This window comes from Salmo salar, chromosome ssa13 (genome assembly GCF_905237065.1).
Source record: "Salmo salar chromosome ssa13, Ssal_v3.1, whole genome shotgun sequence".
NCBI lineage: Eukaryota > Metazoa > Chordata > Actinopteri > Salmoniformes > Salmonidae > Salmo > Salmo salar.
Genome location: NC_059454.1, coordinates 70,743,737 through 71,320,452, shown reverse-complemented (window position 1 = coordinate 71,320,452; position 576,716 = coordinate 70,743,737). Strand labels below are relative to the sequence as shown.

General features: G+C 42.4%; 1 protein-coding gene across 4 annotated transcripts; it reads left to right on the top strand.

Annotated features, from left to right (window-relative positions):
- Positions 1-114,878: 114,878 nt before the first annotated feature.
- On the top strand, positions 114,879-547,151 carry cadm1a (cell adhesion molecule 1a). 4 transcript variants are annotated; one of them, XM_014137378.2, is made up of 12 exons: positions 114,883-115,013; positions 440,746-440,763; positions 458,991-459,137; positions 471,945-472,097; positions 473,925-474,062; positions 483,122-483,280; positions 490,383-490,479; positions 493,162-493,334; positions 503,986-504,072; positions 517,324-517,356; positions 541,867-541,995; positions 542,889-547,151. In XM_014137378.2, exons 1-12 carry the CDS (start codon positions 114,941-114,943, stop codon positions 543,005-543,007), a joined length of 1,326 nt encoding a protein of 441 aa, XP_013992853.1. In that variant the 5' UTR covers positions 114,883-114,940; the 3' UTR covers positions 543,008-547,151. The 4 variants fall into 4 exon arrangements, with proteins under 4 accessions (XP_013992854.1, XP_013992853.1, XP_013992855.1 ...); XM_014137379.2 differs by lacking the exon at positions 440,746-440,763 and having other exon boundaries at positions 114,879-115,013; XM_014137380.2 differs by lacking the exon at positions 517,324-517,356.
- Positions 547,152-576,716: the final 29,565 nt, after the last annotated feature.

Here is a 576,716-nt window from a genome sequence, read left to right as displayed (position 1 = left end):
CGCTACACTGGTTCTAGACGCTATCTAGAACCAATAATGTTTCTTCGGCTGTCCCCATAGGAAAACCCTTTGAAGAACCCTTTCAGGTTCCATATAGAACCCTTTCCACAGAGGGTTCTACATGGAACCCAAAACAGTTATACCTAGAACCAAAAAAGGTTATCCTATGGGAAGAGCCCAAGAAGCCTTTTGGAGCCCTTTTTTCTATGAGTGTACAGAAAGATACTGTTATTAGAGTGCTGACAGTAATAAAAAAAAGTATGCTATAGATTCTTAATTTCCATCCTCATTCAGTATAAATGTATAATTGGTGTCAATATAAAGGTATTGAAGCACATTTAATTACTATGCTAGTAGTTCTAGCATAAGAACATTTTGTGTGTGGTTCCCATAGTTTATGTCACGCCCTGACCTTAGAGAGCCTTTTCATTTCTCTATTTGGTTAGGTCAGGGTGTGATTTGGGTGGGCATTCAACGAACGTAACAGAAGATCCCACCACCAAAGGACCAAGCAGCGTGGCCAGGAGCAGCAGACATCCTGGGCCCGGGAGAAAAGGGAGTGGAGGACATCATGGACATGGGAGGAGGTTATGGCAGGGGACAAGACCCTTCCATGGAAGCAGGTGTAAGCAGCAAAGGAGGATCAACAACGACTCCGGGGTTCGCAACGAGGACGCAAGCCCAAAAGACAGCCTGAATTTTTTTTGGGGGGGGGCACATGGAGTGGTCGGCGGAGCCGAGGTGTGAACCAGAGACAGTCAGGGAGTCGAGTGAGGAACTCGACGAAAGATTCCGGAGAGAGGTGTTGGCGTTGAGAGCGCTGCAGAGCGGACGTGCTGAGGGGCGTGACACCAGTCCTGTGTCATATGCAACAGTTTCACGTATCTGGCCTCCAGTGCGCCTCCCCAGTCCGGTACGTCCTGTGTCTCCTCCACGCACTCGCCCTGAGGTGTGTGTCACCGTTCCAGCACCATGTTATGCGGTGATACGCAATGTGTCTCCGGTGCGCATCCACAGCCCAGTGCGTCCTGTGCCAGTGCCCCGCACTTGCCGGGCTAAAGTGAGCATCCAGCCAGGACTGGTTGTGCCAGCTCTATGCTCCAGACCTCCAATGAGCCTCCACGGCCCAGGATATCCTGCGCCGGCTCTACGCACTGTGTCGCCAGTGCGCCTTCACAGCCCAGTGCGTCCTGTGCCAGCGCCCCACACTTGCCGGGCTAAAGTGAGCATCCAGCCAGGACGGGTTGTGCCAGCTCTACGCTCCAGACATCCAGTCCGCCTCCACGGCCCAGTATACCCGGTCTCCAGTGCGTCTCCCCATCCCGGTACGCCCTGTGCCTGCTCGACGCACCAGGCCTCCTGGGTGCCTCTGCAGACGATCCGTGGCCCGGAGTCTCCAGCGACGGTCCGCGGTCCGGAGTCTCCAGCGACGGTCCGCGGTCCGGAGTCTCCAGCGACGGTCCGCGGTCCGGAGTCTCCAGCGACGGTCCGCGGTCCGGAGTCTCCAGCGACGGTTCCAGGTCCGGAGCCTTCTGCGGCGATCTACGGTTCGGAGTACCCGGCGACGATCCACGGTCCGGAGCTTCCGGCGACGATCCCCGCAACAGAGTCGCCACCGAATATGGCGGATCCGCGAGCGGAGCGGAGTCTACGCCCCGCACCGAAGCCACCACCGAGGCTAGATGCCCACCCAGACCCTCCCCTATAGAGTCAGGTTTTGCGGCCGGAGTCCGCACCTTTGGGGGGGGGGACTGTCACGCCCTGACCTTAGAGAGCCTTTTCATTTCTCTATTTGGTTAGGTCAGGGTGTGATTTGGGTGGGCATTCGAGTTTTTCTATTTCTTTGTTGGCCGGGTATGGTTCACAATCAGAGGCAGCTGTCTATCATTGTCTCTGATTTGGGGATCATACTTAGGCAGCCTTTCTCCCACCTTAGTTTGTGGGATCTTGTTTTTGGTACTGTGCTGTATGCCCTACTGAACGTTACGTTTTCGTTTTGTATTTATTTTGGTTTTGTTTCGGTGTTCATCTAATAAAGAATGATGTACGCTTACCATGCTGCACCTTGGTCTGATCCTTCATTCAACGAACGTAAGTTTCATCCAGTAAAAGTACTTTATGTAGTGCCTCTTTCAGCCCTTATATTGCATGTCACCCAGTCATTTATAATGTAGTTCAATCACTTTATTTAGGCTACTCAATGTCTTATGGACCCAACATGCAAACATTTCATACAAACTCTTCTTAATCATTACGTTTGTACAAATACAAAATGTTCAATCACTGGTGTGTCATCACTATAATTTACATTTCTAAATTACTTTCGCAGTACCATTCTATACCATCAAAGTACAGTTCTAGGTCATTGTACATACCATAGGTCATATACTGTAGACTTCATCCACAACAATGCCAACGATTTTGGAGCTGTTTGGACTGAGGCCAACACATCTCTCCCGGTCGTCCCGAACCATTTTGATTCAATCCCTAAAGTGGTCATTACTATATGGCAGTGTCTCTCGATCTCCTTTTCAGATTTTTTTCTCCCCACAAATTTAGTTGGCTAGGCTAACTAGCCAGCTAGCCTAACTTTAGCTCGCTAGTGGTGGCGTAGCAAATTGACAAGGAAGCGCGGGGGAGTGCTGCACTATACTTAAGTAGGGATTCATGTTGAATGTTATTTTAAACTGGGTGGTTTGCTTAATTAGACTGGTTATTCTGAGTTCAGTTCCAAAAATCTGAAATTTGCATAGCTGACATCAAGTCTATACTGTATTTCTCCAAATGCCACTATGTCTTATGTTGTATTAGGTACTTGAGAGGTAGACCAGCCTATATGCTTTGGGAAACGTACTGTAACAATTTTTGAAATATAAATGATTCAGCAGTTTCCTTGTGGCCAGTATTTCATTTACAGTTAATCATTTCATTTATATTAATTATATTTATGTTGAATTCTCAGAAACATTCAATGCAAAGCATTTTAATTGATTACTAGCATGCCGTCAAAGCGAATGACAGATACCGACATTCTTAATATAGAGTTATGAATCACCCAATCTGAGCATGCTAATTCAGCTCTCTGTGAAGGCATAATTAATCTATTTCAATGGGGGAAAAGTAACTATTTGGCAATCTATGTTGAATGATGTTATTCTGGTTGGTTATGCAATAATATCCAAAGCACTGGTAAGCACATGATGTGGTTTTACACAAAACATAATACACAATGTGCATAAAGAAAATATTATATGTACAGTGTCTTGCAAAAGTATTCATCCCCTTGGTGTTTTTCCTATTTTGTTGCATTACAACCTGTAATTTAAATAGATTTGGATTTTATGTAAAGGACATAGACAAAATAGTCCAAATTGGTGAAGTGAAATGAATAAAATTACTTGTTTAATAGAAAAAAATAAAAGTAATGTAAAAAAGGGAAAAGCATGCATATGTATTCACCCCCTTTGCTATGAAGCCCCTAAATAAGATCTGGTGCATCCAATTACCTTTATAAGTCACATAATTAGTTTTAAAAAAGTCCACCTGTGTGCAATCTACAGTAAGAGTCACATGATCTGTCATATATATATACTGCTCAAAAAAATAAAGGGAACACTTAAACAACACAATGTAACTCCAAGTCAATCTCACTTCTGTGAAATCAAACTGTCCACTTAGGAAGCAACACTGATTGACAATAAATGTCACATGCTGTTGTGCAAATGGAATAGACAACAGGTGGAAATTATAGGCAATTAGCAAGACACCCCTAATAAAGGAGTGGTTCTGCAGGTGGTAACCACAGACCACTTCTCAGTTCCTATGCTTCCTGGCTGATGTTTTGGTCACTTTTGAATGCTGGCGGTGCTTTCACTCTAGTGGTAGCATGAGACGGAGTCTACAACCCACACAAGTGGCTCAGGTAGTGCAGCTCATTCAGGATGGCACATCAATGCGAGCTGTGGCAAGAAGGTTTGCTGTGTCTGTTAGCGTAGTGTCCAGAGCATGGAGGCGCTACCAGGAGACAGGCCAGTACATCAGGAGATGTGGAGGAGGCCGTAGGAGGGCAACAACCCAGCTGCAGGACCGCTACCTCCGCCTTTGTGCAAGGAGGAGCAGGAGAAGCACTGCCAGAGCCCTGCAAAATGACCTCCAGCAGGCCACAAATGTGCATGTGTCTGCTCAAACGGTCAGAAACAGACTCCATGAGGGTGGTATGAGGGCCCGACGTCCACAGGTGGGGGTTGTGCAGGACGTTTGGCATTTGCCAGAGAACACCAAGATTGGCAAATTTGCCACTGGCGCCCTGTGCTCTTCACAGATGAAAGCAGGTTCACACTGAGCACATGTGACAGACGTGACAGAGTCTGGAGACGCCGTGGAGAACATTCTGCTGCCTGCAACATCCTCCAGCATGACCGGTTTGGCGATGGGTTAGTCATGGTGTGGGGTGGCATTTCTTTGGGGGGCCGCACAGCCCTCCATGTGCTCGCCAGAGGTAGCCTGACTGCCATTAGGTACCGAGATGAGATCCTCAGACCCCTTGTGAGACCATATGCTGGTGCGGTTGGCCCTGGGTTCCTCCTAATGCAAGACAATGCTAGACCTCATGTGGCTGGAGTGTGTCAGCAGTTCCTGCAAGAGGAAGGTATTGATGCTATGGACTGGCCCGCCCGTTCCCCAGACCTGAATCCAATTGAGCACATCTGGGACATCATGTCTCGCTCCATCCACCAACGCCACGTTGCACCACAGACTGTCCAGGAGTTGGCAGATGCTTTAGTCCAGGTCTTGGAGGAGATCCCTCAGGAGACCATCCGCCACCTCATCAGGAGCATGCCCAGGCGTTGTAGGGAGGTCATACAGGCACGTGGAGGTCACACACACTACTGAGCCTCATTTTGACTTGTTTTAAGGACATTACATCAAAGTTGGATCAGCCTGTAGTGTGGTTTTCCACTTTCATTTTGAGTGTGACTACAAATCCAGACCTCCATGGGTTGATAAATTGGATTTCCATTGATTATTTTTGTGTGATTTTGTTGTCAGCACATTCAACTATGTAAAGAAAAAAGTATTTAATAAGATTATTTCTTTCATTCAGATCTAGGATGTGTTGTTTAAGTGTTCCCTTTATTTTTTTGAGCAGTATATATATATATATATATATATATATATCTGTTCTGAAAGGCTCCAGAATCTGCAACACCACTAAGCAAGGGGCACCACCAAGCAAGCGGCACCATGAAGACCAAGGAGCTCTCCAAACAGGTCAGGGACAAAGTTGTGGAGAAGTACAGATCAGGGTTGGGTTATAATTTTTTTTATCATAAACGTTGAACATCCCATGGAGCACCATTTAAATCCATTATTTAAAAAAATCGAAAGAATATGGCACCACAACAAAGAGAGGGCCGCCCACCAAAACTCATGGACCAGCAAGGAGGGCATTAATCAGAGAGGCAACAAAGAGACCAAAGATAACCCTGAAGGAGCTGCAAAGCTCCACAGCGGCGATTGGACCAATTTAACCTCTGGACGGGCTCGACATCCAGCGAAAAATCCTATCGCCATTAGCATAACGAAATGTAATACTTTTTTTTTCAAATATAGGACTATGTTATATCGTTTTATAGATACACCTCTCCTGAATCGAACCACGCTGTCCGATTTCAAAAAGGCTTTACAGCAAAAGCAAAACATTAGATTATGTTAGAGGAGTATATCGTAAAAGTAGCCACATAGCCATTTTCCGACCAACCACATGCATCACAAATAACCAAAAAACAGCTAAATGCAGCACTAACCTTTGACATTCTTCATCAGATGACACTCCTAGGACATCATGTTACACAATACATGCATTCTTTTGTTCGATAAAGTTCATATTTATATATAAAAACAGCATTTTACATCGGCGCGTGACGTTGACTAACTATTTTCCCTCAAATGCATCCGGTGAAACAGCGCTACAATTTACTAAATTACTATTCGAAAAGATTTTTTAAATGTAATATTGTCATTCTAAGATTTATAGATGAATATCTCTTGAAAGCACCTGTAATGCCAGATTTAAAAATAACTTTACTGGGTAATCACACTTTGCGATAAAAGGGGATGCGATACTCAGAACAATAGGCTACCGTTACAGGTCAGCGCCATCTTGGAACAATCGCATATCAAATCTACTCTTGTATACTATTGTCAATAATCCCTTACCTTTGATTATCTTCATCAGAAGGCACTTCCAGGAATTCCCAGGTCCACAACAAATGTATTTTCGTTCGAAAAAGTTAATCCTTTATGTTCCAATTGCTTGTTCTTGTTAGCGCGTTCTGAAGGCTGCTCCAAAAGTTCCGTCGTGCGCGGGACTCCTCTTTCAACAAAATGCATTTTTTTTTAATTTATGTTCGTTCAAACATGTCAAACGTTGTGTAACATAAATATTTAGGGCCTTTTTCAACCAGAGCTCCAATAATATTCAAGGGGGACGATTGCATTGTCTTTCAAAACGTTTCAAAAGGGGAGGGTAGCCAGGGGCGCCGGCGTCATAATGGTGATGGCCCTCCTCATGTGACCACGTTCCACAGACTCTCATTGTGTCAGTTTTCACAGTAGAAGGCTCAAACCACTTTGTAAAGACTGGGGACATCTAGTAGAAGCAATAGGAAGTGGTCAATGAACCATTGCTCACGGTGTGATTTATAGGAAAAGTGATGAAGTTGAGTCCGCAATTCAGAATTCCACTTCCTGTTACAATCTGTCTCGGGGTTTTGACTGCCATATGAGTTCTGTTATACTCACAGACACCATTCAAACAGTTTTAGAAACTTTAGGGTGTTTTCTATCCACAAGTATTAATTATATGCATATCCTAGCTTCTGAGTTTGAGTAGGAGGCCGTTTAAAATGGGCACAATTTTTTTTCAAAAATCGCTGTAGCGCCCCCTATCCTAGGCGACCGTCAATAGGTTGCTGCTCCAGTTTCAACTGTTCTGCCTGCGGCTATGGAACCCTGACCTGTTCACCGGACGTGCTTGTTGCACCCTCGACAACTACTATGATTATTATTATTTAACCATGCTGGTCATTTATGAACATTTTAACCATGTTCTGTTATAATATCCACCCTGCACAGCCAGAAGAGGACTGGCCACCCCTCATAGCCTGGTTCCTCTCTAGGTTTCTTCCTAGGTTTTTGGCCTTTCTAGGGAGTTTTTCCTAGGGAGTTTTTCCTAGCCACCGTGCTTCTTTCACATTCATTGCTTGCTGTTTGGGTTTTAGGCTGGGTTTCTGTACAGCACTTTGAGATATCAGCTGATGTACGAAGGGCTATATAAATACATTTGATTTGATTTGATTTGTTAAGCCATACACTCCACAGAGCTGGGCTTTACGGAAGAGTGGCCAGAAAAAAAGACATTGCTTAAAGAAAAAAATAAGCAAACACATTTGGTGTTCGCCAAAAGGCATGTGGGAGACTCCACAAACATATGGAAGAAGGTACTCTGGTCAGATGAGACTAAAATATAACATTTTTGGCCATCATGGAAAACGCAATGTCTGGAGCAAACACAACACCTCTCATCACCCCGAGATAAGCATCCCCACAGTGAAGCATGGTGGTGGCAGCATCATGCTGTGGGGATTTTTTTCATAGGTGGGGACTGGGAAACTGGTCAGAATCGAAGGAATGATGGATGACGCTAAATACAGGGAAATTCTTGAGGGAAACCTGTTTCAGAGATTTGAGACTGGGACCGGAGGTTCACCTTCCAGCAGGACAATGATCCTAAGCATACTGCTAAAGCGACACTCGAGGGATTTAAGGGGGAACATTTAAATGTCTTGGAATGGCCTAGTCAAAGCCCAGACCTCAAACCAATTTAGAATCTGTGGTATGACTTAAAGATTGATGTACACCAGCAGAACCCATCCAACTTGAAGGAGCTGGAGCAGTTTTGCCTTGAAGAATGGGCAAAACTTCCAGTGGCTAGATGTGCCAAGCTTATAGAGACATACCCCAAGAGACTTGCAGCTGTAGTTGCTGCAGAACGTGACTCTACAAAGTATTGACTTTGGGGGGGTGAATAGTTATGCACGCTCAAGTTTTCAGTTTTTTTGTCTTATTTATTTGTTTCACAAGAATAAATATTTTGTATTTTCAAAGTGGTAGGCATGTTGTTTAAATCAAATGATACAAACCCTCAACAAAAATCTATTTCAGGTTGTAAGGCAACAAAATAGGAAAAATGCCAAGAGAGGTGAATACTTTCGCAAGCCGCTATGTGGAGGGACATTGTGCCCTTCCAAAGTTGTATCTAACATGACTCATAGACATCTTTATTGTACATTTTCATCAAACATTTTTAAGTTAAGTGTGACGCAAAGGCATAGAATTTCACAGGTTACCAGATCTTCCTTGAATATGTAAATGATGTCTTTAAAATGGCTTGACACAATAAAACAGTAGTTCTTCATGGTCAAGCCAAAAAGGTTCCACAACGATTTCAAAAACTTTGGAGCTGTATAGGACTGAGGCCAACACATCTCTCCCGGTCTTCCCTAACCAGCTCTCTGGACTTTCGAAGATAAGGACGCATGCACCTTTCCATATAGTGTTCTTTTCTTCCTCCACATCCACCGCTCTGAGACCCATGGCTGTTGCCTCACGGATTTGGTCCACCACAGCCTTTAGAAGGGACACAACTATCAGAATTGGAGGCTGTTTTTCTAGCTTCTTGCCGACTAGAACTAGTCTATACAAACTTGAGATTTGCAAGTCAAATGGACTTCAAACTTTACCGTAGGCTCCATTGCCTTTGCTCAGTGTTCCATACAATGTTACATGACAGCAGAACACAAAAGATGGCACAACAATTCCAACCACATACCATGTTGTACCTTGCTCTGAAAACCTGCTCCCCAGGACATTGAAGAAACCCAGGGTTTAGGCCAAGTGAGCTGTCCCTACACACACTCCCTCCCTCCCAAGCCAAACAGATGGCATAACAGCCAAGGCAGACCAGACCACATCCGCTCTTTATCCCACTCATCCCTTGGACAAACATTGCTGGGCTTGTCAATGAGGTTAATTAGATCTGTTTGATAAATATTGCTGAAACAGGTGCTCGGGGCCCAGCTGATAATGTTTTTTATCAATGTGCTGCACAGCTTAGATTTGAGCATTTGTGGCGTCCATCCCAGTCTACTTTACCTAAAACGTCTCATTGGTGTTACTACTCCTACTGGTGCCACAATGTTATTATAATGATAAAAATGATATAAAGCCATTTAGCAACCATATTAGTTGATTTAGTATGGGAAGATACTAAATACATTTACATTTAAAAAAATGAAGTTAATTCCTTCCAAAATGCCATGCCCACACCGGCGTACCGGACAACCCCACAGACCCCGCAAGGCAGGGGGGCCCAGGAGCGCTGGGGGCCGGCACTCCTATCTGACATTGATGTCTATTATTATTATTTACATAAATCATTTTGAAAGTAACCGTCCAAAAAGTTATTAATAAACATTTTGAATTACCATTACGTACTAGGAAGCTAAGTATTTGTTTCAAGAATGTGACTGATCAAAGTGCCTCAGGCCTTGGGGTGGCAGGTAGTTTTGTGGTTAGAGCGTTGGGCCAGTAACCGAAAGGATGCTTGATCGAATGCTCGAGCTGACAAGGTAAAAATTGTTTGTTCTGCCCCTGAACAAGGCAGTTAGTCTAGTTAAATAAAGGTAATAAATAAATAAATAAATGTTTTTAACTGATTTAAAATAAAGGGATATTGGTAAACAAATTCTGTGGTCAAGGCTACGAGGCGCCAGTGCAATGAGTGGAGCTTACTCAGGCGTTCAAAAATGCATATCAGACCGATAGCCTGACATGCTAACCACACCACTCGCATTGCGTGTGCGAACATTGCAAAGTAAATGTACACATACATGTTATTCAATCATTGCTCCCACACTGTTCGTGCACGTCAATGAGCATCTGCATAGCCAGCCGCTAAAATTGGTTCTATTTGTGGCACTTGACGCGCTGCAAGTCCAGCCTCTCCCATCTCCTCATTGGTTTTTAGGAGCATATACCCATGTGCCATCTCCTCATTGGTTTTTAGGGGCATATACCCACGTGTGTGATTGAAAGATGAACTGAGCTTCACACTCCAGTCCAGTTGGTAATGGTAATGCACATTAAAGTTGCTTGCCAACCGCCATATAAAGTCCAAAGAAGAAGAATAAGAAGCCTGAAGGAGGAGAGATTACTGGAAACTAACTCAGTTTATCCTTTTATCTTTGGATTAATTGTCGGAGTGGAGGACCTTGTGCATTCCAGGTAAAATAACAACCCAATGTTTATATCCCAAGACAAATTAGCTAGCAACAGCAAACTAGCTAGCTAAATTGCCATAAATGTTAGATGCTTTTCAATCTGTCCCAAAATTAATATAGTTGGTTCAGAGTTCGTTTTGATATTTCAACCTGCGTGTCCTGATAGAGTCTGGTGTGGGTGGACAAAATCAACATGTGCGCGGTGGCACACACGCACGAGCGGTCTGGTCAGCATGTAGTTCGTTATGAGTTTTAGTTAAGAAAACGATCAATCCACAGAAGCGACAGTTACCGGGATGGTTAAAAACAGCTTGATTGCAACATCAAAGAAACTGAGAAGGGGGTGGTTCTTTAAATACAGAAGATCTGCAACATCTTTAATTGAGGCTCTCGCATTCTCGTTACTGAAAGAGATTAATTGTATAAGAAGCTCTGGGACAGCTCGTCTGTATACTGGACAGCCAATAAATTTGCAGATGCAAACAGATTATCATCTTTAGCAGATAACAGTTCTTGAGGGCTCAAACAAAAAATCAGTTTGTGATTTTCTTCTTACTGGTGAACCGGCGTTTGAGTTGTGAGGTTTCAATATCAACTGTCCTTTATCTCTGGTATATCTTGGCATGCATCATTCAAGACTCAGTTTAAGTTGTGTGCAGCACAATGGACATTCAGTGCCTTCAAAACGTATTCACACCCCTTTACTTATTTCACATTTAGTTATGTTACACCATGAATTCAAAATTGATTAATTCGATTTTTTTTCTCATTTACATAAGTATTCACACCCCTGAGTCAATACATGTTAAAATCACTATTGGCAGCGATTACAGCTCTGATTCGTTCTGTGTAAGTCTTTAAGAGCTTTGCACACCTTGATTGTACAATATTTGCCTATTATTATTTTGAAAATCCTTCAAGCTGTCAAATTGGTTGTTGATCATTCCTAGACAACCATTTTCAGGTCTTGCATAGATTTTCAAGCAGAATTAAGTCAAAACTATAACTTAGCCACTCAGGAACATTCACTGTCTTCTTGGTAAGCAACGCCAGTGTAGATTTTGCCTTGTGTTTTAGGTTATTGTCCTGCTGAAAGGTGAATTCATCTCCAGTGTCTGGTGGAAGGCAGACTGAACCAAGTTTTCCTCTAGGATTTTGCCTTTGCTTAGTTTAATTCTGTTCCTTTTTTATCCTGAAAATCTCCCCAGTCCTTAACAATTACAAGCATACCCATAGCATGATGCAGACACCACTATGCTTGAAAATATGGAGGGTGGTACTCAGTATTGCCACCAGCCAGCAGTTTAAATGGACTCGCTGTGACACTGTGTATAGCTTTGTGAACTGTCAGACTTAACATGAAAAAATGACAAGCAAATAGGCCTACCAATAAACATTTATTCATGATCTTGTGGGGGTCCAGAGAAACTGCTTTACACCAGTGCATGCCACCGTAATTCAAAAACGACCAAAAATCAATCTAAGAGAAGTGGGATCAATCTAAACTGACAAAAACATATTCTACTGAGGGTCAGTATACAGTATGTTTTGAAGGCAATGCAAGAGATCATGGTCATGATTGAAGAGGCTGATATCTATTTTACGTGGACTAGCGGTGGGAATACTGTAAGATCTGGGACATGTCCTTAGAGGTGATTGGGGATCAGGGATCAAGGTTAAGCAATCCTTTGAAAGCCAGAAGCAGAGCTTTATATTGAATCTGGAGCTTTATTAGCAGGCCCATAGGAGGCTGCTCCAAGGTCAGGATGCTGTGGCCCAGGGTTAGTTATTAAGATGATATGTTTCTCATTGTATAGTATACTACTGGAATCTCTCAAACTCCAGTGCCCCAGTGCTGTCAAACTGTTACAGTGCTGTTTCTACTGAGCTTGTACATGCATCATTCTATCATTCTTATCTGAGTTGTCAAATATTGTAAATGCGTGAAAAACACGAATTAACGTGCATCAACTGGATCGACAAGTTCACCTAACTTGAGCCTGTACTGCAGGGTTCCCCAATAGGCAGGGATTTTATTTGCCCCCCCATGTTTATTTTATTTTTTAAACAAAAAAAATGTAAAAAATGATATATACAGTACAGTCAAAAGTTGGGACATACCTACTCATTCAAGGGGTTTTCTTTATTTTCACGATTTTCTAGAATGGAGAATAATAGTGAAGACATCAAAACTATGAAATTACACATATGCAATCATGTAGTAACCAAAAAAAGTGTTAAATAAATCTAAATATATTTTATATTTGAGATTGTTCAAAGTAGCCAACCTTTTGCCTTGACAGCTTTGCACACTCTTGTCATTCTCTCAACCAGCTTCATGAGGAAGTCACCTGGAATGCATGTCAATTAACAGGTGTACCTGGTTAATTTGTGGAATTTCTTTCCTTCTTAATGCGTTTGAGCCAATCAGTTGTGTTGTGACAAGGAAGGGGTGGTATACAGAAGATAGTCCATATTATGGCAAATCTTCTCTTTGCTCAAATAAGCAAAGAGAAATGACAGTCCATCATTAATTTAAAACATGAAGGTCAGTCAATACAAAACATTTCAAGAACTTTGAAAGTTTCCTCAAGTGCAGTTGCAAAAAACATCAAGGGCTATGAGGAAACTAGCTCTCATGAGGACCACCACAGGAAAGGAAGACCTAGAGTTACCTCTGCTATTGAGGATTAATTCATTAGAGTTAACCTCAGATTGCAGCCCAAATAAATCCTTCACAGAGTTCAAGTAACAGACACATCTCAGCATCAACTGTTCAGAGGAGACTGCGTGAATCAGGCATTCATGGTTGAATTGCTGCAAAGAAAACACTACTGAAGGTCACCAGTAAGAAGAAGAGACTTGCTTGGGTCAAGAAACATGAGCAGTGGACATTAGACCGGTGGGAATCAGTCCTTTGGTCTGATGAATCCAAATGTTAGATTTTTGGTTCCAACTGCCGTGTCTTTGTGAGACGCAGAGTTGGTTGACGGATGATCTCTGCATGTGTGGTTCCCACCGTGAAGCATGGAGGAAGAGGTGAGGGGATGCTTTTCTGGTGACACTGTAAGTGATTTATTTACAATTCAAGGCACACTTAACCAGCATGGCTACCATAGCATTCTGCAGCGAAACGCCATTCCATCTGGTTTGCGCATAGTCCCACTATCATTTGTTTTTTAACAGGACAATGACCCAACACACCTCCAGGCTGTGTAAGGGCTATTTGACCAAGAAGGAGAGTGATGGAGTACTGCATCAGATGACCTGGCCTCCACAATCACCCAAACTCAACCCAATTGAGATGGTTTGGGATGAGTTGTACCGGAGTGAAGGAAAAGCAGCCAACAAGTGCTCAGCATATTTAGGAACTCCTTCAAGACTGTTGAAAAAGCATTCCAGGTGAAGCTGGTTGAGAGAGTGCCTAGAGTGTACAAAGCTGTCAAGGCAAAGGGTGGCTACTTTGAAGAAACTCAACTCATTTGTTTAACACATTTTTGATTTGTTTAACACACATGATTCCACATGTGTTGTTTCATAGTTTTGATGTCTTCAATATTATTCTACAATGTAGAAAATAGTAAAAATAAAGAAAAACCATTGAATAAGTAGGTGTGTCCAAACTTCTGACTGGTACTGTATATATATATATATATAATATACATTTGTATTTGAATTTTTTTGCACATAAAAGACTGTAAAATCACCAGGATATCAGCTCAAAGTGATTTTAATTTAGGAACTCCCAAGTATTCCCATACATAAATAAGGGTATATGTGATCGTATCCCAATGTAATCGAGGTTTGAAATATTGTTTTTCTTTCAAATAGTATATCTGGGACAGCACGTATGGCATCGTGGTTAGAGCGTTGGGGCTGTAACCAAAGGTCGCTGGTTTGAATCACGGAGCTGACAGTGAAAACATTTTGCTGTTCCCTAGAGCAAGGCACTTAACCCCAATTGCTCCAGGGTTGCTGGACAATGCAGACCCTGGCTATGATCACACTCCCTGCGGGTGTCTTTAGGAAGTTGGTATATGCAAAAAAAAAACGTTATTACACACTTGTACAAGTGTGTTAGAGGACAAATAGAAACACCCCCAAATTATTATATTTTTGGTCAATTTGCAGTGTACAAACTATGTACAAAAAAATCAGTCAATGGCTGAATGTAATTGGGGACCCTTGCTGTACGGATTCCAAGGCAATCGGTTTCCTAATTATTTTTGAGTAAAGTCAACTTATTTGATAGAAGCCGAGATGCAGAGAGGAACTTAATCAGAGAAATGGCAATAAACACAAAAGCGGTCCAGCCAAATTTTAATTTGAGGCTAATTACAGATCCATTTGGCCCCCAAATCCCAGTGAATTAGCCATTTAAATTCAAAGGAACTATTAGAACAGTGTTTTTCCAGGAAAGGGTCTGCTGAATGGGATCAGGTGCTTTCTGTGTTGCCCCATGGTGAACATTAGCTTTGTTTCCTTTCATGTCTTCTACATAATTGACATCCGTAGCCAAAATATTTTTTCTGCATCTGCTTGTTTGCTCATTGCTTAGTAGTCCCTTTACTACAGTGTGACTTCATTGGTTTCTGGTGTGATGATGAGAGGATGGTGGGGAGGTTGGGGGAAGGAGGGGGATACTGGTGAATACAGCTTGTAGATAAAAAAAATAGAATAACATGTTCTATATTAAACATACAGTACAGCTTGCACCCACAAAGAACGTATATGCAGTCGAAACATTGTGCCATTCAATAACCAAAAATAGTTCAAAAGTTCCTCTCTTACAGGAAAATACACAAGGAGTGGAGGTATTCCAGGCCTGCAGTATGATTTTCTATTTTCCCTGAAGAGTACACTTGCTCACTCAACCCTATGGAGAGTTTCTACTTTTTTTTAATCCATGAGGGGGAGTGAACAAGGACACTTTGGGGAGAAGGGTAGAGAGAATCAGACCCCAGCACAGGGTTTTCAGTATGCAGAGAAAGTCAGGCAATGGATTGTCTCCTCTTCCATTCCAGATCTGCACATTCTACTGTTCCGACAGCTCTGGGAACCTGGTTCTACAACTGGTGAACAGAGGCATGACTGGGGTAAACTATGTTCCCATAGAGTATGTCAGATGTCTAGAGGCTACAGAACAGAATAATCTGGCAGGTGTTAATGGTTTGATCATAGCCTGCAGGTAAAGAAGAGAGCAGTTCCTTTGGCTGCCCCACAAGGAAGCAAAGAACGGGCTTGGTTCTAAGAGCAATTCCACTGTAACAGAGTGATGCTCATACTCACTTTTTCCCTTTAAAATGTATGCCAAGCTAAAACTATTGATTGCAAAGTTTAACAAACCATACACCTGTATGAAAAAGTTTACTTTTAACAATTGCCACAGAGGATTTTACTCAAACACATTTACTTGAGGAAGAATGCAGATGCAAAGTTTGGTAACAGAATGACAGTAAAATATCCCATTGTTTTTGTATGCGATCACGTTTTCCAAAAACTCTGTTAAATATCTACTCCGAATTAAGATTCAAAGATGTCTGCAGAAAGAATGAGGTTTTAAAAATACATTTGCAAAAAAATCCAAATTCATGTTTTCCATTTGTCTTTATTGGGTATTGTGTGTAGTTGTGTGAGAACAAAAATGTAATCCATTTTAATCCAAGTCAAGGGGTATGAAGACTTTCTGAAGACACTGCATAAATCAAATTGTATTGGTCACATACACATAGTTAGCAGATGTTAATGCGAGTGTAGCGAAATGCTTGTGCTTCCAGTTCCGACAGTGCAGTAATACCTAACAAGTAATCTAACAATTCCCCAACAACTACCTAATACACACAAATCTAAAGGGGTGAATGAGAATATGTACACATAAATATAATGAGCGATGGCCGACATAGTTGATTCTTTCACATATTTCTTTGTGAAAATGACTACATGAAAAGAGACTCTTTGAGAACTCAACCAACTGTCCTTATATCAACAGCCAAGATAGGCAAATATACAGATGGATTTTTATCAGATCTTGACAATCTTAAGCAGCAACAATACTTCATAACATCTTGTGCCGTTATTCATAATATTAATAAGTGCCTTTGATGGTAAAATGATATTAATAAGTGCCTTAGATGGTAAAATGACTTATGTAGCTGTATGTAGAATTATGTAGCTGCATACTAAGGGAGGCTACAGTAAAGTGTTACCCATTATATCTACAGCCCCTGATCTATTCTCCATTATAAACTGGGAGGTTCGAGGCCTGAATGCTGATTGGTTGAAAGCCGTGGGATATTTATTTTTACTGTTCTAATTACGTTTGTAACCAAGGTATCTCTGGGGTGTGTGGTATACGGCCAATATATTACAGCCAAGGGCTGTCTCCAGGCATTGCATCTTGACTAAGAACAGCCCTTAGCCTTGGTATATTGGCCATATACCACACCCCCTCGTGCCTTATTGCTTTATTATACTGTGCATCAATAGACAAGGCAACCATTTCAGTTGTGTTACAATGCACAACTATGATATGAATTTATAAGATAAAGACCTCCGCACAGTTGGCAGCAGCTTTTTGCACCAGAACACAGGTTGTCCAGCAGCTTGGAATCTATAGACTCAATAAAACAATTGCAGCTTTTTCAGCGAATCGATCTAGGCGATGATAGCCTTTAGGGAAAATAATTGTTAAATCACAATGGCAATCTGTATCAGCTGTATCATTGTAATGGTGAAAATCTGTCTGCCATAACCTGTCATAACCTATAAATCCCATGTTAACTGTACGCTACTTCAACCTGAGAGAGACTATGAAGAGGAATAGGCCTACAACTCCCTTCTGACACATGAAGCATATGGTGCATGAATCAATTAAGAATGAAGAGCTACTTAACACATGTAAACCTAAAACCTCCACTGTTCAATCCAATGTCCCGGAGAAGTGTAGCAGGTGTGTGCTTATGATTAGATCATCTTTAATTATGATTTTAATTAAATGTCCTATCTCATATCAGATTCCATAAGTCCTCAGGAGTGGCTGCAGGATTAAAGAGATAATAAGGGACAGACAGTGAGTGTGGGAGCTAGGGAGAGAAAGAACCAGAGAAAAACGTTGGGGAAGAATAACAAAGCTTAGCAACAATGGATGCAGTTTGGATACAAAGCTGCACATTTCATGGCCAATGTCTAACAACTACAAAAGCCACTGGTGTTAGTGTGAAACAAAAATCCCTTGCAATAACTCAACATGGAATAGCTACCCTCCCACATAAGATTGAAGTTGCCTTTTGTACAAAGCCACACTTCCCTAGGCACTCATTGAAATGCACTTTGTTTGTGTAGGATTTGTCCCCTGCTTCCCTGTACATAATGCTTGGATCAACAACTGACACACACACACCACACACACACACACACACACACACACACACACACACACACACACACACACACACATAGCGGTATGCTTTTGATGGTGCACCTCAGGGAGCTGTACTAGAACACACAGTAGAGTGTGTTTGCTCTGGCAAGCAGATGGGAAACTGCAATCTGTTATTATGTGCCGAGAACCAACCATGATTGACAGGGAAATACACTATACGTACAAACGTATGTGGATACTTCAAATTAGTGGAAACGTCTAGGCGCAACAACGGCTTAGCCTCGAAGTGGTAGGCCACACAAACTCACAGAACGGGACCGCCGAGTGCTGAAGTGCGTAGCGTGTAAAAAGAATCTGTCCTCGGATGCAAAACTCACTACCGAGTTCCAAACATCCTCTGGAAGCAACATCAGCACAAGAACTGTTCATCGGGAGCTTCATGAAATGGATTTGAATGGCCGAGCAGCCGCACACAAGCCTAAAATCACAATGCGAAATGCCAAGCATCGGCTGGAGTGGTGTGAAGTGATGAATCACGCTTCACCATCTGGCAGTCCGATGGACGAATCTGGGTTTGGCAGATGCCAGAAGAATGATTCCTACCCGAATGCATAGTGCAAACTGTAAAGTTTGGTGGAGGAGGAATAATGGTCTGGGGCTGTTTTTCATGGTTTGGGCTAGGCCCCTTAGTTCAAGTGAAGGTACATTTTAACACTACAGCATATAATGACATTCTAGAAGATTCTGTCCTTCCAGCTTTGTGGCAACAGTTTGGGGAAGGCCTTTTCCTGTTTCAGCATGACAATATCCCCGTGCACAAAGCAAGGTCAATACAGAAATGGTTTGTCGAGATTGGAGTGGAAGAACTTGAGTGGCCTGCACAGAGCCCTGACCTCAACCCCATCGAACATCTTTTGGATGAATTGGAACGCCGACTGCGAGCCAGGCCTAATCGCCCAACATCAGTGCCTGACCTCACTAATGCTCTTGTGGCTGAATGGAAGCAAGTCCCCGCAGTAATGTTCCAACATCTAGTGGAAAGCCTTCCCAGAAGAGGTGAGGTTGTTGTAGCAGCAAAGGGGGGACCAACTCCATATTAATGCCCATGAATTTGGAATGAGATGTTCGACGAGCAGGTGTCTACATACCTTGGTCATGGAGTGTATTATCAATCACTTAAAAATCTACATATCAGCCATGATTGGAATGACCTTTCAGCACGTCTCTGTGTGTATGCATCACCTGTGTGTATGCCAGTGCGAGTGGGCCGTTGCACGAAGAGAGAGAGATTAGACATTTCAGCAGCAGGTACCCTCTAAAATTATGATTCAGACTAACTAGATTCAAAGTCAGCCAATTCAGCTAACTTTAAAGTGTCCGGTTTCAGACCCCACATTTGCGTAGGGAGAGACATGACACATTTTCTGGCCTATCCAGACAATGGAACGATTTCCTGTGTATGTGAAGCAGGAGAATCTAGCAGATGCAACAATAGTAGTTTCATCTTGCTATGATATTCTCAGCCGGATTTAGAGCTCTCATCATGAAAAAATACTTAATCATTTAATAGAATTGAACTAACACCACTTTCTCTTGGTCACAGACAGGCAAAATCACTTTGTGCTTAAAACTGAAATTGTAGAGTTTGCTCACATTTGAATGGTGTCTCTGCACCACACAGTGGACGTTTAAGAGAAAATTCTCTGTCTGCAGTTATATGAAATAGTGCCAAAATTGTAATGTCACTAAGTATGATCATATTTATTTTACAGTTATAAGAAATGTGAAATATTTTTGTGGGTTGTTTATAATTTGATTGTTACTATATTTAGAAAGCATTTCCGTCATTTACAGCCGTATTGCCCCACTTTTGTTGAATAGGAAAAATCATATTTGATTTTTGATATTTTCATATTATTTGAATAAGTACTTGAGCTTGTGTCCTCAAAAGTGAGAACATCTCAGCAATTTATCACCATTTTTACCAGAAAAGTGAGTTCCAGCCCTTTCTAAAACGATGCAACATTACCAGTTGTCGCTTATTGCCATCTCATGAACATTTCTTATGTTTGAATGTGTCTATTTAGATGGAAATCTAAATGTTGCCCTTTCATTCAACAAGCCATCTCATTCCAGCAACGTTAAAAATACTTGAAGAATAGCCTAATTTACAAATCACTTCCATGCTGTGCATAAATCTCCCCTTAAACATACATATTTTAGCCTTATAAGGTTATAAATAAACATGTCTAAGTTAGCTATCTTGCTTTGAAGTAGCCTACCTCATCCATTTGATCCCTGATTCATTGAATGAGGGAATAATTGTATAAATATATTTGGTTATAGTGTTGCAATATTTTGTAACACACCAAATCAGGTGCTTAACAGGAAGCAGACTCTGGTGTATTTCAGGGCTGGATCAAAAGCCTGCACATCCAGTAGTTCTCCAGATGGAGGGTTGATCACATGTGTTTCTCTGCGTGTTCTTATTCACCCCTATCCCCTGTCTAACACAGAATCACCCTAATAGAACACCAATGATACTACACATGGGACTGGGGAGGAATATCATAACTTAGTCTTAAGGAACCGCTGCTTTTAGAAATCCTATTTTTCAAACTGTTTATCCGCAGCCTGGGCCTAAATAATTATTGTCAAATCTGTATGTGTGAAAATGAAAGTTAACACCTGCCTGAAGGCAACGCAAAACTCCCCCATTGCAGGTAGAGGTGAGATAATGAAATTGAGAAAATACTGGAGTGTTCTTTGAGAAGATACTGCAGTTTATTAATAAAATACTGCTCTGGTTTAATGAACTGTGAAGGTGTGCAGTTGGTAAGAACCACACATCACCTCTCTGTTTGGTACCATCACAAATAACCTTTATATTTGACTGTCCATGTGTCTACATATGTAGGTTAGGTGAAACACATAAAGCAACTAACAGCATGAGCATTGTGTATCTCATTTTAACTACATCCCTGGAACAGCAAAGAGATGGATAAGAACGTTTTTGACTAATCCCAATACCCTAGTCATCAAAAATAATTAATTACGCCTAATTTGCAGCTGTCTAAACGAGATTGGATTCCTTTAATGTTAAACAGTCCAGTCCAGGAAATAAACACATTCCTAGTTGAAAACCTCCCCTAAGTGTTTTTCTCCAGAAGTAATATATGGAAATGAGAACATTTAGGCATCATTCCTCGCCTTCAGAGTAAGAAATCCCTTGAAGAGTTGCAGTGTTGTGTGCAGGATTAGACTGGTGTAGCATACAACAACACTCTTCAAAGCTCTGTTCTCTATACTTTCTGCCCTCATGGTGGGCTTGCAGAGGGCAAGAAAGATGCATGTTCTAGGATCTAGACTAAACTTTGAACTCAGTCATGAACAGAGTAGAATGTGCTCCTCTCAAGGCTTCTTCAATCTGGAAAAGCAGAAAAAATGGCCATGACTTGTCATTGGTCCAGTAAAGATGAAAGAAATGCTCCAAAAAGTTAACAAGTTAGTAAGGACCTTCTTTAGTTGGAAAAAATACAACAATATAACATTACAGTATGGCGATATCTTAACCCCAGTGGCGAACCGAGACTAGGACCTAGGCCCTCAGAGGGATCAAAAATATTCCAAATAGCCTACATATCAAACTCAAAAATCAAGAAAATAACAGAGAACATAGAATCACTTTATGTGCTCGACTTATATGTTCTGTAGTCAGATCATTCTAGTTCTAGTGAAGGAGGAGCAATGCTTTTGATGACATAAATTAATCAAACAAACGAGTGCCGTTTTGGTCAAACACATAGACACGGCTGATAGACAGTCACACACAGCATATAATAATGTTAAAGAATAATCAACCCATTCACTCCAGTAGGCCCTAACCATAACAATACAAAAACACAACCATTTCATCTCCCAAATTAAATTAACAAACCAGCCATTACTTCACATTGCAAATATATATTATCCCGTTCATCACACTAACCGGTGTTATAAACTTAAGTTTAAATGCAACAATGTTTCACACATTATTTTCAGAGATAGCTAGCGAGCTTCAATAAAAACAGTGCCACTCACCAGATGATGATGATGATGATCATTTGAAAACAAAGTTTAAAATTTAAAGGGTGATGCTAACAAATTAGCAACAGCAACCAGCTTGAAGCTGATGCTGCTGCTGCTGCAGCCACCGACGCTTATGTCAAACTACTACAACACAAGCTAGTTTAAATGTTCTATTTTTATTAGTTGTATGTACCAGATACGTGTGGTGTATATATCGTCCAATGAAATGCTTACCTGCAGGTTCCTTCTCGGGAATGGAATAACAATAACAAATAGTAAAAAAAATAAGAATACGAACATAAAGTAAACGGCAGTAGAATAGAAGAAACATTTTATCTTAAGTATAATACAAGAAGGAACAATTTATAGTACAATATTTACACGTGTATTGGGTAAGGGGGGATGAACAGCAAGTGTATACATTTAGAGTCTGGTAGCAGCAGTTGTGATGTGTGTGTAGCTAGCTACTAGCATGGGAAGACTACTGCTCGCTGATTCTTTGCTCTTGTGCTCTCAGTAGTGACGTGTCTAGGCATTCGGGAAGGCCTAAGGCAGAGATACTGGCTATAATGACAAGATATTTGTGTATTCTCCCTAACAATGAGATTCATTGTCCGCAGATCAGAGCGGCGAGCTGTCATGCTCCCGCATATTCTTCTCTTTGGATTGGTGGATACATCTTGTTATTTGATTACATTTTGGAATACTTAACGAGTGGTGTTGACGTCAACCACTTGTATTCAATTGAGATTGAGATGCTATGCTAGCCTCATGAATATGCATAGACCGTTTCGAATTTTAACAACATTATATAGGGACAACTACGATATAAAGTGTTTTTTCTCAAAGTTGCCGATATGTCAGGTGCATCACACTTATCAGTACACTCGTAACAACCTAAGTATTACGAAACTACTATTAGCTCAAATAAGAGTCCTAACCGACTAGCCAAAACTAAGAAAATTGTGGAGTGGTTGAAAAACGAGTTTTAATGACTCCAACCTAAGCGTATGTAAACTTCCGACTTCGACTGTAGGTAGGGGTAGAGTGACTGCATAGATAATAAACAGTGAGTAGCAGCAGCTTTAAAAAAAAATGGGGTGGGGGGGTCAATGCAAATAGTCCGGGTAGCCATATGATTAGCTGTTCAGCAGTCTTATGGCTTGGGGTAGAAGCTGTTAAGAAGCCTTTTGGCTGGTACCGCTTGCATTGCGGTAGCAGAGAGAACAGTCTATGACTGGGGTGACTGGAGTCTTTGGCAGTTATTAGGGCCTTCCTCTGACACCGCCTGGTATAGAGGTCCTGGATGGCAGGAAGCTTGGCCCCAGTGATGTACTGGACCGTACGCACTACCCTCTGTGGCGCCTTGCGGTCAGAGGCCGAGCAGTTGCCATACCAGGCGGTGATGCAACCAGACAGGATCCTTTCGATGGTGGAGCTGCAGAACTTTTTGAGGATCTGAGGACCCATGCCAAATCTTTTCAGTCTTCTGAGTGGGAATAGGCATTGTTGTTCCCTCTTCACGACTGTCTTGGTGCGTTTGGACCATGATAGGTTGTTTGTGGTCTTCCCTGTGGCTTAGTTGGTAGAGCATGGTGTTTGCAACGCCAGCATGGTGTGTGCAATGCCAGGGTTGTGGGTTTGATTCCCACGGGGGGCCAGTCCAAAAAAAAAAAAAAGGCATGAAATGAAATAAAATGTATGAAATGTATCCATTCACTACTGTAAGTCGCTCTGGATAAGAGCGTCTGCCAAATGACTAAAATGTAAAATGTGGTGATGTGGACACCAAGGAAACTGAAGCTCTCAATCTGCCCCACTACAGCCCCATTGATTAGAATGGGGGCGTGCTTGGGCCTCCTTTTCCTGTAGTCCATGATCATCTCCTTTGTCTTGATCATGTTGAAGGAGAGGTTCTTGTCCTGGCACCACACTTCCAGGTCTCTGACCTCCTCCATATAGGCTGTCTCATCGTTGTTGGTGATCAGGCCTACCACTGTTGTGTCATCGGCAAACTTAATGATGGTGTTGGAGTCGAGTTTTTGCTTGTAAAGAGGATCTGGAGGATGGAATTATGGTCAGATTTGCCAAATGGAGGGCGAGGGGGAGCTTTCTACGTTTCTCTGTGTGTGGAGTAAGGGTGGTCTAGAGTGTTTTTCCCTCTTGTTGCACATATTACGTGCAGGTAGAAATTAGGTAAAACAGATTTAAGTTTCCCTACATATAAGTCCCCGGCCACTAGGATCGCTGCCTCTGGATGAGCATTTTCTTGTTTGCTTATGGCTTAATCCAGCTTGTTGAGTGTGGTCTTAGTGCCAGCATTGGTTTGAGGTGGGAAATAGACAGCCCCAAAAAATATAGGTAAATAGTGTGGTCTATGGCTTGTCATGAGATACTCTACCTCAGGTGAGCAAAACCTCGAGACTTCCTTAACATTGGATTTCACGCACCAGCTGTTATTGACAAATAGACAGAGACTGTCACCCCTTGTCTTACCGGAGGCAGCGGGTAGTGTGTGAAAATCGTATGTCCTCGTTTGCAACACTGTCTCTGGAAGCAACGTCCATAGCTTATGTCTGCCCACACCATAACCCCACCATGGTGCACTCTGTTCACAATGTTGACATCAGCAAACCACTCGCCCACACAATGCCATACACGCTGTCTGCCATCTGCCCGGTACAGTTGAAAACAGGATTTGTCAGTGAAAAGCACACTTCTCAGCATTCCAGTAGCCATCAAAGGTGAGCATTTGCACACTGAAGTCGGTTACGACACCGAACTGCAGTCAGATCAAGACCCTGGTGAGGATGACGAGCATGCAGATCAGCTTCCCTGAGACGGTTTCTGACAGTTTGTGCAGAAATTCTTTGGTTGTGCAAACCCACAGTTTAAATCAGCTGTCCGGGTGACTGGTTTCAGACGATCCCGCAGGTGAAGAAGCTGAATGTGGAGGTCCTAGGCTGGCGTGGTTTCACGTGGTCTGCGGTTGTGAGGCCTGTTGGATGTACTGAAAAATATTCTAAAATGACATTGGCTTATTGTAGAGAAATTAACATTACATTCTCTGGCAACAGCTCTGGTGGATATGGGCTGTGTTTCATGTAGGCTTACCTCGGCATGACGTTTTGATAACCGTGTTAAGACACGGTGACTTTTATCAATATATTCGCCTGTATTTAACCCCCCAAAATGAAATGCTAATTAGCTGCTAATGTAGCTGTCATAAAGAACTACAAATGCCATGATGATCTGGACGAGACTGTCGAATTTGTCACGTCCTGACCCTAGTAAGATGTAATTTTCTATAGTAGAGTAGGTCAGGGCGTGACAGCGGGTGTTTTGGGTTTATCTATGTTTCCTATTTCTATGTTTTAGTTCTAGTTTTTCTATTTCTATGTTGGGGTTGTATGGGTTGATCTCCAATTGGAGGCAGCTGATCCTCGTTGCCTCTGATTGGAGATCATATTTAAGTAGGGGTTTTTCTTCCTGGGTTTTTGTGGGTAGTTGTTTTCTGTTTAGTGTATGTCACCTGACGGAACTGGTGTCGGTCGTTTTGTTGTTTTGTTAAAGTGTATTCATTAAAAAGTAAATATGAGCACTATACACGCTGCGCCTTGGTCCCCTTTATACGACCCACATTACAGAATTGAGTCAAAGGTAAGAATCTGTGGATTAACAATCTAATGTTAGCTAAATATATATATATATATATATATATATATATACAGCTCAAAAAAATAAAGGGAACACTTAAACAACACATCCTAGATCTGAATGAAAGAAATTATGTTATTAACTACTTTTTTCATTACATAGTTGAATGTGCTGACAACAAAATCACACAAAAATAATCAATGGAAATCCAATTTATCAACCCATGGAGGTCTGGATTTGGAGTCACACTCAAAATTAAAGTGGAAAACCACACTACAGGCTGATCCAACTTTGATGTAATGTCCTTAAAACAAGTCAAAATGAGGCTCAGTAGCGTGTGTGGCCTCCACGTGCCTGTATGACCTCCCTACAACGCCTGGGCATGCTCCTGATGAGGTGGCGGATGGTCTCCTGAGGGATCTCCTCCCAGACCTGGACTAAAGCATCCGCCAACTCCTGGACAGTCTGTGGTGCAACGTGGCGTTGGTGGATGGAGCGAGACATGATGTCCCAGATGTGCTCAATTGGATTCAGGTCTTGGGAACGGGCAAGCCAGTCCATAGCATCAATGCCTTCCTCTTGCAGGAACTGCTGACACACTCCAGCCACATGAGGTCTAGCATTGTCTTGCATTAGGAGGAACCCAGGGCCAACCGCAGCAGCATATGGTCTCACAAGGGGTCTGAGGATCTCATCTTGGTACCTAATGGCAGTCAGGCTACCTCTGGCGAGCACATGGAGGGCTGTGCGTCCCCCCAAAGAAATGCCACCCCACACCATGACTGACCCACCGCCAAACCGGTCATGCTGGAGGATGTTGCAGGCAGCAGAACGTTCTCCACGGCGTCTCCAGACTTTGTCACGTCTGTCACGTGCTCAGTGTGAACCTGCTTTCATCTGTGAAGAGCACAGGGCGCCAGTGGCGAATTTGCCAATCTTGGTGTTCTCTGGCAAATGTCAAACGTCCTGCACGGTGTTGGGCTGTAAGCACAACCCCCACCTGTGGACGTCGGGCCCTCATACCACCCTCATGGAGTCTGTTTCTGACTGTTTGAGCAGACACATGCACATTTGTGGCCTGCTGGAGGTCATTTTGCAGGGTTCTGGCAGTGCTTCTCCTGCTCCTCCTTGCACAAAGGCGGAGGTAGTGGTCCTGCTGCTGGGTTGTTGCCCTCGTACGACCTCCTCCACGTCTCCTGATGTACTGGCCTGTCTCCTGGTAGCGCCTCCATGCTCTGGACACTACGCTGACAGACACAGCAAACCTTCTTGCCACAGCTCGCATTGATGTGCCATCCTGGATGAGCTGCACTACCTGAGCCACTTGTGTGGGTTGTAGACTCCGTCTCATGCTACCACTAGAGTGAAAGCACCGCCAGCATTCAAAAGTGACCAAAACATCAGCCAGGAAGCATAGGAACTGAGAAGTGGTCTGTGGTCCCCACCTGCAGAACCACTCCTTTATTGGGGGTGTCTTGCTAATTGCCTATAATTTCCACCTGTTGTCTATTCCATTTGCACAACAGCATGTGAAATGTATTGTCAATCAGTGTTGCTTCCTAAGTGGACAGTTTGATTTCACAGAAGTGTGATTGACTTGGAGTTACATTGTGTTGTTTAAGTGTTCCCTTTATTTTTTTGAGCGTGTGTATATATATATATATATATATACACTGCTAAAATAAATAAATATATATAATGAATACATTTAATTTACATTTCTTTAAATTGACAATTCTGTGAACTGTCTTGTGCAAGTTTTAAATTGACCCAATACCTGTTAGCAAAGGTGTCAGCTGGAGATGACATGCAGGAGTTTTTAGGGATTTGTAGTCTTGTATGATGTCTACTTTGATGCTAATTAGCATTTTCAAATCTGAGAGTAAATAGAGCCGAATATATTGATAAAAGTCACCTTGTCCGAGAGAAATGTACATGATTATCAAAACATCCCTGTTAGTGAGCATTAAGAACGGGAAGCATGTATGGCCCCACCCATTGCATGTCAAAATGTGATTGGTTCATTCCACTATCACTCCTAAATTCTGCTCTAGTACAGTTGAATGGGAAAGGCAATGGTCCAGTTCATTTGCATGGCCCAGTGCCCCGGGTGGATGGAGATTTCAATATGTAATATGTCACTTTTTGGGAGACCCAACAAAATGCACCTAGAAATGTGGGTTATAGATCTGTCGTTCTCATTGAAAGAAAGTCTAAGAAGTGGTAGATCTGTTCGATGTGTGCTATTTCTATGCTTCCCTTTCTTAAGTATTATTTTTGCCTTATTTCCTTTCGGTTTTGTAGACCAGCTTCAAAAAAGTGAAAATACAATATTTTTGGATATGGAAAAGATATTTCACAGCGGTTTAGATGGTACAATGTTTCTCTACACTATACTTGCTTGTTTTTGTTGCATAAACTGAAATTAGGCAAACTATTAGAATTTTAGCAAACAGGAAATGACGGAGAGCTTTCTACATAGTGCACTTTTAAGGACCAATGCAATAGTCTAAAATGTACAAACTTGGGGCACTGGGCCTTGCTACACAGTCCAAGGATCTGTGATTGAGTGTTATTTGATCCTCAAAGGTCAGAAAAGCAGACTGACCTTTGTCAGTTTGTGTGCCATCAGAGAATGGATCCAAAGTGCTCCAGGTGACTGGTAATTTGAAATCACTTCTGCTGCATCCTATGTGACAAGCAGAACTGAATAGCACTGTACTAGGGGAGGGAGAGGGAGCAAAATAAAGAGAAAATCTGGAAGTATCTCTCTATAGCCGCAACATTAAGCCATTGATCTATTATTGATCAATCTCTCGAAAAATCCTGTTGAATCAGCATCAAGGACAACTGTTTTCTTGGTGATCAAACCTTTCAGCTTTTCCCACTTCAAATCTCCGTAGGCAGTGTGCCATCAAATCAAAAAGTGCTTGAAGTCTGGGAATTCATATTTTTAATAGAGCTGTGCCATGCTCAACTCAGTGGCTTTCATCGAGTTGTTTTGTTCTAACGAACACATACGCACACACACAAATAAAAACTGATTCTACAAAAAGATCCAATCCAATTTTTTTCCAAATGTCAACCTTTTTACTTTTACTTGCAAGCAACTAAACTCCAATCAACTTGAGTAAAAAGTTACTCAGATCAAGAGGTATAAACATTACAATAATACCCTTCCATTATTGGGCCCACGTACAGCAACATAATTTTTTGTTTACCTGTATAGTTCAATACAACCACCACCACCATCATCTTCTTCTGCTCATCTATAAATAATAATTCTGATATCAGATATGTTCGCATGTAGCTCATCGTAGCAATGTGCAAGGCCCAATCAATCACTCCTCCCGCCATGGCTGACTTTGGCTGTACCGCCCGCTCCTGTTCGACCACAAACCTGCTGGCTTCCCATCTTGTAACTGACAAGACCTAAAACAATCTCTGAGGACCCCTCACCTTTGAACTGGCAACCTCCTGGACACACCATGTGATTACCAGATTATAATTAGCTGGGGTTAACCCTGCAAATGCTGAAGAGAAGGTAATTTGCTTTAGGACAATCTCTCTTCTCTCTCATTCGTGTATTTCTACAGCTCTCTCTCCTGGCACTAATTCACAAACAAAGCCAAATTCAAAACTGATAAAAAGTTGACAGTTGAACATTGCCGGTCCCCAGTGACTGCATTTAGCCTCATGATATCATGTTGATAGTTACGCCGCAGGAATTTTCTACAATCTACATTGAGGAGTTGAACATACAACTCACGTAGACCTCTGTGTTGACTACTAGTGCACAGTCACTTATAAATATGTGTTGATATTGCACACAGAGGAGGAAAATATTGCTATTCTGCAGGAGTAAATCCATTGTATAATTCAGTATTTTGCCAGGGCGAAAATAGTATAATTAGCTATGAGCGTTAAATAAACATCTGTTAGCTTAATAATGCAGTAGAATTGGAGCATTAACCCAGACAAAGGACTGCTATGGGTGCAGTAAACTGATTTTGATTGGACTGATGTAACTGCACAGTAATTAATAAACATCTGCATATTAAGGAGGCAGCCCCAGAACCTGGCAGGAGCAGGGATATCTTGATCATCATGCTTTTGATTCAAATTTCATTACCTTATTACATGCTTCTTGATCACACAAACCGTCCTTATGTAAATGTGGGCCCTGGATCCAGTGTTAACAGGGAAAACCTTTTTTAAGGTCTTTAGTATAATGTTTGTGCCACCTGAGCATGAAATTAAGCACTTCTGTGGTTGTATGAAGCATTGTAGTTGTTGTTATTCCAGTGGGGTGAGTTATAGAGGTAGTGTAATATGTAACGTCTCGTTTATTTTCCATTGAAGACAACAGGTCTGCACAGTGACCATTGTGCATTGACAAGGTAAAATGAGGTGAGAGTGTTGATTCATACAGTAAGACTAGAAATGTACACGGAACAGATAAGCACATCTGTGTATCAAGTTGTGCTAGCCAGCTTTTAATTACAAAATATGTCAATTAGAAAGTACAGTTCCCCCTATCGGCAACTACAAAACAAAATCATTATTAAGCTTTCAAGGCTAACCGCTACAGCTACTAATGTATATTGTGTATTAATACTTTGCTATAACATCTCACTTTTCTAATGTAACTACATTGCACAAGAATTACACTTACTCACCACTCACACTCATAGAACTACCTAGTTTAACACATTCAATTGTGTGTTATATTTTACATTATTAGCCCAGAAGGTTTTTTTGTGTTATTACATACAGCTGGAAAGAACTTGCGGATATCAGAGCGGCGGTAACTCACCAGCATTACGACCAGGAATACGACTTTTCCGAATTAGATCCTTTGTTCGTACCCCCCAGGGCAATTGAACTTATCCCAGAGGCTGCTCCAAGACACCGCCGGAGGAGAAAAGCTATTCGGAGTGGACTTCTAGTCCGACTCAGAAGGCGAGCACACCATCCACCACTTCCGAGTATATTACTCGCTAATGTTCAGTCTCTGGACAATAAAGTAGACAAGCTCAGGGCAAGGATCTCCTTCCAGAGAGACATCAGGGACTGTAACATACTCTGTTTCACGGAATCATGGCTCTCTCTGGATATATTGTCCCCGTCCATACAGCGAGCTGGGTTGTCAGTACATCGCACAGAGAGGAATAAAGAACACTCCGGGAAGAAGAAGGGCGTGGTGTATGTTTCATGATTAACCATTCATAGTGTGATTGATAATGTACAAAAACACAAGTCCTTCTGTTCACCCGACCTAGAATACCTCACAATCAAATGCCAACCGTATTACCTCCTAAGATAATTTTCTTCGAGTATATTCCCCCTCAAGCCGATACCATGACGGCCCTCAAGGAACTACACTGGACTTTATGCAAACTGGAAACCACATATCCTGAGGCCGCTTTTATTATAGCTCAGCAATTTAACAAAGCAAATTTGAGGAAAACGCTAGCGAAGTTCTATCAACACATTGACTGTAGTACTCGCGCTGGGAAAACACTCGACCACTGCTATTCTCTCTTCCGGGAAGCCTACAAGGACCCCCCTCCCTCCCTTGTCAAATCAGATCATGACTCCATTTTGCTCCTCCCTTCCTATAGGCAGAAACTCAAACAGGAAGTACCCGTGCTAAGGTCTATTCAACGCTGGTCTGACCACTCAAAATCCATCCTTCAAGATTGTTTTGATCACGCAGACTGGGATATGTTCATGGGTAGCCTCAGGGAATAACATTGATGTATACACAGACACGGTGACTGAGTTCATCAGGAAGTGTATAGGGGATGTTGTTCCCACTGTGACTATTAACACCTACCCAAACCAGAAACCGTGGATAGATGGCAGCATTCGCACAAAACTGAAAGCGCGAACCATCGCATTTAACCAGGGCAAGGTGACTGGGAATATGGTTGAATACAAACTGTAGTTATTCCCTCCGTAAAGCAATCAAACAGGCAAAACGTCAGTACAGAGACATAGTGGAGTCGATTCAACACCTCAGACATGAGACGTACGTGGCAGGGTCTACAGACAATCACAGATTACATGGGATAACCTGTCACGCTCCCCCTCTCAGGCGCTCGAGGGCGCCAGGCTGCCCTTCATTACGCACACCTGTCGACATCATTACGCGCAGCTGCACAATATTGGACTCTCCTGGACTCCATTACTTTGTTGATTGTCCTTCTATATCTGTCTGTTCCTCAGTTATGTAGTTTTGTTCCCTTGTCCAGAAGCTGTTATTGTTTTGGTTTGATGCCCATTTTCCAGTAAATGTTCGCTGCCTGTACTTGCTTCTCATCTCCAGCATCGATCCTCACATAACCAGCCAAGTCGCGGACACCGAGGTCTTGCTCCCAGACAAGCTAAATACATTCTTTGCCCACTTTGAGGATAACACAGTGCCATCAACGTGGCCCGCTCCCAAGAACTGTGGGCTCTCGTTCTCCATGGCCGACATGAGTAAGACATTTAAGCGTGTTAACCCTCGCAAGGCTAGTTCAGGATCATATCACTTCTACCTTACCTGACACCCTAGACCCACTTCAATTTGCTTACCGCCCCAATGGATCCACAGACAATGCAATCGCCATTGCACTACACACTGCCCTATCCCATCTTGACAAGAGGAATTCCTGCAGTTGAAGTCGTAAGTTTACATACACCTTAGCCAAATACATTTAAACTCAGTTATTCACAATTCCTGACATTTAATCCTAGTAAAAACTCCCTGCCTTAGGTCAGTTAGGATCACCACTTTATTTTAAGAATGTGAAATGTCAGAATAATAGTAGAGAGAATGATTTATTTCAGCTTTTATTTCTTTCATCACATTCCCAGTGGGTAAGAAGTTTACATACACTAAATTATTATTTGGTAGCATTGCCTTTAAACTGTTTAACTTAAGTCAAACGTTTCGGGTAGCCTTCCACAAGCTTCACACAATAAGTTGGGTGAATTTTGGCCCATTCCTCCTGACAGAGCTGGTGTAACTGAGTCAGGTTTGTAGGCCTCCTTGCTCGCACACGCTTTTTCGGTTCTGACCACACATTTTCAATAGGATTGAGGTCAGGGCTTTGTGATGACCACTCCAATACCTTGACTTTATTGTTCTTAAACCATTTTGCCACAACTTTGGAAGTATGCTTGGGGTCATTGTCCATTTGGAAGACCCATTTGCGACCAAGCTTTAACTTCCTGACTGATGTCCTGACTGATATTGCTTCAATATATCCACATAATTTTCCAACCTCATGATGCCATCTATTTTGTGAAGTGCACCAGTCCCTCCTGCAGCAAAGCACACCCACAACATGATGTTGCCACCCCTGTGCTTCATGGTTGGGATGGTGTTCTTCGGTTCGCAAACCTCCCCCTTTTTCCTCCAAACATAACGATGGTCATTATGGCCAAACAGTTCTATTTTTGTTTCATCAGGCGTTTGGAAATTGCTCCCAAGGATGAACCAGACTTGTGGAGGTCTACAATTTTTTTCTGAGGTCTTGGCTGATTTATTTTTATTTTGCCATGTTGTCAAGCAAAGAGGCCCTGAGTTTGAAGGTAGGCCTTGAAGTACATCCACAGGTACACCTCCAATTCACTCAAATGATGTCAATTCGCCTATCAGAAGATACTAATGACATTACATAATTTTCTGGAATTTTCCAAGCTGTTTAAAGGCACAATCAATTTAGAGTATGTAAACTTCTGACCCACTGGAATTATGAAATAATCTGTCTGTAAACAATTCTTGGAAAAATGACTTGTGTCATTGTAACGGTCGTCATATGTAGTAGACCAAGGCACAGCGGTTTGAGTGCTCATTTTAAAACCTGTTAGGGCTAGGGGGCAGTATTGACACGGCTGGATAAAAAACATACCCGATTTAATCTGGTTACCACTCCTACCCAGTAACTAGAATATGCATATACTTATTACATATGGATAGAAAACACCCTAAAGTTTCTAAAACTGTTTGAATGGTGTCTGTGAGTATAACAGAACTCAAATGGCAGGTCAAAACCTGAGAGATTCCTTTACAGGAAGTGGCCTGTCTGACCATTTCTTGAACTTCTTTTCCATCTCTATCTTTTACTAAGGATCTCTGCTCTAACGTGACACTTCCCACGTTGTCCATAGGCGCTCAGAGCCCGGGAAAAAACAGAATGTCGTCATTCCAGGCCCAGGCTGAAACACATTATCGCCTTTCTCAAGTGGCCGATCAAGGGACTCTGGGCTTATGCGCGTGACCCGACTGCCCCCGCCTTTGTGATTTTTTCCTCTGTTTGCCGAAAAGGAGATTCCCTGTCGGAATATTATCGCTTTTCTACGAGAAAAATGGCGTAAAAATTGATTTTAAACAGCGGTTGACATGCTTCGAAGTACGGTAATGGAATATTTAGAATTTTATTGTCACGAATTGCGCCATGCGCGTGACACTTCTTTACCATTTCGGATAGTGTCTGGAACGCACGAACAAAACGCCGCTATTCGGATATAACAATGGATTATTTTGGACCAAACCAACATTTGTTATTGAAGTAGCAGTCCTGGGTGTGCATTCTGACGAAGACAACAAAAGGTAATCAAATTTTTATAATAGTAAATATGATTATGGTGAGTGCTAAACTTGCCGGGTGTCTAAATAGCGAGCCCGTGATGCCTGGGCTATGTACTTAGAATATTGCAAAATGTGCTTTCACCAAAAAAGCTAATTTAAAATCGGACATATCGAGTGCATAGAGGAGGTCTGTATCTATAATTCTTAAAATAATTGTTATGCTTTTTGTGAACGTTTATCGTGAGTAATTTAGTAAAATGTTAGCGAATTCCCCGGAAGTTTGCGGGGGTATGCTAGTTCTGAACGTCACATGCTTATGTAAAAAGCTGGTTTTTGATATAAATATGAACTTGATTGAACAAAACATGCATGTATTGTATAACATAATGTCCTAGGGTTGTCATCTGATGAAGATCATCAAAGGTGAGTGCTGCATTTAGCTGTCTTCTGGGTTGTCCCACCTAGCCCATAGAGGTTAACTTTTATTGAACACTTAAATAACAAAACAAGAAAACAAACAGACGCACAGTATTGCAGGCTAAACACAGCAGTGCAAAAACAACTTCCCACAAAACCCATTACAAAAACACTCCTCTATATAGGACCTTCAATCAGAGGCAACGAAGAACAGCTGCCTCCAATTGAAGGTCAAACCAATAACCCTAAACATAGAACTAGAAAGACTAGACCAGAACATAGAAATATACTAACATAGAACATAACCAAAAACCCCAGAACACTCTAAACAAACACCCCTCTACATAAACACAGCCCAACAAATCCCGAAACACTCCAAAAGAATACCCCCTGCCACGTCCTGACCAAACTACAATAACAAATAACCCCTTATACTGATCAGGACGTGACAGTCATGCACAAAGTACTGTAGATGTCTTAACCAACTTTCCAAAACCATAGTTTGTTAACAAGAAATTTGTGGAGTGGTTGAAAAACGATTTTTTCCAAATGGACAATAATGTTTACGTACTCATTACTCATTTCATATGTGTTTATACTGTATTCTATTCTACTGTTTTTTTAGTCAATGCCACTCTGACATTGCTCATCCTAATATTTATATATTTCTTGATTCCATTATTTTACTTTTAAATTTGCGTGTATTGCTGTGATTTGTTATATATTGCTGCACTGTTGGATTTCGCTACACCCTGCAATTACATCGGCAAAAAAAAATTACATCGCACCAATAACATTTGATTTGATCTTTGACTGTCTTAACGGCCTCAATCTGTCATCACCGAGCACGCGATCAGCCATCTTGGGACAAAATTGATGAGGACAAAATCTGAGTATTTCCAATCAAGTTGGAATATGTGGTGAGATGGACACAGCCAGAGTGTTATTGTATGTTTCCTGCTTGCCATCTGTCATCTTTATCAAAGGCTTGGCTTGATGGGCGGATAATGATTTTGACACTGCTTTCAACAACTGTGGCGAAATAGCTGGAAACCATGTCCAAGTTTTCCTCTGACTGTGACAGTGATGTAAAATTAGAGATGGACTGCTGGATGGATAGGCTTTGAAAGTGGGAAAAAAAACTCTTCTTGTTTACTGCTCAACATCTTTTCATTAGTATTTTACACAATCTAAAAAAAAATCGAAATATCAATGTGAACAGTAAACATACTGTCATCAACATCCTCATCCTGCTCTTTCACTTAATCTCCTGTGTTGCTTTTTGTTACTTTACTTTTTGTATTTCTCAGATTTGGGGTCAGGCGAGTTTGTTGTAAGTGCAAATGATTCCTTTTTAGACCGATTCGGTCTCAAATTCCCAAATCTTTTCAGGGTATACACCTTTGCCCAGGACAACCCCTCTCCCTGATACATCAAGGTTGTTTTTTAGTAATCAGATCAGAAACCTGTTTCTGAGGAGAATGTGCCATTACTGATGAATGCAATCAAATCCTCTCCCCAGCTACCTGTGGTGGATTGTTCAGGGCACCAACAATGAGGCCAATGTGATGAATTTTGCAGGTCACATTACTGACCAATGTCCCAATAGCTTGTATTCTAGTTTTCATGCCACACGCATGAATACTGGCAAACAAATAGAGGAATTCAATTTTCATTACCTCATTCTCTGTTGTTTTGTGGACGTGTTGACACTCATTGCAAATGCTGTTGTTTCCAATCATGAAGTGATAGTCGTAAGTGTTTGGTAAAATTATTGCTCACACTTACTATACAGTAATTTGTATACAGCTTATATACACCGCTCAAAAAAATAAAGGGAACACTTAAACAAGACAATGTAATTCCAAGTCAATCACACTTCTGTGAAATCAAACTGTCCACTTAGGAAGCAACACTGATTGACAATACATTTCACATGCTGTTGTGCAAATGGAATAGACAACAGGTGGAAATTATAGGCAATTAGCAAGACACCCCCAATAAAGGAGTGGTTCTGCAGGTGGGGACCACAGACCACTTCTCAGTTCCTATGCTTCCTGGCTGATGTTTTGGTCACTTTTGAATGCTGGCGGTGCTTTCACTCTAGTGGTAGCATGAGACGGAGTCTACAACCCACACAAGTGGCTCAGGTAGTGCAGCTCATCCAGGATGGCACATCAATGCGAGCTGTGGCAAGAAGGTTTGCTGTGTCTGTCAGCGTAGTGTCCAGAGCATGGAGGCGCTACCAGGAGACAGGCCAGTACATCAGGAGACGTGGAGGAGGTCGTACGAGGGCAACAACCCAGCAGCAGGACCACTACCTCCGCCTTTGTGCAAGGAGGAGCAGGAGGAGCACTGCCAGAGCCCTGCAAAATGACCCCCAGCAGGCCACAAATGTGCATGTGTCTGCTCAAACGGTCAGAAACAGACTCCATGAGGGTGGTATGAGGGCCCGACGTCCACAGGTGGGGGTTGTGCTTACAGCCCATCACCGTGCAGGACGTTTGGCATTTGCCAGAGAACACCAAGATTGGCAAATTCGCCACTGGCGCCCTGTGCTCTTCACAGATGAAAGCAGGTTCACACTGAGCACGTGACAGACGTGACAAAGTCTGGAGACGCCATGGAGAACGTTCTGCTGCCTGTAACATCCTCCAGCATGACCGGTTTGGCGGTGGGTCAGTCATGGTGTGGGGTGGCATTTCTTTGGGGGCCCGCACAGCCCTCCATGTGCTCGCCAGAGGTAGCCTGACTGCCATTAGGTACCAAGATGAGATCCTCAGACCCCTTGTGAGACCATATGCTGCTGCGGTTGGCCCTGGGTTCCTCCTAATACAAGACAATGCTAGACCTCATGTGGCTGGAGTGTGTCAGCAGTTCCTGCAAGAGGAAGGCATTGATGCTATGGACTGGCCCGCCCGTTCCCCAGACCTGAATCCAATTGAGCACATCTGGGACATCATGTCTCGCTCCATCCACCAACGCCACCTTGCACCACAGACGGTCCAGGAGTTGGCGGATGCTTTAGTCCAGGTCTGGGAGGAGATCCCTCAGGAGACCATCCGCCACCTCATCAGGAGCATGCCCAGGCATTGTAGGGAGGTCATACAGGCACGTGGAGGTCACACACACTACTGAGCCTCATTTTGACTTGTTTTAAGGACATTACATCAAAGTTGGATCAGCCTGTAGTGTGGTTTTCCACTTTCATTTAGAGTGTGACTACAAATCCAGACCTCCATGGGTTGATAAATTGGATTTCCATTGATTATTTTTGTGTGATTTTGTTGTCAGCACATTCAACTATGTAAAGAAAAAAGTATTTAATAAGATTATTTCTTTCATTCAGATCTAGGATGTGTTATTTAAGTGTTCCCTTTATTTTTTTGAGCAGTATATATATATTATATATATCTTGTTCTCTTTTCTTGTAAGACCACCATACTACATATACATACACACACAACTAATCCAGGATTGTTTGGCCTTTTAGACAATGTCACCGGATCATATACATCCTAAAATTAACAAAACAAACAACATTCTGTTCATTTTGTCAACCTCCAAAGGTACTGTACTGCACTTTTCTAACATCCTTTGTATTTTGCAGGACCAGACATTGGCATTCCATGCATTTAAACTTGAGTGCTGTTTGCATTTCAACCATATCCACATGAATCACACTGTCGCAGGGGAGCGAGAAACAGTGAAATGGCAGAGAGCATCCAGAGCTCTCTTGTAGTCCTTTCCGATGAGACGGGCAGCAGGCCACATCAATACTTGCAGATTATATCTTTTCCCCATCTGCAGTTTTTCTGCAGCCAAGCTTGGCAGTGACAGACCAGTGAGGCATTGGATTACTGCACAGACTGGGGATGATTTATTCCTGGGCTTCACTGCCCATCTCATCTCTGCATCCACCCGCATTCCTGTAGTAGCTAGGTTATCCACCACAGCATCAGGAAAATGCACACACATTATTTTACCCCCTGGTGTGTGAACGGTTAAGTTGCATGCCACCGAGCCATGCTTTTTTTCCATGCTTCCCATTTCCATACTAGTGGACAGTTGCAGAACAGATAAGAGGCACAGAATATTTTACATCCTGTGTCACCAGTGGTGTAAAGTATTTAAGTAAAAATACTTTAAAGTACTACTTAAGTAGTTTTTTTGGGTATCTGTACTTCACTTTACTATTTATATTTTTGACTACTTTTGCTCCACAACATTTCAAAATAAAATAATGTACTTTTAACATACATCCCCTGACACCCAAAAGTACTCGTTACATTTCGAAAGCTTAGCAGGACAGGAAAATGATCCAATTCACACACTTATCAAGAGAACATCCCTGGTCATCCCTACTTCCTCTAATCTCATCTGGCGGACTCAGTAAACACAAATGATTCCTTTGGAAATGATGTCTTAGTGTTGGTGTGTCCCTGGCTATCTGTAAATATAATAAAAACAAGAAAATTGTGTTGTCTGGTTTATTTAATATAAAGAATGTGACATGATTTATACTTTTACTTTAACATTTGATACTTAAATATATTTTAACAATTACGTTTACTTTTGATACTTAAGTATATTTAAAACCAAATACTTTTAGACTTTTTCTCAAGTAGTATTTTACTGGGTGACTTTCACTTTTAGTTTAGTCATTTTCTATTAAGGTATGTTTACTGTTACTCAAGTATGACAATTGGGTACTTTTTCCACCCCTGTGTGTCACTGTAAATTAGAACTAAACAACACAAACTGTTGAGTTCGTATCACAAGTTGCCATGCAGAAATGAGCCTGAAAATGGTAGTCCTTTAAGCATTATTGAAAACCATAAATATCATCATACCATTTCAAAACAGGTAGTCATGCACTTTGTGACATCATTGTGATGGAATGTTTTCTTAACACTTTAGATAGTACATTTTAGTCGTTTTGCTTCACTTTACTTAAAGCATAAAGATAAAGCCTGGGTGTAAATACGAGGGCATACTAATAGAATTGTAAATCCTTATCACAAGTCTTACAATCACAACTGCATTCAATCACTAATACTTAAATGTAATGCTACATTTTTCCATATTCACCATCCTCCTGTGCATGGGTAGAAATGTCTAACAAGTCAAACTATAGTTCTTACTGACCTTGCCTTAGGTGGTGCGATTATACTTGGCTTCCCAGTGGTGCAGCGGTCTAACGCACTGCATCTCAGTGCTAGAGGTGTCGCTACAGACACCCTGGATCGAATCCAGGCTGTATCACAACCGGCCGTGATTGGGAGTCCCATAGGGCGGTGCACAATTGGCCCAGTGTCGTCCGGGTTTGGCCGGTGTAAGCCGTCATTGTAAATAAGAATTTGTTCTTAACTGACTTGCCTAGTTAAATAAAGGTTAAAAATAAAACTGTGCTCTGTGTGTAATACTATTAGTATTACGTTTACCACGGCAACCACTGAAACGTTTGAATGGATCTTGACAACACTGTCTTTGTTCACAGTCATCAATCATCTTCTGTCTCTATTGATTACCAAGGACTGTCAAGGGCAATTTGCACCCATTAGGGTATCATGTACCTTTTGTTTGCTCAGTCTTTATAATGTTGAGATTCACTGTGATGTGCTGATGCAATTGAATTCATGGACCATTTCAAGGCTCAAAACTATTGCTGCCCGATTGGATAAAGGTACAAAAGACTGTAGCGTCATTATCTACTTGGTAAGCCAGATAACATTCACAATTCCCTGTTTGGGAAATTGCCAGTCATCTTGAAAACTGCTTTTAAATAGCATGTGGCGCTCTGGAACTTGCTTCAGTAAAAACTTTTCACTTCTGAGGTGTCACGCATTCTCTTTTTCAGTTCAATTGATTGCTAAGTCTCTCAGCTTACTCTCATTCCCACTTTCTTTGTGAACTGAATGTTAAGCCAGATAACGTTCGCAATTCCCTTTTTGGGAAATTGCCAGTCATCTTGAAAACTGCTTTTAAATAGCATGTGGCGCCCTGGAACTTGCTTCAGTAAAAACGTTTCACCTCAGAAGTGTCACGCATTCTGTCAATTACTATTTATGACTATGAGAAATGCCTTATTTAACCTATTTTAATTCTGCTATTACACAGGTAGCTTGTACTTTCTCTGCTGCTATTGCTACCAACACTACAACTAGAACTGTTACTACTTCAACTATTGCTGCTATAGCAGTAATTACAACTACTACCACTAATAATAATAATAATAATTCTGCTGCTGCTGCTATCACTGCTACTACTGCTACTACTAAAGTTGCTGCTGCTACCACTACTACTACTGCTATGATTACAACTAAATAGCTGTTTTGGTATTCATCCCCTACTACTGCTTTTATATGATGATACTATTGTTGACAGCCATGCTATTCCGTAATTACTACTACTGTCTCTTTCCTCCATTTTCTATTTTAATCGCAAATAGCACTGTTGTGGGTAGTGTTTGAGAGATGGGCTTGCTAGGAGGAAATAATTGTAAGGCTGGAACAAAGGGTTTCCAGCACAGATGACACAGAATCCTGAATGTTTCACAGACTATGAAATGCAGTCGATAGGCATATTCCTCATCTTGAAGTGGCTGATCTCTTCAGTCGGCTGCCTCGTGCACTTCTTCAACTGTGCCACAGCTCTTTTTAGTGGCCAGCCTTTCATTGAAGATGCTCAAGTCAAGTGATCAAACACGCTCCCTGTGTACTCACTGAATGTGATTGCTCTGAGACCAACGGGGACTGACGACATTATGCTTCTTTAGTTCGGAATGGAAGGTGACGTTAATGAGAGGTTCAATCTTACGAGGCATTACGGGGGCAATTTTGGAAAATAATGGTGTGGAAATAAAATACATCTTTCCTTTGAGTCTAAGCCTATTTGTCTTAAAACTGTGGGACAAATGAGATCAGAGGGAACAGGGCCTGATAATGCCCTGATAATGCCCAGCTCACGATTGATCTTGATGTTAACCATAAAATGCATTTGAATACCATAAGACAACAACAAGTGAAAAGCGGAATCATTTTATTCAACATAGGGTAGTAAAATTGCGTTAACTTTACCAAAATCACCAGGTTTTCCAAAAATCCCATTTGGAAGATTTCTGGAATCGGGTATTGAGATCTGGAAATCTTCCAAATGAGATTTCTCCAACATTTTCTGCTGTACAATTGTTTCATATTAAGGTACTTATATGAAGACAGTATACCTATATAGAACTCCATTTGGGTCTTAGGGAAAGGGGGATACCTAGTCAGTTGTACAACTGAATGCATTCAACTGAAATGTGTCTTCTGCATTTAACCCAACCCCTCTGAATCAGAGAGGTGCAAAGGGCTGCAATAATCGACATCCACGTCTTCGGCACCCGGGGAACAGTGGGTTAACTGCCTTGCTCAGGGGCAGAACAGCAGATTTTTACCTTGTCAGCTTGGGGATTCAATCCAGCAACCTTTCAATTACTGACCCAAAGCTCTAACCACTAGGCTACCTGCGTGTCATCCTGGATATGAGGGAGTTTGCCTCAACCCTTGGGTCTTGCAGGTTGTGTTCAATAACTACAGGCAGATGTATTGGGAGATGCAGGGGAAGCTTTGAATAGATCAGTAGTCAACAAAGTAATAGAAAACAGTGCAATTTCTGAACTTATGTAGATATTCTAAACAAAGTGTTTTGATAACTTTCAAATGTAGTAACAGGTCCATGTAGAGTAAACAACCCTTTACATAATACCGTAGAAGCAATGTTCTGCTAATATGACAATACGCAAATGTCACACTTGTCTTTCATCTTCCATTGTCATTCCCAGCCGATACAGATACTGTGCTTATTGGCATTTTGTCAGCTTGTGCTGAGGCTTCCTTGCCAAACATGTCAGAGTGGTCAAACCGTCCTGTGTGTTGTTCCATATACAAATCAAATCAAATTGTATTTGTCACATGCTTTGTAAACAACAGGTGTGGACTAACAGTGAAATGCCTCCCAACAGTGCAGAGATTTTTTTAAATGAAATAAAAAGGAAAAGGAGAACACGTAATAAAAGTAATACATAATGAGTAATGACTATATACAAGGGGTACCAGTACAGAGTCGATGTGCAGGGGTACAAGGTAATTGAGGTAGATATTTACGTATAACTAGGAATAAAGTGACAGCTAATAAAGAGTAGCAGCAGCGTATGTGATGAGTCGAAAACATAACACAGGACTTCCCTGATCCTGGTGGAGAATACACAGGGTTTCTTCCTCCCCCTATTGACCAATGCCATTCAATTCAATAACAATAAAAATAAAAAAAATACAATAAAAATACCAGTTTTGTCCAGTAACATTTATTGCTGACACAAAAACATATACTATGTTGAAGTTTGAACAGGTCAGACTCAACCTACCTAATTCTGGTCTATGCATCGACGACCGTTGGTGAGCAGGCAAGAGGTGAGGCTGGAGGTGAGGTCTTTGCCAGCATCCCATTGATGGGCATAGCAGCGCTGATCAGCTCCTGGCCCCTCATCAAAGATACTGGTCGGTCACACACAAACACACACACAGAGCACTGATGACATTATCAATGGTGGTTATGATTAGCATGGTGTAACCAACCTGATCGCTGCATTCGCCTTTTTATTTCATTTCAGATAGCATGATATGTGAAGTGAAATCAAATAAAATGGTAAACAAAGCAATCACGCTGGTACCAGCAGACTAGGTTATGAAGGTGAATTCGGACAGAACTCAAAATTGTTTGGACCTTTCACCGGGTCAAATGTCATCGACCTGATTCAAGTGTCATCCCTGATGCTGAGGGGTCCACTTGCTGGTCTACTCTATGTTGTACAGCTCGCAGCCAAACATGCATCTCTCGAACAACTGGCAATCCTCATAAACAATGTACTTCCTCATCTTATGAGTTGGTGTTGACTGGGAGGACCTGTGACAGGGTGATACAATAGATAGCCAAATGCTAAATTGCATTTTGTTACAGAGAAAGGCTCTACTACTTGTATCTTCTTGGCTGGGTAATTAACCTACTACTTTATCCAACCGGGTATTTTTTTTGTACAACTTTTCACATAACACACATTACCGTTGTTGATGAAGCCGTCTGTGTCATCAGGGCAGTAACTCGGGTCACGCTAATTCTAGGTCACCCCACCTATTTCTACAATTTCTTTTCTTAAAATTTTAAACCTAACCTTAACCCTAACCTTAACCACACTGATAACTTTATGCCTAATCTTAAATTAAGACCAAAAAGCAACAACAAAATCTTACATTTTTACAATATAGCCCATCCAGGTCGCAGTTATAAATGACAACTTGTTCTTAACTGCCATAATCCCCACCTGGTTAAATAAAGGTGAAATATGTATTTTTTTTATGTACTTTGTGGCTGTGGTAACTAGTAGTATCCCTAATTCTATGCTTAACAGATGTAGACTGACTGTAGCTCCAGATTAGATTAGATTCAGGCAGGTGATGCCGTTACGGTTTGTTGCTCCTAATCCACTGTATTAGTCAGATTTAGTCCAAGACAATACAAAATACACTTGTATGAGCTACAAACTAACTTGCGAATACAAATTGCAGGCTAATGTTAGATAGCTAGCCTACCTCGCTAGCATTATCAAATTATTATTAAGTGATAATGCCCTCAAAGCCGGTGTTTGGAGGATATATTGGCACGGTTTCTTCGCGGGCCTGCAAACCATGCCAATATATCCTCCAAACACTTGCTTTGAGGGCATTATCACTTTTATACAACGGGTTACCAACATGTTCAAATAATGATTTACATTTTTTATATTTTTTTTAATTCTGATTTAATTTATTCATACTATTTCATCCTTCCACAAGATATAGTCTCGAGTGGAGCAGCGGTCTAAGGCACTGTATCTCAGTACTAAAGGCTTCACTACAGACCCTGGTTCGATTCTAGGCTTTATCACAACCGACAGTGATTGGGAGTCCCATAGGGCAGCACACAATTGGCCCAGTGTCATCCGGGTTAGGATTTAGCCGGAGTAGGCTGTCATTGTAAATAAGAATTTGTTCTTAACTGACTTGCCTGTTTAAATAAAATAAATACAAATGTAATAAAAGACACAAATCTAGGGTTGCTACCCAAGCTGGCTGGTTGCTAGAGACGCGATCCAGTTGTTCAGTCTTTTTGTTCTGGATCTATGGATGCGGTTTTAACCAATCAGCATTCAGGATTAGAGCCACCCATTGTATAACAAAAGATAGGTACTTACATAACCAGCAGTAACATTATCTAACGTCGTTAGCTAAATTAAACCAGAGAGGTCATTATATTCCAGTATCTCTGGTTATACTCACTTATAATTATTGCACACCAAGCTAGCATTACTGGTGCAGACTTGGGGACCGATGAACTCCAACCACCTATTCTACATACTACACTCTTTGAAAAAAATGGTTCCAAAAGGATTCTTCAAATGTCCCCATAGGAGAACCCTTTTGGGTTCCATGTAGAACCCCTTGACTTTATGACCAAAATTATCCTGTTTCTGACTATAGATGCCACATAGTTTATTTATCAAAGGGAGTTGTTTCTTTTTAGGGGCAGTCGCTCTTTAATAAAATAAAATGTATTGCACATTACATTGCTTTTGTAACACAGATCTGCCTTTTCATCATCCTACTGTTTGACTGGGCATTTACATTTATGCTGTATATCAAGTGCTTTTGCCAAAAGGCATTGTGCATTGTATGCTTCAAGACTGTTGTATTTTTGTCAATTGATTTAAAAAAAAAAAGAAATCTAATCACATTGACGTTTGTAAAACTGTAACAGCAACAACTCCCAAATGATGAAACATATGACTTAGTTGCTTTATGACTTTGTTTATTTTTTTATGGAATCATTTATCTCAAGTTGATGTATTGTACAGTCACATGAACTAAATCCTCTTTGTCTTCCTCTTGCCTGCCAGGAAATAGCAGTGCTTCAACTTATCATGTAGAGCCATTTGTAAATGACCATGGTAGGGTCAGTAAATTACTTTTAGTCCAGTGAGAGGCCTTACCCCAGAACAGTATAAGAGCACTGTCAAGGCTCAGGAGAAGACCCAGATGCAGACAGTTTCGAAGTAACAAATGTTTATATCAAAAATAGTGGGGCAGGCAAACGACAGGTCAAGGGCAGGCAGAGGTCAGTAGTCCAGAGCAGAGTCGAAAAGGTACAGAACGGCAGGCAGGCAGGCTCAGGGTCAGGTCAGGCAGAGGTCAGTAATCCAGGGTGGTATGCCAAGGTACAGACTGACAGGTAGGCTCAGGACAGGCAGAAAGGTGAAAACCGGGAAAGCTAGAAAACAAGAACTTGAGACAGACAGGCGCACGGGAAAAACGCTTGTAGGCTTGACGAAACAAAACGAACCGGCAACAGACAAACAGAGAACACAGGTATAAGTACACTGGGGATAATGGGGAAGATGGGCGACACCTGGAGGGGGGTGGAGACAAGCACAAAGACAGGTGAAACAGATCAGGGTGTGACAAGCACCTCTGAAAGACAATGGCATAAATTCAGGGTTAATGTAATGTGCTCATCCATCTTACTTTTATAGCTTCACGTAATTTCATAAATTATGTATTTTTTTCCCAGTTTATCAAATTGCTGCTATATCAACACCTGCTTTGTTCCATTTCTGTGAACACTCTATTTGGTTGATGGAGTAGCAATGGGAAATGGCAACCACATAAGAAACAGAGAAAATTAAATGAATCAGGGAAATATCAAATTGTGTTCCCCTCAGTTTCTAACTCAGACCCAATTCAGGGAATTGAACCTTGGTGGAATACTGAATATTCAATATGTTGAATTCCTTTAAGGGTAACACATTATTTCACTTTTCAATCCATATTTGAATTAGATTACCTTTCTGATGGTGTGGCTTTCATAGTGTGAGAGAAGCCATTCCTTTTGATTATTTGCAAACCATAACTTTCAAAGGCATCATTCTTCACTCAATTGCAGAAGCGTTAGTGGACTTTACGCATACAATAGGGTAGAACCACGTACTACCGCCAAAAACATAAGCCAGGCCATCCAGTTCCGGTCTACATGTCAACAAACCACAATGTGAACGGTTGCTAGCTAGCGATATCATCAGACACCATTAAATAAAAACAGTATTTTCTCCATACTTTTCGCCATACATTTTCTAATGTTTTATTTGGTAGTTTTCTAAATAATCCACATGATTTTGTGGAAGTACAAAACATTTACCTTTCAGCAATTGGAAGGTAGCACCTCTGCGAAGCATTGCTGTATAGTTAATATTCAACATGACAAGTTCACATTGAAAAATCACACCATGGTCTACAGCCGTCATTTCCAAGCTGAGGGCTTGATCGAGCCTTCGACCAGCACGTGGGGCAGACGATGAAGAAAGGAGCTCTGCCTGTCGGCTTCCAGTGGAATCGCTACTCCATCCAAGCACCACTTCCTGCAGTATGGCATAGGAGCAGGGGTGACGTGTCATTCAGGGGTGACATGTCATGTTTTGAGCCCCACCTGTTTAGCATGTTATTTTGGCATTAATACATGTCACATATCAGTTTGCAAACAATGTAAAAAAAAATGCAGGTGTTTCAGCCTAGCTCAGTGCTTTCTGTGGTGGGGCAGCCAGTGGAAAATACGGAGAGTAGGGGTTGGTAATGTTCTCGAGTTGCGCCGTGATTGGCTCAGGATTCTGTCACTCATGGGGACACTACGTCACCGCAAAATCTATGGGTCGAGCTCGAAAATTCAAGCCCCTTGGGTGCTGCCACAGACTTACATTAGAAGTGCCCACCCAAGAAGGCTCAAGGTCATTGGCCGCAGATAAAATGACGTCAAATCACGTTATAATTACCATAGCTTTAATTGGACTGATCATGTCAACATCATACTTTCAAAATCTTAGCTAGTAAGCTAGACAAGCAGTCATCATCATGTATGAAATCAGCAACCTGATGGCAAATCCTTTTCAATTCTTGTCATATGAAGAGAAATGATAAATAAAACGTATCGATGCTCATCGGCTATTGGACATAAACATTACACAACAAGATGGAAATCACTAATTCAACAATGAGTGCTAAGGCGCCACTGCAGCCCCGGGTTTGATCCCAGGCTCTGTCACAGCCGGCTGTGACCGGGAGACCTGTGAGGCGGTGCACAATTGGGCCAGTGTTGTCCAGGTTAGTGGAGGGTTTGGCCGGCCGGGATGTCCTTGTCTCATCGTGCTCTAGCGACTCCTTGTAGCGGGCCGGGCGCCTGCAAGCTGACTTCGGTCGTCAGTTCGACAGTGTTTCCTCCGACACATTGGTGCGGCTGGCTTCCGGGTTAAGCGAGCAGTGTGTCAAGAAGCAGTCCGGCTTGGCTCTCCACCTTCGCCGAGTCCGTAGGGGAGTTGCAATGAGGCAAGATCATAACTACCATTTGGATATCACAAACAAGGGGGTAACGGCATGGGCCAGAAACGTTTGACCATGTTGGCCATGCTATCAATCCTGCATGACTTCTGCCGCGTTCAAAACAACTGGAAACTCAGAACTGGGAAATCTCAGACTTCAGTGAGTTCAAGACAACTGAAAACTCAGATAAAACTAGCTCCAACTCGGAATTCAAAGTCCTCTTTCTAGAGCCCACAAGAAGGACTGCCGTGCCACCTTCCTGTTCAAGTGAGCACAGCACAACAAGGTGAGTCCAAATATGTCTTGCATGCCAATGCATAAATGATGTAATATGCCAGGGAGATATGTATACTGTAGCCAAGAAAGTAATACTAAGTGTATGTTGTGTAGTAAGCTGTTAGTAGCCCATGTGCCTCACCCTAATAATTTGGTCACTTTCCTCACTCATTACTTAGCCTACTGTTCTGACTTGATGGTGCACATGTAGCCTATAGCCTGTTTTAGAGAAATGTAATCATTGAATATTGTAAGAGCTTTCAACGTCTGCTTATATGCCCCTTTATTTATCCTATGGTTCTGAATTGGTGTACAGGGAGAATACTCTAAGAATGGCCCATGTTCTGAATTCTGTTTGTGTACATTTCAAAAGTGCTGAACAAATGGTTATATTGACTACGTCTGTCCTAGCTCGCTCATTAATGTCTTAATCGAAATTACGGATTGCCTCATCCGCTCGTCATTCCCTTATGCCATAGTCAGTAAATGAGGCTGAATGAACTGTTTCGCTGCCAGACTCCGCTGATAGCAGTGGCAGTCAGTGCCGTTCATGATTAGGGAGGACAATTTTTTTTGTTCATGAGCATGGACTTATTTCTATTACAGCATGTTGGATGACTGTCATTCATATTCCATTCACCCAACTCAATGTAACATCGATAGGTTTAGGCTACTACATGATACAACATTTTTCCCTATACCCATTGAGGTTGCTACAATCTAGCATATGAATTAAAGTTTTCAATGAAGGTGCAAACAGGTTTATCTAAAAATTTGAGATGTCAGACAGTGACACGTCCAATACCGCCTTGCACACTCTTGCCTGCATCTAGCTTATCTAGGGTGTAATCATTAGTCCAACAGTTGCAAACGAGAGTTTCTATTGGACAAATTCAAGTATTTTTATCCCCGTTTCGTTTGCTTCCATTAAAAAAACATTTTTCAACAGAATCACGCATAAACACAGTTCACTTTCATAGCAGCCACATTGTATTCCCTCTCACCTTTTCCCTTAGTTTGTGGACTTCATGGAACAACACATCAGCTGTATGTATGTGACCAGGCAAAAAACCTTTCCAAGCCAAACCATATCATAACCGCTACACACAGCCTACATCACTGTCCCCATATTAGCTAAAGTAACGTCCTAATCAAAATACAGTTGAAGTCAGAAGTTTACATACATCTTTGCCAAATACATTTAAACTCATTTTTCACAATTCCTGACATTTAATCCTGGTAAAGATTCCCTGTTTTAGGTCAGTTAGGATTACCACTTTATTTTAAGAATGTGAAATGTCAGAATAATAGTGGAGAGAATAATTTATTTCAGCTTTTATATTATCTATTTCATCATATTCCCAGTGGGTCAGAAGTTTACATACACTCAATTAGTATTTGGAAGCATTGCCTTTAACTTGTTTAACTTTGGTCAAACATTTTGGGGAGCCTTCCACAAGCTTCCCACAATAAATTGGGTGAATTTTGGCCCATTCCTCCTGACAGAGCTGGTGTAACTGAGTCAGGTTTGTAGGCCTCCTTGCTCGCACATGCTTTTTAAGTTCTGCCCACAAATGTTCTATAGGATGGAGGTCAGGGCTTTGTGATGGCCACTCCAATACCTTGACTTTGTTGTCCTTTAGCTATTTTGCCACAACTTTGGAAGTATGCTTGCGGTCATTGTCCATTTGGGGGACCCATTTGCAACCAAGCTGTAACTTCCTGACTGATGTCTTGAGATGTTGCTTCAATATATCCACATAATTTTCCTGCCTCATGATGCCATCTATATTGTGAAGTGCACCAGTCCCTCCTGCAGCAAAGCACCTCCACAACATGATGCTGCCACCCCTGTGCTTCACGGTTGGGATGGTGTTCTTCGGCTTGCAAGCTTCCCCCTTTTTCCTACAAACATAACGATGGTCATTATGGCCAAACAGTTCTATTTTTGTTTCATCAGACCAGAGGACATTTCTCCAAAAAGTACTGTCTTTGTCCCCATGTGCAATTGCAAACCGTAGTCTGGCATTTTTATGGCAGTTTTTGAGCAGTGGCTTCGTCCTTGCTGAGCGGCCTTTCAGGTTACGTCGATATAGGACTTGTTTTACTGTGGACATATACTTTTGTACCTGTTTCCTCCAGCATTTTCACAAGGTCCTTTGCCTTTGTTCTGGGATTGTTTTGCACTTTTCACACCAAAGTACGATCATCTCTAGGAGACAGAACGCGTCTCCTTCCTGAGCGGTGTGACGGCTGTGTGGTCCCATGGTGTTTATACTTGCGTACTATTGTTTGTACAGATGAACATGGTACCTTCAGGCGTTTGGAAATTGCTCCCAAGGATGAACCAGACTTGTGGAGGTCTACAATTCTTTCAAAGGTCTTGGCTGATTTCTTTTGATTTTCCCATGATGTCAAGCAAAGAGGCACTGAGTTTGAATGTTGGCCTTGAAATACATCCACAGGTACACCTCCAATTGACTCAAATTATGTCAATTAGCCTATCAGAAGCTTCAAAAGCCATGACATAATTTTCTGAAATTTTCCAAGCTGTTTAAAGGCACAGTCAACTTAGCGTATGTACACTTCTGACCCACTGGAAATGTGATACAGTGAATTAGAAGTGAAATAATCTGTCTGTCAACAACTGTTGGAAAAATGTATTGTGTCATGCACAAAGTAGATGTCCAAACAGACTTGCCAAAACTATAGTTTGTTAGCAAGAAATTTGTGGAGTGGTTGAAAAACGAGTTTTAATTACTCCAACCTAAGTGTATGTAAACTTCCGACTTCAACTGTAGCTAATAGAACTAATGCATTAGTAAACCCGCTACAGTCATGCAGTAATGTTATAGTGTATACTCAGTAAGCATTTACACCAGCGTTGCCCGGTGGCAATAAATTAATGAAACCAATAGCTTACCTTGACTTGGATGAGTTCCAGTGTTGTGTTGGACAGTCAAGCGCAGCTAGCTAACATTGCATCCCTCTGTTTGAGCCAGGTGTTTGTGTAACTAAACCAGCCAGCTGCATTTGCTAGCTAAGTAATTGAAATTGAAAAAAATTACAATCTCTCTCTCTCTTGCTTCTCCATTTTTGAAGAAATGTATTTGTTGAAAACTGTTCAACTATTGTCTTTCCCTCTCTTTGAGACAACTACTCGCCACATTTTATGCACTGCACTGCAATGCTAGCTAGTGTAGTTCATGCTTTTAATACTAGATTCATTCTCTGATCCTTTGATTGGATGGACAACATGTCAGCTAATGCTGCAAAAGCTCTGATAGGTTGGAGGATGTCCTCCGGAAGTTGTCATAATTACTGTGTAAGTCTATGGAAGGCCACTCCCAGACAGTCCTAGCAAATTTCTTGCTTGAGAAATTGCTCTTTGCTAAGAATGCCTTGAGTAAGATGGAAAACAGCGGTGCAGATCGCTTCAAGATAAAAACAGAATATTCAATATCAGTAAGATAGACTAAATATTAACAATTCATATACTCGTGGGTAATAACATTCAATCTGGATAACAACACAAAACAAATCATAAGGCTAGAGAAATGTATTGACAAAAATTGCGAAAACAAGCAACACTCAAACATGACGGAGAGTAAACGAGAAGATTCAATCTCGAAAAGAAAACACGACTCCTTGTCAGATACAGACGATTTATGCTTTTCACCCCCGGGACTAGTAAGGGTGGAAAACGATCTGTAGAAAGTTGATAAATGACAAACTGGGCATACTTGAATTAGTCAGTAAGGATAAAAAAAGAGTTGAAGGCGAGCCTCGAAATGAGTGACGAAAAAGCTACAATAATGCAGAAAGAAACAAGCTAAAAAGGACAGTCAATAAGATAGAAACGGACGTTAATGAACTTAAAAAAGAGACCATATTTCTGAGAAGCGTTACTAAACATACAGACTCGATCTATGAGAGAAAATCTAGTACTTACGGGTATCCAAGAAAGAGAAGAAGTTCCCGAAAAGGTACTGAAGGAATTCTTTCTTACAGCGCTTCAAATCCCACTCGATGCTATTGATAAAATCCAACCCGAATGTGTACACCGTTTCTGACAAAGGGCACAGAGATATGAGCGCCCAATCGTTGCCAAATTTGCTTTCTTTAAGGATAAAGTAATGGTTAAAAGCCTGGGTAAAAGACTCGCAAGCACAAAAATAGGCATGAATAATCAGTTCCTGGGGGAGATTGCAGAACGGCGCAAAGTTCTGTACCCAATCTTCAAGGAGAATATATTAAAAGGGAAGCGTGTAGCTCTCTTAATCGATAAACTGTATATTGACAACCAAATGTTCCGAGACACGAAGACTACTCCATGGCTATTCGAAAAATTATGAATAATGGAACACACAATACCAGCCATGGTAGGGATTGTAATAATAATAAAAATAGATAGAAAAGCAATAAAATAAAACAATTGTAAAATAAATAAACTACAACTACACTGTACCCTTGAAGATAGGGAATGTGGTAAAATAATTTGTAATCAATTTTCCATTTATATTATTTTATAAATGAATAAGATGGCATTAGAAGGAAGGATAACTAGCAAAATAATACATCTTCAAATACAACTAATTGGAACACATAAGTACTCAATCAACATGGTGGAGATAAAAACACAGTAAACAGAACGCATAGAAGGCACAGTATGTGTGGATGTATTGTGATGGAAGGTGTGGTGTGTGTTTTTGTGTTTGGAAAAGTGTAGCGTTAAGTGAGTGAGAAAGGCAATTTTGCATATCCCAGAACCAATGTGTGTTTGTGAGCAGGGGTTGTGAGAGAGAGCTTTACATTTTGTGCAGGTGAGGGATATACATTTTAAAATAAATTATAAATCTAATGTATTTATTTATTGTCCTATCATAATGGAACGGTCCCCAATTCTATACCCTAGACACCCACCTGAGTGACCCATACACTAAAGAGAAGTCCTTATCTGTTTTATGGGCCTTCTGTAAGTTGCCTATACACAGCCAAAACAGAAAGATACATGCAGTCAGAGACCTACTAGAGCAGCACCACCGCATCAAGATTCTGAGCCTGCCTGGCAGGGTTGGTCCTACAAGCCAGGGCCCCCTGATGGGAGAGCATAATATAGAAGGACATTCTCAAAGCTGCTAATGAAAACCATGATGATATTGTACCTAGCCGGTGGGGATTCCGGTGGAGTACCCCCAGCCAGGTAGTGGCAGTGCTGGCAACATGGGGACGGGGCAACATGGGGACGGGGTCACACTCGGACAATCAGAGAGGGGGCATATTATTGTGGCCCTGGTGGCACAAAATAATCAAAGATCAAATCAAATGTATTGGTTTATTGGTTTATTGGTCTGACTGCAGGGAGATGCTTGAGAAAATGGTCACAACGGGGTACCAGCATGTGTGTGTTTCAGGGGAAAGGGGTGGATCTGATCTCCATCACCTAGGACTTGACATTGGTTAATTAAATCTCAAATTTTTGCCAATTTCTGCTCAATCTTGCATGCATTCTCAAACAGCTGTAACTGTATATGCATTCGTAAATCAGGTCCTTTCTTGAGTTGGCCTCTGGGATGTAACAACCGTTTAGCATCTGAGCTTATGGTTGATTGTGGAGGAAAGGGGTTGAGTGTGTAAGAGTATGTGTGTGAGTTCTAGTACAGCTCCCTGAGGTGCACCATCAAAAGCATACCGCTATATGTGTGTGTGTGTGTGTGTGTGTGTGTGTGTGTGTGTGTGTGTGTGTGTGTGTGTGTGTGTGTGTGTGTGTGTGTGTGTGTGTGTGTGTGTATCCCACATCTGTTGCAAGGGGGTAAGCATGTTAGGGACAATATAGGATGAATCACAATAATTGCTTGCTGAAACAATAATTGCTTGACAAAAATGTAATGTAATGCAATGGCAATCCTGGTTATAGGTAACAATCCTTGGCATGAACTGCCAACATTATTACCCATATTAATTGTTAATGATGGAAATAAAGATACGCAAGATTTTTGAATATATATATATTTTTTAATAGCTATATATAAAGCAAATTGAGGTGAGAGCATTGGAAATACTTTTAGTGGTTGATCTGCTTCTGTTCAATGGGTGGCACTGTGCTCTTTTTGAAGGATTGGTCCTGGCACAGGGGTGGTCTGCCGGTCACTGGGATAACAACCCAACCAGGAATGGGGAGGGGCTTTAGCCGGTGGAATAGTGGAGAACAATTGGAGGGTTACTTAGTAGCAATGCAAATATCATGGTACAGCTATATGGACACCCAATCACTATGGTACTTTTTAATGGTACATTCACAAGCATATATTATGATAAATATACTGCTCAAAAAAAATAAAGGGAACACTTAAACAACACATCCTAGATCTGAATGAAAGAAATAATCTTATTAAATACTTTTTTCTTTACATAGTTGAATGTGCTGACAACAAAATCACACAAAAATAATCAATGGAAATCCAATTTATCAACCCTTGGAGGTCTGGATTTGGAGTCACACTCAAAATTAAAGTGGAAAACCACACTACAGGCTGATCCAACTTTGATGTAATGTCCTTTAAACAAGTCAAAATGAGGCTCAGTAGTGTGTGTGGCCTCCACGTGCCTGTATGACCTCCCTACAACGCCTGGGCATGCTCCTGATGAGGTGGCGGATGGTCTCCTGAGGGATCTCCTCCCAGACCTGGACTAAAGCATCCGACAACTCCTGGACAGTCTATTCTGCAACGTTGGGTTGGTGGATGGAGCGAGACATGATGTCCCAGATGAGCTCAATTGGATTCAGGTCTGGGGAACGGGCGGGCCAGTCCATACCATCAATGCCTTCCTCTTGCAGGAACTGCTGACACACTCCAGCCACATGAGGTCTAGCATTGTCTTGCATTAGGAGGAACCCAGGGCCAACCGCACCAGCATATGATCTCACAAGGGGTCTGAGGATCTCATCTCGGTACCTAATGGCAGTCAGGCTACCTCTGGCGAGCACATGGAGGGCTGTGCAGCCCCCCAAAGAAATGTCACCCCACACCATGACTGACCCACCGCCAAACCGGTCATGCTGGAGGATGTTGCAGGCAGCAGAACGTTCTCCACGGCGTCTCCAGACTCTGTCACGTCTGTCACGTGCTCAGTGTGAACCTGCTTTCATCTGTGAAGAGCACAGGGCGCCAGTGGCGAATTTGCCAATCTTGGTGTTCTCTGGCAAATGCCAAACGTCCTGCACGGTGTTGGGCTGTAAGCACCACCCCCACCTGTGGACGTCGGGCCCTCATACCACCCTCACGGAGTCTGTTTCTGACCGTTTGAGCAGACACATGCACATTTGTGGCCTGCTGGAGGTCATTTTGCAGGGCTCTGGCAGTGCTCCACCTGCTCCTCCTTGCACAAAGGTGGAGGTAGCAGTCCTGCTGCTGGGTTGTTGCCCTCCTACGGCCTCCTCCACGTCTCCTGATGTACTGGCCTGTCTCCTGGTAGCGCCTCCATGCTCTGGACACTACGCTGACAGATACAGCAAACCTTCTTGCCACAGCTCGCATTGATGTGCCATCCTGGATGAGCTGCACTACCTGAGCCACTTGTGTGGGTTGAAACTCCCTCTCATGATATCACTAGAGTGGAAGCACCGCCAGCATTCAAAAGTGACCAAAACATCAGCCAGGAAGCATAGGAACTGAGAAGTGGTCTGTGGTCCCCACCTGCAGAACCACTCCTTTATTGGGGGTGTCTTTGCTAATTGCCTATAATTTCCACCTGTTGTCTATTCCATTTGCACAACAGCATGTGAAATGTATTGTCAATCAGTGTTGCTTCCTAAGTGGACAGTTTGATTTCACAGAAGTGTGATTGACTTGGAGTTACATTGTGTTGTTTAAGTGTTCCCTTCATTATTTTGAGCAGTGTATATATGTGTGTATATATACACATATATATATACATATATATATATATATATATATATATATACACATGTGTGTATATATATACATATATATGTATATACATATATATGTGTGTATATATACATACATATGTGTATATATATGTATATATGTATGTATGTGTGTATGTATATACATGTGTGTATATATATATACATATATATGTATATACATATATATGTGTGTATATATACATACATATGTGTATATATATGTATATATGTATGTATGTATGTATTTATATGTGTGTATGCATGTCTGTACAGTACCACTCAAAATTTTAGACACACCTACTCATTCAAGGGTTTTTCTTGATTTGTACTATTTTCTACATTGTAGAATAATAGTTAAGACATCACAACTATGAAATAGCACATATGGAATCATGTAGTAACCAAAAAAGTATTAAACAAATCAAAGTATAATTTCTTCAAAGTAGCCACCATTTGCCTTGATGACAGCTTTGCACACTCTTGGCATTCTCTCAACCAGCTTTACCTGGAATGCTTTTCCAACAGTCTTGAAGTAGTTCCTACATATGCTGAGCACTTGTTGGCTGCTTTTCCTTCACTCTGTGGTCCAACTCATCCCAAATCCCAATTGGGTCGAGGTCAGGTAATTGTGGAGGCCAGGTCATCTGATGCAGCACTCCATCACTCTCCTTCTTGGACAAATAGCCCTTACACAGCCTGGAGGTGTGTTGGGTCATTGTCCTGTTGAAAAACAAATGATAGTCCCACTAAGTGCAAACCCGATGGGATGGCGTATCGCTGCAGAATGCTCTGGTAGCCATGCTGGTTAAGTATGCCTTGAACTCTAAATAAATCACTGACAGTGTCACCAGCACTGTATCCCCACACCATCACATCTCCTCCTCCATGCTTCACTGTGGGAACCACACATGCGGAGATCATCCATTCACCTACTCTGTTCCTCTCGGCGGTTGGAACCAAAAATCTCAAATATTGACTCATCAGAACAAAGGACCGATGTCCACCTGTCTCCATTGCTTGTGTTTCTTGGACTAAGCAAGTCTCTTCTTATTATTGGTGTCCTTTAGTAGTGGTTTCTTTGCAGCAATTCGACCATGAATTCTTAATTCAGTCTCCTCCAAGTAGTTGATGTTAAGATGTGTCTGTTACTTGAACTCTGTGAAGAATTTATTTGGGCTGCAATCTGAGGTGCAGTTAACTGTAATGATCTTATTCTCTGCAGCAAAGGTAACTCTGGGTCTTCCTTTCCTGTGGCGGTTCTCGTAAGACCCAGTTTCATCATAGCCTTTGATGTTTTTTGCGACTGCACTTGAAGAAACTTTCAAAGTTCTTGAAATTTGCCACATTGACGGACCTATATGTCTTAAAGTAATGATGGACTGTCGTTTCTCTTTGCTTATTTGAGCTATTCTTGCCATAATATGAACTTGGTCTTTTACAAAAGAGGGCTATCTTCTGTATACCGCCCCAATCTTGTCACAACACAACTGAATGGCTCAAACACATTAAGAAGGAAATATATTCCACAAATTAACTTTATGAAGGCACACCTGTTAATTGAAATGTATTCCAGGTGACTACCTCATGAGGCTGATTGAGAAAATACCATGAAAGTGCAAAGCTGTCATCCAGGAAAAGGGTGGCTACTTTGAAGAATCTAAAATATAAATATTTGTTTGTTTTTTGGTTACTACATGATTCCATATGTGTTATTGCATAGTGTTGATGTCTTCACTATTATTCTACAAAGTAGAAATAGTAAAAATAAAGAAAAACCCTTGAATGAGTAGGTGTGTCTAAAACCTTTGACCGGTAGTGTAGATTCATGAGATATAGAAACAATTTGTACATACAATTCAGGGATGGCCACAATTGCTTTTGAAGAGCTACAGGGTTATGCACAGTGCTTAATTTGTGAATCGGAAGGTCCTCTGAGGTACCAGGAACACATTGAGAAAAAAAGTGTAGTTTCTAGGCCAAAACACCCTACCTTTTGCATGTTGTACAGCCCGACATTGAATTCTGCATGACAAGCCAGGGGTTATACGTTTGCTTGTTCTTGAATTGCATATGCACTGCCCCCCTCCCCCAGCTCCCCGTCTCTCTCTCCCACTGAGTCTGACTCGCTAGTAGGCCTGCTAGCTAGAGGAGGTGCCGGTGGTGATGCAGAACTGGTGGGATTAGCATCGCCATCAGGAACAGTTTGCCCCTCAGTCCTCTCCTCCGGCACTGACAGTTCACTGGCTCGTTCTGGGTTTGATTCATCATCTTTCTCTGGATTTTTGGACTTGAAAAATGTCAAACTCGATTGCCTTTTCTTATCCATTTTTTATTTGGCTTTCCCACAATTCAAATTCAGTAGGGAGACGAATAGACTAGTCTACGTGATGTGATTAAGTAGGGACCTCTTCACTAACTGACCACCACTACGAAGACCTGTGTCAAAATCAGTTACTTACCCCACTGGCACTCCCCATAACCACTATGTACAAATAAGAGAGCAGGTCTGGAATCAGTGTGGCAGGATAGGATGATTACATAGAAGGATCACCACGCTTTTACATGATGGTGTTTCTGCGGGAGCGATGTTTCTGGTGTCTGTACGCTTTTTCTTGTTTTGTACTATGTTCTATTTATTACAAAATTTGCACTCCCTGTACTTGCTTCCCAACTCCCAGCGTACACGTTACAGAATAGCTGTCTTGATGAACAGCTGAGTAGTAGACTCAGGTGTGATAGCACTTTTGCTACTTCTGATACAAACACTGTAACAAATAAAATACAAAGTCATTTGACAAGTACAAAACACTTAAGAATACATATTTACAAATCTGACATTGGATAGGTGACCTAAATCTTTTAGCTACAAATTGTCTTAGTAATGCTGTATACAGCTGTCCAACTCCAGCAAAAGAGCACACATTCATTCCCACATTTATAAATGGCAGTATAAATATGAAAACAGATGGGCGCAGAGTCTGAGAGCTGGGCCCAGTATCCCAAGAGCATTTTAAGGCTAAGTTCATTGTTAGAACCTCGTTAAATCTCCAAGCTGTTTCCCAAAACCATCATTCAAAGTTGCACTTGAAAACGGTCGTAATCTAACGTCTGCCTCAGACCACTCGTAAAACAGCTAAGAGCGTCGTTAGATGCTTTTTTTTGCCCTACCGTGTCACTTTATACAAAGAAAATCTCCATTAAACATAGAATCACATTGTTTATCCGTCTCTCTGTGACCTAGATAATTTCAGAACAAAAGTTCACTACAAATACAAAGTTGCCAATGTCTTTGCAATTGATACGAACAAGCAACGTATAAAAATATGCTGCAAATGAAAACCGAGATGACTGCATTAAAATATAAACAGTAAGCTATAGGCCTATTTCAATCATATTGAAATACGTTTCATGTTCAATCAATTTAGTTATATTTTGCTACTTATAGGCTACTGTCTGTAATTTGTCAACATATTTCATGATGTGTAGCCTAACATGTGCGCAATGTTGTGCCATATCAGTGATTTTGTGAACTTTTATTGGGTAAGCATTAGAATAAGCCACCTCAATATTTGAAGCCGTTGGTGGTAATATCTCTATAGGAGCTGTTCCGTCGTCAGTATTGTGAAATAATTAATAATTAACTAATGTTAAGGAAAGATTTGAATGGAGAAAGCTGATCCGAGAACAGCGCTTCCTCTCTTTCGATCCTACCAGTATTAAGACATGCTCCACCAACGCACTTACTGACCATTCTCTCTGCATGGTGTTTTTGGGAACACAGTCAGATTCAGATCATATTCAGATTGTTTAATAGTCACATGTACAGAGTTGCAGGTGTGATTGCAGGGTACCGTGAAAATCTTAGGCTTCGAGCTACAAAATGCAGGACCTGTGGAATAAAATAATGAAATGGTAATAAACTATAGAGATAGAAATAGAACTATACTGCATACATAATAACAACTGTGGCAGTGATGTATAAATAAATGTCCATTCGAGTGGAGGCAGAGTAAAGACTGTTGAGGGGGTAGGGTGGAATGACCATAGGGAGAACAGCAGCATGACCATTGAGTGAAATAAAAGCAAAAAGTAATAATATACTGTATATATTAACAACTGCAACAGTAATGAATGAGGGCAGAGTAAAGTCCATAGGGGGAGTAGCAGGGGGAGGGGGGAGCACGTAGCTGATTAGTGATGGCTATTCAGCAGCCTGATGGTCTGAGGATAGAAACTATTGGCCAGTCTCAGTTTTTGCCATGATACTCCTGTACTGCCCACATCTGAGTGATAGAAGCAGGAAGAAAGGGGCATGGCTTGGGTGGCTGGGGTCCCTTTTGATCTTCTTTGCCTTCCTGTGACACCTGGTGTTGTAGGTGTCCTGTAGGGCAGGCAGTGTGCACCCAATGGTACGTTCGGTTGCAGGTATCACCCTCAGAAGAGCCTTGCGGTCCGCGGCGTTGGACATGCTGTACCAGGCTGCCATGCAGCCCGACTGTGTCCATGTGCTTAGACCATTTAAGCTTCTTTGAGAAGTGTACGCGAAGGAATTTGAAGTTATTGACCGTTTCCACGGCAGCCCCGTTGATGATGATGGGGGCATGTCCAGCCTGGTTCCTCCTGAAGTCCACAATCAACTCCTTTGTTTAGCTAACATTGAGGGTGAGGTTGTTTACCTGGCACCAAGCCGTCAGAGTGTCTACCTCCTCCCTGTAGGCTGTCTCGTCGTTGTTGGTGATCAGGCCTACTACTGTTGTGTCATCAGCGAACTTGATGATGGAGTTGGAACTGTGTGAGGCCACACAATCAAGGGCATAAAGAGAATACAGGAGGGGACTGAGGACACACACTTGTGTGGCCCTGTGTTGAGGATCAGTGTCGAGGAGGTAATGTTGCCTGCATTCACCACCTGGTGGTGGCCCGTCAGGAAGTCCAGGACCCAGTTGCATAGGGAGGAGTTCAGACCCAGGGTTAGGAGATACATAAATGCCTGAAATATTTCAATTTTGGAGAATCTCTTATAAAATGGGTTAAAGTTATATATAGTAATATAGGTGTAAAATAGTGGCAAAAATAGATAAGATCTTGCTACCTTGGAAAGGAAAATACCTGTCTATTTGTGGAAACATTACCCTGATTTAGTCTTTAGTCATATCCCAGTTTACATATTTGCTTATTGTCTTGTCTACACCTAGCGACCTGTTTTTAAATTATATGAGCAAAAAATATTCAATTTCATTTGGAATGGCAAGCCAGACAAGTGGAAGGGGGGAAAAGTAAGGAACTTGTCTGTCGGCCCTGCATTAAAGCCATAATTGGTAAAAAAAATTGTAATGAATAAAAAATTATACCAGTTTAATTTAAACTCTATGGGATCGGTGTCCCCCCACGGGACGGTTGGGCTACTTTGGAGATTCTAAATATTTGTTTAACACTTTTTTGGTTACTACATGACTCCATATGTGTTATTTCATAGTTTTAATGTATTCACTATTATTCATCAATGTAGAATGAGTAGGTGTGTCCAAACTTTTGACTGGTACTGTATATATTTACAAAAAATATATATGGGGGACTGGAAATGATGCAGACAATAAAATTGATGGAAGCTACAATCTATCCGCAATATTAAAGCTGATCTATCTCCTAAAATGTTTTAATAATAAAATAATTATAATCATCTTTATTCTTGCTGTGATTAGTGACAAGTCATTTCATCCAGTAGATTAATCAATACAATGCATGTTGTCTTTCTTTTGTCTTGATACATGTTATAACATGTCTTGAGACATAATGTACATACACTACATGGCCAAAAGTATGTGGACACCTGCTTGTCGAGTATCTCATTCCAAAATCATAGGCATTCATATGGAGTTGGAACCCCCTTTGCTGCTATAACAGCCTCCCCACTTCTGGGGAGGCTTTCCACTACCACAAAAATGACAGGGTAGCCTACTCTGCTGACACTGACAAACAAATCAATAAAAATGTTGTTGTCTGATCCATATACTGTAATCGGACTACGAAGGGGGAGACATAAATACAATATGACGTCCATCTAACCTGGAGGATGAAATTATTGTCCAAAAACAAACAAAAGTGGCATTGACCCAACGATAAAGACAGTGAATATGCACACTCACCGGGTATATGGCCGATGTTCTCCGCTTGTGCCAATACTGTTCGCTCAAGATTAAATTGAGAATATTGATAACTGAAAAACAGATTGGAGTCTTTTTGTTGTCATCTCTTTACAGCATTAGCCATTTGCTTTCCAAACTGTTTTTCCGCGATTGTATTTTTAAATATTGTGATATGCCTGGCTGGGTCTCTGCTTTTCACTGATAGTCCCAACTTAACAATCATCTAGGTCTATTTGGTATTTGCCTTGCCCAAATGACGGGCCCTTCCACAGTTTTTTCCTCTGTCACCAAATCATGCTTTCTGGTGTAGTAGCCTATTTTGAATGAATGTATTTATTTCTGTATAGACAGTAGTAAGCTAATTAGGCTATATAACTGACAACTTAATTCAATTACATTTAGGGAAAGCTTAGCTTCCCCTAGCCTTATGGATTCGCTGCAATGACTTTTAATGTGGCTTAAACACAATCACTCATGATGTTTTTATCTGATTGTCAAACAATCTTATAACAAAGGCACTCCTCTAGGCTACCAGTGCACATTCACCCACTCACACAATAATTTCAGCATCCAAACCCCAACAGTGCACTGTGCACCTGCAGTTTGATGAATGGAAAGAGACATCTGTTACAAAACACCTACATGTATTGTAACGACATTCTGCAATTGTCATTAGGCCTACACTTGTAGCCCGAGTTAATGCATCCACTGATTTCCGTGTGCACCTTGGTCTTGGCCACTCATCTCTGCCTTAACCAAATGTAAGTGTTCTCTTCGAACCACAATACAATTTGAAGTGTATCGTCTTACTTTTCCCCCTGGTCACACCTCTTTACCTAGCAACCAGTTTAGGAGAATTGGAATACACAAGTAATCTGTATGCTCCAAAATGTGTTCAATGATTAAACACATCATAGTAACAAGTTTTAGCAGTCAACATCAATGATGAATGAACACGAATGGCAATAGGATGCAATTCAAAATTGTACTGTATATCAAAACATCTCTCAGGCATAGCCATGTATGAAGTCAAGCATTTCATGTAGACATCTAGGCATGTAAAAATGAAAAACAAAATGGTTTGCCTTCAGGGAACACCACGAAGTCGCACCTCTCCAGCCCAGTTATTAGCATCTGGCCTTGTATCTGTCAGTAGTAGGCATGCTGTGGCTTCAGCTCCAGTTTGCCACTCTGAAGCTTCAGGTAGGGGCAGTCAACATAACTTGGAGTTTGGGCATTTGATCTCCATTAGGCCAAATGGTGGGCTCTCAATGGGGTCGTAGATCAGCCCATCAGACCCGAGCCAAGGGGCGTCAAGGTGGATTACAAACCCACATGATGTGTAGTTTATGTTCTTGATGTGGCAGTACTCACGGACAGCAGCAGGCACCATGGCCAGACCCGTCTGAGGGGTACCTCCGCTGAGCTCTGCCCTCGGAAGAGGCAGACTTCACTGAAGCCGGAGAATGTTAGGCGTGGCCAGGGGAGGATTGGTCATCTGGCAATTCTGGCAAATGACAGATAGGCTGGACCATTTTTGTTGTTGGGTATGCTAGTGGAATTTGGCACACGCACAAATATTTATTTTATTTAAAAAAAATGAAAAAGGTGGCCTGTAAAGATGTTTGTATAACGATTTCTTTGCGTAATTTCTCTGTTAAACTAATCTATAATCAGCTTTTGGCTGAACAGTTGGCAACCGCCGGCCCCACATTTTTTTCTGATAGGCTGAGTTGCGGTCACGCAAACTCACATTCAAAGTCAAATGACGATTCACACCATACACACCATTCACATACATATATTTATTTATAACCTGGACTCTGAGCTTTGCTCGTTCTGATATTGCTTGTTCTAATTCATGTTATTATTTTTTACTTCTAGATGATGTGTGTATTGTTATTATTATTGTGTATTGATAGATATTCCTGCATTGTTGGAGCTAGAAACATACGCATTTTGCTTCACCTGCGATAACATCTGCAAAAATGTGTACGCGACCAATAAACTTTTATTCGATTTGAAATGTTAAAACCATGATTTGGTCAAACAGGAAATTGCATTATCCGCATGATTCCTGTAATGAAAGTGTCTGCCCTGTGCCTGTGCCCTCGCTGGGGCCTGCTGTTGTGATGAGCAAGCCACTCATCTCCCCCATGCGCTCGAGAGAAAAATGCATTCTGATCGTATAACATTTCAAAATGCAATTGCGTGAAAAGTAGAGCTTTGGAAGCTTTGTCCCCTTGACCCTGTCGAAGAGAGGAGGGTCCTAGCTTTCTGTAGGTATAATTTGTATTACCTCTGAATATTCAGCTCAATAACAGCTATTTTACAACCGAGATATTTGATATGGCTTGGAGATAGGGAGTGGCGCACACACGAAATGCGCACAGGCCATTGCGAGGGCATGTGCCTATAGGTCTCATGGGTAGTAGCCTATAACTGTAAAGTTTTTTAAGGACATTACATTTACTGTTGGATGAATACATGGCTACTAGCAGTGGGTATTACATTTACAGTTAGCAGTCTAGTAAATGTGTTTTGAGTTTCCACTTCCTCAGGTGTTGAACCCCAAATAAATTTGCCCATGATATTAGTTAGTGCACATAAAGATGTATGTAATTAATCTCTATTGAGAAAAAAATTATCTGAAATTCTGGAGTCCTATTTTGACAGTAAAAATATCAACTATAGTCAACTCAAAATTCATGACAATCACTGGATGAGGTTGCACATCCAACTATCTTGAATCATGAATTCCTGCTTTGACGTGTTAGATGAGACAACGTATTTATTGAATGCCTCAGTAGTCTATTTATTATACTTCTTAATAAAACACTATGAATGACATCATGAAATGAATACTCATGATTTGGGTCCGACCAAATCTTGGGCTGGTGCCACCAACTGTAAAAGTCAGTGGCACCAGTGACACCAGCGGGAAAAAAGTTGTTAGTTTGGCTTTTATAAGTATATGGCTTAAACAGACAGACAGACAGACAGACAGAGACAGACAGACAGACAGACAGACAGACAGACAGACAGACAGACAGACAGACAGACAGACAGACAGACAGACAGACAGACAGACAGACAGACAGACAGACAGACAGACAGACAGACAGACAGACAGAGAACAAGAAGAAGCACAGAGTGACAGCAGAGAAGATGCTAAGACAGAGACAGCACAAGAGAGAGTCAAACAAAATGTTTGGCAAGAGCATAGGCATAGTTATAGTGGTGAGTTATAGGTGAGTTTTATCTCCAGTGGTGTTTTTTCATATTGTATTTGTTTTAAACATGAGCTGGTTAAACAATAGTCGGAAGACCATGTCTGTCTCACCAATCACTGGTACAGAAATGGACAAGAAACGCTGTACTGTACTGCCAGTGTTATGTGTCATCACTACCTGTGGTGTAAAGTACTTAAGCAAAAATACTTTAAAGTACTACTTAAGTCATTTTTTAGGGGTATCTGTACTTTACTATTTCTAGCAACTTTTACTTTTACTTCACTACATTCACTACATTGGGCGGCAGCGTAGCCTAGTGGTTAGAGTGTTGGACTAGTAACTGAAAGGTTGCAAGATTGAATCCCCGAGCTGACAAGGTACAAATCTGTCGTTCTGCCACTGAACAAGGCAGTTAACCCACTGTTCCTAGGCCGTCATTGAAAATAAGAATTTGTTATTGACTGACGTGCCTAGTTAAATAAAAGTAAAAAAAGTAATTTAAAAAAACAATTCCTCAAGAAAATAATGTACTTTTTCCCTGACACCCAAAAGTACTCGTTATATTTTGAATGCTTAGCAGGTCAGGAAAATCGTCCAATTCACACACTTAACAAGAGAACACTCCTGGTCATCCCTACTGCCTCTGATCTGGCGGTGTCATGGATCCCTCCGGAACTTTCATTACGCACACCTGTCACCTATTCCCACTGATTAGTACTTGTATAAGTGTGCCCTTTGTTTTCCATTGGGCTATCAATTATTGTTCCAATGTCCGTTGGTGCATGTGAGTACCTGTGCTGTGTGTTTTGGCTTTCATGCCATTGTGGATTGCGTAGATGATTACGGGTCTCATCCCGTGTGTTAATCATTGTGCGCATGTGTTATTTATTCTAGGTACTCCTCGCTCCTTTGTTTTTTGGTTTCAACCCTGTGTTTCTGTATAGTGTTTGTTTGGTCTTCGTCCCTGTGCCTTTACATGGCACGCTGTAATTTGGGTGTGAAAAATGTGCAAATGACAGTTTTGTCGGTTTTAAAGAAACTAAAACTTGTTCAAATGACCAAACATGTTGTTGGTAAGATATCAGTTGGGCTTGGATACATATTTTATGTAGTTGAAATACTATCAGCTTTTATGATGCTGATAAAGGTAGCACCTTTATAGACGGTCCCTATCCGTGTGTTCATTCTTTCAAGATGCTGAAAGAATTCAATCATATTTCTCCACTCCTTCTCGAGTCAGAATGTACATTTGGTGTAAAGTTTTACTGCAATAAAAGCTTAATTCTGCAGGAGTTAATATTATATTAGGCGATGTGAGAGGTTACAGACCTACAATCTGTGTCCAGATATCAGTTTGGCTACTATTCCATTTAACTTATCTGAACAGTATAGGTCCCTTGATGTGCCATTTTGAAGTCCCCGTCTTGTGACTGTCGAATTTGTATAGCACCTCACAATCATCACACCTAACATAGCCGGCACTGCTATCATCCTCTTTTACCACTTTACCAAATCTTTCCCAAACATTAGTCTATTGTTCTGGCCCTCCCTTCTATTTATTTCCAACTCTCCATTCCGTGGCTTTTCTCTTATTGAATTAAACTCCGACATTGTCCTTTTTGACTCAGTGGATCAACAATACATTTTTCTGCCCAAGTTCCCAAAAGCATTTGGCAATTGGCCTGTACTTGGCACGATACAGTTAGGCCCTAAAGCTTAGGCTTAGGCTATGCACTAAATGCCAGATAAAATATGAATTGTACAATAATTATACATTTGATTTTTTATGCATTGTTTTATTTTTATTCAACCCGCTTGCCACCCAGCTGCCCTTCATCCATACACCATTTCATGACCCTAAACCCGCACGCCCCGGGACCTGCAGGTTTTGAGTCAACCCGCGCATCACTAATCCACACACATATTTACTATGGTTGTCGGCTTGTGCCAACACTGCTCGCTGTCTGTGCAGCTAAGGACTGGGGTTTTGAGGTGAGAATAATGTGCCTCCTGGTACAGCAGAGCAACTACAGTGCATTCGGAAAGTATTCAGACCCCTTGACTATTAACACATTTTGTTACATTACAGCCTTATTCTAAAATGGATTAAATAAAACAAATCCTCATCAATCTACACACAATACCCCATAATGATAAAAGTGAAAACAGGTTTTTAGACATTTTTGCACTTTTAAAAACAAAAAAACAGAAATAGATTTTTTTGTAAATGTATACAATTCTGAAACTGAAATACCTTATTAACGTAAGTATTCAGACCCTTTGCTATGACACTCGAAATTGAGCTCAAGTGCATCCTGTTTCCATTGATCACTCTTGATATGATTCTACAACTTGATTGGAATCCACCTGTGGTAAATTCAATTGTTTGGACAGGATTTGGAAAGGCACACACCTGTCTATATAAGGTCCTACAGTTGCCAGTGCATGTCAGAGCAAAAACCAAGCCATGAGGTCGAAGGAATAGTCCATAGAGCATCAAAACAGCATTGTGTCGAGACACAGACCTGGGGAAGGGTACCAAAATATTTCTGCAGCATTGAAGGTCCCCAAGAACACAGTGGCCTTCATCATTCTTAAATATAGCTAGCCGCCAGGCCAAACTGAGCAATCGGGGGAGAAGGGCCTTGGTCAGGGAGGTGACCAAGAACCTTATGGTCCCTCTGACAGAGCTCCAGAATTCCTCTGTGGAGATGGGATAATCTTCCAGAAGGACAACCATCTCTACAGCACTCCACCAATCAGGCATTTATTGTAGAGTGGCCAGACAGAAGCCACTCCTCAGTAAAATGCACATGACAGCCCGCTTGGAAATTACCAAAAGGCACCAAAAGGACTCTCAGACCATGAGAAACAAGACTTTCTGGTCTGATGAAACCAAGATTGAACTCTTTGGATGCCAAGTGTCACGTCTGGAGGAAACCTGGCACCATCCCTACAGTGAAGCGTGGTGGTGGCAGCATCATGCTGTGGGAATGTTTCTAGCGGCAGGTGCTGGGAGACTAGTCAGGATCGAGGGAAAGATGAATGGAGCAAAGTACAGAGAGATCCTTGATGAAAACCTGCTCCAGAGCGCTCAGAACGTCAGACTGGGGCGAAGGTTCATCTTCCAACAGGACAACGACCCTAAGCACACAGTAAAGACAAAGCAGGAGTGGCTTCGGGATAAGGCTCTCAATGTCCTTGAGTGGGCCCAGCCAGAGCCCGGACTTGAACTCGATCTAACATCTCTGGAGAGACCTGAAAATAGCTATGCAGCGACGCTCCCTGTCCAACCTGACAGAGCTTGAGAGGATCTGCAGAGAAGAATGGGAGAAACTCCCCAAATACAGGTGTGCCAAGCCTGTAGTGTCATACCCGAGAAGACTCAAGGCTGTAATCGCTACCAAAGGTGCTTCAACAAAGTACTGAGTAAAGTGTCTGAATACTTATGTAAATGTGATATTCTTACATTTTTAATACATTTGCAAACATTCCTAAAAACCAGTTTTTGCTTTGTCATTATGGGGTATTGTGTGATGATTAAAAAGCACTTTAATCCATTTTATTTTAACATAAACATTTTTAAAAGTCTAGGGGTCTGAATACTTTCCGAATGCACTGTTTTTGGTTTCATAAAGCTGTAGCAGCTACACATGAACAGCGTGTAACACCACAGGGTGCGAGTCCTACAACAAGTAAAGGTGTAGAATATAATTTATGCCAAAAATGTCACATTTCATTCAAAAGTTCTAGAAATAATGTAGGCAGAAAGTTAAGTTAAGATATGATGAATTAAGGAAAGGGAGCAAGTTGAGACAATGAAAGTCAATGGGCTCATACTGTGTACACACTATATATACACAAAGGTATATGGACACCCCTTCAAATTAGTGGATTCAGCTATTTCAGCCACACCCGTTGCTGACAAGTTTTTGAAATGGAGCCCCTCGCCATGCAATCTCCATAGACAAACACTGGCAGTAGAATAGCACATACTGAAGAGCTCAGTGACTTTCAACATGGCACCATCATAAGATGTCACCTTTCCAACAACTCAGTTCGTCAAATTTCTGCCATGCTAGAGCTGCATCGGTCAACTGTAAGTGCTGTTATTGTAAAGTGGAAACGCCTAGGAGCAACAACGGCTCAGCCGCGAAGTGGTAGGGCACACAAGCTCGCAGAACGGGACCACCGAGTGCTGAAGCATGTAGCGGGAAAAAATCATCTGTCCTTGCAACACTCAATCCCGAGTTCCAAACTGCCTCTGGAAGCAACATCAGCACAGGAACTGTTTGTCGGGAGCTTCATGAAATGATTTTCCATGGCCGAGCAGCCGCACACAAGCCTAAGATCCCCATGCGCAATGCCAAGCGTCAGCTGGACTCTGGAGCAGTGGAAACGCGTTCTATGGAGTGATGAATCGCGCCTCACCATCCGGCAGTCCAACGGACTAATCTGGGTTTGGTCGATACCTGCACGAATACATAGTGCAAACTGCAAAGTTTGGTGGAAGAGGAATAATGGTCTGTGTCTGTTTTTCATGGTTTGGGCTAGGCCCCTTAGTTCCAGTGAAGGTACATCTTAACACTACAGCATACAATGACATTCAAATCAAATCAAATTGTATTTGTCACATACACATGGTTAGCAGATGTTAATGCGAGTGTAGCAAAATGCTTGTGCTTCTAGTTCTGACAATGCAGTAATATCCAACGAGTAATCTGGCCTAACAATTTCACAACAATTACCTTATACACAAGTGTAAAGGAATGAATAAGAATATGTACATAAAAATGAATGAGTGATGGTATAGAACGGTATAGGCAAGATGCAGTGGATGGTATAGAGTACAGTATATACATATGAGATGTGTAATGTAGGATATGTAAACATATAAAAGTGGCATTGTTTAAAGTGGCTAGTGATACATTACATCAAGATGGCAAGATGCAGTAGATGGTATAGAGTACAGTATATACATATGATATGATATGAGTAATGTTGGGTATGTAAACATTATATGAAGTGGCATTGTTTAAAGTGGCTAGTGATACATTTATTACATCAATTTTTCCATTAGTAAAGTGGCTTGAGTTGAGTCAGTATGTTGGCAGCAGCCACTCAATGTTAGTGATGGCTGTTTAACAGTCTGATGGCCTTGAGATGGAAGCTGTTTTTCAGTCTCTCGGTCCCTGCTTTGATGCACCTGTACTGACTTCGCCTTCTGGATGATAGCAGGGTGAACAGGCAGTGGCTCGGGTGGTTGATGTCCTTGATGATCTTTTTGGCCTTCCTGTGACATCGGGTGGTGTAGGTGTCCTGGAGGGCAGGTAGTTTGCCCCTGGTGATGCGTTGTGCAGACCTCACCACCTTCTGGAGAGCCTTACGGTTATGGGCGGAGCAGTTGCCGTACCAGGCGGTGATACAGCCCGACAGGATGCTCTCGATTGTGCATGTGTAAAAGTTTGTGAGTCATTTTGGTGAGAAGCCGAATTTCTTCAGCCTCCTGAGGTTGAAGAGGTGCTGCTGCGCCTTCTTCACCACGTTGTCTGTGTGGTTGGACCATTTCAGTTTCAAGCCTACCACCGTAGTGTCATCTGCAAACTTGATGATTGAGTTGGAGGCGTGCATGGCCACGTAGTCGTGGGTGAACAGGGAGTACAGGAGAGGGCTGAGAACGCACCCTTGTGGGGCCCCAGTGTTGAGGATCAGCGGGGTGGAGATGTTGTTACCTACCCTCACCACCTGGGGGCGGCCCGTCAGGAAGTCCAGGACCCAGGTGCACAGGGCGGGGTCGAGACCCAGGGTCTCGAGCTTGATGACGAGTTTGGAGGGTACTATGGTGTTAAATGCTGAGCTGTAGTCGATGAACAGCATTCTCACATAGGTATTCCTCTTGTCCAGATGGGTTAGGGCAGTGTGCAGTGTGATTGCAATTGCGTCGTCTATGGACCTATTGGGGCGGTAAGCAAATTGGAGTGGGTCTAGGATGTCAGGTAGGGTGGAGGTGATATGGTCCTTGATTAGTCTTTCAAAGCACTTCATGATGACGGAAGTGAGTGCTACGGGGCGGTAGTCATTTAGCTCAGTTACCTTAGCTTTCTTGGGAACAGGAACAATGGTGGCCCTCTTGAAGCATGTGGGGACAGCAGACTGGGTTAAGGATTGCTCTGAGGACGCGTATGCTCTGAGGACGCGGCTGGGGATACCATCTGGGCCTGCAGCCTTGCGAGGGTTGACAAGTTAAATGTTTTGCTCACGTCGGCTGCAGTGAAGGAGAGCCCGCAGGTTTTGGTAGCGAACCATGTCCGTAGCACTGTATTGTCCTCAAATCGAGCAAAGAAGTTGTTTAGTCTGTCTGGGAGCAAAACATCCTGGTCCGCGACGGGGCTGGTTTTCCTTTTATAGTCCGTGATTGACTGTAGACCCTGCCACATACCTCTCGTGTCTGAGCTGTTGAATTGCGACTCTACTTTGTCTCTATACTGACGCTTAGTTTGTTTGGTTGCCTTGCGGAGGGAATAGCTACACTGTTTGTATTCAGTCATGTTTCCGGTCACCTTGCCCTGATTAAAAGCAGTGGTTCGCGCTTTCAGTTTTGCGCAAATGCTGCCATCAATCCACGGTTTCTGGTTTGGGAATGTTTTAATAGACGCTGTGGGTACAACATCGCCGATGAACTTGCTAATAAACCCGCTCACCGACTCAGCGTATTTGTCAATGTTGTTGTTCGCCGCAATGCGGAACATATCCCAGTCCACGTAATCGAAGCAATCTTGAAGCGTGGAATCCGATTGGTCGGACCAGCGTTGAACAGACCTGAGCGCGGGAGCTTCCTGTTTTAGTTTCTGTCTATAGGCTGGAAGCAACAAAATGGAGTCGTGGTCAGCTTTTCTGAAAGGAGGGCGGGGGAGGGCCTTATATGCGTCGTGGAAGTTAGAATAACAATGATCTAGTGTTTTGCCAGCCCTGGTAGTGCAATCGATATCCTGATAGAATTTAGGGAGCCTTGTTTTCAGATTAGCCTTGTTAAAATCCCCAGCTACAATAAATGCAGCCTCAGGATATGTGGTTTCCAGTTTACATAGAGTCAATAGAGTTCGTTCAGGGCCATCGATGTGTTTGCTTGGGAGGGGATATATGCGGCTGTGATTATAATCGAAGAGAATTCTCTAGGTAGATAATGCGGTCGGCATTTGATTGTGAGGAATTCTAAGTCAGGTGAACAGAAGGACTTGAGTTCCTGTATGTTGTTATGATCACACCACGTCTTGTTAATCATAAGGCATACACCCCCGCCCTTCTTCTTACCAGAAAGATGCTTGTTTCTGTCGGCGCGATGCATGAAGAAACCAGCTGGCTGTACCGACTCCGATAGCGTGTCTCGAGTGAGCCATGTTTCCGTGAAACAAAGAACGTTACTATCTCTCTGGAAGGCTACCCTTGCACGGATTTCGTCTACCTTGTTGTCAAGAGACTGGACATTGGCGAGTAGTATGCTCGGGAGCGGTGCGCGATGTGCCCGTCTACGGAGCCTGACCAGAAGACCACTCCGTCTGCCCCTTCTACGGCGTCGTTGTTTTGGGTCGCCGGCTGGGATCCGATCCATTGTCCTGGGTGGTGGGCAAAACAGAGGATCCGCTTCGGGAAAGTCGTATTCCTGGTCGTAATGTTGGTGAGTTGACGTTGCTCTTATATCCAATAGTTCCTCCCGACTGTATGTAAGAAAACCTAAGATTACCTGGGGTAACAATGTAAGAAATAACACATAAAAAAAAAATAATACTGCATAGTTTCCTAGGAACGCGAAGCCAGGCGGCCATCTCTGTCGGCTAGACAATTCTGTGCTTCCAACTTTGTGGCAACAGTTTGGGGAAGGCCCTTTGCTGTTTCAGCATGACAATGCCCCCGTGTTCAAACGAGGTCCATACAGAATGGTTTGTAGAGATCGGTGTGGAAGAACTTGACTGGACTGCACAGAGCCCTGACCTGAACCCCATCGAACACCTTTGGGATGATTTGGAACGCCATCTGAGCCAGACCTAATTGCCCAACATCAGTGCTCGACCTCACTAATGCTCTTGTGGCTGAATCGAAGCAAGTCCCCGCAGCAATGTTTCAACATCTAGTGGAAAGCCTTCCCAGAAGAGTGGAGGCTGTTATAGCAGCAAAGGGGGTTTCCAACTCCATATTAATGCCCATGAGTTTGGAGTGAGATGTTCAATAAGCAGGTGTCCAAATACTTTTGGTCATGTAGTGTATGTTTATGTGACATTATTATTATCACATAGTATGGAGTAATGTTATGTATTATGTTCACTGAACAAAATTATAAACGCAACATGTAAAGTTCCATGTTTCATGAGCTGAAATAAAAGATCCCAGACATTTGCGCTCAAATTTTGTGCACAGATTTGATTACATCCCTGTTAATGAGCATTTCTCTTTTGCCAATAATCCATCCACCTGATAGCTGTGACATATCAAGAAGCTGATAAAACAGCATGATCATTACACAGGTGCACCTTGTGCTGGGGAAAATAAAAAGCCACACTAAAATGTGCTTTGTCACACATCACAATGCCACAGATGACTCAAGATTTGAGGGATCGTGCATTTGGAATGCTGACTGCAGAAATGTCCACCAGAGATGCTGCCAGATGATTTAATGTTAATGTTTCTACCATAAGCCACCTCCAATGTCGTTTTAGAGAATTTGGCACTACGTCCAACTTGCCTCACAACCGCAAACCGCGTGTATGGCATCGTGTGGGCAAATGGTTTGCTGATGTCAACATTGTGAACAGAGTGGAATGGGCAGGCATAACCTACAGACAATAAACACAATTGCATTTTATCGATGGCAATTTGAATGCACAGTATGATAATCCGGCCCCATGTTGTAAGGTCCTGGAAACTGAAAATGTACCAGTTCTCTTCAATGGCTGTGCGAAGTTGCTGGATATTGCTGGGAATTGAAACGCGCAGTCATACACGGCGATCCATAGCATCCCAAACATGCTCAATGGGTGACATGTTTGGTGAGTATGCAGGCCATGGCCGAACAATTATTTAACTAGGCAAGTCAGTTTAAGAACAAATTGTTATTTACAATGACGGCCTTCCCCGGCCAGACCCCAACAACGCTAGGACAATTGTGCGCCGTCCTATTGGACTCCCAATCACGGCCGGATGTGATACAGCCTGGATTCAAACCAGGGACTGTAGTGACGCCTCTTGCACTGAGATGCAGTGCCTTAGACCGCTGCACCACTCAGGAGCATTTAGCCTGTCTATAAAATATAATATGTCTAGCTAACAACTAGCAACACTGAATCCCCAGAACATGTGTGAGAACTAGCTTGCTATTTATCCTTAATCCTACACGCCTACACTCAAGCTGTGTGGCTTAAAAAAAAAATCTCATTGACCTATAACAGGTCACCCTGACACTGACTTTTATGATCTTTGTTTGATACTGAGAAAAAAAAGACAGACAGAACATGTATTGGATATTTGAATGGTCAGGCAGAAAAGGGTTAAACGGTCGATATGAAATTATGTTTGCAATGCAAGGTAGCTAGCTACATTAGCTAAAGAGCTAAAGTAGCTTCTTACCTTCAAAGTTGTCAATGTAGCTTGACACATACATTTAAAAAAACATCTTGCTCATAGGGGTAACAAAAGAAGCCTTCAATCCGATTAACATCGGTCACAGTCATTTGTGGGAGATCCTACTGCCATACCAGTAGCTAGCTAGATGTCAACATTGTTGTTGAAGTTGCAGCGGAAGTTGACCAGCTGGCTAATCAGAATGCGGAAGTGTTGCCAAAGTGGGCGTAACTAGAGGCTATTGAGTGTTCCTGGCCTATTCATGAAAATCAGTATTTTTTGCATTGAAAGGTATATTTGTTACTTTTTCATCTCCCACTGGCATTTTCTACTCAGCCTTACTCAACATAGTTCAGGATTACAGTAAGCAAACAGTTGCAGGCCTGGCCAGTGATTCTTCATGGTATGCCAAGATAGTGCTGATTGGATGTTTTAATAATAAACTAGCAGCGTGAAGCCCAAGTCTTCTCTTAATGTTGTTGGAAGCCATCAGTAAAACCTGTTGAAAATCATTTGGAACCCAAATCACATTTGTCTAAGACAACTCTTATTTTCCCAGCAATTCTGTCGACCCGGCCTAGCGCTTCAATACAATGAATCATATGCGTGCGACTCCGGAGTGGTTACTATTTGCATCCAGCAGATAAACTGGAGTCATAAATCAAATGGACGCTTGTACAACTGGATATATGAAAAGCCTTTGCCATGAATAACAATGATTTTGAGGAGAAAGAAGACATTTACATTAGAGGGATTTCATAACCAGTGTTGCTTATATGTCATATTTCCTCATTGCACCATGCCGCCCGCTCATTCCCTTGAGGCATAGCCGCGGGAAGATGTTTTGAGTTGGGGTTGCTGTGGACACATTATTTATTTTTAGCTGCGTCTGTGGCCATTCATAAACGCATTTAATGTAATTCAACATCATTAAGCCTACATGACTGCCCTTACAAAAAAACATGTAAAAATCACTGTTTTCACATGATGAACTTACATTTCACATGAAACCATATTTCCATATCTATAACATTTAGGGTTTACATGTTAACATCACTTTTTCACATAAAACATATTTTCACCTCATGTGAATTACAGTTGCACACTTGAAATTTGCAGTTTAAACATGTTAAAAACTTTCACATGTATTAAATCGGATATGCAGTTTCACGTGAGAAAAAAATCTGACTTTCACATATGGAATTGTATTTTCACATGTAAAAAACAATCACATGTAAAAATCACATTTGCAGTTTCACATGTAAGAAAACTCCTTGCGGAAATCTCACTTTGATTTTTTACAAGTTCCCATGTGAAAAGCAATCATTGGTACAGTAGTATATGCCATTTACAGTGGCTTGCGAAAGTATTCACCCCCTTGGCATTTTTCCTATTTTGTTGCCTTATAACCTGGAATTAAAATAGATTTTTTGGGGGGTTTGTATCATTTGATTCACACAACATGCCTACCACTTTGAAGATGCAATATATTTTTTATTGTGAAACAAACAAGAAATAAGTAAAAAAAAAATGAAAACTTGAGCGTGCATAACTATTCACCCCCCCAAAGTCAATACTTTGTAGAGCCACCTTTTGCAGAAATTACAGCTGCAAGTCTCTTGGGATATGTCTCTAGAAGTTTGGCACATCTAGCCACTGAGATTTTTGTCCATTCTTCAAGGCAAAACTGCTCCAGCTCCTTCAAGTTGGATGGGTTCCGCTAGTGTACATCAATCTTTAAGTCATACCACAGATTCTCAATTGGAATGAGGTCTGGGCTTTGACTAAGCCATTCCAAGACATTTAAGTTTCCCCTTAAACCACTCAAGTGTTGCTTTAGCAGTATGCTTAGGGTCATTGTCCTGCTGGAAGGTGAACCTCCATCCCAGTCTCAAATCTCTGGAAGACTGAAACAGGTTTCCCTCAAGAATTTCCCTGTATTTAGCGCCATCCATCATTCCTTCAATTCTGACCAGTTTCCCAGTCCCTGCCGATGAAAAACATCCCCACAGCATGATGCTGCCACCACCATGCTTCACTGTGGGGATTGTGTCTTGGGGTGATGAGAGGTGTTGGGTTTGCTCCAGACATAGCATTTTCCTTGATGGCCAGAAATCTACATTTTAGTCTCATCTGACCAGAGTACCTTCTTCCATATGTTTGGGGAGTCTCCCACATGCCTTTTGGCAAACACCAAACGTGTTTGCTTATTCTTTTCTTTAAGCAAGGGCTTTTTTCTGGCAACTCTTCCGTAAAGCCCAGCTCTGTGGAGTGTATGGCTTAAAGTGGTCCTATGGACATATAATCCAATCTCCGCTGTGGAGCTTTGCAGCTCCTTCAGGGTTATCTCTGGTCTCTTTGTTGCCTCTCTGATTAATGCCCTCCTTGCCTGGTCCTCCTTGCCTGGTGAGTTTTGGTGGGCGGCACTCTCTTGGCAGGTTTGTTGTGGTGCCATATTCTTTCAATTTTTTTAATAATGGATTTAATGGTGTTCTGTGGGATGTTCCAAAGTTTCTGATATTTTTTTATAACCCAACCCTGATCTGTACTTCTCCACAACTTTGTCCCTGACTTGTTTGGAGAGCTCCTTGGTCTTCATGGTGCCGGTTGCTTGGTGGTACCCCTTGCTTAGTAGTGTTGCAGATCCTGGAGCCTTTCAGAACAGGGGTATATACGTGACAGATCATGTGACACTTAGATTGCACACAGGTGGACTTTATTTAACTAATTATGTGACTTCTGAAGGTAATTGGTTGCACCAGATCTTATTTAGGGGCTTCATAACAAAGGGGGTGAATACATATGCACAAACTACTTTTCCTTTGGTTTTGTTTTCACATTTTTTGAAACAAGTTATTTTTTTTCATTTCACTTAACCAATTTGGACTATTTTGTGTATGTCCATTACATGAAATCCAACTAAAAATCAATTTAAATTACAGGTTGTAATGCAACGAAATAGGAAAAACGCCAAGGGGGAGGAATACTTTTGCAAGGCACTGTAGCAGAAGCTTTTATCCAAAGCAACTTAGTCATGCATGCATACATTTTTATTTATGGGTGGTCCAAACCCACTATCCTGACATTGCAAGAGTCTTGCTCAAGTAACAGAGCTACAGAGGACCATGTGAAACTTTGTGAATATTTGAAAATCAAATTTGTAGCTTCACATGTAAGAAAATCTCACTTTCACATGTAGAATTGCAAGTTCACATGTGAACACCATTCACATTTAAAATTGAATTTGCAGTTTCACATGTAAAAAACAATCACATGTGAGGAGAATAACTATATTTCACCAACACATGTGAAAAGGTGGTGTTAACCTGTTAGGGCTAGGGGGCAGTATTTACACGGCCGGATAAAAAGCGTACCCGATTTAATCTGGTTATTACTACTGCCCAGAAACTAGAATATGCATATAATTATTGGCTTTGGATAGAAAACACCCTAAAGTTTCTAAAACTGTTTGAATGGTGTCTGTGAGTATAACAGAACTCATATGGCAGGCAAAAACCTGAGAAGATTCTGTACAGGAAGTGCCCTCTCTGACCATTCCTTGGGCTTCTTGGCTCTGTTTATTGAAAACTTAGGATCTTTGCTGTAACGTGACACTTCCTACGGCTCCCATAGGCTCTCAGAACCCGGGAAAAAGCTGAAACACATTAGCGCCTTTGGTAAGTGGTCTATCAGAGGACCATCAGACTGAGGCGCGTGCACGGGGCGACACCATGTTTTTATTTTCTCTCTCTTTGTACTAAAACACGATTTCCCGGTCGGAATATTATCGCTTTTTTTACGAGAAAAATTGCATAAAAATTTATTTTAAACAGCGGTTGACATGCTTCGAAGTACGGTAATGGAATATTTAGATTTTTTTTGTCACGAAACGCGTCGGGCGCGTCACCCTTCTTTACCCTTTCGGATAGTGTCTTGAACGCAACGAACAAAACGCCGCTATTTGGATATAACTATGGATTATTTTGAACCAAACCAACATTTGTTATTGAAGTAGAAGTCCTGGGAGTGCATTCTGACGAAGAACAGCAAAGGTAATAACATTTTTCTTATAGTAAATCTGACTTTGGTGAGGGCTAAACTTGCTGTGATGCCGGGCTATCTACTTAGAATATTGCAAAATGTGCTTTCACCGAAAAGCTATTTTAAAATCGGACATAGCGAGTGCATAGAGGAGTTCTGTATCTATAATTCTTAAAATAATTGTTATGTTTTTTGTGAACGTTTATCGTGAGTAATTTAGTAAATTCACCGGAAGTTTGCTAGTTCTAGTATGCTAGTTCTGAACGTCACATGCTAATGTAAAAAGCTGTTTTTTGATATAAATATGAACTTGATTGAACAAAACATGCATGTATTGTATAACATAATGTCCTAAGATTGTCATCTGATGAAGATCATCAAAGGTTAGTGCTGCATTTAGCTGTGATTTGGGTTTTTGTGACATTCTATGCTAGCTTGAAAAATGGGTGTCTGATTATTTCTGGCTGAGTACTCTGCTGACATAATCTAATGTTTTGTTTTCGTTGTAAAGCCTTTTTGAAATCGGACAGTGTGGTTAGATTAACGAGAGTCTTGTCTTTAAAATGGTGTAAAATAGTCATATGTTTGAGAAATTGAAGTAATAGCATTTCTAAGGTATTTGAATAACGCGCCATGGGATTCCACTGGCTATTACGTAGGTGGGACGAAATCGTCCCACTGGCCCTAGAGAAGTTTTAACATGTTGCAGTAGCAATGTCTCCACATACGGAATTGCAAATTCTGTAATGCCATTCTGTAAAAAGGTGAATTAGCCTACCTGAGAATAATAATTGAAGTGTGTTAAAAATAAATATTTATTATTTCTGAGACATCCATTCTGAGTGTATCAGCCCCTCTTCTTGGCCAGTGAAAGTTGGAAGAAGTCCAATGAAAAGAACAGAAGCTAAATCCATCCAGGAAGAGCCATTATTTTGAAATAGCTGTTTTTCCAATGAAAGCCCATTTAAAGGGATAGGACCCAGATTCCGTTCCTTATGGCTTCCACTAGTTGTGAACAGTCTTTAGACATTGTTTCAGGCTTTTATTCTTAAAAATTAGGGAGAATGACCACATTGAGTGAGTGGACCATGGGATGTCCCCAGAACTGGTTACTGCCCGCGACTGAAAGCGTGCCTTTCTTGTTTTTCTTTTATATTGACGATGCTATTGTCCGGTTAAAATATTATCGATTATTTAGGCTAAAAACAACCTGAGGATTGATTATAAACATCGCTTACATGTTTCTATGAACTTTACGGACACTATTTGGAATTTTCGTCTGCCCGTTGTGACTGCATTTGAGCCATTGGATTACTGAACAAAACATGCCAACAAAATGGAGGTTTATGGATATAAAGAGGGACTTTAGCGAACAAAACAAACATTTATTGTGTAACTGGGAGTCTTGCGGGTGCAACCATACGAAAATCATCAAAGGTAAGGGATTAATTGTATTGCCAGTTCTGGCTTTCGTGACTAATCTACTTGGCTGCTAACTGTTTGTAATGTTTTGTGTGCTGAGCGCTGTCCTCAGATAATCGCATGGTTTGCTTTCACCGTAAAGCCTTTTTGAAATCTGACACGGCGGCTGGATTAACAACAAGTTAAGATTTATTTTGATGTATTGCACTTGTGATTTCATGAAAGTCAAATATTTGTAGTAATTTAATTTGAATTTGACGCTCTGAAATTTCCCCAGAAGTTATCGAGATGGGACGCTAGCGTCCCACTGATCCATATGAAGTTAACCAACCTTTTGTTACTTTACAGCCCTGTTCTAAAATGGATTAACTATTAGTTTGTTCTCATCAATCTACTCACAAAACACCATAATGACAAAGTGAAAACAAGTTTAGACATTTTTGCAACTTTATTAAAACAACAAAACAGAAATACCTTATTTACATAAGTATTCAGACCCTTTGTTATGAGACTCGAAATTGAGCTCAGGTGCATCCTGTTTCCATTGATCATCCTTGAGATGTTTCTACAACTTGGTCGGAGTCCACCTGTGGTAAATTCAATTGATTGGACATGATTTGGAAAGGCACACACCTGTCTATATAAGGTTCCACAGTTGACAGTGTATGTCAAAGCCAAGCCATGAGGTTGAAGGAAATGTTCGTAGAGCTCCGAGACAAGATTGTGTCGAGGAACAGATTTGGGGAAGGGTAGCATTGAAGGTCCCCAAGAACACAGTGGCCTCCATCATTCCTAAATGGAAGAAGTTTGGAACCACCAAGACTCTTCCTAGAGTTGGCCGCCTGGCCAAACTGAGCAATTGGGGGAGAAGGACCTTGGTCAGGGAGGTGACCAAGAACCTGTCACTTTGACAGTGCTCCAGGGTTCCTCTGTTGAGATGGGATAACCTTCCAGAAGGACGACCATCTCTGCAGCACTCCATCAATGAGGCCTTTATGGTAGAGTGGCCAGACGGAAGCCACTCCTCAGTAAAAGGCACACGACAGCCCGCTTGGAGTTTGCCAAAAGGCACCTAAAGGACTCTCAGATCATGAGACACAAGATTCTCTGAAGAAACCAAGATATAACTCTTAGGCCTGAATGCCAAGCGTCACATCTGGAGGAAACCTGGCACCATCCCTACGGTGAAGCATGGTGGTGGCAGCTTCATGCTGTGGGGATGTTTTTCCGCAGCAGGAACTGGAAGACTAGTCAGGATCGAGGGAAAGATGAAAGGAGCAAAGTACAAAGAGATCTTTGATGAAAGCCTTCTCCAGAGCGCTCAGGACCTCAGATTGGAGTGAAGGTTCACCTTCCAACAGGACAACGACCCTAAGCACACAGCCAAGACAATGCAGGAGTGGCTTTGGGACAAGTCTCTGAATGTCCTTGAGTGGTCTCTTGGCCCTCCCAACCCTCCTGCTTAGCCCAGTCCAAGCTCTTAATCTGTCCTGGCATCTTAATGGTGGAACCAATTTCCCCTTAGGCTAGGACAGCTTCCCTTCCCATCTTCCAAAAACATCTAAAACCCTACCTCTTCAAACAGTATCTAAAATAATCCTCCTCCTCACCTCGGATCCCCCTCAAATGTTTTTTTGTAAATAACCAGCACTTGCACTTGACCCCCCCTCCTTCTAGCTCTGACTCTACTGATAGCTACGTTATTGAGGAAAGATGTTCTTTCTATGCCTGTGATATGTGGTTGTCCCCCTAGCTATCTAAGATGAATGCACTAACTGTAAGTTGCTCTTCATAAGAGCGTCTGCTAAATTACTAAAATGTAAAAAACGTCACCTATTTCAATAAAATCGTAGATTTTTAACTAGCACATCCGCATGTATTTTAAACGTAAAATATTTGTCAATCCAAATGTTAGGTAATTGGGTGTTGGACTCTCAATTGAAGGCAGGTGTTTGTAGTTGCCTTTGAGAGTCCTATATATAGGGATGTGTTTTGTTTGTTAATTGTGGGTAGTTGTTTTTGCATTGCGTTGGTGTAGCCTGCAAAACTGTTTCCTGTCGTCGTTTCGTTGTTTATTGTTTTTTGGTGTTCACATTTAATAAAATATAATGATGAGCACGCAACCCGCTGCGCCTTGGTCCTCTCTTCACGAAGACAGCCGTTACAATCTGATTGATGGATGAACCATCCAATTAATAAATATGTCCACAGGTCTTGCACTGTGCCCGTGACAGAGTGTAAATCAGACTCGGAGGAGTCCAGCAGGCTAATTTTCCGGGTCTGGACCCACGAAACACCGAAAATAAAACACTTAAAACAAAAATATTGAGGCTATAAACAATTTAAGAAGCAGGCAACTTTGAGAAAAACAGTGCTATTAGCACTGAGTAGCCTAGTTGTTGAGAAAAAAATGGGTAACTTCTACAGACAGATCAAGCATTTCGCTACACCCACAATAACATCTGATAAACAAGTGAAGGTGACCAATAAAATGTGATTTGATTTGATCAGTCTTCTCTTTTCAGCAGTAGACATTTGCTTTCCAAACAACGTTCTTCTCGCAATTGTATTTAGAAATTTGCGAAAGGCCGATTATAACTGCTGTTTACTGACAGCCGCAATCATGGAATATAATCTATAGAACGGACGTGCCCATTCCAGTCAGGACTGGCAGCCATTGCGAGTGTACCAATGACTTTACAAGTCAAATTGCTAGGGTTAGAGGTGCCAAGGCCCTTCCACGGACTATATTTATATGGCCGCAATACAACAAGCTGTTCATGCTTGCGTCCCAAATTTTGGCACTCTGGTATTTTATTGATGTCTCTACAGACAGGAGTAATATTATAATACTGGCAAATGTATTTCAATTTATCAGATGGTGCTGCAGCAACTCCACCACCCCTACTTCACACGGCTATGCCTTGAGGATACATTTTCATGAATTATCCTAAAACCTTCTTGGCAGCAGGCACAGAAGCATTGCCAGTCACAAATTAAATGCAAGGACATTCAATTAAAGGAAAACCTTCCCTTAAACTGAACATGCCTTTGACTCTGAGAAAAAGAACAGAAACAGTCAATAACAATGAATAACTCCGCAGTCATAACGGTAACAGCTAACCAGACAGATAAGACTGCCTCGATTAGCTTAATCAGCAGACCAATTATCATAGTTTTACAATTATCTGTCTTCATGTAGTGTTAGGGTTATGATTTTCGAGATGCAAAACATTAACTGGGGCTTTGCCTTGATAAAGTTGCCTATCGTTTTCTTCGCTTGTTTATTAAAGCATTACTCATAATTAACATACTTAACCATTTATTGGATGATTTTTGTTCTGGCTATTGATGCTGCTGTCATGGGAAACATTATTATCGCTCTCTGATTCATGGCCATTGATCTAGAAGAACCTTGGTAGATGAAATTTGGCAGATAAATTGCCAATACTGAGCTCTCTGTCTCACACTCCCTCTCTCTCTCTCTCTCTCTCTCTCTCTCTCTCTCTCTCTCTCTCTCTCTCTCTCTCTCTCTCTCTCTCTCTCTCTCTCTCTCTCTCTCTCTCTCTCTCTCTCTCTCTCTCTCTCTCTCTCTCCCTCTTGAGTTTCCTCAGGAAAGAATTGTATGTTTGAAACTAAGCCTTTGTTTATCCGCCTGTTTATACTGTGCTGTCAAATTATCTCTCTAAAGTCTTGTTCACACTGCAGGCCTTATTGCTCAAATCAGTTTTGTTTTTCAAATCCGTTTTGGAATACTGACTGTCCAAACAGCAAGTTACAAGTGACCAAATCGGATTTGTGTGTGTTCAGACAACAGTCATTTGCTGACATGGCTACACTAGTTGTCATAGTAACAATTGGTGTGTGCACAGTGGTGTAGGCTGATTGGGGGTGGTGCTTCCTATCACTCAGAAGTTGTTGTTGTTGTTTAGCAAGCTATGGTGACAGCAATGCCTGCCATGGATGTTTCCCAGCTCCTTAGAATGTTCAAAATCATAGTGTAAGAGCACTTTTAAAGCCTCAAAGGATAAGATGATCCAACTTTCAAAACAAGTCCTTTTTGGCTAAGCACAGCAGCCAACTAGCTAGCTAGGTAGCTGTTTAACTTTCTAGCACATTCACTAATTTGTTTGTAAACAATTAACAAGCTAGTTAGTTACCACACATTCTTGTCAAACTGTCAACAGAGTTGTTAGCAAGCATCAAGATATGCCAAATAACAGTCTTAAAAACCACTTAAGGGCAAATAAATCAGATTTGTCAATTCAGACACAAGTTGCATGCCAGGAATCAGATTTGTGTCTGATTTCAAACCACGTATGAAGGAGGTTTGAAATGTGACATGAAATATCTGATTCCATGTGCGCTTTTTGGCTGTTCAGACTGCAGGAAAAAGAACAGATTTGAATCGGATATGCAAAAAAAGTAGGATTTAAGTCAATCTGCCAGTGCAAACAAGGCTTAAGTGACGATGTAGCATCCACCAGAGATTATAATGAAGAGGTGGAGGTGACACAAGGCTCACTCTTTGGCTTATAGGGTATCATTAACATGTGTTCAACTTAAAGCATGCTGCTGCTGGTTGGAAAGCTGACTGGTTTCTTGACATGTTTTATTTATTTATTGCATAATGTGTCTGAAAATGACAACTATTACTCTTTTTTTGGCAAAAACTGAAAAATAGTCTGCAATCATGAGAACATGACATAATATGAGCAGTGGTGACCTGTGATTCAAGGCAGGTGGGGCACATTTTTAGTGAACTAAAAAAAAAAAGAAATTGGGGGGGTTGCATGTTTTGCATGTTATTTTGGCATTAATACATGTCACATATCAGTTTGCAAACAATGTAAAAAAACAAAAACAATTCATTAAGTTAATAACGCCTCGATACAAACATGGTGTCTTTTTTTGCTTTCTTGAGTAAGGCAGCTCCAAAATGCAGGTGTTTCAGCCTAGCTCAGTGCTTTCTGTGGTGGTGGAGCAGCCAGTGGAAAATACGGCGCTTAGGGGTTGGTAATGTTCTCTAGTTTCGCCATAATTGGCTCAGTGTTCTGTCACTCATGGGGACACTATGTCACTGCCAAATCTAAGGGTAGAGCTCCAAAATTCAAGCCCTTTGGGTGATGCCATGGAGTTACATTAGAAGTGCCCATCCAAGAAGGCTCAAGGTCATTGGCCACAGATAAAAGGAAGTAAAATCATGTTATATCTACAGTAGCTTTGATTGGACTGATCATGTCAACATCATACTTTCAAAATCTTGGCTAGCAGTTATCATCATGAATCAAGTTGATAATCTAATGGCAAATCCTGTATAATCCTTGTCATATGAAGAGAAACAATGAAGAGAAATTATAGATAAAACGTATCGGTGCTCATCGGCCATTGGACATAAACATTACACAAGAAGTTGGAAATTGCAAATTCAACAATGAGTGGTTTGGAAGGAATCAGTGGCCAACTGCAAGCATTGCAAACCAGTCACCAGCCTGCTATTCAGTGGAGTGGGTGTGTTGTCCCAATTGTGGGTTTAAGGGTCTCTTTTCTCAGCTTAAAATGGTAAATATTCAACATTGGCCATGCTGTCAATCTACCATGATTTATTCCGCACTCAAAACAACTTAAATCGGAACTGGGAAATCTCACTTCAGTGAGTTCAAGACAATTGGGACCTCGGGGAAAAAATGAGCTCCGACTGGGAAAATACCTTTTGAATGGTCATCCAACTCGGAATTGTAAGTCGGGGAACTCGGGCCTCTTTCTAGAGCTACAACCTGAAGATCATCATGATTCAAGCTTGTTTTTTCAGAGTTCCCAGTTGTCTTGAACGCACCATAAATCCAGAGAATGCCAGACTTGGATGACAAAGTTTTATGACAAAATTTGCCCACTGTCACGTCTACTCATGCTCCTCCCCTTGGAATCATCATTACGCGCACCCGGATTTCATCATTACGCGCACCTGCCCTTCATCATCAAGCACACCTGTTCTCCATTACCTCACTCATTACCTCCCCTTTATCTGGCACTCCCTTATGTTCCTTCTCCAGGCAGTATTGTTTCTGTTTGTTCATGGCAAGACGCTACGCCTACGTTGTATCGTTCCATGTTTGTTGTTATATTATACTTACCGCCTGCACCTCGGCTCTCCACGTCTACGTTACAGAATACTGCCTCACCAAATGGAAGCAGTAGGAAATCAGTCGGTCTCCCAGACGGTCAACGAACAGGGATACCTACTTCGTAAACACCACAACCAGCTGGCTCAACTGGGGACTGCCATGGAAGAGGTTCATCGCAGTCTTCAACGTCTTGAACATGCCCAAGAGACGTTGCCTTCCACTAGCAGAGGATACTCTTCCAGCAGTCGAGCCAGAAAATCAGTCCATTCAGCAGTAGGCCCAGGTCAGCGATTCCCATTTGTCCCTCCCATATCCCTCCCATATTTATATGGGAGGGATATGGAGGGAGCACTCCAGTGCACTCCAGTGCTCCCTCTATTTTACGCATCAGATGGGAGCCCCCACCACGAGAGGTCCAAGGTTGCCACGGTTATTTCTCTGCTGACTCGGTGGGCGTTGGAGTGGGCTACGGCCGTCTGGGAGAGAGGAGAGAATCCACGAGAGCAGAGGGACGGTCACGTGATCTTGCACTGCACTGCCTGGGACAGGTGTGAGTATCCCATCTTCATCAGTTTCTGCTAGACCCTTTTTAGTGTCGATCACACTAGCTGGCTGTCCCTCGTGCTGTTTCTACAGTGCTAGTGGATTCCGGTGCCGTGAGGAACTTTCTGAACATCCCCTCATACCCTCATACCCATACCTTTCGTTTCCGGTGCAAGCCCTTGACAATCGGCCCCTAGGATCCAGAACCATCTCACAAATCACCACACCACTCACCCTCACCGTGGAGTCCCATCATAAGGAAAACATCCCCTTCATCACCAGTGTACCAGTTGACAAGATCATCTTCGGCCTCCCATGGCTCCAACGCCATAACCCCACCATCTCATGGTTGAGGATGAGAATCACAGACTGGTCACCCGAATACCGGACGACATGTTTTCCTGTTCCCTCATGTTGTAGCCTCTGTGGTCTGGGACGTAGATGTAGACATTCACCAGGCTCTGTAGAGGGAACCCACTCCCACTTCCTGTCCTCCTGAGCGCATCTACGTTCCCACCGGGATAAGGGAGCACCTGTTGACCTGGGTACAGCTGTCATTGCTGGGATCACCCATACTATACAATCCCCCTCCAAGAAGTTTTGGTGACCCACCTTGGCACAGGATGTTACTCACTACATCAACTCCTGTTCTGTCGGTGCCCAAACTAAGTCTCCCCGACACGCTCCATCAGGGAAACTCCTTCCCCTTCCCATGCCTCATTGTCCCTGGTCTCATCTATCCATTAACTTTATCACTGATCTCCCCTCTGACGGTTTCACCACCATTTTGGTGGTTGTGGATATATTTTCTAAATCTTATCGTTTTATTCTTCTCTCTGGTCTCCAGGTTGCTGAGGCACTATTCCAGCAGGTCTTCTGGCATTATGGCCTTCCGGAGGACATCGTCTCCAACCTTGGGCCCCAATTCGCATCACGGGTATGGAGAGCCTTTATGGAGAAGCTCGGGGTCACGGTGAACTTCACTCCGTGTATAGGCCTCAGTCCAACGGGCAGGTGGAGAGGATGAACCAGGAGCTGGGGAGGTTCCTGAAGTCACTGCCAGGACTGGTAGGGAGAGTGGGCCCGACTCCTTCCATGTGCGGAGTACGCCCAGAATTTGTTAAGTCACTCCTCCACCGGGCTGTTCTGGGTTTTCTACCGGCTCTGGCTCTGTGGACCCCGGGCCAGACCGACGCTCCTGTGGTTGATGAGTGGTTCAGGCGTGTGGAGCGAGGCTCACGTCAGACTCCAGCGCACCGGCCACCATCAGAAGGAGCAGGCAGACTGCCACCACAATGAGACTCCGTTGTTCCAGCCTGGGGATCGCGTCTGGCTCTCTACTGGGATCCTCCCACTCCGCCTGCCCTGCAAGAAGCTGAGCCCCCGGTTTGTGGGGCCATTCAAGGTTCTCCAGGGGGGTCAGTGAGGTGACTTATAGGTTACAGCTTCCCAGTGATTACCGTATTTCACCTTCTTTTCATGTCTCCCTTCTCAGGTCGGTAGTTCCTGGTCCCCTGGCTGATGCTGTCCCCCACGACACCCCTCTGCCCCCCCTGGACGTTGAAGGAGCTCCTGCCTATGCCGTCAGATCCCTACTGTACTCCCGACGTTGTGGGGGTTGGCTCCAGTACCTGGTGAACTGGGAGGGGTATGGCCCGGAGGAGCGGTGTTGGGTTCCGGTGGAGGACATTCTGGATCCCAACATCATCGTGATTTTCATCTTCGCCGACCGGCCCGCTCCTCGTCCTCGGAGCCGTTCCTCTGGCCAACGTCATGTTGCAGCTGGCGCATGGGTGGGGTACTGTCACATCTGCTCCTCCACTCCGACATTCAAAGTTGCCAATTTACTACTGGGAATCATCATTACGTGCACCTGGCTTTCATCATTACGCACACCTGCATATCATCAAGCACACCTGTTCTCCATTACCTCACTCATTACCTCCCCTTTATCTGGCACTCCCTTAGGTTCCTTCCCCATGCAGTATTGTTTCTGTTTGTTCATGTCTAGACGCTAGTCCTACGTTGTATCATTCCATGTTCATTGCTATATTAATCTTACCAAATGCTTCTCGACTCCCAGCGTCTACGTTACACCCACGAAGGACCACCGCGCCACCTTCCTCTTCAAGTGAGCACAGCACAACAAGGTGAGTCCAAAAATGTCTTGTATGCTGCTGCATAAATTATGTAATATGCCAGGGAGTTATGTATACTGTAGCTAAGAAAGTAATACTAAGTGTATGTTGTGTAGTAAGCTGTTAGTAGCCCATGTGCCTCACCCTAATAACTTGGTCTATTTTCCCCTCTTAATTTCATCTACTGTTATGACTCGGTGGTGCACATTTAGCCTATAACCTGTTTTAGAAATATGTAATAATTGAATATTCAAAGAGCTTTTATTATCTGCTTATATGCCCCCCTTATATACCGTATTTATTTACAGTTCTAACTTGGTGTACAGGGAGAACACTGTAAGAACGGCCCATGTTCTGAATTATGTCGCTGTACATTTCAAAAGTGTTGAACAAATAGTTATATTAACTACGTCGCTCATTCACGTCTTAATCAAAATTACGGATGGCCTCTTATCAGCTTGTCGTCCCATTATGCCATAGTTTGTACATCTCAATTGTCAGTAGGAACCACATTTGTTTAAGCAAGTCAGCCATATCAGCTATGTTTATTTAAAAGGCATTAAATGAGGCTGAATGAACTCTTTCACTACCAGACAAGGCTCCACTGATTGCCAGTTGTCTCTCTGTGGTATTATGTTGGGACTGCTGTAGGCCCTAACAGTTTGTGGGCACAACGTTTGTCACCGTTATAGTGCAATTCATGTATTGCTTAGTGTTGTGTAGGGGCTTTACTGGCATGCATCCCAAAAACATTGTTTTTGTTTGCCCCACAAAGATTTATATGCTAAAATCGCCACTGTGTATGACACAATGCAAAGATTATATATACTGTTACATGCAAGGAATTACAAAAAACTGGTAACTGCAATCCGTTACGTTACCAGCAAAAACATTGTAATTAAATTAGATACTTAAAAAAAAAATTACTTTTCAATTCAGAAAACATGTTTGCTAGAAATCTTTGACACTTCTTTGTTTTCTCAATGACGTTCAAATCAGCATTGAAAAAAAAGGCGCAAGTTTAAATTTGTTCCACCTGAGCAAGTCTGATCACAAGTCAGAGACCACTATGATGACACACCAAATGTGTTTGAAGGATCGTGGGAAAGGAGCTTGTACTGTAGCCTACAAAAGCCTGTTGGCGCTATGTCTTACAATGGTGTGACTGCTGTCGGCACCCAAAGATGAATAAACTTGAATAAACGCTTGAACGTAAGGATGACAGCAGTTGTGTAGTGTACGGTGATACAAATATCACTTATTATTGTTATCTACAAATAGCGCATTGATGTGAATCACACTGCTGCTCTCTCATTTAGGTATTTGCACCTTTCGTATTGGGGTTGTTGTGGATGGCTGTTCACAAATCTAAATGTATATTTGAACCAGATGGTTGAATTCATAAAGTTTAAAATGCCTATCAATCATTGTTTTTAAAACCAGTGGACAGCCAGTGAACAAGGTGCTCTTGCAACAGCTGCATAGTGTGAATCCCAGCCTATGGAATAAAGATGGGGCTTTATTGCTTAGTCTAATTCATGCTGATAAAAAAATCCATAGGCCTAATGGACACATGTTCAAACTCGCACACTTTTGATAGACGTAAAGGGGCAATCTGTTTTTGCTACATCCATTTTTGGACTGGATAAATTATATATATTAATGTAAATATATAATTGTGTCACGATCGTCGTAAGAACTGGACCAAGGCGCAGCGTTCGTAGCGTTCCACATCTTTATTATAAAGTGAAACTTCAGCAAATACAAAACAATAAACGAACAAATGAAACGTGACGTTCTGGAGTGCTCACAGGCAACTACACAAAAACAAAACAAAAACAAGATCCCACAAAACACAGTGGGGAAATGGCTGCCTAAATATGATCCCCAATCAGAGACAACGATAAACAGCTGCTTCTGATTGGGAACCATACCAGGCCTACATAGAAATAGAACAACCTAGATAACCCACCCTAGTCACACCCCGACCTAACCAACATAGAGAATAAAAGGCTCTCTATGGTCAGGGCATGACAGTACCCCCTCCCCCCCACCAAAGGTGCGGACTCCGGCTGCAAAACCTGACTCAATAGGGGAGGGTCCGGGTGGGCATCTAGCGTCGGTGGCGGCTCTGGTGTGGGACTTTGCCCCCGCCCAGACCACGGGTCCAGCCATGGAGCCGGGTAGAACTCTGTGCCGGACTGGGCCTCGGCGCAGAGGAGGACCCTGGCCATGGAGCTGGGTTGAACGCCGCACCCGGACTGGGCACCGGCGCCGAGGATGGCTCCGGCCATGGAGCTGAGTTGGACGCCGTGCCTGGACTGGGCACCGGCGCAGAGGAAGGCTCCGGTCTTGGAGCTGGGCTGCTCGCCGTGCCTGGACTGGGCACCGGTGCAAAGGAGGGCTCCGGCCTGTGGACCGTCGTAGGCGGTTCCGGCCTGTGGACCGTCGTAGGAGGTTCCGGCCTGTGGACCGTCGCCAGGAGGTTCCGGAATGTGGATCGTTGCCGGAAGCTCTGGACCATCGCCGGAAGCTCTGGACTGTGAATCATCGCCGGAAGCTCTGGACTGGGGACCGTCGCCGGAAGCTCTGGACTGTTGATGCGCACTGGAGGCCTTGTGCGTGGAGCCGGTACAGGTGGCACCGGAGTGGTGACACGCACTTCAGGGCGAGTGCGGGGAGCAGGCACAGGACATGCCGGCCTGGGGTGCACTGGAGGCCTGATGCGTGGGACCAGCACAGGTTGCACCGGACTGGTGACACGCTCTTCAGGGCGAGTGCGAGGAGCTGGCACAGGACGTACTGGGCTGTGGAGGCGCACTCGAGACCTGCTGCGTAGAGCCGGCACACATGGTACCGGACAAATGATACGCTCCTCAAGGCAAGTGCGGAGAGCTGGCAACCGACGTACAGGGCTGTGGAGGCGTACTGGAGACCTGGTGCGTGGAGCCAGCACAGTTTTTACCAGACTGCTAGCACGTACGGAGAGCTGACTCAGGTGGCATCAAACAGATAACACGCTCCTTAGGGCAAATGTCGTGCATCATACACCAACACAACAACTCTCTCCTTTCTCTCTCCTCCAATTTCTCCATCAACTCACTGACGGTCTCTGACTCTCTCCGTTCACTCTCCTCCAATTTCTCCCTCTTCTTCCAGATTGGCTCTGGTTCGCTCCTCGGCTCTGCCGACCACCCCGTGTGCCCCTGCCCCCAAAAAAATTGGGCTGTCCTTTGGGCTTTCCTTGTGGCCGCGAACCCCGGCGTCGTCGCTGTCCTCCCTTCTCTCCTTGCGTTTGCCGCCAAGGAAGGCGGTCCTGTCCTGCCAGGATTTCCTCCCAAGTCCAGGATCCCTTCCCACCCAAAATCTCCTCCCAAGTCCAGGATACTCTCTCCTCCTGCACACGCTGCTTGGTCCTGTTGTGTTGGGATCTTCTGTCACGATCGTCGTAAGAACTGGACCAAGGCGCAGCGTACATAGCGTTCCACATCTTTATTATTAAGTGAAACTTCAGCAAATACAAAACAATAAACGAACAAACGAAACGTGACGTTCTGGAGTGCTCACAGGCAACTACACAAAAACAAAACAAAAACAAGATCCCACAAAACACAGTGGGGAAATGGCTGCCTAAATATGATCCCCAATCAGAGACAACTATAAACAGCTGCCTCTAATTGGGAACCATACCAGGCCAACATAGAAATAGAACAACCTAGATAACCCACCCTAGTCACACCCCAACCTAACCAACACAGAGAATAAAAGGCTCTCTATGGTCAGGGCATGACAAATTGAATCATATCATGTAGTAGAAAGTGATGGGTTAGAAGAAGCCTACATAACAAACCCATAAAGTCAAATTTAACACCCATATATGGCCAGCTACGTAAACATTAACATTGATTTATCCTGCAGTAGATGTCGTTCAATTGGTAACATACATTTTTGTCTTCATCTAATGCCTCTTAAGGGGAAAGTAATCTAAAAGTAACTGAATGTAATCCGATTACGTTACTGAGTTTGGGTAGTCCAAAACTTACGTTACTGATTACAATTTTGGACCGGTAACTAGAAACAGTAACGGAATACATTTAGAAAATAACCTACGAAATCCTGACTGTATGTACTGTGTGTACATTGTTAGTTTGCAATACTACAAGCTTTTTTACAATGGGACAAGAGGTTGTTGCTGTACATCTACCTGATACTTAAATATCAGGACCAATATGAACTGACTTGAACACACAACCACAAACAGTCCTTAAACTCAAGCTTGAACCCACCTACTGGAGCATTCCCCAGCTCACTCCTTATTTCTGAGCATGAACTTCAAAATATCCACTCGCTAAACCACTGTTTTACGTGCTACAGCACATTCATAGTTTCACTGACTTTAAACAATTACCTACACTTTAATGGAAACCTGATGCTGTTACGGAGTAGAGGAAAACAATAACTGGACACTGATCCATTGTCTCACGCATCAAGTTGTCAGTCTCCCAAGGATAATTACAGTGACGACGAGACAGCCACTCGCCGCATTTTACTGTCCACGCTAAGGTGAAGAGACAAATTGAAAATGCCCGGAAACGATTTATGGTTCTTTTCAGTATTAATTCTCCCTGATGGCTGGAGTCAAAGCAGAGAGACCCCACCACCCTAGCCTCCAGGAAGGGATTAAGCTTAGTGCTTCATCGCTCTGATGTGGCAATCAGCTAGGAGGAAATGTTTCCGTTCAGTTCAGTTGCTAGCTACCACAGGAAGGGCTAGTTTCTGTGTGGAATGCCACAGCTATCTGTGATAGGAATTAAACGTTTCTGACGCTTTCCTTGCATCCATTATCTCTCTTATTAGAAAGCATGGGTCATTTTGAGGAAATTGTTTCCAAAGTATCAAACCTGATGAATGAATGGTGACAGAGGAGTTGATGTACTCTCTTCTGAAGTTGTGTTAAGCCTTTCTCTCTGCTTCAACAGTGGTGAAGAAATACAGGCAACAATGTATTTTCACTGCTGCATTGACAAATCAATGTGCCATTGGTCTGAAGAGAATGTAATGGTTCTGGCTGATGTATCTGCAATTGAAGAGTCAGTGTACACAATAGTCAGTCTGAGGAATATCTTCTCTGTCAAGTTGGATTGATAAACCTTGGTCCTATCCTTTGAATCATTGAGAAACTGGGATTCCATTCACTGTACAGTGGTCCCGTGTGGCTCAGTTGGTAGAGCATGGCATTTGTAACACCAGGGTTGTGGGTTCGATTCCCATGGGTTACCAGTATGGGGGGAAAAAATGTATGAAATGTATGCATTCACTACTGTAAGTCGCTCTGGATAAGAGCATCTGTTAAAATGACAAAAATGTACAGTATTCAGTGGTACAGTAAAGGTGGTTGTGTATTGTAGTACAGGTATTGTCAATCAAAACTTTTTTGATTTGTTTTGATTTCATAACCCTGACTGTCCCAATGTCCTGTTGCTGTTGGTAGGCGCAGTGAGTTCCTAGAATTTTTGCTTTCAAATATTGGGGATCACAGTCTGACTGCCCTTTCAAGAGAGCCTATTTTGGAAAGTGGCATCTGTCAATGGGAACCATGCTCAGGGCAACTCTACCTTTGATGGGCAAACAGTTTAGTTTGCAGTTCACCTCTACATTTCCACATGTGTACTGTAGGCTATCGTAGTGTAATGGAGGTGATAGCAGAACTATTATCGAACACCTCTGGCAAAGGCTGTTTTATACATCATACTGGGAAGTATGTTTAGATTTCAGGCTCCTATGGGTCCTGAAGTTTCTTAACTGGGACCTTCAGAAACTCGATTTTGGAGTTTTAAATCTTTCTGAATTTTTATACAATGGTCTGAAACTCCATCTGTCTGCTTGCAGTACTGTCTGCTTTCAGTACTATGAGATGCATTCGGTATGAAATGGGGGAGACATTTAGTGTACTGAAATTTGAACACACCAACATACTGAAGAGTGACAATTGGGTATAAAATTGTATTGTCAACAATTATTGTAATTTGTTTTGTTTGGGGGTGGTTTGTTCACACTTTCCTCAGTTTCAGCTTGAGTGCTCTCCCTCAATTTGGTAAAAAGTTGGGTAACTTCAATCAGGACAGTGTTCTGCAAAAACTAAAACCATGTGTATTACGGCAACTATTCCCAGTCTATTCTGGACACTAAGTATGGCATTAATGGACACTAAGTATGGCATTATCCAATCACATACAACTACCAATTCAGATAGCAATCTTCAACAAGCAAGTTTTGTTAAAGTAACTACATATTTTTACCACAGACATATCGGAGTATTTGTATCCCACAATGCATCACTGTACTAAGCAAGTGTATGCACGCATGTACAGTATGCACGCATGACTAAGTCGCTTTAGATAAAAGTGTCTGCTAAATGGCATACTGTATATTATTATGCAAGGGCTAGCCCTGTTTTATGACGATGGTAAAGTAATTCATATAAAAGACAGTAGACAAAAACCAGTGACTAATATGGCTGTGAACATTTACTGCTCTCCACATTTGCAGAGACGCTTTACAGCCCTGAAATATGCTCATGTAGTGGTTTACAGTAGGGTCTCAGTCTTCAAATGACATGTATACTAGAACTTTAAATATGAGCTGTCCTCCATCCTGCTAGCCTGATCTATTTCTATCAAGCTTTTCATTTTGTTTAGCTCATGGGGAGTAGAAGACTTTTCAGACAATGTTATGGTTATTGCATATAATTACATAGAAGTTGCTGTTCTAAGTGCTAAATTAACATGAGACATTTATGGCATACTATACAAATATATTACAAATCATGTGCAACAACCTGGGTTGTCTGCGTGCTCACTCCAATAAAGTGTTAGCCTGCAGAGCTAAAGCGTTAACACAGGTCTAACACAAGTCTTCAGGTCTGCGTGTTTCATTGAAACACCTCACTTACAGTTGCGTTATCAAAGAAAAGATTAGATGCACATTTTGTTCAGTAGAGAATTACCTAAATGGGGATGTATACGTGACATTTTATACCCTCTGTCCATTGGCATTCACAGACTTGCCTTTTTATAGAGAATACAGAAAGACTTCTCTGTGATTCTGTTAGTAAAGTCTTTCGAAAAGTACAGGCTGTGGATCCTTGTTAGAGATCCGGCTCTTCAGTATTGCTTCAGGTGATACTGTACTGAATAGATTTATGACATTCAGTGTTTGCTCATGACAGCGATGGCCTCCCCTTCTATTAATTCTGACACTGAGTTTCTCACACCATTCATTCCCTTTTTTACTCCCTCCACGATCACTGTAGATGCCAGGCCTGGAAATTCTCTACATTGTGCACTTTATGAAAATCTAAAAGTAGAACTTGTAAACTAAGGGAGTATATTGGCCTTTCACCCAAATGTAAATCGTTTGTTAGGTTATGTGGTGGTAAATGTTGTTACGGTGGTATAAAGATGGAGTCCTTACAAGGTTTAAACAAGAGGACACTGAGTGATGGTACTTGTCATGGCTTTTAGCTTCTCCCTTGGGACTGCAACACCAAAAGCTTGCACTAGCCCCCACCTCCTTACACAAAGGTTTTTCTCCCCGCTGTCACACCATGCTCTTAGCAATAAAGACCCTGCACTCCAAGCAACCATTACAGACTTGTAGGGACCTATACTGTCATCATGACAATGACCCTGGGCCTTCACACAACTGATACGAAGGGAGAGAGTGACCTCTGGACACAGGATCACATGGGAGGTGTTGGGCGGCATCATCAAAGCTTCTGCTTTCTATTGTCCAAGCCTTGTTCTAAGCACTGAACTCTGTGGCACTTACTTTTGTAAATATAGTGTATGTGGAAACCCCTTCAAATTAGTGGATTTGGCTATTTCAGCCACAACCAGTGCTAAGTAAAGATGGCACCGACAGAGGGCTGGCTCGCTTCTAGATCTTAGGAAATTTTGCAGTATTTTTATTTTTTTAAGGTATTATTTCTTAACAAAACAAAGGAGATGATCGTGGACTTCAGGAAACAGCACAGGGAGCACCCCCTAATCCACATCGACAGGACAGCAGTGGAGAAGGTGGAAAGTTTTAAGTTCCTCGGTGTACAGATCACTGACAAACTGAAATGGTCCACCCTCAGACCGTGTGGTGAAAAAGGTGCCTCTTCAACCTCAGGAGGCTAAAGAAATTTGACTTGTCACCTAAAACCCTCACAAACCTTTACAGATGCACAATTGAGAGCATCCTGTCGGGCTGTATGATAACCTGGTACAGCAACTGCAGCGCCCACAACCGCAGGGCTCTCCAAAGGGTTTTGCGGTCTGCACAACGCATCACCGGGGGCAAACTACCTGCCCTCCAGGACACCTACAGCACCCGATGTCACAGGCAGGCCAGAAATATCAAGGACAACAATCACCCGAGCCACTGCCTGTTCACCCCGCTATCATCCAGAAGGCGAGGTCAGTACAGGTGCATCAAAGCTGGGACCCCAGAGGCTGAAAAACAGCTATCTCAAGGCCATCAGACTGTTAAACGGCCATCACTAGCACAGAGAGGCTGCTGCCTACATACAGACTTGAAATCATTGGCCACTTTAATAAATGGAATTACCCCTTAATTTCATCTACAAGGATCAAGTGTAAGTTAATTTCCTTTATCCCCCAGTAGTTGTCAAACGCTCTTAGCAACTGTTGATTAGGTTATTAAGAGCAGATTTCTAAGTAGCTAGTGGACACTCTGGTACTTGGAACCTCATGGGTTTTCACCTAGAAAAAGAAACAGGAGACTGATATTTAAATCAACAACACATGCGTCAAAATATTTACTCGCTCCTATAGGTTCTCAAAGTTAGCCTACTGCATGGGGACAAAGATGACTGAAAAAAAAAACATATCGCTTTCATTCTGTATTTACGGTAGGTTACAGATCAATGAAATTAAAATAGATTATTTGATTACTTTGATTTTAAGTTTTTGGAATTTTAAGTATTGTGGCAGAGCTGCTAAAATGATGTTCTTTCAATAGATAATGCAGATGAATATAGCAAGGCTTGAACAGTTCTCACCCTATTCTGTATTCTCATTTTACATTCTCACTCTCTCCCACACACTGGGCCACCATCTGTCAACATGTCTCAATTCCTCACACAAATTCTATTTATGACACAAACACGACAACTTCATTGTGAGTCTGCTATGGCACAGATCGACAAAATTGAAAAGTCCTCAAGGTGACGTTGTCATCCTAAATAACTTCAGGGATTGTCAGATCCTTCAGTAGAGAAATAGAACATGTCTGATATGTGTGGAATCGCACTGTTGTACCCAATACGCCCAGGTATAATCAAATCATTTTAATCCAGTTTGGTGGCAATTACCTTGCCCCAAAAAAATTGTTTGTAGATGCAGCAGCACTGCAGTGCAATAGTCCCACTGAGCATGCCACACACAGTTGACCTCTCCCTTGGTGAGGGGAAGAAGCAAGTGGTTGCCATCTTGTTGGTTGCTTGAGGAGGGGAAAAAACCCTAGGAAGTGTCCTGGGGTGCTTAGGTCCCTGAGGCAAACAGCTGGTCTGGGAACAGACTGAATATGGAGAGCGATTTCCCCTGAGTTACAGCTGCCACCAGGGGTGTATCTAGGATTTTAAGACATTCGGGGCTTAGCCCAAAGCCAGTAGTGTGGTCTGAGGGCATCCTCCCACGGCAAAACAAATTTCAACAGCTAAATGTATGAATTTGGTGCACTTTGAGATGAACATTGAGAGATTTTATTTTTTTCAGGTAACTTGCACCTTCCCACCTACCACAGCAGACACTGCCGGTACTCAGTTGCAGTAGCTACTGTGGGTCTCTACTCTGGAACACATACATCTAAAGTGTATTGCCAAAAACCTCCATACCACTCATAAACATTGAACATACAGTAGACTCTGACCTGTCCAATGAGCCAAGCTGATTTAAAGAATCCCACAGTTCCCAAACACCCTCACCCTCTTTCTCACACACACACACACACACACACACACACACACACACACACACACACACACACACACACACACACACTGTGCAGTAATTGGAATCCGTAGAGCAGCTTTAAGTGATACATCTACCGTGTGTTCACCGCTTCTCTCCACCACTTTCTTTGTGTAGTATGTTGCTGTCTCTTAGTCTTCAATGTTACTGTCTCTTTTGTCTACCCTCCTCTCTCATCCTATACTGATTGTAAAGTGTAAAAGGGTCATGTCCACAGAATGGGTTCCTTTTGTGACCCTTTGACATTTTTGGTAGAAATTAAAGTGTCCTTTATTATAGACCACATGGAGAATAAATAGCTAATGTGCCAACATTCGGCATTTTGACATGTCCCTCCATCAACACTTTGTCACCTCTAGGAAGATTTTAACCCCAACATTTCTCCAAGTTTCACCATCACTGTAAAGGCCTAGTTACGGTTGCTTTGACAAAGTCATTTCTGAAGATTATTTTTTATTTCATCTGATGAGTGATTCATTTATGTCTGTCCGTCTTTTTAAAGTCAACCCTGTTACGTGAACTGAATTCTTGCTTTAATATGGTGAAACTATTCATTTTGTATATTTATTTCAAATAAAATATTGAACAAATCATCGTTTAAAAGCAGGTGAGCTGGTTCTATTATTTTTTTGCCATTTCTGGTTTGTGTTGGAAAACTGACAGAGCATAACACTTCAACAATGTTACCCATAGATAGACAGGCTAGACTTATTTACCATAAAGAGCAGGGAGCTTTTAGAAAGCTTCGTAAAGAAGTGCAGTGATTGGTAGATGGTTAACAATAACAAATCAGATGTGGAATATCTCTTTAAGCATGATCAAGTTAATAATTATGCTGTGGATTATGTGTTAAACCACCCAGACACATCAAAGATACAGTTGTACTTCTGAACTGAGCTGCAGGACAGGAATGAAACTGCTCAGGGATGTTACCATGAGGCCATTGGAGATTTTAAAACAGCTACAGAGTTCAATGGATGTGATGGGAGAAAACTGAAGATGGATCAACAACATTGTTACGACTCACAATAACGACCTACTGTAAATGACAGAGTGAAAAGAACACAAATAAACAGAATCAAAAATATTCCAAAACATTCATCTTGTATGAAACAAAACACTAAAGTAATACTGCAAAAAAAACACAGCAAAGGATTACACTTTTTGGCCTAAATGCAAAGCCTCATGTTTGGGGCAAATCCAACACGTCACTGATTAACTGTCTCTTTATTTTCAAGCATGGTGGTGGCTGCATGATCGTATCGGTATGCTTGACATCGGCAAGTACTGGGGAGTTTTTCAGGATAAAAAGAAACGGAAATGAGCTAAGCACAGGCAAAATCCTAGAGGAAAACCTTCAGTCTGCTTTACACCAGAGACTGGGAGAGGAGTGCACCTTTCAGCAGGACAATAACCTACAACAAAAGGCCACGTCTACACTGGAGTTGCTTACCAATTAGACAGTGAACGTTCCTGATTGGTTACAGTTTTACTTAAGGCAAGTTTAGAAAATTGCTGTCTAACCATGATCCCCAACATCTTGACAGAGTTCGAAGAATTGTGAAAATAATAATGGGCAAATATTGCACAATCTAGATGTGCAAAGCTCTTAGACTTACCCAAAAAGACTGTAATCGATGCTGTGGGTTAAGGTGTTTCTAACAATGTATTGACCCAGGGAGCTGAATACTTATGCAATGACTATATTTTAGTTACTACATTTAAAAACAATTTTTAATTAGTTTTTCATCCATTTTGACAGAGTATTTTGTGTAGATTGTTGACATGAAATTACAATTAAATACATTTTACTCCCACTTTTTAACACAATACAATTTGAAGAAATCCAAAGGGTCTGGATACTTTTACAAGATACTATAAATATGAGGAGAAAGCTGAAGTCTCTACCAATCCATTGATGGAAATATATCCCCCGTCTGATTCCCAGTTTGTCCACTAGATGGCAGCAGATCACATGACATCTCTTGGTCACTTGGAACCAGTTATGTCTGGTTTGGGGCGTGGGATGTTCCCCAATGCTGGAAAAGGGGCCTGAGTGAAAAAGTTTGGAAACCCCTGATTTTGTAGATGCTCTTATCCAGAACAACATACAGGAGCAATTAGGGTGAAGTTCCTTGCTCAAGGGCACATTGACAGATTTTTTTCACCTGGTCTGCTCTGGGATTCAAACCAGCAACCTTTCGGTTATGCTTAATCGCTAGGCTACCTGCCGCCCCAAACTCATCAGGCCCTGTACAGGGCACAAAAAACAACTCAGAGTTTAACAAGTTTTAATAGGCACTTACTATGGTCTTTTCTTTTCCTCTTGAGATGGGAAAACTTGTTTTTTGTGAAGTTGAACATGTCCTCTGTATGACAGAATATTACAATTAGGTGAAATCAAAAGTTTCACTTCTCAAAAGGCACTGAATTAGTGAAACGACCCAAAAGTAAACAATTGTTTTAATTTCAGACTTTTTTACCTCAGCTGCAAATTCTTTGTAAACCATTTTTCACTTTTTAACTGTCTGTATTTCACCTGTTATAATCTGTACAAATAAATACAACTAATTAGAATCTATACAGCATCTTGAAGTGATAGTCTATTGTGTGTTCAACCCACCTCTGTTCTCTCTCTCCATCTGCCCTCTTCGGTCACTTTCTCTGTGTCTTGTCTGTTGCTGGCTGTCCTCTTCTGTTATAACCTGTGCTGTTCTTGGTGTCTCTCTCCATCACCTATTCTTCTGTCTCTGTCTTTTGTGGTGTGTCTCTTTAGTTTTGCAATTATACACGGTCAAGGGGATACTGGGGTAGCTTAACTTGTTTTGGGCCTGTGTCCGGGTCACCTAAATCATCCTTTTCTCTACCAGTTTCCCCTGGCTGCTGCTGTTCTAAGTGCTCCACTGGCCTGCTGTTCTCATCTGTCTTCCTCCTTGGCTCATCTGCAAGGTAGCAAGGTAGAGCTGCAACATATCATTAATTAGTTTTAACGTTACTGTAAAGAAAAATGCAAGTGTCCGCATAACAGAGAAACACAGGTCCAAATGTGACAGTTAAGAAGTTACATATCCGCTAGACTGTATGAATATGAAGACACATGAGCCACAAAAACAAACTGTAGAATTGAATAAGTTATATGAGTAATTTAATCAGTTCTACCAGCTATTGTGAGATCTTTAAATTACTAACATTTTAAAGGACACATAACTAAGTTGCTAAGTGAATAAAAGGAGTACTACAAATAATAGCTGAATAAAATAATTTCACCAATGTAATAATGGGCCGTTTTTTACAAATAGTTACATAGCCTATATATAAATAAGACATGAGTCAAGCATGTTTACCTGTAGAATGGAATAGGTTATAAGACCTATATGATTAATTTAATTTTGTCAGTTCTACCACCTCAACATTGACTATTTTAAACAGGGTTCAATATCTAGTTGTAGTAAAGTTCAGCTTTAGTCCACAGGGTGGCACTGTGTCACTGTCAGAAGATATGCGCTTCAGACAGAAAAATGTTCTCTCATCTCTTCTGTCTCAGCTAGCTAGTCAGCTAGTAGCTTCTGAAGTGGCTAGCCAGCCAAGCTAGCTACAGAAATGAAACCAAATACACTCGCTGGAAAGAAACACCTTTCCTAATATCATGACATATCAACATTCTTAGCTTGCCTATTCACTAAATATACTGTTAAATAACTCTGACGCCCAATAGCTTAAGATGCTGAGCGCTAACGCTAGCTTATTAGCATTAGCCAAACCTTATGCTGAGGGAGACTAGCTAGTAACCTACCACCAACCCTGCACAAACCTGTGGCTAACTCTGCTGCTGCTACACTTTGACTTTCTGGCTGTTCTGCCCTCTACCTCATTTACTGCTGCCTGCTCGTGCTCAACTTGCTCGCTTTTCTTGCCTCTCTTTCGAAAGAAAGAAATGGGTTTCCATGGCCGAGCAGCCACACACAAGCCTAAGATCACCATGCGCAATCCCAAGCGTCAGCTGGAGTGGTGTAAAGCTTGCCGCCATTGGAGCAGTAGAAATGCGTTCTCTGGACTGATGATTCAAGCTTCGCCATCTGGCAGTCTGGTGGACGAATCTGGGTTTGGCGGATACCAACTGAACGCTACCTGCCCAAATGCATAGTTCCAACTGTAAAGTTTGGTGGAGGAGGAATATGGTCTGGGGCCGTTTTTCATGGTTTGGGCTACACCCCTTCCTTCCAGTGAAGGGAAATCTTAATGCTACAGCATACAATGACATTCTAGACGATTCTGTGCTTCCAACTTTGTGTCAACAGTTTGAAGCAAGTCCCCGCAGCAATGTTCCAACATCTAGTTGAACGCCTTCCCAGAAGAGTGGAGGCTGTTAAGGGGGGACCAACTCGATATTAATGCCCATGATTTTGGAATGAGATGTCTGACAAGCATGCTTTTGTTTATGTACTGTATGTTTATTATTATTATTATTATTATTTATTTGATTTCTATTATTACCATCAAAAGGTTCGGGGCTGGACCAAAAAAATCTGGGGATAAACCCCCAGTCCATCTAATGACAGCATATGATGTGTCAAAGCCAGACTGGGATAGGCTCACACAGCTGAGCAGTGTCTGAGTGGCAACCATGATGCAACCGGAGCAATGTGGAGTAATGCTCTCCCTCGTGCTTATGATCAATGGGCCTGGTACATCAACATGTCCGCGAAGGACTGCACAGCACACAAAAGGAGCACACACCTTCCCAGGAGATCTTGTACGGCTCTCAGTGACTGCACATTGTTTACAGGTGCAGATTAGAATAAGCAGGCAACTTTTAGCCTGTTAGTCAAATGTATGCTGCTATGGTCCCCTATTCTCTGCATTCAAGCAACCTCCTCAGGGACTTGATTGTGGATGTTACTGTGGGATCCTTCCAGTTGGGGGTGCTCTAATCATGTGACCGTTGATGTCTCTCCGTGTTCTTCTGAGCAATATGAGGTGGCCCTGCAGTAGCACAGGTCTTGAACCAAGAAGTCACGTTTCTGATTTGATGAGGCAGAGTGTAGTGTCTATGCTGCACTCTGGTTGTGGGGGTTGAGCAACATCCTGTTGAACTAATCAGAAAATTAACAAACAAAATGAGAAATGTTGGAATCATGTGACCCCACCGATTTAATACATAAAAAAGCATGCATGGGCAAACAAATAAACTAATGAGGCTTGATTCCAAAGAGAAACTAAGCTAATTAAAGCTAGCATTCTAAGCTCGGACTAAAACAAGGCGGCATGGAAACGTATGCATCTGCTAATAGGGTTGAGCGTGCAAAATAACAGGAGTGGTGAGCTTATGAGGGGGCAATTATGATAAAGCCACAAGGCTCCCAGATGACCAGCCCCAGACACAATCTGCCCAGCCCTGAGGGAGGGAGTGCCTGCTGCAACTCTAGGGACTGGAGGAGGAGGGAATAGCGGGGTTGAAAGGCAAGACAAACAACCCTCTAACATCTCCACACACACACCTGCAGTACACTATCCACTCACACATGTTAAATACTTAAATCCACCAATTAAATTTACACAAAAAGGATCCAAATATTTTGAAGGTCCCTGTATGCCTGGCACTCAAGGGGACAGAAAGCACCTCCTTCTCTAAACAGCTAGGCAACCCACGACAGCTGAAACGGAGCAGTACCTAGCCAATTGCTTTGCCCTAGTTTTTATCAGGCCGGCAATCTGGAGGCCACGCACTGCAAGCCTGTGTACGTGGCTGAGACTGCCGAATATCATCGCCACCAGCTTGCACCTACACCCGAGGCTGTCCAAGCGTGCCACAAGGGGCTGGTATTTAAGCAGCTTCTCGGCAAAGGCCTGCTCCATGTAGCCGTCAAATGAGCAGCCCACTTCCAAAATGAGCACCTCCCCCCACAACAACAATATCTGGCGTATTTGGCACACAGAAAAACACATCATCATCAACATCAAACCAGCTTCCCCCTACACAACAATGTTTATGCATGTGTGCTGTTGGTGAGAGTACTTGTCTCACCTCGCTGGCTATCAGGTCAACAAGGCGGTCATGTGTAGCAATGTACAAATCCTATTCACACACACATGCAGTACACTATTCACATACACACACTAAAATGTAATACAATTCATGCATCCTTTGCTTCCATACTAAGACACATACAGACCACAAAACAAAGCCGCAAAGAAGCACAAACTTGGCAATCACTAAAAACAAAGGGTCCAACTGAGTCCCAAAGGGCTGACTAGACTAGAGTAAGCACCTCCTGTGGGCTAACTAGCGATCTGTCAAACCCTTGTCGACAGAGAGCCATAGACTCACCACTACTAACTAAATAATGACTAGCTAAAGAATATGTCACCTTTTTAATTCTCTACTGACACTAATGATTACCATTCTCTTTACCAACAAACGTCTTTCATTGCATTCTGCATTGATGAGTGAAGGATTATTTTTTAACAGAAACAATGCTATCTTATCCAGTTGGAAAGTTGTGGTATGTGTGAAGGGTCTGCTATCTGTGTGTGTTCTTTGGACATTGTCTCTGCAAATTGAGCTTTTCATATCACACTCTTCTGTGGAAAGAACTGAAATCAATGGGAAAGTGGAAACACACAACCTTAAATCACGTCCTACAGTTCAAGACAGTCCATGCTCAACATGAGAGAGGCTCAAACTAATTTGTTTACCTCTTTCTAACTTCGTTCCCTCCCACACCCACCTCGTTATTATTTCCGTCACACAGCCAGTTTGGATACATGCAGTTTGGGTGACATGGGTGACAAACTGTGAATGGGGAACGTTCAGTCAGATAACGAGTACCAAAAAGCAAAGGGCTGTTATAAAAGACAGCCGCCAGTTTACAAGCTTGAAAACATCTCCATGTTATATTTATTCCAATGGCGTTGAGAGGGGAAGAAAGGAAATTAATGTGCTCACATGGATAATGACATCAAACTTGAGTTTCCTGTTTGAATTTCAATTCTCCGGGATTTAACTTGTGGAGCGATTGATGTGGATAGACTCGTGGAAAATAGACTGCTCAAAATATTTGTGGCACATGCGCACACACACACACACACACACACACACACACACACACACACACACACACACACACACACACACACACACTTTAGTACTTCAGGACTCCAAAGGTATTTTTTTGTTTAATAAAATGTAAACTTTGTGGGTTGGTTATTTCTTCATTTGCTATTGGTTTTTTCTACATTTGCTTCTTTGAGAATGTATCAGTGTTTAGGATGTGACAAAAAGGAGATGCCAGTTTATAGAACATAATACCATAACAGCGCATATAGGGTTTATCTTTGCAATGGGTTAAACCCTGTTGTCTTTCTGATACTCAATCTCAAGACAGGAGGGCATAGCCTCTATCATATCCTGTTGATTAAGCAATCACTTGCACACATGACACTCAACAGTCAGAGACACAGCATGTAGTGTTGAATGGGGAGATTCCATCTGCAATCAATCAGATGATATAATGGACAGCCAAGAGATAGTGTGCTTGGGTGAGCTCCAACATGCAAACACAGAGGTCTTGAGCCAGTCCCGCTCACATGACATGATCAATACAAATAATGCAACAAATGGAAGACTCCATCTTATTCCAGAAATGTTATAGCACCACACATTTGTCCACTGAACCGGGCACAATCCAATTCTGTGCATTAGTGCTGAACATTAGCCTGCATTGTGCCCACTTTACAGATACAAGCCTGGGCTTATCGATAAATCACTTCAGATGCGAACCAGTACGATTTCCATTTTTGAGTTCTTATTAATCAGATTCTCCGTCAGTTGGAGACCTGCACTTTAAACAAATCATTACAGAGGAGGACAACCACAGTCTGTACCTTGGGACAAAATGTGCACTGTAGTGTTTACTCCAAATCAAATAACCCCTATTTGCAGACAAGAACAAAGACCTTCAAGCAAATCAATAAATAACAGGGAGATTTCATTAACTGAAGAGCCCTTATGGTGACATTCCAGAAAAAAAGCGTTGATCCAACAAGCTATCAGGAGCTTGTAGTCTATTACAGCAGGATCTAAAAACATTACCATCGTGCTCAAAGGTTACATTGTATTCTTGCTGTGGCCTCCTGTTGGGAGTTGCTTTAATCTGGGAGCAGCTTTGGGTTTGTTTTTAACTGATTGCATTTTGTTTCTATTTATTTTCATCACGCTTTGGGTCAGGAAAGTTGAAAGATACACACGACTACATCTCTTCTTTATGCCTTGGGTAGAGTTGTTTATCATATTTAGTTACAGGGGTCAGTTTGTCTTATGTGGGCACGCATTTGACTATGTTGTTGATAAATTACTGTAAGTCTCTGAAATATTCCTATACTGTACATTGGGAACAGAATGATTTGCATAAAATCCTGTTTGTACATGAGAGGGGGCGAGAATAGATTCAAAAGAAATGCAGACCAAGTGCATTAGTTGTGCGCCATGACAGCAGATTTGTCAACCAAAGAAAGTATCAGCGTGTCACAAAGTTACCAGAGTCACACAAAGTAGGTAAAGCACAGCCTGCACCCACTTTATTGGAGAGGGGGAAAACAGAATTTATCTGTAGCTATTTCAGAAAGAACACACTCAATGGGAGATACTGTAGTTGCTTCCCCCTCAAAAAAGAGTACAATGAAACAAAATTGGCGATAAGTGCAGAATGGATTTGGCTGAGAGTTGTATCTCCAACCCTGTATAGGCATGGAGGTATATCATTGGAATGTGAGGCGTGTAAAAACATCATGAATTACTCTTCATCTCCAGAAAATCAAAGCACTTACACTATGAACCATTGCAGATGGTAGTCTATTACGGCGAGTGGGAAAGCTGCCGTTACCGTCAATATTACTTGCCAACGTACAATCATTGAAAAATAAATTAGACGAGGTACGATCACGAATATCCTACCAAAGGGACATCAAAAACTGTAACATTTTATGTTTTACGGAATCGTCGCTGCATGATGACATGGATATTCAGCTAGTGGGATATATGCTGCACCGGGGGGGGGGGGGGTCTGTGCATATTTGTAAACAACAGCCGGTGCATGAAATCTAAGGAAGTCTCGAGATTGTTCTCGCCTGAAGTAGAGTATCTAGAGTATTAAATGCGCAACCAGAGGGAAAAAAATTCTAGATCACCTGTACTCCACACACAGAGCTCTCCCTCGCCCTCCATTTGGTAAACCTAACCACGATTCTATCCTCCTGATTCCTGCTTACAAGCAAAAATTTAAGCAGGAAGCACCAGTGACTCGGTCTATAAGAAAGTGGTCAGATGAAAAAGATGCTAAACTACAGGACTGTTTTGCTATCACAGACTGGAACATGTTCCAGGATTCTTCCGATGGCATTGAGGAGTACACCACATCAGTCACTGGCTTTATCAATAAGTGCATCGAGGACGTTGTCCCCACAGTGACTGTACGTACATACCCCAACCAGAAGCCATGGATTACTGGCAACATTTGCACTGAGCTAAAGGGTAGAGATGCCGCTTTCAAGGTGCAGGACTCTAACCCGGAAGCTTATAATAAATCCTGCTATGCCCTCCGACGAACCATCAAACAGGCAATACAGGACTAAGATTGAATCGTACTATACCGGCTCCAACGCTCATCTTATGTGGCAGGGCTTGAAAACTATTACAGACTACAAAGGGAGCACAACCACGAGCTGCCCAGTCACACGAGCCTACCAGACGAGCTACATCACTTCTATGCTCACTTCGAGACAAGCAACACTGAGGCATGCATGAAAGCATCAGCTGTTCCGGATGACTGTGTGATCACGCTCTCCGTAGCCAACGTGAGTAAGACCTTTTAAACAGGTCAACATTCACAAGGCAGCGGGGCCAGATGGATTACCAGGCCGTATGGTCTGGGCATGTGCAGACCATCTGGCAGGTGTCTTCACTGACATTTTCAACATGTCCTTGACTGAGTCTGTAATACCCTAACTCTAACCCGAATGGACCCGATGACAACCAGATCTGTTCACCCATGACTGCATGGCCAGGCACGACTCCAACACCATCATTAAGTTTGCAGACGACACAAGTGGTAGGCCTGATCACCAACAACGACGAGACAGCCTATAGGGAGGAGGTTAGAGACCTGGCCGGGTGGTGCCAGAATAACAACCTATCCCTTAATGTAACCAAGACAAAGAAGATGATTGTGGACTACAGGAAAAAGAGGACCGAGCACGCCCCCATTCTCATCGACGGGGCTGTTGTGGAGCAGGTTGAGAGCTTCAAGTTCCTTGGTGTCCACATCAACAACAAACTAGAATGGTCGAAACACACCAAGACAGTCGTGAAGAGGGCACGGCAAAGCCTATTCTCCCTCAGGAAACTAAAGACTTGGCATGGGTCCTCAGATCCTCAAAAGTTTCTACAGCTGCAACATCGAGAGCATCCTGACTGGTTGCATCACTGCCTGGTACGGCAACTGCTCGGCCTCTGACTGCAAGGCACTACAGATGGTAATGCGTACGGCCCAGTACATCACTGGGGCTAAGCTGCCTGCCATCCAGGACTTCTACAACAGGCGGTATCAGAGGAAGGCCCTAAAAATGTCAAAGACCCCAGCCACCCCAGTCATAGACTGTTCTCTCTACTACCGCATGACAAGCGGTACCGGAGCGCAAAGTCTAGAACCAAAAGGCTTCAAAACAGCTTTTACCCCCAAACCATAAGACTCCTGAACAGGTAATCAAATGGCTACCCGGACTATTTGCATTCTGTCGCCCCCCCCCCCAACCCCTCTTTTACGCGACAGCTACTCTTTATTTATCATATATTCATAGTCACTTTAACCATACCTACATATACATACTACCTCAATTAGCCTGACTATCCGGTGCCTGTGTATAGCCTCGCTACTGTATATAGCCTCGCTACTGTTATTTTTCACTGTCTTTTTACTGTTGTTTTAATTCTTTACTTATCTATTGCTCACCTAATACCTATTTTTACTTTAAAAATTGCACTGTTGGTTAGGGCCTGTAAGTAAGCATTTCACTGTAAGGTCTACAACTGTTGTATTTGGCGCACGTGACAAATAAACTTTGATTTGAGATACATTTGTATAATGAGCCACCATGTGTAGGAGCTACCTGGATTACCTTATCAATTTACAACCCTGGCTCCAAATGCGAGTGAATTTGAAGAAGCACCAAATTAATTTATATTATAGAGTCAACATAATTATGTTAATGAGAAGTCCCCGGTTCTTATTCTTGGAGGGTGAGGTAAGGTTTGGAGCATGTAATGGGCATGTAATGGGCATGTAATCTCCTTAAATGTGGTGTTCTCTAAAATGTTTCTATGTTCAAATTATTTTTAGCTTGAGGGGTCAGATTTATATATTTTTTTGTCAAGTTAAAATATTACAAAAACAACAGTATCTGCAATAATGTTCTATCTGTGCAGTACACTGTGGCTTTGATTGGCTTAAGCAGTTTTGTTACCAGTGCAAAATGTGAAAATATAAATTGTGTTTCTTCGCACAACAACAAACCATTCATTTCCCCTGCTATTTTCTGTTGAAAAAAAGAAAAATAGTAGATGGATCAGGGTTGTCATATTCCAACATTGGCAGGCTCTCGACAGACCAAAGGTATGGACCGTTCACAAACAGAATTTTTAACGCTTGCCAGGATCAAGTAGAGCAAAAAAACTTGAATTGATAATGTATAGAAGGCTAGAGTACTAAATCAAGATGTTATAGATTTGTTCAAAGAAAATGAGATTCTGCTTTATTTCAATTCAGTTGTACACAGCCAATACTTGTCTAGTTACAGTATATAAGTAAAGTATTAGCTTATCTGCCACAAATCTTGTATAGTTGAACTACTTTATTTATGACAGAATGATGAAGAATTACAGAAAGCAACTCATTATGAGATTGACTTTGCATCAGTGCAAAAACTGCACTTGTTACTATCCAGGGGGACTGTAACCTAAATGTCAAACAGAAGGGACAACAAAGACAAGAACATGATTAATACATTTAGGAACAGTGTAAATAGGGACTATTTCATGTTTGTAGCTTACTTTCTGATCTTTTATTCCCCTACGAGTTTGAAATAACAGCTGCAAACCTATCCCAATGACACTGGAAATATTGTAAGACATCCTCATGTCTTCAAGGATGAGGACTTTTTCTGTAACCTTCAAATGTGGGAGAGAAGTAAAAAAAAAATCTAAATCCCACTTCCAAAAAACAATGGTTGATTGGCCTAATCTCTGATTGGATTTCTGAATGAGTATAATTAGAAATATAAATCAAACTGAAAAGTTCTCATTCACATTCCTCTCAAAGCAATCTGTCACATGTCATGGCCAGACAGACTCGTTTGTTCCATTCCCTCTAGGCTCTTGCGCCTGCCATAATGGGAGGTTATGCAATAAAATAAATGTCCACCACAAAATTATAGGAGGTTATGTAGCTTTTGGGCATTCATTAACCTACATAAGAAGGGTCTTTCTCAATGAGGTACTAATTGCATACATTAATTAAAACCGTAAACATAGCTTATCAGTATTCCCTTTCAATCTTTCAAAATATCTGGAATATTCCAACTACTTTCCTCTAGAAACAGTAATTTCCTCTTAGCTTATGGTGAGACTAAAATGTGTTCACTTTTACACATAAGAACAGATACTAAAATGTTCTATGTATCTGCATATTTACTGTTATACCAGTTAATTAACCATTTGATTATTTATCGTAGTACTTTTTCAATTAGGCTACTTCATCTGCACTAACCGATTAAGCAGCATATGCATAACTAATTATTTAACCCTCCCATTGCCACACACTAATACTTGTTTTTAAACTAACATTTCATGCTTAACATTTAAGTTCAGAAATATCATTAATATGTTGTTGTTGATTATGATTATGATTTTTTTGTTGCAGGGAGGGACTTATAGCAGTTTGAGTGTTATACAGCAACACATCAATACAACGTCACTACACTTTAAACATGCAAACTTCAAGCGGATGAGCACGAGTCCCTCAGCTTAACTTCTGCATGGTTGTGTCATTATAACTTTAATTAGATAACTTCACAGGAGGATACTGGGCCACAACAGGCCTGCGAAACACAGACGTGAACACATCGAACACAGCAGCAATACTGCAGTTTCACTCTTGGTGTGTGTGTCAATCTCTGCAGGGTACAACTCGAATCAGAAAGGTATTAGACCTTTCATCTGGTCGTGATTCCCTCTGGATCTCAGAGTCCTGAGATCTGTTCGACTCAACCTTACAATCCAATACCGATTTACAGTCCTTGGTCCAAAAAATTATTTGGTCAGAACTTTTGTAAATCACAAGGGATTTTAAGACTGAGCAGGCAAATTACAATCTAATATTGAGGGAGAACAGAGACCTGTTAAGCATATTTTTTTGATATGACATAGAAGAAACCCTTCGATTTCAGATTGCATTTGGGATTGCTTGTGTTTTACTATGAATTTGTATCCTTTCAAGACAGTTAATATCTCACTGTGGCCATCCCACTAGAAGGACTATTCTAATCAGTACATGTAGCCTAATGTATGCTAAAGGGACATCCTCATCATCTTTCTTCCTGCAAGAGATTCTTACATAACATTCTTACATAACTTGATACCACCACTAGAGGCACCACTTTGTAGGCTACTTCTGTCAGAGCATTCATTCCAATGACCCTCTGATTAGAGGTCTTCTCGGGTCCAACTGAGGATAATCCGACCTGAGGATAATCAGACCCGGACCCGAGTGGACACAATTTTTATTTTTTAAAGGGGGACATGGACCCAAACGAATCCGAGAACAATCAGACTCTAACCCGAATGGACCCGATGACAACCAGATCTGGACCCGACCCGTCTAGACCAGACTTGACTGGATCCGAGTGATGAACAAATCATCTCTTTCAGCCAAGTTGCTCTTCTGGTTAGAGAATAGTTATTTATGGGCCTCTCAAGTGGTGCAGCGGTCTAAGGCACTGCATCGCAGTGCTAAAGGCATCACTATAGATCCGGGTTCGATCCCGGGCTGTTTCGCAGCTGACCGGGAGACCCATAATGAGGCACACAATTGGCCCAGCGTCGTCTGGGTTAGGGGAGGGTTTGGCAAGCTGGGATGTCCTTGTCCCATCGCGCTCTAGCGACTCCCTGTGACGGCCGGGCGCCTGCACACTGACTTCGGTCGCCAGATGTATGGTGTTCCCTCTGATACATTGGTGAGTCTGTCTTCCGGGTTAAGTGAGCAGTGTGTCAAGAAGCAGTGCGGCTTGGCGGGGTTGTGTTTTGGAGAACGCATGGCTCTCGACCTTCGCCTATCTCGAGTCCGTACGGGAGTTGCAGCGATGGGACAAGACTGTAACTACCAATTGGATATCATGAAAAAGGGGTCAAAAGTATAACATTTTTTTACAAAAATAAAATAATAGTTCTTTATATGCTGTCTAGGCCTTCTATGTCAATAAACTCACCTTATTAGCCTAAAATAAATCTGCTTTAGTCTATGTAGAGCCATGGTTGGGTCCGCTCGGGTCTATTAGCTGAAGTTACCTTCCCTGTGGCTCAGTTGGTAGAGCATGGTGTTTGCAATGCCAGCATGGTGTGAGCAACGCCAGGGTTGTGGGTTCAATTCCCACGGGGGGCCAGTACAAAAAAAATGCATGAAATGTATGCATTCACTACTGTAAGTCGCTCTGGATAAGAGCATCTGCTAAATGACTAAAATGTAAATGTAAAAATGTTGCATAGACCTGTGACCTGATGACAATCAAACAGGACCTGACCTGGACCTGAGGGAAAAGTTAGGACCCGGATCTGTTCGGGTGGATGTAATGTGGGCAGAAGTCTATGTTTTGCTGAACTGTGTTTAAGAAATAAAATATAACAGTGAAAACTATATGTTCTATTCATACAGTACTGACTGTATGCTTATTTTTTAAATTGTAGTTGCATGATTCCCAAAGTGGATGTAGCCTATTTATATATGCAAATCTACATGCAATTGAATTGATAAAGGAAAGAATGTCCAGTTTCACTGCATTCAAGTCCAGCATCTTTTATAGTTACCATATAAAGAAGATATTCATTTCAAAGCTGCCAACCACATGATACTACCCAGTTCATCATGAGTCATCTATCATTGAGTCATGTAAGCACTGTACTAGCTGTATGTCACGCAACAAATAATTAGGAAAGTTCACTACATGTTTGCCTCGAACCCATTTTAACCCTTTACACAAAAATAATTCCATGTTCTGGAATGGATGAACACTTGAAATAAAAAGCTTAAGAATTTTCCTTTGCTCATATTCATAAGTATCCGCAGTAACACCTTTGTTAGCTTTTCAGTTGCCTAACCATCTTTTTTAAACAAGCAATTTGAATTGTCCCCTCCCTTCCATGCATATCATTAAAGAGAACGCTGTTGTCGCTAGGTGAAGTACTACTCGCGCCGCCAGATAGAAAGAAGCAGGTGTCCAACATGGCGATCGCAAGCAACGGATCTCTCGCTACTCTTCTCTTTTTGTTCATGATTCCAGCAGCTCTTCATAAAGGTAGGATTTCGGCCGATAAACTAAAGTGAAACAAACCTACGTATTTTGAAAAGATTTCTATGGACATGGGGGGCAAAAATGTGTCTGCATTAAGCGCAAGCTTTTTCTGGATGTGCCCGCATGATTGTGCATCGATAATAATAAACGAAGAAGTTGAATGTAACTGTTCTTCAAGTTGTAATACGGTATTTGATGTGCCTAAAGGATGAAAAACAAGACTCAAATAGTTGTTACATTCTTTGAATATTTCAATTTAAGTCAAATACAGCCTTTACAGATGTTTTTGCCTTCCATGTAGTCAACTAACCCCTCACACAAATCACTTTGGCTAGTTTTCCCTTCTCGTCTCGAGCCCTGTGCCACTGCCACACGCACATAGCTTACTGGCAGTTTAAATGAGAGAAATTAGATATGAAAACTGTTGTTTTTCAAGTATTCAAGTGTACGTTCAACTTCGGTGTAAAAGTTGAACGTGGTTTGTTTAAGCTAACCAGTCAGCTGTTCTCAATACTTTTGGGTTGTGATTATCCAGATTCTGTAGAACGCCGAAGCCTACAATGAATGCTGAATATTCTAGCGCGAGCTATTCAGTGCGATGGTTGATTTAGGCAGGCTACCATTGCAATTGCACCATTTTTTTTTCTTCTGGGGAGATGATCAGTTTTATTACAGATATAATTAGTTGTTGAATGATGTTGGCCGTTAGATCTTTACAAATAGTATTTAGTCTGCTCAAACTATGAACCGTACTGGGGTGATTGATTGGCCACAGTGTGTGTGTCTCATGCGTGACTTGGTGGGCTGTTGATGCGTAGTGTTACAGTGTAGCTAGAAAGGATACTCTGTCGCTATAAGCTTACATTTGAATGCCCAGGGAACGGCATTAGTGGTGTACAGATGCTACACCGATATAGACAAAAGTTGTTAGTGGTGCTTTTTTTTATGTGGCTTGCTTCCTAAACACCTGCAAAAATCAAATCAGTGGCATACATAAAACGACATGAGCGTGTGCTGTTATAGACTACGTGATAGGCTATTACGAATTAAGCTGATTCAACGATTGCACATATCGTGCGCAAGGTATGCAGTCCCCGCGTTGAGCATACATTTCACATTTCAATTCAGATATAGCTAAACTCCTGAATCTCGGAAGTTTTTTTGAATATGTCTTTCATGTTAGTTAACAACTGTTTGAAGCATAGGCTACCGGTAGTTATTCCTTGAATTATCATAGTCTATTTAGTCTTGTGGAAAAGAATAAACGATTCTCCTAAAAATCCGGCGGGCGCATTAGGCAGTTCTGCCAATTGCCAAACACACTTGTTTTGTATGTACACATCTATTTTCGAAATTATAGGGAATTTAGTTTACTGTAGCCTGAACATCAACAGGCTAATCTTAATTAAAGCTACCAAGTACCAACACTTGCTGTATAACCTATGATATTACAGTCCACAAGATGTGCACGGACCTATTTTTTATTTATTTATTTATTTAACCAGGCAAGTCAATTAAGAACAAAGGATATATCTTTACAATAACGCTCACACATATAACGTTAGGCTGAATATTTGGCATTTCTTCAGTGTGTTATCTTCTTTCAGAGTGCTTCTTCTGGATGCTCTTTAGCATTTCATTGCCAAGGTTTTTATACTAGGTGCCGTATATTTATATTAGGTAGCCTGTGCTGTGACGTTTTTTATATAAGTTAATGTATCCTAATCAGACCAAGTCAGTCAATACGTGGAATTCATAGAAAACATGTTTATGCTTTCAACACGTGATTTAACCCTATCAGTCCCAAGCCCCCAGCAAAAATCTGCTTTTAATTTATCTGACTTTTATTTACCTGCATGTCCAGCTCATACATTTTGCCTCACAATTAAGTGTTTTATTTTAAGGACAACCATGGCTACAAGTAGAACACAAAACTATTTGACATAAACAGTTGCATTCATGAGTTTAATTGACAAATTAAATAGTTTGCCCCCTGGGAAATTAATATCCATCTAGTCAGTGACAACTGTGTGGAGTTTGGAGTTTGTGACAGCAATTATGAGAGACTATTACAGTATTATAAAGGAAAGGGGGATACCTAGTCAGTTGTCCAACTGAATGCATTCAACTGAAATCTGTCTTCCGCATTTAACCCAACCCCTCAGAATCAGTGAGGTGCAGGGGGCTGCCTTAATCGACATCCACATATTTGACACCCAGGGAACAGTGGGTTATTTGCCTTGCTCAGGGGCAGAACGACAGATTTTTACCTTGTCAGCTCAGGGATTCGATCCAGCAACCTTCCGGTTACTGGCCCAACGCTCTAACCACTAGGCTATAGAAACTATGTTCTGGGGTTTCCTATGATCTTCTATGCAAAAGTACCCCTTACCTTCTAACAACTCTCGTGTTGCTTGTGAGTGTCATAGAGCAAAACATTACATGTGCGTGCTCATGAGAGTCAGTTTAAAAAATATATATATATATATATATGTGTATATGTCGTTTTTAATAGTTTGAAGCTCAAACCATTCAGACTCTACAGACGTTTTGTAAAAATACCCAGTCCCGGGGCCCTTTGGGATCCGCCCTTGTTTTACAAACACTGCTCTAGCTCAGCCCCCGTTAATCACACAGAGTAACGGTTATCTGCGGATGCAGAAGAAATTGACGAATCCAATGGTACAACCCAACCCATAAGTCTGAAGCTAAAACATACAATATTTAGAAGACCTAAATGTGCCGGCATAACATTGGGACTCATTGGGTTAAATAGGAGGCTATTGCTGCTTTTCACTCGAATGAAGCACAAACTTCAATACACCACATTCACATTAGGGATGATAGAATAATGGGAACCGACTAACCGTGATTTCTCCCCAAACCCAACTTTTCCTGGGATAAATAACTGAGAAACAGGTAAATTATAATAAATTATTTCTATGAACACAATAACATGAAATGGAACTGTTAAATTATATGCAACGTCTAAATCTGGCTTCTCCACAGCATTTTCTCTGCTATCTGCATGATCAATCATCAACACTCAGGGTGGGTACAGACTAGTGATGCACCGATATTACATTTTTGACCGATATCTGATAATTTCCTTGCCAAAAAACCCAATACTGATATTTCAAATTTTAGCGCCCTTTTAAGCATTCTAGTACAGTTAAATAGTTAACACACACACGGATGCAGCGGTCTAAGGCACTGCATCTCAGTGCAAGAGGCGTCACTACAGTCCCTGGTTCGAATCCAGGCTGTATCACATAATTGGCCCAGCATCGTCTGGGTTTGGCTTGGGTCGGCCATCATTGTAAATAAGAATTTGTTCTTAACTGGCTTGCCTAGTTAAATAAAGGTTAAATACACACACCACACTGAACAAAAAGTTATTTTGTTTGCGTTTAAGTATGTCCCCATTACCAGTAAAACATAATCAAAAACTATTTATTTCTCTTACTTGCTGTGCTGTTTCATTGTACATTTGTTCAGTCGTTTCATTCTCAACCAGGATTTCTATGGAACGCCGTTTGGGTCTTTGCCATGGAACATCGTTTGGGTCTTTGCCATGGAACATTGTTTGGGTCTTTGCCATGGAACATTGTCTGGGTCTTTGCCATGGAACGCTGTTTGGGTCTTTGCCATGGAACATTGTTTGGGTCTTTGCCATGGAACGCTGTTTGGGTCTTTGCCATGGAACATCGTTTGGGTCTTTGCCATGGAACATCGTCTGGGTCTTTGCCATGGAACATTGTCTGGGTCTTTGCCATGGAACGCTGTTTGGGTCTTTGTCATGGAACGCTGTTTGGGTCTTTGCCATGGAACGCTGTTTGGGTCTTTGCCATGGAACGCTGTTTAGGTCTTTGCCATGGAACGCTGTTTGGGTCTTTGCCATGGAACGCTGTTTGGGTCTTTGCCATGGAACGCTGTTTGGGTCTTTGCCATGGAACGCCGTTTGGGTCTTTGCGTGTCAAAGATACTATTTAACACTATTTGACGTGTCAAATAACACTATTTGACCAATCAGGACCTGAATATGACTGCATGTCACAATAATTGAACAGGTTCATTCATTTTTTACGTAGTTATTACACATTGATTACACTATCACTCGTATTTCATGTCACAACGATTCATCGATATGTATGCTATGATGCTGGTAAAGTTGTCACGCGCACCTACAGTGCTGGTCATAAAAAAAAGCTAGCTAGCTCATGGATGCAAACAAGGTTCTTCCCCAAAAACATAGCAAAACGACAATCTATTTCAAGGTAGCTAATTATATAGCTAGGTGTCATCATCTAAAATAACCCTAATTTATAAGACAGTTCTTATTTGATTAATGGTGGTCGGACCCATCTATGTGAAGCTAGCCACAATATGGATTAGCCACAATAGTGGACTTTGTGGTTAGCCTTCAAAATAAAATTATGGCATAATTCTACTATTTGTATTTATTTGCATTACTGTCAATTACATACTTTTATTTTGAAGGCTAACTGCAAATTCCACTATTGTGCCTAATCCAAGATTAGCTTCGAAACAAATAACCCAGGGCGGTCGAGCCTCACTAGCCAAATGAAGCTAGCTGGCTGCTTATAACGTTAGCTTTGGGCAACAGGGTTAAGTAGCTGGCTAGCTATTTATTTTCATGAACTGAAGGTCAATTTCAATAGGCGAACAAGTGGCAACCTAGCTAATACTTACAAGGACTCCTAATTCATTGCTAAGAATAATGAAAATGACTGCAGTTTCTACTGGTCATTGTTTTCTGGTTGGTTGTATTGGTGCTAGCTAGGTACCAAGCTAAAGCTAGCTACCCCAGAAGTTGCGGTCGAACAAATGATGCTTTATTACCAACGCGGTATTGTATTCACATCGTTCGTGGCCGGTGTTTGCTTGTTTGCAGACTTTTTTTGTACAGCTTTGACAGTGCTACTGTATCTTTTTTGACACACAAAGACCCAAACGGCATTCCATAGTATGAATGTCGTGAAGCTAATAGCAGTGACACTATTACTGTGTAACTCCGGTAGGGCAACATCTGAAAAATAGCGCACTTGGTAGTGTGTACAGGTGCTCGACCAGTCAGCGAAAGCCAACATCACCCATGACAGAGAACAGTCAAGGGCAATGAATTCCATTATCTTGGCTTTAATAGATTTCGCCTTTGAGTTGTCTCTAGAGGTCGACCGATTATCATTTTTCAACGCTAATGCCGATTTATTGGAGTACCACAAAAAGCCGATACCGATTAATCGGACGATTTTTATATATATATATATATATAATGACAATTACAACAATACTCAATGAACACTTTTATTTTTACTTAATATAATACATCAATAAAATCAATTTAGTCTCAAATAAATAATGAAATAGTTTCAATTTGGTTTAAATAATGCAAAAACACAGTGTTGGAGAAGAAAGTAAAAGTGCAATATGTGCCAGGTAAAAAAGCTAACGTTTAAGTTTCTTGCTCAGAACATATGAAAGCTGGTGGTTCCTTTTAACATGAGTCTTCAATATTCCCAGTTAAGAAGTTTTAGGTTTTAGTTATTATAGGAATTATGACGCGTCAACTTTTTCTCTCTATACCATTTGTATTTCATATACCTTTGACTATTGGATGTTCTTATAGGCACTTTAGGATTGCCAGCCAAATCTCGGGAGTTCATAGGCTTGAAGTCATAAACAGCCCTGTGCCTCAAGCATTGCTAAGAGCTGCTGGCAAATGCAGTTAAGTACTGTTTGAATGAATGCTTATGAGCCTGTTGGTGCCTACCACCGCTCAGTCAGACTGCTCTATCAAATATCAAATCATAGACTTAATTATAATAAACACACAGAAATACGAGCCTTTGGTCATTAATATGGTCAAATCCGGAAACTATCATTTCGAAAACAAAACGTTTGTTCTTTCAGTGAAATACGGAACCGTTCCATATTTTATCGAACGGGTGGCAACCCTAAGTCTAAATATTGCAGTTACATTGCACAACCTTCAATGTTATGTCATAGTTATGTAAAATTCAGGCAAATTAATTACGGTCTTTGTTAGGGAGAAATGGTGCGGCCAAAACTGCTGCATGTACCCTGACTCTGCTTGCACTGAACGCAAGAGAAGTAACACAATTTCCCTACTTAATATTGCCTGCTAACATGCATTTCTTTTAACTAAATATGCAGGTCAAAAAATATATACTTCTGTGTATTGATTTTAAGGAAGGCATTGATCTTTATGGTTAGGTACATTTGTGCAACAATTGTGCTTTTTTTCACGAATGTGCTTTTGTTAAATCATCACCCGTTTGGCGAAGTTGAAGTGGGCTGTGATTCGATGATAAATTAACAGGCACCGCTTTGATTATATACCACACAGGACAAGCTAGTTAACCTAGTAATATCATCAACCGTGTGTAGTTAATTAGTGATTATGTAAGATTGATTGTTTTTTATAAGATAAGTTTAATGCTAGCTAGCAACTTACCTTGGCTCCATGCAGCCACAATGTCCTTTTGATGCCGTACTCGCGTAACAAGTGGTCAGCCTGCCATGCAGTTTCTCCGTGGAGTTCAATGTAATCGGCCATAATAGGCATCCAAAAAGGCTGATTACCGATTGTTGTGAAAACTTGAAATTGGCCCTAAATAATCGGCCATTCCAATTAATCGATCGACCTCTAGTTGTCTTGCTGAAATTTTGTTACTCTTTTAAATGACTGCGCGATCCACACAGTAGACATTGTGGGCTAGTTTAGGAATGCTGTATTGCATGTTTAGCGCAAAATTTTACGTGCCGTCATTACGTAATGTACCTACATTATATAGGTATGCACGTCAGCTTTGACATCGGTTTTGCACATCGGGGCATTAAATTAGATATCGGCCGATACCGATGTTGGCATTTTTAGCTAATATCGGCCGATTCCGATATGTTCACCGATATATCGTGCATCCCTAGTACAGACAGCACATCTCAGTATGGAGTGCAGTTCACAATGCATGTATCATCTCATCATGTAGGATGTCCAATGGGTAAAATAATTGTTCATTGTGTTGATAGTCTCTATCATAATCCGTTCAAACGTTATTGGAGTTTTTACCCTTGTAGGATGGACAAATTACAGTGGTTGCTCCACTAAAAGTTTTGTGATTATACTGCGGTACTTAGAGGTAATTTGTGGTTTAGAACGGTACCCTGCATCACCACTTCATTGCTCCAGACCAGCGCAAGGGGGAGTTAGAGCACTGATTATGCTTTTGGGTCCTACTGTGTCTCTAACTGACAATGAATGGGCGACATAAACCTAAATAGAAACGGATAATTGTGCACAACTTCAGTATTACTTACTAAAACTGTTGTTACACTAAGGTTTTTATTATTTTATTTTGTTAGGATTATTTTGCTCTTACTGTAGTATTGTAGTCTACTCCCGACCGGTCACGTTGTACACCGCCTGAGTGGCACAATGGTCTAAGACACTGCATTTCAGTGCAAGCTGTGTTGTTATAGATGCTGGTTCAATACCTGTGCTGGCCTTGACTGGGAGACCCATGAGATGACTGTAGGTTTTTGGTTTCTCTCCCTCTAAAAACAGAAATAAATAATTATAAATAACAAACTAGCTTTATTTACAAATTAGTAACAATGTCTCACCCCATGTAAAAAAAATGCACATTTTATTTTATTTGAAAACAAAATATTCTCCAAAATATTGTTATTCTTTAAACAAAGTTGTTGTTATTATTAATTTAGAATTATATAAACCCATTGGATATTCTCACAGATATATTATTAACCCTGTTATTAGCAGCACAATATATATTGGTCATGGCTTCCGAGTGGCGCACAATGGGATTGCCTTGCAGTTCTCCAGCTGTATCCACTGAAAGCATGCAAGCTTCATGGCACGAGGGCAGGGGGCACGGGATGGGCCGCAGAGCTGCGCACAGAAGACGGCCTTAGTCTATTGGGAAGGGAGGAGGAGGAGGAGGAAGGGAGACGGGTCGACCCCGCCCTGCCACACTGGGTAGCACAGAGAAAAACTTTAAGGGGCATTGCACTAATAATGGCGCTGACTAGGGAAACATTCCCGCTGTTCTTAGTGCCAGTCTGCACGTTCAAACTAAAACAATGTGCAGTTGAAGTCGGAAGTTTACATACACCTTAGCCAAATACATTTAAACTCAGTTCTTCACAATTCCTGACATTTAGTCCTAGTAAAAATTCCATGTATTAGGTCAGTTAGGATCACCACTTTATTTTAAGAATGTGAAATGTCAGAATAATAGTAGAGAATGATTTATTTCAGCTTTTATTTCTTTCATCACATTCCCAGTGGGTCAGACGTTTACATACACTCAATTAGTATTTGTTGGACTACACACTTGCTTCAAATCATCACAATCCTGATGATGATGAGCTGATGATTTGAATTAGTTGTGTATTGCTAGGGCAAATACTAAAACCAAAATGTCCACCCCTTTGGGTCCCCAGGACCAGGATTGAGAACCATTGCAGTACAGTAATACAGTCCACACTAAAATATTAGTTTGTTTCATTGATTTACCCAAGAGAGCATAGCTACATCTATGAACTTTTATGCTTTTCTGTTGTGTGTAATATGCGATAGCCTATATGTCATAGGCTTTGTATTGGATAACGGTACAATCATTTGGGCTTTTTTAGACTTGGGCTCATAAAATGTTTTTAATGTAGGTTCATAAAATGTATTTGATGTTTAGCTCATTAGGCTCAGGTAGCATCAGGCTTGAAATTTCATGCAGATCAAAGATCTAATCAAGTCCAGACATTTATATGCTTTAGAATGACACCGGTTATGGCAGGAAATTCCGGGTTACCTGGGAGAAAAGGGATTTTATTCTCGGGATGCAACTTTTGTAAAATGCTGGGAAAATATTCAACCCTAATCCATTGTTGGAACAGTGGTAGGTGCTTGATAAACTATCACATTTGCTGCCTTGTTGATTTTTAAACAAAGCATGGGGTAGGCCTACAGTCAGACAGAGCAAATCAATAATTTAACTCGACCACACTTTACAATTTGCTAAGGAATTGCAGGATTTAAGATAAATGTAGTCACTGAAACGATGGTAAATATTGCAGTGTATTCAGGACAAGAGAGAGCTGCAGGTGCATTCATTTGTTGATCACCACTACATGTTGGCGCACGCGATGGTTTTAAGTTCATCATATGAGCAGTCATCAAATCACTCAAGTGCTCCAAATGAAATTGTTCAGCTGACGAGGCATTTGAAGTTCTTAATGTAGATTTAATTGAATGGCTTGTGGCCATCTATTTACTTTAAAAGCATTCAATATAGCCTAACTAGAGCATATTTTCAAAAATCACCATGAACAATTGGCCTAATGTGCAGTAATTTCCCATGTAGTTTGGCATTTTAACGATAGTTGTTCTATTGATTTTGCCTATTGCCATTGTTTCACAGTTAAACAGAAGAACCAGGACAGTTTGTTTGGAGTAGGCCTTTGGATGACCTTTTCAGTGAGACTGAATCTGTTAACCTCACTGTAATATTAAGAGTCAGATTAGGTAATAAGATCTCTAATTTCTCCACATAATTTGAATACCCCCCCATATCCTGTATTGAGTTTGGCTCACTGTAAAGTCAGTAGCCCAGTGATTGAAACAGGTGTGGAAATGGACCTGTATATTTCCTGCTGCTCTCTGTTTCTCTGGTGCCCTGAGCAGTAATGAAGAACAATGGCTTTATTTTGAGAGGAGGGGGTTGAAGTGGTTGTGTCATCCCTTAGATGACTGGGTTTGGTCACATCTGGCCACTATGCACTTAGTATAATCAAAGACAGAGAAGGCTAAGTCGTTACTGCGGTGCTAACTGATCCCTGATGAGGGATGCTGGATTAAAATCACATATTTTGAAACTACTGTACAAAATGTGCCACTTTATAGGTCTACTTTTTACAGTAAAAATTGAAATGTAGAAAAAAACATTCATAGCCTTTGAAGCTGTCAGTCATAACAACGGTACTAAGTCTAGCACACTGCTCTGAAAATAGTTGTTCCAAACTAAATATTTTGATTAGGCCTAGTTCTTTTCCCACGGGAGTTGTTAGGCCCCAATAACCTTGTTATAGCAGGATGTCATTAAATCAGACAGGAAGGGATGTTGTATGATATACGTGGGCACATTTTGCATGTATTCATCCATATAATGCTGGGTTAAACAATGAATAAACAATCTATGGATATTATTTATGGTTCCATACCCCTGAATAACAAAATGCTGGTTCATCATTGTAAGCAGGTAAGGAAAATGAATGTGTCCTTTTGAATACAATACAGGTAATTATCAACTGGGCTTGATGGGCTTGAGTGATCTGCGTTCTCATGTCTGACATTAGCATAACACTCGAGCCGGTATTACATTTCAGTGCCCCTGACAAGACCCTTCAAGCAGCCTCACTGTCCCCCACGGAATTGGATCCCTTGTGCTCATTGTATTCAGTTCCTGCCTATTGTTCCTACCTATTGCTGCAGTGTCTTGTCTGATGATAGGTTCTCTGCTGTTTTGTCTGCACAGATGCTAGAGGATTATGCTGTCTAATGCTCTTTATGCCTGAGCTGGGTGATGCAAGGAGGGTCTTGTGTGAAAATGCACACTAGACCCTCCCTTGTGGTAAAGCTATTGAAGTACAGGTCAGAAACAGTGTCCCTAAATAGCATTATTATGTAATAACATAACATTGTGTATTGTCAGAGTGATTACTTTTTATGAGCAACCTATTAACAGTCACTGCAGTAGGCACAGCCTAGGCCTAGCCTATTTCTTAATTAAACTAAATGTTTGAACCAGGTTGCTTTTCTTAGACGGTTTGCTGCTGCTTTAAAGTGTGCAGTATTTGTTGGGCTCCACTTGGCTGTCAGACTAATACCTTCCAGACTGAAAATGAGAATGTGTGAGGGAGACACTAATCTGCATAAGAATATTTTTGAGGATTATGGCTGGAGTCTAGCAAGCTGCCGTCCTATTGATTGGTCGCTTGGCCCTACAGAAATGACAGTGAGACCAGATCCCTCTTAATTCTTACTCAGTTTGAACACAGACAGATTTCCTGTCTTATTCTTGATGCTTTCTGCCCTAGGGCTGGGTGGTATTACATATTTTATGATTATACCGGTATTGATGCATTGAACGGTTTGGGTCTTTACTTGACCTTATATAACGGTATTTGAATGTTTGGTTTGTTAAATATGATACGCCGTGTGTAATATCTATCTATCTATCTATCTATCTATCTATCTATCTATCTATCTATCTATCTATCTATCTATCTATCTATCTATCTATCTATCTATCTATCTATCTATCTATCTATCTATCTATCTATCTATCTATCTATCTATCTATCTATCTATCTATCTATCTATCTATCTATCTATCTATCTATCTATCTACAGACCTAGCCCCACCCCCTGTCACTCAAGGAGCGCATTTGTTGTTGTTTGACCATGAGACACTTGCGTTCAGTCTGCATGGTCAATGCAGCACATGCAACAATGTTGATGACAACGATGCTGTTTTCACTTAATATAAATCCACTAGCGTTCTATAATTACACTATTAGTTTGTGTTTCTTACATCTGCAAACAGCTAGTTTGTCTTTTCTTAGCAAGTTGGGCCTAAATCTTATTAGCTGCTAATCACTAGTTAGCTGGCTAGCTAGCTAATAAATTGACTTGAGTCAGAGCAAACGTAATTAGCTATATAGCCTGATAATACCAGTGATGGTGTAGACCTAAATCAGCATGTTATTTGTGCAACAGTATCTTCTAAATCAAAAAGGAATAAGTGAAGCATGAATATGTTAGCTACATGAAGTAGCTAAGAAAAAACATTAAATGTAGACAAAGATTATAGGGTCCCCTAGGAAACACTTAACTTCTCTAGGGCCAGTGGGACGATTTCGTCCCACCTACGTAACAGCCAGTGAAATCCCGTGGCGCGTTATTCAAATACCTTAGAAATGCTATTACTTCAATTTCTCAAACATATGACTATTTTACACCATTTTAAAGACAAGACTCTCGTTAATCTAACCACACTGTCCGATTTCAAAAAGGCTTTACAACGAAAGCAAAACATTAGATTATGTCAGCAGAGTACCCAGCCAGAAATAATCAGACACCCATTTTTCAAGCTAGCATGTAATGTCACAAAAACCCAGAAGACAGCTAAATGCAGCACTAACCTTTGATGATCTTCATCAGATGACAACCCTAGGACATTATGTTATACAATACATGCATGTTTTGTTTAATCAAGTTCATATTTATATCAAAAACCAGCTTTTTACATTAGAATGTGACGTTCAGAACTAGCATACCCCCCGCAAACTTCCGGTGAATTTACTAAATATTTACTAAATTACTCACGATAAACGTTCACAAAAAGCATAACAATTATTTTAAGAATTATAGATACAGAACTCCTCTATGCACTCGATATGTCCGATTTTAAAATAGCTTTTCGGTGAAAGCACATTTTGCAATATTCTAAGTAGATAGCCCGGCATCACAGGGCTAGCTATTTAGACACCCAGCAAGTTTAGCCTTCACCAAACTCCGATTTACTATTAGAAAAGTTTGATTACCTTTGGTGTTCTTCGTCAGAATGCACTCCCAGGACTTCTACTTCAATAACAAATGTTGGTTTTGTCCCAAATAATCCATTGTTATATCCAAATAGCGGCGTTTTGTTCATGCGTTCAAGACACTATCCGAAAGGGTAAATAAGGGTGACGAGCATGGCGCATTTCGTGACAAAAAAATTCGAAATATTCCATTACCGTACTTCGAAGCATGTCAACCGCTGTTTAAAATCAATTTTTATGCCATTTTTCTCGTAAAAAAGCGATAATATTCCGCGTGTATACGTAATATTCCGCGTGTATATAAGCGTGTATACGTACAAAGAGAGAGAAAATAAAAACATCTCGTGCCCTCGAGCACCAGCCACTATCCAAACGCGATAATGTGTTTCAGCCTGGGGCTGCCTCGATATCATTCAGCTTTTTCCCGGTCTCTGAGAGCCTATGGGAGCCATAGGAAGTGTCACGTTACAGCAAAGATCCTCAGTCTTCAATAAAAAGAGCCAAGATGAACAACAACTTGTCAGACAGGCCACTTCCTGTTCAGAATCTTCTCAGGTTTTTGCCTGCCATATGAGTTCTGTTATACACAGACACCATTCAAACAGTTTTAGAAACTTTAGGGTGTTTTCTATCCAAAGCCAATAATTATATGCATATTCTAGTTACTGGGCAGGAGTAGTAACCAGATTAAATCGGGTATGTTTTTTATCCGGCCGTGTCAATACTGCCCCCTAGCCCTAACAGGTTAACCTCTTGGGGCTAGGTGGGACGCTAGCGTGCCACCCGTGGTGCACTCCATCAACAGCAGGTGCATTTCAAGAGCGGCAAATTTGAATCCAAATAAATGTCAAAATTCAAATTTTTCAAAAATACAACTATGTTACACCATTTGAAAGATAAACATCTCCTTAATCTAACCACGTTTTACGATTTCAAAAGGTTTTACGGCGAAAGCATAAATTTAGAGTATGTTAGGACAGTACATTTACAAGAGTTGTGTGTAATGTTTTGTCAAGTCAAAGACAGGGTCACCAAAACCATAAAACCAGCTAAAATGATACACTAACCTTTTACAATCTCCATCAGATGACACTCCTAGGACATTATGTTAGACAATGCATGCATTTTTAGTTCTATCAAGTTCATATTTATATACAAAAACAGCGTTTTACTATGGCATTGATGTTGAGGAAATCGTTTCCCTCCAATAACCGGCAGTCAAGTCAGCGTCACAAATTAAATAATTAAAATTAGAAAACATTGGTAAAATATTATATTGTCATTTAAAGAATTATAGATTTACATCTTTTGAACGCAATCAACTTGCCAGATTTAAAAATAACCTTACTGGGAAATCACACTTTGCAATAATCTGAGCACTGTGCCCAGAAAAATACGCGTTGCGATACAGACTAGACGTCATGTTGGGGAGATCTAAAATCGAAAATACTATGTAAATAATCCATTACCTTTGATTCTCTTCATCAGATGTCACTTCCAGGTATCACAGGTCCATAACGAATGTAGTTTTGTTCAAAAAAGCTCATCATTTATGTCCAAAAATCTCCGTCTCGTTAGCACATGATGTAAGCCAGCCGGACTTTCGTCATGAACGAGGGGAAAAAATATATTTCCGTTCGTTCAAACATGTCAAACGTTGTATAGCATAAATCATTAGGGCCTTTTTAACCAGAACATGAATAATATTCAAGGTGGACGAATGCATAGCCTTTTATAACGTATTGGAACGAGGGTACCCAACATGAGTAGCGCGCCAGGTGTCTAATGGGACATCACCGTTCCATGGCTCTTGTTCGGTCAGATCTCCCTCCAGAAGACTCAAAACACTTTGTAAAGGCTGGTGACATCTAGTGGAAGCAATAGGAAGTGCCAAAATATTCCTAAACCCCTGTGTTTTTCAATGGGATAGGTTTAAACTCAATACAACACATCAGGTATCCACTTCCTGTCAGAAAATGTCTCAGGGTTTTGCCTGCCAAATGAGTTCTGTTATACTCACAGACACCATTCAAACAGTTTTGGAAACTTTAGAGTGTTTTCTATCCATATATAATAAGAATGCAAAGCCAGATTAAATGTACATTTTTTTTATCCAGCCGTGCAAATGCTGCCCCCTAGACCCAACAGGTTAACCTGTTAGGGCTAGGGGGCAGTATTTGCACGGCTGGATAAAAAAAATGTATTGGCTTATTATATATGGATAGAAAACACTCTAAAGTTTCTAAAACTGTTTGAATGGTGTCTGTGAGTATAACAGAACTCATTTGGCAGGCAAAACCCTGAGACATTTTCTGACAGGAAGTGGATACCTGATGTGTTGTATTACCTTTAAACCTATGCCATTGAAAAACACAGGGGCTGAGGAATATTTTGGCACTTCCTATTGCTTCCACTAGATGTCACCAGCCTTTACAAAGTGTTTTGAGTCTTCTGGAGGGAGATCTGACCGAACAAGAGCCATGGAACGATGATGGCCCATTAGACACCTGGCGCGCGAGTTCATGTTGGGTACCCTCGTTCCAATACGTTATAAAAGAGTATGCATTCGTCCACCTTGAATATTATTCATGTTCTGGTTAAAAAAGGCCCTAATGATTTATGCTATACAACGTTTGACATGTTTGAACGAACGTAAATATATTTTTTCCCCTCGTTCATGAAGTGAAGTCCGGCGGGCTTAGATCATGTGCTAACAAGACGGAGATTTTTGGACATAAATGATGAGCTTTTTTGAACAAAACTACATTCGTTATGGACCTGTGATACCTGGAAGTGACATCTGATGAAGAGAATCAAAGGTAATGGATTATTTACATAGTATTTTCGATTTTAGATCTCCCCAACATGACGACTAGTCTGTATCGCAACGCGTATTTTTCTGGGCGCAGTGCTCGGATTATTGCAAAGTGTGATTTCCCAGTAAGGTTATTTTTAAATCTGGCAAGTTGATTGCGTTCAAGAGATGTAAATCTATAATTCTTTAAATGACAATATAATATTTTACCAATGTTTTCTAATTTTAATTATTTAATTTGTGATGCTGACTTGACTGCCGGTTATTGGAGGGAAATGATTTCCTCAACATCAATGCCATAGTAAAACGCTGTTTTTGGATATAAATATGAACTTGATAGAACTAAAAATGCATGCATTGTCTAACATAATGTCCTAGGAGTGTCATCTGATGGAGATTGTAAAAGGTTAGTGCATCATTTTAGCTGGTTTTATGGTTTTGGTGACCCTGTCTTTGAATTGACAAAACATTGCACACAAGTCTTGTAAATGTACTGTCCTAACATACTCTAAATTTATGCTTTCGCCGTAAAACCTTTTTGAAATCGTAAAACGTGGTTAGATTAAGGAGATGTTTATCTTTCAAAGGGTGTAAAATAGTTGTATGTTTGAAAAATTTGAATTTTGACATTTATTTGGATTCAAATTTGCCGCTCTTGAAATGCACCTGCTGTTGATGGAGTGCACCACGGGTGGGACGCAGGCCCATAGAGGTTAACAACACTTTGGTTCCTACCCTGTCACAATGGCATTTTCATTCGTTGTTATGTCAAACAACACTGTATTCAAGTGCCCACTATTATACTGTAACTCTAGAATTAGAATAATCATTCTATTTCCATGATTCCAACAGATCACCCAAGTGTTTTGCTCTAAATCGCAAGTCAAATCGCAATTGCAACATTTGGTTAAAAATAAGGCCTAGATTGTTTGCCGATATCGTGCATTCCTACGTGGCAGTGTTGTCACGTCCTGACCAGTAAAAGAGGTTGTTTGTTATTGTAGTTTGGTCAGGGCGTGGCAAGGGGTGTTTGTTTAGAGTGTTTCGGGGTTTGTTGGGCTATGTTCTTGTTAGTCTATTTCTATGTTAGTTCTAGTATGTCTATTTCTATGTGGTGTTTATTGGGTTGACCTTCAATTGGAAGCAGCTGCTCCTAGTTGCTTCTAATTGAAGGTCCTATTTAAGAGGGGTGTTTTTTCTATGGGATTGGTGGGTAGTTGTTTCCTGTTTAGTGTTTGTTGCACCTGACAAGACTGTTTTCATCGTTCTTTTTGTTCAGTGTTCATTTTATTTAATAAAAGAAGATATGAGCATTCATATTCCCGCTGTGTTTTGGTCCAATTCATACGACGCCCGTGACAAGTGTGGAAATGATCTCAAATGAGTGCAGAAATTGATGACAATGCAGACTTTTTTTGTTGTTGGTTGCAGTTGAATTGAACAGTATAAAATAATTAGAATGGAGAAAGACCCATTGAAATAACTTAGAATGTGTGTGTTGCCACCCTAGGGACACGCACTACTCAAAGCAAATTCTGAACTTTTATTATTCAAAAACGTAAAATACCGTCAAATAACGTCATACTGTCAATTTTTGGTTAAATACTGTGATAGGATATTTTGGCCATATCGCCTAGCCCTATTCTGTCCTGCAATATTGATGATAATGATAGCAACAACATCAGCAGCAGCCGCAACAGAAGTGTTATAACAGTGAGGTGGTTAGAGTTTTGGCTCTGGGCATACTGCACTAAATGCTCAGGGAAGGGAGTTGTTGGTAACTTTTGAAGTTATTTTCACAAAGCAGTGTTGATAGCATTCATACATAATTAATTGAGAATTAAATTGTACTGCATTAAGGCAATGCAGGATGTATGAAACTTCACCATTTAGGCCTAGGTTCTGAGGTCATTTATTTTTGTTTGCAATTTTGCTCAGGTCTTCAAAATGAAAGCCTTGGATGATGAGGGTTTGGTTTATAATGAATAACAGAACATAGGCCGTAAGTAATAAGATATTTAATACAGATGTTGATTCAGCATCTGGATACAGATAGAAGTTTAATTTATCAATAGACTAGTGCAGGGATCCCCATATGGCAGCCCTAGTTTTCTGAGCAATAACATATATATGTTTAAACAGTACCAGTAAAAACGTTTGACACACCTACTCATTCAATGGTTTATCTTTATTTTTACTATTTTCTACATTGTAGAATAATAGTGAAGACATCAACTCTGAAATAACAAATATGGAATCGTATAGTAACCAAAAAAGTGTTAAACAAATCAAAATATATTTTATACTTGAGATTCTTCAAAGTAGCCACCCTTTGCCTTGATGACAGCTTTGCACACATTTGGCATTCTCACCTGCAATGCATTTCAATTAACAGGTGTGCCTTGTTAAAAGTTATTTTGTGGAATTTATTGCCTTCTTAATGCATTTAAGCCAATCAGTTGTGTTATGACAAGGTAGGGGTGGTATACAGAAGATAGCCCTATTTGGTAATAGACCAAGTCCATATTAAGAACAGCTCAAATAAGCAAAGAAAAATGACCGTCCATCATTACTTTAAGACATGAAGGTCAGTCAATCCGGAAAATGTCAAGAACTTTGAACGTTTCTTCAAGTGCAGTCGCAAAAACCATCAAGCTCTATGATGAAACTGGCTCTCATGAGGTCCGCCACAGGAAAGGAAGACCCAGAGTTACCTCTGCTGCAGAGGATATGTTCGTTAGAGTTAACTGCACCTCAGATTGCAGCCAAAAGAAATGCTTCACCGACTTCAAGTAACAGACACATCTCAACATCAACTTTTCAGAGGAGACTGCGTGAATCAGGCCTTCATGGTCGAATTGCTGCAAAGAACCACTACTAAAGGACACTAATAAGAAAAAGAGACTTTCTTGGGCCAAGAAACACAAGCAATGGACATTAGACCGGTGGAAATCGGTCCTTTGGTCTGATGAGTCCAAATTTGAGATTTTTTGTTCCAACCGCTGTGTCTTTGTGAGACGCAGAGTAGGTGAGCAGATGATCTCCTCATGTGTGGTTCCCACCGTGAAGCATGGAGGAGGAGGTGTGGGGGTGCTTTGCTGGTAACACTGTCAGTGATTTGTTTAAAATTCAAGGCACACCTAACCACCATAGCTACCACAGCATTCTGCAGTGATACGCCATCACATCTGGTTTGCGTTTAGTCCCACTATCATTTGTTTTTTTAACAGGACAATGACCCAACACACCTCCAGGCTGTTTAAGGGCTATTTGACCCAGTAGGAGAGTGGAGTGCTGCATCAGATGACCTGGCCTCCCAATTGAGATGGTTTGGGATGAGTTTGACCGCAGCTTGAAGGAAAAGCAGCCAACAAGTGCTCAGCATATGTGGGAACTCCTCTAAGACTGTTTGAAAAGCATTCATCATGAAGCTGGTTTAGAGAATGCCAAGAGTGTGCAAAGCTGTCCTCAAGGCAACGAGTGGCTACTTTGAAGAATCTAAAATATTTATAGATTTAGCACTTTTTTGGTTACTACATGATTCCAAATGTGTTATTTTATCATTTTGATGTCTTCACTATTATTCTAAAATGTACAAAATAGTAAAAATAAAGGAAACCCTTGAATGACTAGGTGAGTCCAAACTTCTGACTGGTACTTTATATATAAACATTTTCTATGATTGGACATTAAAAGACCTGAAAAACCACCAGCAAATCAGCTGAAAGTGATTTTCATTTTGGAAATCTGTTCCAAAGTATGCCCACACATAATAGGCTTCTTCCGGTCAATTTGCAGTCTACAAGTTATTTGTAATTATCTTCCGGCCCCCTGACCATCCACTCAAGAAAATAATTTGTCCAATAGCTGAATCTAATTGATCCCTGGGCTAGTAGATAGAATAGTGTTTACATAAATGTTGAAGTTGATACATTATCACAAGCGGGGGATGTGCTAATAGATAGGGAATCCAATGTCCATGGGACCATGTCTAGGGTTGGGCAGTATCCATATTTTCATTTCATCATACCGTCCTTCTCTCATCCCAGGATATACGGTATTACCGGCTTAGTAGACAAGGGGGTGCCCAAAACACAAAACAGCCCATTGGGCATCTATTACCAGAATGCTAACAAAATTTGTACAAGTAATAGCGAATTTCCATGGAGGCTGTGAGCTAAATATATATAATAATTGCAAAGACAGGCAGTTTTTAGGCAGGCAGTCTAAAGTTCTACATATAAAGGCAGGAGCTACCGAATGTCATTTTGGTTGAGTTTGAACATTTACAAGCGAATATGAATGAGAGCTATTGTGCAAATGAACAGTACGGGCTCTGGAGCAGCATGTGTACACACTGTGTCTGTGTGGAGTCTGGAGTCACTAGTGCAACGAGCCTGCCTGCTCTGCTTGGAGAAGATGGGGGGAGGGGCCCAGGAACAGAGAGGAGAAAAAGTGCAAGGAAATCAAAAGATAGCAGAGGCAGCTGTACAGAACTCATCCAAAGGACTTTGACTTCTCAAACACAGCAGAAAGCTAACACAATATGATGCCCTGTGACGTTAATTCAGCCACTTACTTAGATAACGCAACCCCTACATTTTAACTTGCTAGTTAATGCAGAATTATTCATTTTTCACACGCAAAAAAAAGATAAACTCAAAAAATATCTTGCTGCGTTTTGTAAACGCATATCTAAAATGCTTGTTATTGTAATTTCTGCTCGGCATCAAACAAATGTTGTACTTCAGTTGCACTTCTCAACTCGGATGAGAATTTACAAAACGGGCATTCTATCAGCAGACAGCTCTCTGACTGATGTGTAGCTACTTTTCTCCAGTAAAATGACAAATTTTTTATTTTTTTTTACCCTGTTTTCTCCCCAATTTCGTGGTATCCAATTGGTAGTTACAGTCTTGTCTCACCGCTGCAACTCCCGTACGGACTCAGGAAAGGCGAAGGTCTAGAGCCATGCGTCCTCCAAATCACAACCCAACCAAGCCCCACTGCTTCTTGACACAATGCCCACTTAACCCGGAAGCCAGCCGCACCAATGTGTCGGAGGAAACACCGTGCACCTGGCGACTGTGTCAGCGTGCACTGCCCCTGGCTCGCCACAGAAGTCGCTAGTGTGCGATAGGACAAGGACATCCCTGCCGGCCAAACCCTCCCCTAACCCGGATGACGCTGGGTTAATTGTGCGCTGCCCCATGGGTCTCCCAGTCGCGGCCGGCTGCGACAGAGCCTGGACTCGAAAAATGACATAAACTTTAAGAAAAACAGTAGTAAATCTAGCTAGCTACTACATTCTTTCTATGGTAAACAGAAATATGATGACCATGCATAGTTTTTGTTAATTACACCTTGCTTTTTCATTGTAAGCTCATTTAGCCTACTTGTGTGGCTGCGAGGCAAATAGCATTGCACTTCTGTTGTCATTTGATGAAAATTAAGCTATTTTCTGCTGAATATATTTTCTGTAAAAAACTGTAGTTGCATGTCCCTGATCACGCTATTGAAGCAAAAAAACACTGTTGACTTTCAATATAAAACGTGACCCCTGTCAACACACAGCTGGTCTCACCTGCTCCCGCTTTCTCCTGTTGTGATATTTATATACAAACACATCTGTCTCAACTGTGCTGGCGAGCTCAGTAAGCTTCATAATGTAAAATGAATTGACAGTTGAAGTAAGAACTCAATCTGCTTTATCTCCTCACGCATTGCACACGTTAACTGCCGGTATTTACTTAAAAAATAGCTACAAATATTAAAATGTATTGGGAAAAACTTAAAAGAAATAGTTTGAAAGGTATTGAAAAACCATCCCGTGGCTATTTTCAAATACCCCGGTATACCGGCCAAACCTAACCACGCCCCATTACGCTGAAGCTTCTTTCCCTGTTATGTGCTATTACCTCGACTCCCCACTCATCTGAAAGGACAAGATGGGTTCAAGCAATATGGCAGACGCTAACTAGAAGGCTGCATGGAGTTGCTCTCAAATGGCCACATAATGCTGCGCTCATATTGCTCTCAGATATCAACTTGACTACTGCCGTTAAGCTCTATGTAGGCCTAGCTTATTCTTACACAATCTATTATGTAAGATCTTTGTCTTTTTCATTTTTATGCCGCCTTTGTGAAAATACATGACACTGTCCAATCATCAATCATGTACCGTTAATAAATAGGCCGTAGCTGGTTCATTTATGACAGTGCTACCCACATTCCTTCTTTTATTGGCACCATGTGCTATACAGTATAGTGTCTCGTTCAACTGTGAAATTCTTGCCAGTGGTTGAAAAATTCTTAAAGCTCAATGCCATATTTTGACAAAAGCTCTTATTCAGCGTATCATGTAGGCCTACATTATTTCCAAGTTAAAATAAAATGTTTCCCTTTTCTAGGGTTTGACTCAAAACAGGCTTCTACGTTTAAATTCCTAGCATCAAAATGCCTTAATACCAAAATTCATGCTGACTAGCATCAGAATTGTTTATCATAATTCATTCAAAACTGCTCTTTATCCAAATTAAAGGAGGAAATCAGAGCTTCTTAATTCAACACAGGGATTCAAGCTGAACTGATCTGCTTTGTGTGCTGAATTTATGAAAAGTTGTCTGTCCAAAGTTTGCCAAAACCTTCAAACATTCATTAAGCTCTCGTGATATTATAACACATTGTTTCTAAGGGCGTTTTCACACATCGTTCTGAGCTACAGTTTGAATCTGAGTTCGTTTTAATTTTTTTAATATTTTTTGGGGTCCGGTTTCACTAAAATGCCTAAACAAAACCATGTGTTCATGCAAGTAATTTATTTATTGGAGAAAAATGCATCTATGATTATCAAGAAGCATAACTTGTGTGTCCCAAACTTCATATTTAACATGTGGGAGGAAACAGCGCAATAGCCGCTCTTAGTGTGACATGAAAATACTATATTCAGTAACCTACAGAATATCCCTGGTATAGCCCCTGTTTCCATTAATCTGCATCAGATGCACTCATAAATGCGCTGCTACTCACAATGTTTCAGAGATATCAAGTTATGGTAGGCCTACTGCGTGCATTTCATAAAATTCTCGCTGTCAAACAACCAATAATACTGTGCGCCTCTGGTTCTTTTCCTGTGTTTGGTCTGGACTGCATTCTCACCTGCGGCGAACCGCACCATTGAACAAATGGGATCGGACCGAAACCACCCCTTTTGAGCAAACCACGGTGCGTTGTTTAGAGCGCTCCCGAGTGCGTATAGAGTGTTCAATCCAGTCTAAACAAACTGAACTAAGGGGGAAATGTGCCAGAGTTTGGAAAAAGTGCTCCAAACCAATTTGGTGTGAAAGCCCCCTAAATAAAAAGATTACATCAGGAAAGATAAATAGTTTATTTGATAGGCCATGTTATTACCAAACATCCACGGGAGTGGTTGATATCACAATCCAACCAAAAAAACATTAATTTCATGGGATTTTTTTGTTATAAACATTAGGGGTACATTAAACCTCATTGATATCTTCAATCTTAATGATATCAATCAATCTTTAATATCATTAAGAATGGCATCACATCTGCCATCGTGCCATAGCTTTGCATATATGGCTGTTGAATATTTAGCATCAATTCTAATTAGCCGGCACTGAAAATGAAAGTCGTTTACACATAACCTATTTACAAGTAAACATGATCAGTCATTACCAGAATGTACCTTGACGCTGGCAGGAAATTTGACCTTATTAACGGATGGTTTGAATCTATTCAGCAGGTAGTTAATGAGCGGTGGAATTGAATTCTGAGATACAGACCCCCCCCCCCCCCTCCACTTGTCCCCCTCCTGCAATCTCATCACTCTGCCTTCCCACCTCAGCCCTCCCCAACCCCTGACTTGTGTAAAGCCATTGCAGCGGATTAAACTGTGCTACCCCATACATCATATTGCCTCCTACACAAGAATGATCTCCCATTAAGTGTAGCTTACGAGGATCTATTAGCACTACTTTAAAACCCATACAACATCCTCATGTCTCATGTTCGAGGTCAATTACGCCATTTTTCAGAGTAAAGCTTTTCTTTATTGAGACAAAAATGCACTCTTGGGCTAATTCTCCTCTAAAGGTGCTATCCACTGAAACCATAACCACTTCATCTATTCAATGTGTGTGTGTGGGTGGATGCTCTTATCACGAGGACTTTTTTGTGCAATTATTTCCCATCGATTATCTGTAAGAGTGGTCGTTCAACAAGATCATCCACAGTCGCTGCGCAGGGTCTGTCTTGGTTGGTTGCAAGGATTATGGTAAACTTTAAACTTCAGCAGTGGGTAGTAAAGTTGACTAACACTTTAACCACACACACCTTGTAGTAATGGGTATTAGCAAAGCCATCATTTTAGCATTTTCAAAATAAATGAGGCATTTAGGACGTTCAATAACTTGCAAGTTGTAGGCTCTCTTTGGATGACAATCCTCTCTTGATGGCTTCCATTTTTCATGGCTTTGATTGTTCACAGTTTCATTTGTGGCTCAAAACAATATAGTTTCCTTGCAGACAAAAAGATAAATGTGCATGCTGTCTTTGGTAGTTTGCGTCGATTAATTTAAGAATGCACAAGTGCTTTGTGAGCCTATTTTGGCTCTTGTCATTTAGTCGCGTTCCGAGATTAAATCATTGAGTGCATTATAATTTGTTATCCATTCCCCTGTTGCATTTCCTTTGTGGGTTTTGTGTGCCAGAAAATGACACTTGTAGGTTTTGGTGCCCTCAGAGGATTTGTTTAATTTATTATGCCTCTTGAAGGGCATAATAGTTGGAGGCTCACTATGTTCTTGACAAATGATTTGGTTTTCCTGATATAAAATTAGGTCACAGTCACTTACAAAAAGTATTTCAGGAGCCTTAGCCTTACAGTAGTTGTAATCATGTTGTGATTTGGTTTGAGTTGATCTAATCACTGTCATCTATGACATCATAACCTATAGGCTCCAGGTTATAGTTGACTAGCCTATCTTTATGGAGAGCTGTGATTTGGTACAGATAGAAACCATGGACCACGTTAAGGCAAGCATTGATGACTATTTTCCATTTAACCAACATTTTTAATCTGGTCATTCAGTGCACATTGCTGGAAAAGCAGCAGTTGAAGAGGGTAAGCTGCTTTAAAATGTTTCTGTCATCAGCTGACACTGGAGTAATGTCAGATTTATCTCTGGAAGGGACTTATTGTCATTGCAACAACCCCGTCACTCTAGTCTATCAGTTGGTGTTTACAGCACCCACAGAGGCTAGGCCTAGACAAGTCACCCAGCATCATTCCCATGTGCTCTGTCAAACCATGAGTCATGAAATGACCCCTGCTTGCTCTCATTGCTCAGTGACCTACAGTGAGTCATATTAGATTTCATATCAGACTAAGCTACAAGAACATTGCCCTGCAGCCTGTAGCCAGTCATGTAGGTAGTACTTAGATAAATAATTATGAAATGTTCTTTTTTTTTCACTGGCACAGTAAGACATTCTTCATAGGCATATAGCAGATAACATTTTGTCCTTTGGCAAGATACAGTCACCTGAAAGATGCAAACCCACTTGAGGCATATGTTACGCGTGGTTTGGTCATTAGTGAATTGTACAGGATCAGACAGGCATGCTTAGGGATAGCCTAATTGTAAGGCATTTCGACAATTCGAATACACTATCATGAGCTCTTGATTTAGTTCGAAGACCTCATACCCACATCATCATGCGACACCAGCTGAATGCATGTTATCATCTGGCAAACGTTCCAGTCCCCTATCATGATTGGAATCAACAAATGTCACCGGACATCCTGACCAGAAAGCAGCAGTAGCCCTGTATACAGAATGTAGATGAAAATATTATAGTAACACTGGTTTTGCTAGCCTTTCAGTTCCTAGCCATGCTCAGATACTTGAGCAACGAACCAATCAATTATGAACACCAGCCATAATGGAATGTGGTAATATATTATGGATTGGTCATAACCCTTTATGGCCTATAAATATATGCTATGATTGCTGTTTTCCAGAGGATGTCAGTGGTCTATGTTTATGCTTTGCCGCAGATGTTGTTCAGAGCTGATATTAATAAGAATGGTGAGCTGTAGAAGATGAAGAACAACTGCCGAACAAAACGAGATGCAGCAGTTCGACATTGCTAGCAAATATTGTGCAATGGAGGATTGCTTGAAAATTGACCGATAAATGTTTGTCAAGAGATCTCTTAGTTGTGCTCCAATCCGACCACCTTAACGAGACTACCAGGCAACCCCAGGAAAACCTTTTGTCTCCCGAGACCGCTTTAGCAATTAATGCCCTGTTTTTCAGTGGCAGATCTTACAGAACCCCCCAAGTTCCTTGATAATTGCAATTGCTAAGTGCGTCCAATTTTAAGACCATTAGGAACTTCTAAGATTCTTAAGCGGGAGCAGAAGTTCTCAATAAGGAGTCCCTGCTGCGGCCAAATTTGTGCATTCTGAACCAAATATTCTCAATCTGGATTCCCTAATCCCTTTATCATGGGGGTCTCTGCCTGCGCTTCACCCCCTACTGTGCTCAGTCCAGACATGTTTGGGCTTCAGACACGTGCACGGATGCAGGGGCCATCTGGGTGTGCTTTTTTCAGGTCACAAGGAGTTACGCTTGCACGGATAACAAGACAGAAGGCACAGATAGGATGGCTCCCCCTTTCTGGGTCAAGAGAATAGGAAATTGCTGTAGCTTTGGAGAATTACAGTTCAGGACATAGTATGAGAGAGCCATGCAGAATGAATATAAAGAGATAGAAGTCGGGGGAGGTTGAATGCAATGTGTTCTGATGCCTTGCCAAGGCTGTCCTATTCCCTACTCCCAAACATTAAATGTCTGCTGCCCCGTAATGAGGTCTGGGAATTTTACAACGATACAGACCTATAAAGTGTCTAAATGAAAGATAACTTTTATCATTCGAGGTCAAGAGAAAGGTCGCTAACAGTACATTCTGTCCCAAAACTTGTAGTCCTAGGCTACATATTTTCCTGAGTTATTTGTATACAAGACAAGTTTATCCAATGAGTCTACCTATCACACAGAGGATGGTAAATGGGACACACTACTGGGTCAGCCCAGTTGGAGCTAACATATTTAAGCTCCAGTCCACATTTGGGAGGATCAATGTTTCCTGGAATAATGCCTGCTAAATGGTAAGGAAAGCACACAGAAGCACTAAGCTCAAAAGTCTGACAAAGCACAGCCAAGCAGACAGTTGTGTTCATGTTTTGCGCCTCAGATACACATCTGACCAGACACCACAATGGTTCCTACTACATAGTCAGCAATACACTCAGCGTGGTTGTTTCGTTTTGGAGTGTGAGTAACGCCAAGTCAAATTCCACCGCTCCGTTGTCAGAGTCATCCCCAAGTGCTTTTTCTCTTTCCTCTGCCTGCCTCCTTATATTGGGTTTTTCACCCCAATGTTATTTCTGATGCCTCATGTCGAAGGCTTTACCTTGGTTGGGGCTGCAGTAGTTTTCAGGTAGGCAGTTAGGCCCTCTGCTCTGTAACTCCCACTCGGAGCGATTAAAGGCATTCCTCTTAAGTCATCTTTGAGTCAGCTTTGATTGGCTGTCTCATCCTTTTGTCCAGTAGAGCCTCTCTATTGTCCCTCTGACCAAAAAACGTCCTATCGCATGGGACTAATATTACTAGAAAATGTTGGTTATGTAACTATTACCCCTATTCTATACCACTATTACTATTCTGACCGGATTCATTTTTTCCAAACTGCCCCCTGTAATTCTTTATTTTTTTCAATGAATTAACCATTGAAATGGAATCCTGGAGGTTTATATTCTAGACAAAGATATTTCAACATGTCCAGGTGATAAGAGGCTACACTGATAATTGAAGTGAACTTGTCATTTCCAAAAGTTTAGCTCAGTTGGAATGCTGCTTTGTGATCTATTAACAGCAAGGGTTGCATTAAATAGGTGCAATATTTTTTTCCCAGATGCATTTGGCGATGTTCAATTCATTGTCACAAAACGTATAAACAAAAACTTTGACTATGAAAGTTGATACATGTAGGCCCTTCATATATACAGTTGAAGTCGGAAGTTTACATATACCTTAGCTAAATACATTTAAACTCAGTTTTTCACAATTCCTGACATTTAATCCTAGTACAAATTCCCTGTCTTAGGTCAGTCAGTATCACCACTTTATTTTAAGAATGTGAAATGTCAGAATGATAGTAGAGAGAATGATTTATTTCAGCTTTTTATTTATTTCATCACATTCCCAGTTGGTCAGAAGTTGACATACTAATTGAGTGTATTTGGTAGCATTGCCTTTAAATTGTTTAACTTGGGTCAAACGTAGCCTTCCACAAGCTTCCCACAATAAATTGGGTGAATTTTGGCCAGAGCTGGTATGACTGAGTCAGGTTTTAGCCTCCTTGCTCGCACACGCTTTTTCCCCAATATATATATATAAAAAATCCCCATATATATATATATATATATATATACTGCTCAAAAAAAATAAAGGGAACACTTAAACAACACAATGTAACTCCAAGTCAATCACACTTCTGTGAAACCAAACTGTCCACTTAGGAAGCAACACTGATTGACAATAGATTTCACATGCTGTTGTGCAAATGGAATAGACAACAGGTGGAAATTATAGGCAATTAGCAAGACACCCCCAATAAAGGAGTGGTTCTGCAGGTGGGGACCACAGACCACTTCTCAGTTCCTATGCTTCCTGGCTGATGTTTTGGTCACTTTTGAATGCTGGCGGTGCTTTCACTCTAGCATGAGATGGAGTCTACAACCCACACAAGTGGCTCAGGTAGTGCAGCTCATCCAGGATGGCACATCAATGCGAGCTGTGGCAAGGTTTACTGTGTCTATCAGCGTAGTGTCCAGAGCATGGAGGCACTACCAAGAGACAGGCCAGTACATCAGGAGATGTGGAGGAGGCCGTAGGAGGGCAACAACCCAGCAGCAGGACCGCTACCTCTGCCTTTGTGCAAGGAGGAGCAGGAGGAGCACTGCCAGAGCCCTGCAAAATGACCCCCAGCAGGCCACAAATGTGCATGTGTCTGCTCAAACGGTCAGAAACAGACTCCATGAGGGTGGTATGAGGGCCCGACGTCCACAGGTGGGGGTTGTGCTTACAGCCCAACACCGTGCAGGACGTTTGGCATTTGCCAGAGAACACCAAGATTGGCAAATTCGCCACTGGCGCCCTATGCTCTTCACAGATGAAAGCAGGTTCACACTGAGCACGTGACAGACGTGAAAGAGTCTGGAGATGCTGTGGAGAACGTTCTGCTGCCTGCAACATCCTCCAGCATGACCGGTTTGGCGGTGGGTCAGTCCATGGTGTGGGGTGACATTTCTTTGGGGGGCCGCACAGCCCTCCATGTGCTCGCCAGAGGTAGCCTGACTGCCATTAGGTACCGAGATGAGATCCTCAGACCCCTTGTGAGACCATATGCTGGTGCGGTTGGCCCTGGGTTCCTCCTAATGCAAGACAATGCTAGACCTCATGTGGCTAGAGTGTGTCAGCAGTTCCTGCAAGAGGAAGGCATTGATGCTATGGACTGGCCCGCCCGTTTCCAAGACCTGAATTCAATTGAGCACATCTGGGACATCATGTCTCGCTCCATCGACCAACTCCACGTTGCACCACAGACTGTCCAGGAGTTGGCGGATGCTTTAGTCCAGGTTTGGGAGGAGATCCCTCAGGAGACCATCCGCCACCTCATCAGGAGCATGCCCAGGCGTTGTAGGGAGGTCATACAGGCACGTGGAGGCCACACACACTACTGAGCCTCATTTTGACTTGTTTTAAGGACATTACATCAAAGTTGTATCAGCCTGTAGTGTGGTTTTCCAATTTAATTTTGAGTGTGACTCCAAATCCAGACCTCCATGGGTTGATAAATTGGATTTCCATTGATTATTTTTGTGTGATTTTGTTGTCAGCACATTCAACTATGTAAAGAAAAAAGTATTTAATAAGATTATTTCTTTCATTCAGATCTAGGATGTGTTGTTTAAGTGTTCCCTTTATTATATATATATATACACTCATAACACTGAATTTGTTATTCTGTCTTTATGGGCATATATCAGTGCAGTTTACCAGTGTATGAATGTATTTAGTGCCGGCCAGCATGAACCTGATGCGAGGTGTGTAATATTATGCCTTCTCATCCAGCTCATGAATTATGGATCAGTAGCTAGGTTTCCATCCAATTGGCTACAGATTTTCATGCAAATATTCAAAAATCCTCATAAAAACAATATGCACATTTTCCTACCAGAGATGTGTTTCCGTCAAATTGACTGGTTCCATATAAAGGCTGTGTGTGATGACGTAGTGCACATGAAAATATATTTTGCGGTTAAAATGCCATTCCCATGGGCTCCCGAGTGGTGCAGCGGTTTAAGGCACTGCATCTCAGTGCAAGAGGCATCACTACAGTCCCTGGTTTGAATCCAGGCTGAATCACAACCGGTCGTGATTGGTAGTCCCATAGGGTGGTGCACAATTGGCCCAGCGTCGTCCGGAGTAGGCCGTCATTGTTAATAAGAATTTGTTCTTACATTTACATTTACGTCATTTAGCAGACGCTCTTATCCAGAGCGACTTACAAATTGGTGCATTCACCTTATGATATCCAGTGGAACAACCACTTTACAATAGTACATCTATATCTTTTTGGGGGGGAGGGTTAGAAGGATTACTATATCCTATCCCAGGTTTTCCTTAAAGAGGTGGGGTTTCAGGTGTCTCCGGAAGGTGGTGATTGGCTCCGCTGTCCTGGCGTCGTGAGGGAGCTTGTTCCACCATTGGGGTGCCAGAGCAGCGAACAGTTTTGACTGGGCTGAGCGGGAACTGTGCTTCCGCAGAGGTAGGGGGGCCAGCAGGCCAGAGCTGGATGAACGCAGTGCCTTTCTTTGGGTGTAGGGACTGATCAGAGCCTGAAGGTACGGAGGTGCCGTTCCCCTCACAGCTTCTTAACTGACTTGAATAGTTACATTTTTAAAAATGTACTGAATAAAAAGTAGTTAAATGGGTTTCCATTCCATTTTCAACTCTACTCGTGGTTTTATCACCAAAGATGTTGCGTTATATAGCGAGTGTGCCCACTCTGGTATGGCATGTGCGCTCTAGCCAGCAGAGCGCAGATATTGTCTGCTAGAGCGTACTAATAGCCTACATGATGAGATTATTATGAACAAAAGAGCGAGATTATTTCATTTTGTCAAATGCCAGCCAAGCATCGATGATCATGTCACCAGAATAAGACCCTTGATTTTTTGGGGAAAGGAGCATGAAGCTCATTGCCTTGCACTTTCACAACCCTGTGACGTTCATCATAACTTATTCCATCTGTAGCCGAATAAATGTATTGCTTTCCCTTTGAGTTGTATTGGAAGGACCACACAACATGTCATCGTGTGACTCAGGCCTGTCATGAAATTTTTTATTCAACATGTACTTTACTCACATAAAAAGGTTGGATGGAAACCTGGTTAGTGACAAAATGTTGAGCATTGGGGCTAGGCACAGAATCCTAGTCCCAATATACATACATTTTCCAGCAGCATTATTTGATAATGTTTCTATGGCTCATGTCTGTTTTCGATGTCAAAAGAGGACCTGTGACCTAATATCAAGCAGACCGATAGATAATGCATGCTTCATGTCCCCTAACCCACTATCCCTAGAGCCTGGGCACCTAACCACGCCAGTTTCTTTGAAGTTGTTGTTATCAAAGTTCCTGGATGGCGGTAAAATCAGGACCCTTTGGAAACAAGGGGATTACAGTGCACCCAGGCTACTCTTTGAGAATAATCAGTTGAGCCTGTGGAGAGGTAGGCCTGTGATCTTCCCTCTAAGCACAGACAACAATATGGAATCAGCATAGTCTCCTAGCTCAACCAATCACAAGTACGGTATTGGTCCACCCAGCTCACAGACCCCCACTGTTTTCAGTGGGCCTTTACCCGTTTATATGTCTTTGCATAGCTCACAGCCATCAGTGACGATAAGGGAAGCACCTTGCGCAAAGCAATAATATTCTTTGAGAAAATTGGCAATTTCCCGCCCTTTTCTAAAGCAGCCATGTTATTTGAGTGCCCATCATTGTTTATCATGCTCATACGGTAATAAGGTAAGTATCATATTCCATATTTAGGTGGCTTGAGCCTGCATCATAGCCTCAAATTAGATAGTTTATTTAATTTGTCAAATTCTGACTTGCTCTATAATGTCACAGCATTATATAAGCAGAAAACTAAGGCAAGCTACTTAGTGTCCTCGCCAAAAATAGATGAAAATGGAAGGTAATAAAATATGGAATTAATGTAGGACATACTAGGTTTGCCTCAGCCTTGCGTATCTTTCTCTTAAGCTGTTTACAGTTTATTTTTGTTGTACTGTGCTGGGGGTGGGTGTCTAATAAATGATGATAATTCCTTATGGCATGATTTCTACAGAACCAAATAGCTTAACAGCCACAATTAAAATTCATTACTTGGCATGCGCTGATATCAAAATGTTAATGTCAGGACAAGCCATCATAGAAGAAAATGTTTTTCCGTAAATGTTATTCTATCAGGGATCTCACATTCAGTAAATCACTGCTGTGAGATGAATTAATGTATACCATACTGTATAACCTATACGCAAACAACAACAAAACTAAGTGTACAAAATATTAGGAACACCTGCTCTTTCCATGACATAAACTGACCAGGTAAATCCAGGTGAAAGCTATGATCCCTTATTGATGCCACTTGTTAAAGCCACTTCAGTCAGTGTAGATGAAGGGGAGGAGACAGGTTAAATAATTATTTTTAAGCCTTGAGACAATTTAAACATGGATTGCGTATGTGCCATTCAGAAGGTGAATGGGCAAGACAAAATATTATGTGCCTTTGAATGGGGTATGGTAGTCGGTGCCAGGAGCACCAGTTTGAGTGTGTCAAGAACTGCAACGCTGCTGGGTTTTTCACGCTCAACAGTTTCCCATGTGTATCAAGAATGGTCCACCACCCAAAGGACACCGAGCCAACATGACACAACTGTGGGAAGCATTTGAGTCAACGTGGGACAGCATCCTTGTGGAAAACTTTCGACACCTGGAAGAGTCCATGCCCCGACGAATTGAGGCTGTTCTGAGGGCAAAGGGCGGTGCAACTCTATATTAGGAAGGTGTTCCTAATGTTTTGTACACTCAGTGTATGTGCTTAGCCTACATTGCAAACATTGTGTATGTATAGCCTATATACATGTTTAGCTGCCTTTAAGTTGCATAACGTAACACTTAAAGGTCTCTGCAGTATTGGGTAATGGGCAGACCTTTCCATTCTTTAGTTTTTAATTAATCTCTAACTACTAGGTTCCCTACTGTTGCCAACTAATAAACTATTTTAGAGCCTCTTGGTTTGTTCACTACATCATTGCAACAGGGATATACTTCCCTAGTAAAAATGAATTTATAGATCATTAAATTCACACCCACATGTAATTACTAAATAATGCACAGTAGTTTTGGGCGATGTCAACCTTTGTCCTATCGTGGTTATGTACCCATAAAACATTGATATATGATGTTATCGTCCTTATTGGCCATCCCCAATCGAGAGAAAGCCATGCATAAAACAATGAAACATAGCCTTCAGTCATATTCATAGCCAAGTCGAATGGAATATAGGCAACGTTTTTTAAAACAGCTAGACACAAGTTAGTTAAGGAGTGTCCGTTATAAAAAATATTTAAAAAACACGTTTAGGCTATAGCCTAATGACCATGCATGACAGGGAGAGAGAAATATATTTTTCTGATTGGACATTTTGTTCTGCTTTGGTGGGATCCTCTGCTCTGTCTGGCCTACATTCCTCTCTTGCGTTTTGTAGGCTATATAACATATATATTGAAATAGGCTACAGCAAATAGGATTTGGCAAATTGCTTGGAATGTCACTTGTGTGCTGCAGTGCTGCAAGATTCCGTTTTTTACTGCTCGGCGAAAGTCAAGTTCAAATAGGCTAAACCATTGACTGTCACATCATGATGTTGTCAATCATGGTCGATAGACAATGCTATCATAATATCGCCCAACGCTAATGCACAGCCTCTCATATCTTAGCAAATGGTTGCAGGCCAGAAAAAAAGTAGGCTACTAGTTAGTTGCATTGGGTGAAGAGAGGGAGGAAATTTGGCTAATGCTTGGACAACTATTATCTGAAGGAGATGAATGTAAAATATGTTGTGTATGTCGGTGAATGTAATTACATTTACATTTTTGTCATTTAGCAGATGCTCTTATCCAGAGCACCTAACAGGAGCAATTAGGGTTAAGTGCCTTGTCCAAGGGCACATTGACAGATTTTTTTTCTAGTCAACTCGGGGATTGCTAAATGCTAAATGCTAGTCTGGAGTACAAATGTGCAAGAAATTATATTCATGTTGCCCATTCACACACACTGACCACTTCTGCCAAAAGAGATGAAATTACTATTCCTTTAAAATACAAAACGGTCTTTCCTCATATCACAAGCAGCGAAATAAACACTATATTCTAAGTTCATCTGTACTTAATTCATATTTGATCAAGGCTCTTTTTCAAACATTGTCTTTGTTCACACCACAGGCAATCTAAATGTGCAATATCATTTGGGCTGACAGAAATATGGCCTAAGCTCAGCTGTTAAGTAGTTACAATTTTTTTTTCTTCTATTCACCGCAAATTAAATGCAGTGTACATATTCATTAGCATGGTCTTGCTCGTTCTCTCCCTGCTAGTGTCTGCCTTCAAAATGCCATTTACAAGCATATTAGAAGACATCATCTTCATCCTGGTATTTCATGGAAATAATAATAGCCTCCCTCTTTGCAATCAAAGAGCGGGTTCCATTAAATGTAACCCTCATGTTTTGCCTCCTACATGGCCAGTATTTTGTGGCAAAACAGACTTTGTATTTGATACACACAACCAGAATGATAATTAATGCAAGCATATCACTTGACATGTTAACCAGATGTGGCCTACCAATGATTTTCCTTGGCTTTGTAAGGTTCTTCACCTTGAGAACTTAATACTTAGGCATAAGCATTGTGCAGGTCAAACCTAGAAAGGGCCTTTGAGATACGTTTTTTTGGAGAAAGCTTAAATCTTTCCTAGAACTTAGGATTTCTTCTGCCCGTAAGGTCTACATGACAATGCGGTTGAAAATTAACTGCTCTCTCTAAATACGCATGCCATCATGTACACCCCCTCAGCAACCTTCAGTGACACTCACTGATCACTGTAGCGCTAAGGGCCATGGCTTTGCTATCAAACAAGTTCCATGAATGTGAAACAGTGGTGAATAGATTTTCTTGTACGGTTTTATCTTTGGGTTCTGCTCTTTGGCTCAGTTCCGGCAGGGTAGAGTGCCTTCAAAGCACAGGAGCGGCACCACAACATTTCAAGAGATTAAAGGTTGGATGGCCTGAAGAAGCAAATCGATGCATCCTCTCAGAGAAAGCATTGACCATGTATTGATCCAGTCTAAACAGGAACTAGTAATCCTACGAACCACTAAAACTTGAGGAAAACACCAATCCTCCCCAGACTAGGGCTGTTACGGTGACCGTATTACCGCCACACCGGCGGTCATGAGTCATGATTGCAGTCAAATTCCACATGACTGTTTAGTCACGGTAATTAGGCTTCTCCAAGCTCTGATGCTAGTCATTAGTAGCCTACCAAACTTGCTAACTACTTGGTACTCGGCACTCTATTGTTCCTCTAATCACTCTGACATCAATGCAATTGTAATGGAAAGTCTAATCAAACACTTCATGAGAGCCCATGAGCTCATGTTTCCCAAGATTTTGATAGGCTATGCAATTGCATGAGAAAACAGAGGGATGGCCTCTATTAAAAAGAGGAGGATCCCATCAGCTTTCTATAAGCTAGGCCCACTATATTTATTTCTCAACTTTCCTAATATTATGCAAATTGCTTTTCTTTAAAACAGGACTATAGCCTACCTGGCTGGCATGAAAATTAACCACAGGAAAAGCATCCTCCATTCGCTATTTAAGTGCATAGATGATATATTTTCTGCTGCCCCTGATTCGAGATTGGACCATTATCATGCACCTTTCTAAATCAAAACAAATTTCACACATATATGATTTAGTATATGTAAAGACAAGATTAAATCAAGAATAGTGTGATGGTTCACAATATTAGCCTATCACTTGTGAATGATGACCAGTTTAAGGCAAACAGCACATGCTTCTTTTGCGACTTTTTCACAACTTAAGTGACCAAATAACGTCTTAATATGAAGCACATTAATCCGCTTTACAACGGGTGTAGAGCCTACCTGGAATACATACGCAATGCGTGAGTTTCAAGTTTGGGGATAATAAGTTTAAGATAGTTTTCACCATAAAAATGCACGTTTATAATAAAATAATTAATTGCATAATCGCATTTGTGATCACTTTTGAGAATGGCATTTTCCTGCTAATGGCACATTCGCGCTTATAGCCTACTGACGTGTGCATTGCTGCGCTTATAATGTGAAGAAATAGCCTAATAGTTTGTCAACATTTTAAGCTAAACGCTCTCATCTGTTGAGTCTGGCTCATTGCTTAAAACAGGTTTTTTGATGCTAGTGGTTGTATAAATTTGGGATCTATGTTTGGAATGATTATTTCTCGCACAGAATAGAATAGGTCAACATTTTGTGCAATGGGGCTAGTAGATGGACCTTGGCTATTGCTTTTGCTGTTCGTTAGGCTTGCTCATCTTGTTGGCTGACGAAAAGTACATGTAGACAGTTCTTCCAATGTCTTCAATATGCGCCTCGGAATTGGATAAGGACGCAGGCAGTTGCTACCCCGATGTGTCTCTCTTCACTTGTAGCCTGTGAGAAACTCGATCACGGTGACCGAAAGCCATGTGAGTGAGAGGTGCTTCAGCACGCAGCTGGGAGAAGGGAATTATATTTATTATATTCAGCCGAAGGGCACAACAGCGGCTGGCCGCAAAAGGCATGGATTTCTTTAGGGGGCATTACGGCCAGACAAAGGGGATGCAGCTGGGAAATATCGAGGCATTATCATGTGCTTGTCAAATTGTGAATGTGACTGATACAGTGGGGGGGAAAAGTATTTGATCCCCTGCTGATTTTGTACGTTTGCCCACTTACAAAGAAAGTATCAGTCTATAATTTTAATAGTAGGTTTATTTGAACAGTGAGAGACAGAATAACAACAAAAAAATCCAGAAAAATGCATGTCAAAAATGTTTTTAAATGATTTGCATTTTAATGAGGGAAATAAGTATTTGACCCCTCTGCTAAACATGACTCTTAGTACTTGTTGGCAATCACAGAGGTCAGACGTTTCTTGTAGTTGGCCACCAGGTTTGCGCACATCTAAGGAGGGATTTTGTCCCAAGTCATTAAGGTTTCAATGCTGACGTTTGGCAACTCGAACCTTCAGCTCCCTCCACAGGTTTTCTATGGGATTAAGGTCTGGAGACTGGCTAGGCCACTCCAGGACCCTAATGTGCTTCTTCTTGAGCCACTCCTTTGTTGCCTTGGCCGTGTGTTTTGGGTCATTGTCATGCTGGAATACCCATCCATGACCCATTTTTCAATGCCCTGGTTGAGGGAAGGAGGTTCTCACCCAAGATTTGATGGTACATGGCCCCGTCCATCGTCCCTTTGATGCGGTGAAGTTGTCCTGTCCCCTTAGCAGAAACACACCCCCAAAGCATAATGTTTCCACCTCCATGTTTGACGGTGGAGATGGTGTTCTTGGGGTCATAGCAGCAATCCTCCTCCTCCAAACATGGCGAGTTGAGTTGATGTCAAAGAGCTCCATTTTGGTCTCATCTGACCACAACACTTTCACCAGTTGTCCTCTGAGTCATTCAGATGTTCATTGGCAAACTTCAGACGGGCATGTAGGCGCTGCAGGATTTCAGTCCTTCATGGCGTAGTGTGTTACCAATTGTTTTCTTGGTGACTATGGTCCCAGCTGCCTTGAGATCATTGACAAGATCCTCCCATGTAGTTCTGGGCTGATTCCTCACCATTCTCATGATCATTGCAACTCCACGAGGTGAGATCTTGCATGGAGCCCCAGGCCGAGGGATATTGACAGTTCTTTTGTGTTTCTTCCATTTGCGAATAATCGCACCAAATGTTGTCACCTTCTCACCAAGCTGCTTGGCGATGGTCTTGTAGCCCATTCCAGCCTTGTGTAGGTCTACAATCTTGTCCCTTCATCCTTGGAGAGCTCTTTGGTCTTGGCCATGGTGGAGAGTTTGGAATCTGATTGATTGATTGCTTCTGTGGACAGGTGTCTTTTTTACAGGTAACAAGCTGCGGTTAGGAGCACTCCCTTTAATAGTGTGCTCCTAATCTCAGCTCATTACTAGTATAAAAGACACCTGGGAGCCAGAAATCTTTCTGATTGAGAGGGGGTCAAATACTTATTTCCCTCATTAAAATGCAAATCAATTTATAACATTTCTGACATGCGTTTTTCTGGATATTTTTGTTGTTATTCTGTCTCTCACTGTTCAAATAAACCTACCATTAAAATTAAAGACTGATCATTTCTTTGTAAGTGGGCAAACGTACAAAATCAGCAGGGGATCAAATACTTTTTCCCCCCACTGTAAAGTGTGTACAGCCTGCGCAAAAAAACAAAGCAGAGATCATGTCTTTCATGCAACTTTTTTCAAATCATCATTAAAGTTGCATCATGCAGCCTTAGATTGTATTAAAAATCTAATCATGTAGCCCAACATTTGTAACTAAAGTTAAATAACTCTAAATTGAGCATATAGGACTACCTGTTTCTTTGTTTAACCACTCAACACAGAATATATGCATGTGCGCACTCCCTCAAATCATTTGAAGAAAATATCCTTTATATTTTATTCAGCTATGTTCAATTGTATTCTTCATACTATAAAATAATGCCATGGAATTCTAAGCAAATCTTGTCTGCTAAATGAACTAGTGTAGCCCACAGTCATATGGCATAGCCAGATCAGGGCCTAACATAAGGACAACTCAGTATGCTATTCTGTTCTTCTGAAATTGACTACATTTTCTTCATATCATGTTTCTTTATACCTATCTAAAATAAATCATGGATTTATTGTGATAGTGTATGCTATATTACATGGATTTATTTGACTTTTTAAAATGTAGATGTTCCAAAGGTCAGCATTAATGGCTTGTAGGCGGAGAAGCTAAATGTGTTTGTTAATTAACGGTCAATTACCGTGAGACCGGCAGTTATTTGCTTGACAATCACCGGCTGACAAAATTTCATGACCGCCACAGCCGTACCAAGGACCTTCATTTCTAAACCACAGCCGTACCAAGGACCTTCATTTCTAAACCACAGCCGTACCAAGGACCTTCATTTCTAAACCACAGCCGTACCAAGGACCTTCATTTCTAAACCACAGCCGTACCAAGGACCTTCATTTCTAAACCACAGCCGTACCAAGGACCTTCATTTCTAAACCACAGTGGGCATCCGTTGTGACATTTATGAAGTCGGCAGCGACTGAAGCAAGATCTCAGGCTGTGTGGGCGTAATTGTTGAGTTGGAGTGAGAGAGAGACTTTTGCAGATCCTAATGCTACAATCAGTATTCATATTGTTTTCACCTTGCCTGTGTTTTCAAATGCAGTGTAGAGACGGAAAGGAGACAAGAGGATTAAGCTTGTTTAGACTTGAAATGCAACCCTAGTTCTCCTGCCCCGTCTATTTCACCCCCTCCTTTCCCTATGGGACTGAAACTATGATGGGGTTCTGCCCGGTTGGATCAAACACTGTGGTTATTACAATCAATATGCCACTGGTGGCCATTTTGAATTGAATTGTAAAATGAATGGGCCACTGCACATTGGTCTAATATTACCTCAATAGAAGTAGGCAGTCTAAATGGAGCCTAGAACAGCAATGTCTCTCACTGGGATTGTCTTCACCATGCTTAGATTTTCAACCTCTCCTCAGCCTACGAAAGAAATTATTTTTTTTCTTTCCTCCCACCTCTTTTTGCTCCCTTCTTTACAGTCACATGTATAATATGTTTCATAACATGTGCCTGTTCCTGAGGATCAAATTGAGGTATTAATATGGAGTTATTTCTCTGGCAACCTCAAGCACACACTGAGGTAAGGCAGAGGGCATGATGCAGAGGGAGTAGTGAATGAAATATGTGATTGTTTATGTCGATATGTGATTGTTTACGTCGGTGTGTTCCACACATGCTAACCTATTGCCAGAGAATATCAAAGCTGTCCCATATATTGTACCCTTTCAGCTCTCGCTACCTTAGTATTTGTAGCATATTGTCTTTCCTCTCACTGCTCTCTACTAATAACCCCCTTCTTATTGGACTCCTTTTTCTGGAGGGTAATCTTACAAAGGTTGGGCAACATTTAATTGCCATCCCGTTCTTCCTTTATCTTCCATAGGAAGGAAGTGTTTAAAATTGCGGCAGTGGAAATTAGTGTTCTGTCATTTGTCCAATAGTATAGCTGCTGTCCTATTAATTACACACACACAACAACGGTAGCAAGCATATTGCGAAATTAACCCAAAGGCTTGATGTAATCTGGGGCGTATGGTTGAGATGGCCTGATTGTTTTCAGCTTGCCCTGGCTTTGAAACCTGTCTTTGAATTTGAATATTGACCTTGTCCATTGGCTCTACCCTTTATGTTCTCAGTTAATTTCATTGAATGAAAGTCAACTCTAACAGGGCCCTCTGAGTTTGTGATTCGTAGTCTTTTTCTGATCTCGTGTGGAGAAGAATGGAGAGCATTTCGTTTTTTGAGGTGGAACACTGGCGCAAGTCAAGGGTCGGGTTTGATTTGAGTTTGATTGGTTTGAGGGTTCTCATTCAGCCTGGCAAATCGAACCTCGTCCAGCGACTTTGAGGCCGCAAAGGCTTTGAGGGGGCTCTTTTTCATCCCCACCCTTTTGTCAAACTAGTTCATTTCAGGCCATTCAGATGGCCCCCATTGTGCTCTCTCTGCTCATGCATTTCATTTGGTGGGCTTTTGTCTTGACTCCTCATCAATATGAACAGGGGGGAGTTGAAGCTAGGGCATTGAGTTGAGGCAGGCAGAATTTGAAAATGTCAAGTCGGTTTGAGTGAAATGTCTCCATCAAAATTGTAAACTGCTAGAGCAATCATTGCTGTAATGTAGCCTATGTTATGATACATTTACTTACAGTAGGCTATTATTGTCTGTCTGAAGTCCCTTTTTTGCAACACATCCTGAATAAAAAGCCTCATCTCAAAACGTTGCATCATATATGGATCACAGGGAATGGAAAAAGCCTGATTCTGTCAAACAACCAACCATGAAATCCGTCGCATCTACTTCTGTCAATTTTCCTTCCATGAAACCCCCCCCCCATAAAAAAAATAGTCAGATGCCGAAACACTAATTTACTAATCAAACTTGGGACATGGGTAATTAATTCTTTGAAATCAGCCCATTAATTTGCATAATAAAGGTACCATAATTATGACTTCTGCTAATCGAGCCCAAAAATGTAATTAGAGCTTTAGTTTGCATTACAGCAGCAAAGCCTGTTTTTGGGAGCCGTTTCAGAGAACGGGGGAGAAATCCGCAGCTCTGGGATGGAAAACACTGCAGGAATAAAAGGTCCTCTCCATGGCTCCTTTTTGCTCAGTCCAGAGGGGGAACGCCGGGGATGACTGATCTCCTAATCTGGAAAGTACCAAGCGCTTGGCTTCCAGGGCCTGGGTTTTGTCGACGGGCTTCTGTTTGCATTCTATGCCTTTTCCCTTTTTCCATTTGCAAGGAAAATCCATAATTTGCGGTGCGTATTGCTGACACAAAAACTAGGCTCTGGTTAGAAGATGAAGGGTTGCATTAGCATGGCCATGTTAGCGTCCACCATGCTCTTACTCAGCTGTAGACCTGAGGAAAAAAAACTGGGAAACAAAGCAAAGAAAGGCAATGAAAGAAGAAACAATCGGCAGAGGAAATGCCACTTGAGACCGCCGGGCCACTCTGATCCATTCTAGATGATCATCCACTTTATTTTCTTTTAGAAGGTCAATAAAATGACTCCACTCATTTGGAAGATTCATGGCACTGTTTTAAAAGCAAATGAGAAGGCACTCTACTCTTACTTTGTTATTCGACTTTGCTTTTAGTGGCAGAAAAGACACAACACCAGGAATGTGACGGCTATGATTTGTGAACTCCCTAACTAGTCTATGCTGTCACAGTGAATCCCTTATGCCTTTTGCCCATACAGGACATCTCTTTTTAGAAACTGCTGTCTACAAGTAGAGAGAACAGAAATCCATACCATCCAACAATATGCATGAAGGAGACATGGCTTTTTGTTGAAAGGGTCCGCTGTTATGTTTGGGGAGATTAGGGGAGTCTGTCTATGCAGAGTAAAAAGCTTCACTCTCTTTCTCTCTGATGCAGTCTCTCTCTCTCTGACACAGTATTAACTGAATGGGAGAGTCAACTGGAGATGCATAACATTTTCTCTCCATTTAGCCGAGGGGGGAAAGCTCAGGGTAAAGGGAGAGTGTGTGTGTTTAGGCCTGCGTGTGTGTCTGCTGCTTTAGTTTGTGTCTATCTACAGAACAGTGTGTGCCTGTGAGTGGGTGTATGTGTATGGCTCTCTATGGTACTGTGCACATGTCTCAGTGTGTGTGTGTGTGGGTGCCTGTTTGTGTGTGTGTGTGTTTGTGTGCGTTAAAAGGACCAGCTTAAACTTGCTTGGCCGTAATCCTATCTCTGCAGCGCATCCGTGGCTCCGGCGCTCTCGGGTGAATTGAGACCTTCGCTAATTCAAGCGTAAGCTCCCTCTTTCCCCCCATCCATCCTCTTCTTGCTTGGCTGCGGGATGCGGTCAGGCTTAGAAAAACAAGCCCGGGCACAGGGCATCTCCAGGTATACGGGTTGAGGCTTACGCTCACTTTCTGCACCACGCCGACCACAGAGAGCTCTGCTACTTCTTTTTAAGAGTTTCACTTGAAGGTCATTGACTGAGCAGGAGACACTAATGGCGTAGGTAATGAACAATGGGCCCACAGAGATGCTGCGGCTAAGCTAATTAGCGACATTGGCAACGACAGAACAAGTCTGGGCTGCTTTCTGTCCTACATGAAACAGCTTGAGTGCCTCGAGAGATTTGGTTTGTTGACGTCTTTGCCCACTTTACATTTTGCAGGGCCAGACTTTAGAAAGAAGAACCGCACATGAAATAATTTCAAGCTTTAGTCTAGAGTTCATATCCACAATGTATTGATCAATTATTATCTGGAAATGAAATGTTTTGGTGTTTTTTGCTTTGCCTCTGTCTACAGGGGTCTGGCAGTGTGTGGGTGTTCACTGTCCTCCCTATAGTCCTCTGTCGTTTAGACCTTTCTGATTTGTCGTTCAGACCTTGAGTTGGGGGCTGGATTTGACGCCTCTGTCCTACCGCTTTGTTTGCTGAGATGAATCAACATCCTCCAGCTTGCGCCATTACAATGAAGGAAAGAACGGCCGTGATGTACCAAGGGTCAAAGAACCAAATGGGGGGGAATTTGCTGCAATACACAGCTTTGGCTGGCAAACAAGTTGAAGGCAGCCTGTTGTTTTGGAGGCACTTTCGTTCCGAGACCTCTGCAACCCTTCAACAGCTCCTGCTGTAGGGACTTTGCTCTTTCACTGTGCGATGAAAGACTCAACCTTGGCATCATTCAAGCCCACTCATTCTTTTGCAAAAGTGCAACTTCAATAGCCTGCACACAATTTAGTTGGGTGTTCAGTTCGAAACAACAGTAGAGCGGGTCATGGTCGCAGATACACCCATGAAGGGACCTAGTGGCTCGTCACCGTTGGCAACAGGGACCTCTTTTCTAAGGACCCATCTCTTCAAAGCAAAGGAGAGCGATGGGGTCCTAAGACGTGCCCCCAGAGTGTCTGACTGTATGACAGTAATAAAAATGACAACAACAAAAAACACAGACAAGGCCTGGTAGAAAGTTGTCACAGGATGTTGCGGTAAGTGAGCAATTTTTAACAGACGGGGGATGGTGGGACGGCCTCCCTTGCACACTGACAAATAATGCTCCCCATTCATGCCAGGGCAATGCTAATGAGAAAGATGGAAAGAGGGAGAGAGAGTGGGATGAGGAAGGAGGAAGAAAAGCTGGAAGGGCCGGGGTCATGACTACGACATTGTTTCCCACCATGCCCCAGTTTTTTTTCCGCCAACCAGCTCATTGTCTGAGCCCCAGCATGGTAGGGTGACCTCAGGCTTTGGGTGCGGCAGCCAGAGGGTGGGAACACAAGGGTCAGCATATTCTCTCAGCCAGAAGCACCCAGTATTGTACCCCATTCAGAAAAAAAGTCTACTGTACCCATTCAATGGGCGTCGAGCCGAATTTGTGCCTTTGGCCTCATTAAAAGGAAAGGAAAGGGGGATACCTAGTCATCTCTGTGGGCATTCAGTTGTACAACTGAATGCCTTCAACTGAAATGTGTCTTCCGCGTTTAACCCAACCCCTCTGAATCAGAGAGGTGCGGGGGGGGGGTTGCCTTAATCGACATCTACGTCTTCTAATAACTCCAAGCTAGGCTTTCCCTTGACAATATCACTGCCACTCAATGAATGAATGCTGAAGGTCTCTCTCTCTCCTTTTCAAATAGCAACCATACAACATTATCATATTTTCATATTTTATATAGTAGAAAAGATCCAGCAATATCTGTGCATAACAGGCATTTCAAGATGTTTTGTTGGCCAATATAGACTATTTGTTGTCTTTTTCTGCGACTACGATGAAAACTTTCCTACATTCCTTCGGAGACCACGCTTTCCACGTCTTTAACCTGATTTGTAGCTGTCAAAGAGATTCTGTGCTCATTTCCATCACTTCTTGGTGCTTCTCTTTCCTTTACAGATGATGAATTAACCTGCCAAGGGAGCAGAGAAGTGGATTGCCAAGCAGCAGGCAATTTGTAAATTTCAAACTTGTTTTGAAAGCTAAACACCAAGTTGTGTCCTTGCTGAATTGCACTTACTGTATACTTTGAATAATAGAGGAAGATGCTATGCCAGTCAAGATGGAAAAAAAGACAATGTGCGGTTAAGAAGCAGCATGATACCACAATCTATCCCTAAACCTTTTTAACAGCTATATTCATCTTCCTATATGGCCCACTTCATTATTCTTTGCCAGGTGGTTGTGGTTACAAAAAGTGGGTTTTAAAAAATGTATAATGAAGACATTGTTTCAGATCATTGTGAGCTATGACCCATTTTGCACCTAATAAAACTGTCAGAGGTTTTTTTGTGGGGTTTGCTGACGGGATGTTGGAGACACGTTCATGCTTCCTATGCAGAGATACAGCAGGGTAGAGAGAAGCAGCCATGTCGACCCCCTCATCTCCCTCCTAACTCCCCAAACTCACACTCTTCAAGCCGTAGCCTACTACAGATTCAAATGCTATTGAAGCATTTGCTGAAGCACAGAACTGCAACCTACTACTCCTATTTTCCGCCCTGTTCTGTTTTCTTGACAGATTGTCTTAGCTCTAAAATGGGCTCATGAACACAACAGTGACTTTTCTGTTTATAGTGACTTAGTTAGCATCTTTCATCCCTACTAATGATTTTGTAAAATAACATAATATACCAAAGGTATAAAAATCTATTATTGTAGTAACAGTTTGTGGCACATTTTGTTGGAGCTTTCACATACTTTCCCACTTTATTTTCATTGAAGGCCCAGTGCAGTCAAAAATGTGATTTACTTGTGTTTTATATATATTTCCACACTATGAGGTTGGAAAAATACTGTAAAATTGTGAAAATTATGATAATGCCCTTTTAGTTTAATATTAAGAGCTGTTTGAAAAGACCAGCTGAAATTTCTGCCTTTTTTGGTGGGATGGAGTTTTGGTTTTGAGTTTGGCAGTAAAGTAGTTAATAAACCAAAAGAACGAGTTCCTAACCTCTCTGCCAATAACAGCTAGTTGTCAGTTTTCCCCTCCCCACCTAGACCACTCCGACAGTCCTAGCAAAATTCTCGCTTGAGAAATTGCTCTTTGCTAAAACAATTTTAATTGAAAACATTCACAGTAAGGTACTTAATTGTTACCCAGAAGTGATTTGATATTGAAATAGAAACGGCTGCATTGGAGCTTAGGGTTTACTCAAAATGGGGTTTACTCGGAATTGAGTATTTTCTGGTACATTTGGTTCAGTTATAATTCAGACATTTATGAGTTTGGGGTATATTACTGGGCTACAGACCATGGGCTTGTGTAGTCTAATATCAAGGAAAACTACCCTTACTTGTAGTTATATATTTCTGTACAAACGTAGTGAGAGGAGTGGGAAAAAGGAATTGTATTAGTGATGGAACAGTGGATTTGTATATGCGGTCTATGTTGTATACTGTCTGGTTTCCCACTAGACGTTCTCCACTAGACGTCCTGTCAGTAAGTAGACAGCCTAGTCGGATCATTATAATTCCGGTATGCTTAGATTTCATTAAGTCTTTAGCTCCAGGGTAGATCTGCAGGGAACCTTGCTTCAGTCAAAAGAAAAGGTACATGCGCCTGCAGGTTACATTAATTGTTCAAAGCTCTGAGTCAGCTGTATTTCCACGCCTGGTCCTTACTGTGATTTCGGCAGTTTTAGCGAGATGGATGTCTTTAGGAGACTTGCTTGCCAGGATCTGTGCATTAACATGCAGCCAGGGTTGCCTTTGCTGCATGACTTTGTGTGCGGGTGTGTGGGTGGGTGGCTAGGAGAGACTGTCCAAACATTTTGGGTCTCTCTGGCTGCGTTTACACAGGCAGCCCAATTCTGATCTTTTGCCCAATTATGGGCAAAAGAGCTGATCTGATTGGTAAAAAAAAAGAAATATCAGAATTGGTCTGTGTAAACGCAGCCTCTTAGTTTCTTTACCCGGAAAACCTTAGATGTAGTTGATTAAATGATTGACAAGCCATTAGAACAGACTGCGGTCTGGCGGTGGGTGTTTTATCACGCTCTGTTCAGCACGACCTTTTTAGGCACGTCAGTTAACCAGAAGAGAGGAGTTGATGCTGATAGGGGATCCTGTGAAGCCAGTGCAGACTGACAGATGTTGATGTGCAAGCTTATCCTGGGAGTAGCACCTCCCCCCTATGAGCCACCATCTGTAAGTCTACTGAAGGTGTGTGTGTGTGTGTGTGCGTGTCTTTTTCCTCTTACTGTCCTCCCACATCAGCCAACAGCTTTCCTACAAGGAGATGAGTTAATCTGCTATGAAGCGTTGCACTGGGTCTACTATAATGCACATAATAGCATCTAAGGAAAGTAAACAAATAAAGTGGCAGTTTCTCTGGTGTTAGAATAGCAACTCATCAGGGTATGGAAGATTGGAGTTACATCATTTTTCAACCATGCTAAGCTGCATTGGAATGTTATGATAGTTGTGGTATTATACTTCCAGTATAGTTGCGTCATATGGCTTGGAACAAGAAAATGTTTTTAGATTCCTCACTGCTTTGATACTAACTTTACACTAGCTCGCCACTTTCCTTTTATTGAGAAAACAGAAGTCTCTCCTTATCAGTCAATTAAATATTGCTCAGGATTTTGTGTTCTACCTTAGATGTTTTTTAAGAAGCATAGCAAAAAATAACTGCCTTGCAAGGATATGTTAAATTAAGGTCTTGGGACAATGCACTCGGAGCTCTTACCCACAGAATTAATATTTCATGTGGAGCCATCACTGGCGTATTGGGAATAGCAAATCCCTAAAATAAATACAAGGGAAAATTCAGGTCTCTGGAGAACTTGTGATCGTATTTTAAAGCTCCTAATCTGACCCTTTTAAAATTTAAGTCTACTTTTGGGAACGTGGGAAGTTCCAGGCAAATAGGAAGCTTTATTTAGCTCACTTGTTGTGTGTGAGTCAGAAATCTACTGGCAATTCACACAGACCCACTGTGGCCTTAGGAACACCATATTGACAATTTACCTCTAAGTGCAAATGCAGCTCCCTTGTTATTCTAGTGTCACCGACAGAGGCCTTGTGTCATGCAACAAGTAGGCTCTTGGTTCTGAGATGGTGACAGTTCCTCACAGTTTCATCATACAAAGCAATGTACACTCCCCTACGTATTTATTTGGATAGTGAAGGTGAGGGTATTTTCATACATAGGCCTGCCTGTCTTACCGTTTCGAAATGAATGCACTTTATGCACAGTTGAAGTCGGAAGTTGACATACACTTAGGTTGGAGTCATTAAAACTCATTTTTCAACCACTCCACAAATGTCTTGTTAACAAACTATAGTTTTGGCAAGTCGGGTTAGGCCATCTACTTTGTGCATGACACAAGTCATATTATTTCACTTATAATTCACTGTATCACAGTTCCAGTGGGTCAGAAGTTTACACACACTAAGTTGACTGTGCCTTTTAAACAGCTTGGAAAATTCCAGAAAATGATGTCATGGCTTTAGAAGCTTCTGATAGGCTATTTGACACCATTTGAGTCAATTGGAGGTGTACCTGTGGATGTATTTCAAGGCCGAACTTCAAACTCGGTGCCTCTTTGCTTGACATCATGGGAAAATCTAAAGAAATCAGCCAAGACCTCAGAAAAAAAATTGTAGACCTCCACAAGTCTGGTTCGTCCTTGGGAGCAATTTCCAAATGCCTGAAGGTACCACGTTCATCTGTACAAACAATAGTACGCAAGGATAAACACCATGGGACCACGCAGCCGTCATACCACTCAGGAAGGAGACGCGTTCTGTCTCCTAGAGATGAACGTACTTTGGTGCGAAAAGTGCAAATCAATCCCAGAACAACAGCAAAGGACCTTGTGAAGATGCTGGAGGAAACAGGTACAAAAGTATCTATATCCACAGTAAAACTAATCCTGTATCGACATAACCCAAAAGGCCGCTCAGCAAGGAAGTAGCCACTGCTTCAAAACCACCATAAAAAAGCCAGACTACGGTTTGGAACTGCACATGGGGACAAAGATCGTACTTTTTGGAGAAATGTCCTATGGTCTGATGAAACAAAAATAGAACTGTTTGGTCATAATGACCATTGTTATGTTTGGAGGAAAAAGGGGGAGGCTTGTAAGCCGAAGAACACCATCCCAACTGTGAAGCACGGGGGTGGCAGCATAATTTTGTGGGAGTGCTTTGCTGCAGGAGGGACTGGTGGACTTCACAAAATAGATGGCATCATGAGGGAGGAGAATTATGTGAACATATTGAAGCAACATTTCAAGACATCAGTCAGGAAGTTAAAGCTTGGTTGCAAATGGGTCTTCCAAATGGACAATGACCCCAAGCATACTTCCAAAGTTGTGGCAAAATGGCTTATGGACAACAAAGTCAAGGTATTGGAGTGGCCATCACAAAGCACTGACCTCAATCCTATAGAAAATGTGGGGGCAGAACTGAAAAAGGGCGTGCGAGCAAGGAGGCCTACAAACCTGACTCAGTTACACCAGCTCTGTCAGAAGGAATGGGCCAAAATTCACCCAACTTATTGTGGGACGCTTGTGGAAGGCGACTTGAAACGTTTGACCCAAGTTAAACAGTTTAAAGGCAATGCTACCAAGTACTAATTGAGTGTATGTAAACGTCTGATCCACTGGGAATGTGATGAAATAAATACAAGCTAAAATAAATAATTCTCTCAACTATTATTCTGATACTTCACATTCTTAAAATAAAGTGGTGATCCTACTGACCTAAAACAGGGAATTGTTTTCGGATTAAATGTCAGGAATTGTGAAAAACTGAGTTTAAATGTATTTGGCTAAGGTGTATGTAAACTTCTGACTTCAACTGTATCTAGTCCCCCCATTTGAAGGTGTCAAGTACTTGGACAAATTCACTTAAAATCAAAAGTTGAGTATTTCGTCCCATATTCCTATGTCGACATCAAGCTTGTGACTCCACAAACTGCATTTGTTGGATGCATTTGCAGTTTGTTTTGGTTGTGTTTTAAATTATGTTGTGCCCAATGGAAAGGAATGGTAAATATTATATTGTGTCATTTTGGAGTTACTTTTAAGAATAGAATATTTGTTTCTACATTAATGTGGATGCTGCCATGATTGTGGATAATCATGAATGAATCGTGAACAATGATGAGTGAGAAAGTTAGAGGCATAAATATTAGGAGTATGCATCTCTCCAATACTCTCCGCATGGGCTCCAATATGATACAAGAACAATACGTTTTAGTTTGAAACGATTCGGTGCGATTCTGTTTGATTAGGGGGATAAATTGATGCATGAACATCAGTTTCTTTGCGTGAACACATTCATTTGCCATTTTAAATTAATATCTGCTGCTGATGGGAGCTCTGAGTTGGATCTGTCTGAGATTACTTCTCTGATTGGCTCTCTGTTAGTGTGTTTGCCAATGTGTTAATAGTGTGTGTACGCACCTGAGATGAGCCATTGCTTAGACTAAAGATCTACCACCCCACTATCAAATTAAGGGTGGGGAAATGTAAGCTTTTTGTCACCCCCCCTTTTTATCTGAAATCACCATCACCCACTGAATAACTTGTAATTAAATGTTTTGAGCTAGTACTATGTCAATATTTATTTTTAGAAATTAGCATGGCCTTTAGCCAATTAATATAGGCTGATGCATCTTTGGATTTTACCACATCTTGAAAGCAAATGGTTTTGACCATTTTAAATTTTAGGTAGAGCTTCTCCCGCTTTGACCAATGAATACGAAATGATTGCTGTCGTTTATGAAATTACCCTGTTCATGTAAAAATGACAAAGTACACTGACTGTTTAAAGCAAAACTACCAAATCTATTTATTATGGTGAACCTGAACAATCTAAATAAAATCTGAATGATTTGGTATGAATCCCCAATTAGCAGGATGTCTAGACCGGTAGGATACACAACTCCGGTAAAACACAATTTTCTACTGCACATTTTGAATCAATGACCCAGCAAATTACATTGTTTGACACTCAACTACTAAAGCCTATGATTTGACATCATGAAAGTCATTTTACAGACATCTGAATGCTGAAGGTGCCAGATTAGAACATGGATAGGCCTACCTCTCATTTGCGCAAGTGCCTCCAGCACTGTGCGCACAGTCATATGCAGAAGTTAGATAGGCTACTAAACTGGAAGTATCAATTCTGTCACAGATAAGAGATATTTTCGCAGTAAAAACATCATGTTTGAATCGTTTTTTTTTGTCAGATGGATGCTTAATTTGGATCGGTTAGGGCTTACACAGACTGATGCACTCATATCTTAACTTAAACCAGTGGTTTCCAACCTTTTTCAGTTACTGTACCAACAAGTACATTTTGCTTTGCCCAGAGTTCCCTTGAAGTACACCCTCATAGGCTTACTGGTAAAATGCACGTGACTTGTTTCAGGAAACTAGGTGTATGTCGCACAGCAGAGGCATGCCTGGTGGAAGTAGAGTATGATAGCTAAGGAGATGGAGAAAATTCTGCCGTTTGATTGCAAATATGTGGAGGGAGTCAGAGAAGACACAGAAGGCTTTTTTGTATAAAACACCTGTCTTTTGGATTACATCTTCAAACTAAGGGCAACCATGGCATCCATGACAGAGAGGGATAAGCGATTATCCATGTACACTACCATTCAAAAGTTTGGGGTCACTTAGTCCTTTAAAATAGTTTTATTGCTTCTTTAATCAGAACAACAGTTTTCAGCTCTGCTAACATAATTGCAAAAGGGTTTTCTAATGATCAATTAGCCTTTTAAAATGATAAACTTGGATTAGCTAACACAACGTGCCATTGGAACACAGGAGTGATGGTTGCTGATAATGTGCCTCTGTACGCCTATGTAGATATTCCATAAAAGAATCTGCCGTTTCCAGCTACAATAGTCATTTACAACATTAACAATGTCTACACTGTATTTCTGATCAATTTGATGTTATTTTAATGGACAAAAAATGTGCTTTTCTTTCAAAAACAAGGACATTTCTAAGTGACCCCAAACTTTTGAACAGTAGTGTATACGGGTAAGAGTCTAGCTAGCTACATTTTCAGATATTATACATTTATAATTTAGACAGAAAGGAATTTTCATTGCAAGTTAAAGTGTACTGTTAGCTAGGTAGCTAACTTTAGTTGGCTGGCTCACTAGCTAATGTTACGTGTATGATCTGTGCAGTAATATTATTTGTATCACAGAAAGGCATTTGCATGGCTAGTTATAGCCTAATGTTAACTAGCTAGCTGACATTGAACCTTGTTGCTTAGCTTCCTGCATATTCATGCATGTCTAAACAAAAGACTCAACTATGCAAGTAACCATTTCACTGTACCATTTACACCTTATGTATCCTGTGCATGTGACAAATAAACTTAGATTTTATTTGATATAGTGTGTGTTTTCCAGAGACGGTAATGTGAAGAACAACATGACCTGCACTAAAGTCAAATTAGGATATAACTTTAGGCCAACGAGACAGTGTCCAAGTTCTAAAATTCTCAGGTAGAATGCCCTACTTTTATTTCATCACACTCACAACCGTAAGCTATTTTCTGTCATTAGCTTGCCATTAACTTGCAAGTAATGATCTTGTTCTGAGTTTATTTTCCTGTAATAATGAATTCAAATGAGCTAAAGTTAAGACATTGTCAGCAATGCTATGGGCCTCTGGTCATTATTTGAACTAGCTAGCCAGCAAACTTAACGTTAGCTAGCTAACAAGCTAGAAAAAGAACATAACATTGTTTAGAAAGTTGCTTTTAGTTGCCTGGTTTGCTAGATTGACATATACTAAATACATGTTTAAACTGATGGGTTTATTGGTGTTACAATACAACAGTTATGCTATTTTAGACAACCAGGCTGCTGATGTCATGCTGCCTGTCATTTTTGTGTTTATGCTTTTTCATAACGACAATGACAAGTTTGATGTCTGACGACAATGTATATTTTTTAATGATGTCACTGCGACAACTGTCTACAGACATGTAGAGAGACGTAGTATAAACCAGCCTTTAGTGTTAATCTTTGGTTGTTCAGTACACTACCGTACTCACTCTGTTTCGCACATGCCTCACATGTGAATCCTTAAAGAGATGGGTGGGGCTAAGACTTAAGAGGGTGTGAACGATGCTGAATGGGTGTAGACAAAGAAGTGCTCTCCAGTAGCTGTACCAAAAGATTCAAGGAAAATTTTGGCAAAAGTGGGGTTACAAGTTTATCAACTTTCAAAGCAGAATTACTTTCCCATTGTTCCTCAACTGCAGTGTATGATATACAATTTTCTAACTGTCTCATTTCCCCCCCCAAAAATGTACCTCCTTTTTCTCCCCAATTTCGTGGTATCCAATTGGTAGTTAGTCTTGTTCCATCTCTGCAACTCCCATACGGACTCGGGAGAGGCGAAGGTTGAGAGCCGTGCGTCCTCGAAACACAACCCAGCCAAGCCGCACTGCTTCTTGACACAATGCCCGCTTAACTCGGAAGCCAGTCGCACCAATGTGTCGGAGGAAACACTGTATACCTGGCGACCGTGTCAGCGTGCACTGCGCCCGGCCCACCACAGGAGTCACTAGTGCACGATGGGACAAGAACATCCCTGTCGGCCAAACCCTCCCCTAACCCGGACAACGCTGGGCCAATTGTGCACCATCCAGTGGGTCTCCCGGTCGCGGCCGGCAGCAACAGAGCCTGGACGCAAACCAGAATCTCTAGTGGCACAGCTAGCACTGCAATGCAGCGCAAACCAATAGACCCACTGTGCCACTCGGGAGGCCCCTGAGTCCCTACTTTTATCCAATGTAAAAAACACCATTTCAAGTTTTGCCTCATAAGACCGAATCGAGCCAGTCTGTCACCTAGGGTCTCATGAGTCTTCTCAAGTACCCCCTGTGGATAGGCCAAGTACACCCAGGGGTCTAGGTCGAAGGAATTGTCCGTAGAGCTCAGAGACAGGATAGTCTGCAGCATTGAAGGTCCCCCAGAAAATAGCTGTGCAGCGACGCTCCCCATCCAACCTGACAGAGCTTGAGAGGATCTGCAGAGAAGAATCTGAGAAACTCCCGAAATACAGGTGTGCCAACCTTGTAGTGTCATACCCAAGAAGACTCGAGGCTGTAATCGCTGCCAAAGGTGCTTCAACAAAGTACCGAGTAAAGGGTCTGAATACTTATGTAAATGTAATATTTCTGTTTTTCTGTTTTATGCATTTGGAAACATTTCAAAAAACAGTTTTTGCTTTGTCATTATGGGGTATTGTGTGTAGATTGATGCACATGTTTATTTTTTTAATCCATTTTAGAATAAGGCTATAACGTAACAACATTTGGAAAAAGTCAAGTGGTCTGAATACTTTCCGAATGCACTGTATGGCCAATATACTGTAGCTAAAGGCTTTTTCCAAGCACTCCACGTTGCAAACACTTATGACCCCTTCAAATGGGGGGACTAGATACATAAAGTGCATTCATTTCTAAACGGTAAACACAGATATGAACATAACCTCAAATAAAAGGTGACATTCTGTACTGTCGCCTCATATAAAACATTTGATCTCAAATCCAATATGCTGGACTATAGAGACAAATTAAAAAGTTTTAGCTTCACTGTCCAAATAAATACATAGGGGAGTGTATGTAATGCTGTGTAGCATTGTATCTCGAAATACTATGATTAGCCAGAATTAGATTTTGGGATTAGTGGAAATTTGCAGCACTGTATTGCACATGCATATTTACATGAAGGGACAGCCTTTTCATCCTACTGAGGGATTAGTGTGTACGTGCTTCAATCACCTACTCTTTGCCAGGATAAATGTTCCCTGTGCCTTTAAGCCAACCAACACACAGCATTTGTGCTGGGGCTTGTACCAAGTCATTACTACAATGACGGAGAGACTAGACTTGCCTTCACAAGAGCACTGTGTAAGCCTACAGGACAAAGCAGCTACGGCAAGGTTATTCCAGGTTGTTTGCTTGGGCTGTTTAACATGTGAGTCATCACTTTGGCTTTCTTTAACCATCTTAATTACCCTGCCACTGAAGGCCCCCACCCTCAAATGTATCATCTTCAGCAGAGTCTGTAGAGTGCAACCCAGGCAATAATGCCACTTCACCTAAACCAGTATCCTATCGATTGGCGCCAATGGTAAGGGACATCTCAGTGAATGTAATGGGGTGGGACAGTAAAGCTGCATCGTTAAGCGAAGGCACCTAATCCTTTTCTCATCCACTGCTCTTTTATATTTCCCAGCTAATGTTAATGAGAGGCAAATGTTCCCGCTGCAGACCTTTTTATTGACCTCATGTTGGGACTTGAATTGACCAAGAGCAGCAATTTATTGGACAAATCAGCATCAGGAAGAAAATGACCAATGGGACTACGAGCTGACATGTGGGACTGCCAGTTTGTATTTCTGTGTAGATGAAGAACTAGCCAAATCTATGCTAAAGAGAACGATTGGTTCTGTTCACCTATTCTTTAACGATAGAGCAACTTGCATACATTGAGGCGCTAGTTGAGATAGAGGCCCGCTCTCTTGTTAACATGCCACCGTGACAGATTAATACCAGTTTGGTTGTGGGCCAGATGCTGAGTGTCAGTGATGTTCGTAGCCCTAAATGTGATTCCATTTATTCTACCTAACGTTACATGGGAAAATCTGCGTCCTTGAGTTCCAAATGGAAATTTATTTCAATATGTTGCCAGGGTTTTTTTGGGGATCAAAATGGGGCTTAGGTGGTGGGCGTGGCACGGACATGGCCATGGGCGTGGCTAATGGTGCAGTCACCGACCAACATTTTTAGAGGTCTTCTCATGTGATTTCAATGTGCTAATTTCCTACAATTCTACACATTTTGCCATGAGAAAAATGGGCCATTGCTATCTGAGTGACTCAAACATTATATCAAAATCAATGACCAAGATATCTTCTGAATGCATCATTTTGGGAATTATAGATTCTCACTGAATGTCTATAGCTTTTATTTATCCCTTATTTTACCAGGTAAGTTGACCAAGAACACATTCTTATTTCTAGCAACAACCTAGGGAATAGTGACAGGGGAGAGGAATGAGCAAATTGTAAGCTGGGAATGATTAGGTGACCATGATGGTATGTTGGGAATTTAGCTAGGACACCAGGGTTAACACCCGTAAGTTCTATGGGATCTTTTAGTGACCACAGAAAGTCAGGACACCCATTTATCATCCCATCCGAAAGACAGCACCCTACACAGAGCAATGTCCCCAATCATTGCCCTGGGGAATTAGGACATTTTTTTTTTTAGACCAAAGGAAAGGGTGTCCCCGAACTTTTTTTAAGAAAAAAGTATTATAATACTTATTTTTTTTTATTTTTATTTTTTACAGATGTTTGAGTTTTTCTTCCTCTTTGACATTAGAGTATTTTGTGTAGATCGTTGACAAAATTAAATACATTTTAATCCCACTTTGTAACACAACAAAATGTGTAAAAAGTCAAAGGGTTTGAATACTTTCTGAAGGCACTGAAGGCCAACTTGTGTTTATCAAGGACTGTATTGAGTGTGAAATGAATGTGCCAATCCTAATTGTACAGTTATGCGAGAAATGTGAATGTGCTTTTATGCCAACAAAAGAGGACATAATAATATTGGTTTAAATTATTTCACCAAGTAAAAGGTCATTATTATTATTATATATTTCGGCACCTTCCATCGTTCAGCACTACCAAACACATGTACAGGTCATGACTTTCAGCACCAGTCTAAGCTCAAGCCATGATTGTGTTTTCAGGCATCATTAAAACTCAGTTAGCCTATGTCCTTCTATGATTGTCTAAGATGCAGGCTGTTGATTTTATGAGAAGAACAATGGAATATAGTAATATGAAATGAGACTGCTCATTGAAACCGCACAACTTCATTTGGTTTTCCATTCAGACTCAATATGGTTGAGTTGTGGAATACCATTACCTTGCTTGCATCTTCCTGAAACTCTATTCATCCCCCCCCACCACTTGGCTGAATGAAGAAAACACAATCACGTTAGTATTTGTGAAGAAGGTCAGTTGCCATCCTGGGAGAGACAGTAGTATGCTGGTGTGTCTGGAAAGCTGTATAATTGATCATGTGGGAGTCCATCCTCTCTGTTACTCCTGGCAGCCCCCTGCAAAGTGCATAAGCTGCTGACCAATCTGGAAAAAGATGGCATCAACAGTAAAAAACCTTTGAAACTAGTGGGTGTTCCCTCTCCTTCTACACCAAAGTTCTTAAACAAGAGCCTGTCTGCATGACGTTGAATGCAACAGTTTTCCCTGAAAGAAAAAGTTACCCCTTTTACGGTCAGGTTCCATTCAGAGTTTTAACAGCATTAGTTTTGCATAGCAGTGCTCTCCTGGGGCCAGGAAACGTCCTCATCAATTATCAAGCCAATTTAGAGCGCTCCTTTTCTTCCATTCTGTCAACATACCTTGTTAGAAAACCAGACAAACTACAAATTAAGCTAAAGCACTTAATGCTACAGAGACGTAATTTAATGACCAACTTGCAGAGTTGACAGGATCACCAAGCTAAGTTTGCAGTGTATGTAAAGTGTTCAAAGCTCTTACTCTCTGGAATTTCAGATATTTGATGCCTTGGTTTGGATAGGAATACAGATGGTTTCCTGATCCAAAAGGTTTCTATAAACTCCTACTACAAATGTTTTACTCGTATGATACTTATTCAAAGGAAAATGTTTGCTGTACATGTAGAAGACCAACTTGCCACTCTACAGCACCTAGGCCTAAAGCAGAAACTCCCAAATGGTGGGTAGTGGATGAAATTGATAAGATTCTCAAGAAATTATCTATTTTGGTAAAGCTGAACTGTTAAGACTGTTTAGGTAAAATACTTGGCCCTCATTACCCTGCCCCTGTAATCAGTCATATGTTACTCTTTCAGGGAATGAAGTTGTTCATGATCTCCAAACTAATGTTAAGGGAGGATTTCAGTGGTGTTGATAGTAGAGGAGGTGACAGAGGTACACAAGTCAAATTGTCTGTCTAATGTCTGCACCATCTGTATCCTCTTTAGACTAGCGTAGCAATTAAAGCCTACAGTCGAAAGGCTTTGTGAGGACAACTAGGCTACACAGCAGAAACCTCTCATTCGCTTGTGTAATGTATGCCATCAATTCACCTGTCTAGAGCAAGTGCACGGTAATACATTTTATATTTGATGTGGTCATTCAATTAGCCTTTTCCACTTTACATAGCCAATGATGCTTGGACCTGCGATGATGTATTAATGCAGACATGCATGGCCAACAGCTGCAACATGAGCCCCAAGAAATAGGCCTAGGTTGAAATGGTTTCTGTACAAAGGCGGTGGTTGTGCTCTATGGAATAGCCTACATTCTTTACTTAGGTAGTGATGGGGGAAAAATCAGTAGAGTTACATATTGGGATATTATTTTTGACAATATATCGTTTTGACAGTATTGCAATATTATTTTTGTGCTAGTTTTCTGTACTTGCACCAAAACAGACATATGGTGAGCAATATGTTTGGAACATCGGATTGGAATAAAATCAAAGTATCGAATCGCAATACATACTCATTCAATTCTAGCTCACTCAATGGCAGATGCATTTTGTCTCTGTGACTTGTAGCTCCAGCAGGCCTTTTTGCATTTGAACTGCATAACGACTTTATCTCACACTTTGATGTAATTTGCCTGGTTCCATTACCTTTTTTCAACAGCCCCTTTTGTTTGCCAGGGCTGATGTCTGAATTCATATCTTGTTCTGCCATTGTCGCCGCTCTGTGTCACCAAATGAGTATGTCTCGCTGCTTGACAATGCGCGTCATTATTCTTACCATTATGCATATTCAGTCTTCTCAATTAAAGGATAACACAGCTCTTGTTACTTGCATGCTGACTCTTAGTGCAGCAGACTAGTTTATAATCCCAAATTCTTATTTTTTTTTAAGTTTTGTTTTTCCAGGTTCCTGTTTTTCCCAGTCTTTGAGGTTTCTTTCAGGTTTCTCTCAAAATCACACTTTTTAATAGGAAATCCAATTTTGTTGTTTTTCTAAGTCCACAACCATGCTGAAACCACATCAGGAGACCACTGTTGAGGTCTGGGAAAAGTAGAAGAAATTTAGATTTTTGGCTGTACTTACCCTTTAATGCAAGTAATCACCAGCAAGAGACTGTTGTTTGATTAGCGATGTTTCTAAGGCGCTCATGTGATTGCAGAATTGGCAAAACAAATGACCACTGGATAGATGCAATAATCATATCATTCTGCTAGGTACAGTTGAAGTCGGTAGTTTACATACACCTTAGCCAAATACATTTCAACTCAGTTTTTCACAATTCCTGACGTTTAATCCTAGTTAAAATTTCCTGTCTTAGGTCAGTTAGGATCACCACTTTATTTGAAGAATGTGATATGTCAGAATAATAGTAGAATGATTTATTTCAGCTTTTATTTCTTTCATCACATTCCCAGTGGGTCAGAAGTTTACATACACTCAATTAGTACTTGGTAGCATTGCCTTTAAATTGTTTAACTTGGGTCAAACGTTTCAGGTCGCCTTCCACAAGCTTCCCACAATAATTTGGGTGAATGTTGGCCCATTCCTCCTGACAGAGCTGGTGTAACTGAGTCAGGGTTGTAGGCCTCCTTGCTCGCACACACTTTTTCAGTTCTGCCCACAAATTTCTATAGGATTGAGGTCAGTGCTTTGTGATGGCCACTCCAATACCTTGACTTTGTTGTCCTTAAGCCATTTTGCCACAACTTTGGAAGTATGGTTGGGGTCATTGTCCATTTGGAAAACCCATTTGCGACCAAGCTTTAACTTCCTGACTGATGTCTAGAGATATTGCTTCAATATATCCACATAATTTCCCTGCCTCATGATGCCATCTATATTGTGAAGTGCACCAGTCCCTCCTGCAGCAAAGCACCCCCACAACATGATGCTGCAACCCCCGTGCTTCACGGTTGGGATGGTGATCTTTGGCTTGCAAGCCTCCCCCTTTTTCCTCCAAACGTAAAGATGGTCATTATGGCCAAACAGTTCTATTTTTGTTTCATCAGACCAAAGGACATTTCTCCATAAAGTATGATCTTTGTCCCCATATGCAGTTGCAAACTGTAGTCTGGCTTTTTTATGGCGGTTTTGGAGCAGTGGCTTCTTCCTTGCTGAGCGGCCTTTCAGGTTATGTCAATATAGGACTCGTTTTATTGTGGATATAGATACTTTTGTACCTGTTTCCTCCAGCATCTTCACAAGGTCCTTTGTTGTTGTTCTGGGATCTATTTTCACTTTTTGCACCAAAGTACGTTCATCTCTAGGAGACAGAACGCATCTCCTTCCTGAGCGGTATGATGGTTGCGTGGTCCCATGGTGTTTATACTTGCATACTATTGTTTGTACAGATGAACATGGTACCTTCAGGGGTTTGGAAATTGCTCCCAAGGATGAACCAGACTTGTGGAGGTCTACAATTATTTTCCTAAGGTCTTGGCTGATTTCTTTAGATTTTCCCATGACGTCAAGCAAAGAGGCGCTGAGTTTGAAGGTAGGCCTTGAAGTACATCCACAGGTACACCTCTAATTGACTCAAATGATGTCAATTAGCCTATCAGAAGCTTCTAAATCCATGACATAATTTTCTGGAATTTTCCAAGCTGTTTAAAGGCACAGTTAACTTAGTGTATGTAAACTTCTGACCCACTGGAATTGTGATACAGTGAAATAATCTGTCTGTAAACAATTGTTGGAAAAATTACTTTTGTCAAGCACAAAGTAGATGTCCTTACTGTCTTGCCAAAACTATAGTTTGTTAACCTCTATGGGCTAGGTGGGACGCTAGCGTGCCACCCGTGGTGCACTCCATCAACAGCAGGTGCATTTCAAGAGCGGCAAATTTGAATCCAAATAAATGTCAAAATCCAAATTTTTCAAACATACAACTATTTTACACCCTTTGAAAGATAAACATCTCCTTAATCTAACCACGTTTTACGATTTCAAAAAGGTTTTACGGCGAAAGCATAAATTTAGAGTATGTTAGGACAGTACATTTACAAGAGTTGTGTGTAATGTTTTGTCAATTCAAAGACAGGGTCACCAAAACCATAAAACCAGCTAAAATGATGCACTAACCTTTTACAATCTCCATCAGATGACACTCCTAGGACATTATGTTAGACAATGCATGCATTTTTAGTTCTATCAAGTTCATATTTATATCCAAAAACAGCGTTTTACAATGGCATTGATGTTGAGGAAATCGTTTCCCTCCAATAACCGGCAGTCAAGTCAGCACCACTAATTAAATAATTAAAATTAGAAAACATTGGTAAAATATTATATTGTCATTTAAAGAATTATAGATTTACATCTCTTGAACGCAATCAACTTGCCAGATTTAAAAATAACCTTACTGGGAAATCACACTTTGCAATAATCTGAGCATTGCGCCCAGAAAAATACGCGTTGCGATACAGACTAGACGTCATGTTGGGGAGATCTAAAATCGAAAATACTATGTAAATAATCCATTACCTTTGATTCTCTTCATCAGATGTCACTTCCAGGTATCACAGGTCCATAACGAATGTAGTTTTGTTCAAAAAAGCTCATCATTTATGTCCAAAAATCTCCGTCTTGTTAGCACATGATCTAAGCCAGCCGGACTTCTCGTCATGAACGAGGGGAAAAAATATATTTACGTTCGTTCAAACATGTCAAACGTTGTATAGCATAAATCATTAGGGCCTTTTTTAACCAGAACATGAATAATATTCAAGGTGGACGAATGCATACTCTTTTATAACGTATTGGAACGAGGGTACCCAACATGAACTCGCGCGCCAGGTGTCTAATGGGACATCATCGTTCCATGGCTCTTGTTCGGTCAGATCTCCCTCCAGAAGACTCAAAACACTTTGTAAAGGCTGGTGACATCTAGTGGAAGCAATAGGAAGTGCCAAAATATTCCTCAGCCCCTGTGTTTTTCAATGGGATAGGTTTAAAGGTAATACAACACATCAGGTATCCACTTCCTGTCAGAAAATGTCTCAGGGTTTTGCCTGCCAAATGAGTTCTGTTATACTCACAGACACCATTCAAACAGTTTTAGAAAATTTTGGGTGTTTTCTATCCATATGTAATAAGTATATGCATATTCTAGTTACTGGGTAGGAGTGGTAACCAGATTAAATCGGGTATGTTTTTTTATCCAGCCGTGTCAATACTGCCCCCTAGCCCTAACAGGTTAACCTCTATGGGCTAGGTGGGACGCTTGTGTCCCACCTACTCAACAGCCAGTGTAATCCCGTGGCGCGATATTCAAATACCTCAAAAATGCAAAAACAATTTTTCAAACATATGACTATTTTACACCATTTTAAAGACAAGACTCTCGTTAATCTAACCACACTGTCCGATTTCAAAAAGGCTTTACAACGAAAGCAAAACATTAGATTATGTCAGCAGAGTACCCAGCCAGAAATAATCAGACACCCATTTTTCAAGCTAGCATATAATGTCACATAAACCCAAACCACAGCTAAATGCAGCACTAAACTTTGATGATCTTCATCAGATGACAACCCTAGGACATGATGTTATACAATACATGCATGTTTTGTTCAATCAAGTTCATATTTATATAAAAAAACAGCTTTTTACATTAGCATGTGACTAGCATGTGACTAGCATTCCGACCGAACACTGCCGGTGAATTTACTAAATTACTCACGATAAACGTTCACAAAAAACATAACAATTATTTTAAGAATTATAGATACAGAACTCCTCTATGCACTCGATATGTCCGATTTTAAAACAGCTTTTCAGTGAAAGCACATTTTGCAATATTCTGAGTAGATAGCCCGGCATCACAGGGCTAGCTATTTAGACACCCAGCAAGTTTAGCACTCACCAAAGTCAGATTTACTATAAGAAAAATGTTATTACCTTTGCTGTTCTTCGTCAGAATGCACTCCCAGGACTTCTACTTCAATAACAAATGTTGGTTTGGTCCCAAATAATCCATTGTTATATCCAAATAGCGGCGTTTTGTTCGTGCGTTCAAGACACTATCCGAAAGGGTAAATAAGGGTGACGAGCATGGCGCATTTCGTGACAAAAAATGTCTAAATATTTCATTACCATACTTCGAAGCATGTCAACCGCTGTTTAACCTCTTGGGGCTAGGTGGGACGCTAGCGTGCCACCTGTGGTGCACTCCATCAACAGCAGGTGCATTTCAAGAGCGGCAAATTTGAATCCAAATAAATGTCAAAATTCAAATTTTTCAAAAATACAACTATGTTACACCATTTGAAAGATAAACATCTCCTTAATCTAACCACGTTTTACGATTTCAAAAAGGTTTTACGGCGAAAGCATAAATTTAGAGTATGTTAGGACAGTACATTTACAAGAGTTGTGTGTAATGTTTTGTCAAGTCAAAGACAGGGTCACCAAAACCATAAAACCAGCTAAAATGATACACTAACCTTTTACAATCTCCATCAGATGACACTCCTAGGACATTATGTTAGACAATGCATGCATTTTTAGTTCTATCAAGTTCATATTTATATACAAAAACAGCGTTTTACTATGGCATTGATGTTGAGGAAATCGTTTCCCTCCAATAACCGGCAGTCAAGTCAGCGTCACAAATTAAATAATTAAAATTAGAAAACATTGGTAAAATATTATATTGTCATTTAAAGAATTATAGATTTACATCTTTTGAACGCAATCAACTTGCCAGATTTAAAAATAACCTTACTGGGAAATCACACTTTGCAATAATCTGAGCACTGTGCCCAGAAAAATACGCGTTGCGATACAGACTAGACGTCATGTTGGGGAGATCTAAAATCGAAAATACTATGTAAATAATCCATTACCTTTGATTCTCTTCATCAGATGTCACTTCCAGGTATCACAGGTCCATAACGAATGTAGTTTTGTTCAAAAAAGCTCATCATTTATGTCCAAAAATCTCCGTCTCGTTAGCACATGATGTAAGCCAGCCGGACTTCTCGTCATGAACGAGGGGAAAAAATATATTTCCGTTCGTTCAAACATGTCAAACGTTGTATAGCATAAATCATTAGGGCCTTTTTTAACCAGAACATGAATAATATTCAAGGTGGACGAATGCATAGCCTTTTATAACGTATTGGAACGAGGGTACCCAACATGAAGTAGCGCGCCAGGTGTCTAATGGGACATCACCGTTCCATGGCTCTTGTTCGGTCAGATCTCCCTCCAGAAGACTCAAAACACTTTGTAAAGGCTGGTGACATCTAGTGGAAGCAATAGGAAGTGCCAAAATATTCCTAAACCCCTGTGTTTTTCAATGGGAGAGGTTTAAAGTCAATACAACACATCAGGTATCCACTTCCTGTCAGAAAATGTCTCAGGGTTTTGCCTGCCAAATGAGTTCTGTTATACTCACAGACACCATTCAAACAGTTTTGGAAACTTTAGAGTGTTTTCTATCCATATATAATAAGTATATGCATATTCTAGTTACTGGGTAGGATTAGTAACCAGATTAAATCGGGTACATTTTTTTTATCCAGACGTGCAAATGCTGCCCCCTAGACCCAACAGGTTAAAATACATTTTTATGCCATTTTTCTCGTAAAAAAGCGATAATATTGCGACCGGGAAATCGTTTTTTATTACAAAGAGAGTGAAAGTAAAAGCATGCTATCCCCTCATGCACAAGCCTCAGTCTAATGGCCCTCTGATAGAGCACTTGCCAAACGCGCTAATGTGTTTCAGCCTGGGGATGGAATTACATCGTTCAGCTTTTTCCCGCCTTCTGAGAGCCCATGGGAGCCGTAGGAAGTGTCACGTCATGCCACAGATCCCCTGTATTTGTTAGAGATGATCAAGGAGGGCAAGATATGGTCAGACAGGCCACTTCCTGTAAGGAATCTTCTCAGGTTTTGGCCTGCCAAATGAGTTCTGTTATACTCACAGACACCATTCAAACAGTTTTAGAAACTTTAGGGTGTTTTCTATCCAAAGTCAATAATTATATGCATATTCTAGTTACTGGGCAGGAGTAGTAACCAGATTAAATCGGGTACGTTTTTTATCCGGCCGTGCAAATTCTGCCCCCTAGCCCCAACAGGTTAACAAGAAATGTGTGGAGTGGTTGAAAAATGAGTTTTAAAGACTCCAACCTAAGTGAATGTAAACTTCTGATTTCAACTGTAGATTCAGTGGTTGTAAAGATCGGGATAGGTCTGGCCGTAATAAAGAGATGCTCTGCTTTTTGGACACCACACTCCAAAAAGCAAGTTCTGCAGACTATAGTTGTGTCTATCTTGATTATTGTCCAGTCATGTGGTCCAGTGCTGCAAGGAAATACCTAGTTAAGCTGCAGCTGGCCCAGAACCAGCGCCACGTTTTGCTCTTCTTTCTAATCAGAGGTCTCACATAAATATTATGCATGCCAGTCTCTCTTGTCTAAGAGTTAAGGAGAGACTGACTGCATCACTTCTTCTTTTTATAAGAAACATTAATGTGTTGAAAATCCCAAATTGTTTGCATAGTCAAGTTACACACAGCTCTGACACACACACTTATCCTACCAGACATGCCACCAGGGGACTTTTCACAGGCCCCAAATCCAGAACAAATTCAAGAAAGCGTACAGTATTATATGGACCCTTTATTGCATGGATCTTCCTTCTATCTCATATCACTCAAATAAACAGCAAACTGGTTTATAAAAAAAAACAGATAAAGCAACACCTCACGGCACAACGCCTCTCCCCTGGTTGACCTAGATAGTTTGTGTGTATGCATTGATATGTAGACCATGTGTGCCTTTTTTTAAATTATGTAGTTCTGTTCTTGTCTATTGATGTTCTGTATTATGTTTCATGTTTTGTGTGGACCACAGGAAGAGTAGCTACTGCTTTTGCAACAGCTAATGGGGACCCTAATAAAATACCAAAATATCACACGTGCTGAACCTTACCATCTAGCCAACCTGAGAATTTCTGTTACATACTCTCGGCTAAACACTGGCTTCGCTGGGTTTCAGGCAAATGTGCACTTTCACATGTCTTTTTCCGGAGGAAGTCACATTTCATTCTAGGCAAATAATGACCATTTACTGAGGGTCACAAAACATACATGCTATGCAGTATGTTTAGTTTTCGGTTTCACAGTATGCAAAAAACGTCATGATTAAAGGTGCCATATGCAGAAATTGCTCTTCCATTTCCTGGTTGCGAAAATTCTAATAGTTTGCCTAATTTTAGTTTGTGACAAAACAAGCAATAATAGATAATCATTGTACCATCTAAACCTCTGTGAACTATATTTTTAATATACTCAAATATTGTATTTTTAGCTGTTTGAAGCTGGTGTACAAAACTGAAAGTAAAAAACCGGGAAGCATAGAAATAGTGCACTTAGAACAGATCTACCGCTTCTTAGTCTTGCTTTCAATGAGAATGACTGATCTATAACTCTCATTTCTATGTGAATTTGGTGAGGTCGCCCAAAAAGTTACATATTGCAGCTTTAAAGCAAAAGCCCAATGGTGAATTATAGTAACAGCTGGACAACATACATTGAGTCACCAATTTAAAAAGCACTTACTTTCCCCTGATTGTGGCCTACCAGTTCTATTATCATGGCAGCGTACCAAACCAATTTTTGCCCCCAATAGTGGTTAGAGCGTTGGGCCAGTAACCGAAAAGGTTGCTGGATCGATTCCCCGAGCTGACAAGGTAAAAATCAGTTGTTCTGCCCTTGAGCAAGGCAGTTAACCCAATGTTCCCCGAGCACCGAAGACGTGGATGTCGATTATGGCAGCCCTTCGCACCGCTTTGATTCAGAGGGGTTGGGTTAAATGCAGAAGACACATTTCAGTTGAATGCATTCAGTTGTACAACTGACTAGGTATCCCCCTTTCCCATTCCCAATGATGGCAGTGTAATTTAATTGTGTTTAATACCACTTAATTATGTGGTCTGCACTGGCTGGCATTTGTGGTGTCTTTTAGAATTTAAAAATGAATGGCTGGTAAAGGAACATGCAGCCTCATTATGATGACGGCAGCAGAAAACGCAGACTTGCATTCTCCTGCATTTGCCTTAGAGACTATCATTCCCATTATGCGTTTTTGTTTAAAGTGACATCATAAGCACCCACTCATTTGAATTCAGCGATGAGCAGTAGAATCTTCTTCTAAAGGTGCAAGGTTATTTTGTCTATAAAGTAAAACATTGTACTCTTAATGCAAACAAAGCCCCAAAAGGAATGAGTTTCAAGTTAAGTAAAAAAATGTACACACACAAGTACAGTGAAATGCTTACCTTGCAAGCCCTACCCAACAGTGCAGTATTCAATATCAAAATAGTATAAAAAAAAAACACAATAAGAGAGGAAGCTATATACAGGGTCAGTGCCAGTACTACATTTACAATGTGCAGTAATACTGGAGTATTTGAGGTAGGTATGTACGTGTATGCAGGGATTAGGAGAAAGTAACTGGTAGCAGGATAAATAATAATATTAATAGTTTGTCAGCAGCATAAGTGGTGTGTGGATGTGTGCATGGTGGTTAGTGTGTGTGTGTGTGTGTAAGTGTGTGTGTGCATGTAGTCGTGACAGGAAGATATACATGTAAACAAGAGTAATAGTAACCAGTAGCAGGATAAATAGATACACTGCATTTGGAAAGTATTCCGACCCCTTCCCTTTTTCCACATTTTGTTACGGAATTGTCCGTAGAACTCAGATAGGATTGTGTCGCAGCACAAATCTGTGGAGAGTCTTCAGCAGCATTCAAGGTCCCCAAGAACACAGTGGCCTTCATCATTCTTAAATGGAAGAAGTTTGTAACCACCAAGACTCTTCCTAGAGCTGGCCGCCCGGGCCAAACTGAGCAATCGGGGGAGAAGGGCCTTGTTCAGGGAGGTGTCCAGGAACATGATGGTCAATCTGATAGAGCTCAAGAGTTCCTCGGTGGAGATGGGAGAACCTTCTAGAAGGTCAACCATCTCTGCAGCACTCCACGAATCAGGCCTTTATGGTAGAGTGGCCAGATAGAAACCACTCTTCAGTAAAAGGCACATGACAGCCCGCTTGGAGTTTGTCAAAAGGCACCTAAAGGACTGTCAGACCATGAGAAACGAGATTAAACTCTTTGGCCTGAATGCCAAGCATCACGACTGGATGAAACCAGGCACCGCTCATCATCTGGCCAATACCATAGCATGGTGGTGGCAGCATCATGCTGTGTGGATGTTTTTTAGCGCCAGGGACTGGGAAACAAGTCAGGATCGAGGGAATGATGAACGGTACAAAGTACAGAGATCTTTGATGAAAACCTGCTCTGGAACGCTCAGGATCTCAGACTGGGCCAAAGGTTTACATTTCAACAGGACAACGAACATTAACAAACAGCCAAGACGACGCAGGAGTGGCTTAGGGACAATTCTCTGAATGTCCTTAAGTGGCTCAGCCAGAGCCCGGACTTGAATCCGATCGAACATCTCTGCAGAGACCTGAAAATAGCTGCGCAGCGACGCTCCCCATCCAAGACACTCCCCATCCAACCTGACGGAGCTTGAGAGGATCTGCAGAGAAGAATGGGAGAAACTCCCCAGTTACAGGTGTGCCAAGCTTGTAGCGTCATACCTAAGAAGACTTGAGGCTGTAATTGCTGCCAAAGGTGCTTCAACAAAGTACTGAGTAAAGGGTCTGAATACTTATGTAAATGTGATATATATATATTTTTATATACATTTGCAAAAACCTGTGTTTGCTTTGCCATTATGGGGTATTGTGTGTAGATTGATGAGGGAAAACACTGTTTTAGAATAAGGCTGTAACATAACAACATGTGGAAAAAGTAAAGTGGTCTGAATACTTTCCGATTGCACTGTATATTGTGTGGCTATCACTCTTTCACACTGTGGTAAATAAAGCCAGTTCGTTATTTAGAATTCTTTATTTCTGTTTTTAGTGGGAGAGAAACCAAAAGCCCACTGTGCCTATTTTATCGAAAATCGTCAGTCCACATGTTAAGTGTAATTGCGCCATTGTATTTACGGAAGTTCTTTCTCAATTCCGGGTTCACACCTCCATTACTTTATGAAAAGATAGTCAGTTTGTGCACAGTTTCGACTACCGATAGGTCAGCGTTCTAACTCTCCCTTGTTATAGTGTGGTGCAATGACAGCATAACGCAATATACCACAATCAGCCACCATCTATCACAAATGGTCGCAGCATAAGCTCAAAACGTTTAATTGAAGAACCACATACAGTTCATCTCGGAACTTTACATACACCTTACCTAAATACATATATACAAAAATTTTTACAATTCCTGACATTTAATCAGTGTAAAAACCCTGTCTTAGGTCAGTTAGGATCACCACTTTATTTGAAGTATGTGAAATGTCTAAATAATAGTAAAGAGAATTATTTATTTCAGCTTTTATTTCTTTCATCACATTCCCAGTGGGTCAGAAGTGTACATACACTCAATTAGTATTTGGTAGCATTGCCTTTAAAAAAATGTACTTGGGTCAAACGTTTTGGGTGTCCTTCCACAAGCTTCCCACAATAATTTGGGTGAATGTTGGCCCATTCCTCCTGACAGAGCTGGTGTAACTGAGTCAGGTTTGTAGGACTCCTTGCTCGCACACGCTTTTTCAGTTCTGCCCACAATTTTTCTATGGGATTGAGGTCCGGGCTTTGTGATGGCCACTCCAATACCTTGACCTTGTTGTCCTTAAGCCATTTTGCCACAACTTTGGAAGTATGCTTGGGGTCATTGTCCATTTGGAAGGCCCATTTGCGACCAAGCTGTAACTTCCTGACTGATGTCTTGAGATATTGCTTCAATATATCCACATCATTTTCCTCCCTCATGATGCCGTCTATTTTGGGAAGTGCACCAGTCCCTCCTGCAGCAAAGCACCCCCACAACATGATGCTCTCACCCCCGTGCTTCACGGTTGGGATGGTGTTCTTTGGCTTACAAGCCTCCCCCTTTTTCCTCCAAACATAACAATGGTCATTATGGCCAAACAGTTCAATTTTTGTTTCATCAGACCAAAGGACATTTCTCCAAAAAGTACAATCTTTGGCCCCATGTTCATTTGCAAACCGTAGTCTGGCTTTTTTATGGCGGTTTTTGAGCAGTGGCTTCTTCCTTGCTGTGTGGCCTTTCAGTTTATGTCAATATAGGACTCGTTTTACTGTGGAAATAGATACTTTTGTACCTGTTTCCTCCAGCATCTTCACAAGGTCCTTTGCTGTTGTTCTGGGATTGATTTGCACTTTTTCGCACCAAAGTACGTTCATCTCTAGGAGACAGAACGCGTCTCCTTCCTGAGCGGTATGACGGCTGTGTGGTCCCATGGTGTTTATACTTGTGTACTATTGTTTGTACAGATGGACGTGGTACCTTCAGGCGTTTGGAAATTGCTCCCAAGGATGAACCACACTTGTGGAGGTCTACAATTTTTTTTCTAAGGTCTTGGCTGATTTTTTTTGATTTTCCCATGATGTCAAGCAAAGAGGCACTGAGTTTGAAGTTCGGCCTTGAAATACATCCACAGGTACACCTCCAATTGACTCAAATTATGTCAATTAGCCTATCAGAAGCTTCTAAAGCCATGACATCATTTTCTGGAATTTTCCAAGCTGTTTAAAGGCACAGTCAATTTAGTGTATGTAAACTTCTGACCCACTGTAATTGTGATACAGTGATTTATAAATGAAATAATCTGTATGTAAACAATTGTTGGAAAAATTACTTGTGTCATGCACAAAGTAGATGTCCTAACTGACTTGCCAAAACTATAGTTTGTTAACAAGACATTTTTGGAGTGGGTGAAAAATGAGTTTTAATGACTCCAACCTAAGTGTATGTAAACTTCCGACTTCAACTGTATACACTGAGTATACCGTACATTATGAACATCTTCCTAATATTCAGTTGCACCCTTTGACTGAGAACTGCCTCAATTCGTCGAGGCATGGACTGTACAAGGCGTTGAAAGTGTTCCAGTGATGCTGGCCCATGTTGACTCCAATGCTTCCCACCGTTCATTTAGTATAAAATAAAATTGTATTTTTCATTTGCGCCGAATTCAACAAGTGTAGATTTTACCGTGATATGCTTACTTACGAGCCCTTTCCCAACAATGCAGTTAAAAAGTTAAAAACTTTAACAAATAGTAGAATAGTAAAATAGTATCTCAATAAAATAACACAATAAATGTATATAGGCTGTACCAGGAGTACCAGTACCAAGTCAGTGTACCAGTACCAAGTACCAGGAGTAAGGAGTACCAGTACCAAGTCAGTGTACTTGGAAGGGAAGGGAAAGGGGGATACCTAGTCAGTTGTACAACTGAATGCATTCAACTGAAATGTGTCTTCCGCATTTAACCCAACCAGTACGAGGTAGTTGGGGTGATTTATTGAGGTAAAATGTACATGTAGGTTTGGCAATGTGATTGATTGAAGTACTCTGTACATGTAGGTATGGGGTAAAAAGCAGAAAGTCCGGGTAGCCTTTTAATGAACTGTTCAGCAGTCTTATGGCTTTGGGGTTGAAACTGTTCAGGAGCCGTTTGGTCCCAGACTTGGTACTCCGGTTCCGCTTGCTGTGCAGTAGCAGAGAAAACAGACTGTGATTTGGGTGGCTGGAGACTTTTTAGTGCATTCCTTTGATACTGACTGGTATAGAGGTCCTGGATGGCAGGGAGCTCGGCCCCAGTGATGTACTTGGCCGTACGCACTACCCTCTAGTGCCTTACGGTCGGATGCTGAGCCGTTGCCATACCATGGTGTGATGTAGCCAGTCAAGATGCTCTCAATGGTGCAGCTGTATACCTTTTTGACGATCTGAGGGCCCATACCAAATATCTTCAGCCTCCTGAGGGGGAAGAGGTGTTGTCGTGCCCTTTTCACAGCTGTGTTGGTGTGTTTGGACCATGAACGGTTCTTAGTGATGTGTACACTGTCATGGAAATTCTAATCAAGTGAGGGAGAAGAGACTTTCAATTTAATATCAACGACTACACGTAGGTGATCGTTGAGAGCCCAAATAATACAGAAACGCAAGGGGTTTATATAAAAACCAAGAACGGCTTAGTCATGGTTGGTTCCACCCCTCCCCGGCAGATCGGGCATCACAAGCTACCTTGTTTTCTTCTTGCGGCTATGTATCGGTTGTGTGATGTCATAGCGCACAAACAAGTGATAACGGCAGTTCTGTTACAGTCGTGGGTGAACAGGGAGTGCAGGAGGGGGCTAAGCATGCACCCCTGAGGAGCCCCCGTGTTGAGGGTCTGGGGGCGGCCCATCAGAAAGCCCAGTATCCAATTGCAGAGGGAGGTGTTTAATCCCAGGGTCCTTAGCTTAGTGATGAGCTTGGAGGGCACTATGGGGTTAAATGCTGAGCTGTAGTCAATGAACAGTATTCTCACATAGGTGTTCCTTTTCTCCGGGTGGGAAAGGGCAGTGTGGAGTGCAATAGAGATTAAGTCATCTGTGGATCTTTTAGGGTGGTATGCGAATTGGAGTGGGTCCTGGGTGTCTGGGATGATGCTGTTGATGTGAACCATGGCCAGCCTTTCAAAGCGTTTCATGGCTGTAGATGTGAGTGCTACGTGGTGATAGTCATTTAGGCAGGTTGACGTTCTTGGGTACGGGACTATGGTGGTCTGCTTGAAACGTATGAGTATTACAGACTGGGTCAGGGAGAGGTTGAAAATGTCAGTGAAGACACTTGCTAGCTGGTCAGCACATGCTCTTAGTATGCGTCCTGGTAGTCCATCTGGCACCAGTATGGTTCAGTGTTGCTTGCCTCTAGGCGAGCATAGAAGGCATTTAACTCATCTGGCAGGCTTGTGTTATTTGGCAACTCATAGCTTGGTTTCCGATTTATAATCTGTGATAGTTTGCAAGCCCTGCCACATCCGATGAGCGTTTGAGCCGGTATAGTAGGATTCGATCTTAGTCCTGTTTGATGGTTTGTTGGAGGGTGTAGCTAGATGTTTAATAAGCGTCTGGATTTGTGTCCCGCTCCTTTAAGCGGCAGCTCTAGCCTTTAGCTCAGTGCGGATGTGGCATTTAATCCATGGCTTCTGGTTAGGATATGTACTTATGGTCACTGGGGGGCCCACGTCATCAATATACTTATTAATGAAGCCAGTGACTGATGTGTTAAACTCCTCAATGCCATTGGATGAATGCCGTGAACATATTCCAATCTGTAGCTTGGCGCCCGCTTCATCGGACCACTTCCGTATTGAGCACATCACTGGTACTTCCTGTTTGAGTTTTTGCTTGTAAGGGATGGAGTGGTGGTCATATTTGCCAAATGGAGGGCGAGAGACAGCTTTGACAGCTCTGTGTAGAGTAGAGGTGATCTCAAGTTTTTTTTTTTTTGTCTCTAGTTGCACAGGAGACTTGCTGGTAGAAAGTAGGTAAAACGGATTTCAGTTTCACTGTATAAAATCCCCGGCCACTGGGAGCGCCGCATCTGGGCGAGCAATTTCTTGTTGGTTTATGGCCTTAAACAGCTTGTTAAGTGCGGTCATAATGCCAGCATCGGTTTGTGGTGGTAAATAGACAGCTACAAACAATATATACTGAACAAAAATAGAAATGCAACATGCAACCATTTCAACAATTTCAACACTTTTACAGTTCAGTTCATATAAGGAAATCAGTCAATTATAATAATTCACTCGGCCCTAATTTATGGATTTCACATGACTGGGAATGCAGATATGCTTCTGTTGGTCACAGGTACTTTTAAAAACAAAAAGGCGTGGATCAGAAAACCAGTCAGTATCTGGTGTGACCACCATTTGCCTCATGCAGTGTGACACATCTCCTTCACGTAGAGTTGATCAGGCTGTTGTTTGTGGCCTGTGGAATGTTTCCCCACTCCTCTTCAATGTCTGTGCGTAGTTGTTGGATATTGGCAGGAACTGGAACATGCTGTCGTACATGTCGATCCAGATCATCCCAAACATGCTCAATGGGTGACATGTCTGGTGAGTATGCAGGCCATGGAAGAACTGGGACATTTTCAGCTTCCAGGAATTGTGTCACTTGTTAAATCCACTTCAATCAGTGTAGACGACATGGAGCTGTGTATTATCATGCTGAAACATGAGGTGATGGCTGCGAATGAATGGCATGACATTGAGTCTCAGGATCTCGTCACGGTATCTCTGTGCATTCCAATTGCCTTGGATAAAATGCAATGCTGTACGTTGTCCGTACCTTATGTCTGCCCATACCATAACACCCTGCCACCATGGGGCACTCTGTTCACAACATTGACATCAGCAAACCACTCACCCACACAACGCCCTACATGTGGTCTGCGGATATGAGGTCGGTTGGAAGTACTTCCAAATTCACTAAAATGACGTTGAAGGCAGCTTATGGTAGAGAAATTAACATTAAATTATCTGGCAAAAGCTCTGGTGCACATAACTGCAGCCAGCATGCCAATTGCCCGTTCTCTCAAAACTTCAGACATGTGGGATTGTGTTATGTGACAGAACTGCACATTTTAGAGTTTCCTTTTATTCACCAGCACAAGGTGCACCTGTGTAATGGTCATGCTGTTTAATCAGCTTCTTGATATGCCACACCTATCAGGTGGATGGATAATCTTGGCAAAGGAGAAATACTAACAGGGATGTAAACACATTTGTGCACCAAATCTTTGAGAAATAAGCTTTTTGTGCATATGGAACATTTCTGTGATCTTTTATTTCAGCTCATGAAACATGGGACCAACACTTTATATGTTTTGTTTATATTTTTGTTCAGTGTAGATAAACTCTCTTGGTAAGTCGTGTGGTGTACAGTTGTGTCAAGTTGGCTGGATGCCCTTTGGGTAGTGGACTATTCAGTTCTAGTTCTTGACACATCGGTGAGCCTAGCACCTACTACCATACCCCGTTCAAAGGCACTTAAATATTTTGTCTTACCCATTCACCCTCTGCATTGCACACATACACAATGCATGTCTCAATTGCCTCAAGGATTACAAATATTTCTTTAAACTGTCTCCTCTCCTTCATCTACACTGATTGAAGTGGATTTAACAAGTGACATCAATAAGGTGTCATAGCTTTCACCTGGATTCACCTGGTCAGTCTGTCATGGAAAGAGTTCTGAACGTTTTGTAACAAACATACATTTTTGACATCATCAAAATATAGTGTGCTATAAGCGCAGCACTTATTCATTCATTTATGTATAACATGAGTTCCTATTTCCTATTTTACCATTATGAGTTCTTAAATAACCTAAGTGAATTATTTATTCAGGCAGCCAAAGGCTGCAGATGGAATAGGAAGCTTATGAATGTGTAATTATGTGTAGGCTCAATCATTATTATAATTAAAGTTATGTGTCTAAGTGACTTAAAAACATGTAACACGTAGCCTACCGATTGCAAGGTGCAGCATGTGTCCAAAATATTGGAGTTTGGTCCAGTCAGTCAATGCGATGGCCTTTACCACCTTTGCGCTGTTTTCATTATACACACTTGCTGCTCCTCTTTCAGGCCCCAGGCGGCTAAAGCTTCTCACAACCCCAGAGCAATGTTTTCTCCTGTGTGATATCCAGGGAAGAAGCCTATGATGTTTGCAAGCACCGACCTTTCAGTTGAAACTCCTCATCAATAAAGTCTACTGTCAAACGAATGTACTGTAGGGCCAAATTTTTCTTATACAGTGTTGGGATGGCAAGATGGAATCTTGTGTCTCCTTTACAGCTTTTTTATCATCTTCTTGAAGCTATCTTTGCTGACTGTGTAAATATGAACCATGTCTTTGGCTATGTGATGGGGATAGCCTATGTGAATGTTTTTTCGGAGTGCGTTTTGAAAAAGCATTGGCAATCAATGAGGGATTTTGCTGCTGTCGGGTGCTTTTTTTCACCATGCAAAGTCCCTTTTCACCACGTAAAGTAGGGGATGGTTCTTCTTCAAATGATTGAATACATTTGTTGTCACCACAACTCTGAGACACTTTCTGCACAACACTTGCTTTTGGTTGACATCGGTTTGTCTGTAGCCGAAATACTGCCATACCACTGAAGATCCGCCTTTCTTTGGCACCAAATCGATCTTATTAGTAACTCGCTGTTATGCTCGTTGTTGGAATGAGACCAAGGTGCAGCATGGTAGGCGAACATTTTACTTTATTTTAAAATGAACACCGTCAAAACAACAAAATACAAAAACGAACGTAAAGTTCTGCAGGCTACACAGCAGCAATACAAAATCAAGATCCCACAAACAAAGGTGGGAAAAAAGGCTGCCTAAGTATGATCCCCAGTCAGAGACAACGATAGACAGCTGCCTCTGATTGAGAACCATACCCTGCCAACAAAGAAATAGAACACATAGATTTCCCACCCTAGTAACACCCTGACCTAACCAAAAAGAGAATAAAAGGGATCTCTAAGGTCAGGGCATGACAGTACCCCCCCCCCCCCAAAGGTGCGGACTCTAACCGCAAAACCTGACTCTATAGGGGAGGGTCCGGGTGAGCATCTAGCCTCGGTGGCGGCTCCGGTGCGGGACGTAGACCCCACTCTGCTCGCGGATTCGCCATCTTCGGTGACGACTCTGGTGCGGGGATCATCGCCGGAAGCTCCGGACCGTGGATCGTCGCCGAAGGAACCGGACCGTGGATCGTCGCCGGAGACGCCGGACCGTAGATCGCCGCAGAAGGTTCCGGACTGGGAACCCCCGCTGGAGGCTCTGGACCGCCGACCGTCGCTGGAGGCTCTGGACCACCGACCGTCGCTGGAGGCTCTGGACCGCTGACCGTCGCTGGAGGCTCTGGACCGCTGACCGTCGCTGGAGGCTCTGGGCCGCCGACCGTCGCTGGAGGCTCTGGGCCGCCGACCGTCGCTGGAGGCTCTGGATCGCCGACCGTCGCTGGAGGCTCTGGACTGCCACTGGAGGCTCCGGGCCATGGTTCATCACTGCAGGCTCCGGGCCATGGATCATCACTGGAGGCTTCGGGCCATGGACCGTCTCAGGAGGTTCCGGGACTGTAAGCCGTCTCAGGAGGTTCCGGGACTGTAAGCCGTCTCAGGAGGTTCCGGGACTGTAAGCCGTCTCAGGAGGTTCCGGGACTGTAAGCCATCTCAGGACGTTCCGGACTGTAAGCCGTCTCAGGAGGTTCCGGACTGTGGGCCGTCTCAGGAGGTTCTGGACTGGGAACTGTCACCGGAAGCTCTGGACTGGGAACTGTCGCCGGAAGCTCTGGACTGGGAAGGCGCACTGGAGGCCTAGTGCGTGGAGCCGGGACAGGTGGCACCAGACTGGTGACACGCACCTCAGGGCGAGTGCGGGGAGCAGGCACAGGACGTACCTGATTGGGGACACGCACTTCAGGAAGAGTGCGAGGAGCAGGCACAGGACGTACTAGGCTATGGAGGCGCACTGGAGACCTGGTGCGTAGAACCGGTGCAGGATATACTGGACCATGGAGGCGCACTGGAGGTCTGGAGGGTAGAGCTGGCACAACCTGTCCTGGCTGGATACTCACTTTAGCCCGGCAAGTGCGGGACGCTGGCACAGGACGCACTGGGCTGTGAAGGTGCACTGGCGACACAGTGAGTAGAGCTGGCACAGGATATCGTGGACCGAGGAGGCGTACTGGAGACCAGGAGCGCTGAGCCGGCACAACCCGTCCTGGCTGAATGCTCACTTTCGCACGGCAAGTGCGAGGAGCTGGCACAGAATGCACCGGGCTGTAGATGTGCACTGGAGACACATAGCGTATCTCCGCAAAACATGGTGCCTGACTGGTCCCGCGCTCCTCACGGCGACTGTCTTGCTCCAGACACCAATGCATCCACTCTACCTCATCACCACCCTCAACTATCTCACAATACTCCTCGCTCAGTCTATCACAATATTCCTCCTCGCTCTCAGACTTGCCCCTCGGCTTCGCTGACCAACCCGTGTGCCCCCTCTAAAAAATTGTTTGGGGCTGCCTCTCGGGCTTCCGTCGTGGTCGTGAACTTCGGAGTCGCCGTTGATCCTCCTTCGCTGCCTCCGCCTGCTTCCATGGCAGGGTCTTGTCCCCTGCCATGTCCATGATGTCCTCCACTCCCTTTTCTCCCGGGCCCAGGATCCCTACTCCTCCTGGCCATGCTGCTTGTTCCTTTGGTGGTGGGATCTTCTGTTATGCTCGTTGTTGGAATGAGACCAAGGTGCAGCGTGGTAGGCGAACATTTTACTTTATTTTAAAATGAACACAACAAAATACAAAATACAAAAACGAACGTAAAGTTCTGCAGGCTACACAGCAGCAATACAAAATCAAGATCCCACAAACAAAGGTGGGAAAAAAGGCTGCCTAAATATGATCCCCAATCAGAGACAACGATAGACAGCTGCCTCTGATTGAGAACCATACCCGGCCAACAAAGAAATAGAAACAGATTTCCCACCCTAGTAACACCCTGACCTAACCAAATAGAGAATAAAAGGGATCTCTAAGGTCAGGGAGTGACACTCGCATTACTCATGTTTCAGAGGTTTACTAAGGTAAAGCCCTTTTTCTCCTCACCAGCATCTAACGCTTGGGATTGGCCAGCATGTGCTCTGCATGCCATGCAGAGTAAAAAAGCTTGCTTGTGATAGCATCCTCTGTGAATGAACGTAGTCTAGCGCATCTCATTGGAGGAGGTACCGTAGTCTAGTTTTTGTTGTATTAACGGTGTGTCAAAGAAAGGACAAAATCGCTGCCTCTTGCGATTATGGATATTGCACATGTCAATATCGCAATTTCCATCTGAATTTGATTAATCGTGCAGCCCTATGTTGGTGACTAGTCTTACCACCTGGGGTCATCCCTTCAGGAAGTCCAGGATCCAGTTGCAGAGGAAGGTGTCCAGTCCCAGGGTGACGAGCTTTGAGAGCACTATGGTGTTGAACGTTGAGCTGTAGTCTATGAAGCATCCTCTCATGGGTATTCCTCTTTTCTAGGTGGGAGAGGGCAGTGTAGGGTGCGATTGAGATTGCGTCATCTGTGGATCTGTTGGGTCGATATGCAAATTGGAGTTTGCCTAGGGTGTCTGGGATGATGGAGTTGATGTGTGCCGTGACCAGCCTTTCAAAGCACTTCATTATTACAGATGTGAGTGCTATAGGGCGGTAGTCATTGTGGCAGGTTGCCTTAGAACAGGGTACCCCAATATGTGTTCCAAAGGCAAGATTCGACCCGTGGGTGATTATGTTTTTGGCCCCACACGTTTTCTGAGCAAAAAGCAAATATTTTTTATATGATTTTCATTGTTGGACATAGAACAATTTTTTGTTGTTGCTCAAAGTGATTTTAATTTACAAAAATGTTCCCCGATGTATTCCCATGCATAAATAGAGAGGCAGGCATATGTGATTGTATCCCAATGTAACCAAGGTTTGAAATTATTCTGTTTTTGTCAAATACTAAATGTGTTTGGGATTCTTGCGATCAATTTGGAGTGTACAAATGATTTGTAACTGTCACGTACTTCTTCATCATCCGATGATATAGCGAAATCGTCGTCTGAAAGTGTGGACCAATACGCAGTAGAGTTGGTGTTCATTTTCTTAATTTATTAAAGAACGTTGAACACGAGAAAACAAGAAAACAATAAGCACGACAAATGACAGTTTTGCAGGCTCACAAAAACACGCAATGCAAAAACAATCTCCCACAAATCCCAAACACAAACACACCCTAATATATGGGACTCTCAATCAAAGGCAAAGAGAAAACACCTGCCTTCAATTGAGAGTCCCAACCCCAATTAATCTACCATAGAAACACAGACTACCTAGACTAGTAATAGAATTACCGAAACATAGATCATAAACCAAAAACCCGGAAATACTAAATCAAACGCCCTTTTTCCAAAACACCACCCTGAACATAAAACAAATACCCTCTGCCACGTCCTGACCAAACTACAATACCAATTAACCCTTATCCTGGCCAGGACGTGACAGTAACTATGTTCCAGCCCCGCGAACAGGAATGATGGCAGTCAGCTTGAAATGTGGGGAATACACACTGGGACAAGAAGAGATTGAAAATGTCAGTGAAGACACCTGCCAGCTGGTCTGCACATGCCCTTAAGACACGCCCTGGAATACCATCTGGCCCTGCAGCCTTCTGAGTGTTGACTTGTTTAAAAACCTTAGTCACGTTAACCTCAGAGAAAGAGATCACCCAGTCTTCCGTATCTGCGGGCACTGTGTTGTTTTTGTCGAAGCGTGCATGAAAGCATTGAGTCTTTTGGCACATTACAGCTAGGGCTTCCTTTTGTAGTCCGTAATGTACTGTAGCCCCTGCCACGTGTCGAGCGTCAGAGACAGTATAAAAGGATTCCACCTTGTTCTTTTTCCTGTTTGATGACTCTGTGGAGGTTGTCCAGGGTTGGCTGTGATAGCCCTGTGAGCAGTAGCTCTGTGTTAATACCACACCTCTGTGTTAATCCAGGGCTTTTGATTAGGGAAGCAGTGAACCTTCACTGTGGGGACGACGTCGGTGATACATTTACTAATGAAGCCGGTGATGTAGGTGGTTAACTCGTCAACGCTATCGGCAGAGTTCCGGAACATATTGCAGTCAGCACTAGCACCTGCAGCACCTGCAGCATAGCCTCTGCTTTGGTTGACCATTTTTCTCATGGGTACTTCTGTCATGGGTACTTCCTGTTTTAGCTTTTGCTTATATACAGGAAGCAGGAGTATAGAGTCATGATCTGATTTGCCGAAAGGGAGGGCCTTGTATGCTTGCTTGTGGGTTGACTTTATCACCTCTAATAGTGACGGAGACATGTTGACAGAAGTTGGGCATCACGTGTCTCAGTGACGCAGAGTTAAAATCACAGGCATCAAGAAAAGCAGCCTCCGGGTGCATGATTTCCTGTTTGTTTATACCCTCCTACAATTCGTCAAGTGCCAGCTTGTTGTTGTCCTTAGGTGTAATATAAACAGCAGTCACGATAAGAGATGAAAACGCTCGGAGGTAAAAATGTCTGCATTTGATCGTCAGGTATTCTAACTAAGACAGGTAAAACATTTGTTGTTGATGAAGAGACAAACCCCAAACCTCTGGTGTCATGGTTCCACCTGTCACCAGAGAGCGGCAAAGACCGTCCTAGAGACATTAACGACACTCAGGTGTGTCCAATTTACTCATTACGATTTCCCTGTTAAAAGAGGTGTTTTCTGTTGTCCTTTGCAGAAGCTTGAATCGTTTACCGCGTGTGTTTGTTTCCTGAGTGAGGTTTCGTGACTGAGTGTTTGTTGTTTTTTCAAGTGTACTGTGATCCTCGTTTGGTCTCTTCTCTGCACCTGGGTCCAACCTTACCACATCACATCTGGATTTCCCTGAATCCAATGTCCTGTCCGCTTGGTGAATTGAGGATAAATCGAGTTTCACGAATGCCTTGATTCAGAGATATAGAGAATATTGCAGTCAGCGGTCATCCATGTTATTATCAAGTGGCCAATAGAATGGAGGGTAGTGGTGGCTGGTTTTCCCTTCACCTTAGTCTCACCAGGATGCCCGTTCTCTTTCGCCTGCTTTTCCTCTTGAAGAAATGAAGAGCCCAGGGCAGATGAGTGACGTTGAAGCTGGAATTTAAGTTTGTAACTGCCGATTTGAGGTTCAAAAGTTTTTGTCGATCTTAGAAAATGATAGCGCATACATTTAGTGCAAAAACGTTACGATAAACGCCAAATGAATCACAAAATAACAAAGTTGGGCACACAAGACGGCGCAAGATGTCGCCATCTTGATCAGTGAGCCAAGCAGTTTACGTGGTTATCTAGAATGAGGAAGAAAGCACACACAAACACACTAAGCAGCAGCTTCTTTTCCATGCTTATTCATTTCACCGTGGCTCTTTGGAGGCCATCCGGCAGTACAACACAACAGCGCTAGACAGACGGACAGCGGTGGAACAAGATGGATGAGTTTACATTTCTGGCTTGGTATATTTATCTAAATCTGTTTGGCTAACAGCCCACAAGTGGCTGTGAATTGCCAGGTGCCTCACGATAGGTGCCGATACGATATGTATTGCCATTCAATGTTCCAAACATACATCTATACTCCTGTCATCAAGGCAAAGGGTGGCTACTTTGAAGAATCTAAAATATATATGTTTAATACTTTTTTGGTTACTACATGATTCCATATGTGTATTTCATAGTTTTGATGTCTTCACTACAATGTAGAAAATAGTCAAAATAAAGAAAAACTCTTGATTGAGTAGTGGTGTCCAAACATTTGACTGGTACTGTTTATAATGAGTATGTATATAATTTGTATCTATTATTTGTTATTTGCTCACATTGCCATGAAATGAGCAGCAGCAGTACGGAACCATGACTAGACCGGCACATTAGACAGCACATTCCTCACTCACTAGATGCGTAGTTAAAGTGCCAGATGCACAATTAAAGGGGAATTACACAAACCTAAAAAAAAATTGTCTTCTGATGTGATTTAAGCATGGACATGGACTCGAACATCACATTTCGTTGTTTCTCTATTAACAGTTGTAATTTTGAGAGTGAAAATCTAAAAAGATTGATTATTATTTTACTGCGAACATAATTTCAGAAAATATGAAACAGAATTTGGGAGGGAATCACAAATCTTATAGCTCCCCCATAGGGTTGTTTATTAATCCTTATTTTACCAGTTGTATATATATTGACATAAACTACTTTCTCTTGTACACTAAGGACCTGGGGAAGAGTTGCAGGGGAGAGGAGAAGAGAAGACTGTACCTATTTGAAAGCTAGAAAAAAATGAGTAGCTCACGACATGTTACCATTTTTTTGAAGTAGCTCTCATGCTAGAAAAGGTTGGTAACCCATGCTTCATGTGCTCACTTATTTGGTTGGTTAGCTATCTGTGACAGTGAGTTGATTGAAATAGAAACATTTGCTTACATGCTTGAGATGCCGTTTATCGGAAAGGATGTGAAGACTATTCAAGTTAAAATCAATTGAAATGACTCCAGTGAACTTCTAATTTGCCACCAAGGAGAAGTAAAAGTTTGACGAAAGCTTTCTCGCCAGGATGAGGGAAATGTTTTAGCAAATCACATCTCGATTAAGATAAAGTTGTCAACTTTCTAGCCGGATTTGACTCTCTCTTCAGTGTGATGTACTAATCCTGAGTGAATGTCATTAAATGTATCCTCACCGTTATGTGGTTATTGCCTCCAGCCATGTTCTGGTAGAGACCCGAAAATATCCCCCAAATAAAGCATAAATCACAAAGTTAGTGGAAGTGAGGCAGGAGGAATAAATCAAAGCTGTTCGCTCACAGCACTAAATTTGGCAACAAGACCAACAGATGTAGGATATTAATTTGAGGCAGTTTGCTACAGCAGGAAAATAATCCTGCAGCAACAGCAACTGTGGATTATAATTAACTGACATTATTTGTAGGGGTTGATACATTTTTCGTTAGGGTAAATCAAGTCTGACATTTTAAAGTGGAAATTACAAACGTTCGAAGCCTTTTTCAATCTTGAACACACACGTTTGCTTTTCCTGCTGTGCAGGAAAATTCTCAACAACAAAATAGTGATCAAATTAAAATCCTACATCAGTAGTCTTTGTCACAGCAGTGTGACTTATAGCCCCGAGGCACAGCAATGACATTTATCAGTTTAAGATATATAGAGAAAAATGCAAATTTAGTGCTGGATTTCAAATGTCACTTACTTTTTTAAAACATGGTCTGTGGTATGTGTCTTTGGAATGTGTGTGCAATGTCTGGGTGCATAGAGAGAAGGCATTTATCTCGTATGGGGAGGGGGGTGATTGAACAGGGCATTTTCGAGTCAAAGTGACTAAGGCTGACTTTTGACTTCCCAGAGGCCTGGGAGAAAGGCAGCGCCACAACAATGGTTGCTTCTTCCTGCCTGGAAAGAGAAGAAGGTTATCTTAGTCATGGTAATTGGTTTGCCGGCGTGGAAGTTGGATCATTTGTAAAACCTCATTCAGTCCCAACTCACTCACATTTAAATGTCTGGAAGAGCAGGGGGTTGGGGGGGGGGGGGAGAGGAAGAAGAGGGAAGGAAAAAGGTGTTGTTGCAAAGAAGGAAATGAGAGGCATTTCCATAGAAAGGCTAAGGTGAACGAGTGCGTCTGAGGGCACAATCTGATTGCAGCCAGAATGAAGGATCCCTTTGGCAATCCGACGCATGAGAGAGGCTTTTTAACCCATGCGAGCACCTCTCCTGAACCCTATCTCTAGAGAAAGTGATCTCTTTTACGAATGATGATGCAGATAGAATCTGTGTGTATGAATATGGGGTAGACACAGATAGTTAACAGTGCAGAGGCACAGAGGCGCGGTTGTGGAGTGGTAGTAGTATCATCAAATAATTTATCATTTTCAGTTTATATTAATGAGGGTGGAAATTGTGTCCCGTTCTCCACCTACTATCAGCTGTCTGGGCCATGCTTCAAACGAAATGGAAGGGTTCTCGCATAGCACAATAATACATATTTACAGCTTATCATTACAGGGCTTTGTTAGAAGACGATGAGGTTTTCATCCTTCCCAAGTTCTCTCATGTCACCCCACTCTGCACACTCCACTGGCTTCCAGTCGAAGCTCGCATCCACTACAAGACCATGGTGCTTACCTACGGAACAGCAAGAGGAACCCCCCCCCCCCCCCTCCCTTCAGGCAGGCTATGCTCAAACCCTACACCCCAACCCGAACACTCCATTCTGCCACCTCAGGTCTCTTGGCCCTCCCACCCTACGGGAGGGCAGCTCCCGCTCAGCCTAGTCCAAGCTCTTCTCTGTCGTTGCACCCCAATGGTCATTCAGCGTGAAACGATATATGGAAAAATACACGTTTGAACATTTCGACCAATCAATTGGTCAAAAGAACAGACGACTTTTGGTCGACCAAGATTTATTTTATTCGGGGACAGCCCTGATAGAATTGCAGGAAAAATATATATTTGCTGTCAGTAGGGGGGCCGCTAAAATGTTTTGCTCTCAAGGTGGGGCGGTCCCCCAACAAATTTCACGTAGGGCCCCCAAAAGGCTTAAGGCTGGCTCTGACTGCATGTGTGGGTATAGATGTGGGTACACAGACCCATGATGAGTACAGATTTCTTGTGGCCCCCACGTCCATCAAAGTTTCCTATCCTTAACCTAATTTAATCAGGGAAATGTGCAGGCTCCCTGGTCCCTTTCTCCAGGCCCCTCTTGACTGATCACTTTTCCAGGTGATCAGACGTGTTCAACCGACCCTTCCTTTTCTAAGGGTCTGCCTCTCTCTCTCTTCTCTCTTCCCTTTTTTCCTCTTTGTCATTTATTTATTTCAGGGGGCCTAGGTTGTAAACAGGGGCCCGACTCAGCCATAGGGGGTTATGAGGGCCACAAAGGCCATAAACGGATGGATGATAGTGGAGGCCCTGTGTCCAACCCCTGGCAAAATATAGGTGGCGAGGTGCTGGTGCAAGGGGTAAAGTGATCAGAATCCATCCTGACACGAGTTGTTGTCTCTGGTTGTGTCAGTGACATTGCTAGAGCGACGCCCAGCCTCGCACAGTGATGCATCACTCAGCCTAAAGGCAGAGAGTCATGTAGAGGTAGAGGAGGGGGGGGAGGAGGAGACATAAAGAGAGAGAGGGAAAGAGGAGAAATGCCTTGATCAACTGCTAGTAAATGCTTTTGCAGCGGCTCTGCAGCACACAAACCAGCTGCGTCCTAGCCTGTTTCATTCAAGCCTCTTGAACTCTCCTGTTATTGTTAATAGCTACACTTGGAGTTTTTAATGGGTGCTTGGATATATGGAGACAAATGATGCCTAGGCTTATCTCAGGCCTACATATTGCAATTTCTCAGACCAGTACCATTTGATCTGGCAAGATGTCAGATATACAGAGTTGTTTATGTGTTGAGATATAAACTAGTAGTTTTCTCTTGTATGCCAGGGTTTTAAAATATATTTCAACGTGATTTCCAACAACAGACCATGGATTTGGTACCTCGTCTTCCTATTGAATATTGTCTGGCCTGTCAATCGAAGTTGCCAACATTATTGGGTTTAGCAATCTTGTTAACCACAAGGTCTCCTTCAGAATGTATCTTCGGGCTTGATATTTTGTACAAAGAAAAAGATCCCCCAGTGGAGCTTATATTGGTAAAGTTCCCAGCTGTATTAAGTCTCTTAAGTTAGAAAGGGGTGGAGTTGTGGCATACTGTACGAGAGCCAAAAGCCAGTCACCTTAGAGTGAGCCACAACGCAGGCCAATAAATCATACTTGAGGCTATTGTATGCAAGGCCGTGCGCAACACAATGAGCCACGTTGAATGTGCGTTGAGTATCACGAATATACCAGCACACAATTTGCCGCGTCAGCAACACTGCCCACCCGGTCCCTCACTCTCTGTCCCTCACCACAGTTATTCATAGAACACATCAATGATTTATTGAATAACAAATCGTGAATAATGGGACCCCAATCCATCATCCTGACTCCCTAACCCTCGCAGCTGTAAGACACTTCCTTTTGATTTATTTCATTTGCTAGATTTCCAAATTAAATTTCACAATTGCTAATGGATTAATTGTATTTCATTTCAAGGAATTGGGGTGGAGGAAGAAGAATGAAAAAAATGACAAGGGGCTCTTGTGGAAACCAGGCTCTTTTATTTCATTTAGTCTTTCTATTCCATTGAACATGGCCACCTGCTTTTTTTTTATGGCGGCCATATCATCAGCATAGCTGGCTGATTTTCACTGTAATTAGTGGGTTGTCATGCTGGTGGGAAGCATTTTACATCCTGGCTCGTTTAGACATGACATCCCTTACAGTTCCTACAGTCAGGGGCAGAGGCTGTCTGAGAGAAACCTCCTGTTTGAATAAGGAAAGCTGATTAAGCCTCTTATTTCTCCACATTCTTAAATTAATCCATAAAACCTGATGGCCCATGAGGAGGGAATGTGTGCATTGGGGACAAGCAAAGGATGTCGTTCTTTTGGCAAACCGAGAACTGAAATGAGGAACTATTAATATAATTTTTTAATTGGGTCCCCAAGGGCATTTGAAGGGAAAAGAGAAAGTCTGACTCAGAAAGTATTATTGAGTTATAGAAATTATAGACCACAATTGTAGGACTTAAAGTGCTAAATGTGACCCGTTTCAGGAAACTAGGCGTATGTCGCAAGTCACGACTTCACAGGAGAGCAGTTTGAGCATAAAAAATATATATTTTTTTATCACAATGCGTTTTTTGGCAGAAATGCCTTCTTGAACATGTGAACTTTCATTTGCCTTAATAACAAACTTGTATGCATCTGTAAATACGAATAAAATTGTTAAATTATGAGCCTTGTTGGTTAAGCCACATAAAAAGAGAACAACCTTCCCACTAGCCACGATTGGCTGAGATAATGAGTGGGTTGGACATGCTGAGAGATGAGTTCTGATTGGTCTGCCAAATAGAAGGCTTTTGTTTATTTGAGCTGGTCAGTCTGTGTTGGTAACCCTGTCTAACGCAGATTTTTTTTTATGTAGCTGCATAAGTGTTGCTCTCCACTTTCTGGAGGGTCGAGTTTTGAAATCAGTGGAATTAGATTATGATAGCTGAAGAGATGGGAAAACACCTGTTTCTGGATTACGTCTTCAAACCAAGGGCATTTGTGGCATGGATCCGTGACAGGAAGACGCATCCACCATGCATGATGTAAGATAGTCTAGCTAGCTACATTTTCAGATATTACACGTTTCTAATTTTGACAAAGTTGTTTCATTTCAAGCTAAATTGTACTGTTAGCTAGCGTTAGCTGGCTGGCTCCTTAGCTAACGTTAGGTGGCGTGATGTGATGTGTGTGATCTTACATGTTGTTTACCTAGCTAGGTTAATTGTTAACCTAGGCAGCTAGTGACATGTCTTAAGCTAAAGTGTACAACACCCATTGAATATGGGAATATGGGTAAATGTCAGCAAAAGAGCATAATGGAATTGTTGCCTGCAAAGCTGGTTAGGCTGTTTTTATGCTATCTAGAGGTAAACAAATCATCGGCCAGAGCGTCAAGTGTGCGCTCTGAATGCAAGGAGATGGGGGGGCTAAAGCTTAAGCTTTAAATTTCAAATTTTGCTACATAAGACCAAATCCAGGTGGTGAGTCACAAATATGCTAAACGTGGAGCCTTGCTTATTATTTACTGCAGACCAGTACATAGGCATTCTGAAGGATGGAAATCAGTTTTACAGTGGGTAAGTATGTGTGCAATAAGAGGCCTAGCTCCACCACATTTCAACATTAGGCACACACTCCAATACACTCGCAAAGCAACATACTCAAGCAGATGTTGTTCAGGACTAAGTGGAGAGAGAATCTGTGATGGTGTACATTTGGGGGAAGTCGTTCCAGTATTTCATTTATCTTTTTTTCCCGTTTGGAGTGTTGGATGTCGGTTGGAAGCAGTCATCCAGCTGAGAACAAGTTGGTGTGCAACCAAATGCATACGCTTTTCCATGCTTAGGGGGGTTACCCGGGTCGGGTTAACCCGTGGTTATGCAAAATGCCTCCGCATTACAAACCTCCACTTGAAATTGAGTTGGACTGCATACTGGATGCGCCTATCTGTTTAACATTTTACCAACATTTCTACATCCGGCTAAAGCCTAAGTGCATTCTCAAGGCCTAAACCCAGTTGAGGTCAGTTATCATGCATTTGGCCTACTACAGATTACAGAACTGGGCCAGACGGTTATGAGAGCGGTCTTGACAGTTATCCTCATGTTATGAAACACGGTCTTGGTGATTAATTAAGAAATTCCACCAGCCCGTCAGGTGTTCTGCGTTTTGGGGCCAGGAATTCGCCTCCTCTCTCAGCATGAGTGTTCCTAGGTGTCTGGAAAATATTCAGTGAACCCAAAGCCACAAGTGAATTATATACAATGGAAAGTCAACAAGAGTGAATCAGGAATGTCTATTAAGACATCTTGTATGTCAAATAATAATTCATAAAATGTAGCTAAAATGTGAACAGGAAATTCTCTCACACAAGATGTGCTTAGCATGAAAGGAGACACCACACTCAATGACTGTAGCAAAATAAAAAAATAAAAAAACAGATTTGTCTGCCAAATTATAAACATTTTATGTAGGCTTAGCACTTACATACAACATCAAAACAAGTGTTACATTTTAGATTGCAGGATTTTATTAATTTATCGACAGGTACACCGAGCCACCTTTTTCCATACTGGCTAGCCCTGAGAGAGTATTTGGGTCAGCGATTCACTGCTGCTCTTTGGCGACACAGGGAAATATTTGATTTATGGTACAATAACTCCCCAAAGATACACACTTCCTCACACTATTTTCGGATGTTTCAAGGATACTGTAGGCCATGTGTTAAGGCCTTTTTTTTTTATAAGAGTGTATCTAGAACTTAAAAGGGTTATTCGGCTGTCCCCTTATGAAAACCCTTTGAGGAACCCTTTTGGTTCCAGCTAGAACCCTATTGGGTTTCATGTAGGAAGAATCCTTTCCCCAGAGGGTTCTACATGGAACCCAAAAGAGTTCTATCTGGAACAAAAAAGGGTTCTACCTGGAACCAAAAATGGTTCTCCTATGGGGACAGCCAAAGAACCCTTTTGGAATACTTTTTTCTAAGTGTAGAGGAGGGGAGAGAACAGGCATTGCCAGACCGATTCCTAGTGATTTATCTGACGGTCAGAAAAATCATATCAGAATATATCAAACAGGATTTTTGCTGTTACTCTCAACTCCTATTTAACCCTTCAGTGACTCAATGCCGACTACTGCCTCATGCTGAGTTAAACCTGTAGTGTGAATGTACTGAATAATGTCATCGAGTTCAGAAGGATACATTGAAGGTTCGTTTTTTCACTGCCTTGTTGGCTCTATTAGCACTGTTTGAGTGTATGGAAGCTGAGAGAAAATGAGAACTAAAGGTATTTTAAGGGTGTTTTTATCTGCTTTGGTGCTGTAGTTGGAGGAGTAGGCTATTTAAATGTAAAATCCACTAACTCAGTCTTTTGAGACTCGTTGGCTCAACCACCTGTGGCGATCATTGGACTTTGCTGTAAACAGCATAAATGGTAAACACATTTTTTACCAATTATGCGAGCTGATTTGCCCTTGATTAGATTTTAATCCATGTTTTTGTACGATTCTCCCCCCCCTCCCAAATTATCATCAGTCAATAAAAAAAAGCCTGTGGCTGGTTTTTCCACGTTCTAGTGCCTGGCACCATTAGGCGTTTGATATGATGCAAACCTGCCACATTTGCAATTCTCCAAGCACGTGCGCGCTCCGGCAGATAATGACGGCTTAAAATACATACTCATCTGGAGCCTTGTAATTAAATCATTTGAGAGGGTAAGCAGCGAGCTGTGATGGTGTGCCAGATGCTGTTTTGTTTCGAATGATGCTAATATTGGGCGTACAGAGGACGCAAGAATTTTCCCTCTATTCTGCTGGCATATGGGGTAGACAATCAGAATTCCGCCCACTCGAATTGGAAGAGGAGAGTCTGTGCTCGAAAAAACGGCTTCACAGAAGCATGGCATTTAGAATTTGGCTTGGATAGTTGAACTTTTGGAGGAGTTTTATTAGTTTGCTTTTTGACTGGTTGTTTAGCAAAAGTGGACTGGAGTAGGGAAGGGATGAGGGTTGGTTAAGATTGCTGCACTTGTGACAGTGCACTGCCATGCTCTTAAAATATATAAAAATGAAAAACTAAATTTCAAGTGGGAGATAGGCATGGGTTTGAAGCTGAAAAATAAAGTAAATTCACAAGCACCACAATGCCTGTCTGCATTCCTGATTTCTGTAACTTGTTAGCTTATCTGTGTGATGTTGACATAAGATCTAAACCATTTGTTTTGCAAACGTGGTCCTGTTTTATCAATTGCTCTGCTGATCAATGGACAGTTCATTACCTCTGTCAAATGAATATATGTAGCTTATTTGTATTTGTTTTTGTAGATATTTATTTTGAAATAAATGGTGACTACAATAATAATTAGGGCTGGGAATTGCCACTGTACTTAGGTGCTGATATGATTATGCTTGGGTAGTATCCCGTTACCGGGGTATTTGGAAAAAGCCACAGGATGGTTTTAACAATACCGTCAATACATTTGAATATTTGTAGCTACTTTTTTTGTTAATACCTGCAGTCAGTCAACTTGTGTAATACGTTAGGAGATAAAGCAGATTGTGTTCTTCATTTCACCTGTCACATTATTTTACATTATGAAGCTTACCGTAGTTCCCCAGAACAGTTGAGCCAGTCACGTGTTTGTTTGTAAATAGCACAAAGGGAGAACGCGGGGGCTGGTGAGTCCACAGCGTTCTATACTAAACAAAAATATAAACGCAACATGTGAAGTGTTTGTCCCATTTTTCATGAGCTGAAATAAAAGATCCCAGTAATGTTCCATACACACAAAAAGCTTATTTCTCTCACATTTTGTCCACACAATTGTTTACATCCCTGTAAGGGAGCATTTCTCCTTTGCCAAGGTAATCCTTCCACTTGACAGGTGTGGCATATAAAAAGCTGATTAAACAGCATGATCATTACACAGGTGCAGCTTGTGCTGGGGACAATAAAAGGCCACTCTAAAATGTGCAGTTGTGTCACACAACACAATGCCACAGATGCCTCAAGTGTTGAGGTAGCGTGCAATTGGCATGCTACACCCCAGCTGAATGACTGAGCGCTCGGCCATCTCTATTTGCAGGTGTGGTAGAAGTGGGCTTGAACAAAAAAGCCTGCATAACTCTACCTTTAAGCAGTCTGTCCCTGGGATGTACCATAGAGATGGCATCTAACAGATGAGGGCAACGACTTCTTCCTTGAAAGTTTGAGGGCAGGTATCTTCACCTTTCTCTTCTCCGTAGCAGCAAAACACGCGCAGTACTAGTACACATCACACTCCATTTCCCTTGCCACTCAACAATACCCAACAAACTCAAAGGCTAATAAATGAAAATACGCACACACCGTGCGTGTGCGTACCGGTATGTTTGTGTGTGTGTCGGGACTGGGGGGGGGGGTGTCAAAACTATACACGAAAAAGAATGGTCAACATGTCTCCTCCGGGACACTAACCCACAATCTTCCGATATACGGGCGGTAACGCTACTAACCCTGTTGTTAACCAGCAACTTGACACTATTTAAACCGACAAGCTGATGATGACACAATGTTTTTGTTGTTCATTCACTTAGTACTGATTGAACGTTTATTTCTCTTGCACGAGTCATTCTAAAACAGTGGATGTGTTGAAAACAGCCTCATTTATAGCTGACCAAGCATTGAAATGCAATCAAGCATTTTAGTTTTTAAATGAAATAAGCTTTGAATAATTAGCCTAAACAATAAATAAACCGCAATGCATGAATGCATGCAACTGTTTTTAGTCTGCTGTAATAAAGGCTTTATATATATATATATATATAAAGCATCAGACAGGCTCAGTGTATATGTGACCGACCGTTTCGATTCAGTCTTATGTAGCAAATTTGAAATTGTGTTTTTTACATTGGATAAAAGTAGAGACAGAGCTAGAAAATTGTATATCATACACTACAGTTGAGGAACAATGGGAAAGTAATTCTGCTTTGAAAGTTGAGAAACTTTTGAGAAAATGGCCCTTGAATGTTTTGGCCAACCTACTGGAGAGCTCTTCTTTGTCTACACCCATTCCGCATCGTTCACACCCTCTTAAGCCTTAGCCCCACCCATCTTTTTAAGGATTCACATGTGAGGGCATGTACTAAACAACCAAAGACTTCAAGTCTAAAGGCTAGTTTATACTACGGGTGTATTCGTAAATTAAATCTAGAGTGCCAGAGTGCGCCCTGGGCATTTGTAAACTCAGAGCTTTGTCATATTGTCTGTTCGTAAATTCAGATTGTTTTGCTATCAGAGCATTCAGAGCATACACTTGACACTAGCCGAGGAGTAGGGTTGATCCGAGCGTTCTGACCTAACAGCAGTAGTCAAGCTAACTAGCTTGCTAGCTACTTCCAGACACATGAGAGAACAGCTCACGCTGACCATTTTACTCACCCTAGAGCTAGTTAGGCTGTTTTCATGTTATCCAGAGTGTTGGTGACTAACTGTGCTGCTGGCAATAATTTAATTACGCTTTTTTGCCGATGTTTACTGACACCGGCCATTTTCAACGGGTGTTGAGCATCTGTAAATTTGTCAGTTATTCTGCGCTCTATCACACTCAGACGAGAGTGCTCTGAAATCTGAGTAGATAGCCAGAGCGAATTGACCAACTACGTCTATCAACAGTTGTCGCAATGACATGAACATTCTATTGAAATGGTTACTTGCATAGTGGAGTCTTTTGCTTAGACATGTAGCTTGTTAGCTAAACAATAAACCATAATCCCAACTCATAACGTTACTACCCTGCATGAATCTGCAGGTAGCTAACCAACCAGGTTCAATGTTAGCTAACTAACATTAGGCTATAAATAGCAATGCAAATGGCTCTGCGATACGAATAATATTACTACACAGATCATACACGTAATGTTAGCTAGCAAGCCAGCCAGCTAACGTTAGCTAGCTACCTAACAGTACGCTTTAACTTGAAATGAAAACGACTTTCTGACAAAATTAGAATTGTGTAATATCTGAAAATATTACCCGTATACATGGATGGACTCTTCTCCCTCTGTCACGGATGCCATGGTTACCCTTAGTTTGAAGATGTAATCTGGAGACAGGTGTTTTATACAGCCTTCTGTGTGTTTTCATTTTGACTGACTCCCTCTGCATATTTGCAATCAATGGCCACAATTTTTCTGCTTAGCTATCATACTCTAATTCCACTGGGCCTTCCACTTATTTCAAAACTCAGTCCTCCAGAAAGTGGAGAGCAACACTTTGATATCTTTCAAAAAAAGCTGCGTTAGAAAGGATTACCTACAAATACTGACCAGCTCATGTTATAGACAGAAGTGAGCTACGTGGCAGACCAATCCAAACTCTCAGCATTTCCAGCACATCCATTATCTCAGCCAATCATGGCTAGCGGGAAGGTTCCTAACTTTTTCCATGGCTAAACCAACTAGGCCCGTAATTTAACAATTCTATTTGTACGTATAGATGTCATACAAGTTTGTTATTAAGGCACATGAAAGTTCACATGTTCCAGAAGGCATTTCTGCCCAAAAACGCATTTTTATAAAAATAAAAGTTTGTTCAAGTGGCTCTTCTGTGAAGTAGTGACGTGCGACATACGCCTAGTTTCCTGAAACGAGTCACATATGTAGTTGATTTTATTCAAACACATAGGGTGTGTCTGTCTATATATGGAAAAATGTGTTTAAACATTTAAAGTATAAAAAAGAAAAGGCACGACTCTCGGTCGACCAAGATTTAGTTTTGTCGGGGACAGCCCGCAGGTAGCACAAGCAAGCAGTGAGATCCCACTAAGCATTTACCGACGGCAATGTCTTTTGGACGTCTTTATTTTGGTGCTGTCCTGACCGGCCATCCTTTTTTTGTCTTATTTTGGTACAGTCCGGACAGGCTCAGGCACAGACGTCAACTCCATGTTGGTTCAAGGTAATTTTATTAAAATGATGTGGAAACAACGTTGATTCAACCAGTGTGTGCCCATTGGGGAATCTCTCTAGCGTCTCTTGAATAGGCTATAGGCTTTATGAACACAAACAATAACCATCGTACGACCAAGGTATGAATCAGCGATACAATGACTATGAGGTTAAAGTACGCATGGTCAGCTTTACGTTGAGGGTTTTTTCATCAATGTTGGTTGAACAGTTTAGAAATTACAACACTTTTTGTACATAGTCCCCCATTTTATGGGAACAAAAGTATTGGAACAAATTCAGTTGTGTATTAAAGTAGTAAAATATTCCCCAAAGACATGCTAACCTCTCACCATTACAATAACAGTGGAGGTTAGCATTTTGGTGGGGAATGATAGAGTATTTGCGCGCCTGTAACTTTCTCAGTCATCATTATTCACTAGTCTTTCAGGATTATCTGTAATTATGGTAGCATCCACATTAATGTAGACGTGGTTAGAAACATATTCTATTCTTATTTACAATAAAAGTGACTCCCAAATGACACAACACATTATTTACCATTCATTTCTATTGGGCACAAAATAATCAGATACAAATAGCAAATGTATCCAACATATTTGTAGTCACAAGCTTGATGTAGTCATTGTGTGCTATGAATATGGGACCCAATACTTAACATTTCAGTACTTTCATACACACATAAGTGAATTTGTCAGAATACTTTTGGTACCCTAAAATGGGGGGACTATGTACAAAAAGTGCTGTAATGGATTAAAATACTCTCAAATTAAAGCTGACAGTCTGCACTTTAACCTCATAATAATTGTATCATTTCAAATCCAAAGTGCTGGAGTACAGAGCCAAAACAACAACAAAAAATGCACTGTCCCAATACTTTTGGAGCTCACTGTAGTTGTCAGGATGCATACTCTAATGCAGTCAACCCATCAATCCAATCTCCTTCTCCACCTAAACTCCCCAACCTCCCATATCCCTTGGCCATGCACAAACCTGGGCCCTTTGAAAGGGGAAAAGCCCTTATTGAATGAGATCAAATCACAGTGAAGCCAGAAAAAACACTTGGCCATCCCTCAGAGTCCCTCGGAGTACAGAGATGCAGGATTTTAGTGTGAGCAAGGCGAGTGAATGCACTGATAACTTTAAAACCTATGTTGCCTGTCATATAGTATTTATAGAATGTCCCCCAGGCTGCCATGTCTTGGTTCTGTGAAAGCACAATATAATATTTATATTGTGAGTAGAGAATAACAGAGGGTTTGGCTTAATATCAGGGCACATCTTGACAGTTTGTCTATAAATCAGAAAGGGCCATTATGAACCTCAGATAAAAGTGTTATATTATCCTCACCCCTGGGTGTAGATTCATTCAACACAAAGGCATTATTACCCAAACAGACAAAGAGGGGGATAACTTGGAGGCAGGACTTGCCTCGGTAAACACATCTCTTAAATCGCACTAGCCACTTGGCATTTAAAATAAATATCCCTTTGTTCAAAATGTGTTTATGCATCCATTCACCTTACCAGCTGGTGTTACTACATATCTCAAAGCACACCCCAGTATCATTTTCCATGCAGCCATGTATATAGCATAATATCCACAGTGCTGCACACCCCTGCATTTTGCCTCTGCCAGCCTATTAATCTGCAGTCAAATCACTTCCATTAGATTTCAGGGAAAAAAGCATTTAGCAATGGGGATTTGCTGAGGCATTGCTCAAAGAGAGAGGGAGAGATGGAGAGAGGCTGGCGATAAGCCGTTAGGGAGAAATGAGCAAGCCACCACAACTTGTAAGAATGATGAATGAATAATACTCATCCAGGGCTGACTGTTTTCATCATGGAACATTTCTTTGGAGACACATTCACCTGTCAGAAAGGCCCCATTCGGAGGCACAGTAATGGGCATTATTCCTGAGCACATAGGTGCAGCTGGATTGGGATGATCATCGAGGGGGTGCTAGGTGGTTAACAGTGATGGGGTAGGGGGTGTTTGCACTTTCACTGGTTGGCGCATATTGTGCTAAATGGACTTGTGGTAATTCCCGGTGAAGGCAAATAGACCCCCTCTCTCTGTTTCCTTTGGATGTAAGCTTTCTTGACTGCTCAGCCAGGCTCACTTTACTGTAGCATCGGCCCTGTAGCTCTTTGTCCCATTCCATTTTGGTTTGCGCTAGCTAATGCTAACAGTTGTCATCCGGCCCTGTGTTGTGTTATAGTCACAGAGGTTACAGTGGCAGTATGGATTTAAGTTCATAGGCCCCATTAGTGTGATTGATGGAATGTTTTGGGCACCAGACAGTCCCTTGTTCAGCGATTACGTGTCATGCTGAAGCAAGGTTCCTCACTTGCCAGAGCTGCTAGCTGCGTCCCACTCTGCTCGGATTGTTATGCCCGAGTGTCTCTGCCTCTTCTCTCCTAGCCCGGTGTGGGTGGGTCAGTGTGCCAGAGCCACTGACACCAAGGCAATTGGTCATAGCGGCGCTTCTAGGGCCTTATGCGCTGGGAGTCAGAGACAGCCTAGACTCACACTGCTGTAGACACTAAAGCCCACTCCCTCTCTCTCTTTCTCTCCCCCTATCTCTCCTAAAGAGACACTAGTTAAAGTTTTGTTAGAGAGGGTATTACAGCCAAACACATACACAGCTATTTAATAGGACAACACCATCAAGGGGGCGAAATGGGAATGACCTTTGTATTAGAGAACGACCGATATGTTTTTTTTTTTTTAGGGCCGATAACGATTTCTGGTGGTTAAGGGGGCCGATGGCTGATATTTTAGACCAATATTCGATATCATTCAATTTGAACATTTTGTTGACATTTCCAAGACAGCATTGCATGTGTTAATGCATACATTTTTTTATGAAACAATACATTTGACTTTATTTTTACCAATCTAGCTACAGAACAACATAATGATGATAGTTGTATTTGAATGGTAAATCTCTTAGTTAAACTGGATATGTTAAGATGGCATAGCCCTACTCACAATACATGTGAATGCATATTCAATAGGAGTGTGTGCATGCATTGAGTTATTGAGCTTGTTTTGGCTGATCAGTGGAGTCTATGGTGCTACAGATGACAAACAATTTGGGAGTTTTTTGTATTTTTTTTGCCTACTGATCAACACCATTTGCATAGAAGCATCACTCCAGCATGTCACGCCTGTATGGAAGAACATCATATAGGCACTGCTGTTAGTTTGAGAATATAAAATAACACCTATTCAATGCAAATGGGTCCAACGTAACGTCATGATTTGTAATCACGGATGCTAATGAAACTTTGTTCATTTTCCGTGATCGGGGGAAAAACTTTTTTTTCATCAGCTATCAGGACGCATCTCTACACAACTCAACTGCCAGAACGAAATTTGAAACAAGTCAATTGGCGAGCTCAGCTATGAGTCAAGAAATAGGTGGGTTGTAACTTGATCCTACTGCAACGATTGGATAGAGCCAGGCTGTAACTCTGCTCCCTGTCACATCTCCTCACATCTCTCTTCATTACTCATATCAGTTGCTGCTTACTCTACTATGATAACTAGCTCAATGGCGATGACATTTGCTACCGAGCCATAAATGTGCATAAAATATAACAAGGACTGCAGGGGTAGGAAAAAAGATGAAACGATGATTCACGTTCTTTCTGAATGACGCAAATCTGCCCATAGTTTGAGAAGTGAAAACGCACACACACGCAAGTTGATCTGGAGCTTTCTTGGTCTAGAAACATGCAGAAGGATTCTTTGGTACCTAAACCTATTGTCGACCTTTTTAGCCATTTTAAAATACTTTCTTCTTTCCATATTACAACAATCATCTAATCCGACTAACAGCTGTCGATTTATGGATATGATTGCGGCTGGTCAGATCAGCACACCAGTAAATAACTAACGTTACACGTCAAGTCAGATGGCTCGTTGCTGAAAATGGTGCATGTTCAAAATGATAACCAGCTATTGTTAGCTAGCTATGTTGGCAATTAGCTCCTATCTGATATGTTAGCACCATGTTTATCTAGCCAGCTAGCTAGCATAGTAGCTAATATAGCTAGCTAGCTAAAACCACAGATGAAAGGGTTAGCTATCGTAATCTTTGCGAACAGGTCACATAGCTATCTGCTTAGCTAGCTAGCTTGCTTATTGTATGCATGTCCGGGCACGTCAACACGAGCGTTATTATTAGTGAATTAAACTAAACTAATATTTGCAACAGGAGTTTGATTTGGTCACTGTGCCAATTCATCCGTTTCTTTTTTGTGTGCAATTTTTACCCCCTTTGTCGTGATTACGATCTTGTTTCATCGCTGAAACTCGGGATAGGCGAAGGTTGATTCATGCGTCCTCCGAAACATGACCCGTCAAGCCGCGCTTCTTAACACCCGCTCGTTTAACCAGGAAGCCAGCTGCACCAATGTGTCGGAGGATTTACTGTTTAACTGACGACCAAAGCCAGCCTGCAGGCGACCGGCACACCACAAGGAGTCGCTAGAGCGCGCTGAGCCAAGTAATTCCCCCCTGGCCAAACCCTCCCCTAACCTGGACGACGCTGGGCCATATTTTTGCGTGAAACCATGTGGTTTTGAAACACTTCACGTGATGATATTTCACATGAAGTTTCACATGTGGATAAAAATGTTCACGTGAATATTTTTCACATGAGATTTCACAGGTGATGCCTTTCAAACAAAAATGTGTCATTAGGATGTCCCCAGAACATCAAGAAATAGTCAGTGTTTTAAATGAACATATTTGACAGACGGTTACATTATGCACATTTATTTATACAGTAATTATTATTCAACATGTCCTCACCCGGGATTCAAACTCACAACCTCTTGGTTCACGGCATTCCAATCTTCCTGCTACTCCACCATGTCTGTGTTAATGACAAATTTCACCCGTATTCCTACACTTTGGACTTCAAAGTAAATCTCAGCTTTGTATAATACACTAAAGAAAAACTAGGATATTTATCATAGTGATTCAGGAGTAACATTTAAAACAGGACTATATGCTCCACCAACATTCTACAACTATATAGAAAACCCTAAAATTACTGAAATAAGTCAATGAAATTAGTAACAGGTTTCCATCCAAAGTTTTTATAAGAGTAGAGCAATACTGTATTAAAAAAAATCACAGCAGCTGGGATGGAAACAAGAATATTATAAATGCAGCCAGATAATTCCTTTGTTTGACATGGTGGGTTATTTTGGTGTCGTTAAAGTTAATTATGCAAGTAATGGCGATAATGACATAACCATCATATCGAAGTAAACTTGGAGTCAAACGATGATATGCTGTGTGGTCCTCCCACTACGACTATGGAAGCCATGCAGTTTTATTAGGCTACAGATTAAATAACTCATGATGAACTTCACAGCACAGGGATCTTGATGCTCCTTTCCAATAAATATCGATGGTCTGATTCTGGTGACATAAATATCTATGCTTGGCTCCTGTTTTGACAAATAAAAAATGTCTCGCTCTTATCCATAATAATCTACTTGTATCTGAGAGCTGTTTGCTAGAGTGCACGTGCCAAGACCAGAGTAATCACATTTGCTATTTAACCCAACAGTTTTTGTGAGAAATGCGATGGAAACACATTGAACTTTAGATTTTTATTCAGTACATGAAAGCTTCAGCGAAAAAGTACATTTTGTGTGCACTAGGTCATCACACATTGATTTTTATTGAAAATTCAGTACAAAAGTCAGTCCCCCCACCCCCCCTCCTCCCTTTTGCCATCAGAGCAGCCTCAATTCGTTGGGGCATGGACTCTACAAGGTGTTGAAACAGGGATGCTTGCCCATGTTGACGCCAATGCTTCCCACAGTTGTGTCAAGTTGGCTGGATGACCAACACTTTACATGCTGCGTTTAAATTTTTGTTCAGTGTAGATGAAAACTAATTTGGTAAATATTGTTGTGTACAGTAGTCAAGTTGGCTGGATGTCCTTTGGGTGGTGGACCATTTTTGATACACACGGGAAACTGTTGAGGGTGAAAAACCCAGCAGCGTTGCAGTTCTTGACAGGAACTGATGCGCCTGGTACCTACTACCAAACCCCAATTCAAAGGCACTTAAATCTTTTGTCTTGCCCATTCACCCTCTGAATGGCACACATACACAATCCATGTTACTGTTGTCTCAAGACTTAAAAGTCCTTCTTTAACCCATCTCCCACCCTTCTTTTGGAGTTAACAAGTGACATCAATTAGGGATCATAGTTTTCACCTGGATTCACCTGGTCAGTCTGTCATAGAAAGCTGTTTAGGTGTTTTTTTTTTTTTTTTGTATACTCAGTGTATGTTTACATGTATTCAATTTAGAGTTCACATGTTAACACCACCTTTTCACATGTGAGGAGAATAACATGTTTTCACCTGAAATTTGCTGTTTTACATGTGAAAAACGTTCCATGGTATCAAATGTTGAATTTTTTCCCCTTGTTGACACATTTATTTCACGAGATCAGGCTTCACATGTGCTCAATTGTTTTCACGTGTAGTTTCATGTTACCACATTAACTTCACATAAGATCATGCGATCACAGGTGTTTTTTCCGTAAACACACAGTTCTGGAGAGCATCCCTCTAGTATTTAGTTGCCAGACACTGATAGCTAGACGTTAATTCACCTGGCAAATTCTCTTAAGACGTTAGCAGCACAGCAAGGATGCTTGGGCACACATCGAGTGACATTGAATCAGTTCCGGCGTGCTGGATGGCTCACTCCAAAAGAGTGAGGCGAATAGATCTCGTCCGCCGGTAACGTGTTGGCTTTGAGCTCCACTCGTAACTCGCTGTTTTGATTTCTTGTGCCATGCCTCTCGATATGGGTGGTACCCTCTCTTTCAGCAGGGTGTAATGAGAGCTGAATGCATTAACCTTGTTTTCATTTACTCCCAATCGACACAGCACAGAGCTAACAGAGCAGGAGCTTCCTTCTTCCCTCTTTTGTCGCAACACTATATCTTCCCTGGCACTTTCCGCAAAGTCTGGCGACCTTTTTGTGACCTTGCAGCACAAATCCTAGGGGAGTATCCTCTTGAGTTGACTTTGGCCTTTGTTTGCAGAGAAATTCACACCCTTCTTCATGCCTCAGGGCACTCCTGTTCACAGCTCGAAGCCCCCCGTCCCCCATCATCACCTGCCAATGTGAGGTTTGATGCATTTTAATAATAAATGGCTTCAGTCAAGGCACGTGCCAACTAATAGACGCTAAAAAGAGTTTGTTTTCACTGGCTTGTGGAATGTATCCAATAGACCTAGTGGGAGTGCTCACTTCTTGGCTTTGCTTACATCTGTTATTGTCAAGAAGACGTGGTATATAAAAGGTGAAATAATTGAAGGATTCATTCACAGTGAAGTTTAGCCCTAAACCAAACCAAATCATTTCAAAGACTTCATAATTCACCCCTTAGAGGGATGTAGAAGTCATCAGAGAGATTTATTTCATTTCTGGTACAAAATCATTATTTGAGGCAAAACTCATAGAAAACATAATATGCACATTCACCCTTTATGGAAAATAAGTGATTCCTGAAAAAACTTAATCTAAAACTGGGAATAATATTTTATTGAGCACATAATCATTAGCATGATTTGCTTGCGTTTGACTAAATTAATCATGTACACTTTCAATTTGACGAGTTCCTTACTTCCCGAAAATCACTGCAGTCTCCGGTGCTGATAGAGCTGATGACAGCCTCGCTAACTACACATTTACACATTCCAGTATAATGACATTTAATGTATATCTACACAGGTTAAAGCTGTGTAAGTACAAGGAATGATCCTTTGAGATAATTGAGTCCATGAAATTTTATGGGGATATTACCAGTAATGCCTAAATAATTCCCAACCGTAAAACCCCTACCAGTTGGAATTACGATGGCTAGGCAGAAGCCTCTCCTCATATCCTGCGCCGTTCGGTTAGGTTTGTCCCATTTCAGATGCTAACTAGCAAGAGGAGGAGGTGTTTATGACTTAGTCTATTTGTTATTGCCTCTATTTACCATGGAATTGTTCCCCAGATGTTTTGTGTTTGACCCTACCTCCCTGCCCTCTGCTTATACTAGTTTCGGGCTACTGTATTAGAGTGAGCAGGGGTTAGATACGCAGCTGGTGCTCTTGAGCATGCTCTGGATTTTAATATGCACTTGCTATTAATCAGCAGTTTTATTCCAGGCCAAGGGGTTTATGGGATACAATGTAATAGGACTGTGGGCAGCCCCAAGTAAGTTTTGCTTCCTGTCATTGCCGTAACACTGCAGCAAAGAGTGGATCTGGAGCATATTTGACAGCTTCAACACCCACGAGTGAATTCACAGGCCTATGATACATCCGATTTAAACAACGGTTACAGCACTGTTTCTATGATTTGTTGTGCACCACTGTTAAACCGCGATACTTCGGCAACAGTTACAGCTTTCCTGTAGCCAGCGTTTAAAATTCAAACTTGTCGTACACACCTTGCAGTAGCTAATAATGAGAGATGCCATTGTTTCACCCAACTTGAGCTGCTCAGACCTCCTATTTGTCATGAGAAGAGGTCGACATCTGGAGAGCTGAAATATTACCTGAAGTGAATCCCCCCCAGGCTGCTGCCTTGTTGTTCTGTCACCATATTGTACAATTGTCGACAGGCTTGTGACTGTGACAGCAGCCTAGGGGAAAAGAGATACAGAGCTTAAAGGCGAGGAGGTTACCTCCATAGAACCCTTATTACTACAGAGGCTGGCAGCAGAAAGTGGCCGGTGCCAATCTGTCACAGCATTTCTAGCCGAGCCAGTGATTTGTCCTGTGTCCATTAGAGACTAACCCTTTGTGACCCTGCGAGAGCCACACAAGGGGTCGCCAGACGGGCTTTACCTCAGGGAACCGGAAGAGGTCAAGGGGGCAACACTCCAAACGTACACAGCCACCTTTACAAGGGCCCACTTTCCATCTGTTCAGTAACATAGCCACTGTCCAGTGATGGAACAGTTCAGCTGACCAGGCAGCAGGGCGGTGGTGTCGGGCGTGCAGAGACAGGCGTGGTTGCTCCCAGCCTGCAGTTGTATCCCTAGCTCCTCTCTGAGAAAGCATCCACTCCCCCTCCCACCCCTCCATCAGATGGATTATTTATGCTATCCCTCTGCCCAACGTCACTTATTTATGGCACATTTGCATACGCAGAGCGTCTCTCCTTTGACAGCTCACGGTATAGCCTAATGTGTACAGATTGAACACAATAAGTGGGAGATCTCACCCGGGCTCCAAAATGAAACACTTTGTTCGCAGCATAATGGCTGACGAGGCAGCACTGATTGGGGGGGACTGAAGACCACACAAGCGGAGGCTGCAGCAGGTTGTCACAAGACACAAGCCAGCAAAAAGTAATGGGGCACTCCCCTTTCCCAAAAGTTTTAACGATCTTCTGTCTTTCTTCGAAAGACCCTCCCCCTCTGTAACAGAATATGTTGCAGAAACCAAGCCTGAAGAGCAGGCGCGTGTATTTAAATTGCAAATATTCAGTGGGAGTCCAGACTTCTGAACGCAGCAGTGTGTGCTAACGAGCGAGCGAGCAAAATTCTTGCGCTTGCAGCGACTTGAGTATATCTGTTTACTGTAACAGTGGTATACTAAAAGTTTTCATTGGCCCGCTGCTGCCTCGTCGACTTGCCCGTTTCCTGAGTTGGCCTCTGGAGGGGATCATCAGTTTGCAGGTGAGAGTCAGCTGAACGCTGAATAGAATTTGGGACATGGCCCAAGGGGTGTGTATGCCACAAGGGCTGTATGCAAGAGAAATGTAGGCCTAGCGCAAGACATTCACAGCCCAATACAGACTTCAACTGAATTAGCTGTTTAGAAAACTGTACACTCCCATAACTCCCCTGAACTTTCAGTTGATACTGGTAAGTAGCTTCAAGCACTCTGTCTGTTGTCACCCCTCTTCATTTGGCCACATGCCATGGAATATGATTTTGTTATTACTATTCAAAAATCAGTGTTAGCAGTTAATTTTTATGTTGCTGTAAGCAAGTTGGGAGGATCTGAAAATAATTGAGCAAATTAATTGGGTTGGGCCCTATGAAACAGGCTGGCATATTATTTTGAATATCATACTTCCTCTCCAAAACGCATTTGGGTTTGGACATGAAAATTCAACATTGGCTTCAGAGTATGTAATTGAAATGCCCTTTAGAGACAGAATGGAATCTTCAAAGATTGCTGTGTTGCCTTGGTCACAGTGATTTATGGGCAAGAATTTTGACCTCCAGCTACAAAAGAGAGAAGCAGCTGTTTTTTGGGGACTTTTTCCAGAGACAACATGTACTGTATATTATCATGTTACACTATCAGTGAGGTGTAAAAACTGTCCATTTCTTTAGACTCAGACATGAGCCATGAAATGGTTTTGTAGGGCATTAAGCTTTCAAAGCTAAACCACATTCTTACAATGTGCAAGCCATATTAGTCTACATGCAAGCCACTGTTGCCTTTGGTAGTCTATATCAGGGAATACAATTACTATAAATACAATATAAACAGAATGTGCCATTTTCTCAAGGAGCTAAAAGTTCTGACAGGTTTAATGTTTTTCTTAGAGCATGGTAATGAGAAAGGGGAGATTTGGGATGTTAAGAGAGTATGCAGGTACTGTAATACAGTTTTTTCCAACCCTGGTCCTCGAGTACCCACAACAGTACACATTTTATTGTAACACAGGACAAGCACAACTCATTCAACTTGTCAACTAATCATTAAGTCCTCAATCAGTTGAATGAGGTGTGTTTGTCCAGGGCTAAAATGAAAAATGGTGTACTGTTGGGGGTACTCGAGGCCCAGGGTTGGGAAACACTGCTCTAGTAGGTTCCTTTACTGTATTCAAACTGTGGAATTTAGCTCACTCCTCCCTTTAACACACACAACATTGCCAAAAGTATGTAGACACCCTTGCTCATCGAACATTTCATTCCAAAATCATTGGCCTTAGTATGAAGTTGGTCCCCTCTTTGCTGCTATAACAGCCTCCACACTTCTGGGTAGACTTTCCACTAGATGTTGGAACATTGCTGTGGGGACTTGTTTCCATTCAGCCACAAGAGCATCAGTGAGGTCGGGCACCAATGTTGGGCGATTAGTGCAGGCCAGTCAAGTTCTTCTATATCAAATGAAATTGTATTAGTCACATGCGCCGAATACAACATTTCACCTTACAGTGAAATGCTTAATTTTTAAAAATACATTTTTATTTTACCTTTATTTATACAGGTTTTTCTTATTGAGATAACATCTCTTTTCCAAGAGTGACCTGGTCCAATAGCAGCAGGGGGAACAACGTTTCAGACAAAACAACCTACATACACTAACACAACTATAAACACACATACAGTACAACAAAAACATTTTACGTTAAAAACACGAAAGTCTTTACTAAAAACAGCTGTCCTAAAGACAATTACACTCTTCTATGATAGATACATCGATCAAGTGTTTAAACTCCACCAATGAAACTAGATCATCAAATGTTTTAATGTTCAAGAGAGAATTCCAGGACCAAGGATGCTAAGTAACTAAAACTATTTCTACCATGACCTGTTCTAATTTTTGGTACTGTAAGAAGCAAATGAGAATGGGACCGTAATTGATATTTATTTACCGACCTGACTAAAAAATAACAGAGATAAAATAGAATTTTACCCAATATGGCCTTATAAATCAGTGTATACCAGTGTTTAAGCCTACGCAAGGTCAATGACGACCAGCCAACAGCGCTGTAGAGATCACAATGTGTTAGACGTTTCTGATTTGTAATGAACCTCAGGGCTGCATGATACACTGAATGAAGTGCTCTCAGGGTAGTGGTTGAGACCTGCATATATATATCAAATCAAAGTTTATTTGTCACGTGCGCCGAATACAACAGTGAAATGCTTACTTACACAGGCTCTAATCAATAGTGCAAAAAAAAAGGTGTGTGCGTGTGTGTGTAGGTAAGTAAAGAAATAAAACAACAGTAAAAATACATTTGAAAATAAGAGTAGCACGGCTATATACAGACTCCGGTTAGTCAGGCTTATTGAGGTAGTATGTACATGTAGGTATGGTTAAAGTGACTATGCATATATGATGAACAGAGAGTAGCAGTAGCGTAAAAGGAGTGGTTGGCGGGAGTTGGGACACAATGCAGATAGCCAGGTTAGCCAATGTGCGGGAGCACTGGTTGGTCGGCCCAATTGAGGTAGTATGTACATGGATGTATGGTTAAAGTGACTATGCATATAAGATAAACAGAGAGTAGCAGCAGCGTAAAAGACGGGTTGAGGGGGGGCACACAATGCAAATAGTCCAGGTAACCATTGGTTACCTGTTCAGAAGTCTTATGGCTTGAGGGTAAAAACTTTTGAGAAGCCTTTTTGTCCTAGACTTGGCACTCTGGTACCGCTTGCCATTCGGTAGTAGAGAGAACAGTCTATGACTGGGGTGGCTGGGGTCTTTGACAATTTTTAGGGCCTTCCTCTGACACCGCCTGGTGTAGAGGTCCTGGATGGCAGGTAGCTTTGCCCCAGTGATGTATTGGGCCGTACGCACTACCCTCTGAAGTGCCTTGCGGTCAGAGGCCGAGCAATTGCCGTACCAGGCAGTGATGCAACCGGTCAGGATGCTCTCGATGTTGCAGCTGTAGAACCTTTTGAGGATCTCAGGACCCATGCCAAATCTTTTTAGTTTCCTGAGGGGGAATAGGCTTTGTCGTGCACTCTTCACAACTGTCTTGGTGTGTTTGGACCATTCTAGTTTGTTGTTGATGTGGACACCAAGGAATTTGAAGCTCTCAACCTGCTCCACTACAGCCCCGTCGATGAGAATGGGGACGTGCTCGGTGCTCCTTTTCCTGTAGTCCACAATCATCTCCTTAGTCTTGGTTACATTGAGGGATAGGTTGTTATTCTGGCACCACCCGGCCAGGTCTCTGACCTCCCTATAGGCTGTCTCGTCGTTGTCGGTGATCAGGCCTACCACTGTTGTGTCATCTGCAAACTTAATGATGGTGTTGGACTCGTGCCTGGCCATGCAGTCGTGGGTGAACAGGGAGTACAGGAGGGGACTGAGCACGCACCCCTGGGGAGCGCCAGTGTTGAGGATCAGTGTGGCAGATGTGTTGCTACCTACCCTCACCACCTGGGGGCGACCCGTCAGGAAGTCCAGGATCCAGTTTCAGAGGGAGGTGTTTAGTCCCAGGTTCCTTAGCTTAGTGATGAGCTTTGAGGGTACTATGGTGTTGAACGCTGAGCTGTAGTCAATGAATAGCATTCTCACATAGGTGTTCCTTTTGTCCAGGTGGGAAAGGGCAGTGTGGAGTGCAATAGAGATTGCATCATCTTTGGATCTGTTTGGGCGGTATGCAAATTGGAGTGAGTCTAGGGTTTCTGGGATAATGGTGTTGATGTGAGCCATTACCAGCCTTTCAAAGCACTTCATGGCTACAGACGTGAGTGCTACGGGTCTGTAGTCATTTAGGCAGGTTGCCTTTGTGTTCTTGGGCACAGGGACTATGGTGGTCTGCTTGAAGCATGTTGGTATTACAGACTCAATCAGGAACATGTTGAAAATGTCAGTGAAGACACCTGCCAGTTGGTCAGCACATGCCCGGAGCACACGTCCTGGTAATCCATCTGGCCCCGCAGCCTTGTGTATGTTGACCTGTTTAAACGTCTTACTCACTTCGGCTACGGAGAGCATGATCACACAGTCGTCCGGAACAGCTTATGCTCTCATGCATGCTTCAGTGTTACTTGCCTCGAGCATAGAAGTGATTTAGCTCGTCTGGTAGGCTCATGTCACTGGGCAGCTCGCGGCTGTGCTTCCCTTTGTAATCTGTAATAGTTTGCAAGCCCTGCCACATCCGACAAGCGTCGGAGCCGGTGTAGTATGATTCCCGCACCTTGAAAGCGGCAGTCCCGCACCTTGAAAGCGGCAGCTCTACCCTTTAGCTCAGTCCAAATGTTGGATTCTGGTTGGGGTATGTACGTACAGTTACTGTGGGGATGATGTCCTCAATGCACTTATTGATAAAGCCAGTGACTGATGTGGTGTAATCCTCAATGTCATTGGAAGAATCCCAGAACATGTTCCAGTCTGTGATAGCAAAACAGTCCTGTAGTTTAGCATCTACAGTGAGGGAAAAAAGTATTTGATCCTCTGCTGATTTTGTACGTTTGCCCACTGACAAAGAAATGATCAGTCTATAATTTTAATGGTAGGTTTATTTGAACAGTGAGAGACAGAATAACAACAAAAAAATCCAGAAAAACGCATGTCAAAAATGTTATCAATTGATTTGCATTTTAATGAGGGAAATATTATTAAGATCCCCAATGTTAATATACAAAATTAACAGTGGGCGCAAAATAGAACCTTGCGGAACATCTGAGCACACCTCTATGGACTCAGATTTCCAACCATCCACCATTACACATTGTGTACGATTTGATAGGTAATTTATAAACCAATCTAGAGCATGACCAGTAATTACACAACATTTAACCTTTGCACTAACACAGCATGGTCCACGGTGTCAAAAGCCTTCGAAAAATCAATAAAGACAGACGACACAATGTAACTTCTATCAAGAGCACAGTGGATGTCATTTAAAACCTTCAATGTTGCTGAGACAGTGCTGTGGCCAGACCTAAAACCTGATTGCATTCCATTTAAGATGTTGTTTTCTTGGAAGTTGGCCTTTAGCTGCCTACTAACTAAGGACTCCAGTACCTTTGACAGTACAGCCAATTTTGATATGGGTCGATTTGTTGTCAAGTAGCGAAGGATCTCCACTTTTCTGGAGAAGCAATACAAAAGCAGATTTCCATAACTTGGGGATTTCCTTAACATCAAGCGGGAGTTTAAAAATACATGTTAGGGGGGAGAAGTGATGTCTGCAGCTAGGTGTAGGAAGCGGGGGTCTATTTCTTTCAGGGCTTTACACACTTCTGAAACAGAGGAGGATGAAAAGGAGAACCTGGTGAAGGAGTGCACAGGGGTGTCAGATAAATTCATAGGGGGCTCAATTATACCTTTGACCTTTTCAAATAAACTGCCTGCATCTAAAAAATGCTCATTCAAGGCTTTCAGAATGGAGGTTCTCTCAGTTACAATCTGTATGTCTACCAACAATTGTTTAGGAAGCTGTGTATCTTTTCTGCACTCCAAACCTTTCACTAGTTGCCAAAATTTGGATGGATTATTTAAATTGTGTGAAGTAGATTTCAGGTAGTGGTCTGCTTTCAAGTTACAGATCATAGCCACACCCATATTTCGAAGACGTTTAAAAGCCATCCAATCATCTGCCAAACCAGTCCCTCTTGCTTTAGCCCACATAGCATTTCGTTCCCTTATTGTTTTTGTAAGTTCCTTAGTAAACCAAGGGTTCTCTCTGCCCTTAATCCTGACATTTTTTAAAGGGGCCTATTGCATACTTCCTGGAATGCGTTGTGGAAGGAAGAAAAGGCTAGTTCAACATCAGAGATTAATTCCATTCTATTCCATTCAATGCTAGATACATCATGTAAAAAACCTTGAATATCAAACCGCTTCCAGTTTCTTTTCGTAATGACACGTGGAGATTTCTTAGGAATTTTACCATCTCTCACACAGGCAATAGCACAGTGATCACTTATGTAATTTGCAAAAATACCAGAAGCATTAAAACAATGAGGAGTATTGGTTAAGATCAAATCAATTAAAGAGTATTTCATAGGATATTTTATATTCAACCTAGTTACACTGTTGACAATCTGAGTGAGATTATAAGTATTGCATAGAAGTGTGAGTTGATCAGAGCTAGATGTTAACCAGTCCTGATTCAGAACACCCATCAGGACTAACTACTTATGATCCCCTAACCAACAATGCAGTTAAAAACTAAAATATGGATGAGAAAAAGAGATAAAAGTAACAAGTAATTAAAGAGTAGTAGTAGTAAAATAACAATAGCGAGACTATATACAGGGGTATACCGATACAGAGTCAATGTGCGGGGGCACTGGTTAGTTGAGGTAGTATGTACATGTAGGTAGAGTTATTAAAGTGACCAATATTGATAACCATTTCTGTATGGATCTCGCTTTGTGCACAGGGGTATTGTCATGCTGAAACAGGAAAGGACCTGGAGAGCAATTTGAACGTAAAAATGTTTTTTTTGCAAAATGCGTTTTTGGGAAGAAATGGCTTCTTGAACATGTGAACTTTCATGTGCATTAATAACAAACTTGTATGTCATCTATAAATACGAATAAAATTGTCAAATTACGAGCTTTGTTGGTTACTGACAGGGAGACTCGTCCATGTACGATGATGTATACAGGTAAGATAGTCTAGCGTTACGTTACATTTTTAGATATTAAACGTTTTCTAATTTTGACAAAGTGGTTTCATTTCATGCTAACATTAGCTGTCTGGCTCCCTAGCTGACATTATTATTAGTTTCCAAGAGCCGTGTGCTGTTCTAGTTAGAGCCTAATGTTAGCAAGCTAACATTGAACATAGTTGCTTAGCTCTCAGCACTGTGGCATTGTTGGCACTGTTTATTGTTTAACTAGGTAACGTTGGCTGGCTGGCTCGTTAGCCTACGTTACGTGACGTGTGTACAACACCCATTGAATATGGCTGGTGTCAGTAAACGTCTGCAAAAAAGCGTAATGGAATTGTGACCAGGCTGTTTTCATGTTATCCAGACGTTAACAAATCATCGGCCAGAGCGTCAAGTGTGTGCTTCGAAAGCGAAATGAGATGGGTGGGGCTAAAGCTTAGTGTGAGGGTGTGAACGATGCTGAATGGGTGTAGACAAAGAGGAGCTCTTCACTAGATACCAAAACATTCAACGGCCATTTACGGAAATGTGTTTACAAGTTGATCAACTTTCAATGCAGAATTACTTTCCCATTGTTCCTCAAATGCAGTGTATAATATACCATTTTGTAGCTCTGTGTCTCTACTATTATATAATGGAAAAAACACCATTTCATATTTTGCTACATAAGACCGAATCCAGGTGGTGAGTCACATATAGCTATCTATGGGCTTTAATGTTTTTCTGTCGTGCATAATGTAGCCTGTATATGTATTGGCTAACGGCACAATCATTTGGGATTTTTTGGACTTGGGCTCATTTAAATGTAATTAATGTAGGGCTCATTTAATTAATTTAATATATGGCTCATCAGGCTTAGGTAGCATCAGGTTTGAATTATCATGCTAATCAAAGCTCTAATCAAATCCAGACATACAGTTGAAGTCGGACGTTTACATACACCTTAGCCAAATACATTTAAACTCCGTTTTTCACAATTCCTGACATTTAATCCCAGTAAAAATTCCCTGTTTTAGGTCAGTTAGGATCACTACTTTATTTTAAGAATGTGAAATGTCAGAATAATAGTAGAGAGAATGATTTATTTCAGCTTTTATTTCTTTCATCACATTCCCAGTGGGTCAGAAGTTTACATACACTCAATTAGTATTTGGTAGCATTGCCTTTAAATTCTTTAACTTGGGTCAAACTTTTCAGGTAGGCTTCCACAAGCTTCCCACAATAAGTTGGGTGAATTTTGTCCCATTCCTCCTGACAGAGCTGGTGTAACTGAGTCAGATTTGTAGGCATCCTTGCTCGCACACGCTTTTTCAATTCTGCCCACAAATTGTATATAGGATTGAGGTCAGAGCTTTGTGATGGCCACTCCAATACCTTGACTTTGTTGTCCTTAAGCCATTTTGCCACAACTTTGGAAGTATGCTTGTGGTCATTGTCCATTTGGAAGGCCCATTTGCGACCAAGCTTTAACTTCCTGACTGATGTCTTGAGATGTTGCTTCAATATATCGACATAATTTTCCTCCCTCATGATGCCATCTATTTTGTGAAGTGCACCAGTCCCTCCTGCAGCAAAGCACCCCCACAACATGATGGTGCCACCTCTGTGCTTCACGGTTGGGATGGTATTCTTTGGCTTGCAAGCCTCCCCCTTTTTCCTCCAAACATAATGATGGTCATTATGGCCAAACAGTTCTATTTTTGTTTCATCAGACCAGAGGACATTTCTCCAAAAAGTATGATCTTTGTCCCCATGTGCAGTTGCAAACCATAGTCTGGCTTCTTTATGGCGGTTTTGGAGCAGTGGCTTCTTCCTTGCTGAGCGGCCTTCAGGTTATGTCGATATAGGACTCGTTTTACTGTGGATATAGATACTTTTATACCTGTTTCCTCCAGCATCTTCACAAGGTCCTTTGCTGTTGTTCTGGGATTGATTTGCACTTTTTTGCACCAAAGTACGTTCCTCTCTAGGAGACAGAATGCGTCTCCTTCCTGAGCGGAATGACGGCTGCGTGGTCCCGTGGTGATTATACTTGTGTATTATTGTTTGTACAGGTGAACGTGGTACCTTCAGGTGTTCGGGAATTGCTCCTAAGGATGAACCAGACTTGTGGAGGTCTACAATCTTTTTTTTAAGGTCTTGGCTGATTTCTTTTGATTTTCCTATGATGTCAAGCAAAGAGGCACTGAGTTTGAAGGTAGGCCTTGAAATACATCCACAGGTACACCTCCAATTGACTCAAATTGTGTCAATTAGCCTATCAGAAGCTTCTAAAGTCATGACATCATTTTCTGGACTTTTCCAAGCTGGTTAAAGTCAGTCAACTTAGTGTATGTAATCTTCTGACCCACTGGAATTGTGATACAGTGAATTATAAGTGAAATAATCTGTCTGTAAACAATTGCTGGAAAAATTACTTGTGTCATGCACAAAGTAGATGTCATAACCGACTGTGGGCGCGGTGTGCTCGATTGTATACACCTGTCAGCAACGGATGTGGCTGAAAATGCTGAATCCACACATTTTTGGCCATGTAGTGTATCTCTGTTCAAGCGATGAATACTGTTATCAGCCAATAGCTCCAGCTCCTCCCAGCACTATGAGCAAAAAGTGAAGTTTTTTTAACAGTTCTACTTTACAAGGTTTTGCGGAGAATAGTAAGATTAGCCTAATAGGAATGTGTCTGATTGCTCGGAAAATAAAGTCCAGTAGCCTATATTTTAATGGTAGATAATGAGACATTACAGCACCTTGCTGAAGAAATCTCGAGATACACAGATTTTGTTCTTTGCACTCAACTGTATCTCTCCCATGCTCCCTCTCACTCTCACTCTTTGCTCACACCTCAAAGCTTCTGTGGTAGACAATTAAAATCGGGAAAGCCGATATTCAGATCTTAACTTGGCTTTGGGTTTAAGCAGACATTGGCATTTCTGTTATAAGGGGATCGTATTCTGTGCAGTCGCACTCGCCAATTTCTGGCCAATTACCCTGGCTACACACACACACACACACACACACACACACACACACACACACACACACACACACACACACACACACACACACACAGATGACACACAGTTCTGATTGTTTGCTTAGTCTGGCAACAATGCCAACAAACATTCTGTCTCACTCTGGGATGTGACAATGCCGTATGTCTGTTTACCCGGCCACTCCAGCCCAGATGTCGCTCCAGGTTGCTAACGGCCCCTGACCACTTTGGCGAGGGACAAAAGGATTTATTTTTAATTTAAGAGACTCTCAAATATGTGTTCGCCTCTTAAGCGTGAACGACTCTGGAATTACCTGAGATGTGTAACCAAGCTGTCCCTGTGTACCAGGGAGCATATGGTGGCCATATGTAGCTCGCTGGAAGGCATACAAACGGCAGGTTCTTCAGGTAGCAAAGGGTAATCCAATAGTGGTTTACGGCCATGCGAAACACACTGGCGAGCATCCTAGTTTACTAGGGATGTGGATCTCTCCTTTCATTAACTATTCGATGTGTATCTAGATACATGGGCTTCGACACGATACAGGAATGATATGTTTTAGCCAGAAATGATTCGGAACAAATTGATGCGATTCGATACGATTCGATGCACACATTTTTGTTGTTGTTGTTGCATGAACACAATCCTTTTCCATTTGAAATGAATATCTGCTGCTGATGGGATCTCAGGAGCTGGGCCTCTGAGCTGGATCTGTCTGAGATAACATCTCTAAAATGAGTGGCCCTCTGTTAGTGTGTGTGTGTGAACTGAGCCGTAGGGCAGACGTTGCATCAACTTCCACACTATCAGATTAGGGGTGGGTGCAATTTGTAATTTTATTTCTTACGTGATTCGTAAACAACAGGTGTAGATTAACGGTGAAATGCTTACTTACGGGTCCTTTTCCAACAATGCAGAGCTAAACAATACAAAGCTAAACAATACAAAGCTAAACAATACAAAAATAAAGAGTGACACGAGGAATAAATACACAGAAAATAACGAATAAAAATAACGAGTAAAAGTAACATGGCTATATACAGGGAGTACCAGTACTGAGTCCATGTCCAGGGGTATGAGGTAGTTGAAGTATCTGTGTACATATATGTAGTGGTAAAGTGACTAGGCAACAAGATAAATAATAGACAGTAGCAGCAGTGTATGTGGTGAGTGTGAATGTGTGTGTGAGTGGGTGTGTATTAGGTCAGTATGCATATGCATACTGACCTGTGTGTGTGGGCATATTTAGTGTATTTGTATGTACAGTTGAAGTCGGAAGTTTTGGGATTTTCCTATGATGTCAAGCAAAGAGGGACTGAGTTTGAAGGTCGGCCTTGAAATACATCCACAGGTACACCTCCAATTGACTCAAATGATGTCAATTAGCCTATCAGAAGCTTCTAAAGCCACAGCATAATTTTCTGGAATTTTCCAAGCTGTTTAAAGTCACAGTCAACTTAGTGTATGTAAACATCTGACCCATTGGAATTGTGATACAGTGAATTATAAGTGAAATAATCTGTCTGTAAACAATTGTTGGAAAAACTATTTGTGTTATGCACAAAGTAGATGTCCTGACTTGCCAAAACTATAGTTTGTTAACAAGACATTTTTGGAGTGGTTGAAAAACGAGTTTTAATGACTCCAACCTAAGTGTCTGTAAACTTCCGACTTCAACTGCATGTGTGTGTTGGGATGTCAGTGTAATTATGTGTGAGTGTGTAGGTAGAGTCCAGTGTGTGTGCATAGAGTCCGTGCAACACAGTTAGTGCAAAAAAGGGTCAATGCATGTATTACGGATAGCCATTTGATTAGCTATTTTCCAGTCTTGTTTAGTAGCCGTATAGCTTGGGGGGGTAGAAGCTGTTCATATTCCTGTTGGTTGGACGGGTACTGCTTGCTGTGTGGTAGCAGAGAGAACAGCCTTGCATGGGTGGCTTGAGTCTTTGACAATTTTTAGTTTGGGCCTTCCTCTGATACCGCCTGATGTCTTGCACAGGGCCGTACTCACCACCCTCTGTATCACCTTGCGGTCGGGTGCCTTGCAGTTGCCGTACCAAGTCCCTCCACTTTTATCTGAAATCACTATCACCCTGATAAACTTGTCATTTTTGCAGATTAAACATTTTGTGAGATAGTACTATAATAATATTTATCTTTACAAATTTGCATGGAATTTTGCCAATTAATATAATGCAGCTTTGGATTTTACCCTGTCTCAAAAGCAGGGAATTTTACAGTTTCTCCCGCTCTGACCAATGTGACCATTCACAGCTCCAAAAAATGATTGCTGTCTTTTATGAAATTACCCTGTTCATGTAAAAATGACCAAATACACTGACTGTTTAAAGCAAAACTACCAAAAGTATTTCTTATGGTGAACCTGAACAATTTAAATAAAATCTGAATGATTGAGAACTCCAATCATCTGAATGCTGAAGGTGCCAGATGTACGAATAGCCTATTAGAACAGGGATAGGCCTACCTCTCGTTGGCGCGAACAGCTGAGTCTCCCGCAGTGTGCGCACAGTTGTTACGAAGTTACATGCATATGAAGTTATACGAAGTTACATGCATAAAAGTTTGATTCAGTCACAACAGATAAGAGTTATTAGTGAACCGCGATTCGTAATGTTTAAATTGGTCTTCTTACCGATGCATGCTTCATTTGAATCGTTTGAGCTCCTGCTGACCGATGCATTCGTATCTTAAACATTTGAACCGGGAACCATTGCATATAGATGAATTATTACATCCCTATGATTTACATTTTCTCTCTCTTTTTTTTCTCTCCGTTTCCTCTAGGTAAGTGATGTTTGGCTTTTCATCTCCTTCACCCTAAATGTGCACCTCTACCCCACCCACTTGGAGAACGTACGCTGGAGATAAGAGTGCCTAAGTGATTCATCGGCGAGAAGGGAGCGGAGTGGTTAAAAATACTCCTTCTCTCACCTCACCAAGCCGCTGCCAGAGGAAATGAACCCTGCTTGCCTCGCACCCAAACAGGAAGCCTAGAGGGGCAATGAGCTCGTATGAATAATTGTAATGTTACCTTTAACTCCAGAAACACATGAAATATTTATTGGGGAGTCTAAAACCGAAGAACGGCCTGTGAGTGACGGATAGGTTTAGGAGATTGAGGGGGGATGGAGGGTAATGAAGGTAATAAAAGAGAACAATGTACCCCTTTTAGGACGTAGAGCTGGAGAAGGATGAGGGATATCTGTGTTGAGTGGGAGTGTGGAGACACGAGGCTGCAGCTGTTCATGTGTATAGCTCACTGCTTTATTCATGCCTGATGCTCACTGATTTGGCCTTAGAGGTCATGGATGAGCCTTCGACACCTTAGATATCTGAGAAAATAAAAAAACATTTACAAACTGCATCACGTCTAGAATATCAACACATGGCTATTTGGTAGGCCTGTGTAACAATTGGCTTAAAGGTACCAAGTTTTCAGCGAGCATGAAGAATCCTGACCTTGAAAGAGGGCGAAAAACAATTAATTATCATCAGAATGTGTCTGATGCACAGTTTGGCTCCACCACGCGAGGAGCATCGCCTCACGTCCTTCCCGCTGATGCAGCCATAAAGTACTTTTATCACACACCTCCAGGAGGAACAGATTAATCCATTGAACAGTTTTTTAGCTAAGTCGGTGTTACTAAATCGGGGGGGAGGGGGGCTTCTATTTTTGGGGGCCCCTACATTACAAAGTCACTCTTCTTTTCAAAAGAGGGAGAAACATGTTTATGTCACCAAGATCAATCACTTGGCAGAACATTGCCTTGACTTTTGAAGTGCTTGTTGGTTTTGTGGATGATAAATTCCTGAGTAACGCTCTTCCAGCCCTGGCTCCCATCTGATGCAATTGGGGTGCAATGCCAATTGTTTTCTCGCTCCTGAACTTTGTTTTTCTGAACGGTTGTAAAGACGGCACGTTTTGTCTGTGTTCACCGCATCTGTTGTCAGCCCTTTCCATCAAATGGGGGTGGAAGCAGGACAGGTTTTCTAGTGGCGGCCTTTGGGAGGGGCGAGGGACGGCAAATTAGCCGAGGTCTGTGATGGTAAACGATGCCAGGGGGCTCCGGCTCTTTGTGATGGAAGGACATATGAATGAACCGGGAAGTGCAGATCGATTGTACTGCAGCCACCACACCAGCGCCCATCCCATTCCCTCGGTCTCCCCTCTTGTCTACAACAGCCGCCCACATCGTGGGCTGTCGCCGAAGCGTGGGATTTTATTATAAGGATGTTAGTTTGATCACTGTGTTGTTGCAGCAAATGATTAACTTGTATTGCATTTGAGGTTTAAAAAGGCATCTAAAGTTTTTCATTTCCACTTAACAAAAAATGCATCAACCCCTACAAAAAGGTCTGTTAAGTATAATTCACATTTCCTGTTGCTGCAGGATTATTTTCCTGCTGTGAGAAACTACATCTGTATAGCATTTTGGGAGAATGTCTTTAAGGGGCACCAGCCATAGAAAGTACATCATTCTGTACAGTTTTTGTGTGTTACTGGGCGGGAAAGTGAATGGTGCTTTGTGAGTAGTGTGCTGCTGTACAGATGACCTCTCTTACTCACGTCTTCTCATTTGTTGGGTGAAACAGTGTAGTGGCTCAATGGGGTGTTGTGTTCCCTCTAATAGGGAGCCACTGCAGCCCCTACGGGCCCCGAGGATTCACACATGATGGAGTGGCTCTGACATCTGCCATGGAAGTACAGATGGTAGTCTTGGGTGTGTATTCCCTATCGAGCGTGTTGAATTTCATTTTAAATTTGAGTTATAAGCCTACACTCTGTAGTATTGATGGATAAGTCTCTGCTTATTAGTTCGATATTAAAAATATAACCAACGTTGCTCAGTCGGATCGCATATGAATCCGGGGCCTGGAAATCGTTCAGATAAGCAAGTGATTAACAAAATACACGATTACAATGGAATGACTGTGGAAGCTCTGTATATTTCGTAAGAGGAATGGAATGAACAAGTCCTTAAGGGACTGGTGACCTTCTGCTGGTTCTACTGTGGAATAGGTTTGCAAAGACAGGGCTCCAGACAAACTTTTTCCCCTGGTAGCATTGGTGCCACTAAAATGTTTCGTTGGTGGCACCATCCCATGAACGTATTAATCCAAGGGAGTGTGGCTTGCTCATCACAGATACTCTACCCATATCCTTCCCATTTTTTACATTTACATTTTAGTCATTTTAGCAGACGCTCTTATCCAGAGCGACTTACAGTAGTGAATGCATACATTTCATACAATTTCATACATTTTTTTTTTTTTTGCTGGCCCCCCGTGGGAATCGAACCCACAACCCTGGCGTTGCAAACACCATGCTCTACCAACTGAGCTACAGGGAAACAGCCACATAGACACTTTGATTGCAGTAATCAGGATAGGGCTAATGTACTTTACTGTTTTAGCTGCCCCAAAAACACCCAAAAAGCAGACAGCTAGAATTTGCAGCTCGCATCGACACAATCACCAATTAAAATGAAATCCCACAGCCAAGTCAAAGGGTTGCAAAATGCGAACAAATGGTCGCACTCTGGAGCCCTCAAAGACAATGGCTGCTGCACACACTCTAAAGTGGCTTCAGACTATACAACAATACAGTTAGAGTGATACCTCTTCAGATTATTTTCTGCTTTGTTTATGTTCTAAAGACAATATGGTGTTACCACAAATATAAACTATCTTGTCTCGATACACTCTTGAAAGAGCATTGAAAAATGATCACAATATAGTGATCAAAGAATGCAAAAATCCCCACCACTACTTTCTGTCCTTTTATCAAGCTAGTTTTTCTTAGAGAAACTGCTCACTCCGACTCCAATATCATCATGCCATGGTCTGCATTACCCTGCGTGCCCAATTTGTGCGCTAAAGCTTCGTTGGTTAGTGATAAAACATTGTTCCTTTCATAAATAATTGACTCAGGCGTCAATTGGCGAGGTCATGAGCCACATAAATTGCTGTGCAAATTGGAAAAGTGGAAAGTAATAGCAGTTGTAGGAACTGTAGGTTTGCCATATAGGCGATACAGTACAATGTATAAAGAGTTGGTGTACTTCACTTTGGCACCCACTGACCGAGGAACTTTTTGCCTTTCACTGCTCGACGAGAAACCGTTTGAGCTATTTATAAAGTATTTAAATACAGCATTACCCAGAACATTCATTGTCATTACTCGGAGTAAACGTTTATTTTGTCCCGCAGATGGGTGGCAACGTCAAGGTAATTTTATGGGAATAATTGCTTTGAAAATAGCATCTATTTCTCAGGCTCCTCTTGACAGGTACTGTAGCATTTCACAGGTTTTAGTCTGTGTAGATGTGTCAGGCCTGTGAACACGGTGTACCGTCCCTTTGTGTCTTCCTGCCTGCCTGGCCTCACGGCCCTGAGCCTTGTGTGACAGTGGGGACAGAATGGCGAGGGGCGGGAGGGCCGTCTGCACTCCTCCCCGTGGAAGGCTCAGCCACCTGGCCGCTCGTGGGGGAGGGGGCACAGAGGGCGTGTGCAGAGGAAGCGGGTCAGCAGGAAAAGAGTCTCTCCTACTCTCCTCCATCTCTTTGTCCTGTGTTCTCCCCCGCCCTCTTGGCTCAACTCTCTCTCTCTCTCTCTTTCTCTCACACACTGTCCTACTCCTTTTGTCTCTACATCTCTCTCCCTCTTCCCCTTTCTTTCACTCCGTCTTACTCTCTTTATTGTACTCGCTTTTCATATCGGTCTTTCTCTCTCCCCCCTCCCATCCTCAGAGACCTGGGTATAGCCATGCCAAAGTGTAGAGCCCAGTGCTCCTGGCAGTGGGCATTAACCACGGTTCAACTGGGTGAACATCTGAGAAAGAGAATAATGCGCTTCAGACCAGGCCAGGGGAGCGCCAGCCAGCCAATATTGCTCTACACACACACACACACACACACACACACACACACACACACACACACACACACACACACACACACACACACACACACACACACACTCTTTTCTGCATTGACTGGAGCTTTGTGTGTGTTGTGTGGCGGCATCCCGTCATTAACACACATTTCAACAGCGAGCATGGCTCTCTGGAGAGCTGCATTGCTTTACATCTTAACATGCATAACATATCCTCTTATGAATACACTCTTTTTTTCTCTCTCTTTCTCAAAAAGGCATTTTTTGTTTTTGCCCCTTAATTATTTTCAAGCTCTTCTAGAGGGGTCGACACATGGCACAGAGGTCAAACTGTGAGGCCAGGTGAAAATAAACTCGCCATATTGCACTCGCCCCTGCCTCCTCACTCTGCTGCCTTTCTCCTCAGGTCTTCAGGGCCGGTAATGGAGATTTGGGGCAGCCCCGCTGCTCAAGCCACCTGTGACATTATCCCCCGGCTCCTCAGTCAAGGTGTGCCGTGGCATCTTTCCCTCAGCGGCTCTCTGCAAAGATAAATTACACTTATTTTCACAGCTTAAAGGATCCAAGGCTATGAGGCAATTGTAGGAGGTTTGGCATAAGACGTCAAACCTGAAAAACGCAGACCCTAGGACGCGGCTCAGGTGTAGGATATCAAAGGCTACCTTTGAAGGTTGCCTGTAGTTCCTTTGCTTGTCGACCTCAGATCCGATGGAGGGTTTGTCTTTCATTATGGTTTATCCTCTTCCCCATGTTCACTATTTTGGTCTGTGCTGTGGTTAAAATAGTGCATCTGGGAAAGAACTAAACGTTCTGGCAATCTGGTTCTACTTTTCTACTTACGGCCCTGCGGTGCCTTTAGAAACATCTAAAGCTGGCCCTAATCATTTATAGAAATGTGGCTACCTATTGCAAAAGGGACTACGGCAATGATTGCACAATTTTAGACAGGAAATCTAAAATTATTCACTAAGCCATTCTTCATTTCGTTTTCTCCCAGCTTGAGGCTAGAATCAGTTTCTTCTCTGACGCTAGAAAATATGCAGGTGTGTGAGGTACGTCATAAGGTGAGCTCTGTAAAATATTTACGGACATTAAAGTGGCAGCATATCAAAGCTTACCTTTGTTAAACATTTTCGACATTGCCTCATGTAGGACTATATTGGAACCTCAAATAGGCCATCACCTAGTCTTCTTCATGTGGCTATCAGAGACAGGGTAGACAGCGCAACCATATGGGTGTCATGAGTGATTTTATAGCAACTTGCCTGGTGCACTTAAGGGGCTCTCATCATTAACATATGCCACGTCTCTGGAGGAATACTTAAATGGCATGTCTGTCATTTTGGTCACATCTAGACATGTTTCAATGTTCGTTAATGATCTGGTTTGTTCATAAACAATATCTGCTTTATGAGCCTCATCAAAATGGACCGCTTAAAAGGAGGTCTCATAATGCTTACATAGAGAATGCCATGGTTTTCTAATTAGGCTGCAATGTACAACACACTGTTCATACTGTTAACTGACAGTCCTTGTCAATTCCTCCAGTGTTGTGCAGTAGAGGTTTTAGGAGTCATTTTGTGACATACTTGAGACTAATTAGCCGCAGTCACAGAATAAGGCTGCAACTGGAGACTACTTACCTAATGAGATGAAATGCGTGATTACATCATCCATCATGCTACGCTCACTCACGTCCTCTAACCTCCGGCTCATTCTTAAATGGTTGTATAAATAACCTATCTTTCTTATTTTTCCACCACAGTGTCATGTGTAACTAATCCCATAATGCACAGTATGGTTCCTTTCTCAATAACGCCCTTCAGCCTTTGGCGCGGTGTCATGGAAATTTCTGACCTCACAGTTTCTGAACTGTTTTCTTCTCCTGGTCTCCATTTATTTCCTAGAAACCCTCTTCTGTCTTTGTCACCCAGTGTGGGAGTTACTCCCCTCCTCTAATAGATAGGCCGGACACTTTACCATCCCCAGAAGAGGCATTTGTCTCACAGCATTCACATTTATAGGACACAGTTGGCAAAGGTGGTAAACTACTCAATACATTTCGTACACCCTTGGTGGCAATATTGACGGGGTCTGAAATGAGGGGTCTGGGATAAATGTCACAGTAGACCTAACTGTCAAAACAGACTCAATCTCATTCTCATTCTCAACTCATATAGGGCCTAACAGTTTATCTTTGTTCCTTATTGAATGACAAACGACAATTCCCCACAGTCTTAGTTTTAATTCCATATTGTGTTGCTGAGGCAAACTTAGGCAAACTCAGAACTCATTATCTATTTTCTTATTGCATATTGGTTTTGACCATGAATAGGATTTCAATCTATAGTTAAGTTCCTACTGACAGGCTATGTACAGACTTAAGGTCATGAATTGAAACATAATTTATCACCTTGGGTGGCATTTATGGTGTTAGAAAATGTAATGTTTTCCTCCTTTCACTTGTTTGTCTTCTATGTTGTTGAATTCTATAAAAAAATGTCCATAGAAATCTCCAAAAGCCCAGGGCTCCCCTTAGCCTCTCCTGTGGGACAGCTAAGACGGGGCAAAGCATTTCATTCGCTCGGTTCTTTAAAACCCCGGGTTTCTACATTGGCCAATGTTTGTTATTAGTCATTCTATTGACTAATACATTTGACAGGAGATCTCTTGCCAAGCTTCTTTGTTGGCGGGCTGAGCCCCTCTCTGGTGGGACTAACTACAGTTTTCATAATGGGCGGCTGGTTTGAATCCCCGAGCCGAGTAGATGAAAAAATCTGGCTATGTGCCCTTGAGCAAGGCACTTAACCCTAATTGCTCCTGTAAGTCTGCTAAATTACTGAAATAATGGCATTGAACTGTCCCCCAGAGGCTCTCTCAACGCCACGCTCTCATAGTTTACCCAAGTGAAAGAGGAGAGGGTATCAGATGCTGAATGAGATTGTTCGAGAAAAAACAGTGCCACCACAGTTTTGATATAAACACTGACTATATTACAGTTTGTGCTATAAAAAAGGATACTTTAAAGTTGAAGCTGGTTAGTGTGACAATTTATCTTCACAGTGTCATTTCAGGCTCGGTGCTGTGGTATTTGACTTTTTAATGACAGTCTCCTACTCCCACTGACACATCTTCCAATTAATTTTTCATCTCTCACTGTAGTCACTGACAACTTTGATTGCCATATTTTTTTCCCGTTTTTGTTTCTTTCTTGACATTACACTCCCTCCTCGGAATCGTTTTACATCCCTTCTGAAACATAACAAGAGGTGTCAATCATGTCTGATTCAGTGGCCCTGACAGTGCATTTGAAAAAAAACAATACTTCCACAATACGTTTGTCTGTTTCTTGAGGGCAAACTGGTAGCATAGACTCCTGGTCAGAGGCAGGGGGACCTGCTGGACGTAAGATGAGGACTGACCTGTGGCTTTTCTTGTCGCTGTTGGCAACCAAACGTCTGGTCTTATTGGCAGTGCCTTTAGCATTAGCCTGTCTGCGCCAGGTGAAATATGGCTGAGGTAAAAACGAGCCTGTGGTAGCAACTACGGCCTCACTCTGTCGAGCACTTAATAGAGTGCTGTCAAACACGAGGACCATTACAAATGGATACCGGGGCTGTAAATTTCAGCCCCTGGATGACAGCCTGCCTTGCGTCGACAAGGTGCCGGCCCTTCTGTTGGAAGAGCCATTAGCATTGAAAACGGAGATGGGAGAGGGAACTCAGTCACCAAAGACATTTTTTTTCAATTGGGCACGAAAGGCATTTGACTTCCATTGTCTGATTGGCCGATCAGAGCTGCCATGAAAGTGTTTGTGCCTTTGACTGAGCATCTTTTGGTGGCAGTGCATGCCACTATTCGCTCACAGAGTCTATTTGAAAAGAGAGCCTATGCCATATCGAGTACAGTTTGTTCTGATGTGGTTTCAAATTGAAGAACATACGGTAGTTTTTACATCTAAGTATTTCAGCAGACACTTTTATCCAGAGTGACTTATATGAGCAATTAGGGTTAAGTGCCTTGCTCAAGGGAACATCGGCAGATTGTTCACCTAGTCGGCTCAGGGATCCGAACCAGCGACCTTTTGGTTTCTGGCCTAATGCTCCTAACCGCTAAGCTCCCTGACACCCTTTTTGACAAATTTTTCCCAGAGATATTATTCTGTTGTACCTGTCAAGAGGACTTTATTAGCAGCTTCAATGTTTCAAGGCACTTTTCAGTGCCGTGTTCTCCCTGTACCTTAATTTACAGCACTAGCAGAAAACACAAACAACAGTATATTGCTTTACTGGTGCTTTCTGTCATACCTTTCCATTAGCATTAGAAAACAATGGGAACAGAACAACAATAACATTCGGGAAAATCAGACTTTTGAAGTGGTATGGGATAGGTTAGGTAGTTTAGACAGCACACTACAGCTCACTACCACTTCCACACTCCATTCCCCCAGGGGGCAGCAGTAACCTTGTCCAGGTGCTGAGCCTGGTTGTTAATCACATCAGGTGCTGCCAATTAAGGTGATCGTCAGTCAGTGTCCCAACTTGCAAGCCGTGAGGCTGCTGGTTGGTTTGGTGGCCATAAAAACCTTTTGCTTGATTTCAAATCTTTAGATTAGGCATGCCTTTTTGTATGATTGGTTTTCAGTCACCATCTGAAAATGTATTTAATTACATTTTTTATTTAACCTTTATTTAACTAGGCAAGTCAGTTAAGAACAAATTCTTATTTAGAATGACGGCCTATCAAAAGGCAAAAGGCCTCCTGCGGGGACGGGGGCCAAGATTAAAAGAACAAGTATAAATATAGGACAAAACACACATCACGACGACAGACAACACAACACTTCATAAAGAGAGACCTAAGACAACATAGCAAGGCAGCAACACATGACAACACATCATTGTAGCAACACAACATGGTAGCAGCACAAAACAGGGTACCAACATTATTGGGCACAGACAACAGCACGAAGGGCATTAAGGTAGAGACAACAATACATCACACAAAGCAGCCACAACTGTCGGTAAGAATGTCCATGATTGAGTCTTTGAATGAAGAGATTGAGATAAAACTGTCCAGTTTGAGTGTTTGTTGCAGCTCGTTCCAGTCGCTAGCTGCAGCGAACTGAAAAGACGAGCCACCCAGGGATGTGTGTGCTTTCGGGACCTTTAACAGAATGTGACTGGCAGAATGGGTGTTGTATTTGGAGGATGAGGGCTGCAGTAGATATCTCAGATAGGGGGAGTGAGGCCTAAGAGGGTTTCATAAATAAACATCAACCAGTGGGTCTTGCGATGGGTATACAGAGATGACCCGTTTAGAGGAGTATAGAGTGCAGTGATGTGTTCTATAAGGAGCATTGGTGGCAAATCTGATGGCCAAATGGTTAAGTGACGTCTCCGTAATCTAACATGGGTAGGATGGTCATCTGAACATAATAATCTGTTTGGGCTCGCCGACCCAAAGGGGTCAAGACAGAACTGGCCCTGGACCTAATGTAAGGTTGCTGTCTCCCTGGGCACATGTGCATCCAACGTGGTCCTCAAACACTGATTTCTTACATAAATGCACACATCAAATCAGGTTATAGACCAGTTAGCTAGGCCTAAAACCCCTAGATTTAGCGAGTGCAACAATATTAGCATGCTAGTGAATCAGTTTCGTATCAGAAGAAACACCTTTTTGAAGAGTTCTGAGAGAGCGAATTCAAAAGAGGAGGAGGCCAGAGTTGCACCGACAACGACAGCGAAAAGCTCTCAACCAAAAGGGAAGAGTGAGAGAGGGAGGGGTGTGTTCCCTCAGACGCCTGGCCTGTTTTATTATTGATAGGATTATGAGTCAATAACTAGGGGCTATGCCCATTAGCGCTAGCGCCTTGCCTCTGGAGACAGCTGTACACTGCACAGCGGGCAGACTGATTGACTTGGAAACCCAATCGACTCCTAGCTGCAGCTAAGGCCAGTTAATGTCTGCCTTTATTAATTAGCATGGCTGACTTTCGGCTGACGGTTGCAGTTGTCATATTACGACGCGGTAACAGGATCAAAAGAGAAAAAAGCGCATAGCTGTGAACCTGTGGTTTAGTTACTTAGCTTTTAGTGTATGAGATTTTTCATTAACATAAATGTGTCAACAAAGAGAACATGCTCTGACATGTCAAACAGCGTGTGGGTGTTGTTGTCGGGACCAACTAATTAAGACGTTTTATAACAATATTATGTTCTTATCATTTGCACACAAGCTTGGCTAGAGTTTAGTCGTTAAGTTACTGCTTCTGAAGGTTGTGAATAAGTACTGTTTTTCTTTTTCTTTTATTTCCTTGCTCTCAACAAATTGTTTTAAATTGTTCCAGTGAGTCCGTCCAATGGTTGAGTTTCCACGCGTAGCTCTATCAATGTGTTGGCTCAACAGGCAACTTCCCTGCCACCACCTTTTCCAAGCCTCAAAGATATTTTGTGCGTGCTCAATAACACTTCACTGTAAACAGCAGAAATATGCTCAAAAATACTTTTGACAGCAACCATTTCAAATGAAGCTTTTCCACCTTCACTCGGAATCGATGGCCCTCTGGGCCTGGCCCATGAGATAGTAAATCTAAATGCGATAGGCTTGCCTCTCAGGGTCATTGAGACTATCCAGAGTGCAAGAGCCCCTTCTACGCGCTCACTGTATGGAAACATGTGGTGCATTTGTGAGAAGTGGTGTGACCAGAAACAGTTCATTGTTAAGGTATTTTCAGCCACTATCTCGGCCTGTCATATAGGCTTCGACAATAACACAGTAGGGAGACGCCTTCTGGTGTGTCTTTTCATGAAGGGAGTGTGTTGCTTACGCCCAGTCTCCAAGCCTTTAGCCCTGTCCTGGGACCTGGCTATTGTGCTTGAGACAATTTCTCAGAAACCTTTTGAGCCGCTGGAAAGCGTGGAGTTGAAATATCTCTCCTTCAAGAAAGCTTTTCTGATTTCCCTTACATCCGCAAAGTGAGTAAGTGAGCTGTACACAATGTCAGCCAACCATTTGTGCTTTCAGTTTGCCCAGGGGGTTATCCAAGGTAACGTGATTACCTAACCCCACCTTTATGACTAAGATCAGCGGCAATTACAATTGCCTCGCCTTAGAGCTTATGACTTTTCACCCGCCGCCCTTCACTTCTAAGGAAGAAGAGCGTCCCCGCCATTTATAGTCAGTACTTGCTTTGCACATCTACTTGGAAAGAACAAGAGCATGGCGTTAGAGTAACAACTCTTCATGCCATGGGCGCCACACTGCATGGGGTGGGTCCCTCTCTTGTTAATGGCTATGCTATTGGATAGGGGAGGTTATTATATTGGCTTATAATAGCAAGGGTTTACAGCCCCCGGAGGGAGGGCCTGAGGGCTCATTCCACCAGAGGTATGGCTACCTCTTGGGCACTGTTCAAAGGCATCTCTTTGCAAGAAATTTGCGAGGCGGCATGTTGGGCCAAATACTTTTGAGGTTTTACCGACTAGACGTCACTGGACCGTCATTAGCGCATACTGTGCTCAGTGTCAGAGCCTCAGGGATGATGCTGCTGGAACTACACTGTCTACATTACGGGAGTTGGCCATATACCGTAAGTGAGACTTCGCAACAAATATTAGAAATGGATGGCAATTTGAGAATTCAATGTGGAACAAATTCCACTTTTCATTTCCCCGCTGTAAAACAGTATATATTATATTTGTATTTATTATGGATCCCCATTAGCCGCTGCCAAGGCAGCAGCTACTCTTCCTGAGTCCGGCAACATTAAGGCAGTTATACAATTAAAAACAAATAACAATGCGTTCATTAACAGATTTCACAACACACTAAGTGTGTGTCCTTGCTCTCTGTGTACATTCCTAAGTCCCTCTTTGTGGCACCTGACCACACAACTGAACAGTAGCCCAGGTGCGACAAAACTAGAGCTTGTAGGGCCTTCCTTGTTGATGGTGCTATTAAGAATGTAGAGGAGCGTTTTATTATGGACACAGACTTCTCCCCATCTTAGCTACTGTTGTATCAATATGTTTTGACCATGATAGTTTACAATCCAGGGTTACTCTAAGCAGTTTAGTCACCTCAACTTGCTACATTTTGCATGTCGTTAGTAAAGATTGAAAAAAGTAAGGGGCCTAGACAGCTGCCCTGGGGAATTCCTTATTCTACCTGTATTATATTGGAGGCTTCCATAAAAGAACACCTGTGTTCTGTTAGACAGGTAACTCTTTATCCACAATATAGCAGGGGGTGTAAATCCATAACACATTAGTTTTTCCAGCAGCAGACTATGATCGATAATGTCAATGTCATGGCGCACTGAACAAAACAGCCCCTACAAACTTTTTATCATCAATTTCTCTCAGCCAATCATCAGTCATTTGTGTAAGTGCTGTGCTTGTTGAATGTCCTTCCGTATAAGCGTGCTGAAAGTATGTTGTCAATTTGTTTACTGTAAAATAGCATTGTATATGGCCAAACACAATTTTTTTCAAAAACTTTACTAAGGGTTGGTAACAATTGGTCGGCTATTTGAGCCATTAAAGGGGGCTTTACTATTCTTAGGTAGCGGAATGACTTTTGCTTCCCTCCAGGCCTGAGGGCACACACTTTCTAGTAGGCTTAAATTGATTATTATCAATTATTATCTATTATCCTCAGTAATTGTCCATCCAAGTTGTCAGACCCCGGTGGCTTGTCATTGTTGATAGACAACAATAATTTTTTCACCTCTTCCATACTCACTTTACGGAATTCAAAATTACAATTCTTGTCTTTCATAATTTGGTCAGATATACTTGGATGTGTAGTGTCAGCATTTGTTGCTGGCATGTCATGCCTAAGTTTACTAATCTTGCCAATGAAAATCATGAAAGTAGTTATATCAGTCGGTTTTATGATGAATGAGCCATCTGATTCAATGAATGATGGAGCTGAGTTTGACTTTTTTCCCAAAATGTCATTGAAGGTGCTCGTAATCTATGTACTGTCATTCTTTGTTTCATAGTATAGTTTTTTTCTTCTTTTTATTCAGTTTAGTCACATGATTTCTCAGTTTGCAGTACGTTTACCAATCGGTTGTGCAGCCAGAGTTATTTGGCATTCCTTTTGACTCATCCCTCTCAACCATACAATCAATCCACGGGGATGTAACAGTGTTTACAGTCGATTTCTTAATGGGTGCATGCTTATTAGTAACTGGGATAAGCAATTTCATAAATGTGTCAAGTGCAACGTCTGTTTGCTTCTCATTACACACCACGAACCAACAAATATTCTTTACATCAACAACATCACTACAAAACGTCTTGTATGATCTCTTATACACTATATTATGCCCAGCCTTTGTAACTTTGGTTTTCCTAGATATGGCTACTCTATTGTGATTTCTACATCCGATGGATCTGGATACTGCTTTCAAGCATATTTCTGCAGCATTAGTAAAGATGTGATCAATACATGTTGATGAGTTCATTCCTGTGCTGTTTGTAACTACCATGGTATGTTGACTGATAACCTGAACCAGGTTGCAGGCACTGGTTACAGTTGGAAGCTTTTTCTTGGGTGGGCAGCTTGATGAAAGCCAATCAATATTTAAATCACCCACAAATATACCTCTGTTGATATCACATACCTTTTCGAGCGTATCACACGTTATCCGGATACTGACTGTTAGCACTTGGTGGTCTATAGCAGCTTCCCACAATAATTGGCTTTAGGTGAAGCAGATGAACCTGTAGCCATATTACTTCAACAGTATGTGACATGTGATGTGATTCTGAATATAAACAGCAACAGGTGTAACGATGTGCGCTGAGCGTCGGGAAGCAAGTTCAGGGAGTGAATCCACTGAGGCGCAGAAACCTGACGAACTGGCTGAGGAGTGATGAGCCGGCTGTTCACCCAACTTCGGCATTGGGAGCCTAACGAACACACTGAGGCATGGGAGCCTACAAACCGGCTGAGGCCTCCAGGTCACTCCAGTTCCAACACCCGGACTCGACATCACCCCAACACAAAAACAAACCAAAAAACTCCCTGATGCTTCCCTTTGTTGAGTTGTCATTCTGTAACAATGTGCGCTGAGAGTCGGGAAGGAATTTCAGTGAGTGAATACATTTAATAAATAAATGAACTAAACAAGAAACACGAACAGCGCACCAACATGAAACAGGAACAGTGACGACTGGGGAAGAAACCAAAGGGAGTGACATATATAAATATAGGGCAGGTAATCAAGGAGGTGATGGAGTCCAGGATAGTGCCATTATGCACCTAACGCTGGTGACAGGTGTGCGCTCTAACGAGCAGCCTGGTGACCTAGATGCCGGAGAGGGAGCACACGTGACAAAAGGTATTGTCTAAGTGAAAATCAGAGGTAGAATATGAATGTCACTTGTTACTAGCAAGTTATTAATTTCATGAACCTTGTTTCTTAAGCTACATATGTTAACATGGGCTATTTTGAGCACTTTTCTGGGATGCTTGCTTGTTTTCATAGCTTTACTGGGATGTTTAGCATAAGTAGATTTTCTCATGTTATTTATGTTAGTGCAGGGTGAGCCGCACACAGGGTACTTCCTACTAGGGCACACTGCCTTACTGCTAACAGCATAAATCTGTTCATAGGCACATGATCGCTGCATGCAATAGCTGTAGGATCAGCAGAGGCATTCAGGACAGTTAGAGGGGCATAAATTAGGTTACTTATGTTGTGTCTACCAATGCCCCCGGTATAATGTACAATTGCTAAAGCATTATGTTGACTCACCGACACGATGGTAGGGATTCACTGAGCTTGGCTCGTGTCATTGATAAGTCATTGTCTCAATGCAGCCCTATAAGGCTGTGAAAGGATCCAGGAACACAAATGATTTGGGAGGATTTTGTTTCCAAAAGTTAGTGAAATTGTCAACAAAAGTTACACCCATTGAGCTGTAATAATCACGTAGCCAGTTGTGAAGATAATGAACGCTTTAGCAGAATTCCATGCAATGATTCAGAGAGGGCACAGGGCCAGATATGATGGCTATTTTATTAGTGTCTAGCAGAGAGTCAGTCAGCTCTTTGAAATCCAGTTCAATTGTTCAGAGCTGCCCTTCATAATGTCATTAAAACCCACATGGACTACGATAGAATCGATATCCATGTCCTGCCATAGTACATTCGGGAGCAGCTTGGTAATATAATTTACTCGAGCTCCGAGATAGGACATTGTTTTTGCACCAGGAACGGTCACATTTCTTACCATGGAGCTGCCAAAATCACGGCTGGCGAGAAGGACGAGGAAATCCGCCCACTCCAACGCTTCACAGGATGGTGCAGGCCTTGGTCAGATGGAGAAACCCCACTCGATACAGAGCAGGGGCGGAAGGTTGTCGACTTCGAAATCGTAGGGGAAGGAGTAAGACTAGGCACAGTGGCCACAGACACAGGTACCCCCAGCGATGAAGGTGCAGGAAGATCAGGCTCCAGACACAGGTACCCCCAGCGATGAAGGTGCAGGAAGATTAGGCTCCAGGGCAGCAAAACTATTTGTTGTTTGTATCTGCTCCGGGCCTCTCGTTGGTAGTGTAGATGGGAGGCCGCTGTCTTCGGCTTCCACGGCTCGTGACACGCGACCATCATTGATTGCCATGCTCCTCTTGCTGTGCTCCTTCGATTCCGCTATCAGATGGGGAGGAGAGGCAGGAGATGGCTCCCCTGGGGAATGAACTCCAGGCATCACCGGCCAGTCAGATAAAGACAAATGACTATATGGAGATGCAACCAACATGCGCGAAAGCCATCCATCCACCGGAATAGAAAAGGTAAACATTCCACTCTGCGTTTTCCCCAGTTTCTTACGTAGGCTGGCGACCTGTGTGATCAAGGACGCTACCTCAAGCCAATCATCCTCGGCAAGCAAACAATTGCTGCATTGGAACTATGAGTGATCCCGTTTGTCCCGAAACAAAGCGTAGTAGATACAGTTCCTACAGCGCTGGAACCATTCATTTACTCCTCCCAACAAAGAGGGCTCCATTGTAAAACTCATCTTGGACTAACTTCTTTAGCTTGATGGCTAATGTTAGCAGCTTAGCTAGGTTAGCGGCTCTTTCAATCAGACTTTAACCTGTCAGTTAAGTCGGATTCCGGGACAAGAAATAGCAGTCCTAGCTGTTAAAAGCATGGCGGAATTCATGAAAAAAACAAGTTTGGCATTTCTTTAACAAAGGTTGGTTATGTTCTAGTTAAAATAACAAACCAAGTGTTTGAGGCATACAGTGTTCAGCTGCTCACTCTCAGCAGATATATCGGTATCGGTAAGTTTTGTCCCCCCAAAAATTGGAATCTGACCCTAGTGTTTTTCCCCCCGATCGTTCATTTGGAGATGGCGAATCTCATCTCCAACTGTCTTCTAGGTATAATGAATCTTCCCAGTGGAGCGTAAAGATGATTGATGGGAGAGGCACTTAGGCATGCCATGATGCTGGGATAAAGAGGGATTGGAGAAAACAGATGAGCAGAGATAATGGGAGGATTGCACCAGACTCATTACTGACTGTAGCACATCTGCACGTCGGAGATGCAGGCGTATCAGACAGTATGTGCTTTGGTCTTAATTGCACATTTGGGCACCTCTTAGCAAGGATGAGATGCATAGGCCCAAGCCTACATTTCGTCAGATATCAGGTAATATTGGTGATATGTTTAGGCTGCTTGTCTCCAACAGAGTTTATCTAGATAAGGTGTCCGTCCGTAAGGGGTTGGGGAGGCCACTTAATTAACTTTTTAGTATGCTTAACTTAGGTATCAGTGAATCTCACTATGATACTTGGTCACTTGTTGGAGAAAAAAAAAATTGCACACAGCCATGCAATCTCCATAGACAAAGATTGACAGTAGATTGGCCCGTACTGAAGAGCTCTGTGAATTTCAACATGACACCGTTATAGGATGTCACCTTTCCAACAAGTCAGTTTGTAAAATTTCTGCCGAAATAGAGCTGCCCCAGTCAACTGTAAGGGCTGTTATTGTGAAGTGGAAACGTCTAGAAGCAACAACGGCAAACCGCGAAGTGGTAGGCCACACAAACTCACAGAACGGGACCGCTAAGTGCTGAAGCGCTTGTCTGTTCTCGGTTGCAACACTCACTACCGAGTTCCATACCGAGTTCCAAACTGCCTCTGGAAGTAACGTCAGTACAAGAACTGTTTGTCGGGAGCTTCAAGAAATGGGTTTCCAGGGCCGAGCAGCTGCACACAAGCCTATCACCATGCGCAATGCCAAGCGTTGGCTAGAGTGGTGTAAAGGTCGCCGCCATTGAACTCTGGAGCAGTGGATACGCTTTCTCTGGAGTGATGAATCACGCTTCACCATCTGGCAGTCCGACTAACAAATCTGGATTTGGCAGATGCCAGGAGAATGCTACCTGCCCGAATGCGTAGTGCCAACTGTAAAGTTTGGTGGAGGACGAATAATGGTCTGGGGCTGTTTTTCAGGCTATGCTTCTTAGTTCCAGTGAAGGGAAATCTTAACGCTACAGCATACAATGACATTCTTGACTATTCTGTTCTTCCAATTTTATGGCAACAGTTTGGGGAAAGCCCTTTCCTGTTTCAGCATGACAGTGCCCCGGGCACAAAGCGAGGTCCATACAGAAATGGGTTGTCGAGATCGGTGTGGAAGGACTTGACTGGCCTGCACAGAACCCTGACCTCAACCCCACCGAACACCTTTGGGATGAATTGGAACACTGACTGCGACCCAGGCATAATCAGCTAACATCAATGCCCAACCTCACTAAAGCTCTTGTGGCTGAATGGAAGCAAGTCTCGCAGAAATGTTCCAACATCTACTGGAAAGCCTTCCCAGAAGAGTGGAGGCTGTCATAGCAGCAAAGGGGGGACCAACCCCATATTAATACCCATGATTTTGGAATGAGATGTTCGACGAGCAGGTGTCCACATACTTTTGGCCACGTGTATTTGAGATTTGATTTAATATAGTTTATCATACATTTAATCACCCATAAAGCATCTGATAGCATGATTCATTATGCACCATTGACAGCTAGAACTCCGATTTGCTAGTTAACTCTGATAAATAATGATTAAGCTGGGCACACTTCAAAATGGAACACTGATACACTTCACGTCTCCATAGCAACATCCTGTACTTTTTTGTTTGCTGTCATGTCATACCAAAATTAGTTAATTACAACCCTGCCCGAGATGACAGGAGGTCTCAGATGATGCCTGATGGATTAGCATGGCTGTTTATTTTTGTGCCCAAAGTGTTTATTTATTCATGCCTAAATCATTGATGCTTGCCGTAATTCTTTAATGACTGCGCCGTGTCAGTAAACAACCCCCCTTCCCTTTTTAAGCTTTTGAGGATTTGGGTAAAAAATGGTGGTTTGTACCTGGACTTCACACCGCCCATTGCTCCTCTCCTCTTCCTGCTGATTAGCATTGACTGCTAATGACGGTAGAAGCTGTTTGAAGGCCATGACACAGGAGCAAAGAGCATGCTATGGCTATGGCTAATGAGACGCTTAATTGCCAATGCCCTCAATCTCTTTGAGCAACAAAACAGGAAGCTACGAAGTCATCTTTGACTTATGTTCATTGGAGGCCGAAGGTTTAGAGTTAGCCCTTGATAAAAAATTTAACAATGAGTTTGTTATTTGTGTCTTGGTCAAAAAGAGAGGGTCTTGTCTGGTCTTATCGTTGACTGGGGATTTTGTGCGGTAGGCGAGATGTTTCATCACCAGCTCATTCACTCTAGCTTTACATTGTGATTATCTCAAGTCTCTCAGTCTATTAGATTAAAGAAATCTTCCTTCCAGGCTTCTTCTATCAGGCTTTGAGGGGATAATACCAGGCTTTGATAGGCTCCGTCATTGAGGGAATGTGCTACTGGTGAACCATGCCATTTTCAACAAGGGCCAAATTTGTCTAGAGCGAGTCTTGTTTACCTTTCATGGTGTTCATTTATTTGGGGCTAATTTAGCATTCTCGGGTTCTGCGACCGGGAGCAGAAAAACGGTGTCTTTTGCTCAAATTACCTTGAATTTCTTAGCAGTTATGCTTGTTTCCCGTTTTTCTTGTTCAGCCCCATACTTGTCGTTGTGTTGAAGGGAGGGTGAGGAGCCAAGGAGACACTAGGTTGAGTGGAGTTTGAGTCATAAGCTGAGAGTCTTCCTTCTGGTTGGCTGGCTGGCAGCTCTAAGTTATGACACACTTCTCTCTCCCTGTCTCTGCTATCTCTCTATCTTTATATTTCTCTCTGTTCTCTTCCTCTCCCATTCATTTTGGTCTTCTCTTAACCCTTGCTTGGCTGAGAATGCAGATATCTTCAGATGAGTTATGACCTGAAAGAGATCCATGATTCCACAAAGTGGTTAGGCAATGAAACCTTGTCCTTTTTTAATATAGCATTAAAAAGAAAGATGTTTGGTAGTTTTTCTCAGATATTGCAACGAAGGCTGCCTCATTGATAACATAAGAGGAACTCCCACATGATGCCCAGGTGTCATCTCTGAGTGGCTGCCGTGTCATACAGTATACCCACGCTTCCTGTCCTATTCTCCTCACACTGATCTTAAAATAATTGGACCGATGAAACCAGGTTACTCAGTAGTACTCTGAGTTGTTTTCACCTACCCTGTGTTTTCATGTCAGTGCAAATGATGGAAAGGAGACAAAAGGGATGTAGATTGGGGAGCACACCCTTGTGGGTGTCTTGTCTAGTCTCTTGCTTGCCTTCTCATAGACCCTGACAGTTTTTTTTTTCTGGACAGCCACTATACCCGCCATGGCCTCAACTTTGCTATAAAGGATTCTCACTATGCGATAATGGAAAGTCTTCAGACAGGATGCGAAGCGAGAAAAAAGGAGGGTGGGAGAGAGAAGAGAAAAACAGAGAGCTATCCATCAACGGCACAATCGAAGGCTTGGATCCTCCGTTCAGATTAGGACTGTTTAGAAAGATGGATGGCCATTGTCAGCGCCCAGCATCATCCCAAAAGGCTTAGCCTAAATGAAATCTAAAGAATCTCAGCAGTGGCTTGAATTACCTTTGTAATAACTGCAATAAGGCCTGGGCTAAACCCAGTTCAAGGGTGATTATAGTGGCAGTTCCTGGCGTTATTATTACAAATTGTAAACATTAGCCCACCCTAACCTCTTCAGTTCAGGGTCTGCCAGGGGAAATAGAGAACAAGGAGAGAGAGAGAGAGTGTGATAGTGATGGTGGTGGGGTTTGAGGTGAATACCATGGGTAGTAGTGGGGGAATGTGACTGTATTCTTTCCTAGATTACAGTTCAGGTCTCAGGGCTTCAAGTCCATTGGCATTGGCATCCATGTCCCTTTCCAAAAGCTTTTCCTGGTTACTTTCACCAGTCAGGAATGAGGTTAGTAGCAGCCTTTTCCACCAGATTTGATTTGCAATGACACATTGGTGCCACCCAAGTTAGGCTATGGCCTTAGGCCTACATCCCCCTGCTGAGTTGGATACGTTTCTCCTGGTTGTTTTCTACTGGGATCACGTATATTCATAAAGTTACTCAAACATCATTAATAATCTTTGGGCACTTCAGGTCATGACAATGTTTCTAAGGAAAACCATGGTCTGATGATGTAATAATAGGTCAATGTTATAGACAGGGAATCAAAGGCTGAAGTTGTCCAGATAGCTGCATCAATCTAATCACTTCATTGGTGATACGGTTGTATGGAAACTTGAGCTTGGATCAGACGGCTAAGACTATATCCACTTCATTCATTCTGCCAATAAAGCCTCCACAGGGCACTTACATTTGTTGTGTATAAGATAACGACAAGAAAAAGTTATTTCTCCATTTCCAATTTGTTCTCTACCCTTCTCTCTCTACTATAAAGACATGGAAATCTAGCCTGAGAGGAAAAAAGGGCTTTGATTCTGACCCCTTGGTGAAGCACTTGTTGTCGGCTCATATTGACAGTCTATTTATGACCCCGACGGAACTCATTTCTGCCTCAGTTCCCTGCTGAGAATAAATGATGCTTCTGGAGGACCCTCGCTGTGTCTCTGGAACTAGCCTGAGTGTTCTAAAGTGCAGAAATTGGCAAAAGTTCCCCCTCGTTAAGTACACAACACATTCAGCAAACCTTCCTTCAGCGAGCCTTCCTTCAGCCAGCCAAATGAATTTGGTCAATAGCTGCTTTTAATTCCTTTTTCCTGCATGCTTTCGCAGGAGGGTCCAATGAGGCAGACCTGACGATTTGTGAAGCCTCAAGGGACTCTAGCAGTGTGTATGTCATCTCCCATGTTAACCGTATGTGGCCCAAATTACAAATGTTGACGACGTCGGTCTTACCTCTTGCATTTCAACACTTCAAACTTATAAGAGCATTGAGTGAGCTCAGCCTCAGAAAAATCTTACATTAAATAGCCTAGAGTACTATGATGTTTTCAAAAGCCTAGTCCTGCCAATGACTCAGAGCATACTGTCATATCTCCTGTCACATCGTGTCACATTCCAGGTCATCTATTGTGTAGTTGGTAGGAAACTTCATCAATTCAGGTCATGTAAGCCTACATCAACAGAGGTTTTTTAATGTTGTTCTATCACTTCATCATTAGGTCATTACTTGTTCCAAACAAACCGATCAGCTGGACAGGAATCATAAAGGGCAGCTTTTTTCGCTGGAGGGAATATAGCTCGCCGGTAACTTGGCTCAAATACCAACCCACTGGACAAAAGCTCCGAGCATGACCACACAGCCAATTTGGAAGGTTCTCGGGCGAAAAGCTGAGGACTGGCTATATTCCTTCTCGCCGCAGCCGACAGTACCTGTCAACACACGCCCGTCAAGCGATGCCCGGCGCCACTGAGCAGGATTTTATTTCAAAATGAGAATCAATGGCTGTTCTGGCGGCTGCAATTAGTGTCATCTCCGTTTTGAGCTCCTCAAATGACTGCTGGCCTTTTGGCCCTGAGCCTGTCCCTCCAACAGAACAGCCTAATTACTCATTAGCAGCACCTTTTATAATCTCACCCTTAAAAAAGGCTCTACCTTTTCATCTCGTTCGGGGGGAGGGCTGTCTGTCGGCTATCGTTAGTGTTAGCCAGCCCCTCCAAAGCTCTATTACCTTTATGCCAATGGTGAATTGATGAAATGCCGCAGCCCAAGTGCACCGTCTCTCAATATCCTGGGGTCAATAGGGCCTCCCCATGTCTTTGTCTCCTTATTTAATTTCCTGCCCCGGCTCGGGCCTTAATTAATGCTTTGCGAAGCCGGGGTTCGTCATCTGCTTTCTTTGTTTTTGCTTTGCTTTAGTGATTCGTAGTGTGCCACCTGCTCCTCTGTCTTTCGAAGGGGAATGTTTTGATTGTAATAATGGGTTTTATTGTGTGCTTTTCATTTTCATTCTGGGAAATGATGAGAGGTTTAATATATGAGGCTGATTGATGGTTATAGCCTTGGAGCTCTCATAACATGGGGGATTGCATTGACACCCCCAGCGCCTGTTGAATATCACTTTTGATGGGACATTGTTCAGTTCTGGATGAATAAACGCCTGTAGGAGCCCATATTTTACTAGACTGCACTCAAAATACTTGCAGCACAGTATCCCAAAACTCCATGGCTCATAGTTAATGACAAGACTGCTTTTTGGTTTCTGTTATCACCTGCACAATTCTTTGACGAACAAGACCTACTGTAACTTGGCATTTTGTTGCCATCGTAATGGTGGAGAGATGTTTTTCTTGTTGTATTGTTGTAAACATGATAGAGTAGGTCTATAGTTGTATATTTACCCCAATGGTGAACAGGAGACCCTAATCTTTTCCTTGCCTTGGATGTTTGTCCATAGTATTTTTAAAGGGGTGTACGTTGTCCAATAAAAACATTCATCTTTTGACCAATGGGTAGATACTCCTCTAAGAAAACCAATGGGCCAAACCTTATGTCTCTATCACAATCTGTTCAAAAGTTATTGGAGTTTTTACACATGTAGGGTGGCCAGAATTAGGGTGACCAAATCAATGCAGGCCAGATAAAAAAAAATTGACAAAATCTGGAAAATTGCATCAGCTAGGCTGGATTCTGTGCAAGAATTAAGGCTACTGGCTACCTGAAATGCTCGCTTTCCCCTTGAACTTGTCATCTTTTTTCTCGAATCCGCAAGACATTATACAGTATAGAGGTAAGATTAATTTAAAATTCCTCTTCTTTTTTGAAGATTTCTCACAAATACAAGTGTTTTTCTGTGAAATGTCAACGAAGCACTGAGCGTATACCAAGCTTTTTATTTTCAAAGCCTTTTGCATTTAATTCAGCTCGTTTCATGCTAATTTAGCTTTTTGTGACCCGCGGAAACAACTTTGAAGACAACAACCACAAAATGTAAAATCCTCAAAAGTTGTTACAAGAAACCTGCACCGCTATGTCAACAGAGCTCGGTGCTTATTATCGGATGCATTAGGTTACAAAATCCGAATATTTTGATATAATGTTAATGATATGTTAGGGAAAGACCCCGCTGAATGATTTAGAACATGAGTAATCATATTTGTCTTGATAAAATGTATTTTATAACATAAAGAAGTGAAAATTCATCACCAAAGCGTGTTTTTACCCATTCTAGGCAGAGTGGGTGGACACCCTAGGGGGTGGCATTATAATATCTGGGTTGAATTGAACATGAATGTTCATGACATTTATGGAAAAAAAACCTGAGTTGCATAACATCGTTATCAGAATAAGAGGTTGACATTAATACACTGCATGTTTCTCCTGACAGCTCGCTCGCTCTCGTACTCTCTCTCTAGCTCTTTCTCTTTCTGTAATTCTCTCTCTCTCTCATTCTCTTTCTGTAATACTCCCTCATCTCCTCCTTTCCCCTCTTTTCTTTCTCTCTCTCTCTCTTACACACATCCTACCCTTGTTCTCCTCTCCTCTGCCCCTCTTTTTCTCTCTCACTTTCCTTCTCTCCTATATTCTTTCAACTCCCCCCTTTCCCAACATCTCCTCCCTCTTTCCCCTTTGTTGATGTTGGAGGGCCAATAGGAGGCACTCTTTCCTCTGGTCTAAAAAAAGTGTTTTTTTTATATATATATATATATATATATATATATATATATATCCCAATGCCCCAGGGCAGTGATTGGAGACATTACCCTGTGTAGGGTGCCATCTTTCAGATGGGATGTTAAACGGGTGTCATGACTCTCAGTGGTCACTAACGATCCCATGGTAAGAGTATTTTTATTTTATTTTTTACCTTTATTTAACTAGGCAAGTCAGTTAAGACCCAATTCTTATTTACAATGATGGCCTACACCGGCCAAACCCAGACAACTCTGGGCTAATTGTGTGCCGCCCTGGATTCGAACCAGGGTGTCTGTAGTGGGGCACTGAGATGCAGTGCTTTAGACTGCTGCGCCACCCAGGAGCCCCCTGAGTAGGGGTGTTGGCCCTAGTGTCCAGGCTAAATTCCCAATCTGGTCCTCATACCAACATGGCCACCTAATCATCCCCAGCTTCCAATTAGCTCATTCATCCCCCTTCCTCTTCCCTCTAACTATTCCCCAGGTCGTTGCTGTAAATGAGAACGTGTTCTCAGTCAACTTACCTCGTAAAATAAGGGTTAAATAAATACAAATCAAATTGTTGTTTTATAGGTTGGTATCCTTTTAAACAATGTTGCTTATTTGCAGAGGCCTGTACAGATTGTGATTCAAAATTGGTTCACATATTTCAATGGGTAGTTGAATTGCAAAGAATGTCACGCAACATTTTATGTGTGAAAAACAAGGCTGCCACTTTGGCTGTCAAACCTCCTTTGTAGGGAAAGAGGCCCAATCACTAGATATCATTGTTTTCCCGCTCCGGGGTCAGACACTGAATATCTGGAGACTTCAGAGGGGCGGTCACAATTGGCAACATGAAGGTCTCCCTCTCTTTCCTTCTATAAAACACCCAAACCGGAGGAGAAAGCCAGCCAGGGGACTTCTAATAGATCCAATAAACAGAAACATGTTGGTTACAAGCAACCCAGGCCCTTGAGCAGGCCCTTCCATCGACTTTAAAGCCCATTTCAAAGATAAAGACGTCTTTTAATGGGATGGTAATTAAACCGCTATGAGCTAAAGGCCTTGCGCCTAAGCTAAGAGAGCTAAGTGGACCACTAGAGCACCCCTGGCCCAGTGTGACGACGAATCCCAGGTAGAGGCACTCTACTGTGGCCACGGCATTGGGCCTCGCCTGCCTCTCCTGGCTGGCACAGTTGATTTCAATGAAATTACACGAAGCCGCTTTGGAAAATTCAATGCAAACGGAGGTGGGATGGGGAACAGGATGGGTGGTATGGGGGTCTGTGAGCCCCCTCCTGGCAGTAAACCTGGATTATTCCACAACGCACACACCGCCAGATTCGTTCTGCTTGACCTCCTATATACTCACCCCCCTAAAAGCTTACAGGTGTGTTCAGGGCTAAGAGAAGCAATTTAGATTTGAATTGTTTCAAGACTCATTCAAGTGATGAGACAGAGGGAGAAGAAAAAAAGATGAAGATTCCCTCGTGAAGTAGTAGTTGTCATTTGTATTAGGTGAAATAATCCCTTTCCTCCTTGATGGCGCCCACCTCTTTCCACCCTCCACCCTTTTGGCGCTATCCTTCCTCCCTGTGCCAGTCTCAAAGCTCAGGCCTAGTGCTGATGTAACTTTTCTTTCTCCCTCTCTCTCTCATTCCCTCTCTACTTCCATCTCAAGTATGGCAGTGAACTAATGCAGCCCAGCCACAGAACAGAGGGAAGATTAGCACGCCCACCCTCTCTTACTGCTTCCTTTCTTCCTCGACCTCCTGCCATCAGGCTGCTCCACACGTAGATGCCCCACCTAGAGAGAGAGAACTGAGTGAAAAATCTCACCTGTGCTGAGGATTTAGCACTACCTGGGAGATGGAGGAATATGTAGCCTATGTGGAGGACTGAGGAGATGAAGCAGCCAGTCAGTGAGGCTTGATGAGGAACAATCTGAGGAGAGGACGAAATGGCAGCTGTATAAGACAAAGGAGATGATCATGGACTACAGTAAAAGGAGGACCGAGCATACCCCCATTCTCATTGACGGGGCTGTAGTGGAGCAAGTTGAGAGCTTCAAGTTCCTTGGTGTCCACATCACCAACCACGCCAAGACAGTCGTGAAGAGGGCACGACAAAACCTATTCCCCCTCAGGAGATGAAAAGATTGAGCATGGGTCCTGAGATCCTCAAAAGGTTTTACAGCTGCACCATCGAGAGCATCCTGACGGGTTGCATCACTGCCTGGTATGGCAACTGCTCGGCCTCTGACCACAAGGCATTACAGAGGGTAGTGCGTACGGCCCAGTACATCACCGGGGTCAAGCTTCCTGCCATCCAGGACCTCTATACCAGGCGGTGTCAGAGGAAGGCCCTAAAAATTGTCGAAGACTCCAGCCACCCTAGTCATAGACTGTTCTCTCTGCTACTGCACGGCAAGCGGTACCGGAGCGCCAAGTCTAGGTCCAAGAGGCTTCTAAACAGCTTCTACCCCCAAGCCATAAGACTCCTGAACAGCTAATCAAATGGCAACCTGGACTATTTGCATTGCCCCCCCACCCTCTTCTACGCTGCTGCTACTCTCTGTTATTATCTATGCATAGTCACTTTAATAACTCTACCTACATGTTCATATTACCTCAATTACCTCGACACCGGTGCTCCCGCACATTGACTCTGTACCGGTATCCCCTGCATATAGCCCTGCTATTGTTATTTACTGCTTCTCTTTAATTATTTGTTATTCTTATCTCTTACTACTTTTTGGGGGGTATTTTCTTACAAGCCCTTAACCAACAATGCAGTTAAGTAAGCATTTCACTGTAAGGTTGCATTTCACCTGTTGTATTCGGCACATGTGACAAATACAATTTAATTTGATTTCATACGGCAAATGGTATGCCCCTGATGCGCACACGCATACACAAAATGAGCTATAAACATACCTGTGTGCCCCCAGAAAAAGCTATCTGAATGAGCAAATAAATAATTGAGCTCGGCAACGACCAGGGTCTGATAGGGTGGTTGCTGCATCCACTCTCGTCGAGACGTTTTTGAGACCACCTTGACAGAAATGGCATGTTTGCTGCACTTGAGATTCAGAATAATGGAAATTGCATATGCCACCGCCAGAGCACGGATCAGATAACACCGCATGCATGTTGATGTTATCGGTTTACTGCCCGCACGCCGGTATATGACTGGCTTGGAGAGAAGCGTATTGACTCAGGAGGGGAATTGATCACTTTCTGAAGGCGGTGAAACTGAGGTTTTTCGGATATTCTCCACTGGCATCTCCGTGGAGCTAATTCTAATGTAAATGTCAGTCAAATGGACCATGTCCAGGCTGTGAATCCTGACAAGGCCCGAAATTCTGTAGTTATTTACCATAGATTCTGTCTCCTCTATGTCGGCTTTCGCACTTGTCGCTTTTCTTCTATCCATCGCCGGTTCCATTTAATGCCATTGTTTGGCTCCCAATAGAACACAGACAATACGTTCTGAAGGGAATAGGCTCGTTGGGTTTATGTACACCCATATTCATTATAAACTGAGTAGGTATATCGAAATTCAAAAAATAGTCGGAAAAGCAATAAAGGGTTTTGTGAAATCCTCTCAAAGGGACTTTGAATCTGAGGCCTTCTCATGGCGTTTTCCTGAAAAGCTTAGGACACCAGAGGCAAATAGGGTTTCTCAGAGGAGACTCCTGCGGTGTCCTAAAATGAACCAGACAGGATAGACTGGAATTGAATTTCTAACCTTTTAACAAAACTCTCATGACTCTACAGTGACCCACTGTTATTTATGGTCACGCAGGCTTACTAATATATCCCTATGGATCCCTTTTTCAGGCCATTTTATGATTGTTTTTTCAAGTTTATGGTTGGTCATACTGAAGATTTAGGCCTGCAAATCTACAGTCTCTTCCACCTGTTGATATATCTGTTTAACACAGACATCAATAGTGACATTTTGTCACCCAACACATCATAGAAATGCCTGTATGTAAGAATATGTTTATTACAGCTGCTTCCAGCAGACCAAATTGGTCTTAATTCTGACCCCAAGCCATCTCCATCCAGTCTGCCTGGGACATGGCTGTACTTCTCTATCCGACACTGTTGTTTATACATGCCATACAGAGTTTGTTTGAGCGGTATGTATTTGCTTCCCTGAACTTAGCATGACATTTTTCGTTCTCCCATTTCTGGGGATAAATGATTTGTTGTTTTTTTGTGCTCGCAATTTTTTTTGTCTTCACTACTTTTATGGAGGCCTACCTCAACACCATTTTTAAGCATAGTATGCCACATAGTAAATGGCTGTTGTGTTAAGGGCCGTCTTTGTGTGCTGGATTGTGACAAATGGAAAATTACCTGAGGGACAACAAAACACATGAAACATAGCAAAGACAACTTCTAGACTCGTTCACATGAGGAAATATTAGTATTTACACATTGTAGGACTCAATATTATGACCTGAGCACTGACCGAGAAATGCCTATTTTTTTTTTGCATACTCTGATTACATTTTTTTCTCATTAACATTAAATTATTCCTCAGCTGGTGTTTTGCATAGTTTCAAAGGGAAAGAGCTGACATTTTTATTATATTTTTTACACTGAGCTGTCACAGGATAAAAATGTAGTTATACAAGGATGATTATTCATTCATCTTCTCCCAGAGGAAGGTACCTTCATTTCCATAACTTGAGGCTCTACTGTACACCACCCTTTTACAAACACAAGGCCTGGCCAAACAGGTTGTGTTTCAGTAAGGGGGGTTTTGTATGTCTGTGGGGAGAGTCTAGCCCATGTTTGTGTACAGTCATTTTCTTAAGCCAATTGATGTTTGCCTTTGAAGGGAGCCTTCTTGATTCTTGGTGGTTTGTGGAAAGCTTTCAAGCCCTTTCGCTTTAAACATCAAACCAGCTGTCTTAAGATTTGCTCTTGGAGTGAGAATTGAAAAGCAGAGAGAGAGCCTCCGACAGTGGGAGCACCCAGCAACATGTCAGGTGTGTGATCTTAAACTTCTCCTGAGGGCGGAATCAGAGGAGCAGAAGCAGCGGATAAGGCCAATCTTAAAATGCCAAAGCTGCTCCGAGAGGGAAATTAAATTTGACTTGAAAAGGACAACTCTGACATGGCCAATTTAATAATTAAAGTAGTTTAGACTTTAATGACCTGTTCTATTACAGAGTTGTCCCTTGAGAAGATGGTTTATGGTGTTGCGGCATGGTCATGCTCTCTCCATTACTGCCTTGTGCCATCATTTTGAGGGGGCTACATCACGAATGAGCCGGATAAATCGCACTTAACCTTGTCCCTTAAAGACCACTTCCAGAGTCAACAGGATGATGATTGTGGCACACTGCTTTACGATTGTTTAGAACGCGGCGGTGGGCAAACGCCCCGCAAAGTTCAGAGGCCTCGACCATTAATCAAGTTATGGAATTCAATACCAAGTGTCCCTTTTCAAGTGTACGCTCTTCATATCAAAATTAGCGTGATGACCTTTTTAAGTGCTATGCAAATTAAAACTTATACCAACTTCCCTCCTACTCTATCAGCAGTGCTATTCACCATCAAATACAGATGGAACAAAGTGACGGTATATGCCCTTTACAGGGACTTGTTTTGACAGACGCTTCCTCTTTTGCAGATCTTCATTCAAAGACCCCATGCTGTAAGTCCACAAGCTCTCCAGCATTCTTGAAAGACGCTACACTGCCTTATCAAAGCACTGACATGAATGTGTTGTTTGATGGGTTCAACCCATAATAACTTCCATTTGATGAAGCGATCATGGCAATCAGATATTACAGCACCCCTCCTGTTATTGACATCTGTCATTGTGGCCACTTTTGTCTTGTCATGAATTGGTAATCAGTCTGAGGCAAACGCAGGGAGACACTATTTATGTGCTTTGTTTAGAAAATTGATAGGACAGCGTCGAGCATTGTGGGATGCCTGGTAACCTAACACTGACAGTGTTGTGACTGTCAAGTTTTGCAAAGAATTGGGAAGACTTTGTTACATTTTAAAGTCAGGTCGAGGGTCTTTATGATCAACCAACTTGAGAAATGCTAGGTCAATCCTCATCAACCGGGCTATCTTCTTTCTTTTTCTGAAACATTGTGAGTTGTGAAAAATTCAACACATTTCATATTGACACAACTATAAAAACCAATAACCATGAGGCAATTCCTGCAATCTTCATGAAATCATAAAGAACCAGTTTTCACTTGACATAAATCCCCGCATGCAAACAAATGTTAATGTGTCGTTATCACGCCGCTAACGTGATATATTAATATTTTATTAGCGCTTTGGCTTTCCAACATTGAACTACACATGTTTACAATGCCCATTGGTTACAAATCTTAACACTCCTCACACCCCCAAGCCAAATTCAGTCCTATGATGACAGCCATCTGCTCAGAGCAGATCAGAATATGTCTAACAGCACACTCCCGTTCGAGTATTTCTCAACGTTCAATATGAGCGATGTACCGTATATATCGTATAACAGGGTATTTGGAAAGAGCCATACCGCTGGAACTAGCTCTTAGACATTTTTTATTTTTTTATACCTTTGAATTTTTGCAACTACTTTTTAAGTAAATACCTGCAGTCAACTTGTGCAATACGTTAGGAGATAAAGAACATTGCATTCTTTATTTCATTTGTCACATTATTATGAAGCTTACGGTAGTCCCCAGTCATGTGTAACGTGGTGTTTGTTTAGAAGCTGAGACTTGTGAGTCACTCACTGTTGTGCAGCATGTGCCAGGTGATCTATTTACAGTATGGAATAAACAACTAAATGTTTGCCAGCTATCTAATAACTATTAAGTTAACTGTGCTAAATGCTCTGCAGTTGTGCATTTGGTTTGCTAATTTAGTAGCTAGTTAGCTATCTAACTAAGTTGTTAGCTTCTTCCAAAATTAAGCATTCGCTTGGCAACAGCGAATCTTGGATCAAGAGCCTTACTGGCTAATATTTACAATGCAAGAAGATACCAGTAGCTTCCAGCTTTGTAGGCTAACTTTCTAGCTTACAGCTAAAGCTAACATCAATTCTCTATCCTAGTACTTTGTAGTGCCTGACCGATATGTTTATACCATTCAGATTTTTTGGGGGGGGCAAACTTACTTATACTGATATACACTATATATACAAAAGTATGTGGACACACATTCAAATGAGTGGATTTGGCTATTTCAGCCACACCTGTTACTGACAGGTGTATACAATCGAGCACACAGCCATGCAATCTCCATAGCGAAACATTGGCAGAAGAATGGCCTTAATGAAGAGCTCAATGACTTTCAACGTGGCACATCGTAGTCAGTTTGTCACATTTCTGCACTGCTGGACCTGCCCCGGTCAACTGAGAGCTGTTATTGTGAAGTGGAAACATCTAGGAGCAACAACGACTCAGCAGCAAAGTGGTAGGCCACACAAGCTCACAGAATGGGACCACCGAGTGCTGAAGTGCGTAACGTGTAAAAATAGTCTCTCCTCGGTTGCAACACTCACTACCGAGTTCCAAACTGCCTCTGGAAGCAACGTCAGCACAATAACTGTTTGTCGGGAGCTTCATGAAATGGGTTTCCGTGGCCGAGCAGCCGCACACAAGTCTAAGATCACCATGCACAATGCCAAGCGTTGGCTGGAGTGGTGTAAAGCTCGCCGACATTGGACTGGAGCTGTGAAAATGTGTTCTCTGGAGTAATGAATCACACTTCACCATCTGGCAGTCCTACAGACGAATCTGGGTTTGGCGGATGCCAGGAGAACACTACCTGCCTTAATGTGTAGTGCAAACTGTAAAGTTTGGTGGAGGAGGAATAATGGTATGGGGCTGTTTTTCATGTTTCGGTCTAGGTTCCTTAGTTCCTGTGAAGGGAAATCTACAGCATACTCTAGATGATTCTGTGGTTCCGTCTTCGTGGCAGCAGTTTGGGGAAGGCTCTTTCCTGTTTCAGCATGACAATCCCCCGTGCACAAAGCAAGGTCCATACAGAAATGGTTTTTCGATGTCGGTGTGGAAGAACTTGACTGGCCTGCACAGAGCCCTGACCTCAACCCCATTGATCACCTTTGGGGTGAATTGGGACGCCGACTGCGAGCCAGGCCTAATTGCCCAACATCAGTACCCGACCTCACTAATGCTCTTGTGGCTGAATGAAAGCAAGTCCCCACAGCAATGTTCAACATCTGGGTGGACCAACTCCATAGTAATGCCCATTATTTTTGAACGAGATGGTGTCCACATACTTTTGGTCATGTGGTGTATCTGCCAATATATTTTTTTTTACAGTGGGGAAATTAAAAAGTGTTTTTTTCCCACACTGAATAGTCATACATTGCCATTCAAAAGAGAAATGACCCAATAGCTAAAAATGTGATGTAATATATTGTGACAATAATGACACATGAGAATGTGTTTAGATAAGCATGATATTCCCCTTTTTCATCCTATTTATTGAATATCGGTTATTGATGGAATTATCGGCCGATACCGATATAGCGTTAAAAGGCCAATATCGACCAATAATATTGGCATATATATCGGTCGGGCTCTAGTACTTTGTGATGATTCAAACCATAATGCAAAATATCCTGATTTCAAAGCTGATTGCCACCAGAACTTTATTAATTCACTTCATTTCTTTCTCTCAGGTTTCTCTCTTGCCTCTTGAATGACCTCATTGCTGGTTAAATAGACAGTACACACTTTTATACAGTAAGATACTTTTATGCAAAGGTTGTTGATCAGTACAATAAAATAAGTCCCAATGGAAGGGAAACAGATTGTTTGTCATCTGTAGCGCCATGAAATCTGCCAAAACAAGCTCAATAATTCATTGCATGCACACACTCCTATTGATTATGCATACACCTGTATTGTGAATAGGCCTAGGCTACATCTTGTTTTACCCACGTAATCAAGAGATTTACCATTTCATTAAATTACCTTTATGTTGTTATGTAGTTAGATTAGTAAAAACAAATTTAACTTGATTGTATGATTGTATAATTGATGAATTAATGCATACACGGCTGTCTCTGAAAAATGTTAATGTAAAAAAAAATGTAAAAACTCAAAAGATGTCCAACTATTAAACAGAGCAGTATCTGAGTTTATCCGTCTGGATCATGTGCCATTCTTTGACTTTGGTTAATATGCCGTCTTTATTTACCATGGTATCATTTTGGTATTGAGTATCGTGAAGGTATCCAGAATTGTGTTCTGGTATCGTGACAACACTATTGGGCTATGAATAGTTCTTCAGAGACTATGGCTGTCATGTATTTGCTTCCCTGTGCATAATCCTGGTCGAACCCTTGAGGGCCGATAGGGCCCTCAAGAGCGGGGGCTGATACCCCAGGGAACACTCAAGGGCAGATAGGCCCGTGGCAGAGCAGGGAAGGGTGTTGCGGGCATGTTTGACCCACACAAGCTGCTGGCTCCAGGTGGTGGGGTTGGCAGAGACCAGGCAGCGCAGGGTGGTCTCAAGGTCCTGGTTGGCTCGCTCTGACTGGCCGTTGGACTGGGGGTGTAACCCGGAGGACAGGCTGGTTGACGACCCAATGAGGGTGCAGAACGCCTTCCAGAACAGGGACGAGAACTGAGGACCCCGGTCAGAGACCATGTCCACGGGCAGTCCGGAAGACATGCTGCACCATGAGCTGGGCCATCTCTTTGGCCGAGGGTAGTTTGGGGAGAGGAATGAAGTGGGCGGCTTTGGAGAACCGATCCACCACGGTCAGGATGGCGGTCTTGCCATCAGACGGTGGAAGACCCATGACATGTGAGACCAGGGACGGTGGGGGACAGGCAGTGGTTGGAGGAGACCAGCTGGAGCTTGCCAAGGAGTCTTGTTCTGTGCACAAACTGTGCAAGCCGATGTCCGAAGCATCGGCTTCCACCACGAACTACGGAGATGGGTCCGGATGAACTAGGATGGGAGTTGTGGTGAAGCGATGTTTGAGGTCCCGGAACGCCCGGTCAGCAGCAGATGTTTAGGCTACTGATGTTTTCATTATTTGACCACTTCTTTTGACCGTGTGTCTTGATGGTTGAGGTATAAAAATGGTAACAGCTTATATAAATAAGTTGTAACAAAGGCACTCCATGAATAAAATTGATTGAATGCTTTAATTTTTGTTTATTTTTATTGTTATTTTTATTATTATATAAATATAGCCTACAGTAACATAACCTAATGAAAATACTAATGTGTTATTTGAAATAAAAAACAAATCGTATTCTGATGTTACCCAAGGCCTTCATAAACATTTTTGCGATAGCATATATGAAATATATTAATTACACTGTTAGAATGTTGCAGTCAGAATGACTGCTCTTTAACTTGAAGGGGGGTCCATCAAGGCCCAGCAGTTCTAGTGTTAAGGCCTGTGTGTGTGCTTGTAGGCATGCTTGTGTGTGTGTGTGTGTGTGTGTGTGTGTGTGTGTGTGTGTGTGTGTGTGTGTGTGTGTGTGTGTGTGTGTGTGTGTGTGTGTGTGTGTGTGTGTGTGTGTGTGTGTGTGTTTGAGTGTTCCAGTGTGTCTGTGTGGACATTTCACGCCAAGCCCCCATTGTATGCTTGGTGTAACTGCACAGTTAGTTTGGATTCATTGGCTCGCCTCGATGTGTGAAAGTGGCACCACTTTGCGAGCCCAGTGCATGAAAGTGGCATTGCTTCACCAGTCAATAGTATGAATTATGTATGGCAGGAGTAGGTGAAAGCCTTGTTCCGCATCATCTGCAGCCTGTTCAGCAAATTAGCATTTGGAAAGGTGTCAGCCTTTGTCAGGGGTTTTAGCTCTATTTTATGGCTTATAATATGGAAATAGAAGGAGCAAGGGGTGCCTTTTCAGCGTTTGTTTCACACTGTTCCTTTTCCTGATTGGTCAGCTTTGAGGGAACATGCTGTAAGGTGTGGACATGGCAGATGGGGGTGATCATTGATTGGATAGAACCCAATTGGGTTCAGCTTGGACCAGTGGATGGTCATCAAAACCTGTCTAGGATTGGCTGGAAAACAACAAAGCTGAAAGATGCCCTTGCTACTGATTGAATGCACTTGAGTTGACATCGGACTGATTTTCCTCGACAGTCAATAGGTTTTTAATTAATTTCAGTTCAGTGCAGCATCTACGCTACCTTATCTGTGTGCTATCCAGGCTGTATTACATCCGGCCGTGATTGGGAGTCCCGGCGCACAATTGGCCCAGCGTTGTCCGGGTTTGGCCGGGGTAGAATTTGTTCTTAAGTGACTTTCCTAGTTGAATAAAGGTTAAATAAATATTCTCTCTTCCCCCCTCTCCCTCCCCTCACCTCTCCCTCTTCACTTCCCTCACCCCTCCCTTAACTTGTACATCGTCTGTCTTCAATTCTCCTGTCTTCCCTCTTCCCCTCACTCTTATTTTTCCTCCCCCTTCCCATCCCTCCCCTCTAATCTTCCTCTCCTCTCCCTCTCTCCTTATATCCTCTCCATAGGCTCTAACTGGCCCTCGATAGTTTTCGATTGACACTCCAGTTGTCCATCACACTGTAAAAAGGCATTGAGTTTACAATTAATAATGGCTAAAGTCCATTGACAAACAATGGAGTGAATTTCTAGAAGAAAGTTAAAATCACTAAGCAGGCCAAGTAACAAACCCAAATAGTGGGGAAATTCAACACAAAAACACACTGTCAGTGTTGCCCTTACTGCCCTTAATACATTTACTTGACAAACCAAGCCCTGCTCTGTTACATCTAGGCTAATTCATTCAGAGTGCACTGCATCTTTTTTGTCCTCTTACTTGAAGATTTGGAATTTGGAATTAAAGGAGAAAGAAAGAGCTGCTTTTTTCCTGCAAGTCAAGGGTTTGTTAGATGCGATACATAAAATCTGCTAGCTGCAAATGGCAAGGACCATTGAGTACAAGAGGCGCACTTTGTTTCCAGACAAACAAGGTCGTTGCGTTTTACTGTTGCCACTGCTGTTTTTTTCCCTGTGTTCGACGTCTGTGATTTTGTCTCTCTCTGCCTTGGCTGCTCTGTAGGCTTGGCTCAGCGAAGCCACCATCAGTCTTGATTCGGGCCGCGGCTAGAGCCTCTGGAACAAATTAAGCCAAATAATGCAATCTCTCCATCCATCCACCGCCTCCAACATCCTGCCCCTCTGCTCTGTGCATTAGTACCTCTTCCTCTTGGGCAATTTTAGCTGGCCTGCTTGGAAATGTTTTTGATGTGCAATGTTTTTGATGTGGAATTGTAATCTTAGGCTAGTTAGCGTCTTGGCGAAAAATGATACGAAAATAAAAATCTCCAGGAAAAAAAATTCAGCCAAGGCCACTTGCATTAAAATTGATTTCAGTGCATTCCGGTGCCATCTTTCTTTTTCCATCTTAACCCATCTTCAGTGGAGAGTTAACCTGTGTAGTCTAATAAAGGCGGTCTGCAAGACTTGGATAGTGGAGGGAGTGTTGATCATAACTAACCACAGGCTCACAATCAGACTCCTAATGCAAAACCCACCAAATCACTCACACACCCACCAGCTGTGGTAGGAGCGGGTGTTCTGTCTGTGTGGGGGTTTTGTTTTTCTTTGCTTCACTGATAATGGCTGTCCTAATAGTGCTGTAATTATCGCGCCGGTGGGGGAAAACCAGGAAATGCATGTTGATCATTCACAGTCCTAATGGGAAACCCTCTCATTCACTTCTCCCAGGGATCATCATCAGCAACATCCTCGTGGAGAGGGGTATGGGTGGTAGGGTAGCAATGGGACTGGAGGTGCACCTAGGCCCGATGTTAAGGTTTCTCCTGCATGCCAAGTCATTGCCATGTAAGACATCAGCTCCGGCCCTCTGGTGAATTTAGGAGAGTGATTGGATCATCTCGAAAAGCGAGCTCATAGACCTGCTGAGTGTATCGTAACATGGCAGCTTGAATAATCCTCTTTCCCTCTTCTCTCTCTCTCTTTCCGTCTAGGTAAGCACTTTCTTTGGCCCCTGGTGGTAATGATGATGATGATGGGGGATGGTTTGAGTGAGAGCACCTCACGTTGCCAGCAGCTCCTGATGGTTCCAGCCCTGTGAGGAGGTGTACCGGAGGGGGACAGATTAAGGTGACAAACCGCACCATTGAGTGCAGGGCTCAGAGAGATGTCTGTGGCCCTGGCTCTTGCCGACCAGGCAGGATTAGCACACACTGGACTGATGTCATGTCCCCATCCCATCTCTGACCATTGAATCTCAGACCATCACTAGACAGAGAGAGAGGTTGAAGAAAGGAATGAACTAGCATTTGATCAGTCCCTCCTTCATTTTAGGGCTACCATGTGGGATTTGTTCATTAATGTTGCCAGAATTTGAACTCCAACCCTAACTGACCTGATTTTTGTCATCAAGCGCTCTATTCTTGGCCCAAATTGACCGTGCCAGGCCTATAACCACTGGCTCTTTAGATCGGAAAGAACATGATATATACTGAACAAAAATATAAATGCAACATGAAACAATTTCAATGATTTTACTGAGTTACAGTTCATATAAGGAAATCAGTCAATTGAAATAAATTCATTAGGCCCTAATCTATGGATTAGGGGCGCAACAATGGGTGCAGCAACCACCCACTTGAGAGCCAGGCACAGCCAATCAGAATGATTTTTTTTCCCCACAAAAGGGATTTATTAGAGACAGAAATACTCCTCAGTTTCATCAGCTGTCCGCGTGGCTGGTCTCAGACGATCCTGCAGGTGAAGAAGCCGGATGTGGAGGTCCTGGGCTGGAGTGGTTACACGTGGTCTGCGGTTGCATTGCCGATTGACATACTGCCAAATTCTCTAAAACGATACTTATGATAGAGAAATGAACATTCAATTCTCTGGCAAGAGAATTGAGGTGGCTTATAGTAGAGAAATTAACATTAAATTCTCAGGCAAGAGCTCTGGTGAACATTCCTGCAGTCAGCATGCCAGTTGCACGCACCCTCAAAACTTGAGGCATCTGGGGCATTGTGTTGTGTGACAAAACTGTACATTTTAGAGTCGCCTTTTATTGTCCCCAGCACAAGGTGCACTGGTGTAATGATCATGCTGTTTAATCAGCTTCTTGATATGTCACTTTTGTCATATGGATGGATTATCTTGGCAAAGAAGAAATGCTCACTAACAGGGATGTAAACAAATTTGTGCACATCATTTGAGAGGAATAATCCTTTTGTCCGTATGGAACGTTTCTGCAATATTTTATTTCAGCTCATGAAACATGGGACCAACACTTTACATGTTGCGTTAATATTTTTGTTCAGTATATTTTGGTCCTGTAAAACAGGTGGTAGTGGACAAGGGAGGTACAAATGATCTCCTACCTAGGTCTCCCATCGACATCTGTCTGTTACTCACTGCCCACTCACCATACATACAACCAAAACATTTTGAGTAGAATGCTGACAGAATCTCCATCTGTACATTCAATCCGATTTGAGCGGCAAAATGGCGTTTATTTTGTATTATTGTTATCTATACAATAGCCCATCTTTATATTATGTTGTGTATTGTTACTTAATACAACAGGTGTATCTAATCCTGAATGCTGATTGGTTAAAACCGCATTCCAGGCGTTGTCTATTCCACAAATTACCACCGGCTAAATCTATGACGTTAAAATACCTATTTACTCTGTTCCATCTGACTGCGCAATACACTGTCTCATTAACCCAGCCAGGCACTTTGTAAACTTGATCTCCACTATAAAAAGCATCTAGACATTCTCACATTTCTTTTAGACTAACATTTAGTTTTCAACAGCCGAGATATGTATAAATCTTGCTATCTGTCTCTCCAACATTTGCAACATGGTTTCAATATTAAAAGTTGATCTCCAGGTTTTGCATAGTAATGAACGTGTCGGTAGTCGGGACGAGACAGACAGGCAAGCAGCTTTTCTCAGCCAGTCGAAATCATGAATCAGCTGGCATAGTTCTTTGTATATATCTATAAAAATGATCAATAGAAAACAGGTAAAAAAACAAAATGCAGCTAGTTTGCGGTCTTTCCAGCTTCAGTTTGAAGTGATTGTGTTAGCTGTGTTGTTGGCTAGCTTCTCTGAACAACAGTGTCCTGACGAGAGAGCACATTTTCTATGCTAGTTGAAATCTCGCATCATTAGCTCATTGTTATGGATGTGTCCAAATACATGTAAATAGAAAACAGGTTAAACAAATGCAAATGCAGCTACTTTGTTGTTATTCTGGCTGCACTGTTTGACGTGACTGTAGGCATAGCTGGCAAGCTAGGAGGCAAGGAAAAAGAACATTGCCGGCCAGAAATTGAATATTTAGAACAAAAATACTTAACATCTGGGTCGCGTCTCTGGGGCGCGTCTCTGGGGCAACCAAACTGATAGAATGAACGACCAGCCGGCTTGGGAAGCAACCTTAGATTTGTGTCGGGACAATATCTTGTGGAAGGATGAAATAGTATGAATACATTCATCAAAATAAATGCTTTAATTAAAATATGTCAATCATTAGCCTGTGCTTAGGCCTAACAACACCTGTGCCAATATATCCTCCAAACACCAGCTTCGAGGGCATTATCACTTAAGTAGAGTATATCTTTCTGTTCTGTCCTACATGGCCATGTGCACAGATATTGACAAGCAGTGGTCAGAAATAGCCCCATTTGGATGCAAAGGCAGATTGGGGATTGGCTAAAGTGTAAATAGCACGGGCCTCCCTATCATGTTTCCATCTGTGGCCGTTTTCTCTCTATCCTATTCCCTTTTTGATGGGAGGAAAGATGTGGAAAACAGTAGAGAAGGAGATCATGTCAAAGCAGAGGGCCTAGCTAAGTTTGAACCCCTGATCCAAGTGAGGACCAATCAGCTCCTCTTGTCCAAGGCTTCAGGTCAATAGGGAAATAGGGCCTATGCAAGAGTCTGTTTCTCTTTCCCTTCTCACACTCACCCACTCACTCACTCTGCTCTCACAGTTCACGTCCCAACGGGATGTTCAAAATAAAAGCAAGACAGTTGCAGGTTCATCAAGAGGACTCTCTGGGTCCAGTGAAGGCCAATGTTTAAAAAAAGGCCCTAACTATTGTTTGACAAACACAATTCAGGCAGACACAGTCTTATTTTAGGATGTGACTAGAGTGCACCTCAGTAGCTTTTCTACAGTTGAGGAAAGTGGAGTTAAATTACAGGTCTAATGTACATCCATAGTTTGTTTCCGGTACAATCTACAGGAATAATAGGATTAGGGATAAGAAGAAGTGTCTCAGCAGTGCTTAGACTTCACACAGTAAGATTTTCACAAGAAGACCTGTCTCAAATAGGTGTGACAATAACACACAAGCCTGAGGTAGTAAATACCTTACCTATGCTGACATTTACGTCTCGTCTTAAGATAATGAATTCAGCAATGACTGAATGTGCCTATGTCCTTGATAAAATAAAATCCTGTTATATTTAGCTTGTTTAAATTGAAGCCCTATTCATTTATATCTCGGTTGAACAGCTAATTGGATTTGTGTCTCCTCGTGCTAATGCCTGAAGCTTAACCACTCTGCAAGGCACAACCTTTAGTTTTATCACAAACAAATTCTCCCAATATACTCCAAAAGACCACCATTTATTTTGTCCTTGTCAATTTTCAACTTATTATTGTTGTCTGTACAATAGCAGATATTTATATTATGTTGTGTATTGTTACAAAGTGTATATCTCTGTATGGTGCTTCATTAGGGGTCTAGAGAGAATAGTTACTACATTTAATGAGATTCTTAAAACTAAAATTTGTTATTGCAAAGCATCGCTGCATTACGGGATTAGAGCAACTTTTTATGGGTGTATTATTTACATGCTGCCGAGCTTTAATGTAAGTGCCGCTTTCCATTTGGGATGTGGTTATCCTGAATAAAAAGGATATCAATGCAGAGGACATACAGTGCTTTGTTGTTAAGAGAGAGAACACAATTTCAAGGTTTATTTTTAGTTTTGAAATCTAATACATTTGGAGTACTGTACTTGCATTGTCTCTGAGGATATGGCTGCTAAGAAAACAAATCTGCATGTATTATTTAAGTTGTTTGCCATTACAAATCCTTGAGCCGTCAAAGAAAAGTCGTTTTCAAATGGATTGTGTGTACAAAAAACAAATATGCCTGTATCTGCAGTTCTATATACCACAAGATGATCAGAACAATACAGGGTACTACTGCATTTACTAGTACAAAGAAAGCTTATATGACAATTCTGCACTTTTAGAAAAGGTGCTATCTAGAACCTGAAAGGGTTCTCATAGGAGTAGCAACGGTCGTGAAAATGTATAAGTGGTCCAAAATACAGTGTGGATAAATGTAAGAGCTGCATCATCGAGTAAGATCATCAACTCTTTTAGAATAAACAAAAAATCCATTAAATATAGACTGTATTATAGCACAAACAATTGGATAATAAGAGACAGAAAATCAATGGAATCCAGACATTTGGGTGGGACTTTAGGTATCAACTGAGTGTCAGGTGAAACTTTATTTGGATAGTCCATCTGTAGATGCTCTACAGCAGGGATCATCAACTAGATTAGGTTGCGGGACAATGTTCTCTTGGGCTTATGGTTGAGGGTCCGGAACAGACTGCAAATTGGCTGCAAGAAGAAGGAACATATCCTATTTAACTGAAACAGAATAATTTCAAACCTTGCTTGCATTTGTGTAGTAGGATTCAATCTTAGTCCTGTATTGATGCTTTGCCTGTTTGATGGTTTGTCTGAGGGTATAGCGGGATTTCTATTAAGTGTCCGGATTAGTGTCCCGCTCCTTGAAAGCGGCTCTAGCCTTTAGCTCAGTGCGGATGTTGCCTGTAATCCATGTCTTCTGGTTGGGAAATGTACGAACGGTCACTGTGGGGATGACATCGTCGATGCACGTATTGATGAAGCCGGTGACTGAGGTGGTATAATCCTCAATGCCGTTGGATGAATCCCGGAACATATTCCAGTCTGTGCTAGCAAAACAGTCCTGTAGCATAGCATCCACGTCATCTGACCAATTCTGTATTGAGTGAGTTACTTGTACTTCCTGCTTTAGTTTTTGCTTGTAAGCAGGATAGAATTATGGTCAGATTTGCCAAATGGAGGGCGAGGGAGAGCTTTGTATGCATCTTTGTGTGTGGAGTGAAGGTGGTCTAGAGTTTCTTTCCCTCTGTTTGCACATGTGACATGCTAATAGAAATTAGGCAAAACAAATTTACATTTGCCTGCCTTAACCTGTTAGGGCTAGGGGGCAGCATTTGCACGTCTGGATAAAAAAAATGTACCCGATTTAATCTGGTTACTAATCCTACCCAGTAACTAGAATATGCATATACTTATTATATATGGATAGAAAACACTCTAAAGTTTCTAAAACTGTTTGAATGGTGTCTGTGAGTATAACAGAACTCATTTGGCAGGCAAAACCCTGAGACATTTTCTGACAGGAAGTGGATACCTGATGTGTTGTATTACCTTTAAACCTATCCCATTGAAAAACACAGGGGCTGAGGAATATTTTGGCACTTCCTATTGCTTCCACTAGATGTCACCAGCCTTTACAAAGTGTTTTGAGTCTTCTGGAGGGAGATCTGACCGAACAAGAGCCATGGAACGATGATGTCCCATTAGACACCTGGCGCGAGTTCATGTTGGGTACCCTCGTTCCAATACGTTATAAAAGAGTATGCATTCGTCCACCTTGAATATTATTCATGTTCTGGTTAAAAAGGCCCTAATGATTTATGCTATACAACGTTTGACATGTTTGAACGAACGTAAATATATTTTTTCCCCTCGTTCATGACGAGAAGTCCGGCTGGCTTAGATCATGTGCTAACAAGACGGAGATTTTTGGACATAAATGATGAGCTTTTTTGAACAAAACTACATTCGTTATGGACCTGTGATACCTGGAAGTGACATCTGATGAAGAGAATCAAAGGTAATGGATTATTTACATCGTATTTTCGATTTTAGATCTCCCCAACATGACGTCTAGTCTGTATCGCAACACGTATTTTTCTGGGCGCAGTGCTCAGATTATTGCAAAGTGTTATTTCCCAGTAAGGTTATTTTTAAATCTGGCAAGTTGATTGCGTTCAAGAGATGTAAATCTATAATTCTTTAAATGACAATATAATATCTTACCAATGTTTTCTAATTTTAATTATTTAATTTGTGACGCTGACTTGACTGCCGGTTATTGGAGGGAAACGATTTCCTCAACATCAATGCCATAGTAAAACGCTGTTTTTGGATATAAATATGAACTTGATAGAACTAAAAATGCATGCATTGTCTAACATAATGTCCTAGGAGTGTCATCTGATGGAGATTGTAAAAGGTTAGTGCATCATTTTAGCTGGTTTTATGGTTTTGGTTACCCTGTCTTTGAATTGACAAAACATTACACACAACTGTTGTAAATGTACTGTCCTAACATACTCTAAATTTATGCTTTCGCCGTAAAACCTTTTTGAAATCGTAAAACGTGGTTAGATTAAGGAGATGTTTATCTTTCAAAGGGTGTAAAATAGTTGTATGTTTGAAAAATTTGAATTTTGACATTTATTTGGATTCAAATTTGCCGCTCTTGAAATGCACCTGCTGTTGATGGAGTGCACCACGGGTGGCACGCTAGCGTCCCACCTAGCCCATAGTGGTTAAAGTCCCCTGCCACTAGGAGCGCCGCTTCTGGATGAGCATTTTCTTGTTTGCTTATGGCTTTATACAGCTCATTGAGTGCGGTCTTAGTGCCAGCATCGGTATGTGGTAGTAAATAGATGGCTATGAATAATATAGATGAGAACTCTCTCGGTAGATAGTGTGGTCTACAGCTTATCATGAGGTATTTATTCTCTGTGTCATCGTTCAGCCAAGTCTCGGTGAAACATAAGATATTACAGTTATTAATGTCCCCCGTTGGTCGGATATTCTTGATCGTAGATCGTCCAGTATGTTTTCAATGATTGCGCGTTGGTCAATAATACAGAGGGTAGTAGGGGTTTACCTACTTTTCTCTGTCTCTTCTTCACGCTGATGACGGGGATTTGGGCCTTTTCTCGACAAAGCAGTATATCCTTAGCGTTGGACTCGTTAAAGAAAAAATCTTTGTCCAGTTCGAGGTGAGTAATCGCTGTTCAGATGTTCTTTTCGGGGTTAAGAGACGGTAGCAGCAACATTATGTACAAAATGAGTTACAAACAATGCGTAAAAACAAACAAAATAGCACAGTTGGTTAGGAGCCCATAAAACGTCAGCTCTCCCCTACGGCGCCAAACAAGCAGCCTTTCAAGTGTACACAGTGTCCTGTTATCCCGCCGTCCAGGGTAGCTTTGACAGACTAAGCCAAGGTTGCCATAGGAGCAAAGTGTCTGTCTGAGCTCTGGATACATTTTAATTTATGACTCCTCAAGGACGCTGCCTCTGAGCAAATTATAGAGTTAAAACAATTGGCTGCTTTCTATCTTACTTTCTCTCAGGAAAGGGGGAGGGGAAGAAAGAGAGAGGAAAGGAAAGCACTGAGGAATGTGACGGACCCCTCCTCGTTTTCTAATAACATCTGAACTGGGGGGGTACAGCAATTAGAATCGCAGTTCCACAGCCTACGGGCCCTTTCCCGAGCTCAGGTTCTCTTTGCTGTGGAAAAACAAGACCACCACAGAACATTCATTTAAAAGTCTGAACAAGCAATTATAAAGTACCCTTATGGGGCCTTTGCAGCTTTTGTTTGTAGGGGAACACACACTTACACACACAAGCACACACAGAAAGATACATCTTTCGCGGAAATTGTCATATAGCAGAGAGTGGGCTATGGTGCTCTGTGGAAGACGGCGGATGTGTCTGTGTTGTCAGAGCTACCCTGCAGAGTTGAAAAGCCAATTTCAGCTGGAGGGGTTCTTAAAGACATGGTTTTGCTGGGTTCGGTTGGGGAAGCAGAATGCCAGAGAGAAATGTTTGGGAGTCTTAATTTAGTGAGTGTGGTCCGTGAATATGTGCTGTAGTGCATGCCCCTCTGTCCTCGTCTGCTTCATTGGCGGTGTGTGGTGTGTGAGTGTGTGCGAACCGTGCACGTGTGTGTTTTTGTCTGTGTGAGTTTTTCATGAGTCTGTGTGTCTGTCTGTGGTGTAAATGGGAATGTATGAGGGCATGAGTGAACGTGCATGGCTGTAAGCATTGTCTGTCAGCAAATGTACCTGTGTGTGTGTCTCTGAGTGCTCATTGCAGACCAGTATCTATCTCTATCTGTACGGGTCTCTGCTCTCCCTACTTCAATGACGTCTTCAATGACGTCTAAGATCTGCATGCAACTTCACACTCAGTGGCCTCCATTCTGTGGCGCTCTTTGCACCCCAAACTCTCTCTCTCTCGAACACACACACACACACACACACACACACACACACACACACACACACACACACACACACACACACACACAATTTTATCCCTCTGTCAACCCGATCAGCAGTGATACTCTGTTCTTTTCAATCAAAGCCCCGCGGAGGTAGGCAATAAATCAGGGATTAAGGTGCGGCGTGACACTCCATTCCTTCACGTGTCTCTTCATCCCATCAAGGTGCAAACAGAGGAACACGGCCATGATGGCGCCACTACACTTTAATAATCTCCGGTGACCTCGCTCATCAATAGTAAATGAAAAAAGAATCGCCTGTCTTGTCTTGCCCCGTATCTGCACTCCTCTCCACTCCTCCCAGATAGTTTTATTTATTTTCTTTCCATGTGCAAATGGTCTATCAATCAAAAAAGCCCATCAATAAGAGGCCCTCCATTTAGATAGGGGCTTGTGTTAGTTGTGCGGCTGCTGATTGGGTATGTTTAACCAGAGTGAAGGCTTCGAGAGGCAGATAATAACGCCATTCAAATGACGCTAGTGTAATACAGGTGATTTCGGTATCGACTGATTTTTTTATTAAACGGGTCTCGAGAGTCTCACGGAAAGTCAATAGATGGCTTGACGGATAGAGAAAGTATGGAATTGAATGGTATTGTCTGTAGTCATTTGAGTGTGGAATCTCATAGTACTAATTTAGCTGGCCCTAACGTCTATGATTATTAAAAGACCCCAAGGATTCTCAGAAGAGTCTCTGAGACGTGGGAGTGTTTTTCCAATACGTCTGAACAGGCACAATCACAATCTTTTCTTGGAGTAAACATTCACATGCTGAAGCACATACTGTATCTCATCCAGTGATAGTGTAGGTAGACTTCTTTACCTCATACGGACAGCGGTCAGTCAATACTCTCATCTCCACCTGAAGAGAGCAGTTTGTTCGCTCTCATTTAAATCAACCTCGGTCAATTCCATCAGAGAGCATTCATTGGCACCCTTAGCAGAGCAGATAGGTGAAGACAACCAGGGTTTTACCTCCCTTATCAGGCCGGGCAGATTAGACCTGATCAAAAGGTAATCTGGGTTTGTTTTACCCCAAGGCTGCACTCTGTAATCTGCTGGGAGATTTGGGCCATGAATTGAAGATGAGTATCACTCGAGGGGGGTCAATTTACTGCTATCCCTGATAATTAAATAAGAATGAAAGGAGAACAAAATTAAGACCATTGTTTTATTTTTTACAGAAATGTTTTCGGTTGTGGTGTAGGCCTAGTTACTGAAATGGAAAATAAACTTGAACACTTTTTTAGATTTAGGCCTAGTTGGAATTGAAGTAAAAGTATAGTAAGAGAAGGTGGTTTGGTATTCATTGTTTTCTGTACCTCTGTTTTATTTGAGAGAATTGGGACATGAAGGAAAAAGAGTTTATTTTAGAGCCGATAGGGTTTATTACGTGCTTTGTGCGATAGTAGACTGGATTTACCCGATCCCTAGATGTGAGTTCTTTCCTAAAACTGTCTTTGTCACTTTGATTTTCTTATCATGCCACCAAACTAAACTCAGCATAAAAAATAAACGCTGCTTGAAATTTTGCATAAAACACATTTCACACCAGAGTTGGCATTATGTTAAAGGTTACTTCAGGATTTTGACAATGAAGCCATTTATCTACTTCCCCTGAGTCAGATGAACTCATGGATACCATTTCTATGTCTCTGCATCCAGTATGTAGACTCAGCAAAAAAAGAAACGTCCTCTCACTGTCAACTGCGTTTATTTTCAGCAAACTTAACATGTGTAAATATTTGTATGAACATAACAAGATTCAACAACTGAGGCATAAACTGAACAAGTTCCACAGACATGTGACTAACATAAATTGAATAATGTGTCCCTGAACAAAGGGGGTTCAAATCAAAAGTAACAGTCAGTATCTGGTGCGGCCACCAGCTGCATTAAGTACTGCAGTGCATCTCCTCCTCATGGACTGCACCAGATTTCCCAGTTCTTTCTGTGAGATGTTACCCCACTCTTCCACCAAGGCACCTGCAAGTTCCCAGACATTTCTGGGGGGAATGGCTTAGCCCTCACACTCCGATCCAATAGGTCCCAGACGTGCTCAATGGGATTGAGATCCGGGCTCGTCGCTGGCCATGGCAGAACACTGACATTCCGGTCTTGCAGGAAATCACGCACAGAATGATCAGTATGGCTGGTGGCATTGTCATGCTGGAGGGTCATGTCAGGATGAGCCTGCAGGAAGGGTACCACATGATGGAGGAGGATGTCTTCCCTGTAACGCACAGCGTTGAGATTGCCTGCAATGACAACAAGCTCAGTCCGATGATGCTGTGACACACCGCCCCAGACCATGACGGACCCTCCACCTCCAAATCGATCCCGCTCCAGAGTACAGGCCTCGGTGTAACGCTCATTCCTTCGACGATAAACGTGAATCCGACCATCACCCCTGGTGATACAAAACCGTGACACGTCAGTGAAGAGCACTTTTTGCCAGTCTTGTCTGGTCCAGCGACGCTAGGTTTGTGCCCATGGGCGACATTGTTGCCGGTGATGTCTGGTGAGGACCTGCCTTACAACAGGCCTACAAGCCCTCAGTCCAGCCTCTCTCAGCCTATTGCAGACAGTCTGAGCACTGATGGAGGGATTGTATGTTCCTGGTGTAACTCGGGTAGTTGTTGTTGCCATCCTGTACCTGTCCCACAGGTGTGATGTTCGGATGTACTGATCCTGTGCAGGTGTTGTTACACGTGATGTGCCACTGCGACAGCTGTCCGTCCTGTCTCCCTGTAGAGCTGTCTTAGGTGTCTCACAGTACAGACATTGCAATTTATTGCCTGGCCACATCTGCAGTCCTCATGCCTCCTTGCAGCATGCCTCAGGCATGTTCACACATATGAGCAGGGACCCTGGTCATCTTTCTTTTGGTGTTTTTCAGAGTCAGTAGAAAGACCTCTTTAGTGTCCTAAGTTTTCATAACTGTGACCTTAATTTCCTAACGTCTGTAAGCTGTTAGTGTCTTAACGACCGTTCCACAAGTGCATGTTCATTAATTGTTTATGGTTCATTGAACAAGCATGGGAAACAGTGTTTAAACCCTTTACAATGAAGATCTGTGAAGTTATTTGGTTTTTTACGAATTATCTTTGAAAGACAGGGTCCTGAAAAATGGACGTTTCTTTTTTTGCTAAGTTTACGTGTGTGTGTGTGTGTGTGTGTGTGTGTGTGTGTGTGTGTGTGTGTGTGTGTGTGTGTGTGTGTGTGTGTGTGTGTGTGTGTGTGTGTGTGTGTGTGTGTGTGTGTGTGTGTAAGAGAAAAGAGAGGGGAAGGAATAAACGAAGAGGGAGAAGGATATTGTCAGGAGAGCCATTGAAAGACAAACGGAGAAGTGCTCAGAGGCATCCTTAATGGCTCCCCGATGGTTGCCTATGCAAATGATTGTGTTAAGAACAAAAACTCCCTTAACACTTAGCACTTCCAGGATTAAATGTAACACATCCCTTTCTTTTGCACCTCAGTAGGCAAGGTGTCAAATTCACCATGCCTTTTATTTTAGCTCGAACTCCCAGCAGAGACGTACAGTAGTAAATAAAAAAATAAATCTAACCTTTATTTAACTAGGCAAGCCAGTTAAGAACAAATTCCTATTTACAATGACGGCCTACACTGGCCAAACCCGGACGACGGTGGGCCAATTGTGCACCACCCTATGGGGCTCCTAATCACAGCCGGTTGTGAGACAGCCTGGAATCGAACCAGGGTGTCTGTAGTGACGCCTCTAGCATTGAGATGCAGTGCCTTAGACCGCTGCTCCACTCGGGAGCCCTAGTAATGGACAAAAGCTTGGTTTGGTTTTGCCTTCTTCATAAACTAAGCTACATGTGCCAGTTCCTTCGATACAACGATTTCAGCAATACCTTTTTTTCCACTTTGTGTTCTGGATCAAAACTGTCCAAGACCGGTACATTCGTGACCTCACCTACGCCACCTGATAGCCTGACCTCTGTAATGCTGGGTGAGATATCTGAAATCCGTGAGAGCCGGTGTGAATGGGCTGGGTTGGGCTCCCTGTATATTATATTTAACTGGATGATACAAAAAACACTAAGATTAGAAAAGTTCAATCCGTAGCAGAAGATATTTGATTTATAATGCATTAGCTGGGGCAGTGAGGAGCACAGCACTCTAGTGGTGATTGTTTGGAGGGCTACAGAGGATCTCGAAACTCAGAAGTTAAGTCTCTATGGGGGTATTCCATTTTCCCCCAAGGGGTTCCAAATCCAGAAGCAGAGCTTGAGTAGCCCATAAAGAAGAATGGCCTAACCCTGACCTCCCCCTTCTATCAACGATATTACAATAATTGTTTTCCTCACTTCTCCTTCCTCTTACCTCTTCGCTCCGGGGACGCCCAGAGACAATCAGGTGATGAGAGGAGTGGTGTTGGCGTGAAGAAGGCGAGTCGCCATTGTCTGAGGGCTGATGATTGGGGGAAAGGCCCAGATCCCTATCAAACCACAGGGATTGTGGGAGCATGAGGGATTAATGGTGGAGGTGAGGAGGGTGTGGTGTTTGTCTCAGGTATCTCTGAATTTTAGCTCTCAGCTTTACCTCGGTGATATCAATGGTCAAAGTATTGGTGTTTTTCGTCGTCACTTCAAATTGGTAGCACCTCTATGATTTAGCTAGATTTAGATAGATGTTATCCAGATTATAACAGCATTGAATACTCTGACAGAATATAATGAATATATTTATCAGTTCACGAATACAATTTTTAATATAAGGCATGTCGAATAAATCATTTTCTGATTTGCATCGGCACAATGAAAGCTGAATCTGCTGATGTTAAACACTTTTGTGCTCCAGCTCCGTTGATGTCTCAATCTGAGCCGCCCACATTTGCGTGTGTGTGTTCAGTGTGTGAAGGCATCACATTGCCATCATGCTGATCAGGATTTCCTATCGCATCCCACATCCTGGCTCACTGGGATGCCATTGATGGATCAGGGGACGTGGCGCGCAAACATAAATAAACAGATCATGCTCCAGATAATTAAACTCACTGAGACTAGACACACTATAAACGCCTGGTGTGTGTGAAGTTAGAAGTGGAGGTGAGGGAGTGGAGGTGAGAAAGTCTGTCCCAGAAGACCCCATATCTCTGACGTTAGGCTACTTGTTTAGCACAGCGCTTTCACTTTTTTTTAAAGAGCCCCAGTCTCCTGTGGCTTGATTTCTATTCCCAGCTTTGATTTGGTTATAGAGGATGGAGTCGACTTTTCACCCCGGTGTTGCATTATTCAACATGAATGGGCTGTCTCTCTTTGTGACCTGCTAGCCAAACATATATCCATGCAATCACTCATCATTTGCCTTTGACCTGGTAGTAATGTCTGGATGTAAACTGGGGAGATACACAGTTCCCACTGGGCACAGACGTCAATTCAACGTCTATTCATCTTCTGAAGACATACAGTATGTCTAAAGAAGCGTGCCCTACATTCCAGAGCAGGCACCCTGACTGGATTGACATACGAGGGCATAACGCTGCCAAGTTTCAACCCACTGGGAACACATTTGTTGAATCTGAGTTGTTTCCACCTCATTTCAATGAAATTACGTAGAACCAACTTTGATTCAACCAGTGGGTTGGATCTTGGCAGTGTTATGCCCTCGTATGTCAATCTCGTGGGGGCTGCCTGCTCTGGAATGTACTGTAGGGCACTATACTTTAGACATATTATGTCTTCCAAGGGCCAAATTAACACCCGATTTAACTTTAAATTCAATAATTTACTACAAAATTATGTGAATTAGGCTAATGAAGTATATTGCTTCAAGGACCGAATAATTCTGTCAATTTGTCATTATTTCGGTATTTTGCGAACTCTTTGACAGTAGCTGGATTGGTTGGCTTGACTTTCTTTCTTGTTGTAGCATCAAATCTCAGAATTATAATTAGCATTTGGCTAAATTAGTTTGAACTCTTCATTAATTCATTCACACACTCCCTAGGTATTTCAGGTCTTAGCTGGCTAAATTGCGGTTTTATTTTACACAGCAACTGACAAAACAGCTTTATAAAAACGAAATGCCTATTCTCATACCAGGAATGCTTTGTTGTCATCAATTTATTGTCAATTTGGCTAAATTCATTGCCAATGTCGCCCACTTAATAAGAACCATTTAGACATACCATCCTAAGCAGTTCTCGGTCAACACATAAATTGCATACAGACTGTATTTATAAGGCACTCACGTCTTAGTGTAGCCTTGATATTGAAAGCCGTGGTTCATATTCTGCCATATGTACAAGGGGCCAGTTGAGCCATTAATTTGATCTGTTGTGTATTTTAGAAAAACGTCAAAAAAGGGCTGTGTTTCTGTAGGCTTACCCTGGCGTGACGTTTTGATAACCGTGTAAGTCTCTAGGATGAGGTGACTTATCAATATATTAATCTCTATGTACTCTCAGATTCGAAAATGCCAATTAGCATCAAAGAAGACATCATGCAAGACTACAAATCCCTGCAAGCTCTTGCACATAATCTTTATCTGACACCTTTTTTGTCAGCTAGCTAGCTACCTTGATCCAAATCAAAATATATATATAGATTTTTTTTTTTTTACTGTTCTATATTTTATTTAACTCATATTTGTCTTATTTCTGCATTTGGTCTTAAACAGAATACTATCCTAGTAGCTGGCAGATATGTATAATGTACCATGAATACTAGGCTAGTTTTCTTTTGCAAGGAAGCTATATAGCTTCCTAGCTACCTACCTAGATCATCTTAGCAACATACCCTTATTTTACCAGATCCTCTTCTCCTTCTGCCGGTGGAGGTCTTTATCTAAACCATTATAATTTATGACAATTATATGAATTAGGATAAATCTGTACTGAACAAAAATATTAACGCAACATGCAAAGTGTTGGTCCCATGTTTCATGACCTGAAATAAAATAACCCAGAAATTGTCCATACGCACAAAAAGTGTATTTCGCTCACATTATATGCACAAAGTTGTTTACATCTGTGTTAGTGAGCATTTCTCCTTTGCCAAGATAATTCATCCACCTGACAGGTGTGGCATAGCAAGAAGCTGATTAAACAGCATGATCATTACACCAGTGCACCTTGTGCTGGGGACAATACAAGGCCACTCTAAAATGTGCAGTTTTGTCACAAAACACAATGTCACAGATGTCTCAAGTTTTGAGGGAGTGTGCAATTGGCATGCCAACTGCAGGAATGTCCAACAGAACTGTTGCCAGAGAATTGAATGTTAATTTCTCTATCATAAGCCACCTCCAATGTCATTTTAGAGGTCTGCATACTCACCATACAAGTCATCCCATTGAGTATGTTTGGGATGGTCTGGATCGACGTGTATGACAGAATGTTCCAGTTCCCACCAATATCCAGAAGCTTCACACAGCCATTGAAGAGGAGTGGGACAACATTCCACAGGCCACAATCAACAGCCTGATCAACTCTATGCGAAGGAGATGTGTGGCAAATGGTGGTCCCACCAAACACTGATTGGAATTCTGATCCACTCCCCTACCTTTTGTTTAAGGTATAGGTGACCAATATCTATATTCCCAATCATGTGAAAACCATAGATTAGGGCCTAATGGATATATTTCAATTGATTGATATCCTTTTATGAACGGTAACTTAGTAAAATCGTTGAAATTGTTGCATTTATATTTTTGTTCAGTGTATTTCAATTAATGGTGTCAGAATGCACTGCGGTATTAAAGCAATTCAGAACTACCTTGGTGATTCACAATATATATCTTGATTCAAAAAAGTTATCCAAATAAGCTTTGTTGTACAATTAAAGGTCCAATACACTGCATTTCTGTCAGCAATAATCTAATGAATTCAGGGCTTGTGAAACTGTACCTACAGTTGAAGTCAGAAGTTTACTTAGGTTGGAGTCATTAAAACTCGTTTTTCAACCACTCATCAAATGTCTTGTTAACAAACTGTAGTTTTGGCTAGTCGGTTAGGACATCTACTTTGTGCATGACACAGGTAATTTTTCCAACAATTGTTTACAGACAGATTATTTCACTTATAATTCACTATCACAATTCCAGTGGGTCAGAATTTTACATACACTAAGTTGACTGTGCCTTTTAACAGCTTGGAAAATTCCTGAAAATTATGTCATGGCATTAGAATTTTCTGATAGGCTAATTGACATCATTTGAGTCAATTGGAGGTGAACCTGTGGATGTATTTCAAGGCCGACCTTCAAACTCAGTGCCTCTTTGCTTGACATCATGAGAAAATCAAAAGAAATCCGCCAAGACCAAAAATGTAGACCTCCACAAGTCTGGTTCATCCTTGGGAGCAATTTCCAAAGGCCTGAAGGTACCACGTTCATCTGTACAAACAATAGTATGCAAGTATAAGCACCAAGGGACCACGCAGCCATCATACCGCTCAGGAAGGGGACACGTTCTGTCTCCTAGAAATGAAGGTACTTTGGTGCGAAAAGTGCAAATCAATCGCAGAACAACAGCAAAGGACCTTGTGAAGATGCTGGAGGAAAACAGGTACAAAAGTATCAATATCCACAGTAAAACTAATCCTATATTGACATAACCTGAAAGGCCGCTCGGCAAGGAAGAAGCCACTGCTCAAAAACCGCCATAAAAAAGCCAGACTACGGTTTGCAACTGCACATGGGGACAAAGATCGTACTTTTTGGAGAAATGTCCTCTGGTGTGATGAAACAAAAATATAACTATTTAGCCATAATGACCATAGTTATGTTTGGAGGAAAAAGGGGGTCGCTTGCAAGCCGAAGAACACCATCCCAACCGTGAAGCATGGGGGTGGCAGCATCATGTTGTGGGGGTGCTTTGCTGCAGGAGGGACTGGTGCACTTCACAAAATTGATGGCACCATGAGGATGGAAAATTATGTTGATATATTGAAGCCACATCTCAAGACATCAGTCAGGAAGTTAAAGCTTGGTCTCAAATGGGTCTTCCAAATGGACAATGACCCCAAGCATACTTCCAAAGTTGTGGCAAAATGGCTTAAGGACAACAAAGTCAAGGTATTGGAGTGGCCATCACAAAGCCCTGACCTCAATCTTATAGAAATATTGTGGGCAGAACTGAAAAAGGGCCAAAATTCACCCAACTTATTGTGGGAAGCTTGTGGAAGGCTACCCGAAACGTTTGTTCCAAGTTAAACAATTTAAAGGCAATGCTACCAAATACTAATTGAGTGTATGTAAACATCTGACCTACTGGGAATGTGATGAAAGAAATACAAGCTGAAATAAATCTCTACTATTATTCTGACATTTCACATTCTTAAAATAAAGTGGTGATCCTAACTGACCTAAAACAGGTCATTTTTACTAGGATTAAATGTCAGGAATTGTGAAAAACTGAGTTTAAATATATTTGGTTAAGGTGAATGTAAACTTCCGAGAACAACTGTAGGCTAAATTTAAGCCTTCCTCGGTGTTAGCTCCACTCATCATTTAATCATTTTATCAAAATATTTGAACCCACTTTTTTTTAATAAGTCTTGATAGCCGGTCCAGTGATTATCTAGAAATGTTACCAGAACCATGCATAATGCACATTCACTTCTTGTAGCAGGCATAATAGAACATTAACAGAGGTTTCATAAACAATCTCTCTAGCACAAGCCCACGTGCTAGTGAATAACCAGGTAATCTTTATAAGGATCTTTACATTTTAAGTTTAGCCAACTTGGATCCATTTGCTAGTTGACAAGACAGAACAGTTTAATTATTATGAACACACCCTTCTGTCCATCTCCAACTATTTGAACAGCATGCTAGCCTGCCCACTTTGTTCAGGCTAGCCTGTCCACTTTGTTCAGATGTTGAAATCAAGTGGCCACCTTATTTCTCAGATTGAGAACGAGTTTCCCATTTCCTTATATAATTGTTTTATCCTTAAAGCACAGACTAGACAGCTAGTATGTCACGTCCTGACCAGCAGAGGGCGTAATTATGTTAGTTTTGGTCAGGATGTGGCAGGGGGTTTGTGTTTGTTAAATGTTGTGTGGGTGATTGGACTCCCAATTGAAGGCAGGTGTGTTGAGTTGCCTTTGATTGGGAGTCCTATATAGTAGTGTGTGTTTTTCTTTGGGGTTGTGGGTAGTTGTTTTTGCACTGCATGTTGTGTGCCTGCAAAACTGTTCCTGTCTTCGTGAGTATCGTTTATTGTTTTTGCCTGTGGATGCTTTACTTAAGTTTATTTAAAAAACTATGAGTATCCACATTCCCACTGCGCCTTGGTCCATTTTTGAAGACAGTTGTTACATAGTATAACAGTCTTTGGCTAAAATGCTGCTAGCCATACGTGTTACCGCAATGTAGTACCACAAACTGAGCATTCGCTTTCCAGAATCAATGTTCATTGATTCTCCTGTTTTAAAAGTGTCTGCTCTGCACGCAATTTGACAAATTTAAACATAAAAATGGTATGGTTAGAAAGGTTAACCTCTCCTCTATTACAATCAAATAACGTCTCAATGTGTTTTGGAGTCCATATGACCCATTCTGTTGGACCAAACCTCAAATGCAAATAGTGAGTTTAAAACGCTTGTCAGAGAGGAAGAAGTGATCTCATCTTTTTGTTGTGAGTGTCAGGGGAAGGGGCTTGGTATGCATGTAAACCATAGAGAAGGCAACGCGAGAGGTTTCTCACTCTGTAAAATCTGTCCAAAATAAGCCTAATGCATTTCTATGGGCTTATTTTGGAACTAAGCTTGTCGCCTGCCTTCTCACCTTTGGGACAATCACTTTCATTGTTAGGGTGGAGACGTGCATCTCATCATTATATACAGATCTCTGGTGTAAATAGGCAGCGGTACACAGCACAGAAAGAGCGAATGAGACGAGACTAAAAAGACAACATGAGAACAAGCGGACATAAACGCTCAAAAACAAAAAATACCAAAAACCTTGATTCGTGCGATACAGGCATTTGGAATATCAGGCAACAACATAAATTAGAATGAATCAAGTTAATTTGATATATCTCCCAGCCCTACATACATATATATGCCTTTCATACATAACATATACACATCTGAATTTATGTAAACATTTAAATGATGAATTCATCAATGCCACAAACCTGGGACATGGAAGAGCACCATATGAACTATTATTACTATCCGAGGGAGCACAGATTCTTCTGTTTTTCTATTACAGGAAATAGACCAACACAAATAACAAAACATGTAAAACAGCATATAGCGATTTTTGTGGGTGGCTACTAGTTCAACTCCAGCATAATGAGAAACACTCTTATTAACAGACGCAAATCAAGTAAGCCATGCCTAAAACGCAGCCACATCAACACCCTTCTTGTCAATTTAACAGATCTATGCTGCAGCTTTCAAAAGTGAGCGGCAAATTTACCACTGCTTTCAGTCTGAACCCGAGAATATGGAGGACAACAGCATTGCAAAAGTGAAAAAAGGGTGCAAAAACAGTACAGCACAACAGTTTTAAACGTGCTACTGAGTCTAGGAAGCAGCATAGGGAAAATGGGTGATGGAAGGGTGGGTTTATAGAGATAAGATGTAGAATTCCAAAGTGTCCGAAGTTCAGGAACCATGGGGCATAAAAGGCATAGCGTGGAATAAGGGGTAGCTAGTGAGATGGCTGGCCATAGAATAAACATAAAATTGGATGCTGATGTGCTTCTTGCACCCCTTTTAGGTCCATGTCACAAATATCCGGTCCATGTCCAGTTATACTCGGGTTCTCAGCATGTGTCCCTCGAAGTTATTCCGTCTCAGTTGCAGCATTCAAATCGTGGTCATCGTGTCTGTGAATCACAACATTGAAGACGATGGGTGATCACAGTATTTTCACAAATTGAGCCATAGACAATGCAATTTGGTCCCTTAGGCCTGCACATCAACCAGTACTGGGACCATAGGATACTTGGAATGCTTGCTCTCAAAGTGTTGCTTGATTGTTTTCAGGTCTGCATCTACTAAGGTCAAGTACAACATGGAGGAAGTTAACAATCTGTGGCTTAGATTGAATTAAAAGTTGACACAAATGTGAAACTGAGCAATACAATGCAACAAACTACTACACATATGAAAGACTGCACCAGAGAGGCCAGTACAATAGCCTACACATGGAGAGGAACCTGAAGGCACAAACAGTTTCAACCAATACTACTCACCTGACAAACAAGGCAGGTGTGGATCAGTGATGCCTTGGCTGCAGTCTTGTGGTTCACAGCTGCTCCCTTCTTAGCAGCCACCGCCATGGCATCAGTCAACAAGTTCAACTTCAACTTGAGAGTGGAGTATGCATTGTATGACTACCCCCTCCGAATTGTACCCCATAGTACTGAATAATGAATGAAATGGGTGGACAGCTCCAGATCTGTTTGGCAGGAGTGTGTATAAGCTTTTGTTCCAGCCCAGCCCATACCGGATTACAAATCATAGCCTATTGCTGTGATTCGATATGTTGATTATATAAGTAAGGTGTTAAAGCTGGGGTGGGACAAAAACCTTCACACACTCCTGCTCTTCAGGACTCCCTGCAATGATTGAAACAGACTAAAGCAGGAGAATAGTGTTCCAAGTTGATACAGCTTACCTAGTTGAGAGGTAATTCAACTCAGGCACCAATTGGTTCTGGAATAGAGAAGGTGCAAATAAGGTTTGCAATTTGGCATCAATAACATGACAGTAATTTTACCTAAAAAAACAAATGTTTGAATACCAATTCATTTAAAATCCACCATAGCAGGTACAGTGCGTTCGGAAACTATTCAGACCCCTTGACTTTTTCCACATTGTTACGTTACAGCCTTATTCTAAAATTGATTAAATGCATGTTTTTCCTCATCTACACACAATACCCCATAATGGCAAAGTGAAAACAGGTTTTTAGAAATGTTTGCAAATGTATTAAAAATAAAAAAATATACGTTATTTACCCTTTGCTATGAAACCCAAAATTGAGCTCAGGTGCATCCTGTTTCCATTGCTCATCCTTGAGATGTTTCTACAACTTAATTGGAGTCCACCTGTGGTAAATTCAATTGTTTGGACAGGATTTGAAAAGGCACAAACCTGTCTATATAAGGTCCCACAGTTGACAGTACATGTCAGAGCAAAAACAAAGCCATGAGGTCAAAGGAATTGTCCGTAGAGCTCCGAGACAGGATTGTGTCGAGGCACAGATCTGGGGAAGTGTTCCAAAAAATGTCTGTAGCATAGAAGGTCCCCAGGAACACAGCGGCCTCCATCATTCTTAAATGGAAGAAGTTTAAAACCACCAAGGCTCTTCCTAGAGTTGGCCGCCCAGCCAAATTGAGCAATCGGGGGAGAAGGGCCTTGGTCAGGGAGGTGACCAAGAACCTGATGGTCACTCTGACAGAGCTCCAGAGTTTCTCTGTGGAGATGGGAGAACCTTCCAGAAGGAAAACAATCTGTGCAGCACTCCACCAATCAGGCCTTTATGTTAGTGGCCACTCCTCAGTAAAAGGCACAGCACAGCCCACTTGGAGTTTGCCAAAAGGGACCTGCTTCTGTTCTGTGGGTGGCACTGTGTGCTCTTTTTTTTAAAGACGGGTCCTGGCCTTTCGGGGGCCTAGGGATCCGGTGGGAGGAGGGTGGTCTGCCGGTCACTGGGATGGGAACCTAACTTGGGAGGGGCTTGAGGGAGTGAAATAGTGGAGAAGAATTGGAGGGTTACTTAGTAGCAATGCAAATATCATGGTACATGGACACCCAATCACTATGGTACTTTAATGGTACATTTACAAACATATATTATGATAAATAGATTTGAAACTTGTATCTCATTATGGTAAATGGTGAAATAAGTATAGCCAGTTATAATTGTAATGGCTTAGCAGATAATTAAAGAGTTATAATATTTACCTGGCTCAAAGAAATTGTAATATATATTGTTTACAGGACACTCATTCAACAAGTTTAGATGACGTTGTGTGGAAAAAGGACTGGGGGGGGGTGAAATATACTTCTCCCATGGGCAAAGAAACTCAAAAGGGGTGATGATATTAATTAACAGTAATTTTTATCAGAATGTGCAAATTGTACAAAAAGATGCGCAAGGTAGATGGATGATTATAAATGTTATTGGACCATAAACAGATATGGCTCATTAACCTTTACGGACCAAATAATGATGATCCACGCTTCATTGAAAATATATATCGTAACTTATCAACCCTGCTAGCAATACAAGACTCTATTATTATGGTGGGAGATTATAATACCTCAATGGACAGTAAAGGAAATCATACTTCAAACTATCACCCTCATGCTCTTAAGGAAATCATGAATGTCATGGATGAATTGAAACTAGTGGATATTTGTGACTCACCACCTGGATTCGTCTTATGCATCAACATTTGAAATTGTGTATTTTACATTGGGATAAAAGGGATGGGAAAGTAAAATAATTCTGCTTTGAAAGTTGATCAACTTGTAAACTCACTTTTGAGAAAATGGCCTTTGAATGTTTTGGTATCTAGTGAAGAGCTCCACTTTGTCTACACCCATTCAGCATCGTTCACACCCTCTTAATAAACTCTTACATCTAGGCATTCCGCTAGCGGAACCCTGTTCCGCCAGCGGAACCCCTAGCCAACAGCCAATGGGATCGCATGGCGCGAAATACAAAAACCTCAAAAATCCAATAATTTCAATTTTTGAAACATATGACTATTTTACACCATTTGAAAAGATAAACCTCTCCTGAATCCAACCACGTTGTCCGATTTCAAAAAGGCTTTACAGCGAAAGCAAAACATTAGATTATGTTAGGAGAGTACATAGACCAAAATAACCACACAGCCATTTTCCAAGCAAGCATATATGTCAATAAAACCCAAAACACAGCTAAATGAAGCACTAACCTTTGATCTTCATCAGATGACACTCCTAGGACATTATGTTATACAATAGATGTATGTTTTGTTCAATCAAGTTCATATTTATATCCAAAAACAGCTTTTTACATTGGCGCGTGATGTTCAGAAAATGTATTCCCACCAAAAACTTCCGGTGAATTTACAAAAATACTCATCATAAATGTTTACAAAATACATAACAATTATTTTGAGAATTATAGATACAGAACTCCTTTATGCAATCGCTGTGTCAGATTTTAAAATAGCTTTTCGGCAAAAGCACATTTTTCAATATTCTGAGTACATAGCTCGCCATTCAGACACCCGCCAAGTTCGGGGCAACCTAAACTCAGAATTAGTATTAGAAATATTATATTACCTTTGCTGATCTTCGTCAGAATGCACTCCCAGGACTGCTACTTCCACATTAAATGTTGTTTTTGTTTGAAATAATCCATAGTTATGTCCAAATACCTCCGCTTTGTTCGTGCGTTCAGGTCACTATCCAAAGGGTAATGCGCGAGCGCAATTGGAGACACAAAAAGTCAAAATGTTCCATTACCGTACATAGAAGCATGTCAAACGCTGTTTAAAATCAATTTTTATGGTATTTTTAACGTAAAATTGCGATAATATTCCAACCGGACAATAGTGTATTCATTCAAGGAGGAAAAGAAAAAACAGCTTGCTCGCGGGAACGCGCATATCCAATCTCTTTGTCCTCAGGCAGACCACACATTCTAGTCATTTAGCAGACGCTCTTATCCAGAGCGACTTACAGTAGTGAATACATACATACATTCACACAGTAACTGAGCTCCTATACTCTTCCCAGAGACAGAAGGCTCAATCCACTTTCTGAAGGCTTTAGACAGCCAATGGAAGCCTTAGAAAGTGCAATGTAACAGCACAGATACTGTATTTTGGAAAGGGACTAGAAAGAAGAACTACATTTCTCAGATCCTACACTTCCTGGTTGACTTTTTCTCAGGTTTTTGCTTGCCATATGAGTTCTGTTGTACTCACAGACACCATTCAAACAGTTTTAGAAACTTCAGAGTGTTTCCTATCCAAATCTACTAATAATATGCATATTCTCGTTTCTGGGCAAGAGTAGTAACCAGTTTAAATCGGGTACTTTTTTTTCATCCGGCCGTAAAAATACTGCCCCCTATCCATATCAGGTTAAGCTTTAGTGTCACCCATCTCGTTTCGCTCTCAGAGCATTCAGAGCGCACACTTGATGCTCTGGCCGATGATTTGTTTGTCTATGGATAACATGAAAACAGCCTAACCAGCTCTGCTGGCAACAATTATATTACACTTTTTGCAGACGTTTACTGACACTGGCCATATTCAATGGGTGTTGTACACACGTCACCTAACGAGCCAGCCAGCTAATGTTAGCTAGTTAAACAACAATGAACACAGTGCCAACAATGCAACAGTGTTGGGAAATAAACCAACCAGGTTCAATGTTAGCTAGCTAACATTAGGCTCTAACTAGAAAAGCAAACGGTTCTGGGTTACGAATAATAACGTCAGCTAGGGAGCCAGCCAGCTAACGTTAAGCTAAAGTGTGCTGTTAGTTAGCTAGCTAAGACATATAGCTAGCTAGCTAGGTAAACAATGAACCTAGCTATGTAAGCAAAGTGTAAGGTGACACGTCGCGTAACGTTAGCTAATGAGCCAGCCAGCTAATGTTAGCTAGTTAAACAACAATGAACACCGTGCCGAATCATGTCGTTACTACCCTGCATGAATACGGCTCTGGGATACGAATAATAAATGTCAGCTAGGGAGCCAGCCAGCTAACATTAGCTAGCTAGCTAACAGTACACTTTAGCTTGAAATGAAACCGCTTTCTGTCAAAATTAGAAACGTGTAATATCTGAAAATGTAGCTAGCTAACGCTAGACTATCTTACCTGTATACATCATCATGCATGATGGATGCGTCTCCCTGTCAGGAATGCCATGCCACGGTTGCCCTTGGTTTGAATACAGGTGTTTTCTAAATCTCTTTAGCTATCATACTCTAATTCCACTGATTTCAAAACTTAATCCTCCAGAAAGTGGAGAGCAACACAGTCATGTCGCTCCACTACACAATACATAAAAAAAATCCCCATTCAACAGGATTACCAACACAGACTGACAAGCTCAAATAGACAGAAGCCTTCCATGTGGCAGACCAATCTGAACTCATCTCTTGGCATGTCCAAGCCCACTCTTTATCTCAGCCAATCATGGCTAGTGGGAAGGTTGCTGACTTTTTATGTGGCTTAACCAAAAAGGCTCATAATTTAACCATTTTATTCATATTTACAGATGGCATACAAGTTTGTTATTAAGGCACATGAAAGTTCACATGTTCGAGAAAGTATTTCAGCCAAAAAACGCATTTTGATAAAAAAAACTATTTTCTGTTCAAACAGCTCTCCTGTGAAGTCGTGACTTGCAAAATATTCCTAGTTTCCTGAATCGGGTCGCATATGGAGGCTTAAATATCCGGACCTAGTGAGCTATACATGGCGGAGGCTCTATCAAACTAGTCATCTTGACTTCTTTCTTTCGTCATTCTCGTTGGCACCAAAAGTTTAAAAAGTGTTGATAGGGGGTAGAATGCGGTCGGACCATTAAATAATTGGAATATACATTACTCTCACTGAATTTCCACGTTGGCGAGAATATTGGACATTTTATTAAAGCCTATTGGATGAAAGCTTGTTTTCAACTAGGACAGAGGAATTTGTAACTGAATGTATCCGATGTAACATCGGTACAGCAAATCCGCTTATTGTATGGGACACTTTTAAATGTGCCTTTAGAGGTCATGCAATTCAGTACTCATCTCTAAAACAAAAGCAATTTATGTCAAAGGAGTCCATACTAACAAAGGAAATAGAAGGTCTAACAGAACAGATAGGTAGCAATAAAAACTATACCATAGAGGCTCAGAGTAAGTTAGAGGAAAAACTAAAAGAAATGGAGGAACTTATTCAACAAGGATCAAGTGCAATATATTATAATAATAAAGCAAACTGGATGGAATATGGGGAAAAATGCACCACATTATGTTTTAATCTTCATAGAAATGCTAGCAAAAATAATTTACTGAAACTTGTTACAAATGACGCAACAAATTATATTTTGAAAGAGGAAGCAAAGTACATTAAGTATATGTTTTCCTTTCAGTCTCCTCCATCTCCTCTAACTGAAGCTAATTGTATGGATTTTTTTCTATTAATAATGTAAAATCAACAGCCATACAGAAAGACTCATGTGAAGATGGAATTACAGAGGAGGAACTTCTTGTTGCAATTAAAGTCTGGGAAAACTCCAGGGCTGGATAGCATACCAGTTGAGGTATAACAAACCTTTTCATTAGCATGTTTTAACCACTCCTATGTAAAAGTTAGAATGTCAGACACTCAACAGGGTCTGATTTCATTATTACTGAAACAGGACACAAGTGGGAAATATAAAGATCCGGTCCATTTAAAACATTGGCAACCCCTTACACTTCGGTGTTGTGATGCAAAAATTCTCTTAAAATGTATTGCGCATAGTTAATTCTATGCGCTATACATTTTGCGAGAATTTTTGCATCACAACACTACCAAAGGTATTGTCGTATATTATTCATTCTAATCAGACAGGTTTTTTACATGGACGATACATTGGAGATAATATAAGGAAAGTACTGGAAACAATTTAACATTATGAAAAATCTGGGAAACCAGGCCTGCTATTCATAGCTGACTTTGAAAAGGCTTTTGATAAAGCACGATTTGGGGGATACAACCTTCCCAGCTCTACAGATTTTACTGTGAAGAGGCAGAATCATTACAGTGGGAAGAAAAAGTATGTTAACCGTTTAGAATTACCTGGACTTCTGAATAAATTGGGAATAAAATGTTATCTGATCTTCATCTAAGTCACAACAATAGACAAACACAGTCTGCTTAAACTAATAACACACAAAAAAGTATAATTGTTCATGTCTTTATTGAGCACACTGTGTAAACATTCACAGTGCAGGTTGGAAAAAGTATGTGAACTCTTGGATTTAATAACAGGTTGGCCCTCCTTTGGCAGCAATAACCTCAACCAAATGTTTTCTGTAGTTGCGGATCAGACCTGCACAACGGTCAGGAGGAATTTTGGACCATTCCTCTTTACAAAATTGTTTCAGTTCTACAATATTCTTGGGGTGTCTCTCTTGAGGTCATGCCACAGCATCTCAATTGGTTGAGATCAAGACTGGATGGGCCATTCCAGAAGGCGTATTTTCTTCTGTTGAAGCCATTCTTTTGTTGATTTACTTCTGTCTTTTGGGTTGTTGTCCTGTTGCATCAGCCAACTTCTGTTGAGCTTCAGTTGGCAGACAGATAGCCTTACATTCTCCTGCAAAATGTCTTGATAAACTTGGGAATTCATTTTTCCGCCGGCGATAGCAAGCTGTCCAGGCCCTGAGGCAGCCCCAAACCATGATGCTCCCTCCACCGTACTTTACAGTTGGGATGAGGTTTTGATGTTGGTGTGCTGTGCCTTTTTTACTCCACACATAGAGTTGTGTTCCTTCCAAACAACACAACTTTAGTTTCATCTGTCCACAGAATATTTTGCCAGTAGCACTGTGGAACATCCAGGTGCTGTTTTGCAAACTTCAGACGTGCAGCAATGTTTTTTTTAGACAGTAGTAGCTTCTTCCATGGTGTCCTCCCATGAACACCATTATTGTTTAGTGTTTTACATATTGTAGACTGATCAACAGAGATGTTAGCATGTTCCAGAGATTTCTGTAAGTCTTTAGCTGACGCTCTAGGATTCTTCTTAACTTCATTGAGAATTTTGCGCTGTGCTCTTGCAGTCATCTTTGCAGGACAGCCACTCCTAGGGAGAGTAGCAACAGTGCTGAAATTTCTCCATTTATAGACAATTTGTCTTACCATGGAGTGACTTTTAGAGATACTTTTGTAACCCTTTCCAGCTTTATGCAAGGCAACAATTCTTGATCTTAGGTCATCTGAGATCTCTTTTGTTCGAGGCATGCTTCTTGTGAATAGCAAACTCACATTTTGTGAGTATTTATGGGGCAGGGCAGCTCTAACTAAAATGTCCAATCTCGTCTCATTGATTGGACTCCAGGTTAGTTGACTCCTGACTCCAATTATCTTTTGGAAAAGTCATTAGCCTAGGGATTCACATACTTTTCCAACCTACACTGTGAATGTTTAAATGATGTATTCAATATAGACAAGAAAATAGAATAATTTGTCATTTGAAATCCAGGTAATTCCAAAGGGTTCACATACTTTTTCTTGCCACTGTAGAGCATTTGTTTTGGTACTGTCCATATGTAGCTTGTTTTTGGTCACAGGTCCAGGAATGGCACGCATGGTTCCAAGTAAGTTCTGCACCCCACCTAAGGGCACAGCTGATTTTATACGTGATCACTCCCTAGTGGTATGATCACCTACGTCAATGTATGTGTGTATCAATAAGCTGAGGTTACCTTATAAGGCAACCTAGTACAGTAGCTTCTCTGAATTTATTAGCATTGTCCACTGTCACACAAGATCAAAATGTTAAAACCAGACAGATGTTACTTCTCTTTATCTAGTTTAGTCTGACTCAGACCCAGCCTGCAAGCACACTCTCACAACAGCCAGGGCTTAACCACAAAGACTAATATAGATAGCTTGTGCAACGTATAGTGGCAGAGTTTTTAGACACATAGCAACAGAATCTTATTATAAGGCCTGCAGCAAAACATAGGAATCTTAAGGTCCCTTTAATCAATAATGGGGAGGGTCTTTGGAACCCACCCCCTACACACTACTGGGCGATCTGAAAAGTCAGTCAATCGATCAATAATTGAATAATACTTTAAGCAAAAAAAAGTATATTTAATTTACAAGCTATAGATACAATGAGAATAGAAAGTTTAAACACAGTCTGTTTAAACTAATAACACACAAACAATTATACGTTTTCTTTATTGAACACACCGTGTAAACATTCACAGTGCAGGGTGGGAAAAGTATGTGAACCCTTGGATTTAATAACTGGTTGACCCTCCTTTGACAGCAATAACCTCAATAACCTTCTGTAGTTGCGGATCAGATCTGCACAACGGTCAGGAGGAATTTTGGACCATTCCTCTTTACAAAACTGTTTCATTTCCACAATATTCTTGGGATGTCTGGTGTGAACTGCTCTCTTGAGGTCATGCCACAGCATCTCAATCGGGTTGAGGTCAGGACTCTGACTGGGCCACTCCAGAAGGCATATTTTCTTCTGTTGAAGCCATTCTGTTCTTGATTTACTTCTGTGTTTTGGGTCGTTGTCCTGTTTCATCACCCAACTTCTGTTGAGCTTCAATTGGTGGACAGATAGCCTTACATTCTCCTGCAAAATGTCTTGATGAAGTTGGGAATTCATTTTTCCATCGATGATCGCAAGCTGTCCAGGCTCTGAGGCACCAAAGCAGCCCCAAACCATGATGCTCCCTCCACTATACTTTACAGTTGGGATGAGGTTTTGATGTTGGTGTGCTGTGACATTTTTTCTCCACACGTAGTGTTGTGTGTTCCTTCCAAACAACACAACTTTAGTTTCATCTGTCCACAGAATATTTAGCCAGTAGCGCTGTGGAACATCCAGTTGCTGTTTTGCGAACTTCAGATGTGCAGCAATGTTTTTTTTTAGACAGTAGTAACTTCTTCCATGATGTCCTCCCATGAACACCGTTATTGTTTAGTGTTTTACGTATTGTAGACTCATCAACAGAGATGTTAGCATGTTCCAGAGATTTCTGTAAGTCTTTAGCTGACGCTCTAGGATTCTTCTTAACCTCATTGAGCATTCTGTGCTGTGCTCTTGCAGTCATCTTTGCAGGACAGCCACTCCTAGGGAGAGTAGCAACACTGCTGAACTTTCTCCATTTATAGACAATTTGTCTTACCGTGGACTGATGAACATCAAGGCTTTTAGAGATACTTTTGTAACCCTTTCCAGCTTTATGTAAGTCAACAATTCTGAATATTAGGTCTTCTGAGATCTCTTTTGTACGAGGCATGCTTCATATCAGGCAATTCTTCTTGTGATTTGGAAACTCAAATTTTGTGAATGTTTATTATAGGGCAGGGCAGCTCTAACCAACATCTCCAATCTCGTCTCATTGATTGGACTCCAGGTTAGCTGACTCCTGACTCCAATTAGCTTTTGGAGAAGTCATTAGCCTAGGGGTTCACATACTTTTTCCAAGCTACACTGTGAATGTTTAAATTATGTATTCAATATAGACATTAGTTATTAGTTTCTCATACATTCCTGTTTGCACAAACTTGACTACATGAATATGTACAATTCTGTGCACTTCATTTGTTTTAGAGAAGGTGGCATATGGACAGGGAAAATAGATTGGTAATAAGGTTGAAATCCTTGTTTGGGCTACTGCTTCCATTTCCGTCATGCAAATCAAAGAAAGTACCTAAAGGTCCCTTGTCCTTCAGGACAATGTGGACTTATGGCTGCTTATCAATGTAAAAATAAACATTGCTATTATCCTTGGCATGGTTTGTTAGTTTAATTTCCTTGTGGTAAGGATAATCACCTAAGCTATATCTATATGGAACTAGCCCTATCCCAGGCACGTACTGAAAACCTTCCTAATATTGAGTTGTAACCCCTTTTGTCCTCAGAACAACCTCAATTTGTCAGGGCATGGACTCTACAAGGTGTCCAAAGTGGTCAACAGGGATACTGGCCCATGTTGACTCCAATGCTTCCCACAGTAGTCAAAATGGCTGGATGTCCTTTGAGTGGTTGACCATTCTTGATACCCACAGGAAACATTTGAGTGTGAAAACCGTAGCAGTATTGCAGTCAAACTGGTGCGCCTGGCACCTGCTACCATAACCCGTTCAAAGGCACTTAAATATTTTGTCTTCCCCATTCACCCGTTGAGTGGCACACAGACAAAATCATCTGTCTCAATTGTCTCATGGCTTAAACATCCTCCTTTAAGCTGTAACATCAATAAGGGATCATAGCTTTCACCTGGAGTCACCTGGACAGTCTGTAATGGAAGGGGCAGTTGTTTCTAATGTTTTGTACACTCAGAGTATGTAGAGCAATGTTGGCCACATATACAGTACTTCTAGTTTCTCGTTGTGATGCAATGGATATGATGTTCAGTGGGAAAGTGTGGTGCAACGGACGTTGAGTGAAGAAAAAAAGCCAAGACTAGCCTCCCATGAATGAGAACCATTCATTGTTAAGAAACAAACTGTGACAAGTGCACTTTTGTTTTAACAGAGGTTCACGGTCCCCATTACAGAGAGCAGAAAGAGCAGGCCATTAGTGTTCACCTGTTGGATACTGTGGCAACCCCTGGCTGACTTTTAGCATTGTCAAACAGAGTACATTTTGTAATTGCAACCCTATCCTGGCCTTATGTTAAATCTCACAATTCAACCATCAGCTGAAAAAACTTTGCCATGCAGAGGTAATATCTCTGTAAAACCATGCTGCCGCAACTTGTTTTTCCACCACAGAACAGACTCCCACACATTATCCCCTTCCACTGGGTACAGACGTCAGTTCAACGTCTAGTTTTGATTTACATTTGGTTGTTGTCCACTAACGTGAATTCAAGGTGGAACATTTTTTTCAACATGTCATTGGATTTAGTTTAAAAGTTGGGTGAAAAAAAGACTAAATGCCCTTATTTTTATGACTTTTTGCAAATCCAATTAGTTTTCCATTTTGATTCAACGTCTCACATTGATTTTGGGGGATGAAATGGAAACATTGATTCAACCAGTTTTTGCACAGTAGGCTTTGCCTTCCTATCAGCGAGTCACAATGGATTCAATAATTATTTTACATTCTCCACAACAATAGGACAAAGTTTGACAATGTCAGAAGCGATGTTGAAAACATCAGAAGACAGATATTACACAAACCGACAATCCAACACAATTTCTGAGTGGTTAACATTCCCTCCTAAGGATATTTCTCCTCTCTGATACAGTTCATCCATGTTTCGTCAAGCTTATATAACAAACAAGGTGAAAACATGATTTCTGAGCTTTTCTATTTATTACAAGCTCTCCTTTGTAGCAGTTTATTACGCAAGAACCAACAGCCTTGTGGGTGGACATTTAGAAACAAAAGCATCCAACACATTTCCATCGAAGGGTGTATAGCAAAATAATGTTTGTGATAAACTAGGGCTGTGATGGTTATGAAAGATTGTCAGCCGGTGATTGTCAAGCAAATAACTGCCGGTCTCACGGTAATTGACCGTTAATTAACAAACACATTTAGCATCTTCTGGCTTCCACGCATAGCCTACAAGCCACGATGCAGACCTTTGGAACATCTACATTTTAAAATGTCTAATAAATCCATTTAATATAGCCTACACCTTCACAATAAATCCATTATTTATTTTAGACAGGTCTAAAGAAACATGATATGAAGAAACTGTTTATTTTAGAAGAACAGAATAGCATAAAGTTTTCCTTGTGTTGGGCCCTAATCTGGCTATGCCATATTGCTGTTGGCTACACTAGTTAATTTAGCAGACAATATTTGCTTAGAATTCCATGCCATTATTTTATATTATATATAGTATGAAGAATACAATTTAACATAGCTAAATAAAATAGAAAGGATGTTTTATCCAAACGATTTCTGAGTGAGTGCGCACATGAAGCTATTCTGTGTTGAGCGGTTAACAAAGAAACAGGTACTCCTATATGCTTCATTTAGAGTTATTTATGCAACTTTAGTTGTTACACAAATGTTGGGATGGATGTTTTGATTTTTAATACATTCTAAGGCTGCATGAAACGACTCTAATAATGTTGCATAAAAGGTTGCATGAAAGGCATGAGCTCTGCTTTGTTTCTTGCACAGGCTGCACACACTTCATCAATCTCTCATTCACTATTTGACAAGCACTTGATAATGCCTCATATTTTCCGGCAGCATCCCCCTAGTGTGGCCATAATGCTCCCTAAAATATCCATGCCTTTTGCAGCCAGTGGCCATTGTGCCCTTGGGCTGAATATAATAATAATTCCCTTCTCCCGGCTGAGTGTTCCAAAGCACCGCTCACTGATATGGTTCTCTCAGATCGCAGTTTTTGTTAGCCAATGGCCGTCATGTGATCGGGTTTTTCTCACAGGCATCTATCTCAGCTCCAAAGTAGGCTTCAAGTGAATGTCGACACATCGGGGACGCCACTGCGCCCGTCCTTCTTATCGAATTCCAAGAACGGTCCACATTTACTTTTCGTAAGCCAACAAGAGGACTAGGTCTAACGAACGGCAAAAGCAATAGCCTATGTAAATCTACTCTTCCCCATAGTACCAATGTAGACCTATTCTATTGGTTAACTTGTCCTTCTGTGCGAGAAATAAATATTCCAAACACTCTGGGAGAGTTGTGGGATGCAATAGATCCCAAATTAATACAACCATTCACATCAAAAAAACATTTAAACCAATGAGGCTGATGCAACAGATGAGAACGTTTAGCTCAAAATGTTGATAAACTATTAGACTATTTCTTCACATTAAAAGCGCAGCAATGCGCACATGGTAATAGACTATAAGCGTGAATGTTCCATTAGCAGGAAAACACCATTCTCAAAGGTGACCACAAATGCGATTATGCATGTAATTCTTTATTATAAAGGTGCATTTTTATGGTGAAAATTACCTTCCCCAAACTTGAAACTAACTTGCCGCTAGGTGAGGGACTATGATTTGAAAAAGTCGCAACAAAAATGCATGCGCTGTTTCTTGCCTTACTGCACCCAAGCTGGGTATCATTCACGTCATTCACTCTCTTCGTTCCCAGGACTTTATCCTGCCAATTGTTCCAAATGTCTGAATTGAATTTGGTAAAAGGGCTTTTATTTACTCTGTGCCATCAGCTTGGAACGCCTTACAAAATACTTTTAAACTGGAAGAACTTGTCCCGGTTTGTGTTTTTAAATCATTGATGAAGGATTCTCAGTCTGATTCCTTGACCGGTCAATGTTTTTAATTTGCTGTTTTATGATTTTGTTATACTCCTGTGATTTCTATGGTTTTTACTAGATTACTTGTAGTTTTTCATGTTGTCTGTCTGTAATTGTGTAATGACTAGGTGCTGTCTATCTTGGCCAGGACGCTCTTGAAAAAGAGATTTCAAATCGCAATGAGCTCTTCCTGGTTAAATAAAATAAAATATAAAAACAATTGATTATATATCATTCACAAGTGATAGGCTAATATTGTCACCCATCAGACTATTCTTGATTTAATCTTGTATTTACATATACTAAATAATATGTGTGAAATTACTTTAGATTTAGAATGGACAATAATTGTGCACCTGTCTCGAAACAGGGTCAGAGGAAAAAAGAAATGTCATCTATGCACTTAAATAGCAAATGGAGGATGCTTTTCCCGTGGTTAATTTTCATGCCAGCCAGGTAAGCTATACTCCTGTTGTAAAGCGAAGCAATGTGCTTGACATTAGGAAGGTGGAGAAAATCCTCTTTTTAATAGAGGCCATCAAAACTCAGTTTTCTCACGTAATTGCGTAGCCTATAGAAATGTTGCGCAACATGAGCTCATGGGCTCTCATGAAGTGTATGATTTGATTTTCAATTACATTTTCATTTTCGGTTATCACATTTGGTAGGCTACTAATGTCCACCAACAGCATCAGAGCTTGGAGAAGCCTAGTTAGCGTGACTAAACGGTCACGTGGAATTTGACTGCGGTCATGACTTATGACTGCCAGTGTGACGGGAATACAGTCACCTTATCAGCCCTAGGATAAACCACCTCGATCTCTCATTGGATGTCTCCTGATGGCAAGATTACATCATTAAAAAGCCACACATCCCTCCAACACACCATCATCCCACTGCTATGCAGATATGCATTCCAGAAGACTTGAAACTCCTTTCAAAAGAGAAAAACGGACTTGAGTGAAATCCCTGACCTAGATTTAGTTGACTTGTATCTCATCCTCCATCCAAGCGGCACTCTGTTGTGGCTTGCATCATTTATGGGTGCAATAGGTTAACACATGCTCGTGGTGAGAATGTCACTCAAGTCACGTGCTTTGGGTGACACGCAGCATTATCAAACAAGTAAATACTAAAGAGATGTTTTGAATGTGAGTGGTTATTTTCTACTCACCGCTAATTGTTTAGGATATTCTTTCCTTTCACCAGGAAATCACCAAGTCAATGGTTGCCAAACCACAATGTCACATACCTAATAGTGTCTAAATATACTGAACTAAAATATAAGTGCAACATGTATAGTGTTGGTTTCATGTTTTATGAGCTAAAAAAAAAAGATTCCAGAAATGTTCCGTATGCACAAAAAAAGCTTATTTGTCTCAAATGTTGTGCACAACTTTGTTTACATCCCTGTTAGTGAGCATTTCTCCCTTGCCAAAATAATCCATCCACCTGACTCGTGTGACATATCAATAAGCTAATTAAACAGCATGATCATTACTAGGGCTGTCCCCGACTAAAATAAATATTTGCTAACCGAAAGTAATCTGTTCTTTTGACCAATCGATTAACCCCCCCAACATTGATTTAGCCAAATACATTCAAACTCAGTTTTTCACAATTCCTGACATTTAATCCTAGTAAAAATTCCCTGTCTTAGGTCAGTTAGGATCGCCACTTTTATTTTAAGAATGTGAAATGTCAGAATAACAGTAGAGTGATTTATTTCAGCTTTTATTTCTTTCATCACATTCCCAGTGGGTCAGAAGTTTACACACACACAATTAGTATTTGTTAGCATTGCCTTTAAATTGTTTAACTTGGGTCAAACGTTTCGGGTAGCCTTCCACATTTTTCCCACAATAAGTTGGGTGAATTTTGGTCCATTCCTCCTGACAGAGCTGGTGTAACTGAGTCAGGTTTGTAGGCCTCCTTGCTTGCACATGCTTTTTCAGTTCTGCCCACAATATTTCTGTAGGATTGAGGTCAGGGCTTTGTGATGGCCACTCCAATTTGTTGTCCTTAAGCCATTTTGCCACAACTTTGGAAGTATGCTTGGGGTCATTGTCCATTTGGAAGACCCATTTGCGACCAAGCTTTAACTTCCTGACTGATGTCTTGAGATGTTGCTTCAATATATCCACGTAATTTTCCATCCTCATGATGCCATCTATTTTGTGAAGTGCACCAGTCCCTCCTGCAGCAAAGCACCCCCACAACATGATGCTGCCACCCCCGTGCTTCACGGTTGATGGTTTTCTTTGGCTTGCAAGCCTCCCCCTTTTTCCTCCAAACATAACGATGGTCATTATGGCCAAACAGTTATATTTTTGTTTCATCAGACCAGAGGACATTTCTCCAGAAAGTACGATCTTTGTCCCCATGTGTAGTTGCAAACCGTAGTCTGGCTTTTTTATGGCGGTTTTGGAGTAGTGGCTTCTTCCTTGCTGAGCGGCCTTTCAGGTTATGTCGATATAGGACTTGTTTTACTGTGGATATAGATACTTTCGTACCTGTTTCCTCCAGCATCTTCACAAGGTCATTTGCTGTTGTTCTGGGATTGATTTGCACTTTTCACACCAATGTACGTTCATATCTAGGAGACCAAACGCGTCTCCTTCCTGAGCAGTATGACGGCTGCGTGGTCCCATGGTGTTTATACTTGCGTACTATTGTTTGTACAGATGAACGTGGTACATTCAGGCATTTGGAAATTGCTCCCAAGGATGAACCAGACTTGTGGAGGTCTACATTTTTTTTCTGAGGTCTTGGCTGATTTCTTTTGATTTTCCCATGATGTCAAGCAGAGGCACTGAGTTTGAAGGTCGGCCTTGAAATACATCCACAGGTACACCTCCAGTTGACACAAATTATGTTAATTCGCCTGTCAGAAGCTTCTAAAGCCATGACATAATTTTCTGGAACTTTCCAAGCTGTTTAAAGGCACAGTGTATGTAAACTTCTGACCCACTGGAATTGTGATACAGTGAGTTATAAGTGAAATAATCTCTCTGTAAACAGTTGTTGGAAAAATTACTTGTCATGCACAAAGTAGATGTCTTAACCTCCCTGGGCAAGGTGGGACGTTAGCGTCCCACTCTATTCAACAGCCAGTGGATTCGCGTGGCGCGAAATACAAATACCTAAAAAATGCTATAACTTCAATTTCTCAAACATATGACTATTTTACACCATTTTAAAGACAAGACTCTCGTTAATCTAACCACATTGTCCGATTTCAAAAAGGCTTTACAGCGAAAGCAAAACATTAGATTATGTCAGGAGAGTACCCTGCCAAAAATAATCACACAGCCATTTTCAAAGCAAGCATATATGTCACAAAAACCAAAACCACAGCTTAATGCAGCACTAACCTTTGATGATCTTCATCAGATGACACTCCTAGGACATTATGTTATACAGTACATGCATGTTTTGTTCAATCAAGTTCATATTTATATCAAAAACCAGCTTTATACATTAGCATGTGATGTTCAGAACTAGCATACCCACCTCAAACTTCCGGTAAATTACTAAATTACTCATGATTAACGTTCACAAAATACATAACAATTATTTTAAGAATTATAGATACAGAACTCCTTTATGCAATCGCGGTGTCAGATTTTAAAATAGCTGTTCGGTGAAAGCACATTTTGCAATATTTTGAGTACATACCCCGGCCATCACGGCTAGCTAATTTGACATCCACCAAGTTTGGCCCTCACCAAACTCAGATTTACTATAAGAAAAATTGGATTACCTTTGCTGTTCTTCGTTAGAATGCACTCCCAGGACGTCTACTTCAACAACAAATGTTTTGGTTCCAAATAATCCATAGTTATGTTCAAATACCTCCGTTTTGTTCGTGCGTTCAGGTCAGTATCCGAAGGGTGATGTGCAAGCGCATTTCGTGACCAAAAAATTCTAAATATTCCATTACCGTACTTCGAAGCATGTCAAACACTGTTTAAAATCAATTTTTATGCTATTTTTCTCGTAAAATAGCGATAATATTCCAACCGGGCGACGTTGTATTCATTCAAAGGCTGAAAGAAAAAAAAATTGAATTCTCATGAACGCACTTCTCAGTCTCACTGTTCCCAGCCTGACCACTCACAAACAGAGCTGCTGTACTTCGCCCAGAGACTGCAGACACCCCATTACACTTTCTGGCGCCTTCTGAGAGCCAATGGAAGCCTTAGAAAATGTCACGTTACAGCAGAGATGCTGTATTTTCGATAGAGATGCAACAGAAGGAGAACAAATTGTCAGACAGGGCGCTTCCTGTATGGAATCTTCTCAGGTTTTGGCCTGCCATATGAGTTCTGTTATATTCACAGACACCATTCAAACAGTTTTAGAAACTTTAGAGTGTTTTCTATCCATATCTACTATTTATATGCATATTCTCGTTTCTGGGCAAGAGTAGTAACCAGTTTAAATATGGTACGTTTCTTATCCCGGCCGTGCAAATACTGCCCCCTAGCCCCAACAGGTTAACCGGCTTGCCAAAACTATAGTTTGTTAACAAGAAATTTGTGGAGTGGTTGAAAAATGAGTTTTAATGACTCCAACCTAAGTGTATGTAAACTTCTGACTTCAACTGTACACACACACACACACACACACACACACACACACACACACACACACACACACACACACACACACACACACAGTACCTGTCACACCTACTCATTCAAAAGGTTTTACTATTTTTTACATTGATGAATAATAGTGAAGACATCAAAATTATGAAATAACACATAGGAAATCATGTTGTAACCAAAACAGTGTTAATCAAGTCAACATATACTGCTCAAAAAAATAAAGGGAACACTTAAACAACACATCCTAGATCTGAATGAAATAAATAATCTTATTAAATACTTTTTTCTTTACATAGTTGAATGTGCTGACAACATAATCACACAAAAATAATCAATGGAAATCCAATTTATCAACCCATGGAGGTCTGGATTTGGAGTCACTCTAAATTAAAGTGGAAAACCACACTACAGGCTGATCCAACTTTGAGGTAATGTCCTTAAAACAAGTCAAAATGAGGCTCAGTAGTGTGTGTGGCCTCCACGTGCCTGTATGACCTCCCTACAACGCCTGGGCATGCTCCTGATGAGGTGGCAGATGGTCTCCTGAGGGATCTCCTCCCAGACCTGGACTAAGGCATCCGCCAACTCCTGGACAGTCTGTGGCGCAACGTGGCGTTGGTGGATGGAGCGAGACATGATGTCCCAGATGTGCTCAATTGGATTCAGGTCTGGGGAACGGGCGGGCCAGTCCATAGCATCAATGCCTTCCTCTTGCAGGAACTGCTGACACACTCCAGCCACATGAGGTCTAGCATTGTCTTGCATTAGGAGGAACCCAGGGCCAACTGCACCAGCATATGGTCTCACAGGGGGTCTGAGGATCTCATCTCGGTACCTAATGGCAGTCAGGCTACCTCTGGCGAGCACATGGAGGGCTGTGCTCCCCCCAAAGAAATGCCACCCCACACCATGACTGGCCCACCGCCAAACCGGTCATGCTGGAGGATGTTGCAGGCAGCAGAACGTTCTCCACGGCGTCTCCAGACTCTGTCACGTCTGTCACGTGCTCAGTGTGAACCTGCTTTCATCTGTGAAGAGCACAGGGCGCCAGTGGCGAATTTGCCAATCTTGGTGTTCTCTGGCAAATGCCAAACGTCCTGCACGGTGTTGGGCTGTAAGCACAACCCCCACCTGTGGACGTCGGGCCCTCATACCACCCTCATGGAGTCTGTTTCTGACCGTTTGAGCAGACACGTGCACATTTGTGGCCTGCTGGAGGTCATTTTGCAGGGCTCTGGCAGTGCTCCTCCCGCTCCTCCTTGCACAAAGGCGGAGGTAGCGGTCCTGCTGCTGGGTTGTTGCCCTCCTACGGCCTCCTCCACGTCTCCTGAGGTACTGGCCTGTCTCCTGGTAGCGCCTCCATGCTCTGGACACTACGCTGACAGACACAGTAAACCTTCTTGCCACAGCTCGCATTGATGTGCCATCCTGGATGAGCTGCACTACCTGAGCCACTTGTGTGGGTTGTAGACTCCGTCTCATGCTACCACTAGAGTGAAAGCACCGCCAGCATTCAAAAGTGACCAAAACATCAGCCAGGAAGCATCGGAACTGAGAAGTGGTCTGTGGTCACCACCTGCAGAACCACTCCTTTATTAGGGGTGTCTTGCTAATTGCCTATAATTTCCACCTGTTGTCTATTCCATTTGCACAACTGCAGACCAGATGTAACCACGCCAGCCCAGGACCTCCACATTCGGGTTCTTTACCTGCGGGATCGTCTGAGACCAGCCACCCTGACAGCTGATGAAACTGTGGGGTTGCACAACTGTAGAATTTCTGCACAAACTGTCAGAAACCTTCTCAGAGAAGCTCATCTGCCTGCTCGTCATTCTCACCAAGGTCTTGACCTGACTGCAGTTTGGTGTCGTAACCGACTTCAGTGGGCAAATGCTCACATTTGATGGCCACTCGCACGCTGGAGAAGTGTGCTCTTCACGGATGAATCCCGGTTTCAACTGTATGGCATCGTGTGGGCGAGTGGTTTGTTGATGTCAACGTTGTGAACAGAGCGCTCCATGGGGGCGGTGGGGTTATGGTATGGGCAGGCAATGCTACGGACAATGAACACAATTGCATTTTATTGATGGAAATTTGAATGCCCAGAAATAGCTTGAAGAGATTCAGAGGCCCATTGTCGTGCCATTTATCCACTGCTATCACCTTGTGTTTAAGCATGATAATGCATGGCCCCGTGTTGCAAGGATCTATACACAATTCCTGGAAGCAAAATATGTCCAAGTTCTTCCATGGTCTGCATACTCACCAGGCATGACACCCATTGAGCATGTTTGGGATGCTCTGGATTGACATACACAATAATGTGTTCCAGTTCCCGCCAATATCCAGCATCTTCACACAGCTATTGTGGAGGAGTTGGACAACATTCCGCAGGCCACAATCAACATCCTGATCAACTAGATGCGAAGGAAATGTGTCGCGCTGCATGAGGCTAATTGTGGTCACACCAGATACTGACTGGTTTTCTGATCCACGCCCCTACTTTAAAAAAAAGTAATACTCTATATACAAAAGTATGTGGATACCCCTTCAAATTAGTGGATTCGGCTATTTCAGCCACATGCACGTATAAAATCGAGCACACAGCCATGCGATCTCCATTGACAAACATTGTTATTAGAAAGGCCTTACTGAAGAGCTCAGTGACTTTCAATGTGGCACCGGCATAGGATGATTTTGGAATGAGATGTTCGACGAGCAGGTGTCCAAGTACTTTTGGTCATGTAGTGTATCTGTGACCAATAGATGCGTATCTGTATTCCCAGTCATATGAAATCCATAGATTAGGCCTTAATGAATTTATTGAAATTGACAAATTTCCTTATATGAACTGTAACTCAGTAAAATCTTTGAAATTGTTGCATGTTGGTTTATATTTTTGTTCAGTGTATATACCAGCTCCCTCGGTAATCCCCAGGACATAAATGTGTTGGCTGACACAGTTGTCAAAAGTACACTGTAGGCCTACTCAACAGATCATAAATGAACTTTCCGGGCTTTTAGTCCATCTATTATAGGGCCACATCAACCTACCTACGATAGTTTTGGAAACACTGACATCTTTTTTTCTCCATTTAACTTCTTTCTGCTTAAACACCATAAGCAGCTTTGGCACCTTAATTGGGGAGGACGGGTTCATAGTGATGGCTGGAACAGAATAAATGGAATGGTATCAAACACATCAAACACATGGTTATGTTTGATACCATTCTATTCACTCTATTCTATAATTTTTTATAAGCCATCCTCCCCTCACCAGCCTTCTGTGCTAAACACAGTATTTTAATAGCACAGACTTGGATCTGCTATCACGGGAACTGTGAACACACTGCACTGGGACACCCTCATCCCTGTTTTTTGTTGCATTCTCACCATTGAGGGGTTGAGGAGTAGGGCAGCTCTGATTTATTTATCAGGTTCATGTAGCACACACACAGACATACACACACAGATCCCTCTCTCCTGCTGTCGCATTCTTCCTTTTTGAAGTAAGGGGGGGGTTTCCGTTTTAAATCCCCAATGGGAAAGAATGATTGGCTAAGACGGCCGGGGCAGGTGGAGGCAGTGTCAGAAATATGCTAATAAGGGGCCAGTGGGCATTGTGGGCCTCTTTGTGAAGTGGACGGTCTTGCCACTCATCTCTGCCACCCTGGCTGGAGAACAAAAGACAATAAGGGAGACAGCCCCCTAAGAGAGAGACAAGAAGCAGCTCTGAAATAATTTGCTTTATGTACTGTCAGTCAAAGATATGTAGTCTTTGATTCTGTTACTTGACATCTTTGGTATGCAAAGTTTGCCAGGCCTGTCTAGATAGGCTAGTTGTTGTAAACACACCCTTATATTAGTTGAAAATATTTGAGCAAAATAATATATCAGCACCCACAGAAAGAAGTACAGTTTCCTTATGAAAAAGGCTCTTCTTTGAGGGTGGAAAATGGAAATTGGCAGACCTCACTAATAAGCCAGTCCAAGTCTCAGGTCCTTTTGACATGGAGAGCCTTGCTCTTGCACACACGGGACACCTCACTTCAACAGGTCTGGCTGCTGATCTGTCAGAATCGCTCCATGCAGCAAGGCCCCAAGTGGCTCTCCACTGTCAAGCCAAATTCTGCACCTCCACCGTACAAAGTGCAAATGGGAATATAAAACCTCAATGCTCAACAGCCTTATTACCAGTGAAACTACTGGAGTTTCTGCTCGCAGCCCTCCACAGGGACGCTCCCAGGCCGGGGCTACGTACAGACTTTGGAATTCTTCCATCCGTAGACCTAGGGAAAAAAGTAGGCAGACTTCAGAACAGTCACTCTGAAAGTGCTCTGATTCCTTTGGAGCAAGGAAAAGAGGTGTCATGTTTATTGCATGGTGACAATTCACCAAAGCCCTATGCATCTCAGAGAACAAAAACAGCAATGTTCCATGCTTACTCACGTCACATATGGACATTCATAGTCATTGGACTGCAGGGCCATTCTTTGCCCTCTTGTCAAGCGGTGCCATTTGGTCTGGAGAGAAACCACCTATATCTACCCACTGTGTGTGGGATATTGGATCCGTGGATGTCACCACAGTTGGTTATTCTCCTAATCACATTGACACACAATTTTCCCCAGACACATACTACTGATAATGTGTGCAAGACAGGAACAAGACAAGACACTGTGTCTATTTAAAACCCAGGGTTGATAATAAAATCCCACCATAATTAGCAGCCACCGTAAGACCTTTGCTTCATAAACACACACCAACAGAGCTACAGCTCTATGAATATAGGAACTCTAATCAAGTGAGCTCACGCTAGGATCTATAGGGTCATCCTATTCTACAGTGGTGCTTCTGAAGTCAATGTTACCTCCAAGATGTTAGGAATTACATAATAACTGGAAATATTGGCTGTGATTAAGGAACCAAGCCGAAATATTATCTCCCAACTTTGAAGATCTTTATAATAAGGCAGAGTGTTTCACATGTTGATAAATGGCTAGTGCTTCTTATAATTAAGAGAGACAGATCTTACGAGTAGGCTACATCTACTCAGCTACGTCTTCCCTTCACTATTTTGACTGGTGGAGTATCTCATTAGCCAGGCCCTCACCTCTGTCCTAGAGTTGCCACCGTGTCTCCCACCCTGGATAATGACTAGGGCTCTCTGAGCCACGGCCAGTCACGGACCCCCGGCTAGGCAATGATAGTATTCCTCCACTGACTAATTTAAATTCCCAGAGGACTTGGCAGATTAAGGTGGTCTTAACTGGAGGCCCAGTTTAATGAACAACTTGTTCCGAGCAATAACCTTTGAGTTGACACAAACAAATCACTCAGCAGAGCACTAATAGGGAGATTCGCCTGCCGCACAATGCGTTTGCGTGTGTGGTTTGCTAACGTGAGATGGAGGGAAGAGGGTGATGGAAGTAAAGGTACGGCAGGGAGAGCTGGCACGGCAGAAGAGAAGCGCCTAATCACTCACTCTGTTTCTGGAAACATCTTCTCCAGCGAGGCGTTGTATGAGGGCCCTCTGGTTCACCAAAAAAGTTATGTTCTTGAAGTAGCACCAATTTGACAATTCTCACTAAGCACCGTAGGTAATAAGGTTAAGGTAATACTAGATGTAATGGTTCAATCTTACTTTTTTAGTACAACTGTCATAATCTTCTGGGAAGTAAATGAAAAGTAGCTGTGGGGAGTATTGGATAATGAGTGATGCTGTGTTGCATCCCTTGGATCAAGCAGAACTCTCCTTTTATTCTCTCCAATTTGCTACACTTCTCTGGAAATGCACCATCAAAAGTCTCCACATCCAGGTTTTACGTTTCCCGTTAAAAAAAGAGAAACTTGTGCTTGTGAGTTCTAGTGCTTGAGTGAAGTAAGCCTCAGAACACAGCACTGTAGATCTTCTTGAAATTTTGGCAAGTGAAATAATTATTTAAAATGCAACAACCCTTACAAGGTCAAAACTATGGTTGAATATTTTCCCTGTGTTTTACAAATGTTCCATCCCAAGAATAAATCACTTTTCTCCCGGTATTACCCGCCAAAACCAGAAGTGTCATTCAAAAGCATTATAAAGCATATTAATAGACCTTTGTCTGGATTTGATTAGAACTTTGATAAAAAATTCAAGCCTGATGCTACCTGAGCCTGATGAGCCATAATTTAAAAACATTTAATGAGCCCAAGCCCAAAACAGCCAGAGTGCCATTATCCAATACATACAGTTGAAGTCGGAAGTTTACATACACCTTAGCCAAATACATTTAAACTCCGTTTTTCACAATTCCTGACATTTAATTCTAGTAAAAATGACCTGTCTTAGTTCAGTTAGCATCACCAGTTTATTTTAAGAATGTGAAATGTCAGAATAATAGTAGAGAGAATGATTTATTTCAGCTTTTATTTCTTTCATCACATTCCCAGTGGGTCAGAAGTTTAAACACACACAATTAGTATTTGGTAGCGTTGCCTTTAAATTGTTTAACTTGGGTCAAACGTTTCGGGTAGCCTTCCACAAGCTTCCCCCAATAAGTTGGGTGAATTTTGGCCCATTCCTCCTGACAGAGCTGGTGTAACTGAGTCAGGTTTGTAGGCCCCCTTGCTCACACACGCTTTTTCAGTTCTGCCCACAAGTTTTCTATAGGATTGAGGTCAGGGCTTTGTGATGGCCACTCCAATACCTTGACTTTGTTGTCCTTAAGCCATTTTGCCACAACTTTGGAAGTATGCTTGGGTCATTGTCCATTTGGAAGACCCATTTGCGACCAAGCATTAACTTCCAAACTGATGTCTTGAGATGTTGCTTCAATATATCCACATACTTTTCCATCTTCATGGTGCCATCTATTTTGTGAACTGCACCAGTCCCTCCTGCAGCAAAGCACCCCCACAACATGATGCTGCCACCCCCGTGCTTCACGGTTGGGATGGTGTTCTTCGGCTTGCAAGCCTCCCCCTTTTTCCTCCAAACATAACTATGGTCATTATGGCCAAATAGTTCTATTTTTGTGTCAAAGACCAGTGGACACTTCTCCAAAAAGTACGATCTTTGTCCCCATGTGCAGTTGCAAACCGTAGTCTGGCTTTTTTATGGTGGTTTTGGAGCAGTGGCTTCTTCCTTGCTAAGCGGCCTTTCAGGTTATGTCGATATAGGACTTGTTTTACTGTGGATATAGATACATTTGTACCTGTTTCCTCCAGCATCTTCACAAGGTCCTTTGCTGTTGTTCTGGGATTGATCTACACTTTTCGCACCAAAGTACGTTAATCTCTAGGAGACAGAACGCGTCTCCTTCCTGAGCAGTATGACGGCTGCTTGGTCCCATGGTGTTTATACTTGCGTACTATTGTTTGTACAGATGAACGTGGTACCTTCAGGTGTTTGGAAATTGCTTCCAAGGATGAACCAGACTTGTGGAGGTCTACAATTATTTTTCTGAGATCTTGGCTGATTTCTTTTGATTTTCCCATGATGTCAAGCAAAGAGGCACTGGGTTGGAAGGTAGGCCTTGAAATACATCCACAGGTACACCTCCAATTGACTCAAATGGTGCTAATTAGCCTGTCAGAAGCTTCTAAAGCCATGACATCATTTTCTGGAATTTTCCAAGCTGTTTAAAGGCTCAGTCAAATTAGTGTATGTAAACTGCTGACCCACTGGGATTGTGATACAGTGAGTTATATGTGAAATAATCTGTCAGTAAACAATTGTTGGAAGAATTACATGTGTCATGCACAAAGTAGATGTCCTAACCGACTTGCTAAAACTAAAGTTTGTTAACCTCTATGGGCTAGGTGGGACGCTTGCTACTCAACAGCCAGTGTAAGAAAAATGTGATTACCTTTGCTGTTCTTTGTCAGAATGCACTCCCAGGACTTCTACTTCAATAACAAATGTTGGTTTGGTTCCAAATAATCCATAGTTAACTTCTCTAGGGCCGGCGGGACGAAATCGTTCCACCTACGTAACAGCCAGTGAAATCCTGTGGCGTGTTATTCAAATACCTTAGAAATGCTATTACTTCAATTTCTCAAACATATGACTATTTTACACCATTTTAAAGACAAGACTCTCGTTAATCTAACCACACTGTCCGATTTCAAAAAGGCTTTACAACAAAACATTAGATTATGTCAGCAGAGTACCCAGCCAGAAATAATCAGACACCCATTTTTCAAGCTAGCATATAATGTCACATAAACCAAAACCACAGCTAAATGCAGCACTAACCTTTGATGATCTTCATCAGATGACACACCTAGGGCATTATGTTATACAATACATGCATGTTTTGTTCAATCAAGTTCATATTTATATCAAAAAACAGCTTTTTACATTAGCATGTGACTAGCATGTGACTAGCATTCCCACCGAACACTTCCGGTGAATTTACTAAATTACTCACGATAAACGTTCACAAAAAACATAACAATTATTTTAAGAATTATAGATACAGAACTCCTCTATGCACTCGCTATGTCCGATTTTAAAATAGCTTTTCGGTGAAAGCACATTTTGCAATATTCTGTGTAGATAGCCCGGCATCACAGGGCTAGCTATTTAGACACCCAGCAAGTTTAGCACTCACCAAAGTCAGATTTACTATAAGAAAAATGTTATTACCTTTGCTGTTCTTCGTCAGAATGCACTCCCAGGACTTCTACTTCAATCACAAATGTTGGTTTGGTCCCAAATAATCCATAGTTATATCCAAATAGCGGCGTTTTGTTCGTGCGTTCAAGACACTATCCGAAGTGTAAATAAGGGTCACGCGCACGACGCATTTCGTGACAAAAAAAATTCTAAATATTCCATTACCGTACTTCGAAGCATGTCAACCGCTGTTTAAAATCAATTTTTATGCCATTTTTCTCGTAAAAAAGCGATAATATTCCGACCGGGAGTGGTGGTTTTCGTTCAAAGAGAGAGAAAGTAAACATTGAGTCGACTCGGGCACGCGCGCCCCGTCCCATTGTCCTCAGATCGGCCACTTACAAAATGCGCAAATGTTTTTCAGCCATGGGCTGCAAAGCCACGTTTCAGCTTTCTTGCGCCTTTTGAGAGCCTATGGGAGCGTTAGAAAATGTCACGTCATGCCAGAGATCCCCTGTTTTTGTTAGAGATGATCAATAAGTCCATGAAATGGTCAGAGAGAGCGCTTCCTGTTTGGAATCTTCTCAGGTTTTGGCCTGCCAAATGAGTTCTGTTATACTCAGACACCATTCAAACAGTTTTAGAAACTTTAGGGTGTTTTCTATCCAAATCAAACAATTATATGCATATTCTAGTTACTGGGCAGGAGTAGTAACCAGATGAAATCGGGTACGTTTTTTATCCGGCCGTGCAAATACTGCCCCCTATCCCCAACAGGTTAACAAGTATTTGTGGAGTGGTTGAAATACGGGTTTTAATGACTCCAACCTAAGTGTATGTAAACTTTTGACTTCAACTGTATATGATATAGGTTACTGCACATTACGCACAACAGAATTAAAATAAAAGCCCATTGATTCTGGAAAGTATACAGACCCTGTCACTTTTTCCAAGTTTTGTTAAGTTACAGCCGTATTCTTAAATGGATCAAATCTTTTTTATTATCAAGCTACATACGATATCCCATAATGACAACGCAAAAACAGTTTTGCCATTTTTGCAAATGTATAAAAAATAAAATCAGAAATACCTTATTCATTTAAGTATTCAGCCCCTTTGCTATGAGCCTCTAAATTGAGCTCAGGTACATCCTGTTTCCATTGATCTTCCTTGAGATGTTTCTATAAGTTGATTGGAGTCCACCTGTGGCAAATCCAATTGATTGGATATGATTTGGAAAGTTACACAGCTGTCTATATAAGGTCCCAAAGTTGACAGGAATTGTCCGTAGAACTCCGAGACAAGATTGCGTCAAGGCACCAATCTTGGAAAGGGTTCCAAAAAATCTCTGCAGCATTGATGGTCCCAAGAAGGCAGTGGCCTCCATAATTTTAAATGGAAGATGTTTGGAACCACTAAGACTTCCTAGAGCTGGCCGCCCGGCCATACTGAGCAATCGAGGGAGAAGGGCCTTGGTCAGGGAGATGACCAAGAACCTGATGGTCCTCCTGACAGAGCGCCAGAGTTCCTCTGTGGGGATGGGAGAAACTTCCTGACAGACAACCATCTCTGCAGCACTCCACCAATCAGGCCTTTATGGTAGAGTGGCCAGACGGAAGCCACAACTCAAGGTATCGTATCAAATCAAATTTATTTATATAGCCCTTCTTACATCAGCTGATATCTCAAAGTGCTGTACAGAAACCCAGCCTAAAGCCCCAAACAGCAAGCAATGCAGGTGTGGAAGCACGGTGGCTAGGAAAAACTCCCTAGAAAGGCCAAAACCTAGGAAGAAACCTAGAGAGGAGCCAGGCTATGAGGGGTGGCCAGTCCTCTTCTGGCTGTGCCGGGTGAAGATTATAACAGAACATGGCCAAGATGTTCAAATGTTCATAAATGACCAGCATGGTGAAATAATAATAATCACAGTAGTTGTCGAGGGTGCAACAAGTCAGCACCTCAAGAGTAAATGTCAGTTGGCCGATCATTGAGAGTATCTCTACCGCTCCTGCTGTCTCTAGAGAGTTGAAAACAGCAGGTCTGGTACGAGTAGCTCGTCCGGTGAACAGGTCAGGGTTCCATAGCCGCAGGCAGAACACTTGAAAATGGAGCAGCAGCACGGCCAGGTGGACTGGGGACAGCAAGGAGTCATCATGCCAGGTAGTCCTGAGGCATGGTCCTAGGACTCAGGTCCTCCGAGAGAGAGAGAAAGAGAGAATTATAGAGAGCATACTTAAATTCACACAGGACACCGGATAAGACAGGAGAAATACTCCAGATATAACAGACTGACCCTAGCTCCCCGACACATAAACTACTGCAGCATAAATACTGGAGGCAGAGACAGGAGGGGTCAGGAGACACTGTGGCCCCATCCGATGATACCCCCGGACAGTGCCAAACAGGCAGGATATAACCCCACCCACTTTGCCAAAGCACAGCCCCCACACCACTAGAGGGATGTCTCCAACCACCAACTTACCGTCCTAAGACAAAGCCGAGTATAGCCCACAACGATCTCCGCCATGGCACAACCCAAGGGGGGGCGCCAACCCAGACAGGAAGACCACGTCAGTGACTCAACCCACTCAAGTGACGCACCCCTCCCATGGACGGCATGGAAGAACACCAGTAGGCCAGTGACTCAGCCCCTGTAAAAGGGTTAGAGGCAGAGAATCCCAGTGGAAAGAGGGGAACCGGCAAGGCAGAGACAGCAAGGGCGGTTCGTTGCTCCAGCCTTTCCGTTCACCTTCACACTCCTGGGCCAGACTATACTTAATCATAGGACCTACTGAAGAGATAAGTCTTCAGTAAAGACTTAAAGGTTGAGACTGAGTCTGCGTCTCTCACATTGGTAGGCAGACCATTCCATAAAAATGGAGCTCTATAGGAGAAAGCCCTACCTCCAGCCGTTTGCTTAGAAATTCTAGGGACAATTAGGAGGCCTGCGTCTTGTGACCGTAGCGTACGTGTAGGTATGTACGGCAGGACCAAATCGGAAAGATAGGTAGGAGCAAGCCCATGTAATGCTTTGTAGGTTAGCAGTAAAACCTTTAAATCAGCCCTTGCCTTAACAGGAAGCCAGTGTAGGGAGGCTAGCACTGGAGTAATATGATCAAATTTTTTGGTTCTAGTCAGGATTCTAGCAGCCGTATTTAGCACTAACTGAAGTTTATTTAGTGCTTTATCCGGGTAGCCAGAAAGTAGAGCATTGCAGTAGTCCAGCCTAGAAGTAACAAAAGCATGGATTAATTTTTCTGCGTCATTTTTGGACAGAAAATTTCAGATTTTTGCAATGTTACGTAGATGGAAAAAAGCTGTCCTTGAAACAGTCTTGATATGTTCTTCAAAAGAGAGATCAGGGTCCAGAGTAACGCCGAGGTCCTTCACAGTTTTATTTGAGACGACTGTACAACCATCCAGATTAATTGTCAGATTCAACAGAAGATCTCTTTGTTTCTTGGGACCTAGAACAAGCATCTCTGTTTTGTCCGAGTTTAAAAGTAGAAAGTTTGCAGCCATCCACTTCTTTATGTCTGAAACACAGGCTTCTAGCGAGGGCAATTTTGGGGCTTCACCATGTTTTATTGAAATGTACAGCTGTGTGTCGTCCGCATAGCAGTGAAATTTAACATTATGTTTTCGAATGACATCCCCAAGAGGTAAAATATATAGTGAAAACAATAGTGGTCCTAAAACAGAACCTTGAGGAACACCGAAATTTACAATTGATTTGTCAGAAGACAAACCATTCACAGAGACAAACTGATATCTTTCCGACAGATAAGATCTAAACCAGGCCAGAACTTGTCCATGTAGACCAATTTGGGTTTCCAATCTCTCCAAAAGAATGTGGTGATCGATGGTATCAAAAGCGGCACTAAGATCTAGGAGCACGAGGACAGATGCAGAGCCTCGGTCTGACGTCATTAAAAGGTCATTTACCACCTTCACAAGTGCAGTCTCAGTGCTATGATGGGGTCTAAAACCAGACTGAAGCGTTTCGTATACATTGTTTGTCTTCAGGAAGGCAGTGAGTTGCTGTGCAACAGCTTTTTCAAAAATTTTTGAGAGGAATGGAAGATTCGATATAGGCCGATAGTTTTTTATAATTTCTGGATCAAGATTCGGCTTTTTTCAAGAGAGGCTTTATTACTGCCACTTTTAGTGAGCTTGGTACACATCCGGTGGATAGAGAGCCGTTTATTATGTTCAACATAGGAGGGCCAAGCACAGGAAGCAGCTCTTTCAGTAGTTTAGTTGGAATAGGGTCCAGTATGCAGCTTGAGGGTTTGGAGGCCATGATTATTTTCATCATTGCGTCAAGAGATATAGTACTAAAACACTTTAGTATCTCCCTTGATCCTAGGTCCTGGCAGAGTTGTGTAGACTCAGGACAATGGAGCTTTGGAGGAATACCCAGATTTAAAGAGGAGTCTGTAATTTGCTTTCTAATGATCATGATCTTTTCCTCAAAGAAGTTCATAAATTTATTACTGCTGAAGTGAAAGCCATCCTCCATTTGCGAAGGCTGCTTTTAGTTAGCTTTGCGACAGTATCAAAAGAAATTTCGGATTGTTCTTATTTTCCTCAATTAAGTTGGAAAAATAGGATGATCGAGCAGCAGTAAGGGCTCTTCGATACTGCACGGTACTGTCTTTCCAAGCTAGTCGGAAGACTTCCAGTTTGGTGTGGCGCCATTTCCGTTCCAATTTTCTGGAAGCTTGCTTCAGAGCTCGTGTATTTTCTGTATACCAGGGAGCTAGTTTCTTATGACAGATGTTTTTAGTTTTTAGGGGTGCAACTGCATCTAGGGTATTGCGCAAGGTTAAATTGAGTTCCTCGGTTAGGTGGTTAACTGATTTTTGTCCTCTGACGTCCTTGGGTAGGCAGAGGCAGTCTGGAAGGGCATCAAGGAATCTTTGGGTTGTCTGAGAATTTATAGCACGACTTTTAATGCTCCTTGGTTGGGGTCTGAGCAGATTATTTGTTGCAATTGCAAACGTAATAAAATGGTGGTCCGATAGTCCAGGATTATGAGGAAAAACATTTAGATCCACAACATTTATTCCATGGGACAAAACTAGGTCCAGAGTATGACTGTGGCAGTGAGTAGGTCCAGAGACATGTTGGACAAAACCCACTGAGTCGATGATGGCTCCGAAAGCCTTTTGGAGTGGGTCTGTGGACTTTTCCATGTGAATGTTAACCTGTTAGGGCTAGGGGGCAGCATTTGCACGTCTGGATAAAAAAATGTACCCGATTTAATCTGGTTACTAATCCTACCCAGTAACTAGAATATGCATATACTTATTATATATGGATAGAAAACACTCTAAAGTTTCTAAAACTGTTTGAATGGTGTCTGTGAGTATAACAGAACTCATTTGGCAGGCAAAACCCTGAGACATTTTCTGACAGGAAGTGGAAACCTGATGTGTTGTATTACCTTTAAACCTATCCCATCGAAAAACACAGGGGCTGAGGAATATTTTGGCACTTCCTATTGCTTCCACTAGATGTCACCAGCCTTTACAAAGTGTTTTGAGTCTTCTGGAGGGAGATCTGACCGAACAAGAGCCATGGAACGATGATGTCCCATTAGACACCTGGCGCGCGAGTTCATGTTGGGTACCCTCGTTCCAATACGTTATAAAAGAGTATGCATTCGTCCACCTTGAATATTATTCATGTTCTGGTTAAAAAAGGCCCTAATGATTTATGCTATACAACGTTTGACATGTTTGAACGAACGTAAATATATTTTTTCCCCTCGTTCATGACGAGAAGTCCGGCTGGCTTAGATCATGTGCTAACAAGACGGAGATTTTTGGACATAAATGATGAGCTTTTTTGAACAAAACTACATTCGTTATGGACCTGTGAAACCTGGAAGTGACATCTGATGAAGAGAATCAAAGGTAATGGATTATTTACATCGTATTTTCGATTTTAGATCTCCCCAACATGACGTCTAGTCTGTATCGCAACGCGTATTTTTCTGGGCGCAGTGCTCAGATTATTGCAAAGTGTGATTTCCCAGTAAGGTTATTTTTAAATCTGGCAAGTTGATTGCGTTCAAGAGATGTAAATCTATAATTCTTTAAATGACAATATAATATTTTACCAATGTTTTCTAATTTTAATTATTTAATTTGTGACGCTGACTTGACTGCCGGTTATTGGAGGGAAACGATTTCCTCAACATCAATGCCATAGTAAAACGCTGTTTTTGGATATAAATATGAACTTGATAGAACTAAAAATGCATGCATTGTCTAACATAATGTCCTAGGAGTGTCATCTGATGGAGATTGTAAAAGCTTAGTGCATCATTTTAGCTGGTTTTATGGTTTTGGTGACCCTGTCTTTGACTTGACAAAACATTACACACAACTCTTGTAAATGTACTGTCCTAACATACTCTAAATTTATGCTTTCGCCGTAAAACCTTTTTGAAATCGTAAAACGTGGTTAGATTAAGGAGATGTTTATCTTTCAAAGGGTGTAAAATAGTTGTATGTTTGAAAAATTTGAATTTTGACATTTATTTGGATTCAAATTTGCCGCTCTTGAAATGCACCTGCTGTTGATGGAGTGCACCACGGGTGGCACGCTAGCGTCCCACCTAGCCCATAGAGGTTAAAGTCACCAAAAATTTGAATATTATCTGCTATGACTACAAGATCCGATAAGAATTCAGGGAACTCAGTGAGGAACACTGCATATGGCCCAGGAGGCCTGTAAACAGTAGCTATAAAAAGTGAGTGAGTAGGCTGCATAGATTTCATGACTAGAAGCTCAAAAGACGAAAACGGCATTGTTTTTTTTTTGTAAATTGAAATTTGCTATCGTAAATGTTAGCAACACCTCCGCCTTTGCCGGATGCACGGGGGGTATGGTCACTAGTGTAACCAGGGGGTGAGGCCTCATTTAACACAGTAAATTCATCAGGCTTAAGCCATGTTTCAGTCAGGCCAATCACATCAAGATTATTATCAGTGATTAGTTCATTGACTATAACTGCCTTGGAAGTGAGGGATCTAACATTAAGTAACCCAATTTTGAGATGTGAGGTATCACAATCTCTTTCAATAATGGCAGGAATGGAGGAGGTCTTTATACTAGTGAGATTGCTAAAGCGAACACCGCCATTTTTAATTTTGCCCAACCTAGATCGAGGCACAGACACGGTCTCAATGGGGAAATCTGAGCTGACAAGGCCGAGTATAGCCCACAAAGATCTCCGCCACGGCACAACCCAAGGGGGGGCGCCAACCCAGACAGGAAGACCTCGTCAGTGACTCAACCCACTCAAGTGACGTACCCCTCCTAGGGACGGCATGGAAGAGCACCAGTAAGCCAGTGACTCAGCCCCTGTAATAGGTTTAGAGGCAAAGTATCCCAGTGGAGAGAGGGGAACCGGCCAGGCAGAGACAGCAAGGGTGGTTCGTTGCTCCAGAGCCTTTCCGTTCACCTTCACACTCCTGGGCCAGACTACACTAAATCATATGACCTACTGAAGAGATAAGTCTTCAGTAAAGACTTAAAGGTTGAGACCGAGTCTGCGTCTCTCACATGGGTAGGCAGACCATTCCATAAAAATGGAGCTCTATAGGAGAAAGCCCTGCCTCCAGCTGTTTGCTTAGAAATTCTAGGGACAATTAGGAGGCCTGCGTCTTGTGACCGTAGTGTACGTGTAGGTAGGTACGGCAGGACCAAATCGGAAAGATGGGTAGGAGCAAGCCCGTGTAATGCTTTTTAGGTTAGCAGTAAAACCTTGAAATCAGCCCTTGCCTTAACAGGAAGCCAGTGTAGGGAGGCTAGCACTGGAGTAATATGATACTTTTTTGGGGTTCTAGTCATGATTCTAGCAGCCGTATTTAGCACTAAATTAAGTTTTTTTAGTGATTTATCCGGGTAGCCGGAAAGTAGAGCATTGCAGTAGTCTAACCTAGAAGTAACAAAAGCATGGATACATTTTTCTGCATCATCTTTGGACAGAAAGTTTCTGATTTTTGCAATGTTACGTCGATGGGAAAAAGCTGTCTTTGAAACAGTCTTGATATGTTCGTCAAAAGAGAGATCAGGGTCCAGGGTAACACCGAGGTCCTTCACAGTTTTATTTGAGACGACTGCACAACCATCAATATTAATTGTCAGATTCAACAGAAGATCTCTTTGTTTCTTGGGACTTAGAACAAGCGTCTCTGTTTTGTCCGAGTTTAAAAGTAGAAAGTTTGCAGCCATCCACTTCTTTATATCTGAAACACAGGCTTCTAGGAGGGCAATTTTGGGGCTTCACCATGTTTCATTGAAATGTACAGCTGTGTTTCATCCGCATAGCAGTGAAAGTTAACATTATGTTTTCAAATGACATCCCCAAGAGGTAAAATGTATAGTGAAAACAGTGGTCCTAAAACGGAACCTTGAGGTACTGAGTAAAGGGTCTGAATACTAATTTCTAAACCTGTTTTTGCTTTGTCATTATGGGGTATTGTGTGTAGGTTGATGAGGGGAAAAAAGAGAAAATGGCTGTAACATAACAAAATTTGAAAAAAGTCAAGGGGTCTGAATACTTTCCGAATGCACTGTATATGGTCTCTTGGGTAAATAAATGAAACTAGCTCCATAGGCTAGCGAATTTGATTACAATTTTGATTACAATTTTGAAATATAATATGGCCCATTTGTAGAATTGGTAGGCTGACACATACAGTGGGGAGAACAAGTATTTGATACACTGCCGATTTTGCAGGTTTTCCTACTTACAAAGCATGTAGAGGTCTGTAATTTTTATCATAGGTGCACTTCAACTGTGAGAGACGGAATCTAAAACAAAAATCCAGAAAATCCCATTGTAGGATTTTTAAGTAATTAATTTGCATTTTATTGCATGACATAATTATTTGATACATCAGAAAAGCAGAACTTAATATTTGGTACAGAAACCTTTGTTTGCAATTACAGAGTTCATACGTTTCCTGTAGTTCTTGACCAGGTTTGCACACACTGCAGCAGGGATTTTGGCCCACTCCTCCATACAGACCTTCTCCAGAACCTTCAGGTTTCGGGGCTGTTGCTGGGCAATACGAGCTTTCAGCTCCCTCCAAAGATTTTCTATTGGGTTCAGGTCTGGAGACTGGCTAGGCCACTCCAGGACCTTGAGATGCTTCTTACGGAGCCACTCCTTAGTTGCCCTGGCTGTGTGTTTCGGGTCATTGTCATGCTGGAAGACCCAGCCACGACCCATCTTCAATGCTCTTGCTGAGGGAAGGAGGTTGTTGGCCAAGATCTCGCAATACATGGCCCCATCCATCCTCCCCTCAATACGGTGCAGTAGTCCTGTCCCCTTTGCAGAAAAGCATCCCATAGAATGATGTTTCCACCTCCATGCTTCACGGTTGGGATGGTGTTCTTGGGGTTGTACTCATCCTTCTTCTTCCTCCAAACACGGCGAGTGAAGTTTAGACCAAAAAGCTCTATTTTTGTCTCATCAGACCACATGACCTTCTCCCATTCCTCCTCTGGATCATCCAGATGGTCATTGGCAAACTTCAGACGGGCCTGGACATGCGCTGGCTTGAGCAGGGGGACCTTGCGTGCGCTGCAGGATTTTAATCCATGACGGCGTAGTGTGTTACTAAGGGTTTTCTTTGAGACTGTGGTCCCAGCTCTCTTCAGGTCATTGACCAGGTCCTGCCGTGTAGTTCTGGGCTGATCCCTCACCTTCCTCATGATCATTGATGCCCCACAGGGTGAGATCTTGCATGGAGCCCCAGACTGAGGGTGCTTGACCGTCATCTTGAACTTCTTCCATTTTCTAATAATTGCGGCAACAGTTGTTGCCTTCTCACCAAGCTGCTTGCTTATTGTCCTGTAGCCCATCCCAGCCTTGTGCAGGACTCCAATTTTATCCCTGATGTCCTTACACAGCTCTCTGGTCTTGGCCATTGTGGAGAGGTTGGAGTCTGTTTGATTGAGTGTGTGGACAGGTGTCTTTTATACAGGTAACGAGTTCAAACAGGTGCAGTTAATACAGGTAATGAGTGGAGAACAGGAGGGCTTCTTAAAGAAAAACGAACAGGTCTGTGAGAGCCAGAATTCTTACTGGTTGGTAGGTGATCAAATACTTATGTCATGCAATAAAATGCAAATGAATTACTTAAAAATCATACAATGTGATTTTCTGGATTTTTTAGATTCCGTCTCTCACAGTTGAAGTGTACCTATGATAAAAATTACAGACCTCTACATGCTTTGTAAGTAGGAAAACCTGCAAAATCGGCAGTGTATCAAATACTTGTTCTCCCCACTGTATATACACCTTTCATAATATTACCCCCAATGTTATTAGCCTAGTATGCTCTTTCTCTATTGTTGCTTCATTTCTTCCTTTTAACAGTTAAATGAAATAAGTTGTTGTCCTTATCTTCATCACTCTAATACCATCCTTGAATATTATAGGACTAGAATTTGATGCAGAAGGCTTTCACTTCTCTTCACGAAGATTGAATGGTTATGGGTCTGAATAAATAACTGCTATCGCGTGTTCGCTCTTCTTTCAAACTAGGTTATTGGTATAAGAAATGGGAACAAAAAAATGTCCAGCAAGCTATTTATTTTTGTACCCCTTTTTCTCCCCAATTTCGTGACATCCAATTTGTAGTTACAATCTTGTCCCATCGCTGCAACTCTTGTATGGACTCGGGAGAGGTAAAGAAGAGAGCAATGCATCCTCCGAAACATGACCCTGCCAAGTACTGCTTCTTAACACAGTGCTCGCTTAACACATAAGCCAGCCACTCCAATGTGTCGGAGGAAACACCGTATAGCTGGCGACCGAAGTCAGCTTGCAGCTGCCTGGCCTGCCACAAGGAGTCTCTTGAGTGCGATGGGGCAAGGATATCCCGGCTGGCCAAAACCTCCCCTAACCTGGACGACGCTGGGCCAATTGTGCTCTGCCTCATGGGTCTCCTGGTCCCGGCCAGCTGTGACACAGCCTGGGATCGAACCCTAGTCTGTAGTGACACTTAAAGCACTGCAATGCAGTGCCTTAGACCGCTGCGCCACTCGGGATGCCCAGAAAGCTATTCTCGTCTAGCTTTTCCTGCATGGGACTCCAAGAGCTAAGGAGTGTTTTTTAAGGAGAGAGGCCAGCGGAGCATAGGTGCGTGCGTATTGCTCAAGAGACAGAGGCTATAAGTTAAAAGCTTATTGTGCATAATCAATCATTAATTAGCTCAATTTAAGTTTAATACTGCATTGAATTTTTACCTGAAAGTGGTTGGCTAGGACATCTATATATAGGGCTATATATCAATCTAGAACAGGATTACCTATTTTGGATGCAATTTGAATGGAATTGATGGAGAGAGAGAAAGACTGCGAGAGAGTGCTCACACGTGCACTGATTTAAAGCAATGATATTCGAGTGATAGGCTGTTTTAAAACGTATTTAAAAAATAATAATTCTTTACAAAAAAAATATTTACAATTAAAAAGGTAACCCCCAAAAGTCAGATGGAGATGAGTAAATTAGACGCACATTCAGTCTTTATATTACTGTAGCATAGGCTGTGCTGCAGCAAATGTAGACCTTCCTGTCACAAGAAAAAAAATATTACCATGATAAGATGATAGATCTACATGAATTGTGAACTGCGCTCCAATCTTAGATGGGCTGTCTGTCCCTACTTTGAACGTTGATGATTCATCTTGCAGAGGCCGTAGAGAAGGCAGATTTATACATCGCATATAATTTAACGCCATGTGGTTTATATAAATAATTTATTATAATTTACCGGTTTCAGGCAGTTATTTATCCCAGGAGAAGGGAGCGGTTTTGGGCGGTAAATCTCAGTAACCGGGTTTCCACCATTCAACCGTAGTCAAGACTGTGGAAAGCTATTGAGCATGCCAGTGTTAGTTTGCGTTCACACGCCTGTTGATAATTACATTAGTGAGTTTTCCCACCTGAAAACAAATCTTTATAGAGGTGTCTTCAATGACTTGCCTATTTCTATTTTTTGCATTAAAGCAACTCTTATTTAATATCATTGTCCTCCAAGTGTTGCCGATTTTCCTCTACCTCAATTCGCTCCTCATTTCATGCACCTTGGTTGGAAAGCGAGGTAGCGGCAATGATCCATTCCCTTTGCATTGCCTTTTTCAACAGCCAGGACAGCCATTTGTCATGGTGAGCTGGTTAAACAAGCTGAAAACTATTGATTCAATTTTGCCCAAGACTAATGTAATTTGAATAACATTGTTAAGGAACATCAACTTTAATTTAATCCTGTTGTCTGTCTATTTATAGATTCCTGTGTAATCTCACAACCGTATAATCCATTACAATGAATTCCCCCTTAAGATAAAATATTTATCATATCAACATTTAATCTTGATATTTGGGTGGTCAGCCAAGCCGATCCTATGCAATGCATTTTCCACCCACATTTTTTTACTTCATTTATCCACATAACCTCCTCCTCTTGTCTTATTTTTGAGGGGGAAATCAATACCTCTCTTACATGTTTTCAAGAAAATAATAACATCATGGGACGAGAAGGATAACGAGAAATTCGCTCCCAAGAGAAACGAATTGCATGCAGACCTTATTTAGAAGAAGTATTCTACCACAGTCTCTGAAGTGTACAAGATCATCCTAGTACAGGCAATTTTGTTGATATTTTTGAAGGCAGTCTATGTTGCTGCAATACATACTGCATTGGAATTCATATGCTAGTCATTCTTCAAGCTCATTTTGTACACGGAAGTCTCTTGAATAGTTGACTGGTCTATGTTAAAATTTCTCTTTAGTTTCTTCTGAATCAGGGCAGGTGGCTCGTGGCTAACTCTTGAGTGTCGACTGGAGTGCTGTCAGTGGCTATTCTTCTGGGAACTGGGCCCCGTTAGCGCTCCCTATGGGAGTTTCATGTCCAGTGTCAGGCTCAGGTCCCCACCTTTCTCAACGGTCCTTGTAATCCCAAGATTGATTCAGATCCCTCATACGGGGCACTCGTTTCCAATTATGGTTTCAATTTACCGTATAATTACAGTAGCATTTAACCATTAAACAGCAACAAGTGGGGGAGATAAGCCAATGGATATCAATCTGCGGAGTGGGTCAATAGTTCACCATTAAAAAAATGTAATTGTATCTTGGGGTGGGTGGGGGAGCTTTTCCCAAACCCATTTAAAGTCTAATCTAATCAAGGCATCTGCCGAGACAGCTTTTTTTTATAGAAAGTCTCTGCACAGCGTGACTTTAATCTAAAAATGAAATTTCCCTCCAACAGTCTTCTCTCCCCATTGTTGTGCATCAACAGTCTCATCCTCACTCCAAATTAAATAGTTTACTCATGCCCCTTAATATCAGTAATCTAGTGTACTAAATTGTAAAAGAGAAAATGAGATAGGGAGAAATAGAATAGGCTTCAGGTAAAGTACAATCTTGTCAGGAGTTTGAGAATAAATGGGAAAGAAATACAAGCTAGGCAATTCCATGGTAACGTAATTTCGCTGAGACTCAGATTTTTCGCTTTAATATATAGGCCTATGACACACCGCAAAATGTAGATTTTAATGTTTAACCTCTTAAATGTAATGGCAAAATGTTTATTTCCGCCTAAATAGACATACCAAAAAGTAACTGCTATTCATGTTTAATTACATGATTCTGACATGCCAAAACGTGGTATATTTGGAAAGAAGACATCTGGGATTTAATGAGGGAATTATCAGAAGATAGGAGTTACATAGTTCAGAATACACAAGATCAAACACACACAAAATAAAAATAAAATATTTTCAAAGTCATCTTTCATTGACAAGCTATAAGTGAATTAGTGATTCCTAGAGCTGGAAACACATCAGATGGCTTCCACAACATGTGAACAATATCAGAAAAAAATAGGATTTATAGACCTAACAACTAGAACTGGGCAGATGTTTTAGTAAGTGGTGTCAGGTGTGGTCACGGGACATTTCCAAGTGTCCCTAAACCTCTCCAAAGTGACATATGTCTGTAAATTAGATAATTCCAATGCTATTACATATTTGCTATCTCTAAATGCTATTTGTTCAGTGTAAAAACACAATTTCTACCATATCAACCTCACTCAAACATTGTGGTGGTGTTATGGGGTATCCAGGGTACATTCAAGTGTCCTTTAATCCTCTCCAAAGTGTCAGAATGTGGTAATTTCACTGTTTTTGCACACTGGATGTGCCTAAAAGTTATTGTACACTATAAAAACTACATTTCTACAACACCAACCTCTCTCAAACATTGTGGTGGTGTCAGAGGACATCCAAGTGTTTTTTCAACCTCTCCGAAGTGCCTGAACATTTAGCCTAGGCATATCCAATGTATTGGTCCCACATACAAATTAACTGTTTCCAAAAACAATATAAAAGCAACAGATGTACATACAAAATATACATAAAATGTCTTATCAAACACAAACTTGGTTACACACATGTTCTTCCAAAATAGAAATAGGCTGAACTATTTACAAGTGGCATTCATTTTACATCCCAGGTGTAGATGATTAGATTTCACTTTCACCGTAGCTTGTGCATGTCATGATATTCTTTGAAGCAGTCCCTCTCTGCCAGGAAACAAAAAGCGAACTGGCATTTCGGACAGAAGATCTGGCATTTCACCCCCCTGTGTTTTGTGCAATGCTTGCAGTTCTTTCTTTTGTTTTTTGGCATGTGTGTTGAGCATGGTTACTTCCCTAGTGTCCTTCCATTTCACAAAAAGCAGCTTGTTAGTTCTGATCCAACGTAGGGTCCCCCTCTCCGCTGTCTTTGTCATGTTGTTTACCTTGGTCTCGGGGAAACCGATTTGTGTTAGGACGAATGGTGCACAAGCCCCTATTTTATTTTTGAAGAGGTCTATGAAAAGTGGATGTAGAACCATCAGATGGGGGGGATGACATAGTAGTGGGGGCGAAGACCTTGACTGGAGGGGGGTGCTTACTAGAGAGGGGTGGCTGCCAAATGTCCTCATCCAAATCCTCTGCATCCTCCACTCTGTGGTGAATAAAATAAAGGGATGTATTGTATACACACAGAATTACAGTTGACTACATTTACAAAACAACATTACTGTAAAGTAAAAGCACCAATCTTAAACTGTATCTGTACAGTGACTCACATAGAAGGTGTGAAGCACACACACACACAATGCAAACAGTAACACTTTGGAGACAAAGGCAGAGGTGAGAACCACAAATCAACAATGGCCATGAGAGTTTAGTGGCCTCTCCAAAGTTACAATGATGAAACTTAGAACAGCAAACAGTGAACTAATATGAAACAGACAATAAGTACTTTGGAATTATATAACATTGAAGTTACTTGTTACATAGGCCTATGTAAACTAAATCCAAAGCACAAAAAAGCAGAGAACTTATAAAAACCGAAATAAAAATAGCAAATTAGCTATATGAAGTCATGAAAATAATTTACTTACAGATCTAAAAGTGCATCCAATCCTTCTAGAAAGCAATCTTTGATGGCTGAGTCGAAATACTTTATCCCCCCAATCACCTTGGGGGATAAATAAAACCACCCGCGGGCCGCCAGTTGGGGAACCCTGCCCTAGAGGGTTATTGGTCTGTTACTGTTGTTTGACTTGTATCGATTGGTTATTCATCACATGCAAGGAACACTAAACTAGGGGCTCTATTCAATCAGATCCGCTATAGCCGACATCCGCATAGTGGTGTCAGAGGTGGAACTGTGTTAGAGTTGTCGATTCCACAAGCGGCTCCTGGCGTTATGCCAAGAGTAGACATTGCCATTGGCTGCACGGAGTTGCATTAACAGAAATCCCATGTGGCCTTCTTTACAAGTTCGAACAGTGGAATGTGAGATGTAATCAACACCTTGATTAGGCTGATAGAAATCCTCATTATTTTGTTTAATGATTTTCAATTCGAGCATCATTATTTTTATATTGCTCACTGATTTGACAGCTCTAACACAGTTACACCTCCTACACCGCCAAAACATCAGCTATGCGGGTGTCAGCTATCGCTGGTTATCGCTTTATCTGATTAAGTCTAGGCCTACATAAAATATTATACATCCCAGGTAACATTAAACAAATATTCCTCCACACAGGCTTTGTTTGGCTCCTATTAGTTAGCGTTTAAAAAAAATATATATTTCACTTTTATTTAACCAGGTAGGCTAGTTGAGAACAAGTTCTCATTTGCAACTGCGACCTGGCCAAGGTAAAGCAAAGCAGTTCGACACATACAACAACACAGAGTTACACATGGAATTAACAAACATACAATCAATAATACAGTAGAAAAAGTCTATATACAGCATGTGCAAATGAGGTAGCATAAGGGAGGTAAGGCAATAAATAGGCCATGGTGGCAAAGTAATTACAATATAGCAATTAAACACTGGAATGGTAGAATGTGCAGAAGATGAATGTGCAAGTAGAGATACTGTGGTGCAAAGGAGCAAGATAAATAAATAAATACAGTATGGGGATGAGGTAGTTGGATGGGCTATTTACAGATGGGCTATGTACAGGTGCAGTGATCTGTGAGCTGCTCTGACAGCTGGTGCTTAAAGCTTGTGAAGGAGATAAGAGTCTCCAGCTTTAGTGATTTTTTTTCCAGTTATTGGCAGCAGAGAACTGGAAGGCGAGGCGGCCAAAGGAAGAATTGGCTTTGGGGGTGACCAGTGAGATATATCTGCTGGAGCACGTGCTACGGGTGGGTGCTGCTATGGTGACCAGTGACCTGAGATAAGGCGGGGGTTTACCTAGCAGAGACTTGTAGATGACCTGGAGCCAGTGGGTTTGGCGACGAGTATGAAGCGAGGGCCAGCCAACGAGAGCGTACAGGTCGCAGTGGTGGGTAGTATATGGGGCTTTGACAAAACGGATGGCACTGTGATGGACTGCATCTATTTTGTTGAGTAGAGTGTTGGAGGCTATTTTGTAAATGACATGCCGAAGTCGAGGATCGGTAGGATGGTCAGTTTTACGAGGGTATGTTTGGCAGCATGAGTGAAGGATGATTTGTTGTGAAATAGGAAGCCGATTCTAGATTTAATTTTGGATTGGAGATGTTTAATGTGAGTCTGGAAGGAGAGTTTACAGTCTAACCAGACACCTAGGTATTTGTAGTTGTCCACATACACTGCTCAAAAAAATAAAGGGAACAATAAAATAACACATCCTAGATCTGAATGAAAGAAATAATATTATTAAATACTTTTTTCTTTACATAGTTGAATGTGCTGACATCAAAATCACACAAAAAGAATCAATGGAAATCCAATTTATCAACCCACGGAGGTCTGGATTTGGAGTCACACTCAAAATTAAAGTGGAAAACCACACTACAGGCTGATCCAACTTTGATGTAATGTCCTTAAAACAAGTCAAAATTAGGCTCAGTAGTGTGTGTGGCATCCACGTGCCTGTATGACCTCCCTACAATGCCTGGGCATGCTCCTGATGAGGTGGCGGATGGTCTCCTGAGGGATCTCCTCCCAGACCTGGACTAAAGCATCCACCAACTCCTGGACAGTCTGTGGTGCAACGTGGCGTTGGTGGATGGAGCGAGACATGATGTCCCAGATGTGCTCAATTGGATTCAGGTCTGGGGAACGGGCGGGCCAGTCCATAGCATCAATGCCTTCCTCTTGCAGGAACTGCTGACACACTCCAGCCACATGAGGTCTAGCATTGTCTTGCATTAGGAGGAACCCAGGGCCAACCGCACCAGCATATGGTCTCACAAGGGGTCTGAGGATCTCATCTCGGTACCTAATGGCAGTCAGGCTACCTCTGGAGAGCACATGGAGGACTGTGCGGCCCCCCCAAAGAAATGCCACCCCACACCATGACTGACCCACCGCCAAACCGGTCATGCTGGAGGATGTTGCAGGCAGCAGAACGTTCTCCATGGCGTCTCCAGACTCTGTCACGTCTGTCACGTGCTCAGTGTGAACCTGCTTTCATCTGTGAAGAGCACAGGGCGCCAGTGGCGAATTTGCCAATCTTGGTGGGCTGTAAGCACAACCCCCCACCTGTGGACGTCGTGCCCTCATAACACCCTCATGGAGTCTGTTTCTGACCGTTTGAGCAGACACATGCACATTTGTGGCCTGCTGGAGGTCATTTTGCAGGGCTCTGGCAGTGCTCATCCTGCTCCTCCTTGCACAAAGGCGGAGGTACCGGTCCTGCTGCTGGGTTGTTGCCCTCCTACGGCCTCCTCCACGTCTCCTGATGTACTGGCCTGTCTCCTGGTAGCGCCTCCATGCTCTGGACACTACGCTGACAGACACAGCAAACCTTCTTGCCACAGCTCGCATTGATGTGCCATCCTGGATGAGCTGCACTACCTGAGCCACTTGTGTGGGTTGTGGACTCTGTCTCATGCTACCACTAGAGTGAAAGCACCGCCAGCATTCAAAAGTGACCAAAACATCAGCCAGGAAGCATAGGAACTGAGAAGTGGTCTGTGGTCACCACCTGCAGAACCACTCCTTTATTCGGGGTGTCTTGCTTATTGCCTATAATTTCCACCTGTTGTCTATTCAATTTGCACAACAGCATGTGAAATGTATTGTCAATTAGTGTTGCTTCCTAAGTGGACAGTTTGATTTCACAGAAGTGTGATTGACTTGGAGTTACATTGTGTTGTTTAAGTGTTCCCTTTATTTTTTGAGCAGTGTATTTTAGGTCAGAACCGTCCAGAGTAGTGATGCTGGACGGGCGGGCGGGTGCAGGCAGCGATCGGTTGAAGAGCATGCATTTAGTTTTACTTGCATTTAAGAGCAGTTGGAGGCAACGGAAGGAGAGTTGTATGGCATTGACACTCGTCTGGAGGTTAGTTATCTTATTTGTGCTCAAATCCCATTAACAGGATCGATTTGACAACATACTATAAAAAATATTTAACTTTCATACATTCACAAGTGCAACACACCAAATTAAAGCTTAACTTCTCGTTAATCTAGCCACCATGTCAGATTTCAAAAAGGCTTTACGGCGAAAGCAAACCATGCGATTATCTTAGGACAGCGCCCAACATACCAACACATGAAAATCAGATTTCAACCCGCCAGGCGCAACACAAAAGTCAGAAATAACGATTTAATTCATGCCTTACCTTTGAAGGACTTCTGTTGGCACTCCAATATGTCCCATAAACATCAACAATGGTCCTTTTGTTCGATTAATTCCGTTGTTATATCACCAAAATGTCCATTTATTTGGCGCGTTTGATTCAGAAAAACACCGGTTCCAACTCGCCCAGCATGACTACAAATATCTCATAAGTTACCTGTAAACGCTGTCCAAACATTTGAAACAACTTTCCTAATACAACTTTAGGTGTGTTTTAACGTAAATAATCGATAAAATTTAAGACGCAATAAACGGTGTTCATTACCGGATAAAAACAACGTGAAGCGTGTGACCTGGAGCACGCATCAAAACATTAGAGAGCATTCGTCTGGACCCTCGTTCTGAACTGCCGTACTTCTTAATTTCTCTAAAAAAAAACATCAACCAATTTCTAAAGACTGTTGACATCCAGTGGAAGCGATAGGAACTGCAAGCAAGTGCCTTATAAATCTAGATACACATAGAAAACTAATTGAAAACACTGTCACCTCAAAAAAGAAAATCCTGGATGGTTTGTCCTCGGGGTTTCGCCTGCCAAATAAGTTATTTTATACTCACAGACATAATTTTAACAGTTTTAGAAACTTTAGAGTGTTTTCTATCCAAATCTCCAAATTATATACATATCCTAGCTTCTGGGCCTGAGTAGCAGGCAGTTTACTTTGGGCACGTTTTTCATCCGGACGTCAAAATACTGCCCCCTGGCCCAAAGAAGTTAACCTCTCTGGGCAAACGTCCCACCCTAGTCAACAGCCAGTGGAATCCCGTGGCGCGATATTCAAATACCTTAGAAATGCTATTACTTCAATTTCTCAAACATATGACTATTTTACACCATTTTAAAGACAAGACTCTCGTTAATCTAACCACACTGTCCGATTTCAAAAAGGCTTTACAACGAAAGCAAAACATTAGATTATGTCAGCAGAGTACCCAGCCAGAAATAATCAGACACCCATTTTTCAAGCTAGCATATAATGTCACATAAACCCAAACCACAGCTAAATGCAGCACTAACCTTTGATGATCTTCATCAGATGACAACCCTAGGACATTATGTTATACAATACATGCATTTTTTGTTCAATCAAGTTCATATTTATATCAAAAAACAGCTTTTTACATTAGCATGTGACTAGCATGTGACTAGCATTCCCACTGAACACTTCCGGTGAATTTACTAAATTACTCACGATAAACGTTCACAAAAAACATAATTATTTTAAGAATTATAGATACAGAACTCCTTTATGCAATCGCGGTGTCCGATTTTAAAATAGCTTTTCGGTGAAAGCACATTTTGCAATATTCTGAGTAGATAGCCTGGCCATCACAGGCTAGCTATTTTGACACCCACCAAGTTTGGTACTCACCAAACTCAGATTTACTATAAGAAAAATTTGATTACCTTTGCTGTTCTTTGTCAGAATGCACTCCCAGGACTTCTACTTCAATAACAAATGTTGGTTTGGTTCCAAATAATCCATAGTTAACTTCTCTAGGGTCGGCGGGACGAAATCGTCCCACCTACGAAACAGCCAGTGGAATCCTGTGGCGCGTTATTCAAATACCTTAGAAATGCTATTACTTCAATTTCTCAAACATATGACTATTTTACACCATTTTAAAGACAAGACTCTCGTTAATCTAACCACACTGTCCGATTTCAAAAAGGCTTTACAACGAAAGCAAAACATTAGATTATGTCAGCAGAGTACCCAGCCAGAAATAATCAGACACCCATTTTTCAAGCTAGCATATAATGTCACAAAAACCCAGAAGACAGCTAAATGCAGCACTAACCTTTGATGATCTTCATCAGATGACACACCTAGGACATTATGTCATACAATACATGCATGTTTTGTTCAATGAAGTTCATATTTATATCAAAAACCAGCTTTTTACATTAGCATGTGACGTTCAGAACTAGCATACCCCCCGCAAACTTCCGGTGAATTTACTAAATTACTCACGATAAACGTTCACAAAAAGCATAACAATTATTTTAAGAATTATAGATACAGAACTCCTCTATGCACTCGATATGTCCGATTTTAAAATAGCTTTTCGGTGAAAGCACATTTTGCAATATTGTAAGTAGATAGCCCGGCATCACAGGGCTAGCTATTTAGACACCCAGCAAGTTTAGCACTCACCAAACTCAGATTTACTATAAGAAAAATTTGATTACCTTTGCTGTTCTTTGTCAGAATGCACTCCCAGGACTTCTACTTCAATAACAAATGTTGGTTTGGTCCCAAATAATCCATAGTTATATCCAAATAGCGGCGTTTTGTTCGTGCTTTCAAGACACTATCTGAAAGGGTAAATAAGGGTTACGAGCATGGCGCATTTCGTGACAAAAAAATTCTAAATATTCCATTACCGTACTTCGAAGCATGTCAACCGCTGTTTAAAATCCATTTTTATGCCATTTTTTCTCGTAAAAAAGCGATAATATTCCGACCGGGAATCTGCATTTAGGTAAACAGACGAAAGAAAATAAAGCATGGGGTCGACTCGGGCACGAGCCTAAGCCCATAGTACTCTGATCGGCCACTTGCCAAAAGCGATAATGTGTTTCAGCCAGAGGCTGCCTCGATATCGTTCAGCTTTTTCCCGGGCTCTGAGAGCCTATGGGAGCCATAGGAAGTGTCACGTTAGAGCAAAGATCCTCAGTCTTCAATAAAAAGAGCCAAGATGAAGAACAACTTGTCAGACAGACCACTTCCCATATAGAATCCTGTCAGGTTTTTGCCTGCCATATGAGTTCTGTTATACTCACAGACACCATTCAAACAGTTTTAGAAACGTTAGGGTGTTTTCTATCCAAAGCCAATAATTATATGCATATTCTAGTTACTGGGCAGGAGTAGTAACCAGATTAAATCGGGTACGTTTTTTATCCGGCCGTGTCAATACTGCCCCCTACCCCCAACAGGTTAAATCCAAATAGAGGCGTTTTGTTCGTGCGTTCAAGACACTATCCGAAGGGTAAAGAAGGGTGACGCGCCCGGCGCGTTTCGTGACAAAAAATGTTAAAATATTCCATTACTGTACTTCGAAGCATGTCAAACGCTGTTTAAAATCAATTTTTATGCGATTTTTCTCGTAAAAAAGCGATAATATTCCGACCGGGAGTCGTTGTTTTCGTTCAAAGACAGAGAAAGTAAAATGGACTCTTCACGTGCACGCGTGCACCCGTCTCATTGTTCTCAGATCTACCACTTACCAAATGCGCTACTGTTTTTCAGACTGGAGAGTCATCATTCAACGTTCTGGCGCCTTCTGAGAACCTATGGGAGCCGTAGAAAATGTCACGTTACAGCAGGTTTTGGCCTGCCAAATGAGTTCTGTTATACTCACAGACACCATTCAAACAGTTTTAGAAACTTTAGGGTGTTTTCTATCCAAATCAAACAATTATATGCATATTCTAGTTACTGGGCAGGAGTAGTAACCAGATTAAATCGGGTACGTTTTTTATCCGGCCGTGCAAATACTGCCCCATATCCCCAACAGGTTAACACAGTGTCCAAAGAAGGGCCAGAAATATATAGAATGGCGTCGTCTGCGTAGAGCTGGATCAGAGAATCACCAGCAGCAAGAGCAACATCATTGATGTATACAGAGAAGAGAGTTGGCCCGAGAATTGAACCCTGTGGCACCCCATAGATACTGCCAGAGGTCCGGACAACAGGCCCTCCGATTTGACACACTGAACTCTATCAGAGAAGGTGAACCAGGCGAGGCAATCATTTGAGAAACCAAGGCTGTTGAGTCTGCCAATAAGAATGTTGTGATTGACAGAGTTGAAAGCCTTGAGCCAGGTCGATGAATACGGCTGCACAGTAATGTCTCTTATCGATGGCGGTTATGATATTGTTTAGGACCTTAAGCGTGTCTGAGGTACACCCATGACCAGCTCTGAAACCAGATTGCATAGTGGAGAAGGTACGGTGGGATTCGAAATGGTCGGTTATCTGTTTGTTAACTTGGGTTTCGAAGACCTTAGGAAGGCAGGGTATGATAGATATAGGTCTGTAGCAGTTTGGGTCTAGAGTGTCTCCCCCTTTGAAGAGGGGGATGACTGCGGCAGCTTTCCAAACTATGGGAATCTCAGACGACACGAAAGAGAGGTTGAACAGGCTAGTAATAGGGGTTGCAACAATTTCGGCAGATAATTTTAGAAAGAGAGTGTCCAGATTGTCTAGCCCGGCTGATTTGTAGGGGTCAAGATTTTGGAGCTCTTTCAGAACATCAGCTATCTGCATTTGGGTGAAGGAGAAATGGGTGAGGCTTGGGTGAGTTGCTGTGGGGGCTGGAGTGCTGTTGATCGGGGTAGGGGTAGCCAGGTTGAAAGCATGGCCAGCCGTAGAAAATTGAAATTCTCAATTATAGCGGATTTATCGGTGGTGACAGTGTTTCCTAGCCTCAGTGCAGTGGGCAGCTGGGAGGTGTTCTTATTCTCCATGGACTTTACAGTGTCCCAGAACATTTTTGAGTTTGTGCTACAGAATGCAAATTTATGCTTGAAAAGCTGGCCTTAGCTTTCCTTACTGCCTGTGTATATTTGTTCCTAACTTCCCTGAAAAGTTGCATATCACAGGGAGCTATTCAATGCTAATGCAGAACGCCACAGGATGTTTTTGTGCTGGTCAAGGGCAGTCAGGTCTGGAGAGAACCAAGCGTTATATCTGTTCCTGGTTCTACATTTTTTGAATGGGGCATGCTTATTTAAGATGGTACTTTTAAAGAATAACCAGGCATCCTCTACTGACAGGATGAGGTCAATATCCTTCCAGGATACCCGGGCCAGGTCGATTAGAAAGGCCTGCTTGCTGAAGTGTTTTAGGGAGCGTTTGACAGTGAAGAGGGGTGGTCGTTTGACCGCAGACCCATTACGGATGCAGGCAATAAGGCAGTGATCACTGAGATCTTGCTTGAAAACAGCAGAGGTGTATTTGGAGGGCAAGTTGGTTAGGATGATATCTATGAAGGTGCCCGTGTTTAAGGATTTGGGGTTGTACCTGGTGGGTTCATTGATAATTTGTGTGAGATTGAGGGCATCAAGCTTAGATTGTAGGATGGCCGGGGTGTTAACCTCTATGGGCTAGGTGGGACGCAGGCGTCCCCCCCGTGGTGCACTCCATCAACAGCAGGTGCATTTCAAGAGCGGCAAATTTGAATCCAAATAAATGTCAAAATTCAAATTTTTCAAACATACAACTATTTTACACCCTTTGAAAGATAAACATCTCCTTAATCTAACCACGTTTTACGATTTCAAAAAGGTTTTACGGCGAAAGCATAAATTTAGAGTATGTTAGGACAGTACATTTACAAGAGTTGTGTGTAATGTTTTGTCAATTCAAAGACAGGGTCACCAAAACCATAAAACCAGCTAAAATGATGCACTAACCTTTTACAATCTCCATCAGATGACACTCCTAGGACATTATGTTAGACAATGCATGCATTTTTAGTTCTATCAAGTTCATATTTATATCCAAAAACAGCGTTTTACTATGGCATTGATGTTGAGGAAATCGTTTCCCTCCAATAACCGGCAGTCAAGTCAGCATCACAAATTAAATAATTAAAATTAGAAAACATTGGTAAAATATTATATTGTCATTTAAAGAATTATAGATTTACATCTCTTGAACGCAATCAACTTGCCAGATTTAAAAATAACCTTACTGGGAAATCACACTTTGCAATAATCTGAGCACTGCGCCCAGAAAAATACGCGTTGCGATACAGACTAGTCGTCATGTTGGGGAGATCTAAAATCGAAAATACTATGTAAATAATCCATTACCTTTGATTCTCTTCATCAGATGTCACTTCCAGGTATCACAGGTCCATAACGAATGTAGTTTTGTTCAAAAAAGCTCATCATTTATGTCCAAAAATCTCCGTCTTGTTAGCACATGATCTAAGCCCGCCGGACTTCACTTCATGAACGAGGGGGAAAAAATATATTTACGTTCGTTCAAACATGTCAAACGTTGTATAGCATAAATCATTAGGGCCTTTTTAACCAGAACATGAATAATATTCAAGGTGGACGAATGCATACTCTTTTATAATGTATTGGAACGAGGGTACCCAACATGAACTCGCGCGCCAGGTGTCTAATGGGCCATCATCGTTCCATGGCTCTTGTTCGGTCAGATCTCCCTCCAGAAGACTCAAAACACTTTGTAAAGGCTGGTGACATCTAGTGGAAGCAATAGGAAGTGCCAAAATATTCCTCAGCCCCTGTGTTTTTCAATGGCATAGGTTTAAAGGTAATACAACACATCAGGTATCCACTTCCTGTCAGAAAATGTCTCAGGGTTTTGCCTGCCAAATGAGTTCTGTTATACTCACAGACACCATTCAAACAGTTTTAGAACCTTTAGAGTGTTTTCTATCCATATATAATAAGTATATGCATATTCTAGTTACTGGGTAGGATTAGTAACCAGATTAAATCGGGTACATTTTTTTTATCCAGCCGTGCAAATACTGCCCCCTAGCCCTAACAGGTTAAGCATGTCACAGTTTAGGTCACCTAGCAGCACGAGCTCTGAAGATAGATTGGGTGCAATCAATTCACATATGGTGTCCAGGGCACAGCTGGGGGCAGAGGGTGGTCTATAGCAAGTGGCAACGGTGAGAGACTTGTTTCTGGAAAGGTGGATTTTTAAAAGTAGAAGCTTGAATTGTTTGGGTACAGACCTGGATAGTAAGACAGAACTCTGCAGGCTATTTCTGCAGTAGATTGCAACCCCGCCCCCTTTAGCAGTTCTATCTTGTCAGAAAATGTTACAGTTAGGGATGGAAATTTCAGGGTTTTTGGTGGTCTTCCTAAGACAGGATTCAGACACGGCTAGGACATCCGGGTTGGCAGAGTGTGCTAAAGTAGTGAATTAAACAAACTTAGGGCGGAGGCTTCTAATGTTAACATGCATGAAACCAAGACTTTTACGGTTACAGAAGTCAACAAATGAGAGCACCTGGGGGAGTAGGAGTGGAGCTAGGCACTGCAGGGCCTGGATTAACCTCTACATCACCAGAGGAACAGAGGAGGAGTAGGATGAGGGTACGGCTAAATGCTATCAGAACTGGTCGTCTATTACGTTCAGAACAGAGAGTAAAAGGAGCAGGTTTCTGGGCGCGATAGAATAGATTCAATGTACAGACAAAGGTATGGTAGGATGTGAGTACATTGGAGATAAACCTAGGCATTGAGTAATGATAAGAGAGATATTGTCTCGAGACGTTTAAACCAGGTGATATCACCGCATATGTGGGAGGTGGAACTAAATGTTGGTTTAAGGCATATTTAGCAGGGCTAGAGGCTCTACAGTGAAATAAGACAGTAATCACTAACCAGGACAGTAATGGACAAGGCATATTGATATTAGGTAGAGGCATGGGTAGCCAGGTGATCAATAGGGGTCCAGTGAGTGGTTGGGCTGGCTGGAGACACTGTGATTCAGACAGCTAGCAGGCCGGGGCTAGCAGAGGGCCTTAGAGGGATAAACAAGCTAGAAATATTTTACAATCTTTTTTTTGTGAAACTTGCATTCAATTGCCCCTTCGCTAAGCCCCGCCCCAGAATTTTGTGCAACCAATTGCAGCACTCCAATGGATAGTAACTGTCGTCAAGTCTGACACCTCAGACAAGCTCACGTTTAAATCGCATGAAAGCCAGTGAGGGCCATGGCAAAAACTGAGTTTTCTTCAAAAAATATGTTTTAATGGCTAAATAATTGAACAGTGCAGCAGCAGTACTTGCTACTGTGATTCCTGAAATGCAGAGCCTATTGGATTATTTTTCGATGTTAGCTCAGCGGGTTAGCAAGCTCTCAGTCTCATTGCTAACGCTAGCTAGCAAGCCACTCAATATAACTTGTTTTCTCAAAATGTATGTTAGCTAGCTAAGTTTGCAATGTTATGAATACAACTCCCGTCTGCCTTTTGACATCAGGATACAATTTGAGAGCATTAGTTAGCTCCAAATGTGGTTATAACTTTGACTACATACTGACCGTGAATTCAGAGCCATTGAATTCAGTGGCTAGCTACACTACAAACATAATTTTGTCAGGTACCCATGAAGCAATTCTAATGACAGTCCACCACAACATACCCAAGAGTTTCCTGATTAGCAAGGGGTAGTCTGTTTCATTTCATTGTGTATTAGAAACGCAGTTTTAGATCATTGTGAGGGGATTTCGCCAGTGGTTGAATGGGGAATTGTGCGTCCTGGAAAAATGTTGTCCGAGGTTGCAACAGTAACCAAGGGGCAGGGGCTTAGCAAAGGGTATATTGCCACTCCCTGTTGCACACAAGCTTCCATTCCCCCTCTCACAAGGGGATTTATGGCTGATTTAAGAAGAAATCGGCAACTCTGTTACGGTCAACCCTGTTACTTTATTTGGCACTTAATAGGCACTATAGCCATTTTTCATATTTAACTTCTTGAGATGGGCAAACTTTTTTTTATCACGTTAAATACGTGGTCTTTGATTTCACCTAGTTTTAACATTCTGTCCAAAAAAATTGTTATCAAGTTACACTTACACCGAATTGGTGGAACGACCCAAAAGTAAACAATTGTTTTGATAGTAATTTCACAGACTTTCTCCTTTCTATTGTGATGTTGTTTGATGCTTATTGTGGCTGCTCCGGTACCCACACTGCATTCCCTCAGGAGACTGTCTCTCCGTCCTGCACCATCGGGAAATGGTTTCTCTCTGTGAATTAAAGACCAGGAGAGAGGAAGACAGGAAGCCAAGCCTATTCACTGTAATTTGGCTCTGAGCCATCTAACAACACTGAGAGGGAGAGAAAGAGAGAGAATCCTCCTAAATCCATTAGCTAAACCTAGGCAAAGATGAGCACAGAGAAAGAGAGAGAGGAGGAAGAAAGAGAGAGAGGGAGAGTGAATGAGCGAAAGAGCGAGAGAGGGTGCAAAAATGCAGAATCACTCAGGGGGTTTTAGCAACTCGACAAATATGTGCTCAGAGGGTGTGAGAGGATGTTTGTGCGTCTGTCTGCTCGGCGGCATTAAGAGCACGCCGACACAGAGTGTGGGCGATACACTTAAGAAGTGAGCTACAATATTCATCCGCTGTTCCATAATTTACATTTAGAGCAGAAATTACAGAGTCAAGACTTGTTCAAAAAAGAGAAAAGTGGCAACGTATAGTTTGGAAGGCCTGGCGAAAACAACATGGAGTGGTCGGTCCGTCTGGTCGGTCCGTCTGCATAATGAAGTAAATAGGGCCATGATTAAAATGGCTGGACAGGAAATGAAATTATCCAGTAAATCAAAGGAAGCAACCCCCCGCCGGCAATTTACCATAGTGGAACATTTACGGTGGCCAAAATGCACATTACTCTTGCAATCAGGCTTGCCTTGGTTGTGATTTCAGGTGAAAATCACATCTCCCCAGTGATAGGTTTGAGTTCAGCATGCAATCGCACACACACACACACACACACACACACACACACACACACACACACACACACACACACACACACACACACACACACACACACCCCTGGTACAGGTGCATGATTTGGCAGAAAGATGTGGATCTAACTTGGCAGTATGCAGAAACAAATCTGAATATTGGCCTAATGACAATCATTCTTCATGGTTTTCAATTTATCAACTGTGAACAACAGAGAATAAGATTGTTATTTTCAGAATTTGTGCTCTTGGTCCCTCATGGTTTATAACCGACTTTGTGTTGAGGGATGGGAACAGCATCACTCCCCAAACTATGGAAAAGCATCCCAACTCTCTAATGTCTTTTAAATCTTAAGCCTAGCAGCTTAAATTCTTCTTGGTTGTCTTATTACTTGCTTAGAATATAATGGCTATGGGATTGTGTGATAGACCAGACGACTGGACGACTGGTCAACAAACTCTGGACTGAAAACTTCTTATTGACCCACCCCCATAGAACATCATGGCAAACGAAACAGGCAACATTTTGTCCCTAAAGACTACATCACCCTTGTGTTCGTTCTCATTACAAGTGAAGTATTCGCTCAAACTAATGCTGTCCTGATGGTGGTGCCCTTTTCCCTCGGCCGTATCGAGGCGATGAAGGAATGGTCGCGGGCTCAGCTGTGAAGCCCATGCTTTGGCAGGTCAGGGGTATTTTTAGTGCTCTTGACTGAGAGCTCGACCAGTGCGTTATATTCCCCTAGGGGGCTGGGGCTCATGCTCTCCTAGGCAGCTGTCACACACACAACCCACCACAGAGGAGAACCAGCTGTGTGTGGAGGAAGGGAACAACAGGTCCCGGGTCTGGCGACAGTAGTGTGCCTGTTGTGGCCACCCAATTATCACACGCCAATCGACCGGCGAGAAGAGGAAGAAAAAAACAGTACATGTTGGCATCAGTTGAGGACTGCAACCTGGAAGAGTCGCCTGTCAATTAGTGGTACTGTAAAAGCCGACATGGACAAGAGTATGGGGCAAACATTCCATTCCCTCTTGTAATGGTCGGGGATGTTCTGTCTCCTCCAACATCCCGCAACCTCTAACCCTGGTCACTCTCTATTTCTGTCCTCCTTTTTTCAGCTTTCGGTGTCTCATGGGGATTTGACATGCTATCCTCCGCCACCACAGTCTGGTCTCTTTCTCCTCCACTCTGTACTCCCTTGCTCTCTTGCTGCCTCCCTCTTTCTGACTCCCCCTCCTTCTTTTCCTTGTATGGGGTTCTGACAAGTCTCCTCCTACTTATGGATCTCGTGCCTCTCTCCTGCTCTACATCCCTTCCTCCCTCTGTCATTATACCTGCACCTCTCCTGTCCTCCCGCCCACTCTCCCCCTCCCCTCTCTATCCTCCCTTCCCGCTCTCCCTTGCTCTCCTCCCCTCCCCTGTCTCAGCGTGGAGCGGCTAACTCACACTGCGCTGGGCTTCATTATGTCCGCCTGGGCGTCTTTCGCTTTGCTATGAGATTTCATTACTGGCCCAAAACTGAGAGATCACACTGGTAACATCAGTGGGCGTCCCTCTTTCCCCCTCTCTTTTCGCTCCCTCTCGTTCTCTATTTCTCTCTCCTCTCCCTCTCCCTCTCTGCTGTCCATACACTCTGGCACTGCATCCATACAGTACAATCCCTGTGTGTGCGGCATTAGTACTGAGTCCTCTTATTATACACCAACAGTGCAGGGTGCCCCACAAGGTTCCATCCTCTGGCCACTCCCTTTTCCCTGTCATTATAGTCTTCAAACTGGATGGACAGGGAATGAAATGATCCAGTAAATCAAAGGAAGCAACCATCTGCACATCATGGGAAAATGAAAAATTCAGTGTAGACTGCAGGAAGAGTTCATTAATTACCATCCAAATTACACCCACACAGTTTCAGACCATGTCCAAAACATTATTAGAGCACAGGACAGGGATATTAAGTTTTGATTTCCTCCAGCTTTTCTGTCTCCCTAATAGGAAAGGCACCCTGAGGATTACACTCACAAATAAATTGTATGTCTGAGACGGAGCCTAGCCATGAGAGAGCTGCTGCACCTTCAGCCGTGCCGCAGTGTATGCTCTTGCTGCTTTAGCCGCTAACGGGCTGATGGCAAACTTTCAGCGCACTTTGGCAGCATGCTGTGGGGGCTGGGCGGGGATGGGTTTACTGGGGGTGGGGGAGGAAAGCCCCAGCTTGCCTGATTAATCACTTAAGAAAACTCCCTTCTTGGTGATGAAGTAATTACATTGAGCATACTGACCAACATGATCCCAGCTCAAGGCATTAGTCACATCAATGCTCCCACTGTTAATTTAGCTCTCTCGACAATCCAATAGGCACTCTGGAGTGAGTAGGCTAATGAGGACTTCCTAAAGGTTAAGTAAACAAGGAGCGAGAGGGAGCAAGACCAGAAGCTCTATAGCAATTGGAGGATGAAGAGCACTGCAGGGACCAGGCTGCTTAGCAGATCTTAGATGATGCATGTCGGTGAGACTAGGTTTGTGGTTAGAGTTGGTCTGGGGTAGCCTAGCTAGTAAACCTACATTTCCTACTCTGATTAAAACTGATCCTGTTACAGATGTTATTTCAGAGAATGCCAAGTGTTTGTTGTATTTAGGTATTCTCTTGGAATACAATGTCACAGAACTGCCTGGCCTTGTCTTAGAATATTGTCAGGAACGCAGACAAAACAATATATTTTATTCAGGCTAATAAGTTTGAATTGGAGCTCTATTTGTAAACAAGATAAAAGTTTGCAATTGAAATGATACTCTTCGGGAGTGAAGGATGAGCGGGCCACTCTGCTTAACTTCTTATGAATATTAATCAAATAAGCATGAAGCATGAGTAGATTAAAAAGTGAGGAGATGAAGAAGACGTCAACTGCATTATCATTTTGTTAGCCCCTCCAAGTATGTGGGGATTGGAATTGAAAAAGTGATTGTCTGGAGAAAATGAAAGTTATTCTGTAAAGTGGAATATGCATCAAGATATTTGGTTTCAAGTGATGGGCATTATGGTTCATCTTCATTGTAGGTCAAATGCAATTGGTGCTGAACAGCATTTTTATGATGTAGTAGGCTACTGTTTTAAATAAATAATTTTGTGTGGGCATTTTACCACTGCTGTATTCAAAGTACCAAGCTACTATTGATTGTCCCATTTTACAGTTTAGAGAGTGCAGCAAAGCATGTGAATACCAAGACACTCTTCAAAGCGCCCACTCGATTATCAAGTTATTTTCAAAATGCACAGCCAATAGTCTGTCACCTTTTATGCTACTGTTAAATGATCAATAAATGTTGAACGGGTAATTGATCAAGACAGATAAACTCAGCTACTGCTCTGTTCAATCGTTTGGCATCTTTTGAGTTCAATATCATTACATTTGAACATAAGGTCGATGGGTCGATGTTCGCGCCAACACGGAAATCGAATTAGCATAATAATAAAAAATCCCCATAAAATGTCAGTTTAAGCTAGAGATATGTTTTTGCATTGGATGCTTCTCAATCCACCACATCTGCCTATGTCGCACTTCCGCATCTGCGGTGAAAGGTGACAGAGCTAGAGCGATGTTTGTTAGACCATGTGACTTCCCAAATATCGCCCTCACAAAATCGTCTGTAGCGTCCGAACGTTTTGCTCTACGACCCCCACAAGTGTCTTGGGACTCGGTACAGCTGATCGGCCAACTTCTGTCTAGCGTCTGAACAGTTTGGGCTAATATGACCACTCTGTGTAAAGGTGAGACTCTCACCAACACGTACATGACCGTTGTTTTCCTCTAGCACGCCCACAGGCCTCACAAGACTCGTCTGAAGGTCCCCCGGTACCAGTTGAAAAGATTAATGGAAGTATAGTAACAGTCAAAAGTTTGGACACACCTTCTCATTCAATGGTTTTATTTATTTTTACAATTTTATACATTGTAGGGAAGACATCAAAACTATGAAATAACACATATGGAATCATGTAACCAAAAAAGTGTTTAAAAGAAATATACTTTATATACTCTAAATATACTTTATATTTGAGATTATTCAAAGTAACCACCCTTTGCCTTGGTGACAGCTTTGCACACTCTTGGCATTCTGTCAACCAGCTTCATGAGGTAGTCGCCTGGAATGTATTTCAATTAACAGGTGTGCCTTGTTAAAAGTTCATTTGTGGAATTCAAATGAGTTTGAGCTAATCAGTTGTGTTGTGACAAGGTAGGGGTGGTATACAGAAGATAGCACTATTTGGTAATAGACTAAGCCCAAATTATGGTAAGAACAGCTCAAATAAGCAAAGAGAAATGACAGTCCATCATTACTTAAAATGTGAAGGTCAGTCAATCCTTTGAAAGAACTTTCTTCAAGTGCAGTCAAAAAAAACATCAAGCACTTTGATGAAACTGGCTCTTATGAGGACCACCACAGAAAAGGAAGACCCAGTTACTTGCTGCAGAGGATAAGTTCATTATAGTTACCAGCCTCAGAAATTGCAGCCCAAATAAATGTTTCACAGAGTTCAAGTAACAGACACATCTCAACATCAACTGTTCAGAGGAGACTGAGTGAATCAGGCCTTCATGGTTGAATTGCTGCAAAGAAACCACTACTAAAGGACACCAATAATAAGAAGAGACTTGCTTGGGCCAAGAAACACAAGCAATGGATATTAGGCCGGTGGAAATCTGTCTTTTAGTGTGATGAGTCAAGATTTGAGATTTTTGGTTCCAACCGCTGTGTCTTTGTGAGACGCAGAGTAGGTGCAAATATGATCTCCGCATGTGTGGTTCCCACCGTGAAACATGGTAGAGGAAGTGGGATGGTGTGGGGGTGCTTTGCTGGTGACACCGCCAGTGATTTATTTACAATTCAAGGCACACTTAACCAACATGGCTACCACAGCATTCTGCAGCGATACGCCATCCCATCTGGTTTGCACTTAGGGGACTATCATTTGTTTTTCAACTGGACAATGACCGAACACATCTCCAGGCTGTGTAAGGGCTATTTGACCAAGGAGAGTGATGGAGTGCTGCATCAGATGACCTGGCCTCCACAATCACCCGACCTCAACCCAACTGATTCCCACATACTGATTTGGTTTGGGATGAGTTGGACCGCAGAGTGAAGGAAACACAGCCAACAAGTGTTCAGCATATGTGGGAACTTCTTCAAGACTGTTGGAAAAGCATTGCAGGTGAAGCTGGTTGAGAGAATGCCAAGAGTGTGCAAAGCTGTCATCAAGGAAAAGGGTGGCTACTTTGAAGAATCTCAAATATAAAATGTATTCTGATTTGTTTAACACTTTTTTGGTCACTACATTATTCCATGTGTTATTTCATAGTTTTGATGTATTCACTATTATTCTACAATGTAGAAAATAGTAAAATAAAGAAACACCCTTGAATGAGTAGGTGTGTCCAAACTTTTGTCTGGTACTGTATATGTATATATGTTTCTTGATCAGACACTTAAGAACCAACTTCCTTTTAATTTTATTTTTAGGAATAACTGATGGTCCATGTAGTGAATCTGTTTTTCAATGCGTTTGTTTGTATAGGCTAATAGCGGTAAGGCCAAAAACATTTTTACATGAAATATTTTTGGGATACTTCAAGGGTTTTAAAATTCAAAATCAAATAGCAAAATTATCCTTGATATGACCTTAAAACAATTCCATGTAGCTTGACATGATTTGCAAAGCAGAAAATGGCTGTGGAATCTGACTTTGTGACTATGGAATCTAGTGGAATCCAGATGGGAGGTGAAGGAAATTAAGAAGTGAATGAGGCTTTGGTGGTGAGGGAGGCAAAGTGAATTCAACGTTTTTGGTGACAATCAGCTTTGAAATCAGAATATTTTATGGTTCACACACAAAGTACTAGGGTAGTGAATTTCTGTTGCTTCAGCAAGTGGTTCTCCTACAATTAAAGCTGAAAGCTACCGGTATTTTCTTGCATTGTAAAAGTGTTCTAGCCTGTATGGACATTGTTTTACGAACAGTAATTGACAGTTTCAACATTATTAAAGTTTGTTAATGACCTTGCAGCATGAGTGGGGATCTACAGTGCCTTCAGATAGTATTCACACCCCTTTCCACATTTTGTTGTGTTACAGGCTGAATTTAAAATGAATTAAATGGAGAGGTTGTTTCACTGATCTACGCACAATAACCCTCAATGTCAAAGTGGAATTATGTTTTTAGAAATTTTTACAAATTAATAAAAAAAAATGTAAAGCTGAAATGTCTTGAGTCAATAAGTATTCAAACTTTTTGTTATGTCAAGCCTAAATAAGACTACCCAATCTCTGTACCCCACACATACAATTTATCTGTAAGGTCCCTAAGTCGAGCAGTGAATTTCAAGCACAGATTCAACCACAAAGACCAGGGAGGTTCCGCTCTACAGCCGAGTTGCTGCAGAATGCCCAGGCCCCGCCAGGTCAGCTGTGGGGGGAGTGTTTGTGCCAGCCTACTGCCCCACCAGAATCCTGAATTGATTTTTGTCACTGAAAGAAACCTAAAGCTGAACTCTTGCGGCACCTGACATAACAAAACAAGAGCACACTGCCTCCAAAAGCTCAAATTATTTGTATTTTTTGGATGCTGATGGGCCACCGGTAGGACATTTTCTGGGAGTTTCAACAACAAATAGCTGCGAAGTTTGTCTGAAGATTATTTGAACAGTTCCTGGGCTAATTCAAGTCTCTTTTAAATACATTTACAGTACAGGCCTAGTACAGAGATAATACACACCACCAATCCCCTTTAAAAGACCTAGACAAAGCCTGTGTGTGTGTGTACACATACATGTATGTACTTATGTGTGCTGCACATGCTTGTGTATGCATGTGTGTGTGTGTGTGTGTGTGTGTGTGTGAGAGAGAGATGGATGAACGTATGCTTATTCTGCACTTCCTGACTCCATGCCCTCTGCCAAAGCAACCCTCCTCCCCAACTCCCCCCTCCTCTCTTGGCTCAACAAATAGCCGCTATTCTCCGGCCACTGCAAGAGTCACTTTTCCCCAATTGAAACAAATGAGAGATAGCGAATCTGACATATGAATTAGGAACCCAAAGGATCCACGCTGTGATTTCTGTAATGAATTACTTTAATCAAGCATTCATCAACTGTATTTTTTTTAAGGTGGGAATTTAGTAAAAGTGAAGAAAGAGAGATCAAGCGTAGAGGTTAGAGCCAAAGTGTGGGATATGAGGATAGATGGTTGGTTGGTTGGTTAGTTGTGCCGCTGGGGGCACTGGACTGCCCATTCTGGATATACAAAGGGGTCCTTTCCTGGGAGAGGTTAGCCTTTGTGGTGCCTGCTTCAATATGCAGCTTTTTTGAACAGTGCAGTTAGAATGACCGCAGGGCATTTTTCTTGAAGAGAGGCGCTGCTCTCTGTGCCACGCACCTTAACCTCGGAAGAATATATAGAAGAATAAGAGTCTTTGTTGTTTTCTCTTTGTTATTTATTTTCCTGATTTAATCATAACTTCCTCAGAGTTCCACCTCCACACAAACACACTCTAACCCACAACGGAGGTTTTCCTGGCGGTGCTGCACCATTATATTGTATTCTATGTTTTTGCCAATATTTCTAGACAAATCTTTTTCCTTTCTCTCTCTCTCACACACTCATACACCCCCCCCCCCATGGGTGTTTTTCCCCTTTCAGATAGGTACCATCTGATGGATGTTCCTATGAGATAATTGCAACACTACCACACACACTACATCTTATGCTTTGAAAGTGTTTCAGAAGAGAGACATGTCTGGAGAGGAGAGAGGGAGGCTGAGAGGCAGTGGGCCGTATCCCCCATGCACATCTCTCCACGCCTGGGCGAATCTGCTAAGTGTAGTCAAGTGCATTAAAGCCTGAGACAGGCTGGAGCTCCCTCCATTTGCGCCTGACTTCCCTTCCCCATATTTTTCCAATTTCCAGCTGGTCCAACAAACTACCCCCTCCCATCACCCTCCATCTCCATCCCCATATACCCGCCACTACACTGGTGGCTGGTGGTACCCTAATTGGGGAGAACGGGCTCATAGTAATGTCTGGAACGGAATTAATGGAATGGTATCGAACACATCAAACAAGTGGTTTCCATGTGTTTGATACCTTTCAAGCCATTATTATTAGTCATCCTCCCTTCAGCATCCTCCTGTGCTCCACTACCTATCTGAGCATCCCTGTCCCACCTCATCTGACATGGGGGAAGGCACAACGTCTCCACTCCCAAAGTGCCCCATATACGCACACCAACCAACCATGTCGCCGATCTGCACAAGCTCAGCAAGGAATCGAGGAAGATTTCGTGAGTCTGTAAACCTCATGTCACAATTAATTTGCCTCATCGTTGGAGCCTGCGAGCCAGCTCGTGTGTGTGTGTGTGCACGTGCGTCAGTGCCTGTGTGTACTCCCATGAACCACACAGTAGGAGTGCATCTTGAGAAAACCCCCGTCAGGTGTGAGGGGGCGGAAAGCTTTGATGCTATGCAATAACAAACATCGGCCACAAATGCTAATGAGCGATCATCGTGCACCACGATGGAGATGTATTGTACTGTGTTCAAGTGAGACTGCAGATCAACTCCTTCACCGATGAATATCCTGGGATAGGAAATGCCGGCTTTACCTGAGCTTAACTTCAGCAAACCCCCATCGTGCGCTTGTCAGGACGCCACGAAGAGCGCAGCTGTTATAATTTAGCAGTGCTGGCAACCGCTCCGGGCCAGGAAACTTTTTTTTTTACCGCGACGTTAACTGTGCGTGTTCTTTTCCTTTTTTCTCTGAGTGAATAAAGACAAAGCCCTCAGAGTAATGTCTTTCAGCTGAGAGTCGGCGGCGGCAGCAGCGGTTCCCATCCACTTTTTGGAGCTACTGTAGCAGCACGGTGACAACCAGCATATTGCTGTGTTTTGGCTCCAGCTCAGAATAGCAGCCCAATGCGAGCTCTGTTTCAAAGAGAAGACGGTACCAGCTGTTTCACATTAGTTGACTCTGTCGCTCTCTCTCTCCCCTCTCTCCCTCTCACTGTCTCACACTTAGTCTCTCCGCAACTATTTCTGTCTCTCTCTGATGCGGTCTCTTCCCTGAGGGCACGCTTAAATGTTTTAATTAGCACACGCTAACCGGACTAAATGCATTATTGAATGTAATTGACAGAAAAGGCCGTTTGCAAACCAACTTTTCCCTTCCCTAAGTGATTTTCACAGTTTACTCAAGTTGTTCATATATGAGTCTCTCGCCCACATCCCATCTCCCACTGTGTGTGTGTGTGTGTGTGTGTGTGTGTGTGTGTGTGTGTGTGTGTGTGTGTGTGTGTGTGTGTGTGTGTGTGTGTGTGTGTGTGTGTGTGTGTGTGTGTGTGTGTGTGTGTGTGTGCACGCGCTAGGGTTCGGTGATATTTGGGGAAACCTCTTCTATGATATCCTACTCCAAATATTGCGATATCCATTATAATTGTTTTGCTGCCTTAATGACTTCGATGCTTATTTACGATATTATAGGTGCATTCTCATTAAGTAATCTATGTATGGCTAAAGAATAAGGCTTAGTTCATTCATTTGCGCTTCATTTTCAACATATTAATACAACATAAAACTGCACAGTTTAGATTTGTAAAGTTCAAATACAGTATAGTCTTGCACATCACAATATATCATCATGCAATTCAAGATATCAATGTCAAATATCACGATATTCTATTTAGTCATATATTTGCCCAATCTTAGTGTATGCCACTTCTCGACACGAAGCAGGCAAAAAAGCTGTGTCAGAATGAATTGCTCTTCCAATTAAGGAACTGGTAGAGTTGCCAGACTTTGGCGTTGCCCGGTCTTAGTAATTTGAATGATTTATTTATTTACTTACTTACTCAGTGTTACCATTCTGCTTTGGTTAAAAAGAGCTGACATCCGCTGACAAGCCGAGTTGCTAATCCAATGGTGTTTATTGAGAGACGTGGGCTGCAAGGGATACAGATGGTATTACATTCCTTGTTGTCGTTGTTGTGGGGACGGGTTGAACGCAATGAAAAGGTAGTTTAGCAGTACATTAATTAATACATGCACACGTCAGTGTATGCACACAGGGGCTTAATGAGATTTTATACGTTGGCCTTTTCAAGCAATTTGAAATGTTGTTATAATAGTGCCTTAAGCTGGGGAAAATATACTGCTCAAAAAAATAAAGGGAACACTAAAATAACACATCCTAGATCTGAATGAATGAAATAATCTTATTAAATACTTTTTTCTTTACATAGTTGAATGTGCTGACAACAAAATCACACAAAAATAATCAATGGAAATCCAATTTATCAACCCATGGAGGTCTGGATTTGGAGTCACACTCAAAATTAAAGTGGAAAATCACACTATAGGCTGATCCAACTTTGATGTAATGTCCTTAAAACAAGTCAAAATGAGGCTCAGTAGTGTGTGTGGCCTCCACGTGCCTGTATGACCTCCCTACAACGCCTGGGCATGCTCCTGATGAGGTGGCGGATGGTCTCCTGAGGGATCTCCTCCCAGACCTGGACTAAAGCATCCGCCAACTCCTGGACAGTCTGTGGTGCAAAGTGGCGTTGGTGGATGGAGCGAGACATGATGTCCCAGATGTGCTCAATTGGATTCAGGTCTGGGGAACGGGTGGGCCAGTCCATAGCATCAATGCCTTCCTCTTGCAGGAACTGCTGACACACTCCAGCCACATGAGGTCTAGCATTGTCTTACATTAGGAGGAACCCAGGGCCAACCGCACCAGCATATGGTCTCACAGGGGGTCTGAGGATCTCATCTCGGTACCTAATGGCAGTCAGGCTACCTCTGGCGAGCACATGGAGGGTTGTGCGGCACCCCCAAAGAAATGCCACCCCACACCATGACTGACCCACCGCCAAACCGGTCATGCTGGAGGATGTTGCAGGCAGCAGAACGTTCTCCATGGCGTCTCCAGACTCTGTCACGTCTGTCACGTGCTCAGTGTGAACCTGCTTTCATCTGTGAAGAGCACAGGGCGCCAGTGGCGAATTTGCCAATCTTGGTGTTCTCTGGCAAATGCCAAAAGTCCTGCACAGTGTTGGGCTGTAAGCACAACTCCCACCTGTGGACGTCGGGCCCTCATACCACCCTCATGGAGACTGTTTCTGACCGTTTGAGCAGACACATGCACATTTGTGGCCTGCTGGAGGTCATTTTGCAGGCCTCTGGCAGTGTTCCTCCTGCTCCTCCTTGCACAAAGGCGGAGGTAGCGGTCCTGCTGCTGGGTTGTTGCCCTCCTACGGCCTCCTCCACGTCTCCTGATGTACTGGCCTGTCTCCTGGTAGCACCTCCATGCTCTGGACACTACGCTGACAGACACAGCAAACCTTCTTGCCACAGCTCGCATTGATGTGCCATCCTGGATGAGCTGCACTACCTGAGCCACTTGTGTGGGTTGTAGACTCCGTCTCATGCTACCACTAGAGTGAAAGCACCGCCAGCATTCAAAAGTGACCAAAACATCAGCCAGGAAGCATAGGAACTGAGAAGTGGTCTGTGGTCCCCACCTGCAGAACCTCTCCTTTATTGGGGGTGTCTTGCTAATTGCCTATAATTTCCACCTGTTGTCTATTCCATTTCCACAACAGCATGTGAAATGTATTGTCAATCAGTGTTGCTTCCTAAGTGGACAGTTTGATTTCACAGAAGTGTGATTGACTTGGAGTTACATTGTGTTGTTTAAGTGTTCCCTTTATTTTTTTGAGCAGTGTATATTCAGTGTGAAACAAATGTAAAATCAGGCTATATTTTGCAGTTGGCTGTGTAATATGAACTTGGGCAGGGCGTTTGTTTTGTGGCGGACAACAGCGTATGTTTTCCACTAGTCTCATCAGGCAGGTTATGTCACAATGGCAAAACACAAACAACTCTGGGCGTCATTTCAGTTGTGCCAAGTTCAAAGCCAATAGAATATGCCCCCCCCATACTGTATTCTCACTTGAATGTCTGGGGGTATAGGGGAGAGTTTGTGTGCGCCAAGGCCACCTAATCCTTTTCCTGGTGCCATACAGGAAAGCATGAGCTTTGATTCTATTTTATTTTATTTTATTTTATTAGGATATATTTTAGTCTTTATTTGGACTAATCTTCCAAGAGTCCTGAAACATTAAATACAATTAATAATACAATCACATTTCCACATAACGTACTGTTACAAACAGACATTATACACTGACATATTGACCACATAAATACTCTAACAGTCTGAAATGATAGATCGATTCCTTCATCTACCATAGTCCTGCACAACCTTCCAATGTATTATATTCAAATGGTTCTAAAGTATTGTTTGAATTTATATATTGAAAAGTTTCTGGTTTGCTCACATAAATTATTCAATTTCTTTATTGCTCTGAATCGAGATGTTCTTTAGCCTGAAGAGATTCCTCTAGACTAGTTGAAGTATATGCGATGTCCAGGCTACAATGCATTCGGAAAGTATTCAGGCTCCTTGACTTTTTCCAAATTTTGTTACGTTAGTCTCATTCTAAAATTGATTACATTCGTTTTTTTCCTCATCAATCTACAAACACCACCCCATAATGACAAAGCAAAAACTGTTTCCATTGATCATCCTTGAGAAGTTTCTACAACTTGATTGGAGTCCACCTGTGCTAAATTCAATTTATTGGACATGATTTGGAAAGGCATACACCTGTCTATGTAAGGTCCCACAGTTGACAGTGCATCTCAGAACAAAAATCAAGTCATAAAGTCGAGGGAATTGTCCGTAGAGCTCCAAAACAGGATTGTGTCGAGGCACAGATCTGTGAAGGTCCCCAAGAACACAGTGGCCTCCACCATTCTTAAATGGAAAATGTTTGGAACCACCAAGGCTCTTCCTAGAGCTGGCCACCAGCCAAACTGAGAAATCAGGGGGAAAGGGCCTTAGTCAGGGAGGTGACCAAGAACCCTGGTCACTCTGACAGAGCTCCAGAGTTCCTCAGTGGAGATGGGAGAACCTTCCAGAAGGACAACCATCTCTGCAGCACTCCACCAATCAGACCTTTATGGTAGAGTGGCCAGACGGAAGCCACTCCTCAGTAAAACGCACATGACAGCCAGCTTGGAGTTTGCCAAAAGGCAACTAAAGAGTCTCAGACCATGATAAACAAGACTCTCTGGTCTGTTGAAACCAAGATGGAACTCTTTAGTCTGAATGCCAAGGGAAGAAATCTGGAAGAAACCTGGCACCATCCCTACGGTGAAGCATGATTGTGGCAGCATCATGCTGTGGGAATGTTTTTCAGCGGCAGGGACTGGGAGACTAGTCAGGATCGAGGGAAAGATGAACGGAGCAAAGTACAGAGAGATCCTTGATGAAAACCTGCTCCACAGCGCTCAGGACCTCAGACTGGGGCGAAGGTTCACCTTCCAACAGGACAACTACCATAAGCACACAGCCAAGACAACACAGTAGTGGCTTTGGGACAAGTCTCTAAATGTCCTTGAGTGGCCCAGCCAGAGCCCGGACTTGAAACCGCTCTAACATCTCTAGAGAGACCTGAAAATAGCTGTGCGGCGACGCTCCCCATCCAACCGGATCCGCAGAGAAGAATGGGAGAAACTCCCCAAATACATGTGTGACAAGCATATAGCGTCATACCCAAGAAGAATCTATGCTGTAATCACTGTTATCAATTTTAGAATAAGGCTGTAACGTAACAAAATGTGGAAAAAGTTAAGGGTTCTGAATACTTTCCGAATGCAATCTAGAACAGAACAGGAAAGGAAATGAATGGATATGATAGAGAGAGAAAGACTGTAAGATAGTGCTCGCGTGTTCACTGATTTAAGGCAAGGATATTCGAGTGATAGGCTGTTTTAAAACTCTGTAGCTGAAATTTTAAAGAAATCTACATCTTTACAATAAAAAAAATATGGTGACCGCTGAAAGACAGATGGGTAAATTAAACATGCATTCAGTCGTTACAGTATATTACTGTAGCATAGACTATGCTGCAGCAAATGCAGGCCTAACTGTCACAAGAAAAACAGTTACAATAATGAGATGATAGGTTTACATACTGAGATGGGCTGTCCCCACCATGAGTGTTGATGTTTCATCATTCAGAGGCCATAGATAAGCCAGTTTAATACATCACGGATAATTTAACAGTTCTATTTCATGCCATGTTGTTCATATAAATCATTTATTGTTATTTACTGGTTTCTCACAGTTATATATCCCGGGAAAAGGGAGTTTTTTTTCAGTAACTGGGTTCCCGCCATTCAACTCTAGTGGGGAAGGGGTAACTCTTTGTACGCCGTAGAGTAGATTTTCCACTAACTGTCATGCTCGCTTCAACAAGTTTTTTTACGAGATGAAAGCAGTACGTTTTTTACTCATATTTCATAACAAGTGGGAGGGGACTTGCAGCTGTGTTCTTGGCACAAAGTGGTGTTGTCATTTGATCTGACAGAGCGTAGACATCAAGGCCTGATTAGGTCCAAAAACTGTTTGACACGAGACTCAAACTTTGCCATCCGCTTTGAAGAGACAATTAATATGGAAGCCAATCCCTTTCCACTTCCCTCTCTCTGTCTTGCCTGTTGCGCTTTCACACACAATGGTGTGTGGATCATTTGGAGTGTAGTGCTCGATTAGTGTTGTGTCATCTCTGTGGTTATTGCTTATGTGACTCACATTGACTATTTCCAGACAGTGCGGTGTAGCCACTACAGAGATGACAACCTGGTTTGTTTGATCGGATGTAAATCTTATGCAGTGACAATGGGGTTGGGAAGACAGTTCAGCTCAGTCCCTTCAGCTTCACCTACCTGCCTCCCTCCGGCAAAACCTTAGCTTTGTTAGTTTGGATATTAAACTTCTTAGTAGTGATGCACCGATATAACATTTTTAGCCAATACCGATATCCAATATTTTTATTGTCCCCCCCCAAAAAAACAATACCGATAACCGATATACATTTTTTTTTTGCGGCCTTTTAAGCATTCTAGTACAGTTAAATAGTTAACACACACAGGGACGCAGCGGTCTAAGGCACTGCATCTCAGTGCAAGAGGCATCACTTCAAATCCTGGTTCGAATCCAGGCTGTATCACATACGGCCGTGATTGGCAGTCCCATAGGGCGAAGCACAATTGGCCCAGCGTCATCCGGGCCGTCATTGTAAATAAGAATTTGTTCTTCACTGACTTGCCTAGTTAAATAAAGGTCACACATACATACACACACACACACCACACTGACCAAAAAGTTATTTTGGTGGAATTTACATATGTCCCCATTACCAGTAAAACATAATCAAAACCTATTTCTTTCACTTGCTGTGCTGTTTCGTTGTTCATTTGTTCAGTCGTTCTATTCTCAAACAGGATTTCTATGGAAAGCGTTTGGGTCTTTGATGTGTCAAATAACACTATTTGACATGTCAAATAAGCTTGTTGAACAATCAGGACCTGAATATGGCTGCAAGTCACATAATAATTTAACACGTACATTCATTTTTTAGGTAGTTATTACATAATGATTTCACTATCACTCATATTTTATATGTCACAATGATTCATCGATATGTATGCTATGATGCTGGTAAGGTTGTCTCGCGCACCTACAGTGCTGGTCATAAAAAAACAGCTAGCTAGCTCATGGATGCAAACAATGTTCCTCCCCAAAAACATAGCAAAACGACATAATCTGTTTCATCTAAAACAACCCTAATTTAAAAGACAGTTCTTATTTGATTAATGGTGGTCGGACCCATCTATGTGAAGCTAGCAACAATAGTGGACTTTGCGGTTAGCCTTCCAAATAAAAGTATGGCATAATTCTACTATTTGTATTCATTTGCATCACTGTCAATGACATACTTTATTTTGAAGGCAAACCACAAATTCCACTCCTGTGCATAATCCTTATTGTGGCTAGCTTCACAACACATAGCCCGGTGCGGTCGAGCCTCACTAGCCAGATGAAGCTAGCTGGCTGCTTATAACGTTAGCTTTGGGCAACAGGGTTAAGTAGCTGACTAGCTATTTATTTTCATGAACTGAAGCTCAATTTCAATAGGCGAACAACAGGTGGCAACCTAGCTAATACTAACTCACAAGGATTCCTAAATCATTGCTAAGAATAATGAAAATGACTGCAGTTTCTACTGGTCATTGTTTTCAGGCTGGTTGTATTGGTGCTAGCTTGGTACCAAGCTAAAGCTAGCTACCCCAGAAGTTGCCACCAAACAAATTATGCTTTATTACCAACGTGGAATTGTAAACACATCATTCCTGGCTGGTGTTTGCTTGTTTCAGACTTTTTTTGTACAGCTTTGACAGTGCTACTGTATCTTTTTTGACATGCAAAGACCCAAACGTTCTATAGTGTGTATGTCGTGTAGCTAATAGTAGTGACGCTATTACTGTGTCACTCCGGTAGGGCAACATCTGAAAAATAGCTCACTTGGTAGTGTGTACTGGTGCCTCAACCAGTCGGCGAAAGCCAACATCACCCACGACAGAGAACAGTTGATTGTCAAAGGAAATGAATTCCATTATCTTGGCTTTAATGGATTTCACCTTTGAGTTGTCTTGCTGAAATGTTCTTACTCTTTCAAATGACTGCTCGAGTTGTCGACTGCTCGATCCTCACAGCAGACATTGTGGGCTAGGTTAGGAATGCTGTGTTGCACATGTAGTGCACAATTTTACGTGGCGTCAATACGTCATGTACCAACGTTATACAGGTATGCACGGTAGCTTTTGACATCGGTTTTTAACATCGGCATTAAACTAGACATCGGGCCGATACCGATGTTGGCATTTTTAGCTTGGCCGATTCCAATATGTTCACCGATATATTGTGCATCCCTACTTCTTATTCAGGATGAAGATAACTTTCCCTGGGGTAGGTTTCTAAACATTTCCCAAATCATTGACACAAGGAAATCTAGAGGCCTTCCCTTCACCTTAGCTTATCCCTTACTCACATCTTCATTGTTCCACCCAAAAATCTAAATCTAACTTTGTGGAGGGTATCCTTTGAGTCAACAATGGGCAGCAGAGCTAGCCAGCCTGGGAAGTTTAATCGATAGCCACAGAGGGCAGCCCCACGTTGATCACTCTGTAAATCTTGAAGCTGATCGGAGTTGTTGTTCAGCACAAGTAGCGCTGTCTCAGACGATTAAATCTCCTCGCCTTCCGTCTCCTCCCTCCCCCTTTCCTCTCCTCTATCCCCTCCAGCCGGACTGATATGGGGATTGGCTGTCTGAAGGGAGAGAGCGATGGAGGGTTTGTGGGAAGGGGGGGGGTGTAGTTGAATACAGAGAGATTGATCGTGAATTCAGCTGAGAGTACAACCCCTGAGTGTGTATCATGCAACACCCTGCAGATATGATTATCAACAAAAAAGAGAGAACCCTTACCACATTGTGAAAGTATATGTAAGAGGGAGTCTTTTCTCAGACAGGCCTTAATTCAACAATATTTACAGGCTCCTATTTTCCTTTTATCTCCGCCACCAGCTTAAACGATATTAATAAATAAATCAGAGAATATCACTGCAGTCCAGGGTGTTTTATATTGTGGGGAGACGAGGGGCTTTCTAATGCAGTGAAATAGTGAATTTGTCACCACGAGTGAGAAAAGCGAGGAGCCCGTGCATCAATCAAGGCTGGCAATTCTGCGTGGCGTCATTGACCGTTGTGGATTAGCCACTCAATATGAGGCATTGGATTTCAGCATCAGTTTTTATTGTGAAGGCCCTCATTTTTTCCCAACCGTGTCTGTGTTGCTCAAATTAATTGACTCTAGATGAATAGATCTCTGATGGCACAGTTTTTCCCTCTCCCATTTTCATTTCAACAATCATCTTACAATGGAGGGTGGGCCACACAATGAGAATGTTTCGGGCGTGGGAACCGTAAGTTCAATTTTATTTTGTAAATTGTGGAAATATGAAAGTGTGGAGTCTAAATCCTGCAGCTTGATAAATCAAAGTTTGATTGAACCGTGCCCTCTGGCTATCTTCTCTGGCAGCTCTTGCTACTGACAGGTAGTCTCCCGAGTGACCAGTTTAACGTCATTTTCAGCAGAAGGGGTAATAGACGCGGGCAGAATCTGGACTCAGAGACGGCTTCTTGTCGCCTCAGCTCGCTATTCACTGCCACCTCCTCTCAGGCAGTCGAACCTGGCTGGCTGAGATAAATTTACTCAGCGGTGAAGTACAGCCACCACTGTCAATCTGAGGCCGTCCTACATCCATCGCCATCAATGTCTATGTCAGACAGTAGAGTGCCAGGCCCAGGACACGCCACTGAGTTGCCCAACGTCATCTTGCATTAACTTGGCACCCAGAGATAAATATGCCACGTAATGAAGATCCAGGCCATTGTGTCTGCGTACGTCTCTCCTCAGAGATATCGTGGCAGCAGTTAAACATTATCATAGCCCGACCTTGCCTGCCCTTGTGTCTTCTATTCCCCCTGTTAGAGTAGCCTAGTGTATCACGGGCTAAATTGTGCTAAGCAGTAATTAACATTTGAATAAGAGACATCCGTCTTATTTGAATTCTATGCCCAACCGGTTGTGACACAATTACCCTCACACCCGGTGTCAGCGAACGCTCTTGGTGATCGTCGTTGACAGCCCTGTGTTATGTCATACTTGACCCTCAAGACAAACATGTCAGCCAAGTCAAGGACTCGTCCTGCTATAAGGCTGACACATTTGTAAACTATCGCTGTGAATGGATGTGAGTTAGCGTAGCAGGGAGCAGAATCTGGGCTTCTCCAAAAGCTCAAGCAGGGGCAACTGTGTCATGAACTGTCAGTGAGACTGCCCATGGGGAAGGGGTGAGAAGCTCTAAGGTGACTGCACCCACTTTTACTAGCATCCATACTAGTAGCCCCTTGCAGGCAACGCGTAGCCTTGGGCACAATGCAGGGGCTCTAGCTGGCCGAAGGGGTCTCTCCATCCCTCCCTCTCTGGCCCCCACACTACTATTCCTCCCTTTTCCATTCCCTATCCTCTTTCTCTCAACTGATACTAGCCTGTGTTTGGGGATCCATGCCTCCAGATAGTTGATGTGAACTAGCTGCAGCAATCCACCTACAGGTTAGTCAAAGATATACTGCCTAAGGGAAGTCTGGATGGAGGGATAACATGGTGGAGTGAGGGAGGGGTTTCTATGGTCTTTGTCATCATATATACCTGCGCACTCCCCTCCCTAAAGCAGTTATTTTCATCATAACGTAAATTTGAACCCAGCTTCAAGCATGGAGGAAGTATTGAGAAAGAGATCCTGAAAGGACTTGTTAGGAGAACAAGCAGAGTTGCTAAAGTACATACAACAATGCCATCATCACCCCACTTTGTTCAAAGAGAGAAAGAAAAAGAAAACTGTCAGTCTAAGACGCTGCAACACACAGCAGTAGGCAGAGTACAGCGATGACAGTGACATAACTGTACAAGGAACCTTGAACAAGTATTACACTTTGAGTGCATGTAAGTGCCTACCCTCATTTCAATTCTTTAACTGCCTCCCCTTTTGTTAGTCGCCAGACACATTTCATTATTGATGCCATGTATAATCCATCGCTTGCTCCTGACAACGTTGGAGGAGTGTGAAATCTGGGTCACAATGTGTGACTTTAGTCTTTGACACTGTGCAGCCAGAGAGGTTTGACTGAAGGAAAGTCAAGTCGCCATGCAGTCTTCCATACCTACTGTGTGTTTTAGATATTTGCAAACCTTTGTCAGCCCTAATGGCCCTATTCAATCAAAACTACTATCCAGGAGTTTCCGAGTCAGCACCTGTATTTGTTCTTACACAAGTAACTTTTGGGTTACTGGTGTGGATAAATATGGTCCCATATCCTTTAATCCATTACAGTCTATTGATGCACCCGTGCGTCAATCTAATTAACATCATGCAAAATAATCCCCATCAAAATCAGGCAGTTTAAACTAAAGACATGTTTTGCATGGCTGCAATGATTTTCAAATGACTACCTCAAACTGTACCCCACACATACAATTATCTGTGTGGTCCCTCAGTCGAGCAGTGAATTTCAAACACAGATTCAACCATAAAGACCAGGGAGGTTTTCCAATACCTTGCAAAGAATTCCACCTATTGGTAGATGGGTAAAAAAAAAAGACTTTGAATATCCCTTTGAGCATGGTTTTAAGTTATTAATTACACCCAGTCACTACAAAGATACAGGTGTCCTTCCTAACCGCTCAGGGATTACACCATGATGCCAATAGTAACTTTAAAACAGTTAAAACGTTTAACCCCCTAGAGTCGATGTCCACGCCCCTGTGGAAATAGAATTAGCATAATAAAATCATCCCCATAAAAATCTGTCAGTTTAAGATAGAGATCTGTTTTTTGCATTGGATTAGTCTCATTCCACAGTGTCCGCCAATGTTGCACTTACACATCTGCTGTGAAAGGTGACAGAGCTAGAGTGTTGTTTGTCAGACCATGAGACATCGGGTCTTCTCACAAAATCATCTGTAGCATCCGAACGGTTTGGCCTACAAACTATTAGTTCTTTATGGAAAGATGACTCTCACGAACACAATGTTGTTCTCCGTTTTGCTTTACGACCCCCACAAGGGTCTTGGGACTTGTATGAAGTCGATACAGCCGATCTGCCAACTTCTGTCTGTAGTGAGAATCTCACGTACATGTACATGTTGGTTGTTCTGCTCTAGCACGCCCACAGGCCTCACAAGACTCGTCTGAAGGTCCCCCTACCAGATGATAAAATTGTATGGAAGTACACTACATGACCAAAAGTATGTGGACACGTGCTCGTCGAACATCATAGGCATTAATATGGAGTTGGTCCCCCTTTGCTGCTATAACAGCCTCCAATCTTCTGGGAATGCTTTCCACTAGATGTTTGAACATTGCTGCAGGGATTTACTTCCATTCAGCCACAAGAACATTAGTGAGTTCCAATTCATCCCAAAGGTGTTCGATGGGGTTGAGGTTAGGGCTCTGTTTAGGCTAGTCAAGTTCTTCCACACCGATCTCGACAAACCATTTCTGTATTGACCTCGCTTTGTGCATGGCTGAAACAGGAAAGGGCCTTCCCCAAACTGTTGCCACAAAGTTGGAAGCACAGAATCGTCTAGAATGTCATTGTATGCTGTAGTATTAAGATTTCCCTTCACTGGAACTACGGATTTAGCCCGAACCATGAAAAACAGCCCCAGACCATCATTCCTCCTCCACTAAACCTTACAGTTGGCACTATGCATTCGGGAAGGTAGCGTTCTCCCGGCATCCGCCAAACCCAGATCCGTCTGTCGGACTGCCAGATGGTGAAGCGTGATTCATCACTCCAGAGAACGCGTTTCCACTGAGCCAGAGTCCAATGGCGGCGAGCTTTACACAACTCCAGCCGATGAAATGACTTGTTGGAAAGGTGGCATCCTATGACGGTGCCCCGTTGAAAGTCACTGAGCTCTTCAATAAGGCCATTCTACTGCCAATGTTTGTATATGGAAATTGCATGGCTGTGTGTTCGATTTTATACACCTATCAGCAACGGGTGTTGCTGAAATAGTCGAATCCACTAATTTGAAGGGGTGTCCACATACTTTTGTATATATAGTGTATATATGGAGACTGTTTAGTGTCAAAAATAAGGCTTCAACACATGTAAAAAATATATATAATAACAAATGTTTCCTGATCTTTCTTTTATCTCAGATATAGGACAGACATTTCAGAAGAAATCTCCTTTTGAATTTTTTGGGGGGACTATCTGTTGTTCCATGTAGTTGAATGTGTTATTCAATGCATTTGTATGGGCTAATAGCTTTAAGGCCCAAAAATGTTTTCATCATAATGACTTGAAATGGCTGTGTAGCAACAACCAACTTGACAGAGCTTGAATAATTAAAAAAATTATAATGTGCAAATATTGTATAATCCAGGTGTGCAAAGCTCTAAGACACTTACCCAGAAAAAACTCACAGCTGTAATCGCTGCCAAAGATTCTTCTAACAGGGGTGTGAATATTTATGTAAATTAGATATTTCTGTATTTCATTTTTAATACATTTGCAAACATTTCTAAAAACATGTTTTCACTTTGTCATTATGGGGTATTGATTTAAATCAATTTTGAATTCAGGTTGTAACACAACAAAATGTTAAATAAATCAAGGGGTACGAATACTTTCTGAAGGCACTGTATCTCCTACATATAGGACAAATACTTCAAAACCTTATTCCATATGATCAAATCAAATCAAAGTTTATTTGTCAGGTGCGTCGAATACAACAGGTGTAGAACTTACAGGGAAATTCTTAGTCACAGGCTCTAACCAACAGTGCAATTTCTAAGGTATTAGGTGAACAATAGGTAAGTAAAGAAATAAAACAACAGTAAAAAAGACAGTGAAAAATAACAGTAGCGAGGCTATATACAGGCACCGGTTAGTCAGGCTTATTGAGGTAGTATGTACATGTAGGTATGGTTAAAGTGACTATGCATATATGATGAACAGAGAGTAGCAGTAGCGTAAAAGAGGGGGTGGGGTGGCGGAACACAATGCAGATAGCCTGGTTAGCCAATGTGCGGGGAACCAGTTGGTCTGGCTAATTGAGGTAGTATGTACATGAATGTATGGTTAAGGTGACTATGCATATATGATAAACAGAGAGTAGCAGCAGCGTAAAAGAGGGGTTAGGGGGGCACACAATGCAAATAGTCCGGGTAGCCATTTGATTACCTGTTCAGGAGTCTTATGGCTTGGGGGTAAAACTGTTGAGAAGCCTTTTGGTCCAAGACTTGACAATCCGGCACCGCTTGCCATGCGGTAGTAGAGAGAACAGTCTATGACTGGGGTGGCTGGGGTCTTTGACCATTTTTAGGGCCTTCCTCTGACACCGCCTGGTGTAGAGGTCCTGGATGGCAGGCAGCTTAACACCAGTGATGTACTGGGCCATATTGCACTACCCTCTGTAGTTCCTTGCTGTCGGAGGCCGAGCAGTTGCCGTACCAGGCAGTGATGCAACCAGTCAGGATGCTCTCGATGTTGCAGCGTGATGATGATCATTTTTACTGTCTGTTTTGCAAATGTATGAATGTGTTACAACAATGCATTTCTATGGGCTATAGTAGGTGTTCTTAAATTCAAAATCAAATAGCTAAATGATCCATGCTATGACCATCTTAAAACAATTCCATATATTAGCTTAGACTTTTGGAGGTTAATTAGACTTGAAATTCATCAGCACATCTTCGCCTGAGCTTCAGCATATTTAGCTCGTATTTCATAAGCCACACTGAAAGACAGTGACCCCCCTCCCCTTTTTCTCTTATACCACACGAATGCGACATGTGGCCCGAGTATGTTGCTAATTGACAGCAAATTAATATTTAAAGGTTTAATCTCATGATGGCTCATTAATATCTTCATTAGTATGCAAACTGACTTTGCACATACGAATGGAAAATCTATGACACATTCCATTTGGGGCTTTTGAAGTTCTGTCACGCTTCCTGAGGGTTTGGAATTGGAACTCGGAGCTGCACGGCATTAGTCAGTGATTAGTCCATGTATCATAGCTCAGCATGGTGATTAAGTATGTTATTTAGCAGCAAAAGAGAATTAGTTGGGTGGCGTTTCAATCGATACCCTGCATACAAAATAAGTGCCATCAGTTTATCAGCGTGAGTGTGTTCACTAGGGATCCCACCCTGCCGTCACACCACGGAGAGAAGCTCCTAGCCCCTCTTCCTCCCTTTCTCTTCATCCCGTGTATAAGTAAGGCACTGCTAGAGTGGGAAAGGCCCACAGATGGCTAACCAATGGCCTGGCAAAGGGCTGGTGGTGTATACATGAGAGGATTTCCAAAGAGCCTTGAGCTGTCAGCAAACAACATAGGCAGTGGCTCTGAGATTCCCCTCCCTGATTGAATTAAGGGAACTGGAAAGGATGGCTATTGAAGTGGAGAGTAACAGGTTGGAGAGGTTTTGTGTTGCACACTGCTCGAAGTCCCCAGTGTGCGTTTCTCTCGGCTGGATCGTCTATGGGCTGTTGTCTTTGATAGTGTGTGATGGGATCTGTGCGACAGCTGTATGGCACCGATCAAATCTATTTCAGGGGCATGACAATGTAGTCGGGATTGTTTATTGAGGTCTCATTAACCATCAGGAGGAATTAACTCACTGGCATTTGAGACAGTGTTGGATTGGTCTTGGAAACATTCAGAACCCAGGGATACTCTTATGTGAATCATGTTTAGTAATGTGATATGTTTATAATGTGTCAAATGGGGAACTACGTGAGCTCTTTTATTATTTGACACCAATTCCTCAGTTTTACCATATTCAAGTGTTTGTTCGGCTGTCACATGCTGCATTTCAAAGCCATTATTCCAAAGATTTCACACTCGGCGGGAGAACCTTTGACTTGAATGAGCTGCCCTTTTTTTCAATCGACAAACCCAGATGTCAGATAGACTGCCTGGCTGCGTTTGAAAAATAAAGTCTTATGGCTGAAATGTCACTCTACTACAAAGTAGCACTGGGTTCATCCCACACACACAAATAAACCTGTATAATATATATCTGTATAATTTTTTGAGTGGCACCTTTTTTAAAGACTGACACGTGGGGGCGATCAACCAGCCTGAGTTCCTGGTGAGAGGAATTTAAATGTCTGTCGGAAAATCTTTTTTCTTTACGAAGTTCTCCAGTTTCTGACTTCTTTGAGGTTCCTTCCTCTCCTCCGCTGTGTACTACTGCCTGTCAAGAGCACTTTCAATGTGACACATTATGCAGGAAAAACTGGATGAAAGTGCTAGCAGACACAGGGATGTAAACGAACCGACCTGTTTTAGGTTTTCAACGAACATAAATGATTGCCACCTTGATTAAAAATCTCTCCCCCCCAACTCTTCCGGCTACCAATCCTCCCCCTTTGTTTTTGATGATGACGAAAGTTTCCTCTGTGCACCGTCATTGGGCTAAACCAGTCACGGGGTTAATGCGTGGCACCCACGTAAGGCGTGGTGCCCAGTCATTACCATTATATCCACCTAATAAAAGGCGATTGCCAGATTATTATGGGAACTCCTAATTGCCATCTCAGGGTGCCCGAGATATTAAGTGTCGACCTCTTGTCTTCCCCCCCATCCCTCAAAACCTGCCGTCGCTGCCCCGCGAGGCGGCTTCAAGAAAGCCTTTCATTTTCACCTGTAATTTTTGTGCTAAATTATTAATCAGGCACAGTCTAATGTTATGTAGAAAATAAAAATGTTGGTGTCTTATTACAATTAAATGATGCACGTGGTTCAGAATTTCCTACTTAATTGCGCCTTGCAGTCAAGATTATTAGCTGTGTAAAGCGCACTTGTGACTAATTCCCTCTAAAGCAGAGGAGTGTAGAGAGTCAGGGAACGGGGCTGGGTCTCAGTAGTTTTACTCTTCTTGTCTCCTTTCCTCCACCACCAATGTCGATATTGCTCAGATTTATCCAGGGCTTCCTTTCAACCATCAAGGGTAATGAAGGAAAAGAGATGAGGAAAAGATGGAAGCAATTTAATAGGGTTGAGACACTGTCCTCCTCCAGTCCATTAGATCCTCTCCTTCTTATGCTTCACCTTTGTGTGAATAAACCTTGAATCGTTTATCTTGCCGTTTCTCTCAATGAGACTGACAAGGTACAAATCTGTCGTTCTGACCCTGAACAAGGCAGTTAACCCACTATTCCTAGGCTGTCATTGAAAATAAGAATTTGTTCTTAACTCACTTGTCTAGTTAAATAAAGGTAAAATAAAAATTAAAAAAAATATGTTGTTTTGCAACTGTTTAACATGTTTCTCTCTCTCTTTCTCTCTAGGTAAGTTCCATTGTGACAGTGTGTGGATTATTCCAACTGCCTCCCAACACCTGCAGGGTCCTAGCGTCTCTGCACTTTGGTCAAGTGTCCGACTCTACCTCTAGGTTTGAAGAGACTGTCCAATTTGTATGCTTCTTCTTTTTTGGCGAAGCACACTTCCAATGGTCTGTTGGTGGAGACATTTGTAAAGATGTTCCATTCTTGAATGGAGTGTTCAGATCTAAACATTGAGTGGACCTCTACTGAGTATGGTGTGTGTATATATAGGATACTAGAGCATTAATGCATCCCTCATGACAATAGTATGCCTTGTACTTGTCTTAATACTGAGTAGGAGCACTAACATGCGATCAAAACCTTTCTTATAGTTATCTTAAAGTTCCATGTTCCACATCTCTGCCTTGTATTATCTCGAGTGCATCTCATGGGATTGACTCATTTCAGGGTTTTGTTCCATACCCCCCGCAAAATTCCATATACGATCGGAGGCATAAATGTTGAATTTTGAGTGCAGATCTATTTTTGTATAGGAAAATCTGTAATTGCCACGTTTTGATCCTTTTTGCATGTTCACATCGTCGACTTCTACTCAACTGTCTGATAATGCATCTCAGAGATTTGGCCGTGTGTTGAACTGATGAATGCATACAGTAGGCCTAATTGCTGACATAATGGTGTCTTCTCAAGAGCTTAGTTTTTTTCTTTCCTTTTCTCTCTCAATCCCTTTTGTGAGCTGTGTTTTCAGATTGTCCCCCTTGAAGGATGCATGGGGACAATGGATGGGAGGTGGCATCAACGTCAGTCCCCACTGTTCTGCCACCCATCCCCCCACCCCTGTACGTCGTTAAAAGCCGCATCACGGGCATATCTGTGGCAATGGGCGCCAAGGCCATTATCCACCTCATTGTCCTACCCGGGCGCTTTGGCACGGATCAGAGCAATTAGGCCGGATCAGTGGCAACCTTCCTTGCCCTCACCCCATTATCAAGATCACTAATTACCTCCAATGTTCAGTCGTCTCTGCTCTCCTCTACTGTCTATGTCTGGAGGAGTGGGCCTCATTTACTGCATGGAAACATGAGAGAGGAGGAGGGGGCAGGTGGTAGAGAGAGAGACAATGGGGGATGTAAAGGAATAGGGTGAGGCAAATGAGGTGCTTGTGAATGGTTTTGTTTCAGGGTGCTACTGAGGACTTTGACACTGTGTGAGTGTGCAGTTCTGCTTGCGTGTGTGTGCGTGTGTGTGTGTGTGTGTGTGTGTGTGTGTGTGTGTGTAAGGGAGTGGTGTCTAAATGGAATACTTTTTAAAAGTGTCAGACAGCTGATTGAAGCTCTGGGGTGGGAGGTGGCTGGTTCAGGGAGGGAGCTGTTGGCAGTGGCTGTATTTCTAGATGAAGGATGCCTGCCTATTTGTAGAACTGAGCAATTGCATTGAATGGGTTAATGGAGACTGACTACACACAGGGAGTTGGTGCACTCCTTATTGTACTCTTTTTTTGCACTTTTAGAGGCAGGTGTGAATGGGCTAGACAGAGCTATTGATTGTGCAAGCACGTGTGTCTGTGTGCACAAGCTAGGCCGACGTGCTGCGATACGAGGAGATACAAAGTGAGTACTATTGACTAGGCTTGTCACAATACCAACATTTTACAAACGATACAATACCAGGCCAAGTATCACAATACCAAGTAGTATCGCGATACCACGGTGGAAAAGAATCAGTGGCCTAGCATCCTGTTCGCCCCGTCCCCCGGACGTTTGTTGACGTTTTCTAAACGTTCTCCAATAACCTGTCACTGAAATTCACACTTCTACACAACACATTGAATTTAACTCCACACTGTTCACTGTATAATATTTTACTGCATAGAATGGCTGATTTGCTCATATTTGCAAAAGCCTACCTGTGATTTGGCTGGAGAGATGGGAGGAAGGAGTACACATCAGTGGAGGCTGCTGAAGGGAGGAAGGCTCATAATAATGTCTGGAACGGCGCAAATGGAATGGCATCAAACACATTAAAACCATTTGTTTGATACCATTCCACCAATTTCGATCCAGCCATTACCAGGAGCCCGTCCTCCCCAATTAAGGTGCCACCAACCTCCTGTGATATACATGCATATTTACTTGCATGTCATTGTGTCAGTAAGGGGAAAACACTGCATGAAACCTTCCTCACACACACTCTCTCTCTCCCACAAACACACACACTGCTCCCAACTTTTAAAATGGTAGGCACCAAACAGAATTTAAGAAGCACCAAATAAATAGATTTTTGCTGTAGTTTAGGCTTACATCAGGCGTATTTGAATCCTACTTTTTGAAGCACATCTCATGAGTAGCAGACCATTTTCCTTTCTTCCTGTGCCAATCAAATTATCCTAAACCTACTGTCAAGTTACCAGGTTATCAAACCAATAATTAGCGACCCAGGATTAGTTTAAAACTGCCTGCGACATGGTTTGTGAAATAATATCAAATGCGCGTGAATCCCGATAGAAAGGTAATATGGGTCCTATTTTATGAACTGTTTAGACTAGAGACGAGCTGTTTTCTTTGCTGTAAAGCTGCAAGCATGCCTATCGCGAAGCAGTGCTCCATTTTCCCTCTCGGACACTCAAAGGCTGCATGACAGTGAGCTTGCAAAGTATACTCAGACTGCTCTGTGCTCTTGGTTATAACAGGCGATGAAATGATACAATGTTTTAACATTACTCACTTTGAGCGCTGCTCCAATGTAACAAATGTACACATCTAATAACAGAAGACTCATCAGGGTCTGGGTCTGCATCCCCACTCTCCATCATGGCTAAATGATATATATTTTTGAACTGATGGAGGAATAGACGTGCGTGAAGATCAGACGGAGAGAAGCAGGTGAGTGAGGGCTGACTTTAAAAACATTTATATCAGGCGCCAGCAGGTTCTTTAGATTGCCATGGATGAAAAGGTCAGTAGTATCATGTGAAACGTTACTACAGTATTCTAAAATGTTGGTATCATAAATATCATGACGTTTTGGTACTGTGATATTACCGTGGTACTATTGACTGGCTTTATTAGGGATATTAGCATGATTCATTGACCCGTCTGGGCCTTGATCTAACCGTTTTCTCCCTCTCTTTTCCCACCTCTTCTCTCCCTCCCCAGCCTATACACACACACTCCTTTATACACGCCATACAGCTTCCACTTCCTTTGAAAGCTGAAGGTTAGAAAAGGTCTTGTGAAGTTAGGATAAAGGAAAGAGACCACCAGAGAGCAGAGATATCATAGCAGACCTTAGCTACTGCGAACACACCAAAGGTCAGCTATCACAGATAACTTTTAAAGCAATAGCTACATGCCGTGACAGATATCAGGGAGAGAAGCTGAAAATGGCGGGGCTGTCATCGGAGGCGATGCAAGTGAGGGTAGAGAAGTCTCCCGAGAGGTTTGGAGGTGTGAGTCAGGCCAGGGGCTAGGAGTGGTGCTGTTACGTTCCCAAAGGACAAATTCAAAATGTCGTCACTCACAGAAAAAGGAACTAACAGAAACAGAAAGGGGTTCAAAAGGGGTTCTGACAGACACCCATGGGGCATCCACTGAAAGTTGGCAAGCAACTAATAAGGGGTTTCTAAAAGACACCTACAACATTTTCCTCAGAGAATAAACTAAAGGAAAACAATCCACACCAATTTAGTAAAATGAATATGGAGCAAACGGGAAAACACAAATCTCAGGCTTCTTTTTGGCTAACTAAAGTCGTAGCGCTAATGTGAGTTGTAGCTCTCCCAACGTCTCCTCTCCCACTGATGCACTGGGTCAGCAGGTCCTATGTCACGACTTCCGCCGAAGTCGGCTCCTCTCCTTGTTCGGGCGGCGTTCGGCGATCGACGTCACCGGCTTTCTAGCCATCGCCGCTCTATTTTTCATATGTCCATTTGTTTTGTCTGGTTCCATACACACCTGGTGTTCATTCCCCAATCAATCTACATGTATTTAGTCCTCTGTTCCCCATCATGTCGCTGTGTGTAATTGTTAATGGTGTATGTTCACGCGCGATACTTTTATAGTTTATGTTCCGTGGTTTTGGACACTTATGTCATTTTTTGTGCCTATTGTTGAACGGAATAAAAGTGCGCCTGTTTACTCTACTCTGCTCTCCTGCACCTGACTTCGCCTCCCTTACACAGCCTTAACATCCTAAATACCAGCTGGGCCAGCACAGGTGAAACACATCCTCACTGACGAGGTGACTCCAATCAGTGCGCCTCTGCTAACACGATAACGTGCTAACCAACTGAAAAATGGATAGAGAAACCAAAACCCTAAACAGTGGGGTGAGTTGGTTTAGCCCTAATGGATAAGACCTCATTGGTAGGCAGGCTCAGACATCTCTCTTTCTTTTTCTCTCTCCACCTCTCTCACTCGCTACACTCCATTCCTCCTCTCTGTCTCTCCCTCGCTCTCTCCCCCTCTCCCTCTCTCTCCAACTTGATTAATTCCCCCTAGTGGGTAAGGGGATAGTCGTCCTCTCCTTTTTCAGTAAGAAGTGGTTGGAAGGCAAAAGGGGAGAGAGAGAGGGGGTGTTGGAGAGAGGGGGGATAGAGAAATAGTAATCTAGAAGGGTATATCGTGTCACAGTCAAGTGTTTGAAAAGTAGGAGGGAAAGAGAAGAAGAAGAAGAAATGTCTAGTTGCTTTGGATAACCAAGTAGCCTAGAGGCATAGCAAAGAATACTATTATTATTAGTGGCAGATTTACATTTTGGATTTATTTCACTACGTTTGGTATCATAGCCACTTTTCTTTGCTGCTCTTCATTTGTTTTCCTCTAAAATGATAGAATCCGGGCCTTTGATAAGTAGATCAAAGTCCGTTTCATATTGGTGAATTGTTTGTAAAAGTTGGACAATTTCCATTTATCAGCTAAAGAGTCTACACTTGAGTTGGGCACACTGATGCTGTACTGTGTCATCTGTAAACTCTGAATAACCATTAGAGAGAAATGAAAATGGTCTTCTATGACTGTTTGTATTTCCCCATTCCTTTTGCCAGAGGCCCATTTGATAATGCAATAAAAGTTTGTTTTATTGATTTTGATGAATTATCTATTACTAGTGAGTTTGAATAAATCAAAATAACTTTAAAGTCAAAACTTTAAAAGTAATTTAAGTGAAAAATTACCTTTTGGAGGGCCACTATGCAAGCATAAATGAACAGAGCCACCGAGTGGATGTCTACAAAGCCAGCCGAAGCCAAGTTGATTTTAATAATTGATCATAGGAAAGTACTGTACCTCAGCCGAAGTTTGCTGATAAGCAAGAAGAATAGGTTGTAGTGTTTGAATCGCAAGAGTCGTATCGATCCCTCTCTGAATAATGCACCGCGGCAGAGACTTTGTCTCAGGGGTAATTTATGGATTGCTGTTGACCTCACCAGCTTCCCCTAGCGTTTTCCTCCCTCCTGACTTCCTTGTGTAGTCGGCTGCCAAGCTCCTATTGGTGTGGCGATAAATTGGCAGTGACTCTGCAGTATTCCTCCCACCGCTACTCAGTTACTTGCTTGGGAGGCTGTAGTCAAAAGGTCAAATGCTTTATCATCTTTTCTCGCCCATACTTGGGCAACACATGCCATGTTTGATACCTCCACCCATTAATTGTCAGCCTGGATGTGTGGACGGGAGACTTTAAGCTGATCAGTGTATACATGAAAACATGAGATACACCACCGGAGCTAAAGCTGGAATGTGTAGCTTGTCTTCTATCTTTTATTTATACTGTATCTGTCAGCTATTTCTTTTTTAAATCCTTTGTTCCTTACTGAATTCTGCCCATAATTCATGCAGACCCGTTTTTTTGCCTGTTGATAGTGTTTGTCACTTTTATTTATACGTTCACAAATGCAGCATACACTTTAGGTACTTTTTTTAGGTACACCCATCTAGTACTGGGTTGGACCCCCCTTTGGCTCCAGAACAGCCTGGCGTTCAAACGTTGCGTTCAGACGTTGCTCAATTGGTATCAAGGGACCAAACGTGTGCCAGGAAAACCATTACACCACCGCCGCCAGCCTGTACTATTGACACCGGGCAGAATGGGGCCATGGACTCATGCTGCTTAAGCCAAATCCTGACTGCCATCAGCACGACGCAACAGGAACCGGGATTGGTCGGACCAGCCAATGTTTTTCCACTCCTCAACTGTCCAGTGTTGGTGATCGCGTGCCCACTGGAGACGCTTTTTCTTGTTTTTATCTAATAAGAACCCGGTGTGGTCGTCTGCTGCAGTAGCCCATCCGTGACAAGGACCGACGAGTCGTGCATTCCGAGTAGCCGTTCTGCACACCACTGTTGTACTGTTCCATTATTTGCCTGTTTGTGGCTCGCCTGTTAGCTTGCACAATTCTTGTCATTCTCATCAACGATCTGTTTTCGCCCACAGGTCTGCCGCTGACTGGATGTTTTTTGTTTGTCGCTCTATTTTCGGTGAACCCTAGACACTGTCGTGTGTGAAAAGCCCAGGAGGCTGGCCGTTACTAAGATACTAGAACAAGTTTTGCCCATTCTAATATTCAACCGAACAGTAACTGAATGCCTCGATGCCTGTCTGCCTGCTTTATATTGCAAGCCATGGCCACCTGACCATTTTCGTTAATGGGGTGGTGTACCTAATAAACGTATAGGGAAGCAAGACCTCATGCAGAATGAATGGCCCTCGTTCCAAAGAGAATCGCCTCGTCGTCTCTCGTCTGCATGGGCTGTGTTGAGAATGAACTGGAGTCTGGACATGCTGTTGAGCGCTCAGTTCTGCAGTGTGCCAGCCAATGAGCTGCAAAGTGTGCATGGTGCTATGCAGCCTTTCTGCACTACATGCTGTATGGTCCATCATGTTCATGCTGTAGTTGCTTATAGGCCTACTGTACCTCTTCAAAACCAACAGCAGACAGTATTATGCATCCGTATCTGTATTGTGTTATTACAAACGTAAATCACACAATTGTGACACCTGGCTGACTATCAATAACAGAATTTGATTATAGCTTTGAACATGTGTACTGCTGTACTTAACTATACTATGGCAGTGAAATCGACTTTCATACTGAAAATGTTAACAAGCTCAAACTGAGAAGAACATCAGTCAGGTTCATTTACGTTCTGCCTGTATAGATGAATTACTTTCACAGAAGGTAGTTTCAAAAGTATAATTCTTAAGCCTAATTTGTGCTTTTCTCCCTGAAGTGGTCCAAGCTGCTATTTCCACCTCAAGGGCATTGCATATAATTGTATTTCTCGACAACGTCCACCGGCGATGGATTACAAACTAACCCTTTTTCTCGCTCCTTTTACCTGCCTTTGTTTTAGTCTCAGGTGCTATCTGCTATCAGAGCTCATGGGCTTTTGGCGTGGCACATTAGGTATTCAAAGTATAGCTCTGTTTACTGACAAGACACCACAACTTTGCCGCGCTATGCTGAAAGGTGCTCAGCTCTTACAATTACTCCACTCAAAGTGACAGGGAATGACAATGGCTAAGATGAAGAGGGAAAAATAACCTTTGGTAGGAAATGCGAAAACAACAGCACACAAACTCCCCATTCTAAGGAGCTGTCATCTGGCAAATCTGGCAAACAATTGCATTTTTCTTTCTCTTAAGGCACTGATCTGCTGATTTGTTTGTAGTAAAGCATAGGCCTATCTGTGTTACTTCATTGGAAGTATGCAGGGATATCACCTTTAATTTTACTAAGAGAAGGTGAACAGATTATTTCATTGCACAGATAGTGCCTTTTGGGTAGTGTGATTTTGTCAAAATAACTATTTATTTCACCTAGTTTTAACAATCTGTCATAATGAGCACATGTTCAACCTCTTTTTTTTCCAAAACACTTTTTACCACAATTGGTAGTTACAGTCTTGTCCCATCGCTGCAACCCCCGTACAGACTCGGGAGAGGCAAAGGTCAAGAGCCATGCATCCTCCGAAACACAACCCCGCCAAGCCGCACTGCTTATTGACGCGATGCTCGCTTAACCCGGAAGCCAGCCGCACCAATGTGTCGGAGAAAACACCGTAATTCAGGCGACCGAAGTCAGCGTGCAGGCGCCCGGCCCATCACAAGAGCGCGATGGGACAAGGACATCCCGGCCGGCCAAACCCCCCCCCCCCCCCCTAACCCCGACGATGTCTCATGGGTCTCCCGGTCGCAGGCGGCTGCGTCACACCCTGGGATTGAACCTGGGTCTGTAGTGACGCCTTAGACCACTGCACCACTCGGGAGGCCCACATGTTCAACAGACATGTTTGCCTATCTCAAGGTTAGGGTTGAGAAAATGTTTAGTTTACACACATGTCTGTGGGACATTAAAGGCACTCTATTTGTGGAGCCACCCAGCTACATATGTTGTAACACTATCAAGGTAAATACCCCAGGGAATCCATCCTGATAATGTAACTTTCCATATATTTCCATATTTTGGCATTTAACTCTGATTGAGAAGAAGGCTTTCATGGGGCTTTTTGGTGTGTCGAAGAGTTGAGTCCATGAGCCGAGTGTCGTCGGTGGCTTTTTGCCTGCAACTACATATATACCACCATTGGCGTATTGAGTGGAGTTAAATCTCCATCTAAATGCAATCATGACTGAATCCATACATCTGGTAATTTGTCAGTGTGGTTGTTCACCACCATTGGCTGGAGTGGATTGTTTACTCTGGGTCTGCATTAACATGCTACCCGAAGATGAATGTCGCACTCCTTCTTCATTCATGTAAAGGCTCCCAGGGAGGCACCAGTGAACAGGCACACATGTTAAATTCATGGATCTCAAATCTCTTGGCCAAAAATCGTTAGTTTTGTTTTAGAGAAATATCATGTGCTTTAACTATGGATTGCCACTCCATACAATGCATTGCAAGTGTAGAAAAAGCCAAAAGGACAAATTGTATACTCTACCAGAGCTGTTCATTGATTACATTCTGACAGCTAGAGCCCAACTGATATGGGATTTTTGGCCCGATACCAATTCTAGGGAGGCAAAAGGAATTGTTCGTAGATCTCCGAGACAGGAGTGTGTCGAGGCACAGACCTGGGAATGTCTGCAGCATTGAAGGTCCCTAAGAACACTGTGGCCTCCATCATTCTTAAATGGAAGAAGGTTAGAACCGCCAAGCTGAGCAATCGGGGGAGAAGGGCCATGGTCAGGGAGGTTACCAAGAACGTGATGGTCACTCTGACAGAGTTCCTCTGTGGAGTTGGGAGAACCTTCCAGAAGGACAACCATTGTGCAGCTACTCTTCAATAAAAGGCACATGACAGCCCGCTTGGAGTTTGCCAAAAGGCACCTAAAGAACTGTCAGACCATGAGAAACAAGATTCTTTGGTCTGATGATACCAAGATTGAACTGTTTGTTCTGAATGCCAAGCGTCACGTCTGGAGGAAACCTGGCACCATCCCTACGGTGAAGCATGCCAGAGCCCGGACTTGAACCTGATCGAACACCTCTGGAGAGACCTGAAAATAGCTGTGCAGCGACGCTCCCCATCCAACCTGACAGAGCTTGAGAAGACCTGCAGAGAAGATTGGGAGAAGCTCCCCAAATACAGGTGTGCCAAGCTTGTAGTGTCATACCCAATTCTCAATGCCGTAATCGCTGCCAAAGGTGCTTCAACAAAGTACTGAGTACTTTGTAATATTTCCGTTTTTTGCAAACATTTCTAAAATCCTGTTTTTGCTTTGTCATTATGGGGTATTTTGTGTAGATTTATGAGGAGAAAAAAACTATTTAATACATTTTAGAATAAGGCTATCTTGTATGTAACAAAATGTGGAAAAAGTCAAGAGGTCTGAATACTTTCCAAATGCTGTATCTACCAATATATTGTATTTTAGAGGTGGAATGAAAAACATAGCTTTTTTTACACAAATTGTGCTCCAAAGTATTAACATATACTCCAAATTAGGATTTCTTAACAAAATGTAACAATTTAAGATCATTTTATTTGTGGTTTACAAGATATCCACCAAAAAGCAACTTTATCCTCTATAAATATGACAGTAAATACAAAACTTGTTTAGTTTACCTTCTTAGACACATTTTTAAGTTGTACCTATCTATGGCAGTGGATAAGAAGTATGCAACAGTGTTTGTGCAAAACTACCACAAGGTGTGGCTGGCTTAATTAATTCAACTTTGTCTCAAATTTCTTCTTTTGAAACGACACTGTTTTAACAAGTTCACAAACAAGTATTGAAATGCAGTAACATTCTGTTCGTAGTGTCACCACTAGGTGTCAGCATCAGATTTACTACAGTGTTTACAACAGTCAAATGCATTGTAAACAAACACTTTATGGCAAACTCACAATGAGAGTATGATATGACAAGGAAAAGGCTATAAGGACACTCCTGACGGCAAAATAAATATTTCACTTTTCACAATTTATAAAGAATTAAGTTAAGGTTAGGGTTAAAATTAGGGTCAGGGTTAAGGGTTTGGTTAAAGTTAGGCCTAAGGTAAGGGTTAGTTTTAGGTTGACTAGCATCAGCTGTGTCATAGTCTCTCCCTTAGGACAAGCACAAACTATCTGTTCATTACGAAAATGTTTTCTTACAGAAACCATATATAGATTTACATTACACTGTTATTCAATACAAATTGTATTGGCTATAAATTTCAACTGCCGATAGCAGGCACTGATGACTGAAAGTATGTAGGCATATGCTTGCCGCACTGGTTTTAGTCACACATTCTAATTTAGCTAGCTAGCTAACATTAACTGCTCATCTCATCGTGAATGCAAGCACATGGTCTGAATGCTAGATCTGCGCCAATTGTCTTGCTTTTTTCAGATTACATATTTTGGAAAACTAACTAAATAAACCCACTAGCTAACATAATAGGCCCAGACAGCAACAGTGTTCTTTTTGTATCAAGGACGAGTGTTCACTTTGGCGTCAGTCCAGTCTTAGCACATAAGTAACACAGATGGCTAGCTAGCTAAGCTAATTACCTTGCTGGCTATATGGCTAATCTAACTACCTTGCTGGCAAGCTAGCCAGCTAACATTAACTAAGTGAGAATGTGATGAGGACAGGGCTATATGCTTGTGTGTACTTTGGATGATTTACTTATTCAAATACGCTGACTCTGGCAAGCTACTCAGATACTCTCTCTCACATTGTGACCTAGGGCTGAATGATGTTCAAAGAACAGCTCGTAGAGCTCCCTCTTCAGGCAACCATTGAACATTTAAAAAAATGTACGTAAAGGAGCAGACATATTTGTAGCAGATGATAAGAATATTTCTGTGAAAGGCTAATATCAGCCGATAATATCGGTCAAACCGATATATCGGTGGGCTCTACTGACAGCCCATTTTAATTTGGATACAATTATCTACACTGAATGTAATTTAAAAGGATAGCCTCAGGGTACCATTTAGTTACACGAATCTGAGGAAATGGCTAATTCCAAACAATCAAAAACCAACTCCATTTGTCACAGGCTAAGCAGAGTAAGTTGTCCCTATCTGCTACAAGTGTCCCATCTACAAGACATGCACCTCTCACTCACATGCTTCAGCCATTCAGGCCATTAGTTACCCTCACTAAATCAAGGTAGGCTAGTGGTTAGATTGTTGGACTAGTAACTGAAAGGTTGCAAGATCAAATCCCTGAGCTGACAAGGTAAAAATCTGTTGTTCTGCCCCTGAACAAGGCAGTTAATCCACTGTTCCTAGGCTGTCATTGAAATTAAGAATATGTTCTTAAATGACTTGCCTAGTTAAAGAAAGGTAATAAAATTATATTTCCTTTCAGTGCTAGCGCTGCTGGGCTAGGTGAAAGTCATTATGTAGCAACATTAGCATGCAGCAATTACCTGTCCCGTGAGCTGGGCTCATGGTATATTAATAAGCCTTTCAATCCATCCATCTGAAGCTGTCAGGGCCAGGAAACACGGTGGCTGCAGCACCGAGATTTATTGCAGTGTTTTGGAGGTGTGCACAAGCCGCCCGCATGGAGATCCGTCCCCACACACGTGCACAAGCACGTGCGCACACACACACACAGCTCACACACACGCACACACACACACACACATATTCAAACTAGGGCTGGGCGATAGATCAAATTAATTAGATTAATTCAATTGTATGTTTTTGTGTAATATTCCAAATGCCTTTATTACAAGAATTGATGTTTTGTTATTTTTTATGGGCGTTTATGTTTGCTTGTTCTCATGTTGTATTTTTGGTCTCGTCTCTTTTGCTCCTTCTGTGCTGTGCACCTCCCCAATTACAGCAGAGATCTGTATATAATGACGAGATGCACGTCTCCGCCCTAACAATGGGAGTCGTTGTCCCAAAGGTGGGAAGGCGGGTGACAAGCTTAGGTAAAACATAAGCCCATAGAAATGCTTTGGGCTTATTTTGGACAGATTTTAGCGAGAGGTGCTTCACCACTTCCTCTATGGTTTACACACACACCAAGCCCCTCCCCCTGCCATTCACGCCAACATAGTTGAGAGATCACATCTCTGACAAGCGGTTTAAACTCACTATTTGCATTTGAGGTTTGGTCCAACAGAATGGGTCATATGGACTCCAAAACACATTGAGATGTTATTTTACTGTAATAGAGAAGTTAACTTTTCTAACCACACTCTTTTTATGTCTCAACTACTCAATTTGTGCACAGAGCAGACACTACTTAAATGAGAGTATCAATGAACATTGATTCTGTAAAATGAATGCTCAGTTTGTCGCGTGCGACATTGGGGTACCACGTATCGCTAGCAGCATTGTAGACAAAGACTGTTATACTGGCTGTCTAGTCTGTTTTAGAAATGTGCAATTAGCATAAAACACAATTATATAAGGAATTGGCAACACGTTCTCATTCTGAGAAATAAGGTAGGCCACTTGATTTCAACATCTGAACAAAGTGGACAGGCTAACATGCTTTTCAAACAGTTGGAGACAGACAGAAGGGTGTGTTCATAACAATTCAACTGTTCAACTTTATTAGCTAGCAAATAGATCCATGTTGGCTAAACTTAAAATATAAAGATTAGCTGGCTAATCACTAGCACATGGGCTTGAGAGATTGTTGATGAGACCTGTGTTCATTTTCTGTAGCCTAATGCTTGCTACAAGAAGTTAGTTATTATTAGTGAATGTGCATTATGCATGGTTCTACTTAAATTTGCAACAAAAAAGGGCAGTGATTATTGAAGAAAAAAAAGCAGGCTAAACTAGTTTGATAACTTCACAAGCCCTGAATTCATTCAATTATTGCTGAATGTTTGAAATGCAGTGTATTTGACCTTTAATTGTACAACAACGCTAATTTAGAGGAGATATATATTGTGAATCGCCCATAGTTTAGAAAGAAATGTAAGATATCGCCCATCCCTAACTCAAACACACACACTCTAGTGTGACTGCGCTGGCTCTCCTACACACACACACACACACACACACACACACACACTGGCACCCACCCCCTCAGTTCAGCTACATTATACATTTTGCTCACATGGCTTTGGTTGGGATTAGCCCGGATTAGATTGGATCTAGTGTAAAAAATAATTGAATTGAAATGGAACTCAATAATGAGCTTTAGGGTGGCTATTTTAGCTTGAGTAGGTCGTTATCAATAAAATGTCACAATAAGGTGCAGAGCGTTCAATTTACATTTTCCGTTTACATTTGAGTCATTTAGCACACATTCTTATCCAAAGCGATTTAGCATCACGATCTCTCTCAATTATGGCCATCATTAATTGGATGTTTGAGTGATATAAAATGAAAATGAACTACACCTGACAAGTATGAGTGGTTTAGATTCATTTCCCATCCTTTGTGGGCTCTGCCTGTCAAGAAGCCATTCTACTGTTAGCTGATAATGTTTACTTTGAAAGCTACCGGTAGAAACTTTGTACAGTTGGCTAAACATATAGTGGTAAGTAGACCTAATGTACTTTTCTCTCTAACCAATGTAGGCCTAGCAAAGTTAAAGGGGATGCTAAGTGTTTAATCGCGATTGCTGCTGACAGACGTGATAGGCTACACTGATTGATGGACCACGTGAAATAGGTTAGCTATCTAACAGAAGATCATGTCAATATGGCTAGTTAACAAGCTAACTTTCAGGGAATATCCTAGATGGCTATATCCAAATATTGTTTGATATGCTTGCCGTCTATAGTGGTGATGACAGTAGTCTGACTGAAACATTAACCAGGAAGAGGACTTGCCGATGTCAAGCTCTTTCCAAAAGCCTAATATCTGATGAAGCAAGCTAAATGACACATGTTGTTTGCTTAGCTAGCTAGCTACATGCCATATGGATAGGCTACCCTCACATATCTGAAATGACATGTTCAATTGATGTTTACTGGTCTTGAAAAGCATGCAGTTACTTGCTGTATAACTCTAAATGTGGAATAAACAGAAATGTGTAGTTCTGACTATGCTCCTCAAGAGGTGATGATATTAAAATCAAATAGTTATAACATTTATTTAACAATCCCTTGAAAATGGCACATAGTTGTCAATGGTTTAGTTCAACTGGGGGTCTCCTTTCCCCCCAGCAGCCAACACGAACGCTCTGCTCTGTATTGTGATGTACTTACTGATAATAAACTAGAAACACCACATTGTACCCCTCACTTCCACCACTGCAAATCCAAGATGATAATGGTCTTGTCTCGAAAACTACAGTTGTAAAGCCTTTGGTCACTATCTCCAAATATGTTGAGTTGGTTTGCATCATCAAATGTGCCTCATACTGTATTATCAAAGGTGAGGCTACGAAAATGCAGGGAATATTCACCGCCTCTGAAAAAATTATGCAAATGTGAGGAGATAAATTAGACTTTGTTTGTTGCCATAGCAACTCCTGGGGTCACAAGCCAGTGATGAGATGAGGGCTAGAGCTGTGAAGGTGATTAGGCTTTTGTGTCATGGTTAATTCAGTATCTAGTGGGGGAGGAAGGTGCACACACACACGCATGTGCACATACATTTGTGCGAACACACAGAGACAGACACACACACATCTTATTCTTACACATCTGCCATGAACACAAAAACACAAATGCATATCATATCTTAGACACCCTGAATGCATACTAAGTGCACACCTGCGCGCACACACACACACACACACACTATACACCACAGAGAAACCGCTTAGATTGCGCGCATACATCACATCCTACAGACAGCTCTTGTTTTAGCAGGAATTAAAGATGGGGGGGGGGGGGACATTGGCGGGGTGATAACGACACCATATTTTATCTGGTACAGGATGTGGCCGACATTGTTTACATAGATCCCAATGTACAATACACAGGCTTTCTACTGCCACTTAGGAGCTGTGCTGTGGACTAGCTGTGACACGACAGGTGGAATTAAATGAAAGGCTTTTTTCTTCTTGGCAAACGAGAGTTCCCCGAAGATGACACAATGTATACACATGATATGTTGTATGGGCCTTTTATATTATGCTTACGTGTGACTTCATTTTCACCTCGCTTAATGGTTGTTGAGGGCTATATTATTGTGATGTGTGTGTGTGTGTGTGTGTGTGTGTGTGTGTGTGTGTGTGTGTATATAAGATAACCTTAATGAGCTTATGTGTTTGCAGTTGTTTTATGTAGATTGCTGTAGCCTCACATGCTGATCACACCGCCTGCGTTGCTTGCGCGAGCGTTGCAAAATAAATTTGCACGTACATGTTATTCAATTATTTCCTCCAAACTGCTTGTGCGCGTCTGCGTAGCCAGGTGCTAAAATAGAACTTGGTTCTATTTTTGAGACTTGACACCCTGCAAGTCCCACCTCTCCCATCTCCTCATTGGTTTTTAGGAGCATATACCCACGTGGGTGATTGAAAGATAAATTGAGGTCCACATTCCAGTCAAAGTTGTTTTCCAACCGCCATATAAAGTCCACATAAGAAGAATACTGAAGAAGGAGAGATTACTAGAAACTAACTAGGTTTCCCCTTTTATCTGTGGATTAATTGTTGGAGTAGAGAACACACAATTTTGTGTGACTGAAAATGGGTCAAAATTCTACAAAGATCCAGAAAAAAGGACATTCCATTAATGTTTCATGTTTCAACCTGTCCCAAAATGAATATAGTTGATTCAGAGTTGTTTTGATATTTCAACCTGCATGTCCTGATGGCGTCTGGTGCCCGGTCTAGTCAGCATGTCGCTTGAACCTTGCCTGACCCTCCTCCATTCCAATTTCTTCAAAACACACAGGGTAAAAAAGGCCACGCACATGTGGGCATGCAACAATTCCCCAGCTGTGCTCAGTGGTTAATGTGACATATCCTTAAGCCTCCAGTTATGCCCAAAGGACCTCACAGTCCAGCGTGTGAGTGGGTGCATCAGTCCTGTCCAAACGCTTCCTTCTCACACACACAGGTTTGAATCTCACACTCTCACTCTCACTCTCACCCCTGTAATGTATAATGGCTCCAACATCACCACACATGCCTCCACATCATAAACTCACCATCAAGCACGTATCTGCCAGATACTGCACCTTTACAGTCCCATCCTGTGTCACATCATAAGCCCTCCCCACAGTCTTACAAATGGAGTCATACCTCAGCCATACTGCTCCCAAGCACAACATCCTTCCTAACTGTGGTTGTAAATAGCCAGCATCCAATAACCCTACTTGAGATCCAGGCACTTGATCAACATGCACTGACTAACTCCCTTTCACCTGTTGCCTGGCTGGGTGAGTTGTTGTAGTCAGGGGAGGAGGAGGTGGAAGAGGGGGGAGCGGTCTCAGGCAGTTTGCCCATGAAAGTATATCAATTTCTGGGGCAGCGTGGACGGCCTCAGCTTGCGGGGCTTAGCTAGTCTCAATCTCCTCCAGCTTCTCTCCCCCAGACTCTGTTAATTCCCTGCAATCTGGTGGCCAAGACAGAGATACCGGAGAGAGAGGGAGTCAGGGGGGGAGCAGTGAGGGAGACATGAGAAATGGAGAAAGAGAGAGAAAATGAGACCAGAGAGAGAGTAAATGAGACCAGAGAGAGAGAGAAAATGTGAGAAAGAGAGAAAAAAAAAAGCGCAGATGCCACTTCCCTGTCACTAAGGTGGGCGCTGTTGTCGCGACGGCAATATCTCCACTCCTCGGCTGCTTTCTGGACGGCACCCCACAGGGGCCATAATTGCACCGGGTATGCAAATGGGAGGACCAGGCATAGGCTAATGCTTTTTACCTAAGCAATAGTTCCCACAGTTTCACTTTCACCATTCAAATCCCCCAGTACCACCTAGCTAGCTACCTGTCATTTAGCTACATTAGCATGCGACTTAGCTGCAGGCCCACTAACCCCATAACGACTCCTTTTTTGCCTTTGCTACTGATTACCGTTTTCAGCCACACAGTTTGGGGTGTCTGAGGGAAAGAACGTTTATGATTCTAATTTGATCCTGCCCGACAACAATAATATTTTTGGGCCAATGAGCCACTGCTCACAGTCTGCAATTAGGTGGCTGTAATGAATGGTTTGTAATCATGAGGAGACCAAAAGAGAGGGAGCAAGGGCAGAAGGAGAGGCAGATGTCAAAAGACAGATAAAATATATTGACTCAGTGAGGTAAAAGTATCAGTGAGATGAATATGGCTGAAGACACTGTGTGTGTGTGTACTAAGCCTATACTATGCCTTAGATGTATGACGTACATCTTCTTTTAGTATCACATCACATAACCATATGGTTTGCCTATATTCCTCATTTTAGCAAAAGATACATAGGCGTGTAGCACACTAACACACACAGAAGCACAGACACTTCACGCCTACTCAGTGTCACTACCAGAAAGCATGAGTCATAACAAACGCATGCAGAATATGGCATCATCAAGATCAACATGTCTCTGAGGAAGAAGACAAGCAAGCAGAGATCACGTCTCGATTCAGATTGAATCCAAGTTAGTGTGACGCAGAACAATTCTAAAGTCAATGTTATTAACTCAATGTGATTCAGTCATTTAGACCATCCTATTGTTTGTTTTTTGGGGTTGGTTTATCTTAGGTTTATGTGCAAAGTTATATATTCCTCAAATCATAAAGGCAAATCATGTCAGCCTATTTGCGGTAGTATGACTTCACGTCACCTACTGTGGCAAGTCGCCTACAATAAACAAATGTGATAATTCAAATTCTTTCCATTTGGTTTGTTTATTTTCTATGCCATCTGGTGTTTTCTGCCTTGGTATTTTCTCCTCTTTGCAGTGCTTGACTTTGGATGCTAGAGGTGCAGGAGCTGTATTTTTTAAAGTCAGTTCATTAGACTATGTTCACAGAAATTCCAAAATTACATTATGCTATAGAGACCTATTCACTCTTAAGGGTTCATACACATTTTTGACAGATGGAATTTCATGACTTTTCCATGGCTTCTCCATGACTTTTAACCAAATTTCCATGACCAATAATTGGTGGTGTTTATGTAGCCCACATGAAAAATTCTGCATAAATGTGGTATTGACACTAGAAGGCTGCTGGTCTCTGATCCCATGTAGCTCTGCTATCTCCTGCTGTTGTGCCCTTGATCAAGGCACTTAACCCCCCATAAAGTAGAATAACTGCACTGTTAGGCTACTGTATAAAACACATGTGGTCAACCCTCTATCTGGAGAGCTACTGGGTGTGCAGGCTTTTGATCCAGCCCTGAAACACACCAGAGTCTGCATTATCAAGGTCCTGTTGAGCAGCTGATGTTTAGGCTACAATGTAGTATGTTATAGCAGGGCAGGAACAAAAGCCTGCACACCCAGTAGCTCTCCTGGAGGATGGTTGGCCACGTTTGATATAAATAAAAATGCAACATTACAACCAAATACTTTTATGTATTTATACATTTCGATTTGTCATTTAGCAGACACTCTTATCTAGAGCGACTTACAGTAGTGCATACATTTTCATATTTGTTCCTACTGGTCCCCCTTATTCAATGGATTAGGAATAAAATGGATAAGGTAGGCTACTTCAATGCAAGATTTATAACGTCTATCTAAAGCCTTAAGGCTAAAATATTCGACAGATCTATACATATCATGGAAGTTATTTGTCAATTAGGCTATTCTTAGAATATTTTCAACTTTGTTGTAATTATACTGTATGTTTAGCCTACCATGTAATAGAGGGGAATCACAGCTTTCCAACAACGGTGTCAGATTTATTTCTCAACAGTACCGGTGGAAAGACAATGAGTCAACAACATTCATGATTATAGCTAAATAGTTAACTAGCAAGATAGCTTGTAGTATGTCTAGTTAGACCTGAATCCGAGGATCATGCCTCAGGACTTACCTGACATGATGACTCCTTGTTGTCCCCAGTCCACCTGGCCAGTCTGCTGCTCTAGTTTCAGCTGTTCTGCCTGCGGCTATGGAACCCTGACCTGTTCACTGTGATTACTATTATTTGACCATGCTGGTCATTTATGAATATTTGAACATCTTGGCCATGTTCGGTTATAATCTCCACCTGGCACAGCCAGAAGAGGATTGCACACCCCTCATAGCCTGGTTCCTCTCTAGGTTTCTTCCTAGGTTTTGGCCTTTTCCTAGCCACCGTGCTTCTACACCTGCATTGCTTGCTGTTTGGGGTTTTAGGCTGGGTTTCTGTACAGCACTTTGATATATCAGCTGATGTAAGAAGGGCTATATAAATACATTTGATTTGATTTTAGTTATGTTTGGAATTGTCTATAGTTAGTCTATCATTATTTTGTTGAATACCTGCTGTTGAAATGTCTCTCTCTCTCCTCGAGCAACAGTTCACTCGCACTGGCACACATGCAGGATGCACAGCACACACACAGAGACACGCTGAAGGGTAGGCCTAATTCTGATCATTGCTGACATGCAGATTAAGTGATTGATAATATATTTAAAAAGGAAAACGCAATATAACAATTCCATGACTTTTGAGGATGTTCATGACTGTAAGAACCCTCATATGACAACTTGAAACAGTGCATCCTCTGCATTCAGACTGGCACATTCTCAATCTGCACCTGAACAGTCTACTGGCACGCATACACCACATTCACAAACTAGTGGCAAAGAAACTTGAACAAAGTGGAATCAGGATATGAATGCCCGCTCTCCATTGCTTTTTGGTGGAGATTCCACCTTCCTTCCGTTTTGATCAATCTTTTTTAGATGCTCTGTGTGAATCTGGGCCGGTGATAGGCCACTTTGTTTTTTAAAGGAGTCGGTACTCAGTTCCCCAAAAATTGGAGGTCCTTGTATGGTGCTCCAGACAAAGTCAAGCACTGCCTCTTTGACAAATGTGTTTATCATTGAATAGCCAGGTTTTTCTTAGCCAAAATAGCCTTCGGAGTAGTGAACCTCAGCTTTATCATTTGGGGTTGTAGTGTCTTGTAAATGTGGACAAGATGACCAGTGTCAGGTTTTCCATTGGCACCTAGGCTGCTTTTATAAGATGTGTGAACAGTTGTTTTTTCTGACGTTATTATCTCTTGAAACAGCACAGTTTTCACCTCTAAATGTCTTCTGTACCCAGGTGTTAACATGCACAAGCACCCTCTTCTCCCCCCCTACACACACACACACACACACACACACACACACACACACACACACACACCCCTACTGTGACTAAGCATGTAGTGTTTTACCTCAGTAGCTCTGCTCCGTGTTCCATCGGGACAGCAGCAGTATTTACTGAGGTGGTGTCTGTGTGGGCCGGCCGATACAAGCTTTATACTTGACATCAGGTCAAGCACTCCAAGCTTTACATCAGTGTGGTTCCTCATCCCTATTGGTAAGGCGGTGATGCTGTATATCCTGGCCTATGCTGGAATAAAGCAAGAAATCGCTGGACGCCCACAGTACTCGGTGCAACAATACATAACAGCCCTAACCCTGCAGTATATTAAATCAAAGATAAGTCTTCCATTCACAAGAAATTCGCTTTTCAACTGCCCTTGTTCTGATTATGCAAGCAGGATAATTGTTGTGCTATTGCATTAAAGGAAAATTGCACCCAATAACTATATTTTGGTATTTGTTTCATTAGTCCATTGTTGATATAGTCCCAAAATGTTTGCATGACAGCAATCAAGTTTTCTAAATATAACTTTCAAAATACAGCCGGTGGGATGCATTTTGCATCATATCATGCAAAGTGCATTATAACGTCTGTATTTCTGTATTTTTAAACTTATATCTCGAAAACCTGATTGCTGACATACAAACATTTTGGGACTATATCAACAAGGACTAATGAAACAAATACCAAAATATAGTTTTTGGATGGAGTTTAAGCATCAAAATAAAATACACAAATGTCTGTTCTAGTCTGACAGACCTTACTTTTAGTCTTAATCATGTTGTCATTTCTTTCATTGTTAAAATCTGCTACTGGACGATCTCCTATCATTTTCATTATCTCCAGCACCAGTGTTAACACCTTTTAACATATTGAAGTACCCCTTTAAACATTTTAGTAATTTAGTAGATGCTCTTATCCAGAGCGCCTTACAGTTAGTGCATTCATCTTAGATAGCTAGGTGGGACAACCACATATCACAGGCATAGTAATTACAATTTTCCCTAATAAAGTAGTAATCAGCAGTCAGTTAAAGGGGTGAGGGGGATTCTTTAAGATACTCTTTGAAGGGGTAGGGTTTCAGGTGCTTTAGGAAGATGGGCAGGGACTGTGCTGTCCTAGCTGGTGCTGGTTGCACCATTGGGGTGCCAGGACAGAAGAAGCTGGAGCTGCTCTTCCGTAGGGATGGGAGGGCCAAGATACCAGAGGTGGCAGAACAGAGTGCTCAGGTTGAGGTGTAGGGTTTGAACATAGCCTGAAGGTATTGAGGGGCAGTTCCTCTTGCTGTTCCGTAGGTAAGCACCATGGTCTTGTAGTGGATGCGAGCTTTGACTGGAAGCCAGTGGAGTGTGTTGAGGAGCGGGGTGACATGGGAGAACTTGGGAAGGTTTAAAACCAGGTGGGCTCCAGTGCTCTGGATAAGTTGCAGGGGTTTGATGACACAAGCGGGGAGCCCAGGTAAGCAGTGAGTTGCAGTAGTCCAGATGGGAGATGACAAGTGCCTGGATTAAGACCTGCACCGCTTCCTGTATGAGGTAAGATTGTACTCTACGGCTGTTGTAGAGCATGAACCTGCAGGAGCGAGTCACTGCTTTGATGTTTTGCAGAGAACGACAGGGTGTTGTCTAGGGTCAAGCCAAGGTTCTTTGCACTCTGGGAGGACAAGACTGGAGTTGTCAACCGTGATTGAGAGGTCTTTGAGCGGGCAGCTCCGTCTTGTAGAGGTTGAGCTTGAGGTGGTTGGCCGACATCCAAGGTGAGATATCTGCCAGACACGGAGAGATGTGTGTCACCACCTTGGTGTCAGACGGGCGGAAAGAGAAAAGTAGTTGAGTGGCATCCACACAGCTATGATAGGAGAGACAATGTGAGAATATGACAGAGCCGAGTGACTTGGTGTATAGAGAAGAGGGCCTAGAACCGAGCCTTGGGGGATACCAGTAGTGAGAGTATGTGGTGCAGATCCTCTCCACTTCACCTGGTAGGAGCGGCCTGCCAGGTAGGATGCAATCCAAGAGTGTGTAGAGCCTGAGCTGCTCAGCCCTGAGAGGGTGGAGATGAGGTGGTTAAGTGTCGACGACAGCAGATAGATCTAGGAGGATGAGAACGGAGGAGAGAGAGTCAGCTTTGGCAGTGTGTACAGCCTCCGTGACAGGGAAGAGCAGTCTCGGTTGAGTGACCCATCTTGAAGCCTGACTGGTTAGGGTCAAGAAGATCATTCTGAGAGAGATAAGAGAGTTGATCAGAGACAGCGTGCTCAAGTGTTTTGGAAAGAAAAGAAACAGATACAGGTCTAAAATTTGACATCAGATGAGTCGACTGTTGGTTTCTTGAAGAGGGGAGCAACTCGGGCCATTTTGAAGTCAGAGGGGATGCAGCCAGTGGTAAGGGATGAATTGATGAGGGAAGTGAGGATTGGGAGAAGGTCGAGCGGGCAGGTTGTCGGGCGGCCAGACCTCACTAGTCACAGGATTTCATCTGAAGAGGGGTGAAAGAGGTCAAGGCGTAGGGTAGTTCTGTCTGAGTGGGACCAGTGGATTCAATAGGCTGAGTGAATGAAGAGAGGATGTCGTTAACCTTCTTTTCAAAGTGGTTGACAAAGCTGTCTGCAGAGGGGGAGGGGTGGAGGATTACGGAGGGAGAACATGGAAAATAGTTTCCTATGGTTAGAGGCAGAAGCTTGAGATTTAGAGTGGTAGAAAGTGGCTTTAGCAGAGGAAACAGAGGAAGAGAAGGTAGAGAGGAGGGAGTAAAAAGATGATAGGTCCTCCGGAAGTTCAGTTTTCCTCCATTTTCACTCAGCTGCCCGCAGCCCTGTTCTGTAAGCTCGCAATGAGTCACTCAGCCACGGAGCAGGAGGGGAGGGTCGAGCCGGCCGGGAGGACAGGGGACAGTGCGAGTCATAGGATGCAGAAACGGAGGAGTAGGGTCAAAGAGGCAGAATCAGGAGACAGGAGGGAGAAGAGTTTAGCAGAAGATAGAGATGATATAATAGAAGAGAGAGTAGTGGGAGAGAGAGAGAGAGCGAAGATTGCGACGGCGCATGACCATCTGGTAGGGCTGGGTGATATGGACAAATGATCATATCACAATATTTGACGGTATTTTGTTTTTTAATAATACAAGTTTTAAATATGCTTTGAGTAGTTCATCACACTAGGGTGGCAACATCAATTATAAGTGATTTCAAATGGGTCTTTCTCCATTTATACTGTTTAATCCAACTCAAAACAATTATTTTCAGCATTTCCATACAAGTTCTGCATTTCCTGCACTTGTATTATCGTCTCCACACTGTGCCACGCAGCATGATATGGGCAAAAACATCTAGGCCTAGTTAAATTAACTATTGGAATCATGGAAATAAAATTATTATTCTAATTCTATAGTTGAAATATAGTGGGCAGTACCTTGAATACATTGTTGTTTGACATCACAGAAGTGTATAAGCCAGTGAGGAATTATTGACAGGGTAGGAACCAAAGTTTGTGTTAATTTTTCCAGTTGACCGTAAATCGATCTTTTCATACTTCATGTAGCTATCTACCCAGCCAACATATTCATGCTTCGCCTATTCCTCTTGGTGTGGTTAGTGGCATGCAGCAGCAGGAGGGAGAGAGATGACTCAAGTAGCAGACGGAGTAAACTATAAAAAAACGGACATTATACACGCCGGAGTAGCGCATCACATTTAACAAATCAAACATTGAAATACCGTTATAGAAGGTAATGTAAAAATTCAACCAGTCCGTGCATCAATACCGGTATATAGTAAAATACGGTAGACCGCTCAGCCCTATCATCTGGGTAGGGGTGGCTAGGGTTGGAGGAAAGGGAGACAGAAAATGAAACAAAGTAGTGATCAGAGACCTGGAGGGGGGTTGCAGTGAGATAAGTAGGCATACTGCCTTTACTAAAGATGAAGTCAAGTGTATTTCCTGCCTTGTGAGTTGGAGGGGATTGGGAAAGGGGGAGGTCAAGAGGTAAGGAGGGGAAAGAAATGAATCAAAGGCAGACGTCGGGAGGTTGAAGTCAAGTACGAAGAGCGGTGAACCATCGTCAGGAAATTAGCTTGTCAAGCTCATTTGAGGAACTCTAGATGACAACAATGTTAAGCTTGAGTGGACAAGTGACAGTGACAGCATAGAATTCAAATGAGCAGATGGACAGGTGAGAGGGAGAAAAGAAAATCTTCAGTTGGGACAAATGCGTAGCCCTGTGCCACCACCGCAATGACCAGATGCTCTTGGCCTATGAAAGAAACATAGTCAGATGAAGAGCAAGCAGCTGGAGTAGCAATGTTCTCTGGGGTGATCCATGTCTCCGTCAAGGCCAAAAAGTCAAGGGACTAAAGGGCATTAAAGGCTGAAATGAACTCGGCGTTCGTGACTGCAGATTGGCAGTGTTTGGAACTGCCAGAGACCCGGAAATCCACATGGGTTGTGCACGCAGGGTACACTAAATTAGAAGGGTTGCAGCGGAGGGGTGGGGAGCATCTGTAAAGCCTACATGCATAGGAGTGAATAGGTATGGAAAACAGTTGCCGAGGCTACAAAAGAGCAAAATGAGATCATCAGAAAATGACAGGGTAAGATACTCGACTGAGTGGTAGAACAGTCTTTGTTTCGGCGACGGTCTTCGCTTTTGCCGACGAGACTGACACAACCGCCGCTAAGAAGCCAGAGGAGACTGAAGTACTAACACTAATTGCTAATTTCCTAGCAGACGTTCTAATTGCTGATTGCCTAGGAGAGGTGAAACCCCTCCCCCTCCAATACAGCCATTGATTACCAAAACAAGTCACAAATTACCCTGCCCCTTGATGCTGGTTGATGTGTCAACAATCATCTGCAAGTTTATGAGCAGTCAGCAGTTCACACACCAAGCAGACCACTGGGAAGACAGGCAGCACTTAAAGTACATGGCCCTAGCTAGCAAAAAGACAGTACTAGACCACAACAGAGAAAGACAAAAAGATTCTACTTATCACTCCTGGAGATATCAGGAGTCCTCTAGCTGTAGAATGAAGCACCCTTTCAGTGCTAATCAACTGGCATTAACCCTCCCCTCCCCCTACTGTCAGAGGAGCTTCCCTACTTCCCCAAGTTCCCTTATTGACCTCACAGGGCTCCAGGCTAGCATGTTCCCCTGGTGGCACAGGTGCCACTAACTTTTTCAGTTGGTGGCACCGGCCCCCCAAAACAAATTTGCAGTGTCACACAATAGAATACATTTCAGTCTTATTAAGTCACTATAAAGTCATTTATAATGCTTTATTAAGACGTGTAAGAGGCTACTGAGATGGTATTCAATAAATACGGTGTTACCTCCATGTCCAAGCAGGAAAACATGATTCAAAATATCTTTATATGCAACCTAATCCAGTGACTGTCATGAATTTTGGGTTGACAATTTGGCTATTTTTGTTATATTTTACTGTCAAAGTAGGTATCCAGATTTTTGGTATTATTATAGGTTAACTAGTTGCTTCCAAAGTTGTTTTTTCCCCGCAATTGCATTTTGAAATGTATACACACATGAGGGGCACACAAGAGGTAATTAAAGTTGCCAACCCCAGTGAAACAAAGGATAATTAAAGTATAATGAACTTTACTACAACTTCAAGGTTTTATCCTCCCAAAAAATAGGACGTTTTGATTGAAGTGACTGGGTAGAATGTGCAGCTCGCACCAGTGTGTCCAATTAATAATGTAACTCACACAGCCAAGTCAAAGGGTCGCAAAATGCAACTAAATGGTGGCAGTCTGGAGCCACCCCCCCCCACACACACCCAGCAGCCCATGGTTACGACTCTATTTCCCCTCTTCCCTCTTTGGATTTAGATCACAACTAGGTGTCTCAAATGGCACCCTATTCCCTCTGTAGAGCACTACGTTTGAGCAGGGCCCATAGAGTGCCATTTGGGAAACAACCTAGGGCTCATGGCTGGTGGTTCCCTCCCCACCCCTCTTGGGTCTCTCCCAAGAGGGTGTAATGTCAGAGGTTCCCAGAGAGGCCCAGAGAGAGACTGGCAAACAGGCTGATGATCAAAGGTACCCCCACCACCACCACTCCTGTTTTTTTCCCCTGGTAGTGTCCTGCCTCTTATCTATCATCATCACAGCTCCAATTTGGTTCGTGTCTGATCGCCCTTCTTCCCACACACACACACACATGAACGGGAACACATACACACACACACACACACGAACGGGAACACACACACATGTTGGATCCCCTGAGTGTTCATCGCTAAGTCAGGCGATAGCGGTCTCGTTTCATCTCATTACACTCTATTTCTATCAATGCTTCTCCTCTCCCCTATTTCCCCTCGCTTTTCTTACTCTTTCCTTGTTTCACTCCCTCCCTTTCTCCCCTTTAGACTGTCTCTCTGCCTCTCGCCTTCCTCTCCCTCTTTCCCTCTCTATTCCTTACTATCCTTCCCACTTCTGTCATCTCACACTCTGCCTCACTGCATCCAACCCACTTTCCCTCCATATCCCACTCTCCTTCCCTCTCCTTCCCTCCTTTCCCTTAGTATCCCTCCCTGTTCTCTTACCTCTCTCTAAATCCTCTCTCCCTTTATCTCCCTCTCTCCAACACATCCAGTTCTACTACCCCCCCCCCCCATCAGCAGGGGTCTTGTTAAGGTTGGGTTGACTCCATTGTCTCAGTTGGTGCAATGAAGCCCCCCTCCTCCACCATCCCTCCATCCCCCACTCAGGTCTGTTTCTCTAAACCAACCACCTCCCCCATCATAGCCATTGCGAAGAAACCATTATTTGGTTTAATCTCCATAGATGAATCCTTGACGGCTCCACTACCTGCCAGGCTATTGATAGGTTGGATGTGTGCCAAAGCTGCAACCTATCCAAGAGGCTCCTTTTGAAGAGAGCTGGGACACACACACAAACCTTCACTCACAGGTACACACGCACACATCTGTGCGTAGACACACACAGGGGCACTGCTGCATAAACAAACAGACACATACAAACAGACATACACACACAGACATTGACAGACACACTGCCCCGACCTCCCAGCTCTCCAGAATAAACAGCCCTACCATGCCCCTTTCTCCCTGGGATAATTGTGAGAGCCCTGTGTAGTAGCAGCACACCATAAATTCCAGAGTTAATCAAATATTTCTCCAGGAGAAGAGTTCAGCTACTTCAGGGACAGAAGGGAGGGAGGAAGACAGAGGGAAATGTATGCTCACCACTACTGTCTTCTTCACAGACATGATCAGGATGTTGTGTTAAGGCAAAGGTCAAGTTATAAGTGGATCTATCATTCAAGTGTATTTGCTTCTAAAAGCAGGAGGCAAAATGTCAAGTCAATGTACAGTATGATAGGTGTATTCTGATTCCTGTTTACCTTGCTAGATTCAACTCTTTCCTCAACACGAATTTAGGTCAAATGTATCCACATTCAGGTAAAGCATTGAATGGAATTTGACATTGAATTCTATCTGAAGTTTTTGGGGGGAGTTTATAATGTCATTACATTTCAGTGGACCAGGATTCAAATGAATTCGACCTACATTCCGGTTAATATCCGCCTTCATGTGCCCTTCAGTGTCCAATGAAGTTCAGATATTTCCTTCAGAACACTTTGAAAACTTCAGGAGGGGGACTTTTTAGGTAGGAAGGCTGGCTATGGAGCGATTTCAGTATTTGAATTACATAATTTTTCATTTGTATTAGGATATTGAATTTGAATGTAATATTTTGGAATTTGAAATGTACCAATTGAATTAAAGAATGTTAATTGGATTTCATGATTTGAAACTGAATTGAATGAAATTGCATTCAGTTTTAAAATTGAATTTCATTGAATATTCAAGTTCAGTATTTACAGTGTACAAAACATTAACAACACCTTCCTAATATTGAGTTACACCCCCCGGGATGCTAGCCCATGTTGACTCCAACGCTTCCCACAATTGTGTCAAGTTGGCTGGATGTCCCTTGGGTGTTTGACCATTATTGCTACACACGGGAAACTACTGAGTGTGAAAAACCCAGCAGTGTTGCTGTTCTTGACACAAACTGGTGCGCATTGATTGATGTGGATTTAACAAGTGACATCATTAAGGGATCATAGCTTTCACCTGGACTCACCTGGTCAGTTAATGTCATGGAAAGAGAATAATGTTTTGTACTCTGTGTATCTATTCAGTTTCAATATGGTAGATATTGCATTCACTGTCTGTGTATCAAGTTTACAAACTATCATTTCAAGTTTATCTAAGTTTCATATTTTCAACTTATAAGATGGATTCAGTTCAGGCGCTGGCGCCATAATTCCTCACATAATTACCATGTGATAATTAGTTTGCGAAGTGTGTCAAGTTAAACTTGGGATTTGTTTTAAAATGCATGCGGTGTCTTGTTTTTTATACGTACCCTCCGGGGTCAACACATGAAGTGTGGCGCAGGTCTGTTCATTTGGCACCTCCTGTGGATTGGAGACATGATGGATTCTCCACTGTCTGCAGCCTGTGGTATAGGGGGAAGGTTTAGTGTGCGACACCGCTCATGTGTTAAGGTGGGCATGCAGGCAGCTCAAGCTGGGGTTAGGCCCTGGGCGAGACACGTTGACCTGTTAGTGTCCTACTTAGCCTCTGATATGCTAATTTAGAAGAAGTTCTAAAGGCGTTTCCGAACCAGGTCATTGCTTTGGGGATTCTGAGAGGGGAACTCAATATTTTGTGTTTCTTTTTACTGTGATATCAACTGCTCTATACAATTTTTTCTTCTATTTCTATATATATCCAAAACCTAGATGTACTGAGTATTATTCAAGTTCTAGAAGTGTTAAGACCCACCAGTCAGCATTCTGAAACATGTCTATATTTGCCTTCAAAGACACACACACACACACACACACACACACACACACACACACACACACACACACACACACACACACACACACACACACACACAAAGATGGTTAAAAAACAAACAGCCAGTGTTGGGGAAGCTACTCTGAAAATATAGTCTACCAAGCTACCAATTACTTCACACTGGAAGACGTTAAGCTACCCTTAAGAAAAACATAGTTTACTTAACTAAAGTTACTTTGAAAAAGTAGTTTGTCTATATATATCCAAACTTCTTTGTGATAGATGATCATATCGAAATCTGAAATGTCATAGACTACAAGAACACATTGCAAGAACACATCACTCTGGAGTCAGATGTTAACAGAATGTGTAATTTGGCCTATTAAACACAAACACTTTGTTTCAAATGAGAATTAGGTAGGTCTGATGTAAAAAAAAATAAAGGAAATGCTTGCCTACCTCACCCATATTATATTTTATTTTCCCCCCAAAATGATTGTGTAGTTCCAGTAGTTGGCTACACCACTAAATGGAAAAACAGTAATTAACTAGTGAAAACACTACCAAGATTTGAATTTAGTTCAACTACCACCAAGCTGTTGCAAAATGTAGTTACAGTACTAGTTGAATTACATGTTGTTTACTACTCCCCAACACTGCAGACAGCCACTCCAGCAACACTAGTCGTGTATTTGTTTTTCTGTTTCTGTGTGAAAGCCAGCAGTGGCGTCTAATTAAACATCCAATGGACCACGTCAGTGGATTTGATATTCTATCACAAATGAGGAGCGGTAGGAGGATTTCGTTTTTTGCCGAAATTATGTTTTTCCTGTCCTCATTTTAGGAAAGCTGTACCTGTAATTTGATGACCTGTGGTGTTATCCTAAAGTCTCAGGAAACGTTAATGCACATTCTGTGATTACTGCAAATGAACAACCAAATCATTAACAAGGGCCCACTAGTAGGCTACCTCTGTTTCAAGTGTTTCGCAATCCATTGCTGGCAGCACCCCAGGTTGTGCACGTTTGTTTTAGCCCTGCACTAACACACCTGACTTAACTAACCACTGTGTAGGTTATGAGTGCTATAGGATTGCATACATTGTGTGTGTGTTATTGCCCTTGACAGGCGAGCATGCTTAACCTGACATCTACACATGTAGCGCCCTGCTTTCTCCTCACCTTCATCCCATGATTGGTAATGACATAGCACCACATACACTTGTGTGTTTGCGCAGGTAGCTAGCCAGAGAATGGTGCATTCACTGGAGCACATGTTGAATAGTGAATGTAATACAATGGGTGCAGTGCAACTAACAAGACCCATCATTCAGAATTCAGCATGGGATTCAATTGGATGCCGAACAACTTGATACCACAGTGTATTTGGAATACGAGCATTATTTCTCAGCACAGTAGAGCATGTCACTGTTTGGAAGTGTCTTTTTTAGAACTAACGACCCATGCAGTCCGACCACCGACCACACCATAAATGTCATCCTGTCTTTGCTCAGTCCTCCTCACATAGATCGATGCCAGTATGAAGTATAATGCCCCTTCTACTCAGACACCCTGTTTCCTACTCAACCACCTCTACTCCTCCCCCCTTTCCTCCATCCTTCGATCCATCCATCCCTCTCTCCCACCTCAACACAGACACCCTGTTTCCAAATCAAACAATTCTCCCTATACATGTAGCTCACTTTGTTTCCATCTCAACTACTCCTCCCTCTCTCCCCCTCTCTCCCTCTTTCCCTCCATCCCACCACACTCCTCTCCTCTCTCCTATTCGTCATGTATCAAAATCCCCATCTGGAATGTTGTTTAAAGATTGCTTGCTGAGGCGCTGGGTGTCCAGTGAGCTATCTTTCTGGTCACAGCTGTCGGAGTTGGGAATTTCACCTTCCGTTTGGGATGAGCGATCCCAGAGAGCTGATTCCACAGCCTGATGGATGGTTCCGGTGCAAGGGTTAAGCTGATCCACTTGTCAGGACACTTTTCCTATTCTTTCTTTTTTTTTCTTTATCTCTCTCTCTCTCTGGATTAGTTACAGTACACATTGACCGAGGTTTTGTGTGGTAGTTGGACAGGATGGAAAGTGGTGGGTTCACTAGGTTCGTCTGTTGAATTCTTTTGGTGTGGGTCTCTTTTTGCTCATGTTGTGTGAGACTGTGTGCATACACACACTTGTGTATGTGTGTCCATCAGTGAGGATATGGCATGTCTGTGTTCGTTACCCTTTTTCCCCCACAGGCTGCATTTGAGAAAATACTCAACTGAAGTTCTCTACCAATTAGTCTGAGAGCTGAAAGACCAGTCGCTTGTGCAGCTTAAAACAAAAATATATATAAATATATATCAAACAATGCAAACCGGCTGTGGGGAGTGTCAACTCTCTGCCCCAGTGCAGCGTGGGTGAATAACCTTCACTTGACCCAGGGACTGATTTTCTTTCATTGTCGCTTTGTCTCACAATAGCAATGAGGAACTAAAGCAGAAACACAACAAGAGGGAAAGGGAAAAAGGGATGTTTGAGACACATAATTACATGAGCTGTGGCATTTGAGCAAGAGAGAGGGAGAGAGAAAGTGCTGTAGCTAGAAATCAAGTTTTCCCATCTAATAAAAATCACTAGAGTAAGTGCCTATGAAGTGCCAAATAAAGTAACAGGGTTGACCGTAACAGGGTTGACCGTAACATGGTAAATCAGCCATTAATCCCCTTGATGCAGGGGGAATGGAAGCTTGTTGTGAGCAACAGGGAGAGGCAATTGAAATCTAACTTCACAAAACAAATTATATTGTTAAAACATTTCTACCCTGTCTATGGCCAAAAAGAGTAGAACCAGCTCACCTGCTTTTACTCTATGATTTGACTATTAGATGTTCAATGTTTCTTTTGGGAAAAATATTTTAAAAGGAATAGTTTCACCATATTAAAACAATAATTCAGTTTATGTAACAGGGTTGACCTTAAAATGAGGGACAGACGTAAATGAATCACTAATCACATGAAATAACGAATAATCTTCAGAAATGACTTTGTCAAAGCAACAAAATAACTAGGGCTTTACAATGATGGTGAAACTTAGAGAAATGTTGGGATCAGGTTGTTTAAAACCTAGAAACGAAACAGGGTTGACAGAGAGACAAACTGACCATCCTACCAATCCTCGACTTCGGCGATGTCATTTACAAAATAGCTTCCAATACCCTACTCAACAAGCTGGATGCAGTCTATCACAGTGCCATCCGTTTTGTCACCAAAGCCCCATATACTACCCACCACTGCGACCTGTACGCTCTCGTTGGCTGGCCTTCGCTTCATAATCGTCGCCAAACACATTGGCTCCAGGTCATCTACAAGACCCTGCTAGGTAAAGTCCCCCCTTATCTCCGCTCACTGGTCACCATAGCAGCACCCACCTGTAGCACGCGCTCCAGCAGGTATATCTCTCTGGTCACCCCTAAAGCCAACTCCTCCTTTGGTCGTCTCTCCTTCCAGTTCTCTGCTGCCAATGACTGGAACGAACTACAAAAATCTCTGAAACTGGAAACACTTATCTCCCTCACTAGCTTTAAGCACCAGCTGTCAGAGCAGCTCACAGATCACTGCACCTGTACATAGCCCATCTATAATTTAGCCCAAACTACTACCTCTTCCCCTACTGTATTTATTTATTTTGCTCCTTTGCACCATATTATTTATATTTTATCTCTGAACTTTCTTCAAACTACAAATCTACCATTCCAGTGTTTTTCTTGCTATACTTTATTTATTTTGCCACCATGGCATTTTTTGCCTTTACCTCCCTTATCTCACATCATTTGCTCACATTGTATATAGTCTTATTTTATTTTTATTTTATTTTATTTTTTCTTCTACTGCATCATTGATTGTATGTTGTTTTACTCCATGTGTAACTCTGTGTTTTTGTATGTTGTCGAACTGCTTTGCTTTATCTTGGCCAGGTCGCAATTGTAAATGAGAACTTGTTCTCAACTTGCCTACCTGGTTAAATAAAGGTGAAATAAAAAATAAATAAATATCAAAATGCTGAATTTTGGCACTTCAGCAATCTTATATACATATACAAAAAAAATCTGATTTATTGAATTCACCATGTGGTCTATTTTAAAGGGCACTTCATTAATAATGCAATATTGACTTTTACATTTTTTATTCAATATTCGTGCACAATTTCTACTAAAAATATTAAAGGGACGCAAAAGGCACTCATTTCGTGGAACGACCCATTTATTTTAAAGCCCACCCACACCTATTGTATAGAGAATTCAGCCCGAGTCTCACAGCTGAGGTGGCTCAAACATGAGGGGAGAAAAGGCAGACATTTTGAGTGTATGTGTACACACATATGGCCGTGTGTTGTCTATCCTGTAAAAGGGTGTAGTTGAACAGATTTGGGAAAATAATAGAAAATAGGTGAGTGTGTGTGGAGAGGCCTTTTTGTTGGATTTACAAAGTTTCGGGGTACAGTAGTTTGAAAATATCATTGCATCAGATTTTATTTGTAACAGATTGCATGCACCCTGAGAGTAATTGCTATACATTTAGTCAATGAAAGAAACATTTTCTACTGATAAATAGAGAATCTTATTGTGTAGATTCATTCAGACTCATTGACTATCTCTGAGTTTTTGGAGGGAGAGAAAATTGAAAATCCTCCATAACAGCTCCTCGGCGAGCCCAATGCACAAAACAAATAGAAAAATTATTTCAATTTGTCGCAACATTCCAAGGTGTCACAGGCAATTCAGACCATAGTAAAACACTAGGCCTCTTTCATGCTCGGGAGGTAGACCAGACAAGTAGCGTTGTTTTCCATTTGAAATGAAATGTGATCAACGAGTGGCCACTTCCTTCGACGTTCTGGCTCCTATGGATTTTTTCCTACGTGTTGTCGTCAACACACACACACACACACACAAACACTTCTGCTGAGAAAGCCATGTACGGTAAATACAAAGCCATTTTGAGCCCCTGTTCAGCTGCACAATCCGATTCCACAAACAACAAAGGATCAGGAGCCAACCACTGATCTGACATTCCTTTGTAGCAGCAGAATCAGTGACTATCGCTCTGGCCTACAGTGACTTTCCCTTTGAAATGTCCGTTTCATCATCCACATTTACAAAAAACTTGCCAAGGATGAAAGTGCATCACCTACTTCCTGTAGTCGTAGAGTTTGTGACCTTAAAGAGTGACTGCCTTTAAAAAGCAACGAATCCCTTTAAAAATGGCCTTTGTGGCATATACAGTGCATTCGGAAAGTATTCAGACCCCTTGACTTTTTCCCCCCAAAATGTACATTACAGCTCTATTCTAAAAATGGATTAAAAATAATTGCAAATGTATTAGAAATATAAAAACAGACATATCACACTTACATAAGTATTCAGTATTCCTTTACTTTGTTGAAGCACCTTTGGCAGCGATTACAGCCTCGAGTCTTCTTGGGTATGACGCTACAGGTTTGGCACACCTGTATTTGGGGATCCTCTCAAGTTCCGTCAGTTTGGATGGGGAGCGTCGCTGCACAGCTATTTTCAGGGCTCTCTAGAGATGTTCGAGCGGTTTCAAGTCCGGGCTCTGGCTGGGCCACTCAAGGACATTTAGAGACTTGTCTCAAAGCCACTACTGTGTTGTCTTGGCTGTCTGCTTAGTGTCGTTGTCCTATTGGAAGGTGAACCTTCGCCCCAGTCTGAGTTCCTTAGCGCTCTGGAGCAGGTTTTCATCAAGGATCTCTCAAATCAAATCACATTTTATTTGTCACATACACATGGTTAGCAGATGTTAATGCGAGTGTAGCGAAATGCTTGTGCTTCTACCTCCGACCATGCAGTAATAGCTAACAAGTAATCTAACCTAACATTTTCACAACTACTTTATACACACACAAGTGTAAAGGAATGAATAAGAATATGTACATAAATATGCACTTGTGTGTATAAGGTAGTTGTTGTGAATGTAGGCATAGGCAGGATGCAGTAGATGGTATAGAGTACAGTATATACATATGAGATGAGTAATGTAGGGTATGTAAACATTATATAAAGTGTCATTGTTTAAAGTGGCTAGTAATACATTTATTACATACATTTTTTTCATTATTAAAGTGGCTAGAGATGAGTCAGTATGTTGGCAGCAGCCACTCAATGTTAGTGATGGCTGTTTAACAGTCTGATGGCCTTGAGATAGAAGCTGTTTTTCAGGCTCTCGGTCCCAGCTTTGATGCACCTGTACTGACTTCGCCTTCTGGATGATAGCGGGGTGAACAGGCAGTGACTCGGGTGGTTGTTGTCCTTGATCTTTTTGGCCTTCCTGTGACATCAGGTGGTGTAGGTGTCCTGGAGGGCAGGAAGTTTGCACATGGTGATGCGTTGTGCAGACCTCACTACCCTCTGGAGAGCCTTACGGTTGTGGGCGGAGCAGTTGCCGTACCAGGCGGTGATACAGCCCGACAGGATGCTCTCGATTGTGCATCTCTGAAAGTTTCTGTGGTTTTGGTGACAAGCCGATTTTCTTCAGCCTCCTGAGGTTGAAGAGGCGCTGCTGCGCCTTCTTCACCACGCTGTCTGTGTGGGTGGACCATTTCAGTTTGTCCGTGATGTGTACGCCGAGGAACTTAAAACTTTCCACCTTCTCCACTACTGTCCCGTAGATGTGAATAGGGGGCTGCTCCCTCTGCTGTTTCCTGAAGTCTCTGTGCCTTGCTCCGTTCATTCCCCCCCAATCCTGTCTCCCAGTCCCTGCCATTGAAACATCCCCCCAGCATGATGCTGCCACCACCATGCTTCACCTTAGGGATGGTGCCAGGTTTCCGCCAGACGTGACGCTTGGCATTCAGGATAAAGAGTTTAATATTGGTTTCATCAGACCAGAGAATCTTGTTTCTCATGGTCTGAGAGTCCTTTAGGTGCCATTTGGCAAACTGTCATGTTCATTTTACTGAAGAGTGGTTTCCGTCTGGCCACTCTACCATAAAGGCCTGATTGGTGGAGTGCTGCAGAGATGGTTGTCCTTCTGGAAGGTTCTCCCATCTCCACAGAGGAACTCTGGAGCTCTGTCAGAGTGACCATCGGGTTCTTGGTCACTTCCCTTACCAAGGTCCTTCTCCCCTGATTGCTCAGTTTGGCCAGATGGCCAGCTCTAGGAAGAGTCTTGGTGGTTCCAAACTTCTTTCATTTAAGAATGATTTAGGCAACTGTGTTCTTGGAGACCTTCAATGCTGCAGAATTTTTTTTGGTAGCCTTACCCAGATCTGTTCCTTGATACCATCCTGTTTCGGAGCTCTATGGACAATTCCTTTGACCTTATGTCTTGGTTTTTGTTCTGACATGCAGTGTCAACTGTGGGACTTTATATAGACAGGTGTGTGCCTTTCCAAATCATGTCCAATCAATTGAATTTACCGCAGGTGAACTCCAATCAAGTTGTAGAAACATCTCAAGGGGGATCAATGGAAACAGGATGCACCTGAGCTCAATTTCGAGTCACATAGCAAAGGGTCTGAATACTTATGTAAATAAGTCATTTCTGTTTTTTAGTTGTAATACATTTGCAGAAATTTGTAAAAACCTGTTTTCACTTTGTCGTTATGGGGTATTGTGTGTAGATTGATAAGGACAAACATGTATTGAATATATTTTAGAATAAGGCTGTAACATAACGAAATGTGGAAAAAGTCAAAGGGTCTGAATACTTTCCGAATACTTTCGGAATGCACTGTATATGAGTGAGAAACCGTTATTCTAGTGTCAAAATGTCCTACAAAGTGTAGTAAGTAGCATACTTTTTGTCATAAAGTCAGTCTCGTATAAAACAGATTTTGGAACGTCTGTGTGCCACAACGGGTAAATGAAGGTTGGGTTTTGATTTTATGACGTACATTTGCCCACTAACATGGGGTAAACAGCTACAGTGATTGCACTCTATCCAATAGACATTGAGAGAATTTCCTGCCCAGCAGCCCGACTTTGTTTACAGAAGACATCACACTGCGCATTTTTCTACTTGAGAAATACTGCATCAAACACCTTAGTTAGATGTAAATATGCACAACTAAAACATCCTTGGCAAAAACGTCAACATTTATTACATATTTCTGGAGTTATCTTAGATTCATTCTGGGGATTTTTAGGAAGTGAAGTAGGCTTCCCCGCCTACAGTGTCTCATGAGGGTCAAAAATCTTTAACCAAAGCTGAATCGGTCATCAAACACAGCTCCAAGACTGAAATCTCATTTTTCTAATGAGCAACAGACAAACACGCGTGCCTACCGGTGTGTTCAGTGGCTTTTTAAGCGCCAAATCCCTAATAAAAAACATGAATAAACCCCCACTGTTTTACCTGAGCCTAACAACAACAGTGCCTTTTGCAGTTAAATGGAGTTCCATTAGTTAGTGCATCCTATTGTCAGCGCCCACTGTGTTCTGCGTCTTGCAACATATCGCCCTCGGCCCTAGTCAAGTGGCGTAATTATCATGGCTGGACCGCTCCCTCTGTGTTGACCACAGCAGAAACAGCACGAAGCGTTCGCAAAGCATTCAGTCGTAGCCTAGAGACCAACCGTCCTTCATTATCCTCCGTTGAAAGGAACGCAGGGGTGCCTTGAAACTCTCTTTCATCACAGTTGGGCTTTGGCGTTCTACCATTGCTGTACATGTCTATTAAAAATACACTGTGTACTAGAAGGACTGTGTCGGACTGACTGTCATCATCAGAAAGACTGTTCACAAAAAGTTTAACAAGGCCATTTCTTAGCGAAGGACATCCAACCACAAATCCTGAAAGTAAGTCGACAAAAGCGTGTTGGCCTTGCAGATAGACGAATGTAGAGCAAGAGATGTGTGTAGGTAGGGGTGCGTAGGTGGACTGGCAGAATTCTTTGCAACTTCACCATGATCGTGTGTATGTAGGTGTGTGAGGCCAGCTAGTCTCCGTACACTGGTAGTTAGTACACTGTTAGTCTACACCTGTTGTTTACGAACCATGTGACAAATACAATTTGATTTGATTTGAAATGACACGCTGAGGATAGGTAGGCCTATGCTTTGTTGCTATAGTCACATCTGGCCTCCATCGACTACTGCATCTACTCTATCTATCCACCTTTGCTCTTAAAGATGTAACATTGGCCTGGATGCTAGGCTCATGCTATTACAGGAGGAGGACAGGAGGGCAGTTGGCTCAGTTGGTAGAGCATGGTGTTTGCAACGCCAGGATTGTGGGTTCAATTCCCACAGGGGGGCCAGTACAAAAAAAAAAAAAAAAGAATGCATGAAATTAAATGTATCCATTCACTACTGTAAGTCGCTCTGGATAAGAGCGTCTGCTAAATGACTAAAATGTAAATGTAAAAAAAGTACAGTGTTCATATGTGATCCATTATTTTCTCTCAGAGATCAAGTCTGTGGATCATGCAGCAAGTGATGATAATGCTCTATCTATATGTACACCTGTAATCAATGTTCCCTCTAAGCGTGTGCGGCCGCGTACCTCTTCCAGGACTGCCGCGCAGAAGAAATGCCAGCCCCCGCAGAGACACATGAGATTGAATTTCACAGTTCGCTCCATTAGTTTGCACAATAGATCAAAAATTTTCTCTTAACGTGATCAAATCAAAATAATATCAGCCCCTTTTCAATGCAACAAAGCAAAACAAATCTAAACTTTGCCAGATTGCGTCTGTAGCCCTTGGGCAGTCTTTCAATCACCTGCCTGTGGATGCACTTTTTTTTAGATCAGAGCCACGCGTGTGCACATTTGATGACATTCTTTGCTAGTTAGCGAGTTATTTGCCCAGTTATTGGTAAGTATTAGTAAGCGTGTACATTTCAAGCTGTCTTCAAAAAGCGAGTCAGGTAAAAAGCTTGTTTATGTTTATATTTTAAGACACATTTAAATATCAAATAAACCAATAGACAGAGGGTAGTCTACATTGTCTAGTTCTCTGTATGGTAATTATAGTGCATTGTATTTTATAAAGTGTTTTCTTGCATCATACAAAACAATACAATGCAATTTACAGTCACTTATTTGGCCCATGGTTTTATAGACCAAGTAAAAATAATCTAAAAAATGTTTTTAAAAGTCTCATGATGGAATACAGGCCTGTATTGAACACCACATAGGCTACAATAGCCTATATCACAGAAATTCAAAGCTATTTCCAAGTGAAAATGTTAAGGGCTTTGCGCCATTGATTTTGTTGGTAGGCCACTCTGATAGGCCTACATTATGCTCAAATAGCCACAATAGCCTATTGGCTACAGTCTAATACTGTAATTTAAAAATGTTACAAGTTTCCTATCACAAGAACTGAAATTTGCGCAGTGACAAAAATATTGAGGGAACATCATTGTCTGTAATAGCAACTGGAGTCATATCTCCTGATCAAATACAGTAGACACAATGGAGGCAAAGCTACAATGGGCTTTGATATAATCCATCTTGGCAGCCAACAGAGCTCTTATCCATTAGTCTGTGTTGCGGCAGGGCCCAAGAATCACTGCCCTTTTAATATAAAACTATTCAGCTATTCATCAAAACTATTAAAGCAGATCTGGCCTGTCTCGACTAAAGCATACACAAAATCATGAATTATCCCCGAACCCTAGGAGTCCTACCACGCTAATATTAAATCCATTCTGTTAGAAATAGCCTACTCCAGCTAGTCAATAAATGAGGTGCGGTTGTATATTTCTCCGGCGTTGCAAACATAGCTGTCAGTAAATATAGACAGTTGTAATAGATGTGTATTTTAATCAACTCGTCTTGCAAGAATATAGTGGATGAATAAAGAAGAGACCAAGGCTAACAGCCTCTCCCCCTCTAGGAACATGTAGTCGGCAGTGCCACCTTGACTATAATCATCTCAGCATTATCTTACTTTTATGTTTTGACAAGTGCCATTTTACTAGAGTAGACTGCACTCGCATCCATGAAGAGTAATGAAATAGGGAACCTGTCATATACAGGACCAGTCAAAAGTTTGGACACACCTACTCATTCCAGTGTTTTTATTTATTTGTACGATTTTCTACATTGTAGAATAATAGTGAAGACATCTGAACTAGGAAATAACTATGGAATCATGTAGTAATCAAAAAAGTGTTAAACAAATCAAAATATATTTTATATTTGAGATCCTTCGAAGTAGCAACCCTTTGCCTTGATGACTGCTTTGCACACTCTTGGCATTCTCCCAACCAGCTTCATGAGGTAGTCACCTTGAATGCATTTCAATTAACAGGTATGCCTTGTTAAAAGTTAAATTGTGGAATGTCTTTCCTTCTTACTGTGTTGTGACAGGGTAGGGGTGGTATACAGAAAATAGCCCCATTTGGTAAAAGACCAAGTCCATATTGTGGCAAGAACAGCTCAAATAAGCAAAAAGAAACGACAGTCCGTCATTACTTTAAGACATGAAGATCAGTTAATCCGGAAAATTTCAAGAACTTTGAAAGTTTCTTCAAGTGCATTCGCAAAAACCATCAAGCACTATGATGAAACTGTCTCTCATGAGGACAGCCACAGGAAAGGAAGGCTGAAGTGCTGCATCAGATTACCTGGCCTCCACAATTGTAATGAACACGATGGGAGACAGAGAGCTGGTTTCAAGCGCAGGGCGCAGCAGGTGTTTATTACAAAGGACCACAGGAGGAGGCAGGTAGCTGGGTCCAGGGGCAGGCAGAAGGTCATACACAGGGGGTTCAAAAGGGCAACAGTACTGGCAGGGAAAAGGCTAGTAACGTAGTCCGGGAGATCAGGCAATAGGTAGATAACAGGAAATCCGATAGGCTAAAGTACAGGCAGGGAATAGGCAAAAGGCATCGTTAGTGAGGCAGGCAAAAACTATCATACACGGGAGGAGTAAATCAGGGGAAAAACAGAGCTCTGAAAGACGTGTGTCACAAAACAAACAATACCTCACAGTGATGGGGTGCAAAGAACTGAACTAAATAGTGTGTGATAATGACATACATGTGTGTGAACAGGTGATTAGAATTCAGGTGATTGGGATCTGGAGGGTGAGCTGCGTTCAGGGGATCTAGGTGTTTGAGAGTGTGAGCTGGAAACTGGTCTGGAAAGTGAACTGCGTTCAGAGGATCTAAGTGTTTGAGGGTGTGAGTTGGAAGCAGACGTTACAACAATCACCCGACCTCAACCCAATTGAAATGGTTTTAGATGAGTTGGACCGCAGAGTGGTGAAGCAGCCAGCAAGTGCTCAGCATATGTGGAAACTCCTGGCAAGACTGTTGGAAAACCATTCCAGGTGAAGCTGGTTGAGAGAATGCCAAGAGTGTGTAAAGCTGTAATCAAGGCAAAGGGTGGCTACTTAGAAGAATATAAAATATATTTTGATTTGTTTAACCTTTTCACACGTACAAACAACATCTCCACTTCGCTGATCCTCAACACTGGGGCCTCACAAGGGTGCGTGCTCAGCTCCCTCCTATACTCCCTGTTCACCCATGACTGCGTGGCCATGCACGCCTCCAACTCAATCAACAAGTTCGCAGATGACACAACCGTAGTAGGCTTGATTACTAACAACGACGAGACAGCCTATAGGGAGGAGGTGAGGGCACTCTCACTCAACGTCAACAAAACAAAGGAGATGATTGCGGACTTTAGGAAACAGCAGAGGCTTGTCACCTAAAACCCTCACACACTTTTACAGATGCACAATTGAGAGCATCTTGTCGGGCTGTGTCACCGCCTGGTACGGCAACTGCACTGCCCACAACCGCAGGGCTCTCCAGAGGGCGGTGCGGTCTGCACAACGCATCACCGGGGGCAAACTACCTGCCCTCCAGGACACCTACAGTACCCGATGTCAAAGGAAGGCCAAAAGATCATCAAGGACAACAACCACCCGAGCCACTGCCCCGCTACCATCCAGAAGGCGAGGTCAGTACAGGGGCATCAAAGCTGGGACCGAGAGACTAGCTTAAATAGCTTCTATCTCAAGGCCATCAGACTGTTAAACAGCCATCACTAACACAGAGAGGCTGCTGCCTACATACAGACTTGAAATCATTGGCCACTTTAATAAATGGATCACAAGTCACTTTAATAATGCCACTTTAATAATGTTTACATATCTTGCATTACTCATCTCATATGTATACACTGTATTTTATACCATCTATTGCATCTTGCCTTTGACGCTTGGTCATTGCTCATCCATATATTTATATGTACACTACCGTTCAAAAGTTTGGGGTCACTTAGAAATCTCCTTGTTTTTGAAAGAAAAGCACATTTTTTGACCATTAAAATAACATCAAATTGATTGGAAATACAGTGTAGACATTGTTTATGTTGTAAATGACTATTGTAGCTGGAAACAGCTGATTTTTATGGAATATCTACATAGGCGTACAGAGGCCCGTTATCGGCAACCATCACTCCTGTGTTCCAATGGCATGTTGTGTTAGCTAATCCAAGTTTATCATTTTAAAAGGCTAATTTATCATTAGAAAACCCTTTTGCAATTATGTTACCACAGCTGAAAACTGTTGATCTGATTAAAGAAGAAATAAAACTGGCCTTCTTTAGACCTTTCTTCTGAAACTCGTCAGTCTATTCTAGTTCTGAGAAATGAAGGCTATTCCATGCGAGAAATTGCCAAGAAACTGAAGATCTCTTACAACATTGTGTACTACTCCCTTCAATGTGCTTTTCTTTCAAAAACAAGGACGTTTCTAAGTGACCCCAAACTTTTGAACAGTAGTGTATATATTCTTATTCCATTCCTTTACTTAGATTTGTGTGTATTAGGTAGTTGTTGTGGAATTGTTAGATTACTTGTTAGATATTGCTGCATTGTCGTTACTAGAAGCACAAGCATTTCGCTACACTTGCAATTATATCTGCTAACCATGTGTATGTGAGCATTAAAATGTGATTTGATTTGATTTTACATACATATATATACTTCATGCTACAGTAGTAGAAACAACAACACGATATACAGAAAATAAGGAACTTACTTTGATAGGAACGCACACATGTCCAAAGTTATTATTTGTAAGGAAAACAACAATGGATGCAATGCGACCGCCAGCAAGAAAATGTTCCAGTTCGTGCAAGACTGCGCAAATGTCTGCATACTTGATGTACAAAAAAAATATGGAAGGGTTCTCCTCGAAGAGGGAAGTTTGTCCGGCTCAGTAAAGCCTCAAACATAAATTGTCCTCAACACTGAAATGGGGAGGCGGAACACACCTCAATTCAAACCGTTGTTAGAAAATACAACTTGTTAGAAAATAATTAGAAATTGCCAAGTTTAAACAGCAGCTCGTGTTAACTGTGCATTCTGACATCATGTGCATTAAACAACTCATGCTGCGGCGACCGTTAGAGATATTTGGAACTCACATATGAAAAGGTTACTACATGATTCCATATTTGTTATGGCATAGTTCTGATGTCTTCACTATTATTCTACAATGTAGAAAATAGTAAAAATAAAGAAAAACACTTGAATGAGTAGGTGTGTCCAAATTGTTTGACTAGTACTGTACATTTACTTCTGTGCACACATGCATTCTGTGCAAATAGTCAGGACACACACACACACACACACACACACACACACATCTAAACCAGCACAGCCAGCTGAAATCCTTCCTGGGTGTCCCCTGTGGGAGGGCCTGTCTCCGTCCCCATGGGTGTGTTTGTTCTGCTCGGTCCACTAACCCTGGCCTGAGAGAGGCATCCGCATGGCGGACACACCGCACCGACCACAGCCTGGTCTGAGAACCGTGGTGAGCACTGTGCCAGTGTAGCAGTTAGATGGTCAGACACTTTCTTCACACCGAGATAACTTGGCTAGCTCTCTCTGTCACCTGCTTTCCCATATCCCTCCTTTTCAACCTGATTTCCTTTATTTTCTTCCCTCCATTTCCTTCCACTCTCCTTCCTCCCTGTTTTCCCTGTTCGCTTCTCTGTCTTTATCTCCTCTTCTCCTGAACTGACCCTCAGATTTGCCACTGTTCCGCACTCCCCTTTCCCCTTCTTTATTCCCCTCCCTCGCTCACTCCCTCTATCCTTCTCCTTTTCTTTTCTCTCTCTCTGGCCACTGTAAACGGTAGTGCCACATTGCCCAGAGCAGATCATCCTGGAGGGCTCCTCACTACACAGTGTCCCCTCTTCTTTTCACATAGTCATTAACACCGTAGGGGGACGTTCAAACAGTTCATCCAGCCATTCCACTATGGAAGCTTCTCCCTCTTTTACCACTCTACATTGTCATTGGTTCACCCCCGCTCAACTATACAGTAAAGCCTGTAACTGGCCAACCATCCGCTGACTCTTTAAGGACATGGGCTTGTATATGGAGATACTTTACTGTGTCTCTGCAACGTCCAATAAAAATACCACTTCAGCAACAACAAAAAATGTCTTGTTCTGATTATGTAGCAAGGCTTTATCGTACTAGGCTCTTAAGCCTGGTTCTCCTAGTCATGTGTTGTCTGTGTGTTACATAACACAGCTTTGCAATGCCGCTTAATGATTCCATGGGAAATGCTGCGTTTTGAAGCAAAACCGGTAACCCTAAAGTACTGCCCATCTGTTCCTCGTTAATTTGACTCTTCCCCTGGGATGGACGTATATTACATTACTGCCACAGCAGGAAAAACAACTACCGTCATTGTTCGCAATGTAATTGCTGTATTTACTTTAGGATGTTTCCCGCGCATAATGATGGAGTTTTTTTTTTTATCCCAGAGGTTTATTTATATTCATGATCTCACCAGCTTAATTCTTTATGCATGTGCACTCTGTTTAATTTTACATTTCCCAGTCAAACAACGAGAGGAGGAAGAAATGGGAGAACATGGCCTAGTTCTTCACCAAATTAGATTCTTCATGTTTTTGACCGAAACGTAACCCCAGAAAATGAGCAATGTGGTTTTGTCTTGATGCTTGTACAATCTGTAGAAATGTATGGAGATGAATGTGCCTCTCAAAGGGTAGTTACGAAACTGACAAAATAAAGCAAACACCAACATAGTGTCTAAATAGGGTATTGGGCCATTAGAACAGTTTCAATGCGCCTTGGCATAGATTCTACAAGTGTCTGGAACTCTATTGGAGGGATGCAACACCATTCTTCAACAATAAATTCCATAATTTGGTGTTTTGTTGATGGTGGTGGAAAACGCTGTCTCAGGCGCCGCTCCAGAATTGAAGTGTTTGATTGGGTTGAGGTCTGATGACTGACACACACAATTTAAACCCCCTATGCTTCATTGAGAACCCTCTTTGAAAGTCACTGAGATCTCTTCTAGCCATGGTATCCAAAACAGTGGGCAATTGGGCATTTTTATACATGACCCTAATCATGATGGGATATTAATTGCAGAATTAACTCAGGAACCACACCTGTGTGGAAGCACCTGCCTTCAATATACTTTGTATCCCTCATTTACTCAAGTGTTCCCTTTTATTTTGGCAGTTACCTGTATATGGTATCGAGGGAAAAAGCATAGAGGGAAAAAGCATTGTATTAACGTTACTTAATAACTATTAATGTTTTGACATTGTTTCGTCGACCCAATGATAAATATACTGATCGGGTTCCAGGGTGACTACACTGCAGTCGCCTGCCAGATCTCACAACGCCTGTATAGATGTTTGACATATCAGCTAACTGCAATATATAGCAATGTGATGGCCGGCAGTGAAGTCGATGATGTGGCACACAACCACAGGGTTTATAATCGGCCTTCTATGTGACCCTTAGGAGCAGTGCTTAATGTTCTTCCCATCGCCTCTCGAACAGAATTAGGCAGGCCAAATTTCAGATAGTACTTGGCATTACTGGCAACACTTGAAACTTTCAGATCACAGTCACGGGCATTAACTTCCAAATCACTGAGCAACTTATGGCTTGTTGAAAGGTGTTTAATATTTCTTAGCTATGCTAAGATTACTAATTTGAAAAAAGGCAATGTTTAGCCTGCAACAAATTAATAGACGCAAATTGTATTACTTGTTTATATAGACTTACATTCATTACTTCTCATTTTTCTCCTCTTACTATCCATAGTAGTTTTCCTTCTCACCCAGCGGTAGTGCCTAATCAGTCACAGTATTGAGTAATAAGTGAAGGCACTATTAGCTGAGTAGTATGACACCCGGTGAGCGATGCTCAGCTTGGGTTTAGAATGAGAATACATGGGCCCAGGGTCTCTACCTCTGGGACCTAGCAGCTCATATTCACCAAGACTCTAGGTGCTCTCCTCTCTGCTATTTATTATTGGCGGCTCACTGACATTCACATCCTCTCAACCCTGTGATATTTAAGCACCCTTTGCATTTGTCTTCAAAGTAATGCTTTGAAGATAAGAGGCGCAGGATTCCCGAGTTGTAAACAGGGAGAGGAGGTGGTGGTGGCAGGTATGTGGGGGAAACGTGTGTGATATAAATGAAGTTTCATTATTTTCCTTCCGCCGTGCAATATGTCATGTACAATAATGGCGCATCTGATAATCCCACGCGGGTAGGGATCACGTAGAAGGAGTGAGCCTGTGATCCCAGTTCCCATGAAGAACGCGGAAGACAGGGAGGAGCACTGGAGATGCTCGGAAGTTGAGAGTGAGTTGGCGCTCGACGTGAGGCTTCTCCGTCAACGCCGAGACCTGACTGTCAAATCGTCGTGGCGGGCGAAGCGCTCCATCTTCCCCTCTACAAATAGTGACACATAGTGTGACGCTGCCATTTTTCTGTCCTCTCTTTGATTGATAAGTCTCCGTCACCATGTAAACACATCCCCACCTTTTTGGTATAAGGCTTTGACAATATATCTTACCGGCTGCCTGCATAGAATATAGGGTAGATGTTTTACCATTGATGTGTTGCCATGTTGGTTTCTTCGGCTTGTCATGATGGTGTCATTTAAATGATTTATCTGGATACTTGGATACTTGTCCTGGAGACATTAGGAATACAGTGAAAAAGGTATTGTCGGGGGGGGGGGGCATAATCCTTTTCCAAACATACTTACAGACACATACATGGCAGCTTACCAATTTTCTTCATATTGAGAATGTGATTATTTTGGAAATGCTGAGATGAAAAGAAACGGAAGCTAGATGGATGGCACATGCTCTCTTTAGTCACAAATTGCTATATTGGAGCAGCGCCAACTCACTTTAACTTGGATAAATACATCCTCTTCAGGTAAGTCTACCCCCAGAGTGCAAACATCCCCCTTCCATCTGGGGATGTGTCTGAATGGAGATATAGGCCTCACCATTTGAAACACTAATAAGCCAATTACACCAATCCACAGTGTTTTGCTGATGGAGAATGTGCACACATCTATCTTTCTCCTCCACCCCATCCCCCTGTCTGCATCAAAATGCTACTTCTCTCTCCCTTTTTACCTCCCCAGCAGCAGCACCATGGGTTTGTTTGGTTTAATACGTCTGTTTGCGGCGGCCGCAGCTGCTCCTCCCCTTAGTGGTCATGCACAGTGGAAGTGGAAGAGGACACTGCAGGGTCTATTCCCCTAATTAGGCTGGCTAGAAAGTGATGGGCGTGGGAGCATCTCACGTCGACACAGCTGCACCTATGGTTCGGTGAAGAGAAAGTGATGGAATTTTCCCCTTTTACTTGTTTAGTAAAGGTACGTTGTGGATATCGGATGAGGTCCCTTTCTCTTGCATGTGTTGTCACTTTTCCCTTTTGTGTCATCGGATGGAATGGCAAAGGATCCGAGGATTTAGGAGTTCCTTGGTTTTTGTCACCAGTGGGCTTGGTTTCATGCTTGGACATGCACAGGTCCTTCATTTCTCTCTTGATAGAGACATTCACCATAAGAACAACTGGAATTCAAATGAGGGCTGGTTGTCAAGAGCAGTTCAAAATACTGTTATGATTTCTATTATGATGCTGTTATGATATTGTCATGTGTAGGAATGAAAAAATAATACTTTGGGAGGCATGAGGGGCAAAAAGGTTTTCTGTTGCCTGAGGGCAACGATGTGCAGTAGAGGGTTAGAATATGAAAGAAAATGTATTTGAAAGAGTACAGTAGCACTTTCATTAGTTTATGTAACTGCTATATGTACAAATGAAAAAGCACTAAAACACCACAATTTAAGTGTTAAAATCCAATAAATAAAAACCATCACAAAGATCATTCATTATTATTATCGTGAAGCGATACTATATAGACATCAAAACGTCTTACTTGCTTGTGACTCAGTAGGAGAATTTGATAAGGGAGGGAGGAGTCCACACGGCGCTCTCAGCTCTCCTAGTGTTAAAGCCTTGCCCTAAACCACAATTAGTTGTTTATCCTTAGCTACAGTTGATTTTCTCTTGGGTCCAGTAAAGCACGTTACATTTATCGCACAAAGGGATTAAAAGTGCAGCATTACGGTTTTATTAGAGCGGGTTGTTTATGCTAGCCTGTTGCCTTTGGTTGAATGTGATCAATAGGCATCATAGGATGTAACGGATCCGAGCCCATTTGTGTTTGCAGAGTTTAGTATCGACGCTGCCCGTAGGGTTGCTGCCGCTACATTGTACTGTTGTCTATTGTATTCTCTCACTATCTCACCATGTCTCAGCAAAGACCCCCTCGACCAACGAAGTATAAACAAAAAATGAAGTTTACCTGGCTCGCCCCATAGGCACAACATCCTCGCTGATCAATTCTTCCTTTCTCCAGGCTCAGGAAGCTTAAAGTCTTCACTACACCGCCTTTCCCGACAGAGAGCCAACAACACGGGGCCCGCCAGGGCCTGTCAGACTGAGTGTCTGATATTATTAGAGGGAAGACTTGTTATTTTCCCCTATTCGCAGACCCGGCTCTCAGACACCTCTTGGTGTAATACACACGGGGTTTCAGTAAAACCTTCTCCGTGTCTGTCTGTTTCCGCCATGTAGCCACCGCTCTCCCGTCTTGTCACAGACAGCATTCTCAGACGACGGGATAGGAGGGGTGTGTGTGGGGTGTTCTGCTTTTGTTTTGACTCAGTTTCATGGACAGAGCCCGGGCGATAGAGGGTAGCTAGCAGGGGAGAGCGCTACAGTACAGTGTCAGGCTTCTGGCAGCTTTAGGTGGAAAGGTATGTGAGACTCAGCCAAATAGGCACCTTCATAGAGTGGGAAGGGAGTGCCAATTATCATATTTGACAACACCACTTCTGAAATGTCATCACCTTCCCTGGCCTTGTGGGTTTATTAGCTGTCCAGACCAAAGGTTGCCGTTAAGAAATAGGGGTTGAACAGAGAAAGGTAGGCCGTTGCACAAGATTCCTAGAAAGGTATTTTGTCATCATTATTTTGTTCTAGTAGCCTCGGGCGGTGGATTCCAAGTCCGCTGTCGTGAGGGATGTAGGCTGACATATTAGCCGGAGCGAGGTGTTTTATCAACATCAGAGTTGAGTGTTAACGCCATGAGATCTAAACATGGAGTCAATTAGGCTATTCCCTTGATTCTTTAGACTAGGCTATGTTAGGATGTTTTATGAAACCCTGCACCTTTTTGACAGTGATTCGTTCATTTTATCATGTCAGTGGATGAGGACAGATCAATCCTTTTTTGAGGTCATTGTACAGTGCATTCGGAAAGTATTCAGACCCATTCACTTTTTCCACATTTTGTTACGTTACAGCCTTATTCTAAAATTGATTAAATTGTATTTTTTCCTCATCAATCTACACACAATACCCCATAATGACAAAGCGAAAACAGGTTTTTACAAATGTTTGCAAATGTATTCTAAATAAAAAACAGAAATGCCTTATTTACATAAGTATTCAGACCCTTTGCTATGAAATTGATCTCAGGTGCATCCTGTTGGCATTGATCCTCCTTGAAATGTTTCTACAACTTGATTAGAGTCCACATGTGGTAAATTCAATTGATTGGACATGATTTGGAAAGGCACACACCTGTCTATATAAGGTCCCACAGTTGTTGTTATTGTCATGTTGTGTTGCTACCATGCTGTTTTGTCATGTGTAGCTGCCTTGCTATGTTGTCTTAGGTCTCTCTTTATATAGTGTTCTGATGTCTCTCTTGTTGTGATGTGTGTTTTGTCCTGTATTTATGTATATATATATTTAGTTTTTAATCCCAGCCCCCATCCCCACAGGAGGCCTTTTGGTAGGCTGTCATTGTAAGTATGAATTTGCTCTTAACTGACATGCCTAGTTAAATAAAGGTAAAATAAAAAATAAAAATGACAGCATGTCAGAGCAAAAACCAAGCCATGAGGGTTGAAGGGATTGTCTGTAGAGCTCCGAGACAGGATTTGTCAAGGTACAGATCTGGGAAAGGGTACCAAAACATTTCTGCAACAACAAAACCCACTGTGATCTCCATAATTTTTAAATGGAAGAAGTTTGGAACCACCAAGACTCTTCATAGGGCCTTGGTCAGGGAGGTGAGTTCCTCTGTGGAGATGGGAGAAACTTCCAAAGGGCCAACCATCTCTGCAGCACTCCACCAATCAGGCCTTTATAATAGAGTGGCCAGACGGAAGCCACTCCTCAGTAAAAGGCAAATGACAGGCTGCTTGGAGCATTGTATTAACGTTACTTAATAACTATTAATGTTTTGACATTGTTTCGTCGACCCAATGATGAATATACTGATCGGGTACCAGGGTGACTACACTGCAGTCGCCTGCCAGATCTCACAACGCCTGTATAGATGTTTGACATATCAGCTGGAGTCCTAAAAAGCACCTAAAGACTTTCAGACCATGAGAAACAAGATTCTCTGGTCTGATGAAACCAAGATTGAACTCTTTGGCCTGAATGCCAAGCATCACGAATGGATGAAACCAGGCACCACTCATCACCTGGCCAATGCCATCTCTACGGTGAAGCATGGTGGTGGCAGCATCATGCTGTGTTGATTTTTTTCAGCGCCAGGGACTGGGAGACTAGTCAGGATCGAGGTAAAGATGAACAGAGCAAAGTACAGAGAGATCCTTGATTAAAACCTGTTCCAGAGCATTAAGGACCTCAGACTAGGGTGAAGGTTCACCTTCCAACAGGACAACGACCCTAAGCATACAGACAAAACAATGCAGGAGTGGCTTTTAGACAAGTCGCTGAATGTCCTTGAGCGGCCCAGCCAGAACCCGGACTTGAACCTGATCAAACATCTCTGGAGAGACCTGAAAATAGCTGTGCAGCGACGCTCCCCATCCAACCTGACAGAGCTTGAGAGGATCTGCAGAGAAGAATGGGAGAAACTCCCCAATTACAGGTGTGCCAAGCTTGGAGCATTTTACCCAATTAGACTCGAGGCTGTAATCGCTGCCAAAGGTGCTTTAACAAAGTACTGAGTAAAGGGTCTGAATACTTATGTAAATGTAATATTACCGTTTTTAAGCCTGTTTTTGCTTTGTGTAGATTGATGAGGAAAAAACACAATGTAATCAATTTTAGAATAAGGATGTAACGTAACAAAATGTGGGAAAAGTTAAGGGGTCTGAATTCTTTCCGAATGCGCTGTATACAGTAGCAACAATGTAATGTTAGTAATGGATAACTGTGTAGGCATCAGGGCATGTAGGTTAATTCATATTGAAACCGAATAAGACTTTGTTTGCATCCAGCATGCTGCCAGCCCTTACGGACTTGTCATGTGTGTAAAATAGAAGGCTCCTGCTCCCCTGGACCGTGATCTCTCATCCTTCAGCAGTTTAACAGAGTGATTGGTAACATCGTGTTTGTGCTCCATGCACCACATATATTTCCTGGGATGCCAAACAAATTGAGCTGGGGATGGAGCAGATGTATCCTTCACAAGAGCCTCTCTTTCTCTAGCCTCAAGCCATGGCTGATTGATAGCTGTGATATCCGTGGAAAGGGATTGCTGTGTGTGTGGGTGGTGGTGGGGGGGGGGGGGTTAGAGGGTTGTGTGTGTGCTCGTGCGTGCATCATGTCTATTTCAAGAAGAGGTGGAAGGGCGGGGAGGATAAAGATAAAAATAGTGGGTGAAGATTAGAAATTTGAGCACCGTTTATAAACCTCTGTTCCTTTTTACACACTCGGGACAGTAGGAAGCAGGTGTTTGTGACAGGTCTGATTGAGCCTCAGCAAAATACATTGAAATAATATCCAAATTGGAGAAAGCAGTGTTTGCTGTGCTTTTCTGTGATTGGTGTCAAGCCTGATGGATGGCACTACCCAGGGAGGCCGTCATCCGATTGGCTGGCTGGGGAAACAAAGGTGTCAGCAGAGGATCAGAAATTGGAAGTACACGGAAAGAACCAGAAAAATAAACCCCTCAGAGCTCTTTGTGAATGACAGACCGGGGTCACAGCCTGTCTCAATACCAGAATGGTGCTTTGATAATGCCAATTTCATAGGTGGAGAAATCGCTAGGCGATAAGGGGAATACTCAAAAGGCAATAAGTGTGTCTGATGTTGACACAATTAGTTTTCTATTGGTTTGTGGAATTATATCTTGACCCATTCACATTGAGTGATGACCTGTTTTGTGAAGGACTCCATACTACATCTTTGTGATAAATCACAATGAACGATTAAATAATTTAGGAGTCGATTTGCTGTCAATGACCAAGTGCCCTAGTGCCACCAGTTTGATAGTAATCAAAGTCATTGATTGGCTTGTCTGAGCACCGATTTCCACTGCTAAACCTATCCTAATCCCACTGTATCAGTGTGGATTAGCACATCACTACCATTCTGCTTCTCCGTGCCCGTTAAAAAATGGAGTGCTCCCTTAGAGTTTAATTTCAGGCCAAAATGTCCCGGGGCTTGTAGTTTTTCGGGTAATGGCATGCGGGGAAGCACTTAGGCCCGACCTAACAGTGTGCAGTAAATCTGCCGTTTTGTGAGTAATGGCACATACACACATACACGTGCACACATACACACACTTCATCGCAGTGTTGATTACTCTATTAAAAAGTAGCTTATATACTGTGATTTTAGAGTAAAAATACAAGATATTGATAATTTTATTTCCTACCCAATGCAAGGAAGCACCTTGAACTGAGTTAGATTTGATATCAAATCTAAGGAAGTCTAACCATCATTTCAATCAGTTTTGCCAGGTGGGTAGTTTTGGTTAAAGGAACATTAGCTAACTCAGGAATCTCTCCCAGTTACACTATTTGAATTAGACCTAGGCAGATTTGTAACTTGTGTAATAAAGATCCCTACTTATGTGGACACCCCTTCATATTAGTAGATTCAGCTATTTCAGCCACACCCGTTGTTGACAGGGGTATAAAATTGAGCGCACAGCCATGCAATCTCCATAGACACACATTGGCAGGAGAATGGCCGTACTGAAGAGCTCAGTGACTTTCAACGTGGCACCGTCATAGGATGGCACCATTCCAACAGGTCAGTTCATCAAATTTCTGCCCTGCTAGAGCTGCCCGTCAACTGTAAGTGCTGTTATTGTGAAGTGGAAACATCTATGAGCAACAACTGCTCAGCCGCGAAGTGGTAGGCCACACAAGCTCACAGAATGGGACCATCAGGTGCTGAAGCGTGAAACGCGTAAAGCCTAAGATCACTGTACGCAATGCCAAGCGTCGGCTGGAGTGGTGTAAAGCTCGCCACCATTGGACTCTGGTGCAGTGGAAACGCGTTCTCTGGGGTGATGAATCACGCTTCACCATCTGGCAGTCCGACGGACGAATCTGGGTTTGGCAGATGCCAGTAGAACGCTACCTGCCCCAATGCATAGTGCCAACTGTCAAGTTTGGTGGAGGAGGAATAATGGTCTGGGGCTGTTTTTCATGGTTGGGGCTAGGCCGCTTAGTTCCAGTGAAGAGAAATCTTAACATTACAGCATACAATGACATTCTAGAAGATTCTGTGCTTACAACTTTGTGGCAGCAGTCTGTTTCAGCATGACAATGACCCTGTGCACAAAGCGAGGTCCATACAGAAATGGTGTGGAAAAACTTGACTGCACAAAGCCCTGGTCTGCACAAAGCCCTGACTTCAAACCCATCGAACACCTTTGGGCTGAATTGGAACGCCGACTGTGAGCCAGGCCAAATTGCCCAACATCAGTGCCCAACCTCATTAATGCTCTTGTGGCTGAATGGAAGCAAGTCCCTGCAGCAATATTACAAGATCTAGTGGAAAGCCTACCCAGAAGTGTGGAGGCTGTTATAGCAGCAAAGGGGGGACCAACTCCATAAGACTGCCCATGATTTTGGAATGAGATGTTTGATGAACAGGTGTCCACATACTTTTGTAGTGTAGTGTATTTAGTTGTAATGTGTCAACTGCCTCACGGCAATGTGTATTCCTGATTTGTAGTGTGACTGAAGCTTGGAGAATGATGGAATTCCCTGTAGATTTCATTTTACCTACCATCATGTACAGTCATCTGGCTCTGTGTCTGAGCAGAACATATATGTCCATCATATTGAGATGACCTTTCCAGGACAAGTGTCCTGGAGTTTAATTGACCTGTGTAACTATGATACTAGGAAAAAGCAGGTGTGTGGTTGTGGAGTTTCACTCCATATTGGAAGCATACAGACTAGACAAAGAACAGAGAGAACCACTCTTCAGAGTGGTTCATATGATCTTAGGCTAAACAATCTAGACTTAGGCTAGCCATGTCAAACACCAAACACTCCTCGCTCTCGTCGTTCAATGAGCTACATTGTACTACTCTCAAAGCTTCCTTCAGAAATCCAAATAACTCTCTTTGCTTCTTAACTGGAGGAGAGAGGGAAAGAAAGAAAAATCCATACGGCTCATTGCAATGGCCACCGAAATCCTCCAAAAGTCCCTCTTCTGATTTTGGCGCTCAACTCCAGCGCTAGAACCCATTTCTAAGAGCCTCCCCCATCCCCATGCAATTTTATCACTCCCTCAAATCTTAATACCTTTGTAAGTAGGGCATTGAATCTAAAGCTATTTGTTTGATACTGACTTTACCCTCTAATCCTTTTTCAAATGATACTGATGACTCCTTTCAATTGAGACATCACATCATAATGTTATGTATTTTCTTCCTTTTTTCTCCCGTATTCGGTCTTTCCTTCATTCTTTTATTTACTCCCACCCCTCCCTACCTCGCATCTCCCACAATTCCCTAATCTTTTTGAAGTCACTGCCTTCCACTGGTGGAAGTCTGACAGATGCTGAAAATGGGATTGAGTGGTAAATTGAATTACGCCAGAGCATAATATGCCAGAATGGCAGGTGTACAGTGGTGGCAGTGTGGACAGCCTTGATTGGTGGCAGCTGTGAAAGCTAGTCTTGTCTTTTGGATGACGTCTAAATGGAGTAGCGACAGTCCGTGTCATTGTGTTGGGGAACAAGAACCACATTTGGCCACGAAATGGGCGGCAGGAGACGAATCCTCTCACGGTAGTTTGCCTCACAATATTGCTCGGCATCGAGGGTTCCGCATCATCTTCCAGAGCTGTCGTGATGAACACATCTTCTCTTGTTTCCACTAGCCTATAGTTGGCAACTCCACTTCAAAATATAATTATAATGTTGTCCATGACACTCTAGTTGTTCTCCTCAAGCTCTGAAGCTAACCTTATTCTGTTGGTTCGGCTAGTTTTGTGGACTCTGTGTTGTGGTAATAATGCATGACCAAGTAATTTGTAGCTATGCCGTTGGTCATATTCAGCATGGACATTTCCTAGATACTTCCTTCATACTCTCTCTGACTGATGTTTTCTGATCTAGTTACATTATACATCAAGTTCAGCGGTTCAAAACAAACTGCTATTTTTACTCGATTTGGGGTTTTGGGCAGCAAAATCTCAACATTAAGGATGACTAATTAAGACAAAGAGGGGACAAAGCTTTGGCCCATCGTCAAGGAGCCACTACTGTCTCATGTATTATTTTGGCTCTAGAGAGGTCCAAAGAATTGCACTTGTTGCCTTTCCTCTGAGTCCTCTCCCAGTTGCCGGTCGACCATTTTGAAGCAAAGTCATGCTATTCAACTTCCCCATGTCCATTTGAAAATGGAGTGCTCCCTTAGAGTTTCATTTCAGGCCACAATATCCTGGGGATTGTTGTGGGGTTTTTTCAGGAAGAATCTGCATAACGCTTCATCACAGTGTGGCGCGAAGTGCAAGGACTGTTTGTTAACACCTCTGCAAAATTCCTACAACTTCTAAGAGTCAGGAGAGTGTGCAATGTCCCACTTATTTTACTGTTCCACACTTCTAATATGATGTTAGGCTAGGCTATATCCGCATAGTACCACCGATTCACTGCTCATTGGGTGAGGAGAGATTTAGAATGTCATTTGATGGCCTCTGTGATGGAATATCTGCAATACGCTGGGTAACCTTTTCCCCGTAACCGCCGATTTGTAACTGAATGTCAGTAGCTTAATTTAAACGGAGGGGCACATAGAATAACAGCTGACAATTAATTTGTTCGCTGTTCTCCGCTCTTTGTTCCTCTCAAAGTATGTGTTATGACAGTGTAGTAGCTGCCACCATAGAACTAGAATCTATCTAATTCTAGTTCTATGGCTGCTGCAACCCCAAACTACTACAGTAGAAGTTTTTGTCCTGAGGTTTACACCAAGTAAAAGGGAAGAGTTTGCGGATATCTTCTGCAGGACCTGGGTTGGTTGTTGTTTTTACCCCTCCCTCATTCCCTGGGTCGGGAGAATAACTGCCACCTCCAAGTGCAGCCAATCCTCTGAGGTAAATGTGTTTAGCCCTGTGTGCTGCGCGGAGGGGGGAGGTGAAGACAGCCTGGGCGTGTGATGAATGACAACTCATTCAACAGCAGCTGCCCCATTTTCAGCCCGTCGACAATGACGCGCACTGCGGCGACCCTCTCCCTCACTTTCCTCTTTCTCTTGCAGTCTTCCCCCTCTCTATATCATTCTCTTTCTCCTCCTCTCTCTCTCTCTCTCTCTCTCTCTCTCTCTCTCTCTCTCTCTCTCTGTGTGTTATCTAACTGGCAAGGAAGGACCTCTGAGAAGGGAAAAGAGACACAGAGAGAGAGACTCAAAGCCTACGGGAGTATTTTGTGTAGTCCCCCCAGACGTCCTCAAGGATAGACATGTTACTGATACATGTTATGTCTTCTGGGATTTACTCAGAGGACGGTGGGCCTTTCATCCCTGACATGAAGATAGAAGGGACGTTGTTGGGCCTGTGACATCACAATGCCTTCTCTTTTAGAGAGTGGCATAAAAAGGAAGTATCATTCCCCCGCTACCCTTTGAGTAAAGAGCTCTGTAATTGGTTGAAACATCTGCTCTTTCCACTTTCCATTTCTGGAGGTAATTGGTGTTTATTAAGTATTATGGCCAGTATTTGCCTATGTCAACTCAATGGACTAAGATATAATAATATTGCCTTTTTTTAGTTGACGCTGGTTTACACATTCATGAATTCAGCGGAGTGATGAATTGTTTGACTATAAGCGTTAGAAGCAACAAGAGGCGGTTATTTTGATGCGATAGAATTAGTCTGCTGTCTGCCGTCCCATCTGCGACAGTGATTTGAGGAATGGAAGGGATGCCCCTTGCCACTCCCTGCTAATGAGCAGGTTTTATCTGGAAATTAAACCACAGTCTGTGAAAATATAGTCACAATTGTTTACAAATCAATCAAGCGAGTCAAGCGAGGATCCCGCAATTCGCCTGTGAACCAAGCTTTTCTTCCATCGCCAGATAAGTGCGATTAAAAAGGGAATGGGTACTTCCCAAGGCAATGGGAAATACGTGATGGGGCCATCAACATGGGCTTGACACCAGACATTCAAGGATTTATTTTTACCACAACTCAATGTAGGCAGAATGGGAGCTTTAGGGGGGAAAAACAACAATCAGTGCAGTGGAAAAAGAGTGGACCCTGTCTTTGTCAAAGTGCAGTGGGAAAAGCGACGGCTGTGTATTCTGCATCCCCTGTGTTTCTCTTTTGCCTTGTCAGAGACAGTGCATAGTGATCCCCCCCCCCTACATTATTTGACTGTTTATCCTCTACAGGAATACTAGCTGGCTGCATCACTTGCTCATACAATCTCTGCAGATTCAATTATACGCTGCTCTGGACACACTGAGAAATATGAGAGGATGAGAAAGAGAGGGAGGTATGGATAAAAGGTGGGAGAGAAATAGAGTAAGGGAGAGAGAAGCATGCTAGAAGGAGAGAGGGAAAGGGAAGGAGGGAGGGAAAGAGGGAGGCTAATGCAGAGCATTCCCTGGAGGCATGTATTTATGCTGGGGGAAAATCTGTGATGCTGGAGTGGATGATGTAATGGTACCCTACTGTATAATGATCAGCAGTGACCTCCTAAATGAGAGGATTAGTCCAAGAGGCCTGAGCTGTGCAGAAATAATGGGCCCCGGGCTCAGTGGGTGTTTAGCCTTCGCTTGACACAGCAAAAAAAACGAATGGGGGAGATGCCCTTGTATCCCACCACTGCCACCAACATGCACTCACTGTCACGGTAGCATGTTGTTGTCATATATCATGAGAGGCCCCCTGCTCTCCTGTTACATCAGTGACCAGACAGACAGCAGAGATCTAGGGGTCATGTGCATCACAATGCTTAGCACCAGCACGTCAGTGGTCCATTGTCACAGCTCCATTGCACAGACACCGACCCAAGTCAGACAACCAGACGATATGAGGTGCGTTTGCTAGGTATAAGCAAACAGATGCTCACAAATGCTGACCTTCTCAGTCTTTTGATAGGGACCTGTTGGGGAATGACCTGGAGGTTCAATGACAAATAGACACATATTACCCTGGTCGGTGGTCATTTAACCGATGTGCTGACAATTACTAACACAATTGGAGTGAACCTCCATGACCGAAAATAGTACAACCATCTAAAAATGTAGCCTAGTGTATGTGAAGAGTTGTGCCGCGGTGAACATCGCCCTCACCACGCCACAACAGATGAGAGTGCCTGTGAAGGAGAATGAGCGAGAGGGTGGTGGGGGCTTGTTGTCATTTCTGTCAGGCAGTGTCAGGGCAGCCTCCAGGTTTGAACACAGGGCTTAGGAGTGAATATGCGACTAATGGTTGACTGCGGGCAACGCTCTCTTTTGTGTGCTCTGATCAGGCGGATTAAAGCATCCGTATTTCTGCCTCTCCTGGTATTACCTTGTAGAACGGGATATGTTTTAGTATTTCCGCTAAGGAATATATGATATGTAGACCCGACCAAGATGATTGAATTTAGTAACGAGCCAAAAAAAGGGCTAAGAGAGAGAGGAAATGGAGAGGCAGGGCATTGTAATCTCAGCAGCATTCTGACTCATGGCTTCTAAAGGGTTTGGAGCAAATCTTTGTATTGGAGCACTTTTTAGCCTACCTCTAAAACACATTTTCACTGCAGGATGGGATATGTGTTGAATATGTGGCATGTGGGCTAAATTGTGAAAGGTTTATGGAAAAAATATATGTGTTTATCTCAGATGGAAAGTAGATAGCCAAATGTTTTTCTGCACGTCACCATACATCTTGTAGGCCCCAATACAATTGGTAAATTATGAATATAAAAGTGATAGTACGCTCTTCAATAGATTGCTCTCTGATATTGATATCTCTCCACATAGCCTAGCATTGCAATTTGATTAGCAATATATTGCCAGTATGTGAAAAATAAACCAGACCAGATTCTGGTCTGAAATAGGCTACGTTGTTTTATTTTCCTATGTCTTGCTCTTGGCATGAAGGAATATTTGTTATTGAGTAGTAATTCAATTCCTTTCATTACATTCCTTGCATTGTATACGGTAATGCAGGGTTTCTGTATCTTTTCAGTCCACTGTTGTACAGTAATATCTGTCCTATGCATTTTGCCATGGCTAATACTGTGTTCTTTAGCTTAAACATAATAACAAAATATACTGCAAAAAAATAAAAAAGAATCATGTTTTATTCTCGCTGACTGTATCTTTTATTTTGATGATTGTTAGTTCTCAAAGATTCTACAATAAAAACATTCTCTTTTCCGTTACCTTTTGTAGATAATTTATATTGTTCTTTATAAAGTGTTTTTCCATCCCAATTTATACTTTTTGGACTAAAGCGACCTGATAAAACACTTAGGCGGCCCACCCAAGGATTTCAATGGCAGAAAAGCCTTGAATAACACTATCTATGATCTACCAATGTAGAGGCTAATGTCCTAGGAATGCATTTCAGATTCAGAAAAAAAAAAACGTTTTTGCCCCAACATTGGGCATTGTGTTGTCGAACACACCCTCAAGAATTTCGCTACACCCGCAATAACATCTGCTAAAATAAGTGTATGTGACCAAGGCAATTTGATTTGATTATGCTTTGAGTCATAGTCCCTTGTATGAGCCTTACAAACGACTGTAGCCTAAATACATTCATGCCTATGCACAAGTAGGCTAGAATTGATCCTAGTCACCTCATAAAAGTGTAAGTGCAATAGTGCATCCATAACCTATAAAATGGTTTATAAAAAGTGATCCTGAAAACTCAAATCCCAACTCATCAACTGGAGCTGTTTGTTTGTTGTCCCTGGAAGTGGTGTGGTGGCGGCAGGCCCCATGAATCAGCCTGAATGGAGCTCGTTGAATGGCCCATCGCTCTAGGTACAGTTGAGCGGTCCGGTTATCAGTGTCATTCGCTGTGCTCGTAACCCCGGTTCCATGTCTGTCTGGAGCCATTGGGTTTCCATTACCACAAATCCATTCTGCTCATTTAACAATAATGACTGAGGCCCTGCCACGACCCCAGACTCAAGCTGGGCTAAGTCTCGTCCGAGAAGACACTAGACGTGCCTTTTGGTTTCGTCCAACCCAGACTAGACGTGCCTTTGGTTTGGTTCAACCCGGCTCCCATATTCACTGACTTATGGTTTCATCCAGGTTTTCAGTTGATAAACTTCAAAGTCCAGGATTTAGATTTTCTCTTCTAAAGCCTAGATGACAACATTATGGTAAATGTAGGGTAAGTTGTAATTTTAAGCTACATATATTTATTGGCTATAGCCATCATGTTTTAGAACGCTTCTGTAGCATAGAATCACTGACACATCTTTCCCGACAAATAAAAATGATATCCCAAACTATGTTTACTTTAAAATGTATTCCAAACAAAAACAATGATTGCGAAGTTAAGCAAACCATACAACTCTATGCAGAATGACGGCATGAACGGCTGAAAACTGTCATTCTGTTACAAAACTTTGGATCTGCACGGTTCTTCAAGTTAACTTGTTTTTGTAAAATGTTCTGTGGAAGTTGCAGTCCTTTTGCATAGAGTTGTATGGAGTTGTATGGTTTGTTTAACTTTGCAATCATTGGTTTTTGTTTGACATACAGTACCAGTCAAAGGTTTGGACACACCTTCTCATTCCAGGGTTTTTCTTTATTTTTACTATTTTCTACATTGTAGAACAATACTGAAGACATCAAAACTATGAAATAATACATATGGAATCATGTAGTAACCAAAAAAGTCTGAAACAAATCAAAATATATTTTATATTTCAGATTCTTCAAAGTAGCCACCCTTTGCCTTGATGACAGCGTTGCACACTTTTGGCATTCTCTCAACCAGCTTCACCTGGAATGCTTTTACAACAGTCTTGACGTTTCTTTTTTGGTTACTACATACTATTTCATTGTTTTGATGTCTTCACTATTATCCTACAATGTATAAAATAGTAAAAAAAATAAGGAAAAACCCTTGAATGAGTAGGTGTGTCCAAACCTTTGACTGGTACTGTACGTTTTAAAAGAGAAAAGTCTGAGTCTCCGCATCATTCTGTTGTGGAATTGTCCTAAATCATACCTCATCACTCTGTAAATGGCCATTCAGAAAACAGCTTTACTCCTACTGAAGAAAAAAATACAGGCGCACATCTGAACCATTATTTTGTCACGCCATCTAAACAGGTTTTGGTGCCTGGCTGTTTTGTAAGATAATAACTGAGCGAGCCAATCTTGTTGCCGTGGTGCCTATGCCGCACGCCATGGCCTATCCAACCAATCCCCCTCTGATATGAGAACACGGTCGGCCCTCCTAACCTCTTAATTACACGACAGCATGGCGGGTCACGCTCCAGCCCCCTGGTCCCCCCCGCTCAGTCAAGTCAGTGGTGTCCATCTGTGCTTTCCCTGTACCCCAGCCATCCCGCTAGCAATACGGAGCCCTGCGCGCAATAGCCCAATGTTCCCCAAAACGGAAACACTGGGACCAGTAATAAGATAAAGTTCCTGGCCAAAGCACAATGCAACATGTGGTGGAGGGAGGTACAGATAGGGACATTGACTGTCAGTGCTACAATAAAAGACGCAATATTGGTGTAGGGCTGTATGTACTGTACAAGTGATACTATCAGGGCTGTAGGTCACACTTACCATTGCCAATGGCCTTATATACCACAGCAACTACTAGTGGAATAATTAAACAGATGAGTTACTTTGTAGCTATGTACAGTGGTGGCTACCACTTTTGCGCATGTGTTTTTGTCTACATGGACAACATTATTTGCTGCAGTACTAAGTAGTAGTCAACCATATGTACAGTGCATTGGGAAAATATTCAGACCCCTTGACTTTATCCACATTTTGTGATGTTACAGCCTTATTCTAAAATATATATTTTTTTTCTCTCATCAGTATACACACAATACCCCATAATGACAAACCAAAAACAGTTTTTTCAGACATTTTTGCAAATGTGTGTATGTATGTATATATATATATAAGAAGAATCGAGGTTGTAATCGCTGCCAAAGGTCCTTCAACAAAGTACTGAGTAAAGGGTCTGAATACTTATGTAAATGTTATATATATAAATATATATATACATTTACATAAGTATTCAGACCCTTTACTCAGTACTTTGTTGAAGAACCTTTGGCAGCGATTACAACCTCGATTCTTCTTGGGTATGATGCAACAAGCTTTCTCCCATTCTTCTCTGCAGATCCTCTCAAGCTCTGTCAGGTTGGATGGGGAGCGTCGCTGCACAGCTATTTTCAGGTCTCTTCAGAGATGTTAGATCGAGTTCAAGTCCGGGCTCTGGGTGGGCCACTCAAGGACATTCAGTGAATTCTCCCGAAGCCACTCCTGCGTTGTCTTGGCTGTGTGCTTAGGGTCGTTGTCCTGTAGGAAGGTGAACTTTTGCCCCAGTCTGAGGTCCTGAGCGCTCCAGAGCAGGTTTTTATCAAGGATCTCTCTGTACTTTGCTCCCTTCATCTTTCCCTCGATCCTGATTAGTCTCCCAGTCCCTGTCGCTGAAAAACATCCCCACAGCGTGATGCTGTCTCCACCATGCTTCACCGTAGGGATGGTGCCAGGTTTTCTCCAGACGTGACGCTTGACATTCAGGCCGAAGAGTTCAATCTTGGTTCCATCAGACCAGAGAATCTTGTTTCTCATGGTCTGAGAGTCTTTAGGTGCCTTTTGACAAACTCCAAGCGGCCTGTCATGTGCCTCTACCATAAAGGCCTGATTGGTGGAGTGCCGCAGAGATGGTTCTCCCCAGTTTGCTCAGTTTGGTCAGGGAGCCAGCTCTAGGAAGAGTCTTGGTGGTTCCAAACTTCTTCCATTTAAGAATGATGGAGGCCACTGTGTTCTTGGGGACCTTCAATGTTGTAGAAATGTTTTGGTACCCTTCCCCAGATCTGTGCCTTCACATAATCCTGTCTCGGAGCTCTACGGACAATCCTTTCGACCTCATGGCTTGGTTTTTGCTCTGACATGCACTGTCAACTGTGGGACCTTATATAGACAGGTGGACACCTGGATGATCAATGGAAACAGGATGCACATGAGCTCAATTTTGAGTCTCATATCAAAGGGTCTGAATACTTATGTAAATAAGGTATTTCTTTATTGTTCATTTTTAAATGTTGCATACATTTGTTAACCTATTTTCACTTGTCATTGTGGGGTATTGTGTGTAGATTGATGATGGGAAAAAATGTAATACATTTTAGAGTAAGTCTGTAATGTAACAAATTGTTGAAAAGGGAAGAGGTCTGAATACTTTCCTAATGCACCGTAAACTGCCTTGCCCCTGGAATGTTTATTTTGAGTGGCACTTACGCAGCAATGGTTACATACGGTACATTCACATGCAAAGTGCAAAGTTAACATATAGGTGTAGGATCTTGATCGCCCTGTTGAAGGAGAACTTTCCTGCAATGTAGGAATTTAAAAAAGTGTATTTAATGTTTAAAAAGGCTTCTGAAGTTTGTAATTTCCACTTTGAAATGTCAGACTTGATTTTCCTTTACGAACATTTTTACAACCCCTACAAAAATGTCCATTAATTATAATCCACATAATAATTCACATTTCCTGTTGCTGCAGGATTATTTTCCGGCTGTAGCGAACTGGCTCCAATTAAGATCTGACATCTGTACATTGTGTATGGTCCTTACATCATTTATGTAGCCAGTATGTATGCTTTGTATAGCCTATTTAGCCTAGATAGTGCTGAATGAGTTGGCTTAGTGGAGAGAGGTCCACTCAGAGTGAGTCACTTTGTGTCTGCGGTTTACCCCTGACTTACATTAGAGCCATGAAGAGAGCCATGTTTTTTTATGATGACTCTCCGCCACTTATGGTACTTCAGTGCATCTTAACCTTACAGACGTCGTGCACAATCAGCGCCGTGCATCACAGCGCTTAGTAACAACAGACCTCATCTGTGGCTTCTTCTGTCTCAGCGGTGCAACGCGGAAACTCACAAAAATAACTTCATATTCCAAATGAGTCCTACACTGTGTCTGCTCTGCAGTGCACATAGTTTTCCCCCCTCTTGAAACACTAAGAAACCTACATTAATCCAAGATGTCCAGGTTTGATATTTTCCCAATCTCTCGGCGCCACCCATGATTGTGGTGGTGACCTCGCCTTCCTCTCCCAGGTCATGCTGGGACATGGCGGGGGAATTTTCCCATCACTGCCAGCTTATCAGTGTGACAGCGCGGCGTTTAATCGCGGCGCCGCAGACAGCTGTTAAGTCCCTCTCCATACTGACTCAGACGCCGAGCGTGGATGAGCGAGCCGAGCCGATGCTTCCAGTGTAGGGGGGAGAGAGAGAGCGAGCGAGAGTGGAAGAAAACAAATGGCTGGTTCATAGGTTTCATAGAGCCCCACTGTGTCCCTGTTCAACAGCGGCCTTCGTCTCATCCCCTGGTGTGTGTGTGTGTGTGTGTGTGTGTGTGTGTGTGTGTGTGTGTGTGTGTGTGTGTGTGTGTGTGTGTGTGTGTGTGTGTGTGTTTGCATGTGTGTGTTTGCGTGTGTGTGTGAGTGAGTAAGTGATATTTCAGACATGTAGATCTCTTTCTTGCAGTCTGTGTCACTTACACACACACACAGAGTCACAGTGGCACACACACAATATAGTATGATCTCAATCACGAGAAGAATGCTCTCATGGTAATGTAGTCACAATTGGGTCACTGGGGCTTTGAAAACAAAACAAATTGTTACAGTGTTGACTGGAATAAGGTTGAATCCATTTTCATTCAGACTTTGATTCACTTCGGCGGCTTGTAAGGGAGACAATGGGAGAGCGGTATCGATAATTACTTTTTAATGTGGCACACTCATCATGTCCAATTTCATGGCCCTCCAGCTGCAGATTTCCGATTTAATCACGACATAATGCGGTTACACTCCACCTTTTGAATGGGTTGGGGGTGGAAGAGGAGGACCCAACTACCGCCAACTTCCCCATGTCTGGATCTGTGCCATTCAGACCTGGGTCAAAAATAGATTGCCTATTATTTTCTTTCAAATACCTTCGGTACACTTCATTTAGGGCTGGCGCACAGGGTGGGCGAGCTTTGCACTTTTGGGACTACTACATAAAAGGTTGACAAGGATGACAAGGTTAGAGGTATGGTTCCTCCAGTAAGGCCTTAGATCAGAGGAGGAAAGGGTTGAACTAATGTTAATGTAGAGAGTTCAGCAGAGGGTTAATGCTGTCAGAAGCTCCTTGACTTCATAGGATTTTGCTGACAGTAGCAGATTGCTATGTCTGGATTATTAACCTACTGTAGGTCTGCAATACAAACCATATTACATATGCAATAAGGCCCGTATTTCTATTGAGGCTTTGAATATGAACTTGGTGGTCATTTTTTGCTGCTGCTATAGAGATTCTTGCAGGTCTCTCACACCCAGAAATGTTTGTGTGTGTCCATGCATAGAGATGGGGATGTGTGTGCGAGAGAGAAGGCCGGCCTGTCTTTGAGCTGTTCTGTAGCCATTTTATGAAGTGAAGTGTTCTTGCGGGCTGTAGAGGTGATTTTAAAGAGAGGCATCAAGCCTTCATTAATGCAGCCCAGCCTGTCTGACCCCTGGTTAATGTTCCTATCATTTTTAGAGTAGGGAGTAGCTACCTTTCATTTGAAATGACTCATGTTTAATGCATCTCTCTGGTTCCAGCATTTAACCTCCACGGTTGTTGGAGGGTTGGATGGTTGCATACCGGCGACATGGCCATGCCGGGCAAGAGGGCTTGGCGGGTTAGCCAGGCAGCCCCCCTCAGGACCAGTGGGGTTGAAATGGCCATGCAGAGTTATTCACACCCGTCTGGCATTTACTTAACATTGCAAGCCCCTTCCCCCTGGCCTGTGTTCCAGGAACCTGATCTCCAGGGTGGCCCGGGTCCCCCCGTGGCTCTCTGAACCACTTAGTTGCCGTGGCCTGGGCCATGACTGGAATCCTTAAGCAGGGGAGACTGGCTTGCGGTGGTGCTGGGGTTTTGGGTGTGCGTGTGTGTTTGTTTTGTACTCGCTCTGTGTGTGTGTGTAGTGGGTAATAATTTGATCTACTGTATAACTCACCTTCAACCCATAATGAGACCATGCCATTTATATTCAAAAAGTCTATCAAATGCATATCATATCATTTGACTCCGTAAGATAAATAGCAATGTGCAAGCAGGACTATTGTTGAGTTACAGGAATAGACTATCAAGAAAGGTCTGAGAATTTAATATCAAAGGCTAAAACTTGTTGACCAATAGAATAGTGTAAAAGTGAACTTCCAACCAGATATCAGACCTACAGGATGTTATCACAACAGCCGTCTGCTTTCCAGAGGTGTGACAGAATGGGTGATGGGGAGAGCGACACAGATAATTCAGCATTCCTGAGAAACACACAATAATCTTCATACAGTGTTGATAAGAGTCACTTCAGGAGCCGCCACTATGTGTGTGTGTGTGTGTGTGTGTGTGTGTGTGTGTGTGTGTGTGTGTGTGTGTGTGTGTTCATGGCTTTTAGCCAACTAATGTCAGAGTGAGTAAGAAACGTATACGAATGGTTCAAATAAAAATCTAATCGCATTTTATTTATCACATGCTTCGTAAACAACAGGTTTAGACTAACAGTGAAATGCCTACTTACAGGCCCTTCCCAACAATGCAGAGAGAAAAACAGAAAGATACACAACAATAACTTGGCTATTTATGTCAGTAGCTAGGTTTCCATCCAATTGGCGGCAGATTGTAATGCGAATATTCTAAAATCTGCATTAAAAGCAATATGCACATTTTCCCACCAAAGTGAACTTGGTGTGGATAAAAGGACGTGCGTGATGACGTAGTGCACATAAAAATTACTTTTATGGTTAAATTCCCATGTACTGAATAAAAAAATACAAGTTACAAATTAGTTTCCATCGCATTTTCAACTCTACTGATGGTTTAGTAAAAAAAAAATGTTTGGCGCGAGCGCAGCTTGCCAACAGCTTGCAGATACAGTGCCGTTAGGCTTGCCGACATTATAAGATTATTATGGACAAAACAGTGAGATGAATCATGTCACCAGAATAAGACCCTCGATATTTATTGGGAAGGAGTATCAATCGCCATGCACTTTGACCCCCCTGTGAAGTTCATCATAACTTATTTCATCTGTAGCCTAATGAACTGCATGCTTTCTCCGAGTCACCGTGGGAGGACCACACAACATGCATGTGTCATCGCGTGACTTCAACTTTACTTTGATAGTATGGTTATTATATCAATATTTGCGCATAAAGGTGTTTCCACCCCCCATTTCTCACAGAATACATTTTACAGACACAAAAAGATCCCACCTTGTCTAGAGTATTTTGGAACATTTACATATTTGCAAAGTTTACAGAGAAATGTGCTGTTTCCATTCCATCAGGCCTGTCGTGAAGAGTCTTATCCGACATGTACTTTACTCGCTTAAAAAGGTTGGATGGAAACCTGGTTTATGTATCAGTGTTGATGAATCTATTACTGTGCTCATGGAGGCCTGGAGGGCTTTGGTGTACTCAACCTGCTGACAATCTCAACACTTCATTTCTATATGCATAATTAGGCTACTAGTACTAGGCTATACTCTGACAAACTAGGTGCTATCTCGAACCCAAAATGGTTCGTCAGCTGTCCCCATAGGAGAACCCTTTGAAGGACCCTTTTTGGTTCTAGGTAGAACTATTTTAGGTTCCATGTAGAACCCTTTCCACAGTGGGTTTTACCTGGACCCAAAAAGGGTTCTCTTCTGGGGACAGCCGAAGAATCCTTTTGGAACCCCTTTTTCTAACGGCGTAGCACTTATGTTTTTACATGTTGGTTTGTTTTGTATCAGTAGATGGTTGGAGAGATTCAGTCTGATTGCTCAGCAAAGTTCAATGGAAGAAATCTAGACGATGTCAGCCGATGACACATTTTAGACCATTTCAGACCATCCATTAGATGCATCTGTGCCACAAATACGAGTTGAAATGTCTCTCAGGATATAAACGGAAACCAAATAGGATATATTTTCTTTTCAGTCTCCACTCTGAAAATGTCAACTGATTTCTCAGCTACTAGGAGGAATCGACAGACTCCCACTTGTCTCTTGGAGAATTGATAATTAGTATGTCACTGTGATTGAAATTTGGCAAATGTTGAAGGGATATGGGTTGTCTAATCAGAACCAGCCTCAGAGCAGAATCCTGACGCTCGGTTGGCGTGGGGCGGTTTTTAAAGACGTAACGGGTGACAAATGAATTGCATTATGGGTGAAGATGCTCATTTTCAGGGGGAAAGCGATGGCAGAAACCACAGATGGACAAATCTGGTACCTAAGAGCTCTGAAATGGTGTCATTTGCATTCACTGTCATATGAATTGAACCACCAATAAGCTTGTGCTTGCTATTCAGACCAATTCTGAGGTGTTCAATATTAAGCTATGTTTATTATACTATGATTATGTCAAGCTGTATTGAATATGACTTATAACTGAAAAGTCAAAGCTTCTACTGGTGAATTGACTGAATTGAAATGCCATGTGTGCTATTGAATGAATGAAACTATTCACCCTTTCCCTGAGAAGAAATCAAGCACCCTAGAAATCCCCTCTCTCTGCCTTCATATGTTGGCCTCACGCTATGCTAGTGAGCTACCTCTCCTCTGCACTGGTGATGTTGGGGGCTGTTAAGCTGTGGTGAATGGGGCTTATCGCTAATGCTAACGCTACTCTCTCTCTCTTTTTTCCTTCCCCCTTTCCCCTGACACAGGAGCTGCTCAGTACCCAGGTAAACCCCCCCTATCTCCTTCTTCTCTCTTTTCATTGATTTCTCTCTCTTTCTCACTCGTGCCCTTCTCTTCTCTCTTAGTTTTTACAGAATGGTCGCCTCTCAGCGTCTAGCGTTTGTGTGCTGCATACTAACTATCGCAGTGGTCTTTCCATATCAATTTTCTTTTATCACACTTTTTCTCTCACTGCCTTTCCTTCTCCTCTGTTTTCGTACATCTTCTGCCGCCGCCGTCGCCGCTCCATAGCTGCTGATAGACTATCTCTTGCTTCTGCACCTGCTTTTGTTTCTTCTTCATGTCTTTTCTTATTTTGTTTTTGCAACCTTTTGCTCTCTATAGCTGGTCTAGGGTCAGTTTAGTTGAATACTGCATAATGGATGATGTTAGACATGGGGGCAGGGAGAGCTGATCTTAAAACCAGTTTGTGTGAGCAGAAGGTCACTAGACTAGAGCTACAGTTTGTCACATTCTCTTTTTCTTGTCAGTGTTGTTTTGTGTTAGGTTTTTAGATGTTGATGGTCTGTGCTATGTGAAATTGTTTGCATTGTCGATAAAATGGTGTTTTTGTGAATGAATGATGATATTGGAAGGACTTCGATGAACCAGTTTAAAAGCTTATCATCTCACATGCCTCACTAGAATATATCACAAGTTATTCATAATGGAATCATTTCGATACTCCTTAGCAAAACCTAAGAGGTTATTTTAAGGATGCCACTTCATTCATACTTAGTCACTTTTAAATGGATAGCAAACCAGGACATACCTGCTTCAAAACAACACCGTTCCTCATTTGCCTGCTAACAAGGCCTGTTTTAGTCTGTGTTACACCATGGTACCATGGCAAACTGGTCTGAATTTGTGGTTGGAACTAAAAGAAATGACACAAGCTACAAAGTCAGGCCTATTTTTTTTGTCTTCAACTTGACTGTCTTTCAAACAGTCAGCCACAATGAAATAGCACTTTAGCAGTTAGCATACAGTCACTACTGTCTCAACAACTCTAGTACATCTCCAGTCCTGGAGAGCTACAGTGTGTGGATGTCTTTATACCATCCCAGCTCATCTAATCATGGTCTAAATTGAAGACCACTATCAGTTAAGTCACTGAATCAGGTATGTTGGTGCAGGGGTGGAACCAAAGCCTGCACACTCTGTGGGTCTCTGGGACCAGAATTGTCCAACACCTTCACAGCCTCCTATCCGAACCAGACCGTTGACTTTTAGCACGTTAGCTGTAGACTACTGTAGACAGAGGTTGAGGACAGTCAGACGATGAAACTAGACGGCCCGACAACGCCCCTCACTGCGGCACGGGCGATTAATGCTCCCACCCACCCCCCCATCCACATTCAATCACGCCAAAGATGCTGAGCCAGTATTGAACTAGCGTTTGCAAAAACACTGCCTCGCTTGGCAGAGGGCCTGGTGTGTGTGTGTTTAGCCCCTGCCTTCGATCCAATTATTAATGTCACCCTCCGTTATTTATACGTATATAAATTAGAATTGAGCTGCGAAAGATTCTTCCCGAGGGGGATTGGATAGGGCCCAGCCCTTGCTAAGAGGAGGACAGTCCTTCACGGCTCTATGCTCAGTGATCTCCTGTCCTATCCTACCCCACCCGCTGTTATGCTGTAGTCTTCTACAACAGATTGCCAACTGAACATCACTGCTCTGCTCTCCTTCCCCTCTGCCAAGGACATACTGTACTGTACAGTCACCATCTATATATTAAGTAAAATACAAAAACTACAAAGCGCTTTATGGCTGGAGGACTGGTACAAGTTGCAGGCTGTAAACTTCCAGTAAATCCCTAAAGGACTTGATGGGGAAGCTGTTGATGGGAGAGTTGTTGAGGGGAGAGATGTTGAGGGGAGAGCTGTTGAGGGGAGAGCTGTTGATGGGAGAGTTGTTGAGGGGAGAGATGTTGAGGGGAGAGCTGTTGATGGGAGAGCTGTTGAGGGGAGAGCTGTTGAGGGGAGAGCTGTTGATGGGAGAGCTGTTGAGGGGAGAGCTGTTGATGGGAGAGTTGTTGAGGGGAGAGCTGTTGAGGGGAGAGCTGTTGAGGGGAGAGATGTTGAGGGGAGAGCTGTTGATGGGAGAGCTGTTGAGGGGAGAGCTGTTGAGGGGAGAGATGTTGAGGGGAGAGATGTTGAGGGGAGAGATGTTGAGGGGAGAGCTGTTGAGGGGAGAGCTGTTGATGGGAGAGCTGTTGAGGGGAGAGCTGTTGAGGGGAGAGCTGTTGATGGGAGAGCTGTTGAGGGGAGAGCTGTTGACATTTTAGTAATTTAGCAGATACTTTTATCCAGAGCGACTTACAGTAGTGAGTGCATACATTTTCATATTTTTTCGTACTGGCCCCACGTGGGAATCACCCCACAACCCTGGCGTCGCGCTCTACCAACTGAGCCAACAGGAAGGAGTTTAGACCTAGCATAGCGTAGGATCAGGATCAATTCCAGTCCCTTTGAAGTCGGGAATTGAAATAAAATTATTCAGCTGACATTATGGGCATTTTCCCAATTTGTGATTTGAATTCTATTTCCTTTCCTGAACGGACGATAAACAGAGTCTGTCCTAATGATGTTTCGCAGGCACAGAGGAGTAGATACATTCTCCAGACACTTGATTAGAAGAAATACTTAGTAATGCAACACTGCGCCCGGTAAATCCACCACCTCTGTTATACATGAATGTTTCAGCCTGAGACCTTTGTGTTTCAGTCTAGATCAATTGTCTAGACTGATCCCGTTTTAGTATAACCTCTTGAGCATCTGATCCCGTTAGCGGGATCAAAATCCAGCGAAAAATCATATCGCCAATTAGCATTAAAAAATTATCATAATTTTTTACAAAAATTAAAAATATATTTTTTTTTTTTTTATAGATACACCTCTCCTGAATCGACCCACGTCGTCCGATTTCAAAAAGGTTTTACAGGAAAAGCAAATCATTAGATTATATTAGATGAGTCCATCGTAAAAAGCAGCTTCATAGCCATTTTCCGACCAACCACTTCCATCACATATTATCAATAAACAGCTAAATGTAGCACTAACCTTTTACAAACTTCATCAGATGGCACCCCTAGGACATCATGTTATACAATGCATGCATTCTTTTGTTCAATAAAGGTCATATTTATATATAAAAACAGCATTTTACATCTCTGTCTGACGTTGACTACCTAATTTCCCCTCAAAAGCGTCCCGGTAAACAATGCTACGTTTCAATAAATTGCTATACTATAACGATTTTTTAAATGTATATTGTCAATCTAACATTTATAGATGAATATCTCTTGAGAACACCCGTCATACCAGATTTTAAATTAACTTTACTGGGTAATCACACTTTGCGATAAAAGGAGATGCGATACTCAGAAAATCAGCTAATATACAGTGCTCGGCGCCATCTTGGATGCAACAGTATGAACCATCTCATCTTCAATAATATTGTCAATAATCGCCTACCTTTAGTTGTCTTCATCAGAAAGCATCCCAGGTCCACAACAGATGTATTTTCGGTCAAAAAGTCCATACTTCACGTTCCATTAGCCTGATGTTGGTAGCGCGTCCTATGGCTCTCTCCAAACGCAGCTCTGCACTTCATACTGAAAGCAATCCTCGCGCATGTAGGTTCGTTCAAACATGTCAAACGTTGTATAAAATAAATGTTCAGGGCCACTAACACCAAGAGAGCCAATAAGATTCGAGGGGGATGATTTCACTGCCTTTAAAACCGTTTCCAAAGGTGGGGGCAGACATGGCCGCCGGCGTCATAATGGTGATGGCCCATCCCCTGTGACCAATTTCAAACTCCTGTCATTCACTGAGTTTTGACTCTATAAGGCTCAAACCACTGTGAAAGGACTGGCGACATCTAGTGGAAGCAATAGGAAGTGCCAAAATATTCCTAAACCCCTGTGTTTTTCAATGGGATAGGTTAGAACTCAATACAACACATCAGGTATCCACTTCCTGTCAGAAAATGTCTCAGGGTTTTGCCTGCCAAATGAGTTCTGTTATACTCACAGACACCATTCAAACAGTTTTAGAAACTTTAGAGTGTTTTCTATCCATATATAATAAGTATATGCATGCCCTATCTTCTGAGTTTGATTAGTAGGCCGTTGAAAATGGGAACGATTTTTTTTCAAAATGCGCTGTGGCGCCCCCTATCCTAGGGTATCCTCAAGAGGATAACTGACTGGAATTTCATTTAGGTTAGGTAAGGTCAATAAAGTCCTATGAAAATTGACCCAATCCAACAGAAAAGACCAACAAATGATTTAATGTACTATAACCAGGTTTACTAAACGTTTCATTCAACCTCTCAGTTGAATCAGGTGTCCCAAGTCCCGGAATACATGAAATACATGAAATTGGCTGCACCTAGCTGGAGCTTTTAAAACAGGACCTCCTAAATATGTCTTGTTGAACAGTGTCTGCCTCCTCGCTCTGACCTCAAGGACAAGCCTGTGCCACAAGGACTCCTTGCCACCCCCTCTCTCCCAACGCACTGATGACATTAGTGTGTATGTGTGTGTGAGAGAGGGGGTTCTTTCGGGGCAATCAATAGAGGGAGATGTGAGAGGAGCAGAGGACAGGGGCTTCCGCATGGCAGTTAATCTGCAGGCCACAGTACAGGGATTCATATCTGTGTTCAGATGGGTCCTTGAGATCACATACACTCTCTTCTCTCTCACAAATCACACACTCTTTCTCTCTCTCTCTCTCTCTCTCTCTCTCTCTCTCTCTCTCTCTCTCTCTCTCTCTCTCTCACACGCTCTGCACGTGCACACACACTAACACACACACACACACACACACACACACACACACACACACACACACACACACACACACACACACACAAGCCTGCTAGTACTGCACAATTTAAACACTTTCCCTCAAATTCCACCTTTCGTTGATGTGTAAATATTGGACTATAAATTGTGCCTTCCTGTATTATACTGATGCAAAAGGAACCAGAGAGTAAGCAATTTCGTTAGACGGTGTATACCATGTAGAGGTCGGCCGATTATGCTTTTTCAATACCGATACCGATTATTGGATGACCCCCCCCCCCAAAAAAAACGATGCCGATTAATCGGACGATTTTTATTTATTTATTTGTAATAATGACAATTACAACAATACTGAATGAACACTTATTTTAACTTAATATAATACATCAATAAAATCCATTTAGTCTCAAATAAATAATGAAACATTAATGCAAAAACAAAGTGTTGGAGAATAAAGTAAAAGTGCAATATGTGCCATGTAAGAAAGCTAACGTTTAAGTGCCTTGCTCAGAACATGGGAACATATGAAAGCTGGTGGTTCCTTTTAACATGAGTCTTCAATATTCCCAGGTAAGAAGTTTTAGGTTGTAGTTATTATAGGAATTATAGGACTATTTCTCTCTATACAATTTGTATTTCATATACCTTTGACTATTGGATGTTCTTATAGGCACTTTAGTATTACCAGTGTAACAGTATAGCTTCCGTCCCTCTCCTCGCTCCTACCTGGGCTCGAACCAAGAACACATCGACAACAGCCACCCTCGAAGCAGCGTTACCCATGCAGAGCAAGGGGAACAACCACTCCCAAGTCTCAGAGCGAGTGACGTTTGAAACGCTGACTAGCTAGCCATTTCACATCGGTTACACCAGCCTAATCTTGGGAGTTGACAGGCTTGAAGTCATAAACAGCGCAATGCATTGCGAAAGCTGCTGGCAAAACGCACGAAAGTGCTGTTTGAATGAATGCTTACGACCCTGCTGCTGCCTACCACCGCTCAGTCAGACTGCTCTATCAAATCATAGACTTAATTATAACATAATAACACACAGAAATACGAGCCTTAGGTCATTAATATGGTCGAATCCGGAAGCTATCATCTCGAAAACAAAATGTTTTTTCTTTCAGTGAAATATGGAACCGGTCTGTATTTTATCTAACGGGTGGCATCCCTAAGTCTAAATATTCCTGTTACATTGCACAACCTTCAATGGTATGTCATAATTACGTAACATTCTGGAAAATTAGTTCGCAACGAGCCAGGCAATGAACGCAAGAGCAGTGACACAATTTCATGTTAGCAGGCAATATTAACTAAATATGCAGGTTTAAAAATATATACTTGTGTATTGATTTTAAAGAAAGGCATTGATGTTTATGGTTAGGTACATTGGTGCAACGACAGTGCTTTCTTCGCAAATGCGCTTGTTAAATCAACACCGTTTGTCGAAGTAGGCTGTGATTCAATGAGAAATTAACAGGCACCGCATCGATTATATGCAACACAGGACACGTTAGATAAACTAGTAATATCATCAACCATGTGTAGTTAACTAGTGATTATGTTAAGATTGATAGTTTTTATAAGATAAGTTTAATGCTAGCTAGCAACTTACCTTGGCTTCTTGCTGCCCTCGCGTAACAGGTAGTCAGCCTGCCATGCAGGCTCCTCGTGGAGTGCAAAGTAAGGCAGGTGGTTAGAGCATTGGATTAGTAACCGGAAGGTTGCAAAAACGAATCCCCGAATCCCCCATGAACAAGGCAGTGAACCCCCGTTCCTAGGCCGACATTGAAAATAAGAATGTGTGCTTAATCTGACTTGCCTAGTTAAATAAAGGTGTAAAAAAAAAATTACAAAAAAAAATAAATAAATCAGCAAATCAGTGGCCAAAAATACCGATTACCGATTGTTATGAAAACTTGAAATCGGCCCCAATTAATCGGCCATTCCGAATAATCGGTCGACCTCTAATACCATGCATATCCTGTACATACCACTAATAAAACTAGAAACGCACACACTACGACACAGAGCTATGCCTGCAAAATTGCACACGTGCTTTGTCGTTGAATGGTTCTAGTCAATGTTTACTTGTGTGCCCTTTGCATTCCTTTATTCTAGATCCCCTCCAAAGCCTGTTGAAAACACCAATGCAACCACTATATTTTCCTCTCAATTGATTGGTTTGCAGGTGTTGTAGAGCACACTGTTTGATGATGATGATCTTCATGAAGCAATTCAAATAAAAGTGGATTGTAAGTAAGCCTCACAAAGGCATGGAGACACCAGTAGAGAACAGACATACCAGACTAGATAGTAGTGAGCTGCAGGTTTGTGACTGTTTTGTGTTCGTGTACAAGATGGCTGTGGAGAGACAGCCAGGTGCTAGAGTCACGTAGCACATACACATACACACGCACTCCCTCTCTCACACACACACACACCACTAACCAAGAGGAGAAACAGTGAGTGGGGAGGGGGGGGATGAGGGGGGAAGAGGGATGCTGATAGCCTGTGTTCTGCTGCAGTGCCCTCTACCTCCCCACCTCTCTCTCTCTCTCTCTCTCTGTATCTCCCTCTTGTTCTCTCTCACCACCTCTCTCTCTCCTCCTTCAGCCCTTCTGCAGGGTCTCAGCCTGCTTTTGTTTATCTGGCTGGGGGTGGAGGAGAGGAGACCCCTCCATCCGTACTTCTCTCTCCTCTCTCTCCCTGCCTCCCTCCCTCTCTCTCTCTCCTTCCTGAAAGAGATTTCCAAATGAGAGAGCATAATGGCGGGCCCTCTGGTAGCGCGCCCAGGCCACCACTGCCTCTCTGACACCCTCCCCTCCTACACATCCTCCCATCCCTCCCCCACACACACCCACAGACACACACACATCCTCCCATCCCTCCCCCATACACACCCACAGACACACACACATCCTCCCATCCCTCCCCCATACACACCCACAGACACACACACATCCTCCCATCCCTCCCCCATACACACCCACAGACACACACACATCCTCCCATCCCTCCCCCACACACACCCACAGACACACACACACCCTCCCCTCCCTCTCCCACACGCCCACAGACACACACACACTCCCCTCCCTCCCCCATACACACCCACAGACACACACACATCCTCCCATCCCTCCCATCCCTCCCCCATACACACCCACAGACACACCCTTCCCTCCCTCCCCCATACACGCCCACAGACACACACACACACACACACACACTCCCCTCCCTCCCCATACACACCCACAGACACACACACATCCTCCCATCCCTCCCCCATACACACCCACAGACACACACACACCCTTCCCTCCCTCCCCATACACACCAACAGACACACACACACACTCCCCTCCCTCCCCATACACACACACACACATCCTCCCATCCCATCCCTCCCCCACACACACCCACAGACACACACACATCCTCCCATCCCATCCCTCCCCCCACACACACCCACAGACACACACACATCCTCCCATCCCATCCCTCCCCCCACACACACCCACAGACACACACACATCCTCCCATCCCTCCCCTGATTCAGATGCTTTTTTGCACCACTTCTCTCCATCCATCCATCCATCCATCCACGGACATCTCCCACGTGAACTCTATTTTCCTGGTCATTAGCACCACACAGGCCAGGCTTCCCCCTCTTTGTTTACTTCTCTTCTCCCTCTTTTTATTGGAATGCACTGCAAGTGTCTCCCCACTATCTCCTCTCTGAGTGGAGAGGAGGATGGTGATGAGGGAAGGAGGGGGAGAGGGAGACCATTACAGAATAGCCTTTGAGGGATTTTCCCGGGTGTTTTCTCCTCCAAAGCATGGAGGCGTAGGAGGTCAGTTTATCAACACTGTCTCATAATCTGCAAGTAAAAACGCCATGCCGTTGTTGCTAATTAGCCACTACAAAAGCTTCTTCAAACTCTTCTTCGGGGCGAGTAATCACAACTTAAGCGCTAGGCCCTTTTGGAATATGCTTCATGATTCTGGGTGACATCAGTTCATGTTAACAGTGAAGATGATGTGGAATCATTCTTAGCCATTCCCTTTGAATGAGCGAGCTATCTCAAATACTAAAACATCCTCAGTATTTAAGAAACCATTAACGTTTCTGAGGAAAATTAAGCCACTTGACGTCGTTGAATGAATCAGCATCATCACTAACAAACCTTTTGATTTTACTACTGTGCAATAAAATATCTCTATAATGTCCTCTTTACTCCATTGAATGAGATATGTTTCATCTTAAAAGCAGGACATTTCTAAACGGTGTAAATCAGGCTTAGTACATTTGCTTTTATTGAGTAGAAGCAGGGTTATTTTAGCCTGGTCCCAGATATGTGTGTGCTGTAGAGCCAACTATGATTTAGCATGACATTGAACATAGGAGTTTGCAAGACGACACAAACAGATTGGGACCAGGCTAGGGTTCTTTGCATCAAAGCAGTATGTGTGAATATGAGACGGTGACTGGTTGGTTAGGGATTTTGGCAGGGCTGCATCACCGTGCATTTCTGTTGAACAGGGTCTCCCACTCACAGATGGAGGGGTCAATGGCCACTGCCACTCATCTGGTCCACAGCAGAATTGGATTGTGAAAAATCGCAGGGAGAGGAAAAAAAGAGCCTCTTGTTTTTGTGGGAACACCAACAAAACTCACACAGACACACAAACACATGCAGGCACGCATGCACACACACACACACACACACAGACAGAGAGAGAGACACAGACACATACACAGAATGCCATCGGATGAGAATCAAATCATCTAGGGTGCTTAGATACACATTGACTGTCAAACACACTCTCAGTGAAAAATGACTAGTTGACCTCTCAAATTCACCATATCAAAATACAGCATTGTTTGTTTGTTCTAAAATGTCCCCTTAGCTGTGGTATGCCACATAAGCTAAGCGTAAGCACAAGCTACAGGCCTAGTTAAATGCTGGGAAAATAGACCGTTCAACACTAATATGACAGAACTGGTTAGATGTAACCAATACAGTGGCAACCTTGCTTTTCACCCAATCAATTCTGTTAGTTCAGTGTTCATCTCAAGGTAGGACACCAGACTTGTGCATATTAACAGGGTAAAAAGCTCTACAAGCACTCAATTAACATTCCAATAACGTTCTAGCAACATTACCTACTTTTTTGCAGTTAGCATTAGCAGAGTACAGTTCAACAAAGGGCATGGCACAGTAAGAGCGCCTCACTGCGTCTGTTCAATAGCCTGCTGTGTGCTAGCTAGCCAGCTCAGAGCCCCTTCTGTATGCAACTCCCATGGTCAATGCTAATTTGACACCGGTGCTATTTTCTCTGATCGAACTTGCAGAGGGTGTACTGGGGGGGCTAGTACCGGCCCTGGCTGCCGGACCCTCTACGCTCTCCTCTACAGAGAGAACAGGACCAATGACGAGGGCCCAATGACCTTTCCAATCCAGCGGTGTGCTGCAGCCTTCAGCCAGCTGTCTGTGACTTGCACCGCATGTGGGCTTCTCCCAACCGCTGGTGCTCTCTCATGTCAGGGCGAGCGTGGAAATGTACCACACACTAGCAAAGACACAACCGGGTCTCTTCTTTCTCTCTCACACACACACACACACACACACACACACACACACACACACACACACACACACACACACACACACACACACACTCAAATGTGTGCACAAATACACTCACACAAGTTCAGTCGAGCACACACACACAGTGTAGGCTAGTGCTGCTGAACGTACAGAGCATCCTCATCTGACAAGTTTAATCTAGGCCAGAATGATCAATGCTCTGTGCTAGCGCTTTTGAACGTCACTAATTACATACAAAGATAATGTCACAGATCTGTTTGAACAAGTTATGCAAATGGAACCGATATGAATCCTTTCTTGCATGACGGCAAGCCTTGTTGATTGTTGACACATGCACAGAAAGCAAATGCACAGCAAAGCTTAGAGAGCCTTTAAAGGGGGAAACTCATGTTATATTGCACATGCTAGTTTGGTTCTGTGTTTACAAGATTCCATTTGCAAATAAATAATTTGATTCCTGTCAGTAAGGAATCAATTCATTGAAGCATAGATACAATAGCCATCCTCTAACTAATATACACGTGTCCCTGTGCCCATTCGGGTACTGTTAGACCATATCTTTGCTTTTGTTTATCCTCTGATTTCTGGTCAGGTGCATGCAGGGTGAGTTGAGAGACTTTTCCCCCAACTCGTGTTGAGTATAGCTAGATTTTTGCTGAAGACTCCAATATGCACACACATCTCTCCCATTGAATTTGCCAAGGTGGCTCCTCCTTGCTCAAACACATGCATATCTATACATGTATGTATGTTGAGCTGTAGCTCAGTCCCATCTGTAGGCGAGGCTACCGTGATTTATCCAACTCTCTCTGCTGCATTCCTTTGTTGTTGTTCCAAACATGTATGGCAGTAGATGCTCACAAGGATAGTTAGAGGATTTGCCAAGGTACAGATCTAGACTAGTTGTATTGAGAATGATTGATCTGATAATCTGGGCACTGAAGCCATGTGATATGGTCCTACTCTGTCATGGTTTTCTGAGTTGAAGTTTTTGGATGCGGTTTCTGACGTGACATATTCACTATTTGTGTTGCACATGCGGTGCCATCTCCTCTTTTGGTAAACACCTGCTAAAACATATTCTCATCATTTTACCTACTCATTTAATTTGGTCTAATTACCAAATTATGATAATGCCCTTTTTGTGTAAGAGCTGTTAAAAAAAAAAAGGCCTGGAATTTTAGCCTGTTCAGGTGGGAGTTTTTGGCCCAGATCATGACATCACAAGCTGATATTATTATGACCAATAACCAGTTTATCATTTATTTGCATATGTATCCTCCAAAGGGGGTAAGCAGGGTAGGCTCACAGAGATCCTATTACATTACTTATTCTACGGGTAGGCTTTAGAGCAGGGGTATTCAACTCTTACCCTACGAGGTCCGTAGCCTGCTGGTTTTCTGTTCTAACTCATTCGTAATTGCACACACCTGGTGTCACAGGTCTAAAACGATCCCTGATTAGAGGGGAACCATAAAAAATGCGGTGAAACTGGCTTCGAGGTCCAGAGTTGAGTTTGAGGGCTCTAGAATGTAGACGATCCTATCCACCAATCAGTGCTGTGTATATACAAATGTATATCAACACGCCCACACAATGGCAAAAGGAGGCTCAGGGAAATAAATTACATGATCAAAAGTATGTGGACACCTGCTACTCGAACATCTCATTCCAAAATCTTGGGCATTAAAATGAGATTGATCCCCATTTGTTTCTTTAACAGGAAGGCTTTCCACTAGATGTGGAAACATTGCTGCGGGGACTTGCTTTCATTCAGACACAAGACCATTAGTGAGGTCGGGCACTGATAATGGGCCATTAGGCCTGGCTAGCAGTCGGCGTTCCAATTCATCACAAAGGTATTTGATGGGGTTGAGGTCAGGGCTCTGTGCAGGCCAGTCAAGTTCTTCCACACCAATCTTAACAAACCATTTCTGTATGGACTTCGCTTCGTGCACAGGGGCATTGTCATGCTGAAACAGGAAAGGGCCTTCTCCAAACTGTCGCCACAAAGTTGGTAGCACAGAATCGTCTAGAATATCATTGTATGCTATGGCATTAATATTTCCCTTCACTGGAACTAAGGGGCCTAGCCCAAACCATTAAAAACAGCCCCAGACCATTTTTCCTCCTCCACCAAACTTTACAGTTGACACAATGCATTGGGGAAGGTAGCGTTCTCCTGGCATCTGCCAAACCCAGATTCGTCTGTCGGACTGCCATATGGCGAAGTGTGATTCATCACTCCGGAGAACGCGTTTCCACTGCTCCCAAGTCCAATGGCGGCAGCTTTACACTACTCCAGCCGACGCTTGGCATTTCGTATGGTGATCTTAGGCTTGTGTGCGGCTGCTCGGCCAATGAAACCCATTTCATGGAGTTCCCGACGAACAGTTCTTGTGCTGATGTTGCTTCCAGAGGCAGTTTGGAACTCGTTAGTGAGTGTTGCAACCAAAGAAATAAAATGTTTACACGCTACCCACTTCAGCACTCGGCGGCAGAATAGCAGCACTTACAGTTGACTGGGGCAGCTCTAGCAGGGCAGAAATGTTACTTGTTGGAAAGGTGGCATCCTTTGACGGTGCCACGTTGAAAGTCACTGTGCTCTTCAGTACGGCCATTCTACTGCTAATGTTTGTCACATGGCTGTGTGCTCTAATTTATGCACCTGTCAGCAACGGGCTCCCGAGTGGCGCAGCGGTCTAAGGCACTGCATCTCAGTGCTAGAGTCATCACTGCAGTCCCTGTTTCAATTCCAGGCTGTATCACATCCGGCTGTGATTGGGAGTCCCATAGGGCTGCGCACAATTGGCACATCGTCCGGATTTGGCCGGGGTAGGCCGTCATTGTAAATAAGAATTTGTTCTTAACTGACTTGCCTAGTTAAATAAAAAAATGTTTAAAGGATGTGGCTGAAATAGCTGAATCCATGAATTTGAAGTGGTTTCCAAATACTTGTGTATAATTGGAGTTATTTTCATGATATAAACACATTGATTTATTAGACTTACAGTTATGATTTAAAAGTAAATTTGCAATCCAGATTAGGCTACTGTAGCTGTTGGTAGTGACTCGATAACGTTGACATTTTCTGGGTGACGTCTGTGTACGTTTGATGTTGTCATTAATGAGCATGTTCCCTCGTAATTATTCCCCCTCACGACTCGTGTTCAAGTGTTTGTTCACCAGAGGAAGAACAAATAACCGAACGAGCACCTCCCATGGTTTGAACTCCTAGCCCACTGTAGTAGGAGACTAAATTTAGCAGCATTGCCACGGCGACATCCGCTGCACTAGTTACCTTCCATGCTTAACCTTCTGCAGGATAACCTTTATCCCGAAGAAACAGTGTTAGTGTAGGATATTAGCATATCATATTACACTAGCATGTTCTCATAGCATATAGGCATATATCCAATAATGACGGTCCTTATTGAAAAGTAGGCTGAATTTGCTTCTTACAAGTGGGGAGTGTGCCTTTTTCTGGCGAGGTTCATTTTCAGGGCTGTTTGGGGTGTTGTTTGACAGGCTGATTTAAATCCTGTTTGTCTATCCTGGCGATTGCTTTCTTCCCCTGACAACAAGACATGCAAATTAGCATTTGATGTGTTGCAGGTCCATTCAGGTTCCCCTTATTAGCTCCCAGGGGAGGGAACAATAAATATTGCATTTAAAAAAAAAATAATTTGAGATATGCATCCAGGAGGCAAGAGATGAATCTTGGAGATGATGAAAATCAAAGACACTCTCTCTCGCTCTCTTGACTTTAATAAAGTAGCTCAAAACCATTTAAAGTGTGTACATGTGCGTGTTTTTGGTTTCGAAGTAGATTTATGGGGAGATTTTCAGGTGCATGTCCACGGTTGATTTATGAAGTCTTCTATTGGCTTGTGATACGGTCTGGGATCACACACACGCACGCACGCACGCACGCACGCACGCACGCACGCACGCACGCACGCACGCACACACACACACACACACACACACACACACACACACACACACACACACACACACACACACACGAGGTCAGCCATCAGGAGCAACCTTTACCAGTTTGCTCATAAAACACATACACACACTAGGGAGTCCTGAAACTACCAAGTTTCAATACAGGAATAATTCATATTTATCCCCAGATACCCAGGAAATACTGCAAAAATTGGAAGTGCCCTTTTAAATCCAAGATATGGTCTCTCGGGGTTCTCCCAAAATAAGATTGCCACATTGCCGTATTGGCTGCACCGGTATGTAAAGATTTCACAGCAAGTGAAACTTATATTTAGTAGTGATAGCATAACTTTCATCGCCAATTACATTATTGTGAAACAGGCCGTTGATAAATTCAGAGCATTATCATGTTCCTCAATTAATTCAGTGCATTTCAGCAGTAGGCCATCTCGATACAGAGCATGCTCAGGCACAGAGTGCAGGCCATAGCGTTGTCGAATCATAAAAACTTTGTAACGGCAGTCAAACAAAAGTAAAATGACCAAAGTTGCTAAGCTTGCTAGATAACTTCCAATGAATATCTCCTATTTGGCAAAATGTAGTTGATGATTATGCAGATATCAGATCAGCTCTAGAATAACGGCGATAAAGAGAGGAAATTGTTTAAATAGCAAGGTGTCTTAACGGGGACCAACTCTGTTAAAAAAAATATATATCCCATATCTACCCTCATACCGTTTGTTGATCACAAATTCAATACCGAAGCTCTCAATGGCAGCAACATGAAACAGTGCAGAAAAGCGGGGGAAATGTTATAGCTGTATTTTGACATGCATACGTGAGAGGTGCTTTGATAATGCTACCTATGGATTACAGAATAAAATGAGGAATTTTCATGTGAGTCAGGATGTTGGGTTTCAGTGGGACTGATGATTGGAAAATAGCTTATTTAAGGCTGCTATGTGAGTCAATAGATCAATAATGCAAAATTGTAGTCTAAATCAAGTGTATGCTAAATGTTTCTGATCATAACATTTTTTATCAGCTAATACTGTACAGTGCCCTCGGAAAAGTATTCAGACCCCTTGACTTGTTCCACATTTTGTTACAGCCTTACTGATATGTATTAAATCGTTTTTTTCCCCCTCATTAATCTACGCACAATACCCCATAATGACAAAGCAAAAACAGGATTTTAGAAATGTTTGCTAATTTATTAAAAACATAAAACTGAAATATTACATTTACATAAGCATTCAGACCCTTTACTCAGTACTTTGTTATAGCACCTTTGGCAGTGATTACAGCCTTGAGTCTTCTTGGATATGACGCTATAAGCTTGACCCACATGTATTTGGGGAGTTTCTCCCATTCTTCTCTGCAGACCCTCTCAAAATCTGTCAGGTTGGATGGGGAGCGTCGCTGCACAGCTATTTTCAGGTCTCTCCAGAGATATTCGATCGGGTTCAAGTCCGGGCTCTGGCTGGGCCACTCAAGGACATTCAGAGACTTGTCCCAAAGCCACTCCTTCATTGTCTTGGCTGTGTGCTTAGGGTTGTTGGTCCTGTTGGAAGGTGAACCCGTCGCCCAGTCTGAGGTCCTGAGAGCTCTGGAGCAGGTTTCATCAAGGATCTCAGTACTTTGCTCCATTCATCTTTCCCTCGATACTGACTAGTCTCCAAGCCCCTGAAAAACATCCCCTCAGCATGATGCTGCCACCAACTTGCTTCAACATAGGGATGGTGCCAGGTTTCCTCTAGAAGTGACGCTTGGCATTCAGGCCAAAGAGTTCAATCTTGGTTTCATCAGACCAGAGAATCTCTTTTCTGAAAGTCTTTTGGTGCAGTTTGGCAAATTCCAAGCGGGCTGTGATGTGCCTTTTACTGAGGTGTGGCCACTCTACCATAAAGGCCTGATTGGTGGGGTGCTGTAGAGATGGTTGTCCTTCTGGAAGGTTCTCCCATCTCCAAAGAGGAACTCTAGAGCTCTGTCAGACTGACCATCGGGTTCTTGGTCACCTCCCTGACCAATGCCCTTCTCCCCCGATTGCTCAGTTTGGCCCGGTGGCCAGCATTAGGAAGAGTCTTGATGGTTCCAAACTTCTTGCATTTATGAAAGCTGGAAGCCACAGTGTTCTTGGGAACCTTCAATGCTGCAAACATTTGTTGGGGACTTTCAATGCTGCAGACATTTGTTGGTGCCCTTCAACAGATCTGTACCTCAACACAACACAATCCTGTCTCGGTGCTCTGCGAACAATTTGGTTCGACCTCATGACTTGGTTTTGGCTCTGACATGGACTGTCAACTGTGGAACTTTTATATAGACAGGTGTGTGTGCCTTTCCAAATAATTTCCAATCAATTGAATTTACAATCAAGTTGTAGAAACTTCTCAAAGATGATCAATTGAAACAGGATGCACCTGAGCTCAATTTCGAGTCTCATAGCATAGGGTTTGAATACGGTATTTTTAATAAGGTATTTTTGTTTTTTTATTTTGTATAAATTTGCAGAATTTTGCAAAAAAGTGTTTTCGCTTTGTTATTATGGGGTATTGTGTGTAGATTGCTGAGCATTACTAAAAAAATCCATTTTTGAATAAGGCTGTAACGTAACAAAATGTGGAAAAAGTAAAATGGTCTGAATCCTTTCGAAGGCACTGTACATGAGCAAACTAGAATAAAGATGATCATTAGCACTCACCTCAACTTATCTAACATTTCCCCAGCCAAATTGTTACTAAATATTTAAATGGAGATTCAGTGAAAACAAAGATCTGACATTGATTGATTTATCTAGAGGAGTCCCCCACGCTTGTCTCAAAGCATCGTGATGATGCTGTCCAAATCAAAATGGTGCCTGAAATTATCATATAAGTTAGGGTTTGCCAAACTCGGTCCTGTCCTGTCCACACACGGCCCGCACAGTGACCATGTCAGCTTGCATGCTCCCGGCCCGCCACAGGAGTCGCTGTAGCACAAAGGGACAAGGACTTCCCGTCCGGCCAAACCCTCCCCTAACCTGGACGACGCTGGGTCAATTGTGCGCCGCCTCATGGGTCTCCCGGTAGCAGCCAGCTGTACTGAACCTTTGGCGTTAGTGACGCTTCTAGCACTGCGTTGCAGTGCCTTAGACCGCTGCGCCACTTGGGAGATGATGAGAACTCTAAACTGTATTCGGGTCTTATCTGCAGTCCGTCAGTGGCAATTATGCGTGTGCTTTGAATTTATGGCAACTTTGTGTGAAGTAAATACGCGAAGCTCATGCGACAACCTGTTTGAATAATGTCCTGCACATGTTGTGGAATTGCATTAGTGCGACATTGGGGTAAAATGTTGTAATTTCCCAGGTCTTGTCATTTTATTTTTTCGGGAAATGTGAAGAGTGGTCCCTGGACAGTCCCGGAATCCTGGTTACCCGTGTTAATCCCTAATACACGCTGACTTGAAGAAGCAAGTACATCATTTGTCACCTAACTCTGCTGGGGTTTCTCCCCACTCTTCTTTGCGGTTGCTTTGGAGTTTTAGAGAGAACTTTAGGGCTTATTTTGATTTAAGTGGGTATACATAACATGTTGTTGTTGATCTCCAACAAGTAGGGGAATAATATCAAAAGGTAGTAATACTTGAATTCAATCCATACAAACCAAATTGTGCTCACTCAGATATAATACTTTCACACCTTTTTAGCACAGTTCCAGCAACTGTGGTGGATGTCTAACCAGGTTAAGTACAGCTTGGTTTTTCTTGGCTTGGCTTGGCTTGGCTCGTTGGTTTGAAAAACTATACTGCACACAGCCTGCCAGTTGTAATGATGAGTGTTTGTCTCTGTCTGTGCCCTGCAGTCCAGAGTCAGAACCTGGTGACGGACAATGTGGCGGTGGTGGAGGGAGAGGTGGCCGTCATCAGCTGCCGGGTGAAGAACAACGACGACTCGGTCATCCAGCTCCTCAACCCCAACAGACAGACAATCTATTTCAGAGACGTCCGACGTGAGTACCACACATACACACAGACAGGCATACATTCACCCACACACACACACACACCTTGGAAATAGATAGGCCTGTTACACTGAGTGTACAAAACATTAAGAACTTTCTCTTTCCATGGCATAGACTGACCAGGTGAAAGCTATGATCCCTTATTGATGTCCCTTGTTAAATACACTTCAATCAGTATAGATGAAGGGGAGGATTTTTTAAGCTTTGAGACAATTGAGACATGGATTGCGTATGTGTGCCATTCAGAGGGTGAATTAGCAAGACAAAATATTTAAGTGCCTTTGAATGGGGTATGGTAGTAGGTGCCAGGCGCACCGGTTTGTGTCAAGATCTGCAACGCTGCTGGGTTTTTCCACTCAACAGTTTCCTGTGTGTATCAAGAATGGTCCACCACACAAAGGGCATCCATCCAACTTAACACAACTGTGGGAAGCATTGGAGTCAACATGGGCCAGCATCTCTCTGTGGAATGCTGGCCCGTCTGGGCATGGATACCTTGTAGAGTCCATGCCCAGACGAATTGAGTCTGTTCTGATGGCAAAAGTGTGCGGTGCAAATCAAAATTAGGAAGGTGTTCCTAATGTTTGGAATACTCGTTGTAGTTCTACATTGACACACATACACATACTGTCATCAAGTCTACAATAATCTTTCAGTTCTCTTCAACATCAAATCAAATCAACTTTTTATTGGTCACATATTTAGCAGATGTTATTGCGAGTGTAGCAAAATGCTTGTGTTCCTAGCTCCAACAGTGCAGTAGTATCTAACAGTTCGCAACAATACACACAAATCTGTAAGTAAAAGAATGGAATTAAGAAATATAAATAATCCGACGAGCATTGTCGGTGTGACATTGACTAGAATACAGTAGAATACAGTATATACATATGAAATGAAAAAAACAGTATGTAAACATTATTAAGGTGACCGGTGTTCCATTTTTAAAGTGACTAGTGATTCCATGTCTATGTACAGTATATAGGGCAGCAGCCTCTAAGTTGCACGGTTGAGTAACCGTGTGGTAGCCAACTAGTGATGGCTGTTTAACAGTCTGATGGCCTTGAGATAGAAGCTGTTTTTCAGTCTCTCGGTCCCAGCTTTGATGCACCTGTACTAACCTCGCCTTCTGGATGATAGCAGGGTGAACAGGCCGTGGCTTGGATGGATATCATTGATGATCTTTTTGGCCTTCCTGTGACGTCGGGTGCTGTAGGTGTCCTGGAGGGCAGGCAGTGTGCCCCCGGTGATGCGTTGGGCAGAGCGCACCACTCTCTAGAGAGCCATGCAGTTGCAGGCGGTGCAGTTTCTGTACCAGGCAGTGATACAGCCAGACAAGATGCTCTCAGTTGTGCATCTGTAAAAGTTTGTGAGGGTCTTAGGGGCCAAGCCAAATTTCTTCAGCCTCCTGAGGTTGAAAAGGCGCTGTTGCCCCATCTTCACCACACTGTCTGTGTGGGTGGACCATTTCAAATTGTCAGTGATGTGTACGCCAAGGAACTTGAAGCTTTTGACCTTCTCCACTGTGGTCCCGTCGATGTGGATGGGGGTGTGCTCCCTCTTCTGTCTCCTGAAGTCCACGATTAGGTCCTTTGTTTTGTTGACGTTGAGGGAGAGGTTATTTTCCTGGCATCACTCCGCCAGGGCCCTCACCTCCTCCGGGTAGGCTGCCTCGTTATTGTTGGTAATCAGGCCCACTACTGCTGTGTCGTCTACAAACTTTATGATTGAGTTGGAGGCGTGCGTGGCCATGCAGTCATGGGTGAACAGGAGGAGGATCAGTATTATGGAGGTGTTGTTTCCTACCTTCACCACCTGGGGGCGGCCCGTCAGGAAGTCCATGATCCAGTTGCACAGGGCGGGGTTCAGACCCAGGACCCCGAACTTAATGAGCTTGGAGGGTTCTATGATGTTGAAGGCTGAGCTGTAGTCAATGAACAGCATTCTTACATAGGTATTCCTCTTGTCCAGATGGGATAGGGCAGTGTGCAGTGCGATGGCGATTGCATTGTCTGTGGATCTATTGGGGCGTTATGCAAATTAGAGTGGGTCTAGGGTGTAAGGTGGAGGTGATATGATCCTGAACCAGCCTCTCAAAGCACTCCATGATGACAGAAGTGAGTGCTACAGAGCGATAGTCATTTAGTTCAGCTACCTTTGCTTGGGTACAGGAACAATGGGGGACATCTTGAATCAAGTGGGGACAGCAGACTGGCATAGGGAGAGATTGAATATGTCCGTAAACACTCCAACCAGCTGGTCTGCACATGCTCTGAGAACACGGCTAGGGATGCCTTCTGGGCCAGCAGCCTGGTGAGGGTTAATACGCTTAAATGTCTTACACACGTCAGCCACGGAGAACGAGAACCCACAGTCCTCGGGAGTAGGCCGGGTCGATGGCACTGTGTTATCCTCAAAGCAGGTGAAGAAGGTGTTTTGCTTGTCCGTGAGCAAGACGTCAGTGTCCGCGACGTGGGTGGTTTTCCCTTTGATTGTCTGGAGTCCCTGCCACATACAGTTGAAGTCGGAAGTTTACATACACCTTAGCCAAATACATTTAAATTCAGTTTTTCACAATTCCTCACATTTAATCCTACTAAAAATTCCCTGTCTTAGGTCTGTTAGTATCACCACTTTATTTTAAGAATGTGAAATGTCAGAATCATAGTAGAGAGAATGATTTATTTCAGCTTTTATTTCTTTCATCACATTCCCAGTGCGTTAGAAGTTTACATACACTCAATTAGTATTTGGTAGCATTGCCTTTAAATTGTTTAACTTGGGTCAAACGTTTCAGGTTGCCTTCCACAAGCTTCCCACAATAAGTTGGGTGAATTTTGGCCCATTCCTCCTACAGAGCTGGTGTAACTGAGTCAGGTCTGTAGGCCTCCTTGCTCACACACGCTTTTCAGTTCTGCCCACATATTTTCTTTAGGATTGAGGTCAGGGCTTTGTGATGGCCACTCCAATACCTTGACTTTGTTGTCCTTAAGCCATTTTGCCACAACTTTGGAAGTATGCTTGGGGTCATTGTCCATTTGGAAGACCCATTTGCGACCAAGCTTTAACTTCCTGACTGATGTCTTGAGATGTTGCTTCAATATATCCACATATTTTTCCCTCCTCATCATGCCATCTATTTTGTGAAGTGCACCAGTCCTTCCTGCAGCAAAGCACGCCCACAACATGATGCTGCCACCCCCGTGCTTCACGGTTGGGATGGTATTCTTCGGCTTGCAAGCCTCCCCCTTTTTCCTGCAAACATAACGATGGTCAATATGGCCAAACAGTTCTATTTTTGTTTCATCAGACCAGAGGACATTTCTCCAAAAAGTTAGATTTTTGTCCCCATGTGCAGTTGCAAACCGTAGACTGGCTTTTTTGTGGCGATTTTGGAGCAGTGGCTTCTTCCTTGCTGAGTGGCCTTTCAGGTTATGTCAATATAGGACTTGTTTTACTGTGGATATAGATACTTTTGTACCTGTTTCCTCCAGCATCTTTACAAGGTCCTTTGCTGTTGTTCTGGGATTGATTTGCACTTTTCCCACCAAAGTACGTTCATCTTTAGGAGACAGAACGCGTCTCCTTCCTGAGCGGTATGACGTCTGCGTGGTCGCATGGTGTTTATACTTGCATACTATTGTTTGTACAGATGAACATGGTACCTTCAGGTGTTTGGAAATTGCTCCCAAGGATGAACCAGACTTGTGGCGGTCTACTTTTTTTTCTGAGGTCTTGGTTGATTTCTTTTAATTTTCCCATGATGTCAAGCAAAGATGCACTGAGTTTGAAGGTCGGCCTTGAAATACATCCACAGGTACACCTCCAATTGACTCAAATTATGTCAATTAGCCTATCAGAAGCTTCTAAAGCCATGACATACTTTTCTGAAATTTTCCAAGCTGTTTAAAGGCACAGTGTAACGGCCATCGAAAGGAGTAGACCAAGGCGCAGCGTGGTGAGTGCTCATCATTAACTTTTAATAGAACACTTTCAACAAAACAAGAAAACGAACGACAGCTAAACAGTTCTGTCAGGAACATGAACTAAACAGAAAGTAACCACCCACAAAACCCAAAGGAAAACAGGCGCCTAAGTATGGCTCCCAATCAGAGACAACGATATACAGCTGTCCCTGATTGAGAACCATACCCGGCCAAAACAAAGAAATACAAAACATAGAAAAAAGGACATAGAATGCCCACCCTAGTCACACCCTGGCCTAACCAAAATAGAGAATAAAACCCTCTCTATGGCCAGGGCGTGACACACAGTCAACTTAGTGTATGTACACTTCTGACCCACTGGAATTGTGATACAGTGAAATAATCTGTCTGTAAACAATTTTTGGAAAAATTACTTGTCATCCACAAAATAGATGTCCTAACTGACTTGCCAAAACTATAGTTTGTTAACAAGAAGTTTGTGGAGTGGTTGAAAAATGAGTTTTAATGACTCCAACCTAAGTGTATGTAAATCTCCGACTTCAACTGTACCTGTCTGAGCCGTTGAATTGCGACTCCACTTTGTCTCTGTACTAATGTTTTGCTGTTTGATTGCCTTACGGAGGGCATAACTGCACCGTTTGTATTCGACCATATTCCCAGTCACCTTGCCATGGTTAAATGCGGTGGTTCGGGCTTTCAGTTTTGCGCGAATGCTGCCATCTAGCCACGGTTTTTGGTTTGGGTAGGTTTTAATTGTCAGTGGGAACAACATCCCCTATACACTTCCTGATGAACTCAGTCACCTTGTCAATGTTATTCTCAGCGGCAACCCGGAAGATATCTTGGTCCGGGTGATCAAAACAATCTTGAAGCATGGATTCCGATTTATCAGACCAGTGTTGAATTGACCTTAGCACGGGTACTTCCTGTTTGAGTTTCTGCCTATCGGAAAGGAGGAGCAGATTAGAGTTGTGATCAGATTTGACGAACGGAGGTCGGGGAAAAGACCTTGTAGCCAACCCAGAATGGAGTGTACCAGTGGTCGAGAGTTTTTGAAGCACGTGTACTAGAACTTCAGTAGCGTTTTCCTCAAATTTGCTACAGATGTTATTATACTGAACAGAAATATATACGGAACATGTAAAGTATTGGTCCCATGTTTCATGACCTGAAATAAAAGATCCCAGAAATGTTCTATATGCACAAAAAGCTTATTTCAATCAAATTTTGTGCACGTTATCTGGCAACAGTACCACCAGAGCTGTTGCCACATAATTGAATGTTCATTTCTCTACCTTAAGCCGCCTCCAACGTTGTTTTAGAGAATTTGTCAGTACGTCCAACCAGCCTCACAACCGCAGACCATGTGTAACCACGCCAGCCCAGGGTCTCCACATCTGGCTTCTTCACATGTGGGATCGTCTGAGACCAGCCACGCGGACAATCTGTCAAGAACTGTCTCAGGGATGCTCATCTACGTGCTCATTGTGTCCTCACCAGGGTCTTGATCTGACTTCAGTGGGAAAATTCTCACCTTTGATGGCCACTGGCACGCTGGATGGCCACTGGCACGCTTCTTGGAAGAATCCCGGCTTCAACTGTACCGGGCAGATGGCAGACAGCATGCACTGCGTCGTGTGGGAGTGAGCGGTTTTCTGATGTAAACGTTGTGAACAGAGTGCCCCATTGTGACGGTTGAGTTGGGAAGTGGAATGCACAGAGATACCGTGACGAGATTCTGAGGCCCATTGTCGTGCCATTCATCTGCCGCAATCACCTCATGTTTCTGCATGATAACGCACTTCCCCATGTCGCAAAGATCTGTTCACAATTCCTGGAAGCCGAAAATGTCCCAATTCTTCCATGGCCTGCATACTCACTCAACATACTCACCTTGAGCATGTTTGGGATGCTCTGGATTGACGTGCACTACAGCACGTTCCAGTTCCCGCCAATATCCAGCAACTTCGCACAGCCATTGAAGATGAGTGGGACAACATTCAACATGCCACAATCAACAGCCTGTTCAACTATGTGAAGGATATGTGTTGCGCTGAATGAGGCAAATGGTGGTCACACCAGATACTGACTGGTTTTCCGATCCACTTTTTTTTTAAGGTAACTGTGACCAACAGATGCATATCTGTTTTCCCAGTCATGTGAAATCCATAGATTAGGGCCTAAGGAATTGATTTCAATTGACTGATTTCCTTATATTAACTGTAACTCAGTCAAATATTTGAAATGTTTGCATGTTGTGTTTTATTTTTTTTGTACAGTGTAGTACTCTCCACTCGCACACACATTCATTTGAAGAGGTTGGATATACACCCACACACACAAATACACAGTATAGCCCTAATGTACGCACACTTTTGCAACAAGTTCCCAAGTTCTCCTTCTGTCTACTTCAGAGACTTCAGGCATGAGTGTACACACACTCACACACACACACACACACACACACACACACACACACACACACACACACACACACACACACACACACAGAGAGAAGCAGCCACGTCCTCGGAAGGTCTCCCATCTATCTCTGATGCATCCAACGATGTGTCCCTCCCTCCCTTTGCACCTACACAAACTCTTCCTCACACACCTACACAGCCACTCAGCCATGTCCTCAAGATCCCAATCGCATGCATAAATCGCGCCTCGTGTTTTTCTGTTTCGCTGGGGCACCAAATACCAAGCCCACAGCTGGCTGTCAAGGGCATCTCATCTTTTGACGGGGCGCCTTGATCTCTTGTGATCTTTTCCCAAGAACACTCTGGCATTTCACTGCAGCTGCACTGTTTAATTATAGCTTGGCTCTGCTACCAGCCTCCCCTGGAATATCATATTGGGCCCCTCCAACTAAAATCCATATTGGGGAAAAATAGGAGAGAGAGAAAGAGAGGAGAGAGCTTTGACATTGACATCCTGTGACCCCACTTCAAGGGAGCGGTCATAGCCCTGTGTGGTGAGGGGGCCTCACCACCTCCCAGGCTTAGCCCTCTGCACACAAAGTGAGCACACACACACACACACACACACACACACACACACACACACACACACACACACACACACACACACACACACACACACACACACACACACAATGAAATACTGTAGGCACACTTAGCAAGTTAAGAGACACACACACACACGCTTTTGGACTGGCATTCACAGTGAAGAGGCAGACACTTGATACCTGTGCAGTGGGTGGACAGCCATACCTTTGAAGGCCAGGGACCGCGGGTGTGTGCGGAGTCCCCTGGGCCCCGGATTGTACCTGTCTGAAAGCAGCCTCTGCATTACGAATGGACACCTTTACCTTACCTTGACCACTACAGCTCCTAATCTCTTAATGAAGACCTCACCTCCATCTCCTCTGGTTTTTCAAGGCACTGACTCGGCCATTAAGGGGACGGCAGCAGCCAAGCCAAAAGTTCACCCTTTCTGATCTTTCCGCCCCTCGCTTTATCATTTAAAGGTGTCTCTCTCCGGCGCCGTTCAAAGGTGAGAAAACCGCATGGAATCAGCGAAAGGGCCATGGGAGAAGAGGAAGGTTGGGCGCCAAGACGCTTGAAGTGTGTGTGCGCGAGTGTATCGTGTCTGCATATGTGCGTGTATGTGTGTGGTGGGGGTCTGTCAGAGGAGCCAAATTACCCTCCCCCACCTACCTTCGCCCTCTCTCGCTCCTTAATAAAACTTTAATGGGCTCCTCTCAAAAAGTAGCCGGGCCCACTAATCAGAATTGATTGCCGCCACTTAGGAAGAACCCAGAAGCTCGTCTCCAAGAAGCTGGAGCCAGCCCTCCTCGATGAAACCAGGGAGAAATGACGCAAATTATATACAATGAGAGAGAGAGGGAGAAAAGAGAGAAAGATAGAAGAAAGGAATAACCTATTGCAGCCATCAAAGTTGAGTTTATCTCATCTTTATATATATTTTTTGCTCTGCTATGAATTGGAGTTTATTTTCCCCCCTTTTGTGTTTACAGTCAGCTTCATTTCAATGCAGAGATTGGCAGGACTCAATGGATTTGGCTGGGTGTGTTTGTGCAGCCTTTTGAGCCCCATCATCCGTTTCCTTGACGGTGCCGAACGGACCTTTGGCTATTTGTGATAACACGAAAATAAGCAATGTATATTCAACACCACTTTAGGCGACTGTCCACCCCTCGCGAATGGAAATGAGTGGCATTTAAAAAAAATGGCATTGTCCGCGTTGATCTGACCCAGGCAAATGAATTTGAAATCTTGGACAGAAAGTCCTCTGTTTTATTATTTCATACTATTTCATACCTAAGTAGGATCACTTTATTCATGAGATGGCTTGGGGCCTTCTGATACGAGGTAAATAACAAAAGAGCCGAATTGAGGGATGCAATACCCTCCAAAACCAATTATGTTTTTTGAATACTCTTGCAATGTGAACAGTGAATCAGTTTTATTTTGAATAAAGCTGTTTATTCATTTTCATAGAGAGGCGGTTTGTTTGGTTGTAGAAAGGCTGCATGAAGAACATTGACTTTGGTTTTCACAATCTAATTCAAGACCACCATAGAAATTAAACATATACATTCCCTAAAATAAAATGTATACAGTACAAACGTTCCTCCAAGTCTCTGCCTTGTCTGGGTGTTACATAAAATAAATGTGCTAGTTTTGAAACTCCTATAGCTACTGTATTCAAGTTTGAATCAGCAGGAATAGTCTACTGCTGTGTTTTGAGACTTGCTTGGCAACACCCCCCCCCCCCTCCACTTAATCCAAAGACTTTGTTTTCATTATTGTTACCAAAATCCTCCCGGCAGGCATGCTTCAATGCTAATTACGATTGTCAGAATTGCTCTGTCTCTCCTCAGCCCGAACTCATGATGAGGGAGAAAGGGGTGGAAAAGAGAAGAAAGGGAGAGGGGTCATCCTCCATCTTGTAGCACGTCTGAACCCAAAGAAGAAGGAGATCGGGAGAAATACCTCAGAAATACCTCGCCAGGCATGCTTTGACATTACTGGAATTCATTTGTTTGCGAAGCGTCCTGCTTGCCTTTTCTTTACCGCCCATATCTATTATTCCGTCTGAAATGTACTGCGGTTTCCAACCCTGCTGTGTGACTAGGCTATTTCCCATTGTTTCCTTGTCCTTGTTCTTCTTTGTGTCTGTTTTTCTCCCTGTTCCTTGCCACTATGAATCATATTCCCACATATTGTTTTGATCAAGTGTTTGTTGCCTCACCAGTCTCTCTACACTTGTTTTTACTGTGTTGTCATTGCCTTTTCTTGCCCACTTCTGTCTGCCCCTCTGTTTGTACCTTCCAAGAAGCACATTATCTGAGAAACCCTCTGCCAAACTAAAGGAAATGAAAGAACGAATCAACATCGAAATACTTTCTTTTTCAATTAGTTTTCTTTAGTGGAATTGCTTTCCACTTCTAGTGCCTTTGTTTTCCTTGAGCATACCCCATTGGACAGCACTGCTGCGGCAGGAGCTAGTGGGGACACGCTGCGTGTCCATTCCCGGGCTCCCCCGTGGTGAGCTGGATGTTGCGGGCGGGGAGGTAAAGGGGACATGGCGGGCCACTGAACCCTCACAACATGGCGACGCTTGTGTCCAGGAACAACACCACTGCGCTAGTGAAAGGCTATGTTCCCTGTTGAACACAGAGCTTTTGTGTTGTCAAGCCCTAACACTGTTGTACCGTCCAAAAATGTATCAGTATTCAGTTTCTCACCACCTCCAATTCTCTCAGTTTTTTGGCCAAAGCCACATCTGTGTTGTTGGTATACACTACCTTTCAAAAGTTTGGGGTCACTTAGAAATGTCCTTGTTTTTTAAAGAAAAGCTCATTTTTTTGTCCATTAAAATAACATCAAATTGATCAGAAATACAGTGTAGACATGGTTAATGTTATAAATGACTATTGTAGCTGGAAACAGATGATTTTGAATGGAATATCTACATAGGCCTACAGAGGCCCATTATCAGCAACCATCACTCCTGTGTTCCAGTGGCACGTTGTGTTAGCTAATCCAAGTTTATCATTTTAAAAGGCTAATTGGTCATTAGAAAACCCTTATGCAATTATGTTAGCACAGCTGAAAACTGTTGTTCTGATTAAAGAAGCAATAAAACTGGCCTTTAGACTAGTTGAGTATCTGGAGCATCAGCATTTGTGGGTTCAGTTCCGGGCTCAAAATATCCAGAAACAAATAACTTTCTTCTGAAACTCGTCAGTCTATTCTTGTTCTGAGAAATGATGGCTATTCCATGCGAGAAATTGCCAAGAAACTGAAGATCTGGTACAACGCTGTGTACTACTCCCTTCACAGAACAACGCAAACTGTCTCTAACCAGAAAAGAAAGAGGAGTGGGAGGCCCTGGTGCACAACTGAGCAAGAGGACAAGCACATTGGAGTGTCTAGTTTGAGAAACAGACACCTCACAAGTCCTCAACTGGCAGCTTCATTAAATAGTACCCTCAAAACACCAGTCTCAACATCAACAGTGAAGAGGCGACTTTTTTATGGCCTTTTTGGCAGAGTTCCTCTGTCCAGTGTTTGTGTTCAATTGCCCATCTTAATCTTTTCTTTTTATTGGCCAGTCTGAGAGATGGCTTTTTCTTTGCAACTGCCTAGAAGGCCAGCATCCCAGAGTCGCCTCTTCACTGTTGACATTGAGACTACAATTTAGCATGCAATTGGCATGCTTGCTGTCCACCAGAGCTGTTGCCAGAGAGCTAAATGTTCTCTACCATAAGCCTCCTCCAACGTCGTTGTAGAGAATTTGGCAGTACGTCCAACCTGACACAACCTGACACAACTGCAGACCACGTGTAACCACGCCAGCCCAGGACCTCCACATCTGGATTTTTCACCTACAGGATCCTCTGAGACCAGCCACCCGGACAGCTGATGAAACTGTGGGTTTGCACAACCGAAGAATTTCTGCACAAACTGTCAGAAACCGTCTCAGGGAAGCTCATATGCGTGCTCATCGTCCTCACCAGGGTCTTGACCTGACTGCAGTTAGGCGTCGTAACCGACTTCAGTGGGTAAATGCTCACCTTCGATGGTCACTTGCTTGCTGGAGTAGTGTGCTCTTCACGGATGAATCCCGGTTTATCTATACCGGGCAGATGGCAGACAGCGTGTATGGCGTCGTGTGGGCTAGCGGTTTGCTGATGTCGACGTTGTGAACTAAGTGCCCAATGGTGGCGGTGGGGTTACGTTATGGGCAGGCATAAGCTATGGACAATGAACACAATTGCATTTTATCGTTGGCAATTTGAATGCACAGAGATACCGTGACGAGATCCTGAGGCTCATTGTCTTGCCATTCATCCGCCACCACCACCTCATGTTTCAGCATGATATTGTAAGGCTCCATGTCACAAGAATCTGTACACAATTCCTGAAAGCTGAAAATGTCCCAGCTCTTCCATGGCCTGCATACTCACCAGACATGTCACCCATTGAGCATGTTTGGAAGGCTCTGGATCGACGTGTACGACAGCTTGTTCCAGTTCCGGCCAATATTCACCAACTTCGCACAGCCATTGAAGAGGAGTGGGACAACATTCCACATGCCACAGTCAACAGCCTGATCAACTCTATGCAAAAGAGATGTGTTGCACTGCATGAGGCAAATGGTGGTCACACCAGATACTGACTGGTTTTCTGACCTATGCCCCTACCTTTTTTTTTAAGGTATCTGTGACCAACAAATGCATATCTGTATCCCCAGTCATGTGAAAGGCATCAATTACGACCTAATGAATGTATTTAATTTGACTGATGTCCTTATATGAGCTGTAACTCAGTAAAATCTTTGAAATTGTTGCATGTTGCGTTTATATTTTTGTTCAGTATAAGTCCTCGCGTTTGACTGACAGCCTCTCTTGCTCTCCTCCTCCTCTTTTTCCCTTTTTCCCATGCTTTTGGAATAAAAGCAAAAGAGCACAGCTAACCAGCTGGAACCAAGAACAATCAGCTTCACCCATCCCCCATCGCCATCACATCCCTGGCTTTCATGTGCCCGCCGCTGCAAACTGTAATGATGCCCGATCATTTTGCTATTTGTTTCCATTTATTTATGTATTTATTCACGCTACCTCTTTTTATGTTGTTGGTTTTGCTCTTTTGAACTGGGCTGCTGTGTGTGAGAATAAACGTGGCTTGGGGAGGGGAAGAAGACACAGAGAGCAATAAATGGCCGCTGTCAATCTGTTGGGGTTGGTGGGGCGAAGGTTTCATCTTAACCAGACGTTGGCATTCTCCATCTCGTGATCCAAGGCAAAACAAACCACTGATGGACTGCTCATTAGTCTGCGTGTGTGTGTGTGTGTGTGTGTGTGTGTGTGTGTGTGTGTGTGTGTGTGTGTGTGTGTGTGTGTGTGTGTGTGTGTGTGTGTGTGTGTGTGTGTGTGTGTGTCATTCAACACACACTGCTGTTCTAATTAGGTGAGGGACCCTGAGCTGGATACGAAGACCTCAAAGTTAGGACTGGCGTTTGTTGTTTGGTTTGGTTAGCATCCCTCTATGTGAGCTCTCTCCATAGGGGGCAAGCAAGGTTTGCTGGATGTGATGGACTAGAGTCGGAAGTGTGGGAGTGAGCATATGGCGACCACGTGTCTGTAGACTTTACCTCATACTTTAACTCTTGAAACTCCCCCTGGAACTCCACTCAAAGATACACACTTACTGTATACTCTCACCTAGTAGGTCGACAGTCATTTTCATAGTCAGTGCATAACAATGACACTCTTTTGACCTAACCCCGTTCTATCGCTCCTTTTCTCTCTCTCCCTCTTTCTCCCCCTATCTCTCTTTCTTTGACCATTCAGCCCTGAAAGATGCCCGCTTCCAGCTGGTGAACTTCTCGGACAATGAGCTGCGGGTGTCTCTGTCCAACGTGACCCTGTCTGACGAGGGGAGATACGTGTGCCAGCTGTACACAGACCCTCCACAGGAGGCCTACGCTGACATCACTGTGCTGAGTATGACTACACACACTTTTATTTGTATTTATTTTTATATTTCACCTTTATTTAACCAGGTAGGCCAGTTGAGAACAAGTTCTCATTTACAACTGCGATCTGGGCAAGATAAAGCAAAGCAGTGCGACAAAAACATAAACACAGAGTTACACATGGGATAAACAAAGGTACAGTCAATAACACAATAGAAAAATATATGTACAGTGTGTGCAAATGTAGTAAGATTAGGGAGGTAAGGCAATAAATAGGCCATAGAGGCAAAATAATTACAATTTAGCATTAACACTGGAGTGATAGATGTGCAGATGATGATGTGCAAGTAGAGATATTAGGGTGCAAAAGAGCAACAACAACAACAACAAAAATTATGGGGATGAGGTAGTTGGATGTGCTATTTACAGATGGACTGTGTACAGGTACAGTGATCGGTAAACTGCTCTGACAGCTGATGCTTAAATTTAGAGAGGAAGATATAAGTCTCCAGCTTCAGTGGAGACTTATATCAACAATTGATTCCCATTCAAAATACTGTTTTCCCTAAATCTAACCCTTACCCTAACCTTAAGCGAAACCTTAACCCTAACCCTAAACCTAACTCCTAAACCTAACCACTAACCCCTAATTCTAAACCTAAACCTAATCCCTAAGCCTAAAATAGCCTTTTTACAAATGAGGACTGGCAAAATGTCTTCACTATTCAGAATTTTAGTTGGTTTTCTATTCTTGTGAAGACTTCTGATACAAGTATAGTAAAACATGTACACGCACGCACGCACGCACACACACACACGCACACACACGCACACACACAGCTATCACTGGCACATCAAAGACCGATGGAGTGGTTGATCCCACAGCTGTATCTTAAGGTAGCCTTCTCTCACTCACTTTTGCACTCAGAGACAAACTTGAACCCTTTCTCTTCACTCTGTTTTTGTGACAGAAGATAAGTGCAGGGTTTCAATAATGATAATAAAGGACAAATAAAAACAGTCATCAAGGTGTCGTGCCAATGTGCAAAGCATGAATTGAAAAATAATATCCTTGAAAAAAAATTAACAGGAGTAAAAGTCTCGCTTTTAGGGATGAGGCCATTTCATTGAAAGCAAAATATGTTTTATATGTCACTTTCATGATGTCATGTTTTGTAAGCATACATACAAAACAATCCAAAGCCAACAGAATGGCTTCAATCTAAACCTTGTCAAGCTAGCTGACGAACATTGTCTTCAGCTCACAGCCGTATTTGGCGTCAATGCAGAAACACTTCAAGAGCCACGCCAATCAAAACCCAGCACCCATCCAGTTCTCCACTGTGCATCCTCACAGGGTTTTTGAGGGGAAATTACATTGTGTGCGTATTATACAATGCGACATACAAAACGTGCTTGAAAAAAGAGCACGCACTTAGACATAATGATGGCATTTTGGCAATGAAGTTTGACAGCGGGATGCGGGGAATGATTGTGATCTGAAAGTGTTCACAAGGAGGAAATGGGGAGACTGGTTCTGGCTTGGATCTGTGTGTCTGGGCCAAGGCAGGGGTATTGTCAGCATAGGGGCTTTATAATAAAGTGGGTGATTATTCTTTTTTTTGTGTGGAGCCTTTTGCCAAAAGCTGATAGGTGCCGATTCTGACTTGGATACGCGCTCTTAAATATAACTTAGTTTTATTTACAACAAAATGACTGTAGTCAATCTGATTTATCTCAAAGTATTTCCAAAAATGGTTAAGACATCTAAGATGGTGGTTTAAACCCCCTGGTTTTTAGGGTGATTTATGCCCCAAGTTTCTTAAACACTGTGTCTATTTGTCCCCCCTGCCAGTCCCTCCGGGCAACCCAATCATCGAGTCCCGGGAGGGGCAGGTAATCGAGGGCAATGAGACAGAGATGACCTGCACCGCCATGGGCAGCAAGCCCGCCGCCACCATCAGATGGATGAAGGGAGACAAAGAGCTCCAAGGTAGGTTACTGCCCGTTAACACTGTCACGCCCAAAACACTTTGTCAACCCTGTCACTCACAAAATACTTTAGTGGTCTTCTACAACTCAGCGGAGTCTCCGACTGAAAGACCAAAGTCTTAAACAAGATGTTTCTTATGAAGACGGATAAGAAGGCGACGGTTAAAGTCATTGTAGTGAATTACTCAGTATGAATTGTAGAATTGTCTGTTGTTGTTCATGCATCATTTTCCATTCCCTACATTGATTAGGTTCAAATGAATTGACTCAGTGATTCATGACCATATCTTTATTCAAAGGCCTTCACATAGTTTGTCAATAAAACCAGACAGAGACTCAGTGGTTGATGGCTCATCACCAAGTCAACACCAAAACCCCTCCCCTCATCTCCGTAGACGTTTCCTTTAAACCATCTCTTAGCACCCCTACCTCTACGGTCTCTTTCTAACTTTCCTCTCTCTTGATTTATTTTCTACCTCCTTCCTTCATTCCTTTATAATTAGCCCCACATCAACGACACTTCCGCCTAATTGGGTCACTCCCGTGGCTTTGAATGACTTGCATTAGAGCGATGGGCTGGCTCAGTGGTCGACGAGCCTCTTGGCACAGTGACAGCTTTCAAGCCTCTCTTCAAAGGGAGCTGGGATTAGGGGGGCCCAGGATTGGGCCAATGGAATGACCCCCTGCTGTTCCAGCTCCTACTCAGCATAGTCCAAAGCCCTTCACCCACGTCATAACCACAACCTCATACCAATCACTAATGGTGCAAAGCCCTAATGAGGAGTCAAAGCCTTTCAACTTGGTTTCATCTACTCAATGACCACTTTAACTCAGGAGACGGTAGGCTGACTCTGGTCCTGCAGGACTGTGTGCAGGCTTAAAGGAAAAATCCACTCAAAAACTATATTTTGGTCCACTGTTCGTCCACTGTTAATACAGACCCAAAGTGTTTTGCATGTCAGCAGTCAAGTTTTCAAGATATTTGACTTTCAAGAAGCTAAGTGTCACTTGCCACATCATCATGATGATGCGTGGACTAATATTATCATTTTTTTAAAGATAGTTTTTTAATGGATTTTTCCTTGAACTTGCTGCCAAGCGCTAACACACCTGATTCACGTAATCATGGTCTTTGATATAGACCAGGTTTAGAGGAATCCGGTTTTTTAGTGCCTAAGTCTGCACCGACTGTGGCACTCCAGGACAGTTGGTGCCCATTCCATGCGTTAACCATTAGCGTAACTACTACAGTCTTGTTGAATAGCGCTGGCTAGGCCTAGCTGTGTGGATGATATCTTTCTTCACTCTCTGTGTTGACAAGAGAAGTTACCTGACAACAAACAGAGGATGACGGAGAGTTCCAACATCTCAACTTTACTGCTAGCCGTGTAAAATGTTTTGTGATGTTGCTAGACAACAGTCTCAGGGCTTTCTATTGCCAACCACCTCTGAACGTAGACTTTCTTCGTCTTGAACGATGTGGAGTGGAGGCCATGTTTTTCCTTGTAATTGCCACATCAACATGATGAGTATGGCATGCCGCATTGTTCAAATCACATTTCGAATCACATTTTATTCGTCACATGCTTCGTAAACAACAGGTGTGGACTAACAATGAAATGCCTACTTACGGGCCTCTTCCCAGCAGAAAGAAAGAAAATAGAGAAATAATCAAAAAGTTTAAAAAAGTCATAATACAGTGCCTTCAGAATGTATTCATACCCATTTACTTATTCAGCCCAAATTCAAAATGGATTAATAATATAATTTTTTTGTCTCACCCATCTACACACAATACCCCATAATGACAACATGTTTTTAGACATTTTTGCAACTTTATTGATAATTAAAAACAGAAATATCTAATTTACATACAGTACCAGTCAAAAGTTTGGACACAAATCAAATCAAACATTATTTGTCACATGCGCCGAATACAACAGATGTAGACCTTACCGTGAAATGCTTAGTTACAAGTCCTTAACCAACAATGCAGTTCAAGAAAGAGTTAAGAAAATATTTACCAAATAAACTAAAGTAAAAAATAATAAAAAGTAACACAATAAAATAACAATAACGAGGCTATATACAGGGTGTACCGGTACCAATTCAATGTGCGGGGGTACAGGTTAGTTGAGGTAATTTGTTAATGTAGGTAGGGGTAAAGTGACTATGTGTAGATAATAAACAGCGAGTTGCAGCAGTGCAAAAACAGGCGGGGGGGGGGGTCGTCAATGTAAATAGTCCAGGTGGCCACTTGATTATTTGTTCAGTAGTCTTATGGCTTGGGGGTAGAAGCTGTTAAGGAGCCTTTTGGTCCTAGACTTGGTGCTCTGGTACTGCTTGCCATTCGGTAGCACAGAGAACAGTCTATGACTTGGGTGACTGGAGTCTTTGACAATTTTTTGGGCCTTCCTCTGACACCACCTAGTATATAGGTCCTGGATGGCAGGAAGCTTGGCCCCAGTGATGTACTGGGCCGTATGCACTACCCTCTGTAGCCTTATGGTCAGATGCCGAGCAGTTGCCATACCAGGCAGTGATGCACCTACTCATTCCAGGGTTTTTCTTTATTTTTAGTATTTTCCTAGTAAAGTTAGGAAGGATGCCTGTATCTTTGTAGTAACTCAGTGTATTGATACACCATCCAAAGTGTAATATAACTTCACATTGCTCAAAGGGATATTCAATGTCTGTTTTTTTTTTGGTTTTTTACACATCTACCTATAGGTGCCCTTCTTTGGAAAACCTCCCTGGTCTTTGTGGTTGAATCTGTGTTTGAAATTCACATCTCGGCTGAGGGACCGTACAGATAATTGTATGTGTGGGGTACAGACATGAAGTACTTATTCAAAAATCATGTTAAACACTATTACACACAGAGTGAGTCCATGCAACGTATCATGTGATTTGTTAAGCATATTTTTACTCCTGAACTTATTAAGGCTTGCCATAACAAAGGGGTTGAATACTTATTGACTCAAGACATAATTCCACTTTGACATTATGGGATATTGTGTGTATGCCGGTGACACAAAATCTTAATTGAATCACAATTCAGGCTGTAACACAACAAAATGTGTAAAAAGTCAAGGGGTGTGAATACTTTCTGAAGGCACTGTAGATACACAATGAGTAACGATAACTCCACTATATACAAGGGGTACAAGTACCGAGTCAATGTGCAGGAGTACGAGGTAATTGAGGTAGATATGTGGGAGTTTTAATAACTTAATGGACAGAATGTGGAGGTTGAGAAGGAGGAGGCTTGAGGCTCTTTATAAAGTCATCTTTCCTGGGTTCCTTGCAAAATCATTTGGAGATGGTCTGAGGGGAGGGACCTTAGACCTCTAATATGGTTGAGAAGGAGGCAAGGAGATTGGAATTGAGGAATCATGGAATGACTAATTGAGATAGAGCCAGGATGTAGGACGCAAGAGGGAAGAACATGTCACCACGGTCCATACCACTCGCCGCCTGCTCCAAATTGCTTTCGGCACCTTGCAGATGTATTTCTAATTAAACATCCTCATGATTTAACCTAATTACCTTAAGGGATAATCGGGCGTGTTTTAAATATCATTTAAAGGTTACATACCTGTCCTGAATGTAAACCAAGATGTCGGCCTCTGAAGCAAAGCCTCAGTTATCCTACTACCGTTATAGCTCTTCTCTTGCCCTCTCTCGGTCTCTCCCGCTCTCTTTCTCCCCTCACCCTTGCCTTCTCTCTATGTCTCCCTTCTCATTTCACCCCTCTCCCTCTTTATTGTCCTCTTTCTTATCCTGCTTGTTTTGTTCTGTGGTTAATATTTCCCCCTCTTTTATATCCTGACTTCTACGGATATCTCCAGCACTTAGGCGTACGAGTGAAATGAAAGTCAAGGAACAATGGGAGTTCCAGCAGCACAGGTTTTTGTCTGGACAAGACTAGATGAGAGAGAGAGGTGGGGGGTGGGTGGGGGGTGGACGGAGAAGTGACGGACAAGGGCGAACATGGCCATTAGCCTTAAGTCTTCAAAGAGAACCACCAGGGTGATTTCAATTATCCTGCCACACTGTGCTGGAATGACTGACAAATTGATAAAAGCATAATTGAACTTGCAGTGGGCAAGTAGTCAAGAAATGTCTGAGGCGTTTCGACGGATCTGAGTTCATTCTCCCCAAATGCAGGCCACCAGCGTACCCCACCCCCCGTGCTCCTAAATGGCGCTGAAATTACAATGATCGATTTTCAAATGTAAAGTAGCGGGGACTGTTAATGGCGCTGCATCTGAAGGAATAGCTAAGCAATTAAAAGTGGCTTGACTCTGTCTGCATTGATGTTGAACCCCAAGCTTCACTCTTCGACTACCAAAGCAATTAGCTTTTCATTAACCTTAATATGTACGCTAGCACTCAAAAATAGTGTTGGAGTAATCTCAAGCGCCACATCTGAGATTGTGGCTATCAAACGGAGATACTATCACAGTGGGAAGATGATATCTTAATAAGTAAATAAGATTCCGTTTGCATCATCCAATTCAAAAGGTATTTGCATCTCCATCGTTTGAGGAAGTGCCCAGCACAGGTTTGCTATAGCATAATGTTGACAGCGCAGTGAAGTGATATGCAACATACCAGCAATTATCTACTGTGTAATAATAACATAAAATGTAGGGGGAATCAAATTTACTCCTTAGGTCAAGATATACATTGCACATTCTCGATGTGACGCGACACATCTCCTTCGCATAGAGTCGATCAGGCTGTTGATTGTGGCCTTTGGACTATTGTCCCGCTCCTCTTCCATGGCTGTGTGAAGTTGCTGGATATTGTCAGGAACTGGAACACACTGTCATACATGTCGATCCAGAGCATTCCAAACATGCTCAATAGCGGATGAATGGCACGACAATGGGCCTCAGGATCTCATCATGGTATCTCTGTGCAAATTGCCATCGATAAAATGCAATTGTGTTTATTGTCTGTAGCTTATCCCTGCCCATACCATAATCCCACTGCCACCATGGGGCACTCTGTTCACAATGTTGATATCAGCAAACCGCTCGCCAACACGACCCTGTCTGAAATTCTTCGGTTGTGCAAATCCACAGTTTCATCAGTTGTCCAGGTGGCTGGTCTCAGACGATCCCGCAGCTGAAGAAGCAGGATGTGGAGGTCCTTGGCTGGAGTGATTAATCATGGTCTGTGGTTGTGAGGCCGGTTGCACGTACTGCCAAATTCTCTAAAACGATGTTGGAGGCGACTTATGCTAACATTAAATTCTCTGGCAACAGCTCTGGTGGATATTCCTGCAGTAAGCATGCCAATTGCATGTTCCTTCAAAACTTGAGACATCTGTGGCATTATATTGTGTGACAAAACTGCACATTTTTGGGGCCTTTTATTGTCCCCAGCACAAGGTGCATCTGTGTAATCATCATGCTGTTTAATCAGCTTCTTCATATGCCACACCAGTCAGGTGGATGGATTATCTTGGCAAAGGAGAAATCCTCACTAACAGGGACGTAAACAAATTTGTGCACAACATTTTAGAGAAATAAGATTTTTGTGCATTTGGAACATTTCAGGGATCTTTAATTTCAGCTCATGAAACACTTTGCATGTTGCGTTTATATTTTTGTTCAGTATACATTCAGTTGCCAGTTTATTAGGTACACCACTCCATTCACGAAAATGGTTCGCTCCTACAGACAGTAATTCGTTTAGTCATGGCTTGCTATATAAATCAGGCAGACAGGAATCGAGGCATTCAGTTACAGTTCAGTTGATCGTTTGAATGGGCAAAACGAGTGACCTAAGCGACTTTGAGCATGGTAGTACCGTTGGTGCCAGGCGCGCTTGTTGCAGTATCAGAAATGGCTGGCTGGCTGTCACGACTTCTACCGAAGTCGATGCCTCTCCTTGTTCGGACGGTGCTCGGCGGTCGACATCACCGGTCTTCTAGCCATCATTGATCCATTTTCCATTGGTTTTGTCTTGTCTTCCTACACACCTGGTTCCAATCCCATTCATTACATGTTGTGTATTTAACCCTCTGTTTCCCCCTCATGTCCTTGTCAGAGATTGTTTGTTGTTATGCTCGTGATATTCGATTGGTGCACGACGGGTTGTTGTACCTACGTTTATTTTATTATGTACTTTGGTTTTGGAGGTTTTGTTTTACGTTATTAAACTACTCCATTTATACCAAGTTTGATTCTCCTGCGCCTGACTTCCCTGCCTCCTACACACATGGCATGACACTGGCCTCCTGTGCTTTTCATGAACAACAGTGTCCAGGGTTTACCGAGAATGGTGCACAAGTAAAAAACGTTCAGTCAGCAACAGTCCTGTGGGTGAAAACAGCTCGTTAATGAGAGAAGTCGAAGGAGAATTGCAAGAATTGTGCAAGCTAACAGGCCGGCCACAAACAGGCAAATAACGATGCAGTTCAACAGTGCTGTGAAGAACGGCATCTCGTAATGCACAACTCATCGGTTCACAGATGGGCTATTGTAGCAGACGACCACAGCCCGTTACACTCCTATCAGCTTAAAACAAGATGCAACTCCAGAGGGCACGCGATCACTAACGCTGGACAGTTGAGGAGTGGGAAAACATCACCTGGTCCGACCAATCCCGGTTCCTGTTGCGTCATGCTGATGGCATAGACAGGATTTGGATTAAGCAACATGAGTCCATGGCCCCATCGTGCCTGGTGTCAATGGTACACTTTGTACCATGCCCCAAGAATCCAGGCTGTTCTGGAGGCAAAGGTCCGACCCGGTACCTAATAAATTTGGCACTGAGTGTAGAGGTCCTGGATGGCAGGGAGCTCGGCCCCAGTGATGTAGTTGGCTGTCCGCACCACCCTCTGTAGGAGGTGCTGTTGCCATACCAAGCAGTGATGCAGCCTGTCAATATGCTCTCAATAGTGCATCTGTATAACTGTTAGTGGATTTGAAGGCCCATTCCAAATCTTTTCAAGATTCTTCTTCACAACTGTGTGCTTGTGTATGGACCATTTGAAGTCCTTAGTGATTTGGACACCGAGAAACTTAAAGCCCTCTACCCGCTCCACTACAGCCCAGTCGATGTGGGTGGGGGCGTACTCACACCCCCCTTTCGTGCAGTCCACGATCAGCTCCTTGGTCTTACTGACGTTGAGGGAGAAGTTGTTGTCCTGGTACCACACTGCCAGTTTCTGACCTCCTCCATGTAGGCTGTCTCATCGTCACCGGTGATGATGGTGTTAGAGTCGTGGGTGGCCACGCAGTCATGGGTGAACAGGGAGTACAGGACAAGACTAAGCACACACCCCTCATGGGCCCATCTCTCTCTCTCTCAACTCCCCTTCCTTTCCTCTCCCTTGTTCATTCACACTCCTTCTCTATCCCTCTCTGTCTCTCTCATCAACCTCCCCATCTCTCAATCCAATTTACATCTATTTAATTTATTGACAAGACCAAAATACACTCATGCTTCCAAATATTGTTACAAAATGGGACAATGGGGAAAGGAACCCATCCCTGCCCGCTCTCTCCCTCCCTCTCCACTCTTTGTGCAGTTGTGGGGCGCAGTTAGCCTATTCAGTGTGTGGAGAGTGTGTTGTCTGTATTGTGTAGCACCACAGTTACTCATCAGAACAAGGTATGTGTGTAGGCCTGCTTCACACTTCGCTGTGTACTGTTGGCAGGGGTTACTTTGGGTCAAAATCCCTAAATACAACACAAATAAACTGTCCCATCCAACACAGCATCCATTGAGTGACTCACAAAAGCCCTCGACAGCAAGACATTTTCAGCTGATTCTCCTTCCATTGACCATTCTCAAGGACGTCGCCCTCTCTCCACTACTTTTACTGTACAAGGTCACTTTCATAGAGCCGCTCCATTCAGAGACCCACAATGGACGCCTCTCCCTTCGCTAAGTTATTACTAGTCTTCCCACGTAGCCTTGAGTACAACAGTATCCCTTTGTTACCATTTCGTTACAAATTAAACATATTCCACTCCCAATTCAACGTGGTTGGTTACATAATACAAGCTTTTCATAGGGGGAAAAATATGTTTGGTTTTCAGGTACGTTTAGAGATGTGTACTTCCACAAAAAGTACCAAATACCATTTTTATGTGATTATGTGGTGTCCTTATGAAGAGAAAACATATAGCTAGGCCAGTTACATTAATGTAATGCACCAAAGTACGTTCATCTCTAGGAGACAGAACGCGTCTCCTTCCTGAGCGGTATGACGGCTGCGTGGTCCCATGGTGTTTATACTTGTGTACTATTGTTTGTACAGATGAACATGGTACCTTCAGGCGTTTGGAAATTGCTCCCAAGGATGAACCATACTTGTGGAGGTCTAAAAAAAAATTCTGAGATCTTGGCTGATTTCTTTTGATTTTCCCATGATGTCAAGCAAAGAGGCACTGAGTTTGAAGGTTGGCCTTGAAATACATCAACAGGCACACCTCCAATTGACTCAAATGATGTCAATTAGCCTATCAGAAGCTTCTAAAGCCATGACATCATTTTCTGGAATTTTCCAAGCTGTTTAAAGGCACAGTCAACTTAGTGTATGTAAACTTCTGACCCACTGGAATTGTGATACAGTGAGTTATACGTGAAATAATCTGTCTGTAAACAATTGTTGGAAAAATGACTTGTGTCATGCACAAAGTAGATGTCCTAACCGACTTGCTAAAACGATAGTTTGTTAACAAGAAATTTGTGGAGTGTTTGAAAAACGAGTTTTAATGACTCCAACCTAAGTGTATGTAAACGTCCGACTTCAACTGTATTTGCAATGTCTTTGAGCAGGTGCCGTATATTGTTATACGATACAACGATAAAAAGAAACTCTGCACACTGCAATCTATGCTCGCATGTGGTTTATTGGTGACAATTGGTGACAACGTTTCAACCACTCAGGTCTTCATCAGGTGCCATAAAATACTGTGGTCTGTATTAAAAGACCCACTCCTTAATTCCAGAACAACAAAATGATGATAGAAAATGGCTGTAAATAACACACAGTGGACCTTTAAATGTGGCTGTCTTCATTTTCCTTCCCAGGTAAGTCGAAGGTAGAGGAGATGTACGACACCATGTTCACCGTGACCAGCCAGCTGACGTTCACCGTCACCAAGGAGGACGACGGTGTGCCCGTGGTGTGCATCGTGGACCACCCAGCCGTCAAAGACGTCCAGGCCCAGACGTACCTTGTGGTACATTGTGAGTATGGGCCGACACTCAAACCTTGTCTATTTTTACAGAAATATTCCTTGCACATATTATATGAAAACGTATGGCGAGCATGGGTGAGATACATGTTTTCTACTGATTGAGGGAAATCGTTTTAGATTTTGTTGTTTCACATATGTTGACTGAACTTTAAGTCTATCCATCATTTTTTGCACCAAACACAAGTTTGCCCCTTTTTCCTTGAAAAGGGTTCTCAGAGGCCTTTGTCCAAGCTGAGATGACAGACAAAGGCCTTCAGACTGCATTTCAGCTGTCTTTGCATCGGGAACTAAAATCAACCAACTTAATGTTTGGCCTATGTTTAATATGCAGTAGTGGCATTATGATACAATGGGTAAGGCCCTGAAGTGCTTGAAGTGCTTGACTTGGCCTTTGGGCTGAAGACCTAGGCTTCAGATACCATTATCTACACAAAAGGGTAACGATATTTTCTCTTGCCTTTCCTTCCAAACTTGACATACAAAATAAACAAGGATGCTCCATCTGACTCTTCCTTGGAAGAGACGGGCTCATGTGCCTTGTCGTGACATTTGGCCACGTTCCCATTACAGTAGCAGACTGGTTCTCTAGGCCGCCCCTCTAAACTGCTTCTGCAGAGCTTGGTTGGGCTGCTTCTGCTGTCACGTTCGCACAAGTACTTTTTTCACATTGCGCTGGATAGATATTTTTTTTTACATTTTAGTCATTTAGCAGACGCTCTTATCCAGAGCGACTTACAGTAGTGAATGCATACATTTCATTTCATGTATTATTTTTTGTTTTTATTTCTACTGGCCCCCCGTGGGGATCGAACCCACAACCCTGGCGTTGCACACACCATGCTGGCGTTGCAAACACCATGCTCTACCAACTGAGCCACAGGGATGACCTTCTCCTTTGTTATCAGATACGAGAAACTGTTCCATTCTGGAAGCATCAGACACGAGAAACTGTTCCATTCTGGAAGCATCAGACACGAGGAACTGTTCCATTCTGGAAGCATCAGACACGAGGAACTGTTCCATTCTGGAAGCATCAGACACGAGAAACTGTTCCATTCTGGAAGCATCAGACACGAGGAACTGTTCCCTTCTGGAAGCATCAGACACGAGGAACTGTTCCATTCTGGAAGCATCAGACACGAGGAACTGTTCCATTCTGGAAGCATCAGACACGAGGAACTGTTCCATTCTGGAAGCATCAGACACGAGGAACTGTTCCATTCTGGAAGCATCAGACACGAGGAACTGTTCCATTCTGGAAGCATCAGACACGAGGAACTGTTATGATAGATATGGAAGGGGAAGAGAGGATACAGTTCAACGTTTCACATGGAACTACCAATATGGTGGCAATTGGATTTGAAATTTTAGCGAATACAAAAAAAAAATGTGTGATAATGAACTATCATTCCAAATTCTTGAAATTCTCCTCCAAGGTGAGCCAGCCAGCAGGCCAAATTCTACCCGTTCTCATTCCACAGTCCGCCTTGCGCACTCTCATCAGAAACATCGCCTCGCCATGCTGTTGGGGCAGGCAAAAGCAATCAATGTTGAAGTCATTGAGTGCACAGGCTGGCCTAATAGACTTCTTTCTGCCATAGAAAATAGAAAAAACATGGCCAGGGATATTAAATAAGTCCAGTAATAATATTGATGGCTTGCTGGGCAAGGTAGACAGGGTTGCCCCCCCCTTCCTCCAAGGGGTCACTAGTTCAGCTGCCCATGGCAGATGGATGGCCGAGGCTTGAGTGCTGCTGGGGGAAGCAGATAATAAAGCAAATAATTATATTAGCATAATGATAATGGTCGTCTCCCTGGACGATACAGATGCTCTCATTTTCCCCAAGTGGTAATACCAGGAAGTCACCGGAGCGTGTGTGTGTCCAGCGAGTTTAAGAGGGGACAACTCCGAGACAGACACTGGTACTGTAGCCGTCAAAACACTAAACCTCTAGTTTCATGATGACATTTTGAAGATGACAAGGACAGGAGATATTACGCTGCAGTGAGAGGACAATTGAGAGATGTACTGTAGTGTATTTTGTCAGTACCAACCCTCTGCATTGCATGTAATGGTTTCATTTGAATCCAAACACCACAAGATTCGAGCAAAGTAGTTTCAATAACTTTTGTGAGAGTGCAGTGTAGAAACTAACACATCCCAAGCCTGAAACCAAGTTCTCTCTCGTAAAAAGGGTACATGCCCGTCCGACCAATGTTGCGCCACGCCCATCACCCAGTCAGAGTGGCACAGCCTCTGCCAGGGCTGTAATAGGACTCCTGGACGGCCTGCAGATTGCTGTGTGTTGACCAAAAAGGTTGGACAGTGGAGCGGCCGGGTTGAGCTCCGCTGTTGAAATATTTAGTGATCTGCAAGTACAGCAACTTCCACTACATGAGCCCTGGGACAGCCTGGTTCTCCAGGCTGCCCCTCTAACTGCTTCTGCAGAGCCTGGTTGGGCTGCCCCTACTGTCACGCTCGCACAAGTACTTATTCATATTGCGCTGGATAAATATGGAAGGGGAAGAGCGGATACGGTTCGATGTTACACGATTTCACATGGTCCCACCAATATCGCGGCAATTGGATTTTACATTTTAGTGACTTCTACAAAATAATGTGATAATAAACTATCATTCCAAATTCTTGAAATTCTCCTCCAAGGTGAGCCAGCCAGCAGCCCAAATTCTACATGTTCTCATTTCACAGTTCGACTTGTGCGCTCTCACCAGACACTTCGCCTTGCCTGGTTGTCGGGGCAGGCAAAAGCAATCAATGTTAAAATCATTGAGTGCACATAGAAAATAGAAAAAACATGGCCAGGGATATTAAATAAGCCCAGTAATAATATTGATGGCTTGCTGGGCAAGGTAAGCAGGGTTGCCCTACTGCTCTGTTGCCCCCCCTCCAAGGGGTCACTAGTTCAGCTGTCCATGGCAGATGGATGGCCGAGGCTTGAGTGCTGCTGGGGGAAGCAGATAATAAAGCAAATAATTATGTTAGTATAATGATAATGGTCGTCTCCCTGGACGATACAGATGCTCTCATTTTCCCCAAGTGGTAATACCAGGAAGTCACCGGAGCGTGTGTGTGTCCAGCGAGTTTAAGAGGGGACAACTCCGAGACAGACACTGGTACTGTAGCCGTCAAAACACTAAACCTCTAGTTTCATGATGACATTTTGAAGATGACAAGGACAGGAGATATTACGCTGCAGTGAGAGGACAATTGAGGGATGTACTGTAGTGTATTTTGTCAGTACCAACCCTCTGCATTGCATGTAATGGTTTCATTTGAATCCAAACACCACAAGATTCGAGCAAAGTAGTTTCAATAACTTTTGTGAGAGTGCAGTGTAGAAGCGAACAAGCCTGAAACAAAGTTATTTCTATTAAAAACAGTACATGCCTGTCCAACCAACATAGTGGCAGGTAGCCGGCAGGTATCCTAGTGGTTAAGAATGTTGGGCCAGTAACCGAAAGGGCTGCTGGTTCAAATCCCCAAGCCGACTAGATGAAAAATCTGTTGATGTACCCTTGAACAAGGTACTTAATCCTAATTGAGCCTGTAAGTCGCTCTGGATAAGAGCGTCTGCTAAATTAGTCAAATGTAAATGGTGCCAGACAGAGTGGCACAGCCTCTGCCAGGGCTGTAATTTGGACAGATGGATGGCCTGCAGATTGCTGTGTGTTGACCGGACAGTGGAGCTCCGCTGTTAACATATTTAGTGATCTGCAAGTACAGCAACTTCAACTACAGGAGCCCTGGGGACAACAACATCAGTCTTAGTGAAAGTACCCGAATACTCCTCGGGAAATGAACCCATCCACAGGTCAAACACTGAGCAGAATAGGCAAATATACACTACATGACCAAAAGTATGTTGACACCTGCTTGTCGAATATCTCATTCCAAAATAATGGACATTAATATGGAGTTGGTGCCCCCTTTGCTGCTTTAACAGCCTCCACTCTTCTGGGAAGGCTTTCCACAAGATGTCGGAATATTGTTTTCATTCAGCCCTTTGCATTAGTAAGGTCAGGCACTGATGTTGGGTGATTAGGCCTGGCTCGTAGTCAGCGTTCCAATTCATCCCGAAGGTGGTTGAGGTCAGGCTCTGTGCAGGCCAGTCAAGTTCTTCCACAGCGACCTTGACAAACAATTTATGTATGGACCTTGCTTTGTGCAAATCAAATAAAAATGTTGCAAATTTATTGATAATGAAATACAGAAATATCTCATTTACATACAGTACCAGTCAAAAGTTTGGACACAAATCAAACTTTATTTGTCACATGCGTCGAATACAACAGGTGTAGACCTTACAGTGAAATGCTTACTTACAAGCCCTTAACCAACAATGCATTTTAAAAAATATATATATAGAAATTTAACAAATAATTTAGGAGCAACAATAAAATAACAGTAGCGAGGCTATATACAGGGGGATCCGGTACAGAGTCAATGTGCGGGGGCACCGGTTAGTCGAGGTACATTAGAGTGTCTAGTTTGAGAAACAGACGCCTCACAAGTCCTCAACTGGCAGCTTCATTAAATAGTACCCGCAAAACACCAGTCTCAACATCAACAGTGAAGAGGTCACTCCGGGATGCTGGCCTTCTAGGCAATTGCAAAGAAAAAGCCATATCTCAGACTGGCCAATAAAAATAAAATATTAAAATAGGCAAAAGAACACTGGACAGGGGAACTCTGCCTAGAAGGCCAGCATCCCGGAGTCGCCTCTTCATTGTTGACGTTGAGACTGGTGTTTTGGATACATTTGCAAACTATGCTTAGTTTAGCCCTAATAACATGCCCCAAACTGCCTCTCTTATGGGTATAGTGCCTTGCAAAAGTATTCATCCCCCTTGGCGTTTTTCCTATTTTGTTGCATTACAACCTGATGATGATGAATGTGATGATAATGATGGTCATATTAACACAACACCCAGCAGGAGTGCATTAGCCATACTGTGTGTGTTTTATTCTCATGGTCCACACCAGCCGTTGTTGCCAGGGCACTGTTAATGAAAGGGATGTAATGGTGTGCTTTCTTTGACTTTCTCTCTCTTTCTTCTCTTTCTTTCTCTCTTCCTTCTCTCCCATCTTTTCCATTCACTCGGCCTCAAATTCAAATTGGTTCTCTTTTCTCTTTCTCTATCGCCCCGCCACCCACCACTCTAGCTTGCCTCTTTCTATTCCCTCCATCTCTCTCTCTCTTTCTTCCCTTTCTCTTTCACTTCCCTCTCTCTCTTTCTTCCCCCTCTGTGTCGCTCTCTGTCTCTCTCACTCGCTCTCTCCCTGTCTGTCTATTTTTCTTTTCCTTCTCTCCCTTCCTCTTCTCTCCCTCTATCTCTCTGTTCTTTCTCCCCTTGCTCTCATTAGCTCTGTACATAATACAGAGGCTACTCTTTCTTCTGAACACGGCAGGCGAGTTGGAGATCTGCCAAAGGGAGCAAAGGGGGGCCTTATTAGTGTTAACTTACTGTAAGGCAACATTAAAAGGCAGCCCCGACTGATTTACCCACTTTTATAATCCTGTTTCTGTCTTAAATGTTGTTGAGAGGACATTTATGGCTTTCTCACGTAAAGCGTCCAAAGCGTCTTTGAGGTCCAGACGTCTTGTTAGCGAGGCAGCTTTATTTTCTCTTTCATCTCGTTGCCTTCCTGCAAGGACGGCAGATAGTGTTGGAAGTTCATAAATGTTACGGCAACTGTGGCTAAAGTCCCGAAGGGACATATTTAATTTCAACTAATTTCACCCTGCAAAAGAACATCTCTAAATAAACCAATTGATATCGACTGGACGACTAACCAACACTTAGAAATAAACAGTATAGGTTCGCTGTGGGACACTCTTTCACACACTACCGCAACCTGAAGGCCAGAATCTGTCAAATCATCTAGGTTGCGTACAATAATGACAACCTTGCCTCAAATAGTCCCTTCACAATCCCTCCAACTCCCCCGTAGGCAACATGCCACAAGCCTGTTTCATTTCACAGCAAATGTTGTAAAAACAGCTATGGACGACACATCTGCGTCAAAGCCATCCCTTTACCTGTTGTCTATCACCGGGTGGAGGGGAGTAGAACCTGGCCAAACCTGTCCATTCTGCAGTCTGCGTATGACGGCCAGTCATGTTAATGGACGAGCTAAAGGTTGTTACTGATAGACCAGAAAGGTCAATGGTGTAGCTGTAGTCTGCTGTCGGTCCCATGGACTGTTGACAAACTGCACACCGGAGAGGAGAGAGGAAAGGCTTGGAGCATCCGTTGGAAGTGGACAGTGTGCTGCTTTGAAGATAGGAGGATACAGTAGAGAATGTGGGCCGTTTTTGAGGGTATTGTGTGTAGGCTACTTACCAGTGTAGGCTGCTGGAGGGAGAAATCATTGGATGGTGTCATTGTAATGGATAGAAAGGAGCCGATCCTCCGATTTTCCCATCCACCAGCCTCCACTGGTACTTATTGAGGCCCAAACTCTGAAAGACCTTAGCATTGCATAGATAACTTTTATTTAACCTTTATTTAACTAGGCAAGTCAGTTAAGAACAAATTCTTATTTACAATGACGGCCTACCCCGGCCAAACCCGGACGTCGCTGGGCCAATTGTGCGCCGCCCTATGGGACTCCCAATCACGGCCAGTTGCGATACAGCCTGGATTCGAAACAGGATGTCTGTAGTGACACCTCTAGCACTGAGATACAGCGCCTTAGACCACCGCGCCACTCGGGAGCCCAAATAATAGCAACGTGTTGATAGATAAAAATATGGTTTCAAACAAAGATTTACCAAACTACAACACAAACGCTGAGTTTGTACCTGAAGCTTTAGAACTGTCTTTTTTTATACAATATTCATACATTTTGCTCCAAATGTTTTAACATTTGTTTCGTGAACCTCCCAACCACACGTCCTTACATTTCACATTGCGTAGCCTGCATCAACTTGGAATGAAGAAACATTAAGTAGACTAGAGCCTACCTACTTGATAAACTTGTAATGTCACTAATGACTTGCATATTACATTGACGCATTGTCTCTCCCTACCTCTCTCGCTCTCTTCCCCTTCCTCTCCTTCCACAGATAAACCAGAGGTGAAGATCGTAGTGGAGTTTCCTGACGGGCTGCCAAGGGAAGGACAGAATATGGAGCTGTCGTGCCAGGCCAAAGGCAAACCCCAGTAAGACGCACACACATTTTACATATCGACACCTTCACACACCTCCACGGGCTTACTGATGTACGTGGATGAATATTTATGGCTAGTACGGAGTAGGTTGAATGTATTTTTCATATGCCTCCAAAGGGGAAACTGCTCCCCCTCCCCTCTTCCTGTTAGCTCACAGCCTCTGTTATTAGCATACTACACATGCTCCAGGTGTAGCACAGTGTGGTTGTGGGCTTGTAAATGCGTTGAAGACGGACACATGCAGAGACGGAAACGGCCGCCCGTAGCTCAGGGAACAAGCGGTGGCCGGTCGTAGTGGAAATGTGATGCTGGCTGCAGCGGTTCGCTGCGGAACACAAACGGTCATTACATGATGCCGTCAGACGTATGATCCCTGCGAATACATTACATCATTACCCATCCTCTAGTCCCGAGGCACAATAATTGTGAAGGAGGAAACCTCTAACATTTCCACATTTCGACAGACACAGACTACACACACACACACACACACACACACACCACACGTACAAGATGCACACCTTTCCCCCTTCAGGTTTTGCACTCAGCAGGGAGAGACAAGGCGGCTCTCACCCGTATTCATTTAATAAAGATGAAAATACAATCAATACAGTGGGCCAGAGAATTGGAAGTAATTTTCATTAGAGCCCGTGAGAATTCTCTGCACTCATTACTGCGGCCAGATAGTGGCGGGCTCTGGCCGTGTGTGTCCATTTGTATTCTAGCCGCCCATCCTCTCTCTCTCCATTCCCCCACAGTCTCCCCCTCTCTTTCCAACCCCCTCTCTCTATCTCTCTTGTGTCATCCCCTCTTCCTCAGTAAACCACTTTTTCTAGGTCATTTCTCCTTACTCCGTATCGGGAGCGCGGCAGCAGCGGCCGACGCTGTGTGTGTATATTTAACCTCTGATTCCGGCTACCTAAGATTCTCGCCCTGACGAGGGATTCTGATTTGCTTTCTCGAGCCTCCCGCTGCCTTCGCCATCAAATGTTGTTTTTTCACCCAGCCACAAAGTCGGGAGATCAACTGTTATTGAGCTCAAACTGCTCTTTTGTTTCGTGGCTTAGTGCTTTTTTTCTTCATATTTCTCTCCCTTACTCTCTCTCTTCCTCCCTTTTCTCTCTTTCCCTCCCTCCCTCATTCTCCCCCCCAAAAAGTTTTTTCAAAAGGAGGGAACAAGTTTAAATGGCAACACAAAAACAGAACAACAAGGGAGAGGCCTCGGCGCCCACTCAAGGGAAATAACGGTGCGCTAGCTAGCTAGCAAACCAGCCATTGAAGGTTGTGAGAGCAGAACAGAGCTAAGAGGTGCTTTGTTTTTTTCCCCCCTCTGTGCCGTCTGGTTCTTCTCACATAACTCATCGTCAAAGAAATGGAATCCAGATCCAGCACTTCATGTAAGCTTCCTGCCAAGGTAGCTAGGGAACAAATATGGCTGGGTAATGTAGTTAACCACGTCGAGAGGCCAGGAAGATAAAAGGCTACCCAACTAATAGCTCACACAGTTCAACACACACACACAGCTATGAACACACACACACACACACACACACACACAAATATACTGAACAAAAATATAAATGCAACAATTTCAACAGTTACAGTTCATATAAGGAAATCAGTTAATTTAAATAAAGTCATTAGGCCCTGATCTATGGATTTCACATGACTGGACAGAGGCACAGCAATGGGTGGACCTGGGAGGGCATAGGCCCACCCACTTGGGAGCCAGGTCCACCCACTGGGGAGCTAGGTCCAGCCAATCAGAATTCGATTTTTCCCACAAAAGGGCTTTATTACAGACATAAATACTCCTCTGTTTCATTAGCTGTCCGGGTGGCTGGTCTCAGACGATCCCTCAGGTGAAGAAGTCAGATGTGGATGTCCTAGGCTGGCGTGATTACACGTGGTCTGCTGTTGTGAGGCCGGTTGGACGTACTGCCATATTATCTAAAACGACATTGGAGGAGGCTTATGGGAGAGACATAAACATTACTTTCTCTGGCAACAGCTCTGGTGGACATTCCTGCAGTCAGCATGTCAATTGCACACTCCCTTAAAACTTGAGACGTCGGTGGCATTGTGTTGTGTGACAAAACTGCACATTTTTGTGGCAGTTTATTGTCCCCAGCACAAGGTGCACCTGTGTAATGATCATGATCTTGATATGCCACACTTGTCAGGTGGATGGATTATCTTGGCAAAGGATAAACGCTCACTAACAGGGATGTAAACAATTTTGTGCACAACATTTTCTTTGTGCATATGGAACATTTCTGGGATCTTTTTTTTCAAAACAATCTAACATGGGACAAATACTTTACATGTTGTGTTTATATTTTTGTTCAGTATAGTTTGGCAAGGTGAAAGATGTTTATCCTAAAGAATGCACCCTATCAGATGTGCCATAAAAAAAGGAAAATAAATGGTTGATTTAGTTCGCCAGGTACAAAGGAACCAATTAAATAATCCCATTATTTGTAAATATTTTTTTGACATAATATGTATTCAACATCCAGTTCTAGGGGAAACAATGCGCGTGACCAGTGACATTACTGTCTCCTCTTTTTCCCGTGTAGCCAATAGACTAGTCCCAAAAGTCCAAACGCGTATTATATAATCACTGAGTGACATTGCTGTCCTCTCTCTGTCTCTGTCTCTCTCTCTCTCTAGTCCCCAGCAAATCAACTGGGTGAAGGTAGACGACGACCTGCCCTCACACGCCCTCATCACCGGCCCGGACCTGTACATCGAAAACCTCAACAAGACCTACAACGGCACCTACCGCTGCTTCGCTGCCAACTCAGTGGGCGAGTCGTATGACGACTACATCCTCTATGTCTATGGTACATACCTCGTACCTCTCGATTCAATGCGCTCTCTGTCTTTATCTCTCTCTCTCTCTCTCCCTCTCTTATGACTACATGCTCTACGTGTGTATGGTACCTACCTCCCAGCACCCTCTCTCTCTATTCATCTCTCTCTCTCTCTATATATCCCCTCATCCCCTCTCTCTCTCTCTATCCCCCTCTCTCCTGACAGCGTTATCTGAACACGGTTCAATACCATTGATTCCAATGACATTCCTCCCTTGCAGGACATTCCCATCTAATCTGGTCATTTTCCATCCGGCAAATTGACTCGGCAGATATCGCTTACCAAATCGTACTAAGCTTGCAGGATAAATTATTTGGCTGCTATTTTGAGGGCATTAATGGACTGAAAAAATGACTTGTTGACTGACACAGGAACAAATCGCTGAATGGATGTTAGTTACAATGGAAGAGCAGGAGGTGGTGTTAATGACGAACACGGTAAAACAACAGGGCTTGTGAAAGATTATGCGTCGACTTGTCTCCACCTTTTTATCGCACTTGTTAAAATTTGTATTTTGAAAAATTTGTTGTACGTCAATACCTGCATTTAATCTCAACAGTGGCCAACATTGAAAAATGCATGTGTGACATATTCAGGGCTTTTGTAGTAAACAGTTTTTATTTCAAGTATTAACCACACTGGTACTACACATTTTCACTATAATGCACTTTCCTGTCAGGGGAAATTACAATAGGAAATCCATTTAAGTTATTACCGTCCCAGTATGCTCAGTGGGGGCCTCAATATCCTCTAGGTTGGAGTGGTCTGGAAATGTGTAATACGCTTTTCCCCCCTTCCATCATTTCCCATTGAAACCTCCCACGGAATTTCACTCCTGAACCCATCAAAGCTCACGTACAGTAAGTCAAGAAGCCTCAGCATCCCGCCCCGCCCCATCCCACCCTGTCTCCCCTTAGTTGACAGGCAGAACTGATATAACCCCGGCCCCCATCCCTCTAATACGTTTGTTTCCCCGACTATTGTGAAGCTAAGTGATGGAGAGCAACGGCAGGGCAGTTGACACTAACCTGGTTACCGGGAGAAAGAATGCATTCCCCGGTACCCATTTCTTAAAGCGGCCCGTCGGTAAAGGAAAATTGGTGGGGCCCTGCAGTCGAATGAGATTTAGCAACCAGTTTACAGAGGCGTCTCTAACCCAATAAAGAGGACCTCCTTCCTTTACTAGCTCTGGCTTTTATTGCGCCGTACCCAGCGGCATGTCGCTCTAGTTCTTCTCTCGGCTCTCAAAACTTCCTCCCCGTCCTCCTGCGACGCTTCCGGGGGTTTCCTCCTCCTGCCCCTGGCGTCAACATCAGCGCTGAAGATTGATGGCTACTGTTGACGATACACTCCCCAAAACTGGTCTGGAGTATGTGCTTTGCTGTGTTTATCCCAACCACCAACACCTGACCTGAGTCAAGCTGGAAGTCATATTGTTGTGTGGCCGGTACAGTATTAATTCCCCCTGTAAGGAGACACAGCCAGAGCTGAACAAATGTATCAGACCCTTTACAGTAACCTTTTTTGTCTTCAACCTATCTACACGCTGGCTTGGAAAATGAAGAACATAATGAAAAATATTGTCGCAAATAAAGAGACACCATTTCCTATTAAGGGAAAGGGGGATTACTAGTCAGTTGCACAACTGAATGCATTCAACAGAAATGTGTCTTCCGCATTTAATCAGAGAGTTGCGAGGGGCTGCCTTAATCGATGTCCACAGCTCATAGGGAGCAGTTGTTGGGGGTTAACTGCCTTGCTCAAGTGCAGAACGGCAGATTTTTCCACCTTGCCTGCACAGGGATTCAAACCAGCAACCTTTTGCCGCACACCCTAACCTAGTATAGGAAAACATGTTTTTTTTCCCGGCCAGGCAACAACACGTGTTTTACAGTTGTTTAGTCTCTAGAGGCAGCCAAGCAAGGTAAGGCAGCATCCCGGTCGCCACGCATCAGATGTAACTCACGATCAGGAAGCCTAACTGGAGACAATCTACAGGACAGCAGCTGTAGGGGAACAACATGTGCAGTCCTGCCACAGCCAGAACCAATATCATCAGCCAGCCATTATAATGAAGCCATAAATTATCTCATCTTGACACCCTCCTCCAACCCCCATTCTTAACCAGGGTCTTGTGCTCTTTCATTAGATTCTGGGGGCCAATATTTCCTCCTGGTTAGGAGTCGGCTGGCGCTTCAATTTAGAAGGCAGATAGCCTGAGATCAATGGTAGACTATTAGATCATGTCAGAGATGGCTATTGGCTACTGTGACACGCATAATCACGCCCATCTGCAGACATGCAAATGTATAGAAATATCAGCCTTCCATATGGAAGAGAGAGCTCCTCTTCATCTTTCTGGTTGAATAACAACCAATTGCATAATTAGTGCAGTGTACTGCTTCCCACGATGCAAGATGGCATTGATTTAGTCCAGCAAAGGTGTCTAATTTGCAGAGGGATCCCAGTGTCAGTCTCTCCCTGCAACGAAAATGAACACAATTAGGTAAACATACGAAAGGATGCCATTCAAACAGATGAGTTGTCTCGACGAGGGACTTTCCCCCTTGTAACCTCCACACCTTCTTTATTAACGCGTAATTGTCCACCCGTTGATTGCATGAGACAAGCATTTGCTGCAGGTGTGCCGTTGGCTTCCAATGACCGTCGTTAGCGTGGTTCCGTTGCCAGAGACTAGTTATTTTCCTCCCCTCTTGTTTTTCCACCACTCCTCCTAGTTAGGAGGAGAGGGGCCCCATCACTCTTGTTTGTCAAATCGTGCAGCTGGCAGATTTGGGAGAGGTTCTTTGCGCGGCGATTGCCGGGCACCATCCCATTGCTGTGCAGGCGACAGAAGGGCGCACAGCGCCTCGGTAAGAGTCGCCTGCTATCTGCCAGGGCGATGAATGGGGGGGCGGTCACTCCCCCGTGCTGTTCATGAGCTTTTAAATTGGAGTCAACTACCCCATTGGCACTCTTTTGGGAGTGGGAGAGTGTTATAAGTTAGTTAGTGTTATTGTGCTGTAGTGTAACATTATTCACCCATCTCCACACTTCATAACTCTCTGGAATGATCTTCTCTGTCAGGCAGTCCCAGTATTTTAATGCAGCCTCCGCTCCAAGCTCTCTGGGCATCTCCACACTTCTTCATAACTCTATGGAATGATTGAGTAAGAAAAGGAGTGATTTCTGTCTGAACGAAAGCTGTCCCTGGGTTTTGTCCTTGACATACCGTGTGGCTCTTTCGTTTACCACTTCAATCTGTTTTCGCCTTTGGACATTGGAAACTAAAGGCGATACACTATTAATGAGCTCAGGAAGAGAATGTTTGGTAGCCATTTGGGAGATTTGACCGGATTTCTTTCCGCTCTTCCTGCTTCTCTCCAATATGTAAAGCTGTGTGATTCCAGCAGGTGGCTAGTAGGGAAATCAACAGCCCAAAGTACACTATACTTTAAGCGCTCTATTAGCCAGATTGTTCTGTGTTTTCTTCATTGACTTTTACTCTGATCCTTATTGAGTGAGATTCTTATACTACCCCCACATGTGCCAGTTTGCCACTCCCACACCAATCCCTTGGTTAAAGGGGTGGCAGGTAGCCTAGTAGTTAGAGCATTGGGCCGGTAACCGAAAGATTGCTAGATTAAATCCCTGAGCTGACAAGATAAAAATCTGTCGTTCTGCCCCTGGCCAAGGCAGTTAACCCACTGTTCCTAGGCCGTCATTGTAAATAAGAATTTGTTCTTAACTGACTTGCCTAGTTAATAAAGGATAAATAAAATAAAAAAGGATTAATTGAGACGTTGCCTGCTTGCCTCTCTCCTCCCTACGTGTGTGTCTCGGCTGTATCACCTCAGCTAATTTCCAGAGGTATGTTTATGCTCAGCTATCTAAGGGGATAAAACCCTTAGAGACACAGGAAGTGAGAAACTCTCAATTTCTTGACTTTCTTAGCATTTAGCTTGACTGTGGAGGGATATTCTCTGTCTCTGTCAGGCAGTCCCAGTATTTTAATGCAGCCTCCGCTCCAAGCTCTCTGGGCCTGGGATGCTGATTCATAATCTGTCCTGGTAAACAATCCACAGTGACTTAACAGGAAAACTCACTTGCAGCTCCCCATATTTAAAACTCAGTAAGCTTCCACTGCATTTGATACAACATCATTGGAAAAGCGGGTAGCATGGAGTGCTGCTTTTTTTAAGGGACACCTTGGTGAACATTCACTCCAGTCGAGCTTGTATAAGTATAGATCTTATTATCGCTGCCAAGTTTTTAATGAGCTATTGACACCGATGATCCCAAACATCTGCTGGGCCTCACAGTTTATTACGGGTTAAAACCAATTAAGTAGCGTCACTTCCGAGCCCAAGTTTGTCAGCTCCTGACACGTGTGAAACTCATCAGTGGCGCAAGCCCCGTTAGCCAGCTCCCACCGTAAGATAGGCTTCCCTATTTGTCCGTTCAGCCATTGCTTTTTCAAACCTCTGTTTACAGGAATGGAATATGTTCTTTGTTAGTAATTAAAAATTAATATTAGAGAGTGTGTTTGAATACAAATTCAGATCACCTCAAGGCCGGCTTGGTTTGCTTCTGAAACCGCTCCTGGCTGGATTCTCGAGACTTTGCACATCTCTCTAGCTTTCTCTCACATTGAATTACTCACTTCTTCACGCATGTATCTATTTTATAATGTGTTGAGTGAAGATGATTGTACTTTTTGGGGGGAATATCCAAACGATTAACTGGTCATTAACAAAATATAGGCTGAACAACCATAAAGGACTCTGGGAACCAAACATAATATATTACAATAAAATATATTACAACTGTTCCTCTTTGTCGAATGTACCTAAATATACTGCAGTTTAAATATACTCCTTTACACTGACAAGGTGATCAACTATAATCAAGCACTTCACCGATCTATTTTCCATTTTTCTTAACACCAAGCTGAATTCCTCCGTTAGTGTAGAAACTTATCACGCCACTACTCCCCAAGCCACCTTCTGTCTCACCTTTGGCAAAGGTAATCAACATGGGTGCACTGTTCCGAGAAACAGCGTGAAAGCAACTGCCCTGTCAAGGCATGCCTTGTTAATCACAGGGAGTTTGGGACAGGTAACAACTTAGCTCTGACAACCCATGATCCATAAAAGTACTTTATTGACATGCCAAACATACAAATCTCTTCAAGTACCTCTCCCTTGGAGAAATATGCCACCAAACTCGTCCACCACTCCCCCCTTTATTCAATTTTTATTAGTATCCACATTAGCCGACGCCATTGGCTACAGCTAGTCTTACTGGGGTCCGACACAAGGAAAAAGACATTACAGACAAAATACTTTACAATTTACATACATTTAAAAACATGAACATCTAGTGTGTGTGTTTGCGTCTATCACTTACGCATACATGTCAGTACATTTATTTATTTAACCTCTATGGGCTAGGTGGGACGCTTGCGTCCCACCTACTCAACAGCCAGTTGAATCCTGTGGCGCGTTATTCAAATCCTTAGATATGCTATTACTTAAATTTTTCAAAAATATGACTATTTTACACCATTTTAAAGATAAGACTCTCGTTAATCTAACCACACTGTCCGATTTCAAAAAGGCTTTACAACGAAAGCAAAACATTAGATTATGTCAGCAGAGTACCGAGCCAGAAATAATCAGACACCCATTTTTCAAGCTAGCATATAATGTCACATAAACCCAAACCACAGCTAAATGTAGCACTAACCTTTGATGATCTTCATCAGATGACAACCCTAGGACATTATGTTATACAATACATGCATGTTTTGTTCAATCAAGTTCATATTTATATCAAAAACCAGCTTTTTACATTAGCATGAGACTAGCATGTGACTAGCATTCCCACCGAACACTGCCGGTGAATTTACTAAATTACTCACGATAAACGTTCACAAAAAGCATAACAATTATTTTAAGAATTATAGATACAGAACTCCTCTATGCACTCGATATGTCCGATTTTAAAATAGCTTTTCGGTGAAAGCACATTTTGCAATATTCTCAGTAGATAGCCCGGCATCACAGGGCTAGCTATTTAGACACCCAGCAGGTTTAGCACTCATCAAAGTCAGATTTACTATAAGAAAAATTTTCTTACCTTTGTTGTCTTCGTCAGAATGCACTCCCAGGACTTCTACTTCAATAACAAATGTTGGTTTGGTCCAAAATAATCCATCGTTATATCCAAACAGCGGCGTTTTGTTCGTGCGTTCTAGACACTATCCTAAAGGCTAAATAAGGGTGACGAGCATGGCGCAATTCGTGACAAAAGAATTCTAAATATTCCATTACCGTACTTCGAAGCATGTCAACCGCTGTTTAAAATCAATTTTTATGCAATTTTTCTCATAAAAAAGCGATAATATTCCGACCGGGAATCTGCGTTTAGATAAACAGACAAAGGAAAACAAAGCATTCGGGCGAAGCGGGCACGCGCCTAAGCCCATAGTACTCTGAGTGGCCACTTGCCAAAAGCGATAAAGTGTTTCAGCCAGAGCCTGCCTCGATATCGTTCAACGTTTTCCCGGGCTCTGAGACCCTATGGAAGACGTAGGAAGTGTCACGTTATTGCACAGATCCTGAGTCTTCAATAAAAAGAGCCAAGATGAAACACTACTTCTCAGACAGGCCACTTCCTGCTTGAAATCTTCTCAGGTTTTGGCCTGCCATAGGAGTTCTGTTATACTCACAGACACCATTCAAACAGTTTTAGAAACTTTAGCGTGTTTTCTATCCAAATTATATGCATATTCTAGTTACTGGGCAGGAGTAGTAACCAGATTAAATCGGGTACGTTTTTTATCCAGCCGTGTCAATACTGCCCCCTATCCCCAACAGGTTAATAACTTGGCAAGTCAGTTAAGAACAAATTCTTATTTACAATGACGGCCTACCCCGGCCAAACCCTAACGACGCTGGGCCAATTGCGCGCCGCCCTATGGGACTCCCAATCACGGCCGGTTGCGATACACACTGGAATCGAACCAGGGTCTGTAGTGACACCTCTTGCACTGAGATACAGTGCCTTAGAACGCTGCGCCACTTGTTGTTACACAACAACTAGGTAAGAGGGAATGTGCTACAAATATACCAACGGTAGCCTAGGTGGACTGTAGTAGTGGGAAGGTGACCCTTGGATACATCACAAGATGGCCGCCACCTTTGAATGTTGTTGACGTGAAGGAACGTTTGGAAAGATCGATTGATGCCCACTGTGATTTGATGCATCTTAGTAAAATGAAAGAATGTGTGTTTCAATCAGGGAAACTTGAAGGGAAATGGCACCAGCAAATCTATTGGTTATGGTTAGGTTAGGGTCAGGATTAGAGTTATGTGTTTGTGTCTGAAAAGTTGAAAAGTCATTGCTAAAGCTATCTGAAATCATTCAAAACCTATGAAAACAGTCCACCGGCATATGCTAATTTCAGACACACAAGTTGCAGCTAGTATTACAAACTGTCAGTCAGAACAACCGAAAGCAATAAAAACGGAGGAGAAAGTGACCCCTCCATTTCAGCAGATTCAAACACTATTTCTCAATTTCTTTACTTTCAAGCTGCATTTTCCTGCGGGGATGGGTAGTATTCATTCACTTTAATTGACATACATTTGGAATAAGGTATTTCAAATATTTTTGTGTATTCTGTCAGTGATATTTGAAAGGCTTGGTAAACATGGCATGTTTGAAGACTACGTTTTTGCCGTCACCGTCTCTCTGATGTGTCCCTGCCAGCCTCCCAGTCCTCCAAGTCCTCCACGTCTGTTGGAAAGTGTCTCTGGGCCCTCCTGCCGTGATGTTCTGATAGAACTCAGACAACAAGGAAAGCAGAGAGGGAGTGAGGAAGGGAAGCTGTCGGCCAATTTCCACCCACCTCCACAGATGTTAACACAGTGGTATCTGTCTGGCTGGACGAGGACAGACAGGCAAACAGTTGTGCGGCCGTGGGCGCACGTCACCATTCACGCCTGTTAGCACAACAGAAAATTATTTCTAACTCGATTTCACTCCCTCTCTCCTTCTCTCCATCCCCCTCTCTCTCTTTCTTTCTCTTTATTTCCCCTCATTTCATTAACCTGTTTGGTTGTGTCTCTCTCATCCTCGGGAAAAAAATGCTGCAATCACTCGCTCTCTGCACTCCTTTAACACTTCCCCCTGTTTTTCGCTACACTCTCAGGCAACTGAGCAGCATGACAAGTGACAAGGCTCTCTCCTCACTGCAAGCCTCAGCCCCAAGTTCTTATCAATGCAGCACCACTAGTCCGACTGAGAGAATGTCACTTTTGATTTCCCACTACAGTTATTGGTGGGGGGTCGAGTCGACTAATGAAGTAAATGGAAAATGCAACAGGGGGGTAGTCCTTGAGTTGAAAGTCTGTGTGCTGAACGTCCCTCCCTCCATCGGACCTCACATTGCGCCACTTTGTATGTTTGTTGATGTTTTGAGACTTGGACAGTGCATTTTCATCACTTATGTCCCTCATGTTTTTTTTTATTATTGAGTTTTGGTTTTATACAGTGCATTTGGAAAGTATTCACACCCCTTGACTTATTCCATTTTGTTACGTTACAGCCTTATTCTAAAATGGATTAAATTGTTTTTTTCCTCCCTCATCAATCTCTAAACAATACCCCATAATGACGAAGCAAAAACTGTTTTTTAGAAGTTTGTGTAAATTTATTTAAAAAAACATGATATATCATATTTACATAAGTTTTCAGACCCTTTACTCAGTACTTTGTTGAAGCACCTCTGGCAGTGATTACAGCCTCGAGTCTTCTTGGGTATGACGCTACAAGCTTGGCACACCTGTATTTGGGGAGTTTCTCCCATTCTTCTCTGCAGATCCTCTCAAGCTTTGTCAGGTTGGATGTGGATGGTCGCTGCACAGCTATATTCAGGTCTCTCCAGAGATGTACGATTGGTCCGGGTTCTGGCTGGGCTACTCAAGGACATTCAGAGACTTGTCCTGAAACCACTTCTGTGTTGTCTTGGCTGTGTGCTTAGGGTCGTTGTCCTGTTGGAAGTTGAAAATTCACCAAAGTCCTAAGCGCTCTGGAGCAGGTTTTCATCAAGGATCTCTCTGTACTTTGCTCCATTCATCTTTCCATCGATCCTGACTAGTCTCCAGGTCTCTGCCACTGAAAAACATCCCCACTGGATGAGGTTGCCGCAACCATGCTGCACCGTAGGAATGGCATTCAGGCCAAAGAGTTCAATCTTGCTTTCATCACACCAGAGAATCTTGTTTCTCATGATCTGAGAGTCCTTTAGGTGCCTTTTGGTAAACTCCAAGCAGGCTGTCAAGTGCCTTTTACTGAGGAGTGGCTTCCATCTGGCCACTCTACTATAAAGGCCTGATTGGTTGAGTGCTGCGGAGATGGTTGTCCTTCTGTAAGATTCTCCCATCTCCACAGAGGAACTGTAGAGCCATGTCAGAGTGACCATCGGGGTCATGGTCACCTCCCTGATCAAGGCCCTTTTCTCCCAATTGCTCAGTTTGGCCGGGCTGTCAGCTCTAGGAAGACTTGGTGGTTACAAACGGCTTCCATTTAAGAATGATGGAGGCCGCTGTGTTCTTGGGGACCTTCAATGCTGCAGAAATGTTGGTACCCTTCCCCAGATCTGTGCCTCGACACAATCCTGTCTCAGAGCTCTACGGACAATTCCTTCCACCTCATAGCTTGGTTTTTGCTCTGACATTCACTGTCAACTGTAGGACCTTATATAGACAGGTGTGTGACTTTCCAAATCATGTCCAATCAATGGAATTGACCACAGGTGGACTCCAATCAAGTTATAGAAACGTCTCAAGGATGATCAATGGAAACAGGATGCACCTGAGCTCAATTTCGAGTCTCATAGCAAAGGGTCTGAATACTTATGTAGGTATTTGTTTGTTTTTATAAATTTGCTAGAATTTCTAAAAACCTGTTTCCGCTTTGTCATTTTGGGGTATTGTGTGTAGATTGATAAAAAAAATATATATATTTAATCCATTTTAGAATAAGGCTGTAACGTAACAAAATGTGGGAAAGGGAAGGGGTCTGAATACTTTACGAATGGACTGTAGTTTTTTCTGTTTTAACTTGTGATGGGCTTGTTATTATTATCATGCCAACAGCATCCATAGGAGAGATGCATTGACACATTTGGACACCCTAACCTGAACCTTAACCATCCAGAATTAATCCCTTAACTTAGCTTTAAAAAAAATGATCTAGCTTGGTTTATGACAGGCTTAAAGGCAAACAAATGCACTGCCACTGGTATGAATTAATAATTTCCCCATCACAAATGTTTCATATTATTGCAGACCTGGGTTCAAATACTATTTGAAATAATTTCAAATATTTTATCTGTGCTTGATTAAGCTGGCTGGCTTCATGGACCAATACAATAGTCCCAGAACTGCAAACCCTGCCCATCTGGAAATCTAGATGGGGTAAAGCAAACACTACAAGTATTTAAAAAGTTTCAAATAGTATTTGGACCCAGGTCTGTTTCATTGTGTCTTTTGTTTTCATGGTTTACTCATTAGTTTCCTTGTCTGTCATGTATTTGTTTTCTTCATCCAGATGCCCCCACCACTACCCCTATACCCACTACAGCTACTACCACCACTCCCACCACCACAACCATCTCCCTCCCTGAAGCCACTGCAGGTACAGTATCACCTCCCACCACCTCCCTGTGTGTTTTGTGGTTGTGCGTGCGTTGTTTGTGTGCATATGCGATACCCTCATACCCACCAAACCCGACCCTCACCACAAACACCACCACTTCCACCATCCACACTGTGTGACTGCATGCGTATTTATGTGTTCTCATTCTACAGTTACCATTACCCACTGCAATGTGTGACCTGACACCCCCTAGTGCATGTCTGTGTGTGTGTGTGTGTGTGTTTGTGAGCGAACAAGAAAGAGAGTGTGAGGAAAAGAGATAAATATTTGCCGTCAGGCAGTCCTGATAAGATTCTGAGGAAGGATAATAATAACAGAGTCGCACTGGAGGGGCCAGGCCTAGGCTCCCTCCTCCCACTGCAGCGCGGGGTTGTCAATGGCACTCATCATCCGCCCGCTCGTGCCCATCACATTTCTCTCACTAAAATGTTCAGCCGCTCTCTCTTTCCCTCCTCTCTCTCGCTATCCTTTTCTTCTTCTCCCCCTTTCTCCCCCCATTCTCTCCCTCCCTCTCGCCCTCCCTCTGTATTCTCCCCCCTCTCCATCTAAAATATTCTAGGTGTATCAGATTGTTCTGGCAATTCTCACATAGAAACTTAGAGGGAAGGATGTTTGACATGTTTTTTACATTTGTATCACAATTCTTTTTATTTTTTAAAAGATGAAAGTGGACATTTTAGGCCCTATTTAGACCTATATATGCCTCCTGTAAGACCCTGTGATCTGTGAACCGTACATGATACAAACATCTTATGTGTGCACTCAAATATGGAGTATATCTAGATTTAGAAAAACAAATGTTCACATTCATTTATTCAACATAAAAATATGAATATCTAAAAAGTACCCTTTTTTATTTTGCTTATTTTTTTTTTCAAATGGAACCTTTATTTAACTAGGCAAGTCAGTTAAGAACAAATTCTTATTTACAATGACAGCCTACCAGGGAACAGTGGGTTAACTGCCTTGTTCAGTGGCAGAATGACAGATATTTACCTTGTCAGCTCTGGGATTCGATCCAGCAACCTTTCTAGTTACTGGCCCAACTCTCTAACCACTAGGCTACTTGTTTGGAACAATATACTCTTCAAACATGTCAAAATTCCAGAGTGGGCTCTTTGGTACTGTTAATGATATGACCCATTTTATACATAGAAATTGACATAATAGGTTATTAACCAATCACAGCCCTCCTTTAGGATTGCATTTTCAGCAAATCAGCAGCAGAGGGAGTTCCATTTGAATCCGTTTTCCCATTTACTGTGTTGGTGTTGCTCATAAAATAGATTATAATTTAGAATTAGCAGAGAGCCCACTCTGGAAATTCGATGTACTTCTATACTATATTGTTCCAAACATATGTCTTAAAATGAAAAGGGTGCTTTTGAGATAATGATATTTTTTATAAATGAATATGAAAAATTGTATTTCAGAATCTAGACATACTCCATATGTTAAAGCACACTGTTAGGAGTATAATGACACCATGATGTTGTCTGTATCATGTACGAGCTACGGATCGTAAGATCTTACAGGAGGCATGTATAGGTCTAAAAGTACCTAACATGGCCAAGCTCATCATTATGTTCAAAAAATGTGATACAAATGTAAAAAGCAAGACAAATATCATTCCTCCCAGTGAAGTTTATATGTGAACATTGACAGAACAATCTGAGGTAACAAAAATATTTTCGGCCTGTCCTGGCCTTGAATCGCCCCTCTCTTTCTCTCTCTCCCTCTCCTGTTGCTCCCACAAGCTTATCACGATCTGGGCTGTATCCCGCCCTGTCTGAGCCAGGGATTACATATCTCCTTTGTGTTTCCTGAGGGTTGACAATGCCGGCATATTTTCATACGCTCAAACAAAAGAGCGGAGACGGGGACAGGCAGACGACTCCCTTCTCTTCCCATCCAGCTATTCACATTCATGTCCTGTAGACAAATAGACTCGTCTTTCCCCAAATGAGGTGCATATCACTCTTAGGCAGCATTCACACAGGCAGCCCAATTCTTATCTTTTTTCCATGAATTGATGTTTTGATCAATCACATCAGCACTTTTTCAGAGCTAATCTATTTGGTCAAAAGACCAATTAGTGAGGGGAAAGAAATCTGAATTGGGCTTGCCTGTGTGACTGGAAAAGTTCAAGTCCCCTGCCACTCCTCAAAATACATTCGCAATCAACTTAGTCGCAAAGGCGATATATGCGGAAAGTTAACCGTCCCATGCGTCGTCATCAGAATACCTTCATGATGTGAATATCGGCACTGATGTTAGGATCGTTCATGGAATCCCACGTTTGATCCTATTTCCTGTTATACAGAATGCAGGTACAGTGATACATTTAGCTCTAATCTCTCCCCTGCCTTTCTTGTATTATCGTGTACCTGTTGCAATGAACAGGCAATATATTTCCTTTTTCTGTTACAACTCCTGTAATCTTGGCTCACCTCTCCTCAAAACCAGTTACTGCAGATTCAATGTCTGTCCTTACTATTGCTTTGGCTTACTTTAATGCCCCCCAAACTTGAATTGGTTTCTGTCTAGGAGAAACACTGACAAGGTACCAATGAGTCCTCTAGATCTGAGGCCGTATGTACCGAGCATCTCAGAGTAAGAGTGCTATTCTAGGATCAGTTTTGCCTTTTAGATCAGAATGAATGAATACTACTACATGGACAATGGGACCTGGTATTTGTAGGCTGTGAGTCAACCAGTTGATCTATAATTGATGTTAAAACAATCCGTTAAATTAGTTTTGGACATGGTTGTGGCCTGTCACTATGATCAACTGTGTTTCCTTTCTCAGTCCAAAAGCGTACATGTGACCCACCATCTGGATTCGGTCCTATGTAGCAAAATTTGAAATTGTGTTTTTTACATTGGATAAAAATAGAGACTCAGAGCTAGACAACTGTATATCATACACTGCAGTTAAGGAACGATGGGAAAGAAATTCTGCTTTGAAAGTTGACAAACCCCACTTTTGAGAAAATGGCCCTTGAATATTTTGATACACCTACTGGAGAGCTCTTCTTTGTTCAGCATCATTCACACCCTCTTAAGCTTTAGCCCCACCCATCTATTCGAGGATACATGTGAGGCCATGTGCTAAACAGAGTGAGTGGTGGTGTAGTAAACAACCAAAGATTTCAAGTAGTAGCCTACAATCAGGAAAAACTCCAGGTAAAAATACTCTTTATCTAGTCCTTGGCCTATATCCTAAACTGACTTTGGTGCAGGTCATGTTGTTCTTCACATTACTGTCTCTGGTAAACACACACTATATCAAATAAAATATAAGTTTATTTGTCACATGCGCAGGATACAGAAGGTGTAAGTGGTACAGTGCATATTTGCATAGTGGCAATATCAAAAACAGAAAGTGTCCAGATAATTATTAGATGACGCTTACCCAGACACACTTGTCTAAATTGATGGTTCATGTGAAATAAATGCTGTAACGCTGTCCCGTGTGGCTCAGTTGGTAGAGCATGGTGTTTGCAACGCCAGGGTTGTGGGTTCGATTCCCACGGGGGACCAGTACGGAGAAAAGAATGTATGAAATGTATCTATTCACTACTGTAAGTCGCTCTGGATAAGAGCGTCTGCTAAATGACTAAAATGTAAAATGTATAACCACCATCTAGCTAAGTGGATTGGTCACTGTTGTTTAGACATGTACACATGAAATACAGTAAATGGCCGTAATCACCCCCAGACAAACCTGGCTGACTTGGTAGAGTCTTTTGTTTGGACATGTAGCTAGCTAGCTAGCTAGCTAAACAATGAACCAGCATAATCTCAACTCGTACTACTACCAATACAAACTGATTGTCATAACTGTAGTATGACTATGCAGGTAGCTAAAGCTAACCAACTAGGTTCAATGCTAACTAGCTAGCTAACATTAGGCTATAACTAGCAATGCACATGGTTTTCTGATTCGAATAATATTACTACACAGATCATACTCGTAACATTAGATAGCGAACCGGCTAACTAATATTCGCTAGCTAGCGAACAGTATGCTTTAACTTGCAATGAAAACGACTGCAGACTGGAACCATTTAACTCCATTTTGTTTGTCCAGCATTGTGTCAAGTCACTCCAGTTCACACTGACCGTGGCGTGTCCAGATTTTTTTCTCAAAATGATCTGTCGATAGCACCTGCTAAATTCAGGGTATCAATGTTGTTGAGAAAAGTAGAACAACTTTTCTAGTTCTTGATGGCTAACGTTAAACCTTTCAAAAAAGCCACGGTAGAAAGGATTATCAACACATACTGATCAGGTCACTTTATAGACAGACGCATGCTACATGGCAGACCAATCCAAACTCATCTCCCAGCATGTCCAGCCCATCCATTATCTCAACCAATCCTGGCCATCGTGAAGGTTCCCCCCTTTATCCATAGCTAAACCAACTAGGCTCATAATTGTATTCGTATTTACAGATGGAATACAAGTTTGTTATTAAGGTACATGAAAGTTCACATGTTCCAGAGGGCATTTCTGCCAGAAAAAATACACATTTTGTTCGAACTTTTAAGAAGTTCAAATGCCTCTCTGTGAAGTAGTGATGTGCGACATACGCCTAGCTTCCTGAAATTGTCACATGAGCATGACAACACAACACGATGATGCCACAAATCATCATTATTCAGCTACATTTAAAGTCAATTATCAGGTCAATACGACATCTTGGTTGCCATACTATTGTGGACTAAGTGCTCTATTCAATCCGTATTGTGGAAATTCAGTGTTACAGCAATGTTTCTGCGTTAGTGGAGACTGCATTCACGGTAAACGCTGCAGATGACGGCTCAATAGGAAATTACATTTACATTTCTATCACTCAATCTGTAACACTTCAGCAATACAGATTGAATAGAGCCCTAACTATAACCATTCAATTGTATTAGGTTTTCAACTTAGTGCCACATAAAGCCATTTGCGACGGCTAGTAAATTAACTTGCAATTGCAATTCTCCCTCTTTGTTCATAACAACTCTCATTGTCAGAAACTATTTGCTGAAGGCCATTTTCGGCATTGCAATTCCAAATCTTTGAAATGTGCATAAACAAAACAACACTTAAGGATGGCGTTTGAGCTGAGCAGCCCTGAGCTAGAAATGCTATGAACGTTTCTGACAGACCATTCTCAGCACATTTGGAACAAATCTACTGAGGCCGGGAAATCTTAGGCATTGTGCTCGATTATGCTGTGATTGGATTAAATGAAAAACCAAAGATCTAATGACATTGCTGATTGGATACACCTTCTACTCACATCAAACAAGTGAGTGTGTCTTAGTAGGCTTTGGCAGATTCATGTAATCTAGTATCGCAATTAGATAAGATAAGATGTATTATATTGTCCATTAACTTACATAGAAGAGAAATGTGTATTTCTGCTCACAATCCAACCCCCCAAGACACGGACACACATCGAAGGGCTTGACACATTGGGTCAGGTGCAGTGCAGCGCCCCTGGAGCAATTATAGACGTTAATGCACTAAACACTTATTGAGAATCAAGATTATTTACGCAGGAGTACAGTGACATCACACAAATTTCAAGAAGCAAAGTGTGATACTTTGCTTCTTGAATGTCCAATATCTTGAAAACTTGACTGCTGACATGCAAAACATTTTGGGACTGTATCAACACTGGACTAATGAAAATAGCAAAATATAGTTTTGAGAGGATTTTTCCATTACCTCTCTGGGGCGTTCCATTATTACTGTGTATTTAGATGTGAGGGAACAGTCTGTTATGGTCATAATCCGCTGTGCCGGCTGATTTCATTTCTCCACTGGCGCAGGTGCATAGCATATACAGTTGAAGTCGGAAGTTTACATAGACTTAGGTTGGAGTAATTAAAACTCGTTTTTCAACCACTCCACACATTTTTGTGGCAAGTCGGCTAGGACATCTACTTTGTGCATGACACAAGTAATTTTTCCAACAATTATTTACAGACAGATTAGTTCACTTATAATTTACTGTATCACAATTCCAGTGGGTCAGAAGTTTACATACACTAAGTTGATTGTACCTTTAAACAGCTTGGAAAATTCCAGAAAATGACGTCATGGCTTTAGAAGCTTCTGATAGGCTAATTGACATCATTTGAGTCAATTGGAGGTGTACCTGTGGATGTATTTCAAGGCCAAACTCAGTGCCTCTTTGCTTGACATCATGGGAAAATCAAAAGAAATCAGCCAAGACCTCAGAAAAACATTCTAGAACTCCACAAGTCTGGTTCATCCTTGGGAGCAATTTCCAAATGTTTGAAGGTACCACGTTAATCTGTACAAACAATAGTACACAAGTATAAACACCATGTAAAACGAGTCCTACATGAACCTGAAATGCCGCTCAGAAGCCACTGCTCCAAAACCGCCATAAAAAAATCCAGACTATGGTTTGCAACTGTACATGGGAACAAAGATCGTACTTTTTGGAGAAATATCCTCTGGTCTGATGAAACAAAAATAGAACTGTTTGGCCATAATGACCATCGTTATGCTTGAAGGAAAAAGGGGGAGGCTTGCAAGCCGGAGAACACCATCCCAACCGTGAAGCACAGGGGTGGCAGCATCATGTATTGGGGGTGCTTTGCTGCAGGAAGGACTGGTGCACTTCACAAAATAGATGGCATCATGAGGATGGAAAATGATGTGGGTATATTGAAGCAACATCTCAAGACATCAGTCAGGAAGTTAAAGCTTGGTCGCAAATGGATCTTCCAATTGGACAATGACCCCAAGCATACTTCCAAAGTTGTGGCAAAATGGCTTAAGGACAACAAAGTCTAGTTATTGGAGTGGCCATCACAAAGCCCTGACCTCAATCCTATAGAAAATTTGTGGGCAGAACTGAAAAAGCGTGTGCGAGCAAGGAGGCCTACAAACCTGACTCAGTTACACCAGCTCTGTCAGGAGGAATGGGCCAGAATTTACCCAACTTATTGTGGGAAGCTTGTGGAATGCTACCCGAAACGTTTGACCCAAGTTAAACAATTTAAAGGCAATGCTACTAAATACTAATTGAGTGTATGCAAACTTTTGACCCACTGGGAATGTGATGAAAGAAATAAAAGCTGAAATAAATTATTATTATTCTGACATTTCACATTCTTAAAAAAAAATGGTGATCCTAACTGACCTATTACTGGGAATGTTTACTAGGATTAAATGTCAGGAATTGTGAAAACTTTGTTTAAATGTATTTTGCTAAGGTGTATGTAAACTTCCGACTTGTATATCATAGGCAGTAGCGGCAAACAATCTAGCAGAGGTTACGTGGGGTAGAGGCCACTTAGTTTATCAAAAATATATTATATTTCTGTCTATAGGGGGACTGGAATGGGGTTATACTGCAATTTTATTGAAATCAATTAAAGCTCCAATGCCAGAATAAAGTACTCGGTGGCTTCAGGTGGTGGCATTTAGAGATGACTAAATTGCCATTTACACTGCAAAATAAATGGCTAAATGGAAGGACCTTGCTCATTACACTCTTAGAAAAAAAAGGTGCTATCTAGAACCTAAAATGGTTATTTGGCTGTCCCCATAGGAGAACCCTTTGAAGAACTCTTTTTGGTTCCAGATAGAATCCTTTTTGTTCCAGGTATAACCCTTATTTCCACAGAGGTTTCTATATGGAACCCAAAAGGGTTATACCTGGAACCAAAAAGGTTCTCCTATGGGGACAGCCGAGGAACCCTTTTAGAACCCTTTTTCTAACAGTGTACCATCCGTACTGGGGAGAGATGTCATTCATTTCTATTTGTTGTGCCTCTTTTTTTGCCCTATAAAACAGCTCCGAAATGTATGTTTATCGATATTTTGCCATCTATTTTTTTGTGCAAATTTTTATCAAAGGCCAAATCTTGCTCCCATTTTCTCTGTATGTCTCCATTTATACCCGCATCCCTCCCTCTCATTCTTCCTACCAAATATTTATTTCTGCTTCCCTTATTCTTTCCCTCCCTCTTTGTACTGTTTCCCTCCATTTCTCCAGATCCCTTATTCTTTCCTTCCATCTCTTTCTCTATCTCTCTCAGTCAGAGGCAAAGAAATAGCTTTTCCTCTTGACATGCAGTGTTTGTGCTGGCCCTGTCCTCAGGGCAGGCTGTTGTCCTTTTGGTAGTCAGGGGCAACAGTAGTTATTGTCATCTCTAATGCGGACCCACTCCTGCAGAGCGGAAGAAGGTTGAATCTATCTGTTTGGTGAAGTCCACAGATACCAAGACACAGAGTCATCTCTAGCACACTCACTACGTCTATCTTCCCCTCTCTCTCTCCATATACCGCTCTCGCTCTCTCTCTCTGGATCCCTCTCTCCTACTCTCTTTCTCTCTCTCTCCCTCCCTCTCTCTCCTTCCCTCCATTTCTCTACCTCTCACCCTCCCTCCCCTTACTCCCTCCCTTTCTCTCTCTCAGATTGAATACAGTATATGACTAATGATGTACCAAAGTGAGACGTCACAGAATTACACCCCAACCCAGAAACGGAAATAGACTCTCGTAAAGCAGCATTTGGGAGACGTACAACAGAAAAAGCCATTAATAAAATGTACCCGCACTAATAAAAACAATTGTGTATTACGAGCCCTAGCCGCCACCGCCTGTTAATTGATGAAAATACATAAACAGAGATGGCAACCAATTCATTTTACCCCTCCCCCCAAATATACTTTTTTTTCGTCAAGGCTTAAATTGCAAAACACCATCTGGTAAACTGATTTTGGAATTGAACAAATGAGGCCCTCGCCTGCACAAGCTCTTGCGAGATAGAGTAGTCAATTTCTCTGCCTGTCTTGATTCCTTCCAGCGGCATAAAGCAGGGACAGAGAGGGATGGCTCACCGGCAGAGGATAGGCTAATTCACTAAAGGTCAATTGTATTCCCACGGGGGAAAACAACAACTGCAGTTGTGTGATACACCGCTCAGAGAGAGCATCCCGCAGAATTTATTAGGCTTAGCATCATGCAAACACAGAAATGCGGCAAATACGTCTTCTTTATGTAGAGGTATATTGTTATTGGAGGCCATGATTGTGCTCCACGATGGCTCCAAGAAGATGGGACTCATAAAGTAGGCTGGGAAAGGTAATCAGCTAGCTAGCCCTGAATCACCTACGACAGTGAAGTGTGTGTGTGTGTGTGTGTGTGTGTGTGTGTGTGTGTGTGTGTGTGTGTGTGTGTGTGTGTGTGTGTGTGTGTGCAAAAGCATTGGTATATTTCTGTTGTGTTTACACCTTGATTTTGAAAGGAGATTATCGGTCATAACAGAGCACTGCAAGTCAAGTTTATTTAAATACAAACTATTGGTACGTTGATGATAAATATAATCTGTGGCCTAAGCAATGTAATTCTGTAGTGATTACTGTACCTGCCACCCACTAACAGAATATATCATAGTATCCTCATTTAGATTATGAAAAAATAGCTCGGTGGGTAAACACTGATTGCTGTTCACAGTGAGTAAAATAACACTCCCTACACTGGAGCAAAATAAAATAGGTGCATAAACGGAATTTACCCTCAACTACACCACTGATTCTGACTCTTGGGGCCGGTTTCCCATGCAGATCTAGAGCTCGATTCAATCTGTATCGCCAAAGTTCAGTGCTATAGCGCAATTTAAATTTAAAGGCAATGTTCCCGCGTTCACAGGGACTCCATTCATGGTAAACGCTGCATATGTCTGCTCAATAGGAAATTACCTTTACATTTCAAGCGCGCTGTTGCATGATCTAACTGTGACATTGTACTTCTACAGTACAACCACTGTGGTTCTAGTGGGGATTATCTTCTCTGTACTGTCAACCAGAACAGACTTTGCAGAGATAGTGCAGTGGCATTATCAGTAAAACTTTAACAGGTGTCCTCATGACAAGATGACTACTGAAGCTACAGTATGTCACATTTTGCCACGAGGAGCTTGTGGGGAACCATAGCAATTAGCTGGGAAGCTCCGTGCCCATTGTCACGTCTGCTGATGTCAATAAGGACGCGAGTGTCTCGGGTGACCTACGACACGAGGCGAGAGAGAAAGAGAAAAGGAAGGAGGGCCGCACCGGGGGCTGGCAATAGCTCATCAGTAAACATATTGACCAGCCGGCGCAGCTGCCACAGCCAAGTAATGGGGTTAGCAGACATCCAGGGGCCACCGATGATTGAGGGTTGCAGAGACGGGTGCTTTATTGTACTGCTTGATTTGAATGAGCAGCGGTATATTACTGCTGTATAGCAGCACATCCCTAGCGGAGCCCCTTGAGCAACCCCTCCAGCTGTCTTAGGAGGACTGCTTAGTGCCCGTCCCTCCCAAAGACATTTTGCTAGGCCTCAAATAGAGGCTGTGATGTTGTATTATGTCTTAAAATGTAGATTGAGAAAGAAGGTAAAAACCCCTACTTGACTGTGCAGACGTTTGATTCCCTCTCTGCTCTTCATGTCTACTCGTTTCAGGACTGTTCTTGAACCACAGCGTCTTTCTCCTCCCTCCTTCCTGAGGACACGCAGTGTACTCCTATTTGATAACTCCTGCTGTCAGTTGTACCAGTGGTGATCTGGCCTACAAGCAGCCCGATAGAGGGAGTGCTAGGAGCCGTCTGTGTAGAAGTAGCAGCTGCAAAGAAGCGGTAGTTAAAAAGCGAGCAGTGAAATGGCCCCTCTTCCCTTTTACAAGGTTGGAATCTATTTTAAAGAGCAAGCTGAGGTGCTCAAGCGATTATGCTAAAGAACTGTCATCCTAGCTGGAGCCCTGTGGCATTACTTAACAGGACTACAGTGCGTTTCTTCTGGAGGACCATAGGAAAAGCAGGCCCTCCGAGGCCTGGCTCTCCCCGCTGAGAGGGACATGATTTAGGCTCGCTGTTTGAGATATCTCCCTGTTCCCTGGTCCTTTGGCAATATGAGGGAGGTGAAGCGTTAACTCCCATGTCCCTGGTGGTTTGATGTGTAGAAGTGTTGAGATGCCTGCACACCCTGGTAGAGGTTTTCACGGGTCTTCCCGAACCGAAACTTTTCCCTTGGGTCCGGGTCGGGTTCTGTTTGATTGTCATTGGGTCTTGGATCTACGTAACTACAGCTGATAGACCCGAGTGGACACAAATGGACCCGACTACGACTCTGCATAGCCTATAGCAGGACTCTCCAGCCCTGTTCCTGGGGAGCTACCTTCCTGTAGGTTTTTGCTCCAACCCCAATCTAGCGCACCTGATTCTAATAATTAGCTGTTGATAACCTGAATCAGGTTCGTTACAACTGGGATTGGAGTGAAAACCTACAGGATGTTAACACTCCAGGAACAGGGTTGGAGAGCCCTGGCCTGTATCATATTTATTTGACATTAATAAGGTGAATTTATGGACTTGTAGAAGGTCTACATGAGAGGTAGTGAGAAGAGATATGTGGAAAGCTAGGGAACACCTCCCTCCACTCACCCTCTCATGTCTACAGTAGATAAGAAGGGGAAACATGGGAAGTCTGTTTACATACAGCTCTGGAAATGCATCTAGCCCCAACTTAACTGTGACTGAGATGGAGGTGTCTAACCTCTTTCAGAATAAAATATGTTTGATACCTATGTTGTCGTTGTGTTGTCTGGAATTGAAACATTGCATTATGCAAGGTGTTCACGTGATTTCCGATGCACTAGCTAGTATCTGTGTTCGTTGACAGGTTTCTCAACAACAATCTAGCTTTGGTTGGGTACAGACCTACTTTGATAAAACAGTGAGAAACCATGTTACCTGACAGGCTGCTTTGATTGGCAAGCAGACATCTCCCTGCGTTTCTAAAATCAGCCGAGTCCTCCGAGGCAGGTGTTTCATCTCAGGAAGACACAGGCCTGCGTCCCAAATGGCACCCTATTCACTATATAGTGCACTACTGCAGTATATAATGCCATTTGGGACTCAGATTGGTCCCCCTGCTCCCATCTCCCTCTACTCCGACACGGTGGAGCACAGTCAACACATATCTCCTTTGTTTCCTAAGATTTCGGATAAATGCAAAGGAAACTGGTAAACTGTGCCCAAAATCATCAAAAGACCACAATCGGATTATATCAAGATTTCGATTTAATCTCCCTGGAGAGGGAGCGGGATGTGGAGTTACGCCCCACTCTTGCAGAAATTGACATTGCAAATGGGGTTACCACATAACAAGCCTTACAGTTTCCTGGATCTCGAGGTCTGATAAAGCTGAAGTGAGGTAAAGGGAAACAACCTTTGCTTGTGTCCCCACAATGGCACTCCATGGGGACAATGACAATGATGTTTTGTTAATTGGACTAATTTGCGATAGTACATTTTGGATTTACAACAGAAAAACAAATGGGCTTGTTTTTATATTGATCCATCATGGATACTTATAGTTAAGGGAGAGAGAATAAGTTAAATAAACAGCAAATTCAAAGTGCCTGTTTTATCCTCCAATGTCCTCTGCAAACCACATTTATTTTATTGAAATACTCTTGATGTCATTTTATCATAAAAACAAATACTGAAATATAAACAATGAATAAAGGTTTTCATATGCAGTGCTTTTATACTGTGCAACAACAGATATTTTCTCTGCTGAGGAACCAAGTCACCAAGAAAGATATATATTTCACAACTCAAAGGTCCTATGGGTAATATGCGTGCCCTGTACCATTGCGGTTTGTCACATCAAGGTTAGTATGATTGCATTTGACAAAGGTTATTTCTGTGGTTTTTATTGAGATTCCCTAAGTCATATCATATTGATCAAAATATGCACAGCCATACCGAAATCTGCCCTTTGTAAATGAAATGTAAAATGTTTTCCCCAGCTCCCCACAGTCACACATTGGCCTTCAACATAATGCAGGAGTGTGTGCGGTTGTATTTTATTGATGAGCTGTCGTGTACCATGTGAACGCTGTCTACGCCGCCACGATTGCTGCCGTCCTCCCATAAGCGGCAATGTGCTCCCCTCACAGTTTGATGTCCAATGTGTGTGTGTTGTGTTTTATCTTTGCACTACTTTGGTTCCCTTTGATTTCCCTTAAGCCTTGTGTCTTAGTCTTTGTCATGTAATGGTCTCTGAATGCTTGCTTATGGGTTCCATTTGTTTTCTCCCTCCCTCCCTCCCTCCCTCCCGTCCCCATTTCTCCTTTTTTTGCATGCCACGTTCCTCCTGTTCCCTCCCTCCACCACTACTGTCCCTCCGTCCTTGTGTGCTCAGACACTACGCCCAGCACTGAACCCGCAGCACACGGTTGGTATCTCTTCCCAACTCTTCTTTTTCGTCTGCCCGCCACAGCATGCCCCACCGCAGCATGACACCTGATAACCAGCGCTGTTTTAAACTTCTCGCTCTCCTTTTGATTACCCTACTGTACTGACTGCCACACTGTGGATGAATGCCTCCTGTACAAGAAACAATGATTTGTTACTGTGTCCGTCTGTCTCTGCTTGTTTGTGTCTGCATGTGCGTATTTCTGTCTGTTTGTACATCTATTGCTTAATCCCAAAACATCCCCTAGCCTTTAAACACTTAAAGAATCAGAAGGGTATAGCCAACATGGTAATAGCTCAACTTTGCCCTCTGATAGGCTAGGTGGAATTTTGCCAGCATTGCTTACACATTACTGTGTAGGCCCAATTCCCCTTTAAGAAAGGAATTAGGCGTCAATTTGGAATTGGGCATTTGTATGACTAACCTGCTGGTCCTTTTAGCCAGTTTGTCCTTTTAGCTAACTCCTCTCTGTGTTTGTTCCTTGTCATGCCATACATGACAATTTATATCATACCTCCCCTGTTATTGTAATAGTGAGATGTTAGCATGTCTTGGAGGTATGATATAAAATGTAACCTCCCCTGTTATTGTAATAGTGAGAGGTTAGCATGTCTTGGGGGTATGATATAAAATGCTAACCTCCCCTGTTATTGTAATAGTGAGATGTTGGCTGGGCTCCCTGCCTGTGCCATTAAACCCCTACAACTCATCCAGAACGCCGCAGCCCGTCTGGTGTTCAACCTTCCCAAGTTCTCTCACGTCACCCCGCTCCTCCGCTCTCTCCACTGGCTTCCAGTTGAAGCTCGCATCCGCTACAAGACCATGGTGATTGCCTACGGAGCTGTGAAGGGAACGGCACCTCCATACCTTCAGGCTCTGATCAGGCCCTACACCCAAACAAGGGCACTGCGTTCATCCACCACTGGCCTGCTGGCCCCCCTACCTCTGAGGAAGCACAGTTCCCGCTCAGCCCAGTCAAAACTTCGCTGCTCTGGCACCCCAATGGTGGAACAAGCTCCCTCACGACGCCAGGACAGCGGAGTCAATCACCACCTTCCGGAGACACCTGAAACCCCACCTCTTTAAGGAATACCTAGGATAGGATAAAGTAATCCTTCTAACCCCCCCCCCCCTTAAAAGATTTAGATGCACTATTGTAAAGTGGTTGTTCCACTGGATATCATAAGGTGAATGCACCATTTTGTAAGTCGCTCTGGATAAGAGCGTCTGCTAAATGACTTAAATGTAAATGTAAATGTATACCATGACAACACAAGAAGAGTTGGCTACAGCACATACAGAATGGGTCCAGTCTATTGTATGACTATCCATCCTTCATGTGTCTATGTCTGTCCGTCCATCCGGCCGCCTGTCTTTCTGTCTGTGTATTTGTGTTAGAAATCCTCGCCAGTACATTTTAATAAAAAAAAAACACCCCTTTTGGGTTTAATCAAAATGGCCACTCTTAATTGAACACCAGATAATATCTCCATGACAACACATGAGTGTGCATAAGTACTTGTTGACATTTGCCTCCAGTGTTCTCATTTTGCGCACAAAAGTAATAAATATTGACCTGCCTCAAAAAAAAAAAAAACATGAATTTAAATGATGTCTAAATGGCTGGTTTTGTAAGGTGATAGATCACCTGGTACTCAGACGACGTAGTTCAGTTTGCCAGATAATTACCGCTTGGTTTCTGTCCACATGGGCCACAAACAGCAGACTATTCATAGACCTCAGAGGACAATACATTTTTGTGCCCTTCTACTTGGCTTTTCAGGCATAGGAAGTGCCCTATTACTTGTTCTTTGAGTAGCAGCACCAGCCTGGGTGTGCAGTGTGTAAGTGGTGTTTTCTGAGGGGGAAAGGCACTGAAGCTTGACTACATACTGTAGTATGCTACGTGGTACATGTAGCCAGGTTATAATTTTGCTTTCTCGCAGTTAACTGCCATTCTAAATACCATGTCACAAGGGTAATGTTAACCTTGTGGAGTAATGTCTGCCTTGCCTATGATGTATCACTTATAATAGCTATAAGTCCCAGAATAAGTTATTGCAATTTCCACTATTCAAATAGGACATTGGTGAAACCCGATGAACAGATTTGTGGATATGATTTTACATATGCAGACATGTAAAGGTATTTGGGGCAAGGAGCTGTGGAGGGAGGTATGGTACTGTATACACACAATTTATCTAACTCCTTCTCACCCTGAAAGGGATACATCAGGATTCTGGCAGTGAAGCCCTTTATCTACTTCCCCAGAGTCAGATGAACTCATGGATACCATTTTTATGTCTCTGTGTGCAGTATGAAGAAAGTTGCTAACTAGCGTTATCTTAATTGCTAACTAGCGTTAGCGCAATGACTGAAAGTCTGTGGTAAGTGCTAGAAGATACCATAGACTCCCAGTCATTGTGCTAATGCTAGTTAGTATTGGTTTGCGAAACTGAACTCAGCAAAAAAAGAAACATCCCTTTTTCAGGACCCTGTCTTTCAAAGATAATTCGTAAAAATCCAAATAACTTCACAGATCTTCATTGTAAAGGCTTTAAACGCTGTTTCCCATGCTTGTTCAATGAACCATAAACAATTAATGAACATTCACCTGTGGAACGGTCGTTAAGACATTAACAGCTTACAGACGGTAGGCAATTAAGGTCACAGTTATGAAAACTTAGGACACTAAAGAGGCCTTTCTACTGACTCTGAAAAACACCAAAAGAAAGATGCCCAGGGTCCCTGCTCATCTGCGTGAACATGCCTTAGGCATGCTGCAAGGAGGCATGAGGACTGCAGATGTGGCCAGGGCAATAAATTGCAATATCCATACTGTGAGACGCCTAAGACAGCGCTACAGGAAGAAAGGACGGACTGATGATCATCCTCGCAGTGGCAGACCACGTGTAACAACACCTGCACAGGATCGGTACGTCCGAACATCACACATGCAGCGTCCTACCAGGGGGGGTTGAAGAGGTCCTATTAGAGGGCTCCTCCCTTACCTTCTCGCACTAGCCTGCCAAAGACAGATTGACCCACCCCAGCCAGGTGTCATACAAGAAAGGACCGGAGGGGTCCTACTAGAGGGCCCCCTCCCTACCTCCTCACACTAACCTGTCAGAGATAGAAGCGGGACAGGTACAGGATGGCAACAACAACTGCCCGAGTTACACCAGGAACGCACAATCCCTCCATCAGTAGTCAGACTGCCTGCAATAGGCTGAGAGAGGCTGGACTGAGGGCTTGTAGGCCTGTTGTAAGGCAGGTCCTCACCAGACATCACCGGCAACAACGTCACCTGTGGGCACGTTGCTGGACCAGACAGGACTGGCAAAAAGTGCTCTTCACTGACGAGTCACGGTTTGTCTCACCAGAGGTGATGGTCGGATTTGCATTTATCATCGCAGGAATGAGCGTTACACCGAGGCCTGTACTCTGGAGCGGGATCGATTTGGAGGTGGAGGGTCCGTCATGGTCTGGGGTGGTGTGTCACAGCATCAAGGGCTGAGCTTGTTGTCATTGTAGGCAATCTCAACACTGTGCGTTACAGGGAAGACATCCTCCTCCATCATGTGGTACTCTTCCTGCAGGCTCATCCTGACATGATCCTCCAGCATGACAATGCCACCAGCCATACTGCTCGTTCTGTGTTTGATTTCCTGCAAGACAGTGTTCTGCCATGGCCAGTGAAGAGCCCGGATCTCAATCCCATTGAGCACGTCTGGGACCTGTTAGATCAGAGGGTAAGGGCTAGGGCCATTCCCCCCAGAAATGTCCGGGGACTTGCAGGTGTCTTGGTGGAAGAGTGGGGTAACATCTCACAGCAAGAACTGGCAAATCTGGTGCAGTCCATGAGGAGGAGATGCACTGCAGTACTTAATGCAGCTGGTGGCCGCACCAGATACTGACTGTTACTTTTGATTTTGACCCCCCTTTGTTCAGGGACACATTATTCAATTTCTGTTAGTCACATGTCTGTGGAACTTGTTCAGTTTATGCCTCAGTTGTTGAATCTTGTTATGTTCATACAAATATTTACACATGTTAAGTTTGCTGAAAATAAACGCAGTTGACAGTGAGAGGACGTTTCTTTTTTTGCTGAGTCTACCTCTTAACTTCCTTCATACTGGATGCAGAGACATAGAAATGGTATCCATGAGTTCATCTGACTCAGGGGAAGTAGATAAATGGCTTCATTGTCAAAATCCTGAAGTAACCTTTAACATAATGCCAACTCTGGTGTGAAATGTGTTTTATGCAAAATTTCAAGCAGCTTTATCTCACACCAACTGCTAAATCAATGTTTGTGATCAGTAAGACGCATGCAACTCTCTTTTAAGGTTAAGCTAGCTTCTGAGTATAGCATTATAGCTTTTCTTTATCGGCAAGATAGACATATTGATTAAACTGTACCTTTGCATTCTGTTCAGAAACCTATTCAGTGGCCTTAAAACATATTTGAGTCATTCAAGGTTCATGGAATACAAAGATACCAACAAAACAAGTTTCACACAGGTCAATGTGAAATATTAAGCTGTCGCAAAAGTATTACACATTTGCATTCTATCGTTACAAAATGTGTTCTTGTAGTTTTGGTGCCCTTTCACTGTTTAGGAGATGTTTCTGCTCTCTGATAAATCTATTTTACCCTCGGTAAAGCCTAGAAACAAGATGTTACATAAATAAGAGGGGGGTGGGGTTTGACTGAAGGGGGTAGAAAGATACTATAGGGAAGAGTTACCAGTACACTACCACCAAAGTAAAGCAGTCCCATTTGTGTATTTATGCTACATTTTTGCATCGTCCCCTTTGTCAGAAGTGCTTCACTCTAGCTGAAGCTCTATTCAGTTGCTTTGGAGATGGATACTACAAGGCCAAGTTGTTGTTACTCCTTTGCGGCGTAGAGCTGAAGTGGGGTTGCCTCAGGAATATGAATTACAGTGCAGGGCCGGGAGATGCATTGCTGTCCTGGTCAGATAGATCAAACCCTTATCAGCACGTCAGCCTCGCTGTCAGACAGCACTTCTATCGCCACACACTGGCACCAGCGGTATTCACAGCGTTTCCTTTACCTGACCCACTGTGTATTTAGTTTCAAACTGCCTGGAGTGCTGACTTTTTCAATCTGATTTATCAATAATGTGTCATCTTGTGTGTTTTATTTTACGATAAATGATGTTGGTGTTTTATCTCAAAGAATGCATTCTTCAGAGTGTGTCCTCTGTCTTGCGCTGTGCGAATGCATTCAGGGTTGGTCCCTCGTTCTCTCTGTTAATTTCCAAAGCCAACACGTTTCACTCTGGCCTTTACAAACCTGAGGCTAGCATGTCCAGGCCAGTTGTTTGATGATGTGCCTTAAGTAATTTGTGATTGCAAAAAAAGATATCTGCAAGAAGCCCGCCGTAAAGCCAGTGTCAGTATTATTTCAGATCCCCACACAGATTAAGGCAGAAGGTGTGGTGGTGGCAAGGCAATACTATTTCACCTCATGGTCGAAGTAATGCAATTGAATTTCAAGGACTGGTGTGCTTGTTTTTTTTGGGGGGGGGGGTTGTGTGTGTCCATTTCATGCATGACATTTTAGAGTACATGATTTTGGTTGTTGTCCTACCTTGTTCTTCATGCTTGAATTACCTCAAGGCCAGGAAATACCATCTCACCATTGCCCAATGTGTAGCTGAAGGCCCTCTGATTTTCTGAATGTTACTCAGAATATTTCATTCATATTCCTGAAGCAATCACAAAGTCACCCCCAATAGTACAAAACATCTGAAGTAAACTCCCTACAATCCTCAGGAAAAGTGACATTTGCTGCTTGGGAACATTAAGCAACAGCTTATTTATGTATCTCTCTCTCTCTCTGTCTCAGCGCAGAGTAACTTAAGCCTCTGTTTGACATGAGCTGAGCCTCTGCTGATGCGCGCCTGTTTTACATGCCGAAGAGTGCCAGCACTAGCTAACTACCTCTCCCCTGAAAGCTGTCACCATGGTGATGCCCCTGCTTGTTGTGGCAGAGAGAAGCCAGCATTATTGAACTTCTTGTTTCAAGAAACAGACATTTTGCTCTGCATAATGCTACACTTGAGAGCCCCTGTTTGGGTTGGCATGGGGGCTACATCTCTATATCTTCAACAGAATCTTCTGCTCTTATCCACACTTCCTTTTTGAAAAGGGCATGGTCGGAGGATGGAACAGGCCTAAAGTCTGTTCCATTAGTTGATAACGAGCTCTGCCTGCTAATCTTCTATCTGGAGAGGTGAGCACGCTGGAAAAGACACTCCTGCCAATGTGCCTGTCAGGGCGGTGTGCGAGAGGAGGGGATAATTGAGCTAGGCCCAGGAAGCCACTGGGAAAGCGATGGTGGAGCGGGAAGGCGGCGGAATAAGGGCCACTTTGCTCCCAGCTGGAACTGCAGCAGGTGAAGCGGAAGACTTATCTCTTCCATTTAATAGGGAACAGAGTTTGCCACATTTGAGCCCCGTTTATACCTGGTTCTAACATGCATCCTTGTTCCTGATCTTTTCCACATTCTGATTGTGCCCACATTTTCGAACAGGTGTAGATGATTAAAAGATACATTGTGATCTGATTGTGATCAGATCTTCCTGACCACCTCAGGAGGTATTGAAGTATGCATTGTGTCTTGATATCTTACAAGTGTAGACGGATCTGGACAGTGAAACTATTTAAATCAGGGATGTGCAACTTCAGTCCGCGGGGGCCTGATTGGTGTCACGCATTTGCACCAGCCCCAGCTAACACACCTGACTGCAATACTCAACCAATCATGATCTTCAGTTTGGAATGCAATTAGTTTAATCAGCTATGTTTGCTAGGGATGGGAGCAAAGTATGACACCACTCCGGCCCCCAAGGACTGGAGTTGCCCATCCCTGATTTAAATCATCATTATCCCGCCTTCTAAAATCATTGACAGGTGGCACCATTGACTTATGGCATCAATATGTGTCTTAAATAAATACAGATAAAGGGAGGGACCAGAAAATCTGGTTGCAATGTGGACACAGTGGACAGATAAGAGACACATTTTAATACCATGTGCAGATGCATATCTGAAAATGTGGGCACAATCAGTTATAAACTAGGCTTTGTATGCCATTAATATTCAGACCTGGTCAGTAAATTACGGGAACACGACTTTGAGTCACCTAGAGGATTCGTCACAAGACATGCCGCGTCCTATTGTTTCCCCCGGTGTGTTTATTTCTCAGGTCTCTCGGAGTTGTCAGGGTTTTCATTGACTCCTTGATTACTGCCTTAGTCCACTGGCTTTGGAAGTCATGCTAACGGGTGGGAAATTAGGTGGGAGAGACTGTGTAGACACACCATGCATTTAAATGGCAAGTATGTCGTGAGAGCTGTATCTGTCTTTGTGTCTGTGTGTACGTGTACGTGAGCTGAATATGTATGGCATAAGTTTAGCATGTTGATGGTACATGTATGTGTGGGTTTCATGTGAGATGCGTTTGTAACTTTGAGCACGCTCTGTGTGTGTTTGTAGCACGTGTTGTGTCTGTGAGCCTGCCACTTGTGGGGCTCTCTCAGGTGAGGCGCATATGCTGCCATAATTAGCCAGGAGACTCACAAACTATTAAGGCAGACAACCAAAAAGGGACCCTCTTCCCCTCCTTCTTCTCCCTCTCTCTCATCCTCGGCTGACATTAAATGGACCACCGAGGGGCCGTCTTGGGCCTAGACGCCCTGGTGGTTGGCGGGAAGCGAGAATCAGTGGGGGTGGTTTCTAGCAGCGGGGCAGATGAGTGTGGAAATTAGCTTTGTCTACTGAATCAACAGTTCCTGAGTCACCAGCAGTTCCTCTCCATTGCTCCCAGCCCATGCCAAATGCTATCTTCCAAGGCTCTGGCCCTTCATTTAAGCCATTTTCTTCAATTATTCTCCCATTTTCCCTTCCATGGCCCTGTTTGAAATGTTGGGTAAACAGAGGTACAGTTTGTAATTCTCTGGCAAGGCTTCTTAGCCAGTAGTTTTTTTGGGTTTCAGTTCTCTACATTGTGTAAAGATTTGTTTTGGCCTCTTGTAGGAAATGTGTTTCCAAATCTGCCTTAATTTGTTGCTTGGTTTGCTCTTAAGCTCTACACCGCAAAGAAAGAATGTACATTCTGAATGTCACAAGCCTTTTAAAGCACCGGTACAATGACTGGCTGAAAAATGAGCCGATCTGTGGAATAGAGGGATAATAGACGCTCTTTGATGTAAAAATGTTCCCATAATTCATATACATGAGAGCAGAGACCCCTTTGAGGTGAGGTTTTGGATTACAGATCACCTCTTCTCGACACTCTGGACTCCATTATCACGGCGTGCTTTGTGAACAATGGCCTCACCGAGAAAGCACTACAGGATTGTGCTGTATGTCCTCAGAAAGGGACCAAAAATCACCCAAAAACCTGATAATGACAGCTCACAGTGGCCTACAGCTAGGAAATGAAAACACCCTGCTAGGCTGACATTCATGCATTGCAACATTTTATTCCTTCCACTTTTTTGCCTGCTTTTTGTGGAGGTTTCATTGTCCAACTCAAAGCCATCAACCAGCTGTAAACTCTTAGAAAGAAAGATGCTATCTAGACCCTAAAAGGGTTCTTTGGCTGTCCCCATAGAAGAACCCTTTGAAGAACGAACCCTTTTTGGTTCCAGGTAGAACCCTATTGGGTTCCATGTAGAACCCTTTCGGGTTCCATGTAGAACCCTTTCCCCAGAGGGTTCTTCTACATGGCCACCACCGCAGTGAGGCAAAGGTGATGGCTGTCAATGCGAACCTCTGCGTATGCTCGCCGGTGTGGGTCGACTGCTTCCATGGCAGCCAAGGACAAGAATTAGCCTTTATCCGTCTTTTCTCAGGAAATGAGGGAAGCTTTTGACAAACGGGACCTGCTCGCCCCAGGCTTTGCACTGTTCCCTGGAAGGGACATCTTATCCTGGATTAGCCCTGACAAAACTCACTTCCCCTGGCTCTCGCACAATGGACAAATGGTCCCCAGTGGTGTCTTGTGTTGTTTACACATATTTACATAATTCTTTTTTTGTCATGTTATATACACATGGCACCCCAACACACACAGTGGGGGGATCTAGATGTTGACTCACTAAGAAAATAAGCAACATCAGAGTCCAATTTTAACCGAGCCCTGCCACAACATCTGTCCCTAATTCTTTACTTGCCACAGGATATTCTGCTTTTCCTTTTTTTCTTTGCCCACAACTACATTAAAGCAGCTGGAATTTAATGGGGTGGTTTGTTTGTCTGATACAAAGACTCCTCAGGCACTCTCTGTCAAGCTAAAAATCCATTTGGTTTAACCGGCTTGTAAAGGTTGCCCTCCTCTCCTTCCCCTGCCTCCGCGCCACACCGGCGGCCCACTCCTGCCCGACCCTCGCTACTGTAAATATAAATCTTGGGGAGTTTGTCGGCCAATACGGTAATGACAAGGCTCCGGGCAGCTTGGTGACAGAGAGGGGTGGGGAATTGGAGAGGGGACGATAAACAGACGGTAGAGGAGAAGAAAGGGCAAACAGTGAAGCAAAAGCAGTTATTGCTCCGCTGTTCAGTTTTTCTTCCTCTGCCTCCCATTAACAGGGCTGGCGGTGTATCTAGGAGATGAGCTGCAGAGTCTCTGGGCCTGTCGAGTCCTCTGAACATCCTGACAAACATAGTAGGCCGCTGGAATACGTTAGGACGTGGTTATGGAGGGAACCATGAACTAGTTCTTATTCAAACTTTCTTAGTTTAGAGATCATGCAAATGAGAACTTGTTCTCAACTCGCCTACCTGGTTAAATAAAGGTGAAATAAAATAAAGAAATAAAAATCATAGATTTTACTTGTCAGTTATGTTTGTTGGGTCTATATTTTTCTTAGTCCATGATTATATCAAAGTCTCGATGAGGATTTCAAATGGTTGCCAAGATACTGAGAGAGCTCTATTGAAAACATCCAAATTAATGTAGGTCTTTCCTAAGAGACAGAAGATGCATGCAACTCAGAGAACTTGGTTCATTTTCACAATGAGTAAAATACTTTTTTCTTTCAGTAAAATCCTGACCCCAAACTCCGTGAATGGAGAGGGGACTTCATAGAAAAGCACAGAACCCAATTTCTCATTCATTATGTACATAATAGCTGTACAAGTGTAGGGAAAACCATAAAAGACTTAGTATTAATTTACATTATTTTCACCTTTCCCCACTATCCCCATATCTCATAATAGAGAAGCCTTAGTCACGCACTAATAATACTCTTCCATGGATTGAAACAGCTTTTGGAGAGACGTCATGCCTTCCACCTATCCGTCTACTGTTACCATGGCACCCAGATTAAATGTATTAACTAAACAATTTAGAACAAAATGGCAAAGCTATCCCAGATCATGATTTTGGAAATTAAATGATAACTTTGATTTTGTTTTTTTTCTCTATTCAGCCTCACCTGAGTTTTATGTTTTTGAAGTAATTAGATTGTTAATATGTTTAACTGTAAACCCTTTCAAAGCGACCCCAGAGGTTGTCATCCAAGGACATTTAGTGAAAATGGAATTGAATAGATCCGGGTTGTTGTCTTCAATAGGCCATCCTTCAGTGTAATCGCTAATTATAATCACGGTTTGTCATTTTATAAAAAGAGACACCCCACTGGGAACAGAAGTAAGTTCAACATCTAGTTTTAAATTACATTTTGTTGATTTGTCGATTAACGTGAATTCAACAAAAATGTCACCATGTCATTGGATTTAGGTTAAATGTTGGGTGACAAAATTACAAAAGACCCTTATGTTGATTTTTTGCAAATTCAATCAGTTTTCCACATTGATGCATCATCTTTTAGATTTTTGGGTTGAAATGACATGGAAACAATGTTGATTCAACCACTTTTTGCCCAGTGGGATTCTTCTATCTGGAACACATATCTCAAATAGCTAATTATTATTGAAAATAAACACTGTATTTATAATAAAAGGAGAATACACTGTTATTGATGCTTTCTCTTCTGTAAAGGAGGTAGAAACAGAACAGTTTGACCTCTATTTTTACATTTTGTTGGTTAGTGAGAATTAAAATAAATTCACTCCAAAGAATCAAACCATCCAACTAATTACGTTTTTGGCACACACTCATCTGACTGTCTGTCAACTTGTATACACGTTCTTTCTTACAAGTTAAACAAGCAGTAACCAATGTCTAGTCACACACATTCTGTCTCAAAAGGCTTCTTGACTTGTATTAAGCTGGGCTACTTTATTTACAAGTACATTATCTAGGAGGCAAAATATTAAACTGACATCATTAGATTGTCTCAATGGGCTTTTTAACAGCAGAGACAGTGCAGTTGTGGTGCAGTTATATCTAATGAGGCTATGCAGTAACACATGTACTATATGTATGTAGCTTTGTATGGCACCCACCTGCTTGATGCTGCTGTCTTTTGATTTTCTTCCTATCCGCAGGCAGCACAGCTGCACCACTGCAATCACTAATGCTTAATTACCAGATTAGAAGATCCAATTAGCAGATCTCCTGTCATTCAGATCAGCCCGCTGCCTGATCTGAATGAGATACTTTCGTGTCCCCCCCAGGGGTTGGCATTCCTCCCCTACAAATTGATCGCACTCGCGAAACGGCGACGTGCTTTGTTTGGCACGTGGACACCTTGTATCCGCATGCTCTCGGAGGTTATGATTTATATTTCAGAGAATGCGGAAAGAGACACATCTTCCCGGCTGGTGGTTTGGGTAAATGTGTCGCTGGCAAGTTGCACACGGAGACAAATCCTCTTGTTAATTCGTTTTTTTTAAAGCCATTTCCTCTGTGTCATTTAATTCACTGTTCTTTGTTGAACTGCCTCTGACTTTACCGTACACTTACTCAAATGGTGGTACTTAACGGAGCGACATATAAAATGAAGCCCCCCCTGGAAACTAGGAGAACACCACACACAGCCCCTAGCGCCAACCCCTTCTAATACAACTGTTGGATTTTCAAATCTTAACAGCGTGAGGTCTCAATTAGGGCTGTGGTGGTCACGAAATTTCATCAGCCGGTGATTGTCAAGCAAATAACTGCCGGTCTCACAGTAATTGACTGTTAATTAACATAAACACATTTAGCATCTCCTGGCTTCTACACAAGCCACTGATACAAACCTTTGGAACATATACACTTTAAAAAGTTTAATAAATCCATGTAATGTAGTCTACACCTTCACAATAAAACCATTATTGGTTGTGCTCGTGAAGAGATGGCCATGCCTCTAAATTACACTGATAGAAGACAGGGAGGGTGCAGCCTTCCTATTCGACAAGAAAATACTTTTATTGACAAATAGGTGCAATTTCGTGTCAGGACAAAAATAATTTGGGTTGGAAAAATATTGTGAAACACTATTATTCTACAATTACTGCAGACATACAGTGCCTTCAGAAAGTATTAACACCCCCTGACTTTTTCCACATTTTGTTACAGCCTGAAAATGATACAATTGAGATTGAGTTACTGCCTACACACAATACCCCACAATGTCAAAGTAGTATTAACTCAGTTGCCAGAGTGGAAGAAAACTGTTAAGGGATTTCACCATAAGGCCAATGGTGACTTTAAAACAGTTACCAAGTTTAATGGCTATCATAGGAGAAAACTGAGGATGGATCAACAACATTGTAGTTACTCCACAATACTAAAATCCTAGAGGAAAACCTGGTTTCCAACAGACACTGGGAGACAAATTCACCTTTCAGCAGGACAATAACATAAAACACAAGGCCAAATATACACTAGAGTTGCTTACCAAGACAACCTTGAATGTTCCTGAGTGACCTAGTTACACTTTTGCCTTAAATCGACTTGAAAATCTATGACAAGACAACCAATTTGACAGCGCTTGAAGAGTTTAATTTGCAAACATTTCTAAAAACATGTTTTCACTTTGTCATTATGGGGTATTGTGTGTAGATGGGTGATAAAAAAATGTATAATGCATTTTGAATTCATGCTGTAACACAACAAAATGTGGAATAAGTCAAGGAGTGTGAATACTTTCTGAAGGCACTGCGTTATGGACATATTCTGAAATTACAATGCACAAATGTTATATGTTTAAGGATAAAAGTAATGTAATTTTTTATTTAATATGTATTTGAATGATGGAAATTCACATCCATCTTAAAAGTGGCACCTGAGAGAAAACAATTAATAAAATTACACTGGACTTGTGATGCACTCTTTTTAATGCCAAGACAACCACCATGCGAGTGGAAGTAAAGTTAAACTTGAATCAGAACATTTTCACGGTGAATTCGTTTTTTTCACAAATCCTTAACCTCTATCGGCACATTGATGTTTGGTAAAAACACTGACCTTCATACCTTATACCTTCAACGTATAAGACCTGCTTAAGTATGACGTTGAGAAGGATAGCACACATATATCAACATGCTGCTATGTAGTATTACCATTGCGCCTGTGTGATATACAAGATTGACACAACATACTTCAGAGTTATGATCTAGTAGTCCCACATACACTCACTTGTACACGTGTTTTGCCCTGTGGACACTACCACAGCCACACACTCCAGCAGAGCCCAAGATGGCCTGTTGCCGTGCTTCACCTCCTTGTGGAGCCATCTAATTAGGCCCTAATCATGAGATATTAAAGCTGAAAATGGCATGTCCTCCTTATTTCTTCTCATTATTCACACATACAGACCTCAGCGGATGACAGTCCAGAGCAACACACCGCCATGATCGGGCACGCTGTTTCCATACCACAGAAAGCATCAAATGTAATCATATATTTACAGACTCAGTCAGAGACTTAGAAACACACAAGCACACTCACTTGGGTACATTCACATACACGTACCATTCATAAGAGAGTCAAATTCACAGAAATTAACTCTCGCACACTCACGCACGGCAAACGCTGCATATGTTAGCTCCTCAATCGGAAATTACCTTTAAATGTCAATCACGCTCTAACGTGGATCTTCCACAGCCCGGATTGAATCTAGGCCTACGTCTCTTTAAGCTAGCCTCTAGCCTTTCTAGAATAGTTAATACAAATGGAAAATATAGGCTACCTCATTGTATGGATCACTATAGACTTTAGAGTAGTCTATGGACCAAGAGAGTTAGTGACCTCAGATTGGGATTTATTTATGTTGCAACAGTTTACCATAAGCATTGAAAAAAAAGCAGACTGAAAAGCTGTTGGAGTGGCCTTTCTTGAAATTGGCTCGGTAATTCACACATTTTGCATATTGAAACAGAGAGGATATTTTCGAGGAAACACTTAAAGTATCCTTGATTTCAGTGAGCGATGCTCATTGAATTGGCTCGGCTAATGTGTTTGAAATACCTGGTGGAGATTTACTGAAAGAGTTCATATGAGTGTGTTTGTGTGTGCGTCCTAAATGTCAAAAGGCAACAAAACAAGGAGAGATGGCGATAGGCCAGACTGAATACCATTTTAATTGTCCACCAGAGGATAGCATCGAGGCCTATTGCTATCGTGTGCTTCATTTGAGAAAGTTATTAGAACTTGACAATGAGCGCCCCAATCCCGGATGCTGAAAAACAACAGCAGCCTTATCCCAAGGAAGCGAAGTAATTGACTCTGAGAGCAAGATCAAGTGTGGCTACAGGCTCCACTCACAAGAGCGGGGATGGATGGGGGTGGTGGAGAGAAAACCAACACTATCTCTCCACATAAACAGCAAACAACTGGGAGAGGGCTGGAAACACTCACCCTCTCTATCCTCTGGCGACGCTTAGCAAAACAGTCATGGAGAGAAAGAGAGAATGCGGGGGGAAAGGAGAGCAGGGAGGACAGAGTCAGATCCCTGTGGGACTCTAGTATATAGCTTGGGCGTTTGTCATTCAAGTTGTTTGGTGGTAAATTGGAGTGTGTTGGGCTAGATCAGAACCCAGACTGTAAAGAAACCACAGGGAGGTGTGGGTGACTGGGTACAATACATTCTCAGCAAACAGTATAGACATAGACTCTTCTGTTTTCTCTTCTTTCCCACTGACAAGATAGATGGATAGATCAAGAGAGAGGGAGGGAAATTACCCCACGGTGTCCCGCTGGAAAAAGCGTGAGGGGACCAATCTCAAAAGAACGCTCCTTCTTTGGCGGTGTTTTTGGTCCACAATAATCCCAAGTTGTTGAACACCTCAGGAAGGTGCTGCTACTCACACACGACATGTCGCCACATCATAGCAGAAAAACACTATAGACTACATCACGCCTGTGTTTTCCTCTCTGAGTGTTGGAGGATGTGTCTCGGGTTACAAAAGGTGTGGAAAGCAGAGTGCCTCGACCCTCTTCAAGCTAACCAGCCCTCAGCGAGTGTAAATGTGACTCCATTGTCCGCGGGTGACTTCCTATAGGGGCCGGTCACCAACTCTATCAGGAAAGTGTGTTTGAGAGTAACCCCGCGTGATAGCACTCCCACTGTGGTCTATAGATGGACACCCCCTGAGAGTCATCCTTTCCTTCCCCTCATGAAGACTGTGTTCACACTGGTATTTCACTTCAACCCCAAGGTCCTGTATCCACACAGAGCTTTGTTGGGACCTATACTTCTTTCTCTTTAGGTTTTTGTTTTGGACTTTGAAAACCCAGAATTAAATGTCACTTGGATGTTTGTACTCAAGTTCAGAGTTTCAGTTGTTGTCTGATGGAGATCTAGAGACTATCCTATTGGCGTTCTGTCTACCATTTTCTGCATACAAAGGAGAGAACGGCTCTCTGAATTCAATACATCACCTTTCCTTGGGTTGAGTGTTGTATTCTGGCAGCTGAAAATAATCCTTGTCTTTAGATTTACATAGATGTTTCTAAAAGCAAAAGTTGTTGGTTGCAAATTTTCATTCTTTACCTTCACTCATTTTGCTCCCATCTATTCAGCACTTTCTTTGTACAGTTCACAATACGATATCACCTTTCTGGACATAATGGTAAATAGTATTCATTGAAATCATTCTGCTTTTGAGGCCTGTTTTTAGCCTTGCCTGTATATGTGCATGCAATTCTAACTTTCCACCTCAGACACTTTCCCTCGTCATGTGTAACAGTATAGCTTCCGTCCCTCTCCTTGCCCCTACCTGGGCTCGAACCAGGTACCCTCTGCACACATCTACAACTGTCTCCCACGAAGCATCGTTACCCATCGCTCCACAAAAGCCGCGGCCCTTGCAGAGCAAGGGGAACAACTACTTTAAGGCCTCAGCGCGAGTGACGTCACCAATTGAAACGCTATTAGCGCGCACCCCGCAAACTAGCGAGCCATTTCACATCGGTTACATATGCATGAGCTTAGTTGAGTTTGAGACAGGCCTTCCGAGATTCCCTAAAAACACTCCACTTCGATACAGCTACAACTGGACGTGACTTTGGTAGCAGCTTAGGAGAACTTAGGCAGTAGGTTAGGATAATTAATGTAGCAGGTTAAAATAATTAGGTTAAGGTTAGGAAAAGTCTTATGGTTAGCCAAAATGCTCTCCTAACCTGCTCCGAAAAGTCACTTCCGGTCATAGCTGTATCGAAGTGGCGTAACCAGGCTGGCCCACCAGGTTGGCCCATAGCAGGCACGTTTACACTGCACCTTAGCCCACCCTTACAAAAAAAGATTACCGTTTTGAAACTGCAGTAAAAGTGGAGTAACTGCAGTCGACTGGTATTTTGGATGCAGTAATTGCAGAATAACTCCACACTGCCCTTTCTCACCTGGACAAAAGGAACACCTATGTGAGAATGCTGTTCATTGACTACAGCTTAGCATTCAACACCATAGTGCCCACGAAGCTCATCCCTAAGCTAAGTAAGGACTCTGGGAATAAACAACTCCCTCTGCAACTGGATCCTGGACTTCCTGACAGGCAGCCACCAAGTGGTAAGAGTAGGCAACAGCACGTCTGCCACGCTGATCCTTAACACTGGGGCCCCTCAGGGGTGTGTACTTAGTCCCCTCCTGTATTCCATGTTCACCCATGACTGCGTGCCAGACACGATTCCAACACCATCATTAAGTTTGCTGACGACACAACATTGGTATGCCTGATCACTGACAACGATGAGACGGCCTATAGGGAGGAGGTCAGAGAACGGGCAGTGTGGTACCAGGACAACAACCTCTCCCTCAATGTGAGCAAGACGAAGGAGCTGATCGTGGACTACAGGAAAAGGCGGGCCGAACAAGCCCCCATTAACACCGAGGGGGGCTGTAGTGGAGCGGGTCGAGAGATTCAAGTTCCTTGGTGTCCACATCACCAACGAACTATCATGGTCCAAACATACCAAGACAGTTGTGAAGAGGACACGACAAAACCTTTTCTCCCTCAGGAGACTGAAAAGATTTGGCATGGGTCCCCAGATCCTCAAAGGTTTCGACAGCTGCACCATCGAGAGCATCCTGACCGGTTGCATCACCGCCTGGTATGGCAACTGCTCGGCATCTGACCGTAAGGCGCTATAGAGGGTAGTGCGAACGGCCCAGTACATTACTAGGGTCAAGCATCCTGCCATCCAGGGCCTATGTAATAGGCGGTTTCAGAGGAAAGCCCATAAAATTGTCAGAGACTCCAGTCACCCAAGTTATAGACTGTTTTCTCTCCTACCGCACGGCAAGCGGTACCGGAGCGCCAAGTCTAGGACCAAAAGGCTCCTCAACAGCTTCTACCCCCAAGCCATAAGACTCCTGAACAATTAGTCAAATCGCCACCGGGCTGCTCCTCGCTGTTTATTATCTATGCATAGTCATTTCACCCCCACCTACATGTACAAATTACATCAACTAACCTGTACCCCCGCACGCTGACTCGGTATCGGTGCCCACTGTATATAGCCTAGTTATTCTTATTGTGTTACTTTTTATTATAACTTTTTATTTTAGTCTACTTGGTAAATATTTTCTTAACTCTTCTTGAACTGCATTGTTGGTTAAGGGCTTGTAAGTAAGCATTTCACAGTAAAGTCTACACTTGTTGTATTCAGCGCATGTGACAAATAAAGTTTGATTTATACTGCACTCTAACTGCATTTACACTGCAAAATTACCACAGTAAAAAAAACTGTTATTTTGGATGCCGTATTTGCCACATACTGCAGTTATACTGCACTCTAGCTGCAGCCCCAGAAACATGGTGCCAAAATAGCCAGTGTGAAATGGGGTCAAGAACAACACACAGAATTTTCACTGTCCAATCACAAAAGCTGTACATTCACTTAATTTACATATGCTTGTGAAGCCTGTGACGCGTTCTGCATGGTATTTTCATAAGTACATTTATAGTACTCCCATCTGAGGACAAAAAATTGACAAGGAAACCAAATACTTTTATCCATGCAAAAACATTGGTTGCTATGGCTAACAAAAATGATAGCTCTGCAGGCTGGCTAACATCTCACTTAGCTAGCCAACTGAAGCCACAAACTCTCCAACTAGAAGGGCAGCAAATGCTTCATTTTCATCTGTTTTCATAGCTTTTCTATTGACATTTAATTGGATATAGCGATCCATGATAATATTATTGTTGCATGATTTCGGCTGGATCAGAAAAGTTTATGTTTGAATTTGTTTGAGTTTATTTTATTTTTACAGGGACAGTGCACATTAATCAACGTTTCAGTAAAAGTGCCGGTTTTAGCCAGCCGGCTAATTTTCAACCGCAGTCCCTGGGCAGGTTATTAAAAACAATTACAATATAGACAATCATTGAACAGTGAGCACACGCAGAGTAACATAGGACAAGCAAGACATAGCATACAGACAGAGCAACATAGGACAAGCAAGATGTAGCATACAGACAGAGCAACATAGAACAAAAAGCAACAAGACAAAATCCATAAAAACAACAAAGTGTTTCCACACCTCACAAGCTACAGACAACAGACAACATGGAAAGCGGCAATACACAGCTAGGGATTATGTTCACAAGTCTGATTGACCTTTAGCCATGTCTTCATGCATTTTGTGAAAGTGTGATATGTGGTGCAGTTATGTGTGTCTGATGGCAGTGTATTCCAGACATGGGAAGCTCTCACAGAGAAAGCAGATTTACTAAAGGTGCTTTTCCTTAAGGGAACTATACAGTCACCTCTCATGGCAGACCTTGTGGATCTGCTGCCATATGTTTGGGTTTTCTGTTTTACAAAAATACTGAGTGGAGGGGGAGCCAGGCCATTTAGGATCTTGAATACAAGACATGCGTCGGTGTATTGCACAAGATTTTCCCAACTCAGGAGCTCATGCTTTCTGAGGATGTAACAGTGATGATGGCTATTGGGCTTTCTATCGAGCACTTTGAGAGCCTGTTTGTAGACAGACTGAATAGGTTTTAATGTTGTATAGCAAGCTTGGGTCCAACTAGTCAAGCAGTATGTTAAGTGGGGGAGTATCATCGATTTGAAATACAGTTTTGCTACCTCTGTGGTCAAACAATTTCGTATAAATCGGAAATTAGCTAGGTTGAATTTGGTTATTTGAATTACCTTTTTCACATGCTTTTTAAAGAGAGGTTGGAATCAAGTATGATTCCAAGGTACTTAAAATCAGATACCACCTGGAGCTTCTCCCCTGACACATAGACATCTGGCTCAGTAGCATCTGTTGCCCTCTTTGTGAAGAACATGCAAACTGTTTTTTCACATTGAGATGCAAACACGAGTCACTGAGCCACTTTGTAACCTGGACCATTACAGTAGTGAGTTCTTGTGCAGCTTGTTGTTTGCTCTTTGCATGCACATATATCACTGTATCATCTGCATACATTTGAACTTCAGACCCAGTGCAGACGGAAGGCAGATCATTAATGTACAAGCTGAACAGGAGGGGCCCCAGTATTGACCCTTGGGGCACGCCCACATCATAGCTAAGAGTGGGCGACAGCTCATTGCTCACTCTGACACACTGAGTTCTGCCTTCAAGGTATGATTTCATCCATCTCAAGGCATCGGGGGAAAAGTTGAACTTGGACAATTTTGTGATGAGAATCTCATGGTTAACAGTATCGAAAGCCTTCCTTAGGTCCAGAAACACAGCCCCAACAACGCCCCCTTTGTCCATCTTGGACTTCACATTTTCCAGAAGAAAGCAGTTGGCCGTTTCTGTGGAGTGTTTCGCTCTGAAGCCAAACTGCATGGAGTGTAATGTGAAGGGGCTGTTGTTGAGGTGGGAAATCAGTTGTTCTGCTACACACTTTTCAACAACCTTCGACACTACAGGTAGTATACTAATGGGCCTGTAGTTACTCACATCAGCAGGGTCGCCCAATTTAAAGATGGCCGTTATTATGGCTGACTTCCATACCCTTGGAAACACCCCCAGACCAATAGATGTGTTGGTGACCTTAGTAATGGGGCCAATGAGTGACTCTTTGTAGTTTTTAAGAAAGGTAGAGTCCAGCCCAAACACATCTTTGGATTTAGAGTTCTTTAGTGAGCTAATCACCTTGTTCACCTTTGACTCAGAAACCTCCCTTATGATGAAGACAGGTTGAGCGTCATTCACTAGCACTGAGCCCAATAAACCAGTGGAGGGGTTCTATGTCAGTACCTTGACAGAGTCAATAAAGTAGGAATTGAAGGCTATTGCTATTTCAACTGCATCCTGTGTTAGATTGTTATTCACCATGATTTCTAGTCTTTTTGCGGTGTTACTATGGTCTTTCCCTGTTAACTTTTTTAGATTCTCCCAGATCAATTTAGAATTTCCCTTTGCCTCACCAATTATGTTAATAAAAAAGTTTGCCTTGGCCTGTCTGATTTCTTTCATCACCTTATTTCTCAACATGGTAAACCTACGTCTGTCATGCTCTAATTTGGATTTTAGGGCTGTTTTTAGAGCATAATCTCGTTCTTTCATCAATTTACAAATTTCTCGTCCATGCACAGCATTCACTGTACAGGGGCGATATCATATGTCAAAAGTGAAACATTGTTTCCGTGGTCAGACAGGCAAACAGCACGGTTTATTCAAACCATCACTGTTGGAAATAAAAGGCTAGAAGCAAGAGGAAATAATGTGAAAATAAATAAATTAATATTGGTCACGTGGCAGAGATAGCATGTGTGTTTGTCCATAAGCCCAGTGCTTTGGAATACAAGTGTGAATCCTTAGCCCAGGTCTAAAGCTTAGCCCAGGGTTAAGATAGCCTGGGGATAAGAACAATGCAGAATTAAAAGGACTAGTGTGTGGCCTTGGGGGGGCTCCAGCATCTGGGTAGGAATCTGGGGAACACCCCAGGCCCGGGGATGGAGAAATACGTCCGCCGTCTGGTAGCACCAATGTGCCATCTCGCCGTGTCTGTAACAATCTCCCCTCTCCACGGGGGGGCCACCTGTGGAGAAGATGGGTGATGGAGGATAAAGAGATCTGAGTACCTAGCTGTGCTCACTGGGTGCTGGCACTTCGGCTTCAAAAGCATTTGGTTTTACTGACGTTTACACTCGGGCCCTGTTCAGACAAAACATGAAACAGGTGTTTCTAGGTAAGACATAACAACACTTTGTTGTGCTGCGAGAATGCACAGTTGGATTCATTTTAAACCAGGTGCACTGTGTGAGACAAAAAAGTCAACTGGATATAATTTCCAGTGTGCAACACATGAAGAATTGTTGTGTTGCCTCACCCTGAAAACTATCTTATACCTGTTTTTGATTGAATAAAGTCTTGGTTTTAATCCACATGATGGAGGGTTAATCTGCCTAAAGATTTTTGGGTCAATCAACTGAAAATATACAACTTGTTATATTTTTGTTAACGCCAATATCTGTTTGAAGTATAGAAAGGTACGGACGCTCCGTTGCTCCAGTTTTATACCATTAAATCCTAAGTGTTTAACAAGGATTGTTGTTGGTGGTAATGACTCATCTATAAGCACCATGCAATACGTATAATTAAGTGACTCATTGCAGTCAATTTCGATGGAGGGACATTTCAGGGGTTTACATTACCATGCCAATTCTCTGTGAATTATTGAATATTCCTGGGGCAGAATGGGCTGGATGAGATTAGGCGTTCATTGGTTTGTATTATGAGAGTGAAGAAACTCATTTCCAAACCATCTGGCCCTCTCTAAAATTACACAATGCAACAATGTTGGTTCACAGTGGACTTTTTTATCAAATTACAATTTCCCCCTCTTCTGATTGCGTTATGACCTGAGTGACGCCCCTCGCTGCAATCCATCATAAACTCCAATCTACAGTTAGATTTTTGTTGCCTGTGTTCCCTAGCCCCCTGTCATTTGTCTACAGTCGCTGCACTGAGGCTGGCAAGGGAGGGTGGGCCGACAGAGATGGCAAAGGAGGGGTGGGGGTCAACTGGGGGTCAGATCACTCCTGATGTAGGATGGGAGGCGACAGTCGGTTCCCCGAGCCCAGTCCATTTGTCAGTTTATGTTAATTAGTGTCAAGTACTGAGTGGAATGTCAAACCCACCATGGACCCAGTACCTCCTCCCTCATCCACCAGTCCCTCATCCAGTACAGAAAAAGGAAGTCATTTTATTCAGGGGGAGGGGAGAGAGCAAAATTCCTTGACATTTCCATAGGCCTCTGTTTATCCCCCAGGATGACAGACTGGCGTAGCCCAAGTCCACATTAACATCTTAATAGGAAAGTGTGTTAGCGCACGTCTTTACCTCCCTCCCTGACAAGAGCGAATTAAGTGTCAGAAGGATTTCTGCAGACTTTAATTGAATCTGCCCAGCGCGGAAAAAGGAAATCTGAAGTCAAAATAACCTATTAGGGTTATCAAGTAATGTTTGGTTGAGTTTGGCTGAGTTTGGCAGGTAGCACTGCGACGTTCTCTCCCCCCTTCCCGTTCTCTCCCCCTTCCCATTCTCGCCTCCCTTCCTGTTCTCTCCCCCCAGTATTACCAGTGAGTTGTTTATGAGGTGAGTTGGGTAAGGAAGAGGGTGACCATGTTGCCCAACAGCATGGGCTTCTCTCTCTCTTCGTTATCGTTTAATAAATTGTGGCAAGTCTAACAAGTAATTCCTTAAGCTGGGATTCAGGCTAGCGATGAGTGCGGTGGATGTGAGTCGATTGGAAAGAGGACGGTTGTTCAGTTTTCCTTCCTTCTCCATTCCCTCTAGCCTTCCTATCTTTTCGGGATAGCTCTTTGAAGATGATGCACCTGTAAACATACATAGGTCTGGAATTAAACGCCCGGAATGACAAAATCGAATCGGTTAGTCTTTGATATACAGTATACGGGAATGTAGCTGTGATATGGCATAGGCTATTACCAAAGCCTCACTTTTACAAATGTATAATCCCTCATTGAATCTGAAACTTTTCCCTCTCTCAATGACGTAAGGTCTTGTCGAAAGCCCCCGGTCTCCTATCTATTCTCTCACCCAAAATCATTTCCTAGCAGAGTGTGAGCTATTGATGAAAGATTTTCCTCCTTTGCGCCGTGAAGAACCAATCAAGTCCACAAACCGCCATTAACTTTTGGTTGTCATGGATCCCTACACATGATCAATAACCTTCACATATCATTACGGTTTGGAGCCTCTGAGGCCTGCCTTGTTCTTCAGGCCAAACTGGTATAAATCTTTCAAAAAAATTGCCTGGAAACTGCACTTTTAGTCGTTGCAGGCTAAATGTATTTCAATAGCTCTGACTGGAGACACGGCAGGGTCCAGATTTATTTGAACAGCGGTGCTTGCTCTGGTAGATTGAAGTTGAGAACCACCCGTATCACTTCATAAATCATGTTTAAATGTTCCACTATCTTCTTCTGCCATTCAGTTAAATGGCCAACCACAGTAGAGTTATGCATGCTCGTACTGTAAATTGGATAACACGCTATGTGATATGTAAATTAATTTTGTATAGCAGTTCTCCAAAAACAGTAATTTTGGCTCATAAACCAAACTCTTACCACATTCTGGACATTTTATAAAATTCAGTTCATTATATATTATGTCTTCCCTGTGGCTAAGTTGGTAGAGCATGGTGTTTGCAACGCTAGCATGGTGTGTGCAACACCAGGGTTGTGGGTTCGATTCCCACAGGGGGCCAGTACAAAGAATTACCAAAAAAAGAATGTATGAAATGTATGCATTCACTACTGTAAGTCGCTCTGGATAAGAGTGTCTGCTAAATGACTAAAATGTAAATATATTTAGTTTCATTATGGTGGAAGCTGGAATATAAAATATACATTTTCCCTGAATAATATTGTGTGTTTTAGAAAGAATCTTCATGGCCTTTATTGCTGTGATTTCAGAAATGTTTTCACAATTCTCATTTCGCCATTTTTTCCAACTGCAAACAGCATTTGTTTATTTTAGGCTGGAGTAGCTGACAATATACTATGAAGGATTAATGTTATCATTATTTCTTTGGAGATCCACCAAAGTGGGTGTGATGTCCTCCATTAGCATGCACTGTTTGTGGATTCTCTAAAAGCTGTTTCTGTTACTGTACTTACAGATTCCAGAGCTGGAGAGGGAGCACCGAGAGCGGTCGACCATGCAGTCATTGGAGGAGTGGTGGCTGTGGTTGTCTTTGCCATGCTCTGTCTACTCATCATTTTGGGACGGTACTTTGCAAGACACAAAGGTGTGTGACAAACCCTTTTGTTTTCTATCCATAGAAGCACCTCTGTGGAATCACAAGGTTAAAAAGTACACAGACACACTATAATGTCATGATTTTTTTTACTCAGTATCATACTAATATTGTCCTGGGCTATCAAAAATCCACTTCCCTCTCCCTGAACACTGTTTTAGGAATTCTACCATACCGCCTGAGCCCAATCAGATTTCTTCTCTTTTATGGCTACTGTCCTTTTGAAGGGGTGGTCTTTGGAGTGCAGCCCTTGGTTTTGGTTTTGATTCTAAATTACTCCCTGCCCTTCTCCATTTGATCTGGGCTATCGCCTTCATTATCAGGCCCAACAGTGTTGGGATGTAAATAATCCCTGTCAGAAATGAAGTTTGAAGTGGATTGCTCATTCCCACTCGTTCGGTGAACTTGGCAAGGTTAATTTGAAGTTGTGAGTCGAGCTGAAGCAGAATCTGTATATCCATGTGCGAATCTTGAATGCCACACTAGGAATGCCAACAGAGAGGTTTTTAAAAATATATATATTTAACCTTTATTTAACTAGGCAAGGATTAACAAAAAATGGCAAAACAATTATTTGTTTGTAATGGTTTACAGTGGCAAATAAATAATTGACCTACAAGAATTAAAAACTTAGCAGCTGATATATAACTTTTAAGTTACAGTTTCCGTTAGAGTTTGTGTTGGTGTGCCAATGGACATAATTATGAGTTTAATATGATTATATTTTAATAATGTATTTTATGAGATCAAATATTCTACAATAAACCTCATGGTTTGTTTTGGTTCAATGATTTGCTTCTTAATATCAAGGAAACTTGAGTAAGAATTCAGGAGCTTAGCAATGAAGTGTCCATTTTATCATTCCTTGCCCCCCCCCCCTTCAGGTACCTACTTCACGCATGAAGCTAAAGGAGCCGACGATGCAGCAGATGCAGACACGGCCATTATCAACGCAGAGGGGGGCCACAACAACTCGGACGAGAAGAAGGAGTACTACATATAGAAATCACAGGGCCCCAATACTGTCTTCTGTGGAACACCACGCTGTCTTTGGGTTGGGGGGAGGGGGGGTTGCTTGGGGTTGAGAATTGGTTGGATTAGGTTGGGTAGGTTGGTTTTAGGGGTCATTGCCCGGGATTGAACAATGTATTGTCCAGTCTCTGCAGCTGAGGAGGAAAGGTTTTGTGTGTATAAGGTGGAAAGATTGGGAGGGGAGGTTTTTGGTAAGGGTGGGGGGTTTGGGGGTTGCCAGATATCACTGTAGAAGAGAGCGTCACCATGCGACACCTCCCAAAACTGCTGGTACGAATTTTGTTTAGTTCAACCATTTGCAGAAAATTCTGTGCCTTGTTCTGAATTTATTTTCTATTCATTCTTTATTTACCCCCATCAACATGCCCTGTTGCTCCCCTCCCTCTTCCACTCTCTTCATTATCATTGTGCTGTTGGCTTTCCTATGAGGGTAAAATTACACAGCGGCTCTGTTCATCTCTCCCACTTTTTTCGCACACATGTCCTCTCCTGCATACCAAAAGCTCATAAGAATCCTATTTCCACTATACTGTGAGCAGGCCAGGTCTCAACCACCACCTTTCTTTTTTTCCAAACCTTTTGAAAGCTCCAAAACACATCCAACGCTTTACATATCATATTCGAAAAATGAATATGAGGAAAATATTATTACCCATAAATAACATTGTGCCCCCTCCCCCCTCTTCAAAACACAAACACACAGAAATATAATCTAAAGGAAGACAGTAGAGGACAATTGGTCTCGAAAACTGTCCTTGTTTTCTTTGTATCGGGGCCAATTCCTCATCACCGTGGATCACTTGTATTCCTTCCTCTGTCTCTTCAATTTGTTTTTCAAATTAGATATGCCAGCGCATTTAAAAGATTGCCACAATTTGGAATAAGGAAAGTAGAAGGCACATTATTTCACCCTCGCTATGCTGAACTTAGAGGCATTTTCAATTCATTATTTTCACCTTTTATTCTCTGGACAATGATGTTTTTGTTCTGTTCCAACTGAATGGAACCGCAATCCCCCGGCAGGCATTTCTTTTTTTGTGATGACATTTTTGGGTTTTACATCCTCTCTCATTAAGATTTTTGAATCTGACAAAAATAATTTGTTTTTAATGTTTTCTTTGGTGTTGTACTCACCCTTTGTCTCTAAATCAAGATGCCTCAGTTTAGCCAAGCTGTAATATAGTTAGGGGAAAAAACAAACTATGTAATACTGATAGGATTCATTTTAATGCGAAATGACCGGAAGACATCTCCAAACTATTATGTTGATTATCAAAGGTGAATATTCTCATTATAAGAGAGATATCAATCTAGGTTGTGAGGTACTTACTGCAATCAACATTAATAAAGTGATACTACCTTCATCTTGGTATATACTGAACAGGTAAATAGCACATTTAGTTGTATTATTCCAGCTTTGTGTGTAAAATTAGAACTACAGCTGTAAAAGGGTTATAGGATTTTGAAGGAGATGGTGATAAATAAGGGATACATAGCTTCTGAGCAAAGAACATACAATCATTGTATCTAAGACATTTTTACAAAGGATATGATTTCAAGACAAAACAGTTCAGTAGTTCCAACAATATACAAACTTTGTCCAGCCAATAAATTTACACCAATGTATTATACATAAACACGTGCCAGGAAATATTTTTTACATCCTAGTGGAATTTCATGACAGAATAATTTTGTGGTTTTTATGATTATCACAAGCTGTTTGTTGTGAGTTTTGTCACTCCATACGGTATAACACTCCTGAATGGGTGATGACAGTTGAGGAGCGTGTGTGTCACTAGGAATTACCACTGGAGACGGCCTTATGCCACTACCATCACACCTCAGCCTCTGGACTGTACATGGTCTTGTCATGATGCAACCATTTTCAGTTGCCAAAACAGTCAGTCAACACCACATTGCATGTATGTGAGTGTGCACCATTTATCTTTTCTTTCTTTGTGAATGACCTGCCTAAGCTTTAAGATGAGACCATGTTGAAAGGGCCAGTGGGGGAGAATTGGGGAATGCCAAAAGTCATTTTTTGTTATCTATTACTTCTCATTTCATTTCTACATCACCACAGTCAGCATTGCTGTTCAATTTAGTTACTGTCCTGCTGAGGTGGTTGATATGACAATGAGGTTGAAGAGGAGAAGTTGCTTTCATGTTTGATTTGACATATATTCCAAATATGATATCTTGGAAAAGGAGCGATCACTGATTTAACACTGTACCACGACGACAATGCTGTTTGTTTATCAGGACAGCGGTGGCTTCCTGACTCGTTTAAATGCTTCATTTTAAACTGTGACATCATATGAAACATTTTGGGTTCCCTCTGTTGTTTAAACGGAACAAACAACAGAGAGAATGTTACCATTGTTTAGATTGAGGTTGTGTGACTTGTATTTAACATTGAGCATTATTTCGCTTCGATAAAAAGTGTGGTGGCTTCCATTCAAAACTGGACCTAAAAAAGTATGTTCTTACCAAGTGAACACATCTATTCACTCTCTCTGTAGGTGGAGATTTTATTAAATGTACTCACCGCTGTGTGGACTGGGTCGATATATATGTTTGTTTATGCTTTTTAACCTTTTACTTATGTGTGTTGTGGTTTGGAATGGGGACCACTTTCAGAACCAATAGGAAACAGGAGTGTATTGTGGAAAGTATGCACCTCGAGCATAGTTGACATAAAACAAATGTTAATTTGTATGAGCACCTACTTAACACCGGTGATATGAAGACTGAAATCAAATATAATTCGATGATGGACAACTATTTGGATGGATGTGAAAAGTCCAGAAAGGTATAGAAGTTTTTTTTTTTGTCATTTATTTTTCCTAGGTGTTGTTATCTGTTTTATTTTTCTCATGAAATGCCCCTTTGTGACTCAAGGTACTGTTAACTTGGTAGTCTGACCGTGTTATTTTATCAAATTACTTTTTACATTCTTTTGTTAATTCCTGTCTCAGGCGGTGGGGGAAAAAGTACCCAATTGTCATACTTTAGTAAAAGTAAAGATACCTTAATAGAAAATTACTCAAGTAAAAGTGAAAGTCATCCAGTAATATACTACTTGAGTGAAAGTCTAAAAGTATTTGGTTTTAAATATACTTAAGTCTCAAAAGTAAATGGAATTGCTAAAATAAACATAAGTATCTAAAGTATAAGTATAAATCATTTCAAATTCCTTAAATTAAGTAAACCAGGCGGAACCATTTTCTTGTTTTAAAAATGTTCTGATAGCCAGGGGCATACTCCAACACATCATTTACAAACGAAGCATTTGTGTTTAGTAGGTCATTCAGATCAGAGGCAGTAGGGATGCCAGGGATGTTCTCTTGATAAGTGTGTGAATTGGACCATCTTCCTGTCCTGCTAAGCATTCAAAATGTAACTAGTACTTTTGGGTGTCAGGGAAAATGTATGAAGTAAAAAGTACATTATTTTCTTTAGGAATGTAGGGAAGTAAAATATAAATAACCAAGTAAATTATAGATACCCAAAAAATGACTTGGTAGTACTTTAAAGTATTTTTTACTAAAGTACTTTACACCACTGGTCTCAGGTTCATGTGCATTGAATGGTGTGATTGCATCTCAGGTAGAATGCAAAGTCTAGGCCCCACCACAAATTGATGAAAAAAAACCACTAATAATTTTAGATCAAGAGACAACTGGTGTTTTTTTTTTTTTGCATTTAAGCTGTACATGTTTTATGTATTTTCTTAAATATTCAGTGAACTGTATAATATGTGTTTAAGTATGACTTTGTATAGACATAGTTCATAATGTATGAGTACACAGTTTGTTAAAATGACACAGGAACCGAACACACTCAGCTGTGGCTGTGCAACTATCAATTTAAACACGTCTCTCATGTTTGGTTTTCCTCCCAGGACGTTTGGTTGTTTATCAATTCATTGTCTTCATTGATTATTTTTGTCTTTCTGCTGTAGGTCTACTTGGGCAATGTTAATGTGTATTAATGAAGAAAAAAGATATCCACATTCCCATACACATTTTGTATTGGTTCATTAATAGACATTTTTACAAAAAAAATGAGTTCTTGTCTTAATAAAAAAGAAAATATATTAATGTTCAAAGTAACTGGTGTATGTGTTGTTTTTCATTCTTCCTTATTTAATTTGTATTTTTCATGCATGAAGAGACATGTATAAAGAGACATAAAATGTGATGCTTAACATTGAATGCATGGCCTCAGGTTTTTCGAGCCATTACACAGTCCATTAAGCACATTTTGTGGTTTGAGGAGCATATCAAGAGCAAGCTCTTTCTCCAAACTACGGGTCCGATTCAGATTTAGGAAATGTATGCCTTTCCTATGCACTTCTCAGTAGTTGGTATTCAGAATTACCTTATGCAGGCACATACAGTTGAACTCGGAAGTTTACATACACTTAGGTTAGAGTCATTAAAACTTGTTTTTCAACCACGTCACAAATTTCTTGTTAACAAAAACAAACTATAGTTTGGCAAGTTGGTTAGGACATCTACTTTGTGCATGACACAAGTCATTTTTCCAGCAATTGTTTACAGACAGATTATTTCACTAATAACTAATATTATTCTGTTTGTCCTGTGGGTACCTTTGCCACTGTTCCACCCCTTGTGTTGCGCTGAATTTCTGTACATGAAAATTGACTTCACATGACAAATAGTAGAAAAAAACATATTGGAAAAATAATTTAAGGCCTCATTTGTACACAGGCCAACAATAAAACAAGAACAAAATAAACCTAATGTACCACACATATACATGACGAAACTGGACTTAATGAAATGTGGGTCAGAAGTTTATATACGCTAAGTTGACTGTGCCTTTAAACAGCTTGGAAAATTCCTGAAAATAATGTCATGGCTTTAGAAGCTTCGGAAAGGCTAATTGACATCATTTGAGTCAATTGGAAGTGTACCTGTGGATGTATTTCAAGGCCTACCTTCAAACTCAGTGCCTCTGCTTGACATCATGGGAAAATCAAAAGAAATCAGCCAAGACATCAGAAAAAGATTGTATACTTCCACAAGTCTGGTTCATCATTGGGAGCAATTTCCAAACGCCTGAAGGTACCACGTTCATCTGTACAAAAAATAGTAAGCAAGTATAAACACCATGGGACCATACAGCCTTCATACCGCTCAGGAAGGAGACGCATTCTGTCTCCTAGAGACGAACATACTTTGGTGCGAAAAGTGCAAATCAATCCCAGAACAACAGCAAAGGACCTTGTGAAGATGCTGGAGGAAACGGGTACAAAAGTATCTATATCCACAGTAAAACGAGTCCTATATCGACATAACCTGAAGGCCGCTCAGCAAGGAAGAAGCCACTGCTCCAAAACCACCATAAAAAAGCCAGACTACGGTTTTCAACTGCACATGGGGACAAAGATCGTACTTTGGAGAAATGTCCTGTGGTCTGATGAAACAAAAATAGAACTGTTTGGCCATAATGACCATCGTTATGTTTGTAGAAAAAGGGGGGAAGCTTGCAAGCCAAAGAACACCATCCCAACTGTGAAGCATGGGGGTGGCAGCATCAATCTGTGGGGGTGCTTTGCTGCAGGTGGGACTGGTGCATTTCACAAAATAGATGGCATTATGAGGTAGGAAAATTATGTAGATATATTGAAACAACATCTCAAGACATCAGTCAGGAAGTTAAAGCTTGGTCGCAAATGGGTCTTCCAAATGGACAATGACCCCAAGCATACTTCCAAACGACCCAAAACGCAGAAGTAAATCAACAACAGAATGGCTTCAACAGAAGAAAATACGACTTCTGGAGGGTCCTGACCTCATCCCGATTGAGATGCAGTGGCATGACCTCAAAAGAGCAGTTTACACCAGACATCCCAAGAATATTTCTGAACTGAAACAGTTTTGTAAAGAGGAATGGTTCAACATTTCTCCTGACCATTGTGCAGGTCTGATCCACAACAACAGAAAATGTTTGGTTGAAGTTATTGCTGCCAAAGGAGGGTCAACCAGTTATTAAATCCAAGGGTTCACATACTTTTTCCACCCTGCACTGTGAATGTTTACACGGTGTGTTCAATAAAGACATGAAAACGTATAATTATTTGTGTGTTATTCGTTTAAGCAGTCTGTGTTTGTCTATTGTTGTGACCTAGGTGAAGATCAGATAAAATTTTATGACCAATTTGTGCAGAAATCCAGGTATTTCCAAAGGGTTCACAAACTTTTTCTGCCACTGAATAGACCTATGGCGAGACTATAAGACACAATTGCAGAATACATTCAACCACACCTTTGTTTCATCACAATACCAGAGAGCAACATCTGTCTGAAGTCTTCAAAGCATATTGCATGTAACAAACAGTTACATGACCTACAGGATGGTCAAGCAAGTTAATGATTCTGACATTTTCAGACTACAAAACAACTATTGATTTAGAACACCGGAGAGTTACCAGAGTATGTTTATATCCACAGTAATCATACGATATTTAACTGATTATGGCTGTAGGTAGATTATGGAATAGTCATGTTAACACCTTACTCTGCTTATTTTAATTGGCGTAAGGTCAAAATCAAAGTAAGCATACACCGATTAAAACACCTGGTTTTCTGAGCAATCTTTCATATTTTTAGGACATGTAAATTCAAATCAAATTGTATTTGTCACATGCTCCGAATACAACAGGTGTTGACCTTACAATGAAATGCTTACTTACAAGCCCTTAACCAACAATGCAGTTTTAAGAAAATAAAAAAATAGCAGTAAATAACAATAGCAGGGCTATATACAGGGGGGTACCGGTACAGAGTCAATGTGCGGGGGCACCAGTGTCGAGGTAATTGAGGTAATATGTACATGTAGGTAGAGTTATTAAAGTGACTATGCATAGAAAATAACAGATAGTAGCAGCAACGTAGAAGGGGGGGGCAATGCAAATAGTCTGAGTAGCCATTTGATTAGCTGTTCAGGAGTCTTATGGCTTGAGGGTAGAAGCTGTTTAGAAGCCTCTTGGACCTAGACTTGGCGCTCCGGTACCCCTTGTCGTGCGGTAGCAGAGAGAACAGTCTATGACTAGGGGGGCTGGTGTCTTTGACAATTTGTAGGGCCTTCCTCTGACACCGCCTGGTATATACACTGCGTGCACAATTGTTAGGCAAATTGTATTCCTCGGGATTAATTTTATTGTTGAACAAACACAATGCTCTCAGTCAATCCAAAATGTTATTGAACCTCAAACCTGAATGTTTAACAAAGGAAAAGTGAGTTTTGTCTTTCTCAGGGAAATATATAAGTGTGCACAATTATTAGGCAACTATTAGTGTGCAGAATTATTAGGCAACTAAATTACAAAAATAATTTCTCTCAACTCACTTGTTGATTCTCAATTTTTAGAGTAAGTGTAACAGATAAGTAATACAAAATTACAATTATATAACATTTTTGGCCTTTCAAAAATATTCAGTGACCAGAATAGCCACCCTTATTTTCAAAAACTGCCATGAGCCTTCCATCCATGGAGTCTGTCAGTTTCTTGATCTGTTCACGATCAATTTTCGCTGAAGCAGCAACCACAGCCTCCCAAATGCTGTTCAAAGAGGTGTATTGTCTTCCCTCACTGTAAATCTCACGTTTGAAAAGGGCCCACAATTTCTCAATAGGATTTAAGTCAGGTGAGGAAGGGGGCCAGATCGTTATTCAGGCATCTTTGAGGCCCTTGCTGGCTAGCCAAGCAGTGGAGTATTTGGATGCATGTGATGGAGCATTGTCCTGCATAAAGATCATGGCCTTCTAGAATGCTGAGGACTTCTTCCTGTACCACTGATTGACGAAAGAATCTTCCAGAAACTGGCAGTAGGTTTGGGAGTTGAGTTTCAGTCCATCTTCAACCCGAAAAGGTCCAACTACCTCATCCTCAATGATAGCAGCCCATACCAGTACCCCTCCTTCACCTTGCTGGCACCTGACTCAAAGTGGTGCCCTATGTCCATTACTGATCCAGCCACGGGCCCATCCATTTGGTCCATCAAGAGTCACTTTCATTTCATCTGTCCATAAAACCTTTGAAAAATCTGTCTTCAGGTATTTCTTTGCCCAATCTTGATGCTTCAACTAGTGAAAATGATTAAATCCAATAAGCATTCAAGTTTATATGGTTTGGAGTTCAAAAATGTGAATAGAAATAATGATAAGATCAGAATACTCACTTGCCTAATAATTGTGCACGCAGTGTAGGTCCTGGATGGCAGGAAGCTTGGCCCCTGTGATGTACTGGGCTGCACGCACTGCCCTCGGGAGTGCCTTGTGGTCGGAAGCCAAGCAGTTGCCATACCAGGCAGTGATCCAACCCGTCAGGATGCTCTCGATAGTGCAGCTGTCAAACCTTTTGAGGATCTGAGGACCCATGCCAAATCATTTCAGTCTCCTGAGGGGGAATTGGTTTTGTCGTGCCCTCTTCACGATCGTTGTGGTGTGCTTGGGCCATGTTAGTTTGTTGGTGATGTGGACACCAAGGAACTTTAAGCTCTCAATGATGTGAGTAAGACCTATTTAAAGGTCTAACTCACATCGGCAGCGGAGAGCGTGAACACACAGTCATCCAGAACAGCTGATGCTCTCATGCATGTTTCAGTGTTCCTTGCCTCGAAGCAAGCACAGAAGTTATTTAGCTTGTCGGGAGGCTAGTGTCACTGGGCAGCTCTCGGTTGTGCTTCCCTTTGTAGTCTGTAATTGTTTGCAAGCCCTGCCACATCTGACTTGCATCGGAGCCAGTGTAGTACATTTCGATCTTAGTCCTGTATTGACGCTTTGCCTGTTTGATGGTTCGTCGGCGGGCATAGCGGGATTTCTTATAAGCTTCCGGGTTAGAGTCCAGCACCTTGAAAGCGGCAGCTCTACCCTTTAGCTCAGTGCGAATGTTGCCTGTAATCCATGGCTTCTGGTTGGGGTATGTACGTACAGTCACTGTGGGGACAACGTCCTCGATGCACTTATCGATAAAGCCAGTGACTGATGTGGTGTACTCCTCAATGCCATCGGTAGAATCCCAGAACATATTCCAGTCTGTGCTATCAAAACAGTCCTGTAGTTTAGCATCTGCTTCATCGGACCACTTTTTTATAGACCGAGTCACTGGTGCTTCCTGCTTTAATTTTTGCTTATACGCAGGAATCAGGAGAATAGAATTATGGTCAGATTTGCCAAATGGTGGGAGATGGAGAGCTTTGTATGCATCTCTGTGTGTGGAGTAAAGGTGGTCTAGAATTGTTTTCCCTCTGGTTGCACATTTAACATGCTGATAGAAATTAGGTAAAACTGATTTAAGTTTCCCTGCATTAATGTCCCCGGCCACTAGGAGCGCCGCCTCTGGATGAGCATTTTCGTGTTTGCTTATGGAGGTATACAGCTCATTGAGTGCAGTTTTAGTGCCAGCATTGGTCTGTGGTGGTATGTAGCCAGCTACAAAAAATACAGATGAAAACTCTCTAGGTAGATTGTGTGGTCTACAGCTTATCATGAGATACTCTACCTCAGGCGAGCAAAACCTTGAGACTTCCTTAGATATCGTCCACCAGCTGTTGTTTTCATATATGCAAAGGCCCCCGCCTGTGTCTTACCAGAGGCTGCTGTTCTATCCTGCCGATAGAGTGTATAACCCGCCAGCTGTATGTTCTTAATGTTGTCCTTCAGCCACGACTCTGTGAAACATGAGATATTACAGTTTTTAATGTCCCGTTGGTAGGATATACATGCTTTCAGTTTGTCCCATTTATTTTCCAGCGACTGAACATTAGCTAGCAGGATGGAAGGCAAAGGCAGATTAGCCACTCGTCGCATGATCCTCACAAGGCATCCTGATCTTTTCCACGGAATCTCAATTTCCTTCTCCAGCGAATGAAGGGGATCTGGGCCTGGTTGGGTGTCTGTATTATATCCCTCCCGTCTGATTTATTGAAAAACAAATCTTTGTCTAATCTGAGGTGAGTAATCGCAGTTCTGATGTCCAGAAGCTCTTTTCGGTCATAAGAGACTGTAGCAGCAACATTATGTACAAAACAAGTTACGAACAACGCGAAAAAACAAACAAAATATCATGGTTGGTTGCAGTTACACTGCAAAATTACTGCAGTAAAAAAACGCAGTATTTAGATGCAGTATTTGCAGCATACTGCAATTATACGGCACTCTGACTCTTTTTCGTAAGGAGTTCGGAACAACTGAATATTTGCATCTTAGAAGTGGTTTTCACATACAAACTTTATATGTCTGAACTATGCTTCCCAAAAATAACATGGTTGCTGTAGTAAGTTTATTTTGATTGCCGATTTTCTGCATTTATTAGAGTGCCATCCAACCTGGTCTCAGAGCATTTCATATTATTCTGTATGTAAATCCGAGACACTCCATTTAGTATGATACGTTACGTTTCATGTGGTATGCATTAATTTGTGGATGTCCATCACCCATTTCGTATGATACGTTACAAATTACAATTGGTATTATATGTTACGAACGCAACATGTCAATTGCTGGTCCCATGTTTCATGAGCTGAAAGAAACGATCCCAGAAATGTTCCACATGCACAAAAAGCTTATTTCTCTCACATTTTGTGCACAAATTTGTTTACATCCTGGTTAGTGAGCATTTTATCCTTTGCCAAGATAATCCATCCACCTGACAGGTGTGGTATATCAAGAAGCTGATTAAACAGCATGATCATTACACAGGTGGATCTTGTGCTGGGGACAATAAAATGCCACCCTAAAATGTGCAGTTTTGTCATACAACCCAATGCCACAGATGTCTCAAGGTGCGGAGTAGTATTTCTGTCTGTAATAAAGCCTTTTTTGTGGGGAAAACTGGTTTCTTATTGGCTGGGCCTGTCTCCTTAGTGGGTGGGCCTATGCCTCCCCAGGCCCACCCATGGCTGCGCCCCTGCCCAGTCTTGTGAAATGCATAGATTAGGGCCTAATCTATTTATTTCAATTGACTGATTTCCTTATATGAACTACAACTCAGGAAAATCTTTGTAATTGTTGCATATTGTGTTTATATTTTTGTTCAGTATGTGTATTAAAGTCAAGCTACGGGCAGGGAGCCGAATATCTGCCATTCCCTCCTGACAGACAGAAAAGCAGAACCAAAAGCAGGTGGTGGGCAAAAACACTAGCAATATTGCACTGCAATTATTTTTGCTGGACTGGTCAACGTACATTAGGTAGGCGAGTTTGTCAATATTTGGTAGCATGCTGCACACTGATCAGCTGAGATAAAGACTGACTAGAGTTTCCTGACGGAACCTTGCTTTGAGCTGCTCACTCGTGGGGCATTTAAGCCATGAACAGCGTCTGACAGGCAACCCTGAGAGGCAGCACTGTCTCCCAGGCTACGTGACGCCCCCAAGACCAGAGCCAATCACATGCAAGGAACATTGAGCCATTGAGACACATTCAAACAGAGCCAGAAAGCTGAAGCCTAGAGGAAAAAAGGTAATAAAGTTAGCATCTTCCATAATTAAGGCAACTTTATACTGACATATCACTGATATTATATCAGACTGATTGTTGTAGATGAGCAATCTTTTTGTGTTTGTTAGCTAGCTTGCTATCCAGGATGGCAGCAAGCTAATATGGCTAGCTAGGTTGTCTTGTTAGCTAGCTAGTTATCTGTGTTGGTTGTTAGCTTCCATAACTGATATGTGTAGAATTATAAGGGACACTTCATGTTTTGTGGATAATATTTACATTTAGAGAATTCCTGACAGGCTGATCAGATTAGCTTTCAGCCTCAGAGCTTGATCAGATTCAATAGCAGCCTCAGAGGCTGATAGGTCAGGATGCCCCCTTGTAGGCTGTTTCATAAGCAATGCTCATTGCAGGCATATTAGCAGTCAAAGCACCTTATAGTCTGATACATATGATCCATTTGGTGTGCTCTATTCCTGCCAGGCTGATCATATTCAATAGTAGCCTCAGAATCTCAAGTCAGGATGCTGCCATTCATGGTTCCATGTTGACTCAATTAACCCCTTGCCTCCTCTCTGCCAGCTCCCTGTGCCACTCCAGACTAGCCACGTCTCTAGGCAGCATGCATGTGGTGGCCAGTGACAGAGAGCCAGTGTGCTGTGAGCCATAGAGACATTGCCAACAACACAGTCAACGCTTGCATCACAGTCAGCAAAGGCAACCTGTCCAACCTAAACTTGCTGCAGGCCCCTCAGAAGGCAAGCCCACCTATAGCCCCTCTTCAACCGCTTTCTCTGGGCTCAACCTCACGCTCTCCTACTCTGTGGGCCCCCCACAAACCAAGGGGTCTACCTGAGTTTTTGCAATCACATAAGCAAACACCTATATCTGTGTGTGCTGCTGCTAAGCTTCCAACACTTCCAAGCTCACTTCAACAATCAAGCTCAAACACTTGAACAGTCTCCAGCTCTTTACCCTCCCCATGGTTCCTTGCATGTTCTATTGGAGTGGGTGATTCAGGACTATGACTGGCTACAGCTTCTCTCGACTACTGCTCACATCGTCTCCTTGCTTTCAGGCACCGGCAACCTGTCACTGGCTGTTTGTTATTCTGCTGACATAAATCACTGTTCTACAAGAGGAATCACATATCCCTTTCCTTTTTCTTTCCCCCATTTTTTTTCTCTTTAATATGTATCTCTAACAGACGCACTGTGTCCAGAGGACAGAAAACTTTGTTCTTTACAATCTATGGGCTTTACCAGACTATGGTATCTATTTCCCTTCTCTCTCTCTCTTCTTTCATTGTCTCACTTCTCTGTTCTATGCTGTTGTTTGTGTGCAAGATTTGTCTCCACTCAACCTCTTCTCTGCCCACGTCCTTTATTAAAGAGGAATTTCACCCTGGGAGAATCTGGGCTTGTTTTCATCATGTCCTAGGCATTTCTAGGTCAGTGAGATGTGTTTCACACATAATTGCCGAGGAGGAAGGCAGGTCTGTGCGTCGCCCGCTGAATGATAAACCCTATGACGGCTTCCGGTATACTGATGGGAGGGCGAGATCTGAAAATACATGTAGTCTTGCTTTGTGGCATCTTACGAAGGCTCTATGTTATACTGATCGCACTATACATTTGTGCGTGTAGATATGGTTGTTTTTGTTCAATAGAGCGTTTACTATCAAATGAGAGACAAACTTATCACAAGTCAGTCATTTTTAAACTAAATCTTTATTCACTTAAGAGAGCACGTCAATACAACACACGTATAAAGTGAATCGATTGAGTGCTCTACGATAATGATGGCTGGTCGACAATTTTATAGCCAAGATACACACTTCAGTCTACATGGCAAACAGATGTATGGAATGGTTCTTAAGGGTAAGATTTGTATGAAAGCTACTTATAATTCACAGCAGACAGTATCTGCTGTAAAAACTGTTCTCATTGTGTAGAGACCTTGGAGTCATCTCTCTCTGGTACCCTATAGAACAGAAACACCAACTCATGCTATGGAATGCGGTCTTGTTAGGTTTATCCCCCAAAGCATCATAAATCTTAAGCCCCCCGAGGCCCACTTTCAGTTCACACAAACACAGAGTTATAATAACCCTCTATTCTGTTGCATAAAACAACCATTTGATGCAATAACAGTATTATAACAATCTTGTAATTTCTAAAACGTTCCCCCATTGAGAGCCCTCAATTTAAAATAAAGGTACAAGATTTATGAACATTAATTCACATGTAGAAAATGCATACATTCTTCATAAGACAAGAAGCATAAAAGCAATAAATCATTGCATGGTTTCCTGCATGTGACCGGCTGCTATAGCACGGTCTCAGCCTCCTCCCAAGAAACTTAGCACCGTCTCCCATTTCAACCTCTAACACGCATTCTACCAATTTGTCTGGGGAGGTCATGATACAGTCACCTGCATGAACCCATAAAGAAAAACAAAAGATGCATACAATTTACATGATTCAAGGCTATATCTTCATAGACAGTAAAAAGCAAATATTTAATGCTGTGCATGCAACAATGGAGTTTGCTAAGTGACAAAATGTTATTTTATTACACTGCAATGGATCAGCATGGTGGAAATAACCATTTCCATCCCAGAAACTAAAATTAGCATACCTTGTTGGACAAATCCAGGTAATGACTCCTGGTTTAAGTAAAATGTATTGTTTTGGTACCTAATGAACATGACCCAGGACAAGCATCATGATTCCACTATTTATAAGGCAATGCTTATAGATCAAATAGATTGGGATCAGTTTCACTTTCCGGATCAGAGGTCACCTTCTCCATTCACCAGGGCATGCTGAGAATAGTGTCAATATCTTCAGTTCACAACAGCAATCAAAACAAGCAATCCATAATACATGAATTGCTTCACTCATATAGTTATTAACATACTCAAGTCAAATCAATCCTTCAGTTTCCAAATCATAATCAAACACCAATTTAGCATGACATTGCTCAGTGATTCACATTGGTCCAATTACTCAAAGGCAAAACCCCTAAATTTAACACACAACATTGGCATGAAAAAGTATGTGAACCCTTTGGAATCACCTGGATTTCTGCATAAATTGGTCATCAAATTTGATCTGATCTTCATCTAAGTCACAACAATAGACTAACAGTGTGCTTAAACTAATAACACACAAATTCTAGAATTTCTCTTGTCTATATTGAATACATCATTTAAACATTCACAGTGTAGGTTGGAAAAAGTATGTGACCCCCTAATGACTTCTCCAAAAGCTAACTGGAGTCAGGAGTCAACTAATCTGGAGTCCAATCAATGAGACAAGATTGGAGATGTTGGTTAGAGCTGCCTTGCCCTATAAAAAAACTCACAAAATTTGAGTTTGCTCTTCACAAGAAGCATTGCCTGATGTGAACCATGCCTTGAACAAGAGAGATCCCAGAAGACCTAATATTAAGAATTGTTGACTTGCATAAAGCTGGAAAGGGTTACAAAAGCATCTCTAAAAGCCTTGATGTTCATCAGTCCATGGTAAGACAAATTGTCTATAAATGGAGAAAGTTCAGCACTGTTGCTACTCTGCCTAGGAGTTGCCGTCCTGCAAAGATGACTGCAAGAGCACTGCGCAGAATGCTCAATGAGGTTAAGAAGAATCCTAGAGTGTCAGCTAAAGACTTAGAAATCTCTGGAACATGCTAACATCTCTGTTGACAAGTCTTCAATACGTAAAACACTAAACAAGAATGGTGTTCATTGGAAGACACCACGGCAGAAGCCACTGCTGTCCAAAAACAACATTGCTGCATGTCTGAAGTTTGCAAAAGTACACCTGGATGTTCAACAGCGCTACTGGCAAAATATTCTGTGGACAGATGAAACTACAGTTGAGTTGTTTGGAAGGAACACAACGTGTGGAGAAGAATGGCAACACAGCACACCAACATCAAAACTGCATCCCAACTGTAAAGTATGGTGGAGGGGGCATCATTGCTTGTGGCTGCTTTGCTGCCTCAGGGCCTGGACAGCTTGATATCGTCGACGGAAAAATGTATTCAGGTCAAGACATTTTGCAGGAGAATGTTAGGCTATCTGTCCGCCAATTGAAGCTTAACAGAAGTTGGGTGATGCACCAGGACAACGACCCAAAGCACAGAAGTAAATCAAGAACAGAATGGCTTCAACAGAAGAAAATACGCCTTCTGGAGTGGCCCAGTCAGAGTCCTGACCTCAACCCGATTGAGGTACTGTGGCATGACCTCAAGAGAGCAGTTCACACCAGACGTCGCAAGAATATTGCTGAACTGAAACAGTTATGTAAAGAGGAATGGTCCAAAATTCCTCCTGACTGTTGTGCAGGTCTGATCCACAACTACAGAAAACATTTGGTTGATGTTATTGCTGCCAAAGGAGGGTCAACCAGTTATTAAATACAAGGGTACACATACTTTTTTCACCCTGCACTGTGAATGTTTACACGGTGTGTTCAATAAAAACATAATTGTTTGTGTGTTATTAGTTTAAGCAGATTGTGTTTATCTATTGTTGTGACCTAGATGAAGTTAAGATCATACTTTCTTGCCACTGTACATTTATATTAACATATAGTATACCATAATTTCCGGACTATAAGCCGCAACTTTTTCCCCACGCTTTGAACCTCGCGGCTTAAACAATGACGCGGCTAATATATGGATTTTTCCCGCTTTCAATTTTTTTTGAAAGGAGATGACTTCAGTGCACAGGAGGAGGAAGATAGTGACCAATGACTTTCTTGGTAGGCTACTGTTTACTGCTATTTTTTTATTTTTGTTACAAGCTGTGTTTCGTTAAAGCCTATTTATTTCTGTTACAAGCCGTGTTTCGTTAAAGCCTGTGTAAAGTTAATTTGTTTCAATGTACCGGTATGCACCTGCGGCTTATAGACATGTGTGGCTTATTTATGTTCAAAATAATATATATATTTTTTAATTCAGTGGGTGCGGCTTATATTCAGGTGCGCTCAATAGTCCGGAAATTACGGTAGTTATCCTTTAATTCTAGTATTAACTTTCTTAACACGATTATAGTTACAGATCAGCATCTTACTGCACTCTTAATTTAAATTACTATAAATCTGTGTAGTGTGCAGACCTCTACAATCAACCTGATAACCCAAAATAAACAATTTTAGACAAGTCTAAATCAATTTTGGGCACAGTTGACCAATCCCCCTTCAGGCACTCAATCTTCTGGCATCTTCTTCATTGTCTTCAGATAGCTTTACAGTTCAAAGTGGATGGCCCATGATAATGTCCCAATTTCAATGTCTCACCTGAGCCGCCACCACCTTTCCCACCCATTATGTCTTGTCCATTCATCAACCAGTATAGCAGCAACATAAGAGAAGTTTGGAACAGATCTCTCCCCATGCTCACTCCACGTGGACTCTTGTAACACTCCTGAGAGAAAATACATGAGAGAAAAGCAGTTGATAGCTTAGATCGGATGCTGTACACTGGTTGCTGCCTCGGACTCAGGTCCCTCGGTAGAAGTGGTGCGGACAGGGCCGTATTGAACACCTTTGTTGCTTTTCTTCAGCCAGTTAGAGGGGGTTTTGAGGTACACACACTGTTCGGTCCAATTATCTCTTCCATGCATTAAGACACCGACTGACGTCACTTTTCATGATAACCTCAAGAGAGGACAGAACAGTTTAGTTCAGTTCATTTTTTATTCTGGAAATCCAGACAAGCATTGACTATATAAAAAATTATTACGTCAGACAACAACAAATGTCAAAAATAATATCACATTCTATTGAAACAATTTTTTCAAATTGGCTTACACTGTCAACTTCACTGCAGAGCCACAGGATCAGGAACTTAGCCCTATAACCCATTGGGAGAAATCCCAACAATCCAGCAGACCTAATCTGGTGAGATTTGTATCAAAACAGAACTGAACAAACACTCCTTCACATATCACTCAAGGTGTGTCATCTTCAATCCAAAACCTCAGAGGACTGTTACCTCCCCCATTTTGACACGACTCCAATGTGAGTAATGTGTAAATAAAAAAACAGTACTGGTCAAAAAAAAATAACAAAATTGAATTAGAATCACTACACTTAACACCATGAAGAAAAATAATTGTACCTGTCACGTTTGTCGAAAGGAGCAGACCAAGGCTCAGCATGTGTAGAGTTCCACATACTTTATTACAAAGTGAAACTTCACAAAAACAACAAAGAATAAACAAACGTACAGCACTAACTGAAAACAAAACAATATCCCACAAACGCAGGTGGGAAAAGGACCACACTAAGTATAATCCCCAATTAGAGGCAACGATCATCAGCTGCCTCCAATTGGGAACAATACTCATACCAACATAGAAATACAATACTAGAACACCCCCTAGTCACGCTCTGACCTATCGCACCATAGAGCCGTCTTCCCTGTGGCTCAGTTGGTAGAGCATGGTGTTTGCAACGCCAGCATGGTGTGTGCAACGCCATGGTTGTGGGTTCAATTCCCACGGGGGGCCAGTACAAAAAAAATGCATGCAATGAAATGTATGCATTCACTACTGTAAGTCGCTCTGGATAAGAGCGTCTACTAAAATGTAAAAATGTAGAGAACCCCAAGGGCTCTCTATGGTCAGGGCGTGACAGTACCCATACGGTCATAGTAAAATAAACTTAATACAGCCTACCCTTAGTCAAAGGCAATGCCCTCTCCTTCTTCCCATTGGTCCAAATCACAAATATGGCTAAGAATTATAAACTTAATCATAATTATCAATATTACAAATGACCTTCAAATCAGTATTACAAATTACCTTAAATTCATTATCCAAATGGATTTCCAGTGAGGGTGATCTAACCACACTGGAAAGTCAGGTCAGAGGTCATACAAACCCTTCAAATAAGTGTTTCTTTTATATATATATATATATTAACGTGTTCAATTAAAACATAGAAAATAAAAATTTCTGAAAATTCCGTATGTGTGTGCCCCTTTAAGAAACCTTGGCATGAAGACAAATGGAAAACTCACTAAACCCACATGAAATAGAACACTCACAATAAATCAAACAGTATTTTAAAAACACCAACAAATAGTCATAACAAGTTTGTTGTGTGTGTGGTTATTTGCAAACTTTAAGGTAAAAACAAACAAAAATGGCCAGGCCTTATTTAATTTGGTAGTTTACGGCCTCAATCTCACTCACTGCTCTGCCCAAGACCATAGCCTCGGCAAACATTCCAAAGGCAGAAAATGACTACCCCCATTTTCCTTGATTTCATTTTTTTCCCATTAGCATTCACTATACTAATATCATAATCAGTAACCCAAAGGTTTATGATAATGATAAGTCCATTGTACTCCCTCAAATCATGAATAATTTGTTTTAATGTACCCCAATGTTTATGTGTGCTTAATTTAGCATGTGCTACCCTTAGACACAGCAAAATGTATCTCGCCACTGAGTCACTCCCATTTTATATTATATGACTGGTCTCCCTTCTCCATAACCATATAACATTATCCTGGTATTGTTACTAAATGTAATACTTTTATTTTCTGTCGCAAATGTAGTCAATTTCTCAGCGTAAGGAATCAGTGATATTTGATCCCAGGCATCTATTAAAAAGTTGTTTGAGACATGGTCTCCTACATCTCCTTTAAAACCTCTTTGGGCTAGGCGTGTCTCAAGCGACCCACCTTGACAACATCCGCTGAAATTGCAGAGCGCCAAATTCAAATGACAGAAATCATAATATTAAACTTTCATGAGAATACAAGTGTCATACATAATTTAAAAGATAAACTTCTTGTTAATCTAGCCGCGTTGCCAGATTTCAAAAATGCTTTACGGTGAAAGCACACCATGAGATTATTTGAGGACAGCGCCCCGCATACAAAAGCATTAAAAACATTTTCCAACCATACAGATGCATCGCAAAAGTCAGAAATAGCGATAAAATAAATCCCTTACCTTTGAAGATCTTCATCTGGTTGCAATCACAAGGGTCCCTGTTACATAACAAATGGTCATTTTGTTTGATAAAGTGCTTCTTTATAACCCAAAAAAGTATGTTTATTTGGAGTGCTTCCTTCAATAATCCCCCGGTTTCCCCTCATTCAAAATGCATACAAAATGAATCTCAAACGTTACCAATAAACTTGGTCCAAACATGTCAAACAACGTTCTTAATCAACCCTCAGGTACCCTAATATATAAATAAACTGTCAAATTTCAGATGGAAAATAGTATATTCAATACCGGAGAGAAATAACCAAGTGCGCGCCCTCACCGGAGCGCGTCACAATCATTTTCCAATCAAGCAGATGCATCACGAAAGTCAGAAATAGCGATAAAATAAATTGCTTACCTTTGAAGATTTTCATCTTTTTGCAATCCCAAATGTCCCAGTTACACAATGAATGGTCGTCTTGTTCGATAAAGTCGTTCTTTATATCCCAAAAATGTCAGTTTATTTGGCGAGTTTGATTCAGAAATACACCTGTTCCAACATGCCTACAAAGCAATGTAAAAAGTAATCTGTAAACTTGGTCCAAACATCATTTCTAATCCAACCTCAGGTACCCTAATATGTAAATAATCGATAAAATTTAAGACAGAATAAACTGTTTCCAATACCGGAGAAAAACAATGAGGTGCGCGCAGTCATTCGCGCGCAGTCTTTCACACGCACGAAAATACCAGAGTCCTTCTGAGTGACATTTAGAAAGAATACGAATACTTCTTCATTTTTCAAAAAAAACATTGAACAATTTCTAAAGACTGTTGACATCTAGTGGAAGCCATAGGAACTGCAGTCTGGGTCCTAATAATTATGCTTTCCCATAGAAATCATTGGAAAATCCAATGACCTCAAAAAACATTTTTCCTGGATGGATTGTCCTCGGGGTTTCACCTGCCAAATCAGTTCTGTTATACTCACAGACATTATTTTAACGGTTTTAGAAACTTTAGAGTGTTTTCTATCCAATATGACCATGAATATGCATATCCTAGCTTCTGGTCCTGAGAAACAGGCAGTTTACTTTGGGCACCTCAGTCATCCAAACTTCTGAATACTGCCCCCTATAGGGGACATTCATCAGTCATGGAAGGAAGAATCCTACTCAAAACACATCAGATAATACAGTGTTTCGACACCTAAACTAAACAATAAACAAACCCGTAACCTCTTTCCAGTGATCTAATAATTTCAACCTGTTGCATTAATTTATTAAAAATATAAACCTGTTGTTTAACTTCTATGGGCTACGTGGGACGCTAGCGTCCCACCTGCGGGACACAGCCAGTGAAAAATCAGGGCGGCAAATTCAAAAAGAACAAAATGTCATAATTCAACTTTCTCAAACACACTTCTCTTTGATGTAACCACATTGTCCGATTTCAAAAAGGCTTTACAGCGAAAGCAAAACATTAGATTATGTTAGGAGAGTACATAGACAAAAATAATCACACAGCCATTTTCCAGCAAGGCCATATGTTAATAAAACCCAAAACACAGCTAAATGAAGCACTAACCTTTGACGATCTTCATCAGATGACACTCCTAGGACATTATGTTACACAATACATGTATGTTTTGTTCGATAAAGTTCATATTTATATCCAAAAACAGCATTTTACATTGGCGCGTGATGTTCAGAAAATGTATTCCCACCAAAACTAACGGTGAATGTGCACATCAATTTACAAAAATACTCATCATAAACATTGACAAAATATATAACAATTATTTAAAGAATTATAGATAGACTACTCCTGGATGCAAACGCTGTGTCAGATTTTAAAATAGCTTTACGGAGAAAACACATTTTTCAATATTCTGAGTACATAGCTCAGCCATCACAGCGAGCTATACAGACACCCGCCAAGTTCAGGGCAACCTAAAGTCAGAATTAGTATTAGAAATATTCTCTTACCTTTGCTGATCTTCGTCAGAATGCACTCCCAGGACTGCTACTTCCACAAGAAATGTTGATATATGTGCATGCAAAGAGCAAACAACAAGCTGCACAATAACTCACACTGTAATAGTTCAGGTTGCAAAGTGGCTCAGTGACTCATGTTTGCATCTCAATGTGAAAAAAACAGTCTACATTTTCTTCACAAAGAGGACAACTGATGCCACTGAGCCAGATATCTATGTGTCAGGGGAGAAGCTCCAGGTGGTATCTGATTTTGAGTATCTTGGCATCATACTTGATTCCAAACTCTCATTTAAAAAACAGGTAAAAAAGGTAACTCAAATAACCAAATTTAACCTAGCTAATTTCTGATTTACACGAAATTGTTTGACTACAGATGTAGCGAAACTGTACTTCAAATCTATGATACTTCCCTACTTAACATACTGCTTGACTAGTTGGGCCCGAGCTTGCTGTACAATATTAAAACCCATCCAGTCTATCTACAACAGGCTGTCAATGTGCTTGATAGGAAGCCCAATAGCCATCATCACTGTTACATCCTCAGAAAGTATGAGCTCCTGAGTTGAAAAAATATTGTGCAATACTCCGACGTATGTCTTGTATTCAAGGTCCTAAATGGCCTGGCTCCCCCTCCACTCAGTACTTTTGTTAATTAAACAGAAAACCCAAACCTATGGCAGCAGATCCACAAGGTATGCCATGAGAGGGGACTGTAAGGAAGGAAAAGGAAAAGCACCTTCGGTCAACCTACTTTCTCTGTGAGAGCTTCACATGTCTGGAATACTCTGCCATCAGACTCACACAACTGTACCACCTATCACATCTTCACAAAAAAACATGAACATAATCCCTAGCTGTGTATTGTCGGGTTCCATGTTGTTTGTAGCTTGTGAGGTGTTGAAACACTTTGTTGCTTTTATGTATTTTGTTTTGTTGCTTTTTGTGCTACCGCTCTGTGATTGTCTGAATTGTTATTGTAATTGTTTTTAATAACCTGCCCAGGGATTGCGGTTGAAAATTAGCCGGCTGGCTAAAACCGGCACTTTACTGAAACGTGAATTAATGTGCATTGTCCCTGTAAAAATAAAAATAAACTCAAACTGCAATCCACTTTAATGACCGGGCCCTGTTCCACGTAATGGAAACAGATTATAATGTTAGAATACCTTAACTTCCTGGTCAAATTCACTGGTGTTACCTAAACTATAAAACCCAGAAACAGCAATCAGAAATTATCAAAGAACGTTTCTGATTCAACTTTTCAGACCTCTACTGCAAATGTTCCATTGCATCCCGTACAGCCCGATATAGTCCAGCGAGCACGACTCGCTTTCACCAGCAGACAAAAACATGGAAACTCTTCTATTCTTACCAGTAGGAAAAATATATACACTGCTCAAAAAAATAAAGGGAACACAAAAATAACACATCCTAGATCTGAATGAATGAAATAATCTTATTAAATACTTTTTTCTTTACATAGTTGAATGTGCTGACAACAAAATCACACAAAAAATAATCAATGGAAATCCAATTTATCAACCCATGGAGGTCTGGATTTGGAGTCACACAAAATTAAAGTGGAAAACCACACTACAGGCTGATCCAACTTTGATGTAATGTCTGTAAAACAAGTCAAAATGAGGCTCAGTAGTGTGTGTGGCCTCCACGTGCCTGTATGACCTCCCTACAACGCCTGGGCATGCTCCAGATGAGGTGGCGGATGGTCTCCTGAGGGATCTCCTCCCAGACCTGGACTAAAGCATCCGCCAACTCCTGGACAGTCTGTGGTGCAACGTGGCGTTAGTGGATGGAGCAAGACATGATGTCCCAGATGTGCTCAATTGGATTCAGGTCTGGGGAACGGGCGGGCCAGTCCATAGCCTCAATGCCTTCCTCTTGCAGGAACTGCTGACACACTCCAGCCACATGAGGTCTAGCATTGTCTTGCATTATGAGGAACCCAGGGCCAACCGCACCAGCATATGGCCTCACAAGGGGTCTGAGGATCTCATCTCGGTACCTAATGGCAGTCAGGCTACCTCTGGCGAGCACGTGGAGGGCTGTGCGGCCCCCCAAAGAAATGCCACCCCACACCATGACTGACCCACCGCCAAACCGGTCATGCTGGAGGATGTTGCAGGCAGCAGAACGTTCTCCACGGCGTCTCCAGACTCTGTCACGTCTGTCACGTGCTCAGTGTGAACCTGCTTTCATCTGTGAAGAGCACAGGGCGCCAGTGGCGAATTTGCCAATCTTGGTGTTCTCTGGCAAATGCCAAACGTCCTGCACGGTGTTGGGCTGTAAGCACAACCCCCACCTGTGGACGTCGGGCCCTCATACCACCCTCATGGAGTCTGTTTCTGACCGTTTGAGCAGACACATGCACATTTGTGGCCTGCTGGAGGTCATTTTGCAGGGCTTTGGCAGTGCTCCTCCTGCTCCTCCTTGCACAAAGGCGAAGGTAGCGGTCCTGCTGCTGGGTTGTTGCCCTCCTACGGCCTCCTCCACGTCTCCTGATGTACTGGCCTGTCTTCTGGTAGCGCCTCCATGCTCTGGACACTACGCTGACAGACACAGCAAACCTTCTTGCCACAGCTCGCATTGATGTGCCATCCTGGATGAGCTGCACTACCTGAGCCACTTGTATGGGTTGTAGACTCCGTCTCATGCTACCACTAGAGTGAAAGCACCGCCAGCATTCAAAAGTGACCAAAACATCAGCCAGGAAGCATAGGAACTGAGAAGTGGTCTGTGGTCACCACCTGCAGAACCACTCCTTTATTGGGGGTGTCTTGCTAATTGCCTATAGTTTTCCACCTTTTGTCTATTCCATTTGCACAACAGCATGTGAAATTTATTGTCAATTAGTGTTGCTTCCTAAGTGGACAGTTTGATTTCACAGAAGTGTGATTGACTTGGAGTTACATTGTATTGTTTAAGTGTTCCCTTTATTTTTTTGAGCAGTTAATAACCCATTCTCAACAACATTCTGCACTTACCTCTACTGTAAGATTAAAAACAAACTTGACAACTATCTCTTCTATTTCGGCTTCCTGATAATGAAATGTCCTAGACTTTAAAAGTAACATGTAATGCACCAAATTTATAGAATACATCAATCAATCCATAATGAAAAAACACATTTCGGAATAACAGAGCCTTTTCCTGCCCACAACTTCAGTTCATTGCAGTTGTATCCTGCAATAAGTAATACCCATGTTGAGATATCAATTATGATCATGGTCACAGCTCTATCGCAATTACCTATCCATTATTATTAGAATTCATTATACAGTTGAAGTCAAAAGTTTACATAAACTTAGGTTAGAATCATTAAAACTCGTTTTTCAACCACTCCACAAATTTCTTGTTAACAAACTATAGTTTTGGCAAGTGGGTTAGAACATCTACTGTGTGCATAACACAAGTCATTTTTCCAACAATTGCTTCAGACAGATTAGTTCACTTATAATTCACTGTATCACAATTTCAGTGGGTCAGAAGTTTACATACACTAAGTTGATTGTGCCTTTAAACAGCTTGGAAAATTCCCGAAAATTATGTCATGGCTTTAGAAGCTTCTGAAAGGGTAATTGACATCATTTGAGTCAATTGGAGGTGTATCTGTGGATGTATTTCAAGGCCTACCTTCAAACTCAGTGCCTCTTTGCTTGACATCATGGGAAAATCAAAAGAAAATCAGCCAAGACCTCAGAAAAAAAGAATTGTCGACCTCCACAAGTCTGGTTCATCCTTGGGAGCAATTTCCAAATGCCTGAAGTTACCACGTTCATCTGTACAAACAACAGTACACAAGTATAAACACCATGGGACCACGCAGCCCTCACACCACTCAGGAAGGAGACGCGTTCTGTCTCCTAGAGATGAACGTACTTTGGTGCGAAATGCGCAAATCAATCCCAGAACAACAGCAAAGGACCTTGTGAAGATGCTGGAGGAAACAGGTACAAAAGTATTTATATCCACATTAAAACAACTCCTATATCGACATAACCTGAAATGCCGCTCAGCAAGGGAGAAGCCACTGCTCCAAAACCGCCATAAAAAAAGCCAGAGTACGGTTTGCAACTGCACATGGGGACAAAGATCATACTTTTTGGAGAAATGTCCTCTGGTCTGATGAAACAAGAATAGAACTGTTTGGCCATAATGACCATCGTTATGTTTGGAGGAAAAAGGGGGACGCTTGCAAGCCGAAGAACACCATCCCAACCGTGAAACACGGGGGTGGCAGCATCATGTTGTGGGGGTGCTTTGCTGCAGGAGGGACTGGTGCACTTCACAAAATAGATTGCATCATGAGGTAGGAAAATTGCGTGGATATATTGAAGCAACATTTCAAGACATCAGTCAGGAAGTTAAAGCTTGGTCGCAAATGGATCTTCCAAATGGACAATGACCCCAAGCATACTTCCAAAGTTGTGGCAAAATGGCTTAAGGACAACAAAGTCAAGGTATTGGAGTGGCCATCACAAAGCCCTGACCTCAAACCAATAGAACATTTGTGGGCAGAACTGAAAAAGCGTGTGCGAGCAAGGAGGCCTGCGAACCTGACTCCGTTACACCAGCTCTGTCAGGAGGAATGGGCCAAAATTCACCCAACTTATTGTGGGAAGCTTGTGGAAGGCTACCCGAAACATTTGACCCAAGTTAAACAATTTAAAATAAATGCTACCAAATACTAATTGAGTGTATGTAAACTTCTGACCCACTGGGAATGTGATGAAATAAATAAAAGCTGAAATAAATCATTCTCTCTAATTATTCTGACATTTCACATTCTTAAAATAAAGTGGTGATCCTAATTGACCTATTACAGATAATTTATACTCGGATTAAATGTCAGGAATTGTGAAAACTGAGTTTAAATGTATTTGGCTAAGGTGTATGTAAACTTCCAACTTCAACTGTAACTATTTTAAACCATTGTATAGCATTAACGTGTCTACTAATTATTATTTATCTCAGGCTCACACAGAGCCTTCATGATCATCCACACAGTACTGATCAAATGCTCCCACAGAACATTACTAAATAACCATCATGTCACCTGTGCTCCCTCTCCGGCCTCTAGGTCACCAGGCTGCTCGTTATGGGGCACACCTGTCACCATCCTTTCGCGCACCTGCGCGTCATCAGACTCACCTGGAATCCATTTCCCTGATTACCTTCCATATATATGTCACTCCCTTTGGTTCCTTCCCCAGGCATTATTGTTTCTGTTCGTGTGTCATGTCTATTTTGTATTATGATGTGTTCATTTATTTAAACACTCACTCCCTGAACTTGCTTCCCGACTCTCAGCGCACATTGTTACACATCCACACAGGATTGGTCAGATGTTAACACAGAACATCATTGAAAGGTTACCCACACAGAGTCAACCTACCTCGCCCACGCAGAACGCTTCTACAAAGATTACCTATATAATCTATATAAACAGGGAAACCCATAACTGTTATATCTAGCCTAGCTGTAGAAGAACGCACGTCTGCACGGTTTCACATTGTACATCACTCTGTCGTTTAATGACGTGCCACTCATCCTGACAACCCATTCATCCGTAAAGCAGCACACTGTCGTAAACCATAACAACGTATAGTATGACGTACAGCACGTCGTACCATACATAACATTTCCCCCCCCTTTCCAAAACCAGGGACTGGTACCATATATAAAATGTCCATAGGGCAAGAACTTAGAGTGATACCTGTAAGAAATAAAACATTAACCTTTAAACGGAAGGACCCTCCAAACTAGCCAGTTCAGTCCATTAACCTGGAGGTTGACTAAGACACCTGTCGGAGCCTAAGAATGAAAAGAGGTTAAGTAGTCCCCCAGATGAGCAGGGCGAGTTCGTGCCCGCATAGGCCTTTCTTCAACCGCCACCGCTTGTGGCTCTGGCCCTTGGGGAGCCCACAGAGGCTGGGGCTCGGGTGGTAGTGGTGGGGGAGGTCCATCCGGTGGCGTCTCTGGCCTGCATGTCTGTTCTGTGTGCATTCGTATTCCTTGAGGGGCAGGGACTTTCCTGAGGCGGCTGGCGTGCCAGCATGATCCATTCCTCAACATGAATGTGGCGGGCCCCAGTTGTCGACTGACCTGCAGGGGTTCCGACCAGAATGAGGCCATTTTGTTGCACCGCTGAGGCCGTCAGGCTCGGACCCAGTCAGACACTTGGATGATCGACTTCTTCACCCTGTGTGCCTTGTCAAAACGCTGTTTCATTTCTCTTTGGTGCCTGGTCACTGCCTGTTTTTCTTGGGTGCACCTAGTCGCCGGTTCTGCAACTCTCTGTGTTCTGAGTCTGTCCAGTGGCAGTTCCATCTCACGACCTAGCATGAGAGATGCCGGGGAGGCCTGTGTTGTTGTGTGTTTTCTTGCTCTGTAGTGCATTAGCGTTTGATTCAAAGCAGTTTGGAACGTGCACCCCTGGACCAGGTGCGCTCTGATGCCGTTCTTCAGCATTTGGTTGAAGCGTTCCACCCCTCTGTTAGCTTGTGGGTTGTAGTAGGCCGTGCGGATGTGTTTGATTCCCTTGTTGCTGAGATATGAGGAGAACTCGGCAGAGATTAGCTGGGGCCCATTGTCCGTGGTAAGGGTGAGGGGCAGGCCCCACCTTGTGAACAGGCTGTCTAGGATGTCCACGATGGCCTGTGCTGTGACAGTTCCGACAGGAACCACTTCTGGCCACTTAGAGTGGAGGTCATACACCACCACCAGGAAGCGCTGATGGTGAGGGACTGCGTGACCATGGAGCTCGCCACAGATGTCCAGTTGGATGTGCTCCCAGGGGCGGGACGGCCATGCGAGAGGCTGCAGGGGGGGGTGGGGCGGACTGTCCTGTTTTCCCACTGAGGAGGCATGCAGCACAATCCCTGACCAGGGCTTCAATGTCGTGGTCGATGCCTGGCCACCACACAAGGTCTCGACATCGCTGTTTGACCTTCACTATGCCCAAGTGCCCCTCGTGCGCCATGGATAAAACACGCACACGCAGACCACTTGGGACCACAGTGCAAAACCCTCGAGAGACACAGACTTCTTCCCAGCAAGACAGTTCGTGCTTCACCCTGGCGAAAGTCGCCAGCTCTTCCGGCACGTGTGCTGGCAATCCAGTGCGTATGTAGGTGCGCAGGGTAGACAGTGTGGGATCCTGTTCCGATGCTTGCTTCAGCTCCTCCAGTGAGACGACTGACTGAAGAGGAGCGTAAAGCATTTGTACGAGCTCTGTTTCGTTGTCGTCTGGCAAGACGGTCGGAGTAGGAGCGTCAAATGAGCGTGAGAGGAGGTCTGCCACCACGTTATCCCTCCTTGGAGTGAACTTCAGCTGATAGTCGTACTGTCTGAGGCGGTCGGCCCATCTGTGCAGCCGAAGTGGCTTGTGGCCAGTTCCTGATGCCGACAGTAGCGTTGTGAGGGACTGGAGGTCGGTTCGGAGCGTGAACAGACGGCCATAGAGGTAGAGGTGCCACCTTTCGCACGCCCAGACACAGGCCAGTGCTTCTCGTTCGCCCACAGAGTACCGTTGTTCTGTGGGGCTCAGGGCCCTTGAGGCGAAGGCGACGGGCCTCTCAATACCATTCTGCAGCTGTGAGAGGACAGCTCCTAGTGCTCCAGCTGAGGCGTCACATGTGACAATGGTGGGGCAGACGGGGTCAAAGTGAGCCAAGACTGGGGCTGTGGTGAGCTGGCTCTTCAGTGAGCGGACCGCGTCTGAGCAGGCTGCCGTCCAGGCCCATGGCTCATCCTTCTTGAGGAGCTGGCGAAGGGGCGCTGTGGTCTGGGAGTAGTGGGGCAGAAACCGGAGGTAGTAGGCTGTCATGCCCAAGAATGATGCCACCTGAGAGGCTGAGGTCGGTTCCGGGATCCTGTGGATGGCTTCAATGTTCAACATGAGTGGGGCAATGCCTTTGGCCGACAGGCAGAACCCCACAAACTCGACGGCTGGAGCTGCAAAGGTGCACTTACCACCGTTAAGGGTCAGGTTGTTCTGCAGTAGAGCGCTGAATACTCTGTGGAGTCGATAATCATGTATGTGGAGGTCAGGACCGTGGACCACGATGTCATCCAGATAGACCGCCACCCCAGGTATTCCAGCAAGGATGGTGCTCATCACCTTCTGGAAGCAGCTGGGGGCGGAGTTAAGTCCAAAAGGCATGCGTGTATATCTGAACACGCCAGCATGTGTGACAAAGGTAGTGAGATCTCTGCTAGCTGCATGGAGGGGTACCTGAAGATAACCCTGACGAAGGTCAAGCTTCGTGAAGATCGTGGAGCCATGGAATTGTGCGGTCAGCTCCTCAGCTGTAGGCAAGGGGTACTTATCCGGGACAACGGCCTTGTTCACAGCACGAAGATCCACGCAGGTCCGGATTCCACCTGACTTTTTGGTTGCAATGACTAAGTTTGAAATCCAGGGGGCAGCGTTGACTGGCTCAATGATGCCTGCATCCAACTGTGCCTGGAGATCTTTTGTGACATCATCACGCAGTGCAAAGGGAATGCGCCGCAGGGGCTGCATCACTGGGGTCACTTCCGGATTCACTAGGGGCCTGTGAGTAAAGGCTGTGAGGCAGCCCAGTCCATCAAACAGAGTTGGCCAGTTCTGTTGCCATGTGCAGGTAACCTGGTGGATAGCTGACCCACTGTCATCTCTCAGCGTGAATCCCAAGCCTGTGAAGAGGTCGAGGCCCAAGAGGTTGGCACCCCGCTTTGCAACATGAAATGTGAATGATGGCAGATGCTTGGTGCCGTAGTGTACTGGGACCTGGAGGGTGCCTACAATGTCTATCTTGGATCTACCGTACCCACACAGGGCAGTGGAGGGCTGTTGGAGTGGTAGGTGACTGAAAAACTTGTAGTAAGTGGCAAGGTTGAGCAATGACACCGCAGCGCCAGTATCCAGCAGCAAAGGCAAACCCACCTCACCCAGCTGCACAGTGCATGTCCTGAATGACACATGGTTGGTGGAGACAGTTCGAATTTCCGTGCGTTCATGTTGAGAGTGAGATGAAACTAAGGGCCTGTGCTGGGTGGAGCTAGTAGCTGGGGCAGAACGACACACTTTTGCAAAGTGATTGTATTTTGAACAGTTCTTGCATATTTTCCCACGGGCTGGGCAGTTTGAAGCCCTTGAATTGTGAGAGCTAGCCCCACAGTTGCCACAGCTACTTCTGTTCGTTTGTCTGTGTGCCTGCTGCACGGGCATGCCGGTGTCTGTGTCCATGCAGCTATCAACGTGGGAGGCCATGCATAGCGCGTGATCGTTGTAGTGCGCCTGCTCGGGCTGAAGCTGCTGTGTGAGAATGGCTGGGGGCCGAGTGTATGCTGCAGATCTGTCTGTTAGCATAGTAGAGCATTCCAACGCCGCTTCAACCTGGAGTGCTATTTTAATAGGTCCATCTAGTTGTAAATTATCCGATTCCAAAATAAGTTTCTCCCTTGTCTTTTCACATAACGTCCCCTCTATCAACTGATCCCTGATGATCTCGTCCTGAAGTGTCCCATAGTTACAAGAGCTAGCCAAATCCCTCAGATTAGCCACGTAGCTTTGAATGGACTCACCCGGCCGTTGGTGTCTCTTCCGTAGCCGGTAGCGTCGGAGGAGGAGCACTCGCTCTTTCCCGGCGAAGTGGTTCCGTAGGAGGCTGACTGCAGCAGTGAATGTAGGAGCCGATCCAAGCGCTCTGAAAATACTTTGTCCCTCTGTACCGAGGCAGTGACGGAGCAGTGCTGTCCTCCGCTTGTCGGAGATTGTAGAAAAGTCCATAGCTTCGATATAAGTGTTAAAGCTATCAAGCCAGTTATTCCACGGGACTGGAGGTTCGCCAGGCACGGCGAGGAATGGTGCCGGCGGTGGTAAACTGAATTCAGCCATCTTCGTCACCAATGTTATATCTAGCCTAGCTGTAGAAGAACGCACGTCTGCACGGTTTCACATTGTACATCACTCTGTCATTTAATGACATGTGCCACTCATCCTGACAACCCATTCATCCGTAAAGCAGCACACTGTCGTAAACCATAACAACGTATAGTATGACGTACAGCACATCGTACCATACATAACAATAACATTATCAAAATATTACCTAATTAGTGGTCCCAAAACACTCACACAGAGGAACACAGGGCATACCTGGCTAGCACATTTAAAATCATTGGATTTCACCACTTCTGAGGATCACTTAGACACTTTTCAGAATAAGGTAATTTTTTTCTCCAATAGCGCTTCACCAAGTACCTTGTTTCACATACAAACCACAGTCACCCTGGCCACTCGCCCCTACAGACCCCACCAATCCCCACTGTGATCAATTCAGTGTCAGGACGGCTCTAAGTTGCCTGCAACCGACCAATGATAGGTGTCTTTGAGTCGACTAACTCTCAGATCATCCTCCACTCGGCCCTGTTTACACCTCCAAGGAGCCCCCCTCACACAGGAAAACACACTCAGAGCCTATGTAACAGAGGCTTTTCTTAAAAACTCGACTTTACGTGTTTCGCTCACCTTTCTTTTGTAAAAAAAAAAAAAGAAGCTTAACTTCTTGTTAAAACTTCTTACGACAACAATCCCGTAACCGGGACTGAGTTTGACAATAGCCAGTGAAAAATCAGAGCGCCAGATTCAAAACCACAAATCTAATAATTTCAATTTCTCAAACATAGGACTATTTTACACCATTTCATAGATACACTTCTCCTAAATCGAACCACATTGTCCGATTTCAAAAAGGCTTTACAGCGAAAGCAAAAACATTATGTTAGGAGAGTACATAGACACAAATAACCACACAGCCATTTCCAAGCAACTAGCATGCATCACAAATACCCAAAACACAGCTAAATGAAGCACTAACCTTTGACGATCTTCATCAGATGACACTCCTAGGACATCATGTTACACAATACATGCATTTGTTGTTCGATAAAGTTCATATTTATATCTAAAAACAGCATTTTACATTGGCGCGTGACGTTCAGAAAATATTTTCCCTCAAATACTTCCGGTGAATCAGCACAACAATTTACAAAAATACTCGTCATAAACGTTGATAAAATATTAAACTGTCATTCAAAGAATTATAGATGAACATCTTCTTTATGCAACCGCATTGACAGATTTCAAAATAACTTTACTGGGAAAGCACACTTTGCAATAATCTGAGTACTGCGCTCAGAAAAATACACTAGGCAATACAGATAGCCACCATTTTGGAGTCATCTAAAATATTAAATAGCATTAGAAATATTCACTTACCTTTGATGATCTTCATCAGAAGGCACTTCCAGAATTCCCAGGTCCACAATAAATGTTGTTTTGTTCGATAAACTCCATAATTTATGTCCAAATAGCTCCTTGTTGTTCGCACGTTCAGTTCAGCTACTCCAAATGTAGGAAGTGCGCGGAAAATGTCACGCCGAAAAGTGAAAAAGAAATCTATTTACGTTCGTTCAAACATGTCAAACGTTGTAAAGCATCAATCTTTAGGGCCTTTAGAACGTGAAAATCCAGTAATATTCCAACTTCCCAGGCTTCTCGTTCGGTCTCTGTTCATCGTAGACGCCTCAAACAACTTTCTAAAGACTGTTGACATCTAGTGGAAGCCTTAGGAAGTGCACAATGATTACTACGTCACTGTGTGTTCGATAGGCAATGACTTGAAAAAGAGTCCACGCATCAGATTTCCACTTCCTGGTAGGATTTTTCGTCAGGTTTTTGCCTGCCATATGAGTTCTGTTATACTCACAGACATCATTCAAACAGTTTTAGAAACTTCAGAGTGTTTTCTATCCAAATCTACTAATAATATGCATATCCTAGCTTCTGAGTTTGAGTAGGAGGCAGTTTAATATGGGCACATATTTTTTCTGAAAGTGACAATACTGCCCCCTATGCGATTGCTGTCGTAAGAGGTTAATCCAGCCACGTTGTCAGATTTCAAAAAGGCTTTACGGCAAAAGCACACCATGCGATTATCTGAGGACAGCGCCCCGCACAGAAAAGCAAGACATACATTTTCCAACCAAGCAGATGCGTCACGAAAGTGAGAATTAGCAATAAAATAAATCACTTACTGTAGTGGCTTCCTTTCCTCTTTACCATAGCCACTGCCCAAGCCTGAAGCGGGGTTGTTTGGTACGCATACAGTCCACACTCAAGGTTTCCAAAAAGCCAAACATTCAATGTGATCCAGGGATATGGTGCAACAAAAATGTTTATTCTTCTT

Bases quoted from the DNA above. Each gene is read 5' to 3' on its own strand.
- cadm1a (XM_014137378.2), top strand. From the start codon at position 114,941: ATGGCGATCGCAAGCAACGGATCTCTCGCTACTCTTCTCTTTTTGTTC. The intron at 517,357-541,866 runs GTTGGTATCTCT...CTGTACTTACAG, and splicing joins CACTGAACCCGCAGCACACG to ATTCCAGAGCTGGAGAGGGA. The intron at 541,996-542,888 runs GTGTGTGACAAA...CCCCCCCTTCAG, and splicing joins GTACTTTGCAAGACACAAAG to GTACCTACTTCACGCATGAA.